Here is a 446,951-nt window from a genome sequence, read left to right as displayed (position 1 = left end):
AGAAGACAAAATTCAGAAGGAGAAAGAATCAGAAGCTACAATCTAAGCATCTGTAAAAGTTGTTTTGATGGGGCCAGAGTGATAGTACAGCAGGTAAGGCATTAGCCTTGACATGGTTGACAGTTTGATCCCTGCATCCCATATTCTCTCTCAAGTCTGACAGGTGTGATTCCTGAGCTCCTGAGCACATTGGGTTCCCCCACACCTATCATTTTTTAATTATTTGGGTTTTATTTTTGTTTTTTTTTGGTTTTTGTTTTTTTACTTTTTGATGAAAAGGAAAGAACTATACCTTCTAGTATCCAGGAAAGATGCTCAGTTCCTAGAGGCACTAGATGTTTGGAAATGGGAGGTGGGAGTAAGATATGTATCAAAGAATTGGTTGCCAGTCTATCAGAATTGTTGATTTCTCTCTACCTTTACTTAGGGGACTACATTCCTTCCACCTTTTTGAGCAGGTCAGAACTTAAGAAATGGAACTGGAAGAATAGACTTAGAGAACACCAGGAAATGACCAGACTTCTATTAAAGAGTTGAGTGTACATGATTAGTGAAAATCTGCATTCTGAATATGGACTTGCCAACCATGTTCCCAGAATGCTGGTTATCAGGTATAAACTTTTGTTTGTGCTTTTGGGATCACACCCAGCAATGGCCAGGGGTTACTTCTAGCTGTGCTCAGGGATTACTTCTGGCGGTGCTCAGGGGACCATATGGGATGCCTGGGATTGAACCTAGGTTGGCCGAGTGCAAGGCAAATGTCCTACCCACTGTGCTATCGCTCCAGCCCCTAGTCTTTTAGTTTCTCCCCCCCCCCCCCGCCCATTCAAAGAGATGATTAACTCCTGAATAAAAATCTCAGACATCCATTTTAGACTACACCTTAATTAATAAAATCCTTCTTGCCACTTTATCACTCTTTAGAGAAGCCTGCCAATTCCCAAGATTTATATGTACACAGCAGGTTTCAGCTATTTACTATTTATTTGATAGTACCCTGCTATCAGATTTGGACTTTTAAAGTCAGAATCATCCAGATACATAGTTAATAATGGGAGGGGATTGGAATGAGACATTGCGTCTGTTAAATTAGAGTGTTCTAAAGAGTTTCACAGGGAAGATGTGTCTCTAGGATGGTGGGGTGGTGTAGTTGGAAGTCAATACCATCTTGAAATCAACATTTTCTCAGAGTGAAAATATAGCATTCCTACTTCATTTTATTTTGGAGTTTTGGACCATACCCTGTGAAACTTAGGGGTTATTCTTGGCTCTGCACTTGTGAATTACTCCTGGAATCCTAGGGAAAACCATACGGGATTCTAAGGATTGAACCCGAGTCATCTACATGCAAGGCAAATTCCCCCCAGCTATACTGTCTCTCAGGTCTCACAGAATTGCTGTTATACAACAGGAGAGTAGAATTCTGAAGGCCTTTGATTTTTCACTGGACTTAGACTATCTGTCATGAGTTCTCAGAGAGGGCCAAGATTTTTGGGTCCTGATCCTCTTCTAGTCCTGGCAGAAGCAAATAAAAATTTTCTTCAGAAAAATTATTTGTAATAGACATCAGAAGTTGGTACAGTTTTCTGAAAAGAGCCAGAAAGCAAGTATTTAGACTTTGTGTGTGTCTAAAAACTACACGACTTTGCTTTAACTATCAGAGACAACCATCATACACAACACAAAAGGATCGTCAGCATGAGCCAGTAAAACATTCACAGAAACAGGCATCATGAGGAGCTTATTTTTCAAAATGAGCATCCAGAGAGAGAATGGGTTAAGGCACTTGTCTGGCATGCAGCTGACCCCTAGAGCCAACCTCTACGCGTCACTGTGTGTGATTCCCAAATACCCACACCCCACCAAAAAAAATGAGCACATAAAAGATCATGCCATTTGAATTTAAAATAGGCTGTAGGGGCTAAACAGACTGTAGTATGTGTATGTTGTGGGGGAGGCTCAGGGTTATCCCAGCACTGGTGGGAGTAACCTCTGAACCCCCCACAGGTTGTTGCCCCAAACAAGAGGTCAACCACTTAACAAGGGTCCCATTGTCCCATCCACACCCCACCCACATGCTCAAGTGCAGTTCTGGCAGCTCTGTTCTCATGTGTGAGCGCCACAGCTGGGGTATGCCACACCATCAAGCACCATAACCTTGTATGTGAACCCAGGTCATTATTACAACAGCAACAGAGGAAATGGAGAGGGGGAAACAATGCATACATAACCTGTAGACAACATTGGATACTGAAATAGTCACATCTATTATAATGCGGGGGAGGAGTATGGTGGCAGAGGTTGGACCATACTCAGAAGTGCTCAGGGGCTATTCCATGAGCTTTGTGCTCAGGATGACAAGTATTCAGAGGACCATGTGGTGTCAGGGATCAAACCTAGGCTGCCTACATACAAAGCATGCACTCAACCAGATTGGAGCTATTCAACTGAATTTAAAGAAAAATAAACTCTCTTTTCATAGCTCTAAGTTTTATGACTGGAGAGATAGTATAATAGGAAGGGTGCTTTCTTCACAAATGGCCAACTTAAGTTGATACCCAGTATCCCATATGCTCCCCCAAGCCCAGCGTGATCTCTGAGCACAAAGCCAGTAGTAAGTCCTGAGCACAGCCAGATGTGGCCCCTTTTCCCCCACCCCCACCCCTCCAAAAAATATCACGATTTATTTTGGTTTGGGTTGAGGGAGGTGTGTGCTTGTTTGGGAGGCCACACCCAGCAGTGTTCAGGGCTTACTTCTGTTCAGGGATCAGTCCTGGAAGTGCTAGGGAATTGAACTGGGGTGGCTGTAAGGCAAGCATCTTAACTGCTTATGTCTCTGAGCCTATAGCTGGTTTTTAAGATAATGCTATCTCTTAAAAACTTACTGAGGGGCTGGAGCGATAGCACAGCCGGTAGGCTGTTTGCCTTGCACGCGGCTGACCCGGGTTCGATTCCCAGCATCCCATATGGTCCCCCGAGCACCACCAGGAGTAATTCCTGAGCACATGAGCCAGGAGTAACCCCTGTGCATCACCAGGTGTGACCCAAAAACAAAAACAAAACAAAAAAACTGAAATCTGATACAAGGAGTAGGCTCTGGGCCACAAGTGATGTTCCAGAGCTGTGATGTTCAGGAGAGACCCCTGGTGTTCCTCAGGAACCATGCAGTGCTGGACTAGAATTTGTGTCAACTGCGTGTCAGGGAACTATCTTAACACTTATACTCCAACCCAAAAGTTTTTTAAATTTATGGTAACAGATTATACTTTCAACACTTCTTCGTTATCCACTCCTCATGATGAGGATCTGCGCTGTTTCTTCATGTTGCTGTGGTATAGAGGTGGATCGCTCCAGTTCACTATCAGTGACCCCCCTCTCACTGCGAGGAAGGATTCTGGATGGGCTCAGTCTGTAGTGGTCTCCTTTTCCCCCTTTAAGAATACTAACTTCAGCCAGACGAGATCCGATGCAGCCGCACACGAAAATGGCTCCTCTGCTCCTTAAAGACTATGATCCTAGAGGGCTACTAACCACTTTTGGCACCCAGTGGCTTTTTATAGGAATGCATCTAGCCTGTGAACTGAGCTACAACCCCATGCCGCCCCAGGAAGGGAAAGGCTTTTCTCTCTCGACTCCTTTTGAGGGAGTGGCAGCGGCAGCACCCATGTGGCGATCGCCATCTTCTAGGACCCACTACCCAGAGGTATGAACTTGCAGTGACATGGTGCACAGGAGATCTTGAGATGGGGGTGTTACTGGCACACTCTCTGCCCAGACGAGATCTGGAGCAGCCGCACACAAAACTGAACTGAGCTAAAATATCAGAAATCCAAAATTCATATATTCTTCATTCTCAGCAATGGAAAACAAATTATCAAATGACACCTTTTCAGCAGGCTTGATTGTTGGAGGAAAATTCTAAATAATAATAGTTTTCTGTTGAAATATTGAATGTATTCAAAGTATAGAGAGAATAAGGTGAAGATCATTAGCCACGCAGGTGGGGGGGTGGGAGGGGGTATACTGGGGTTCTTGGTGGTGGAACATGTGCACTGGTGAAGGGATGGGGATCTGATCATTGAGTGACTGAGACTTAAACCTGAAAGCTTTATAACTTTTTTCACGGTGATTCAATAAAAAAAAATAAAATTAAAAAAAATACTAACTTCCTCAAATAAACAAGATTGATAAACCACTAGAAAGACTCACAAAGAAAGATAGACCTTATAAACCGAATCAGAAATGAAAAGGGGGATATCACAACAGAAACCAAAGAAATTCAAAAGACCATCAGAGACTACTTTGAAAATCTGTATGCCACGAAACAAGAGAATCTAGAAGAAATGGATAAATTCCTGGATTCCTATAATCTCCCAAAGCTGAACCAAGAAGACCTGGAGTACCTGAATAGTCCTATTAATATCAAGGAAATTGAAACTGTAATCAAAAGTCTTCCCCAAAACAAAAGCCCAGTGAGGCTGGAGCGATAGCACAGCGAGCGGATAGGGCATTTGCCTTGCACGCGGCCAACCCGGGTTCGATTCCCAGCATCCCATATGGTCCCCTGAGCACCGCCAGGGGTAATTCCTGAGTGCAGAGCCAGAAGCAACCCCTGTGCATTGCCGGGTGTGACCCAAAAAGAAAAAAAAAAAAAAGCCCAGGTCCAGAGAGATTCACTGGCGAATTCTTCCAAACATTTAAAGAGGACCTATTGCCAGTTCTTCTCAAGTTTTTCCAGGAAATTGAAGAAACAGAAACCCTCCCAAACAGTTCTATGAGGCTCATATCTCCATAATACAAAAGCAAACAGACACCACAAAAAGAAAACTACAGGCCAATATCCCTGATGAACATAAATGCGAAGATTCTCAACAAAATGTTAGCAAATAGAATTCAACAACTCATCAAAAAGATCATACACCACGACCAAGTGGGATTCACCCCGGGGATGCAAGGATGGTTTAACATCCGGAAATCAATCAACATAATCCATTATATCAACAAAAGAAAAGATAAAAATCATATAATCATATCAATAGATGCAGAAAAAGCATTTGACAAGATCCAGCACCCTTTTATGATGAAAACTCTTGACAAAATGGGTATAGAAGGGACTTTCCTCAATATAGCCAAACCATTTACAACAAGCATCGTCCTCAATGGGGAAAAACTAAGAGCCTTTCCTCTGAGAACAGGGACGAGATAAGGATGCCCACTCTCTCCACTTCTGTTCAATATAGTACTGGAAGTACTTGCAATAACGATTAGGTAAGAAAAAGACATTAAGGGCATTCAGATAGGAAGGAAGAAATCAAGCTCTCACTATTCACAGGTGATATGATACTATACTTAGAGAACCCTAAAAGCTATACCAAGAAACTCCTAGAAACAATAGACTCGTATAGTAAAGTTGCAGGCTATAAAATCAATACCCAAAAGTCCATGGCTTTCCTATACACAAATGAGAGAAGAAAGTGACATGATAAAAGCAATCCCATTCACAATTGTGCTTCAAAAGATCAAGTACCTCAGAATCAGCTTAAATAAGGAGGTAAAGGACTTGTATAAAGAAAACTACAAAACACTACTTCAGGAAATTAAAGAGGACATGAGGAAATGGAAAGACATCTCCTGCTCATGGACTGGAAGAATTAATATTGTCAAAATGGCAATACTCCCCAAAGCATTGTATAAATTCAATGCAATCCCTATTAGGATACCCTTGACCTTCTTCAAAGAAATAGAGCAAGCACTCCTGAAATTCACATGGAACAATAAGCCCCCACGAATAGCTAAAGAAATTCTTGGGGAAAAGAAAATGGGAGGAATCAACCTCCCCAACTTCAAACTCTACTACAAAGTGGTAGTAATTAAAACAACATGGTACTGGAACAAAGGCAGAACCCCAGACCAATGGAACAGGGTTGAATATTCTGACACACCACCCCAAATATATGAACATCTAATCTTTGATAAGGGAGCAAGAAATGTGAAGTGGAGCAAGGAAAGCATTTTTAACAAATTGTGCTGGCAAAACTGGACAGCTATATGCAAAAAAATGGGCTTAGATCTGCACCTATCACCATGTACAAAAGTCAGATCAAAATGGATTAAAGACCTCAACATCAGACCAGAATCCCTAAGGTACATTAAAGACAAGGTCGGCAAAACCCTCCATGACATTGAAGCCAACGGTATCTTAAAGATGACATACCACTGGCCAAGCACGTGAAAACAGAGATGAACAAATGGGACTATCTTAAACTAAGAAGCTTCTGCACCTCAAAAGAATAGTGACCAAGTACAAAGACAGCCTACAGAATGGGAAAAGATATTTACCCAATACCATCTGATAAGGGGTTGATATCAAGGATATACAAGGCACTGGTTGAACTCCACAAGAAGAAAACTGCCAACCTGATCAAAAAATGGGGTGATGAAATGAACAGAAACTTTGCCAAAGAAGAAATCCGAATGGCTGAGAGGCACATGAGAAAATGCTCTCCATCACTAATCATCAAGGAGATGCAGATCAAAACAACAATGAGATATCATCTCGCACCACAGAGACTGGCCCACATCTAAAAAAACAAAATCAACCGGTGTTGGCGTGGCTGTGGGGAGAAAGTGACTCTCCTTCACTGCTGGTGGGAATGCCGACTGGTTCAGCCCTTTTGGAAAACAATATGGATGATTCTCAAAAAATTAGAAATAAAGCTCCCTTTTGACCCAGCAATAGCACTCCTGGGGATATATCCCGGAGAGGCAAACAGGTATGCTAGAAATGACATTTGCATTTCTATATTCATTGCAGCACTGTTTACAATAGCCAAAATCTGGGAAAAAACGGAGTGCCCCAAACAGATGACTGGTTAAAGAAATTTTGGTACATCTACACAATGGAATACTATGCAGTTAGAAACAGATGAAGTCATGAAATTTGCATATAAGTGGGTCAACATGGAAAACATCATGTTGAGTGAAATGAGTCAAAAGGAAAGAGACAGACATATCAAGAGCGCACTCGTATGTGGATTATAAAGTAGCAGAATGGGATACTAACACCCAAGAGTAGTAGAGATAAGAACCAGGAGGTCTGCCCCACAGCTTGGAAACTGGCCTCACATGCTGTGGAAAAAGGCAGCAGAGAGAGAGAAGGGAACACCTAGTAGAGAATGTTGGGAGGACCCACTCGGGTTGGATGTTGCATACCAAAAGTAGATTATAGACTGAACATAATGGCCACTCAATACCTCTATTGCTGGGGGCTATTGCTGGCTCAACTACAACATCCAACAGGAGAGAGTACAAAAGGGAATGCCCTGCCGCAGAGGCAGGATGGGGTGGCGGGGGTTGGGATAGGAGTGGTGGGAGAGATACTGGGATCATTGGTGGAGGAGAATGGGCACTGGTGGAGGGATGTAAACTAAATACAAACATGAAAGTTCATAAATTTGAAACTACCCCACGGTGTTTCACTAATAAAATTTTTTTTAAAAAAAAGAATACTAACTTCCTCTTTGGTGCTCCTCTCTGACTTCCCTGAGGCAGCTTCAGGGGTTGTGTTCTTTTACATTAGGCTTGTTCAGATTCTTGTGTTCACCATTATATTGGTGAGTTTTGGGATATTTTGATTGGAATAGGCTAATGGACTATTGGCCAGGCTGTCCTTGTCAGAGTTGGGTAATAGAGATTGAGTCCAAAGTGCTGGGAAAGGAGGCCGCGCTGCCTCTGCTGCTGTCCCTGTGGTGGGGGGGAGGGGTTGGCCAAGTTGGGCCTGTGCAGGATTAGAGTCCCACGTCTGGCGCAGTCTTAAAACTTGCAGGGGTCCCTCCTCTGGCCTAGGTGCTCCATGGACACCTAAGCCGAGAAGGGGTCTTCCCTGTTAACTTCTTTCAAAACATCAGAATATGAATGTGTTTTGGGCTTTTTAGTTTGTTTCTGAGCTGTACCCAGTCATGTTGAGGGCTATTGCTGGATCAATTCTCAGATCAGAAGTCACCCTCAAAGCTTCTCCGGACCACGTGGTGAGCAGGGTTGAGTCCAAGGCTTCTTTGGGTTTGTTTTGCAAGTGTTCCAGCCAACAGAACTACCTCATAGGGTTGGGGGGTGTAGGGATAGGGTGGAGCAACAGTATAGCCAGAAGCCAACCTGGGTTGGATCCCTGGTGCTCCATTTGGTCCCCCTAGCCTACCAGGAGTGATCCCTGAATGCAGAGCCAGGAATAAGGCCTAAACACAGTATTGCCCCCCAAAACAAACATGATGGGGATGGTCATCTAGCATGCTTGAGAAGACTGGCTCACTTAGCTGGCAGCAACCTGATTTGCACATTTTCTAGAATGCTCTTTCTTTGCAGCATTTTTGCAAAGGAAAGAGAAGGAATTCACTGAGAGCCCATTTAGGAAGCAGATACATGTATACCAGGATGATCAAGTTTAAGTCTGGAAACATCAAATGCAGAGCCTGGAGCAATAGCACATGATACATTGATGGTAGGAGTGTCCCTTGATAGAACCACCTCTGGAAATTAATTTTACTTTACATCACAAGTCTTCTCATGTTTCTGTCTGCTTATTACTTTAGAGAAACTACATGTTTCAGGAGACACAAAGATGTTCATGTTGGAACAGTACGAGGGTGTGAGGAGGTGCATTCTACCCACCCCACTGACAGTATTGATCAATAAATTATAACATACAATGGAAATTTATGCAACAACAAAAATGAACAAGATGTCATTATAGATGAGTGGCATAGTTATGTTAGTATGTTAATAGTTATGTTTATTTTAAAACATCCTAAATATATAAGAGTACAATTTAGCATGTATCAAAGACAAAACCAAACAAAACAAGCAAATGCGATGCATTGTTGAGAGGTACTCACATATGTGATAAAACATTTGAGAACAAGGGAATTGTTGACACCAAAGTTAGAATACTACTTCCTGGGAGGGACATATAGGCACTCCCAATTTATTAATGTGTTAACATTTTCTGTTGAATCCAGTTCTTGGTGATTTTAAACAGTATTAACTAACATGAGTCTATGGGCACAGAATTTAGCAGATTCTGGGCTGGAGAAGTAGCACTAGTCTTGCTCATGGCTGGCACCAGTTCAATCTTTGCACCACAGATGGTTCCCCAGGCATTTTCAGGAGTGATCCCTGGGCATAGAGCCAGGCATAAGCCTTGAGCACAGGTGGAACTGGGCCCACGCCCCCCAAAAAAGAACTTACATTCAACTTCTCTGTAAGGGTAGACATAAAACTACAGGTCAAGTGATAGCCAGAAGGAAAATAGAGTAGAGAATGAGAAATGGGCTTCTACTGCTGTAATTTAGAAGTTTGTCTTAAAAGAACTCCATCATCCATGGGGCTGGAGTAATAGCACAGCGGGTAGGGCATTTGCCTTGCATGCGGCCGACAAGGGTTCGATTCCCAGCATCACATATGGTCCCCCAAGCACTGCCAGGAGTAATTCCTGAGTGCATTTGCCAGGAAGGAGTAACACCTGTGCATCGCAAAAAGCAAAAAAAAAAAAAAAAAAAAAAAAGAACTCCATCATCCAAAGAACTGTCTTCAAGCTGTGCTTATCATGACTACAGGCTCTATCTCATCTTTGAACTCCTTTCTGTGGACCTCTAACGTGCCTGGGGAGAGGGGGAGTGGATTCTACACCTCCTGTTGATTCTTGGATTCTTCATTTGTTTAAATGTTATTTGTGCTTGGTCTGGAAAGACAGTATCAAAGTAAGGTTTTAGACTTATGTGTAGCTGTGGCTCTGGTTCAAATCCTGACACCACATCTCTCCCCAGTGTGCCACCAGGGGTCACTCCTGAGCTCAGAGCCAGAAATAGCCCCTGAGCACCCTGGAATGTGACACAAAACACAGTTATCTGTACTGAATCTTAAAAGAAGTGTTAAGTCACTCTAAGTCTATGTAGAAATTTAGAACCTCAAAATCTACTGATGACAGAGAACAATTTAACTGGCTAGTTTGGGTCTTGGTAGAGCTTTGGGAATATCTATCAGAGGATTTTGTTGACTTTTTTTTGTTTGTTTTTGGGTGCCACATCCAGCAATGCTGACGGCTTATTCCTGGCTCTGCACTCAGGGATCATTTTTGGTGTGCTCAGAGGGACGAAAAGGGATACTGGGGATCAAATCGGGTCTGCTAAATGTGCAAGGCAAGCACCCTATTGGCTGTACTGTCAGGTCCCAGGCTCTTTGAATACCTTTTGGAGTCTACACAAAGTAACATATTACCACTGGTATAGCTCTTTAGAAGTACCGCTGAGATCAGCTCACTATTCCACTAGCATGGACACATTTGTGGAATCAGCAATTAAAAAGCCATTTACCCCCATGGGGATTTAGAAATGGATCAAGTCTTCAGAATTTTCAGAGCCTTGGATATACTCAATAATGAAGTTTGGCAAGAAGTGGAATCTTTCCAAGCCTCTAAATATATTTACTTCCAACTGGAAATCAGGAATCCTAGCATCCCAGGTCAAAATTCTGAATGAAAATAGTTGGATCTTTTCTGGAAAATATTAGTCTGATCCAGCTATATGAGTTCTGGGCAAAATGACACAGAAGCATCTATAGTTTAATAATTTGGACAAGCAGATTAAGAAGATGGAGTTTTGTGACATAGTTTACCTTTACAGTTATTTTTGTCTTGCGTACTTTATTGTAAAATGGAAGCTGTACTTCATCTAACCAGAAATGTAACTTCAATGTTATTCAACATAAATTAGTATTCTATAAGAATTCAAATATAATTATGTAGATATTACAACTATTACTATGAAACCAATCCTTCAAAAACACAATTATAAAATAATCAGAAACAACACTCAATTTTATTAATGAAATTTAATATATGTACAAATTATTTTTCTAATAAATGTTAACATTGCCAGTAAAGCACCAAAAAATCTTGAGCTCTTGGCGAGAAGCTGGACGGTGGTGGCTCGCCGCGCGCAGGCGCAGAAGCGCGGCCGCGCGTGGGAACACTGGGCGCGCGGCTCCGGGCGGCCAAGTCTCGGCTTCTGCACGGGGCGCCGGGGCGGAACGCTGGGCGCGCGGCTCCGGGCGGCCGAGCCTTGGTTTCCGCACGGCGCGCTGGGGCGGCGCACCGGGGAGGCGGGGCCTGCCGGCCAAGATGGAGCTCCTGCAGGTGCTGCGGCGGGGGCTGCAGCAGTTCACGGGGCACGGCGGCCTCCGCGGCTACCTGCGCATCTTCTTCAGGTAGGCGGCCGGGAGGCGACCCCGGCTCCGGCGGGCCCGGGCGCTGCCTGGCTTCCGGGAACGGGGCCCGGGGCTGGGTCACCTTGGACAAGGACGGCTCGCCTGTCCCGGTGACCTCACGCCGCCGTACCTACGACCCCGCAGCCCTCCTCCCCCCGCCCCGTGGGTCGAGTGTCACCTCCCGCGGTCTCTCGAGACACTGCAGCAAACCAGCTCCCGCGGGGCGGGACGGTGGCCGCGTGACCTGCACCCCGGACCCGCACCTGGGGCAGCCCCGATCGTTGCCCAGCTCTTGAGTATGACCTTGGGCGAGTGTTTGCTGCCTCTCGGGGTTCTGTCTCTGCAATGCTTCGAAGGAGGCGATCACAGGGCCCCCCTCCCCCCCAGTCCTGCCTTTGCAAACCAGAGTCGAAAAGTTCCTTGAAATTCCTCTATGTTTTGTTTGTTTGTTTGTTTTTTGTTTTTTTAAGGTGGAAAACAGGGTCTGGAGAGATGGTACAGCAGGGACTATTCTTGCATCCGAATCTAATTCCATTCCATTCTCACCGCATAAGGTCCGCAGAGCACCACCAGGAGTGATCTCTGAGCACTACCGGATGCTTCACCAACTCCCCCCCTCCAAAAAGAGGGGAGATATAAAAATTGACAACCTTTGCGGCGGGGGCGGGGGGCGCTTTTTGGATCACTCTTGGCGTTGCTCAAGGGTTACTCCTGGCTCTGCATTCAGGATTTACTCCTGGCGGTGCTCAAGGTACCATATGGGATGCCGAGGATGGAACCTCTGTTGGCTCAGCCGAAGTTCAAAGCAAACGGCCCTACTCATTGTACTGTCGCTCTGGCCTCCAACATTGACAACTTTGGCTTCTGATTTCCTTGAGGGGTTTGCTGATTTGATTCCAGGGCCCTGACTCGGGGCTTATGGGCGAGAAGATAGTAGGAAGGTAAAATCGTCTTTCTAGAAGATATTGCAGGTACCTAATTAGAGTGATATTCCCTCCCTTCCCCTCTTTTGGGGACTCACCCCGCTTTTAGGACACACAGCTGGCTCTGTGCTCAGGGATCACTCCTGCAAGGCAAATACTTTACCCCTGTCTTTCCAGCCCCATGTTCAGTGTGATTTAAGCTTACGAGTTGGAAGTTTTCTACGTGGTAGTACAGGGGGTGGTTACCATTTCTACCGTTTCTGTACACTTGACTCACATTTGTGTTTTAGAATCATTCTGTAATGTGTTTTCTTTTGATATTCACAGGGCAAATGATGTGAGACTTGGAAAATTAGTGGGTGAAGATAAATATGGAAATAAGTATTATGAAGACAACAAGCAGTTTTTTGGTGAGTACCATATATATATATATATATATATATATATATATATATATATATATATATATATATAAATGATCACTGGGAATGAGATGGAGATTGGGGTTTTTTAATTTAATTTTTTTTTTTTTTTTTGGTTTTTAGGCCACACTTGGCAATGCTCAGGTATTACTCCTGGCTCTGTACTTAGAAGTCACCTCTGGCAGTGCTCAGGGGACCATATGGGATGCCAGGGATCAAATCCATATAGACCATGTGCAGATCAAGTGCTCTCTCTCCAGATAGAGATTTGATTGTACTCTTTTCTGTAGTATACAAGGATCTTTTACAGGGCACTTTAAGTTTTTAATTTGGGGGTGGATCTGCACCCTGTGCTTACTCCTGGCTCTGAGCTCAGGGATCACTCGTGGTGCTGGGGGACCTTGTGGTATCACAGATTGAGTTGGGTTCAGCCGCATCCATAACAATTGCTTTACCTCCCTGCACTGTCTCTCCCACCCAGAAATGCAACTTTTTTAAAGGGTTGGTTTTTTTTCTTGCTTTGGAAATTTTGAGCTATGTTCCTATCTGGCAGTCCTAATATGGAAGCAGACCATAGGAATGTATAAGTTAATACAATCTTTTTGGCAGTCAATTTGTAATATCTGTCAAAGTTTACATTACACATAGCCTTTCAGCATTTCCACTCCAGAGAGTTTGTTCTAGAAATACCCTTGTAAGGCAAACCATACACTGCAGCTTTGTTTTAGTAATAAACTCTCAAAAGCAATCTTAGTGTTCATTAATTAATTTACTGATGAAATACACATTTTGGGGGATTTGTCTTTGTGAGTGGGGCACATCCATCAGTGCTCAGGTGCTCAGGACTTACTCCTGGCTCTGTGCTCAAAAATTATTCCTGACAGTGCTCAGGGGGCCATATGGGATGCGTGGGATGGAATCTGGGTCAACTGCATGCAAGGCAAAAACTCTACCTGGTGTACTATTGCTCTAGCCCCTGAAATACACATTTTTTGGAATATTTGTTGCCCTTAGGATGATACACACCTGTATGGTTCTCTTTTGCCATGAGGGCATCAAACCCAGATTTTTCACAGGTAGACCATGCAATTCAGCTCTGTCTCCCCAGCTCCTGAAGCCGATCTGCATCATAGATGTCAGACTTTGAAACATAAACTGCAGTTTAGAGCAATGTTTGATTTTTCTGAGTGGTGGAAAACATATGCTTTTTGTGCTATAAATTTTGGAAAGAAACACAGGAAACGGGGGACTGGAGTGGTAGCACAGCGGGTAGGGTGTTTGCCTTGCATGTGGCTGACCTGGGTTTGATTCCCAGCATCCCATATGGTCCCCTGAGCACCGCCAGGAGTAATTCCTGAGTGCTGAGCCAGGAGTAACCCCTGTGCATCACCGGGTGTGACCCGAAAAGCAAAAAAAAAAAAATATATATAGAAACACAGGAAACTTAGAGGGAGAATTAGTTTGTTAGGGTTCAACATTATTCTCCCCCTCCACTTTATATTTTATGACCTGGTTAACTTTAGTTTCTTCATCTATAGAGTAAATATATTTCCTGTCTCATTTTATTTATTTATTTATTTATTTTGCTTTTTGGGTCACACCGGCGATGCACAGGGGTTACTCCTGGCTCTACACTCAGAAATTACTCCTGGTGATGCTGGGGGATCTTATGGGATGCTAGGAGTAGAACCTGGGTTGGCCACGTACAAGGCAAACACCCTACCCGCTGTGCTATCGCTCCAGCCCCCTCATAATTTTTAATACAAGTTAGATGAAAAGTAAAGGGGAGGAGCTAATCTTAATGTAGGGTTCTTTAGCCTGAGCAAGAATACTACTATGGCCAGATGTCTTCCCCTTTTTTTTTAATCTTTTGGTTTTGGGGCCACGCCTGATGATGCTCAGGGCTTACTACTAGCTCTATGCTCAGGCATCACAACCAGGCTTGGTGGACTAGAGGGCGTGCTAGGGATTGAACAAGGGTTGTGCATGTGCCTAAGTCAAGCGTCCTACCCATACTACTGTCACTCCAGTGCCAGTTTCTTTTTTTTTTTTTTTTTGCTTTTTGGGTCACACCTGGCAATGCACAGGGGTCATTCCTGGCTCATGCACTCAGGAATTACCCCTGACGGTGCTCAGGGGACCATATGGGATGCTGGATTTCGAACCCGGGTTGGCTGAGTACAAGGCAAATGCCCTACCCGCTATTATATCACTCCAGCCCCCAGTGCCAGCTTCTTTGAGAGAGTCTGTCTGTGTGCTGTTAGTATTCATTGGCATTTGCCCACTTGAACCCAGCAGCCCCTCTCCATGGCACCCAAAACTGTCCAGACCAGCTTTATCATTACTCTCTTTGAGAATGCCTGGCCTCATGCTTGGCATGTAAATGCTCATGAGTATTATTACCATTGTTGCTCTTAAGCGAATTGTTGAGCTTTTTATTTTAGCTGTGTATTTGTTTTGTTTTGTTTTTCTTTTTGGGTCACACCCGGTGATGCTCAGGGATTACTCCTGGCAGTGCTTGGGGGACCATATGAGATACCAGGAATTGAGCCCAGGTTGGCTGTGTGCAAGGCAAACGCCCTAACTGCTGTACTATCACTCTGGCCCCCGTATTTGTTCTTTTTGGTTGTTGTTTAATTTGAGGCCACATTCAGCAGTGTTCAGGGCTTATTCCTGGCTCTGCACTCAGGGATAACTCTTACCAGGCTCAGGGGACCTTATGTAGTGCCAGAAATTGAGCCGAGGATGGCTGTGTGTAAGGCAAGTGTCCTGCCCACTGAACTATCTCTCTGGCCCCCTAATTTGTTCCTTTTATAAAAAAATTTTCTCCAAGATGAAAAGTATTATTATTTTTTATTATTATTTTTTGTTTGTTTTTGGGTCACACTCGGCGATGCACAGGGGTTACTCCTGGCTCATGCACTCAGGAATTACTCCTGGCGGTGCTCAGGGGACCATATGGGATGCTGGGATTCGAACCCGGGTCGGCCGCGTGCAAGGCAAATGCCCTACCCACTGTGCTATCGCTCTAGCCCCCCCCCCTTTTTTTTTTTTTGCTTTTTGGGTCACACCCAGCGATGCACAGGGGTCACTCCTGGCTCTTGCACTCAGGAATCACTCCTGGCGGTGCTCAGGGGACCATATGAGATGCTGGGATTCGAACCCGGGTCGGCCGCGTGCAAGGCAAACGCCCTACCCACTGTGCTATCGCTCCAGCCGCCCCCCCTTTTTTTTTTTTTTGCTTTTTGGGTCACACCCAGCGATGCACAGGGGTCACTCCTGGCTCTTGCACTCAGGAATCACTCCTGGCGGTGCTCAGGGGACCATATGGGATGCTGGGATTCGAACCCGGGTCGGCTGCGTGCAAGGCAAACGCCCTACCCGCTGTGCTATCACTCCAGCCCCTTATTTTGCTTGTTTGGTTGGCTAGCCCAAAACTTATCCTGGCTCTGTGCTTAGGCAATCATTCCTGGCGACCTCAAAGGGCCATATGGGGTTCATAGAAGGCAAACACTCTATATTATTTCTGTACTGTATTATTTCTCCACCTGCTAAAATAACAAATTATTATTGTTATTAATAAGCCATAAGCCACCTCCTGCCAGCCCCAGATAATCTCATCGGCCACCCTTCAGAACTCACAGCTGCTTCTCCCGGAAGGGAGCATAAAATGAGGCTCCCATAACCATGCCACCAGACTCCATGCCAGGCTGCTGCCACTTGGGGCACCCCAGAGGGGAGCGGGTGAGAGCCCTACCCGCCCCAAAGGACCCAGCCCCGGCAGCCAACCTCCACTACCCAACCGCCACCATGATCCATGCTGCTTTCCACACGCTCAGGCCGAGCCTCATGCGTGAGTGAACATATTCTTGGACCGTGCGCCCTCTTTACGGCTGCTCGATACATCATAAGACACTCCCTATCTATTATATATATGTGTGTGTGTATATCTCGGAGAGCCCAGCAAGCTACCGAGAGTATCCCGCCAGCACGGCAGAGAGAGCCTGGCAAGCTCCCCATGGCATATTCGATATGCCCAAAACAGTAACAGTAACAGGTCTCATTCACGAGACCCTGAAAGAGCCTCCAATCATTGGGAAAGACAAGTAAGGAGAGGCTACTAAAATCTCAGGGCTGGGATGACGAGATGTTACTGGCATCCGCTCGATTAAATCGATGAACAACGGAATGACAGTGATACCATAATATGCAAAGTTATTCACAGTTGGGTTTTAGACATACCATGTTCCAGCACCAATCCCATCACCAGTGTCAACTTCCCTCCTCTGATGTTTATTTTAATTTGATTGATTTTAATTACTTTTTTGTGCCACACCCAGGCAGTGGTCAGGAACTACTATTGGCTCTGCTCAAGGGTCACTCCTGGCAGTGCTTGGGAGACCATCGTGGTAGAAAGAGTTGAACTAGGTTCAGCTCCATGCGAAGCAAGCACCTTCCCTCCCATACTATTCCTCTGGCCCTTAGGCGGTCATTTTTCAATACTTTCTGGAGACAGAATTCAGGGGAGATTGCACCTTGCTGTGGCAGCCCGTAGCTCCTGCTGCAACGCTTTCAGACACTTCCTGAGTGGGGCTTCACTGACACACACCCTGGATGCTTTTCCCCTAATCTTTCCCTTCTATAAGAGCACATAAAACCTTTCCTTGTGCCAGGCAGGAGATAGTACAACACACCTGGTTTGATGCCCAAAGCATCGGCTGGGTGCAGCCCTGGAGGACCCCCAAGCATCTCTGGGTGTGGCCCTGGAGGCCTCTAAATCCCATTGGGACTGGGGCGTCCATGGACTCGCTGGCACCGCAGCATCTTCCTCTCGGGCCCCCTGTTGCCTGTGAGTCTCCGGAGGGCGCCTGGCCTCCGAGCCCTGCTTGGGAGGCCCTCCTGCCACCAAAAACACTTGTATAGTTGTTTTGGGGTCACACCCAGTGATGCTTGGGTTACTCCTGGCTCTGCACTCAGTAATTATGCCCAGCAGTGCTCAGGGGACAATATGGTGTGCTGTGGGGGGCGTCGAACCTGGTTTGGCCACATGCAAGGCTAAGTGCTCTACCCACTTTACTATTACTCCGGGCCCCCCAAAAATATTTTAATAAGTTTATTTTTGGTGTTATGCTATATTTACTATTACTCTGGTCCCCCCAAAATATTTTAATAAGAAGCTTATTCTCTTTGATATTACGCAGTTAGTATCTAATTCTTTTTCTGTTTATGGTTGTCCTTATTTCCTTTGCACTTTCTAAATAATTAATTTTTCCACCCAGGCCGTCACCGATGGGTTATATATACAACTGAAATGAACGGCAAGAACACATTTTGGGATGTGGATGGAAGCATGGTGCCCCCTGAATGGTAATCAAAATTAACATTTTACTGTACTAGCCTTGGCCGTATTTGTCTCATTACCCAAATCCTCACTGATTATTTGTTCTTAAGGTAGTCCGGGCTACTCTGGGAGCACGGGTCCCAGATAAGATCCCTGATACCATCTCAGGCTCATAACAAGTGATCCTCTGAGTCACTGGCTCAGCCTACCAGTGTGTTGTGATTCCGTGCCAGGAAGTCCAACAGTGAGACAGGACACTTGCGATGACTCACCTGTGCACCTGGGTGTCCAGCCCTCAGGCAGTTCAAATGCAGCATACTGAGCTCTCTGGGGAGGTCTGTCACTGTAGCTGGCTGTCAGCAGGGGGCATAGCTGGGACGTGGTTGGAATTCCCGCAGGTAGTCTGAACTTCCATGGGTGGTGCCCCGAGAAGGCTCCAGGCAGGTGCCATATAGCCTATCTGACTGTGGCTGGGAAATCACTCAGTGCTGATTCCTTACTCTGCCCTTGGTCAATTAGAAAATTCTGCCTAAGTTTGAAGAGAGAGAGTATAGATCCTATCTCTTGATAGAGATGAATGAGCATGATATTACATGTTGGAACATACTGTGCTATGAAGAGTTGAACTTGTAAAAAGTTCCTTAACTCTGGGACTTAGATGCGGTGTCAGCAAACGAACGTAGGGCCTCAGATGCGGGGAGGGTGCACTGCTGAGCTCTACTGCTGAGCTCAAGTATTTGAAAAATATTTGTCAATTTCAGTACAGCCCTATTAAATATTCCTCAGGGACAGAAATCACTTCTGGGGGGAGGGGGAGGGGGATTGGGAGGGCTGTGCCAGGGATCAAATTCAGGGGCTCACACATGCCATGCTATTGCTCTAATCTAAACTATATCCCTGCTGGGAGACCACTGTTTGTGTTCTCTGGTTGTATACAGAAATACAGATCCATACTATCTCCAGATAGTAGATAGTGTCTACTATCCTGGTTAGGGCCAGAGAACTTTGAAATGTGGCTAAGTAAGTGAAGTTTTTATTTCTTTAGTGACATTTAAGTTATGTGACATTAGTGACATTAAGGTATTTGATTGCAGGAAATTTTTTTTGGTGTTTTTTTTTTTTTCAATTTGTTTGTTTAATTTGGGGGCCACATCCAGCTGTGCTCAGGGCTTACACCTGGCTCTGCACTGAGGAATCACTCTTGGTGGGGCCCAGGGAACCTTAGGGGGTTCCAGGGATCAAATCTGGATCGGATACGTGCAAAGCAAGTGACTTACCCACTATACTGTCCCTTTGGCCCCAAGAAATGCCTTTTGTTTTGTTTTGTTCTGTTTTTAAATACTGTGAGAAAGCTAGGGAGATGGCTCAAAGGGCTAATGCATTTTATGCATGCTGGAACTCAGCACTGCCAGGAAAGAATCCTAAGTGCTGAGCTGTGTAGTCTAAAACTAACCCCCCATATAAATATACATGTAAATATTATGTATAACACACATACAGTGTATATGTGAACTAAGCAAAATGTATTTATAAGATTTCACCTGTAACAATTTCAATTTGGTCAGTTAGGAACATTGAGTGGTAATATGGTTTGAAGATCACATCTTCATAATAAAATTCTTTGTGTGTGTGTAATCTGCTGTTGAATTGCTTTTTTTTTTTTCACCGAATCACCGTGAGATAGAGTTATAAGCTTTCATGTTTGAGTCTCAATCATGCAACGATGAAACACAATCCCTCCACTAGTGCACATTCTCCACCACCAATGTCCCCTTTTCTAACCTTCCCCTTGCCTCCATGACAATTTCCCCCATACTCTCTACTTTGGGGCATTATGTTTTGCAATGCAGATACTGAGAGGTTAGCACTTTTGGTTCTTTATCTATTTTCAGCACACATCTCCCATCCTGACCGATTCCTACAACCTTCATTGTCTTGGTGATCCCTTCTCTATTCCAGCTGCCTTCTCCCCCAGCTCATGAGACAGGCTTCCAACTACGGGGCAATATTCCTGACCCTTATGGGCCCTTGTGTCTACTGTCATGGGGGTCAGTCTCATGTTATTTTATATTCCACAAATGAGTGCAATTCTTCTATGTTTGTCCCTCTCTTTTTGACTCATTTCACTTAGCATGATATTCTCCATATCCATCTGCTTATAAGCAAATTTCATCACTTCATCTCTCCTAACAGCTGCATAGTATTCCATTGTGTAGATGTACCAACGTTTCTTTAATCACTCGTCTATTCTCAGGCACTCAGGTTGTTTCCAAGTTCTGGCTACATAATAAAATTCTTAATATGAGAAGGCCTCAGTGTTACTACAGTTGAGTCTCGATTTTATGTTCTTTTAAATGGGAAATAATAACCTAGTTCTGATAGGGTCTGTATTAGATGATGAGATGGGGGTACAGGAATAGTAACTTCAGTAACTTGATTAGGAAACTGACTAAAATTATATAAGTGGAAACATTTCAAATTATAAAATAGTAAGAATCTGAAAAAGTGGAGCAGAGAGATGGTACAGGGTGTAAGGACACTTACCTTGATGTGACTGACCAGGTTCATCCCCAGCACCGCATATGGTCCCCTGGACACAGCCAAGTGTGGCCCAGACCCTTTCAGAACTGTAAAATGAAGGTATTATTCAGCCAGGCTGGCCCTTTTTTATGATTTGATATCACATTAAAAAAAATTGCAAGCTGTGCAAGAAGATTTTTGCAGGGGCCTGAGGGCAATTGATACAAAGCTGAATTTCTTTGAAGAGTGGTTCTTGCTAAGAGCTGAGTACTTTGATGACCTTATTTATCAGGGAAGCTTAAAGACTCCCGTGATGCCTCTTTGCAGGAGAAGTGATGTCGGACTATCTCAGCTGCTTTGTTTCACAAGCTCCCCGTTTCCCCTTTGTGAATACACTGGAATTTTAATTCTTGTCTTTGGTTTGATCATGAATCAGTTTGAAGTTGGGTTGGTTTATCTTTAGAGATCCAGGTGTTGCGTGTAGAATAATGATTGACAAATACAATTTATCTTCACTCATTTACTATTTATTACATACCTACAAGGTGTCAAAAATCATTGTAGGCACTGGGGTATGACAGTGAATGGAAAAACAAATTTTTGCTCTAATGGAGAGGGGAGGCAGAAAAAGAAATGTTACCTGTTTTAACCCACAGTATGCAAGGACGATAATACAAATGCAAGGATGATAATACCCCTTTAGGAAGCCGGCATTCATAAAGCGGGACGATGTCGTTCAGCGGAGGACCCTTGTCCTACATGTATGAAACATTGCCAAAACAACAACCCCCTCTGTGTCACAAAATAAAGCTATGGGAAGGTCAGGTAGCTATTTTCATAGAGGTTAGGGAAGGCTTTTGAGGTGACATTTGAAGTAGGAAGGAGCTACCCAGGGGAGCGAAGCTCCAGGTTACAAACATCAGGTGTGAAGTCCTGTGTTCGAGGTGTGTTGCTGCATTCAGAGAACAGCAATGAGGCCGATTTTCCTGGCATTTTCCTTAGCTCTGGTAGGACGCCAGCATTTGTGTGGGGCAGCTCCTGCCTCTGCCTGCTGTGGGAGACGAAGAAAGTCACTCCTGGAGAGCTGAGTGAACTGGCATCTGCACAGACCCCAGCGACAGGGACTCCTGATGTCGCCCAGTTGGTAGACTGGTTCCTTCACACAGTTCTTCTCAGTTTTCTGGGCCAAATATGGGTTATGGTGGTCTGTGAGTCTGTTCAGCGGCTGGCTAATCTCATCTGGAAGAGGGTTTCCTCCCTTCAGAAGTGCCAGGGGACAGAATCAGGGAATCTCTTTATGGTGATTCATTTAATGTTTCCTAATTGTATATAGATACTAGAAATCTTGTGGAGGGGAAAGGACTTTTTTTTTTTTTTTTTTTGCTTTTTGGGTCACACCCGGCGATGCACAGGGGTTACTCCTGGCTCTGCACTCAGGAATTACCCCTGGCGGTGCTCAGGGGACCATATGGGATGCTGGGAATAGAACCCGGGTCAGCCGCATGCAAGGCAAATGCCCTACCCGCTGTGCTATTGCTCCAGCCCCTCATTTTGTCTTTCATCTCCAGACCTTCATTTCTCTGAATATCTCAGCAGCCAGCCAGGTGTACCAGTAGGTAAACTAAAAGTGTACCTGCTTAGTGAGTACTTGTGTTTGGGCCAGTGGAACACCACAAATCCTAAAAATAAAAGCAACCAGCCACAGTACTCAACTTAAAGCGGTTCATTTAGGACCACAGAGATATTTCATTGGGCTAGAGCTTCCAGTTTGATCCAGTATGACTGAAATGTGTAGATTTAGCTCTGGGAGCTCATAGGCACTACTGAATGTTGTTAGCTGATAGGCTGATGTTATCTGTTAGCTTATTGCTTGTTCTTTTTCTTTTTTATAGTACTTTTATCTCTCCCACCCTCCCCCCATTCCAGGAGGATATCACCCCGTAATCCTGGCGTTCACCAGGGCTTGCTTAGGCCATAACTTGATTAAAGTAGAATCCACAGAGTATTTACCAGATACTGTTTTATGCCCTTTTCCTTCATCGTCTTCCCTGGAGCTGCTGCTGGGCCTGGCGGTGGTGCACCTGATGGCGTGTCTGCCACTGAAGCCACTTCTCCGGCCCCGCTTGGCCACTTGGCATTGCCCTCAATTTGATCTTTAAGTTAGCTAGATGCCACCTTCTATAGGGTAACATACAAAAGTTTACATTCACTTTTACGGTAACTTTTGAATAAAATTAGTGACAGACCAAGTCAGTATTTACAGCGTCCAAGAAAAAAGATTTGTGTATGTTTGGGTGCTGGTGAGGTAGCTCAGGGGTTGGGGGCACGTGCCTTACCTGAATATGGGCGTGGCTCAGGAGTCCCCCCAGCTCTCTGGGGCTGCTCTGCTGGCCGCCAGCACTGCTGCACCCCACCATTGAGCTTCCAGCCTGGCTTGGCAGAGTGTCCCCGGGAGTGGTTGCCGGGCCCACAGACGTTGCTTGGGATTATCCATCATCAATAAAAAGGATATAAGTTGGGGACATTTCATTCATAATAATATAAATTCTTATATTAAGAGAAATAAAGATGCTTTTGTATGTATGTGTGGATTTAAGTATTAGAACTCTGAAATATTTTAAAAAGCAAAAAAAGATGACTTGCAGATTTCTCTACAGTGTATATACATTTTTCCCACATGGTGGCACCTTCTGTTCATTTCTAATAAGTCTTTCCTCTTTCAAAATAGTGTACTAGCCTTTCACTTGTATAGTGATTTTTCTTATTAAAATTAGTAGATTGGGGCTGGAGCGATAGCATAGCGGGTAGGGCATTTGCCTTGCATGTGGCCGACCTGGGTTCGATTCCCAGCATCCTACATGGTGCCCTGAGCACCGCCAGGAGTGATTCCTGAGTGCATGAGCCAGGAGTAACCCCTGTGCATCACCGGGTGTGACCCAAGAAGAAAAGAATACAAATTTTTAAACAATTAGTCGATTATTCAAATAATGCATAAATATGTTCATTTTAAATAATGGTGTATGTTAAAAGGTTTCTTTTCTAAAAAGCCAGTAACAGCTTTGTCCTTGAATTTTTTTTTTTTTCAGAGTCATAATGACATTTAACATGTTTTTGCTCTTAGCAGGTTAATTTATTTAGGATTGTGGTGAGCTTTGTTTTCAGTTGACATGTTCTAGAAGCATGTATAGAGAAGTAGAGTAACAAGTGTGGCGGATTACTTGGAGGTGATCAAAAGAAATTAAGGATGAGTCATAGTTTTGGGCTTGAGAGGGTAGATAGGTGTTGGTACTGTTCACTAAAATGGGAAGTCTGGAACTGGGGTGTGGAGGGTTGTAATCAGAAGCATCTCTTTTGGGTATATGAAGCTTGAGATGCCTATCAGAAATCCAAGAGAAGAGAGACCTGTCAGCTCAGCAGCCGGATAGATAAATCCACTGCTGAGCACAGAGGTCAAGCCAATCAAGAATGAGAAGTAGCTCTCAAGGGACAAGAGGTTGACCTCTGAGTACGGGGAGGCTAGCTGCATTGATGGTTATCAGAGATTAAGAGAAGGAAATACAAGTGTCCATTTTTATTTGGCAGGGTGAATGTCATTGAATCTAAATCATATCTCTTATTCAGTGTTTTTGTTCTTTTAAATTTTTTGTAATTTAGGTACTATGATTCACAGTACTATTTGTAATGTTTTTGGCATTTCAGTGTTCTACTCCCATACCTGGAATATGTTTCTGAGAATATTGGAGAAATCAGAAAAGATTTTTTTTTTCCTCTTGTTGTTTGTTCTTGGTTTTGGCCACACCTGGCAGTGCTTAGGGCTTATTCCTGGCTCTGCGCTCAGGGATCACTCCTGGTGGGGCTCAAGGGACCACATGCTGGGGATTGAACCTAGGTCAGCTGTGTGCAAAGCAAGCACCTTACCCCACTGTACTATCTCTCACACCCTGAGACCAGAAAAGTTATGGGCTCTGACATAAAATAGGATTGTCCATCTAGACTTTTAGGAGACAGTCATTTTTACAACACTTTGCCTATTTCTGTTAGTCCTTTGAAATATATTTTATGTTGTTCTACTTACAGTGATTTTTTTTCCTGGCCTTTTCCCTCAATATTGTAAGCATATTTTCTTGTTATTAAAACAACTCACTGATAGTCTTTTGTGACTACAGAAATACACAATTGTTGGGTGCAGGTAGATAGTTCAAAGGGCGTGAGTGTATGCTTTGTGAGTGCATCCTGGCACCCACCCACATAGTCCCCATACCTCAGCAAAGAGTGACCCCTGCACTGCTGGGAGTGACCCTTACCCATCTCTCACTCCCCATGGCCCCGAAATAAACCAGTAAAAATGTACAGTTGTTAGAGAAAACCAAGAAAAATAATTCAGAGAACTATGAGGTAGAAACAGAAATAAACTCTTTGTTTCTTGGGCAGAAACAAGCACTGATTACATTTTATTCACTGATCCAAATATATTTAAGGCTTTGCTTTTGAGTAGGGAGGAAATATTCTTAGGGGATCATAGCGTAAAGAGTAGTGATTTTTTTTTTTTTGCCATACTACTTTGAGAAGAAGACTCATATATCTTCCTACATGTTTCTGTTTACTCTCTAACACTGTAGCACTGCTGTAGCACTGTCGTCCCGGAGCACTGTCATCCCGTTGCTCATCGACTTGCTCGAGTGGGCACCAGTAACGTCTCCATCGTGAGACTTATTGTTACTGTTTTTGGCATAGCGAATGTTTATACAATATTTTATTTACTTCTCCCCGTATTTAACTGATTACATTTTCTCTATTTAAGCATTTTAGTTGTCAGATTGAGGTTTTTTCCTTTAGTGGAGGGTGATTTGTGCCCCGTCTGCACATCCAGCCATACTTGGGCTGCTCGTGGCTCAGTGCTGGGGGCAGAACCGGGCGCCCCTGCATGGAAAGCCTGAGTGCCGGACCTTTGCGTCATCTCCCCAGCTGACAGTTTCTCAACATCCCAGAGGCTTTTTCTCTGTAGAAAGATTAATGGCAATGTGAGCTTAGCATTATTGCTATTATTACAACTGCAACTTAAAAAACTAGAGGTTCTTATATCTTGAGGTTCGACATTATTAATAGGATAGCAGGGTGAGTTAATGGAATACTTTTTGCATAAAAGTAGGCACTTTCTCCTGTTCTTTGATGAGTGTTTGATAAACTCTAATGGAAAGGATTAAATTCTCCTAAACAATTATCTCCATTTGCTAGTTTAATTAATTGAATCCCTTTAAGTATTTTAGATCACATTTATAAATGTACTGAGGGTTTTTTTTAATATCTCCAGATGTGTAGGTAGATTAACAAAAACCTGTCAAGCAGAATAATCCAGAGCACTTAAATGGCTCGTTTATGCAAGCCCAAAACTTAAGCTTGTCCACACAAATCTTTTTTCCTCTACTATAATCTGCCAGAAGGTTCTTTCTGCTTTATTCTATGACTGTATGCCACATCCCACAGCTTTCCTTTGTGACCTGTTCTGAACAAGCCAGAGTTGGCTTTTTCCTCGATTTCTACCACTCTCCACTGCTCTGATTACATTTATGCAGTACCAGTGTTCTCCACATACGCAGTGATTTGATTCTTGTTTGTTTGAGGGGCCACATCCAGTGATGCTTAGGGGTCCTCCTGGCTCAGAGGTTGCTTCCAGTGGTGCTTGCGGGACCGTGCTTTGTGCTTTTCATTTTCCTAGATACTTTCTAATTTCTGCATGAGCTCTTTTCTCCATGTCCTCGCTTAAATTTTAACTGAATGGTCATATATAAGGTTGAATGAGGTTCTTAAATACATTTTTTGTGGTGGTGGTGGTGCTGGTGGTGGTGGTTTTTGTTTGTTTTGTTTTGGCTTTTTTTGGGTCACACCCAAAAAAAATTTTTTGGCAATGCACAGGGGTTACTCCTGGTTCATACCACTCAGGAATTACTCCTGGCGGTGCTTGGGGGAACATATGGGATGCTGGGAATCGATCCCGGGTCAGTCGCATGCAAGGCAAACGCCCTACCCGCTGTGCTGTCGTTCCAGCTCTTAAATACATTTTTAATATTCGGCAGTCTTTTTTTTTTTTTTGCTTTTTGGGTCACACCCGGCAATGCACAGAGGTTACTCCTGGCTCTGCACTCAGGAATTAACTCCTGGGGTGCTCAGGGGGCCATATGGGATGCTGGGAATCGAACCCAGGTCGGCTGCGTGCAAGGCAAACGCCCTACCCGCTGTGCTATTGCTTCAGCCCCATCGGCAGTCTTTTTAAAATCTTGTTTTATGGTGCCGGGGATCAAACCCAGGAGCTCAAAGCTGTCACATGTGCAGGGAAAATCTCTATGACTAAGCAGTATCCTCAGCCTTTGAAAGTTTGGGTAGCAATTATTTGGATAAATTTTCTTTCCTTCTCCCCACCCCCTATTTTTGTTGGTTTGTTTTTGTTTTGGGTTAAATCTGGCCTGGCCGTCTTCAAGGGCTGCACTCTGCTCATTGCCAGGATTCACTCCTGGAGCTACATGGAGAGTCCATTTGTTGTCTGCACAGCCTGCGAAGCACACTCTCCCTGGCACTAAATTTTCCTTTTGTTTCTTGAGTGGACTCAGCAAGGTGAAGGCTAATTATTTCTGCCTGTGCTTTAAGCTTCCTTAGAGCCCCGTGGTAAGTGACCGAGTTGGTTTTAACGATTCCCACCTCTGAGCTGCTCCTTGGACGCTTCCCACCACCCATCTCAGCGCTCACAGTCAGAGTCTCGGCCTATTGTTGTTTCAGGGCACGCTCGCCAGCCGCAGTTTCCTTCGGAGCCTGCGAGGGAGAGAGCGCAGCCACAGCGCAGACTGCTTTATTCCTCCTGCCTTCACCGATTCTGGCGCAGGATCGGGAGAACAGCACAGCCACAGAACATGCTGCTGGTTTTAGCCAGTGACCTCGCTAGGTGGCCATAGATGACGAGTAGCCAATATTCTTAAACTTATATAGCATCATCAGTTTTTCACATCAGCTTTAGTTTTAATTTACTCAGGCAGCTCACTTGCCCTTTCCTGGGTAGCTGGGCAATCACTGTTTTCCTGGAAGCTACAGTTCCGTGCTGTCCCCTCATTTCTTTCCCCTTAAATTCATTTCAGTCTTATGAGCTCTGAGCCTTGGGGGAACGTGGCAGAGTGCCACAGTTTTGCTCAGTTCTAGTCTTCTTCCTTTGTTTCTGCTTTTCCCTGTCCCTGGTAAACAGCTTCACCGTCTCTCCTATCTACTCACCGCACCCCCACTTTGGTTTTTCTTGTGGGGTTGCCCCCAGGCCAGGACTTTTACATGCCCTGTGCGTGCGCCCTGCCAAAGAACTGCCTTCCAGCTCCTTCCTGTTCCCCTTCCGGAGTCTTTCTTTCCACCAGATTTTTGGTACCTCCCAGGAGACATTTTTTGAAATAAAATTGTTAAACACTTAAGATGGAAGCACCAGTGACCTTTGGGTTTTGAGATACTTTTTTTTATGGACCTCACATTGCATTATAATCTCACATATGTCTCAGGTGTGCTTCATTAAACATTTCAGCAGGTGGAGCCGGAGGGTTAAGGCACTTGCCTTGTACATACTGACACCGGCTCAATTCCTGGTAATGCGGTCCCCTGAGTCCTGTTAGGAGTGATCCCGAGCACAGAGCCAAGAGTAAGCCCAGAGTACCCCCTTCCCCCACCCCTTCATAAATGCCGACCTGTGAATATGCATGAATTTCACCATTAAAAGTCCAATTCGGTTCTTCACTTAACATTTCTCTTCCTTGACCTGATTCATCCACCCTGTAACTGAATAACTTCACGTAATCCAGAAATGAATCCTCAGTTGGCACTCAGGTTGCACGCAGAGATGTTTTTTTGTTTGCACCATACCTGACAGACTCAGTGCTTACCCCTGACTTTATGCCCAGGGATCACTTCTGGCAGTGCCTGAGTGACCAAGGGGGTGAGCTCGTGCTGAGGAGTGAGCAAAGCACCTGCCTGCACAGACCTTCAGCAAGCCCCTTGCTGGTTTTCAAGCTAGAGCTTCATGAGCCAGAGCAGGGGAAAACCAGCCTCTGACATGTGAGAGTAATACTAGTCTTCAGCAATTTCTCATGTGTTTTCACATTTACAATTAGAATATATGGTATAATCAGTAGTATTGTAATTAATTGACAGCACTTTTTCTTTCTGAGTGATATGGAAGCCGTTAGTGTATAATGTAATCTGTCCTAGATGTTGTGCCACACCCAGCAGTGCTCAGAGTTTATCCCTAGCAGTGCTTGGGAGATCATATGGCCTGCTGGTATTGAACCCTGGTCGGTCAAGCGCTGCTGAAGAGAGAGTACTGCAAATACAGTAGTACCAGCCCCACTATTTTAGGTTTGATGAAATACGAGGAGGATAATACTGTTGCTGACATTCGTTGAGTATATGCTATGCACAGGGATGTCTCTAGGTGCTCTGGGTATATTATCTCATTTATTCCTTATAGTTTGCTTAGGAAATAGATGAAAAAGCTGCAGTATAGAAAAGTCCAGCTTATAAGTTACATGGCTGAATTTCAGCTCAATCCACAAAACTGCTCCGGGACTAGCCTCTTTACTCTCTGCAATGCTGCACTGCCTCTTTGTAATGGTTATTTTTTTCCCTCCTCTTAAGGCACCGTTGGCTTCACTGTATGACTGATGAACCTCCAACAGTAAAACCACCAGTTCCTCGCAAATTCATTTGGACAAACCATAAGTTCAACGTGAGTGGCACTCCAGAACAATATGTACCTTATTCCACCACTAGAAAGAAGATTCACGAGTGGGTCCCACCTTCAACACCTTACAAGTAAAGATAATGATAAACAATTGAAACATGTGAAATAAGGGACTTTCCATGTCATTGTACTTCTGTTGCTGGCTAACTTGATTAAAGTTGTTTCATTATGCTCTGTCTTTTGTGCCTTTTTTTCCCATGAACTTCACTCGCAAAATAGAATCTCACAGACATAGAAGTTAGAGTAAACTTCTGCTGGGCTGGATGCCTGGTTAGCAGTTCCCTGGCACCAGTGGTGGTATCTGTGTTGCTTTTTTCTTTTTTGATGGGCAGCCTCCCAGGGATTCTTGGCCAACTAGGCAGGGATTCACTATGAGGACCCGAGAGGCCCTATGGTGCCAGGAATTCCCCAGAACATCCCAGTGGTGCTCAGGGCCTCCAGAGCTAAACTTGGTGATGCTGAGGGGATGGTATGTGATGTCGGGGATTGAACAAGGTCAGCCACATGTAAGGCAAGCACCTGAAGCTCTGTACTATCTCTCCAGTTCTCTTTTCTGTGCTGGGTTTTGGGGTTGATTTTAGCAGGGTTGGGGGAAGTAGGGGTTTGGGCCACATTTGGCTGTGCTCTGGCCTTATTGCTAGCTCTTTGCTCAGGGATCACTCCTGACGTTCCTCAAGGAACCATGTGTGGTATCAGAGAATTTGAACCAGGGTCAGCCATCTGCAAGGCAAGTGCCTTAACTCCTGTACTATCTCCTTGCCACCCCCCCAGTCTGCTGTTGACCCTTTCATTACCATGACTGATTGTTAGGGGAAGACCCAAATTCATGGGAATTTGGTACTTGAATAGAAAAACAAACAGGTTGTCAGAGGTAATTGGCTTTCCCAGTAGGTCCCCTGGGAATTTATCAGAGATTCTTTTACTTCCAGAGGTTTAGATCTGTTTTGTTTGGGGACTACCCCTGACAGTATGCAGGACTTACTCCTGGTGCAGGGTCTGGAGATCACTGGCCCACACCGAAGGAGCTCAGTCACAGGATGCCACAACGCCAGCCTTGCAGTCTGACGTGTCCAGTCCATTCCGTTGCAGAGCCCAGAAAGAAGTGTTTCTTTGTGTTTGTTTGTTGGGCCATATCTGGCAGTGCTCAGGGCTTACTCTTGCCTCTGTGTTCAGGAATTACTCCTGGAAGGGCTTGGGGGACTCTGTATGGTGTCAGGGATTGAACCTGGGTCAGCTGTGTGCAAGACAACCATCCTACCCATTGTACTATTGTTCAAACACCCCCCACTCCTTCTTTTTGAAAAATTGAAATATAATTTCTCATTTGTGGTGCCAAGTCTTTGAACTGGGGTCAGCTGCATGCAAGGTAAGTTTCTTACCTATTATGTACTCTTATACATTTACCTCTTATACACTCTCTGCAGCCCCTTGATGAATGCATCTTTTTTCTTTTTCTGCCTGTTGAGACCAATCATTTTGAATAGCAAAACAAATTGATCAAGAATGAATTGTTTTGCCCTTTGCATAAAACATATTTTGAATGGTATGTCTGAAATTGCATTTGGAGCCCAGTGGTAGTAAATTGCTCGCACATGGTGTAGCTTCCCAAAGAACCCAATGTCATGCTTCCAGATTAGTTTTCACACCCAAATTTGTTTAGGGCCCGATCTTCATATGCAAATATTATCTTTACAATGTTTAATGTTCTTGAACTATATGACAATACACTTTGTAACAAGTGTTTCCAATAAATTTATCCAAAAAAAAAAAAGAATGAATTGTTAGGGCCTGAGGGATAATAGTACAGTGGGTAGGATGTTTGCCTTGTACACAGCTGACCCAGGTTCGATCCCCAGTATCTCCTGTGATCCCCCAGCACTGCCAGGAATAATTCCTGAGTACAGAGTCAGGAGTAACCCCCTGAGCATTACTGGGTGTGACCCAACCCCCCTCCAAAAAAGAATAATTATTTCCTAGGAAACAACTCTTACCATTACTCTTACTCTTACCATCCCAAATACTTTATCTTATTTATTTAAGTTTTACCAAGAAGATCTACTCTCCTAGTGACCTTCAAATATGCAATACAGGATTAATAGCTAGAGTCAGCATGCTGGTCACTATATTCCCATTATATTACTTGCAACTGGAGGTTTAATTTATATTTTACATTTAGTCATTTATTTTATATTCTTCAGCTCTTTTTGAAAAAAAGATAGAAAAATTATTCCATTAAATTATATTATTTATATTTAGAACTGGGGCAGAAGTTAAGGGCTAAAGTGCATGCTTTGCATGCAGGATACCAGGGTTTGATTTCTGGAACCTCATATTTCCCTAAGCACCACCAGACGTGACTCTTAAACATAAACAATGGTAAATAATCTGTTTGTGACATTTACTGAACACATTATTCATCTAATGAGCTGTACATGTGAATTGAATGAAGTATAAAATTATTTTACTAGAGGGACCAGAGAAATATTGTGCAGTGGGTAGGGCACTTGCCTTACATGTGGTTGACCTAGGCCTAGTCTCCTAGTATCCTACATGGTCTGACCCAGAGACCACCAGGAGTAATTCCTGAGTGCAGAGCTAGAAGTAACCCCTGGGCACAGCTGAATGTGGACCCCAAACCAAAATAATATAATTTTGCTAGAGGTGAGAGAACTAACACTAAAGAGCAATTCTGAAATCTTGGAAAATCAGGGCCCTTGTGAGGAACAATTTATAAGCATTCAAATAGTTTTAAGTAGGAAAGCGAAATGTTTCATTGAGCAGCTTTTATAGGAGAGAAAAAAAAAGTACTCTAATTGCCTCGATGTTGTACTGTTTCCAAAAACATGAGTGATTATTTCTAGAGTTTGTAATCACTTCTGTGATCCGCTTGCAGAGACCTCTCTGCTTTCTTTAAATTGCATTTCCACGTATGGAGAAATTCTATTTTTAACATTCTCCTCCAGTGCAAGTTAATGCGAACACTGGCACCACATGTCTTCAAGTAGGAAATGTAGTTGCAATGGAAGGCACAGTAATTAAGCACATTGTCAGCTATGATACCGGGGAGACGCTTTCTATCTTTGTATTTTCCAAGACGAATGGAAATAATGTAGTTTCGGAAATGGTTTTATAGTGGTAGGTTGTTGAACAAATGTGTTGGGACAGAAGTGGTTTTGAGTTTGTTCCCCAGACCTATGTGTGGTGTAGACAGGACCCTTCTGTCCCAAAGTAAAAGCGATACTCAGACCATGTGTTGCTCATTTCACCCACACATAAATGCAGTGTGCTCTTGGTCTAACTGCAACCAAGGTAATCCTTAAGGATCCAGTTCCTGAAAAGTGTATGCCTGCATGTCCCTAGTCTGAGCCCAGCATCCCCTTGCCCTTTCTGTCACATAATCTTCTCTTTCGGGACCACCCTTCCCTAGCCTACACTCCACGGGGATCGAGGGATTTGCATCTACTCTCTAATTCTCATTATGTGCAAATCTTCCTGGAAGCATCCAGCAATCTCACTGGGCCAGAAATGACACCCTCATGCCGGTGTCTAAACGAGCCACGGGGCAAGGAGTGTGAAAGGACCAGGTGTGGTTGATTCATCAGTAGTCACTCTCAGACTCCGGACAAAGACCTAGTCTTGTTGAAAAACAGCAGGGAGGAGATAAACAAAATTAAGGCTCTAAGCACAAAGACTGGAGCTGCGGAACAGCTTTGCTGTAATGCTTCCTGTCCACGGAGGATCCTAGCAGGAGCTTCTGACTCTTCAGGACAAAACCCTACTGGGGCTTCGGCCAAGTGTGGCGAATTCTCCAGGACTCATCACCTCTGCACCAGGTAGGCTTTGCCAGAGAATTTCAAAACAGGTTGTTGCACTTGAAGCTGGTTTTCTTTTATAAACTGACCTAAATTTTAGAGTTTGAGTTGAGCTGATCGTTAATGTATCATATCCATGAGGCTGGAGAGCTAGCACAGGGAAGTAGGCACACAGTTGACCCCGATTCGGTCCCCAGCGGCACCTAGAGTTCCCCCAATCCCTGCCAGGAGTGATCCCTGAACACAGTGCCAGGAGTAAGCCTGGAGCACAGCAGGATATGACCACAAAAACAAAAATTTGTCATATAGCCATGTTTACCCCACTTTTCTTACTGACACCACCCACTAAGTTAAAACTTTTAACTAATGACAGATTTTTGTGGTGGTGGTTATTTTATGTGCTATCCAAGTTTTAATACTCGGTGTTTGAATTACTCTTTTAAGCAGTGGCAGACACGTGCTTGGCAAGTGAGGTCTTGAGTTCCATTGCTAGCACTGCTGTCACCCCAACGCCCGGCATAGCCAGAAGTACCGCCAGCCCAAGCATTTCACTACTGTCCTGAGCTTGGAAACAGCGAATAGGCCAGCAGTGTCTGGCTGAGAATTTCTTATATATGACCCTTAGTTATATATTATATATAAGCCTTAATTTTATGGTCTATATCTCCTATAAACTTATATATGATTATACACATATCCTATGTGTACCATATATAATCCTATATATAATCCTTAATTATATATTTATATTTTAACTTTTAATGTTTAAATGTCAGATTTGAAAACAAAGTTTAACTGTGATTGACTTTATCTTTAGTAGTACCTTCCTTTTATCTGTAGGAAGATAGGATTTGCTTTTTTCAGAAATACGCAATGTCTTATTTCCTATGGGGATACACAATTCAGGAAGTTCCCTTACAGATTACATTGACTCCATAGTACATTCTAGATGGTCATGGATTCTGTCATGTTTTGCCTTTGTCAAGACAACTTAGGCAAGCAAAGACTGGTAGCAGGTGATCCAAATCACCCTTGGTGGTTAAATAAACATGGTGAATATTATTTTCTGCCCAGCGCCAGTTCTTCTCTTTCTTTGATTTATTGGAGGGACTCTTCCTTCCCATCACATCCTTGCTAACTAGTGACTCATCACTAAAGCTTTTTCAGTGGTGATCATGTGACCCAGGTCGATCTTTGCTCCATCTTCCACCCTCCAAGAAATGGCCCAAGCAGAGGCCTAGACCACGTGGATGAATCCTTCCAAGGGGTTTCTTCTGAGTAAAACCAGTAGAGAACTTGCTCTTTCCTCCCAGGGCCACCAGGCTATACACAGCCCCAGAATTGTCACTGACCATGATTTGAGTCTCAGAGAAAAGTTGAAGAAAATGAACCTGCCCATAGGAAAGCCAAGAAAAGAATCCCAGATTTCTAGGTGTAAGATCCTTGGTGCTGCTCTCATGCCTGGATTCTGTGCCTGGATTCTGTGCCTCGCTCATATACCTGCATCCCTTTTACACAGATGAAGCACAACTTGTAGTTCTTTTCTCAGCTGTACTACCACCCTGAGAGGGGCGGGTGGGTTTGAACAAAATGGATGAAAGGTCCAAAGGCATACATTTCTAGACATAAAATGAGTTATCATCGACTGGAGCTATAATAAGAAAGTAGGGCGTTTGCCTTGCACACAGCTGGCCTGAGTTTGATCCCCAGCATCCCATATAGTCCCCCCAAGCACTGCCAGGAGTAATTCCTGAGTGCAGAGTCAGAAGTAACCACTGAATATCAAAAAAAAAAAAAAACCAATTATCATGGATGTCATGTAGACGACATACCTGAGAAATGTATTTAGCCCTTTGTATTCTTTGTTGAGACTTATCCAGTGGTTGGCGCTTTCCAAATGTATGAAGATGAAAACGGAAGCTGTTTTTATTCTGAGGCATTATTTGTTTTATTTATTGTCATGTGACTAGGAATAAATGTCATGGATAACTAGATTAAAGGAATTTGTTTAACAGTCTATGACCTTCAGTTTTTTTCTACAAGTGAAATGGTTTTCTCTGACAAAGACTATTGTTCCAAACCTGGACTTTTGAGTGTTGGGTTGGGTGATTTTTTTGATGACCACATCTCGCTTAACACAATCTTTTGTTCTTGCTGCACCTTCACAGCACCCTAACAGATGGCCAGATTGGTTTGATGGTGCAAGGTCTTAGCTGTGTTGCTTCTGAGAGTGTTTCAGTGGATATTTTGCTTTTACTTGGGGAGTTTGTGTCTCTAGATGTTGATTTCTTTTCAGCTGTTGCTAGGATACACCATCAGCATCTATTTGTCCTTTAGTATTACAGCCAACTCAAGCTCGTACTGACTTCACAGTATTGTAAGAGGAGAGGCAATGTCAGACGATGCCCATTCAGTTTTGTGAAAGGTCACTTTAGAGTGTTGTGGGAGGCTGGGGGAAGGTAGGAACACAACTTCAAATGTCAGTTGGGGACTTCCTGTTTTTTTAGAATTTGGATAGAATTGAGTCCAACTCTCCCTGCTCCATTTACATTGGAAGAAAATTCAACAAACTTATCCAAGAAGGATGTGTGTGTGTGTGTGTGTGTGTGTGTGTGTGTGTGTATAGGGTTGGGGGTGGGAATACTACAGTTTATGTTCTTACAAAGTAACACCCAGTTTCTTATTTCTGTTTCATTAGTCCATTCAATAGAATATATAGTCCTGCTGATCATTTCTACGCATTTGTAAAATTCAAGCCTTCCTCATAATTTCGATTAAAAATGACTCACAATAAACATTTTGGTGCTGAGAAGACCTTACTGTTTTTAGGGGGGCCCTGGAGGGGGCACCCCTAGTGTTGCTCAGGGATTATTCCTGACTCTGAGCTCAGGATTTACTCCTGGTGGCTCTCAGGGGATTGTGTGGGATGCCAGGGATCGAACCCGGATGGGCTGTGTACAAGACAAGCGCCCTCCCTGCTGTACTGTCTCTTCAGCCCAGACCTTATGTTTTTCGTTTTCCTCCCTTCCCTTCACGGTCGCCAAGGCCAGGGGGTGCACAAAGCTTAGTTGTGCTGCTCACACACTCTGCTCCGTGTTTGCTGAGATTGCAAACTTTTAGCTGCTAGAGGTCGCTGTGTGGTTGCTCACACACACTCTGGGAGGAAGTGGGGTCTGTACTCCAGACGTCGTGCACTTTTGTTGTGCTCGCACACACTTGTCTGGAGATCACACACTGTTGTGTGCTGGAGTGATGATACTTGGTCTATATAGTGCCACTGAGGATCACATCTGAAGCGTCAGGCTTGCCAGGCACGTGCTGTTGCTACTGCGCTCTGCTCCCCCTCCCCCTCTCCACCCATCCCAGCAGATTTTTAGATAAAAGATTTGGAGCAACAAATGGTCTTAGATTTTAAAGAGATCATTGATATCAATATTTGTAAACATCCTCTGCTTTTGTAAATGTCCTATTTTGCTTGAGTTTTCTCTCTTCCCACCTCTGTTCTACTACTTCCACTTCAGAGAGGGAGGGAAATAGAAAAATGGAGCTATTTCCCCCATTTTTTTAAAACACAGCATAATTTAGCTCTCATTCATATCCTCTGCCCAACTCTCTTTCATATCTTAAGGACTTTTTGTCATAGTTATGAGAGACCAAGAGGTTCCTTTAATTCTCTCTTTCTCAAGCTGTTTTGAGCAAGTGAAACAATCCCTCATCAGGCCAGACCTCTATTCTCTACTCGACATTAATATAAGATACATAGGCCTGGCATGTGCCTACCTGGTTTAACTCCTGGCACCATATTGTTCCCCCTGAGCACTGGCGGGTGTGACTCTAGAGGGCCAGTGAGCACTGACAGGGTGTCTGGAGTACCTCAGACACTGTAGGGTCTGAGCAGCATTTTTTAGACCCAACAGCCAGTTGACCAATAATCATGGGTGAGGCCCCCCTCTCTCACCCCCTAACTACTCCTTGGAATGACCTCCCCCCAAAAAAAAAGAACCAATCAAGTTACCTGTACTTTTGAAATTGGGAAATTGTACATAGTAAACTGGTTTTCTGCTTTCTCCTGAAACATCCTTCAGCTGTGGGCCTCTGTTACCCTTGGCAACAGCTAACTCCAGGCCAGCCGTAGTGGGAGACTTGTCCATGTGACTCAGGCGTTTGAGGTTCCTTTATCTTCCTTGTTAGTCTGGGTCTCCCAATGTGGCAGACTGGGGGGGGGGCAAGAAATCAGAGAGGGCTCTGTGGGATTTGGGGCCTGAGATGCCAGGCTGATGGGACCTAGCCCCCCGCCCCCGCCCGCCTCCCCTACCCCAGTCAAATACACCCGCATGGGGAGACTGGAAGGATCTACGGGCTATGAGAAGAAAATTTTTTACCTGAGGCACAGTGGGCAGGTGACTGGTGTGTGTGTGTGTGTGTGTGTGTGTGTGTGTGTGTGTGTGTGTAGATGTGTTTTATTTTCACGAATGAGTCTGGAAAATAATGGGAAGGGTGTGATCCTTGTGGTAGGATAAAATTGTCCATTCCCCTCACACACACACCCCCAATCCCCCAGATAAAATTTCATCAGAAAGGCTAAATTCAAGTTCTACATTTTTGCTTGTTTTTGTTGTTGTTGTCTTTGGATCACATGCAATGTTACTTCTGGCTCAGCACTCAGGGATCACTCCTGGTGGTGTTTGGAGGAGCATCTGGAGTGCTGAGGATCAAACTGAGGAAAGCTGTGTACATGCGCTCAAGGCAAACACCTACCCACTGCACTACTGCTCTGGCCCCTGGGAAGGTGATATATTACCTTCTTGAAACTGTAGAGCCTCAAGATGCCACTTGCGTGAGCCAAGAGAACTCCATGTCCAGATCTGAGAGCACTAAGATGCCCCCTATGTGCCAGGGATATATGCTCAATGGGCTGAGTGCAAGCTTTGTATGCAGGAGTCCAGAGTTCCACCCTGGCACAGCAGTCTCAAGAGCACTGCAGCAAGTGACCTCAGAGCCAGGAGTAGGCCCCAGCACTACAGAGTGTGAACCAAAACTTGAAATCAATTCATGAATTATTGCCCCTTTGGTGTGGATGGGGTCTCTTCGCCTCAGACTGGGTCTCACCTCAATGGGGGCAGGGGATTGAAGGCACCCAGGATGCCTCAATTTCTTTCACTGCTCCAAATTGTATGTATGTGCTCTTCCCTCTTTCACAAAGTATGTGTGACTCCTTCCAATAAGAACACCAAAAGTTTTAGAGGAAAAAAATAGGACAATTAAAGATTTATAAGATAAATAGGGGCTGGAGCAATAGTACTCCAGGGTGTTTGCCTTGCATGCGGTCGACCCAGGTTCGATTCCCAGCATTCCATATGGTCCCCCAAGCATGGCCAGGAGTAATTCCTGAGTGCAAAGCCAGGAGTAACCCCTGCGCATCGCCGGGGTGACCCAAAAATGACAAGGAAAAAAAAATAAATAGTAGTGAGTAAAAAGTTTTGGTGGGGGCACACCTGACTCTGTACTCAGGGATCACTCCTAGTCAGAATTAGGGGGTGATATGGGATGCTAGGGATCATACCTGTGTTACCCAGGTGCAAGGCAAGTGCCCTACTGACTATACTATTTATCCAGCCTGAGTAAGATTTTTTTTAATCAAAAAATATTTCTAAATAAGAAAATAAGTAAATAAATAATATTTCTGCAGTAGGTTTTGTGGCTCAGAAGTAGAACCCTTATCTTGAATATGTGAGGTCCTGAGTTTAAATTGTAGCACATCTCTCTCTCTCTCTCTCTCTCTCTCTCTCTCACACACACACACACACACACACACACACACTCAAAAAAAAATCTCGATTGTATCCATTACAATTTTGGATTGTAAACAATAGACAAACATTGTAGAAAACTTAGAAAATATAAACAAGCACGAATATTTATAATCCCACAACCCAGAGAAAAACTGCTAGAAACACTTTCAAGTTCATCTTCTATGCAAAGATGTAAATATTCTTAATATTTTATACAACTGTGATCATTATCCCAATTTTGTTTTCAAACCTCTGTTTTTCTCTCAACGATGTACTGTGAATATCATGTAAAGTTAATATACTTTACAACATCTTTTAAGGTGAACAGAATTCCACTAGAGATAGATCATAATTTAAGTTATCTCATTACTTAAGACTTTGAACTCTATTGCTATATTCTTGTATATTGTTTTGAGAATATTATTCCTGATAAATATATTGACTCTCAGTGTCAAGGTCCCCTGGCATGAATCAAAGTCAACCCAGGGGATGGAAATATATTGAACAATTGTCATGCTGCCGGATCTATTTTACTTTTCTCTTCTCTGCACAAATGAATGACTGTTCTCATTAGCCTCCATCTTCCGTGTCAAAGAACTTGTTGGGGTTTCTAATGGGGTTACTCTAACTTTATTAATGATAGATATCTTCTTTAATATGCTAAATTTTCCCGAGAATGAGGAGTGATCCATCTTCCTGTGGCTTCCTTGAACTAATGCGATGTGCAGAATCTTAACCTAGAGCTGGGCTTCAGAGAGAACCCATCCTTGTAAATAAAGAAAGCAAGAGCTTAACAGAACATTAACTCTGGCTTTGGGAGGGTGCCCCAAGAGGCCTTCCAGAAACTGGGTAAAGTCAACGTATCCAGATCCATCTTCAGAGATTATCCCTGTGAGATGTCATCCTGGGTCTTGTTCCATTTGGTGGAGCAGCTGCAGCGGGCAGTCAGCTGAGCACGGCCAGTCACACTAGGGAGCCGCTTTTCCTAACACTTGATTCTTTTTTCTTTAGCCAAAGTCACTTTCTGGAGACAGACGTCACGAGAGGCTGCTTTCTCTGACTGAGATTGTGTACTGTACACACTCCACCTTCCTCTGTGCATCTGAAACTAGGAAGATTAATGTTAGCCATCCTGTATCTGCTCCCCTTCTTTCATGATAATGAACTCTTATTTAATTTAGGAAGACTTTGCCCCGCCATTCACAGCCTTTCAGAATTTTCACGGTCCACTCCACAGCCACTTCTGATTAGAAACTGATAGTCCTCTCCTGAGTCCTGGTTGATTGGTTCATAGATGGTCACAAGACAAGGTTGTCCAGTCAGCGGTTCTTTGAGAGGCATTCTGGATATGGACACCTTCTTCCAAGATGAATGAGGAAGCAGTTCCCCCTGCCTGACTCGTAGACATCTTGCTACACCTTGACACCAGCCTTGAAAGTAGAAGAGTAGAGATGGAAAAACAAAACCGGTATCAAATCTTACCCAAAGCCCATTCTCTGCAGGTGTCCCTTTTGAATGCACACACCAGCAAATTCTTTTTCTAAGTCATTTTGAAGGTTTTCTAATGCTTATGGTGGAAAACTCTCTAACCTAACTGATTGCTTTTGTGAAGAAACTAATAACAAACTTAATTCATTTAACAGCCTTTATGGTACTGACAAACTCATCTTCCAGCTCGAAGGGCCCGTGGATAAACATTTCATCATTCTTTAAGTCCCAGCAGGCAGTCCACCTGTTCCCTGCCCAGTCCCCTGATGCCAGTGGACCCCCCAGTGACGAAGTGTAACGGATGGATGTCCAACCTTCTCTGGTGTGTGCTGGCTCCAAGCAAAGATCTTATCAGGCCTTAGTTCCTAGATCCATGAGGTGGGTCCTGACAGCCTTAGGGCTAGTTGGTCTTCCATTTCATTGCTATGGAGGCCTTTCCCTGTCTACCTGCCTGCTTCTGTTAGGAGAGTTGCTTCTTCCAGGAGTGAGAAAGAAAAGGAACATGATTCTTCAGCCACATTCTTCCTTCTTAGAAGGTAAGCATGAAGACCTTTCTGATTCCTGGAGTGTGTTGCTGACTGCCTTGGGAAAACAGCATGACACAGGTGGGGAACTGCCATGCAGACAGCAGAAATCACTTGTCATTATTATTTTGGGTCTCTGGATCTAATCTCTGGCTGTCTGGCTGGCTCCAAGGAGTGTGCCTCAGATGATAGTTAGATGGAACACTAACCTAAACTTCTCTGCCCAGGAATATTTCGGCAAGTGCCTTTGCAATACCTGTGCAACTTGTGAATTGCAGCCTGACCTTGAGTTCTCAATTTTTGTGACTGGGATGAATTCCTGGGTCTCCTTGGAACAGGACAGCTCTTCCTGTTTGACTCCCAGACGTTATTTGCTTGTCTTCATGTCACTGCACCTACTCTCAATGCAGGATTTATCCCCACCTAGTCCATAACTACCATCTGGGGAAGCAGGATCAGTGACAAAGAAAGACAGAGACTGTGCTTGTCCTGCTAGCGAGCTAGCTAGAAGAGCAGCTAACCAAAGGTTTTCTGGTGTGTTTATTGCATACAGCCACCATTCCCTGCCTGATTCCCATTAAGCAGATGATTCTTTATGAGCCAGGACATAAAAATATGGCAAAGGATAAGCTCAGTGCTCAGTTGTTGATAGGGGGGGTGTATGGTATATGACCAGTCAGCTTACACATTTCATGTGGAGCCTTGAGGTTATGGAGATGCTCCATCTTTCTAGGCAGAAATCTTCCTGCTAGATTCTATTGCAACCCTCATAAATCCATATACACCTTGACTCTCCCTAGCAGGGTATTTTCAGCTTAGGCTGGTGCTTTCTTTTAAACTGCCTTAATCCAGGAGATTGTCTGTATCTCAGGGCCTATATTTATCGGGCAAACTTTCACGCTATAGACAGCCTGTCTGCCCCTCCAGGAGAGTTCAGAGATTCCCATCCTTGAATTCCTATCCTAGCGCAAACAACAAAATAGCATTGTTTAGTCCTCTTCTCCTCCGTGGTGCAACTACCCCAGTTTCCAATAAGGGTGTCAAGCAGTTTAATTTAAGGGAATTAGAAAAGCCCACCCACCTGCTTGTGGTGATTGACATAGGATGGGCATATGACCCCACTGTCTCCAGAGAGGAGAGAGGAAGTACATGCTTTAGTTCTTCATCTGGACTCCAGTCCAACAGCCACATCTCCTACAGCTCCCCAAATGCATCCTTGGCTTTCATCTCTGGGGGTGGGGGGTCTCTTCTTTCCAGGCCTCTCTGCTCTTGGTGCTTTCTCCAAACAGATACCAGTGCAAGTACTGTTCCAAATAACATTGGCCTTGATCTCTTGCTCTGAACCAGGGAGAGTAAATCGGCTTTCAGCTTGTGGGTCCAAATGGACCAGTCAGAATTAGGTCTCTAGGTGCTAAGCTGAGAAAGATTCTGATGCTCTGATTTCAAGGAGGAAGGTGGGCTGGAGAGGGATGATGGGTCAAATGTTGGGTTTCACTGTCTAAGCCAAGAACTGAGCCAAGCTCTCAAGCATCACCCAGCTTCCCCAGATGCCTGTCACAGCGCCTGGCTGACTGTGACTTTTCAGGCATTGTGACTCTCCAGGTACCTCTGCTCCATGTCTTATAAACACTCTGCTTTTCCAGCCCCCTGCAGAACTGAAACCATTACTGTCAGATGTATTACTTGCTTGGAGTCTTTATTGGTTCATATTTGCCTTTTTCCATCTGTCTAAGATGTGGTGGTGCCTCCAGGTACCCTCTCCTTACAGCTAAAAAAGCACTTTTAAGGGCCAGGATCAAGGGATGGAAAAGCCCAAGGTTTGATTCCTAACACTGCATAGTTCCCTGAGCACCGTGGAAACTGATCCCAAGCATCTGTGGGCATAATCTCCCCTAAAGAAAGAACAGGGCAGGTTTCTGGGGTACACTCACTTCCTAGCAGCATCCAGGATGTTGGCGGCTAATCCAAACAACGCTTTTTTTTTTAATTTAGTCATCTCTCTCTGTGAATTGGGAAATAAAAAGTTTCTGTATGGGAAAAAAGAAAGAAAGACAAGGACTGGAGAGATAGTACAGCGGGTAGGGTGGTTTGCCTTGCATGCAGACCCAGGTTTGATTCCTGGCATCAATCAAATAAGCACTGTCAGGAGTGATTCCTGAGTGCAGAGCCAGGAGTCACCCCAAACATCACCAAGTGTGTCCCTCCAAACACTCACCAAAAGAAAGAGCGGTCACTTTTAGCACACAGACACAATGGCATGGGGGATAGGGCACGGTAGACATTGGGGTGCCGTAGGCAGAGTGATTGCAATAGAACCAGTGGGTGTGGCACAGTTAGAGACAGTGACAGTGGACACAGTAGCACAGGGGACACAGTGGATACAGTAGCACAGGAGACAGGGACATGGTGCACTCAGAACTATAGTGGACACAATCAGCAGAGTGGACAGACACAGAGAGGACGTGGTTCAGAGGACACAAGACAGGGGTTCTAGGACTTAGAGGACACAGTAGACACAGTGGGCATAGAGGCTCAGTGGGCATCAGAACACATGGACACAACAATCCCTGGAGAGAGAGTACAGCAGACACAGAGGCAACGCACAGCTTTCTAGCACAAGAACGCTGGACCACTGGTGGAAGGAGGCGCACCCCCACTCTGATCTGTGATGAGTAAGATTCATCCTTCCACAGCACAGAGCAGGATTCTTTAAGGATTCTTTCCTCGAAACCACAATACCTTGTCAAGCCAGGGATTCTGATTCTTGAACAAAATCCACTGGCTTTAGCATTAGCCCCTTTATATGTCTTAGTCTACTGTCTCCTGCTTCCAGTGAGTGAACTTCCTGGGTTGAGGCTCAACCCTCTGTCTTAAGTGGGGACCCAATGCCTGGTATCATCAAGGCCAACTTTCTGAAACTTTCTTTTTTATTATTATTAGGGATAGGGCATTGGGTCCCCACTTGAGACTCTCAGGGTCTGTTCCCAGCTCTGTACTCAGGAATGGCCCTTGACAGTGCTTGGGGGAGTCTACAGGGTACTGGGAATCAAACTGGAGTCAGCTGTGTGCAAGGCAAGTGCCATAACCCCTGGACTATCGGACTATCTCTCTGGCCCTCTGCAATTTTCTTGAGCTCAAGAGACACATCACACCTTCTCAGAGTGCTGAGCATGACTGGAATGGGGATGTGGGTCCTTGGTCGTCACAACCCAAGTCCCTATGAGCAGGGGACCATCTGCCCATTATAGGAGTCTGCACTGAACCCCTCCCACCATGGTGTAATTATATGTTATAATATATACTATATATCACTGCACATAGTGATATAATGGGGATGGAGACATGACATCTTTAGGGGAGCCATTATTCAGGTCTATATCCATTGGTGGGGCCACGTGCTGCAGAAAGGATTTGTTCAAAGGAGAAGCATAATGTCATTTGCCTGTCCCATACAGTAAGTATGAAACATAAGCTAACACTATGGACAGTCCAGTCCACACACTTTAATGAGCAATCTGGAATCCATCACAATTTCCCCCTTGTGAGACCTTTTGTGATTTCACCACCCAGAATTCATGCCCCCTATCAATATGGATTACCTTGGGTATTTTTTTAATCTGGGAGATGGAGGAGTCTGTTTTTGACTCATACCTGGCAGTGCTCAGGACTTACTCCTTCCTCTGTGCTCAGGGGACCCTATGTGGTGCCAGGTCAGCTACACGCAAGTGAAGTGCCTTACCCTGTACTGTTTCTCTGGCCCTATATTGACTCTCAGGGTTCAGCTCCAACCCTGCCACTAACAGCTATGAGGCCTTGAGGAACTTAAGCTCTCCAGCATAGGTTTCTTATATGTAAGAGAAAGTGATAATTACATGTCCTGCATATTGTTTATGATGATTGGGTTAATGTCTCTAAAGTGGTTTTTTAGAAATTCGCTCCTAGTTGGTTGGTAATATGTAATTCTATAGATTTAATATTATTATACTTCTTTTGAGTGTGTAACTGTCATTATTCTGTCATCAAAGTTCCAGTCCTTCCCACCACCAAAGGAACCCTCTGCTTTCCCATCGCTAGGACATGTTGGCATCACTGGATAGCCAGGAAGCCGGCCATGGGAGCTCGCCCCACTCTGCTGGTTAGGCACTGGAGCCGGGAAGGAAACAGCCTTGGAGGGAGAGTGAGCACGCGGAGCCGCAAGAAAAGACACACACTCCAGGAGCCTCTGCAGGGAGAAGACTCCGCTTATTGCAAGCAGGGCCATGTTTAGTTTAGTTTAGTTTTGTTTTCTGCGGGGGGACACACCTGGCAGTGCTCAGGGGTTACTCCTGGCTCTGCACTCAGGAATTGCTCCTGGAGGTGCTCGGAAGACCCTATGGGATGCCGAGGATCGTACCCGTGTGCCAGGCACACACCCTACTTGCTGTACCATTGCTCCGGCCCAAGAAGGTCATGTTTATAAACCTCAAGAAACAGGGAACAAACTTCGTGGGAAACAGGGAACAAACTTTTCGTGGGGGTATCCAGCACATATTTGCACAAGGCTTTAGGATGTTGTGGTCTGTCATTCCTTCTTGGCGGAGGTGGTGGGGGGGAGGGGCCTGTTTGCTGAGTCGTCCCCTGGCGCCGAGGTGGCTGGATGCTCCTGCTGGCTGGGAGAGGGGAAGGGAGATGTGAGGAGCAACTGTGGGAAATCAAAAGCGGAAGCTATGGGGGAGGGGCCGCCTACCACTTCACCCTGTTGGGCCAAGTCTGGGGGGTGGGGGCGGTGCTCCCGCCTCAACCCCAGTTGCTCCCCAATTGTTCCTTGCAGTGTACACACACACACACACACACACACACACACACACTCCCGCCTCAACCCCAGTTGCTCCCCAAACACACACACACACACACACACACACACACACACACACACACACACACACACACACACACACACACAGTGACCACCACAGCTTTCACGGAATCCTGGAGTTCTGCTGTTTCTTGCTTTAGTTATTTTAAAGTCCACACAGGAGTAAAACCATCTAATAATTGTTTTCAGTTCCCAAATTATTTCACTTAGCATAATCCCCTCAAGGTTCATCCACTTAGTCCCAAAGAACAGAAGTTCCTCTTCCTTAAAGGCAGAGAGGCGGTCCCTCTAGTAAGTAACCCCCCACTTCTTTATGCGATCATCTGGAATATGTAGAGAGAGTCTGTGATTTGGCTCTGATGAATAATGATTGTAAGGGTGCAAATAACCTTTCGAATGAATATTTTCCTGTCCTTCACATAAGTGTCGGGAGTGGAACTTCCTTTTGGAGAGTTGAGAGTGTTGGGCCACACCCAGCGGTGCTCAGGACTTACTCCTGGCTCTGCACTCAGGGATCGTTCCTGGTGGCCTTGGGAAATCATGGAGGGCCAGGGATTGAACCCTGGTGGGTCAGCTGCATTCCAGACAGGCAATCTTGCTGTACTATCTTGCTGACCCTAAAATTTTTATTTTAATTTTTATTATTTGTGGGGAGACTTTGGGCCCCACCTGGCAGTTCTAAGGAGCTGTTCCTGGCTCTATACTCAGGAATATATCCGGTGTTGGGGTTCTGACCTACAGTTGGCAGTATGCAAGACAAAAGCCACAACTCCTGGACTACCTTTCAAGTCCACCTTTTTTTTTTTTCTTTTTGGGACACACCCAGCAATGCTCAGGAATTACTCCTGGCTCTTCGTGTTCAGGTATTACTCCTGGCACCATATGGGATGCCAGGTATTGAACCCGGGTTGGCCACTTACAAGGCAAATGCCCTACCTGCTGTACTATGGCTCCAATCCCTGGCCCACTTTTTGTTTTGTTTCTTTAAGAACTTGCCACTAGCTATAGAAATAGTACTAGGATTAAGACACTTCCTTTGTATCCTGCTGACCTTAGCTCAATTCCCCAGGACCACATATGATGCCCTGAGCACCACAGAGACGATTCCTGAGCACAGAGTCGGGAATAGCCCCTGTACCTGAGCATTGCCAGCTGTGGCCCCATCCCCTGCGCCCCCCCCCCAAAAAAAAAACCCAAACCATAACAACAAAACAAGAAGAAACCTATCCTATAATTCTGGGCCTGGAGAGATAATCCAGGGCTTAAGGCACTTGCTTTGATCAAGGCTGAGCCCACTAAGATCTGCACCACATAGTCTCCTGAGTGCCCTAGGAGTGAACCTTGAGCACAGAGTCAGGAGTAAACCCTGAGTACTACCAGCTGTACCCTATTCCCCCTCTTTTTTTTTTTTTTTAAAAAAAAAAGCTCGGGGCTGGAGCGATAGCACAGCGGGTGGGGCGTTTGCCTTGCACGCGGCCGACCCGGGTTCAAATCCCAGCATCCCATATGGTCCCCTGAGCGCCGCCAGGAGTAATTCCTGAGTGCAGAGCCAGGAGTAACCCCTGTGCATCGCCAGGTGTGACCCAAAAACCAAAAAAAAAAAATAATAATAATAAAAAAATAAAAAAAAAGCTCTCCATACTGTTTTTATAAATGCTGCACCAATTTGCACTGCCTGATATATCGCTTATATTTTATCTGCTATTACTAGCCCAATTTTCCTCTGTGGAGCCACTCTCTGCTCATCTCTGTTTCAGCCAGAGCTGACTCCACCTCAGTCTGCTGACAGAGCATCTCCCCCAAGGCCTCCCTCAAGCCAGAGAATTTATGGCCCATTTTAAATTTTTTTAAAGAACTCTCCATGGGCTAGGAAGATAGTATAGGGATTAAGAGAATTGCCTTGCTGGCCCAATCTCTCCAGAGAAAATACCAGGGATAGAGAATGGATCTAGGTAGTAATTGACTTCCTTCTGGGTAATTTCCTCCATTTCATAAACGAAAGCTCTTCAGTTGATTACCTTGGATCCACGGTACATTAAAAAAATAATAACCCCATGATATAGCAATATAAAATGCCTTTGTGGAAGCTCTCGTTCGGGCTTGATTGAGAGCAGCAAGGCAGAAGGTCTGATCTAGATTCTCTGCCTTGCCGATTCCTGCTTCCTAGACTACCACTTCATAAATGCTGAGTCTATGAATCAACATTTCAGCTCTCTCATTCTTTCTTCCTTCTGGATTCATCCCTATTTTTTTTCCTCCTGTGTATGACTGGGAATTTCAGAAAAAGAGAAGAGATAAAAGGCTGTGTGCCCAGCCCCATTTTAGTCAAGCAGAAAGCCTCACCATCAAGGCTTTGGGAAATCAAAGCAGCTTTGCTGGAAATTGATGTGCTTCATTATCCTGCAGGCTCCTAATGAGTCCAACTTAGGCAAAAATTATATTTGCAAGTTCCAATAATTATATTTGAGGAAATGTGAGCACTTTGAAACCTAGTATATTTCAGGATGAAATATCTTCTTGTTGTTTTATTTATTTATTGGGGGGGCAGGGGCACACCCAGCAATGCTTAGGGGTTACTTCTGACTCTGAACTCAGGAATTACTCCTGGTGGTATTCAGAGGACCATATGGGATGCCGGGGAGCAACCTAGGGCTGGCTGTGTGCAAGGCACGTGCCCTATCCTCTGCTGGTCCCAAACATTATTGGCTTTTTATGGGTGGGGGTGACACCCAACAATGCTCAGGGGTTACTCCTGGCTCTGCATTCAGGAATCAGCCCAGGCAGTGCTCAGGGCATCGTATTTGATGCCTGAGGTTGAATCCGGGTCCAAGCAAGGCAAGCACCTTACCTGCTGTACTATCTCTCCAGCCCCGAAATATCGTCATTCTTTAAAAAAAATTTTTTTTATTTAATTGTTAAACCGTTGTCTTTTTTGCTATTCATCATGAGAAGCTGTGCAGCTAAATGACCATCTTTCTGTTCCCAGTCCAACTCTCTTATCTTTCAGCAGCTGCCCCCACCTCCACAGGGGAACACACTCAGGGAGAATTGGGGGCAGTAGCCCCCATCAAAAATGGCCTGTAGTCAGTGTCTGTTGCTCACTTGGTTACCTGGAAATGATCCGTTCTGCCATCTTGGGAGTCAGGATGAGATGTCCGTTCCCATACGTTAGACAGGTTTCCCCAGAAGGAGCCCGCAAGCCCTGACACTTCACCCTGCCACACGAGGCAACTCATATAATAAATCATGACACAAGTGGAAGATCCAAGCTTGATGGACACTTAAGTTCCCTACAAATTGCAGGGAGGATAGATTTGTCCTTAAAGATAGAAAATGACAAGATATGAATAAAAAACAGAGCATGAAATGGCATACTTACTATAACTGGGAAGCAACTCTTAGCCACCTACAAAATGTAAGCAGTGGTGGGGCCAGAGCGATAGCACAGCGGGTAGGGTGTTTGCCTTGCACGCGGCCGACCCGGGTTCAATCCCCGGCATCCCATATGGTCCCCCAAGCACTGCCAGGAGTAATTCCTGAGTGCAAAGCCAGGAGTAACCACTGAGCATCGCTGGGTGTGACCCAAAAAGCAAAAAAAAAAAAAAAAATGTAAGCAGTGGGGCCAGAGTGACAGTACAGAGGGCAGGGCGTTTGCCTTGCATGCAACCGACCTAGGTTCGATCTCTAGCATCCCATATGATCCCCAGAACTGCCAGGAGTAATTCCTGAGTGCAGAGCCGGAGTTACCCCTGAGTATCGCTGGGTATGACCCTAAAAAGCCCCCCCCAAAAAGCAGCTGACCAATATTACAAAAATATAAAAAATAGTTGTATCTATCTTATAGGACTACTTGACACATCCCTTTAATTCTTTATCTATTTTGGGTGTGTGTGGGGAGGGGTGAAATCTCTATGTACCTTTTATATGACAATAATTTTGCAATGTCTTTCTATAAAACAATCATTCCATATTTCCCCTAGCTTATTTGAATAATATTTTTTAAAATACTGCTCTCAGGGCTGGAAGATAGTACAGTAGGTAGAGTGTTTGCCTTGCACACAGCCGACCCGGGTTTGTGTTCCAGCATCCCATATGGTCCCCTGAGCACCACCTGAGTGCAAAGCCAGGAGTAACCCCTAAGCATCACCGGGTGTGACCCAAAAAGAAAAAAAAAAGTACTGCTCTCTTTTGAAACGATTTTAAAATCTGATCTGGTCATTGGTAAGTCCAGTTAATCTTGTAAATTGCCAAATTTGGGAAACTTGATGTCAAATTTCTCTCCATGTGAACTCTATGATTTCATGCCCACTCAGGCTTTTTGGCACAGGATTTGATGACTCTGAATTGACAACTTCCCTTACTGGTTTGACACTGATACTCTCATTGTACTGGTGGCTTATGATGCTGAAAGTTCATGTTTGGTCAAGATAAAATTGGTGATCAAAAAATATAAAACTCTGGGGCTGGAGAGATAGCACAGTGGGTAGGGCGTTTGCCTTGCACGCGGCCGACCCGGGTTCAAATCCCAGCATCCCATATGGTCCCCTGAGCACGTCCAGGGGTAATTCCTGAGTGCAGAGCCAGGAGTAACCCCTGTGCATCGCCAGGTGTGACCCAAAAAGCAATATATATATATATATATATATATATATATATATATATATATATATATATATATATATATATATTCTTCTATTTAAAGCATATCTCATTCTATTAAGGAATAACTGCTTTAGGTTTAACTAGAAAGAAAAATAATTTGGGGGGCATCTACTTTGCTTCCAAATGTCAGAATAGTTTCTATTGACTTTTACCACCTATTTATCACCTCGTCTCCCCGTCTCTAACTCCTTTTCATGTCCCAAGAGGCCCCCTCCCTACTAGAGGGGGACACTTCAGTCCACAGGTCTGTGCTTTATGGGTAACCTCCAGCACCCAGTTCTGTGCTGGGTCCTCAAGGCTGATGGTCATGCGCTCTTGCAACAGGAAGATGGGCTTTGGGGGAAGAGGTAGACATGAGGGTCACTTGCATAACAAATTAAAAAATGACTCAAAGTATAGACAGGAAAGGGGAAGTGGGTAAATTCTGGGTGGGCATCTCCTTGAATTATGGACAGCTCATCTTGGGAAGAGTGTATCAGAAGGAGTGAAGCCTTGTGCTGTGCGGGGCCCAAGGCAGACCCTAAAGGCAGCAATGTGCCAACACCCACTCCAGTCCCACTCAGCCATGGGGAAATTTGATGCAAATAGTCCCCAGTTATGATGCTGCGTTGAATACCACTTCAGCTGTATCCCAAACCCTATCCCAGTGCCTGTGTAAGTTAGGGGCTTCATTGCTTTCCCAGCAAATTGACTCTGGATCACACATACCAATCACCTCATGAGCTGGCATCATTCATGAGCACCAGACTAAAAGCTGGGAATTTCCATCCTGATTCAGATACTTCATTTAAGAAGCTTTGGTTCTGGACAAGGACAAAGATCTGTTTACTGATCCTGTGTTCTCAGGCTCATTCCTGGCCTGGCCCTTGCTGTGTTTGAGGTCAGGGCAAGGAGAGATGAGCCAGTGACCTGTATCCTCTGCCTCTGACTCTCTGGATAGAACTCTGCTTCACGGTTCCAGCTTTTTTCTGGGTCCTTTTGGTCTGGGGTTCTGGTTGTACCACCTCCTCTTATTTCTCCGGCTGAGTGGTTCTCAACCAGGGACACTTATTTTCCTTGCTTAAGGGATATTTAGCAGTATCTGGAAATAATTTGTTAGATTGTGGTGGTGGGGGGTGTTATAGGTCAGAGATAAAGGTTCTGAGAGCTTGCTTTTAAGTCTCTGGATGTTGGCCGTTGGTGGGATTACACGGTGCCGGGGGCAGTCCCTGGGTGTGACAGCCTAGCTACGAGGTCTCAGCCCTGGGTTTCACACACTTGCGTTCCTCTGCTGGTACCTTCATGTGTGAGGCTCGTCTGAACGCGTGGAGAGGGGCCTTGAGCGTGGCTGTGGCTAAGGATCTGGAGGTCTTGGCCGCGGGAACTCTGCTCGGGGCGGGGAGGGAAGCTGGAGCCCATCCCCTTTGAGGGTCTGGGGAAGACATCTATGAGGCCAGAACTAAGGCACACTACTGCATCCTGCCTGATTTGATCCCTAGCACTACATATGCCACCAGAGGTCACTAGAGTGATCCCTGAGGGAAGAGCAGGAGTAAGCTATGAGTACTGCCAGTTTGTTCCTCCCACCATAGCTCCCTTGCAAAATAAATTCTACTATGCCCAGGACAGCCCGCCCTTCCCCCGCCCCCAGCAAAGAATGATCTGATCCCAAAGACAATAGTTCCAGGGAAAGTAGCTCTAGCCTGAAGGCCAAGTGGATCCTTCAGCCGTTAGTCTCAGGTTTGCTTCATTGTCCTGTTTGGTTCCATTGTGTGCAACCAACTCTTTGTTAGAAATTCTATAAACCTAGCACTGGAGCAGCGGTAGAGGCAGTAAGACTGGGTTTGATCTTCTGCATCCCATGTGTTCCCTCAAGCCTGCCAGGAGTGATCTCTGAGCGCAGAGCCAGGAGTAAGCCCTGAGCATTGCCAGGGGTGGCCCCCAACCAAAAACCAAAACAAAAGAAATGCCGTAAACCCTTGACGTGGCTTCTGTTTACTTGGTTAGAATGATCTGAGTCTTGGCATCTTTTCTTCTTTCTTTTCCCCTCAAATCCTCAATGATCATTGCTCTGTCCTCTCCCCACAGAACCAGGAAATCTCTACCCTCGCAGACAGAGAAACATAGCCTTCAGGAGACCCAATGGAAGGACATTTACTGGAGGGATTGTTTTAGGCAGTACTGAGGCCAAGGGGTGCCCTCAAACTGCTGGCTGCACACTGGAGAGTGAAGGGAGCTGGTAATTGAGTGACTCTGGAGAGAGCACCAGCAGCATCCCTGTCTACGCAGAGGACACCCAAATCCCAGCAGAGAGTGAATTCCCCCTCCCTGCCTTTCTGTCCCAAGTTGGCTCTTCACAGACTGACTGGTGCCCGCCTAACAGTATCCACCCGCCTCAGCACTCATTCTACTGATTTCCAGCACTAATGTTTCAAGAAGCAGTGGACCAGGAGACAGCTCAAAGGACTGGGACGCAGACCCACATTCCATCTCAGCATCACTGGCTGCTGCTGGACCCTGATGGTCCCCCAAGCACTAAACTGCCACCCAGCTGAGTTGGTCGATTATTGTCAGGAGTGGGCTCCAGGACCCCCTGGACACTACTTGGGAGACCCCTCAAAGAGGCAGTATATTCACAGGTAACACCCAGAACTGATGTTTTGCTGACCAGTAATCCAGTGAACACACATTAACCATCACCTCAGGTTTCAGTCTACAGCCATATAGTCATCATAAATTGCTTTTCAATTAATAGACAGTTTTGTAATCAGGCTCATCCAGGGTTACACAATGAACAGGAGAAAATGCATAGCTTTCTTTTGCCAAATAAAAATAGAGCACTCAAATTATTATAATCCAATTTCCACTCTTCTGAATACTGTGCATCACTATTATAAAAATGGATTTGTTTAATTTAATCTCATTATGTATACAAAATGTAGATTAATTTAAACTTGACTAAAATGACGTCTTTGGAGGGATTGCTCTTAATTCTGGTTTGGCAAAATTGAGGAGAGTGCTATTTTTCTTCCCTGTATTTTTTTCCCACCCTTTAGCATAATGGGCTGAGTTAAACTTTTAAAATGACAGAGTGACAAAGCAAATGCATTTTGGGTGTCCTCCATTACAGAGGATATGTTAGTTTCCTAGGTCTGCCGCTATAAAGTCTCTCCCAGCCAACCTAAAAAGAGCCACATCTAGCATCTCAGTTTTGGAAGTTAGATATGCAAAGTCAAGATCTGCAGTGCTGCGATCCCACCGAAGGCGCTGAGGAAGGAACCAGCGCTGACCGTCTCAGCTCCAGGAGCTCCCAGTCTTCCTCGACTTGTAGATGCATCACTCCAGCTTCCCATAATGCATTTTGCCCCTGTCTTTTGTGGGGGGGGCGGTAGTGGGCGGGTGTGCCACAGTTGGAGGTTTTTTACTGGCAGTGCTCTGGGAACAACAAATGATGCTGAGATTTGAAGCAAGTTCAGCCGCAAGCAAGACAAATAAATGCCCTACACCTTTCCGGTCCCTCTGCCCATCTTTACATGATCGTTCTCTCTGTCTACATCTGTCTTTGTGTCCAACTTTTCCTTTGCCTAAAGACCTGTTTGTGACAGATTAAGGCCCACCCTACCAGCTTTCCTCAAACTCAAGAAAGACCCCCTTTACAAATAAGGTCCCATTCGGAGGAATTGGGAGTTAGAACTTCATATGGAAATGTATTTCAAGCTAGAGCAGGAAATGTTCATAGTTTTGTGCTTTTCCAGGTAATTTCCTTTTTGTTTTTGTTTGTTTGGGTCTGAGGTTCCTCCTGCCTCAGGGTCCAGGAATGACTCTGGGTGGCACTCAGGGAACCATGTGATGTTGGGGTCAGACTTGGCAGTCAGCCCATCGAGGTACCTTTTGTAGTGAAGATGATTTACAAGTATTCAGGTTCAAAACAATAGAATATGAATCTTTAAGGAACTTCCTTCACATTTACCTCAGCCTTTATTCTAATACCCAACACAAAACCGCATCCTTAGCCATGCACTAAGGAATCACTCTTAGTGGTGCTTAGGGGACCATATGAGATGCCAGGGATTGAACTTGGCTTAGCTGTACTATCTTACTAGCCCCTTTCTTTCTTTATTTTATTTTTAATAAATATTTAGAAAAATGTAAGGAGAGAGAGAGAGAGAGTGCACTGAGAATACTACTATAGGTTGTGATGATGTGGGCAGCAGAGAATGCACATCTGCTTTTGATTATCTCCCCTCTGTGTGGCTGAGCTCATTCAGTTCCATGATTTGCATAACTCTGGCCTCTCCCTTGAGACTCTGACCTGTCTCTGCAACCAACATCCTGACCCTTGCTGCCTCTTGGCTCTCTCAGACAACTTAAATCTACTCTTTTTTTTCTAAATCGAATCACTGTGAGATGCAGTTACAAAGCTTTTATGTTTGAGCTCCAGCCATACAATAATCGAACACCCATCCCTCCATCAGTGCACATTCTCCACCATCAATGTCCCCAATATCATCCCTCCCCCTTCCAGTTCTCACCCTGCCTCTATGGCAGACAATTTCCACAGTACACTCTCTCTACTTTTGGGCATTATAGTTTGCTCAAATTTTCCCACCATTATTCAAGATTCATTATTTGTCAGAGGCAGATGCTAGATAGTTTATTTTCTATTGCTCACTTTGAATATGAGAGGCCACGCACTTCTGGAATTCTAAAATCGTAAATGGTTGGATTCCAGAGACATCTCTGTAGGGTGCTAATACATTTTGGGATTCAATTGGGAATCCCTGGACCAGGGTCTTGTTGTGGAAGCTCTTGGTCACTGGGATTTTATCTGGAGCAGCAGGGAGAGCACACCTGCTCCATCTGAGGTGCTCTGGTGAGATTGGCTCAGTATGGGGCCTAGAGAGATCTCCAGTGATGTGGTGTCTCCTGGGACTCGCTGCTATGTCTCTGGACCAGAGGTGTTGGTGTGCTAAGATCTTAAATCTATTCTCTATTCTGCTTTTCCCCAAGCTTTCCCATCTCAATAAATGCCTCCACATTCAACCACCTAGTTGCTTAAGCCTCAGGGTGAAGATCTGGGCCAGAGAGATAGCTCAAAGGGCTCGAGTGTCTGCTCAGGGCCCTGCTTCAACTCCCACATGCACAGCCACCTGACCGCTGCTGGGAGTGGTGCAGGTGCTCCTGAGTACCTCAGGGTGGTCCTAGTTGTCCCTAGCACTGCTGGGCCTGAGCATGGACCTGTCTGGTCTAGTTTGGGAATCCCCACCAACCCCATGTAGAAAAAAGGAGTGGGGGGAGCTGGTGGGGGTAGTGTAATCTTTCTTCAACTCCTCCCTGTTCCTTCTCTCCCTCATACAAACTCATCTCAGGGTCTTCCTGGACCGGCCACCAAAAGCTATGTTTTACCCGTTCACTTCTCCCTAAATCCAAACCCCATTGTTTGCTACATGGATGATTACAATGACCTAGTGAATACCACTGTGCCTTCACACAACAGCCTTACTAATTTTGGGTGTGTGGGGGGCATGGGCAGTGCCACACCTGTGGTGCTCAGGAGGTATTCCTGGCCTGATGCTCAGTAGTGACCCTAGGCAGTGCTCAGGGGACCCTATGTGAAGATCAAACTAGGGCTGTGGTAATCACGTGCAAGCCGAGTGCCTCCCCTCCAGTACTAACTCTTCATTCCAATTCGACTTATAGGACAAGTTTCACCATGTGTTCTGTCCTTGAGTTCAGAACTTGATCTTTGCACTCTTCCCCATGAGTCCTACCAGGGTCGGCTTCCTTTCTCCTTCCTCTAACCATTCCAGCCACCATTCTTCCTCAGATTTCCTGAGCACAACATCCCTCTTCTTCCTCCTGGCAAGAAAAAGCTCTTGCTAGTTCCTTCTGCTTCCAAGTCACCTCCTCCCGGAGCCTTTGTAGCCCGTCTCACCTAAAGGAGGACGTCACCTTTATTATGAACTCAGATTTGTTTTTCCTGTCACCTTGTTTATTTCCAGAAGAAGAAGGAATTCTTCTCAGCATATGAATGGGTGCTTGTTCCGCTATTTGGATCTTGTGTTTTCATCTTGTTGACAGACAAGACACCATCCCCCGCCTCCTCTCCACAGGTCAGGCACCTGTCTGTAATGTTTGTCACACAACAGGGCACTGAGGGAGATGTTCCCACAGTCATCATCCATTCAGAACCTTCAGGTTTCCTGCGTGTTTGTTTACATTATGTGGAATTATTATCTCTAAGCTGCCAGTGCAGCCTCTGCCTGAGAACGTTGGATGATGTGCCCAAGGCGAGTGAAATGAAAGTGGTAGGATTGAGCTCTTGAAAAAACAATTAAAAATTTTTTGGGGTTTTTTTTTTTTTTTTGCTATACCTGGTGATGCCCAGGGCTTACTCCAAGCAGTACTCAGGAGGCTGTAAGGGATGCTGGGGATCGAAGCCAGGTCAGCTACATGCAAGGTAAGTGCCCTACCCGCTGCACTATTGCTCCATCCCCAAAAGGTCTCTTTCTAACTGGACCTGAAGGCTTCTCTCTCCCTTCCCTGCTGAATCTCTCCTTCCCTAGCCCTTCTGGAGGAGGAAGAAGGGACGCAGAAAAAAGCGTAACTTACATAATCACTTCTTTCTTTTAATTTTTTTTTTAATGAGTCGCTGTGAGATACCCAGTTACAAAGCTGTTTATGATCAGGTTTCAGTCATGCAATGATCCAACACCCATCCCTCCACCAGTGTCTATTTCCCATCACCATTGAGTCTTGGCTTCTTTTACTTGGCTTTAAACATCAATCCTCTGGCACTCTGATGGGCAAACAGTCGCTGGCCAATCATTCTTCACTGGGGAAATTATTTTCTCCTACAGAGCCACAAGAGCCCTGCTTCCGCTCTGGGAGATTAACCCCTCTTCACAGCCCCAGAGTGCATGTGATCTGCGTTAGCCAATCAGAATATTTCTTTCCCCCCAAGTGGCAGAGCATGTGACCTGGACGAGTCCAAGCAGAGTTCTCGCGGGACTTTACTGGGATCCTCATCCCTAGTTTCATAGGTTCAGGAGCTCCCAATGGACAGTTTAGCTTCTGAGGTCAGACGTGGTCAGGGTGGTGTGGCAATAGATTGAGGCCTCCTGGACATCTTAGTCTCGAAAAGAGGATTTCAGGAGAGGAAGCTGAGGGAAAGGCTGCAGAGCTAAGAGAAGGATAGAATCAGAAAGCTAATTCTGTTTCAGTCCAAACAGAACTGTGTCTATTTGATTATTTGGTTGTCATCTATCTCCTCTCTGAACTAGCTCCACCAGGGTGAACTTCCTTGTCCTGCATTTGCTCACTATGGTCTCCAGGGCAGTATGTCTTATTGCAGACGGTCCCTACTTGAATCTGAGTGATTGAGTCTAATGTTCCTACCCTCTTTGTCTGAACTGGCAGCAGAATGGTAACATCCTAGGAAATCATTTCTTGCTCCAGCTTTTGAAATGTGCTGCCGAATGTATAAGGCTTGATTAAAATTGGAGGAACGGCAGGTAATCTTTGAACTCTGTTCAACCTTATGGTATCTAATAGCTTCTCGAAAATTTTTAGGTTGTTAGGGTTTAGACTGAAACCAGGCAAGGATAATGCAGTCTGGCTCAGCTCTGTAGATAAATCATACTTGAGGCCCACAATTTAATTTGATTCTAATATGTCTTTAAGCACACTGCAAGATTATAAGCTGATTCACTCCTCACTCAGAGGCTAATAATAGAGGATGATACAGGAGTTCTCATCACCTAGTACTGAACATTTTCTCTGAGGTCTGGACGTCACTCAGTCCTAGGAAGTCACAGCCTGGGGACACCTGGTACTTGGCATTGGTTTCCGAATGAAATGACTCTTGAGCAGAAACTGCCGTCATTCACTCAGGAGAAATAGTTTGAGTAGGTGTCAGAGGATGTGACGACCATTCATCTCCCCCCCTTGTCGGCCTCCGCCAAGCTTTCCTGGAAGGCATTTTCCTGATAGCTGGCTGCTTTCATTTGTTTTCCAGAGAAATTCAAAGTGAGATGGACTGTGAGAAAGGAGAAAATTAGAGATTTCTTGGAACACTCTTGTTGCTGAAAAGGCACTGATCTTATATCCCAGCTTCTCTTTTAGTAAAATAAAAATGATTCTGTTTACCCCAGGTGCCCCCTTGTAACCTGTGGGAGTCTTTAGTGTCAGAGGAGAGACTGTAAGCTGTGGCAGGTCAGCAGAGGGAAGGAAGGCGCCAATCTCTGACCTCTCAAGTGCTCGAGACTCTGCTCACATCAGAGTAGGCAGAGAGCTGGGGGAGGGGAGGAATCAACATCTAGGGTCAGGGTATTACCTATTAGTGCTATCTTGAAGGTGTTACCAGCTTACTATAGCTTGACATATACTGTTACCTTAAGAGTTGATAAACATTTCTTCTATAGATGAAGAAATGGATTCTAAGGGGGTGGGGTGGGGGTGGGCTCAGTCATTCCTAAACCAAAAGAAATCTTCCAAGATGGCTGGCTCCAGAGCCCATTGTCTTCCTGTCTTCCTCTTCCTTAGGCATCACGTGTGTTAAGTACATCGGGAAGACATCCATAAGGGAGTGACATTTGCCTGAGTGCAGTAATGACTCCTAGCCTGTGGCAGAGCTAGGTAAGACTGGGCAATTGCAACCAGGCTCCCGTTGCTTCATGGAGGTAGCATGGCTCCGTGTCATGGAAGAAGAGAACCAAGATGTCCTTTCTCTTCCAAGCAGCCTTTTATGGTCTCTTTGTCCTTTCAGAACTTCCTCTCTCCTGCCTCCAATGCTCTTGGGCTTTGCTCCAGCCCTCTGGTGCCATACCTTACACCTTCCCTACTGTGATCTCTTTCTCCTGCATTTATTTGAATGCATTTATCTGAATCTCCTTGCTTTGGGCCTTGGAAAATCATTGGCTTGCTTATCTCCCCACCAAGTTAACATGTGAAAGTACTAATGGCCAGGAAAAAAAAAAAAGGATAAAAGTGGATTGTTAGATAACATGGGAAGTGTTGATTAGTCTCAGACAACTGGGAGATTTATTTAGATGTTTGGTCTTATTCACTGGGATCTGACACAAGTCTTCAGTCCTTTTTCACAAGGGGATTGGTAGAATCCGGGCTGGCTAATAGAGATATTTCCATTTCCATTCTCTGGAAATGTTCTCATCAGGATTCAGCTTTGTGGTGAATCTTGTTTCCCCTGGTACCCACCATTTACTCTGGCTCTGCACTGGAACGTTCTGGGACTTCATTGTAATGCTAAGCATGTTCCAGGCTCTGCCTAGGATGGCTCACAGTTGAACTCTTGGGGAGAGTCTGTGTTATCTGTACAGCCAGAGACTCGTGGAGGCCTCCTGGGCTCAGTAGAGCCAGTCTCCTTGATCTGAGCATGACTGTGCTGAGACCTGGTCCCCAGGACTCTTCTGCTTTCAGTGCTCTCAGAATAATGTACTGGTAGAGGCAATTTTGCATGTTCAGTTTGCTTTTACCTAAAATATACATAATATTAAATGTTCCACACTAGTCACTCAATGGCATTAAGTAGATTCATATTTTGAAATACTCACCTCTAGAATTTACCATCCTAAATGGAATCTCTATGCTCATTAGAAAATAATTCCCTATATACCTTTCCGACTTGGTGGCGATGGTGGGAGGATGGCTTGGGCCACACCTGGTGGGACTGGCTGCAGGTAGGGAAGTGTCTTACCTTCTGTACTCTCTTTGGCCGTCTATCTACTTTTTTTTTCTTTTTGGGTCACACCCATCGATGCACAGGGCTTACTCCTGGCTTTGCACTCAGGAATTACTCCTGGCAGTGCTCAGGGGACCATATGGGATGCTGGGAATTGAACCCGGGTTGGCTGTATGCAAGGCAAACGCCCTACCTGCTGTGCTATTGCTCCAGCCCCTATCTACTATTTCGGTTTTTTTTTTTATTAAAAGTTTTTATTTTTATTTTTTGAATTGCCGTGAGAACAATAACAAAGCTTTCCAGTTTAAGTCTCGGTCATATAATGATCAAACACCCACCCTTTCACCAGTGCACATTTTCCACCACCAAGTATACCCCCAATCCCATTCTTCTCCCTACCTGTGTGGCAGATGATTTCCACTTTGATCACATTTAATATTTTGATAAAAGGCCCACCATTATTATTTGGAATTTTCCTCAACAATCAGACCTGCCGAAAAGGCATCATTAGATAATTTGTTTTCTATTGCTGATTCTAAAGAGCACATGATGATTTGGGATTTCTGATATTTTAGTAATAAGTCTGGAGGAGTTTCTGCCAAAAGCCGCTAGATTCTGAGGCTGGTTTGTGTGCCTCTGGGATCATGGCCGTTCAGGAGCCAGGAGCCATTTGTGGGCAGCAACTCTGGGGCCTCGTCAGGGCGGGGGAGGGGCCGGTTCCACCCCCCATCCCATGAGGTCACTGCAGTCTCATATCTGGCTGTCCAATAGGCTCTGAAAAGGTGGTGGCCACCACGCCGCTGGGGAGAAAAGGTGGAAGGGACAAACACCTTTCCCCACCTGGGGATGGCACAGCGCTGTAGTTTCCTACCTATTATTATTATATTATTTTTTAAATTTACCTACCTACTATTTCTTAACCCCTGGACACTCCACTCTATTTTCTGTCTTTATGAATTTGTCTATTATAAGTGTCGTATATATGAAGAAGTTTATGATTATTTTACTTAGAAGGTTTTCAGGGTTCATCAGCTATAATTCAAATTTTATTCCTGCTTAAAATGGAATAATATATATATTTTAGCATCTTAATATACACCTTGTGTATATTAACATATTATATTATGTATATTAATGTATATGTATAATAATGTATATTAATAATATACATCTTGTGTATCCACTAATCTGTCCAAGGACATTTGGGTTGTTTTGTGTTTTGACTCTTCTGACTAGTGTTGCTGTGAACAGTAGTATTTGTTTGAGTCCCTGCCTTCGGTGCTTTGGTTATAGTCTGGGAGTGGAATTACTAGATTGAGTGGCAAATTTATATCTAGCTCTTTGAAGAGCTGCCAGGTTTTGTACAATAATGGCAGTGTTTTACATTCTGATCATAATGCATGGTTTTTACTCTTTTGGTCTGTTTCTTGAACTTTATTTTTGCTTATTTGTTAGGATGGCTTGGACCACACCCAGTGGTACTCAAGGGCTCTTCCAGACACTGCACAGGAGAGACCCTTAACAGTACTTGGGAGACTGTATATGGTGCTAGAGAGCCCACCAGGGTCAGTGGGATGCAAGGCAATACCTTAACCTCTATACTACCTCTCTGGCCCCTATTTCTTGAGCTTCAATAGGAAGAGAGCCACTTCTTGTTGCCCAGAGTTCATGCCATATTGAGTCTCCCTACTGTTATATTGTTTACTCATTAATTAAGTCAGCCAACACATTTATCAAGTACAACTAGGTGCCAGAAATTATACTAAGCACGAAACCCCGGGTGATAAAATCATGGATTAAGTAGTTCCATGGTACTTACTATTTTAGAAAGACAAGAAGCAACATATGCATCTTTGACAATTGTGATAAGTTGTCTGGAGAAATGAATAGGGACAGTGATAAGAATAATTATAGTAGCATGGAATATTTTTTAAAAATGATGTTTTTGGAAACAGAAAAGGGGTTCATATGTGAGTTTTTTTTTTTTTTTTTTTTTTTTTGGTTTTTGGGTCACACCCGGCGATGCACAGGGGTTACTCCTGGCTCTTCACTCAGGAATTACCCCTGGCGTTGCTCAGGGGACCATATGGGATGCTGGGATTAGAACCCGGGTCGGCCGCGTGCAAGGCAAACGCCCTACCCGCTGTGCTATCGCTCCAGCCCCTCATATGTGAGTTTTGATGGCTAACAAGATTAATATTAACTCTTCTACTTATGATTCTGGCCTTTTTATAAATCTCTTGTGCCTCAGTTCCTGAATTACAAATGGAGATAATAGTAGAACTTGCTGGAAATGTAAATTGATGTGGACATTTGAAAAATAGTATGGAGCTTCTTCAAGAAGCTGAAAATAGAGATACCACATAATGAAGAAATCTTCCTTCTTTGTATATATAACCAAAGAATATGAAAACATAAACATAAAAAGTTATATCTGCTCCAAAGTTTATTGCAGAATTACTTACAATAGTTAAAATATGGAAACAATCAAACTGCTGTCAATAGAGGGTTGGATGAGGAATAAATGGTATGTCTACACATCAGAATACTATTCAACTTGGTTTTTTGATTGTTTTATGGCTTCAGTTGGTGATGCTCAGGGGTTACTCCTAGTGGTGATGCCTAGGGGACTGTATGGAATACTGGAACTGAACCTGGGTTGTTCATGTACAAGGCAAGGGCCCTACCTGCTGTATTATTGCTTCAACACCCTAGGTTTGGTGGGTTTTTTGTTGTTGTTGAAAGATTTGAAATTTTGTTATTTGCAACAAAATGGAAGTAACTTGACTGTATTGTCAGGATATATCATCAAGGAAAAGACAAATATTCGATGGTTTAACCTATCTGTCCAAAAATTGATAAAGAAAATAAAACCAGTAGGTGCTGATAACAGAACTAAGATATCATGAGGGTAGCAGGCCTGGGGTAGAAAGAAAAGTGGAAGGAGAAAATAATCCCAGGGGAAGAAGGAAACAATGGAGATTTCAGAAGTCAATAAGAATATCAAGTAAGTGCTATCAGAGAGAAATATAGTGCAAAACACATAGGCATTAAAATTTCTAAGGACCACATTGGAAAAGTTTTTTGAAGTGAAATTAATTGTAAAAACATTTAATTTCACCCCAAAATATTCAAAATATTATTTCACTAGGTAACAACCATAAATGAACTATTTATGAGGGGAAATAGCCCTTCAAAGTGCACGTTATGGTGAGGATTAGGGCATAGAATCTATGTTAATCTATGTAAAACATCCTGAATACTAACATTATAGGTAATAAAAATAGGTAATAGCTTTTGCCTATTTTTTATAAGCTGCCTTTGTACGCATAACTGTTTGCAATGGGATTATTCCACCAATTGCTCATAGTCTGACCCAGGGACACTGCACATTGGCTAAGGTTCTGCTTTGTGATGCTCTGAGCCACAGTAACTTGTCCTTAAAGGTCCAGAACAAGGGGCCACCTTTCCCCACAACCTCCAGTTTCACTGAAAAGTCGCTGCCCTTTCATCTCCTAGCCAGGAGTCTGTGGTATGAGAACAGAGAAGCTAGACCTGCCTACTGCTATTTATCAGTTGTATATTCTTAGAAAAATCACTTGCCCCTATAAATTCCAGTTTCCTCCTGGGTAACATGCCGTGGAATTTTTGTGATGAATGGAGATAACGCGTCTAAAACACCTAGATCCTCACTTGGGCCATTGTAGCCAGTAAATAAATAACTACTCAGTTATAAGTTTTTCTAAAAAGCTTTGAGTGTGTGTGTGTGTGTGTGTGTGTGTGTGTGTGTGTGTGTGTACTACTAGAAACCGAATGTAGGGCCTTATACATGTAAAGCAGTTAGAGAGCAATGATTGAATATGATGTCCAGCATTGAATAACAAACAAAAAAAGTGTGTGTGGCCATTTTTATTTGTTTACTCATGTATGTATACACCGTTCTTTTCTCCCTCTCCCTCCTCCCTTCTCAGGCAACCTTAATTATATTCTCAATGGCCTCTGGTTTGTGCCATCACCCCCAAACTTCTTCCCTGGGTTTCTTTTTCGTTTGTTTGTTTGTTTGCTTTTGTTTGTTCACAGACAGCTGTAACACCCACCTGTGCTCCTGGCTCTGTAATCTGTGATTAGTCCTCGAAGGGCTTGGGGGTACTTATGAGGTGCTGGGGATCAAACCACAGTCACCTGCATGAGAGGCAGTTGTTTTCACCCACTGTACTATCTCTCTGGCCCCCTGTTCATCAATTTTATATCCTTGTATTGCACATCCAATATTTGGATTTTCCTTCTGACTTATTTTTCATCACATAATTCCTTTTTGTTGCAAATGGCAAAATGGAATCTTATTTTAAAAAGTGAGTGGTATAGAATACTCCATTGTGTAAATGTACCAAGTCTTCCTTTTCTGTTTGTTGTCCTTTTTGCTTTATGGGGACTGTATCTGGAAGTGAGCAAGCAGAGCACCCGACTTGGTGTGTGGGGTTGCTCCTTGTGATTCCTGGAGGAACAAACATGCTGGGAATCAAACCCGGGTTCCATCTGTAGAGCAGACACTTTACTCCTTCAAACCATCTCCCCTGCCATCACGTCTTTTTTTTATTCAATGAGCCATCAATGGGGTGTCCAGTATAGTGTACATTTCAGCTTTGCAAATAACGGGTGCCCGCATTTACCATGAAAGGTTAACTTTAGGCCCTAAATCAGGCAAGCCAACTCATAATGCAACTTCCTCCAAGAAATCAGGAGCATCATCAGCTATCACTGAAACAGAAGGAAGTGACCTTTCACATTGAGTTTACTGCCCGAGTCTATATTTTATTAAGATTCTGCTTGGCGTGGGCCAAACAAATGATTCTCTAATGGTGGGAATTCTAGAGATTCATAACAGACTGTGGCCTGCAGGCCATACAGAGTCTGAATCATGGTTTATTTTTGTTTTGTTTTTTGCTTGTTTTCGGGTCACACCCAGATGTGTTCATGGCATACTCCTGGGTCTGTATATGGGGAATCTCTCCTGGCAGCACTTGAGCAGCCATATGCAGTGCTGGAGATTGAACCTGGGCGGCTGCATGGAAGGTAATGCCCTCCCCACTGTGCTATCTCTCTGGTCCTGCACCTGCCTTTTCAACAAGGACTTCAGAAGCACAGTCATGCCCAATCATTTAGCTATTGTTGATGGTGGCCTTGATGTTGCAAAGTGGTGGAACGAGGCAGTTTTAATAGACTGTATGCTCTGCAAAGCTCCATTTGTCCTTTTCCACAAAAATGTTTGTCAACTCAAATTGCAGACCAAGAGGGTAACATTGGGGCCATAGCTCTGTTAGCAGCGGTTTTCACACGATGTGTCATGTATTCTTGTCTTCTGCTGTTTGTTGGCGGGGTCACTGTACCGGATGTTCTGGATGTTCCTGGGGTTTCTATAGGGTAAGTGTTGAATGTCACTTATCAGCAGGCTCTCTCTATTAAGGAGATCTAAACTGCAACAAGACACATGATAATTTAGTGGCATGAGTGTCACCGCTCCCAGTGTGACCGTGTCGTGTCTCCTGGTGGGTTCGGGACCCATAGTTGTTCCCCGGACAGATGAATGGAAGAACGGGTCATAGACTGATGGTTGGCAATGTCTTTATTGAAATCAAACAGGGCTAATACAGGGAAAGAGAAATTGCTTCGTGAAGGGTTGGGGGTGGGGGCAGTGATAAAATGGGAAGCAATGCAATGAACAGATCAGGGAAGTGAAACCCAAAGGAGAAGTTAAGCATAAGAAGGGAGAATTTTGAGTGTCCCTGTGGAATTGGGAGTGCCCTAGAGCACTGTAGTGGTTGAAACTCAATTAGTATAAGCTGTCTGCACAGGGGGTGGTAGGGGTGGGGGGAGTGGGAGGGGGAGAAGGACAACCCAAAGCCAAGCCTGATCTCCTTGGAACTAGGCAAGGACAAATGATTCAATACAAATTGTGGGGAGATGGGCCCCTTTTGATGCTGTCTTTTCCCATCTCTGGAGCTGTGTCGCCAAAGCCCTTTCACCTCTAGGAAAACCCCTTGAGGATTACTCAACAGGGTGGCACTGTCCAGGCGATTTAGGGACAGTGCCAGCAGGGATTCCAGCAAGGGAGTTGTTGGAAAAAAAAAGATCTATTGTATAGGCTCAGAAGATAGCTCAAGCGGGAAAGCTCACCTCACATGTTTAGGGCCTTCATTCTGTCCCAGCAAGTATGCCAGCCCACCCGAGCACCTCTGTGTGTAGCCCCCATGGCCCCAAACATCATGGGCTCCAAGTCCAGCTGCGCTGTTGGGCCCCGACCTCCGTTCTGCTGAGTGAGGTTCCCTAAAGCCAAACTGCCCGGTGTGGGTTTTCCAGGCTGGCAAGCAGTTCTGCTCCACAGTGGCTCTGGGAGCCGCTGGCTCTGCTCTATCTTTGAAACCATTGTTGTCTCTGTGGCTCAGACAGTCTCTAGTTGCCGGAGAGGGAAGGCGCATGTACGAGAAGGCAAGCGCACCTGCCCAGAAGTGCACACAGCCCCTCCGCCCCTGCTCCCCAGGCGAGGCCTGTATCCTCCTCATCAGTCACTACCAACCCCAGAGACGAAAAAGCCCAGGAAGAAGGAAACAGATTTACTCCGGCACAATAAGGATGGAGGTTTCAAGGGTCCTCTGGCAACTCACTGGCCCAAGTTTAGACTTTTTATTTTCTCTGTTCAGGACAATTACAGATGTGCTATCCAGTGGAGCCTCAGTGGATAAACTGCCTAGACTCTCTCGACTGCCTCTGCCTCGAGATTGCTCTGTTCCTGCTTGGTTGCATTTTGGTTGCTCTTTTCTCTAACTCCTCTTTATTTGTTTGTTTTGCAGATACACCCAGGGGTGCTCAGGGCTTACTCCTGGCTCTGCACTGAGGGTTCACTCCTGGCGGGCTCGGGGGACTCCATGGGGTGCCAGGGATCAAACCTTGGCAGGTCGTGTTCAAGGCAGGTGCCCTACATTTTGTAGGATCTCCTGTTCCCTTTCCTCTTTGTAGAAGTCTAGGTGATTCTTAGAATACCCGGTTCTTACAACCGGAAGAATACCACCAAACCTGCCACCAAAGAAGCAGATGTGATTATGATCCCCATACTAGAGATGAAAGACAGAGGGCAAGCACAACAAAAACGCCTAGTCAAGGTGTTCTTTTGTTTTTCCAAAATTTCACAAAGGTTTTCCCTATTGTTTATTTGATTGGGGCCAGATCCTGCATGGTTTGAAGCCTACTCCTGGCTTTGTGCTTGGGATTGCCATTGTTTCTCACAGTGCTCAGGGGACCCTGTGATGCCGGGGATGGCAGAGGAGGAGCCCTGGCTTAGTCCTGTTGAACTGTCTCCACCACCCCCACCCGCTGTTGTTTAACTTGTCCTTGTCTTTGAGTTTACTTCCACTCTTTTTTCTTTTCTTTTTTGGTCACACCCAGCGATGCACAGGGGTTACTCCTGGCTCATGCACTCAGGAATTACTCCTGGCAATACTCAGGGGACCATGTGGGATGCTGGGAATCGAACCCGGGTCGGCCGTGTGCAAGGCAAACACCCTACCCGCTGTGCTATCGCTCCAGCCTCAAGTTTACTTCCACTCTCATGGGTAGATCTTTTATACTTTATGCAGTTAAAAACTGTTCAATTTTTTCTTTTATGATTTACTTTTCAGGCTTCAGGAAAAAATATCCTCTTTTGAGAATGATGATAAATATTTAATTCCATTTTCTTGCCATTTTTCAGTGTTTGAATTTAAAATATAGGGTTTATCATAATCCATCTTTGTGTGTGTGTGTCTGCAGAAAGACAAAAAGCTCCATTGTGGCAGCTCCATCGAATCTGCCAGAGAAAACATTTATTTCCGATAGTCTTGTATGGAGAGAACTGACACCAGTGGCTGATTGCTGATGGATCCTTACCATGTTGATGTAGGTCAGATTCCTTAGTTGCAGGCTGACAAGATTCTAGCACTGTCTGAAGGCAGGAGCCTGTTTCTCAGCTGCCATGAGGGTCCCCGATGCAGCTGAGGTACTGGTTGAAGCTTGATGCTATAAGTTTTGGCTGCCCAACATTTAAAGCTTCCCCCTCCTCAAAAGAACTGCACTCAACACCTTGTGGTGCTCCACACAGGAAGTTACCCCCAGCCCTGGTCCATACCAGTAACCAAGATATCATTTTATAGAGGGACAAAAGAGAAGTCTCCTTCCCTCGAGGTGGGACCAACTCAGAAATGCACTTCATGCTGCAGAGTACCCGAGGATCATTATGATGCTCCTGTTTGTCTGAGATGTCTCCTTTGCTTTGCTCCTGTTGCCTTCTCCTCCTCTCTTCCTTTTCCCAGCTTCTCCTTCAGCTAACCTCCTCCACTCCAACCTTGCCTCAAGATCAGCATTGAAGATAGTGAGAAAATTTAATTTCCTATTGCAAACATTCTCACACACATTACTATTTAGATATTTGTTTAGTTAGTTTTGGGGTCTCACCAAGGGGTGGTGGCTCAGTTCTTAGGAGTGACCCCTGGCAGCACTTAGAGGACCATGTGCCATGCCCAAGACCGAACCAGAGTCAGCTACATGTGAGGTAAATGTCTTGCTCCCATACCATCTCTCATACATATTCTTTAATATTCAAATACACATACTAAACATACTTGACAAACTTTGTGGATTTTACATGGATATAGGATGATTTTTTTGAGAGTTTCAACCAATGTGTGATAAATTGTCAACTATTCTGTTATTTACTCTTAAACATCAAACATCAATTGTAGTGATCATGATTATAAGAGTATAAGAAATTTTTTTTTTCTTTTTTGGGTCACACCCAGCGATGCTCAGGGGTTACTCCTGGCTCTGCACTCAGGAATTACTCCTGGCGGTGCTTGGGGGACCATATGGGATGCCGGGGATCGAACCCGGGTCGGCCGCGTGCAAGGCAAACGCCCTACCCGCTGTGCTATCGCTCCAGCCCCAAGAGTATAAGAAATTTTAAATTGAAAATATTTGACCCATCTGAATGCTATATAGCCAGTGTTTCTGAGGTAATAATAGTAATAGCACCCAGGAGTTTGAATTCCTCCAGAGACTTTTGTCAAAAACATTATCTTCACTCTAGCCTTACCACTAATATACTATATATAATGTTCTAGCCTTTTAGTTTTAGTAAAATCCAAATCAAAATATTTCTACAAAGCTGTAAATTGATCTTATTCCTAAGAGTGTACAGCACCAACTGGGGATTGAGATGTCCATTTCAAGGCTACACATGCCACGGGAATAGGAGCATTTCATTCTTCTTTCATTCCCATCTGCTTAAAGGGTTTTGAGAATTATCAACTTCACATTTGAAGAACCAGAGGCAGGGTGATTTGCTTAAAGCTGAAGGGCCATGTTTCACGCTCAGAACCCCAGGTTCCAAAGGCCCGAGGAACCTTCCTAGCCCCCTGCCATCTCTCAGGCTCCAGCATTTGCACTTGTGTGGACTCAGTTGCTTAAGTTTGTGTCACTGGTCTGGCACGACTCTTCCTTGCAATTCTGCTCACTTCTGTGGGTCTATTAGGAAGGAACACTGTAGGTTCTGTGTTTTGAAAATGAATTTAAAGCCTCCTGGGTCTGGCTTTGTGCTTCTCTTGCTGCTAAGACAGAACAGCTGGAGGATGGTTAATATTGATTTATTTGCTTTGTGATTCAAAGTGTTTCTCTTTCCCTCAGATCTCAGGGGTACTGTTCAAAATCCTTCCGAGCAGCCCCTGAAGGGATAGGAAGGCTGGGTTGGATGCAGGGGAGAGTGAGGGAACTGGATTATTGAAGAAGAGGAAGGAGACAAGAAAGAGAGGTGAGTTTCTTTAAAATTTTTAAAAATGGGGCTGGAGTGATAGCACAGCGAGTAGGGTGTTTGCCTTGCATGTGGCCGACCCGAGTTTGAATCCCAGCATCCCATATGGTCCCCTGAGCACTGCCAGGAGTAATTCCTGAGTGCACAGCCAGGAGTAACCCCTGTGCATCGACGGGTGTGACCCAAAAAGCAAAAAAATTAGAATTTAAAATGTTAAATTAAAAAGTTATTCATGATTGAGTTTCAGGTATTCCAACACCAGTCCCTTCACCAGTGTCCATTTCCACCCACCAGTGTCCCCAATTTCCCTTAGTCCCCAGCCTGCCTCTAGAGTTGGCACTTCTTTCTTTTTTCTTTTCAGCAGGTGGTTTACAATACTGTTACTAATCCTGTTAGGGTGTCATGCATATCACATTGCCGCCATTTAACACCAGTAGTTGTCCAGAGGAACCATTTTCCTCTATCATTGACATAATGCTCCTACTCCCATGGCATGTGAAATGGACATCTTAATCTGTCACCTGTCCTTCTCCCCCCCTCCCCATTCCCGCAGTGGCCAACTTCACACTAAGGACCAGTTCTCCTGCTCTTTAGTACTATTCATCTGGACACCAGCTAGCCCCCTACTTTGTTTCTTTATACCTGGAGTTGACAGATCATTTTGTGTCTATCCCTCTCCCTCTGACTTTTTTCATTCAGCATGATGTGAGTATCTTGGGTCCTTACATCCTGAGTGCTGATTGCTCCCAGGCTGGCTCTCCTCCATTTGGACCATCTCCATCCACAAGACTGGGCAAAGGAGATGGCAGGGAGGAAGAGAATCAAGTGGGGATTAGGAGTTGGTTTTCCCTGGCTTTGTTTGAAACCATCACTTCCTGTCTCCTGACCTTTGGGAAGTTAGAGGTACGCTCCTGTGTCTCACCAGTGAGAGTGTATCCTTGGGGCTTTGTTTTTGGTAGATTCATGTTAGTTTTTTTTTTCCCCCCCAAAACCAGTTAGACTCACACGGGGAAATGATACTAAACTTGTAGGTTGTCCTGACTTTAATAACTTGGCCAGTTATTTTGATTTATGGTGCTTTATGGTGTCTTTCTTTGTCTCCAAAAAAACCAAGCATTTTAAAGGCAAAGAAAGAACATCCTGTCACTCACTCTGTCCAAAGCACCTGCCCGAACACTGGCCTCACATGGTTGATGTTAGAGCCCAATGACCTAGTTGACTATACACATACCCCTGTCATTGGCTTCTCTGTGTTCTAGATGTGAGCTGAGACACAGAAAAATACAATAAGTTGTACAAAAACATTCACTTGTAATTGGCAAAGCAATATTGGGGCCAATCACAAGATACTCATGTTTGCAGCAAATAAGAAAAATAAAATTAATAGAACTATGTTATTTTTCTATATTTAATGTTATTCGGGTTATTTTGTGTCTAAGCAATTTTCTTAGAACAAAAAATTATGGTTTTGGAGTTGGGGAGATAGCACAGAGGTTAATGTGCTTCCCTTGCATTAGGTTGATCCTGATTCAATTTTCAGCCCTTCATATTGTTTCTTGAGTACTGCCAGGAGTGATCCCTAAGCAGTGAGTCAGGATGAGTCCTTAAGTATTGCTGTATGTCACCCCAAAACATACAAACCAAAAATTGAAAAAGATATTTTGCTGACATTTTTCCATAATATTTCTTTAAAAATGGTATCATAGCAAGTTGCATTATCTTTTATATTCAGATTTCTCATCATGACAAAAACAGAATCATTTTCCAAAAGTTACAATTTGGAGATATAGTATCGGGGTTAAGGCACTTGCCTCTCACACAGTGACCCAGTGTCAAATTCATGACACTACACGTGATCCCCTGAGCCTTGCCAGGAGTAATCCCTGAGCATAGAGCCAAGAGTAAGCCTGGAGCACCAGTGGATGTCACACACACACACACACATACACACACACACACACACACTTATTTAAAGCTTTTATTTGTTTTCTCAAGAGCTTCTACAAAAACCTCTGATAAAAATTTCCTTCTGAAGCACCTGTCCTTTGGTTTGATTGTATTTGCATTGCAGCCTCACACAATTAACAAGAGGCCACTCTGGTAGAAGGAAATCCAAAGGACATACACTGGTGGTTAAGAGGAGAAATGTTTGTTTGAGTGGGGACTAATTGAGATTAGTGAATATTTTCATTTGAAGATGACCTTTGTTTCCCTATGCAACCTGGCAACAGCACAGCCTTAGATAATAAATGATGAGCTCATGAGGACCTTATGCCATTTCCACAGACATTAACTACCCTGCCTTCTTCAGAGAACAGCTCGAACTGAGCTGACTTCATGAAAGTTTTTGGTGAGTTATGGAGGGCAAACAGACTCCAAAACAGAGTTTGCTGTGATCTCTAGTGACCATATTCATATACAACTTTTTCCTGCTGGGGCTGCCTCTGACCAGTAGTTATTGGGATGTTTGTAACTACCTGGACAGTGGTATAATATCAAAGAATGGAATGCCAATATTACTGATAGACCGTTTCCCTTGCTGACTTTGATGAAGACAATGGCCATCTATGAGCTGCCCACTGGGGACTCCCATGTTGCAGGGACTGAGGATTATCTTCAACTCACAGCTAGTAAGAAACTGGCACCGCCACCCACAAGGAGAACACTCTGCTAACTTGTAAGCTTGCAAGTGGGTCTTTCCCCGGTGATGGCTTAAATTGGCAGCACTGACCAAAGCTATGGTTACAGCGTTTAGCTGGACCCGGGGGTAGAGGCCCCAAGAAAGCAAGTCCTGCATGCCTGGCCCTCAGAAACCATGAGACAATAAGCATGGGTGGTTCTCAGTAGCTGAGTTTGTAGTGATTTGTTATCCTGTATAGATAATTAGTATTGGATTTGAAATCAACAGGCTATTTATTCCAGTATTTATTGAGGGAATCCTGTGGGCAGAATTCAGTTCTGGGAATATCATGGTGAGCAAGAGAGAAAAATGAATCTTCATAGAACTAGCAGTCTAGTATAATGGATGCTAAGAAATATATATATATATATATGTTTGTGTATATATATGTATACATACATATATCTCCTGCCCCTGCCTGCTCCAGTCTGTCTTCACCGGGGCCCCCTTCAAGGGGGTGGGTTGTTTCCCTCCCCGTCCCAAGCAGAATCCTGGCAGCTGAAAGCCTCCAGATCCCAGCCACAGCCATGCTCATGGCCACTCTCCCCATGCTCAGACGAGCCTCATGCATGAAGGAACCGGCAGAGGAACCCAGGTATAAGGGACCCGTGGCTGAGATCAAGCCTGCTCAGATCGGGACTGGGCCTACTCCACCCAGATCCCCAGTTTTCCAGTAGCTTGGCAACCACACCCACAAACTTCCCTGGACTCCATGTAATCTCATCAATGGCCAAGATCCAGAGACTATAAAATAAAGCTCCCAAAAGAGAGTGATGCAGTATTTGGTCAACAACATACCAGTTGACCAAAAGATTGCATTCGGTAGACTGGGAGTACCTGTAAGGGCAATTAGAGGCTGCCCCCAAAGCCTCCCTCCCTCTTGGAGAGCCCAACAAGCTACCGAGGATTTCCCGCCCACAAGGCAGAGCCTGGCAAGCTATCCATGGCATATTCGATATGCCAAAAACAGTAACAATAATGGGCCTCATTCCCCTGACCCTGCAAGAGCCCCCAGTATGGCAGCGTTGGGAAGGATGAGTAAGGAGAAGCTAATAAAGGCATGCGGCAGGGACAAATGGAGATGTTACTGGTGCCCGCTCAAGCAGATTGATGATCAATGAGACAACAGGTGATACAGGTGATACATATACATACATACATACATACATACATACATACATATATATGTACATATATTCTTCATCCCTAGTTGCTACTCAGCACTTTCAAAACTCTTGTATTTTCCTGAGTGATAGAAATGTATTTTTGGGGCCGGAGCGATAGCACAGCGGGTAGGGCGTTTGCCTTGCACACGGCTGACCCGGGTTCGATCCCCGGCATCCCATATGGTCCCCCAGCACCACCAGGAGTAATTCCTGAGTGCAAAGCCAGGAGTAACCCCTGAGCATCGCTGGGTGTGACCCAAAAAGCAAAAAAAAAGGAAAAAAAAAGAAATGTATTTTACTTTTCATTTTATTTTATTATTCTTTCCTAAGGTATACCTACCTTTATAGTTATAGGCTTAGAAGGGACCCCCAACATATCCTCAGGGAAACAGGGGTGCAAATGAATTCTATAAAAAAACTGAACAGTGTGATTCAATGAGCTTTCAGGTTGGCAAATATATCAGATACCCAGAGGGTTGTTTCACTCCCTTTTCAGGGGGACAGAGAGACACACGTGTTTGCGACTTTCCAAACCTTACCTGTGTACAGCTTCATCTGCTATTCATCCATATACTCCATAACAAACTGGTAGAAGTAAGCAAAGATTTCCACAAATTCTCTGAGCTGCTCTAAAAAATTAGTTTAAATAGGCAGTTTGAGGACCTCTGATATACAGTCAGAGGCACAGGCTGTATATTAGCCGGTATGGTGGTGCTGCAAGCCAGGGATTGCTCCTAGCGGTGCTTAACCATAGGTACAATTCTGACTGTTCCGTGCTCAGACCTGCAGCGTTGGGGGACTCTTAGGCTATACATGGCATTGCTGCTGCTGCTGCTGGTGGTGGGGTCACTGGGGATCAGACTCAGGGTCTCGCACATGCCAGGCATGTGTGCTACCACTTGAGCTCTCTTTGTGGCCCAACTCCTAAATTTTGGATGGGGAAATGGGACTGTCTGGTGGGAATGAATCTTTACCTGTGGGATCTGACACTCCCTGCAGGTGGTAGGGAGGATGAGAACCATGTCAAGGTCCCCTTTGTGAATTCTGTAGAAAGACGGAGGATGGGGCCAAAGAGCTAGTGGAGGGGTTAAGGTGCTTGCCTTACACACGGCTGACCTATTTGATCTCTGGCACGGCACATTGTCTCGAGAGCACTGCCAGGGGTCACTCCTGAGCATGGAGCCAGACTAACCTCTGAGCATTGCTGGGTGTGACCCCCCAAAAAAATTTAAAAGAAGGTTTTTCAGAAGAAAAGTAGTAAATGGAATTCGAAATCAGGGCATATGGTTCAAAATCTTAGATTTATTGTTGAAGATTTGGGGCTGGTTTCTTCTCTTTGGCTCAATTTCTTCATTTAGAAAATGATAGTTCCTATTTAGTAGCTTTGTTATAAAAATTAAATGAGTTACTTTATGCAAGGACTTATGGCTCCAGGGTGAAGTACAACAATCTTCACACATTTTTCTCTAAGGAAGCTTTTTTGGATCACTTTTAGTGTATTATTCATAACAAATGATACAAAATAAATTATTTAGGTCCTGCTTTGGAGACAGGGTTTGGGTTTGGGTGGAAATATTCATAACACTGTGGTGGGGAGGTGTAATGGTGGTGGGATTGGTGTTGGAATATTAAATGTAATAAATTATTGTGAACAACTTTATAAAAATAATAATAAATTTAAAAAAGATTAAATGAGTTTCTAACATGTGTGTCATGTAATGGAAGTTTGCTATCCAGTGCTTTTGCTTTATTCAGGTGACTTCCATAGCACTCACTGACTTTCTATGACTTTCCTTTAGGCTTTCTCCAACATGGAGACAATATTGATGATGGTCAACCTTCAAACCCATCTGGGCAGTTATAGAAATCACCAGAAAGGCTTGTTATTGCACTTGAGCGGGAATGGCCCTCACACAAATGAATCCTAGACTTAATTGTAAACTGATGGTAAACAGCCTTTGTTTCCAAGAAATGAAAAATTCTGCTCCTGGAGCAAGAATCAGGGATGGTTCAGATTCGTGAGTGGCTTAGCATTTCACTTCACACAGCCTGGCAGCTTAGCCCAGGCCTGCAGGTCTGACGAAGGAGCCCAGGTGGCTGTGCCCAGAGTCGGTGCCCTTGCCAGGTGACCCCTGTGAGCCACTCACAATGTCTGTGAACAAAACGGGCCACCTTCTGAGGAGGGGAGGAGGCACTGCTTTGTTTGGGCCGAAAAGTTCTTTGAGCTCCTAGATGCTAGATTTTTATTTTTATTATTATTATTGTTGTGCTTATTTTGGGACCACACCCAATATGGGTACTTAGGGGCTACAAACAGTTCCTGTTTGGGGGTGGGGCCCTTCTGGCTGTGCTCAGGGAACCCTGTTGGGGATCAAACCATGTTGGGGTACTGGGGATCAAATCTAGTTACCTGCCTGCAAAATATGTGCTGAGTGCATTGAGCCATCTCCCCCAGCTCTGGATTTTAGATTTTTAGAGTGACCTGACATCTGAAAATATCTCCTTTCCAATACTTGGGTGTGTGTGTGTGTTGGGGGTGAGAGTGGGGGAAAGCATTATTCCTTCTTTCCTCAAAACAAATGCCAAGGGATTGGAGAGATGGTGCATTAAACCTATTCTCTGGGGCCAGGGAGATAGTACAGAGGGTAGGGCACTTTCTTGCACAGAGCTGACCCAGGTTCAATCCCTGAGCCCGGAAGGAGTGATCTTTGAGTGCAGAGTCAGGAGTAAGCCCTGAGCACAGTAAAGTGTGACCCCAAACCCCAAAACAAAACCCAAAACCACTTAATTATTCATCATTCATCAGTTTTCGGGCTCTTTCCAGGTTTCCAGATTCATTATCCTGTACTTGCGTGAGAAACAGAATTTTAGGGATGTCCAAAACTTCCTCATGTTTTGAAGTGAGAGTGGTAATCCCCAAACCTCTGATTTTTTCCTTTAAATCGCCCGGTGCAGTTGCATCCAACTCCTAGCCTCTCTCCCATCTCCCCTCTTGACTGTGCTGTCGAGAAGCATTTTATTCTTGGGGGATGATGGTGATTGTATACCTAGGAACACAACTTGTGACAGAATCAAAATACAATTTTATGGACATTTTGCTCCAACTCTTTCCCTTTTGTTCAGGGTTGAAGAAGGAGAATATGTTCTTCCCATGGGCTGGGAGAAATCCCTGAGTATTTGTGCGGCGTTTCTTTCTTTCCCCTTCCCTTCCCTTCTACCTGTTGCTGTTTTCTATCCCCCAGGGTTAAAGGTAGGGAGGGATGAGAGGGAAAGGGGTGAGTTGTTACTAGATATGTTGGCTTCATAGTTTCTGGGCCTTGCAGATGTGAAAGCTGGGGGCTTTAGAAGTCTTTCTTAGGACTCTTGCATCAGAAGTTCAGAGGTTCCCCGAGACCCCTTCTTGTGCAGTTCCCTTGACACAGAGTATGATCTTTAAGGTCACTTTCCCCTCTCTTCTTTTCTTTTATTTATTTTTTTGCTTTTTTTGGTCACACCCAGCAATGCATAGGGGTTACTCCTGGCTCTGCACTCAGGAATTACTCCTGGTGATGCTCAGGGGACCATACGGGATGCTGGAAATTGAACCCAGGTCATACGCCCTACCCACTGTGCTATCTCTCCAGCCTCCTCTCCTCTCTTCTAAGGTCACTCTCAGCTTTTTCTGCTTGAGGTTCTTCTTTGAGAACCTCATGAATAGGACCCCAGAATTTCCTGTATGTTACCCACATGTAGCACTGTAGCACTGTCATCCCCTTGTTCATTGATTTGCTTAATGTCTCCATTGTGAGACTTCTTGTTACTGTTTTTGGCATATTGAATACACCATGGGTAGCTTGCCAGGCTCTGCCATGCAGGTGGGACACTCTTAATAGCTTGCCGGGCTCTCCAAGCGGGGAGAAGGAATTGATCCCGATTAGGCAGCGTGCAAAGCAAACACCCTACCCATTGTGCTATCACTCTGCCTGTAGTCATGGAAAAATCTCCTTCATTTCTCACCACCATAAACTCTGGGAGTACTCAATGGTTCCAAGATAGCAGTCCTCCTGATTCTTTTTATCTCCAGAGCACTAAGCAAGCCCTCCTTAACATTCTGCACTTGGGGGGACACAGGTGGGTGGAATTAAAGTTCATTCCACAGCTTGATTGTTTGTCTTAGGTCTTTGGCTAGGTCCTTATTTTCTGTGTCTCTGGGGGTGCCTCCCAGAACCTGCAAGTGGGGTGAGAGCTTCCGGCTTCTTGTCCAAAAAGGAGGGGATTGAAAACAAAAACCCCACTGAAGAATTTCCTCAGGACAGAAGAGATAGTAGAGCTAGTGGGGGGTCACCTTGCAGAAAGCAGACCTGGGTCCAATCCCCGACACCACATTTGGTCTTGAGCTCCACCAGGAGAGATTCCTGGGCACAGAGTCATGAATAAAACCCCGAGGACTACTGGGTATTGGATACATGCAAGGCTAGTGCTTTAACTGTTAAGCTATCTCTCCAATCTCATTTTTTTCCCTTTTGGGTCACACCTGGCAATACACAGGTATTACTCCTGGCTCTGCACTCAGGAATTACTCCTGGCCATGCTCAGGGGACCATATGGGATGCTGGGAATGGAACCTGGATTTGCCGCGTGCAAGGCAAACACCCTACCCACTGTGCTATCACTCCAGCTTCCTCAAATCTCAATTTTACTGACCTTTTTGGTCACTAGTATCAGTATTTTACTTGTAGGTTATTTTTACTGCTTTCAAATTCAACCTGGTTGCTTGGTCAAACCCAGAGTTTCAATACCTTGGGACAGATGTCACAGAAAGCATGCATTCTAGCTAGTTTTAGTAGAAATTTACTACTTGATAGTAATTAGGGCTTCTGGAAAGTTCAGGGCACACGGTCCAGATGTACAGTCAGAAACAAAGTATCCAGGAAGAATGTCCCAGCAGCATCCTGCAAATGTCTGGATGCATCATCAGGGAGCTACCGCAATCTCGCCCCAGCTGCCACACATGCTGCGTGTATGGTTCCAAAACCAAAATCAAAACCTGGGTCAGACATGTGGCTTAAGTGACAGAGAACATGCCTTGTATGTGTGAAGCCCTGAGTTTGGTCCCTGGTACTGAACACCTCCCTACTCCCAGCATTGTTCGATGTGGCCTTAGTAGGTCCCTGAGCACCACCAGGTATGACCCCCAACCCCAACTAATACAAATAATTTTTAAGCTGGTGTTTTATTAATCATAAGAATGGAAAAGAGGGGTGGGAACAATAGTACAGCGGGTAGGGCATTTGCGTTGCACACAGCTAACCTAGGTTCGAATCCCAGCATCCCATATGGTCCCCTGAGCCCTACCAAAAGTCATCCCTGAGCACAGAGCCAGGAATGAACTCTGAGCACTGCCAGTGTGGCCACAAACCAAAAAAGCTAAAAATAAAAATAAAGAATGGTAAAAAGCTAGAAGAACATGAATGATAAGGTGTCAAGTTGAATTCAATTCAGCTTCTTTGGGGAGAGAGTTTCTCTGGAAAGCTAGGTTATTGTTCATTCCACGCGCGATCTAATTTGCCATGTGTTCAGTCAGGTTCATCTCAACAAGGTTATGGAAAGTGTGCTACTTCACAATTGGGTCATGCAACTCTACAGAAAATACAGAAATGGAGATAAGCTTCTAGAAATGTCTGTCTGCTTCTTTCCCAGGCAAAATGGCAACTACCAGAAATCTGGCTTTAAGAAAGATGACTGGCTTTCTGTTAGCGCAGGCTAGTTTGATGTCTACCATAATTTAGCACAGTAAGTTATAAACTCTTTTATTTATCAGGTTTCATAGATGTCTTATGTGTTCTAGAGAAGACTTCCTGCCACCCATTTTTATTGAGATACCATAATTAGCAATCCTGTTAGAAATACTTTCATGCAGACATTATTCCAACACCACCCCTCTCACCGCAGTGCCCACATCCCTCTACCAAAGTCCCAGTGAGCCCTCCCATTCCCCAGCCCTGTCCCTGATCTTAAAGAAAAATCCCACTGAAAATTCCACTTGAGTTTTCCTAGGCTTTTCTTTTCTTTTCATTTTTTGGAATCTTACCTTGTGGTGTTCAGGGGAACCGTGTGTGGTTCTTGACCCATATCAAGTCTGGTCAGCTGTGTACAAGGCAAATGCTGTGACACCTTTTTTTTTTTTAAATCTCTGTGGCCCTCAGCTATTATTTCAATTTATTTTTTCACAAAGCATTTAAAAAGTACCAGACTTATATCTCAAACAGATGAACACCTGCCCCCATTTCTGCCAGGCCCAAATGCTAAATATTAGGCCCGTAACACTGTCCAACTATTTCTGGAGGGTCCTGGAGTGCTCCGAGTACTACTGGGGTAGCCCTGTAAAAAAAATAATTAAGAAAAAAATTAAGGATCAAGAATGTGACACTTACCTTGTAAGTATGAAACACCACCCCCCCCCCCACACACACACATGTACAAACACATGAGCATGCACGCACACACACTCCCTCCAAATCTCAGCTTTCTTGGGCCTGTGCATTAGAATGAAGACACATTAGTGACAAGGGAGAACCTGCACTTTGCCGAATTTATCTCCCATCTTCAGGTTTCCGGGCCTTGACTCCTCCTCAGACTCACTCACTCATCTCTAGTGACCCCAGGGCAGGTTGTCTATTCCCTTATCAGCGTGTCTTTTCCCCCTCAGAGAGCTGTGCCCAGTGAGCACCTTAAGGATTCTGTTTCCGCTCACCCCCTCACCCTGTGTTGCTGGTGTCCCTGGCCTCCCCTTTAAGCCACCTCCCTGGCTCTGTAAGAGAAACTTCCAGGTCAACAGGAGCCTGAGACATGCTGGAGCAGAATCCCCGCCCTCACAGAGAGCACCATGTGGCACTTCCTTCCTTTGTTGCTTTCTTCAGGCCTTTGTGAGAGGCTCCATCCTCCCCAGGGCCCTCTCTTCCAGAGCAAGCCTCTTCTCCTCCTCTCATGCAAATCAGCCCCTGGAAGCAGATGCCTCTTCTTTCAGTTCATCAGAGCATTTGTTGGAACTCTTTTGGTTATAAATAATAGACATCAACTTGAGCCAACACAGTGAATAAAGGAACTGGATTCTAAAGCTCTTGCAGTGTCGGTTGAAACAAAATGGCAGGGCTGCAGCTGGGCCTCCCAGAGAATCTGGGGACTGAAACTCTCTCACGCTTCCTTGCCTCTCACGTGGACTTATTACTCTCACAGACCCCTGACTCCCCTAGGAGGAAAACATGACTCTAGATGGGCTTGGCCGGGCAAATGCTGTGAACTGTCAATTTCTGCAGTAGAAGATGAAGGTGGAAAATAAGGGAAGCAGCTAAAGTAGAGTCAGGGGAGGTGGACAAGGGCCAAATCATAGTGGATTTTTGAACAAATGGGAACTTAATCTTAAAGGTGAGGAATGCCAGAAGCATGATAGAGGATAAGGCAAACCAATCAACTTTCCATTGTCACTGAATCATCTACTCTGAGAATGGATTTGTGGGAGTAAGACCAGACATGGGTGGAATAATTGGGGCACAATTGACCTTATTATTAAAAGAGATTCAGTTGCCCTATTGGAATAGGAATAGAAAAAAAAAAGGTTGAACTGGAAAAGTGTTTAAAAAGTAGAATCCACCGGAATAGATTGTCTATGAGGAAAGGGAGGAACATTCTAAAATCACTGTCAGGTTGGTGGTGTTGGAGTGTATGGTGGTGACATTGACTGAGATGGGGAAAATAGGGAGAAGGAACTTGTTTGTCAAAGGGGTATACAGTATGGCAAGATTTCTGCAGCCTATCTTTGGGAACAAACCTGGCTTTCCAGTGCAGTCAGCTTTGGACATGTTGAGTTTGGAACTGTCTAGTGGTGATGCTCAAGAAGCTGTGAGCACTTCATTCTGTCACTCTGGAAGAGTCAACACCAGTGACTTGTGGTAGATCTGATGGTTGTTTGCATGGAATCATGGTTGTTCTGTCACAATACTGAATAATATGACACAGAGAAACCTTATTATAAGAACAATTGAGCCTGGTTCGGAGCCAAGAGAGTACCAACATTTAGAGAGAAGAGGGAGAGGCAATTGAGTCCATGGAGATGACAGAAGAAATGAAGAGGTAGTTACCCATGTTAATGCAAGAGAGAGAGGGTCATGGAGATGATTATGTCCATGTGTCCATTTTGTTCAATATTTGTTGATCAAGTACTATCTTCAGCATTTGGAAGCTCAGACTCTGCAGTTGAGCTACCTAGGTTCAAATCATCCAAGGAGATTTGTCATTTGCTTAAACAAGTACTTCTGGGTCTGGCACAGAACTGTTGATTGTGAATGCCATAATCCCTTGCCTTTGCAGGGGAGTCTGAGATACTATGACTTATGCCCCAACATCCAACTGCGATGACAGAGAAATTGAGAAGTTCTACATGGAGCTGGAGAAGTTCCATAAAGAAGACCACGCCTTCTACAAGATCATTGTTGGTGATTTTAATGCCAAGATAGGACCAGGAATGTCACCCGAAGAACTCCACATTGGGACCCATGGCCTAGAATGGAACAAATAGGATGAGAGACTGTCTGAGTTCATCATGTCGACCAAGACCATCCATGGTAACTCACAGTTTCAGAAGGATGAATCTAAACATTGGACATGGGAATCTCCCAGTGGACAGTTCCACAATGAAATTGACCATATCATATTCAATCAGTTTTTTTTTTTCCTGACTGATGTCGCTGTTGTCTCAAAATTCCAAACGGGATCAGACCACTGTTTCCTTCATGCAAAATTCTACTTCACAGAGTGGGGAGAAAGGACTGCAAAGTTTAAGAAGAGAACTCCCAGAATGACCACCAACTGGGAGCTCTTTGGCACTATTGCGGCAACATGGGAAGATGCTGTCGTTGACAGAATTGATGAGGAATATGATTGACTGGTTCAGCACCTCTATGACTGTGCAAGGAATGCCGAGAGTGGGAAAGCCACAAACAGACGCCTGTCTTTAGAAACTCTCGAGCTCATTCGCCAACGTGGTTTGGCATGAGCCTCAGGCAATCACAAGCTAATGTGCGAGCTCACAAAGCTGTGCAGAGAAGCGATAAAGGAAGACCTCAAAGAGAGGAGAGCAGCAGTGTTGGCCAATGTGGCAGAAGATGGAAAAAGTATTCACAACACTCGCCTGTCCTTCACCAACTACAAGACCAAGATGACTGCCCTCCGACATCCTGATGGATCTATCACGTCTTCCAGAAGGGCAATGGAAAGGATTATTTACGACTTCTACTCAGATCTCTTCGATAGCCATGTCCACCTGCCCACATACCAATTTCTGCAGGATGGAAGAACATCATTCCCAATGTTCTCCCTTCCGAAATCTGACACGCCATTTCATTGGCAAAGACGCGTACAGCACCCTGTTCAGACAAGGTCAGACCCAAACACCTGAAGAATCTGCTGCCAGTACTTGTCAATACACTGGCTCGGCTCTTCACACACTATCTGTCCAAATTCAAGGTTCCATCCCAATGGAAAACCAGCAGGACCATTCTGTTGTATAAGAAGGGAGACATCCATGACATCAGCAACTATTGCCCAATCTGTCTGTTGTTCGTCGTCTACAAGTTGTTCACACAAGTCATCCTGAATAGAATAGATAGAACACTAGATGAAGGACAACCAAGAGAGCAAGCTGGGTTCTGAAAAGGATTCAGCATGATCAACCATATCCACACGGTGACCAAGCTCATCGAAGTTTCGCGAGAGTTCAAGATGCCGCTCTGTCTAATGTTCATCAATTTAAAGAAGGCCTTTGATTCTGTTGAGACTGAAGCGGTCATCAAAGCCCTAGCCAAACAGGGAGTTCAAACTCAATACATCAGGATCCTCCACAAGCTGTATTACAGATTCACCACCAGGATCTCACCATTCTACAAGGAAGTGATCATTGACATAAAGAGAGGGGTTTGGCAGGGTGATACCATTTCACCGAAACTCTTCAGTGCCACCCTCGAGAACATCATGGGGCGAATGGAATGGGAAGCAATGGGAGTGAAGATATATGGTCAGCAACTACACCACCTCCACTTCACTGATGACATCATTCTAATAACCAAACATTAGCCAAGCGGCACAAATGCTGGCCGACTTTGACTGCAGTGTGGAAAGGTCAGACTGCAGCTGAATCTCACCAAGACAATGTTCATGAAAAACAAACTTAGTCCCTGATGTTCCATTTGCAGTCAAAGGAATGAACATCTCCAAATGCAGTAGCTCTGTGTACCTGGGTAGAGAACTCAACATGAGGAACGACTTGACGCCAGAACTGCGCAGGAGGAAGAGAGCAGCAGGGAACGCCTTCAAGAGCGTCGAAGAAGTGGTTAAGAGGACGAAAAACCTCCAGCTCTGGGCACATCTTTTTGACTCCACCATTTTTTCTGCACTAACATGCGCCTCAGAGACCTGGGCCCTATGCAAACAGGATGAGAACACTATTCGGTTATCCCAAAGAAGAATTTAAAGAGCTGTGCTTGGAATATCACATTTTAGTCGAGTGAGGGAAGGAATCTGGACTTCTGACCTCCATCAAAGATCAAGAATCAGGGATGCTGTCTCGTTTGCCAAGGCGTCGAAAATCAGATGGGCCAGACACATAATGCGATTTAGAGACGACCGCTGGACTAGAGCTGTTACCAACTAGATTCCATGGGACATCAAAAGACCGCATGGTCACCCAGCTGCAAGATGGTCAGACTTTTTCGTCAAAACCCTGAATGAATGGTTTGAGGCTCTTCGTGTTCCTGGAGTGAGCAGATGCCATTGAGCTATACTAGCACGCAACAGGGACAAATGAAGACGTTACTGGCACCTGCTTGAGCAAATCGAAGATCAACAGGATGACAAGTGACATGACTTAAAAGCAACAATAGTAGGATGATGGAGAGTGATTAGTATAATAATGATTATATGGGGCTGGGAGATAGTACAATGGCTAAGTTGCATGTCTGGCATATATCTGACCCAGGTTAGATTCCTGGAACCACATGGTCTTCTGAGCAGCATTGGGTGCAGCCCTGGAAATCCCTGAGCACTATTGAGTGAGGGTCTGGAGACCCCCCAGCTCTTCTGGGTTGGCCCAGGTACCCTGAGCACTTCCGGGTCCGAGAAGAATAGCATCTCTGGACCCTTGTGTTGAACTGTGGGCCCAGTTGGCTGAGAATTGGTGGTGGGGTTCCTGGGTCTCTTTAGCACTGTTTGGGATCCTTGCACTAAAAATAGATTAGATAATATTAATAATAACAACCCTCCGTTCAATGAGTGTTATATAATAGAATCAGAGCATTACATGCATTCTATAATTTTTTTGACAATGCCAGCATTACTTCTGGCTCTGCACTAAGGAATTACTCCCAGCAGTACTCAGGGGACCATATGGGATATTGAGGACTGAACTTGGGTCAGCCACATGCGAGGCAAATGCTCTACCCTCCATACTATCTCTCCGGCCCCTAGTGGAAAGATCGTTGTCAAAAGTCCCGGCAAGACTGAGGAGGCCTTCAGGAACTGGTGCAGACATTCTCAAGCTGGCAATGGCAGGAAGCCGCAATGGCCCCCGGGACTCCATGGACCCTCTCGCGCCTCCCCCTCTAATTTCAGCAGATAACCTGGGGTTGTCTAGGCCCAGAGAGGTTGGCATGTGGCAACAGAACTCAGCCTTTCAGGGAGGGTGGGGAGCAGAGCAGGTAGAGGGGGGCTGAGGGCGTAGGGAACAACTGGACCGTATCTAGCACAGTTGCTTCTGCACGTGCCTTCAAACCCTGTTGGTGTCTTTGCAGAGGACAGAGCAAGGTGGCTGGTCCCTGGGGCAGAAGACAAACCGCAATTTCAAAGGAGAAATTTCCAGTAAGAAAGGTGTAAGCTGCTGTGTCCAAGTTTCAGATCCCCACTTTCGGAGAGACCAAGTCCATACACGATAATGCAAAAGCAAAGGAACTTTATTATTAGCCCGAGCCAGCGCTAGTTTCAAGCTCGGGTCCAAGTCTCATCCAACACAGTGGAATCTTGACAAGGACTCTGACTCCAAGTCACAAGCAGTTTATATAGGGCTCACAGTTAAGAAGCAATTTATATACTGGTCTATTTTTAGCATCGGCCCTATTACAGTGGTGGTCAGCAACTAGGCAATGGTTAGCAACAGTTTCTAAGGAGGGTGCAGTGACTCTTCATGACTGGCCAGACCCAACTGCCCAATTCCTTATCTTGGCAAATTACTCAACTGGGAGTTTACCAGAAACTGCAGGTCCTGCTTTGGGGAAACAGAAACTGAGGCCTAGTTGAGACTGAATGTCAGCTGCAGCTTGTCATGACTTCTGAGGAGCCTGCTTTTGTGCCTCACAAAGCAAGGCGAGCAGCCAGCGGCGGCTGAGTGGGGACTGAAGAAGGCTGTCAGCAGAATTAACACACAGCTGCCCCCTGTCTGGTCAGAGAGGTGACGGAAGATCATCTGTGGCTTCTCTTTGCGCTGCCTTCCAGCTCCTGGTTGTGGAGTCCTGCTGGGCTACGGGCAAGTGTGCTAGGGGGCATAGGGACAGCTGGACGAGAAGCCTTGAGCCTGCATGTCTGCAGGAGCCTTCCCGGCAGGGATGAGCAGGGCAGACCTGGGCAATGCTGGGAGCAAGAGAACTTCCTCTTCCCTCGCTTTTGCCTCCTCTTCCTGCTTCTGTCCTCAGACTGTGTGTTACCGGGAGAGTCAGCTCCTGTGCCTTTTGGAGGTATTTCTCCAACAAAGTGGGGTATTAGTCTTCTCCTCTACCTTTGTCCTCCCAAACCAACAGCTCTGAGGTTGTGTAGTCTGTAGTACTGTGGTCTGAAAGTCTTGGGGTCAAAACCCTGCTGAAAAAAGATGATCAACTCTATGGCTTCACTTAAAGGAAATATCTAGAGTAGTGTAGCGAGACATAAAGTAAACTAGTGGTTTCCAGGGGCTGGGTGTAAAAAATGGGGAATGACTGCTAACGGGCATGGGATAACTTTAGGATGGTGATTAAAAAAAAAAAAAGTTCTAAAACGGACTGTGGTTCTGGTTAAACAACTCTATACAAAAAAAAAAAAAAAACCCAAAACCCAACATTGACTTTTCCACTTTAAGGGGTGAGGTATATGTGACATACATCAATAAATGTGTGACAGACAATAATAAGGCCCTGCTGTGCATTAATTTGCAGCTTCTGCATCTGTAAAATGGGCACAAAATTATCTGCCTCAGTGAACGGCTTCTAGGATTAAACTTTTGAGTCTGTGGAAGCAGTTTCCACAGTGCCTGCATATAGAAGCATTCTGAAAAGTTGACTCTTGCTATAAAAGGCTCATCAAATGTTTGCCAGCTGATGCTACATTTTTAAAGTGGAATTAACATAAACTTGGATGTTGAAGCAGGGTGCTTGGAAATCAATTTAGTTCTAGCCTCTCCTGTGAATGAGAAATTAGTGATAAACCCAGCTAATTCTTCTGATGAGAGAGGGTGTAGGAGGTTATGAAAAAGTGAATGCCTGCACCAGCGAGTGTATGATCTAAGAATTGAGTCCTTTACCACATTACTTAATCACATGCACTCCACAGATCCAGTGACCCCAAACTGAGGGTGACCCTTTGCAAGACAGAGGGTGGAAGAGTGATAGCTTCATTTTCCCAGTAGAGTGCTCAGTGAGTGCATGTTCACTGGAGTCTAAAATAAAAATCACTTCATAGGGCGGATAATTTTTTAAATTTCTATTAAAACTTCCTAGGTAGATTTAACAATGTGTAAAAGCTATTTTCATTCACTTTAGTGCTAGTGAAAATGTTAAATTGTAAAATAGCTCCAAATCATTTATGTGGTTTTTCAACCACATCTTTCTCTTTCTCCCTACACACATACACACACACCACACTCACGCGCACAGACGCAACTTTTTATGACCAAAATACATCGCATAATCAGTGATTTGTTCTAGGTTAACTAGGGGCATATAATTTTCTTTATTATATTTATTAAATATAACAAAGATTCATATAAATAGTGGTACATTTAAAACGGATGGCAGGGGCCAGAAAGATAGTATGGGGATAGGGCTCTTGCTTTACGTGCTTTACATGTTGAACCTGATTCAATCCCTGGTACCGCAATGTTCCCTAAGCAGCACAGAACCAGGAGTCAGATGTGAGCGCCATGGGGTATGACCCCCAACCAAAAAATAAAACGAAATGAATGGCAATTGAAATATGGTATATACACAGATATATGTTTATATATGTTTAAAGGCAAACTTGAAATGTGTGCCATTTGTCTGGGAGTTTTGAAGAAAGGGCCATGGCTGGGCTGACTGTCAGAATCAACAGCTGGAGGCCCTGCACTGTGAGTGAACGGCCATGTCGAGCCTAGGGTCTGGTCTTTGGCTCTATGACCTCACCCACCGCCTCACTAAGAGAGAAATGACTAACGACTGGATTATTGTAGGAAAATAGATCAGGGTCCTCTAAAATTGCATGTTCAGAGTTTGGCATTTGGAATGTGAGTTTTGTTTTTTTTTTTTTTTGCATTTTGGTCACGCCCAGCGATGCTCAAGGGTTTCTCCTAGCTCTGCGCTCAGGAATTACTCCTGGTGGTGCTTTGGGGACCATATGGGATGCCGGGGATTGAACCTGGATCAGCCACAAACAAGGCAAACGCCCTACCCGCTCCAGCCCCAAGGAATGTGCTGTGTTTTAGGCTCCTGTAGACAGCACTTTGGCTGCTAAGGAGATGCTGCTGAAGTCAGAGATTGGACATGGCTCCCCCCTGAATTGAAAACTTTTTCTCAATAAGCTTGTTTCTTTAAGCATGCGCGCACGTGTGTGTGTGTGTGTGTGTGTGTGTGTGTGTGTGTGTATTTCTGCAACCGGGTGACTTGGTCCTTAGTGTATATCAAGGGTCCCTAAAGAAATCGATTAAGGATCAGACTGGCACATCCTGACTTTCTCATCATAATTACTTAGATGCTGCCAAAGATAATAGTCTGGGCTTTGAAAAATTTGTCCCTAGGAGCATTCAGCTCACAAGCCTCCTTATCTATGTGCATAACAAATGGTTCACTGGCATGAAGAGGGGCAACAAGAGCTGGCACATTGTCAGTCCTGGCCTTCCTGCCACATTTGGTGTTTCTGTGGAGGAGGGTGTCACGGAAAGTCTTTCTTTCTTGACCTGTGTGTTGAGGCCCTGAGCCTTGGCAGGATGGTTTGGAGCCTGTAGAACAGATTCCCCAGACTCTTCTTCATCAAGAGCACAGGGGACACTTACCCCAGATGGAATGCTGGTGACCAAGAGCTTCCATAAGCAAGGCCCAGGTATGCGGGTTCCAGGACTAAATCTCCATGCCGCATGGCGGCAGGGGCTCCAGGCTGTTCCTCCCCAGCTCTCCGCCCACTGATCGGCCTGGCTGTCACACCCACAATGTGCTCCCAGGCTCCCTTAGCACACCAACATCCCAGTCCAGAGACACCCAATTGAATCCCAAAATGGATTAGTGCCTTACAAAGATGTCTCTGGAACCCAATCATTTACAATCTAATGGTTTTAAGAACTTACAATCTACAGGATTTAAGAACTTCACAGCTGCGGCACCCATGTTATTAAAGATAAAAAATGGACAATAAATGATCTAGCACCGGCCTCTGGCAGGCAGGCTAGAATAGTGGTGGGAAAATTCGAGCAAAACATAATGCCCAAAAGAAGAGAGAGAGAGTATTGGGGAAATTGTCTGCCATGAAGGCAGGGTGAGGACTGGGATGGCAGTCGGGGGCAAAGGGGGGATATCCTGGGGACATTGGTGATGGAAAATGTGTGTGCACTGGTGGAGGGATGGGTGTTTGATCATTGTACGGCTGAATCTTGAACATGAAATCTTTGTAACTGTATCTCACAGTGATTCAATAAAAAAAATTAATGTGGAGTTCATGCCCAACTCAATCAGCTTAATCAATGGCTGAATAAATAACAGTACTCAGACATTTATTTTTAATTTGTTTATTGAGTCACTGTGAGAACAGTTACAAAGCTTTTGTGTTTGAGTCTCAGTCATACAATGATCAAACACCCTTCCCTTCACCAGTGCACATTTCCCACCACCAAGAACCCGAGTATACCCCCCTTTCATCCCTACCCTTGCCTGTGTGGCAAATAATTTTCACATTACTCTCTCTCTACTTAGATTACATTCAATATTTCAGCACCAGTCCCAACATTATTATTTGAAATTTTCCTCTAACACCCAGACTTGTCAAAGATGCAACATTAGACAATTTGTTTTCTATTGCTGGTTATGAATGGCACATGATGTCACGTGGCCATGTGATCTTAGAATTAACAAATTTTAATAATTAAATTTGGAGAGATTTCTACCAAGAGCCACTTGGTTCCGAGATTCATTCATGTGTCTCTGGGATCATGGCCGTTAAGGAGCTTAATCAGTAACCAGGGAGAGCCGTTCGTAGGTGGGGTCTCTGACATTTTAAAAAAAAAACAAAAGAGCACAGGGGAAGCCAGAAACATAAAGGGATTTTGCACACCTGAACATGTGACACCCAGTAGCTCTGGCCAAGAAGATCTGTTTAGGATCATTGAAGAATTTTGATTCCTGAGGCGGAAAGAAGTTACAGGATAGTTATCTCCCTGGCCTATACTGCTTCTTGAGAATACTTTAAACATTTCATCATTCATTTCTTTTTCATTTTTAAAGCGTTTTTATCTTACAGCTTAAGCTTTCAACTGAGTTATGTACTTTTTCTTGTTATTAAATCACATTCATTATCTGGTCCTTTTCCCTAAAACAGTCTGTTTAATGCAATGTCAAAAAAAATCAAACTGTATGAAATAAAAGAGATAAGGTCTTATTTTCACTTCTCTGTGGAAGGCAGGCTAATGTAGCTGGTCATGCAAAGCAAGCTGAAATAGGACTTTCTCCTTGAAAAAACAAGAACTGGCTGAAAAAAAGGAAACAAAAGGAAAATTATGTGTTTGGAAAGCCATGAAACCTGGAGAGAGAGAGAGAGAGAGAGAGAGAGAGAGAGAGAGAGAGAGAGAGAGAGAGAGAGTGGGTGAGGGTTTTGCATTTGATAGCGTGGGTACAAGTGAAATGCTCTGTACCTGTGTGTATGTGCACTTTTGTGTATGTCCATCTGAAAATAGTGGTGTGCTTTTGAAGGTGCATGAAGGTGTGTAAGCATGTGAATGTATACATATGTGCATCTGGAATACGCAGCACTCACTGGTGACCAAGGAGTTGGCCTCTGGGGGTTTGGCACCAAAGAAAGGGCTGGGATTAATTTTCTGGTTTATGCTTCTTCAAATCATTGAGTAGGTGAGACAGAGAAGGGAAGACAGTCTCCACAGAGAACATTAAAATCATTTCCCATGAAATAGGGCTGCCAAACTTTGCAAATAAAAATGCAGGACTCCAAAGCTAAATTTGAATTTTCAATAAACAATAAACAAGTTTTGAGCAAAAAAATGTGTTTGAGCCATACTTGGAACCTCCTTAAACAAAGAATTATTTGTTTCCTGAAGTTGAAATCTTCCCAGGCATGCTGTAGCTTAGCTGGCAACCCGAAGACAAAAGAAAATGAATTGAAATACCTGCTGATTTTCAAACATCTTTAAAACCAAGCCCTCAAACCACTTTTGGATTCACAGGGACAATTGGTTCTGGCTCACACGTCTGCATATCCTTCCTCTCTCAGGCCCCTTAAGGATTCAGCAGCGCCACAGTCTACGAAATGGGGTGATCATCTGGTGAGCTCTCTCTCTCCTACAGAAGTTCACGTCTTCATCCTCAGGTGTAATGACTCTGGCCCTTCAGAGAGCCCCATGCGCCACTTCAGTAAAAAAATCAATTAAACATTTTAAGAAGGATTCTTATGGTATGTTTTAAATATCTAGCCGACTCCTGTGGGGCGCAGTATCTTTTTTCTTCTTCCCTCTCTCTAGCTCTCCTTCCTTTCTGGATAGTAAGCAACCCAGGGAAGTTTCTGGAAGGGATGGCCTACAGATGGGCACACGGAGAGGAAAACCTCCAGGGTCTTGCCAAGCTCCAACAGGTAAGTGGGGTGTGAGGTCTAGAGGGTCTGAGCTGTTGGAATTAGAGGGGTCTATGGTGCCTGAAGTGTGGGGGGGCATTTGCATCCTCTTTTAGTGCCTATAATAAGCCCCAGAACAAGAAATAGTAGGGGCTCTCAGGATGGGGAACCAGCACTCTGCTGTGTCTGCTGTGTAACCTCTGGGGTCTGCTCAGGAAACACAGTTATCACAGAAAAAAATGGCAACACTAACAAAGCCAGCTCTGGCCCTCAGAAAGAGATTTATTATTGGTGATTACTATTACTGCTTTTGCCTGGAGCGATTTTCCTTAGTGGTCAGTTATTGGTGTTAGTAAATTTTCTGATGGTAGAGATAATGTATGTTCACAGAAGAACAGAGAAGAATATAGAAAAAAAAACGTGGTGAAGGTGGGGGGGAAATGAAACTAGAAATGCCCCCAGAAACTGCTCTCTACTTTGTTTTCCTCTCTGTATTTATAATGGTTTTCAACGCTGAAGGTGCGGTCAGAATCACCAGGGTAGCTGTTAAGAATACAACACTTGGACCCCAAACCAGCCCTAATAAATCAGAACCTTTAGGATGGGAACAATAAAATATATTTAATTTTTTCCAGAACATTCTATTATATAACCAGGCTTAAGAAATCATGGTATTCACTTATATATGTGGCCTTTTCCCCATTCTCCCTCCCTTCCTCACCCTCTCCTTCTCTTTTTCCTCTCCCTCCTTCTCTTTTTCTTTTATAGTTATCAAAAATTGGACATTAAGACCTGCTGTTTCTCATGTTGCCTTTTCTCTCATCATCATTCTTCCATAATATTTTATTATTCCAATCTTAAGGCTTCAGCTGTGATTTCTGATAAGCCCTGATTGCACTACTTTCCACTCAGCGGTCCTTTTACAAAATGAATCCATTAAAAAATGTTGCCCACCCTCTGCCCCCCATCTGCCATGACTTATGAATAGAGTTCTCATTTTATTTGCCATTACTCTCCTCCCCCTTGGATTTGCACTCCTAATGGATGACCACGGAGCCTCCGACTTCTCTGGCAGTTGTGGGTCTGTGGCTTTGTGACTGAAAGCTAGCCATTATGCTGGCCGACATGGCCAGTGCAGCTTGAACATTTTCTTCCCTAAAATACTTGTCTGACATAGAATGCCATTTTTCATTTAGTGCTCAGCCAACCACAGTGGTGTTATTTTGGCTCAGAGCAACCCGAGAGGGTTCAGGGCAGGGAGGCGGAGGAATTTTCCTTGCCTGTCCAACTGACATTTTTGTAAAATAAAATGCCATGAAAGCACCACCCAACAGTGACTCCTACAGAGCTTTCTCCAACCCCTGATGTGGGAGAGAGGACACGGGGTGAGCCAGGATCTGAAGCTTGCAAACTCGGCCACTGGTGCTCATTCTATGCAGGATGTGGGGGTCACTGAAATAAATGAAAAAGCACTGGCCATCAAACAGCACCCCGACTTTCTGTCCTCAGGGTAACTCTCCAACCACGGAAGTAAAATCTCTGTTGACAGTTGTCTGAAAGCTTTTATGAAACCTCCAAGACCAAGGATTTCTTAAGAAGCACCTTGGAGTCAGAGAGATAGGACGGCTGTTAATGCATTTGCCAGGCATGCGGCCCACCGACCTGGGTTCAATCCCTGGCACCCCACACGGTTTTCGAGCCTATCAGGAGTAAGCCTTGGACACTGCTGGGTGTGGCCCTCCAACAAACAAACAAAAATCTCCCCTACCCAAAAGTGCCTCGAAACCATGCACATTCAGGTCTTGTTTTCATGGAATAGCAAACAGTATAAAGGAGGGCAGGGCACAAGCAGAAAGCAGAGAGAGGGGAAAAAAAAAAAACAGAGTGAGATGGGATCCCTGGAGAGGGACCTTTCTCTTTGTTCTCCAGCCAGGGTGAGTCATCAGGGCTGCAGGCCACTTGGAGGACAGCAGCGTTGCAGAAGTCTGCTCTGTTCCTCGAGCGACATGGGAGAGAAGGACAGCCGCTCCCCATTCCTGAACAGCTGTGAGCCCGGCACTCTGATGACGGCTCGAGGAGGCATCAGGGAATACCTCTCCTCTCTGGGGACAGAACATCTTATGAGTGGTGCTGATACAATGACTTCAGCAAAAGAGAAGATTATTAGAAAGCCTCAGAGGTGGGCTGGTGTATTCCCTTGGCTGCAGGAGGCTTATACATATGGGAACAGTTTGTTTTGCTTGGGGGGTCCTGGTGGCATGAAGCTCCGGGACCCCTCCCCTCCTGGCAGTATTCAGGGGACCACGTGGTTCCAGGAATCAAACTCAGGGCTCTTGCATGCAGAGTGGGCATTGAGCATCTCCCTGGGCCCTCGTGGAAGATCTTTGTTTTATATTATATTGAGAGAATATGGGTGTTGTAGTCACAGAGGGGACAAGATTGCTACCAAACAACGGAGGGGAGGCCCTCAGAAGACATACAGAGAGGTTCTAGGACCTGGAGGTGAGAGCAGGGAAAATAGACATCTAGGTCATGGGATTGGAGATAACCCCAGCTCTTCCCAAGAAAGAGATCAGGGTTCCCAAGGTAGAACAAATGCTGACGTGGGTGTGAGTTCAGTTCCTGGTATGACATCACCCATCACCCTGAGCATCACTGGGTGTGGCTCCTGGAAAAAAAGCATAGAATACGATGAGCAAAGTCTGTGTGGATGAATTAAAGCCACCCAGAGCTTGGGTTTCTGCCAAATCTGAGCAATAACTTTTCTTTCTTTTTTTTTAGCATTTGAAATAATAACTTTATTAAATTCTGTGTAAGTGGTCCAGGAGAACCTAAATTCTTTAGTTCTGATCAACAACTTTTCTAAATGACTTAGGAATTCTGCGTGTGTCCCTACTCTTTGGGCACAAGTGACAGAAATCATCCTCAAGTTTTAAATGGAAAATAAAGAACTGTACATGCTCATCTAATCAGGAAGTCAGGAATGAGCATCTACTGTGGCTGGAATCACTGAAAGAACGGTCACTTTCTGCTCTTCTCTGGGTCTGCCTCCTCCTCTTTCATACCTGAATCTTATACTCAGCCCAGATGTTAGGATCCTGGCTCAGTACCAGATACAGAAACGAGCAAGTTCCTTCAGTGTGCCTGAAGTGCACTGCGTGTGTGCTGGCTGTGAGGGGGGAGGAGGGCTTGGTAAGTCCACCTGTGCGGTGTGTACTGCCCTGATCACCCCGGTCAGGCTGTGGCCAGGGTAGGGCTGTAAATTGTGATGAATGCTTCTTCATGAGCTTGTAGTAAGAATGAAGGGCTCTGCAATGGAACTGAGTAGTGGGGGTGTGGCAGAGGTGGGCTTCTTAAGACCCTCTCCCTGGCTGGCAGATGGCTGCATGCCCACATGGCCCTTCCTCAGAGAAGCACACACACACACACACACACACAGAGGGAGAGAGAGAGAGAGAGAGAGAGAGAGAGAGAGAGAGAGAGAGAGAGAACTGGGTCTCTTCCCCCTCTCTACTGGCTGTGTGTGTGTGTGTGGCCAGGGGTGGTGGGTGGTCAGAATTCCATGCCCTCACTGAACATCCTCAGTCTTCAGCATAGCTAAGGCTGGAGGGAGAAGGCGAGAAGGCTAGGACTTCAGCAAAGGACCTGTGAGAGGATCCAGAATAGCCTGGCATCCAGGTGCTTCTAGAAGAGGTCCCCAAACTTACTTGGTCTACCACCTCTTTTTCAGAAAACAAAACACAAAAAAATCACTGGGGCCAGAGAGCTAGCACAGGGATTAGGGTGCTTGTCTTGTGTGCAACCAACCTGGGCTTGATTGCCGGCACCACATATGGTCCCTGAGTACAAAGCTAGGAGTAAGCCCACCTAGGAGTGGTTCCCCCAATACAACAATCAGTGAACCCCTGGAAATCAACTTTCTTAAAGTGAGGCAGAAAGTGCTCCCACCTACCATGCATGTGAGGCTACTCTGGCCCCCACCACACCTTCTCAGTGCCCCTTCCCCAGGGGACGGTGGGACTGATTTGTTCACTGATTAGTTCCTCCAAACTTTCAATGTCTGCAAGAGTGTTTCATGTGATGCTTCAAAGTGATGGCAGCATCACTTTGGGGTGATGCTCAAAGGGTTCAAAGGGCTCAAAAGGCTGAGCTGGACCTGTGCACACAAGAGGCTCAGGTGTGATCCTTAACTCTGCATGGTCCCCTAAGTGTGGAGGGGAGGGATCCCTAAGAACTGAGCTAGAAGTGGCCCCCAAGCCCAGTTAGGTCTGGTCCTGAAACAAAACCATGCAAAAATAGAAAAAAGGCCATAAATATTGGGGGTAGGTGGGAAAGTGGGATTCAAAAGGAAAGGGTGACTTGGCCTCTAGTCTCTTGGGTCCAGAGGATAGGGACAGTGCTCAGCGCTCTGGACTCTGCGAAAGACCTGGAATGAGGAAAGAACCCTAATGAAGGTATTGAAAGACCAGGGCAGTGTCTTCTGGTCTTCCAGATCACTTATCCAATCCCTGTTTTGAAATCAAGAGAGGGAAGATCCTTGTTGCCATGAAGGGTTTACCTCGCTGGAGTTTTTGTTTTTTGGGGGTGGTAATATCTGGCAGTGCTCAGAAGCGATGCCTGATTTTGTGCTCAGGGGTCCATATGAACCAGGGTTGAAACCCTAGGCCTCTCTCATGCACAGCATCACTCTAGTCCTTTGAATCATCTCTCCACCCCTAGCCTGGAATTTTTAAGAGACTTCCAGTTTTTTGTTTTTTTTTTTTGTTTGTTTGTTTTTTGGGTCACACCTGGTGATGCACAGGGGTTACTGCTGGCTTTGCACTCAGGAATTACTCCTGGCAGTGCTCAGGGAACCATATGGAATGCTGGGAATTGAACCCTGGTTGGCTGCGTGCAAGGCAAATGCCCTACCTGCTGTGCTATTGCTCCAGCCCTGAGACTTCCAGTTTTCTGCTACTCCTTCCTCTAATCTTGGTCTGAAGACATAGCAGCTAATGAGCAGCTCTAGTGCTCTGGCATCTGTTGTCTAAGACATACAATGTCACACTTGGAACCTGGTATGATAAAGTATTTTAATTTTGTTTGCTTGTTTTTGGGTGCCATACCTGGCATTACTCAGGGCTTTCTCCTGGTTGTGCACTCAGGATAAATTCTGGCAGAACTCGAGGGATGGTATGGGATGCTGGAGATTGAACCCAGGTCAGCCATGTCCAAGGCAAATACCTTACCCTCTGTACTATCTCTCTGAACCCTGATGAAGTGTTTTTAACAAAATGCATATGTATGTGTGAATACACATGCACACAAGACTGACTCATTTTTGTGAAGAGGAGTTTCCAAGTGGAGCTCAGGAGACCCAGTGTCCCTTCTGGCAATCCATCCTTCCTTCCTTCCTTCCTTCCTTCCTTCCTTCCTTCCTTCCTTCCTTCCTTCCTTCCTTCCTTCCTTCCTTCCTTCCTTCCTTCCTTCCTTCCTTCCTTCCTTCCTTCCTTCCTTCCTTCCTTCCTTCCTTCCTTCCTTCCTTCCTTCCCTCTTTCTCTCCTTCTCTCCTCTCTTTCTCTCTCTCTCTTTCTTCCTTTCTCTTTCTTTCTTTCTTTCTTTCTTTCTTTCTTTCTTTCTTTCTTTCTTTCTTTCTTTCTTTCTTTCTTTCTTTCTTTCTTTCTTTCTTTCTTTCTTTCTTTCTTTCTTTCTTTCTTTCTTTCTTTCTTTCTCCTTTTCATGTTTTTTTTTGGATTATACCCAGTGATGCTCAGGACTTGCTCCTGGCTCTGTGCTCAGAAATTACTACTGTCAGGTTCAGAGGACTGTATACAATGTTGGGGACTGAACCCAGGTTAGCCATAAGCCAGTTAAATGCCCTACCCACTGTACTATGGCTCCAACCACAGGCCCTCCCACCTTTTCTGGTGATTCTTGATCAAATAGGCCAGTGGTTCAATGCCAGGGCCTGAGGAAGCATCGCTGCTTCCACCCCAGTCTCGAGCTCAGGAGTGCCCAGGGCTGCACCCAGTTGAGATTAGTGAACTGTGTGGTGCTGGGGAAAGAACTGAGGGTGGCTACATGCAATGTATGGCCCTTCACCCTTACACTGTAATCCTAGGACTGGATTTTTGTTTTATTTTTATTTTTGTTTGTTGGGCCACACCTAATGGTGCTCCAGGTTTCAGGGCTTACTTCTGACTCTGTGCTCAGGAATGATTCCTGGTTGGTTTGGGGGACTCTTTGTGATGTTTGGGATCAACCTGAGTTGACCACATGCAAGACAAGTGCCTTCTCCACTGTACAATCTCTTTGGCTCTCTAGGATTGGCTTTTTAAAAATAGTCGCAGCTCGGGGAGATGGCACTTAGGGCTAGAACACAGGCTTTGCATGTACTTTACATGTGGGATCTGGCACTGCATGATCTGTGCGGTCTGCTGAGCACTGGTGGGTGTGCCTCTGCACCACAAAAAGAATAGGCTCAGAAAACACTCATTCTTAAGTTCTTAAAAATATTTTTTAGATTAAAAATTTTGTTTATATTTAGTCACCAAGATTTACAAAGGTGCTTAATAGAGTGTCAGGCACACAGTATTGCCAGAGCACCCACTAGCAGAGCCAGCATCTTTCCACCCATGAGTCAAGGTACCACATAACACTTCAGATAAAAGCTCTTAAAATAGTTCAACAACCCTCTGACCAATTGCATCACCAAAAAAAAAAAGGGAAGTTAAGATGAACAGACACTTCCACCAAGTAGACATGCTGATGGCCACAAGTATATGAAAAGGCATTCATAATAATATAAATTTTTAATAGTATAAGCTTACATTGTACCATGAATGTATTCACGTTCTAAAAGAAGCTTGAGCAAAGGAACAGATAATAATTATTGAATTAAGGAAACAGATTTTGTTTTTAAAATTTATTTTATCCTTTGACCATACCTGGTGTTACTCAGGGCTTACTCCTCACTCTAGGCTCAGAACTTACTCCTGGCAGTGCTCAGGGGACCGTATGGGATGCCCTGATCAAATTCAGGTCAGTCATATGCAAGGCAAAAGCCTTAATAACCACTGTACTATCACTATAGCCCCGTCACTGTATCACTGTCATCCCATTGTTCATTGATTTGCTTGAGCGGGTGCCAGCAACATCTCCATTTGTCCCTGTCGCATACTAGTGTAGCCCGATGGTGTACTGGGGGCTTTTTTAGGGTCAGGGGAATGAGGACTATCATTGTTACTGTTTTTGGCATATCGAGTACACCAGGAGAAAATAAATTTTAATTTCTGAGGAGATGGAAAGTAGCTGGTTTAAAAGTGAGTAGGACTTTTTTTTTAAGGGTTTTAAAGATTGTCTTCACCTGGGGCAGTATTTGTGTGTGTGTGTGTGTGTGTGTGTGTGTGTGTGTGTTGTTAGTGATTCTGGAGATTGAACTGGGGCCTCAAACACTCTAATATTGGGCTACACACCCAGCCCAATCTAGGGCAGTTCAGTTTTCATCTAAGGCAGTATCCACAGTTTTGTTCTTGGGCTTGTTTTCTTATTATTTTTCCTGTGCTTTATAGTTCACAAATGGTTATATTTTATTGGTAGATTGAGGCCTCTGTAATTTTTATTACTTGGGGGAGTTTGGCCACACTCAGCAGTACCCATGAACTATCTTCCCCGCTCTGTGTTCAGGGCTTGCTCCTGGTGATGAGACCATGTGATGCTGAGAATTGCAAATCACGTGCTGTCCTTTTAGTTCTGTCTGGTCCTTTTTTAAAGTTTTTAAAAATCAAAAGGACCAATTGGTAGATTGGAGAGATATCTCAAAGAGCTGAAACTTTACATGTGGAAGCCCAGGGGTTGATCCCTGCCACCTTTGGTGCCCTGAATACCACTGGGAATAACCACTGAGCAAAGAGCTGTGTCCAAAACCAAAACAAAATGAAGTGCTCCCATTGTGACGGCTTGTGATGAACTGTTTTCATGGAGTAGGGTAGACACTTCTGGAGGGCCCAGCTTGGGAACTGGGTCTGCTTCCACTGTTTACCAGCTCTGTGGACAGCTCTGGTAATCTGTCTTAGCTTCACAAAACTGTAGGGTAGATGAAATAATATGTGGAAAGTGCACGTGGACCCGTGGCTGTCTATAGAAAATGCTCTAAATTGCTCCCCTTTACAGATGACTCAGTATCCTACAGGCAGGGGTTTAAAACTCCAATGCCTTCAAGGGCCAGGAAAATAAAGCTTCTTGTGTGGGGTGATAGGGAAAAAGAGAGACTAATCAAGAGTGAAAATAAAGTAGAATTTTATCTCAAGAAGAAGATAAGAGATAGCCACTTATCTGGTGGCTGGATTTGTCCCTTGAAGACAGTTGGCTCATATCACTCAACATGATATTTTCCAAGAGACAGACATAGAAAGATTGCACTCATATGTGGAATATAAAGTAGCAGAGAGGTGCGAGCTTGCAATGATGCAATTTCTGGCAGAAAATTCTCTGGACTTAGTTACTAAAATACTAAAATACAGAAATCCCAAACCACATGGCCGCTATTGTGGCCGCTCGACCTCATATCTCTTCATTCTCAGCAATGGAAAACAAATTATCAAATGCTTCCTTTTCAGCACGTCAGACTTTGGGGGGAGAAACTCCAAACAATAATAGTGAGTTTTTTGTTGAAATATTGAATGTAATCAAAGTAAAGTGAAAGTAAAGTGAAATTTATCAGCTACACAGGCGGGGTGGGGGTGGGGGAGTGGGGGGGTGGAGGGATTGTGGGGTGGGGGGAGGTATACTGTGATTCTTGGTGGTGGAATATGTGCACTGGTGAAGGGATGGGTGTTCGAGCATTGTATAACTGAGACTTAAATCTGAAAGCTTTGTAGCTTTCCACAAAGTGATTTAATTAAAAAATAAATAAATAAATAGAAAAAAATTTTAAAAAGAAGACAATTGGCAACCTTTTTTTTTTTAGGTCACACCCGGCGATGCACAGGGGTCACTCCTGGCTCTGCATTCAGGAATTACCCCTAGCAGTGCTCAGGGGACCATATAAGATGCTGGGAATCGAACCCGGGTTGACCGCGTGCAAAGCAAACGCCCTACCCGCTGTGATATCGCTCCAGCCCCAAGTTGGCAACCTTTGTGCTGACTATTTTGTTTATTATTATTATTTTTTCTTGGGGTCATGCTCAGCAGTGCTCAGGGCTTACTCCTGACTGCACTCATGGATCATTCCTGGTGGAATCACTCCTCAGGAAACAATATGGGGTACTAGAGGCCAAGCTCGGGTGTGGCTTCTGGGGCTTCTTGCAGTCTGAGGGACTGGGGGAGCTGCTGCCCACTCTGAGAAGATCTTAGAGTTTTTGACTCCAAAATCAGTGTATATGGGAGTTTTGTTGGCATGGCGTCTCTTCAGAACTTAGTCATGAAGCAATGGAGAGAAGTAATTTTTGATAAGAAAGATAACCTAAGGAAACAAATACCAAGGGCCACAGATACTTTCATTCATTCATTCATTCATTCATTCATTCATTCATTCAACACACATTTATGGAGCACCAGCTCTTTTCAACAGAGTGACCGTCATTCCTTGGGATGGAGCATGAATTTTAGGTGGAAGAACACGTAGCATGAGAGCACCTGAGTGGAGACAATGCATTCACACATTGTATCCAAAGGGGAGCATGATGATTAATTTTATGTCTCAACTTCATTGGGTGTACAGATGTTTGCTCAAACATGATTTAGGATGTGTCTGTGGGTGTTTCTGGATGAGAGGATCATTTGAAACAACAGCTTGAAAAAGTGAATGACCTTCTCCAGTGTGGGTGGGCCTCATCCAAAGCATCACAGAATAAACAAGGCTGAACAGCAGAAGTCTATGCTGATGGTTTAAGATGCAGACACCTGTCTCCTTTTCCTGGCAGATCTGCACTAATAGGGCACTTTTATTACTGACACTCCTGATTCTTAGATCATGGACTCAGGCTGGAATGACACCATCAGCTTTCCTGGAACTCCAGTTGCTGAGTAAAAATCATGGACTTCTTAGATATCAGAAGAATGCAACCCAATTCATTAGTTTTGTGGGGGACACACCTGCTCCTGGCTCTGCATTCAGAAATTACTCCTGGCAGTACTCAGGGGACCATATGGGATGCCAGAGATTGAACTTGGGTCAGCTGTGCACAAGGCAAACACCCTATTTCTCCAACCCAGAATGCAAACCAATACTTGATAGTAAATTGAAGCCAGGTATCCTGTTGACTCTGTTTCTCTGGAGAGCCCAGACAAAATATAGGTATCCTTCCAAGACTGGGGAGATCCCCTGGCTATAGGATAAGATGACAGATAGGCAGCTTCATGGAAGGGATATTGGACTGAATGCTGAAGAACTGCAGAATGAATAAGCAGGGAAGTTGTTGGGTACCTATGATAAGAAATTTTAATCAATTCCTTAGTGACTTGGATGAATATATTTTATTTATTTGGGGAGGTGTATTTGGGTGTCATACCCAGAGGTGTTCAGGACTTACTCCTGTCTCTGTGCTCAGAGATCACTTCTGGTGGTGCTCAGCAGACTAAATGTGGTGTGATAATTGAACCAAGGTCAGTCACATGTAAGGCAAGTGCCTTACCTGCTATACTATCTCTCCAGCCCTGAGTGAATATATAAAAAGGCACATTATTACTGATAGCACATAATTCTGCGAGATGGGGTTATTTTTGACAGTGCTAAGGTCAGAATTTCAACAATCTTAGAAAGTAGAGTCAACAAAGTTAAACTTTGAGTAGTATTGACTTATTAACAATTTCAAGGCATTGAATAGAGGTAGTTAAAGGCTTTGAATTTGTGTTTCAAAACCAAAACAGCAACCAAAATTACTCGGGAGAGCCTGTGTTATTATTAAGGGTAAACTCTAGTTATTCATATTAAATGGTATATACAAATATCACATTAAACTTTGTTTCACATCAGAGGTAAATAATAACTATCAGCCAAATTCAGAAAATGCCGACTTTTATTTTAAAAAAGCATTTTAAATTGTAGCGTGACTGACACATATTACTTTAATGTTAGGTTTACAACCTAATAATTTGACATATATATTGCAGAATGGTCATCACAATAAATCCATTAACCATCTTTTCTTAGCAACTTGCAAATTTGCAATACCTATTATTGATCATATTCCCTAAATCTTAAATCACCTTGATGTTTGTATTTTGTAACTAGAAACAAGTACTCTTGTTTCCCTTCACCCATTTCATCCTGTGACTACAATTTTTAGTTTGTTTTTTAAAAATTAAATCACTGTGATATATGCAGTTACAAACTTGTTCATGACTGGGTTTCAGTCATACAGTGTTCAACACCTGTCCCTTCACCAGTATACATTTCCCACCACCAATGTCCACAGTTTCCCTCTCCTCAACTCCCCCTCCCCACCACCCATAAAAACTACAATTTTATGTTTTGTAAAATGGCTGCTTTTACTACAGGAACTGAGTTCTTTAGGTGCATTAGAGACCATACTGTCTATAAAGCCAAAAATATTTAACAGTTGGCTCTTTGCAAAAAGTTGGTCAATAACTGTTCTAGTCTACTATGAGTATACTGTGAACCAAGAGACCAAAAATCATCAAGTAAGGGAGATAGGTCAAGTGCTAGAGCACATGCCTAGCATGCATAGGCCCTGAATTTGATTCCAGGAACCATATGACCTCTCCAGCACCCCAGATATCGTCCTTGTTGCCCCCTAAGCACTGCTGAGTAAGGGGGCAGCTAGAAAACAGTACCAACAGTTCTCTTATGAGATTCTTTTGCTTTTTTCCTTTTTTTTCCTTTTGGCTTTTTGGGTCATACCCTGTGATGCTCAGGGGTTACTCGTGGCTCTGCACTAAGTTTACTCCTGGTGGTGCTTGGGGGACCATATAGGATGCCAGGGATTGAACCCAGCTCAGTTGCGTACAAGGCACACACCCTACCTACTGAACTATTGCTTCAACGCCCTCCCCCCGCTTCACCACACACACACACACACACACACACACACACACACACACACACACACACACACACACACACACACACCGGGATGGCTTCCTCTAGCCTTTTTTGACCAGAACCCATATAGTCATGACTCCAGACTGAGTGTACCAATTAAGAGGCATACTGGAGCTGGAACCTGGGAAGAACCGAGACTCATTCTGAGATGAGAGATGAGGGGTATTGGGAATTGTATTTGGAACAAAAGAATTAAAGAGAAGTATTTAGCTTGAAGAAGCAAATGATTAAGGGAGATTTTAACGTCAACATCCTCAACGATACTGAGTCTTCTGTACCAGCTCTTTAAACAGATCATCTTGTTCAATCTTCACCACAACCCTAGCTGAGGATAGCATTAAAATGCCTGTTTTACAAATGAGGAATCTGAAGCACAGAAAGTCAAAGTTCCTGAAGACTGCACAACCAATAAACAAAGAAGTAGAAACTCAACAATCCATGAAATCTCCCTCTGGGGTCCAAATGCTTCATTGTGTTTAAGTATTATGCTCATTATCACCGAGTCCCACTGGGTAACAGGCAGAGAAAATGGAAGCAGACAGGTGCTGTGCAAGGAAGACATTTCAAGTGTCTAGGGATAGCACAGTCTTTTAGTACAGGGGAAACGGTCAGAGGTGTTCAGGACCAGGTGACTAGGCCAATCTTACACAGAGGATCTTAGAATAGGAAAGAGCAGAAGTCCTCCTAGATTCCTTCCTAACCAAGGTTTGAAGACTGGGGTCACTTCCTGGGATGGCTGATATAGATAAGTAAGGCAACGGGAGAACAAGACCAGGGCAGGTAAAACATTTCTAAGAGCTTTCTGTTTGTTCATTCATTCCACACTCAAGATAGTTGTATAAACAGCCACCACCAATGCCAACACTCCCATTTTATAGATGTTTAAGTGGAGGCATATGCTGACTGCATAATTTATCAGCAATACAGTGAATAAGCAGCAGAATCAAGATTCAAGTTTGAAATGTTTTTTTGGCTGCACCCAGCAGTGCTCAGTGTTCACTCCTGGCAGGCTCAGTGAACCATATGGTGCTGAGGACCAAACCCAGTTCAGCCACATGCAAGGCAAATATCCTGCCCCGTTTACTATCTCCAATTACTTCAATTTGAATTTAGTCTGATTCCTATGCTATGCTTTTACCTATTTCCATAAAAAATCACTTAGAGGAGTTTCAATCATTTGAAAAGCTGCTTCTATTTCCCCTTGCCACCAGGACTTTTGATATGTCTCCTTCCTGGGTCGCTAACCGCTGTATTACTAGAAGTTAATGGTAGCAGCTGCCAATACAACAGCCTCATTTTGTCAGGTGATAATTTAAAGGGCCTGATTTTTCTGCTTCAGAGACAAGCTCTGAGGTAAGGGTTCCCAAATGCATCATCAAGTCCTGCAGACTAATCAAGCTGTTATGACTGTGTTTATTCTCTTAGAAGGCCCCACTGAAGTTATAAACAATAATGTCCCACTCAGTCATCTGTCTGATTTCTGAGAACTATTCCCTCTACTGTGGAGACCACTGAGATTCCAGACCCTTTCTACAGAGGCTGTTTTGCTCTGAATCATTTCTGGTCATTTAACCTCCCTGATGGGTAAGATGAAGTTCGGTCATAGGAACAGCAATTGACACATAGAAGGTGCTTGTTACAGATTTGCTCACTACATGTGACAAACTGATGTGTGACTTTGGGAGAATGAAGACATCAAAGGAATTTATTTTCCTTTATGGTGTTTTTTGGGGTCCTACTTATTTGTCTTCCTGAGATTTGTGCTTCCAGTAACAGGGCAGAAAAAGAGCTTCTACTCAACTGCATTGTTTCACTGAGTGTAAAAATCTTTCTTATGAAAAAACATTATTTAGACAAAGCTGTGAGTTTCTAGGGTGATTTTCTTCCATGTCTCTCTGTGCCTCCATATTTAAAGAAAGCCCCTCCAGTCCAATGGAGGCACACAAACAAGAACTCTTAAATAATTGATTCACTCTAGAGACAAGGATGCAAGCTTTTGTCTCTAAAGAGACTGCCTGATTCATTATGGCAAAGATAGAGCATTCCTGGCCTGTTTTTTTCCCCCTTCCTGTGCTTTAGCTGGGGCCACTCAGAGCAGTCATATTTCAAAGGTAAGAAGGCTCATGAAGGTGAGTATTTAAGTAAGAGCTTCATCACCATGTCTCAGCTTCACTGCCTGCTCTCATTTCTCCTCAGGGATGGAGATCTGAAGCAAAAATGGCAAAATGAGCAAGTTCCTAATGGATAAATCATCCTGGAGGCAGGCTGCCACAGGGCAAACTCCTCACTGTCCAAACTTTGTCTTCAAGTCCTTATACCCTCCTGACTCAGTCTTGTAGCCGGCACATGGCAAATGCTTCAGAAACATTGGTTGAAATGTTCAACTGAGACCCACTCACAAAGCTTTTCATCCTCTCCCACTCACCCAACTCCAAATCTGGTGGAGTGTACCCAGTGGTAATATTCAAACTTTTTAGCCAACAGCCCAGCATGGACCAGTTCAGCCCATCAGTCACTGAGATAAAACAAGTGCCTGAGTGAGGTCTCCCAAGACAGACATTGACTCTTAAGATCCTCTTTGACTGGAGATTTAGAGAAGGGACCAAAAGGACATCAGAACTGTGGCTACTTCCTCATTGAAATGAAAGTGCTTCAGTGTTTTAACCCTAGTACGGCTGTACAGTGCATACTGCCAGACTGCGTCTGTTCACTTCCCTCAAAGTCATCCAAGGCCACGCAGACAGATAAAGATAACTTCTTTATCTTTTTTACCAATATGGAACTTTCACAGCTTTTTCTCTCTAATAAAACATGGTTGTAAAATATTTTCGTAAATAGTGCTTGGAAACCCCCGGACTCCCCTTAAAATAAAAAAAAAAACCCTCCCAAACAACGAATCTGGGATATGACCAGGAAGCGTGCACAAGGATCAGGGCACATGTCTTGCCTGGACCTCTCCACATACCCTACTAGACATCACTGGGTACAGCCCCGCAGGCTCCGAGCTCTGCCAGGAGTGGTCCTGGTGGTCCCTGATGATGCTGGGGTGATCCTAGAGGTCCCCATGCTGCAGGACCCAAGCAGCACTGCCCCCTTAGGACCTCACACTGATCTGTGAGCCTGGCTGGCTCAGCATCACTTAGTGCCCCCCTTCCCTAAATAATGTTAGGGAGCCCCCTACCTCCATATCCAAACAAATAAAGAAGCTGGAATGATGGTTGCTGTGGCTTCCTTTACAATTGTTCTCGGAATCTCCAAATCTAGACAGACAGAGCAACTAAGTAAAAAACCCATGAAAATATAAACCAAAAGGGCCAGAGTTATAGTACAACAGATACGGTACTTGTCTTACCTGCAGCTGACTGCAGTTTAATTCCTGGAATCCTATCTGGTCTCCTGAGAATTGCCAGGAGTAATTCCTGAGCACAGAGCCAGGAATAACCCTTGAGCGTCACCACCCGTTGCCCTCAAATCAAACTAAAACAAAATTAAACAATACTGAGTAACAAGGTCCGCCCATGTCTCAATCCCACAATCCATGAAGCTCTGATAGCATAGGAGAAAGCAGTGGGAAGAAGCAGGACATTTGCTGGATCCAAGTACAAGAAAACAGCCCAATCATCCCAGATAATCACCTTGTGGGCCATCTGGGGAATGGCAGCTGTGAGCTGTGAGCAAAGAGATTTGCCAGCTGCAGGAGCAGGAGTGGGGTATGTAGCAGACACGGAGGTGCCAGATAGTCTAGTCCACATGAACTCTCAGCATCAATGGTCAGGGAGACCTTCCAGGGAAGGATTCTGCCTAGAAGAAAAACTGTGCAGTGGACAGCAGAGGTGAGGATAGAAGTCCAGCTCCAAGTGGAGAAAGGGAATGGACCAGGAAGTATTAGAGAACAAGCTGCCATTTTTTTTTTTTTTTTTGCTTCTCATCAAAACATCTGAAGAGGACTTCCATGATGTTAAAAACTTGCCTTGAATACACCTTCTAACATTTCAGGAAAATTAAATTTACACAAAACTAAGCAAGATTAAGTGTCCAGATCAAATCCTGCAAACCGATTTTAGAAGAAAGCAGAAATGCAGAATGGGACTGAGGAGAAAACTCAGGGTCCCTGGAGGCCAGGTCCTCACACACTCAGACCTCCCAAGCCCTTGGTGGCTTTTGCACTGCTGGAGAACCCCCGCCTCGCCGCCCCCCAAGAATGAAACTCCAATGAATAGTAAAAAGATATGCAGAACATCTGTTCAGGCAATGAAATCCCACCAGATATATACACAGAACAGATACAATAAAACCTTTTATTTAAAAGCCAGATTAAAGGTAATAAGAAAATGATCAAAGATATGAAAAGATAACATTGACCAAATGAAAATAAAAAAGGCTCCTTCCCCCCAGCCTCATATATACCTATTTAGCTTTTACACTGAGCTACATTACTGATCCCAGGAAAAAAAAACAAACTTCTGGGGAGCAGTTTGTTTTTGGGTTACACCCAGGGATGCTCTGGGAATACTCCTGACTCTGTGCTCAGAGGTCACTCCTAGAGGTGTTCAGGACCATGTGGTTCCGGGGATTCAACCAGAGCCTTTCTGCAAGTAAAATATATGTCCAGCCCATTGAGCTATAACTCTGACACCCCAGAAAAAATGTTTTTACTTTTTTTGTGGGGGGGGTCATACCCGACGATGCACAAGGGTCACTCCTGGCTCTGCACTCAGAAATTACCCCTGGCGGTGCTCAAGAGACCATATGGGATGCTGGGAATCGAACAGACTGCTACCAACATCCAGGAACTCAGAGAATATTCTTCCCAGGAATCTTTCAGAGGGATCTGATTGAGGAAAATAAAACTTTAGACAAGAGAGACTGGTGGCAAGAATCACAAACTTCTTATTCTGTTTTTTTTCCCCTCCCCTTCTTGTGTAACTGTGACAGCAAGGGCAAGCACACTGGACTGTGAGCCTCAAATGTCTGCAGTATTGCCAGGGACCACAGACCTGGGTGGGGTGTGTAGACCCATCTGTGGTGTGCCAAACAGGGCCTAAGGCCAGGCCACTGGAATTGCACTTGGTATATCGAGTGGTATTAGAGGTAGACCGTGCAGCCCCAGGCCTGCAAGGCAAGTGTTCTGCCACTGAGCTATCTCTTCCCAGGCCATTTTAAAATTAAAATGAAAAGGTGTGTTAAAGGAAGAGCGTAGAGTGTGTGATGGTTGTGTGATCTGGTAATGTATACGTGACAAAAGTTTTTTAAGATTGAGGCAGCAGCAGAAGACAAAGAAATGTAATATTGTTTTTCAAATGTTTCCAATAATAACACTGAGTAGAATTATGATATTTCAAGACAGTCTGGAGATATGGTAAGTGAGTAAATATAGGATATTCTAATTCTGTCGTTCCCTATATTCTTAAGAACAAGGGATTTGGGCTGTGGAGCTGTCTGAAAGGGCTGGAGAGCATGCTGTGTGTGCAGGAACACACAGTTCAATTCCTGACAGTTTGAATTCCTGACAGTTCTCTCCGCTGAGAGAAGTTGCAAGTGCTGGGTGTAGCTCAAAAGCCAGGGGTGCGGGCTGGCGTGGTGGGGGGGGAGGTTGCTCGGGGAAGAAGAAGAAGAAAGAACTTAAACAAACAAAAAATATCCAACCAAACCACACCAAGCAAAAGCCCACCAGGATTCCCATTTTGCAGAGTGAAAATATAGACATATTACAAAAGACAGCAAGTGAAATCAAAAACACAAATTTAAATTTGGGGTATATGTATAATATCTATCTGTATCTGGCGATTTTATATGTACAAAAATATGTTTGTGTATCTGTATTTTATTGTAGTCTGAGCTCTGTTCTCTGAAAAGACCTAAAATGGTGACCAAAGCAGCAACCTAGGACAGATTTGGTGCTCATGAAATGCCGGTTTTTATTAAATGAAATTAAGTCTCCTTAGAGAGACTGATGGTTCTCAGAAAAATAGCTGATTCCTATCTGAAACAGAAAATATACAAGATGAACTTAGAACATTTTGTCAATCTGATAACAAGGAAAGTACCAAACATGTCCAGGCACATGGCCAAAGGAAGAAACAAAACACCCTCAGAAGCTGAATTGAAAAGGTACCACCTGCCAAGATGGGGCGAAGTGAACTTTCAGAAAGGGCAATAACTGCAAATGATCGAAACTTATCAAAAGGTTTAAACCCACAAATATTTTAACAATTGATTATTTGGAGGAGATTGCAGAGACCAATTCTCTTGAAAACCATAAAAGAGGAACAGAAACAGCATTTTATTTTGATTTATCGATTTATTTATTTATTGCTGTATAGTCTGGGTAACCCATAGAGGATAAGTATTGCTTTATGAAAACATTCCAGGGAACGAATGGAAAAGATAAGAAGATTTAGGAAGTTCAATTTTGCAATCTTTAAAAAGTGTGTGGATACTGCCTTTTCCCCCTGGTAGCTCTCGGGCTGCCATCCTCCAGAGGCCAATGGAAAGACAGGTTTGGACTGTAGTGAGGAGGCACTTGGGGCCTCACGAGGTGGGGGTGGGGGCGGCACTTTCCTCCCCTGCCCAAATGAGACCCCAAGTCACAGTCCACAAAGGGCTTCTCTGACTCCTGATTAAGTTGCTGAACGGCCATGATCCCAGAGACTCAGAAACAAATCTTGGAATCCAGCGGCTTTGGGCAGAAATCCCTCCAGATTTAATTATTAAAATTCCAGAATTCCACAGTAGTAGCCACACGACATCATATGCTATTCATAGTCAGCAATAGAAAACAAAGTGTCTAATATGGCCTTTTTGGCAGATCTAAGTGTTAGGAAAAAAATCTCGAGTAATAATGGTAGAGCCGGTGTCGAAATATTGAATGTAATCAAAGTAAAGAGAGAGTAACGTGGGGGGGAAAAAGTGTGTGGATTGCTGTATTATAATTGCCATCCCAAGGAGAGACAAGCAGACACAAAATGCCTCTTGTTAGAAGCATAGGCATGCACAGAAAACCTGGATCCAGCTGCCATCCTGTAGGAAATACGACTGAGAAACAAACCAAAAGGCACCATGCTTGTGCAGGTGGCAAAATCCAAATGGAAATATGTGACAAAACAGTCCTGGTGTGGTGGTGGAGGTATGATTCCAAAGATATGAGAAAAGAAAGGAATGGAAGGGAGACCTTAAATATTTAAAGAGACATATGGCATGCTAAATTTTATTTTATGTATGCAACCGTACATGGAGGGGCTTGAGGATTAGTTTAAGTGGGAGAGCAAATGCCTAGTTGCACAAGACCCTGAGTTCAATCCCTGGGACTGGACATGGCCCCTTTGGTCCCTAAATACTTCGGGACAGATATTGGCTATCCCCCAGGGACGCCCCCCTACCACAACCACTGTAGGTCACATCACAGGAAGCTCTGCCAAGTAGCCCTTAGTCCCTAATCACTGTCAGATGTGACCTCTACTTAAAAATTTTTTTAAAAAAATCATTTATACTTGAGTGGAAAAAAAAACCTACCTGAATGTATAAGGGAAATAGGTGTTTAAAAAGTCAGAATAGTATTGGCTCTGGGAGAGCACAGGAGATACTGGTCTAAGAGGGGGTTGGGCCTTGTCTGGGAGGGTTTTACTTAGTGACTTAAGTAGAATGTTCACTTTAGCTGCATATTTGTTTTTTTGGTTGGATGCTGCTGTGATTCACTTTCAAATAAAAAGGTTAGAAAAGTGATGCTGAAGAATAAAAGGTCATTTGAGCCTCTGTCCTACATTCAGAGAGAAATACTGTTAACATTTTTCGAATGATATAGCATTTTTATTTAAAATGAAACCATTATTATTTTTTAATAATCACTCATCCTATTTCATTCTATTTTATTTTTTTAACTTTTTTTTATTGAATCACTGTGAGATAGACCCTTACAAAGCTGTTCATGATTGGATTTCAGTCATGCAGTGTTCCAACACCCATCCCTCCACCAGTGTACATTTCCCAGCATCCGTATTCCCACGTTCCATCTCCCCCTGCCTGCCACTATGGCAGGCACTTTGCTTCTCTCTCTCTTTCTCTCTCTCTCTTTTTCTCTCTTTCCTTTTAGGCACTGTGGTTTGCAATGCTGTCACTAATAGGGTATTGTGCATATCACTTTACTTCCTTTCAGCACTCAGTTTTTGTCTAGAGTGATCATTTCCAAGTGAAGTTGGCAGATGTGGCAATGGAAGTCCTAACTGGAAGTAGTAATGGAATAATGGAAGTAATAACCACCTGACCCTAAGGCTATCCAGACCCACCTTGTGAAGAGTTTTCAAAGAAGACCATCCCCAAACTACCCCCCATTGTCAACTACATTAGCAATGGCCTCTTATCTAGGTAGAAAGCCCCAAATGGGGAAGCTTTAGAAAAACCCTATAAAAGCTAAGTTGAACAAAGGAAGCACATGTGTATGCTTCCACAGCCCATGTGCTGCTTGTGTCCACATGGTCAAGCACATGCAATACCCGATCACATGTATTGCTCACATCTCCCCTCTTAAGATGTGTACTGGGGCTCTCTCCATCTCTGGAGAAGCCCAGGTTCTCTCTTGAGTGCGTTACTCTCTCTCTCTCTCCCTCCTTTCCTTTCCTCAAAAACCTCCAAATCAAATCTGTTTTTACTTCACTGCTCCTCCTGACTTTCTTTTCTGTGAGAAGGACAAGGTCCCAGAAGGCCTGAGTATGGCCTCAGACTGGTATTTCCTTTTCTGCAAAAAATTATTTGCTTCTGCCTGAGTACAGGGCTCCCCAAGAAATCAGGTGGTGGGGATTAACTCTTGTGTTGAGCTGACCTAGTGGACATCAGGTGATGTTTGATGGGTACCTAGTTTCTGCTGTGGGCTGGAGTGGCACCGACTTCACAACCATCATTGTTTCTAGATATTTTTAATGCATTCAGGTATCTGTAATATAAGGGTGTTGTTGTTGTTGTTTTGCCTAAATGTGGTTATATTGTAAATACAATGTCAAAATGATCCTTTTCAGTCAGCAGTATGTTATGGATATCTTTCCATGTCTAATCATATCACTTGTATCACTTGTAGTCCCGTTGATCTTTGATTTGCTCGAGTGGGCGCCAGTAACATCTCCAATTGTCCCTGTCTAGAGCTAGTGTAGCCCAATGATACCTGCTTGCTCCAGGAACAGAAAGAGCCTCAAATCGTTCACTCAGAGGTTTGACGAAGAAATCTGACCATCTAGTTGACGGGCGGCCATGAGGTCTTCTGACGTCCCGTGGAATCCAGTCTGTAACAGCTCTAGTCCAACGGTTGTCTCTGAATCGCATTACATGACTGGCCCATCTGATTTTTGACGCCTTGGCAAACAAGACAGCATCCCTGATATTTGACTGTCGACGGAGGTCAGAACTCCAGATTCCTTCTCTCACTTGAATGGGACATGATATTCCCAGCAAAGTTCTTTTGATTCCTCTTTGGGATACCCTAATAGCATTCTCATCCTGCTTGCGTAGGGCCCAGGTCTCTGAGGCGTATGTTAGTGCAAGAAGAACGGTGGAATCAAAAAGATGTGCCCGAAGTTGGAGGTTCTTCGTTCTCTTAACCATCTCTTCGACGCTCCTGAATGCATTCCACGCTGCTCTCTTCCTCCTGCGCAGTTCTGGCACCAAGTCGTTCCTCATGTTGATTTCTTGACCCAGGTACACATAGCTGCTGCATTCGGAGATGTTTGTTCCATTGAGAGCAAATGGAGCTTCAGGGACCAGTTCGTTTTTCATGAACATCGTCTTGTTGAGATTCAGCTGCAATCCGACCTTTCCACACTCGTGTAGAGCAGTACAATCATATAGAGCATCCATAATCATTTGTGATTAAAAGTTATGATTTCAAAAGAATAACATCTCTTCCTTACCAAAACTTTTAAGCAATGCAGAAAAGTACAAAGGAGAAAAAAAGGAGAAAATGTTCACTTTCTTCAAAATCTCACCATGAGGGAAAGGGGGGCGAGGAGATCATGCTATTGTATCTGTATGAGTTGATGGAGACTAACCAAATTTATTGTGATGATAACTTTGTATCACATACATAAATTAATGCAATGTTTTGTGCACCTCAAACTAACGTTATGTCAATGACATCTCGATAAAACTAGAAAATAGTCTCAGCTCCCGGAGGTTCTCTACATAAAAGCAGGAAAGCTAAACGGGGGTGATGGGGTGTGAGGACACCTAAAGACAGTGGTGGGGGGATGCTTAATTATCTCTAGTCTTTTATCCATGCCATTAATTCAATTTTCAATCATGTCTTTCCTGTAATTTGGCATTTATAATTTACATATTGAATATATAATGGTGTTGTTGTCATTCTTGATTTATTTTCCTGGATTTTAATCTTTTTACTCACCCTATGATGCTGTGGTGGTGGGTGTGGTACATTGTATTGCTGGAACATTACTGTATCTCACTACATTACATGGCTGCTAATCACAATGCCTAAATTAAAAAAAATTAAAGTAGTAGAGAAAGAGAAAAAAATTTTTTCAATTTCTCACTTACTCTATTATTATTATATATGTATATATATATTTAGTGAGTCACAGTGAGGATACAGTTACAGATTCACAACTTTTCGTGCTTGTTTTTCCCTCATGCAATGTTCGAGAGCCCATCCCTCCACCAGTGTCCATTCTCCACCACCAATGAACCCAGTATCCCTCCCTCCCCCCATCCCACCCCCCAACCCCACCCTGCCTCTGTGGCAGGGCATTCTAATTTGTTCTCAAGAAAGAGAAAAATTTAATTAAAACATTGAGTTTATTTTCACAGAAGGAAAACTAAACAGCAGTAATTCAGTTTTATTTAATTAATTTATTCTTTTATTGAATCACCATGTGGAAAGTTACAAAGCTTTCAGGTTTAAGTCTCAGTTATACAATGCTTGAACACCCATCCCTTCACCAGTGCACATATTCCACCACCAAGAATCACAGTATACTTCCCCTTCACCCCCCACCTCCCCAGCCCCCCACCCTGCCTATGAACTGATAAATTTCACTTTACTTTCACTTTACTTTGATTACATTCAATATTTCAACAAAAAACTCACTATTATTGTTTGGAGTTTCTCCCCGCTAAAGTTGAACCTGCTGAAAAGGAAGCATTTGATAAGTAATTTAGTTTTAGTTCACCCCCTTACCCACAGGAATAGTATTTTTCAAGACATTCCTGACACGGGGGTTGGGAGTTTCTGGGAATGAGAATATCAAGAGGTTACAATGATATTCTTTCCTTTGAGTTGTCTTTTAAGTCTGGATGGTTGCATTTGGGTCTGTTTAGGTGAAAGAGGAAGTAATTAGCATTTTCTTCCTCCCACTTTTCTTCTTTCACTTCCTATCTTCAAAAAAAAAAAAAAAAACCTTTGTCCACATTTGTACCATTTACATTTTGTCCTAGAGCTAGAATTCCATCTATTGCTCAATCTAATCTCTGTTTTGAAATAACTTACCTGCCTAACATCAGTAACTTTACCTCTTACTTAGGTGTGCTTGGTTTCTGAATTTTTTTTTAAGCAAATCTCCTGGTCTTGATTGGTTGAATTTGATTTTTCTTTACCTCCACGAATCACCATGTGGAATATTTCATTCTCTGAGTTTTTTATGTTTGAGCCATCTAGGTAGATGTACCCTTTTGAGGTCATACTTGTTTCTCTCTCCAAACTCTGTCAACATTATTTTATTGCCTTGTGTCACTGAGGTTGTTTGGAAATGGCTGAATGCAGTATGATTTCACTCCCAGCCACCTCTGTCACCAAAGATAATTTGCTTTTTCTATTCAGATATCTAAATAATAATTTCTTTAAAAAAAAAAAGCTAAACCATGCTAGGCCTTGATGGTTGTTCAAAGTAGGTCCCCCACTCACTTGCATACAATAGAATTTTTTCTTTCCAGATTTAGTTCTTCCTTAATTTTAGGAAAAATGTTCCAGTATTGTGTTTGTGAATGCATATTTTGTTACATTTATTGGACCAATTAGGGGCACCAATTATCCTTATGTTTGATTATCTTTCAGTTCTCTTGTTTTCCCTAATTGCTCTACTCCCTCTGAGTTTTCCCTTTGTATTTGCCATAATTATCTCCAGCCTCTTTTCCATGCCATTAATTCAATTTTCAATCATGTCTTTCCTGTAATTTGGCATTTCTAATTTACATATTAGATATAAAATGGTGTTGCTCTCATTCTTGATTTCCCTGTATCTGAAATCTTTTTACTCACCCTATGTCACTTTATTATCTAAATTATGAGGTCTTAATTTGCTCAAGTTTATATTCTTATTAATTTTTTTTAGTACAAGATATTCCTGGGTGATTTCTGATATCTTGTGGCTATGTTTTCTTCTATTTTGCTTTCTTCATAGTTCATTATATTATCTCTTACTTATCTTTCTTTTTATGGTGCACTGCATTTGCATGATCAACATGAATTTCCCTCCTACTCCCGCCTCATCATATTTTTGGTCACCTTGTGTATTATGAGTTTGCTGCCCTTTCTTAAGCTAGATTTTATTCATTAACTTTAGGTATAGAAAAAATAAGACTCTGAGCCATGTTTTACAATATCTTTATCCTAAAATCTTAGAATGCTTTATTTAAAATGCAGGGTTGTTTTTAAAGTCCACTATTTATTTATTTATTTATTTGTTTGTTTTGGCTTTGGAGCCACACCCAGCAGTGCTCAGGACTTACTCCTGGCTCTGTGCTTATAGATCACTCCTGGTGGGCTCAGGGACCATATGTGATGCTGGGGATCAAACCCAGGTCAGCTGCATATAAGGCAAGAGTACCTGCTGTACCATTGCTCCGGCCCTAATATGTATGTTTTATCCTGCTACAACTTGTATCAGTATATACTTTCTTTAGTAGGCTTAATGACTTTTAAAATTACTTTCACACTCACCACTGTCTTGGTTCAGAATGGAATAAGTAAAAAAAAAAAAAAGAATTACATCTTAAGTAGAGACTAACATATGAATCGTACATAAGAATTGCAGGTAATTTTTGGAAAAATATTGTTCTAAAGATAACTTGAAACTTTCATTTAAATTTCTAATGTGTGAATTTCATTTTGGTTGAATTGGTCAAAGGCCATCAAATGAAAAAGGAAACATTCAGTAGAAATTGTATTTGAAGTGATGATGCAACAGAAAGATACAGATGTCTTCCCTATCTTTCTCATATATTTTAAAAATTTGTTCTAAAGTCCTCTCGGAGAGCCCAGCAAGCTACCGAGAGTATCTCGCCTGCACGGCAGAGCCTGGCAAACTCTCCGTGGCGTATTCAATATACCAAAAACAGTAACAACAAGTCTCACAATGGAAACATTACTGGTGCCCGCTCGAGCAAATCAATGAGCAATGGGATGACAGTGAAAGTAACAATTGTTTAAAAGTTTTTGGTTATTTCTCATCAAACACATCTTATCTTACATCAAAAATTCTTCAACATTTTGCCCATCTACCTCTCTAGACTTAGATCCTTCTTCATTCTCTGTCATATTTCCTAACTGACCTAACCGAGAAGCCTCTTTGGATATTGCCTTCTTTACACAGACTTTGGTAGCATGTGTAGCATTTACTCCAGTTAATTCCCATTAATCCTTCAAAACCTAAAATTTACTTCAATAATTACTTTTCTGGGAAGTTTTCCAGGAAACTCCTTTGTTGCTTGTTCTCCATTGTGTACTTCAGATACTTCTTTTTTTGTGTTTTATGTCATAGTGTTTATCATAATTAGTTTCAATTGTCTTTAATAGAATGATATAATGGGTTTTGGAGTCAGATTACCTGGGTTCAGAACTCTGCTACTTGCTAGCATGACATTTTAGGGAACATTATGTAAATTTCCAGTGCCTCTTCCCTTGTGAGAAATAAGTTAATAATGTACATAAAGCTTTCATTTAGCACATGTTCAAGATATATTCACATGTATGTATATAAATTAAAAGGAGCTGTTAGTGGCAGCAATAAAGACCCCAAATTACCCAAAGACTCTCCCTGAAGACCCAGGAGCTGTCCGTGGTGCTAAAATAATAGTCTTCACCACAGGACCATTAATCATATCGAGCCCCATAGAAGTTAAGTCCCTGATTACATCTTCCCAGCTCTGACAGTAAATGTCGACATTCTTTCTCCATTTCTATTTCCACAATTGCCATTCTAATCTTAGACTTGATCATCTCATTAGCTCCATTGGAGTGTCACAGAGATTCAACCTCCTGTTTCCCTACCGTTTAAGGTTCTTCCTTCACACTATCCTCCTTCATGTCCATCTTGACAGCGAGTTATGTCCCTACACTCCAATTCACAAGGAATTTTAAAAGAGTAGAAGTAACTCAAATGACAGCATAAGAGTTTGGTTGAGTAATGTATCCATGGACTATTCATATAAAGCAATCAAAAGTAATTACTATGGCTTATAAAATATGTAAAATGTTAAGTACTAAAAAAATTATGGGATACATACCCAGTGATGCTCAGGGGACCTAGGCCACTCATAGTGATGCTTAGACTGGTGATGTGGGTAAGGCAATGATCAGGAAACATTATTGTGCTAGGTACTGGATCCAAGGCCAAACATATTCTAGGCATGTGCTCTACCACTTGAGCTATCTGTTCAAACTTCAAAAAACATTTTTGAGGGAAATTATCAGACTTAAATACTATCTGAATATTATTCATCCATTAATTAAAATGTATTGAGCACTAATTTTGTGATAGATACTATAGATGTAAGAATAAAGACAGTCCCTTCTTTAAAGAGCTCGACTATCAGAGGAAATACCAGGTTAACAGATTTCAGAGACATATGTTTGGATAGACTCTGTGAAGAAATATGGAGAAAGTCTATTATAATAGGGGTGGAATGTTGGGTAAATTTTTTTATTCTAAAGTTATTCACTGGGGATGCACCCTGATTTATGATCTCAGTGGGAATAAAAGATCAAATTCTTCACATGAAGACTCATGTAAACTCTCTTTCTATCCCATCTCTTGTCTTTAGGCCAGCTACTCAACTCCCCCCCCACAAAAAAGATAAGGGGGTTCCCAGTTTTTCGATTGTGGTTTTGAGAGGCTGAGCAGTCCTTGACACAGGCAAGAGAAAAAGAAACTGCATAGCAGTCAGGCAGAACTTCTACAGCAAAATAAATTACCCTGAATATTTTGAGTGATTGTAATATTGCAATAAAGGACATGGAGGGAATAATTCTAATGATCCTCTGATGATTATCCCAGCTTCTCAGTCACTGGCCATCATGCTTATAAGCACAGTTACATAACCCAGAACTCCGTGGGAAATTTGTTTTTTTAATTCTCATTTCTTCCATGTTACTGCTCATTCTATGGTCCCCTATTAAGAACATTCTTCACTCTTTAATTAAAAATCTCGTCTCTTTTTCCTCCCAAGCGAATGACTAATTTTCTTCAATAATCTTTTCTTAGATTCCTTCTATTCAAATATAAATACTTGAAAATCATAGATACTGTACATAAAATTCTTTGTTACACTTCTATTTCAGAGTCTGCAATAATATTAGTACCTGTTTATTATTGATTAATCCAATCATGGATTCAGACAGATTTAGGTTAGAACCAAATCATTTATTAACCATGTAAACTTTGACTAATCATTTGATCCCTATAAATCTTAGTTTCCAAATATATGGTGATGATAACAACTTGGTAGGGCCTTATGAGGATGAAATAGATTGATACATGTAAAATGGCTTGTCATATTGTTCAATATAAATACAATGTTCAGTATATGTGGTTTGTAATCATGATATTTCTTTGAAAATTTTCTTGTAATTTTGTTTTGGGGGCCACATTCTGCCTTGCTCAGGGTTTACTCCTGCCTCTGTGCCCAGGGACCACTCCTAGAGGGCTTGGAGGATCATTTGAGGTGCCAGGGATCAAACCTGGGTTGGCCACATGCAAGACAAGTGTCCTACCCATTATACTGTCACTTCAGCCCCTAAAGTTATTCTTTTGGGGAAATACTCAAGGAAATATTAATACTCCATATTAATACTCAATTAATACTTAAGGAAATATTAATGGGACCAAAAATCATATGTGGCCCTCAGTGTAGATATTTAATATGTATCTTTTGAAGGATTATAATTTAAGCATATAGCAAGGAAAAATATTGCCTCATTACTAATGCATTTCCAATTGGAGTATTACAGACTAATAAGGATTAATTGGTAACATTTAAATTAAAAAATTTAATTAAAAACATAATTTACAAGGTTATTGAGTTTTAGGCATATAATATTTCAATACCAATCCCACCACCAGTGTCAACTTTCCTCCACTAGTTTTCCCTATACTGCACCACCCCCAATTGGTAACATTTCTTATCTACTAAAAGTAGACCAAACTACTCGTTTTTATTTTACTGCTCATGTGAAATTATAAATGGGATCATTTTAATTCAATTTTATATGAAATTACTATGCACATTAATAATTTATAAGAGAAGTTTTGATGACCTCTGCTCTATTATAGTTTCTCATGTATATAAGATGGACACTATCTCCTTCCTCTTCTACTTTCCAAGAAAATTTTCTACTCTAAAAAAAAGATGGACACAGCATGAAGATCAAAATTGCTGAATAAAATTGTTTGTAACCAACAAAAATGTTCTTGCACAGTTAAAAAAATAAAGACCTCAGACATTAGTCGGTGTTGAAAAAAAATACAGGAACAACTGAATAGAAAAGAGGGAGATTTTGGCAAAAAACCAACTGCACTTGGGAAGGATATCCAACAGCCAAGGGTAGAAAACCAGATTTGAAGAGAAGGGGGACTGGGGGTCAGGTTTATGTACAGTAGAGAAGGGGTGTTGTTTGGGATTAGGTTTAAGGAAGATAAAGGAGGTGGCCAGTATGTTCAATTTTTTGACCTTTTACACCCAGAATGCTGGTGCCCAGAGGCAGAATGCTGCCTGGTGGGTGAGGGGGGATTTGAGGGGTGTTCTGTAACTGTTTCCACTCTGCTTCTTCTCTCAAGAATATCCCCTTGAGAAAACCCGTTACAAAGAGGTTAATTTTGGCACTGACATCCTGGAGCTGGAGAGGTAGTACAGCAGGTAAAGCATTTGCCTTGTACTTGGCCCACCTGGGTTCAATAATTGACATCCCATATGGTCCCCTGAGCATCATCAGGAGTGATTCCTTCGTGCAGAGCCAGAAGTAACCCTTGAACATCACCAGGTGTGGACCAAGACTAAATAACAACACCCCTCCCCCAACTAAAACAAAAGATGTTCATCCTGATATACTAAGGCCCTCGGATGTGTAAAAGTCTAGCCTGGCGAGATTAAGATAATGTGGAATTTGGTCAAAGAATATTGTTTTTCTCCTTCTGATAATTACTGGTTCTAAGCAATAAATATTATATTTAGAATTCAGTTGAGGCTCTCTGTGAAGTTGTTAGCCCCTGACCCCAAACACATTTTTTTCCTTCTCTCTCTCTCTCTCTCTCTCTCTCTCTCTCTCTCTCTGTTTTAGACCACACCCAGCATTGCTCAGGTCTTACTCCTAGCTCTGTGCTTAGAGGATCATTTCTGGAAAGCTTGGGATACCATAGGGGTTGCCGGGGATCAAACTCGGGTTGGCTGTGTGCAAGTCAAATGCCCTACTGACTGCACTTTGTCCATTCCTCTGTCTCTTAATTCTCTCTGTGTCCCTGCTTCAGACCTGCTTGTCCGTGACGGGTCCCTGAAAGTGTTTTTAATAGCTTATGCATATTCATGAGGGATAATGTGCATGTGCAATTAAGAAACAGATTCAACATACAGCACAGGTACAGAGATGGTGGAGTGTGTTTGTGAGGTGTGTTTGTGAGCCTGGTAATGAGGAGGAAGATAAGGAGAGGTCCATAAGGGCTCCATGGCATGTCTCCACTTGCCAAATAGTACTTTCTAGGGGCCTAGGGTCATTATCAATGCAAGAGTATTAAGGTTATTTCTTGACCCAATGACAACCAGGCAGCTTCCTCCAAACTATAAATTTCAAGTCAGTCTGTTTGGTTTCCTAATCACAAAGTCCCCTTAAGTTTTCTTGGGGAAAGAGAAGGAGAAAAGTTGCAAACATTTTGACAATGCTTTAAAAAAAACCTTTAGGCACTGTGATTTACAACACTATTTTTGATAGAGTTTTACATGAGCAATGTTCCAATATCATACCCTCCACCAGAGTGCATTCCCGTCTTCAAATCTTCCCCTCCCCACACTCCACAATGGTGAGCTCAGTTATGTAGACCAGTTCTCAGATGCTGTTGTTCTAGACTGCTAATCCCTTCCTATGTTCCCACATGTGATCATCTCTCTGACTTACTCCACTCAGCATGATACTTCTCCATATTCATCTACCTAACAGCAAGTAGCACATTTTTTTCTTTTCTTATATATGTGGTGTACATGTATTGTGTATATGTACACCAAAGTTTATCAGTCTTGTTCTTGGACATTGGGTTGTTTCCAGATTTTGGCTATTGTGAACAGGGCTGCACTGAACATAGGAGTGCGATTGTCTTTTCTGAATACAGTGTTTAGGTCCCTAGGTAGATTCCAAGAATTGCTGGATTATATGAAACCTCAGTTCTTCTTTTTGAGAAGTGTCCATATTTTCCAAAAAGGTTGAAGCAGTCAACATTCTTACCAGCAGTGGATTGGACAATGTTTTTTTTGTTGTTATTGTTATTGTTTTGTTTTGGTTTTGGGGGACATACCTGGTGATACTCAGGGCTTATTCCTGGTTCTACACACAGGACTTAGTCCTTGAGGTGCTTGGGGAAGCATAAGGGATGGTGGGGATAGAACCTGGATTGGTGGCATGCAAGGCAAGTGCTCTATCTGTGGCACAACATCTCCAGTCCCTAAACTGTGGTTTTAAAGAAACAATAATGTCTAAGTTTACAGAGCTAATGGAGATGTCATAAATGAAACAGAGATATAAGTTTTATTGAAACATTTTGAAGATCCCTTAAATGTAAAAACAAAACAAAAACGCCCTCATCTTTATATTACTCACCAAAAAGAGGAAAATCTGATTCAAACCAGTTTCAGTTACTTGGGTTCATCAAATTAGTTGAGCATATTGGAAACAAGGGGATTTCCATAGGTGACAGTATGACTGTCCCACTACCATCTGCTGTGTTGTCATTTATCTGGTACAGCTGAATAACTATCTTGGTTTCTGAAGGGAGTCAAACAAATGTTTGAAGATCACACCAACAATTACTTAACTGGAACAGGCATTCTCACACCAGGGGTCTCATTCAAGCTCAATAAGAAGCGAACATTAATTGGATTAGATGCTGCATTCACAAAGCAGAGGTTCATTAGAAAGTGGCAGAAAGAGTGTTGAAAAAAATCACTTGTATCACTTATATCACTTACCATCCCATTGCTCATTGATTTGCTCGAGGGGGCGCCAGCAACGTCTCCATTTTTCCCTGTCGTGTGCTAGTGTAGCCCAGTGGTGTCTGCTCGCTCCAGGAACATGAAGAGCATCAAACCATTCATTCAGTTGACAAAAAGTCTGACCATTTCGTAGGTGGGTGGCCAGGCGTTCTTTTCACTTCCTGTGGAATCTAATCAGTAACAGTTCTAGTCTAGTGGTCATGTCCAAATCACATTATGTGTCCAGCTCATCTGATTTTTGATGGCTTGGCAAACGAGGCAGCATCCCTGATCCTCAATCGTTGATGGAGATCGGAACTCTGGATTCCTTCTTCCATTTGAGTGAAATGTGATAATCCAAACATAGCTCTTTCGATTTCTCTTTGGGATTCCCGAATCCTGTTTTCTTATCCTGTTTTCGTAGGGCCCAGGTCTCTGAGGCATATGTTAGTGCAGGAAGAATGGTGGAGTTGAAAAGATGTGCCCGGAGCCAGAGGTTCTTCATCTTCTTAACAACTTCTTTGATGCTCTTGAAGATGTTCCATGCAACTCTCTTCCTCCTGTGCAGTTCTAGTGCCAAGTCTTTCGTCATGTTGAGTTCTCCACCCAGGTTAACATAATTACTGCCTTCGGAGATGTTTGTTCCATTGAGAGAAAATGGAACGTCAGGAATTAGTTTATTTCTCATTAACATTATCTTTGTGAGATTCAGCTGCAGTCCGACCTTTCCAAACTCACGGTCAAAGTCGGCCAGCATTTGTGCCGCTTGGCTAATGTTTGATGTTATTAGAACAATGTCACTAGCGAAGCGGAGGTGGTGTAGTTAAAAAATAGCAGAAGAAACCCCAAACGAGGGGCTTTATTAAGATAGGACATGGTGTCCACTAATATTGTGCTTTCTGGCTATGATTTCCCACAATGTTTTTTTGTTTGTTTATTTTTACTCTTTGGGTCACACCTGGTGATGCTCAGAGGTTACTCCTGGCTCTGCAATCAGGAATTACTTCTGGCATTGCTTAGGGACCATATGGCATGCCAGGAATCAAACCTGGGTTGACCATGCGCAAGGTAAACGCCCTACCCACTGTACTATGGCTCTGGCCTGGATTTCCGCAAATGGCGAGCACAAAATACTTAAATGGTAGTACTCTAAAACTAGAATTTTGCTTTGGGACACGTTCTTGGTGCATCTGTTCAGCCTGAAGTCTCATCCTACAGCTAAAACTCAAGAGAAAACAAGATTAAAGTGGTCTATTACAAGGTTCATGGTTTTATTTCAAGAAAAACTTTTCTATTACTATATTGTGTGTATGTGTGTCTATGTGTGGTGCAGGAGATTAAACCAGGATCTCACACAGGCACAGCAAATGCTAGACCACTGAGTTACAGCCCCAGCCCTATATACCTCCTCTTTCAATTTTTTGTAAAAAAATCTATTTAAAATTGTTTTTGATTAATTCACCGTGAGGTACAGTAGCAAAAATTTCATGCTTGAACTTTGATCATACAGTCATCAAACACCCATCCCTTCACCAGTGCACGTTTTCCACCACCCAAATCCCCAGTATTCTCCCCTCCATTCCACACTTCCCTCTGCCTATGTGGCAGACAATTTGCAAAATATTCTTTCTCTATTTTAGTTACCTTCAATATTTCAGGACCAGTCCTACCACCCCTCATACCTGCCAAAAATGCAATGCTAGACAATGTGTTTTGTATTGTTTGTTATGGATATAATATAATATTGCATGGCCACTTGCGGCCGTGTACTCTAGGAATTCTAAAATTTTAATAATTAGGGTCTGAAGAAATTGCTGTAGCAAGTTGCTCAGGTCTGAGATTCATTTTTGTGTCTCTGGATTGTGGCTGTGTAGGAGTTTAAGTAGACTGCTGGCTGATGTGGTATCATCTTGGTGTCCCATCAGGGAGGGGGGAAAGAGGAGGGCCCACTCCTCCCCTGTCCCAGGAAACTTGGGATTTGCCATCATTGTGACTCATACCTGGAGCTTCTTGCTGGCTTCTAGAAAATGGTGGCTGCTGGGGCTCCTAGATGTCAGGCGGAAGGATGATACCTGCCCCCGTCTGGAGCAGCCCAGAGGAGAAGGCCCAGGGGCCATCTCTGCCACAAGTTGTTTGGGTCTGAGGTTCATTTGTGTGTCCAAAAAAATCTATTCTTTAAAAAAATTAAATTTATTTTTAGTCTTGGGGCTGCACCTGGTGATGGTCAGGGGTTACTCCTGGCCATGCTTAGGGGGCCACATGCAGTGTGGGATTAAATCAGGGGTTGCACATGCAAGGTAAGCACCTCTATACAAGCCCTCTGGCAGTAAGGTTGATTTTAGCATGGGGGAATGTGGTTTAGGTGACACCCAGATATGTTCACGGCTTATTCCTGGCTCTGCACTCAGGAACCGCTCCTGGAACTTCTTGGGGACCATATCCAGTACCGGGGATCAAACACGCAAGATGTAGCATCTCTGTAGCCCCTGTAGCATCTCTCTGGCTGCAGAATGCCTTTCCTATGAAACAAAGCTCGGGGGGACAGTGAAGCTTAGGGAGTAGTGGGAAGGTCTTGGAATCTGACTGTCCAAGTCCAAATCCTGCACTAACAAGCTCTGTAGCCTTGGAAAACGTACTGAAAGTAAAATCCTGTTTACTTATTTCATAGGGTGGTGTTTTTTCTTAAGAGTGATTAACTCTTATTTCAGAGTTCTGCTGAAAGTGGTATTTTAGGCAAAGCACTTGGTGCATAAGGAAGTACATTTGCTAAGAGTTACTTCCCCAAAGACAAAGCATCAAAGTCCAAGCTGATGAAATTGACACCAAGGGAGAAAAATTCCCAGTTTATGTAGCTAAGAAGTCAAAGCCAAAGGGAGTTAGATGGTTTTGTTCATCTCTTTAGTTTTCTAATACATTATTCACCTCTTCTCTTCTTGTGCTGGCATACAAAATGTCATTGGGACTGGAACTATAGCACAGTAGGTAGGGCGTTTGCCTTGCACACAGCCGACCCAGGTTCGATTTTTCCTTCCCTCTCGGAAAGCCCTGCAAGCTACCGAGAGTATCCTGCCCACACAGCAGAGCCCAGCAAGCTCCCCATGGTGTATTCGATATGCCAAAAACAGTAACAACAAATCTCACAATGGAGATGGTTACTGGTATCTGCTCGAGCAAATAGATGAACAATGGGATGACAGTGCTACAGTGCTACAGTGCATTGGATCATAAAGGTATTTAGTTTAGTTAATATTTGGTTTCTGTAGTGCTGCTGACACTATCAATGTTAGAAAATTATAAGGGTGCTTCTTTGACAGAGGTAATCTGCCAAAATAATTGGCATCCATGCAATGAAATGTCTACCTAGCACAAGCCTCTGCATTCGCACTGCTCTCTGCCTTACCTGTCACAGCTGTTTCAAAATGCAAGCATCCTTACATGCTTACAATGGATCCTTTTGTAAATGAAGGAGGTTGCTTTTTGTTTTTTATTTTCCTGCATTGCATTCAGGCTGCCTGGAATTCTGTGCTGTTTGATGTACTTTGCTCTGCATTAGAAGGAGAAAGGCCAGATTTCTTCCTGGAAGATCCTCGCCCTTTATTTCGTCTTACCCTTGTTTCTGATTCAGGTTTGTGCAGTGTTTTCATGATTGGGAGGTTAATGCTACTATTCCCTTAGTTGTAGTTGCACATCCGCCATCTCCCCCACCTCCCCGCTCTAATCATCTGAGCTAGTTCTGAGTTACTTGGAGTGACTGGAGAGGTAATTACTGAAAACAAAGTTTTGCTCTGCACTGAGGTTTTGCAGGAAGATAGAGTTCTGCAGTAATAGGGTTGTGACATCCTGCTCCCCTCCCCAAACACACACACATCCCTTCTCCCCACGTTCCTTTCCCTGGCTTCTGTTTTGCGCTCAGAGCTGTCTCTAACAGGCTCTGTGCTCAGGCAATCACTCCTGGTTATGGTCAGGGGACCAGACGAGGTGCTGGGGGGCTGGGGGTCAAACAAGGGTCAGTCACAGCAAGGCGAGCACTCTCACCCCTGTACTATCTTTCTGGCCCTAGACCGGTGTTTTATCTGCTAATATAGGTGCACATATCCAGTGCATTGACATAGGATTGGCCCTCACTGATGAAAGATAGAGCAACACCCCATTAAGGCAAAAGTGGAGACTGTCATGTTCTCATCTTAGCAGACACTGCAAGGCAGGTTTTAGAAATGAGCGGATGGGCATGACCAATGCTTGGGGATGAAACTGGGCCAGGTTCGCAATACCTTCTGAGCTCTCCACTCAGGGTTCTTGCAGTCACGACCACCAGAAAAACCTCGCTCTGGAAAAGAGGTTTGAGAAAGAAGGTCCCTCCCAAACACCAAGTAAAATGTGATTGGAGATACCACGCGGAAAGGGAGATTCGTGCTGAACAGACTAGAGACTGAACATGATCGTCACTCAATACCCCGATTGCAAACCACAACACCCAAAAGGAGAGAGAGAACAAATTGGAATGCCCTGCCACAGAGGTGGGGTGGGGTGGGGGGGATAGGATTGGGGGGTGGGAGGGATACTGGGTTCATTGGTGGTGGAGAATGGACACTGGTGGAGGGATGGGCTCTTGAACATTGCATGAGGGAAAAACAAGCACGAAAATGTGTGAATCTGTAACTGTACCCTCACTGTGACTCACTAATTAAAAAATAAATTAATTTAAAAAAATTTAAAAAAAGAAGGTCCCTCCCTCGTGGTAACCAGAAGAGTAGGATGGAAGCCTGGAGTGCCCCTGTGGTTTGTCCCCTTGCTTCTCTGCAATCTCAGTCTCAGCTGACTGGACTCTGCCCACTGTCCTTTACAGCTTAATTTGTTGAATGTGGACCCACTCCCCAGAAAATCAAAGTGTAACTGTATGCAATCGAGTTGAGCCATAAAGTTAAATCTGGGGTGCAGAAGTCTGTGCTCCTGAGGTCTGACCATTACATTTCAGAGGTCTCGGTCTCAAGAGGTGGTCTTTCGTCCACTTTTCCCCACTCTCCCTTCTTCCTTCCCCGTGCCCCCAAAAGTTTCATGAATGTTCAGAGCTTTCAAAAAAGCTGATGTGGGGGGCAGGGGGTGTGAGGAGCGATAGTACAATGGCTAGAGCGTTTGCCTTTCACATAGCCGACCCCGGTTCTATCTTTGGCATCCCACAGGGTCTCCCGAGCACTGCCAGGAGTGATTCCTGAGTGCAGAGCTGGAAATAAGCCCCTGAGCATAGTCAGATAGGGCCCTAAAAGCATAACAAACAAAAAAAGCTGATGGACGCGCCTGGAGTTGCAGGGACAGCCCATCCAACTGGACCCAAAGGAGAAGCTACTTTAGCTCTTTTTGTTTAGCCACAACCCCCGCGGCACTCAGGTCTTACTCCTGGCTCTGCACTCGGGGATAGCCCCCTGGTGGGCTTAGGGGATCATATGGGATGTCAAGGATCAAACCCGGGTCTGTGGCATGCAAGGCAAATGCCCTACCCGCGGTAGCATCTCTCAGGCAGTCAGGAGGAAATTTTGAAAAAGTGGCCACAATTCCCACTCACTTTTCTACCCATTCCCTTTGAGCGGCTGGGGGTGGGGGGCTGGGGTGGGGTGGGGTGTCTTGAAATCCACCTCCCTGAAGGGTTGGGTGCGACTCAGAGTTGACTTTCCAACCTTCCGGGCTTGAGGGTGCGGGGGTGGTGGTGGGCCCAGGGCGTCGGGGGCCTCTCTGGGTCACCGCGACTGTGCAGAAGGAGGTCCCCGAGCTGGGCGCGCCGCCCGGCAGAGGCCGCCCTCCCGCCCGCTCCCCTGCTCCCCGGCCGCGGCGCACGCGTGTGCGGTTCTCCCGGCGGGCCCCATCGCGCCGCCCGGCCGCTGTCCACGCTGCCCACTCTGCCCACAGCTGCCGGCACCATGCGGAAGGTGAGTGCGCCGCGCCCGGGCGGGACCCCTGCGCCCCGGAGACACGCGCCGCTCGCACGTCGTGGCGGAGCTGGGGGGCGTCGGCCGCGTCTCTCTTCGCCCCGCCCCGGGGGCGTCAGTGCGGACACGTCGGGGGAGGGGGCTGCTCGTCCCAAGCCCCCCAATCCCCCAGTCTCTGGCTTTCGGGGGGAACCCCTGACGCCCGCTTGCACGATGCGTTCTGCGGCTGCTCAGCTCCCCGCCGCGTCCCCGGGAGCCTCGGAAACTTTCCCGCCCTCTGGGCGTCGGCGCTACGCCCTGGGCGCGGGCATCGCGGGAGGGAAGGGGCAGCCCCCCGGGGACCAGGACGAGTGGGCGAGGGGTAGGTGGTGGTGGTGGTGGTGGCGAGTAAGCATCCCTCGACCCCCAAGTGCTCCTTCTCCGGGCGTGGGAAGGCTCGAGGGAGTGTACGAGGCGCTGGGGAACCGGCGCAGAGACCTCGAGAGGCGCCCTGGCTGCTGTCCTAGGGAGCAGGTGGGAGGCGCACCCCGCCTTCCCCTCTCCTGGCCTCTCAGTGGGAAAACTTGGTCCAACCCGCTGGACTTCCATCTCAGGAGACGCCCTGCCTGGGAAATGGGGGCTGCTTGGCGCCTATCTTTCTGCAGAGCTTGGCCCTTTGCCCCACCCCGCGCAGCCGGGTCCCTCCTTGCTGTCGGGAGAGCTGATTTAGAGGAACGTGTGCATTGCCTGGAGTCCTAGATTGCCTGTTCCTTTCCAGCCTTTGGGATGGACTTTCTCAGGCCGCCCTTCACACCCCCCCACCCCCCGGAAACCGGTGCCCATGACAGTGTGGGGGCTGAGCAAACTTCGGGGATGAGGTGGGTTGTGTTGTTTTTTGAAGGGACAGCTTTTAGGAAGAAATAGCAAAAACAAGCATAAGCAGAGTAAGCCCACCACTAGGATTGGACTGGGGCTTCTTGCATCGCCGGTCCAGTGGCCCTTTCAAAGAGTTCTGCCTCTCAGGTGCTGGGTTGCTTCAGAGGAAGCCTTGTTCTGCCCTTTGCCCGGGTGGAAGAATGACGTCTCCCCCTCCCTCCTTCTTCTCTTGTCTCCTCTCATTGGTATTTTAAAGGTTATGCAGAACAAGTATAAATTGGCCTTTGCTGCTGCTGGAAAGTCTGTTAGTGAGCAGACATGGAAATTTACCTGGCTTACCTTTTTGGAGGAAGTCCAGACCTGCTCAGGTGTTTCTGGGGAGAACAGGATTCCAGCCAGCTGGCAGGTCGCATGCCTGGGTCTGGTGGCGCAGCAACAATGGAAACAGGGTTGTTTCCATTGTAGGGTTGTTTAAAGTCTAAATTTGGGGGCCAGCAACCATCTTTTTATACTCAGTGCCACAAGGGTGATTAAGAAATCTACTGGGATGGACTCTGCACACTTGAGTAGGGTGCTGTAGAGCAGTATTTCCAAAATAGGGGTCTCTAGGATACCCCAGAGGGTCATTGATGAAAATTGCAGAAATGCAGGGGTCATGACATGCATCTAGGGACCAACCAGTAGGCAGGGGGCTGGAGAGCAATAAGAAGGGAAAAGTTTGAGAATCTCTGTGGAGAAGGAGATTTTAAGATGTGGAGGTGGGAGTGGAGGACGTTGACCAGTGTGAAACTGATCTGCATGCTGTCTGCTTTAGGAGGAAAGACCCAGGTGTCTCCTGAAAGAGCGTCTTCAAAGCATCTTGCTCTGGAACTATAGGATCACTGAAACTGGGACCCAAACCAGCAATCTGTGTTTTAAACATGCATCACCTAATCACCATAAGGCACCCGTACATGCGATTGTGTAGATTGTGTATGTGTAGATGCGATTGCAAACTCTGGGAGTCTAGTGAAAAAGACAGCAAAGTTTTCTAGGACTGTCCTTCAATTGAGAATTTAAATAGTTCATAAGACTTCGGACAGTGAGGAGTGGTATGAAGACAATAAAGCAGGATCGTGAAATGGGTGTTGGATAGTTATGTTTTATGTGTGTGGACAAGGAAGGCATTTCTAAGGATTCTCTGTGAATTGCATGATGAAAAGAAGGTTAAGGTTCAGGACAAAGAGTGGTCCCCATTGGGGAACATCAGATGGTTCAGAAGCAGGAAAGGAATAGACCTTCAGGAGAAGCAGGAAGGAGACTCATTAGCAGAGGGGATTGGGTCTGGGTCCTGGAGAGTGGAATGCAGCGAGTGTAGAGACATAGGCAGGGACCGCATGTGTTGGGGCCTTGTTGGTTGTCATCCCATTGTTCATCGATTTGCTCGAGCGGGCACCAGTAACGTCTCCATTGTGAGACTTGTTGTTACTGTTTTTGGCATACCAAATATGCCACGGGTAGCTTGCCAGGCTCTGCTGTGTGGGCGGGATACTCTCAATAGCTTGGTGGGCTCTTTGAGAGGGACGAAGGAATTGAACCCAGGTCGGCCGCATGTAAGGCAAATGCCCTACCCGCTGTGCTATTGCCCTTGTTGGCTAGGATTCAAAAATTGGATTTGAGGGGTTGGAGTGATAGCACAGCGGGTAAGGCATTTGCCTTGCACACAGTCAACCTGGGTTCGATTCCCAGCATCTGATAAGGTCCCGTGAGCTCTGCCAGTAGTGATTCCTGAGTGCAGAGCCAGGAGTAACCCCTGAGAATCACCAAGTGCGACCCAAAATGAAAAAAAAAACCAACTCCAAAAACAGAAACAAAATAAAAACTTGGTTTTGAATTTTTGTATTGTTTTTTGGCCCCACTGGCTGTGCTTTGAGGCTTCCTCCTGGCTCTGTGCTCAGGGATCATACCTGAGGCTACGCAGGGGACCAAATGCAGTGCTGGGAATTGAATCTGGAGGAGGAAGTGCCTTAACTGCTGTACTATTTCTTCAGTCCTTGGATTATTTATTTACTTGTTAATTTTTTTGGTGGGGGTTGCACACCAGTGGTGTTCAGGGCTTACTTGGCTCTGCATGCAGTGATCACTCCTGGCAGGATGGGGTGCTAGGTATCAAACCTATGTTGGCTACATACAAGGCAAGCTCTTTACCTACTGTACTATCTACCTAGCCCCAGCCCTTGCATTTTAATTTTTATGAAAAAGAATATTAGAGAATTTTAAATGGAGAGATAGAATGATGGACAACATCTGGTTTATATTTTTTGAAGCTTGGCTCTTGGATGTGGAATAAATTCTGGGGTGAGTAGCGTAGTGGGGAAGGGAGACCCACTTGTGTTCAGGGTGATGGAGCAACAGGGACAGTAGTATTTTTTTAATTGAGGTTCTTTGATGTCCAATACTGTTAATGTTGGTTTCTTGTGTACATAATTCCAACACCACACCCATCACCAGTGTACTTACCTTGACAGGGGTGGCATTTTGAAGGCAGGGACAAGGGAACTTGCTGATGCTGTAATAAAGGAGAGGTGGGGGGTCCTCTAATGTGTACATCATTGTATCACTGTACCCCTGTCATCCTGTTGCTCATAGATTTGCTTGAGTGGGCACCAGTAATGTCTCCATTGTGAGACTTGTTACTGTTTTTGGCATATTGAATGCGCCATGGGTAGCTTGCCAGGCTCTGCCATGTGGGCGAGATATTCTCGGTAGCTTGCCGGGCTCTCCTAGAGAGAGACGGAGGAATCGAACCCGGGTCAACCGCATGTAAGGCAAATGCTCTACCTGCTGTGCTATCACTCCAGCCCAGTGTATACATAATAAGATCACAAATTTTTGGTGTGTGTGTGTACGTGTAAAAATGAAAGGGAGGGTCTTGGTTGGAGCACCCCCAATGCTAACAAAGGTGCTAATATTAGTTAGCAAACACTCACTAGCAGTGCTGGTGTGGGGGCCATATATGGGGCTAGGGATTGAGTATAGTTGGCCATATTGCAAGGCAAGTGCATTGCCCCCTGTATTATCTCTCGGCCTTGTCCTCTTTTCCAGCTAGGACAGGTATCTTACCAATGTTGAGGGCATTGTTCCAGGCTCTGTAGCCACACAGAGGAGCTAGGCTTTGGCCCTGGGTTTGCCTGCCTCTTGCCATCACACGCTGTTGTCTCCACACTACTTGCTTCTGCCCGGGATCAACTGGGGTTTGGGAGCAGCAGGTAATGAAGTAGTTTGGTAGATGCATGTGGCAGCCTTCCAGCTGTTGTAAATCAGCGTCTGTGGAGGGTGGGTAGCCCTGCTGTGAGAAGAGAAAGGGAACGGACTTTGATTTGGTTTTCATGAAGAGTGGAGAGGAGCATAGGGATTTCTCAAGCCGGAGCACAGAGGGTGCCCAGTAATTGGGTTTCTCTGAGGAGAAGCTGAAATGGTACTTTACCAGTGCCCCAGGCTTTACCCCTCCTGGCAGTGCCACCAGCGCTGCATTCTTATCTCCCCTCTTCCCATTCTAAATGCTTTATTCTTCATTTTGTATCCAGAGACCTCTTTCTGTTGCAGATCCAGAAGATTCAGGAGATGGGTTACTTGAAAAATACAAAAAGGTTTATAATAGCATAACAAGTCAGTTGTGGGAAATATGTTGATAGACACTGTTTATTGATTGGGCTCTTCTCTGCCAGGCATTTATTGTCTCCCTTCATTTTCATAGTTCTTTAAGATAAAATCAATCAGTTCTATCTTGACACAACATAAAATTCCTAAGTATGAAAAAGTTTAGAGAATTATTTCTCCTATTTTTTATGCCAGCCAGCTGGTTCCCTTCCTCCAGAAGTAATGGTGTTAATTAAGCTCATTTTGTGTGACCATTCAGAAATAATCTCTGCATGTACCTGTGGTTATATATGCACAATATGTCCCTTTTTCACATACAAATGTAAGTGGTAGCCTGAAACCATCTATATTTTATGCACAAAAGGGAATGGAAATGTAATATACAAGAGCACATCCTTTCCCCCCTTATACACAAGTATTTGATTCACCTGCTTCTTTCTTTTAGTGTGGGGGATCAAACTCAGGGTCTCTTATATCATAACATGTACTCTAGCACCAAACCACACCCCCAGCACCTGCCTAAACTTTATATGAATACACTAAATTGGTTGTTTCTAGTCTTTTCTTAGTATCAACCATGCTGCACCAATTCATCCTATACATGCATGATTCTGCAAGTCTATCTTTATGAGCCATTACAGTTGAATTTCTGAGTTAACTTTTATATACATCTTTTGTTCAGGAATGTGACATAGTGCATGGGGCATATCTCTAGCAATATTCTTAAATATAGCAACCCTTTAGTGCTGCGTTGCCTGAAGTTGAATTACTCTCTTTCTTACAAGCTGTATTAGTTACTTAGTCTCTCTTTGCCTCAGTTGCTTATCAAATGGGAAGGATAATAGTACTTATCAAAATGGGACTGTGAGGACTATGTCAGTTAGTTGGTGTTGCATACTAAATCACCCTAAAGTTTAATGCCTCAAAACAGCAATTATTTTACTTATCTGATGAGTCTTTGGTTTGAATGGTTGATTTTTCTACTCTGGGCCAGCACCATTGAGCTTGGCTGGGTTCTCTCATGCCTCTATGTTCCAAGCAGGTCATCTGATAACTGGGGAATGTCGGGTGGCCTTGCTCATAATTGAGTTGGCAGGTGACTGGTCTGTGGGCACCTCTTTGTGCATGGCACAAGCTCCCTTGAGCTTCAGTCTTTAGCCTAGATTTCTTCACATTGTGTCCCCAGGGTCCCCCATTAAAAAAAACATAGAAAATGTAGCAAGAATAGAAAACCTCAAGCACAAGGACTTTTCAGTCTTGGCTGCTATTGTATTTGGTATCGCCCCACAAGCCACAGCAGGTCTCATGGCCAAGTTCAGCATCTGGTGTAATGAGACCCTCCAAGAACAAGAATCCAAGAACAAGTGGAGAGAGTTGTTGTCACTACTTCCATAAACCATCTACCACAAAAATGGAGTGGGTATAACATTTGTAAATGCTAAGTCTAGTACCTGCCCAACACATTGTAAGTGCTCCTTAGGTTTGTGAAGTGAAAAGAGAGAGGACTGAATTGTCCTTGGTTTATACCTTCCCCACCAGCAATGTGGGAGAGGGCTGTCTTCCTAACCCAGATCAAAGCCTCTTGTTCATAGAGGTGTAATCGCCATGATTCTCAGAGAACTGAGAATCTTGTTTCTGTTTGATAGATGAAGAAAGTGACATTCTGGGGTGTCCAGTTGTTTTAATGTTTCAGGCTGACCTGGATTTGGATGCTGTATCTGGCCAACAGTAGCCCAGCCCTGCGTGGTCTTGCCACAGGGCCGAGGTGATTTCTGTGTTTCTGAAGCTGCTTGCCACTGCTCTACCACCCACCCAAACACCTTATGACCCTTATTTCCATTTCCTATTTTCATCTGATCTGGGAGAGAGGGGCTGTCCCTCTGGGGAAGTCTGTCACGGTGACTTTGGTTTCATTCTGGCCTGTTGAATTCTGAGTCTTTACAGAGATAACGGGCTCTGTTTTGCCTGGATAGGGAATGATACTAGGAAACCTGTCACTTCCCTAAATTGAGAAAATTTCCAAGTCTGGTATTATTTGGTTTAATCTTTCTATTTCTTATACCTTTTTTTTGCTCCATTTACAACCCAGGAACTCTGCCCTCCCAGGGACCTGTGTGGAGAGTGGAGACACCATTTCCCAGGGATTGAGGAACAATCTCCAGGAGACCCAGCTCAGTTATTAGCCATGTGACATGTTTGTCTACTATGGTGGGGTCTCCTGAGGTCCGAAGGCAGATCTGCTCCAGTTGCTCAGTCATTGTTACCAGTAGATAATGTTTGCTCTGTCTCAGTTCCATTTCTCACCCTTCCACTTGCATGTCCCTCCCTATTTCTCTGCCCCAGGTCTCTTTAACACTGCTGTACATATTGTTCAATCATTTACTCCACACACCCGGCCTGAGACTCAGTGCTGTTTTGCTTCCATTTGCATATGAGGAAGTGAGACACAGAGCGACACAGTAATCTGCCCAGCATAAAACAGTGAATTCCTGATGTAGTGCAACTTTATTTATTTTTTAACTTTATATTTGTTTGTTTCATCAGTTTGCTTGAGCGGGCATCAGTAATGTCTCCATTGTGAGACTTGTTACTGTTTTTGGCATATCGAATACACCACAGGTAGCTTGCCAGGCTCTGCCGTGTGAGTGAGATATTCTTGGTAACTTGTCGGGCTCTCCGAGAGGGACGGAGGAATCAAACCCGGGTCGGTCACATGTAAGGCAAACGCTCTACCTGCTGCACTGGAGCGATTGCATAGTGGATAGGGCGTTTGCCTTGCACTCGGCCGACCCGGGCTTGATTCCTCCATCCCTCTCGGATAGCGCAGCAAGCTACCGACCGAGAGTATCCCACCCACATGGCAGAGCCTGGTAAGCTACCCATGGCGTATTCTATATGCCAAAACCAATAACAACAAGTCTCACAATGGAGACGTTACTGGTGCCCACTCGAGCAAATCAATGAACAACAGGAGGATAGTGCTACAGGGTTATTTTTTTCTAAGAGCTTACTCCTGACTTTGCACTCAGGTATTGCTCCTGAGTAGGCTGGGGGACCATATGGGATGCTGGGGATCGATCCTGGGTTTGACCAAAGCAAACTTACCTGCTGTACTATTGCCCTGGCCCCTGTAGCGCAGATTTGAAACCAGGCCACTCTGGCACTGGAGTCTGCACTCTTTAATAGTCGTGCTGAATTCCATATGACCACGGAATACCGCTTCTGGGAATCTATCCTGAGGGTGCAAATAAAGCACAGTGGAAATGACATCTGCACCTGTATGTTTATTGCAGCACTGTTCACAATAGCTAGAATCTGGAAACAACCTGAGTGCCTGAGAACAGACGACTGGTTAACGAAACTTTGGTACATCTACACAATGGAATACTATGCAGTTGTTAGGAGAGATAAAGTTATGAAATTTGCTAATAAGTGGATGGTCATGAAGAGAATCATGCTAAGTGAAATGAGTCAGAAAGAGAGGGACAGACGTAGAAGGACTGCACTCATTTGTGGAATCTGATATAACATAATATAAGACTGACACCCAAGGACAGTCAACACAAGGGCCATGAATATTGCTCCATAGTTGGAAGCCTGTCTCATGAGTTGGGGGAGAAGGCAGCTGGAATAGAGAGGGGATCACTAAGACAATGATGGTTGGAGGAATCATTCAGGATGGGAGATGTGTGCTAAAAGTAGATAAAGGACCAAATGTGATAGCCACTCAGTGTCTGTATTGCAAACCATAATGCCCAAAAGTAGAGAGAGAGTATGGGGGAAATTGTCTGCCATGGAGGCAGGGGGAGGGTTGGAAAGAGGGTGATAATACTGGGGACTTTGGTGGTGGAGAATGTGCACTGGTGGAGGAATGGGTGTTCGATCATTGTATGACTGAAACTCAAACATGAAAGTTTTGTAACTGTATCTTGTGGTGATTCAATAACAACAATAAAAAAAAAAAGTTGTGCTAAAAAAACCCACGACGGCTGGTTGGGGATTTACCATGGAGAGCTTCTGTGCTGGGTGAACCACTGGTGAACTCGGGCAGCCTCCAGCCTTGGCAGCCGCCGAGCCTCCCCAGCTGTGCCTGTGCCTGAAACGTCCCTCACCCCAAGCAAAAATAGAAACAGGCAGTGATCTTGCCAAAAAAGCCTTTCCACTTTCATCATCATCATCCTAACAAGATTGCAAGCATGACTCTGTTGAAAGTACCCAGGACTTCCCCCTCTGGCTTGGGAAATGAAGCTGGCTCCTTGGGAGTCTTGCAGCCTCTAGCTCCATCCTGATGGATGGTGCCCCCAGAGCCTGCCAGAGCAGCTGGGAGAAAGGAAACAAACCCAGAGCATGACAGGTCACTCTTGGAAATGTGTCTCTTTAGATAGGGGGAGGCGGCCAAAGTGCCAACTTCATCATCTTTGCTTGCCTGTAGACCCAGCATGTGCTATGGTTTCCTGCATCAGACTTAGGAAATGAGGTCCTGCCACCTGTTTGTGTGCAGAACCCACTAGGTGTGGGCAGGTCCGACTCTCCTTCCTCACCCAACATGGGTCCTGTGTCTGAGAAGAAACATCCCTGGTACTGGGAACGGGGGAGACAAGGTTATAGAGGAAGACTGAATTGCTAGGGGGTGGAGTGGGAGTTCCGGGCAGGAGAGCTGGGATAACCTTCCAGCACCTGGGTGATTGAAGGGTGAGCTGGGGCCAGCAGGGTAAGAGGGCATCGCAGGGTGTGGGGTGTGAGCGGAGTGGTGGGGGGATGGATGCAGCCAGGAAGACAAGGTAAGGACAGGTTTGAGGAAGTGAGGCACCCATCCACTACCCAGTTAAGAGGAGTGGTCCAGAGTTGAATGAGGGCAGGAAGAGACAGTCAAGACCATGAGAGATTATGCACATCCTGAGTTGAAATATCCTAAGCGCAATGAGGTGCCAGTGAAAGATGGCAGAGCTTTAAAGAGCAAATACTCATTTCAGAAGATTCCATTGACCAAGAAGTCAAGCATGGACTGGAGCTAGGAAGATGGAGTAGGAGGCGAGGAGAGAAGGTGAGCAGGACTGGGAGGTGGTAGAAGGTAGGGGAGAGATGGATTCTGTTGGAGAAGTGTTTAGCAATTGAATCACTAGACTTGGTTTTGGGGTATGTGTGTGTGTGTGTGTGTTTATGTGTGAATGTGAGTGTGTGTGTGATTGTATTTAGTGCTGGGGATTCGACCCATGGTTACAGCACACAAGCAAGTGCCTTCCCTGATGTACTGTCTCTCTGGCTCAGAATCAATAGACATAATTAGCTGGTAGGATGTGGAGGATAAAGGAGGACAAGAGTTAACAATTTCCAGGTTTCTGGCTTGCTAGAGCTGAGTGTATGTCCGGGCCATGACCTGAGATGTAAGTTGTCCATGGGAAAACCAGGCGTGGGATTTGGGAAGATGGTTTCTGTTTGTGCACTTGGAGTTTGAGGCACCTGTGAGCCATTTGGGGTGAGATAGTCATTGAAGATGATTATTGTGGTCCACAGCTTAGAATAGTATTTCTCAACTGAGGATCATATGGCCCTCTCTAGACCCCCATGATATTCCAAGGGGACAAAAATTGCAAAAGAGGGGGCGTCAAAATAAAAGACCAGGAGGCAATTAGTAGAACAGAAGGGCTACAAGAAAGAAACAAGGTTGGAAGGAGTTGCAGTCAGAAAAAGGTTGAGAAATGCTGGCTTATTTTAATAAATTTTGCTTTGTTTTGTTTTTGTGCCACACATGGTGTTGCTTAGGTCTCTGTCCTAGCTTTGTGCTCAAGGATCACTTCTTGGGGTCAGTACAGGGAGTCAGGGGTTGAACCTAGGTCAGCTGCATGCAAGGGCCTTCTGGTCCTTTGAATTTGCTTTTTTTTTTTTTGGATAATGAATCAAGTAACTAATCATGTGTTTTAAAGGGTTAAATATATTAAGGCAATGCAATACTACATAACCTAGTTATTTTTTTCTTTCTGCTGTATATTTAGCTGGTTTTTAATAGTGCTGATGGGATTTTGTGTGTCTAATTGTATGTGAGTTTTAGGTAACTTAGGGGTGGGAGTGGTGGGCTGTAGGGTGAGAATACTAGCAATTCTATATTTCTATATATTTAGAAATATATTTATATATTTATATGTATTCATATATAAGTAATAATATAATCTATAATATATTGTATATGATAAATAAATAATAATATAAATATAATAATCACTGTATCACTGTCATCCTGTTGCTCATCGATTTGCTCGAGCGGGCACCAGTAACATCTCCATGGTGAGACTTGTTGTTACTGTTTTGGGCATATTGAATACTCCACGGGGAGCTTGCCAGGCTCTTCCATGTGGGTGGGATACTCTCGGTAGCCTGCTGGGCTGTCTGAGAGGAACAGAAGAATAAATAAATATGTAAACATATATTTTATATATTTATATCATATATTTACTTATATTAATATATTTATATATTTAGAAAAAATATAGATATATTTTCTATATATCTAAATATATATAGAAGTATATTTCTATATACTTCTTCAAAGAAAATTCGTTAATAGTTTATGGATGGATTGTATTTTTACTGAACAGTGCTGTCATGGTTAATTCTTCCCCAAATATAACTGGGTGAAATATTTCTTCAGTAGGATTTGAATTCATATTTCCCTGATTGAAAGTGTGATTGAACATATTTTTCTGTTTTTATTGGCATTTGTGTTTGAGTTATATGTTCAGATCTTCTGTTTTTCCTTTGGATCATCTTTTTCTTACTGAGTTGCAAAGGTATTTTTTTTCAGTTTAAGTCTTTCAAAATGGAATATTTTAAGGATTTTAATGTATTAGCAGTTATCCATTCCATTGTGGTTTGTGCCTTTTGTTTTATAAGTAATCCTTCCATGTCTGCAATTTGAAGATATTTACCGATGTTTTCAAATAGGATTTTATGTTTTGTCTTTAATATTTAATCTTTTAATCTGTTTGGAATTAATTTTAGCAGAATAAGCAAGGTAGGGATTCACTGTCCTTCAAAAAAGGCAATCAGTCATCACTTCCACACATATTGATCACTCATCCTCTCATAACCACTGTTAGATGCTACCTTTGTCATATTTACATGGATGCTGAATCTGTGCGTTCTTTAATTTGATTAACTTTGAGGTTTGGGTGCCACACTTGGCTGTGCTCAGGGATTACTTTTCACTCAGAGCTTAGGAGTCACTCCTGGTGATACATAGGGATAAGAGGTGCTGAGAATCGACACTGGGCTCCTGCCTGCAAAGCAGTTGCCCCAGCTCTGTGAGCCTTCTCCTGGTCTCAAGGAGGGCTCTTTATGCACATTTAAAGTATTAATTGTTATGATAAACTGATGTTCCATGGGATCTGACTGTCTTTGACTATGTGTGTTTTAATTACCTGGTTGTTGGGTGTTTGGAGCAGATGGCCTTTACCCGGCACTTCAGAAATAACTGTGGAATGAATGAAGGATTGATTTGGCTCTAGATAAATAACCTGGGTTTCCCTGACAGGTTGCATTTATCTTTGGGAAAAGGAAGAGAAAACAGCCAGGAACAGCATCTCCTGTTTCCCCTCTCCCTTGCTCTTCTTTGTCTTTTTGACCTTCTTGTTCACTCCAGAATCTTGAGAAATGAATCTTTAGCAAGCCCAAGATGCTTCTTTAAGTATGGCCACAAGCCTGATGGTCTAAGGCTTAGTGAGAATGGGAGGCAGCTGGGACACATATACCAGATTCAGTGCAACACTGCTCTGCCATTAGAAACAAAGCAAAACAAAATGAAAGTTTGCCTTTTGGGACAAATTGAATGTGGAACTTGGAGCAAATGTATTAAATGAAATAAGTTATGAAGTATGAGACAATTATCAGATAGCTTCATGCATATGTATCACTGTATCACTGTCATCCCATTGCTCATCGATTTGCTCAAGCAGGCACCTATAACGTCTCCATTGTGAGAATTGTTTGTTACTGTTTTTGGCATATCGAATACACCACGGGTAGCTTATCAGGCTCTATCAGAGGGGCGGAGGAATCAAACTCGGGTTGGCTGCGTGCAAGGCAAACGCCCTACCTGCTGTGCTATCGCTCCATGAGTTCCATGAATATCTAACATAAATAAACTGGCAAAAACAAACAAACAAACACACATCCAACAAAACAAACTCTTAGACTTAGTGAAAACATTGGTGGTTACTAGAGAAGACAGGAAGAAAGTTACTAAGAATAGATGGAAGAGTCTTTCTTATGGTGAAATGGTACTGAGCCCTTGGTGATCAGTGCACAAGCCCTAGACGCATAGAGATGGTATGAATTCTATGTATTTATAGATTCAATATCTATTCAATATCTTCCTGAGATTCAATATTGTTGTTAACTAATGGCAAATTGTTCAACAGTGGGATTTCTGCTAATTGTGAAATGAGTAGACCTTGACAACAAATTGTGGTGAATTTTGTGAGATCTTCTGAAATCGGGCCAATATTTGGGTTGCTAAGCCTTGGATTTAGGACAGGGGTTACTCGACATTAGGTCTTCTATACCCTTGTTCTTCACCACGTGGACCAGTTCCAGCCTAGTCACGTGGTGTCTAAGCAGAGGCAAATGTCTCACTAGCTAAAAATTATAATCTTATAACAATGGGTTTGCTAAATAAAATGCTCTCAACATTGGCTTTTCTTCCTATCTTATCTATCAGCCAACTGGAGAAATATTTCTCCTGATTCCCTAGTCTGCAGGTGTAAAAAAGCTGAAGGATGTTGTTCTATCCTGCATTTTAACATCCTTATTTAGTAGCTTGCATTGCTTTGAAACAGACTTTGTAGCATAGTTCTTGGTACATTTGTTCATGATAATAGAAAGAAGAGTGCCAAAATTTACTTTAAATGTTTGCTATGTGCAAGGCATTGTGCTAAACACTTTGTACATCATATATATTTCTTGAACCCTTGAAAAATCTTTTTTTAGTTTGGTCATTTGCAGTAAATACTATTTATCCATTCTTTTATTCACCTAACACTCTTGAGCCTTTGGGCTGACTTAGGAACTAGGACTGCCAAAGCATACATCCCCTCAGTGCCAGGAACTCTCAGTTTAGTGAGGAACAAATTTTTAAACAAATAGTTACCATGTGGTGATGATTGCACTAATAAAAACTTGTCCAAAATACAGTCTAGGAAAGAGCATGTTTTGCTCTGAAGGGCAGGAGAGGTGAGTTGGGGTGTCAGGGGAATTGAGAAAGATAGTTTTATTTTAATTTAAAACATTTAATTGAATTTTTAAAATTATAGTTCAGGTAACATGGTTATAACACTGTTCAAGTTTATGGCAAATTGATGTGTGCTGAATTTCACCATCACCAAAGTGCTTCACCACCTTCCACCAGGGTCCTTGTGTTACCTCTAGTCCCATCAAAATGACACTTGAGTGTTGACCATGCTCTTGAAGTGTCCTCTCTTCTCTCAAGCTTATCTGGCTCTGCAGACCTTCCCCATGGCTTCTCCTTCTCAATCTTCCATCTTGCTTTATTCACCCAGGGGTTCTTGTCCCTGGCTTCTGTCGAAACTACAATTTAAAAAATCTTTGTTGTTTTTCTGTTTAATTATTTTGTGGGAACATTGGTTTACAAGTGTGTAAATGCTTATGTGTTTTAGAGTGGTACAGTGTTACCACACCCTAACCACTGCCACAGTTATTCCACCTCTGCTTTGGTTGAAGCCACCTTCCTCCCTGTCGTGGTAGGTCCCCGGAAGTGGAATTGCTGGATCATTCAGAGCTTTATTTTTCATTTTTAAGAGACTTTTCTAAAGTAGAGACTTTCCACAAAGGACAAACAAGCCTACAGTCCCACCAGCAGTGGATTTCACCACATTCTTACCAGCACTGGTTGTTTCCAGTTTTTTTTAGATGCCATTCTCAGTGAAATAAGGTGATAGCTCATTGCTATCTTAATTTGCATTTTTTGGTAATAAGTGATGAGGAGCATTTTGTTTTATGTGATTGTTGATCATCAGTGTGTTTTCTTTGGAGAAGTTTTCAGTTCTGCTCGTTATTTGTTTTAGGGTTCTGTGAGTTCTTTATATATCTTAGATATTATTCCTTTGTCCGATGTACAGTGCACAAGTATTTTCTCTCATTCAGTAGACATTTTTGTTTGTTTAAGTGATAGTTTCTTTTATAGTGCAGTAAGACTTTGTTTGATGAAATCCTACTTGTATATCTGTGCTTTTGTTTCCCTTGCCAATGGAATAGAATCACAGAATACATCACAGAAGCCAGAATCATTATGTGTTTTGTATATGTGTCCTTCGATGTATTTTATGGATTCTCATCTAACATCTAAACCTTTCCTGTATTTTGAGTTAATATTTGTGCATGGTGTGAGATAATTATCCAGTTTCATTCATTTTGTATGTGACTATCAAATTTTCCTAACACCATTTGTGGAAGAAAATTTTTCTCCATTTTATCCTTCTGATGACTTTTTAAAAATTAAATTAGTTGCTAATTTTCATAAAGTTAGCTGTGTATTTGAGAATTTATTTAAGGGATCTCAGTTATATTCCATAGGTTATATTCAATACAACACAGTTTTGATTACTGTAACTTTGTAATATAGTTTAAAGCCAGGGAATTCACTGCCACCCAGGTTCTTTCTTATCAGAATTTTTACTGTTCAGGAGATTTTTTGTTATTATATGTATATATATATATACACATATGTATCTTTTAGTAAAGCTTGTTATACTCTGAAAGATTGCCATTTGGATTTTGATAGGGATTGCATGGAAGCTGTATACTGTGATGTGGATTGTCATTTTAATAATGTCAACTCTTCCAACTATAGAACATAGAATATTTTTCAATTTTTTGGGGGGATCACACCTGGCAATGCACAGGGGTTACTCCTGGCTCTGCACTCAGGAATTACTCCTGGCGGTGCTCAGGGAACCATATGGGATGCTGGGAATCAAACCCTGGTCAGCCGCATGCAAGGCAGACGCCCTACCCGCTGTGCTATCGCTCCAGCCCCTATTTTGGTATTTTTAAATGTAGAGACTCTGTAGTTTTTGACGTTTTAAGTCTTTAGCCTTTTTGAAGTTCATTCCCAGAGACTTAATTCCTTTTGATACAATTGTAAATGGGATTGCTTTATAGATTTATTTCTCATTCAGTTCATTGTTTACATATAGAAAAAATAGATTTTTGTGTATTATTTTTTTAGCCTGCCACTTTACTCACTGATTATTTCTAATAGAATTTTTTGTGACATTTTAAAGGGTTTGTGTGTGTATGTGTGTGTGTCTATGTGTGCGTACGTGCATGCATTATGTCACCTGCAAATAGTGACAACTTGAATTCTTTTTTATTTGTAGCCCTTTGATTTCTTTTTCTTTTTCCCTCATTGGCCTCTTCTTTTTGTATAATTATTGGGTCCATTTGTCTCTTTTGGTTCTAACTATTCTTGTTGTAAGGTTAGTCTGAAGTTATATTAACAGTAAATCAGTGTGTTTGATAAAGTCATAAGTTAAAATATGCACTTGCAGTGATTAGAAAAAACACTCTAATTATTTTTATTGTAACCACTAGGATTATTATTGTTTAGCTTTCCAGGATATTTGCAAGCATTCATTTTCTAATGGAGAACTTTTCTTATTCTCATTCCTGAGAAAGCTGTGGTGAGCAAACAGCTAAGCAGGCAGTTCAAAGGGGACACGGCTCCTATTTTTTTTTTCCGGTTCAAATTAGGGGTTTGAAGTATTCTTATAATTGAATCAGCTGAATGGCTCAACAGATGTTTCATAATTCATGTTGCCTTCAGAAATGGCAGGAATTAGATAATGGACCCTGGGAACTGTCTGGACTCTGATGATCTCTGCTCCTACCTTCACAGGAGGAAGAACAGCAAGCAACTCTTGCCATTCTACTTTAAGTATGTTTTCCATGTGGTATTTTCCAATGTTTGAATATTAATGCTAGGAAAATGGCAGTAGTTCTGGAAATATTTGTTGGCAGGCTATAACCTCCTATTCTTCAACCAAAGGTAGGCTGAAACAGCCTCAACTGAGGGCCTTGCTGAATAAGATGCACTGTTGGCTTTTTTTATTTTAATGCATCCATCATTTCAATAATGGATTAGAATGTGAAGAAGCCCTTCTCTGCCCCATCTTCTGATTTAGGAGACTGTAATAGCCTCAGGTCAATATTGGGACACTCAGGTTGAGAGAAGAGAATTGTGCATCTTTTTTTAGATCAATTGCAAAGAAAAAATATTTGTGTCGATTTAGTATTTTATCTCCTATTTAGCAAGTGAAAGCTAGGTCAGAATATGTTTCAGGGATACTGCCTAGTTCTTTCACAAAAACTGAGAATGACATGCTTTCTGATTAATAGGCTTGATCGTAAATATTTTAGGCTTGGTGGCTCATGTGGTCTCTTGTCACAACCATTTGACTCTGCTGCTGTAATGTGCATGTCTCCACAGACAGTGCATAAAATGATGGTATGGTTGTATCCCAGTAAAACTTAAATTGTAGATTGAAATTTGAATTTCATGTAATTTTCACATGCTATAAAATATTATTCTGATTTTCTCAATCATGTAAGATTATAAAACTTTTTTTTTAACCTTGTCAACGTTACAAAACATATCACTGGGTTTGGCTTGTGGACCCTTTGCCTATCGGCATTAGAGTTTTTTCTTTATTCCAGGTCATTCTGCCACTTATTTCCCATGGCATGGCATCCTTTTCTCCCACAGAAACACTTGCTCAGAGCTACACAGACAGAAAGAGTAGTTCAGTCCCTCACTAGTTGCCCCCCACATGTACACACACACAAATGTGCATGTAGACACACAGAGAAATGCACACACACTCTTATACCTCCCTCCCCCAACCTGCTTTATCTGATGCCCCTGCCTTCCTAATTTCAGGGAATCTCATTCCTATGTATCAGCATCCAGGAAGTCACATTAACTAAAAACTTACAATTATACATTGAAATCAAGCAGTTGGCATTCCAGCAGGAATGTTATAGAAATTATAGTATAGACATTATTTTCTTCAGAGAAGTGAATTTGACGGCACGATGTGTTTTTCATTCTTCAAGTTCAGATAATTTCTTATTGCCAGTTACACATGAAATTAGAATGTTACCAGCTGTATATTTGGCAAACTTACTAAAGTTCCATTTGAGTGCAGTTTTTTGGTGTCTAAATAGTGAAAAGTGGTTAACTGGGATGCAGAGGGACTCTGAACTATGTGGCGAGTCTAGCTGTTGAGATCATGGGTTACTGTTCTAAGCAATGTCCAAGTACAAGCCCTGTCTCGGTGTCATAGTTGAGGGTTGGCCAATTGCACGGGACCCTGTGAGATGAGGGAGACCTCAGGTCAGATTAGAGTTCACCAAGAGCTGAGAAATTTGGTGCTTAAATAGTGGTCCAGCATTATACTTATCGACAGCATCCGAAGCAATCCACAGCAAAGTCATATATACCAGCATCCAAAGCAATCCACAGCAAAGTCATATATACCCAAACTCATCTACAGCATCCGAACAGCATTCTGAGTGCTGTAACTCTGACCCCTCAGAGCCTTCTTCCTCACTGATAAAATGTGGATGAAGTTATTTTTTTTTAATTTATTTATTTTTAATTAGAGAATCACCGTGAGGGTACAGTTACAGATTTATACACTTTTGTGCTTATACTTCCCTCATACAAAGTTTGGGAACCCATCCCTTCACCAGTGCCCATTCTCCACCACCCGTAAACCCAGTGTCCCTCCCACCCTCCCCAATCCTATCTCCCCCCCACCCCACCCTGCCACTGTGGCAAGGCATTCCCTTCTGTTTTCTCTCTCTAATTAGCTGTTGTGGTTTGCAATAAAGGTGTTGAGTGGCCGCTGTGCTCAGTCTCTAGCCCTCATTCAGCCCGCAACTCCCTTCCCCCACATGGCCTTCGACTACAATGTAGTTGGTGATCGCTTCTCTGAGTTGCCCTTTCCCCGGAACGTGAGGCCAGCCTCGAAGCCATGGAGTCAACCTCCTGGTACTTATTTCTACAGTTCTTGGGTGTTAGTCTCCCACTCTGTTATTCTATATACCATAGATGAGTGCAATCTTTCTATGTCTGTCTCTCTCTTTCTGACTCATTTCACTCAGCATGAAACTTTTCATGCCCATAAAATGTGGATGAAGTTATTTAAGCACAGGCACCTTCAGTAAATTCTGAAGTGCTTTCTACCCAAAAGTCATATCTGTCATTTGCTCTCCGAATGTGCTCTTTGTCTGATTGGTGGTTCTTGAACCTTGCTGGCTGTTAGAATGCTTTGTGGGAATGGGTGGACGAGGCCAGAGGTGTGGCAGCAGATTTTAGAAAGTAAGATTTCCAGACTAATTCCAGACTTACTGGATCAACTTCTACAAGAAGACCTTAAAATCTACTGATTTTTATGTGTTGGAAAGGCTGGGCGGCATGGTGTTGGGGGGATGGGGGCTGTTGAGTAAAACCTTTACTGTCAATAAACAGGCAGGATGGCAGGCAGACTCATGACCTTAAAGTATCACCTTGTGTGATGTGAGTCCGAGTCATGTGGAGTGAGGGAGGTAACTGAGTTGATGGAGAGAACCTCACTGCCCTCCTGCTTCTCCTACCTGGGTTTCCCTGGAAATGTCTGCGGGCATAGAGGGCGGGCGGTGTTTGGATGCTAAAATCTGCTCGGAGCACCTGCACAGCTGGGCTGCTTGCATCCTGGCAGCCCTGCCTGAGGTCCCCGGTGCAGTCCCTGACTGGTTCTCAGGAAGTTGTGCCTCAGGCTGGAGGGAGGGATGGCTCTTTGCAGGAAAAGGACCATCAGTCCTGATCTCCGACCCAGTTTTCCAGGTCTACCATCTGCCCTCACAGAGAGGAATTCCAGAAGACAACAATCAGTGAGGTCAAAGAGCTCTGTTTAGGGACTGTGAGAAAGGAGAGCGACACTGACGTATTCATAGAGAACACAGGTTTCTCCAGAGGGGAGAGCACTGAGGGAACCCCAATAAAGTAGAGGAAAGGAATTGCATAGCCCAAGATGACATGTGGTTGATTCCTGAATGGGAACGCACCTGAACTTTGTATCTTAAATGGGTTCCCTCGGACATATTTGGGAAACTTTTGCTCATCAGTCTCAGCTGGTAGTGTCGGTAAACCACATACTTCCCCTTAATCCTAGTTCTGACCTCCCCCTTTTCATTTGTTTCCATCTGGAATAAGAGCATAGGAAGAGAGAGAGAGAGAGAGAGAGAGAGAGAGAGAGAGAGAGAGAGAGAGAGAGAGAGAGAGAGAGAGAGAGAGAGAGGGAGGGAGAGGGAGGGAGGAAGAATGCTCTTCACTTTTTCTTCTTAGGATGTCTGTTTCAGCTGAAATAGAGACCAACCCATGCTTCAGCCCAAATCCTATCTCTTCTTTTCGCCTGCTTCTGCTGCCCTGAGATTTATTGTGTTGTTTCCACTGCCTGTGCACTGAAGCGTGTTTGTGAAAGAAAGAGCCTGAGATTCGGCAGCCAACAGCGTACAACAGATTGACAGAATCCTTTCCAGTTTGGCTACTCAAAACTCATCATTGAAAATGTTTTTTTCAAGTTATTTCTGGCACAATTACACAAGAGTAGTGTTGGCATGTATAGATCACAAACACAACAAGAATCTCAGCAGTACTAAAAATAATCGATTCTGAATTTCTCACATTTTCTGCCTTGGCTCTAATTTGTCTAATTGAATCATTGTCGATTTCCAATGAGTGGGGCGTCCAGTCTGGCAGCCAGATCGTTTCCACAGTAGAACTCGGTGGTTTGCAGGAAGACAAAGGCTCTGTTGCAGACATGATTTTATTTTTCAACTATGAAATCCACTCCTTTATTTCAAAATTATTATTCTCTCTCTTTTTTTAAACAAGCCTTTAACAGCTGTTTTTATTGGTTTGGGGGCCATACATGGCAGTGCTCAGAGGCTACTCCTTGCCCTGTGCTTCCCGGTGGTGCAGCCCGGTGGTGGGGGAACATGCAGCACCAGAGATCAAACCTGGGCCTCCCACATGCAAAGCATCCACTTAGCCTGCTGAGTCATCTCTCTGCTCCTCGTCTTGTAGTGCTCTGCAACTTCCCAGTTTTCAGAAGCTACTCCAAAGCATACCCATTTGCATATATTTAGTATTTTTAGTATGTATTTAGCATAGCTTCCTTTCTTAATTGTAGGGGGTTATCTTCCAAGAGTCCAATAGATGCCTGGGATCTATATGATGGATATCTACTATATACTGGGATATATACTACGTATATATGTACTGTGTATGTATGAACTCTATATGGACTATATAGTTTTTGTTACATATTGTATATGTTTACAGTCTATTTTTGGATATTTTGGTTGTAAAATTTAATCTATAACTTAGGCACAGTAAGATTAACAACAATAACTAAGAATGAAAATAGAACAATTAGAATAATAATTCAGAGAGCCCGGCAAGCTACCGAGAGTACCTCACTTGCACAGCAGAGCCCGGCAAGCTACCCATGGCATATTCGATATGCCAAAAGCAGTAACAACAAGTCTCACAGTGGAGACATGCCTGCTCAAGCAAATCGATAAACAACGGGATGACAGTGCTACAGACAGTGCTACAGAACAATAATAAAATGATGTGACTGAGGTTGCAAAATATCTTACTAATATCCTTGGGCTGTGTGGGTAATAGATCACTGAAAACAACCTGGGAAAAAAGAGAACTAACTACTGTATTTTCACTTTTCCAGATATCTTGTTAGACATTTACTTTATAAGTAGTTACACACTTGTCATCTCTGAAGGTCACAGGCTTATAGGTGGATGGTCACGAATATATCACTGCAGTAAAAGTCAACTTGGTCATGAATAATCACTGCAGGAAAAAGTCAACTTTCCTATTAGTTTATTATTATTTGAGGGCATGCTGGGGACATATCTGATGCTGCTGAGGGCTATTCCTGGCTCTGTGCTCAGGAGTGAGCCCTGGCAGTGCCCGGGGGTCAGGGGAAACCAAGAGTGATGCTAGGGATCAAGCCAGGATCAACTGTGTGCAAGACAAGGCAAACACCTTAACCACTGAACTCCTCTGTGATCCCCCCTTAACTTATTTTAAGCATCTTATTTCTGGGATTCTCATTATAAAAATGGAGAATTTTTCTCATGAGCAAATTATGAGATCATTGCATCTACCCTGTGCATAGTCTGATCCTTTATTTCATAATTTACTGTACTTCATTTTCCCTTTAAAATTTATGACATTTATCATTATCTTTATGAAGCTACTACTTTGAGATCAAGCAAATGCTAATCTGCCTTATATGGGGAGAAATGTGAGTGGGGAATGTTTGCACACGTTGCCAGCGTCTGTTTCTAGTTTCAACTCCCCCTGAATGTGACTGAGAATGCTCTCACTACACTCGCCTCCAGATCTCCAGAGATAAATTTCCAGCAGAAGGGCTAGAGGTATAGTGTAGCAGGTAGGGCAATTGCTTTGAATGTGGTCAACCGGTTTTGCTCCCTGGCACCACGTCTAGTCCCCCAAGCACCATCAAAAGTGATCCCTGAATACAGGGTCAGGAGTAAGCCCAGAGCATAGTCTGTGTGGCTCTAAGACAAAAAATAAATAAATTTCTTGTTGGAGAGATAATAGAATGGATAAGGTGCTTGCCTTACAGCCAATGCAAGTTTAATTAAGTACCCACAAATGTTCCCTGAGCACCACCATGGTGAATCTGAGCACAGAGCCAGGAGTAAGTTCTGAGCACAGGCAGGTGTGGCCCTCCTCCAATAAAATAATTTCCAGCAGAGTGCTGAATACCTCTCCCCTGATCCCAGGCATTTCTCCAGCTCAGTAGGTCAGTAGCAAGCTGCACTTGCTTTGTACTCACAAACCTAACTATAGGATAGCATTGGTTTGTCCTTTTAGCCTTGCTGCAGGGAGCTTAGGTTTATTGGGTTATTCCTATCACAGTGCTCCCATGCTTCTGTGTTTACTTGTAATCTCTTTCTTTGTGCTCTGTTGACTTGTAAATATTGTTTTTCTTTTCTCCTTAAGTCCTTTGCATAGTTAATTCAGAGCAACATCCTTTTTGTATGGGCACAAGAAGATAGTTGATGCTATGCTTTTGTAACATGGGAGCTCATTGACTCCAGATAATATCCGGGGTATCTGTTCTCTCGACCTAAGCCACAGTTGCCCTTACTTCCTAGCACCCCCAAAGCAGGGTCCCAATGAGGGACTGGATGAAGCCAGGGCAAGCTGTGAATTATGTGCTACCCTGGCATCGAAATGGGCCTGGTCAAAGTACCATAATGCTTAACTGTAAGTTAAGAGCATGGTCATGGACAAATGCTGTTATGATCCATAAAGCAATAACTAGATTCGGACCCTGCTAGGGTTAGGAATGATTAATCCGGCCTGAGCACTGTAGTCTGAGTCTGTCCCCAGGAGAGCCACCCTACAAGTTCAATGTATCTCTGTGTCCATACAAAATAACTAATACTAAGAAATGGAATTAAGGTGACCCAAGCGGCCACACACAAGCGGTTCCTCTGTTCCTGAATGCCCATGATCCCGGAGGCCAACTAACTACTTTCAGCACCCAGCAACTTCTTGCAGAAATGCCTCTATACTGTGAACTAAACTATGCCCTCATGCTGCCCCAGGAGGGGAAAGGGTTTTCTCTCTCGGCCTTTCCTTTCCCCAGCGGCGTGGTGACCGCCATCTTGTAAGGCCCACTAAAGAGAGGTACGAGCTTGCAATGATGCGACTTCTGGCAGAAATAACTCTGGACTTAATTAACTAAAATACCAGAAATCCAAAACCTCATATACTCTTCATTCTCAGCAATGGAAAACAAATTATCAAATTATGCCTTTTCGGCAGGTCTGATTGTTGGAGGAAAATTCCAAATAATAATAGTGAGTTTTCTGTTGAAATATTAAATGTAATCAAAGTAAAGAGAAATTAAAGTGAAAATCATCAGCCACACAGGCGGGGGGGGGGCAGGCGGGGGGGTGGGATGGGAGGTATACTGGGGTTCTTGGTGGTAGAATGTGCACTGGTGAACGGATGGGTGTTTGATCATTGCATGACTGAGACTTAAACCTGAAAACTTTGTAACTTTTCACATGATGATTAAATAAAAAATAAAAAAAGAAAAGAAAAAGAAAAAAAGGAAAGAAAAGTAATGGAATTAAGATGTTAATTAAGTTATTGGACTAAGGGAAGGAGAAAAACATCTTAAGTGGTATTTTGCTGGTGAAGATGAGCAAAGGAAGGGCTTTCTTATGTTGATTTTGCTGCCAGATGCAGTGTGATGACTATCCACAATATGGAGAGTTGGAGAAGAGAGAGAGAGAGAGACAGACAGAGAGACAGAGAGAGAGAGAGAGGGAGGGAGGGAGAGAGGGAGAGACAGAGGGAGAGACAGAGGGAGAGAGAAAGACTAGAAAGGGGGACAGAGGGAAAAGGATGTAGGGAAGAATGAGGAACAGGCGCGTGGGGAGAATGGAATAAATGGCAACTGATTATCAACCAGCTTGGCCCTCGGCTCCTCCTTCATCCACCCCAATGCCTGGGGGAGGGGCAGCGGCCAGAACCCACCTTACCACGGGCAGTGGGAGGAAGAGCCGCAGGGGCTTCCCCTAGCGGCCGGAGAGATTATGCACCTAACCCTTCTCCTGGATCCCTTACCCAAGGGCTCCCAGCGCCCTTCTCCCGGGGCTTGCCTTTGGCCTCATCGCTGACTCTCTCCACCCTGCAGGGGGCTCACACCACCAGGTGGGTCAGTCTGCTCCCCTGGCCATCGCCACACTCCCGCTATTTCAGGTCTGTGTTTCTCAGAACACGGTTTATTGTTTGCAAACGCCTCCATGCCCATGCTCCAGAGGCTGCTCCTGCCGGTGCTCAGCCTGACTTCACTGCTTCACTGCTTGGAACGGAGTTGTGGTGTTTCTTGGGCCCAGTGGTGCTCGGAGGCCAGTGGTACCAGGGCTGGGACGTGGGTCTCGCTCATACAAGGCAAGCCCTTTCCTGGGCCCCTCGGTGCCCCGCTCTGTCTGGAACTCCACACTCACGTTGTTACTGTGGGTCTGGCTTTCTCAGGGGACTGAGGTTTTAGAGTTTAGAGAGCAGGGCCAGGCAGAATAGGCACTCGGTTGTGTAACCATTTTTTATGTGTCTATTTACATATTTATGTATGTATCAATTTAAATTTTAATTTATGTGATAGGATTATATAGTGTTTATATACTGTTTCAGACTATGCTTTTCCTATTTGTGCTTATTCCCGTGTATCACCATAGTATCACTATAATTATTTTAATATTTTCTTTATACCTTTTCTTTTTTGGCCGCTGAAGCTGTGCTCAGGAGGTCCGGGAGGCCGATCAGGAATTCTCGACCATCCAGGCCATTGGTTCAGTGCAGAAAGGCCCAAGGATGTGATGCTTCTTGGGCCCTGTGCTGCGGGGAGTACCTCGGCTGTCCTGATCGTGCTGGGGGCTTCCGGGGCTGTGTCCAGTGATGCTGGGGTACCACGTAGTGCTGAGACATGAACCCAGGTCCTGTGCATGTACTAGCTCCCCATTTTAATTCTTAGGTTGATGGGTGAAATTTATGCAAATTATCCCTTAGTTTTTAGATCTTAGTATTATTTTTATAATAATTAAAATTATTTGTTTGGGGCTGGAGCGATAGCACAGTGGGTAGGGCATTTGCCTTTCACGTGGCCGACCCAGGTTCGATTCCCAGCATCCCATATGGTCCCCTGAGCACCGCCAGGGGTAATTTCTGAGTGCAGAGCCAGGAGTAACCCCTGTGCATCGCCAGGTGTGACCCAAAAAGCAAAAAAAATAATAATAATAAAATAAAATTATTTGTTCAATTTAATTTTTTGGTTTGTTTTGGCTTTTTGTTTTTGACGATTTGTTTTATTCCATTAAAAAAGCTGCAAACAAACTTATTTTTTTCTAATCCAGATTATTTTCTTGTGAATCCCTTACTGAAATTAGGAGGTCAAAAGATGCAAGCACTTCTATTCTTCTTATATTATACTTCTAGTTCGTTTTTGTTTGTGTTTCTTTTAGGACTACATCTGGTGATATGTTAAGTTATTCCTAGCTCTGCATTCAGGAATTACTGTGAGCAGTGCTTGAAGGACCAAATGGGATGCCAGAGATTGAACAGCCGTGTATAGGGCAAACACCCTACCCACTTGTGCTATTGCTCAGGCCCTAGGGCTTTTGTTTGTTTTTCATTTTTTTCCTTTTTTTGGTCACAGTGGCAATGTTCAGGGGTTACTCCTGACTCTGCACTCAGGAATTACTCTTGGCAGTGCTCAGGGGACCATATGAGATGCCGGGGATTGAACCGGGGTCGGCCATGTGCAAGGCAAATGCCCTGTCTGCTGTACTATCTCTACGGCCAGGGTTTGTTTTATTAGTGAAGAGATCAAGAATTGAGTCATGACATATGACCTCTTTTTGTTGATGTTTCCTTTGTTTTTGATTAAATTTCATTTGGAATCAAAACTGAAAATAAGTGCTCAGAATGTTCCCTTTCCTCTGCTCCAGCTTGCCACTCTCCCCTCCTCACAGTCTGGGATGCCTTTGGCCACACCTTTTATTTTTTTTTTCTTTGTGGGTCACACCTGGTGATGCACAAGGGAACTCCTGGCTCCACTCAGGAATTACCCCTGGTGGTGCTCAGTGAACCATATGGGATGTTGGGAATTGAACCCGGTCGGACACGTGGAAGGCAAACGCCCTACTCGCTGTGCCCCTGGCCACACCTTTTGGAATGTGTGAAGTCCATGTTACTGCAGCCCGAGCAAGTGCACTCGGCCGGTCCAGTCATCTCACGGATTCACCCAGCAGTGGAACCTCTGAGCTACCTGCAAGATCAAGTCCAGCGGCGTTGTCAGGCCTCGTGATGGGGCTTCTGGTCCCTTTCCAGGTTTCTCATGAGCAGCTGCGCAGTGCTCTGGGCTCACCCTGCAGACAAACAAGCTTTCACTGGGACTGTGCTTACTGCAATGAACCCCTCAGCCCCTGGTCACCTGTGCCTGAGTTCCCTTCAGTGACTCCTGCCTTACTCTGCCCTCCAGCTCTGGCTCTCTGGAGCTGCTCCCCTGCCAGCCCACTTCCTTCCGGTTCTGTTTTGGTCCTTCAGTTACACCTCTGTCCTGTGTCTGGGAGTGCTGTTAGTTTTTCCATCTTCTCCCAGCATGCTCCGTAATTGCTGGGATGTGGTCTCGGTGTTTGGCAGCCAACCTTTTGCACAGTGACGAGCACATAGCTGTTTCTCAGTAGACATGTTCCCGTGAACTGAATCGCTACTTCAGTTTCTTCATTTACAAGTGGACTATTTGCAGGTCAGGCTGCTGCTTTGTAGTTTGTGAGAACGTTTATGGTATATACGGGTTGCTCAGAATTATCTGGAATATCAATTAAGAGCGTTGCATGATCTGGCATGCTTTCCTCTATGATTTTCCTTTTTTTCTTTTTAAATGGACAGTGATTATAATTGTGTTTATTAATTCATCTGTAAACCCTGGATGATAGTTGCCTTGACACGTTGCCTTGACCATCATCTCTCCAGAGCTAGGACTTTCCCGTGGTATCCAGCAAGCACATAATAGCGTCCTTTGAATGTGTGAATAGAGGGGCAGGGGAACTTCTGAGGGAAGGCCTTAACTGTGGGGCACCTCACAGACCAGATCAGACAGGAAGTTGTGACCCATTATGCATCTGTATCTGCCCCGTGTGATCCACTGCTCTGTGGAGATGTCCGCCTTGCTCATTCCTGCCCTAACCATCTCTGAAGTGTCCTCTTTTGTCCCCAATGCAGGAGCCTAAAAAGTGGTTTGAACTGCATCATCTCCTGCTCAGCATTGCAATGAGTGAAACCTGGGAAACATCACACTTATGCCAGGAAGCTGGCACCTTGGTGAAATAGAATAGAGTCCTTTTGCCCACCCCATCCCCCAATCAGTGAAGCATGTAACCTCTAGAACTAGGCTTGTCTGTCTCCAAATAGCGAAGCTGAGTCATCCAGCATCCTGTTGTTCTAGGGGATAAATAACAAAATCATATCTGCATGACTGGGCTGATTTATAGAGACATGATGTTGTCCAGAGCCAGCTGCTCAAACCTGGGGGAGGTCATTGTGAGGAGAGAGCTGAGTGTTGGCAGAGTGAACGCATACATCCTCTTCCCTGTGTTGAGTCTCCTTGGGATATGGATCTCATTTCCTGGTATCCTGTGGAGAGTTGGTGTGTTTCAACCACAGTTGATTACAAAAACAAAAACAAAAATTCCATCTACAGCTTAATTTCTCTCTTGGATTACTAGTCCCATTTTTAAAAAAAACGTTCTGAGGGAATAAGAAACTGGCAGTAATTAATGAAAGGGATGGAGGAAACATGGTATTACAAGGAAAAAGAATTATTTTCTGTTGCATGTTGGAATGATGGAAGACAGAGGAGACTAAAGTTGGGGAGGAGGAAACCATGAAAATAGCAGTGAAAATCATTAAAAAAGGTATTATACATTTTCAATGACCTACTCTCAGACTTAGGATTTCTATTAAAGCCCTGCTGTGTGAAAGCTGAAATCTTAATTGAAAAGAGAATGGATTGTGCCAGTACTGTATTTTTTAAAAGCTATTATCAGTGCTGACTGCCCTCAGATGTATTCTTTTGATGATGCTGGGAAGACTACAGGAAACTTTGCATCCTGAGTGTCATTTGGCTTTGTTGCAGAGATAACTGGAAGCAACAGTGCTCAGCAGGTGTAAACCAGGGATGGGTGTTTAAGTGACAGTGGCTGCTACAGCTGTGCCTGAGGAATACCCTAGCAGGTGAAACTGAACCTCTGTGGGGACTGGTGGGCTCCCACTCAGGGTGAGCGAACAGTCCTGGAAAGGACGGACATTTGAATAAATGAGAACCAGGAATGCCTGAGGAAGGTGAGAGCTTGGTTCTGATGTGGACAGTGTTTCTCTAGGTTCATTTCCAAGGTTCTTAAAGTTTTATTGACTCTAAAATTTAGGGGAAGCTGATGTATCAGGATTTTCCATAGAAACAGGATGGAGAATGGATGGATGGATGGATGGATGAATGGATGGATGGATGGGCTCATGAGATTATGGAGGGGGTAAAGTCCCACGCTCTGCTCTTGGCAAAACGAAGAATTAGAAGATAGAAGATTGTGTGGTCATCTAATCTAAAGGCCCCAAGGGGATTGTATAAGTCCTCTTCTGAGTCTGCTATCCACAGACCTAGGAGAGCCAATATAGAACAGGAGAAACTGGATGTTTACTCACACTCCTGCTTTTTTGTTCTAGATTGACTGATGCTCACTCACGGTGAGAAGAACCTTGGCTTTATTCAGACCATCAATTTAATAGCTAATATCTCCCAAAACCACCCTCATGGTTAATCCAGAAATACTTTTTGACCAGCTTCCTACGTAATCTTAAACTCAGTCAAGTTGACACAGGAAATTAACCATCACCACTGATTAATTTTTTTAATTGAATCACCTTTCTTAAGTGCCTAAACTTATGCATGTCTTTCTAGAGTCCCATATTCCCTTTCCACCATGGACACGAGAGAAAGGCCAGTCTCTGGCTAGTGAAGGAAGACAGTGAGGCGGAAGCTACTTCTAAGGATTCTGGGAAGAAACACACTGTTAGCGTTGGGTGGGTGATTGATGCTTCAGACCTCCATCTGTGAATTTAGAATTCTCCAGCTACTTAGAAGAGAGGTGTTTATGTGTTGTTTGTTGCACCTCTTTTTTGATCAGATGAAGACACATTTTGGATTAGAGATGCACCAACCAGACCCAAGGTGAAGGACCTTGGGGCAGGAAGGTACTGAGTAGGGTGGTTTTGAGACTCTGGCCATGTGAGGACTGTGGTTTTGGGGAAAAGTTGAAACTGGGAGGCAGGAGTCTGGGATGCTAGTGCTGAATCTGCTGTGAGTTCTACATCCCTAGAGCTGTCTGGGGAACATGTGATTTGGATTTGGGCGAGTCAAGTTTAGAAAGCAGTGACACTGGTTCTCAAACATGGGTTTGACTTGCTTTTCCTCAATCTGCAGCAAAATTGGCAGAAGGGAAATGACTGTGGTTGGATTTTCTTGGGGCAAAGTATATTCAGTCTATGGATTCTCCTTCATTCAACTTTGGGTACGCTCTGTCTGTTCTACCAAAGTTAAAATGCCTTTATGAAATGAGAGTGAAAGTAGGGGTAGTGGATTGTTTTTATTAGTGACTTGGTAAAATTTAAACTGGGTGAATGTTTTTGTTGTTGTTTATTTGTTTTCCTTTTTACTTTTTGGGCCATATTCTAAAAAAAGCAAGGTGTTTGAGGCTTACTCCTGGCTCTGCACTCAGGGATAGTGAGTGCAGGATACTGCACTCCTGGCAGGCTCGGAGAACCATATGGGGTGCTGACGATTGAACCAGGTCAGCCATGTGCAAAGCAAACACCTGACCAGCTGTACTATCTCTTTGTCCCTTGGGCTATGTTGTTTTAATCCTTAAATTCGTTCTGACATTTCAGTGGCATGCCACATCCATAATGTTCACACCAGAGAGACTTTAAACCTCTGACAGCTGAGAGTCCAGTCTTTTCTTGCCACATGTGACTGTGAGGTGAGAAATTCAGTGTCAATGGGTGTTTACATCCTGAAATACGCTGTATTTTTTTTTAATGTACTCTATGGTTTATCCAGAAAAACCACAGTGCCAGTGCATTAGTATTTATAGCTTGTTCAATTTTTTAAAAATTGAAATAGAATCTGAAGCATTTCTTTAAATCTTAAGTAGACTAAAGATTAGAAGTAAAATGGAAACAGTAGGCCATATGTGTCTAGTGGGGGGGTGGAAGTCAGTCTGGTGGGGGAGGGTCTCTGTATTTTCTCTGTAAAGGATCTGATTATATTTTAAGCTTTATGAGACACGTTAGTCTTTCTGTCATATATTCCCCTCCCCTTTCTTCGTCTTCTGAATTTTGTTTTGTTTTGTTTTTGGATCATACCTGGCGATGCACAGGGGTTACTCCTGGCTCTGCACTCAGGAATTACTCCTAGTGGTGTTCAGGGGACCATATGGGATGCTGGGAATCGAACCCAGGTTGGCCTCGTGCAAGGCAAATGCCCTACCCTCTATGCTATCACTCCAGCCCCTTCTTCTGAATTTTAAAAGTAAAATAAATCTTGAAATAATAAATGTTGGACCAAAGAGCTAGTGCAGTAGTTAAAGTCTCTTGCTTTGCATCTGGTCAACTATAGTATGATCCCTAATATGATGTATGATGCCTCAGTACTGCTAGGTGTTACCCTGGCAGGAATAGCACAGAGCCAGGAATATACCCTGAATATTACTGTCACCCAAACCACACCTCCCCTTAAATCAATTATTTTAAATGTAAACTTATCTATAGCTCATGAGCTGTAATTTAGCCTATGGATCGTAATGTTCCGATCATTTGATCTGTCTCTGGAAGGTTGTTTGACTTTATCCAAGTAAAAGATGCAGCATTATCCAGACAGAGTAATTCCCTGCTGCGAGCATTTCCCCAGTGATTGGCCTGATTCTGTGTGAGATTGCCTGTATGAATAAAGTTCCTAATGCATTGCTTGACGTAGCAACATCTTTGAAACAACCTAGATATTCACTGCTATTCACTGGTTGGACTGGAGCAATAGCACAACAGGTAGGGCATTTGCCTTGCATTTTGATTTGATTCCTCCATCCCTCTCAGAAAGCCTGGCAAGCTACTGAGATTATCCTGCCCGCACAGCAGAGCCTGGCAAGCTACCCATGGCGTATTCGATATGCCCAAAACAGTAACAACAAGTCTCACAATGGAGACGTTACTGGTGCCCGCTCGAGCAAATCAATGAACAATGGGACAATAGTGCTACAGTGCTACTCACTGGTTACATATTAGAATATCTATATATCAGAATCTGGATCACCTTTTTGAAAGAATGCAGTGTCTCTGTGTAGAACGATAAATGTAGATGTACCATCAGGGAGGGAAAAGGTAAGATACAAAAGAGCTCTTTTGGCATAATACCATTTATGAGTTTAGAAAGAATAGTGCATGCCAGGAGTAATTCCTGAGTGCATGAGCCAGGAATAAACCCTTTGCATCGCTGGATGTGCCCCCCCACAAAAAAAGAAAGAATGGTGCATGTGTATGTGTCCACAGGCTCACAAAGCATCTCCCTCGATGGGGAGAATTCTGGTTTCTGTGGAGAGCAACTGAGTCTTTTAGAAATGTGAATTATAAGGAAAATGTCTCTTCTACTTCCTGTTAGTCACTCAGGAAATTTAGTGCCATGACCACATACAGCTTATTCAAAAAACTAAATTGAATTTTTGAAAAAGGAACTGAGATTGGGGGGGTGGGGACAGAATAATGGTAGTTCTCAGTATGAGCCAATTCAAAGAAGTGACTGCTTAAAATAGGTCTGACCCTTTGTTTAATCACAAGTCAGCCTGTACTGTCCTGAAAAAGGCCAGCAATTGATTTCCCTTTACGCAAAGGTAATTCGACAGGATAATAGTCCTTTGTCAACCTTTGATCATCAAAGTGGGCAGAATCCCATGTCACGGGATTTCTGGCTATGTTTCGTCTGATTCTGAAACTTGTGAGTGGCTGTTCATACGCCAAGTGATCCTAAAGATGCAATATCCATGAGGATGAGGTGAATGTGGTGACAAACTCTGTGCCATGAGACATGGGCACTGGAAGGCACTCCCAAAGACTTGGACAGCCCTGGGTTGTCTCAGGGCCTGCCAAGGTCATGTGGCAACGCCTTTCACTTAGATTTGCCTTGTGTGACCCATGGCAGAGGGAAGGCTGTGTTTCTGAGGGGGGTTGTCTGTTCAGAGCCAGCCTCTGCTTCTCTCTGTTCCTGAGGCAAAGGCAGGTACGTGGAGCATGAGTTCCCCTGAGTCAGACATGGGCCAACTCTGCATTTCCGGGCTCAATCTCAGAGGTCTGTCCTCTCTCTTCCCTCCCCTCCACCTGCGATTTCCTCAAAGCTCTCTTAGGAGTTTTGCTCCTTTATCCATCCAGAATGCCCAGCTATCACCTGAGGTCCTGGGGACAGCTAAAAAGTCAGGGCACCAAACAGCACCGTCTCTGCTGGAGGAAAAGGGTAGCCTGTGGCCCAGGGTTGTAGTCGGAAGAAGATGCAGAGCAAAGGATGCAGGATCACCAAGGCTAGACCTAGTGAGCTGCAGACAGATGATAGATAGGCCATCTGTGGGGCAGTAGAGCAGGAAGGTCTGTCCCTGTATCCAGCCTATATTGGTTCTCTTCAGGGAAGAGCCAGAATCTGTTTCCTCACCTGACTTGTGACTTCGGCCCCCAGACAGAGGTCATCGTGAGGAGTGAACGGTGTTGCCAGTTCAAGCCTTAGACTCAAGAGAGCTTGTGTCTGCTTTCTCCCCGACAGCTTCCATGGCCTGGAGATCATTTTCAAAACAGAGCCAAATGACACTAGTTTTCCTCACCCAGGACTAACACACTCAGCAAACAAGCAGCTGCCTGCTGGGGCGGGGGTGGGATGGGGGCTGATCACTGTGATAGCATCACTATGATCGGGATCCCAGCCAAGATCAGCAGAGATGCCTGAGCAACTGGCCCAGCCATGGGAGCCGCAGCACTTACTGCTGTTCACCAGCAAAGTGTGGGGGTGGCTTTTTCTACAGTATTATTTTGGAACTAGATAACTGGTAGATAGGAGATGGTGGGAAATAGGGCTTAGCTCTGTGTTCAGAAGTGGAAAGACCAGGACAAGCTTTCTCTCCCCTTCTACGTAACACCATCTGAAAACATGGACAAGAGTCCCGTAGAACAAAACAAGACAATAACAAAGCAAGACCTACGTCTCAGTGTCAGGAAAGTTTTGTACAGTTGGTGAAATACCATAGAGGAAAAATGAGCACTTACGCACGGGCTAGATTTAGCAGGAGTGATAGAAATGGCAGTGTGCTGTAATACTAATACTTCATAGACTTCTCCCTTGCTTATCCATAAATTATTAAACATAGTCTGTTGGGATTGTGCCATCCTCCCCCCACTCTATTTACTATGGAGTAATAGTTATTGAAGGTTTTTTTTTTAAAAAAAAAACTTACCTAATTTCCTTATGAACACCTGGAATTTGATCAAATGCCATTTGATATAATTTAATGTCTTTGGAATAATTTCTTTGCTTCAAATAAATATTTTCTATATTCACATTCAACCTTCCTGCATTTCTAAACATCTTTTTTCAATTAACTTTTTTAATTGAATCACCGTGAGATACAGTTAGCAATGATCAAACACCCATCCCTCTACCCGTGCACATTTTCCACAACCAAGGTCCCCAGTATCCCTCCCGCCATCAAACTCCTCCTCCTGACTCTATGGCAGGCAATTTCCCTCTTTATCTTTACTTTTGGGCACTATGGTTTGCAGTACAGCTAAACAGCTTATTTTTTTTTTACTATAACTTGGTATGTTTTTTGTGCCTCATCAATCATTTCATTAGCTGAATACTGACTGGCCAAGTTGAACAGAACTGAGTAAGTTAAATCCAAATTGATCATTTCCGGAGTTGTGATTTATTCTCGTCTCACTAGAACTCTGTCTTTTCTTCCTGCGTCTTTTCTAAGAAAATCAACTTTAAGTCTCCACAATGGTTGGCAATACCAACTCTTCTGCCAACTCGTTTACTTCTTTGTTTATCTAATCTTCTCTTCAGAACTGTCTTCATGTTCAGCCTCCAAAAGAGGAGCTGGTCCCCGTGACTGATCAAGAGGGCCAAAGGCAGAGTCTCCCCAGCTGCCTTTGCAAAACAAGCTGCTTTCACTGTGGCCATTGGTCCAGTAACTCTATCCCTATTTCCAGTAGCCACAGGCCTATAACTGCTGTGCCTGGTATTGTAGATTTTATTGGATGTCTTCTATGACTAGTTCTCACAGATTGCTGGAAAACTGTCAGTTTTCAATTCCTTAGCTCATAGGTTGGTTTGTAGTCATTATGACCAGAATAAAGATCATCATCTCTCCTGGCACCAGGTGTACATTCTGCATCTTATTCCTGTTTACAGGAGCATCAAACTCATGGTGAGGAGAACAGGGCGACCATGAGTCTAAGCCGGATGGGATGATTATGGTGACATGACATGGTCAGGCTCTGAGCTGTTGTTGCTACATGGAATCCTGGGATGTCGCTCCCAGACAGTTATTCCAACTTTATCAGTGAACTTATTTAAACTTTAAAATATTAGCTAGTCCCCATATTATATAATTTCTCTCAAATAATTGAATCCTGTTCAAGTAGAAATGCTACCCTAGTCTTATGATAGGAAAAAATCTAATAAACTACATAACAAACTTGAAAGAGAAACTCTAACAGAAGAATCATTTTGGATGTAGGCACATTTTATTCATTTATTTAATTTTGGTTTTTGGACTATACCTGGCAGTACTCAGGGCTAGGTCCTGGCTTTGTGCTCAGGAATCACTTCTGGTGGGATACAGAGGAACCATATTGGGTAATGGGATTGAACACGAGCTGGCTTCACACAGAGCAAGGACCTACTTTATGTACTATCTCTCTAGCCCCTGGTACAACATTTTTTTGGAGGGGTCACACCTGGTGATGCACAGGGGTTACTCCTGGCTCATGCACTCAGTAATTACTTCTGGCGGTGCTCAGGGAGCAATATGGGATGCTGGGAATAGAATCCAGGTCGGCCACGTGCAAGGCAAACGCCCTACCCACTCTGCTATCACTTTAGCCCCTGGTACAACATTTTATCTTAGGAATATAAACATGTTTTATATTTATTTTGTTCTTTTCTTAATCAACACTTTTAAATTAAAGTGGTGTGATTTACAAAGTTATTCATAGTTGAGTTTTAGACATACAATGTTGCAGCACCAATCCCACCACCAGTGTCAACTTCTCTCCACAAATATTCCCAGGTTTCCTTTCATATCCCCCTCGCAACCCCCATCCTTTGTCCCAAGCCTGATCTCTTGACAGATGCCCTTATAAGTTCTATTGTTTAAGTTTGGGTTACTTGATTTCTTGGGTCTCTGTTGACCCTGTGTTTTAGATATTTGGTTCTATCATTCCTTAACACCACCTATGTACCTGAACGTCCTGATTTGGCCTTCCCATTGCTTCTCATCTGTCTCTTCTCTCCCTCTCCTCCACTCTTCCTTTCCTTCTCTTACCAGTACTTTGTTTTTATTTATTTATTTATTTAAAAAAAATTTTTTATTGAGTCACCATGTGGAAAGTTACAAAGTTTTCAGGTTTAAATCTCAGTTATACAATGCTTGAATACCCATCCCTTCACCAGTGCTCATATTCCACCACCAAGAATCCCAGTATAGCTCCACCCCGCCCCCCCACACCCCTAACCCCCCCACGCCCCTAGTCCCCCCACCCTTAGCCCCCCCGCCTGTGTAACTAATAAATTTCACTTTAGTTTCACTTTGATTGCATACAATATTTCAACAAAACTCACTATTATTGTTTGGAGAGTCTCTCTGGACTTAGTTACTAAAATACTAAAATACAGAAACCCAAAACTGAGAGGCCGCTAAGTGTGGTCACTCGACCTCATACCTCTTCATCCTCAGCAATGGAAAACAAATTATCTAATGCTTCCTCTTACCAGTACTTTGGAGCCAAGGTTGATTTAGGCATTTCCCTTTTAAAAAATTTTGTTCCTTCACCCAATTTGTCTAAATACCACATATAAGTGATATGATCCTTGTGTTTAATCCTTCTTCTCTGGCTTACTTGATTTAACATGGTGCCTTCCATTTCCACCCATGTTGTGCAAATCATCATTTCATCATTTATCACAGCTGTGTAGTATTCCACTGCGTATATATACTATATCTTCATTATCCACTTATCTGTCATTGGACATTTTGGTTGATTCCAAATTTTAGCTATTGTACTGAGTGCTACCGTGAATAATGCTGTGCATATGTTCTTTTGAATAAATGTTTTTCTACCCTGGGGATAGATACCCAAAAGTGGAATTGCTGGGTCACATGAGAGCTCAATTCTGTGTTTACTGAGTACCTTCCATACTGTTTTCCATAGGGGTTGGACCAGACAATAAACGTGTTTTTAAAGAAGATCTGTAAATAGGTCTTAGAGTCAGTTGTTCTAGTAACATAGCATTTCAAATTATGCTTAATTTAAAAATAAAACTTGGGTCAGAGAAATAGTACAGGGGTTAAGACACTTGCCTTGCATGCCACCAACCCCAGTTTGATACCTGACAGTACCTGAGAACTCCCAGGATTAAGAACTGCCAGGTATGTCCCCAAACCCAGAAGTAATTAAAATTCTTTGAGAAATAGCATAGTTCTTTAACATGATTTAAGAATACTGTAAGTCAGAAAAAAAAGTGCTCTTACATATGCAAATATATTTAAAGCCAGAATCTAACATGCTTAGTAATAGTAAAGCACTGAAGATTGCCATGAAATTTATGTTGTTTTGTTTATTTCGGGGCTGCATCTGGTGAACTTCAGGAAACCATTCTGTGCCAGGGATTGGACCTTGGACTCTCACATAGAGCACTTTGAGCTATTTTGTCAGCCTCTCCATTAAAATTTAAAAAGGATAATATTCATAATTGTTCTGGCAATGCTTTCCAGTACAAGAAAACATAAAATATATATTTCAATTAAAAAAGAAAAAAGCTTTGTTGCTAATAGCATGGTTTATGACATTCAGGTACCCACAAGCTTAGTGACTTTTAATAAATTATATTGAAAATAAAAATTATTAAAACATTATGGGGCTGGAGCGATAGCACAGCAGGTAGGGCGTTTGCCTTGCATGCGGCCGACCCGGGTTCTAATCCCAGCATCCCATATGGTCCCCTGAGCACCGCCAGGGGTAATTCCTGAGTGAAGAGCCAGGAATAACCCCTGTGCATCGTCGGGTGTGACCCAAAAAAAAAAAATTATAAAGGACTTAGGACAAAATGAAATTCTTTTATGCCTTTCCTTCTGCTAACTCTATTACTAGCCCAGAGGGCAATTTAAGAAATAACAAAAATTTTGGGATAGAGCCATGGCTGGAAAGTTTTTCTGATTTAGAATATTTGTCTCATGTTTTGTATTTGACAAGGAACACATAATGAAATAGATCAGAAATGAGTGGAATATTTTCCAGTGGGCTAGGGTGCTTCCCAGCTTTCAGCATGAATAAATAAGATCAATTTCTCAGAGGAATTGGATAAAAGATACTTCCTAGAAATGTTTTTTCCCCATTTATAGTGAAATTTTTCAATGGCCAATTGCTATTTTTTATAGACTTCAGGTGTCCTTGAATACTGCTTAGCGCTAGGAACTGACTTTGGAGACACATTCTTCCTACCAAACTTTTATTTTGGGGCATGGAGGGGTGGGCCACACCCATTGGTGCTGGGATGCACTTCTGGTTTTATCCCCCATCCCTTGAGCAGCACCCCCAGCAGTACTCAAGAGATGGGGAACTTGTGGTTCCAGGGATCAAGCCTGACCTTCTGCATGCAAAGCATATGCTTAGCCCTTTGAGCTCTCTTTCTCATCGCTTCTCCTACCAAGTTATTTTTATTCTTTTTTACTTTTTGGTTTTGGGCTACAGCTGGTGGTGCTCCAATCTCACCCCTGGCTCTGCTCAGGGATCACTCTTGGTGGTGCCCATATGTGGTGCCAGGGATTAAACCTTGGTTGGTCATGTGCAAGGTAAACACCCTACCCTCTATACTATCTGATCCATACTAAGTTATTTTTAAAAAGTAAACAATTGCCTACAAATATATATATACATATATATATATAAAGCAAATGCATGGTAACACTATTTTGAACTAATGAAAGCTCAGTACACTTGTAGGTATATATGTTAATATTGAAAGTTTTATTATATACCAGTAGCAATGTTATTTTAGCTCCAATTTCACATTAGCAGCAAAAACCACAAAACTCATAGAAAAACGCTCACAACCATATACAAGGAATTTACTCTAAGATTTTAAAGAAATATTTTAAACAAATGAAAATTGCACTAGGCTTCTGGATATTAGAATATGGAATAGTCTATTGCTATCATTCTTCTTAAAATTATCTTAGAGATTTATTTAATTTTGTTCTGGGGACACACCCAGCTATGCTCAGGGATTATTTCTGGTTCTGTACTCAGGGACCACTCCTGGTGAACGTGGGGGGATTCTATGGGGTGTCAGGGATTGAACCCGGGTCAGCTGTGTGCAAGACACTTATCCACAATACCATCTCTCCAGCACTGTTAGGGATTTCATGTATAAGCCCACAGAATGCTAAAGAAGGAATCCATAGCTGTAGTCTTTCTTTTTTCTTTTTTTCCAAATTTTATTTTACTAAAGCACCATGGGTTACAAAGTTATTCATATCTGGGTATTTGACATACAGTGGCCCATCACTGATGGCACCACCAGTGTCAACTTCCTTCCCAGATTCCCTCTCCTCAACCCTCACCCCATCCACAGTCTGCCATCCTGGAAGTCATCTTTTACATTTGTTCATTAAAGTTTAAGTCTCACGATTTCAATGTTGTTGACTCTGTGGTTTGGATATTTAGCTCTATCAGTCCTTAACCCCCTGCCCCTGTTGCTTCTCATCCATCTCTTATTTTCTTCCCTTTCACTCTATTTCTTTCCTTCTCTTCCCTATATACTCTGGGGCCAAGGTGATCTAGGCATCTCCCTTTAAACTATTACATTTCCTCACCCAGTTACTTTAAATACCACATTAAATGATATCACTCTGTTTGTCTTTCTTCTTCTGGATTACTTCATTTAACATGATATCTTCCAGTTTCCTCCATGTTGCAGCAAATTACATGATGTCATCATTCCTTACAGCTCATAGTATTCCATTGTGTATGTATACCATATCTTCACAATCCATTGATCTATATAGGTTGATTCCAAATAAGATATTACCCTTAAGGTGAAAACTGAAAGCATTCCCACTGAGATCAGGTACCAGGCAAGGGTGTCTAGTCTCTCCTCTCTTATTGTTAGAAGTCCTAGCAATAGCAATCAGGCAAGAAAAGGAAATCAAAGGGGTCAAAATTGAAAAAAGAAGTCAAAAATCTCTTTTGCAGATGAACATGACATTATACATAGAAGACCCAAAAGATTCCAGAAAAAATTTCTAGAAACAATAAACCAATGCAACGTAGCTGCAGTCTTTCTGAGATCAGTTGGTTACATGTGAGGAAGACTCTGTCCTTTTGGATTACTAACATGATAAAATTTGGCCAGGGATAGTATAAGCAACTAGAGGCTTAGGTTTACTGTTTTTCTGTATAGAGGTATAGTATTTCCAGAAAATTCAATGGCTCAGAAACCTCATAGAGGATGTGATCTTATTCCTCCCCCTGTTCTGCCTTCCTCAGTGTCTTGCTTCTTCCCTGAGTTCTTGGATCCTCATAACCACTGGATGGCTGTGTCAGTTCCAGCCACATCCTCATACACTGGCATCTATAAAATGGCTCAGAGCAGCATCTTCTTATATGGGAGTCATTTTTAAAAAACTCCCCCAAAGATTCTTCTTGTCTCACTGACCAGAATAACATCAAATGTCCCATACAACAGCTGGTCTTAGCTTGCAGCTTAAAGGAAATTTGGTTTCCCCTCTCTTTGCTGGGGCTTATTCCCCATATTTCCCTCCCCTAGCACATGGTAGCACATAAGGTGAACAACTGAATAGTTATGGAGATGTGTGTGTGTGTGTGTGTGTGTGTGTATTGCTTTGACTAAACTAGTACAGGTAATCCAGGTAGTCCATACTGTTTGTTTTAGTGTGTGTTCTTTGAATCATTAATTTCAGTTCTATAAGTTTTATTATAAGAAAACTCAATCATAAATAACTTTGTAGTTCTAGGTGATTTAATTAAAAACAAATAAAAATCCCAAATCACAAAAAAAGAAATAAGCATAGAAGTGAGAAGCAAAGCTTTCTGTGCTCAAATGAATAGGATTGCTTATAACAATGAAAAAACTTTATTAGGTATATAAACTATAAAAATATATAGATCTGGTTTATATTATTGAACATCCATGCTAAGTGATGTTAAAAAGTCATTAAGTTTTATGTTTTCAGAGACTAATGCATAAAAGCATTCTATAGAGTTGGGCCAGGAGTGAGATACAGATTTATAACTGAACCAATGCCATTTTTATTTACTGACACTCTGAAGACTGGGATAAAATACACCAGATGGTTGGTTTTTCTTCTAGTGGTAGATTACAGATAATTTTTCCTTTCTCTGTATTTGATCTTTTTCCAATATTTTCCAAGATCTGAAGAAAAATTATGAAAACCCACACCTTTAGGTTCTTATATCAGCTAGATTTTTTGCTATTAACACACTACCCAAAACTATGACCTATTAAGCCCAGTTTGTGCTGGGCTCCGATGACTGGTTCTTTGTTCTTGGCTGGGATTGCTTCTGTACCTGAGTCAGTGCTGCCTTGGCTGGGGTCTAGCTCAGGGGCCTTGTCTTTAGACCACATATTTCTCATTCATGGCTACAGTACTGGATTGCTAGAGATCCGGCAGAAGTAATCAAGTCTTTTGGGGCTAATCTCAGAACTGGCACATGGTCGGTTTTCCAAGCATCCATTTCAAGGAGGCGGGGACTTCTTAATCCCAGATTTTGAAGAAGCCACATAATTATGTTGAATGAAAGATGGGACGCAAGAGGTGGAGAACTTCAGACTGTTTTTTGCAACCTGCCGTTACTTCTTCAAAAGTAAAATGGAACAAACAGAAGGTTACCCGAAGATTCAAGGAAATAGACTATGAAATAAAAGGTGCAAAATTTAGGTGATGAGAACTTCAATGTTTTTCTTCAAGGTTCTTGGGGAGTTTCTTTTTCCTGACTGATGGTTTAGTGATAGCCTATTTTTTGAGGTATTACTGAACACTAAAATAGAGCTGTTTTGGGAGGAAAGAGGGAAAAGCAAAAGGGTCTCTGTAAGTTAACTGTGACACACATTCAAAATTTGTACTTTTATGTGTTATTACTCATCCTTATTCCATTGACCTAAGATAAATGCCAAGTGATGGGACTCTATACCCAGAGTCTCATTGCTGCTTCATCTTGTTCCTCAGAGGGACGGGGTTTAGAAGAGATCTTGCTGCGAAGACTCGACTGAGTCATTTAGATGACACACGTCATCACTTGCCCACATGCCATTGTTGCACGGCTGTGACTGTGATATAAGTATATAGTTGATAAAAGACAAAACAAAATATTCTCTGGTGATTCTCAAACAGGGGATGGTGGGCCACACAGGGGTACTGCGGGGACTGAGGCTTTAGGATAAGCAGAAATGTTTCCTGGTACATCCTTTTGCTCCATCTCCCCTTTTTGTTCCATCTGTAGCCTTTTTTTAAATTGTGAAATAATCAAATTTAAAAAGATATTTTTAAATTTAAAAAATCCTCTTTGCTTTTCCTCATTGTGATGACCAGGGTCTCTCTCTCTCACACACACACACACACACACACACACACACACACACACATGCATATATGTATTCAGGGGTGTTGCACTTCTTTAACCATGGCAGCATGCCTGTTTCAGTTGTTTTCACTGAGGATTGCCCACATTAGTACTGGTGCTCACACACACTGGGGGAAAGCAGGTCAGAGATTATGCACTTCATGGTGGGGGAGGGGGTCCCAGGATCACAGACTGAGGGGCACTGAGCTCTTGCCACGTGCTGCCAGGGATCAGACACACAGCCAGAGGCTTGCAAGGCAGGCATTTTGTCACTGAGCAATCCCCAGGCTCCCCAGGAATCTGAGATTTACAAAAGAGTTGCAAATATTATGGAGAGTTTTTTGAGTATGTTTCATTTGCCTAATATTAACATTTTATGTAACCATGGAACATTTATCAAAGTGATGGGATTCACATTGGTAAATTATGGATGATACTAATTATTAACTATGGACTTTATTCAGACGTACCCAGTTTTTCTGCTATTTTTAAATATTTTTTGGTGGAGCAGTTTGGGCTACAGCTGGGGATTCTCAGGGATTACTCCTAGTTCTGTGTCAGAGATTATTATTCCTGGAGATGATAGAGGTCAATGGGTCAGTCAAGTGCATGGTAAGTGCTTTAACCCTTGTACTATTTACTATTTCTTTAGCTCCCTAGTCTTTTTTGGGAAGTGGAGGTTGCATACCCAGCAGTACTCAGCACACACTCCTGGCTCTGTGTTTGGGCAGTTTCTGGCAATGCCCAGAAGACCTCAGGTAGTGAAGGGCATTGAACTAGGGTGGCCGCAAAGTGAGCACCTTAACTCCCTTGCTCTCTCTCCACCCTATTTCTGCTGTTTTTGTTTGTTTGTTTTGGAGTTTTGCTTCTGTTTTGAAATTCAATTCATATTGCCTTTAGTCATTCTGTTTCCTTACTCTCAGTGTTTTATTTTTCTCCCCGTGACCTGGACATTCTTGAAGAGTACTGGCCAGATAGTTTGTAGACTATTCCTTGATTTGGGTTTGTGGAGTGTTTTTCCATGAATTTGGAGTTCAAACATAGTAGAGGTGATGGGTTCATGTCAAGGCACCCCCTTGGACATGTCACCAGACTCACCCCTGATGATAGTAACCTGGGTCTTTGGTTCAAGGGGGTAGCACTCTAGCACTGTCGGCCCATTGTTCATTGATTTGCTTGAGCAGGCACCAGTAATGTCTCCATTGTGAGATTTGTTGTTACTGTTTTTGGCATATCGAATACGCCACCAGTAGCTTGCCAGGCTCTGCCGTGTGGGCAGGATATTCTCGGTAGCTTGCCAGGCTCTCTGAGAGTGACAGAGGAATTGAACCCGAGTCTGCCCTACCAGTTGTGCTATCGCTCCAGCTCAGAGACTGGTTCTGGGGGTATCTGCCAGGATTGATACTGTAGCTACTATTTCTTCTTCCCTGTTCTGATCAATAGGAAAGAGCCCCTGAGGGCAGCATGTGCTTCTGGGGCAGGGGAGGAATTCAGTCCTGCTCCTGGAGAGAGGTGCATTCTGGTCATGCCTTACCACTGCCACCATAGGGTGGGAGAGGTAGCATGACGGTTGGGCACTTGACTTGCCAGTGACTGGTCTGGTTTCCATCTCTGGCACCAGCCAGGAGTGATTCAAGAGAACTGAGCCAGGATTAAACCCTGAGCACCACTAGGAGTGTCCCCCCACCAAACTATAAAATAAAAAAACAGCCAACCCTTCTTCTCCCGAACCAAAAAGCATCTTAGCTCTGCCATTACAAAGATTTACCATTAACAGCCAGGGCTTGGATCAGGTGGTCTGGGGATGGTAATATTTGGGACTTGGATGGGAGGGAGTGAGGTCTGAATATGCCTCTTAAAATGTCCTTCTGTATTTTGTCATCTGAACTAGGAGAACTGGCTGGGTGATATGGTTGAACCTTCACTTGCTCTGATCCCAGATTGCTATTCGAGAAGGGCAATTGGCAGACTAAAGAGATAAAACAGTGGATTGGGCACTTGCCTTGCACACAGCTGACTTGGGTTATATCCTAGGCATCAGTTATGGTTCCCTGAGCACTGCCCAGAGTGACCCCAGAGTGCAGGGTCAGGGGTAATCCTCAAACACTGCTGGGTGTGGCCCCCAAACCGGAAAACAAAAAAAAAAAGGGCAGCTGTTGGGGAAAGAGACGGGGTGCTTGGGGAAAGAGATGGGGTGCTTGCAAGAACTGAGTGCTGAAAGTAGGTAAGGCGGTGTACATGATGATCTTTGAGCATCTATACTGCAAACCACAATGCCGAGAGAGAGAGAGAGAGAGAGAGAGAGAGAGGGAGGGAGGGAGAGGAATAGAGAGAGAGAGGGAGGAGAGAGAGGGAGAGGAAGAGGGAAAGGGAAAGAGAGAGAAGGGGAGAGAGAGAGAGAGAGAGAGAGAGATTGTCTGCCATATAGGCAGATGGTGATGGTGGTGGTGGAACAGGGGACATGGGTGGTAGGAAATGTGCACTTGTGAAGGGATGGTTGTTAGAACATTGAATGACTGAAACCCAACTTTGAACAACTTTGAAACTATGTATCTCATCGTGATTCAATTAAAAATATTTTTAAAAATAGATTTATTTAAAAAAAATAGAAGGGCAGCTGGGGAAAGAGGCCTAGGTGCTTGCTGTACCTAGGAGGGCAGACCTGCCAGGGGGGTGGGGCCTGCCAGAGGGGTGGGGCCTGTCAGAGGGCATGGGGTCTGCAAAGGCGCCAGGAGGGCTCTGCTGCTGTGCTCTGAGGTCTGGCCTACAGGGTCTGTTTTTCTGTCTGTCGTCTGTTTGCCTCTGTATCTGAGCTGCAAAGCATCTCTGAAGAAGAGGTCAGCTGAGGATTCAGGCCGGAAGAGTGGAGATGGAAGACAAGCCAAGAAGATTTGCAGAGAAGGCACGGGGCTAACCCACTCTTCTCAGGCACCCTGGCGCGTCCTTCCTGGACTCTGCCTTCTGTCTGACCGTAGCCCCGGGAGCCAATGCATGCATCTCTCCCATCTGGAGACCCAGCAGAGCCACTTGGCTCTCAGTGGCATCAGGGCTGGTCGCTAACATAGAGGAGAGAGGCAAAGCCCCGGGGGCCGGCTCCAGCCTGCCCAGGAGCCTTTCTTCTGCCATTTTCATCTTTCACTTTTGAGTTCCAACAACTGATCTTTCCTGTCAGCCCGGGAAAGAAAGGGGTTGCTCGTTGGCTTCCTCCAGGATTTTCTTTTTTCCCCCCTTTTTTCTCAGCCTTTTAAAATTTCTCTGTTTAAACCAGGAACTTCTGAAGGTCCTGGTTTCTTTTCTCTTTTGAAATTCGTTCCTGTTTCACAGAGCTCAATCCCCTTTGACCCCCCCCACTTTCAGTCTGCCACATTGGCTGGTGATTTGCGTCTCCTCCTGCTCCCCATCTCTCAGCCTCCTCTCCCAAGCACAAGCCTTCTCCTGTCTAATTTTTTTTGGGGAAACTCACACTCTTGGGGTCACCCCTGTGTTGTCAGAGCTGATTTGCAGGGGCCTTTTGGCCATTTAAGACCTGGTTTGTTGTCCAGTTTCATCTTTACGAACAACCTCTCACACCTACATTTATTTATTTATTTGTTTATTTTTTTAATGCTATTTTAATGAATCACCATGAGATAGAGTTACAGACTTACACAACTTTTCGTGATTAAGTTTCAGTCATACAATGTTCAAGTACTCATCCCTCCACCAGTGCCCATTCTCCACCACCAATGTTCCCAGTGTTCCTCCTGCCACTCCCATTCCTTCCCACCCCCTGCCTCTGTGGTAGGCACATTCCCTCTTACTCTCTCTCTCTCTCTCTCTCTCTCTCATTTTGGGTGTTATGATTTGCAATATAGGTACTAAGTGGCTATCATATTTGGTCCATAGTCTACTTTCAGCACGCATCTACCATCCTGAGTGAGCCCTCCAACCATCATTTACTTAGTGGTCCCTTCTTTATGCTAGCTGTCTTTTCCCCCAGCAGGCTTACAGCTATGGAGAAATCCCCCTGGCCCTTATACCTACTGTTCTTGGGTGTCAGCTTCATGTGATGTTATTCTATACTCCACAAATGAGTGCAGTCCTTCTATGTCTGTCCCTCTGTTTCTGACTCATTTCACTTAGCATGATACTCTCCATGTCTATCCATTTATAAGCAAATTTCATGTCTTCATCTCTCCTAACAACTGCATAGTATTCCATTGTGTAGATGTACTAAAGTTTCTTTAACCAGTCATCTGTTCTAGGGCACTTGGGTTGTTTCCAGAGTTTGGCTATTGTGGCTGTTCTGCTTTTTGATGATGGGATTTCCATCACAGGTTATTCCAGTGTTTTCACTCACTTTCCTCTGTTTTAGGATGATGCCGCATTACTTCCATCAGACACTCTTCGAATCTTTCTGCACGGATTCGTGCCATCTTTGCTTGCAATAGGCTGCCAGGTTTAATAGTTCCTTTATGAGCCCCCGAGGGAGGATTGAGGAGGAAACCAAGAATAGGGACTTAGCTCGAATCATGTGCTCTTTGATGGTAACAGCGGATCTGAATCTTGTCACTGGTACCGAATCCTTGTTCCTGACTCCCGCAATAGTGCCCTGTGAGGTCTCTCTTCCTGACTCAGGACCTGTGTGTTCATGGAGAGGGTGGACTGCCCTCCAGAACACGATCTTTTCTAGTTTGTACAGATGAAGCTGGGCATCACCTTGGCATCACCTCACTCTGCCGGCCCCCCAGGCCGTCCAGTGCTCGTGGCTTTCTGATTTTGTGGTGGCAGAGGCTGTGCTGAAGGCATGCCAAAATGACGGGAACGTGCTCGTTTATGGTTTGGCTTCAGGGGCACCACTTCTGGTCCCAGGAGACTTTCCTGTGGGGATGTTGCTTTACCCGAAATTTTCCTGAGTGAGAGTGAGGTGGAGCCCAGAGAAGTCCCCCAGCAGCCCTGGGGGTTTTCCTGGCTGGTGAATGACAGCAAAGACCTCACATTAGGTAAATCCCATGACAAATTGCAGGGAACCTTTTGAGGTTGGGGAAACTTTTGCAGCTGAACAGCAAACATGGAGATGGAAGGCAGCTCTCTGTTTCCTGAGAAGGCCCCCAGCCCTCTGCCATGCCACTGAGGTCCCGTCCCAGACGTTCTCTAAGGGCCACTGCTGGAAGAGTGTCCCAGATGGCGAAATTCTTCAGGCACATGGAGTGTTGGTGGGCTTGTGGGATGCGCAAGTCAAAAGTGACCCCAGTAGTTTCCCCGACATTAATAATGAGCTGTGGTCTGCCTGGGCCTACAGAAATTTCCCAGGATGCCACAATTGCTGTGCCCTGCAGATAGGAAAGGAGGACAGAAGTGACTTGTCTTGCAGAAAAGAGCACTCCCTCCCTGACACTTTCTTTCCTTTCCCATACAAACTTCAGACCAAAAACATCCCTTCAAACCCATAAGGAAACAGCTAGCAAAGGTTGCTTGCCCCTGGCTGGGCTCGAGCTGCTCTGGGGCAGCGTCCAGTGCTGTAGTTCTGAGTGCTGGTGACTCTCTGTGGGGTGGTGACTGTTCTGAGCGCGCTCCCCTGACAGATGGCTTTATTTTCCCAGTGCTGTCTCCTCCTTGTCAGGCGGAAATGCTAACATTTTCTTCTTAGTCCAGGTCTCCTAGAAACAAAACAATGAAAAAATACATTTGTTAAAAAAAGTCTTTTAAATTGTTGACTTGGAAACTATCTGGCTTTGATAAGAGCTAGGAGCACTTTTGTTCGTGTTGGTAAAATGAAGCGGGGCATTTTGATTTCAAAGGCTAACTCACCAAGAGGGCACGGGTGGAGTGGAGTGTGACCAGATACTGGAGGGGGGTGAGAGTCCCTGGTACCAGCACCCAGGATGGGTACCAGGACCTAGGACTGGAGCGCTCTTGCGTGGGCAGGGCCAAGGTTCCAGCCTGCCGGTCCAGGAGATGGCCCAGAGCAGGTTCCCACAGACAGACGCTGTGTCCTGCACTTGAACCTGGGCTCTTTCCTGCCTTCTGCTTTGTGGGAGACTCTGGTTAAGTTGGGCCCGTTCCTGAGTGGTCAGTCCAGCCTGACCCCCCCACTTCATCTCCAGGCACATCCCCTCCAAAATCGCTTTATAAATATTCTGGGCATCTTAAGCTTTACCGTGATATTCTTTTTTTATTACCCCCCCCCTTTTTAATTCAATCGCAGTGAGATACACAGTTACAAGGTTGTTCTTGACTGAGTTTCAGTCATATAATGTTCCAACACCATTCCTTCACCAGTGTCTATTTCCCACCACCAATGTCCCGTTTCCCTCCTCCCCCTTCCCAGGCTACCTGTATGGCAGACACTTTTCTTCTTCTTCCTCTCTCTCTCTCATGAAGTTCTTGAAGAAATTTCCTTTGACAGATGGAAGAGAAAGTTTGCCCTTCCTCTCTATTCTGGGACCTTAAAGGAACGGACGCCCATGTATATAATGAACACAACCCAGAGAATTGGCCTCTGACCAGGCCAACTGTGCCTCCTGGTATGCCAGTATTTTTTTTGTCTTTAAAAGAGGTTTATTGAGGTATTTGAATATCATAGACTTCACTGTATTACTTATCACTGTCATCCTGTTGCTTGTCGATTTACTTGAGCGGGCACCAGTAATGTCTCTATTCCTCACAGACCTGAGATTTTAGCAGCCTCTCTTTACTCGTCATTCCCAGATTGGAGACACTTTCAGGGTCAGGGGAATGAGACCTGTCGTTACTGTATGTGGCATATCGAATACGCCATGCATAGCTTGCCAGGCTCTGCCTGTGCAGGCGGGATACTCTCGGTAGCTTGTTGGGCTCTTCGAGAAGTATATGTGTGTGTGTGTGTGTGTGTGTGTGTGTGTGTGTGTGTGTATCACTGTCATCCTGTTGTTCATCCATTTGCTCGAGCGGGCACCAGTAATGTCTCCATTGTGAGACTTATTGTTACTGTTTTTGGTATATTATTCTCTATGATTTGTTGCCTATTGTCTGAATAGGCAAGAAATACTGTCCATCAAATATGGTGTGGTAATTATGGAAAATGGGTAGGAAGTGTCTTATAATGTGTCTGGAAAGCGACCTAGAGTGTGGTGGCAGTTGGTTGGGTAGCGGACACCGGCTGCAGGGGCTGGGTCCCTTGGGGCGGGGAGGGTTCTTACCAGCCCCACTCTGGGGCGCCCTGAGTGAAAACAGCCTGTCGCAGTGTCCCTCATAAACTTCATCTATTATAAATTCGGTACTATTTAGTGATAGTGGTGCAGCCATTATGAGAATTCACATTTCCATTATTGTAGTAAGTTTTCTTGTGCCCATTAGCAATCCATCTCTGACCCAGGCCCAACCCCAGGCGGCCACTAATCTTTCTGGCTCCACATATTTGCCTTTTCTGGAAATTCCATGGAAATTGAATCCCTCGATAGATAGTCTTTTGTATCCGTCTTTTTTCACTTAGTGCAATGCTTTCAAGAGTTATTGATGTTGTAACATGCATTGGTTGTTCATTTCCTTTATGGGGTGAGGAGAAACAGAGCCTCCCAAATGGTGCTCTGGAGCCCCTTCCTGTGATTCTCAGTGTCTGGACCTAAGGATCCATGGGCCCTGCCATACTGTGGATTTCCTAGGCAACCTTAGTAATGCTTGGGGACCTCCAGGGCCTTACTCAGTCGTGGTAGGGGGCCTCCAAGGTTGTATCCAGCCTTGTTAGACCATGTGGTGTGGAGGATCGAACTGGGCTTAGCTGCACGCAACACATGTACCCCTAATGCAATATCTCTCTAGGCTTTTTGTTCCTTTTGTATTTGGGCCATACCCAGAGTGTGTTGGGAAGGAGCACACTGGGGGCCAGGCAGTACCAAGCCTTGAACTCAGGACCTTGAATGTACTGGGCATGTGCTGTACCAATTGAGCTATTTTCCCAGCCCCGTTCACTCCGTTCAATCGCTGAATAACATTTCACTGTGTAGAAATACTACATCCTGTTCATTCATTTGCTAGCAAATTAGCATTTGCATTGTTTTCACTCTGTCTTTCCTGATTAACATTGTCAGAATCATTTGTGTGTGAGTCATGGACAGATGTTTTCATTTCTCCTCAGTAGCTACCTGGGCTGGGAATGGCTGGGACATATAGTAGATGGGAACATATGGTTACCTTTTAAGAAACAGTTCACGTGTCTTATAGAGTGGCAGTACTGCCTTCCCATAACTGAGGGAAGAGGGGTTCCATTTGCACCGAGCCCCTATCAATATTTTCATGATACTGCCTTTGGATCACAGTGAGATCCAAAGGTTCATAAAATCAAAAGGTGGATTTCATCGTGATTTTTTTTTCACTTTTTACAACTCTTATTTTAGTGGAAGTAGACTTGGGATTTTGTGGGATCAGGAAAATTGAATCCCATGATAGGAAACTATTTTCCAGTTGGATGTCTCTTTTTTATTATTAAATTAAACTTTTTATTTCTATAAGGTTCTTCACAATAATTTATTCCATTCAATATTCTAATGCCAAATCCACCAGCATTATCCAATACCACCACCATTATTTCAGATTTTCCCATCACCACCCAAGCCTGCCCCAAAGGCTGATCCTAAATAATTTATTTTGTATTGCTTGTTAAAAATAGCGCTGTAGCATTGTCATCCCGTTGTTCATCAATTTGCTCGAGCAGGCACCAGTAATGTCTCCATTGTGAGACTTGTTACTGTTTTTGGCATATCGATTATGCCACAGGTAGCTTGCCACGCTCTGGTGTGTGGGCGGGATACTCTCAATAACTTGCCAGGCTCTTGGAGAGGGATGGAAGAATCGAACCCGGGTTGGCCATGTGTAAGGCAAATGTCCTTCCTACCTGCTGTGTTATTGCTCTAGTCTGCTTGTTAAGAATAATCCACTAACAATCTCATTGTGATTTTAATCTGAATTTTCTTAATGACTCCTGATATTTAGCATCTTTTTTTGTGTGTGCTTTCACATGTATCTTTGTGAAATGTGCATTCACTTTTTGCCTATGTTTCACCTGAGTTCCTTGTTGTTATTGTTATTATTTTATATTTTAAATTTTGGGTCACACCCAGCTTGGATCAGGAGCTACTCCTGGCCTTGGTTAGGGGCCCCTGCAATGCCAGAGATTGACCTGCTGGGCCTCCTGCACGTAAAGCCTGTGCTCCAGTCCCTTGTGTTATCTCTCTGGTCCCTGACATCATTATTATTTAGTAATGAGTTATTTCAATATTCTGGACCACATGTCCCCTATCAGACATGACATAAATATTTTTGTTTGTTTTGGTTTAGAGGCCACTTCCAGCAGTACTCAGGGCCCACTCCTGGCTCTGTGCTCAGGGGTCACTCCTGGAGTACTTAGGGAATCATTTGCAGTGCTGGAAATCAAACCAGGTTTGGCTGAATGCAAGGCAAGCGCCTTAACCCCTGTTGTATTCTCCCTGGCCCCTCTAAATACTTCCTTCTATATGTGGCTTGTCTTTTTTACTGAAGAGACTTCATCGTGGAGTCTTCCAAGCAATTCTCAGAAGAGACAGGGGCCACTTCCATCAAACTCTGCCAAGTGAGCCAGATTGCTCAATGTTCAGACCAGCAATGCAGCACTCTCAGGCCTAGTGGTGCTGAGAGCCACTAGGACCATCCCTGGCAGTGCTCAGGGGTTGTGTCGTGCTGGAAACTGAGCTCAGAGCCTCGAGTTCAGCCTTTTGAGCCTTTTTGTGGCCCTAGTCTCCATTTTCTTCATGGTGATTCGTGAAGACCAACAGCTTTTAAGTTTTGGGAGCCATACCTGACCAACGCGTTGTATCACTCGAGGGACCTATGATGCTGGGGATTGCACGGGGGTCCCCACATATAAACCATGTGCTCCAGCCTTGTGAGCCACCCACAGATTTGGTTTTTTGTTTTTGTTTTTGTTTTTATTTGCTTTTTGGGTCACACTTCGTGATGCACAGGGGCTACTCCTGGCTCTGCACTCAGGAACCACTCCTGGCAGGAGCAACAGCTTTTAAATTAGAAGCGCAGGTCCTCAATGTATTCTTTCATAGATTATTCTTGCACTGTGACTTTTAGTCCCTTTGTTTTATTCTTCGTTTCAGCACTTTAGTTTGCATTTTCACCCATGTCGTGCATCCTACATTTGCTTTACTTCAAGGGCAGAAGGCAAAGCCCAGTCTCTCAGCTCTTGCTGACTTAGAGGAGGAACACGCTGCTGGAGTTGTGTGTTCAAGGCTTTGGCTCACTGGATCCTGAATCTTGAAAGGAAAGGGAAGTGAGCTCTGACTTGGAAGTTTCCAGTTGAGATTCACAGAAGCATAAACCCGGTGCTCTTATGGAAGTGTGTTCTCTCTTTTATAGGTCAACTGATTGCTTCTCTGCATATTGCTAAACATCAGTAATAATAAATTTCTCTTAGGTCACTCTGAGGTTTTTCTACTTGAATTAGGAAAGTGCATATTAATATTAAAATTTTTAAATCCTTTTTTATTTTTTGATTTGGGGGCCATACCTGACTGTGCTCAGGTGTTGCTCCTGATTCTTCACTCAGGAGTTAGTTTTTGTGGTGCTCGGGGGACCAGTGAGATGCCAGGGGTTGAGCCCAGGTTGGCTGTGTGCAGGGCAAGAGATTTACCTGCAGGACTATTTTTCTAGTCCTGATACTATTAATTTTTCATGTTAATGTTAAATTAATATTTTAACGATTGATTCATTGCCATGTTCACAAGGATGTTTGAGTTTATTATTTATCACCTAAAAATAGAGAGGACAGCGGGCTCTATCTACTACTTTGATGGATCTCAGCCATCATCAGAATCAGAGAGTTGCAGTTTCTTGGGACTGGAAAAGATCTTAAAACTTGGGACTGCAGCCTGTCCCCTACCACAGGCACCCTTGGATTTCTCTTGTTTGTCGTCTAGGCACATCCAGTGTGTGGAATCATTAATTCGATCATTTTAAGCATTAGAAGATTATTTCACAATGGAAATGCAACATCTGCCTGTAATTTTCATCCTTTAAAAATGTGCTATGGGGCTGGAGTGTTAGTACAGCGGGTAGGGTGTTTGCCTTGCACGCGGCTGACCCCAGGTTTGATCCCCAGCATCCCATATGGTCCCCCAAGCACCACCGGGAGTGATTCATGAGTGCAGAGCTAGGAGTAATCCCTGAGCATCGTCAGGTGTGACCCCCCCAAAAAAAGCCAAATAAATAAATAAATATGAGCTATTATATATTTTTTAAATTTTGGGCACCATGGATTATAAATTATTATTAATAGATTTTCATGCATGAACTATTCTAGTACCACACATTCTACCCTAGTGTTTGCTATCCTCCACCATTGTCCCAGTGTCCCTCACCCACCCTTCTGACTCTGTGGTAAGTTTATTTCTTACTGAAGACATCTTCTAAGTTTCTCTTGCCTTTGAGCATTTGCTGTTCCTCTATTCTGTTTCTTTATGTTCCACATATGTGAGAGAGGATTCTGTGTCTGTCCCTCTCCTTCTGACTTTATTCCAGCTCCATATATGTGGCAGAAAATTTCACAATTTCCTTTTTTCTTATAACCAGGTAGTCTTCCATCGTGTACATGTTCTGCAGTTTCTTTATCCAGTCATCTGGTCTTGGAAACTTGGGTTGTTTTCAGATTTTTGTCTACTTTGGATAGAGCCACGCTGAGCTAAGGAGTGCAGATGTCTTTTCTAAATTGAGTTTTTGGAATCTTAGGGTAAATGCCCAGAGGTGAATTTGCTGCGTCATATGGAATCTCAGTTCCTAGTTTTCCGAGAATTTCTGGTTTTCTGAGAAGTGCCCATATTGTTTTCTTAAAAGGCTGAACCAGCCAGCATTTCAGCCAGCAATGAATGAGGGTTCCTTTCTTCCCACACCTACACCAACACTGGTTGATTTTGTTCTTTATGATGTGTGCCCGTATCACTGGTGTGAGGTGATCTCTCATTGTTGTTTTGATTTGCATTTCCATGATGATAAGTGATGTGCATTTTCGATATACCTTTTGGCTTCTTTGATCAAGTTCTTGTTCATTTCTCCCCTCACCCCCATTTTTTGATGAGAGGTTCATTTTGTTGTTGTCGAGTTTTATTAGCACTTAGTGTATCTTGGATATAGCTGTTTATCAGTGGGTAATAGGCAAATATTTTTCCCAGTCAATGGGGTGTTATTTTTATTCTCGCCATTGTTTCCTTTACTGTGCAGAAGCTTCTTAGTTTGATATAGTCTCACTTGTTTATCTTTGTTTTCATTTCCTTGGCCAGTGGTTTTGAATTACTGAAGATCCCTCTGGATTCAATGTCATGAAGTATTCTACCTCTGTTTTCCTCACTGTAATTTGTGGATTCAGGTCTGACACTGAGATCTTTGATCCATTTTGATTTTACTTCTGTGCATGGTGTTAGAAAAGAATCTGAATTCTTTTTTTTCATAATTCTTGCTCCTCTACTGAACATTAAATGTCCTTTTACCTAAAGTATTGTCTTTGAACTTTCAATTTTGCTTTCCTGGATTTGGAGCTTACCCTTATTCCAGTAACACACTGTTTGGATTACTGTTTTAATAGTATAATTTTAAATCGGGAAACGAGAAACCTCCCATCTTCTTTTCCCCTAGGATTGCTTTGACTGTTCTTGGGTTTTATTATTTTATATAAATTTCAACAATGGTGTTTTATCTCTGTTAGCAGCATAAAACAGCTTCAAGTTACTCTGTACTAGCTGTTATCCAAAGACTGAAGCTAGATACCTTAAATCTTTGTGTCTGTTGGCATAGATGCCTTTCATTCCAGTAACTATTTTTTTTTAATTTCGTTTGCATTCCTGAACAACAGTGAGCCTGGTCACTTCTTTCAGGACACACTCTAGGTTGTCCATGTGTTTGTGTTCAGTCAAACTTGTGCATCAGGTATGACCCGGGTGGTTCGAGTCTACTACCATAAGTGAGACCATCAGTTCTTTGATCTGGACAGGGATATCCTGTTAAAGGCAAATACTTAGCATATACATTGCCCTGTTGGTACATGTTCATTTTGGGATTGCCTCAAACCCCATTTTTTTATACCTATGGACTTTGGCCAAATTGGTTTTCTATTGAGCATTCACTCTCTCTCTCTCTCTCTCTCTCTCTCTCATTAACTAAAAACACCATGCTGCACATTACACCCCCATACTTTATTTTGTAATCATTAGTTAAAAAAATTCTAGCTTCATTTCCTGTAACTGCTCTTTTAAGCATACGTATAGACAGACTCTATATGATTTTACTCATGGAAAATATAATAAAATTTTTAGACTATAAGAACAAAATAGTAACCTGCACCAGGAGGCAGAAGGAGGTAATTACCATGGGGAGGATGGTGTGATCAGATAAAGAAGGTTGGCGTGATAAAGGATGGAAACCAGACTCAGGCTGGTGAACATACTGTGTGTTGGTGATCTATATTGCTGTGAGGCCTGTGTGCTGACAGAAATGAATACAGCTTAACAGAGAAAAAACCCAAAGAGCTTGGATACCACCAGTGTGACCCAAAATCAAATCAAATGAAAAAAAGCCAGTCCTTCGGTGGCTCTTGCCACATTTTGGGTGCCGAGTCATCGGCTCTGGCTATCTGCAACCACAGTGAGCAGTGCTTGGATGGAGCAGGCTCCATCGTGGCAGGAAGTTCTATTGGATATACATGGGCAAATGATGGGCATTATGAGTTTTCTCTGTTCCACTGCAGGGATAAGGCTGTGCTATGCTCTCAACTACTTAGTGGTCCTCGTGGCTTTCTAGAGCCCATCTTCTCTCTTGGGGATTTTCAGCACAAGAAGCTGAAGAGAAACAGAGCTTCATAGCTCAGGACCATCTTATCCTCTGTTGCTGTTATTATTTCAGAAAGTTGAGTTTTCTTCCCTGCCACTGTGCCTTTGTATCAGTCTGTCGGGGATGGGGGGACCGTAAGGGGCCCCTTACTGGATGATCTGGATCAGGTGCATGTGTCATAGTGGCCCAAGTGGGGAGGCAGGATGTCTCCCCACTTCTTAATTTTTAGTGATGTTTTAGATGCTAGAGAAAAAAGAAAACCCTTTATCACAAGTGGATATTTAGGAGGACTGGAGAGATAGTACAGCAGGAAGGACACTTGCCTTGCATGCAGCTGACCCAAGTTCTAACCCTGGTATCCTATTGTACCCTGAGTACCACCAGGAGTAATTCTTGAATACAGAGCCAAGAGTAAGCCCTGAGAATTGCTGGGTGTTGCCTCAAAACCACTTCCCCTCAGCCTCCCACACATCTTAAACCAACCGAAGTGGATTTTGGGTCACACCCGATAATGCACAGGGGTCACTCCTGGCTCTGCACTCAGGAATCACCCCTGGAGGTGCTCAGGGGACCATATGGGATGCTAGCAATTGAACCCAGGTCGGTTGCGTGCAAGGCAAATGCCCTACCTGCTATGCTATCGCTCCAGCCCCAGAATTTTTTTAAATAGACATTTGGATAATATTGTAGAGACTGGAGTCTGTGGAGACAATTTTAAAGGTACCACACCCTCCTACCAATTGTCTTGACCATCCTTTACAGTTTATGACCCCATTCAACGAACACTAGAAGATTTCTGCCTGATGACTTTGGACACGTACTAATTAGATTGCAGTACATCCACATTCTTCTCCTTGGTAAACTGCAACCCCCCCACCCCCACCCCACACACCAACCCAAACAAACCAAAACCCCCAAGACTCAAACAAACCAAAAATCAAAAGGAGAGTTCAATTCCTGCTACAGACAGGATAGTTTTGACATCTTCCTTTCTCTTATCCTCCAAATCTTCTGAAATCATGCTTACTATGAGCCAGTCTAAGAACTTTTGTATTATTTCTTGAGGTCTGGGATATGCTTTGAAAGATCTTAAGGATAATTTCTTTCTCTTTTGACCCAAGACATTAAAAATGTGTGTTGAAGTGGGTGACATTCATGCTCATCTGCTTTAAAGTAAATATGGTGAAAGGGTCTATAGTCATTCCCAAATGGGAAGCAGTGATTTACTTTAGACGGTTCTAGCGTTTCTTAAAACACAAATCCAAGTGGATGATGTTTAGAATAGGGCTTCTATGGTTAACCTAGTTTCAAACAGTGAGTTGGGCATAGCTGCACTGGTTCCTCTCCTGGATGGGCACTTAGGACCTTCACTATATTGATGGGCATTGTCACCCTTGAGAAGGAGAGTATAGGGAGTCTCCAGATTTAATTGACCTTAGAACCATTTTATGGTCCAGCACTGTAGGTACCAGCAAGCAGCCTATCCGACATATGTCTGGGGATGGCTAGACTAAAGAAAATTGTTTGCAGAAACAGGAAAGTAGGCCTTGTGGGAAAGTGCAAATAGAGCATTTTTGTAAATACTTCTGCTTTTTGTTTCTCAGTGATTATTTTTAACCTAAACAGTACTCATCTGAAGCTCTCATAAACTCAGGAGACTTCATAGGGTGAAAGAGGCTCAACCACTGGGGAAAAGGTAACATCACAGCGTTGTCCAGCCCAAAGGAAAGGTAAAAACTGCTCTCTGATTTTTTTTGTTGTTGTTTTTAAGAGGAACCTTTTAGTGAAATTGCTAATTCATTCCCTTCTAGGCTACTGTTAGGGTCTGATAAATACAGATTGCTGCTCCCAGGTACAGTCACATTCTAGGAAATAAGCAATTCACGGGCAGTTCTTTTGTGATAAAAATCCATAAATGGCTTTTAGAAGGCATTTAAAGCTCTGAGGGTAAAGTTTGTCGTCATGGGGATGGATTATATATTTCTACGAGTACTTTTCTGGGAAGATTAACAAAATGAACTTCTGCTTAACTTGCTCTCATACTGTCTAGCCAGGACAGTGTCTAATATTAATATTAAGAATACTAGCAAATATCTCTTACAAGGATGCTCTCTGCCAGGCACTATTTCCAGTTCTATGCATAGAGCAACTCATTTCATCCTTGTAAAAATTCTCTGAGGTAGTTGTTATTTTCCCTATTTCATAAAGTGGAAAAATACTGTAGTCATGTAATAGTAAAAGCAATAATTAATATGATTAGCTGTGTTCTAACAGAGACTAACAAAGCATATTGAGATGGTGCTAATTTGCATACATTCCTAGGTGTATATATTACTATCTGACTGTTGATTTTATAAATGTTTTCCTTTCCGTACATTTTGTAACTTCTACTTGGAGGTTTTAGACATCTTTAAGAGCTCAACAGTGGAATTTACTTACGGGTATTTGTCCAGCCATGTTTTCTTGGGCTAGTTTCTGTGTGTTGTTAGGAATGCAAAGATCATCGAGCCACAGTCCCCAGTCTAGAAATGTCGAAGAAGAGGAAGAGTTGTAATTCTCCAAACAATGACACTTCCTAAGCTGTGATAGGGAAAGTTGATTTCTTACCTTTTATTTCCAAAAGTCAAATATTAAAAGTGTGTAGGCCTGAGTGGGATGGGAAACCGGGGAGAAGCCACAGGGCTGGGTAATTAATTTTTTTATCTGTATTGAGATATTGACATATACCATATGCAAGTTTTATGTGTACAGTGTGATAATTTGATCCATGCATATTGTGAAATGATCAAAATAAAGTTAACCCTTCTTAAGTTTTCACATAATCAACCCTCTATCCTGTCCCTTGTATGTGGGAATAACATTTCAGATGTATTCACAATGGCTTTTAGATATATAATTCAATAATGGTAATTGTGACAACCCTGCTAAACCAGAGATCCACAGAACTTACTCATCTTACAGCCATACATTTGTTCCTTTGATCAGCCGACCCCATATTCGCAACCTTCCAGCCTCTGGCAACCCTATTCTATGCTTTCTATGAGTTAAGTTTTTTCTTTTTTAGGTTTTATGTCTTAGAAAGAACACTCCTTGTTTTCTTTTTTCTTTTCTTTTTATAAAGTAGTTCATAATATTTGATTATATTTAATATCCGAACATCAATCCCACCACCATTACACCTTCCCACGATCATTACACTTTCCCACCACCGTATTTTGGATGTTTCTATCCCAAATCCCAACCGCTGCCCCAAAGCAGAACCAAAGTAATTTATTCGGTATTGTTTCCTATGAATAAACTGCTGAAAATGCTCCCAAAAACTTTCCTTAGAGGAAAGTGTGTGAAGATTGTGGTATTTCACCCAGAGGCCATTAAGCCCTTCTATACGAGATCACTAACATTGTTAAAGGTTGAGCCTTGTGTGTGAATATATATAATATATATGTAAAAATATATTTCCCAGCTCCCATCAAATGTAGTGTGCTACTCTTGGAATATGAGTGGTGTGAAGTTCACGGGTAAGCGATCCAGAAATAGGTTCACTTATGGGTGAGGCTCGTCCGAGCATGTGGAGAGCGGCCATGCGCATGGTGGTGGTTTAGTTCTGGAGGTTTTTGACTGCCGGGGCTGGGTCTCTTGGGGCAGGGAGGGGCCTCACCAACTCTCTCCAGGATGCCCCAAGTGAAACAGCCAGGCGCGGGGGTCCCTCCTTGTTTTCTTGACTTAGTTCAGTTATTATGAGGTGCCCACCAGCTTAATTTGGGGTTATCTCCTAGTCAGTCAGATTAGATTTCACCCAGAATAGACCACTGCGGATTGCAGCCTCTGGCTTCTCTTGAGTGCAGGCTTCTGACGTCAGGGGAGAAACTTATCAGGGTTAGAGAAACATGGGCTGCAATGGGAACACCAAAGCTCCCGGACTGATCTCTCTAAATGCCTGAATGTCTGGTTGACTTCACAGAATGCAAATGAGAAAAGGAAAGTCCCAGCCTGCAGGGGTCGCTCTCCAGTGAGGATACATAGGAAAGACTTGGTGGCCAGGAGCCTCCTTTGGCACAGGATTGGAGTTATTCTCTCTGCATGGTGGGCGCTGGGCCAGGGTCTGGTTACCCATGTTGGGATCAGGCCACAAAGCCCACAGGCTTCCTGGATTGAATTCACTTTAAAGGAATACGGGGAGAGAAGAGATGGGAGGGAGCAGCTCCTGGAGGAAATGGCACAAAGATCTATTCATTGGGAGTTGGCAGGAAGGCCTCCGAGCTGAATCTAGCAGTTAGCGGAGACCTGGAATGTGCCCCCTCCCCCTCCCCACCCTGCTCCTGGTGCAGCATTGAAATGTTCCTTTGCCTATGAGGGTATACTGTTTCACAGATAATGATATTATTCTCTACTTGATATGTTTGGCTGAAAGGAATGTGGGAGCTTTTTCTTTTCCAGTTTCTGTTCAGCTGTCTTTGTGCCAGGTGTTGGAAGACAGTTCATGTCTCTAACTTACTGAAGTCCAAAGAAGTGTGCTTAGCAGGCTCTGTTCCACCCAGAGGACACTGACACGCAGAGAGGTTCATCATCTTGTTGAAACTATGATTTGAATTTGGGGCAGCAGAGATACTACAGAGGCTTGCCTTGCACATGGTACATGGCATCACATATGGTACCCGAAGCAGTACCCTGAGCACAGTCAGTATATCCTGAGCATCTCAGGGAGTGACCTCCAAATGAACACACACACACACACACACACACACACACACACACACACACGACTTGTATTTGGAAGCCTGGTCTGGTTTTGGAGGATAGTGGTTTGGCTCACACAAGAGCCTAATTAAATCATCCTGGGAAGATGAAGACATGTTTAGAGGCTGTGCTTCTAAGTGGTTCTCAGGGATTCGGGGGTCACTCCTGGCCCTTACTTGCCTAGTGATGTAATGCTGCTCAGGTCCAGAGATGCCGAGAGGGGCCATGTAATGCAAGCGTGTCATCCCTTTGAGTTGTCTCTCCCTCCCCCACTTAGATGTTTTTAAAGTCATCAAGGTACATAATTAATTAGGCAAAACCTTTCCAAATACTGTGCTTGTTATTGTAGCACTTGGGTGATTTGTTTCTGGATGAGACCAAGGTTCTTTGAGTTATTTTTGGCTCGCAGATCTCTGGCCGAGGTGCAGGTGGTGGTAAGAAGCCAGACTGCTAAGGATTATTTTTCATGCCTTTAAACTCCATTTCAGGAGACAGGGCATGAGTAAAATATGATGGAATAATAAAATGTCAAATCAGGGTGCTTGAGTGACCCAATAAGAACTGTTGCCATGTTCCTACCTCTGCTTTTGCCCTTTGCTATGACCTCCTCCACCTGTGATTACCTATCCAGACAGAAACACTGATTTTGTCGCTTTTATTTCTGCATCCCCTGTGCCTGACACATGAAAAGAACTAGATGCTTATGGAACAAATGAAGAAATCAATGTGTAGACATCTTAGGTAGCAACAGGGGAATTTACATTCTAACATGCAGTCTATCAGCACGGAGAGAAGTGCAGAGTCTCTCCAGCACTGGCTCAGAAGAAAGCTATTTATTTATTTATTTAGGCTTTTTGGGCTGGAGTGATAGCATAGCGTGTAGGGCGTTTGTCTTGCACATGGCCAACCCAGGTTCAATTCCTCCATCCCTCTCAGAGAGCCCGGCAAGCTATTGAGAGTATCCCGCCCACATGGCAGAGCCTGGCAAACTACCTGTGGTGTATTCAATATGCCAAAAACAGTAAAAAGTCTCACAGCATTACTGGTGCCCGCTCGAGCAAATTGATGAGCAAGAGGATGACAGTGACAGTGACAGTGATTTAGGTCTTTTGGGTCACATCAGGAGATGCTCAGGGGTTACTTCTGGTTCTGTACCCAGTAATTACTCCTGGCGGTGTTCGGGGGACCATATGGGATGCCAGGGGGAACAAACTTCGGCTGGCTGCCTGCAAGGCAAATGTTCAACCCGCTGTACTGTTGCTCGGGCCTGCAGAAGAAAGCTTTCAGAGTCTCTCACTCTGGATGAAAAACTTGTTCAAAAGAAACATTGCCGTGCAGGGAAGCGAGCAATGGTGATGGGTGTGTGAAATTCTTATTAACCGTATTATAAGTCTGGTACCTCAGAAGAATAATTAAATCATTTTTTAAATAAAAAGAAACACTGAAATATAAATGAGATCATAGATGTGGTGTCCTTCTTTGTAGTTGGGTATTATCTGCATCAGATTGGAGATGACTAGACAGTGAGCATTGAACATTTTTTTTTATTGCTACAGCTGTAGCTCTTGCTGGAAACTTGATTGGTGGCCCTAGATGAATTATAATTATAACAAGATTGAAACTTTATTGGAATTCATCTGTGTGCTGGGAGCTATTCTTAATGGTATATATTTTTTCAGTTTACTGAAGTTGGCTCCTCATAACCACCTCATGAAGTAGACACTACTATTCTTCTCATTTTATAGATAAAGGACCTAGATGCTGAGAGATTATCCCATATCACATAGGTAATAAGCCATAGAGCCAGATTCAAACCTGTATAGGCTACTCTGGGATCTGTATCTTAACTATTATGTGCTCAGAGCCTTTGAGTCCAAAGTCCTCTGAGAAATCTTGTTAAGCACAGAGAGCCTTGCTCTTTGAGGGGGAAAAATCCTTTTTCTGCTATTTTTTCTGATCTCATGTTATTCCCTTTGTCTGAAATTCCCCCCACTGTTCTGTGTCTGCTCTGATTCTTTGGGAGAAGTTGTTAAAAAATGTTGCCCAATGAGGATGAAGCTGGTGTGATTTGAGGTGATTTCATTATTATCTCTTTTAAGGTCTAGTTTTTCTATAATTTCTTATAAAATTTAGCTTTTTCTGAGCATTTTAAATGAAAAACAAACAATCTCATTGATTAGTACCAAACTTAGTTTTAACACTGCACTCTCTTCTGTATATCCCTTACTGATCTTGTGTTATTGTCACATATTTATGCATTGCATGCCCAACAGCATAGATATGTCTTGTGCATTTTACTTAAAAAATAGGTTTACTTTTTTTCTTTTCTGGTTTGATTTGGGGCCATACCCAGTGATGTTCAGGGCTTATTCTTAGTTCTCTGCTCAAGGGTCATGTCTGGTGGTGCTTGGAGGAATCCTAAAGGTGCCAGAAATTCAAACTGGGGTCATCCACATGCTGTCAACCAAGGCAAGTGCCTTTTCCCCTGTACTATTTCTCCAGTTTCTATGCATCTAACTTTTAATCATATGGGGAAGGTGGAGGAGAAGACAAGAAAACTTAGAAATCAAAATCTAGTAATACTGTTTTTTTCCAAATGTACCTCTGTAGTTACTTTTAATGGTGTTATCCATTTCTTCTTCTTTTACAATATTTTTTTCATTAGTTTTTTGGTGGGCCACATCTCTGTGATGCTCAGGGCTATTCCTGACTCTGCATAGGAGTGACCTCTGCTGGTTGTGACCATATTAGTGCTGGGAACTGAACAAGGGTCAGTCGCATAGAAGGCAAGTGCCAAATTTTCTGTACTATCTCTCTGGTCCAATTTCTTCTTAGTGCTTTTGTTACTGTCTGGTTTCTACCATTCCATTTCTTTTTTTTTTTTCTTTTTGGGTCACATCCAGCGATGCTCAGGGGTTACTCCTGCTTCAGGAATTACTCCTGGCGGTGCTTGGGGGACCATATGGGATGCTGGGATTCGAACCCGAGTCGGCCGCATGCAAGGCGAACGCCCTACCCGCTGTGCTATCACTCCAGCCCCCTCTACCATTCCATTTCTACCGTAAGGACTTTCTTGTAGGGAAGCTATACAGGAAGTGAACTCCTTTCTCACTTTTGTTTGTCTAGAAATTAAATTTTAATTTCTCTGTTATTCTCGTTCCAATTTTAGTACATGTGCTGCCGAAGTGAGCGCAATAGCACAGCGGGTAGGGCGTTTGCCTTGCTGACCAAGGTTCGATTCCTCCATTCCTCTTGGAGAGCCTGGCAAGCTACTGAGAGTATCTCACCCACACGGCAGAGCCTGGCAAGCTACCGTGGCGTATTCAATATGCCAAAAACAAGTCTCACAATGGAGACATTACTGGTGCCTGCTTGAGCAAATTGATGAACAATGGGATGACAGTGCTACAGTGCTATCATTCTCAAACGATTTTTTTTTCTGGGTATCGAATTCTTGGTTGACAGATTTTTCTTTCAGAATGTTAAATGTCATCTCACTGTCTTCTGGCTCCCATCCTTTCTTATGAGAAATGGTGCTCTCTGTTGAGGTGCTCTTGTACATGAAAGCTCCCTTGTATATTTCTCTGCTTTTTGCTATTTTGTCCTCTTGTTGGGCTTTGATAATTTGATGATATTGTGTCTCCCTGTACATCTCTCTGGTTTTATCCTGCCTGGAGTTTACAGAGCTTCCTACATGCGTAAACACTTGTATTTAACCTGGATTGGGAAGGTTGCAGTCATTGTTTCTTCAGATACTGCTTCTTCTTCTCTCTTCTAGGACCCACAATGTCTCTCTTGGTCTAATTGATGGTGCCCCACTAATCCTATGCACTTTCCTTCATTCTTTGTGTCTGTGTCTCAGAGTTCATCGCCTCTATTGGTCCTTTCTTCAACCTTTGTTAATCCCCTTTTCTGCTTGTTCAAACCTGTTCTTGAACCTCTCTGGAGAATTTTTTAAATTTCAGTTATTGTATTCTTTAAGAAGGGCTGCATCTGGCATTTCTGGGGTGGGTCCGAGGGTGCTCTCCCAGCAGAACTTTACCCTTGTGTGCTTGGGCCAGTGGCTTCCAGGAATCTAGCCTGGCTGTGTTTGGGGTCCATCAGGATTAAACCCTCTGGTGGTTGGAGGCATCAGAGCTTTAGTGGCAGTGCTTGGGGTAGGGAGGCATGTAGTAGGGATGAAATGCATGTTTTTGCCTATGATACATGTTCTACCAGTTATACTATGCCACTGGTCCAAAGTTTTTTTTTTTAGGTTATACCTGGATGTGGTCAGGGTTTGCTCCTTACAGTACTCAGGGACCATATGGGGTTTGGGTGATGGAAGTAGGAAAAGATGTATGCAAGGCCAGTGCCTTAACCCCTGTGCTATCTCTTTGGCTCCTATTGTTTTGTCTTTTAAAATGTTCCAGTGTATGCCACCAGGGAGAAGTCTGCTAGAACCAAGGCAGGCATCTGTGAGTCCCTCAGTCCCCCCACCACCATCACAGATTTTTAGGAGCTAAGGGCACCAGGACCCCTCTTGGTCCCATCTGAACACTTTGGGAATAGGGCTGCTCTCGTTGCACCCTCTGCAGCAGGTCTAGGGCTGAGGAATGGGGTATGGTGGTGGGTTTCCCACCCCAGCTCACCCAGGAGGGTTTAGCAGGCTCTCCCTCCATCAATGGCTCCCCTGGTCACTGTCATAGTTTGTTAGTTTCTGGAGTTCTCAGGCAGTTTTTTCTAGTCACTGCTTCCAGCCAGGGTGTGGCTTTGTTGGAGGGTAGATGCTGGAGTTTCCTGTGGTGCTTTTGTGTGGTACATCAGAGCATCTTGTTTCCAAATGGGGAAAAGTTCTGCATAGTGGATGGGAAATCCTTTGGGAGCAACAGCCCTGATGGGAGCAATAGGACTGCCAGGAGTTTCCTTCTTTCTGCATCTTTGGGCCATCTTTTGTCATCCGTCTCTCTCTTCACTGGGCAAGAGGTATGAACAATGGAAAACTCACAGCTCCATAGAAAGGCTAGCGGTGCTATCTGCAGGGGAGAAAGCCAAGTGCACAGTGGACAGATGTCTTCAGAGCTCTTGTGAAAACTTTGGAAGTGAAGGGAAATATTCTTTCATTTCTTTATCAATTTTGTTTCTTGCTCCACATCCCATGGCAGCTCAGGGCTTATTCCTGACTCTGTGCTCAGAGGTGTGCTCTGGGGACCATATGCGGTTCTGGAGATAGAAACAGAGTTGGCCATGTGCAAGGCCTCTTTCCTGTCTGTCTGGCCTAGTATTGAGATTTTTTTTTTGAGGGGGAGGGTCCTCCCAAGCGGTGCTCAGGGAGCCCAGGGCCACTCTCATTGATGCTCACCAACCTTGCCACGTGGTACAGCGCAGGCCTAGCACTGCTGGGGGACACCAGGACCCCACAGAGATGCTCGGAGGCCACTCAGGCTATCCCCTGTGGTCCTCAGGAGGCAGCAGAGACTGTAATAGAACTCAAGTCCTTGAACTTTCTCCATATTAATAGAGGCTTCACCTAAAGTAAGTGCAGATGCCCCCCTCATGCCCCTTGAGCTTCCTTCCAGCCTCCTCTTCTCCATCCCCCCACCTCCTTCTGCCCATGCACGCCTACACTTGATGCCAGCATAGTCATCAGCCTCATGATCATGGAAACCGCTGCTGTCAGCTTCAGTGTCAGCTTCCCGGATGCCTACCTCGGCCCCCATGTGCTAAACAGCCCCTGTCCTTCTCCTCTTGCCCTGGCTTTTTTTTTAATTTAAATTTTATTATTTTTGCATTATAATTTCTTTTTGTATTGAATAACCATGAATTACAAAGTGATTCAGTTATTCATGATTGAGTTTCAGGTGTACAATGTTCCAATATCCATCCCTTCACCAGTGTCCACTCCCTCCACCCGCATCCCCAAGTTTCCCTCCTGCCCCCCAGCCTGCATCCATGCACTGTTTGCATTTTAGGCTCTGTGGTTTACAGTGCTGTTACTCATCGGCCATGGTGCATATCATTTTACCTGCCCTGTCCTAATCCAGAGTGACAACTTCCCTCTATCATCATCATAGTGGTCCCTTCCCTGACCTCCCCACACAGGGGCAAACTTCCCACCAAGGACCAGTTCTCCTGTTCTTTGTTTCTATTGTCTTCTTTTAACACCAGCTTCTTTTCAGAGCCTTGGCACCCTGGTCTAGGATTTAGGAGTGGGCAAATGGAATTTGTAGATAATTATATTCACTTCCTGTTTATAAACCATGGGTTAATTTATTCACCAAATCCTGGCTGGACACCACCAAGTGTCAGGCACTGTGCCAAGCTCTGGAGGTGAGTGTACAGAGCCGGGGCCCTGATTCTGGGCAATTCATTCTGTTCTGGAAAGGCAGATGGAGCCCACTAAACCTCGTAGTAGGATCACCTCTAGCAGGGGTAAGTGTGAGAAGGAAATGAAATGGAGCACTGACGGATGAGTCAGAAGTGGTAGATGGGCAGGGAAGGCTGTGCTTGGATGAATGCTCAGCCTGAGACTTGGAGAGTGAGAAAAAGTTGAGTGTTATGCATCAATATGGCATTTCCTAAAAATCAAGACCTGAAACTTTGGCTCTCAGCACCTCGGGGCTGCAGCCTTGTTTGGGAATGGGATTATCTTGATGTAGTAGGATGAGTTCCCGCAGGAATTGGGTAGGCTGCTAGTCTGATATGACTGATCGTCTTTGAAAAGGGAGGGTTGGGGCACAGACAGCAGCCAGGGATGTCATGGGAAGATGAAGACAGAGCTCTGTCAACCAGAGGAAAACAAAGAGCCAGAAAATCAGCAGAGAAGGGGCACAGAGTCTGCCCTCTAAAGGGACCAGCATAGCTGACAGTTTGATCTTAAACTTCTAACCTTCAGAAGGGAGAAGGGAGAATTCAATTCCAAACCATTCCAAGTTGTGACACAGCGTTGCAAGAGCCCTGAAAACAGATATACCAACCTTGGAAAGTTCTGGATCTGGGAATAGAGTGTTTCCAACAGAGGAAGTAGTCAGTGCAAAGGTCCTGAGGCAGAATGATCTCCCCAGCAATCAACTATATTGCAATGTTTATCTCTTTCTGTGTTCTTCTGCCTTAAATGATCACCTCCTAAACAACAGATTTAGTGTCTTATTTGTCATGGTTCCCCTGTGCCTAGCATAGTACCTGACAGAGGATGGGGACTCGAGTTCTTATAACTGAAAATCTATCTTATTTAGGATGCAGCTTGTTTTTCTCCTGGTTATTTGGAAGGTTATTTCTCTAGCTTTTTTTTTTTCAGTCTATTTCTCCAGCTTATGTCCAGTGAAATGTCTTCCTGGAGATTCTTCTGTTGGAAGGTTACTGAAACAAGAATCTCAAACAATAAGGTAGAAATTGACTCAAACAATTGGAACTTTGAAAAGAAAAAGTAGCCCCCACCTCATGTATAGCTGAATCCAGAGGCTCACACAGCTTACCCCTTTGTTCTTTCTCTCTTCCCATTATTCATTTTTGACCCCTGTCCACGGTGAGCCCTGTGTTCTAGGCAGTTCTTGCTACCTCTACCTAGTCGAGTCCAAGGGCTCTGTCTGCCTTAGGCTCCTTGGCTTATAGCTCTCAGTCCAAGGGAGAATAAAGCCAGTTTTTTCTAACACCCTGTAGAGTCATAATTGGAGACACCCCTTCCTTCTTACTTTGGGTCACATCTGCTGCGGCAGAGGACAGATTCATCTCTTCCAGAATTTTCCAGTGGGAGTGGGGAGAAGAGCTCTCATGTTCCAAGATGGGGAAGCCGACCTCAGAGCAAATGCCTAGTAGTTATGGTCCAACTCTGGAACTGAAACCACACAGTCGCTGGAAGCCAGACTCTGCTGGACCTCGGGCACGCTGCTCTCTGTGCCCCAGTTTCTGTAGCTGTAAAGGGAATCATGCCCACGCAGAGGAGGATGTGAGGATGAAATGGGTCAGCACACGGGAAGCAGCAGCAGTGGCTGGCATGTGCCAAGTGCCAACTGTGTAAGTGTTATCTGTTATTGCTCATGGATGCAGTGGTGAACGTGGACTGTTCAGCTTTTTCCCGACTGATCAGCCCAACGACCCAATTAGAGAAGGGGATAAAGGGACCAGGGAGATGGCTCAGCTGGTTGGAGCACATGCTTGGCTTGTGGGAGTCCTGGGTTTGAAGCAGCCCCATACACCCCTAGGTAAGCCCGCCAAACACACACACACACACACACACACAACACACACACACACACACACACATGCATGTGAAGGGAGGGATAAGGTTGGCATTGTCATGCATGCTCAAACCATCCTTTTAGATTCAGCTTTTACCCCCAGGGTGTCTTTATACAGCAGTTCTCATTTTCCCTGTTCTTTTCTTTCCTCTCAGTTACTTTTAATGTCATCAGTGCCTTTACCTATATTCCGGTTCTTTTTTCTCTTTTGAGGAGCAGGGAAGGGTTTCCAACCAGTACGAGTGGCCCAGAGGCTACTTCAAGTGATTCCAGGGTCCAAAGATTCTGTGTTGGCTTGGCCCTTAAGGTCCTGGGGTCCACTGGGCCATATCTGACAGTGCTGGGCAGGGCCATGTGGTACCAGGGATCAAATTTGGGTCTTTGCGTGTGCAAGGCACATACCCCTAAACTATCGTAATCTCAATAATGTCTCCAGACCAGGGATATAGCTCAGGGGTAGAAATCTTGTCCTACAAATGTGAGGCCCTCGATTTGATCCCTGGCACTGAAAAGCAACCAAACATCCTCAAATTAAGTCTTTAAAACCTACATTGACACATAGTTGTGGGACATTGAAGACAGTTGATTTGTTTACATTTACTGGAAAATGAAGATACCTTCTGTACGCATAGAGCAAAGAAGTGGTTTGACTGTACTGGCGGCATTTCAGCTGGGATCTGTGAGCAGCCATGAGCTCGGTGCTGGCTGCTTGCCCAGGGCTGTGCTGAGGGCTCGGTGGGTCGGCCCAGAAGCCTGCGATAGCGAGCCTTCCCATTTTCCAGGTAAGCAGGCTAAGGACCGGGGAAGCTCAGGAACTTGGCTGAGCTTTTGTAGAGACTGGTGGATCTCAGAGACCCCTCATGCTTGTGTCTGAGTTTGGGCCATGTACATGGTGACAATCACTTGCATTATAGAATGTTAAAAGGTGAAAGACAGATTCAAATCGAAAACAAAACAAAAAGAACTTTGAACAGTACAACCTGCTGCATACAGATGGATATTGTAATAGTCTAGTGCTAGGTGGAGGCAGCTTCAAGATTACCAAAGGAATCCTGGTCCAATTAATTCTACAGTTGCACTGCAAAGATGTGTAAAATAGGCCAGGTAGACCAAATGCTAACAGTGAGTCTACATAGGTAAACCACACACTGATCCTAATTTATCACTTTTACAAAGTTATTTTAAGGATGTCATGTTTCTGCTTTGTTATTTAGGATGCTGAATTCTAAATGGGGCTGTGTAATAGACATTCTTAAGCAATCCCAAACGACTCCTATATTCAGACAAGAGGAAAAGAAACGTGTCTGAGACAGGCATTTCATCATTTTCCTATCGCTCTGCATTGGTTGGTGTCTTGAAATATGGGGGAAGAAAGAAAATAACCCCATGCTTCTCTGCTTATGTCCCAGGGTGTCCCAACCTGTCAGGGAGACAGAAGCTAGTTTAGCAAGATAAAAACAGGTCTATGAACATGTGTCCCTTGTGGATATGGGGCCACTCAGGAAAAACTGATTGCAAGGGATTCTTAGAATATCAGGTTGCATAGCCCCGACCCAAAGGAGAAGGGATTTTTAGAGAACAGACAAGACAAAAGAAAAGGTTGCTGACATTTAACCTGAGAAGACAAATCTATGGGGAAACTTTGGATGGATAAAGGTTTTTGCAAGCATTATTACATAGATTTCTTTGATACTGTCCCTGGTGATTAACTTCTGTTTTCGTGGGATCGAGCAGTCACCTTTGCTTTCTTCTTTCTTTCTTTCTTTCTTTCTTTCTTTCTTTCTTTCTTTCTTTCTTTCTTTCTTTCTTTCTTTCTTTCTTTCTTTCTTTCTTTCTTTCTTTTTTTTGGCGAGGGAGGGAGGGGCATCTGGCTGTGCTCAGGGATCACTCCTGGCTCCATGCTCATGACTCACTGCTGAAGGACGGAGAGGGACCGTATGTGGTGTCAGGGATAAAACCAGAGTCAGGTTCATGCAAGGCAAATACTTCCTCTTCAGCCAGGGACTACCATTTCTTGTCTGTGCAGTTTATTAGTTGTCTTCAACTTGAAAATAAACCTGAGGCTAAAATAGCACTTTTTGGGTGTAATCTGTGCTGTTACTGTGTACACGCCAGACATGGAGCATTCCAGTGAAGCCTCTCCTGCGAAGGCCGCCTGAGTCTAGGTACAGAGACACATCCATGAATGGGCCGGACAAGCCCTTCCCCTCCCTGGTGACAGGGTCTCACTGGAGACTAGAGGCAGTAATGAAATGTGTCAGTAGGATATGAACATGTCAGGGGGCAACTTTATATAGAGTAAAATAAAGCAGGGGTGAGAGAAAGGTACTTAAAGGGGTAGATTTCACTTAAAACAGAATGGCAAGGAAAGAGGGCTCCATGAAGACATAGTATTTGACTGAGTACCAGGGAAGAGGGTGGGGGTGATCTGTCTGTACAGCTGCAGGAAGTGTTCTGAGTGGCATGGCGGATCTGTTTATACCTAAGCCAGGAGGGGCTGGAGTGACTATGGGGGATCAGGTGGGAGCACAGTAATTAGAGAAGAGCTCTGGGAGAAGCCTGGAGTGAGTTGGCATAAGATTCTGGAAAGACTTATCAGACTCAGACACGAAGCTTTGGTGAGTGCCATCATGTCCCCTGCCTGGCCCTTGGCACCGGAGTTCTCCTGGGGACAGGAGACGCCTGTGTCACATGCTCACCAAGGAGGTGAGTCAGCAGCTGAGCATAAGAGTCTTGAGGTCCAGGACAGAGAGGGGCCCCCTCGGGAGCCCTCACCGTGTGGATGGACCCAGGATGCTGGGCGAGGGCACCCAGGGCTGAGGGCAACACGGAGATGTAGGACGAAACCTGGGGGCCACCGCCTGCACTTGGGAGAAGAGAAGGAAGTGGGCGAGAGGCTGTGGATGCTGCTCAGGAGGGCGGGGCATGGAGCAATGTCTCAAAAACTAGGGGAATAGAGTTCCCTGAGCGGGGCCCGCTGGCTCTGTAAAGTCTGCAGACCGGGCCTTTTAGATGTGTAGAAAGTATACACGTGGGACAGAGCAATGATCTGTGGAGTCATTGGTGTCACCGTGGGAAGCTGCTGGTGGATGCCAGCTGATCCGGCCTCTCTCTACAGGGGACACAAGCTACAGCCAGGCCCTCTAAGAACCAACTTTTTTTCCTCACCTTACCATCTTAGAAAATAATGTTCCTAAATACCTATCTCTGTAGATGTGTTGTTTTATTTATTTGAGGGTCAGGAGCTTCCAAACAAGGTGCTGGTGATACTTGGCCAACCAGGTTGGGCGATTGCCTGCCAGGACGAGCCGTGCTAAAGTCACCAAGGCCACACCAAGGGGCTCTCTGCAGTTTCAGAGCTGAGAAATGTTCTAGGTCTAGCTACCCCGAGTCACAGCTGCAGAGAACAAGGTCTCAACACTTCCCTCTGAGTCTGTCTCTCTGATTAAACTTGTTCATCATCAAGGAAATCTTATGCTCCAGAATGCTTTCGAGTTCTCAAAACTGGGTTTGAACTTCTTCTGTTCATTGGCTTGTACGGCTTTCAGCAGGCTAATTCAGCTCATTGAGCCTCAGTTTCTGAACCTGCAAAATAAGGGATACTGGGGGCAACCCCTAGATTGTAACGTTGTGTGTGCCCTTGTGCACCTGCTCAGCCCTCAGCATAGTGCCTGGCCACAATGCATGTTCCATGCAGGATGCTTCTCATTATTAGGGTATGGCGAATTCAGATTCCTGCTCTTTGCACTTTACATATGTCCTCAAAATGATTATTAATAGAATACCATCACCGGGGTTTATTTATGAAACAGATTTGGTAAAGTGACACCCACAAATCTGTTGTGATTTTCCCTAAAGAAGTTGTCAGATGTTTCTTTTTATCTTCTTAGTTGCTGCTATGGAAGGAAAAAGTCCAGCAACACAAAACAGGATTTTGCACACTCGGGATAAATGCCTGCCGTGTTCCCCTTTTATCAGCACTGGAAAAACAGAACAGTCAGTTTCCCATTCCCGACCTCACCCACAGGAGAGTAGCAGGAGGAGGTGTTCACCAGAACCCAGCCTGGAGTTAAAGGTCAATAAGCCTTCGAGATGCTTTAAAGGTTACCCTCACAGCAGTGCGAATTTTTCCACATGAATCTGTACTTTGCAAAATGTACTCGGAAAATTTGTAGGGCAAATTAAGTGATGATGTGTGCTTATAGATTTGTCTTCCTCAAACTTGCAGCTGTCTTTACAAAGATATTGATCAATCCAAGCCTTTAGAAGCAACAAAGCATTTCTTAATTCCAGTGAGCTCCTTCCATCCCATCTACTCATCCTTTTTTTTTTTCTTGTCAGGAACGCTCTCTGTCTCTCTGTCTCTATGTCTCTCTCTGTCTCTCTCTCTTTCTGTGTGTGTGTTTGTGTGTGTGTGTGTGTGTGTGTGTGTGTGTAGCAGATCTTGAGAAAGAACCAGGCAGAGAGTACAAAAGAAAAATGTGTGATTGAATGTTGACATTCTATTTCTTTATGCTCACGTAGGGACTTGATCTCATCCCTAAGTGCTTTTGCCTGAGTTGTTCTTGCTCATAATTTAGGGGCAGCCTCCTGATCTGTATTCTGGGTACCAGGGGGTCACTTCCCATGAGACTCGACTCTCTGGGTCACTAGTTTAGCATGGGTACCAAGACTGCAGTACTGCTCAGGCCCTGTGCAGGGGCTATTAGCAGCGTTTGGGGGCCTCTAAGGCTATACATGGCAGGTCCAGGAACCCAGCAGGTGCCAGGCCTATGCAAAGCATGACCACCTAACCCCTGTTCTGTTTTGTTTTCCTACATCATCATCATCATCATCATCATCATCATCATCATCATCATCATCATCATCATCATCATCATCATCATCATTTTTGTTGGTTCTGTTGTTGCTTTTGGACCACTTCCTATTATTATTGTTTTGGCTTTGGGGCATCTCCTGGCTTGATGTGGGGAATAGGGGAATAAAGGATGATTCCCTGCCCCTCTGGGGCATCAAGCTCAGGACATCCATATGCAAATTGTGCACTCCAGTTCTTCCAGCTCTCTCTCTGGCTTCTTATAATACGAGGAACTGAATGTAGTGCACAACAAAGATAAATGTGTTTAAACGGTAATTGATAGCACCATATATTTACCTTACATGCAATAAATACCGGAATTCCAATTATGTGCTAGATACTGAACTCAGCATGGGCCAATAAATAATAATTAATGCTAGCTTCAAGTTTCTGAAAATAGCATGTATATGCTAAAGAATTCCCCATAGCAAAGGTGCAATAAAAAAAAATGAGGGTTGTTTTTTTTTTTAAAAAAAGAAATTTATCCCAGACCATGGGCTTTTCTTGACTATCTTTCCCCAAAATGTTGCTGCATATGCACATTTGTATCTTCTTTTTGAATACAAAGGGGACGAAGAGGGTTCCACCTCTTGCTCTTTTCATTCAGCAATCATTCTTATTAATACGTTAGCACCACTGGATCTGCCTCACTGGTTTTACTGCGGTCACAAAGCATTCTGTTGTATGGATGTACCATAATTTAATTTTCCAGACTTCGAACTTATTTTCTAATGGAAGCATTATTTCCCGCACCACAGAGTTCTTTTTTAATGGGAATTACACAAGGCATTGTTGGGCTGCTTCTCTTGTTCCAGTTTATAACAGATTCACACTGAACATTGGCAGAAAGGATGAGTTCATCTAGTGGATTCATTCATTATGCATATTGTTTTTCCTTAAGGATAATGAAAAAATAAGATTCAACACCAAGAATGATCGCATATTGCAAACAAATGAAGTGTGTGCTAATGAGGCTTGTGTCCTTTCGGTGGCATCCTGGGTGCTTGATTTGCAGCGACATACTCAGTAAGTGTCCCTGATGGTGACAACTCAAATATTTCTGTGCTGCCCCAGTGCCAACGGGGGAAGCGTGGCTCTCTGTGGAGCCCCATGCTCTGAGACCCATCTCTTTCTCTCAGGCAAGTATTTTAAGTTGCACAGATAAATGGCAGAGATCTTAAGCTTGGACAGTTTAGACTCTGGAAGCAAAGACGTTTGAATGAGAGGGTTTCTTGTGGAGTTTTTCAAGTCTTTTGGGCTCTGACTCTGAAACCCCCACAGCTGGTCCAGGAGACTCCTTGAATTTCATTTCAGGGTCCACCTCAGTTTGGTAGATGTATAGTCTCCTTCAAGGTCATCTGACAATGCAGGCATTTTGGCTGTTGACTCAGTTGTGACTTGCCCACTGTTCTGTTATCCCTGACCATGAGTGGTCATGGAAGACATGGGACTCGCCTGTGCCACCCTCCCCCCAGCCCACCCTCATCCTCACCTGCTCCCAAGTTTCCACATTGCTTGGAAGGGAGGCATGAACTGTTCCCCAGACAGCACGTGTCATGGAATCTCTCAGCCATGAAGACTTTGCTCTGGACCCTCCGGTCACACTGCCTGTGTGACATCTCAGGCAGGGTCACCTTGGGGGGAGGCAGTTGACATCTTGTGCCTCAGTTTCTTCACAGATAGAAGGGATATAATAAAAGTACTTGCCTTGTGAGAATAAATTGCTACATGAAAGGAACTTCAACAGTGCTCAGTGCTCGGATACTTAGTAATTGTTCCATGTTGTTATGGTAACCAGGGCAATGAAAAATGAAATGATAATAGCAATGTTTTCTGTAGTAAGCTCCTTAGCTTGTGTTTGCCAACATCCCTGCTATGATTTCCTAGGATGGCCTAAGAAATAAGGGTTTTATTTTGGAGGGGCCGGGAGTTTGGGTCATATTCAGTCTTGTTCAGGGACTATTTCTGGCGCTGTGCTTTGAAGAAACCCCTGGAGTTATTAGGGGACCATATGTAGATTGTTGCACACACAAAAAAAGGTTTTACCTACCTATACTAGCTTTCTCGTCCAAGGACCATTTTCTTTCTTTTTTTCTTTTCTCCTTCCTTCCTTCTTTCCTTCCTTCCTTCCTTCCTTCCTTCCTTCCTTCCTTCCTTCCTTCCTTCCTTCCTTCCTTCCTTCCTTCCTTCCTTCCTTCCTTCCTTCCTTCCTCTCATTCTCTTTTTCCTTTTTTTTTTTTTTTTTGGAAGCAGGTGGCAGATACCAGTGCTCAGTGCTGTTCCTGGCTCTGTGCTAAGGGATCATTCCTACTGGTGCTTGAGGGACCATTAGGTGGTACCCAGGATCAAACCTGGGTTGGTGAAGAAGCTGCATGCGAGGCAAGGACCTGACATCGTTTATTATCTCCCCAGCCCGTGTGTGTGTGTGTGTGTGTGTTTTGATTTTTATAAACTTCCCTTTTGGGTCCCTGGCCCCTGAGTGGGAAGGATCACCTGGGCTCTTGTGCGGAGTGGGGCTCACGATCAGCCTCACACTTTCCTGGGGTGCTTCTTAAGCCACTGAGCATTCTCAGAGGGAATCCCACAGGGCATGGACTCTGAGAACCCCCTCAGCATGTGGGAGTTTTGTGCTTGCTTGGAAAGTGCTGTAAGCCATTGAATCCTCTCTTAGGCCCCTGGTGGAAGCTATCTTAAAGAGGAGAGAACAGGTTCAGAGAGGTTTAGTGGATGCCTTAGATCACACAGCTGTGAAATGACCCGCTCAAAAACCCACAGTCTTTCCTTTGAACAGTATTGAGGCAGGGGAGGAATCTTCATGCTGTGCATAAACAACGAGGCTGTGCATAAACACTTGAGCAGCTTCTCCAAGATCTCACGGAGGCCTTGGTTTGCTTAGGCCTGAGCCCAGCGTTTCTCAACACGTGTGGGGCCGATGGAAGGTGGAAGGACAGGCAGCAATATGTGCTCTGGAGGAGAGAGGCAGGGCCAGAGCACCAAGCCTAGCAGAAGTGAGAGTCCAGCCCAGGAAAATCCATCTCACACAGCTGGTCTGTGTGAAGTGGGATGGAGTGTGCAGAATGGTGGCCAACAGTCCAGCGCTGGTTTGGGTAGCCCCAAAGGGTCATTAGGACAGCCACCTGGGGTATCCATGGGCTCTGTTTGTTGTACTTAACCCGGAATCCACGGCCAGACTACACCAGGTCCCCCCCTGCTCTAGATTTTGAAGGCCATCCACACAGCAGTTTCATCAAATTAATAGGAACTGTTTATGCCTCAGGGGAAGCAGACTCCAAAGATTTATTTTTTGCTTATTAGTCTCATGTCCTCCACTATTTGCCTGATTTATTTTTCTTTCATATTCTGCCATTTTAGGAATTCAATATTATACATCATTTTTCAGTCTAGTTAGTACTTGTGTATCCTTTTGTGTGCATACTGAACATCGCCCCAGGGCATTGAGGTGCCGGTAAAGAATAATTACTTATGCCAGCTCATGGCGGGGGGGAAAGGGGGGGGAGGAGAATAGCGCAAGAACCTTTGCTGCTCAGAAAAAGGGAATTGAGTGAAAGTCTAGCTTTGGTTCGTTATTCAAGGAAGAAAATGCCACTTATTTGAATAGTTCCTGTTGAGATCTGCTGTTTTCCTTTTGTTGGCTTTAATTTGCTCTTTCGCGCACTAGGGGAAAGACGTATTTTCAGAATGAATTCATTTACTCAACAGTTCTGAGCAATAGAGATGCAATTCCGGCCTCTGTGTGGTTTTTAGCAAACAGCTGGAAACACACTTATCGTGGAATGTAGTAAATGCTGGGGTGAAAATCTGACAGGTGCTGTAGAGACACACGAGCCAGGCAGCTCACACAGCCTTTGGAGGTGAAGGGAGGTTCCTGAGGAGCAACGCCTGGGAGTGACTGGAATTAGATACAAGGCTTCCAGGTAGAGGAACCAGCATTGTTGGGAATTTCTCCAGAGAGACAGTATACAGGATAAGGCGATTGCTTTGCATGCGGCTGACCCCTTTCAATTCCTTGCAGGACATATGATCCCCAAGCACTGCCAGGAATGATCCCTGAGCACAGAGCCAGGAATGAGCCCTGAGCACTGCTGGGTGTGACTCAATCCCCTCTAACTCACCCCCACTCCCCAACAAAATTCAGGAGTTCTATTTGAGATTATTCAGGCTGGTTTTGGAGGCTTCTTATCCTGGTGGACTCAATATTGATTCTTCACATTCTTAAATGTCTTTCAATTTGGACAATCACTGATGTAGTTACTCTTACTATTTAGGCTCTATTTAACCCTTGTTTGGACCCTTAGTCCTGGTCTAGAACACTGTTTCCCAAAGTGTGGCTGGAGCTGTAGTAGCCCCCAGTGCACTTGGGGAAAGATTGAGCGAATTTTCTGATCATTGGTTTGAAGAAATCAATTTCTAAGGGAGCAGGATTTTTTAAAAATTTTTTGTTTGTTTGTTTCTTCCTAAGAAGGGAGAAGTAGGTCAAATAAGTTTGGGAACCTCTTATCTAGAAGCATGGAAACCATCTAGAGGCAGGAGAATGGGTAAGTAAATGATGGTGTATATTTCTGTGACATGTGACTGTTATTTTATAGGCACATGCAGAAATATGGATAAAACCTTAAAAAAATCAAATGAAAAACCAATGTGCAGAATACTTACAATTTAATCATTTCCATGAGGTTTAATGTAGCAAAATTAACTGATTTATTGTACAGGCATACTATATGTATCTATGATGAAACTATAAAGAAAAGCAAAGGAATGTTTGATTCAGAATTCAGTTTGTTATTCACCTGCAGTGTCCAGGGGGCAGAGTAGGGTCTGACTCACAGGACACTTAGGATTTCACACTGTTTTTAGAACACTCTTGTTCATTGTTGCTTTTGGATCTTTTTTTATAGTCACTGTCACTATCATCCCGTTGGTCATCGATTTGTTCAAGCGGGCACCAGTAACATCTCTCATTGTGAAGCTTATTGTTACTGTTTTTGGCATATCGAATACGCCACGGGTAGCTTGCCAGGCTCTGCTCTGAGGGCTTGATACTCTCGGTAGCTTGCCGGGCTCTCCGAGAGGGGCGGAGGAATCGAACACAGGTCAGCAGTGTGAAAGGTGAACACCCTACCGCTGTGCTATCTCTTTATTATCTAAGTGGTTTTATTCTGGGATAGCTATGCAGAAGGATATCTCATTATCATTCTGTCTTAAACTGTAACACAATATATATGTGTGTGTATACACACTTATGTATGTAGATGTAGTAAAAATGTGCATTCATATCCTGCACTTCCTTTTAGTGAATTGGAATATTTTACACACAAAGCAAACGACCAAGGCACAACATATACAGAACAAAATAAAAATAAACCAAGATGTTGTGTGAGATCAAGTTCTACGCTCAGTGGGCGCTGTTTTGGGGTGATTGTTAAGCATGGGGTGGTTGTTAATCTTTCAAGCTCTGAGCTGAGCTGACAGTGAGGCAGCTTGATCCCCCTCTTTGCACCTTTGACACCTGATTGCTTGGTCTTTCTTCTTCCTGTTTGACTGCTAGCTACCCCTACTGAATGAATATTTTGTCTGTCCCTTCATGGATATTATATCTATTAACACTCAAAAACAAAACAACAACAAGAATAAAACAGTGGGGAGAGAAGTTCTGTTGTGGTCTCTCCAGGAGGGACAAGACTTTGGAGTGGACAGTGAAGTGGTCAGTGGAGCAGAGAGGGGTCAGGGTGTCTCGGTAGCTGTGTCTGCACAGGACCTGCCCCTGGGACTGACAGCCCAGCAGTGCCAAATCTAATGGACCGGGGGCCTGGGGGAGGCACCGACCCTCAGACTTTTACAAAAGACCTTTGCTCCACGGTATTGTGGAGGATGGCATCAGTGTCAGATTTGCCCCATGGCCAGTGGGTTGCGTTTGGCCCCAGCTCCTTTCTCAGGATGGCGGCTCCCCTGGGAAGTAATTAGGAAATGGCTATTTCCTGCAGAGCTGAAACAGCTGGTCCTCCGTGCTCTTGGCCTCACAGCAAACTTGGATTTCATTCTCAACATGGGGAGAGGGAGAAGGGAGCAGTCCTGGTGAAACGGAATACTTGCAGGAATTCACAAACTTTCTATGGCTATCTTAAAAGCGACGACAGAGATAGTACAGTGGGCAAGGCACTTGCCCTGCACATTGCTGACCAGGTTTGATCCTTGGCACCAACTATGATCTCCTGAACCCTGACAGGAGTGACCCTAGAGTACAAAGCCAGGAGTAAGCCCTGAACACTGCTTGGTGAGAACCCTGACTTTTTTTAAAAGAGAAAGCTTGGGCCAGGGATATAGCTCAGTGTGTTGGAGCGTGTGCCCTGCACACATGATTCCCTGAGTTTGATCCCCAGCACCACACTGCCATCTGGCCCTGGGAGTCCCTGAGCACTGCCATACTGAGTATTGCCGGGAGTGATCATGGGAACCTAACACTGCTTGAAGCACCCCATTAACAAAGAACAAATACAGAAAATAGGAAAGAACAAGCACAATGCTGACTGGGTGCCAGCAGGAGGAATTATTGTCAGAGGGAGCCCTGCTCGGGGCGGTGGGGGGGTCAAGAACAGGGGGACCCCAGATTTTGGTCCCTGCTCTGCCACATGCCGGCTGGGAATGTGGGCAGGTTCCATTCCTCAGTGAAATTAGGTCAGAGGTCATGTTTGTTGTTTCACTCCCTCCTCCTTAACCAAATTAAATAGAGGTCACCTACACTCAGGGAAGGTGACCTTACCTGCAGGTCTGGAAATGTCTGTTCTGGAGGAGATGTTGGGGAAGTAAATGGAACTACTGGAAGACTTATTTTTCCCTTGGGCAAGAGGAAGGTAAAAAAGGAAAATCTCTGCCAGTGTTAACTTCCTGCTTTCTGCCTTGAACACAGCCAGAGTAGGATGCAACTGCTGGACCTGCTGCAACCATTTGGTGACAATGAGGAGAAGACTAGAATGATTAGGTAGTTCCCTGTTCACATTCTGCCATCGCTGGATTCTCTAAATATCTGTGGAACTGTTGACTCCCAGATTTTTTTTTTAAGCAAGAAAAATCCACTCCTATTTATATAAGTGACTACTAACCATGTCACCAAAAAATGATTGTATTCTGTATCAGATTCTCATAAGAATTGAGTTATAATCTTATTTTTTATTACCATTATTAAGTTTTAGTTTATTGACATAGTTACAATAGTATTAATGAATTTATCCTGGTGTACAGTGTTATTGCACCAGTATAAAATCCTGATGCTCCTCCCTCACTGAAAAAAATTATACCTGATTGTTATAGTTTAGGTTATGCTTGCACGAGAGTTGACAATTATGGTTTTGGTGTATATATTAACATCGCTTAACCACACAAAAGTGCTCAAGACACTTTTTATGTTATTTCTAGTCCACCTACTTGTTTCCACAACCCACTCATCCCAAATCTGGTATTCTCAGTTCTTTTACCTGGGTCAAGGGTTTATTATCAATTGAAATTGTCTGTAACTTTGTTTTGTTTTTCTGTATTCCACAGATAAGTGAGATCATCCTGTATTTGTCCTTCTTCACTTGTTTATTTTGCTCAACATAGTTCCTTCTAATTCATCCAGGTTGGAGTGAACTACATTGTTTCCTCTTTTTTATAATTGCATAGTATTCCACTGTGTGTACATACATCATCACATACACCATGACTATTTTATTCATTCTTTAGTATTTGGATTATTATTATTATTTGGGTTATTTCTGTTATGGATATTGTCCTAAGTGCTACAATAAACATAGATGTGAATACAGATTTTTGAATTAATATTTTTGTGTTGGGGGAGTTATATATCAAGAAGAAGAAAAACTGGATAATATAGGAACGCCATTCTTACTTATTTTTTATAAAATAGTCTTATTGTTTTCCATAGAGGTTGGACCAGATGACATTTCTGCCAACCAGCAGTGAATGAGAGTTTCTTTTTATTTTTTCACCACCTGCCCACTAGCATTTGTTGTTTTCAGTTTGGGCTATACATTTTTGGTTTCAGGGGGTTATGCTTGACTCTTTCACTCCTGGCTGTATGCTCAGGGATCAGTCTGGATGGCACCAGGAGTATTACCAGGGATTGAACCAGGATTGACTGCATGCAAAGCAAGTGCTTTACCTCCTGTATTATCTTTTCAGTCCTGGGCTGTAATGTTAGGTGGTCTGGAGCAGAGCAGATAGACAAGGACAGCTGCTGTCCTCATTGAAGCACCATCTGATGACACAGGAGGGTAGGCAGAAGAGAAAAGATGTGGAAAGATTTGCCTCTTCCCTTTCTCAGATTTCCCTGCCTCATATGGGAGGTTGCACAAAGCCTGGTGAAGTCTCGATTGCAGGGATGGGGTATTATGAGTAGAAGGGAAACGAATTGCTGGGGAAAATAATAGTGGAGGGGAGTCAGTGAGCACAGCTGGCTCACAGTTTCAATCTATTACCGTACTTGTTTATTTACCAGAAATGGGGTTCAGTTATCCCTGGTCACTAACATCTATTTTTCATAGGCTTATCAGCATTCATGACCTACAAACACTGTGAACAGTTACCCCCTTCGAATCATTAATGGCTGCCCCTTTGAAACAGTGCCCAGGGGACAGTGTTTTTTCCACAACAAACGTTTCTGGGAGAGGATTATCATAATGAAGCAAAGTCTTTATTTTCAGCGTCCAATTACCTTTCCATCTTGTGACCGTCATTCGGCTACACTTGCAGCGAGTGAGCTGGAAGTTGTTGGAAAGCGCGCATTATCCTGCAGGCATGTAAGACTGGGTCTTTGCATAATCATCGCTGCATGAGCTCCTGCCACTTGACATCTGTCACTCCTCCCCCTCCAGGGCCCTCATTTGGGATGCTGCCTGAGCAAAGTTCTGGTTCCTGGTTGGGATCGGGGCCCAGTCCAGGTGGGGAATGTCTCGTCACCCGCACAGCCTTTCCTTGTGGCACATTTTTGCCTTGAGTGGAAGCCCTGGGAGGACTCCAAGTTTGTCAGACAAATACAACGGAGGGCTTAAGGGCTTATTGGTGTGTATATTAGCCGGCTCTAGGCCAAGTGGGCCTTTGAGACAATGCGAACAAATGACAGGAGAACTAGTAGGAAACATGCCACATGAGGCGACTGGGGGTATAGGTCAGGAAAGGGGCAATGTCTATAAAGGAAGGAAGCGTTCAACCGGAAGGAGGTGGTGTGCTGAAAGGTGCTACGTATGAAACCCAATCAGCAACAGTACTGTAAAAAAAAAAGGGCAAAAAGTTATTATTTAAAAATACAAGCCTCCTGTGGAAGCAGACTGGTGGGTGGGAGGCAAATGGGGATGGAGGCAGGGGGACATTGGTGGAGGGAAGTGGACACTGGTGAAGGAATTGGTGTTCGAACATTGTATGTCTAAAATCCAATCATGAATAACTGTAATTTCATGGTTACTTAATAAAAAACCAAAGCAAGTGAGCCTTTGACCATCCCTCTGGCAGGAGGGAGGAAGGCTCGCTGCTCTTCTTCAGGAGGGCAGAGGGGAGCTTCTTGGGACCTAATCTTCTGGAGGGAGGTGGCTAGGGAAAAGCCTTTGATCTTGGACAGAGCTCACTGTTAGGAGAAAGTGGGGGGAAAGGGGTGAGCAGGGCGAAGGGGCCACAGTGGCATGTCTACTGCCCAGCTTGAAAGGAGAGTGAATAAAACCAGAGACTGATAAAATATTGATCAGTGGAGGCAGGAGAGACAGTACAGGGGGTTGCCTAGCACATGGCCATCCTGGCATCGTATGCAAGGAGTGATGCCTGAACACAGAGCCAGGAGGAAGTCCTGAGCACCACTGGATGCAACCCTAACCCTCCCCGAATTTTAATTTTTTTATCAACTGGCTGAAAGCAAGCAATTGCCCTATAACTGATGGAGGTGCCAGCACTGGGGGTAGTGCTGTGGCAGACCTGAATTCCAAAGCGGAGGTCTCTGTGTGGGACAAGATACCAGGCAAGCTGGGCGAGTGGAGGGTCCTGAAAAGGTGAGAAACAGGAACACTTATAAGCATGTGAGGACCTGGCACAGCCACTGTGCAGTGAGTAAGCAGGAAATGAGCACTTATAAAGCCCTCTGTGGGCCCCAAAGGACACGGGATGGGAGAAGGACAGGTAGGAGTTCATCTCTTTGCCTCGTGGCTGGCCCAGGGCAGGGGCTTCATAAATGTTTACTGGGAGATTTAATATGCAGACATGCACCAGAGTCCTCCCTGTGTGCTAAGGGGAGAGTGACTGTTTGGACCAGCCTCCCTGTGTGCGGCTGGTTTTGGGATTGTCTGTGGTAGAGGATTTTCACAGCATGAAGCAATGACTTGGAAGGAGCAGGAAAGCAAATCCTTGAAGAGAACATATTTTTCTCTTAAGAAAACTAGGTTTCTCTCCCATCCCCAACATGTTTATTTTTACAAAATTAGAAAAAAAAATCTTTGGAATTTTCTTCCTTTTCCCTCTGTCCTATCACTGTCACTGTATCACTGTCATCCTGTTGCTCATCAATTTGCTCGAGCGGGCACAGTAACATCTCCATTGTGAGACTTGTTGTTACTGTTTTGGGCATGTCAAATATGCCCTTTTAGTTGCCATGCTCTGCCGTGCGGGTGGGATACTCTTGGTAGCTTGCCAGGCTCTCCTGAGAGGGCCGGAGGAATTGATCCCGTTGGCTGTGTGCAAGGCAAATGCCCTACCCGTTGTGCTATTGCTCCAGCCCTCTCTGTCCTATAAAAAAAAGAAATAAATTTCTTCACAAAGGCAGCTAGTTCAGGTTCTTTTTTTTATTTTTATATTTTTTGCATATTTTGGGGTCACACTCTGTGGCTCTCAGGGCTTGCTCTTGGCTCTGTGCTCAGGGTTCACTTTTGGTTCACTTTTGGGCTCAGGAACCATCTTCTGTGCCAGGGATCGAACCAGGGTCAACCATGTGCAGGGCAAACATCTTAATGCCTGTACTATCTCTCCAGCCCTAGTTTTGTCTTTTAAAGTATCTCATTAGTTGACCTGAAATGTCTGTGATGGGGAATTGCATCAGCAGGTAGATTTTTTTCTTTTCCTAATGAGAAAACATGCATGAAAGAAAATGAGAGCAATGACTCTGGAACCACAGGTCCTGGCTAAGGGTGAGTAGCAAATCTCTTGGAGATGAGGAAGGCAGGTGCAGGGGAGCTGTGTCTGTACTACCAGAGTGAAACAGTTGCATCTGGGTACCAGACTAGCCACACTGAAGGCAGCATGTGGACTTAGAGCAGTGGATGGTCCCGATGAGTTTGCTTAGGGTGGTGGTTTGGCTGGAATGTAGGAGTCCAGGGAGTTTTATTTGACTCACTCTGCTCCTTCCTATGAAGAATTTAAAGTGACTTTTAACAGATGCATCACAAATATGTAATAGATGTTAACTAATAAAGTGAATCTATAAATTGAAAATTAGAATCAAGAAAAGGAAGAGAATGCCATAACCTTATCCGTAAGTGCTAAAAGAGACCATTTGATTGGTTTTACTCAAGCTTTCTGGCAGTAATAGCATCAAGGATAAGGCACTAAGGCCCAGGGTTTGGAAGGGAGAATCATGCAGTTTTCCCAGCAGAGACAAATCTGTTCTAAAATCTTGCAGGTGTGATTTTTATTATCATCCTGGATTTCATAATTTTGATCATTTAATGTGCTTACATCTTTCCCCTGCTGTTTTTTTGACTGTTGCAGATTTTCTTTTCCTTCATGGTTTCTTTAGTATCTGTGGAATTCTTTTAAAATTAAAATGAATTATTAAAAAAAACTGCATTTGAGGTACCGGGTTTACAGTACCTTTAATCACACTTTTCTTGCATACATCATTCTAACACCAAACCCATCATTGGAGAACCTCCTTCCTCTTAGCAGTGTCCTAAGGACCCCTCCCAACTAGCCCACCTCCATGTTTATCCCTTCCTCCATCCTTTTGCCTGGAACACAGATACGATGTCTGGAGCTTAATGTATAATATTGGATATGGAGAACAAAAGCCATACTTGAAGGATATATGAACAGTGAACTAGAAGACTGGTTCTTTGGGGATTTGATGGATCAGAGCTGGCATACTTAGTTCTGTGCCATCTACCTCTGTACTTTAGATGAAGATAAAATACAGTTTGATTTTGTTTAAATCATTATTTTAGGATATATAGGTCTCTGCACACAGCTGAGTCTCACATTGATTGCATGGATTTATCTGAAAGAGAAGCTGTGTCAACCATTTCAGTGTCTCAAACCTTATTATTGGACATAGATATTGTTATTCTGAAAGTTGAGGCCAAATGAAAGCAAATTGCAGAGGTCAGATGCTTTTCCTGTTTCTTTTCTTCCCGTACTTCTTTCAAATAAAAAAGCAAAAAGATATCTTGATAATACTATGCTTATAGATGCTCATTCCATGGAGAGAGTACGAATTCTCTCCCCCATTGTACAGATGAGATTGTGAGAGTTGAAAAGATTAAGTGGCCACAGTCTTATCTCACGCTGGAAAAGTAGATCTCTTCCTTCAACCTTCTTATTCCCAAGTCCAGTGACTCGCCTGTGTAGGTAAGCTATCACGTTTGCATACTGTTCTCCCTTCCAGAAACACTGATTCTGTCTGCAGTCTTTCCAGCTGCTTCTGTGTACCCTGTCTTTGTTCCTCCAAAAAATCTCTTAATTCCTGCAAGCCATGGCTTCCTCTCATTGCTTTCTTAGCACTTCACACCCCAAACTTCCACCACATATTATTGATATATTCTTTATTTGTCTTTCATGTAGACACAGAAATCCTGGAGAGAGGCAGGGTGGGTGGAGTCTGATTTTTTTGTTTTATTCCTAGAACATAGCATGGAGCCTGGCACAGAGCAGATGTTTAATAAATATTTGTTGAATTATTAAATGAACTCCTGTAGCTATTCAAAAGATGTTCCTGCTTTCTAAAAATTATATATATATATATATATATAATTTCACCCCCCTTTTAAGCTTAGATTTGTCTTTCTGACTTACTACTCTGCTAGAAGTTAAAATTCTAAGTCTTGTGCCATAGTGAAATGTGTCTATAATTTTCAGAGACTTGATTTGGTAGATGACTTAGTCTTTGGTCGGATGTGGTACTTCCTCTCAGTGCCCAGCAGGCCAGCTCTGCTGTTAATGACTTCACAGTATGAAGACACTTGCATCCTATTAGAGTGCAGTGATTTCTCCATCAGGGAAAAAAAAATTGAGGTCATTGTGAACAAGTATATGTGTGAATTCATTCAGAAAAATGACTATCTAGACCCCAAATTGCATAATCATTCTCTGTATTTTGTGGATGAGTGAAATGTTTTAGCTTTTCATGGAGTTGAAAGATGTGCTATTGTGTCAGAGGAGGGAGGAAATTAGAACTTGCCTAGGGACAGCCTGACTCTGTCGTGTTGTTCACATCAGCCTCCACAGCATTCCCATTCAGAAAAGTATGCACATTAAATTAGGCTCAAACGACTTAGCCGTACAGCATGGATGTGCAATCTTAATAAAGCTGTTTGAAAGAAAACCTGAGCAGTCATATCCCAGTCCTCCACAAGATGAGGATGCCATATCATGAAAGTAGACTTTTAAAATCGAATGTTTGTGCTTTTACAGAAATTAGTGGATTTGCTATTGAGAATCACAGGGAAATGAAAATGAAAATATTTTATTTCTCAGTGTGTAAGGAATAAAACAATTTTTGGCAATGTTAATAGTGTTTTTATTTTCCCTTTCACAAATGAAGATCCAGTTAATTAAATTGAGTGTTGCATCAAGAAGATCTTCACGGTCCTTGACACTACATTAGGTCTTCCTTCCCTTGGTATGGAAGTCTGTCTCTTTCGGACTTTGTAGGCCAGGCAGTATGTGTCGATATCATTGTGTCTCCACTGTCCACCTCAGGTTATCTCTTTTTAGGCATGAATCATTTCTTCCCTAATTGGGCACAAATTCCAACATCTTCTGCTTGTTCAACTGACCTCTGATGAACCTGTCATCCCTCTGGCTTCTGCCTAGTAAGTCAGTTGTAGACGCACCAGGAGGTATGCTTAAGGCGAATCAAGAGAGCTTTCACAGCTAATAATTTGAAAAGGGCTCACCTGCTGTATTAAGTTGTCATTGAGTTGGGTGGATTTCCATGGATTTCGTATATTTGTACAATTCCCAGTGTGCATTGATCCGATAGACTTTCACCCCCATTGATTTAAAAACAACCTCCCCCAGCCCCCCACCCTTGCCACCCACTCCCCACACATACATGCACCATAGCACTGTCATCGCGTTGTTTATCGATTTGCTTGAATGGGAACCAGTAATGTCTCCATTGTGAGACTTGTTGTTACTGTTTTGGGCATATCGAATACGCCACGGGGAGCTTGCCAGGCTCTGCGGTGCTGGCGGGATACTCTTGGTAGCTTACCGGGCTCTCTGAGAGGGATGGATGAATTGAACCTGGGTCAGCCTCGTGCAAGGCAAACACCCTACCTGCTATGTTATCGCTCCGGTCCACATATACACGAATCCTCACACAAGATGAAGGCACCTGACTTCTTTACTTCCTCTGATTCTGGAATCCCAGGACCAGGGACAGCTAGAAACTTGTCACAGGGCCTGACGTGCTTAGTAATCACTGTATCACTGTCATCTCGTTGTTCATCAATTTGCTCAAGCGGGCACCAGTGATGTCTCCATTCGTCCCAGCCCTGAGATTTTAGCAGGCTCTCCTTACTTGTCTTTCCCAATGATTGGAGGCTCTTTCAGGGTCAGGGGAATGAGACCTGTTATTGTTACTGTTTTGGGCATATCGAATACGCCACGGGGAGCTTGCCAGGCTCTGCGGTGCTGGCGGGATACTCTTGGTAGCTTACCGGGCTCTCTGAGAGGGATGGAAGAATTGAACCTGAGTCAGCCTCGTGCAAGGCAAACACCCTACCTGCTATGTTATCGCTCCAGTCCACATATACACGAATCCTCACACAAGGTGAAGGCACCTGACTTCTTTACTTCCTCTGATTCTGGAATCCCAGGACCAGGGACAGCTAGAAACTTGTCACAGGGCCTGACGTGCTTAGTAATCACTATATCACTGTCATCTCGTTGTTCATCAATTTGCTCAAGCGGGCACCAGTGATGTCTCCATTCGTCCCAGCCCTGAGATTTTAGCAGGCTCTCCTTACTTGTCTTTCCCAATGATTGGAGGCTCTTTCAGGGTCAGGGGAATGAGACCTGTTATTGTTACTGTATTTGGTATATCGAATATGCCACAGGGCACCTGCCAGGCTCTTCCGTGTGGGCGGGATACTCTCGGTAGCTTGCCGGGATCTCTGAGAGGGACGGAGAATGTATACCAGAGAATACAAGCAAGTATGTCAAAACCAAACATATGTGTGCTGTTTTAGGCACATCAGTGGGCTAGACTATAAGAAGAATAAAAAAAATAAAATAAAAAATTTTAAAAAATTTAAATATTTTAATTAAAAATATATATATAATAAAGCAAGCTCCTGTCTGCCAAACAGAGCCCCCTAATTTGATCCCCAGTGCACCAAGGATCCCAGCGGTACAGCACTGCTGGGGTCCCAGCCCTGAGGGTTCAGGCCTGCCTGGCCCAATCATAACCTTGGGCCTGGCCCCCATACTCCCTAGCAGTGTGAGGGAGGCCCCTCTGAAAATTAATAAATAAATGATCACTACTGGATATCACTTACTGAAATTGATGATAAACCTTAAAGGGGTGGAGCCACAGCAAAGCAGTTTCCATGTTGCAATTTTGTCTTGCTATTTTGTGTCTGCTAAAAGAGAACACCACTGCCAGCTGAAAAAAAAACTGTATACTGCTTTTTTTTTGTTTTTTTTGAGCTATCTTGACATGGGTTTGCAAACATGCTGATGTGGCCCTCCGGCACATGACTTAAACCTCAAGCATGAAGGCAGTGTTTGCTTTTTCTTCTGACAATTTGAGCGTAACGAATGTCAGTCTTGAGTCTTCAAAGGCACCTCTGGAAGGTGAACTCTGCAGGTCCTGTTGGTTTTCGTTAGCATGGTAGATGGGCCTGAAAGTGAGAGATCTTTAATCTGGAGCTATGCAGGGACTTCAAAAACAAAAGTCTGTTTCCCTACTATCTTGTTTTGCACTCTCCCTTGATTTGAGTTGGCCGTGAAGAATGGCAATGGTTCTCCTCAGGTTCTCACAGATTTTGTTGTTCTTGGGAGGTAGAATATTTAGAGGGTCTTTTGGAAGAGCTATAGAGGGCAAAAGTTTCCATCTCAGAAATAGGAGCTGCAGAAATGACCGAGCACGTGAGGAAATGCAGTGTTCCATGCTGGTGGCCAGTGTCACGGGGGCTAATGGACTGATGTTCAGGCTTCTCTTGTAAAGCTCTGGGAACCTGAGGAAGACCTTGTGTCAAGGAGCAAGAGGATTGTTCCAAAATCCCAGAGACCTTGCTTCGAGACCTGGCCTTGCCTGAGTCTTCGGGTGTGTCCTATCCCTGGTGGCACTTGGTGTATTTGTGGCCTCCCTTTGAGTTACTGTGATTCTGTGAGTTGTTGGTGAGCTGTTTTCTTCACTCCAGGTAGCATTATAATCATAGTTATCAAAGAGGGTGGGGAATCTTCAGTGTGAGCATCAAGCTTCCCTTGGACAGAGCACCAGGCTCTCTGAGCCTTTGTTTTCTTTTTTTCTGAAACAGAGATAATGCCTGCCCATAGCCATCTCTCAGAATTGTGCTGTGGATCAAATGGGAAAAATAATGTGGACTGGAGACTCTTTCTGTGTTTCCTCAGCTGCTGATGGGGAGGTGCTTGCCCGCTTCGCCCTCGTAAGGATTAGGAGGGGCCCCTTGCCACGCGCTGTGTAAATGGCAGTGCAGAATGCAACAATAATGCATTAGCCACCAGCTAATTATTTAATCCTGATCCTGGCCACAAGCATTACTGCCTAGCCAGCTGAATGTTGCCTGGCTAGATTTTTGTGCTGTTGTGTCTTTACATCCAGACGCCAAGGCTGTCTGAGCCTTTCTGGAATTGCCTACACTCACCTCTCTGCTTGTTCACATCTACTCTTTTGCCAAGGGTTCTCCCAGTTGATGGCATGTGACACAAGTCCCCATGGGAAGCATTTTCTTCTCCAGTGCATCTCCTGTTCAGCTGTCACGGCCTGGGCTGAGATATTTCTTCCCAGGCATGTGTGTTCTAGGCCTCTCTGGGTTGTGAGCTGTCCCTCACCCATAGGACTGTTCCCATGGGGCATGCTCTCGAGTTGTTTGTTGATTTTCTACCCCTGCAGGCATGCTCTGGTATGGAACAAGCCAGCAAATCCAAATCTTTCCTTTCTTGAGAGTATGTAGAATATTTAACCATTGAAACAATGAAGCTGAATAGTTAAATGTGCTTTTAGACCCAGAAAGCATCTTAGGAAGTTATTCTTTATTGCGTATGATAAGTGCTTATTATACTTTATTTCCTTTGTTTTATATCAAGTAAATGGTGGACTGGAGCGATAGCACTGCAGGTAGGGCGTTTGCCTTGCACTCGGCTGACCTGGGTTCAATTCTCCCATTCCTCTCAGAGAACCCGGCAAGCTACCGAGAGTATCCCGCCCGCAAGGCAGAGCCTGGCAAGCTACCTGTGGCGTATTCAATATGCCAAAAACAGTAACAACAAGTCTCACAATGGAGATGTTACTGGTGCTCGCTCAAGCAAATCAATGAACAACAGGATGACATGCTACAACTGCAAATGGTGGATATCATTGTCCATATTTACGGCAAGGATTCCAAGATTCATTCTCCCGATATCTCTCATCTCGAGCTTATAGGAGAGCAACTAAAACTCACCTTACTGCTTTTAAAATAAAAAACAGGTTTCGCTATTATATTGTTTTTTTCCTTTTCTTTCTCTCTTTCTCTCTTTCTTTCTTTCTTTCTTTCTTTCTTTCTTTCTTTCTTTCTTTCTTTCTTTCTTTCTTTCTTTCTTTCTTTCTTTCTTTCTTTCTTTCTTTCTTTCTTCCTCTCTTTCTTTCTTTCTTTTTGTGGTTTTTGGGCCACATCCAGCAGTGTTCAGGGGCTATGCCTGACTCTGTGCTCAGGAATGACCTCTCACAGTGCTCCAGTGTTGAGGATTCAAACCAGGGTCTATTGCTTATAACACAAACATCTAACCCTCTGTACTATCTCTCTGGCCCTTTATTTTGCTTCTGAATGGGAAAGGGGCTGGGCTCATCTCAGATAAAAGTTTGGAAAGAATCAATGTTGAGTGTAAAAATGAAAGCACATAATATCCAGGGCATTGCATGGCAGCAAGGACCTGAACTAGATGGCCACTGTCCAGTGCCAAGCGAAAGTATCTCCTGGGATTCCAAGGGAGAGGAGGTGGTCCTTCTCCTCAGACATTTCAAAAGAGTGCAGAAAAACACCTGGAAAGTAGCAGGGATGTTTGTCTAGTGTGGTGGCAAGGATGCAGCCTTTGCGGCCATCTGTGGACTCCAGTTCTGCAGCCTCTTCTTCCATGGACCCTGGCTAGCTTCCAGTTTCATCTTCCCTGGGCCTCACGTTCTGTGTTTGTAGATGGGGAGCATGACGTGAGAACTGACTCCTCAGTGTCAGCATAACAAGAAAAGAGAGGCACACAGAATGACTTAGAGTAGGGCTGGGGTGTTGCTCAGTAGTAGAGCCTTGCATGTGTGAGGTCTTGGGTTCATTCCTCACACACACAGAGACATACAGAGACACACACACACATACACACACATACAGAGAGAGAGAGAAAAGAGAAAGACAGAAGAGAGAGATGCCTGGTTCTAATAATAACAAGGTTAGTGAGTATTGAGTATTGGTGGTGGGTTATTGTTAGTATTATTATTATTGAGGCTGAGGAACATTTTGCACCGAGAACTTCAAACTCCTTGGCAAGAGCCAGCAGCTGATGGCCTTAGATTAGTCTCAGAAAGCACGTGGGTGTGTGCTCACTGGACCTTGTCCAAGTCTTGAGGATCGTCTCTAGGATCCAAACATGCACTTCTTTGCTGGAATGTGTCCAGTGAAGACAGACTTTGGAGCCAGGCCTTGTGCTGTGATCACAATAATAATTTTCTTTGACGATGAGATCGGCTTAAGGTGCTCGGCACTTTGGTTATTAAAAGCAAATAGCAACGTCCCCCCTGCCTCCCTGGATCCAGGCTCCGTTGACTCTCTCAGTAGGGCTCTTGACCCAGGGCTAAGTCCCTGGCGCTGCCTGCCCTATAAAGCTCCAGAGAGGCATGAATAGTTGATGAAGGTTTTTTTGTTTGCCCGCTGAACCTTTAATAAAGTGGAACTTGCCTGCATTTGGAAAAGTGCTGTAGCTCTTTGATGGCTGGACCCTGTAGGACTGACTAGATGATTTGAAGCAGCATGGATGGGTGTTTACCAGGTTTTTGAGGCCTCGGTTTAGATCAGGACTGGAGCCTGGGTGCCATCTTAGCCTTTGGAGCAGCCCCGGCCACGAGCTCGTTTCCTTGTCCCTCCCCTCCCCCAGAGAAGGTGACATAGGCGGGTCACGGACACAGCTCCTGTGTTGCTATCACTCAGGATAGGGCTGTGTTTTCACTATGTGTGCACTTGGAAAACGGCTGTCCACAGTTGGAACCCCGCAGTTGGTGAGGCCTCAGCACCCCAAACCCATGCCAGACTGCCTGGGGTTTCACGTGGCTTTCACATAGGACCTGGGCTGTAGGATCCCGCCCCTCCCACTTCAGCCCTTTCACTGGTCCCTGGGTCCACTTTCTAGAATCGCTAGAGAAGCTCACAGTGGGATGAGGCTTCTCCTGGCTGCAATGATTTGAAGGAGCTGCTGTTGCATAGGATCTTTGCTGTGCAAAAACAAACAAAATAAGGTCTCAGAAAGGCTGTGGAGTCCCCGTAACCTTCAGTCAACCAGCCCCTTGCATTTGTCTATGCCAGCTCAGTGTCGGGGGCTGGGAACAAATGCTGTGGAGGTCAGGGAAGTGGAGGGGGCAAAGGAGGTGGCTTGGCTCACATCATCTCTGAAAATTCTCAATTTTATTTATACACTATGATTTGCAACACTATTCAGGATAGGATTGTGTGCATATGGTGTTCCATTACCCTCCACCACTTCCCTCCACCATTATTTCAGGCTTCCTTTGTCTTGTCTCTCTGCCCTGGTGCATCGCTTACATTCATACAAACTTACAAACCAGACATTGAGTGCAATACAGAAAATGAACATTCACTCTCCAGTTTTATTCCTAAACTTCCTGTCCTGGGCCATGCCTTACTGAAAGGGCTCTATGCTCAGGGATCACTCCTGACCATTTGTTTTGTTGGAGATTGAACAGGGTTACCCACATTTGCCTACATAAAAATCAAGTGTCTTAAACTCTCTAATATCTCTCTGCCCTCCCCCCTACCTTTTAAGAAAATATGTTCTCTTCTCTTATTGACATAACTTCTTAACTTCTGGAGCGCCCTGGCAAAGGACTGTCTGGATCACAGCTATAGGGCTCTTAGCTTTTGTTATTTACTGTATATAAATTATGGAGCTCAGTCAACACTAAGACTCCTGAGGCCAAGGAGGAACCTACTCCCTTGCCTTAGGAATTGCATCTTGCCAAGCAACTCAACACCAAATAGCTGATAAATAGCCCCTTTTAGTGACACTCAGTGTCACTAAATTGATTAACTCCTGTCTCCAGCCAAAGAGGTTCCATATTGAGAAACAAACAAATTAAAAGCCTGTTCCACATTTTGCTCTCTGCCTTTCCAGCCCAAGAAACAAACCTATGGTTTTCCCATTAGTCCTTTGCTGGTAGAGGATCATTCCCTCTTCTCCATCTTTTTAGCCGAGTAGTTACCATTTTGCATATAAAGACCATTTAGAAGATGAAGGAGAAGGATGTTGTCATGAGACCTTAAGCTGGCATAGACAAATGCAAGGGACTGGTTGACTGAAATAGAGTTAGTTTTTCCAGGTATCTTCACATTGGAACTACAATTCAAATGAATTATTGTGACACAACTTTTCACATAGAGAATATGTCAAATTTTTGTCTAATGTGAAACGACAGCGGAGAACAGAGAAAGTGAATTGGATTGTTCTGATATAGGTCCTAAAGAGGGTCCCAGGAGTTAGGTCCCTGTAGCTACTCAGCCAGGATTCCAGCTCTTGTCTTCCTAAGTTCCCATTTATCCTACACTCTGGGTGACAGTAAAGAGCATGTACTAATTCTCCTTACACCATCTCACCCCAAACTAAGATTCCATGAAATCCCCATCCCATCATCCCTCTCCTTTGTAAGTGTTCAATTGCTAGACATTTAATAATTATTTACCATAATCTGAACAGCTTTGGGCCAGGAGGCTAGACAACAAACAAGCTCCCTGGTCCAACCACTTGGAGATTCCTGAGGACTGACAAGTTGGGGTTTGTATATGCAGTGGACGGGTACCAGATGGATCTACAGTACTGCATTTTGAGGTTTAAATGTATCTGCACAAATTCTTGGTCCTCATCAGAGCCTAGGGTTTGGACCTTTCTGGTTGTTAGGTTTGGATGCTGGGGTGGTACTTACCCCCAGTTCTGCTCAGCTAAGGGTAATCTGGGACTGGCTGGTCTGCCGCTAAGATGTCAATTAGTTGTACTTGAAACAGTAAACATCATGTGTGCCAAAGTTAGTAATTTTAATACCTTGTGCTAAAGCCAAATGGGAGGGAAAAACAGATTTGGTGGGATGCAAGCCTAATGCTTCAGAATTTTGCAAAAGCAAAGTGTGTGCTCTGCAGAATTTAACTGGGGAGGAGGAACTGTCCCCATGGTACACATATAAGCCAGTCAGGAGAGTCTTGGGGACTGGACAAAGAGAGCTTGTGTCTATGACTCATTGTCTACTCCTCGGCAGTATTCAGGGTCGAATCTGTCCATGCATCCTTCCGTCCACCCCTCTCCCCACCCACAGTGAACTCTTGAGCATATCAGAAGGGATACAGAAGGAAAAGGTACATTTCTCAGTACCAGGAAATCTGTGATCTAATGGATGAATCAGATAACTAACAAACAATGTCAACATGGTTTTGTAGGTTTTAAAAATATTTATGCCTTGGAGCCAGAGGAAGAACAGTGAGTAGGGCACTTGCCTTGCACTTGGCTGACCTGGGTTCAATCTCCAGCACCACACATGGTCCCTTGAGCACCAGGTGTGATCCCTAAGTGCAGAGCTAGGAGTGAGTCCTGAACACCACCAGGCATGCCCTCCCCCAAATATTTACTCCCTCTGTGGGCTGAAGAGGTAGCACAGTGGGTAAGGCTTTTGCCTTGCATGCGGCCGACCCAGATTCGATTCTTCCGTCCCTCTTAGAGAGCCCAGCTACCGAGAGTATCCCACCTGTACGGCAGAGCCTGGCAAGCTACCCGTGGCGTATTTTATATGCCAGAAACAGTAACAACAAGTCTCACAATGGAGACGTTCCTGGTGCCTGCTCGAGCAAATCGATGAACAACGGGACGACAGTGCTACAGTGCTGGTAAAGGAAAAGGGGAGACTGGGCCCCAGTACTGATGCCTGCCAGGAGGGCTCAGTGGTGTAACTGCACCAGAAGACTCGCTCATCATCCCCAAGATGCCCCACTTCGGACTTCCATTCGTCAAGCAATTCTACCTATAGGAATATTTCTGGATTACATACTAGTGGAAATGTGCATTGGTGTATCAGCGTGTTTAATATATACAAGACATATATTTTATTTATTTTTTAAGACATATATTTTAAAGATAGTCAATAAAAAAGGAAAGAGAGTTCAGCAACAGGGATTAGTGTCACCCTTGTCTGATCACAGAATCCCGTGTGGTCTGGGAACAATGTGTTTCAGAGGGAGTTAAAGATGTTTGAGATGCTAATGCTACATTGCCCAGTGAAAATATTCGGTCATAAAGCAGAATGATAGATGCATAAAACTGTTGTCTACTACATGCAGAAAGCAGCGTTGGTGAAGGTTACCTCTGAATTATTTTCTTGGTTCTTTGCAGATTCTGCCATTACCCGTGGCTCAGATGAATTATCCTTGCAAACAGCAGTGAACCATGGCCATGTCATATAAGCATCACTTAGTTACGATACTCATCCATGTCCATAGGGACATTGGGACGGGGCCCTGAAGAGACCTGAATGGAACAGACCTACTGTCCTTGTGTCTGCACCTGAAGTGGACAGACAGGCAGACAGACAGATCTATGTCTACATGTATGTGGTGATAGTAAGGCTGGAGAGTGAGGCAGAGTCAGGCAGGTCCTGTTAGGACTTCAAATTTTATTGAAAATCCAAAGCGTTTTTCACAGAGGACAGCTTTGGGCCACCCAGCTCAGAGGAAGTCTGTTGAAGGGCAGGGATGGCTGTGGGGACTCCCTGGCATCATCAGGGTTACCACAGCCCCAAAGGACACACAGCCTATCCCCCGGTGCCCAACAGCCACATAGCAGCCCCAGGCCCCACCTTCCCACCCTGTTCAGAGCCCAAGGGAGAAGAGCTATTTTTTTTAGCCAAAATTTATTTATTTATTATTACATCACCATGAAATACACAGTTACAACGCTGTTCATGATCAGGTTTCAGTCATCTATGATCCAACACCCATCCCTCTGCCAGTGTCCATTTCCCATCACCAGTGAACCCAATTTCCCTCCAACCCCCCCCCTTCCCCAAGCCTGCCTCTATAGCAGGTTTTTTACTTCTCTCTGTCTCGGTCTCTCGGTCTCCCTGCCTCTATGTCTCTCTGTCTCCCTGCCTCTATATCTCTCTGTTTCTGTCTCTTTGTCTCTCTCTCTCTCTCTCTCTCTCTCTCTCTCTCTCTCTTTTGCTATTGAGGGGTGAAGGTTTCCCCACTAACTCCCTGTGAAGTCACCTCTGAAACCTGGCTGCAGATCCTGCTAGGGGACCCTCCACTTTGTGCTCTGCTCTGTGGCAAGTAGCCACCGGTTGATCCCTCCCACGGGCAGGCTGGGCTGGGGGGCGGGGGCAGGCATTCTGGTCTTCCCTGTAGCTGTCAAACCAGGAACCAATCCACCTTCTTCCCAGTGACACCTGGGATGTTCTGACCAAACTAGCGACAAGGCACTGGTCCCTCAGGAGTTCCCCTTCAATACTGACTTGGGGTAGAGGAATGTTCCAGACCAACACTGGCTCCTGGTGTGGTCTGGAGGCTGATGTGCTCAGGGGCACTTAGGAATGTTTCTCTGGGTCCCCGCCTAGCCCGTGGGCTCCCATAGACATGGGGAGGACAGTAATGCCATCCTTTCTGGATACCCTCAGGCCAACAGAAACTATACAGAAGACTGACCTTTTTGTTCATTTGTTCTGGGTCACACTCAGCTATGGTCAGGGCTTACTCCTGATTCTGCACTCAGGGTTTACTCTTGGCAGTTTCCTGGGAGTCCATAATGAGGTGCCAGGGGTTCCAGCGAGGGTCAGCTGCATGCAAGACAACCCCTGCATTATTTCCTCCAGCCCCAGAAAGATGGAAATTTCAGGTTGGACCAATAGTATGGTAGGTAGGGAGCTTGCTTTGCACATAGCGACCTGGATTCAATCCCTGACACTCTCCCCCAAACACCACCAGGAGTAATTCCTGAGTGCAGAGCCAGGAGTAACCCCTGAGCATTGCCAAGTATGACCCAAAAACAAACAAAAAGAAAAAAAAAGAAAAAAGAAAACAAGAAAGAAAGAAAGAAAGAAAGAAAGAAAGAAAGAAAGAAAGAAAGAAAGAAAGAAAGAAAGGTGGAAATTTTAGCTGTTCCAAATTTTATCTTTGTGACTGAAGAACTGTCCAAAGGAGAAGGCAGAGCCATAACACCAGGAGGCCATGAAGGGCACAAATTTGGGAGTCATGTTGGCCAGGATTCGTCCTCACTCTATAACTAGCTGTTGCTGTGCAACCTGAACCAGTTCTTTCACTGCTCTGTGCCTCAGTTTCACCTGCACATCGGGAAGAAGGGGTGTTATCTCCTTTCTGTGTCATAGCAAGGATTCACTGAGATGATGTGTGGTGCTGAGCACGTTGGGTCAGCTGGGACTGTTTTCACAAGAGTACTGGGAGCATGGTTCAGTGTAGAATATGTGCCTTGTGTGAGGCCCTGCATTTGATCACCAGCACCTAATATTCGTGTGTGTGCATTTGTTTGTACGTGTATGTATATGAAATAATTAAGGAAATTAAAACACAAGTAGAAGTGGCAGAGTGATTGAATAGCGGGTAGCGTGTTTGCCATGCACATGGCCAATCTCCAACATCCCATATGGCCCCCTGAACACTGCCAGTAATAACTCCTGAGTGAAGAGCCAGGAGTAGTCCATGACCATCACTGGGTGTTACCTCACCCCCAACCCCCGAATAAAACCTAGCAGGACAGTCAGCATGGTAAGGATTGATCAGGTGTGTTAAGGGTGGTCATTGTTGAATGATTATGCTTAAAAAACAAGAGTTTTTGTCTTTTAGATATGATATATGGAGGTATTTATGAATGATATAGGATCTTTGAGGTTGATTAGAAAATTGCTGGGCAGATGGTGGTTGGGAGTTTGACAGTAAATTAATAATAAAGTTGGATGATGATCACACAGAAATTCATTTGAACATTCTCTCTTTTATACGTTTGAAGTTTTTATAATAAAATGTGTGAAATTTGAACACCAATAGAAATTTGGTGGCAGATAACCCTCTGTAAATATCTCTTCACTGAGTGATTCTCAGTCTTTATCTGACCTTGTTTCCTTCCTGTGCCACTCCCCATCCGTCTGGGTGCTCCCCTCATCTCGTGCTATGGTTCTCCATTTACATGATGTTTACCTGTGGCTCCTTTGGAGCATCCTGGGGCCCACAGGGGGCCATGTGGTACTCAGGTTAGAAGAGCGGTCCTAACTCATCTGACTTCTTTTTCTCTTAGGTGTGACTTGTGCCACATCATGTGGTGCTCAGTGTTTATTCCTGGCCGTGTGCTCAGGGACCACTCCTGAAAGTGCCTGGAGGACCATATGTAATGCCAGGGATAAGACAGGGTTGGGTGGGAAGCAAGGCAAGCATCATGATTCATGTACAATCTTCTTGGCCCCAAACTCTTCTGAATTCTTTTTTTTTTTGGCTTTTGGGGTCACACCCAGCGATGCTCAGGGGTTCCTCCTGGCTCTGCACTTAGGAATTACTCCTGGCAGTGCTTTGGGGTCCATATGGGATGCTGGGGATTGAACCCAGGTCAGCCGCGTGCAAGGCAAACGCTCTCCCCGATGTACTATTGCTCCGGCCCCATCTTCTGAATTCTTAAGAAGTCAGCCTGAAACGTAGACCTGCCTTGCTCATCAGCCTTGCACAGATGTTACCCTTCACTGCAGATGCTGTTTCAGGGCACCTACCATCAAGGAAGGGGTGAGAAATTTTGCAATAAGGGCAGAAAATATTCAATAAATGACCTCTTTCCTCTACTCTGTTCCATATTTTCTGAAGTGATATCTTCTATGTGATAACACAGCGGGTAGAGGTTTTTCCTTGCACACGGCCAACCTGGGCTTGATTCCTCCGTCCCTCTTGGAGAGCACAGCAAGCTACTGAGAGTATCCCGCCTGCATGGCAGATCCTGGCAAGCTACCTGTGGTGTATTCGACATGCCCAAAACAGTAACAAGTGTCACAATGGAGACGTTCCTGGTGCCTGCTCGAGCAAATCGATGAACAACGGGACAATAGTGCTACAGTGATAACTTCTATGGAAATAACTTGCAATTTTTAAACTTTAGCAGTTCAGGGAGATAGTTCTGCAGTCAGGGAAGTTAAGACCCCACATTTGACCCCTTACATCACCTGATGCCCCTCCTCCACACACACACAACGCAGAGCCCAAACACTGCAGCATCCTGGCGTCCTAACATTGATCTCACCTAGTTTTGCCAGGACTGAGCACTTTTTGGGAGTTCCAACAAACAAACCAGCCAACAGAAAGAACACTCACTTAGATGGATCATTGACTAAAGTGCCTGTTTCAAGCATGAGACTGAGAGTTTGTTCCATGAACCCTTCCACACACCTCTTGTGCCAAGTGCGATGCTAGCAGCACAAGTGTGTGGTTTCTAAGGCACCTCAACTCAGTGTGTGTGAATGCCCCCTTCCCATCCCCGGAATCACAGCACAAGGAAGGGATGAGGCACTGCTATTATATTGAAGTCTTCTCTAAACAGGATTTGGGGGCAAGGCATGGGCTGAGAAGCATGGATGGCCTTGAGCTGATGTTGGCTTTTCTCACAAACAAGTTCGGTGGCTTTAGATTTGCCATTTTGCAGCCCAGAGCATCCATTTCCAGACAAGTAGGAAGAAGACTGGGCTAAGCCCCTCTGGTCTCTTTTAATTCCAGAGTTTTATTTTAAACAGTGACTTTCCAATTCAAGAGGTAGAGGTTCACTAGGGAAAGACAGGAGCTTGTGGAGAAAGCGAAACAAACACAAATCACAAATGTTCACGGACTTCTATATGAACTGCTGTATATCCAGAGGATATGTCTTAGTGTTTTCCACGGCTCACACATTACTGCTCTTTGTTCTTAAGACTAGCACTCATGGCAGTGACTTTGTGAAGCGACAATTGTGCTAGTTGTTTGGAGGACATTGAAGATGAATCCACATGGCCCTCAGAAGCAAATGGACGTGTCTGCTCTGTGGTTTCTCACTCCATGCAGGTCTCCAGAAAGAGGAGCCTGCCTCCTGCCCCTTGAATCCGGGGACACTGAGCAGTCGATGAAGTTGCCCCATGCTCTCTCTCATTATGTGCAGAGTCAGTGCTCACAGAGGCAGGCTAATGAGGAGAGGCCAGACTGTTCCCGTTACTGTGGTTTCTTTGATGCCCTACCTAGCTTGCATCAAACAAGCCCTTGTCTGTGCTTCCTGGGCCACCAAACTGCCTGTGATGAGGGCAGAAGAAGTGCAGAGACGCTCCCCTGGGTAGACGGGGAGGGGGCGGGGAGCTGGCAGGCGGACTTGCAGAATCACAAGTGTGCTAGATGCTCACCCCGCTTCCCAGGACGGCACATTCTCACCCGCCTCCCACTGCAAGTTGCGAGGAAATCTTGTGATAAACTTGAGAGCCAAGACGAGAGTGGGTAGGAAGAGAGAGACTTGGGCTTTATGAGGGGTCAAATGTGGTGCTCGAGGCCATTTCCCCTTCCTCCTGTAGGCTTGCTGTTTATTGGTGAGTTTTGTTTTGGGTTTTTGTGTGTGTGTGTGTGTGTGTGTGAATCTTTTCCACTTCGGTTTTGAAGTGAGGAGGTGTGATCTCTGCCTGGCACAATGTCCTCTCTGTACACCAACACTCTGGTAACCTTGCCAAGTTTTTGGAAGGGGGATGGGTGGGTTAGGTTTGTCAAGGCCCTTTTCTTGACTATTCTCTCTCTCCTTCCCTGAGTATAGCATTCCCACCTACCTACCAAATAAATGGAAAATCAGTTCACAGAGCAAATATGGGGCTAGAAAGAGGTGCAGGGGTAAGACACTGAATGTGGCATCCACGGCTGAGAATCAAGGCTGGGGCGATGTGGTAAAGTCTGTCCAAGTACCATAGAAGAAATGGGCTTTGAAACCCTCATGACCGAGTGACACAGATGCTCTACAGGACACCTGGGGCTGAGGGTTGCGGGTTGAACTGTCATCCAGGTGCTTTTCATAGATCAGTCAAGACCGGTTGTGTGGAGAACAGATTACGGTTCTGGTGTTTTATTTTATTTTGTTTTTCCTGTGTGAGCTGCAAAGAGGTCAAACTGACATTTTAGTAGTGAAAGAGAGTGTGCCGAGACAGGGAGAGGGTTTCTTTTTATTATTATTATTTTTTATTTTGTTACAAATTTTCTTTTTTATTGAATCACTGTGAGATACAGTTACAAAAGCTTTCATGTTTGAATTTCAGTTATACAATGATCGAACACCCATCCCTCCACCAGAGCACATTTTCCACCACCAATGTCCCCAGTATCCCCCCCCATCCCACCCCTCCCCTGCCTGTATGGCAGACAATTTCCCACATACTCTCTCTCCTCATAATCTCCTCATCGGCTAACCTCCAGATCTCACTGCTTCTCCTGGAAGGGAGCTTAAAATGAGCTCCCACAACCATGCCATCAGGCTCCGTGCCAGGCTGTTTCCACTCGAGGCACCCCAGAGGGGGCCAGGAGAGAGCCCTCCCCGCCCCAAGAAACCCAGCCCTGGAAGCCGACCTCCACTACCCAACCACTGCCACACTCCAAGCCGCTTTCCATATGCTCGGGCCAAGCCTCACGCATGAGTGAACATATTCCTGGACCGTGCGTCCCCTTCACGGCCACGCGACACATCATAAGACACTCCCTACCCATCTCCATAAAATCATAGAGGGAAATATATATATATATATATATATGTGTGTGTGTGTGTGTATATATATACACACATATATATATATGCCTCTTGGAGAGCCCGGCAAACTACTGAGAGTATCCTTCCTGCACGGCAGAGCCTGGCAAGCTCCCTGTGGCGTATTTGATATGCCAAAAACAGTAACAATAACAGGTCTCATTCACCTGACCCTGAAAGAGCCTCCAATCATTGGGGAAGACGAGTAAGGAGAGGCTGCTAAAATCTCAGGGCTGGGACGAATAAAAACGTTACTGGCGCCTGCTCGAGTAAATGGACGAACAACAGGATGACAATGATACAGTGATACAGTGATACTCTCTCTCTACTTTGGGGCATTATGGAGGGAGAGGGTTTCTCATTGCTAGGCAGAGATGGGGTGTCTGCTCACCCTCCCTCACTTTGCTTCTCCCTCTTGCTCACTCTGCTTCTCCTGTGGCTACTTTCCCTGGTTCCCTAAAGGATCCAGGCACTTTTCCAAAGTGCTGGGTTTTTTGTTTGTATTTATTGGGCCACACCTGGCCTTGTGGTGCTCAGGGCTTACTCCTGGCTCTGTGCTCACTCTTGATGGCTCCGGCAGAACCATATACAGTGCTGGGGATCAAACCCAGGTCAGCCATGTGTAAGGCAAATACCCTGCCTGCTGTACTATCTCTTTGGCTCCTCCCACAGTGCTCTTCCTTTACCTGGAATGCCCATTCCCCCACTCCTACCCCTGTTTCAAGCAAGACTGCTTTTCCTTTAAAACTCAGCTGAAGTTAGAAAGTTCCTTTAAGTCTCAGACTCCCCTAAACACAACCAAAGTGACCCTGGTAGTCCCCTAATATTGCAGAGTGGGATGGTAGTCCCGGGGCCACAGGGTTAGGGCAGAAGGGCATCCTCAGGCTGCCCCAGCACTGAACTGACAGGTTGTCAGGAGTGACCCTGGGCCTTTGGAGCAATTCTGGAGAGCCCCTTCCCTCAACCCCCTCCCCCTAACACCCTCTCTATCATAATGTCTTGTATTTTTCCTTTTCATCCCTTTAACCTTTGTATATTTATGTGTGGGTATATAGACCCATGCATATTTCACAGAAATATAAATGTAAATTTATATTTAAATATAAATACATTAATATAAATGTAAATTTCATGCCTCTATCATGTGAACACAAATGATCACAGGAACCATTTAGAGGTGCACAACTTCAGCTCATGTGTTCAGTAGGTGCTTTACCATGGTAGCTAAACTTTGCAAGAAGACCGAATCATCTGCCCTGTTCATTCTTTCATCCTCTTCTGTTCCATGTTGGTAGGTGCTCAATCAAACCTCAATAAATGAGTGACAACGTTGATAGGATTCAATACCCCAAGTGTCTTGATTAGCATCATTCTAAGAGTGCATTGTGTGCGTCAGAGCCACTTGGAGGCAGGACCTAGGGGCAGCACGAAATAATATCCCAGCACCTTGTGAGAAAGTAATTTCTTTTCCATTTACTTTCAGTCGCTCTGATTTTATCAGGGAGAAAAGTTGGCTTTGGTGACAGGCTTTAATCGCTGCTTCACACACCCGTCTCCCTGTCAGCAAAGGGAGAGAGAGAGATCAGGCCTCAGCAAGCAGCATTCTAGCTGAAATTTAATAACATGTTTTGTTTTTTATTGTATTCACTCCTAGGTTCACTCTTGCCTTTTATGGCAAGAGATATTGATTTTTTCCCTTTGTGGAAATGATCCCCAGTTTTCTTTTAAAATAAAAAACCATACAAGTTAAAAAATAATGAGAGTTTACTTTAATGAAAAAATGTGAAGGAAATTCTCGTAGTTATGTTATGATGGTGGTGCTTGAGGCCATGAAAATTTGCTTCTTGGAGGGTCTGAAATCATGGGCTCCCATGAGCTCCTCTTCAGAGCAATGCAGGTTCATGCCCGAGGAAATGCAGCCAAGTCAGAGAAGTGAGTCTCTAAAGCGCAGCATGCTCACGAGCACTCGGAGGGCGCGCCCTGCTTTAACAGAAAACCCTCCCTTTCTGAAATGGATGTGTTGACTCAAAAACATGCCCTTAACTGAGCAAAGAAAGGATGGAGGCTCTATATTGTTTCTTCCCCTTGAACTACATAGGACTGATCATGTTAGTCACAGAATCTCCTGCCCCCTCGCCAGGCTGTCTTCATCGAGGCCCCCTTGGTGGGGGGCGGGTTGAGTTTCCCTCCCCACCCCAAGCAGAGCCCCAGCAGCCAAAAACCTCCAGAACCCAGCCACAACCATGCCCAAGGCCACTCTTCACACACTTGGACGAGCCTCACGCATGACGGAACCAGCAGAGGAACCCAGGTATATGCGGGACCCGTGGCTGAGATCTCCAAGCCTGCTCGGATCGGGACTGGGCCTCCTCCACCCAGATCCCCACTATTCCAGTAGCTTGGCAGTCACACCACAAACTGCCCCCGGCACCATATAATCTCATCAATGGCCAAGAACCGGAGACTATAAAACAAAGCTCCTGGAAGCGTGCAGCTGCAAAGTTCCTCTTATTGTCTAGTTCTCCCTCTCAGAGAACTCGGCAAGCTACTGAGAATATCCTGCTTTTACAGTAGAGCCTGCCAAGCTACCCGTAGCGTATTTGATATGCCAAAAACAGTAACAATAACAGACCTTATTCCCCTGACCCTGAAAGAGCCACCAGTACAGCAGTGTTGGGAAGGACGAGTAAGGAGAGGCTGCTAAAATGGTTTGATGCTCTTTGTGTTCCTGGAGCAAGCAGACGCCATTGGGCTACACTAGCATGTGGCAGGGACAAATGGAGATGTTACTGGCCCCTGTTCGAGCAAATCAATGAGGAACGGGATGACAGGTGATACAGGTAACCCATGGCTATTAGAAAACATTTGAGGACTTTTGTGATGCTAGTGCTGAGGGCAGATTTAATTGATGCATCAAAATCTTGTTTGTGCTTTGTGAGTTGCATAAGTGTGTGTGTGCACACACACACACACACACACAGGTCCTCAACATAAATGTGGATGTATTACACCAGCCTTTCTCTGCAAAGAATTTGTGTATTTTCCGTTTCCTTCCAATAGGAATTCCAAGTATATTATTTTGATAATGAAAGAGGACGTATAAATAATGGGTGTAAGTGATCAGTGATGTTTGTATGTCGTAGCACTGTAGCACTGTGTTGCTACATCAATGTTGTTGTCCCGTTGTTCATCAATTTGCTCGAGTGGGCACCAGTAACATCTCCATTATGAGACTTGTTACTGTTTCAGGCATATCGAATACACCATGGGGAGCTTGCCAGGCTCTGTCATGCGGGCGGGATACTCTCGGTAGCTTGCTGGGCTCTCCAGGAGGGATGGAAGAATCGAATCTGGGTTGGCCCTGTGCAAGGCAAATACCCTACCTGCTGTGTATCGCTCCAGTCCAGTGTTTATATGAGGGGGGAAAAAAATGAAAGAGATGAGGGCAGGTGGGGGTGGATGGTAACTGTGCCTTTAACAACTTCTTTCATTAGAAAGAGGACAGGGGTGGTGGGACTTAGAAAGGGGAGCTCCCAGATGGTAGAAGCCTCTGCATTTTCCATGGTGGGCTATCAGGGCCAAGTATAGAGGAGAGCAGGAGTTGGCAGTGAGGAGAGAGGCCAGTCATGTGTGGAAAGATTCAAAAGCCAGCAAGTGCCCTTTGACACAACAGCCCAGAAAGAAGTGAGCCTCATGGACATTTATCAGCATCACTGCCCTTGCCAACCATTTTCTAACTTTACTTTCCTTGCAGAACCCACATCCTAGCACTAAGACTCTTCTATCCCTAGCAGAAATTCGATGGAGTGATTTAGATTATAGAGGTTATGGTCTTTGTTTGCTTGTTTAAGTCACAGAGGTGCTTGGGATTTACTCCTGGTTCTGCCCTTTGGGATCATTCCTGGCAGGCTCGGGGGACCTGGTGCTGGGGATTGAACCTGGGTCACTTGTGTGTAAACAAGTGCCCTACCTACTATTGCTCCAGCCCCAAGTTGATAGAATCTTTGGCAAATGCCAGATGACAAATATTCAAGGAACTAGTTAGCACCAGGGCTGTGGCTTTGGCTTTGCTTCCTTTAGTGACGTTGTTTCTGTGGTCAGTATCATCTGGCACTTTCTGAGCCAATTATCCTTGGTGTGTGTGTGTGTGTGTGTGTGTGTGTGTGTGTGTGTGTGTGTGTGTGTGTGTGCGCGCGCGCTCGCTCATATATGTCCAGACCAGTGACTCCTATTGATACTCACTTCTGATCCAGGATATCAAGGTTCTGCAAGCTTCACCAATGCTTAGTGGGTGCTTTTGGAACATGGGTGAATTATGGAGCACAAGGAGAGTGGGCTGCCTTGAGGGTCTGTGTTCATGTCGATCCAGATGTGCAACTCTGTATTCACACCAGTACCGTCCAATTTACAAAGAGCCTACTGCTGTGAGAAAGGGATCAATCAAACAATTGAGCACGGAGCAAGAAACACTTCATTCCAGGCTGAAATGAAGGAAGGCCTACTGAAGAGGCTTTTGATCTGGGGCCCAAGTAGGTGGAGTGGAGGAGAGATGATAAGGATTTGCCAGGTTGAGGTAGCAGCATGAATAAGCATATGGGAAAATGCTTTGCTTGGGGAATCATGCCCCCGTGAAATGAACCCCCACCCAGATCATCACATAGTGTATGTGTGTATGGTGATGTATAATAAATACATATGTAGTATAGGCGATATATACAGGTATATGGTAATATGTATTATATGCGGCATGTGTAGGAACATATGCATAGGGTAACAAATAATCTTTGTATGGTAATAGAAATGCCATGTATATGGTACATGAAGGTGGTACTCACATTGGGAGAAAATAGCTGTGTACTTTCTATTCAGGAAGCTCGGCACGGGGGAGGGGCAGCAATAAAGGAATTGGATAGAAGTTGTGGATGCCATGATACAGGGAAAATGCCAGGAGGCAGTATAGATTGATAATTAGTTCTACTTCATGGTTATTAATCAATAAATGTCTTTTGTCAGGAAAGTTCCAGTAGATCTATACTTGCCTTTACACATTGGAGGGGGAGGGAGGCTGTTACATTTAAGAACATGTAGGCAAATGTCACATAATGAAGTCTATGCCCAGTCAAGGATGATTTTCTCTAGTGCTTCTCACCGTTCAGTCAGCAGAGTCTTGGTTTGCACATAAAAGTTTGCTTGAGCTTGCTTACAGAGTGCTTCTTCTTTCAAAGCATGTTTTCCATTGCAAGAGGTGATCTTTTCCCCAGAAGTAATCCAGGCTTGGCCCTTTTAAATTAAAAACCACTTGAAACCAGCCAGCAGAACCTCCCATCCACCCCTGCTGTTCCTTCGCCTTGAAACTGAGCCTTCTAAGCCTTCGCCAGCAGATGGTGGCAGCATTGTCTGCTGGTTCACATTGACGTTTATCCAGGTGGATGAAACACGCACCGGCAGCCACTCATGGTAGGGAAAGAAAGCGCACTGGGGTCAGGGGTGGGCGTCACCTGCTCACCATAGGTAATCACTGCTAAAGACAACTGACCCCAGGTGGGAACAGTGAAGAGGCCATTGGTGGATAGTTGTACCCCCACTCCCGACTGTTTACAGAGCCCTAGAGATGGGGATCATGGGTCTTATCCTAACAAGCTTCTTCAGAGGTGAGAGGAACAAGCCCGGATTGTGCTCAGCCCCGGCTCCTGGACAGGGGCAGCCTGGTTCGGGTCAGCAAGCCGCCTGGCTTCCAGCCTGTGTTCACAGGAAGAGGAAGGTGAGGACAGTGACATGTCTGCTGCCTTCCTCCCACCTCCCTGCTCGCTGGCCACAGAAGTTGCTGCCAAAGTTCTGGAGACACCCAGGCTGCTTGCCTTTCCTGATTCCCGACGCTGGCGCCGAGAGTCATCTGTGCCACGTTTCAGGGAGACCTGTGCATTTGGAACTCCTGGCTTTACATCCACTAATGTGGATCCACTCAGTGGCCTAGCAAGTGCCCAGGGCAAGCACGAGATCCTGAGCAAAATCCTGGGGGTGGAGATGAACCTGACAACCCCCTGGTATGGGGTCCCTTGGAACCCACGGACCCACAGGAGGGAAAAAACGGTGGTGAAGAGATGGTCTAGGGGTTAAGGCACTTGCCTTGCATGCTAGTGAACTTTGTTCAAATCCCCAGCACCAGCATCCCATACGTGACCCTGAGCACTGCTAGGAGTCGCTCCTGAGCACAGAGTCAGAAAGAGCACCGGAACTTGCAGAACACCCTCCTCGCCCCCCCCAGACTCATTTTTAATATCCAGTATGCTTATGAACAACCCTCCAATATTGATCTAAGATAAAGGTAGTAGAAGCTTTATCAAAACCACCTCTGGAGCATCAGCTTTTTATTAGAGTCTTTCAGATGCTAATAACTGCTCTGAGGCGAAGAATTATTATCCACACATCTGTCTATCAAAGTGTTTATGCTGCGTATTTGGGAGAGAATTCAAGATGCTCCCAATTTACATGTAATGTGTGTACGTGCATAAATTGCTTAACATTTTGCAGTTTGCATTCTTTGTATATGCCGCTTAATGTGGAATTGCATTCGATCCATGGGTTAAAACTTGGCCATGTCATTAGTAACATGTAACAAACATATTTCCGGGTCAGTGCAAACAGTTGGGCTTTGCTTAATGATGGAGACGTGTCCGGAAAAATGAGTCATTAGATGACTTTGTTGTTATTCGAATGTTATAGAGTATAAACGAGCCTACTTGGTCTAGCCTACTGCACCCCAAGGCTGTGTAGGATAGCCCTTCAGACCCCGTCCTGTCTGTACTCCACCATTGGCTGAAATGCTAAGGGGCCTCTACTATCTCAGGTTCCATATTGTGTCTTTTTAAAAATGAAAATTTTCTTTTTTTACCTGTTTGTTTTAGGACTACAGCACTATTCAGGGCTTACTCCTGATTCTGTGCTCAGGGATCATGCCTGGTGGTGCTTGAAGGATCATACGTGGTGTCCAGCATCTAACAGGGATCAGCCATATGCAAGGCAAGAGCCTTAATCCTTATGCTATCTCTCTGGCCCGAGGGAGATGTTCCTCACTTGTTTAGACGTATGGAAAGACTAATTTCCAAATATAGTCAGTTTCCAGCCCCAAGGCCAAGCTGGTTTTCCCTTCTACGTCCATATGCTGCCTGATGCTCAAAAAGAAATTGTTAAAAAAACTTGAAAAGAGGGCCGGAGCGGTAGTACAGTGGGTAGAGTGTTTGCCTCTCGTGCGGCCGACCCAGGCTCCGTTACTGGCATCCCATATGGATCCCCGAGCACTGCTAGGAGTGCTACCTGAGTTCAGAGCCAGGAGTAACTCCTGAGCATCACCGGGTGTGACCCAAAAAGCCAAAAAAATAAATAAATAAAACAAACTGACTCCCTGTAGTGAGCCTAATTTCATGAAAGAAAGGATCTTGTGGAATTTAGGCTTTTTTTATACCAGGCTAGGGCCAAAAATATATTCAGAACCTGGAGGGATGGAACAGTGGCAGAAAGTGTCCGTTTTACACACACACTGACCAAAGTCGGGCAGCTTTGCTCTCTGTGACCCTCAGCACAGCAGCCTTGTTCTCTCTCAGCGCACAGCCAAGGGTGTGCAAGCGCCATGACCAAATGATGCTCAGACAGCACAGCCACTAGCAGCAGCCCCTCGAGAGTGCCTTTGAGCACCACAGAGCCCCCTGGGGAAGTCCCAGAAACAGAGAGTGCCCACCACACATGCTGCCACAATCCAGAGACCCAGCGCCACAACCAAGTACACGTGCCACCCTTGTCATTGCCACAATAGTGACAAGGAGAAAGGAAGGGGAAATCCCAAGTAAAATATATAGGAAGGAAATGACTGCTCACATCAAGGTCGAAGTGACCTTTTTGAGGTAGAGATCGAGGCTTTCAAGAGAGGAAGAAGCAGGACCCTCCTCCTCCATTTGCCAAGTGAAGAGCAGAAAGGAGGTGACACACCATGACCAGGAACTTATCTGCAACTATGACAGCTGGATGGGGGGCCTCTTCCTCTGTGGTATGGGTATTTATCATGATAACTTATGAGTCAGTTGGCTCTTTTGTAGTTTCCTCCAGTGTGTTTTCAATAAACTGTTCTGCACATTCCCTGGTGTTATTGATTAGAAGAGTTTTCTCTGCCTCTGCCTCTCTCTCTAGCCAAATTGACCATGATAGCATACTCAGTGGAAACTTGGGACATATGTGAGAACGTGCATTCCCACACCCCGTCCACTCCCCGCCAGCTCTAACATGTGTAATAGCATTTGTTGTACATCTTTTCAGATATGCCTTATTCACATATGGACATTTTTATGTGTAAGATATATAGTAATTATTTCTACAAAAATAAGATCGCTCTGTTTTATAACTTGCCTTGTAAAACTTTATAGCGCCCTGTAAATTTTTCTTTGCTATTTTTCATGGTGATATTGTGTGGACTGCATCATAATTTCTTTAAACAGTCCTACTGATATCCACTGGAGTTGTTATTCCCAGTGCCACCTTGCTGTACATGAGCTTTTGTGTTTTCCGATTTTAAAAAACTGTTTTGCACATTCTTCATGTTATTGCTTGGAACAGTTTTCTGTCTCTGTACTTTCTGGCCAAACTAACCATGTGAGCATAGATAGAGAAAGCTTGGTTCAACCCCTCCCTCTACTTGTGATTGATACTGATGCGACCTATGGGTTTGCTTTTGCTTATGGCTTTGAATGATCATTCTCTTAGAGTCCTTTCTCAGTAGAGAAGGGCCATCCAGTCGGGCACACTGGGCACATTGGACAAACATTCCTAGATTTCTGCCTTAAGTGATGTAGCTTCCACCCCAGGTGCAAACCATCATTCAATCATTCAGTCTGTTGTACACACGCTGACAAAGTTGGGCAGCTTTTCTCTCTGCAGCTTCTGGCACAGTAGCCTTGTTGCTAGTGCACAGCCAAGAGCGCGTAAGCACCATGACCAAAACGATGCTCAGACAGCTCAGCCACAAGTTGCGGCCCCTTGAGAGCACCGTTGAGTGCCACAGAGCCCCCTGGGGAGGCCCCAGAAATAGAGAGTGCTCACCACGCATGCCACCACAATCCTGAGTCCAAGCACCACAACCAAGCACATGTGCCACCATTGTCATTGCCACAGTAGTGACAAGGACACTTCTATTTGTTTATTGGGGGAGGTCTCATGCAACATGCTCAGGATTACTCCTAGCTTGGTGTTCCAGGATTGCTCTTGGTGGTGCTCAGGGGATCATGTGGTGCCAGGGAGCAAACCTGCACCTCCTGCTTGCAGAGCTTGGATGCAGCCCCTTGAGCTATCCCCTGCACACACCTTTGTTAAATAGGAGTTAACCTGGTGATTCTCAAAGGGTTAGCAGGGTCATACCTGGAAGTGCGAAGGGGCCTTTGAGCATGCAGGGCATGAGCTCTACCCCTGTGCCACCTCCCAGGGGGAGCCCTACTTGTCACCTTTACCTCCAGGCAGTATGAGCTGTCCCTACTTTCTTCTAAAATGTCGCACCTCATTTTCTTACACTCCCAAGCTCTGGCGCTCAGCCTATTATTTGAATATTTGTTAAATCTTCTATCTCTACCACTCCATTTCTGTGCTCCTTAGATTTTCTTTCATTTTTATAAAAACTTCCAAGGTAAACCATGTTCACTACAGGGGGGGAAAAAATCCCCCAATGCTCAGGGCAAAACCTCACGTTAAGGAAATAGCCAAGATCTTTGCCTGTTTCCATCTTCCCCTGTGCTGTCCACATGCTTGTCTCATTAGTGTCTACGGCACGTGAGCTCCTAGCTGAAACACAGTCCTGGACAAGCCTCCTTGCCCAGTGGGCCAGGATTCTGTCTTTCCATCTCTGTGTCCCTGGCCCTTTCTATGTGCCACCAGGACATAGTGCGTCTCAGTAACTGCCACTGGGAAGAATGGGGAGTAAAACGAGCCCCACAAACCTTTTGCAAGCACCTGTAATAGATACTGGTGTGACCTATGGCTTTTCTTTTGCTTCTGGCTTTGCACGAACCTCTCCTGCAGTACCAGGGCCTCTACAGGAAAGCGAATGCTGATGAAATTCACCCTCTTCTACATGATTTGGTCTCAGAGCCGTGAGAATCTACTTAACAAAGCAATTGCAGGAAGCCCTGGGAAACAGTTATTAGCTGAGGGAGATTGGTTTAACGGTGTGATCAGTCGCTCCGCGTGTTCATTATCCACTGGTTCTATGCTCCCAGAGTCAATATCCGCTGCATTCTGCTGAGCCAGGAAGACTGGTGAAATAGAGCCAGGCGCTGTTCAAATCCCAGAATCTCATAGCATTGAGTGCCATATAGAGGATGTTTTACATCTCATTTAATCTTGTCAAAACTCTAGGTGGAAGATGTTATTTTTCACCAGGTTCCAAATCATATTCAGCCTCAGGGAGATAGACTGGGTCCACCAAGGTCACACAGCATATAAGGAGCACTGTCTGGCTTTGAATCCAGTTGTCTTTGTTACAAACCTTGTCCATTCCCTCCATTTTTTCATCATTCCTTTTCTCGTCACCACCCACAAATCCAGCCATGATCTATGGAAAAATGAAAGTAAATCATATGACAGATAATCTTGCTATATTTTGTCTTATTCATTGAAGTCACCCTTTGAATCCTCAAGGAATTACTACCTCTTTAACTAAGGTTGTCTTCTATTCTAAATATATAGGCCCCAAGAGACAGAAAAGGTCAACTTCATCGGTTGACATTCTGTTGGGGGACAAGCAGAGTCATGCCACAGCCTTACCACTCATTCTGCATTGCAGTAGAAAAACTTCCAGATTTTGTTGAAAATCCTGCAGTTACTCTGGATTTCCATGGGCAGAGCTGGAGATTAATGAAGAAGTTTCCAAACTTATTTGGCCTCCTGCCCCTTTTTCTTTCACACATATATTTTTTAGTTAAAAAACTATGATTTACAAAGTTATTGGTAGTTGAGTTTTAGGTATATAATATTTCAACACCAATCCTCCCACCAGTGGCAGCTTCTTTCCACCATGTTCCCATATTCCATCCCTACTCCCATCCTCCATCCCATCTCCTGTCTCGACATTACAAAGTTGGAAGTGGTTGCAGCTTAGATATCATGTTATCAGTGTTGTTGTGTCTAGTTTTAAATATATGGCTATACCTCTTGCCCATATTTCACTGGTTCTTGCAGTCGCATAGTATTCCATTGTGTATATATACCACCTCTTCATAATCCATTCATCTGTCATTGGACACCTAGGTTGATTCCACATCTTAGCTATTGTACTGAGTGAGCAATGAGTAATAATGAGCATATGTCCTTTGATGGAGTGTTTTTATGGTCTGGAAGTAGATGCCTCCAAGTGGAATCACTGAGTCCTGTGGCAGTTCAATTCTAAGTTTACTGAGAACTCTTAATAGTATTATCCAGAGAGGTTATATCAAACACCATTCCAACCAGCAGTGGATCAAAGTACCTTTTCCACCACATCCCTGCTGACACAGATTGTTTCTACTATTTTTAATATGTGCCATTCTCACTGGTGTGAGATGGTATCTCATTGTTGTCTTGATTTGTATTTCTCTGATGATAAGTGACACTGAGCATTTTTTCTCATGTGCCTACTGGTGAAACACCTGTCTTCCTCTGAGAAGTGTCTATTAATTTCCTATCCCCATTTTTTGATAGGGTTTTGGAAAATTTTTTGATTGATCTCTGTGAGTACTTTCTATATCCTGGATATCAAACCTTTATCTGATGTGTTGAATACAAATATTTTTCCCATTCAGTTATCTGTCTTTCAGTCTTAGCCCATGTTTATTTTACCATATGAAGCTTTTAATTTTGTTTATTTTTGATTGTGTTGCCTTTGCCAGTGGTATGAGATCATTGAAGATGCTTTTGAGATCCAAATCTTAACGTGTTCTGCCTATATTTTCCTCAGCATACTTTATAGTTTCTGGTTGGATATCAAGGTTTTTGATCCACTTTGAATTGACTTTTGTGTGAAATGTAATGAACTGGAATGATAGCACAGTGGGTAGGGCCTTTGCCTTGCATGTGGCCGACCAGAATTTGATTCCTTCGTCCCTCTCGGAGAGCCTGGCAAGCTACTGAGAGTATCCCACCCACACAGCAGAGTCTGGCTAGCTACCTGTGGTGTATTCGATATGCCAAAAAAGTAACAAGTCTCACAATGGAGATGTTACTGGTGCTCACTCGAGCAAATTGATGAACAATGGAACGACAGTGCTACAGTGAAATGTAAGATATGGATCCAGCTTTTATTTCTTACATGTAGTTATCCAATTTTCCAGGCACCATTTATTGAAGAGGCTATCTTTATTTTATCTCATATTCTCAATTAGCTGTAGTTGTATATTTATATGTATATATATGCATATATATACATATATATGTATATATATTGTTCATCAATTTGCTCGAGAGAACACCAGTAACATCTCCATTGTGAGACTTGTTGCTACTGTTTTTGGCATATCGAATATGCCATGGGTAGCTTGCCAGGCTCTGCCGTGCGGGTGGGCTCTCTGAGAGGGACAGAGGAATCGAACCTGGGTCGGCCACATGCAAGGCAAACGCCCTACCCGCTGTATACACACACACACACACATACACACACACACACACACTATATATATATATATATATATAGTCATTGAGTAGTCAGTTTTGATCAGGGAGCCTATCCAGTACCATACATTTTTGATCATTATATATCTATAATACAAAATTCCAAATTAGGTAGTGAAATACCTCTCAATTTTCTTTTTTTTTTTCAGTATGGCCTTATATTTCCCCATTTTCTTAAAGATTAATAACCATCCCCCTGAAATATACCTTCTTTATGCAAACATACAGAAAGCCCCCCAGCACGCACACACACACACACACACACACACACACACACACACACCCTGGAACTTTGGGAAATACTAGAATGAAACATCACAGATAAGTTGTAAACCAGAACAGAAGAGAACCATAAGGATCAAGTTGGTCCATGGGCCCCATAAAGACACACGAACTGTCCCTAAGCCAGGATGCTCCTACCAAGAGTCCAAACCCAGCTGGTTTCCTTTTGCTCACAATCACCCCCTTCCCACGGGGGCCAGACAGTTTTAATTAATCTTATTAGCTTGCAGAATGGAGATACACATTCACAACAGCTTATCTAAGGTTTTAGGGGAAACTTAACTCATTACATCTTATGTTGTGTAGCAGACACCTTTAACCCCTACAGCAGGATGGGGGTGCCCTAGGTCAGCCACACTGATGTGACTACAGATGGACACGTGGCTCTGCTCATAGGGAGCACCCCAGAAGGCTGTCACTGCATCTGTCCCCAGTGCTCAGGTGTCTGTTATGTGGGACTTTTATTTGTGTGTGGTAGAATGTGTGTGTGTATGTGTGTGTGTATGTGTGTGTGTGTGTGTGTGTGTGTGTGTAGAATTACAGAGTGGGGATGTAAACCTTCCCTTTTTTGCACTGGTAGATACTTAACTCACAAAATCCCCAATAATACATTTGACTGAAGACCTTGGGCCCAGGAGAAATCCCATGGGGGCTGGGGGGGAGGGGCTGTCTCCTTACAGAGTGGGGCTGTTTAGCAACCCCTTCGCCTCCTGCTTGACAGTTCTCTGGGTAGATAACTGTCACCGAACCCTTCCCCATACCCCAGTTCCTTGAGCCATGGCTGCTTCTCCTGATTCTCCTGATGGCTGTTGTACCATCCTTGGGTCTGGGGAGCTGCACCATGGAAATGATGCAGGCTTGTCTCCCTCCATTCCTAGGTGGCCTCTGAGCCTCCGCTGCCCACACAGAGTCCCGGGACTGTGGAGCTCGGCCCACACACACGTGGTCTTCCTGCCTTCTCTGCTTCTCTGGGCTGGTGGCACAGTCCCCAAAGTTTCCTCCAGCAGATGGGGTTCAGCCTCACCCTGCTGGGTGCCCTTGCTTCTGAGTCACAGCCAGCTGAGAGCCGGACGCCTTCACCCATGTGAGGGCTCATGGTCTTTCTTTTTTTTCCCCTTTTATTTCTTTCTTTCTTTTTTAATTGAATCACCATGAGAAAAGTTACAAAGTTTCCACGTGTAAGTTTCAGTCATACAATGATCAAACACCCATCCCTTCACCAGTGCACATATTCCACCACCAGGAACCCCAGTATACCTCCCATCCCACCCCTCCCCCGCCTGTGTGGCTGATGATTTTCACTTTACTCTTTCTTTACTTTGATTACATTCAATATTTCAACAGAAAACTCACTATTATCATTTGGAATTTCCCCCCAACAATCAGACTTGCTGAAAAGGCATCATTTGATAATTTGTTTTCCATTGCTGAGAATTAAGAGCAGATGAGGTTGCACGGCTGCGATAGTGGCTGTGTGGTTTTGGATTTCTGGTATTTTAGTAATTAAGTCCAGAGAAATTTCTGCCAGAAGTCGCGTCACTGCAAGCTCGTACCTCTGTTTAATGGGCTCTAAAAGATGGTGGTTGCCACGCCACCACTGCCGAAAGCAAAGGCCGAGAGAAAAACCTTTCCTCTCCCAGGGCGGCATGGGGCCGTAGCTTAGTTCACGGTCTAGAGACATTTCTGCAAGAAACGCTGGGTTCCAAAATTAGTTAGTGGGCCTCCAGGATCATGGTCTTCTAGGAGCAGAGGACCTCATGGTCTTTCAAGGCCTTCTGGGATCATCAGTGGCCGGAGCTCTCCGTCGGTTGGACAAACTGTCCCTTTCATATTTCCTCCAGGCAGGGTGTAGGAAACAGGGAATGTTTGGAGAAAACAAGACCTGATACTGTCTGACTGGAGTTTCGGGGAGGAGGGGAGTGACTGCTCACTGCCTCTCCCAATCCCGATTGTTCCCTGCATGCTGATCCTGCCAGGATGCTCTCACTCGGACCACGTGTCTTTAGTCAGTCCAGTGAGTGAAATTGCTGAGGGAACTGTGTATGCACGCCCTCAGAATTTACAGCCTGCTTCCAGGCTGGGAGTTTCCTCTGCATTCTTGCTGACACAGCTTGCTCCTATAACTCCCCCGCTTTATGGGGTGCATAAATCTTTGGGCTTCCTCCTCCCACCCCTATTCCCTCACCCCCCTCACTCACCAAAGTCCCTTCCCTGTGTCCTGGATCTTGAATTGGGCTTTTAAAAATGAAATGAGCTTCAGAGGATCCAGGGTCTTCTGAAAATTGTGAGCACTGTTTTATCTCAATGTGTGTGTGTGTGGGGGGGGGGGTGTGAAGGTGGGGACAGGAAAGGCTTAGCTTGGATTCTTGGCTTCACATTCTAAAGCATTGTAGCCTCAGGGAAATGAATTTGTCTTTTGCATGTCTGGAGAGATGAGAACGCTGCTAGATTTTTTTTTTCTCTTTCCTTTGAATGAGGAAGCAAAGGTGCAAACCGGCTGCCTCACGTGGGATCTGTAAGTGTCCGATGAATGTCAGCTACCATTGTCTGAATCTGCGAGATTCAGAGGCTTGATATTAGTTTATGCCTTAAATTTAGGCCGCAGGTATGCAATTAAAAACAACCGTCCACATGCCGACCTCTTCCTGCTGCACAGAGAGCTTTTGCAGGGCTCCCTCATGTCACTGGGTTCTCCCTGGCATCCTCGGTGAGTTTGGGGGGAAGCCTGGTCCCCATTCTCAGATGAGGGAACTGAGGCTCAGGACGGACCCAGACCAGCCAGTTAGTAAGTCTCAGGAAACGACGCCTGACATGAAAAGCCTTTACCATGCAGGGGATATTGATTATGTCATGTCCCAGAGGGACTGGACGTGCAGGCCAAGCAGAAGGCCAGGAAGACTTCCTGGAATAAGTAACATTTAGTGAGCACAGAGACATGGGGGCGGTGTGTGTGTGTTGGGGGGGACAGTGGCTCAGAGAGTGGGCACAATGGTTGTGCATGTAAAGGCTCAGGCCCTGGGGGAGCTGGGAGGGGTTGGACTCTTCTGGCTCCAGGGCACGAGATGAGCAAAGGCCCGAGGCCAAAGGCCGGCTTCCAGGATTCCTTCCCTCACTCTCCCCTCAAAGGATTAAGACTGTTCAGAGAAACTAGCAAAGAACTGAGCAGAGAATTAAGTTTGGACTCATCTCACATACCTGCTAACCAGGCGGCCACGTGAAATAATTGTGGCAAAGTCGAACAGGCCGGGGTGGGGTGTTGAGCAAAGAAGAGTGGACACACGTGTCCAGGGACAGATGCAGAAGCTACAGGGAAGAAGGAAAAGGAGGCCTGGGCTAAGCCAAGCTGTCCTGCAAGTTCATTTTTAATGTGCTACTTGGTAAAGTTTGGTTTTAACTGCTGATGGCTGTTGGTGACTCTGGGTCACGGTCTTCCACAGGACCCTGCAGCCTCTTGAGTTGGAGATCACTCATGCATCCACGCATTTCCTGCCAGCCATGCTTCAGGCCTTTGTGTGCCCTCCTCTGAGGCATGCACGAGGCGGGCGACTCTCCCAGAGAGAGCTCAGTCCCCCACCCTACGCACCCCAGAGAGCCCGCTGGGCAGTAGCACCTGATCTTCCCTTGGTTCCCCGACACCTCTAATTACTGCTCCTCTTCCCTGTGTTTGAGAGAGGGGAAAAGGTGTTGCCAGACACTGAGCAAGTCTCCCTCCAGGATGGAGAAGGAACGGAGCAGGGAAACGGAGCCAGCAGAGCGGTGACAGCTGAAATAACCGGGTAACCAGCAGAAGTGTCCGTTTGACCTGGATTATTGCTTTGGAGCTTGGTGCCTTTGGAAACTTGCCTGAATTCTTCTAACCTTTTCATGGGGATCAAAGGCTTTGTTTGCTCTGAATGTTTTTTTTTTTTAAAAACCATTAGCTGTACACTTTCCCTTTTCCGAAGGTCAGAGGGGCTTGGGTGGGGGGGCGGGTATCCTGTTTGCTGCTGCTAGATGGGGTGTTTGTATATTGTTCTTTGCTTTTCTGAGGTCCATAGAAAGGCCGCCTTGGGGCAGAGGAAGAGTGGGGAAAATTGTGTCTCCCACACCGAGCCGAGCCGGGTGTTTGCTTTGCCGCTTATTGGTGGGGGAGGTGGCGGGGGATGTGAAGTAGAAGGGTGACAGAGAGGGTCATTCTACTGCCCCTTCTCTCGCTCAGCTCAGAAATTCTTCACAGGAAAGAGTCTGAGCATTTTGAGGACCTATAACCAAAAAGCAGGAACAATATGAAAAGCGTTCCCTGACCGCAACCCCCGCCCCTTTGGGGGCACCCCATTCCTGACGCCATGACGCCCCTCTTGAACCTTAAGATCTGTCACTGAGGCAGAAGAAACAGAGTGGCCCAGAGAGGACACCTCCCTGGATGCTGGGTCCCCTCGGCTCTCTGTTTCCAGAGCTCCTGACGCACCAAGGCCCAGAGGGGTTTGTTCATCCAGTGGTTGAAGAGATGCATTAGTGGGGTGATTGGGAGGTAGCTGGCTGATTCCCACACCTGGAGGTCCTTGCCCATGAATCCCCCACTTCTTCTGCAGCCAGCTTTGTGAGTTCTCTGCCAAGGGCCTGTCCTGGGGAAACTTTTCTGATGCACTGTACTTTCTAGTGTTGGGAGTGCCTTGAAGAAGGACCTGTCCATTTGTGGGATATAAAAAATGTAGTATAAGATGAATACCCAAGGACAGTAGAAACAAGAGCCAGGAGGACTGGCCCATGGTGGAGAGCTTGCCACAAGATACAGGGAGAGAGGGTATTTAGGACAGAGAAGGAACCACTATAAAAGTGATAGCTGGAGATGATCACTCTGGACAAGAACTGAATGCTGAAAGTGGGTACAGGGTATAGTAGGTATAGTATATATACATATCATATATATGGTGGCCGCCCACCAACTAGATGGTCAGGTTCCTTCGTCAAATCTCTGAATGAAAGATTTGAGGCTCTTCCTGTTCCTGGAGCAAGCAGATATCATTGGGCTGCACTAGCTCTCTCTCGACAGGGACAAATGGAGATGTTACTGGCGCCCACTCGAGCAAATCAAAGATCAACGGGACTACAAGTGATACAAGTGATATATATGATAACCTTTCAGTACCTGTATTACAAACTGTAATGCCCAAATGCCCAAAAAGGAGAGAGGAAGAAAGAGAGAGAGAGAGAGAGAGAGAGAGAGAGAGAGAGAGAGAGAGAGAGAGAGAGAGAGAGAGAGAGAGAGAGAGAGAGAGAGAGAGAAAGGGGGAAGGGGAAGTACTGTAGACGCAGACTGGGGGTGGGGATGGAAGGAGGGAAACTGGGGACATCAGTGGTGAGAAATGTTCGCTGGTGAAGGGATGGGTACTGGAACACTGGATGACCGAAACCCAATCAGGAACAGTTTTGTAACTGTGTATTTCATGGTGATTTAATAACAAAAATAAAAAGTAAAATAAAGATAAAAGAGGAGCTGTCAAATGACTTAACCACTAGCAAACTCCACGGCAGACAAGGTTTGAAGAGGGGAGGGTTTACCCCACCGGGAAAAGCATTTTCTTTGCAGCAAGAGGGAAGGTAGTTTCACAGAGGCGTGGTTGGCCACAGTGCCTTGCATGCCTGTGCGAGCTTTTGAGATTCTACAGCTCATTAAAATCTGGGTGCAGACTTTCTGGGGTGAGTCAATTCTTTTTGTTGTTGTTTTGGGTCCACACCCCGAACTGCTCAGGGCTTACTCCTGGCTCTGGGCTCAGGGATCACTCCTGGTAGGACCAGAGGATTGAATGTGGTGTGGGAGATTGAACCCGGGTCAGCCGTGGGCAAGGCAAGTGCCCTACCCACAGTACTATATCGCTCCGACCCTCAGTTCTTTAACTTATCTCTTCCTGGGCAGGAGGCAAGGACAGGCCAAGTTTCTCAGGCTTTATGTGAAACCCTGTGTTGAAGGAACGGACACACAACTGGATTAAATTGTGATAACTGTTTGTTTTTTAGCTAGAAATGTTGAGACTTTGATGGCAGCTGTGTTTGATCAGGTACAGTGATGTTGCTTTATTATAAAGCCAAAATGGAGAAAGAAAAAGGAAAAGGAGAAAGAAAAAGGAAACAGACATGTCTCTTGGCTTCTCTTTCACTCAACATTGACGGCACTATTCTGGAAGCTGAGGCTTATGCCAGGCTCAAGGGCACATTCCCCGATAGGACTCTTGCCGATTAGGGGGCAGCTTCGGATATGAGAATGGCCCTGCCAGGGAGTGAGACCTGGACCTGCACCAGGCAGAGAAGACCCACATTTGAGTGGAGGAACAAAGAACACCCTTGGCATCACCAATGAGGAGAAAGACCTGCAAATGTTGCAGGGAACCGCTCTCTAAAGAGAGGGATGTACAGTAGAAGGAAGTCACCTTCATTCAGGGAACAGACGGAACATGGACTGGGCTGCTCTCGCCCAACTGAGCAGCTCTTCCCATTCTCCTTTCTTTTCTTCATTTTCCTCTTAGGCATCATTCCTTCCCACAGATCAGCTCATCTCTCTCAATTTTATTTCCGGTCATTTGGCTTTGGAGCTTTCTCCAGGTTCCCACCAATGTTTCGCCTCGATTTTGTGTTGGGTGGGGGGAGGGCTGGACTGAAGCTCTGAGAACAGGCTCCCAACCATGGAAGCTTCTGGGGGTGTAGGTTGTGATGGCAGCCAAGTACTTGTGGTGGTTCCAGAGCTTTGCAAATGAAGTTCTCAGTGTCCACGTTAGCCCCCATTCCACCCTCTCATTTCTCACGAGCTGAGTTACAGGTGTTGACTTGTGAAAGGAACTTTAGAAATCATGTAGAAATAAGATATTGGGAGGTCCTGATTTTTTTAATTTTGGAAATGATAATTCCCCTGTATGTAAGAGAAAGTGGGTAGATAAATAGCATCATATATTGCAGATTAGAGAATTGACTGGTTTTGGCTTTGAAATGTGCATGTCCTGTGGGCCAGGGTGGGTGGGGGAAGAATGAGGGAGAGAAAGAGAGAGAGAGAGGGAGAAGAAGAGGGAGAGAGAGAGAGAGAGAGAGAGAGGGAGAACTCAGTGGGGTTCACATGAGCTTTGCATGCAGGAGGCCCAAGTTCCATCTCCTCCAATGCATGATCCTCTGAGCACTGCTGCGAGCGACCCCTGAGCACATAGCTAGGAGTAACTTTAGCATGCTTCTGGGTGTTGCCTCTCCACTAAATAAAAATATCTTTATAAAAATTCCTAAAATGTGCACACCTTTTGACCAAGAAGCTCCCTTTCTAGGAATTTATTCTAAGAAAATAATCAAAGAAGTTTGTGAAGGTTTGTCTATGAAAATTTTCATCACAGTGTGTTAAATTGGAAATTATCTTTATGTTGAAGGATAGAACATTAGTTGAAATAATTGTGGCACCTATATTTGATAGAATACAGTACAATCCCCAAATAGTAATTCTATGGAACATAACGTTGTTCATATTATATTTTATGTCAGGAATGCTTTGGGTAACTAACAATAAAAATGAATTTTTTTTGGTCACTGCATGAAATAGGGATTTATTTTTCTCACATGACAAGAAAGTGTGATAGGCAACTGCTTCCGTGGGTTCCCTGGTCTTGCCACAGCAAGACCACATTTGCTATCTATTAACTTTCCACTACTCAATACCCGAGGTCACAAGACGGCTGCAGCGCTAGAGGCATCGAGTCCCCATCCCAAGTGGAAGTAGCACCTAATTAACAACTTGCTACTAATTAACAACCTCTTATCTGGGAAGCAGAAGCTTCTTTGCAAGCCTCCAGCTGATGTCTCTTCATATCTTACGAGCCAAACCCACGTCACATGGCCATTTCTGGTTGCCAAGAATGTTAATAAAGCGAGTCTTTAGCATTCCAAAACTGTCAGGTATGGGCAGACAGGGAAATGAGGGTTTGGAAATGAATCAACCCACAGGTCTGCCATACCACACAGCATCAACTGAACACCAAGAGTTGGCAGAATAACGTTTTCAACGTGGTCCTGTAGAATAAATAATATAAAATGAGTATTTTTATGAATATTTCAAAGGTAAAAATGTTCCAAAATTTCAGTCCTGAATGAGTGATTAATTTTCTTGTTTTACATACTGTGATACAGAGGTGAAAAAAAAAGGAATCTCTGTTTAACTCTGTCAGTCCCCTCATAAGCCTTTAAGTTGGGCCCAGTGGACATGACTCTGAGGGCTGGAGCACCCCCAGCGTCATCCTGGTGGTCCCCAGCACCCTGGGCCTGAGCTGTGTCACCAGCCCCAGCACTCTGTCATCAGGCCCTCCAAACAGAGTATTACTGGTGTGGCCCCTGAGCACTCATGGGGAAGTCCCCTTACCCAATCCCCTCACCCCCAATAACAGCAACCCTGGTGTTCTATGTAGAGTGACTTTTAGAGCGCTAAAAGCAATAAGAAGCATGTCCTAAAGCCCACATAGAATTAGAGGTGCCAGGTGTGACCTCTGCAGGGAATTGTATTGTAGTTACATGCATACACACGTTACTTTCCTTCTGGACCCCTTTAAAATTGATCATGGACTTGTAAAACCCTCCGAGCCACAGATTCCTAACTTCTTCATTGTGACTTGTGTCTGATTTTCCCTAATACCTGGTTGTCCTTCCTGCATTCTAGACATTGACCCCTAAGACCATCCACAACTGTACAGGGTTATCAGTTGGTCAGCGGTCAGGGGGGTTGGGTAGATGTGTTGCCAGATGTGGTACTGAACCCTGGGAATAATGCGGCAAAGGTGACCCAGGCTTTCCCAGAGGAAGCTCACGCAGCTGGCCAGGCAGACAGAGAAAACAAGCGGTGACCACCTGGAGGGGTCCTGCTTTGATCAGAGCAGCCTGGGAACAGGGATGGCGGCGCTGACCCAGCCTGGGGAGTGAGGAGAATCTTTCAGCTCAGACTTTCACGAGGGAGTCAGTAGCAGGAGGGGGTGCAGGAAGGTGGGGATGCTTGCCAGGCAAAGGAAACAAGTGACAGCTGTTCCCATGTCCAAGGGCTGTGGGATACTGTTTCTTCCTGGGAAAGAGGCATGATGATGATGAAGGGACCCTAAGACGTCTGACTATCTGTTCCTTATTTATCAGGGTGTTTGGGCCATACTCGGTGGTGCTTAGACTTACTCCTGACTTTGTATTCAGGGATCATTCCTAGAGGTGCTGGGAGACTATATGCAGTGCCAGGTATTGAACTGGCCACATGCAAATGCCTTAACCCTGGTACTCTCTCTCCTGTCTGGGAATCTTCAGGTTTTCGCAAGTCCTAAACATGATACAACACTCTCTCCACAGACCTTATTCCCCAACCACTTTTCTCTAGGGTCTAGCTTCTCAAAGTGTGGGTGACAACCCCATGCTGATGGCATAACTGAATGTGGGGTTCATTTCTTTACCTGTAAATGTTCAATGTGCTTACCTATTTTACATGCCTTCATATCCAGGCTTGTGTAAAAACTTCTTGGGCCAAATGCGATCTCAGGTGGGAAACCTGTGAGGAGCCTGCTCCAGGACTCTTGGGCCTTAGAACTTCTCTTAAGCTACTGAGTGGTCATTGAGCTGTGTGGCCTGAGGGAATTCGCATTTTCCTCCTTAGATTTTAATTTTTATTTATTTTATTAAAAAAATTTATTGAGTCACTGTGAGATAGACCATTACAAAGCTGTTCATGATTGATTTCAGTCATACAGTGTTCCAACACTGCATGTACCTCACCAGTGTACATTTCCCAGTACCAGTGTCCCCACATTCTCTCCCATCACCCCCCACCCCCACTCCCTGCCTGACTCATTGGTAGGCACTTTCCCTCCCTCCCTCCCTCCCTCCCTCCCTCCCTCCCTCCCTCCCTCCCTCCCTCCCTCCCTCTCTCCCTCCCTCCCTCCTTCTCTCTCTCTCTCTCTCTGTCCCCTTTTGGGCATCATGGTTTGCAATATTGATACTGAAAGGTTATCAAATATATCCCTTTATCTACTTTTAAACCTTAGATCTTGTCCATGTGATCATTCCCAGCTATTATTGTCATACTGGTCTGTTCTCTATTTTACCTACCCTCAGCCCCACACACACTTGTGGCTTACTTCCAACCATTGACCAGTACTCCTAGCCCTTGTTTTCCCTGGCCATGGACATTAGTCTTCTACTATATATATTTTTATATACCACAAATAAATGCAGTGATTCTATATCTGTTCCTTTCTTTCTGACTCATTTCACGGAGCATGATACTCATCATGTTTATCCATTTATAGGCAAATTTCATGACATCATTTTTCCTAACAGCTGCATAGTATTCCACTGTGTAGATGTGCCATAGTTTCTTTATCCATTTGTCTGTTCTTGGCCACTCCAGTTATTTCCAGATTCTGGCTATGATGAATAGTGCTGAAATGAACATATGAGTGCAGATGGTGTTTCTGCTGTGTGTTTTTGGGCCCCCAAGGTATATCCCAGAAGTGGTATTGCTGGGTCAAGTAGGAGCTCAATTTCTAGTTTTTTGAAAAATGTCCATATTGTTTTCCAAAAAGGCTAGACCAGTCAGCATTCCCACCAACGATGAAGGAGAGTCCCGTCCTCCCCATATCCATGCCAACACTGGTTGCTTTTGTTCTTTTGGATGTATGCTAGTCTTTGATGTATCACCAGCTCTCTCTTTCCTAGTTACTTGGTCGCATTTTGGAGCAGGTTTTTAGTACAATATGAGGAAAGATCATTTTGGAAACATTTTCTGGAAAGGGGACTCAGGCTTATTTAGATTCCTTGTTGAAAGAACAATGTGAAGAAATGAGATACAAAAGCCCGGGGAAGTAGGTTAAAGGTAGAGCACTTTCCTTGCATGGGTGAGACTCTGGGTTTGATCCCCAGCAAAAGATTTAAAGGTAAACAAGTAAATTGTTTTTTAAAAAATTTAGTGAATAAAGGGGCCGGAGCCATAGCACAGTGGGTAGGGCGTTTGCCTTGCACATGGCCGACCCGGGTTCGATCCCCGGCATCCCATATGGTCCCCCAAGCACCGCCAGGAGTAATTCCTGAGTGCAAAGCCAGGAGTAACCCCTGAGCATCGCTGGGTGTGACCCAAAAAGCAAAAGAAAAAATTAGTGAATATGATTCTTAAAGTTTTTTTTTTTAGTATTCCTGGGATTTTTTCCCCCTCTTCTTCTTTTGTTCTGTGGGATTGGAGTATAATAGGTCAGTAGTGTTGTTTAAACTCAGCGATGTGGTATGTCCTTGGGATTGGAGCAAGACTAAGAGATCTAGAGAGATATGCTTTACATCTGCCACTCCCTGACCAGTCAGCACCTGCCTCTTTTAGACCATGTTTATCCAGGCAATTAGTAGAAACTCATAAAAAAGAGTAGCAGGAATTCCAGGAGGTGTCTGGATTTCATTCTCCCTGTTTCAGCCTTTTGCCCTCTCTGGGGGCTCCTGGCTCTTTCCAGGCTCATCGGCAGAGTCACACTCACCCTTCATGACCTCATACTTGCTTTTCTCTGTACCCTGAACACTGTTCCTATGGCTGCTACTTCTCTTTTCTTCCAAACCAGGTGGGAAAGGCAAAATATTTGGAATCAGGCTGGGTTTGAATCCAGGGTTCTCACTTAAGAGGTCATTTTACTTAATCAGCTTCATTGAATCATCTGTCGAGTAGGCAAATTGTTCAAGACTAGCTCTCAGACTGAGTCTGCAGCATCAGACCACGAACCTGGTGGTGTATAAGCACTGCTGCTGCTCAGAGTCTGGGTAGGGCTCCACCCATGCACCTGGGCCTTTGTAAAAAAGTGAGCAGGTTCAATTTACTTTATTTGGAGCAATAAAGTAAATTGGTACTTAACTGGTCCAACCCTGGGTCTTAGGTCCATCCTGATTTTCCTTCCTATCACTCCAACCCAGAACTCCAGCCTCCAGCCACATTGCAGTTCGCACCCCACCCACCTGCCTCTGTTCTGACTCTTGGCCCTGCTGACATTCCGCTCATTGCTTAAGACAGCGAAAGAAGCCAGAACAGAAGGGGACTGTTGCAGGTGATTTGGTGTTGATAAAATCCAAAGCTACGTGGTTTAACTCGTCCATGGTAATGGAAGTCAAGAACTGGGGACCAGAGCTTAAGAACTGGGAACCTGAAAGGACACACAGCAACTGTGTGGGGTGGCAGAAATGTTCCCCGTTTGGTTGTAAATAGTGACCACACAATGGATCATAGAAAGCTTGTGCATGTCGTTGTGTATTAGTAATACCTTAAAAAAAAAAGCTGTGGCCATCACCCCCTCCAGGAAGCTTTCCTGGCCCCATGTCTAGTATCACACAGCCCCAGGACTAACAGATTGCCTTGCCCAGTTGCTGCAGGTAACTGAATAAGTCTGACTCTGTGTCTGGTAATAGTGGGTTGCTGACATAGTGGGAAAAGTTCCAGATTCTATTGGAAATGCAGATAAGGGAGTACTGTGTTGATCAATAGACCTTAGTGCCATCTGATTTGGTGTCATCAGATGATCAGTATTTTCTGAGACTCTAAGCGAGATGGGTTACTTCTCGGTAACTGCAGTGAGTTGTGAATGACAGAGAATTCTCAGTCTGTATATACAGCTACAGTGGCCCAAGGTTCAAAGTGGTAATTTCATTTTTAAAGTTTAAAAGACTTCAGGTTTGGGAAGTAGAGAGTTAGTATAGTGGGTCAGGACTTTCCTTGTGTGTGGCTGACCAGGGTTCAATCCCCAGCATTCCATATAGTCCCTTGAGCCTCACCAGGAGTGATCCCCAGGCCAGGAGTAAGGTCTGAGCACTACTAGATGTGACTCAAAATACCCACCCCCCAAATTTTTTTTTATGCCCTACCCGTTGTGCTATAGCTCTAGTCATTATGAACTACTTTTATGAAAATAAAATATATATTCTAAAAAATAGAAATATACTCAATACACATAGGACAGAGAAATGTCGCACTATATAACTCCAGGAGTTTCCATGGAGTTATTCATGTGAAAAGTTGGGGAGAATGAGTGGTTGGGTTTACAAAACAATACTGTCACCAGGGAAATAGCTCACTCATTGGGCCAGAGCATATGCTTTGCATGAATATATCCCCAGTTCAAATCCTGGCACCACTTGGGTTTTTTTTTTTTATTAGTTTATTTTTAATTAGAGAGTCATCGTGAGGGTACAGTTACAGATCCATACATCTTTGTGCTCATGTTTCCCCCATACAAAGTTCGATAACCCATCCCTTCACCAGTGCCCATTCTCCACCACCAGTAAACCCAACATCCCTCCCCCCCTCCCCAGTCCTGTCTCCCCCCACCCCACCCTGCCACTATGGCAGGGAATTCCCTTTTGTTCTCTCTCTCTGATTAGGTGTTGTGGTTTGCAATAAAGGTGTTGAGTGGCCATTGTGTTCAGTCTCTAGTCTGTATTCGGCCCGCATCACCCTTCCCCCACATGACCTCCAACCACATTTTACTTGGTGGTCCCTTCCCTGAGTTACCCAGAATGAGAGACCAGCCTCTAAGCCATGGAAACAATCTCCTGGTACTTATTTCTACTATTCTTGGGCGTTAGTCTTATAGTCTATTATTCTATATTCCACAGATGAGTGCAATCTTTCTATGTCTGTCTTAAGCTTTTAAAAAATTATTATTATTATTATTATTATTATTTTGCTTTTTGGGTCACACCTGGCGATGTACAGGGGTTACTCCTGGCTCTGCACTCAGGAATCACCCCTGGCAGTGCTCAGGGAACTATATGGGATGCTGGGAATAGAACCCGGGTTGGCCGCGTGCAAGGCAAATGCCCTACCCGCTATGCTATTGCTCCAACCCCTATTATTATTTTTTTTAATAAATCACCATGAGGTACAGTTACAAACTTACAAACTTTCGTGCTTACATTTCAGTCATACAATGATCTAGTACCCATCTTTCCACCAGTGCCCATTGTCCACCACCAATGATCCCAGTATCCCTTCCACCACCCCCACCCCATCTTCCCATCCCACCCTGCCTCTGCGGTAGGGCATTCCCTTTGCTCTCTTTCTCTCCTTTTGGGTGTTGTGGTTTGCAATAGAGGTTTTGAGTAGCCATCATTCGGTCTGTAGTCTACTTCCAGTACACATTTCCTATCCCGAGCAGGTGCTCCAAGCACCCTTTACTTGGTGGGTCCTTCTCTATCTGAGCTGCCTTTTCCCCCAGCATGTGAGGCCGGCTTCCAAGCCATGGAGCAAAAGACTTAAGCTTTTAAAGTTTGCTGTGCTATACTCCTTTCTTGAAATATTTGGGTCTCCGTAGGAAAAGTCAGAGCTCAGGGGTTTGAACGGACAGTAGGAGGTGTATTCTTCTCACGTATTGGAGCCGGAAGGTTAGGCTGGTTCAGCTTTTAAGCAGGGCCATTTAAAAGCATGCTGGTTCTCGCCCACATGCTGACACTGTGGTGGCTGCAGCTCCAGGTGTCTGATCTGCATTTATAGAAGAGAGGGAGGAAAAGAGTTTGTTCTGCAGGACCAGAGAGGCTGCTTGCCTTGCACCTGGCCAACCACCAAGGGTCAATTCCTGGCACTCCATGTGGTCCCCTGAACCCACCAGAATGGAGTCCTGGGCACTGAATCAGGAGTAAACCCTGAATACAGCTGGGTGTGGTCCCCAAATAAACCAAAAAGTTTCTCATGCAGACTGTCTCCTCTCATTAGGAACTTAAAAAGATAGACTTAGTTTTTTATTCACCAGAACCATGCTCGTGTGACATCTGTGAGTGACTTGACGGAGCAGAGGGGGCAGGGCCAGGAATGAGGATATTTAGCTGGACAAAACTGGGGTTACATGAACAAGGAAAATAAGAGGAGATACGGCATGTACAACAAACAAGCCTGTCCTGTTTCCCATCCTTAAATGCATTTCTATTGCCTTCGAGTAGAAGAGCAACTCATATTTACTACTACTGAACTCTTTTTTCTCTGCTGTAACTCAAATGTATTCTAACACTTTTTCAAAGTGTTCTCTGTAGAAGGCAGTTTTGCAGCAAATAACCCTGACTTAATGGGAGAAATATATTGGCTGGATTAAGTGTTTTCTGGAAGCCACAGTTCCAAATTGCAACCGTTTTTTTCCACTACCAAGTTGTTTAAACAGACATTCATCATGTGTATGCAAATCTGGTGTTAATAATAGCAGTGGGCCTGGATGGTCCCTGCTGGTGGCAGGAACACTGGAATGATTCAGTGTGCCCAGGGAGGCCCTCCTTCACATCTTGACTGCTCGTATCAGTCATTCTTCTCCATCACTTAGTTTATGATATAAATTTGTTGGAAAGTAAACTCGAACAGCTCATAAATAGTATAATTAATTTTTGTTCCACTTCACTTCCAATTGCTAATTGATTAAAACCTACTGCTGTGTTATTTTTCTCTGCTTCCCATATATTCTGTGAGTCATGACACTCACTGGGATGATTTTTACCTTCCACTGCAATTGCATGACCGAAGAGGACCACATCTATCTGGTTTCCCATCTGCTTCACTGAGTGCATGGTCTGTAGTAGGTGCACAGTAAACACTGGTTGAACAATGTAATCTTCAAACAACTCCTGGTGATAATCAGTTGCACATTAGTAACTGAATCAGTCTCAGCTGGCTTACTTGGCCCTGTGTACCAAAGTTTTATTTACAAAGATTAGGAAGCGCAGGCTCCACACTTGATGATGTCAGGCTGGCTTGGGATACTGAGTATCTTTAGGATTGTTTCCCATTTACCTCAAGGGGTGGAGCTGAAATGCTTGTTTTCTAGCTCAAGCACCCAGAGAGAGAATGACTTCTTGATTCTATTTCCCAGGTACCAGGGAATTGCTTTGTTTACCCTCACATAGGTCAGGAGCCTATTCCAGTTCAGACCTGTGTTCAGGAGTGTGGGTCACTGGACAATGCTCTAGTTAAGGTGTAGGGGAAGATAGCTGAGGGGAGGGACAGCAGGTAATGTAGTTAATTTAATTGGACATTTTCAATTTCCCTGCCCAAAAATTTACCAAGTCAAGATAAAAAATAGGAAGGCTGGGCGTGGTTAATAGGGAATCTAGGCAATCTTCTCTTTGACCCCATGCATGCGCACAATGGAAGGTGTCTGTCTTTGCCATCTCACCTGTGCCAGAGCTAACTGTAGGGTTTCAGGGTTCTCACCCATGTGCAACTGGCCTTCACTGGAGAAATAAGGAAAGCTGAGAGGAAGGGATACTGGGCTATGGGCTCAGAGGTAGATAGGGTCAGTGACAGGCATGGAGCAGTGAGAGACCAGGAGGGACTTCGAGAGACAGGCCAATGAGAGGACTTTGAGAAGTAGAACCAGGAAGAGACCAGAGCAGGGACTTTGAGGGAGAATATGCACCAGAAACAATATGGGACTAGCTGGAGTCTAGTATAGAACATAGGCGGGTCCAGCGCTACCTTCTTAAAGCTGTTAAATAATTAACCATAACTTCATAAATACCTGGGTTTATTGTTTATTGAAAGTTTTTATTGGCATCTTTAGGGTCTTCTATGGATATTATTGTGTCCTCTGCAAATGACAAATTTATTTCTTCTCTTCCATATTGGATTCTTTTGTTTCCTTTTTCTCTCCTAATTGCTATTGCTAAGACTTCCAGTCCTATTTTGAATAGTGGGTTAAATGGGCATTCTTGCCTTGTGCCCAGTCTCAGAGGGAAGGCTTTTCATTTTCTTAGTTTTGGGGAGGTGAGGAGTTTCTTAGCTTGTTTTTGTTTTAGAGCCACACCTGGAAGAGTTCAGGATTATTCCTGGCTCAGTGCTCAGGAATCACTCCTTTCCGGCTTGGGGTGCCTGGGATAAAATCTGGTTCAGCTGTGTGCAAGGCAAGCACCTTACCTTCTGTACTATTGCTCTAGCCCCCTCTGGCTCAACCTGGGTTGGCCACATGCAAGGTAAGCACCCTACCCACTGTACTATTGCTCCAACCCCAAGTCAAGGTTTACTAAGGAAAAATCACATGCAATCCAGGCAGAAGCACTGGGAACAACTGAACCTGTATACTCCGACTGGCGACTTTCAGGGAATGACTTTGTCTATCTCCTTGGAGAGCCTGGCAAGCTACCGAGAGTATCCTGCCTGCACGGAAGAGCCACAGCAAGATGCACGTCAAGCTCTCCATGGTGTATTCGATATGCCAAAAACAGTAACAATAACTGGTCTCATTCTCCTGACCCTGAAAGAGCCTCCAATCACTGGGAAAGATGAGTAAAGAGAGGTTGCTAAAATCTCAGCGCTGGGACGAATGGACACATTACTAGCTCCTGCTCAAGCAAATCGATGAACAAGGGGATGACAGTGATACAGTGATACCCTTGAGTATTATACTAGCTGTAGGTTTGTTGTAAATGGCTGCTATTATTTGAAGAAGTTTACCTTTATCCCTATTTTGTTGAGGGTTTAATTTTTTTTTAATCATGAATAGGTGGTGGATTTTTTCAAAAGCTGTCTCTGCATCAATTGATATACTTTTTTTAGTTATTGTTCTTTGGGACACACCTGGTGATATTTGGGGCTTACTCCTGGCTCTCCACTCCAGGATCACTTCTGGGTGGGGTTTGGAAGACCATATGTGGTACTGGGAATCAAACTTGGGTCAGTTGCCTTCAAGGCAAATGCCCTGCCCACTGTGCTTTATCGATGGCCCCATTTTTAAAACGTTCTTATTTTATTGTTTTACTGATTGAGGTTCTGTTATTTACAATACTGTTAATATCGGTTTCTCATGGTTTGCTAAGGTTTTGTTGAGGATTTTTGTATTGATGGTTATCAGTAAAATTGGTCTCAAGTTTTCTTTTTCAATAATGTCTGCTTGGGGCATTAGTTTAATGTTGACTTCATAGAAACTGTTGGGAAGGAGTCCTGTTTCTTCTGTATTTCCAAAGAGCTTGAGGAGTATATGTAGTAAATCTTCTTTGAAGATTTGATAAAACTCACCAGCGAACGCATCTGGACCAGGGCTTTGTTCTTGGGGAGGTTTTACATTGCTGTTTCAATTTTCCTACTTATAATTAGTCTGTTCAAAGTTTCTGGTTCCTTCTTTTTCAGCTTTGGGAGGTTATATGCTTCTAGGAATGCATTCATTTTTTTTCAAGTTTCTGCAGCTTGACAGCACAGCTTGCATAATAAGCTCTCAAGATCTTTTGTATTTATGAGGGATCTATTGAAATTTCTCTCCTTTAATCTCTGATCTTATTTTTTTTCTATTTCTCTTCTCACAAGTCCAGCTAAGGATTTGTCTATCTTACTTATTTTTTCAAACAACTAGCTCCTGGTTCCAATGACCTTTTGTATTTTTTGATCTCTATGTCATTGATTTTACTCTAGTTTTTATTATTTATTTCCTTCTACTAGTTTTGGGATTTGTTTATTGTTTCTTTTCTACATTTTTAAGATGTGTGTTAGGTTGTGACACCATGCACAAAAATCAGATCAAAATGGATTAAGGACCTCAACATCAGACCACAAACCATAAGGTACATTGAAGACAAGGTTGGCAAAACCCCCCACGATATTGAAGCTAACGGTTTCTTCAAAGATGACACACAACTGGCCAAGCAAGAGGAAACAGAGGTAAACAAATGGGACTACATTAAACTAAGAAGCTTCTGCACCGCAAAAGATACAGTGACCAGAATACAAAGACAGTCTACAGAATGGGAAAGGATATTCACCCAATACCCATCTGATAAGAGGTTGATATCAAGGGTATATAAGGCACTGGTTGAACTCTACAAGAAGAAAACATCCAACCCCATCAGAAAATGGGGCGAAGAAATGAACAGAAACTTTCCCAAGGAAGAAATACGAATGGCCAAAAGGCACATGAAAAAGTGCTCTACATCACTAATCATCAGGGAGATGCAGATCAAAACCATGAGATACCACCTCACACCACAGAGACTGGCACACATCCAAAAGAACAAAAGCAACTACTGTTGGAGAGGATGTGGGGAGAAAGGGACCCTTCTACACTGCTGGTGGGAATGCCTACTAGTTCAGCCCTTTTGGAAAACAATATGGACGCTTCTCAGAAAGTTAGAAATTGAGCTCCCATTTGACCCAGCAATACCACTTCTGGAAATATACCCAGAAGAAGCAAAAAAGTATAGTCGAAATGACATCTGCACTTATATGTTCATCGCAGCACTGTTTACAATAACCAGAATCTGGAAAAAACCCGAGTGCCCGAGAACAGATGACTGGTTAAAGAAACTCTGGTACATCTATACAATGGAATACTCTGCAGCCGTTAGAAAAAATGAAGTCATGAACTTTGCATATAAGTGGATCAACATGGAAAGTATGCTAAGTGAAATGAGTCAGAAAGAGAGAGACAGACATAGAAAGATTGCACTCATCTGTGGAATATAAAATAACAGAATAGGAGACTAATGTCCAAGAATAGTAGAAATAAGTACCAGTAGGTTGGCTCCATGGCTTGGAAGCTGGTCTCACATGCTGGGGAAAAAGGCTGCTCAGATAGAGAAGGGAACACCAAGTAAAATGTGGTTAGAGATCCCGCCCGGGAAGGGAGATGTGCACTGAAAGTAGACTAGAGACTGAACACAATGGCCACTCAATACCCCTATTGCAAACCACAACACCCAATTGGAGAGAGAGATCAAAAGGGAATACCCTGCCACAGAGGCAGGGTGGGGTGGGGGGGAGATGGGATGGGGGAGCGGATACTGGGTTTATTGGTGATGGAGAACGGGCACTAGTGGAGGGATGTGTTTGTGAACATTGTATGAGGGAAAAACAAGTTCTAACATGTGTGAATATGTATCTGTACCCTCATGGTGATTCACTAATTAAAGAATAAAATTTTAAAAATATAAAACAAAAAAGATGTGTATTAGGTTGTTGATTCAAACTTTCTCTTCTTTCTTAATACAGGCCTGTATTGTTATAAATTCCCCACTTAGTACTGTCTTTTCTGTGTCCCACAGGTTCTGTGTTTTGTTTCTTCAGTTTCTTTATTCCCATTTGCTTCAAAGAATGTTTTTCTTTCTTCTTTGATTTACTCTATGATCTGCTGTTATTTAGCAGCATTTGTTCAGTTTCCAAGTGTTGGAGCTTTTCTAAATTCATCTCTTTATGGTTAATTTTAGCCTTCATAAACTTGTAATATGAGAAGGTCCTTGATATGATTTCTACTTTTTTTTTTACTTTATTATGTTTATGTCACCTGGTATGTGGTCTATCTTAAAGAATGGTCAGTGTGCACTAGAGAAGAATGTGTATTCAGCTTTTGGAAGACCCTACATATGTCAGTTAATCTTAGTCCTTCCAGTTCCTCATTTAGGACTCTTTTTTTCTTTATTGATATTCTGTCTGGTTGATCTGTTCAAAGGTGAAAGTGGAATGTTGAAGTCACCCACTACTGTTGTGTTTCCATTGATGTGCTTTTTTTGTTTTTTTTTGTCTGTGAGAGCAGACTGGAGCAATAGCACAGTGGGTAGGGCGTTTGCCTTGCAAACAGCCGATCCTGGTTCAATTCCTCTGTCCCTCTCAGAGAGCCCGGCAAGCTACCAAGAGTATCCTGCCCGCATGGTGTATTCGATATGCCAAAAACAGTAACAACAAGTCTCACAATGGAGACATTACTGGTGCCTGCTCGAGCAAATAGATGAATAACGGGATGACAGTGAGAGCAGTATCTTGATTCTGTGCATTAGTGTTGATGAGAGTCATGACCTCTTAATCTATTGACTCCTTAAGCAGTACATAATGACCATCCTTATCTATTATTACTTTTTTTCTAGCTTTGATGCTATTTGGCTTGAAATAATGTAGCTGTCTTTATTTTTTCTCCCTCTACCATTCGTTTGTGTATTTGTTTTCCATCCTTTTGCTCTGAGCCTGTGTTTATCTCACTAATTCAAGTGTGTTTCCATCAACAGCATAAAGTTGGGTTTTGTTTCTTGATCCAGCCTGCCACTCTATGCCTTTTTGTGGAGGAGTTTAGTCAATTGATATTCAGGAAGATTATTGACATAAAGAAATGTACTGCCATTTTTCTATGTGGGTTTTGGTTGTTTTGCAATTAGCAATTTTCTTTTTATAGACTGGCCTTTCAGTAATTCTTGTGTGGTTGGTTTAGATGCAGCAAATGTTGCCAGCACTTGTGTTTCTGGGAATATTTTTATCCCTCCCTCAAATCCAAATGACAATTTCACAGAGCAGTGGACTCTAGGTTGAAGGTTTTTTTTTTTTTTTCATTTAGTACATATGAGGTGGGCTGGAGCAATAGCACAGCAGGTAGGGCGTTTGTCTAGCATGCAGCCGACCGGGATTCGATTCCTCCGCCTCGCTTGGAGAGCCTGGCAAGCTACCGCGAGTATCTCACCCATACAGCAGAGCCTGGCAAGCTACCCATGGCGTATTCAATATGCCAAAAACAGGAACAAGTCTCACAATGGAGACATTACTGGTGCCCATTTGAGCAAATCGATGAGCAACGGGATGACAGTGATACAGTGATTCAGTACATAAAATAAATCATCCCATTCCCCTCTGGCTTCTGTAGTTTTGTATGAGAAATCTGTAGTGATTTTTGTATTATTTCCCTTGTGTTTGAGGTTTTGCTTCTCTCTTTATGCTTTAAGTAGTCTGTCTCTCTAGTTCTTGCCATTTTGATTCTAATGTGTCTAGTGTTGTTTTATTTTATTTGGTACTTTTGGGGCTTCTGGAATTTGTACAAAAATCTCCCTCTAGACACTAGGGAAGTTCTGAGCTATTATCTCTCACACCAGCCGTTCTCCCCTTTCTCTTTTTTATTCTCCTTCTGCTATTTTGTAATTTGGGGTTTACTCCTCTTGCTGTTACCACTAAGTGTTTCACATTTTATTCCATATTTTTATACCTCCTTTGCTTCAGCATTTTTGTTGCCACCTTGTGTTTTGTCCTCAAGTTCACTGATACAGTTTTCAGCATTCAGAATTCTATAACTGTGACTTGCTATTATACTTTTTAGCTCTGTCAATTCTATTTGTATGACTTCTCTTATGTTCTTCATCAGTTCTTCTTTGAGCTACTTGAATTTCTCGTCCAGTGCTTCCTTAATTTCCATTGCCATCCTAAAGAGTGTTGTTTTGAGTTACTCCCTGACCAGGATTGAGGCTTTGTATGAACTTGAAAGCTTCCCTTTTCTATCTCTACTGGAGTAGCTAAATTCCTTTGTTTTCCCTGGCAATACTCAAGGAATACTCCTGGCTCTGTACTTAGGAACCAATCCGGGTGGTACTCAGGGAACCATATGGGACGTGGGGGGTGGAACCTGAGCTGGTGACATGCAAGGCAAATGTTCTATTCACCAGACTATCTCCTCAGCCCCAATTTTCCCATTGTTCCTAAAGTTTCCTGGGTGTTGGCGACAGAGCTCTAGATTTCAAAAGATTTGAGTGTCAATGTGCCATATTGTTTTGTGCTGTCAGGCTGCTGTTTGGGTCTCTATTGCTCCAACGCCTTGTGAAGATATTTCTTTCAGCAGGACCGGCAGGGTGGAGCTAGTTCCCTTGTTCTAATGGCAGCAAGTTTCTAGGAGTATTCTGGCACTAAAGGAAGACCCTGTGGGTTCCCAGCAGCCCATACAGACTCAGTGGGGCATGGACAGCTGTCTTTGTGTTCTTACAGTTCCTGGTGGGTGCTGTGGGTGGGGCTGGGGCAGGAAGCTCCGCTGGGTCCCAGCTGGGACAGGTGCACACCTAGATAGGAAGGGGTGCAGGGGGAGCCTTACTGTGAGATTCTTCAACAACTTGCATGCAAATGCGGTATCCAAGAAGGACAGACACTCCAGAATCACAGCTGAAGTTTTGTAGGCACATCATTTTTTTTTCTTTTTGGGTCACACTCGCCATGCACAGGGGTTACTCTTGGCTCATGCACTTAGGAATTACTCCTGGTGGTGCTCGGGGGACCATATGGGATGCTAGAAATCGAACCTGGGTTGGCCGCATGCAAGACAAATGCCCTACCTCCTGTGCTATCACTCCAGCCCCTCATAGGCACATCTTTTATACACAACCATGGACCCGCTCAGGGATGAATCTAGTTGGCAGTGACACTCTTTCTATAACCCTTGAGTTGGGCTGAGAGCTATGCCTGGGAGAGGGGTCCCGCTGTCGTCTACAGGCCTGTCTCTTCAGAAGACATGCAAGCTTGCATGTTGTGTCGTTGTTTCCTCAGCAGTACCCATAAGGCTCCATGAGGCTGGTCTTAGGCTACTGCTCCGGCTTATACTTGATGCCTGTTTCCTTTTCTGGAGTTTAATGTGGCAAGACTTATTGTGTAGGATGATTGGAAGGATAAAATGAGAGCCTCTATGTTTATCCTGTATGTATTATAAATAGCCTATGAATAGAGTATCTGTAGGATATGTATTTCATTGTGCATGTATAGAAACTTGGAAGCAGGCCTAGTACATGAGCACTCAAGGAAGGTCAGCTGGGCCCACAATTCTAAAAGTCTCAAAACTCGTGACAGCCAAATATCTTCATCAGTTGGACGGAAACTTCTTACATGTTGGGAAACCAGTGGTGTGCAGACACTGAGCTGAAGGTCTGAGAGCCTCTTCTGGGGCTTTGTGTAGGCATTCACACACTGTGCTGCAGTAAAGCAGGTGTAGATTATAGGGCACTGTGCTGGGTTCTGCTAGCAACAATACCTAATCTCCGAAATCACCCACAGCTCCTCCTCCTCAGCAGTGCACCTGGAGTGTACAGATTCCTTCCCCTGCCTTGCAATGAGTCAGCACCAAGAGCATTAATGCTGGTGTGTCTGCCACTGGGTCAGTGGGATTCGGGACTTTAGGGGCATTTGGAACAATCTTTAAAATCTGTGTGGAAGAAGGTTGGTGGAGTTCAGGAAGGCCTCTCAGGGGGGGGTTCCTAGGGTAGACTGCGAGAATCCAGCAGCTCCTCAGGCCCAGTGTTGGCCTGGCCTGGAGCCCAGCACGGGGGTGCTGATGCCTCACGAAAGGCAGCAGCTACCACCCAGGGCATGAACGAGGGTGTTCTCACTCACTATTCTATGAGTCTGCCAAAGGGACCTAGTTCTGGTCCAGGGTCCCAGCAGACCTTCCTGGCCCTCCAGCCAGGTAAGTTGCAAGATTTGAGGGAGGTGAAGATGCCACCTATGGGCAAGCTGGAGAAGGAAAGAGGTAATGGAGGAAGCAGCAGGAGGCTGCAGAAAGCTTTCCTTCTCCAGGAGCTAGAGAAGGGAGGCTGGCTGCAGAGACCAGCAGAGGGAGAGAGGGCGCGCCACAGGACAGGGTCTGGCTACCTGAGGGTGTCTCAGGCTGGCTTCCGGCTCTTGTCCCCTTGTCACTGTTAATGATGTTCATAAGTCAGCCCTGGCTGTTTTGGATCCTTAGAGTACATGGCTCATGCAGCCCGAGAACTGGCTTCGAATACTGAGGCTTTATTCTCCTGGGAAATGAGAATCCAGTGGAAAATTGTCACCAAAAAAAACCAAACAAATGAAAAGCCCAACAAAAAACAAAAGCTCAAAAGCGTGATTTAGGTCCTTGGGTTTTTGTGCTTAATAAATATTTTTTGTTTTCACTCTGCTGATTCTTCTTTGGGAGGGCAGAGTTGTTGGATAGATCCTGGCCTGGGAGAAGAATTTTGAGTGTTGGTCAGCACTTCTGTTACCTTAGGACAGCAAGGTAATTTGTGGTCTGTGTGTGTGTGTGTTTATATAGAAAAAGAACCAGTCTGTCTGTGTGTATGATCTCTATGTGTGCAGAAATAGAACCAGAAAGATTATTTGTGTGGGGTAAGTGTGGTCTGGGGTGGGGGATTGTATTTGAGGTGTGTTTGTGTGTGTGTGTGTGTGTGTGTGTGTGTGTGTGTGTGTGTGTGTGTGTATAGAAATAGAAACAGTAGAAATAGAAGCAGTATCTGATGATCCTGGGAAATGGAAATGCCCTTTCCTTAGCTGCACTCTCAGGGGTTCCTGTGTTGTCTGTACCCCTGAGAAACAATCAGAGATCTGTCTCTGAGTGTTCCGGAAGGGTGTTGCCTTGGCTTTCCTTTCTCTCCCAGTCCTGCCACGTGCAAGTGTCTGTCCCCCATTTGATTTTCCTCAGTGAGCAGAGCTGGCCACTAGCAGGCACCTAGGCATCAGTCTCCTGCTTCCAGCCGAGAAAAGACAGAGAAGAATTCAGGAAGGCCAGAGCCTGGTGTTTCTCATCAGTGTAGGATGTGCTCAGTACCTTAGAGAGAGGAGGATTCACCCCTTTGGGAATTTCTTTACTTACTTCTTATTTCTGTCACTTGGAGAGCTCTCCTGTCTGCTGCAGGGGAGGTGGAAAGATAAAAGGTACAGACAGCTGGTAATCCCCTCGAGCCTCTCAGTGGGATGGAGTTTAAGGCGGTTTAGTGATAAGAAAGCAGATTAGAATGAGAGGAATTGAAATGTTTGGAAGGTGCTGGAAAGCCGCTCGCCCCTGTGGACTAGCGCTCTCCAGTTGAGGATGCTGTGGAAGAGGTTTGTTGAGCCTGTTTCCCTGGGATGAGTTTCCTGGGGAGCCCCCAGACTGGCTCTTACCTGAGGGAGTTCATCTCCACCTGGAAAACCAAGGTCTGGTGGCACTTGGAGGAGGGACAATTCTCTCCAAGACCAGTTCTCTCTCTCTCTCTCTCTCTCTCTCTCTCTCTCTCTCTCTCTCTCTCTCTCTCTCTCTCTCTCTCTCTTTCTCTCTTTCTCACACACATTCTCCTCTCAAAGGCAGGTTCTCTGTTACTGTCACACAAATATTCTCTTCTCAAAGGTCAGTGCCTTCTCTCTTTCTCTCAAACACACACACATTCTCCTCTCAAAGGCTTATTTCTCTCTCTCTCCCTCCCTCTCTCTCTCTCTCTCTCTCTCTCTCTCACACACACACACACACACACACACACACACCACATGCACGCATGCTATCAGAGTGGCAGGATTGATTAATTTGCCCTTAAATCAGGGGCCCAGAGATGGCTCATGGGGCTTGAGAGCGTGCTTTGCCTGCAAGACCCCTGCATTCCATTCCTGACGCGACCTGCATCCCCAACTGCTACCGCATGAAATGAAACAAAATGAAATTGCTCTCAAGTTGAATGCTTGAGTTCTCTTGCTAAAGAGAAGTTAAGTCACAATTTAAAAACCTGTTTGTTCATTCCACCCTGAAACAAACACATACCAGCAACGTTTTACATATCAGTTAGAGGGGGTGAGTATTGCCATTTTGGAATGCCCCTCCTAGGTTCCTAAGGCATAATCACATAACACAATAAATCATTTTTGTTTAGTTCCATGGCCATGCCCCAGGAGTCCAGGAGCCCGATGATTGGGGGGAGGGGTGCACAATTTCCTGATGGAAGGGTCCATAGCTTTCATGAGAGACTCACCTCAAAAGCAGAATTGGGTTGTGGATATCCACACCTGGCAAATAATTTGAAACTCTCCTAAGTGATAATTTTTATTTCTTATCCTTTATTTATTTGGGGGTGGTGGTGGGTATACACCCTCTATGCTCAGGGTTTGTGTAACTCTCATCCATTCTAGAGTACTGAAATGGTGGGGGGTTTTGTTTTTTGGTTTTGGGGTTTTTTTGCTTTTGGGGTCACACCCGACAATGCACAGGGGTTACTCCCAGCTCTGCACTCAGGAATTACTCCTGGTGGTGCTCAGGGGACCATATGGGTTGCTGGGAATCGAACCCGGGTTGGCTGTGTGCAAGGCAAATGCCCTACTCTCTGTGCTATTGCTCCCAGTCCCTGAAATGGTTCTTTTTTTTGCTTTTTGGGTCACACCCAGAGATGCACAGGGGTTATTCCTGGCTCTGCACTCAGGTATTACTCCTGGCGATGCTCAGGGGACCATACGGGATGCTGGGAATCAAACCCGGGTCGGTCAAGTGCAAGGCAAACGTCGTACCCGCTGTGCTATTGCTCCAGCCCTGAAATGTTTTTTTTTTCTTTTTAAATTAGCCTCCCAACCAGTGCTCAGGGTGCCCAGGGGCACTCCTGGCAATACTTAGTCAACTGACTTGACTGTTCGATGTCTGGGCTTAGTCTTGTGATGCTGCTCAACCTACAGTGCTGGGGTCCATGAGCCTTATCTCGAAGATCCTAGAGGTGGACTGTGCAGTGTAGGCACCAGAGCCTGCACCCCGAGGCCCCCAAGCTCTCTCCCAATGAGAGAGAAATGGTTCTTAAGGAGAGAAATCCTTCAGCTGAAGAAGGAAGTATTTTCATTAAGGAAGATGAGGTTGTTGGAAAAATGGAAGAAACAGACTTCTCAAATTGCAGCGATTTGCCAAAGCCACAGTCTCCAGGAAGCCTAACCGTGGGGTATGAGAGTAGGGCGTGGCCCCCAAACAAAATCAAACAAAATGTCTTAGGGTGGAGTCTATTTACTAAGAGCTGGGATCTTGAAGAGTACTCACATTCCACACTTTATATTTTGAGAGTATTTAGACTTTAATGTTTTGTTTTGTTTGGGATTGAGGGGGGTGCAGACCCTGGCAGTACTCAGGGCTTACTTCTGCCTCTATGCTCAGGGATCACTTTTGCTAGAGGCTTTGAACCCAAGTCAAGTGTGTCTTATCTGCTGTATTATCTCTCCGGCCCAAATATTTAGACTTTTGATGAACATGTATGAATTTCATGAATGATGTATGTGACTGGCATGAAGGTGATTTCAGACACTGTTTAGAGCACCTGGTTCTCCATGTTGGTCCTGGCACTTATCTTAGGCAGGCGTCAGTAGACTTGTCTACACTGTGCCAGCTAGCAGATCACAGAGTCCCTCCCTGTCTCAGCCACTCAACCCCTATGATGCCGTGTAGGGGCCACCACAGACAGACGATGTGCTCACCCACAAAGGTGGCTGGCCGCCGCGCCACTTACATTTGCTCGCAGCCACTGACATGTGAATTTCAGAAATTTCACCCCACAAGCTGTTGTTTCTCTTTTGATTTTTTTCTTTCAACTGTTTAAACTGGAGCAACTCCTCTTTGCTCATGGGTCACACATAATCTGGTGGTGGGCACAAGGTGGCTCATCTCTTGTACCCATCCGCTTCCCGCAGAAGTCAGCTAAACAGATCAAAATCACAAAAGTCAGGGCTGGAGAGGTAGAGTAGAGGGAAGTTACTTGCCTTCTATGCGACTGACCCTGCTTTGATTTCCAGCACCTTCTAAGGTCCCACAAGCATGGCCAAGAATATACCATGAGCACAGTCAGGTGTAGCCCTAAGCCCCACCCTTCCATGTCCCTCTCTGCCTCCCAAGAAAAATCAGAAGACTAGGCTATGATGATAAAAGACAGTTTTCTTTGGTGGTGTGGTGGGGTTCACTCAGGGTGCCAGGACATGACTTTCTAGGCGATGACAATGTTCCGTGTTGTGCTGGAGTTGTAGGGGTTACACGTGTGGATGCATTTCATTGTCAATAAATGACATTAAAAACACACACACAGAGAGGAAGAGTTATACTGATCATAACAACTACAAAATTTTAGGGGCACAGAACAGCCCAGTGTTTTTTTTTTTTTTAATTCTTTTGCTTTTTGGGTCACACCCAGGGATTACTTCTGGCTCTGCACCAGGAATTACTCCTGGTGGTGCTCGGGGGACCATATGGGATGCTGGGAATAGAACCTGGGTTGGCCACATGCAAGGCAAACGCCCTACCTGCTGTGCTATTGCTCAAGCCCCTCCTCAGTGTTTATTTCTTACTAGCAGATTGGTCAGGAGGAGCCAATCTGCCCCATTCCCCATTCTGGTCCCAGGCTGGACATTGGCAGAAATTCCCTTGGCGACGGCCCAAGCATAAGCCAGCCCACTGTCCTGCCTGCACCTTTCTCTCTTGCACACACCATATTGCCTTAACACAGCCTAAGCGCAAGTGGCTGCAAACCCTCATCAAAAAAAATGTGGTTGGAATGCAAGCAAGTTGCCACCCTCACCTAGAAAACCTTCCAAGTCTCAGCCTCCAAAGGGTTGGTGCTTGATCAGGAACAGCAGGATGTCCCTGTAGGAAGCAACGGAAGAGCAGGACAGGACTAAATGGAGCTGCGTGCCAGAACTCTGTCTCCAGATGAAAATAGGTTCTTGGCAGGTCCGAGAGGACACATTGTCATCTGCATAGCAGCAATGGCTGGGAGCTGATGCCGGCTTCGCCTTCCCCTCAGCACAGGGCTGTGCACATCCTCCCTGGCTGCAGTACCCACTGCAGGAGTTCAGCCTGCCTGTGGCTGATACTGCCCCCTTTTACTGCAACCCAGCATCTCTCTGGAGCTCTGAACCCTCATTTCCAGCTGTCTGCTGCCTTGCAGAGACCACAAACATACCTGAAGCTGTACTCCAGGACCGACTCTCAAGTTCTGCGTGTGGAAACTGCACTGCTGTCAAGCCAGGCCCCCAAGCCATGCACATTGCACCGGCTCTATCTAACCAACCTGAACACTAACCAACAAACACTAACCAACATTTCACCAATTCTTTTTGTGTGGTTGGTTTTTAGGGCCACACCCATCTGTGCTTAGAGCTTGCTCCTGGCTCTGCACTCAAGAATCATTCCTGGTAGGCTCAGAGGACCATATGGGGTGGTAGGGATTGAACCCAGGTTGGCTGTGTGCAAGGCAAGCAACCTACTGTACTCTCTCTCTAGTCCCCATCACTGATGCTTTATGTTTCCATGGGTTCTGCCTCAAGTTCCAGTCCTAATTCCTAGAGCCTTTGAGTAACTCCCAAACTGGCCCCTGGGGTTTAGCCTCGTCTGCCCTACACTCCCCTTAGTTTGTCCAGAGTGAGCTATAGCTGATCTTGTCTCTCCCTTACCTGCACATGTGTGTCTATGTGTGTGTGTGTGTGTACATGTGTGCATGTGTGCATGTGTGCATGCAGCAGCAGTTGTCTCTAGAAAAAGATGCCTGGGGTGGGGCTGGAGCAGTAGCACAGCGATTAGGGCGTTTGCCTTGCAAGCGGCCGACCCGAGTTTGATTCCCAGCATCCCATATGGTCCCCTGAGCACCACCAGGAGTAATTTCTGAGTGCATGAGCCAGGAATAACCTCTGTGCACTGCCAGGTGTGACTCAAAAAGAAAAAAAAAAGATGCTGGGGTTTAAAACTAAAGACTTATTTTTTACTTTATATTGCCTTGCACGTGCTGACCTGGGTTCGATTCCTCCATCCCTCTTGGAGAGCCCGAGCCCGGCAAGCTACTGAGAGTATCCTGCCCGCACGGCAGAGCCTGGAAAGCTACTCATGGCGTATTTGATATGCCAAAAACAGTAACAAGTCTCACAATGGAGACATTACTGGTACCCACTCGAGCAAATCAATGAACAATGGGACAACAGTGCTACAATGCATATCTGTACATATATATATATATATATATGCATGTGTATATGTCTATAGTAGACTATTTTACCATGAGTATGATTCTAAGTTCTCTGATCCAGTAAGAGATATTAGAAACCCTGGCAGCCAGACTTTATGAAACACTGGAGCCAAAGAGCAAAGAGAAGGGAAATGGGAAGCCTGGCCCCCTGGCTTCCTGGGAGATGCTAGCGTGTGGTGGCTCAGCAGCCTGCTGCCTTTCTGTAGCTCTGCCTTGAGGGCTTTATTTTCTACCTCATGAGTTGTCAGTTTCCCCAGGCAGACCAGGTCTGCTCGGCATCCCATAGCCCCCCAGGGCAGGTCTGCAGTTTTCTCATCGAGCACTGTTCAACCAGCAGTCTGTAGACTGGCGTGGGTCCACAAGCGTAGAAAGACTGAAAACTTCCTACTGGTCCACAGCCTCGGTTATAACTGCTGCTCCATGGACTGGTGTGCAGGACAGGCGCTGGTCCAGACGCTGCTCTGATCAATGCTTCGTAGCATCCAGCATAATCCATAAAAACAGGTGCAATAGAGTGTGAAGTTTGAAACTTGGCTTTGGGGTCCTGAATCTGGTATATACTAGATATGTTTGGGCAAGTCATGTGACTTCTTTATTGATTTATTTTTGATGCCAGAAATTGGGCCCAGGACTCAGACCTGCAGATCTGCGTGACCCCTGAATCTCATCCAGAGCTCTCTCGGACTTCTGAAGTTCTCTCGCCTGTGAAATAAGAAGCATGGATAGTGCCCCTTCATCATAGTACTTTAAAGATTCACTGAGGTTTTTCATGTAAAGCTCTGACCACAATGTTTGGCTCATATTATGATCTTAGTCAATGCTGGCTATTTATATTAATAAAGTGTGTCCAAGAAATTTTTGCTTTTGGGGCTGGAGTGATAGCACAGCCGGTAGGGCGTTTGCCTTGCACGCGGCTGACCTGAGTTCCATTCCCAGCATCCCATATGTTCCCCTGAACACTGCTAGGGGTGATTCCTGAGTGCAGAGCCAGGAATAACCCCTGTGCATCGCCAGGTGTGACCCAAAAAGCAAAAGAAAGAAAGAAAGAAAGAAAGAAAGAAAGAAAGAAAGAAAGAAAGAAAGAAAGAAAGAAAGAAAGAAAGAAAGAAAGAAAGAAAGAAAAAGAAAAAAAAAGAAATTTTTGCTTTTTTTTTTGCTTGGAAACCACCGGTGCCATAAACTTATGGTTGGCAGCTCCATTGGTCTGATGAGTCATATTTAATGAAGAGCCAACTGCAGTGAATCACTCCCAGTCTTCTTTACCTTCACATTTTCTGAGCCTAGAGCTCATCACCCCGTTTCTTACAGACTTTATAGATGTTTGTATCACGTTATGTCTCATTTACTCTCATCTCAAGAACTGATCTCGGATGAGACAGTGGCTGAGTTTTAAAAGCATTTACACAACCTGTGAAATATAAGGCCAGAGTGGTTTGAAGACATGCGATGGAGGAAATTCCTAGCATTTTGAAGTCATTCCTTTGAACTTCAATAAATATTAAATTGCTCTATGTGTCAGTCACCACTTTGGATGATGGAGTGAAGAGACTGCTAAGAAATTGCCCCTTACAGCTTACTTTTCTTTCTTTTTTCTTTTCTTTTTCTTTCTTTTTCCTTTTCTTTCTTTCTTTCTTTTTTTGTGGGGGGTGCTTTTTGGGGTCATACTTGGCAATGCTCAGGGGCTTACTCCTGGCTCTGAACTCAGGAATTACTCCTGGTGGTGCTTGGGGGACCGACCATATGGGATACTGGGGATTGAATCTGGGCCAGCTGTGTGCAAGGCAAGCATCCTATCCACTGTACTGTATCACTCCAGCCCCTGCAGCTTACTTACTGACTTAAAACACACAGTCAAGGTGGGGCTGGAGCGATAGCACAGTGGGTAGGGCATTTGGCTTGCGTGCGGCCAACCCAGGTTCAAATCCCAGCATCCCATATGGTCCCCCAAGGACCGCCAGGAGTAATTCCTGAGTGCAGAGACAGGAGTAACCCCTGTGCATTGCTGGGTGTGACCCCCCAAATTTAAAAAAATAGTCCAGGAGATGATCTCAGAGAGAAATCAGCTCTCAAGGATGAATCAATAAAGGGTTATGGTGTGTGCCTGCCACCCCCCTGAGCAGACTTTGATCCTGGGCACCACAGAGTCTTCGAAGCACCACCACGGTGTCCCAGGTAATCTTTGACACTGCAGAGTCTGAGCATCCTTGGGCCCTAGCACCAAACCCACACACCCAGTTGACCAAGTATTGCTGGGTATGGCCCTGACTCCTCTGAACATTGCTTGGGAGACTCAAAATATGAACCAACTGCATGAACTTCAGGAGAACACCTCAGGTAGAGAAAGCAGCAAGAATGAAGCCTCTGAGCTGAGAGATGGAGACTATGAGGGAGGAGAGAGGACTGGGTACCCAAAGGGAGAAGGACACACCTGGGTTACCTCACTGGCAAACCCCAGTAAGGAGTTGGATCTGTATGAGATGTCTGGACTCCTTGCAGCCATCTAGTTCCTGGTGGAGGCCACCAATCACAGGTCAGAGCTCTGACAATTGAGTGAAGGAAGTGAAGGAAGTGAGGAAGGAAGGAAGAAAAGAAAGAAAAGACATCAAACGTGATGCTTATGTGATTGCGTGAACTTACCGAAATAGGTGAAATAGAAGTGGGACACGTTTTCGACATATCAAATTAGAATGCTCTAAAGACATCTCAGTCTGTTGAACAGCAAGTGGATATATCAGTGGAGGTCTCAGAACTAGGTCCCTAGAGGTTGCCTCACCCTTGGAGTATGCCCACCCTTCTGAAGAACCCCCCCTAGGGCCACCACGATTGCCTGGCTGACACTTGGCAAGCTGTATTGTTTCAGTGTGTGTTCAGCTTTTGTCCTAGGCTCATTTTTCATTGCCTTCTCTGAGCAAGCCAAACAAGCAGCAAACGGGGTCTTAAACGAGGCCTCGTCCGTCTGATAACTAAAGAGTGATGAAAACAATTTAGATTAATTTGTGCCCCAAATGTGTACAGTTATTTAGTGTGTTTACAGAGAGCTAAATGGGGTTTGTGAATTTTAATTGATGTTTAACTTTTAATTGTGTTCACTCGGGGTGGCCAGTTGGAACTGTGCCTAATACGACTGAGGAGTGGCTCCACATTTGCATAAGCATCTCGTACTGGCCAGCAGGAAGGGAAAGGGTTCCAGCCAGAGGAGGAAAATGGTACAGAACAGATTCTCTCTCTCTTGCCTCTCTCTCTCTCTCTCTCTCTCTCTCTCTCTCTCTTTCTTGGGTCTCTCTCTCTTCCTGTCCCATCTCTGTTTATTGGTCATACCTTATGGTGCTCAGGTCTTCCTTCTGGCTCTCTGCTCAGGGTCAATCCTGACAGTGCTCAGTGGAACCATAAGTGGTTCTGGGGCGAACCTGGGTTGGCAGCATGCAAGGCAAGCACCATATCTGTTCCCTATACTTTTGTTCCGGTCCTGGATTCTCTTTAAAAAAACCCTTGATTTTCAGAACATAAAACTGCTTAGTGCCTTCATTTTCTGCTCTTAGAGAGCATAAGGAGGAATATTATTTCCTCATTAGTGTTTTTTATTTTTTGAAAGCATGCTTATATTAGGAGAGGAGCTAGGTATGTACTACGGACAGGATTCTGATTTGCAAGAATGTATGGTTCATATGTGAACCAGAGCATCAAAATTTTCCTGAACATCTAAGGCTCTGTTACTTGGCTAAGTGCTGAAGGTGGGGTGTGGGGATACTGGGAAAATGCCTCAAAATGCTGGAATACCTACTTGGCATGCAGGAGCCCTGGGGTTTGACCCCTGGCATCATATCATCCCCTACATACCAACAGAAGTCACCCCTGAGCACTGCAGGAGTCATCCCCAGCACTGAGCTGAGTATATTCCCCAATGAGCCACTCCCCCAGCCAAAAAAAAAACCCAAACCCTAAACATTAAAAAGATTTTTTTTTAAGGCTGCATTTTGCATAGCTACACTGACTTAAGTAATGGGGAAATAAGTCTGCGCCTTACACAGGAAGGAGCAGGGCAGCTTCCACTCTCAGTATATCACGTTGGTTTCTGGTCATGTTCACTGTGATTCTCATCATTCTGCCCTGTGGTTTCACTGGAAACAAGATGGCTGCAGGGAGTCCAGACGTCACATACAGATCCCATGATGTCCAAAGGGAAGAGAAACTTGTTTCGTGTTTCTTCTTGCATGAAATTTCCCAGAAGTTCCCCAGCTGACTTCTCATGTATGATACTGCAAAGTGGAACAGACAGCAGTCCTAAATACAGAAGATGTGTATTTATGATTTAGGCCATGTCCCTGTTCCTCAATAACATTCTTATGGAGGGGAAAATGATATTTCCAAACATTAAATAGCTGCAGATGGCTGCCTATAGTTTAATCGAATGAATCAGTTAACACAAATGAAAGGTGTGCCATAAATACTTGTAATCAGAATTCACTGTGAAGTGAAAAACAGATTCATGGTGATACATACTTGGGAGGAAAGGGGACTTAACTGCTGCTATAAAGGTCAGTTATCATATAGCATTCAGACAACTAGGAAGGAAACTAGGACTGACATTGGGTGGAGTCTGGGAGACAATGTTATGGTGGGAAAAGGAACAGAGGTCAACAACCAGAGGGAACTGTATCCAAGGGAGGGACTGATCGCTGTGTTTTGCCATGTCCAAGCTCTAATGGACAGAGTTCCTTCAAGGTGAAAAAAGTAATATCGCAATAGTAAGGATCCAGGACTTGAAGGAACTAGGTAGAGGTTCAAACTAGATTCCAGTTCTTTCTTAGGACAGAGGGAAACTCAACTTGCAGGGCAACAAAATGAAGTGCTAAGCCCTCTAATGAGGCCAAAGGATGGTATTACCATGGGGACTGTACCAGGGTGAAGGACATTTGCTCTGGAGTTGGCCAACACAGTCTTTTTCCACTCCTTTCTTACCATGTGTGTCCAGGATGAGTAATTTGACATCTCTGGGGCTTAATTTGTTTTATCTATTCAATGGGGGATAGCCTGTAGCTGCTAACTGTGGAACATGTGATTGCTTGAGTTCTTGGTGCAATTCCTGAATTATAAAGAGGTCCAGCATGCTCATAGGCTCTATTTACTAATAGAGAACTTCAGATGAATTTTTGGAATACCTATAAGATCCCTAGGACATTGACCCAGAATTTTGTCTGTATAGTAGAATCACTTTGGGAATTTACTGTTGTTGTTTTGGGACTACTTCCAGAAGGGCTTATGGGTTACTTCTAGCTCTGTGCTTGAGAGCTACTCTTAGTCATGTTCAGAGGACCATGAGATGCTGGGAATTAAACTGGATTGGTCGCATGCAAGGCAAGCACCTTAACCACTTTACTATCTCTCTAGCCCACTTTGGAAGCTTTACTATTTTTTCCAAATTAAAGATTATCTATTGAAGCGTGGCCTATAATTTATATGCAACATTATATGTCAAAATCTGACTATTCTGTATTATAAATTCCAACAAAAGTCTTCATAACTAAAAGTTTCCATAACTTTTTACCCTTTACCCTTTTTACCCACTTCTGCTATGAGGTCATCATTTTGTTCTCATAATCTGGGTTTAATTTGAAAGATAGTGTTTTTTGTTTTCAAAATAATACACCAATCTTTCCCTGATCAGTTGAATCATAATCTTTATAGTGGGAACAGAGTATGGATAGTTTTTGAAGCTCTCCAAACAATTCTGGGGTACAGCTGACATCCAGAGCCTTTGTATCAGCCGTCCTGGTGGTCCCTGGCTCAGGACCTCCCCAACTTCACATCTGGCTGTTTCATCAGAGACAGCTGGTCACAGCCCAGAATGTCTCTGCTGTAGACCTCATCATAGACTGACAATCACTCTGAGCTGGAGAGTAGCCCACGGAGGATAGTTGGTGGCTAACCAACCACAGACCCATTCAGTAATGCCACCAGTCTGTTGGGAAAGAAGCATTGCATAGAGCAGGGAAAGAATGAGCCCTCCCTGAATTCTGGGTGGATCCTGGCATATTGAGAGTGTTTTGCTTTCCAGGACGGATACAAATGAAAGCTGACATTTGTATCTTCTCAGGCCATGGAATTGAGCTAGGAGTGGCTATATGGGACAAGCAGCCTTTGTCCTGGAGTCACTGTGTGCCTGATCTCACAAGCACAGGAGCACAGGAGTTTGCTGTGAATCTGCAGTCTATAGGGAACACAGAGCAGGAAAGGGAGAGGACTATTCAAATTCAGGGAATAGCACAAGAGGTCAAGAGGAGAGCAGGGCTGAGCATCCTCTCAGGCTGCTGAGAGATGAACAGTGAAAGCAGAGGCACTGTTTATTGGACAGAGATTGAATGTGTATGTCATTAAAAATCAGTTTAGAAAATCAATTTTGTAGTTACTGAGTAATTGACATACTTCTCTGCACCAGGGGTATATTCTTTTCTTTTGTTTTGTCTTGGGGCCGTGCCTGGGCAATGTTCAACTCTTAGTCCTGGCTCTGTACTCAGGTATTACTCCTGACAGTGATTTAGGATAATATGCTGTGGATCAAACCACAGCCCAACATGTGCAAAGCAGGTGTCTTATACCATACCTCCAGTCCTCAAGGGCATATTCTTAAAGCCCCAACAAAACCCCCAGTTGTTATCACTCACAAAAGGATGATAAAAGGCTCAGAAACCATGTTTGCTGAATAGTAGTTGAAGAACTAAGGCTGTTAAGTCTACAGAGAGCTGACAGGGTATTTGAAATAACTGTTTGTAGAAGGGTATTTCAGGTCAATGAGTGGATATGACAGACAATCAGGTATTTTTCTCAGTATTATGGCATTATTTTAGCATCAGTGTTTTTTGCCATTTAATTAATTAATTTATATTTTCCAATTTCCCTCTTACACTTTATAATAAACACCTCTGTTTACAGAGTTGTTCATAATGATTTGTTACAGGCATTCAGTATTCCAGCACCATTACACCTTCCCTCTACCATTGTCTCTAATTTTCTCAACCATCTCTAAAGCCTGCCCTCATAGCAAGCCCTCAATAATTTATTTAATATTGTTTGTTGTCAATAATTTGCTAAGATAATTGTAAAAAAATATTTCCTTAAAAAGAAAGTTAGTGCAGATTGTTGTATCTCATCTTGAAGCCATTAAGTCCTTGTATGAGAGATTCTTAAGTTGTTACATGTTAAGCCTTCTCTGCTTATATTTTGTTAATCAAGATTTGTTGTCTTCTACATTACATTCCACTCAATCTAGTGTGCTACTACTAGTTTATCAGTGTTGTGAAGTTTGAGATGTCGCCTGACTGTGAATGCAGCCATTTAGCATTAGTATTGGTATTAGAGTATGACAGGTAAAGCCATATGTCTCTAGACATATGCAAGATGTTATTGTGAAAAAGTTTTTCTCCAAAAAATTTTCCATGTGTAAAAATCAAAAAGAAAAAAGTAATAGAGAGGGTTTTGTTTTGTTTTATTTAATTAAATGTTGGTGTATAATTTCCTATTTTGTGGGGGAGCTTACTATAACATGTGTGCTTTACTAGTTAAGTTCATATTGGAGCAATTGATTTTTCCCTAAAGAGAACTGAATCTTTTGTTTCTGCAACAGTGTAGTCTTTTAGACACACACACTCACAAAGAAATGCTTCCAGCTTTGGAGTGTGGGGTGGACCATGCATTTGAAACGTGGTGTTTCTATGGCCTTTGACCAAAGTTTGCTATGGGCAGTCTTGATAATGAACCTTTCTGGCCCAGGATCTCCAATTGAAACACTGACCCCAAACAATCCTGCAGAATTTTTGCTGTCAGACAATGATTGTAAAACCTGTTAGAAGCTCAGCAGTCTCTATTGCCTACTATTTGGAAAACAAACACTTGTGAGAGCTAGAAAACACATTATGGAATTCTATTGCCTTTTTGATAATTTTATGTAAATGATGATACTTGGGGGCTATTCTTGGCTCTGTGCTTGTGGGTTGCCCAGTGGTGCTCCGGGGCCCATGAGCTGCTGGGGGACTGAACCAGGGTCAGCTGCACGCAAGGCAAGTCCTTAACACCTGTGCCCCTTATCTAAAAATAGGATCAGTGAATGAGTGTCCACACCATGGCTCTCTGATGGAGCTTTCCATTCTGTCATGATGGGAAATTAAGCAATTTTAGTGCCTCTTTCAGTCTGCTCTTTATCTCTGTGGGAGAAAGACAATCTAACAGAGAATGTAAACTTGCAGTGCCTGCTCTCTCCCTTCCTCTGAAGGCCCTAGTGAACATGCTTTTTATAACATAGTCTCGGAGCGCTTTTTATCATTTCATTCTGCTAACAAGTATTTTTGGAGCAACTACTCTGTGCCTATTACGGTGCCAGGCACTTGGAAGCATGGAATTTGAGATAATATAGTTTCACATCACTGTTGTCTTGACGAAAATACTGAGGTAGAGCCATAAGAAAGGTTAAAATTATGGTTTGACTGTATTTGTTCAACAAGCAAGAATTACTGGATAATGCAATAATGCAAGTTCTCTCCTGCCAAATGCCTTCCTAAAATTTTTATATAGTTATTGCATTTAATATTCACAGCAACCCTTAGCAAATGTGCGCCCTTATGCCTTAACCAACCCCCAGATAGTTAAGGAAATGAAGCCCAGAGAGATTAATTTGCTCAAAACTCACACAACCAAAATGTGATATACTCTGAATTGAAACAGGCCAACTCTTGCATCTGTGCTCTTCAAGGACTTATTACTGAGGACTCTATTGGTTCATAGATATAATGAATTAATGGTCTCCAAGTTTTATTGAAAAGAAAAAGTTAAAGCCTGTGGTCTGTCTATATCCCCTGGGTCTGTTGAAGTTGCAGGCTGCAAAACAGGTCGAAGAGCTTTCAATGGATACAATGGCAGGCACATTGCAGTTGAGGGTTACAAGTCACTTCTAGACTTAAAGAAAATTGATCAAGTATTTATTGTGCGCTGGCACTTTGATGGATGAAATTTCCCCCGTGTCGAGTCTCCTTCGTATCAGAGAGAATTTTATTCTATCACTCGCAGTGTCATTTGCAGTGGAAAGAAATCCATTGAGCTGTTGGTTCTGCAATGTCAGCCTCACCACTGTTAGTCACTCATTGTGACATTTGCCTTCATGTGTGAAAGTGTTTCCCCAACATGCTGTGTTGGGATGCTTTCCTAACATGCCTGCTTATACAGGTGTTCATGTACATACACATACTTTGCTTAAAAATATGCAAATTTCAACTGGCTTCTAGATCTTTCTTCTGTATGGCCTGTGGTCTGTGAGTCTAGACACCCAGTTGGGAATTATGCCTGAGACTGAGAATAACAGTGATTGTAACTAGTCCATGTCACCACACCAACTTGATCTCATGGTCCCAGTTGACCTTTCCTCCCCTTCATTTCATCCTGACTGCTATGGGAACTGCCATTCATGAGCTGACCACTGCGTGCCCAACTTTGTATGAAGTGCTGCTTGGTATCTCATTTAATTCTCTAAATCAGCATTTCTCCACTGGGGGCCAGATTTAAATCTACCTGGGTGTAAATCATAGGGGCAACTGCTAGGACTTGACTGGACACAGACAGGAAACCAGTTTGGAAGTAGCGGGGCATGAAGTGGTGGGGGGGGGGTGGGTATGGTCGGGGAAAGGTTTCCAAGAGCTGGTCTAAATAGCCTTTAAGGTGAATTTAGTTTTCCTCTCTGTCTTGATGCCAAGGTGAAGACTTAGTTAAGATCGGTTACTCCTCCACATGGCACAGATGCAAGTGGGGCATGAATGCCTGTGTACCTGACTTCCAGAGCAGTGGTTTCTCTGTGTGGAACCTGAGCTAGACTGTGCAAGGGGAGGAGGATGTTTATGTGGCTGCGGGTATGCTTCTATGGAACACTGGAAGACAGTAACTAGAACTTCCTGAGCCCTGATGGGGTGGACTTTTGTATTCTAGCTCTGTTTAGTATAAAGATAGGCAATCACTATTTTTTCTGAGCCTTGTTTTCCTCAATTATAAGATGAGTACAATAATACTATGCTAGGTTGTTGTAGGACTAAATGAAACCATGGAAATAAAAAGGCAAGATGTATGTACGGAATTATTTACCTGTGCTCCCACTCCCCTTTCATCCCACAAACTTTTTTGTTTGTTTGGGGGCCACACCCAGAAATGCTCAGGGGTCACTCCTGGCTCTACACTCAGGAATTACTCTTGGCAGTGCTTGAGAGACCACATGGGATGCCAAGGATGGAATCCAGCTCAGGCACCTACAAGGCAAGCACACTACCTACTGTACTATCTCTCTGAACTCACCCTCGTGAACTTATTTATTTATTTTTTAAGATTTTTTAATTGAATCACTGTGAGATAGACCCTTACAAAGCCATTCATGATTAAGTTTTAATCATACAGTGTTCCATCACCCATCCCTCCACCAGTGTACATTTCCCAGCACCAGTGTCTCCAGTTTTCCTCTGTTAACCACTCCCACCCTGCTCCACCCCACATTACATCTATGGTGGCACTTTTCTTTTCTTTTCTTTTCTTTTCTTTTCTTTTCTTTTCTTTTCTTTTCTTTTCTTTTCTTTTCTTTTCTTTTCTTTTTCTTTCTTTTCTTTTCTCTTTCTCTCTCCCTCTGTGTGTGTGTCTGTCTGTCTCTTTCTCTCTATCTCTCTGTGTCTCTGTCTCTGTCTCTCTCATTTGAGGCATTGTGGTTTGCAATATAGATGCTGAAAGGTTATCACATATATCCCTTTACATACTTTCAACACTCAGTTCTTGTCCAGTGTGATCATTTCCAACTATTTTTGTAATCCTGGTCCCTTCTCTATCTTACCTATCCTTTGCCCCACACGCACTTGTGGTAAATTCCAACCATTGACCAGTCCTCCTAGCCTGTTTTCCCTGGCCTTGGATTATTAGTCTTCTACTATATATTTTTTTAATATACCACAAATGAATGCAGTCATTCTATATCTGAACTTTTAAAACTCATTCTTTAAGATTGAAAAAATTACATGCTTCCATGGAATCACAAGGTTTCTTAAAAAGAACATGGTCCTCTTTCTTTCACTTCATTCAAAAACTTTTATGGGAGTTGAAAGCTGGAGATAGTACAACGTTTAGGGTGCGTGCCTAATATCCTCCTGACCCGATATTGTTCCTGGTACCATATGGTCCTCCTAGACTCAGTGGGTTTGACTTTGAAGGCCTGAAAGCACCCCTGGGTGACCCCAATAATACCTGGTAATGCAGGACCCGAGCCTCATGGCACCCTCATTCCCTTGCATTGAACCACGGGTCTGGTACAGCAAGAATCATTGGTGAGACCTTTTGAGGTCTGTTTGAGAGCCCTCTCCAAATTATGTTTTTTGGGTACTTACTATTTCTCCCACAGGTTTTGGTTCAAAACTGGCAGTGTTGAAGGGCTACTCCTGCCTCTGTGCTCAGGGACATTCTTAGTGGCTCTCTACTATATCCCAAACATAGGCATGGTTGCTAGAGAAGAGATGGCTCAGAGTCGGTCACGGGCAATTTCAGACATTTTTATGGTGAAGAGTTACCCACAGCCCAGGTGGGCCCAGTTCCACACATCAGTATACAGGGCTGGATTTTGTCTGTGGTGACCCGACCGACCTAGGTGAGCAAAGTGCCGCAGTGATGGGCATATGGCACCTCTTGTGTTTTGTGTCTTGTCCTGTGGGATAAAGGAGTGAATAGGGTAGTGGAGTGTGAAGCAGAACCAGCCCTGTTCCCAGACCCCAAGGCCCAACAATTCTCTTTGGATTTATAGCCCAGCACACTTCGCTGACCATTTAAACGAAGTGTTCTGCAGGATTTGGCTTTGTAATTTTTGTCAATATTTACATGGAACACAGGCTCCTGGAGGCAGTGGGGGTGGAGGAGAGAGAGAGAGAGAGAGAGAGAGAGAGAGAGAGAGAGAGAGAGAGAGAGAGAGAGAGAGAGAGAGAGAGGAGCTGTGCTGTCCAATGAGCGTTATGAAGCGTTTTCTATAAATACGCCTTCTGAAAGTTCAAAACACGTGCTTGCCAACCCGAGCAACACAGCCAAACCTCTAGGTCTGTCACTGTGACTCCTTCCTCTCAGAGTGGTTTTGGTGGAGCAGTGCCAGAGACTCGGAGAGTGCGTGGGGAGGGTGAGTGGAGGACATGTCATCTGAGACCAGGAATGGGATCAGGTGCATCTGCACTATCATTACTCTTGTGCTCTCTGGTCATCTGGTCATCGACCGTGTACCACCATTTCCACTCAGCGCCCGGCCACCTTGTGTGCAAACACGCATAAATGCACATTCATGGCAGGAAACAGCCCACCAGTGTAATAGGCAATCTGGCGGGGCACTGAGGAGGACAGGCTCGACTGGAGAAGAGGACAAGGAGTTTCTCTTTCCAAAAGTTAGGAGCAAAAATGCTTCATGCCTCGCTTCGGTATACACAGAGGCAAAGCAGGGGAATTGGACGATGTCCAGTGAAAACAAACCCTTGAACTCTGACAGCAGAAATGAAGTTACCAAACATGAGGGTGGGGGAGAGAGTAGGGGAGGGACACAAGGACAGTGGTGGACAGTGGTCTTTGGCACTCTGTTGGTGGCGACAGTGCAGGGAGACTATACACCTGAAGCATAAATGTTAGCGTTATTGTAGCTGTGTTACCGCAGTACTGATAAAATATTTAAAATGAAGAAATAAATTGAAGGATGCCAGAAAAGAAAGAAAAAAAAACCCACATACCAAACAAACACTTAACTGAATCGATACAGCAGAGGTTCATTTGTAGGTGAATTCTAGCTTAATGGAGACAGCAGCCTGGTGGCTCAGGGTGGCTGCGTCTGCAGGGGTAAGATGATAGCCACCTCCTTTGCCAGTGCCCAGGCAGCTGCCACTCTGTAGGTGAACCTGGCAGTGAGAGGCCCAGGTCACCTTGATTTGTGTTACTGGGTATGCGTGTTGCAGTGAGCATGCACAGGAGCTATGGGAGAGTACCCCAGTTCAGGCCAGTGATGGCCTCACCCTCCCCAGCCAGGGAAGTTGGACCTCAGGGTCAGGGGCCAGCCTTCCCCCTGCCCCTTCCAGCCAGAGCTGGAAATGTTGTTGCTCATGGTACGCATAGTAGAGAGGGAGCTCTTTCCCAATTAAAGTGGAGTTCAGAAGCAGGGCTTGGGAGTTGGAATGACCAGTGGTGCAGGCCAGAAGCCAGCTTAGGGTTCGGCCTGCATGTGGGAGAGGAGTCGGGGACAGGTTGGCTCTGCAGATGGGCAGCAGGAAATTCTTCGAGCCTGTATGCAGCCTGCTAACAGCAAGATGAATTTTCCCACACCAGCCTTGGTTCACTTCAGCTCCTGGGGGGAGGTAATGCCCATTTCGGTTCTGATGGGCAGCGCAGCTCCAATCGCACTGATTGCATTCTGCATCTCTCCGTAATCTTTCAAGAACTTTTGAGTGACTCTGATAGGCTCAGCTCCTGGCCTCGTTAGAAAAGGGAAGGCGGGCGCTGATTACTGCATCTCTGAACATCTTTCCTGCGACATGCATTCTCATTTCTCCCTCGTTTCTCATTCTAAAAGCAGGGGAAAACTCCAGATCTATGTCAAGTTGTATGTTTTAGTTCTGTAATTGAGGGGAGGAGATATCAAGTGGAATTCTGTCCCAACTCTGCATTCTCTCCAGAAACAAATTTTATTTTCTGTTTATTCCTAAAAAGGAATGTTCATATGCAAATACATGTACATATTTCTTTCCTTCCTTACTTTCTTTCTTCCTTCCTTCCTTTCTCTCTCTCTTTCTTTCTTTCTTTCTTTCTTTCTTTCTTTCTTTCTTTCTTTCTTTCTTTCTTTCTTTCTTTCTTTCTTCCTTTCTCTCTTTCTTTATTTCTTTCATTCTCTTTCTTTTTTTTGTTTTCTTTTCTTTTTTTTACTATTTTTTTTTGCCTTTTTGGCTTTTTGGCTCATACTCAGCAATGCTCAGGGGTTACTCCTGACTCTGCACTCAAGAATTACTGCTGGTGATGCTCAGGGATTATATAGAATGACAGGGATCAAACCTGGGTCAGCTGCATGCAAGGCAAATGCCCTACCCACTGTACTATCATCCTGGCAACACAGATCCGTATTTCTTATATACCCATGTATAACACACATATAACATTTATTTGTTTATCCTCTTTGTATACACAAGTGATAGAATACTACATATTATTTGGTACCTCTCTATTTTTGCCTATTGGGAATTATTCCAGAATGCCTCTTGGAGAGCTACCATACTCTTTTCTTAATTAATAGACAACACTTGCTCCATTGTTAAATGGATCATTGTGTACTTAATCAGCCTTTTATTGTTAGACACTTTGGCTGTATAGTTTGTGCAATCTCAGCAATACTTAATTAAAGGCTGGGGAGATAGTGTCAAGGGCTGGAGCACATAATTTGCATATGGACCCCCAAATTCAATCCCTGACACCTCACGGTACCCTGAGCATTATTGGGAGTGACTCAGGAGCACAGAACGAGGATTAGCCCCCAGCATTGCCAGGTGTGCCCCCTCCCAATCAGCCACTGCCCCCTCAAAAAAAAAACAACAAAACACTAAAAACAAGACTCATTTGAGTATCTTTTAATTTAAATCTTTGGGCACCGGTGTTAATTTATCTATAGAATCAGTTTGCCAGAAGAGAAACACGAAGTCAAATGGTATGCTGTTTTAATATTAATGAAGTTGGCTGACTTGCTTTCTGACTGAGGCTTTATTCATTTACCTCTTCTGAGCAAAGTGTCAGAAATACATCCTCCTGTGCTCACCTGCACCAAGGCCATACCTGAGGCTGGTGTTAAGGAGAGAACACCCCCAGCTAGGCACATAAGCTTGAGTGTTTTGAAAACTCATCCCACAGATGTTAGCCATTTTTCATTCAGTACTCGTCACAGAAAAACTACCTCAAACTGATTTAAAATGAACACTTTTGGGGCTGGAGCGATAGCACAGTGGGTAGGGCATTTGCCTTGCACAAGACTGACTTGAATTCAATTCCCAGCATCCCATATGGTCCCCCGAGCACCGCCAGGAGGAATTCCTGAGTGCAGAGCAAGGAGTAACCATTGAGCATTGCCAGGTGTGATTCAAAAAGCTAAAATAAAAATAAATTAATTAAAAATAAATAGAATGAACACTTTTAAAGGAAAAGGAGAGAAATATACAGGCACATTTAATAACAGTTCAGAGAGAGAATGTGAATGATCTGTGTTAGGACAGGCTGCTGTGTTGCCGGACAGTGCCAGGGGACATGTTCCCCTGCCTCGAGCCCAAAAGTTTTTTGTGTAGGATATCAGGCAAGATCTGGGGATTTGGTCATTTTCCACTTCTGTTTTTTGGGGGTGGGGTGGGGTAGGAGATGAGGACTGAGCCACAGCAGCGCCTAGGGATTGCTCCTGGTGTTCTCAGGAGACCAGTATGGTGCCAGGAATCAAACCCATTTTGGTCATGTGCAAGGTATGTGCACTACCCATTGTATTATGACTCCAGCCTCACTCCCACTAAATGTTCTTTTATTGCTTTGTTTAGGGTTTTATTTGGGGGATGGGGGTGCATACCTGGTGGTACTCAGGGCTTAGTCCTGACTCCTAGCTTTGTGCTCAAGATCAACTCCTAGCAGGTTTAGGGACTATATGGTATGGCAGGAATTGAACCCAGGTCAGCTGTATACAAGGCAAGCGCTCTACCCACTGTGCTATCTCTGCGACCCACTAATAGACTTTTGGTTGCTACTGCTGCTGCTGGTCCAAGTGTCACACCCTGAAGCCAGGATATCCTGTGAATCCACTGGCCACTCCCACTCCTTGTAGCCTAATAATTTTGAGAGTTTATAGCATCTACTGAAGAATGTGATGAGAGCAAAATCTCAAAATCACTCCATTCCAATTTGTCTTCATTTCAAAAGCAAAGAGAAATCATCGGTACGGCCACATTTAGCAAAAAATGTAAGTGCTCTTAAAACATTCAGTCTTGTTAGAAATTCAGCCGTTGCCTGCCTTGGTAGGGTGATGAGGAGGAAGGGCTGAATTGTTCCTGGGGAATTGTATATTTCACTAATGTTGGCAGGAAAATAACTTTTCCTTCTAGGAACTCTGAGCTCTCTGTGATCTTAGTTGGGGTTGGGGGGAGGAAGAGGGGAGGTGAAGCTATTGTTTCTACCATCAAGACAGTGACTTATTAGTTCTTGCCTGAGAAGTAAATTTGCTCATGGCAGATACAGGCTATATAATATCTAGTTAACTTGTCCTAACTGGGTATCCCGATAGCAAAATCTGGGGAACAATATACTGGTTCCTTAGGAATAACAAAACAGTTTCTCTTGTAACAAACTGCTTTGTAAATTTGTTTTGTCCTGAGGAAAAGCCCGTGGTGCTCAGAGCTTATTCCTGGCTCTGTGCTCAGGGCTCACTCCTGGTGGGGCTCAGGGGATAATCCATATGTAGTGTCAAGGATTGGAACAGCTTTGGCCACATGCAAGGCAAATGCCTTACTTTTTGTTCTATCTCTATGGCCCCTGTAGATTTTTAAACAATTAATTATTTTCTCATCATCTCTCAGATTCAGTATCTCAGTCTAGGACTAATTTGAATAGCATTCAACATTTTATTTCTCTAATTCAGATCAGGCATAAATGGACTCCCCCTCCCCCCACCCGCCACCCCATTCTCTCTCTCTCTCTCTCTCTCTCTCTCTCTCTCTCTCTTTCCCTCTCTCTCTCCTCTCCCTCTCCCTCCCTCCCTCTCTCTCTCTCTTTCTCTCTCTCTCTCTCTCTCTCTCTCTCTCTCACACACACACACACACGCAGCAACACTACTTTTTGAAGCAGGAAAAAAATATGATTTCTTTTGCAAAGCAATTTCATGCCTTGTTATCCCCAGTAAATCCTCCTAATAGAAAGCTAGATAACATTTACCAAAAAGTTCCTTTTCGTTCCAGAGATTGAAGGGGACAGTAAAGTTTGTAAAGGGACTCAGCATGCCCATAATACTGTTTTCCCAGTACCCCAGGCCTCCTATAGCACCATGATGCAATTTACTCCTCAATTATCCCTCCCTCAAAAAACAAAAAGATAAAAAAAAAAACTGGGGCCTCAGACACTCGCCTCATTATGTAAATAGGGGTTAATGAACTGATTGTACCAAGTGTACCATGATTCAGAGTTTGGTTGTTTTAATGAGAAAATTAACAAAAAGACAGCTGGATTTTTCCTCTGCCTCTTTTTGTGGGGTGAGGGAGGGTGGTGAGGGGTGGTGAGTGCATCTTCATACTTGTTTGTTTGATAGGGCTTTCAGCAGAAGGGAAGTAAGCCTGAACACAGCCATGCGTTAATTATTGGAAGGTGAAGTCTCTACAAATATGTTTCCTCTCTAAATACAATGATGCCCACATTTGTCTTTGGAAGTTAAGATGCCCTGAATAGAAGCTAATTGCTGCAACACAGATGGAACTGCAAGACACCATGTCAAATGAAGTAAGCCAGAAGAACAAACACAAACATAGGATGATATCACTTATCTGTGGTCTTTAGAGTAACTGGGTGAGGTAATGCAGTGGTTTAAAGAGGAGCTGTCTAATCACCCTTGGTCCTAGAATTTAGGGAGAATGAAAGAAATAGAGTGAAGGGAAAGGAGAGAATTGATAGATGAGAAGAAACAAGGGCAGGGCTCAAGGGGACTCAGATATGTTAGTGGGGTCAAGGAATGATAGAGCCAAATATTCAAAGCATAGAGTCAACAACACTGAACTTGTGAGACCAAAATTTTACTAACCTGATTTTAAAGGTGACTGTTAAGATGGCAGGCTGGGGATTCGGGGAACAGGGTGCAGGAGGGGTAGGAGAGGGCATCTGAAAATACTGGTGGAGCGATGTTGACACTGGTGGCATCTTTGGTGGTGGAACAATGTATGTCACAAACCCAGTGACTTTGTAATTCGTGGTCCTTCTTTAAAATAAAACTTGGGGGGGGGGTCGGGGATAAAGAAATGAGATGTTTGGGATGTTGCTGGGTCCCTCTTCTGGTTCTCAGTCACCTGAGTTCCTACAGTTGCTGACTACATGGCAGAGCAAAGTATAGAGGATGCCCAAACTGGCAAGTCATGAATAAATAAAATTCCACTCTAAACGTGGAATAAAATGGAGAGGATTTTTTTTCTCTTTATTTTAGATACTTGTGTTTATTTTTTTTTTAATTTTTAAAATTTTATTGAATCACCATGAGATAGTTACAAGCTTTCATTTTTGGGTTACAATCTCACAATGATCAAACACCCATCCCTCCACTAGTGCATATTCCCCACCACCAATATCCCGGGTATACCCCCCCTTTCCCACCCTCCCCACTGCCTCCATGGCAGACAATATTCCCCATACTCTCTCTCTCTCCTTTTGGGCATTATAGCTTGCAACACAGACACTGAGAGGTCATCATCTTTGGTCCATTATCTACTTTCAGCATGCATCTCCCATCCCAATTGGTTCCTCTAGCCATCATTTTCTTAGTGATCCCTTCTCTATTCCATCTACCTTCTCCCCTCCACTCATGAAACAGTCTTCCAGCTATGGGGCAATCCCCTTGGCCCTTGTATCTACCATCCTTGGGTGTCAGCCTCATGTGATGCTACCCTACACTCCACAAATGAGTGCAGTCAGAGGATTCTTTTAAATCCAGTGAGAGGTCCCTCCACCCATTGGCATAGAACAGAGAGGGTCTTTTATTGCAGCAAAGGGATTTCTTCTGCCACCCATTAGCAATATGAAAAGTGGGAGAAGAAGATTTGGGGATTTGAAAACTGGCCAAATGGCTTTCCGCCCCCACCTCAAACACTATATTGAAAGCCTGCTGTTTCTCAAGGAATGAGGGTAGCTTCTGGGTCCATAGTGATGAGTCTGACAGACTGAACTGTGACCGCAAGTAGATAACTTAAATGAGCCATTTCATTTTTCCAGGAGACCAATTTCTAATCACCAGGGTTCCTGTGATTGTCAAAGATGATTAGAAAAATATGAGGTGTGAAGCAGATGTAGAGTTCTTGAGATCAACATGGCTTTGTAGCTTTGGTGATGTCCTTAACTTTCTACTTTCTAATATCAATTGTTTTGCTTATTATCTACATTTAGGAAATTATTCTCCAGAACCCTCACTTTGCCCTTGGTCTTTTGTAAGTTACATTTTCTTCCCAAATATGGAAAAATCTTTTCCTGATTCTTCATCAATATAAACTTTTTTTATAGTTGAAATAACAGTGCATCATAATATACTTCAGATAGGCATTGTTGAAAATAATGATGTGCACTTTCTACATCAAATTCAGCATGAAAAGTCCAGATCTTTCCTGCACCATACAATTTTTACCCAAATGTGCCCTCTTCTGATAACTACTAATTGGTCTTATAGTGCAAAATTTTATTTTTGTGGGTTTTTTGGGCTGGAGCGATAGCAGAGCGAGTAGAGCATTCACCTTGCACGAGGCCAATCCGGGTTTGATTCCTCCACCCCACTCAGAGAGCCCGGCAAGCTACTGAGAGTATCTCACCCCCATGGCAGAGCCTGGCAAGCTACCCGTGGCGTATTCGATATGCCAAAGACAGTAACAAGTCTCACAATGGAGACGTTACTGGTGCCCGCTCTAACAAATCGATGAGCAACAGGATGAAGTGACAGTGGCAATTGGTATTAAAACAAAACATCACTGAGTCTCGGGCCTGGGCTGGTGCCGGCTCGAGCTCTGCCAAGATTCGACCCAGGTGGCCATGCCTTTGCACAGCCGCTTTGCTGCAGAACGACCAGGATCCAGAGCCAGCTATATTACTTGGGGTCCCAGCGCGTGCTTGCAGCCATGTCTCCAGACTGTGAACTAAGCTTTTGCCCCATGCTGGTTAATGGGGGAAATATCCTTCTTCCTTGGTTTTTCTTCCTTTCAGGAGGAAGTGGCATGGTGTCTGCCATATTTTGGAACTTTTAAACAGGTATGAACTTGGTGGCGCGGGAAAAAAAAATGTGTTTTGAACTTGAAACAGCGGGATGCTTGGGCAGTCTTGGGCCAGGGCCGGTGCCGGCTCAAGCTCCGCCGAGATTCGACCCGGGTGGCCATGCCTTTGCACAGTCGCTTTGCTGCTGAATGACCAGGATCCAGAGCCAGCTATATTATTTGGGGTCCCAGCGAGTGCTTGCAGCCATGTCTCCAGACTGTGAACTAAGCTTTTGCTCCATGCTGCTCCAGGAAGGGAAATGATGCAATTTCCAACTTAAATCTCCCTGGACTTAATTACTAAAATACAGAAATCCTAAACTTTATATCTCTTCATTCTCATCAGTGGAAAACTAATTATCAAATGTTTCCTTGTCAATAGGGCCTTATTCTTGGGGGATAAATTCCAACAAGAATAGTGAATTCTGTGTTGAAACTCCAACAACAATAGTAAGTTTTGTGTTGAAATATAGAATGTAATCAAGGTAAAAAAGAAAAGGAAGTGAAATTTGTCAGTTATGCAGGGGGGGTGGGGGCTGGGGGGCGGGGATGGGAGGTAAACTGGTTTTTTTGTTGTTTTTGGTGGTGGAATATGGGCACTGCTGAAAGGACGGGTGTTTGAGCATTGTATAACTGAGACATAAGCCTGAGAACTTTGTAACTTTCCACATGGTGATTCAATAAAATAAATTTTTTAAAAAATCACTGCTGCATAAAGAGGTTTTTTTAGTCATTTATTTGGGTTGTTTTTTTTTAATCTATTATCATCTGTACTATTTCTCTGAGCCCTTTGGTCACTTTCTTTCTTTTTCATTTATTTTTTGTTTGTTTGGGCGCATACCTGGTGATGCTCAGGGGTTTCTTTTGGCTCAGTACCTGGGAATTACTCCTAGCAGTGCTCAGGGGACCATATGGAATATTGGGGATTGTACCCGGGTCACTGCATATAAGGCAAGCCCCCTACCCACTCTACTATCTCTCCGGCCCCCTTCAGTCTACTTTTCTACTTGAAAGTCAGAATTTGCTTTCTTAAAACTTAGTACAGAAATTGCAAATGATTGCTATAAGACTTCCAAAACTTGTGGTTAATCTGAGTTACCAGAAAATATACAGAAATGACATTCATTCAGTAATGAAAACCTACTGCCATATAAGTACCTTTCTATCTTTTTGGAAGTTTGGGGACCACACCTTACAGTACTGAGGAGTTATTCCTGGTTCTGCATTCCAGAATCACTACTGGTGGTCCTCCAGGGATCATATAGGATTCCTGGGGTCAAACCCAGGTCAGTTATGTGCAAGGCAAGTACCTTACCTGTTGTACTATCTCTCTGGCCCCAATCTTTTTGTATATAAAACTAAGAGATAAAACTGAGGTGTTAGTTGACATTTATGTGAGAATAGGGGTGTAGACCTTTTTAAAAAGTTTAGGCAGATAATTTGCAATACTGTCAATGATGGGACTGGAGCAATAGCACAGCAGGTAGGGTGTTTACCTTGCACATAGCCGACCAGTGTTCGATTCCTCCATCCCTCTTAAAGGCAAGCTGCCGAGAGTATCCTGCCCACACAGCAGAGCATGGCAAGCTAGCCGTGGCATATTCGATATGCCAAAAACAATAACAAGTCTCATAATGGAGATGTTTCTAGTGCTCACTCGAGCAAATTGATGAACAATGGGAGGACAGTGCTACAGTGCTATCTATATATCACATATGACTGAAATTATACAGGGTTTGTCTTTTTCCTTCTGATTACTTCATTACCATCTAGGTCAACACATTTTGTTGCCAATGGTGGGGTTTCATCTTTTACTTTATAATGGCTGAGTAGTTCTTTATTTGAAAATGGCTGAGTACTCATACTACTCAACCGTTATAAAATAAAAATTGTCTATATAAATGCATATATATACACACATATGTATATATCTGTCACATCTTCTTTATCCATTCATCTGTCAGTTCACACTTAGATTTTTTGCAGCTCTTGGCCATTGTGAATAATGCGTGAGGAATACAGAAGTGCGTTGATCTTTTTGAATTAGTGCTTTTATTTTTGGGGGGTGGTAGTGGTGGGTAAAGTGCCCAGAAGTGGTATAACTAGAAATGGAATTTATAGTTACAAGGCTTCTTTAATGTTTTTATTTTTTCCATGGATTTATCATTGGTTTAGGTATCATGGAATTTCAGGAACTTAATTTCATACCTCTACATGTATGTACTTCTCACTACTCAAATCATCAAAATTCCAGTGCTAGCACTCCACCAAATAGACCCCTCTGTTAATTTCTCTAGTCTCATCTCTCCTTTCCTTTTGGTAACCTCTTTAGTTTTCAATAAGATGAGGAATTAGTTAGTCTTTGGTATTTTCTCTTTCAGTTCTTTTTCTTTTGTTATTCACACCAGATAATAAAACTATCTGATAGTTGTCTTTCACTTCCTAACGTATTTCCTATAACACAGTAATCTTAAGTTCCATCTATTTCATCCCAAAAGGTAAGTTGAGAGGTGTAAATAGTGGTATTTTTTAATATCCTGTGGGTATATGTCTAGAAGTGTGGAATCATACTGCAAATAATATGGGATTTTTAATTTCTGTTTTTAGGTTTTTGAGGAGCATCTGTCCTGCTTTCCATAATCGCTGCACTGACTTATGTCCAAGCCAGTGTGTGCAGGGCTCTCTCCTCCCCACGTGGTCCCCAGCACAGGCTGTTTCCTGTCTTTCAAAGAACGGTCATTCTCACAAGTGTGAGGAGCTATCACATTGTTGTCTTATTTGCATTTCCCCAATAATTAATGATGAACATTTTTCCATGTGGCTATTAGCCATCTGTATAGGTCGGTTCTTTGGAGCAGTGTCATTCAGAGATTCTCCCCATTTTTATATTGTTTCTTTATTGTTTTCCTAATCTTTTATATATTTTGGGTACTAACTCCTTCAGATATAGGATGTGCACATATTTTTTTTTCTTTCATTCTTTAGGATACCCTCTCTCTCTCTCTCTCTCTTTTTTTTTTTTTTTTTGCTTTTTGGGTCACACCTGGCAATGCACAGGGGTTACTCTTGGCTCTGCACTCAGGAATCACCCCTGGCGGTGCTCAGAGGACCATATGGGATGCTGGGAATCGAACCTGGGTCGGTCGCATGCAAGGCAAATGCCCTACCCGCTGTTCTGTTGCTCCTGCCCCTACCCTCTCACTTTGATGAAGTTTTATTTTGTTGTGCAGGAGCTTTTTAGTTGACATAATCCCATTTGCATATCTTTTTTTATATTCCCTTGCTGTTGGAGTTGAGTCCCCAAACATAGCAATGTCAAGGGATGTATGGACTCTGTTTTCTTCTGTCTGTTTTATGGTTTCCGGCTTTGCACCCAGGTGTTTTTCCTCTCCCCTCCCTTTTATTGTTACAATGACTGGGGTAACACACTTGACTGTGATGCTCGCTGGGATCAGACTTCAGTTGTGGTGATGACATACACTTGGTTGTCCCAGAGATCATACTCTTTTAGAGTGGTGCCAAGAATTGTCAGTGGCAGTACTGCCAGGGTCATGCTTTTTATGTGGGGCAGTTCTGGGGATCAAATTCATGGCATCCTGCCTTCAAAGCAGAAGTTTTATCAATGGACTAGGCCTAGGCCCCAACATCCAAGTCTCCAGTCCATTTTAAATTAACTTTTGTATATGGTGTTAGATTGTGCTGGCTTCATTCTTTTGCATGTGGCTATCTTGCAATACCAGCTTCTTATCTGCTTTGGGAAATACCCTTCAAAAAGAAGGGCCTCCAAACAAAGAATTTTCATAGTCATTTGATAGGAACTCTGAGAAATGAAAATGACTATTCACAAAAGGTATTAGGGAAAAAAATCAGAAGCAATTTTCTGTATTATACATACCATAACAGAGACTTTATAAAAACCCCAGTCCCCAGAATATAGTTATCTCGAGACATCTCTGTCTTTTCCTACAGATAGAAATAAACAGAGCAATTTCTGAACTGGGCAAGCGGCCAACTATGTCATTGGTGGAGAAGAATGATGAGGGTCATGCTCTGAGCAAGGGAGCAGGCAAGAAGGGACTTTCTCTGGAAAATGCCAAATCAGTGGAGACTAGGAAATGCTTGGGGAAAGTTGACTGCCCACAAGGCACTGTGGGCTCCCGATTGTCACTCAGACTCTCAAGGCACAGGATTTGGGTTAGGGGCTCTTGACACACATTAGATATATTTTCTGTTAGCTAAAAAATAAAAACTAAATCCCTCCTTCCTCTAGTACTCACATTCAAGGTAATATACATCTCTTTCTTTGCTCTGTGTCTGTTCTCTGTTCTCTGTATCTCTGTCTCTCTCCATCCCTGGCCCTACCCTGCCTCTGTGCTCTCATTAGGAAGAAGGAAGAAGCACAGTGAACCCCAAGTCCGATGGGTAAAGATAGTGTCAGAGGCCTTGCAGGACACTGGGAACGTGTGCAATTGGCAGCTCCTGATAAGGAATACTTGTGTTTACTCTGTCCTCAGGTGGAATCAGGCTATGCAGTGGGCATTTAACAGGGCACAGTGGTGTGGTGCAGACATGGCATGGGTCTACTGTGAGGGCCAGATGGCAGAGGGTGTCTGTGATCCCACTGCCTCTGTCACGCACTCACTCCTCAGTGTGGGCAGATGGCTGTGGGCACCAAGGAAGCTAATAAGCACTGTGGTGTTCCAATGACCGTCATTCAGGACACTGTATGGGAAAATCACACAAGTATTACATCATGGGCAATTTTCTTCTTTTAATTTTTTTTAAAACCATTTAACACAAGGTCCTTAGAGTGAGGGTTTGGGCCACTTTGTTCATAGCGGAGGTATAATTACTCTGTCAATCATAAACATGAGACTGTTACTTCAGTAACAGTTCACCAGGTTGCTTCAGTATTAATACAGTAAAAAATCTGTCAACATTAAGTTAAAATTTAAAATATATGAGTTGCATGTGGGCCTTATAAACTCAGATGGTGAGTTGAGTTTGACCCACGGACTGTCATGGTGTGTGGAAGAAGCACAGACAGATGTATGAGAGCCCTCACACTCCGGTGTTGGTTTTACTCCCTTTCAGCCTGAACCTGGCCACGTAACTTCTCACCTCAGCTTCCTCAGCAGTAAAATGAGTGTGGAGAAGGGAAGGAAAGGTCACTTTAGAGCAGTGGTTTTCAACCTTTTTATCACTGTTTACAGTAAAGGAACCTGGCAGGTCCCCTTAGCCCAGTGATTCTGGTCACATGAGGCTTCCCCGGTGTCCTTGAAGGGTGACAACGTGGCACTTCCTTTCCGTGGTTGCTATCCAGAAGGCCCATGGCCTCAGATGGAAAACATTGGAAGGAGCTACACTTGGGATGTTCCACAAAATACTTGAACTAAAATCCCTTGAAATCATCTATGTCAGGCCAGAGAAATAGTACAGGGGTTAAGGCACTTGTCTTGTATTACAGTGACCCTGGTTCCATCCCCAGCACTATATTGTTCTCTGAGCATCGCTGGTCTTGGCTCTGGAGGCCCCCTTAACACTGCTAGGGTGGGCCAGGTAATTCCTTGCACCCCAAGATCTAAGTGCCACCGAATCATAGTGCTCTCACCTTGAATGCCAGCCTGGTTGGCTGAAAATCGCCGGAAAGGGTCCTGGATCTCCTGAATATGACTTGTGAAATTCCTCCTCCCCCCAAAACAACTGTCCTGGTCATCAAGCACAAATGATGTCTGAGAAGCTATCACAGACCACAGGGTATGTAAGATGCCTTCACTCAATGTCCTGGTGGCTTGGAGATGGGACCCAGAGATAGGACTTCAGGGGAGTGGTAAAAGGTGCGGAAGGTGTGAGTTTACTGAATAGGAATGTTAGAAAAGTTGGCTCTTTAACGGTGGCAACTCTGTTCAGTTATGTAAGCTAAAGCTCGGCTGGGAGGCCTTGGGGAGCTCGGTGCTGTCTTTGCAGCTGTGTTGTAAATCTAAAACTAGTCCAAAATTTAGAGTTGATTTTCTATTATCTCAAAGTGAAGAGGTTTTTTATTTCTGCTTTTTGAGCCACACTCGGAGATGCACAGGGGTCACTCCTGTCTCTGCATTCAGGAATTACCCCTGGCAGTGCTCAAGGGACCATATGGGATGCTGGGAATCGAACCTGGGGTGGCCGTGTGCAAGGCATACGCCCTACCTGCTGTGCTATTGCTCCAGCCCCTCAAAGTGAAGAGGTTTTGATAGTTGATTAGGTGTGGAGGGCAAGGGAGAAAAAGAAACCAAGATTATGTTGCGGTTTTCAGCCATGTATGTGGAAAAACTTTGGAGAGAAATAATGAAGAGGGAAGCCAGGTTAGGCTGGCTTGGAATAGGAAAAAATAAACTAGGGGTACCAGGACACCTCCATGAATATAAGATTCTGTTGAACACGGAAGTGTGATAAACTGTTCCAAAAGGGCTTTTGAATTTCAGATGTTTTGTTTCAGATGCTCTCCAGCCTTATAGGGTTTAACAATTAAATCATAATTTGAGAGAGTATGATTAACTGGATTAAATAATACAGTAGTTATTAAGCTTTGTACAAAGAGGTGACTCCTGCTTATATTTGTATGCCATGTGGGCATGCTTGTCCCATTGTCACTAATATGCTGCTCAGAGTTTGAAGAATCAAGTTAAGCCCTTCTCTATTTGCAAAAGAATTAAAGTCACATTGTTAAGTGGCACATAACTTACACGACTCAGCACCCAGAGCCGTCCTTTTTTTTTTTTTTTAAGAAATACTAGTGATGTTGACCCACCCTGGGGAGCATGTTTTGTTTACTTCTGTCAAAAAGTAAGAGCTGTGTTTGAGTCACTCCTTTTACTTTACATTTTACAGCTGAAATTGCTTCTGAGTGCACACGAACCTGTGATGACTGCTGTGCATTAACAATGTAGGGGGGACCACAGTCAGGACCCTACACCTGCACAGGTCATGAGCAAAAGGGGTTCAGGTGGCAATCAATGTCCGAATAATTGAATTTCACAAATAGTCAAGCTGTGTGATGAAATAGAAGCCAGTGAGATGATGATGTTAGCGAAGAAACAGAGGATTTGGTGCTGGCAAGGATGTGAGGATGAGCAGCCTAGTGGGAATATAAATTGTATAAATTGATAGGCTCTGAAAATGTGCATTTCAAGACACACATATATGTGTGTGTGTATTCTTTGCTCCAATAACTGCCCTTTAAGGATACTATGCTAGGGAAACAATGCAATAGGCATAGAAAGATTTTTGTAAACAATGATCGTCTAAATATTGTTTAATAAAGTGAAGCTCTGGATAGCATTCAAGAGTAGACCATTGGTTAACTTTATCATTATAGATGTATCTATTATGATAGACTTGTACTATTAAGTTTTTGCCAAAAACATTTAAAAATAAATTTATTGTCATATTTACATAAAATGAATGTGTGAATTTGCATATGTAGAAGAACATATGCTAAATTTTAAATGCCTTCGAAACATAGATGCAAATAAAAACATTTTTTAAATCGAAACTAAGAAATAGACACTCTGCTAGACTCTGAGTGGTGCAAATTGTCCTTGATCATAAATTATATTATTGTTAAAGCCTAAGATAAGTTCCCATCATTGCCTGTACTCACCCTCTCCAAAACAATCCTGACTTTCATTTTAAAAAGTTATAGTTAATCCAAACTATTATATAAGGACTTTTGTTCATAAAGTGAAGAATCTGGGGTCACACCCAGAAACTGCCCCTGGAGCTGTGTAATCCCATCAATGGCCAACATCCAGAGACTATAAAACCAAGCTCCCTGAAGTGGACGGCCACAATGCAGCCACGAGACATCTGATAGCCTAGTTCTCCCTCTTGGAGAACCTGGCAAGCTACTGAGAGTTTACTGTCTGAATGGGGGAGAGCCTGGCAAGCTCCTCATGGCATATTTATATGCCAAATACAGTAACAAAGATGGGTCTCATTCCCCTGACGCTGAAGAGCCTCTAATGTGGCACCATTGGGAAGGACCAGTAAAGAGAGGCTGCTAAAATATCAGGGCTAGGATGAGTGGAGAGGTTACTGGGCCACTCGAGCAAATCAATGACCAATGGAATGACAGTGATGACAGTGATGAAGTGAATCTAGTACCATCTTAACCCAAGAGAAGATAATAGTGACCATTCCTTAATGTTATGCAAAAAAGTTAAAATATTCAGGACAGTGCTTAGTATAAAGGATACACAATACACCATATAAAGGACACAGGGTGGAGAAAAAGAGATCTTAAGGGGCAAAATATCATTCTTCATTTAAAAAATTTATATTGTGTCTCTTTCCAAATGTACTTAAGGTATATCAGACTCAATAGAATGTGTGCTGAGTGTGTGTCAACTTACAGTGTTGACAATGGGGAAAAAATGTTCCATTATACTACTCCCAAGTTAATGGTGATTTCTTAAAGATAGAACATATTTCCAAACTACTCAAGAGTTCTGAACTAGGAGCATCAACTATAACACATGAATAAAAGTATCCAAAATTTTCTTTCTCCTGAGGTCAATATTAAACCCACGTGAATGTGTCATTCATTTTTTTTTCTTTTTCTTTTTTTTTCTTTGCATTTTGGGTCACACCCAGCAATGCTCAAGGATTACTCCTGGCTCTGCACTCAGGAATTACTCCTGGCAGTGCTGGGGGACCATATGTTATGCCGGGAATCAAACCCAGGTTGGCCACATGTAAGGCAAATGCCCTACTCGCTGTACTATCACTCAGGCCCAGTGACTGTGTCATTCAGATCAGGCAGGAAGTAGAGTTCAAGAAGAGGAGCTTGATATAGCTAGTCATCAGGGAGATGTAAATAAAAACAACAATGAGATATCATCTCACACCACAGAGACTGGCACACATTAAAAAGAACAAAAGCAACCAGCGCTGGCATGGATGTGGGGAAAAAGGGACACTCTTTCACTGTTGGTGGGAATGCCGACTGGTCCAGCCTTTCTGGAAAACAATATGGACAGTCCTTCAAAAACTAGAAATTGAGCTTCCATATGACCCCACAATACCACTTCTGGGAATATATCCCGAGGATGCAAAGAAGCACAGTAGAAATGATATCTGTACCTATATATTCATTGCAGCACTGTTCACAATAGCCAAAATCTGGAAACAACCCAAGTGCCCTAGATCAGATGACTGGTTAAAGAAACTTTGGTACATCTACATAATGGAATACTATGCAGCTGTTAGGAGAGATGAAGTCATGAAATTTGCTTATAAATGGGTAGACATGGAGAGTATCATTCTAAGTGAAATGAGTCACAAAGAGAGGGACAGATATAGAAGGACTGCAGTATAGAATAACATCACATGAGGCTGACACCCAGGGACAGTTGATACAAGGGCCAGGGGGATTGCCCCATAGCTGGAAGACTGCTTCATGAGCGGAGGGGAGAAGGCAGATGGAATAGAGAAAGAATCACTAAGAAAATGATGGCTGGAAGAATCAGTTGGGATGGGAGATGTGTGCCGAAAGTAGATAATGGACCAAACATGATGACCTCTCAGTGTCTGTGCTGCAAGCCAGGATGACCAAAAGTAGAGAGAGAGTATGGGGAATATTGTCTGCCATGGAGGCAGTGGGGAGGGAGGGAAAGGGGGGGTATACCAGGGATATTGGTGGTGGAGAATGTGCACTGGTGGAGGGATGGGTGTTTGATCATTGTATGATTGTAACCCAAACATGAAAGCTTGTAACTATCTCATGGTGATTCAATAAATTTTTAAAAAAAGGAAGAAGATGAGCTTGACTATGCTAGCAGGATTCTTAAGTGAATAAAGCTTCATGTGATCACATACAGCCAAATTGAGTCACTTGGGGGCTGGAGTGATAGCACAGCGGGTAGAGTGTTTGCCTTGCACCCGGCCAACCTGGGTTCGAATCCCAGCATCCCATATAGTCCCCTGAGGACCGCCAGGAGTAATTTCTGAGTGCAGAGCCAGGAGTGACCCCTGAGCATCGCTAGGTGTGACACAAAAAGAAAAAAAAAATGGTTACAAATTGAGTCACCAACAACAGGGAAAGGTGTGAAAAAAGTGGGAAAGTTTAGGGATCACCTGCTCTTTACTAGGCAGGCAGCTCATTGTGTGATGTCTCATTTAGTAAACTATAAGCACACATTTTTGTCTTCAGATGGTAGTTGGTTCTAAATATTTCTGAATAGGTTAGGGCTTTTTATTGGTATATTATTCTCACTGGCTGTGTCCCCTAACCAGTCATTCTCTAGATCTGCCATTTTCCCAGTTTGTTGCTAATGATCTCAGATTTCCTTCCTTCTAACATAACTCAGTATTCCACTAGCCTCAAAGGAAGCCATGTGCCATAACCACAGTGAGGAGAGACTACTTCATGAAATCTACTGATGGCTCAATTTCACTGACTTGTGCACAGGACCTGATTTTAATTCACTGATGTGTACCCATCTCCTTCCAAAATGAATTGAATGTGCTGAAATCTTCTAACACTAGTTATGCCATGGGACATTGCACAAGACAGAGAACCTGAGGAATTCCATGCAGAAGAGAAATGTGTTTAAAAAAAAAAGGCAATCACAGATGGTTAGGAAAGGAAAGAAGGTAAAAGTCTCTGTGTTTTAAGGAGCAAAAGAAATAGGGAAGAAAGACAGTTAGGATTGGAGCTTCCTAAAACAATGATCACATTAGCTGATGTATCCAGTGAATAAACTGGGCTTTGAGGCCGGATTATCTCTTAGTCTTTGTTAGCATCAGGGGACCTTCTTTCTATGATTCCAAAATTCGAAATATGCCCGAGTCTGCTCACTAAAGCCAAGGGCCCTATATCTCTAATCTGAGTGATTCCTGTCTAATTGTTACTACCTGTGATGCTTGTCATAATTAATGTCTCAGTATGGGAAGTCTCTTAAGCTACAGGGACTTTGTCCAGTGGCAGCCTCACTTGTCAAGGAGAAGAAGACAGTACCCAGTTCATTTTAACTAAGCGAACTGAGAATTTTAAGAGACATGCTGGAGGCTAAGTGGAAATACCAACACCAATTCTTTGACCTCCAGCTAATAATCACTTCCAAGAACTTCTTCCACATGTGCACTTACAGAACATAAGTTTTTTAACTGTCTACCTGGCAGAATCTCACATGGCAGAGCCTGGCAAGCTACCTACCCGTGGCATATTGGATATGCCAAAAACAGTAACAAAATGGGCCTCATTCCCCTGACCCTGAACGTGACAGGGACAAATGAAGATGTTACTGGTGCCTGCTCGAGCAAATCGATGAGCAATGGGACGACAGTGATACAGTGATACCTGGTGGATCTGACCATCTGTTAGACAGCTGGAGCCTGGGATGAAACTGAACCTGAGATGGGGTGGACCTGCCCTCCAATATTTTCCAACTGACTCAGGACCTATTCTCCCTTCTCCATCCCCTTCTCCAAGAACCCCACCTCCATGGACACCGAGACACAGGGGTACCTACATTGGCACGGTCAGAAGAAAGAACAGTGAGACTGAGCGATCCGTTCCCCCTTTTCCTCCTCCATGGCTCACTGTGCGCTCTCTGTGTCCTTCAACAAAATCAAAGCTGTGGCCAGGGAGTGCCTTTCTGTTTGATTTTGGCAGGGGCACGGGGTTGCGGGGTGAGCCACACTCAGAGCTGCTCAGGGCTTACTCTTCACTCTACTCAGGCATCCCTCCTGGCGGGGCTCGTGGGAGACCGTATATGGGATCAGCTGTGTGCAAGACAAGAGCCTTAACCCCTGTGCTATCTCTCCGGCCTGGGCAGCCCCACTTTTTAAAAAAAATTTATCTTCTTAATTTATTTTTTAATGAATCACTGTGAGATACAGTTACAAAGTTTTTATGATTGAGTTTCAGTTACACAATGATAAATTCCCATCCCTTCACCAGTGGGCTTATTCCACCACCAATGTCCCCAGTGCACAGCAGGTAGGGCATTTGCCTTGCATGCGGCTGACCCATTGATTCCTCTCTCCCTCTCAGAGAGCCTGGCAAGCAACCGAGAGTATCTCGCCCACACAGCAGAGCCTCGAAAGCTATCCATGGTGTATCTGATATGCCAAAAACAGTAACAACAAGTCTCACAATGGAGACATTACTGGTGCCCGCTCAAGCAAATCGATGAGCGATGGGATGACAGTGATACAGTGAATGTCCCCAATATCCCTCCTGCCACCCCCACCCCAACCCACCCCCTGCCTCTGTGGAAGGCATCTTCCTTCTTACTCTTGCTCTCTCTTTTTGTAGCAGCTGCCCCTTTTGTCCCAGATGCTGGTAAGCCCGCCCTTTCCCTTTAGGCTGGGAATAGCCCTAGGCTCCTTGCACAAGTTTCTGCACTTTCCCTCCAGCCTTGTTTTGTTTAGACTGCATCCTCCACCACTATCTCTTCATGCCTGACAAGCAACAGACCATGAATCTGCTGTCTCCAGGAAAAGGGGGCACTGGACCTCCTGTTTGCCGAACTCTCTACCATTCCCTATTGTTGGCCCAGTCCTGGCCATGTTCCAAATATCAATCTGGATGGCCATCAGATGAGCACATTCAGTGGGCAAAAATTCATGGAGCATTTAGTATTCTGTATTGTCTGTCACTAAAAAAACAAACATCATTCCAAGCTGGAATCTTTATTTCTCCAGACACACCTTGTAGCTGCAGCCCTCATTGTATTTTCTCCATTTGGTAGATGAGGATATGGGGTCATGGAAAGACCAGTTTGTCCAGCGTTATAACACTGGTACCCAGCAGAGCTGGGAACCACACCCAGGAGACTTGGTTTCCTTCCTCCTGGTAGCGTTTCAATCATGAGATGCTCTAATTCTATCCTTGGCTCCTTTGGAGGGCCACTTTATGATCCAGAACACAATCTTCAGAGACGCATTTGCAGGGGTTCTTTTATGTGCTGTGGTAGATTAAAAGATGAGCAGGCATCAATTCTTTACAATTCCTTCTCCTGAGCCATGGGGTCGAATCCCCCAGCTCTGTCACTTGAGCTGTCCTTAATCAACAGCACAGAGAGAAATGGCACTGAGTGACCTACATGGCAGACTGCACAAAGACTAGGAGTGTCTCCATAGGAAAGAGAGGACAATGCTGGCTGACAGCGCCGGCGGAGACCCCAGACACCAGCCAGCACCCGCTGACCACAGCAGCAGGCGAGGGAATCATCTCCCCAGCACCTCTCACAGTCTCCCCTGAGCAGCACAGCTTAAAGACATACAGAACAGAGATGAGCTATCTCTGACGAGCACTGCACATATCACAGATTTTATGAGCAAAATAAATGGCTGCTGTTGTTTCAAGCAAATTGTCAAATTTTGGCATGCTCACTTATGCAAGGAGCGGGTAACTGGAGCCTGGCAACTTTGTTTTACCACTTTAAGTTAAATAAAACCTTAGATCAAAAAGGTTGCCTTTTCTTTAAGATTTGTACTATTACAGGAAGTATCTTGGGATGGGGGGGTGCAGGGAGGGGGTCTACCAGACTTAGCTCTTAATTCAAACCATTCCAGAAAATTATTTCTGCATAATGAAACATGTTTTTTCTCCCCACTTCTCTCCTCACTAAACCAAACACAAAAGATTGCCTCTATTAATAGAGATTTGCTGACTACATAGGAATCATCTTACGAATAAAACACATTTGTCAGTAGAATGTCAACAAGGTGCCTTCAAAACAGTGCTGGAAGAGTCACTGGAAATGAGTTACAAGAGCTATACAGTCTTCATTCCTCACAATAGCCAGATAGACCAAATAAAATATAACATTTTGTTTGGGTCTCTCCACTCACTCAAGACGTTTGCTTGGCAAATGTTTCCCCAGCCAGACAGCAAAATTACAGAGGGTGTGTTTCAGGCCCGACCAGCCAAGTCACAGCATGATGGATAACCAATGCAGTGTGTTTACTGCAAAGGGAAGTCAGGGTTATCACTCCCCCTCTGAGCGTTCCAGTCTGCACTCCCTGTTCTTAGTACTGCCTAGGAGATAAGCCAGGAGTGGAAGAACGCCCTTGAACGCCTGCCCTAGGAGAAATGCTGGGGGCTATGGCTAGGGCCAGGGGATGGGAGAACGCTGATGGGCCTACGAAACATTTAGAGGACCCCAACATCTGCTTGAATTAAATAAAACAGGTTGAAAGACAGGAAGCATTGTGTAAGGCAGCTTGTCTGATGTCCACATGGGTAAATGAGAAATGAAATTTCATAGTATTTTAACTTGCTACAAAATATTGTGTTTGGGGCCAGAGAGATAGGATAGCAGGTAAGGCACTCGCCTAACATGCTGTCAACCTAGGTTCAATCTCTGATACCATATATGATCCCCTGAACAAACCAGGAATGATCCTGAGCACAGAGCCAGGAGTAATCATTGAAGCAATATACATATTGTCTATTCCCCTCTTGATTTGTTTCCTTTTTTTTTTTAATGTAGAAACTATTCTTAGCTCACAGCCCTGCAGAGACAAGCTGCAGGCTACCTCTGGCTCTAGGCCTTGTGTGTTGACCCTGGTTGTCATTTGGGTGGAGTGAGAGTTGTGTGCCTGGGGAGAGAGGAAGTGACCTCTTTCCCACTTCCTACTTTCTAAACTTTTGTATTTGGGGAACGTACTAGAATAAACCCACACAACTTATAATTTAAAAAATCTGTGATATGTCTGTGTTAATATCTAATGGGAGGAGAGGTCTCAGTGCAAGGGGCCAGTTATGTTTCCGCTAGAGGAAGGCCTCTGGGATTTATGTTCAAAACTCAAGTTCTCACTCATTCAGAGTTATCCGCTCACAATTTGGGTTGGCAAAAAATAATTTTACAACAGGCATTTTCTGACTTAAAAAAAGAAGATATTTTTTGTCAACTTAAATTATAAACCATTTAAGCAAATGGTGTTGCTAATTATAAATCATTTTCTTTTGCGTATTAAAGCAGGTCCAATAGAGTATCTGCCTCAGAAGATTGTGAGCCCAGATTAAGATGCTTGACAATCGCATTGTATTTTTCAAGTGCTGCATGGCCCAGAATAATTCAGATTCCTCTCTTTTCTCATTTTACCCATTATGAATTGTGCTTTTGTTGCATCTGTTTTAGGCTAATTTGCACTGGGATTATTTGTGTTCTTCTATTCATCTTCATTTTCTGTAAATCCTCTAAAGGCACAGTACTTATTCCTGTAAATCACAGTTTTTCATTCATTCAACAAGTACTTACCAGGCATTGTTCTAGGCCCTGGAGATTTGGGAGTGAGCAAAGCAAAGTTCCCAAACTATGGAGCAAACATTCTGTGTTGAATCTAATCACCACCCCACCCCCACCCTGTTAAACTGCCCTACTATGTTCCTTCAGGCATAGCAAGTGAGTCCTCTCCCCCAACCCTGCCCTCCATCCCCGAATACCAAGTCAGCTCTGGTGGTTACTGGCTGGTTGCAGTAGACATTAGGAGATAATCTGAGAATCAACTAAAAAAGAGGAAGCTCTTTAGTACTTATCATGGAGAAGAATGAGAGAGCTAAATTTGTGTCCTAAACACTATCTTTCCTTTATTTACCTATCCTTTTAACTTTATCTATAGGGGCCAGAGCAATAATACAGCAGGTAGGGCATTTGCTTTACACTCGGCCAACCCAGGTTCCATCACTAGCATCCCATATGGTCCCCCAGCACCGTCAGGAGTAATTCCTGAGTGCAGAGCCAGGAGTAACTCCTGAGCATCACTGGGCGTGACCCAAGAAAAAATAATTATCTATAATTGCAGCACATAGTGAACAGCTGAAAGGAAATATGAAATGTGTGGTCACAGTCATGTAGCTAGAGATCTGCATCATTCAGGATTCATATGAATTTCTCTTCTACCCCTTCTTTACAAACCATTCCATGAGGTCTCACTTACCTTGGCTTTAGAGGGAATAGGGAGATTGTTACCTTCTTCAGAAGATTGTTATAAGGGTTATTCATTCTTTTATCCCTTATCTATCATCATCAGTGTCATTATAAACAGCTAAAATTGTGCCTGTATTAGGTCTTGTCTTCAGCATTTTATGTGTTTTTGGCTCATTTAATTTTCTTAGTAGCACTGTAGATGGGACCTAAGGCTCTTCTATCTTACAGATGAAACACTGGGCTGAAAAGAGATAAGTCGGCTCACGGCTACTGGGTATATGATGCCATGTGTGCCAAAGACCTGGACCTGGCACATGACACGTGTCCTCTCTGCGTCCCTTTATGCCTCCACCCCTTGCTACATAGAGCAGATGTAGAGGGACTACCACTGCTTGTGGGCAGTCTGTGTACGGGCTGGCAGCAAAAGTCCATCCGTTCCTTTTTTCTTCCCCCAGAGCTCCTTCTAAAATGACTGTATTCTTTAGGCTATTTCTAAGAGTTCTTTCTTTCCATTTATTATACGTGATCAGCTGGGACTTTTGACAGTCCTGCAATATCAACCAGAGTCTAAACAGGAACTAGATGAGACACACAAATTCAATCATTTTTAAATGACTAATAAAGATCTCCTGACAAAGCTGGAGAGAAAGTACAGGAGCTTATGCAGGGCGTCTGGTGCTAGCAAACGAAAGGGCTGTTTGCAGGGGTGGGATTTCCAAGATCTGGGACAGAAGTGGAGGCTGTCTGGGCCAGAGAGATAGCACAGCGGGTTAAGGCGCTTGTCTTGCACACGGCTGATCCCACGAGCCCCACCAGGAGTGATCCCTAAGCAGAGGCAGGAGTAGACCCTGAGTAAAGCTTTGAGTGTGCCTCACCCCCCACTCTGAACCCCCTGACAAGATCAAATAAAAAGGCACTACCTGGCCAAAGCTTTGACTTTGGTTAAGGACACAGTGAGCCATAGCACAGGAAAAGTGGGGACAGATCCCTCAGCCTCACTGTTCCCTCTTGCTAGCCTGCCATGTGCCCCTGGGATGAGGAATCCCTGGAGGTAGGCCTCCTGGAGAAGGAGAAAGGGAAGTAAATCCTGAGTCAGGTGGAAAATACTTGGGGCACAGCTCAGCTCCTGTCTCCCCTCCCCCCCAATTAACACACACTGTTTCAGGTTCAGTTTGTCACACTTCTGGGGCTTTGTGCACTCAGACATCCCGGGCTCCAGCTGTCTCCACAGATGGCCAGATCCACCAGGTAGACAGTTAAAAATTATGTTTTGTAATTGCACATGTGGAAAAAGTTCCTGGAAGTTACTAGCTGGAGGTCAAAGAATTGGAGTCTGTATTTCCACTTAGTCTCCAGCATGCCTCTTAAAATTCCCAGTTCACTTAGCTAAACTGAACTTGGCACTATCTTGTTCTCGTTGACAAGTGAGGCTGCCACCAGACAAAGTCCATACAGCTTGAGAGACTACCCATGGTGCAACATCTTATGATGATGAGTACCACATGTAGCAACAATTAGACATGTTATCTTATTATGATGAGTACCACATGTAGTAACAATTGGAAACACAGCTCGCAAGTTAGATTAGAGAGACAGTGCCCTCAGCTTTAGAAAGCAGACTCTGTGGCATATTTCAAATTCACGTCTTAGTTTCATCTTGGAGGTAAATAGCTGGACTTAAAAGATCATGGTGTTTTTCTCTGGCTTTTTCTGGATATTAGCCTTAGATGTACTGATCAGAGGAGAATTGAGACAGATTTTTTTTTTAAATCAACCATTTAAATAAAATATCTAAATCCTCCATTGCTGTTACAGGCATGTCCCAGAATGAATTACTAAAATATCAATGGAATATACAGTACTTCTCTTATGTGGTAGCTACCATGTGACTTAACTTTTAGACAGTATGTTGGTAATCCTGTGAAGTAACTGGAAATCTCATACATTGCTCTCAGAATAATTGCTTCACTCATTTTGAAAAACTGATAGTTTCTACCCAAACAAGACATACACCCACTCCCAGGAATACAGTTCCTCTCAGATATGTAGGATCTGAGGATTGTCATGAGTGCCTCTTGGCCCACCCTCCACCCCAAGTTATCCCCTGGTATTTGGAGCAACCTTATTCCCAGTAGCAATAAAACAACTAGTCAACGGAGTATCAAATGGATTATGGGTAAAATAAGCTGCATTACTTTTCTACACTATCATACTTCACAGCAATAAAATACCATGTCTAATTTTTATATGATAAACTAGTGAAACATGCAAAAACATGGATAAATTTCAAATATATTATGTTGAGTAAAAGAAGACATACAAAAAGAGAACTTACACAAAGTTTAGAAACAGGTATTCAAGTAAGGAAAAATAAGTACTATGCTTTGTGTTGGGTGGGAGTGGGGAGGAAGTAATTTGAAGGAGTCATAGTTAAACTTTTGGGGATATTAAAATTTTTGTTTTGATATGAATGTTGTTGTTTTAGACTGCATGCAGTAGGTTGTACTATTTATTTATTTTATTTCCTGGATAAAACTTTAATAAAATGGTTTTTCACCTACAGTGTCACTTTCAAACCTGGCAAATACAGCAATGATAAGTACCAGGAAAACACAACGAAACATTTACCTTACTACAGAGTAAATATAGATACAGTCTTTCTGGAGAGTTTGCCAGTGTGCATATGAAATCCTTTAGGAGTAAGTCTTTCTTTGATCTAGCACTAGCATATAGGAATTCTTAAAAATGTATATGCAAATTTACCCATAATAACTCTCATTTCAATGACCTTTGTAGCAATAAGCATTGGAAACAGAGGGGGTGGGTCTTTGCCCCAAGGGACCCAGCCCTGGCAGCTGACCTCCACAACCCAACTGCCACTACACTCAAAGCCGCTTCCCACTCGCTCAGGCCAAGCCTCACATATGAATGAACATATTCCTGGACACATCATAAGACACTCCCTACCCATTCTCCATAATTGCCACACCATAGTTGGTGGGGTTCAGACAGTAGGCAACAAAAAATAGAGGGAAATATATATATATATATATATATATAAAATATTCTTTTTTTTCAGATATATATACCAAAGCTCACATCACCCAAACTTGAACAACATGTTAGTGATATCCTATAGAATGTCTTAATGGCTTCTGCCAAAATAGAACAATCTTCACACTGTTTCCTATATGAACACTTTTTGTAAGCATGCTCAGCAGTTCTTCATAACAGACAATATGAAATATATTCTTTCGGTTCTGTTTTGGGACAGGGATTGGGGTTTGGGATGGAAACATCCCAAATTTGGTGGTGGGAAGGTGTAATGGTGGTGGGATTGGTGTTTGAATATTAAATGTAATCACATATTGTGAACTAACTTATAAATTAAAAAAATTAATAAAAATAAGCATTTGAAACAACTCAATGTTCAATTTAGAGAACTGGTAAATATGTTTGGTAATAAAATCAAGGTTTTTAAAGCTATACTGGGGAAGGGGCTCTGTTTGCATTTATGTGCATTCCTCTTGAGGAATTGAGATACTCAGAGCAGAGATTCCAGACTATAGTTAAAAAAAAAAAAGTAGCTTTCAGCCAAAAATGTAACTTAGTGGTAGAGTGAATGCTTTGCATGTATGAGGCCCTGGATTTGACACCTGGCAACACACACACACACACACACACACACACACACACACACAGCTTTAGTGATGAAGCCATTTGAAATATGATATTGAATTAAATTAATAAATCAGATATGATTATATATTTTTTCACATTCCTGGATAAAAAATATTGTATGTCTTAATGTTACTTCTTTAATTCTATTTATTCTCACATTTTGGGGTTTCCTTCTAGACTTAGAGTCTGTGTATCTGATTCTGACTCAGAAAATGGATTCCTAACAGTGCCCTGAAATTACTGTTTTCCTTTTTTATCAATTGTTGATCAAACACACTCTGGACCTCTAAGAAAGCAGGTCAATGTAGATATAGAGCCTGAGTACAAACCAGTAAAGCCAGTGGAGAAGAAGCTGTTGAATAAAGTCGAAGTCTAAAACCATTTTCATGATAAAAAAAAAAATTCCTCCGATTTTAGTACCCATTAAACAACTTTTTGAGTTGTCTCTTAAGAAACCCACAGAGCCATTTTGATTTTCTAAAATTTAATGTTATCTCTTTTGGAAATAACATTATTTGATAATTGTCACAGGCTATGATTCTCCATATTGGTCAGTATAATACAGAGTTCTGATTGCTGTTTCAAGAAAGGGATCCCAAAAGTTAATTTGTCTCTTATTTTTTGGATCAAATAATAGTTTAAATAGAATTAAATTGACACGAGGCAAGTGCCCACTAAATTGTAACTATATATGTACATCACTGCAGTCACATGTGTGTACAGAAGTCATTCTCTCAGTTTCTCCTGTTTGACCTGGCACCATATTTAGCACAAACTAGAATATTAGAATATACATATGTATGGTTTTTAATATATATAAACATATTTTTTAAATTGCAGCCTACTTTTTTTCTGTGTTCTTTAGGCCACATTAATCTGGGACTTTAGTAAAAATATAACTATTTTCTCCTAAATTAAATGCCATAGCACTCTCCTTAACCCCTTCCAAAACTCTTCACTCTATCCACAAGGTTTGTTTCAAGAGACCCTGGCCACTCATTCTTTCTATTTTGGTCCACACCCAGCAGTGCTCAGTTTTATCTCACTTTTTACCTCTATGCCCAGGAATCATTCCAGGCAGGGCTTGGGGTGCTGGGGGCGTCGAACCGGTGCATCTAATGCAAGGAAAGCACATTAACCTTCGTACCATCTCTCCAGCCCATTTGTTCTTTGGTTGCACAAATAGTTACCAAACTTCTGTCACACTGTTAGGTGCACTTCGGTGGTGCTGGAGACATAGGGAGAAAATCAGGAAGAGGCCCTGTCTTCATCTGTGAAGATTCTCTTCCTCTGGGCTATCCTCACAGCTCCTTCCCTTGCTTCTTCTGCAAACAGATTGTTAGGGAACCCCACTCCCAACTCCACTTTTGCCTGTGAGCTAGTATCAGGATAATACTGGTGGGTGCAGTCGTTTCCCGGGCAGTGGGCTTCCCCTCTGGTTTCTTCTGAGCAAAGAGCCCTTGATTGTGTTCTCGTGGCCAGACAGTGGCCGTCCAGCCCTTACTGCTCTGGAGCATTTGCTCCAGGAACCTCATGGAAACAAACGGTATTGTTGCCCCGGATGTTGGCTGCAGATTTGAGAAGTATCCCGTAAACAAACCCCAGGCTCTCTGAGGCTTGGCCACACGATTTACCAGCATCCTTTCATGTCCCAAAGATGTGGAAGGAAAACCAATGATAGCTCCTCTTGGCATAAACCAGAGAGGTTTTCAGGGAAGAGCGAGGGATCCCAAGGCTCTTTCGGAGGTCTTTAAACAGCCAGGAACCTACAGAGATAAAAAAGCAGAAGTAAACAAAACTGTGCGTGTAGAAAGAACACAAAGAGGGGAAATCCTTCTGTGCAGACAAGCTTTCCTCCAGAGGAGAAAAACAAGTACCCTCGTGCTCAGCGCGTTGACAGCGTGCGTCTGTCTGGCCCGGGGCTGCGCGGCTCTGATGGAAATGAACGATGCTTGGCAGGCGCAGGAGCCGGCCCCGTGGGGCATGGGGACACAAACACCCCAATGTGGGAAGCTTATTTCGGGAGCAGGCTAAGCAGAAAGTGGGGAAAGGGTACAGGGAAGTCAAGAAACAAACAAGCAGATTCTGCGAAGTCTGGCACGAGGGTGGAGCTTATTTTCCCTGGGTGAGACGCTCATTTGCAAATGGAGTGGCAGAGCTCACTGGGCCTAGGTGCTGCAGAGGCCGGGGATGGGGAGGCCAGGCATGCACCCAGCAGTCACTGTCACTGTCATCCCATTGCTCATCGATTTGTTCGAGCGGGCACCAGTTATTGTTACTGTTTTTGGCATATCCAATACGCAGGGGTAGCTTGCCAGGCTCTCCGAGAGGGGCGGAGGAATTGAACTCGAGAACTCAAGCCGGCAGCGCAAAAGGCGAACGCCCAACCGCTGTGCTATCGCTCCGCACCCAGCAGTAAGCACAGTAAATTTGCATCCACCAACCCTGCTGTTCACCTCCTAGGGGGCTGGGAGGATCCTCCTCCAACAGGAAAGTGACCTCAGGCCCTGCCCTGGGTTTGTTGGGTCTAGCAGTCACTGACCCCCTGCAGCTTTGGAGCCTGTTCTGGGCTTGGCATCTGTCCCCAGCCCACCCCACCTTCTATCTCTGTGATCTTTATTTTGGCAGTGGAATGTCACTCTCCCTGTGACCTTTGGTTACTCTGTCCTTGTCCTGACCCTGTTGGCAGTTGATAAGGTTAATTCTGCAGACTCGGCTGGCTCCTGTTTCTCCCCTTAAACCTCCAAATATTTTTTATTGTTGTTTTATTGGGAGCCACAAGTCACAGTGCTCAGGGCTTACTCCTGGCACTGTGCTCAGGAATCACTTTTTTTTTTAAATTGAATCACCATGAGATACACAGTTACAAAGCTGTTCATGATCTAGTGATCTAGTTCCAGTCATATAATGTTCCAACCCCCATGCCTCCATCACCAATTTCCACATTTCCCACCACCAATGCCCCCAGTTTCTCTCCTGCTACCTCTCCCCTCCCCCAGCCTTTCTCTATGGCAGGCACTTCCTTCTCTCTTCTCTCTCTCTCTCTCTCTCTCTCTCTCTCTCTCTCTCTCTCTCTCTCTCTCTCTCTCTCTCGGGCATTATGGATCACTCTTGGCAGGGCTCAGGGAACCATATGTGGAGCAGGAGATGGAACCCCAGTTGGCTGCATGCAAGGCAAGCATCCAGCTGACTGAACTATCTCTCTGGCCAGAAGGGTGTTATGTTTCAGGTCTCATTGATGACATCTTCGGCCAGATGTTTTTTCTGAAGGCTTCACTTCACCTCCTCCCCCATAATCTTCTCGGATTCCCCCTTCCATCCTTCAAGACAAAATTTAAGGCTTTCCCATCCAGACCAAACAGTATAAACTAAGATGCAAGCCAGATATAAGACATTGATAGATTGCAAACTGCATTGGATTGCAAATGGCATGCCAGCATTTTGAAAATGTTCTTATTCTGAAATCAAGTCCTATTTAAATTCCTATGTTTATAGGAGAACATCACAGAAATGCTTGATTTACAGAACCCTAATGTAAAATGTGCACCAGTGCACATTCTCCACACCAATATCCCGGGTATACCTCCCCTTTCCCACCCTCCCCCCCACCTCTAAGGCAGACAATATTCCCCATACTCTCTCTCTCCTTTTGGGCATTATAGCTTGCAACACAGACACTGAGAGGTCATGCAGGAGTGACAGAAGAATCACAAATCAATATGACTGCCAAGATTTCAAAACCTGGAGCTTTCGGGGGAGCCATGCCCAATAGTGCTCAGGAACTACTCCAGTCTAGTAGTTCAGGGTTTCCTGGGCAGTTCAGGTTACCATGTGGGACTAGGAATGCAACCTGGGCCTCTTACATCAGAGCATGCACTGCAGCCTCTTGAGCTATCTCCCAGCCAGAAAACACAAACTGTTTTGTTTTGTTTTGTTTTGTATTTTTAATTTTAAAAATTGTATTGAGTCACCGTGAGATAGTTACAAGCTTTCATGTTTGGGTTACAATCTCACAATGATCAAACACCCATCCCTCCACCAGTGCACATTCTCCACACCAATATCCCAGGTATACCTCCCCTTTCCCACCCTCCCCCCCACCTCTAAGGCAGACAATATTCCCCATACTCTCTCTCCTTTTGGGCATTATAGCTTGCAACATAGACACTGAGAGGTCATCATGTTTGGTCCATTATCTACTTTCGGCACGCATCTCCCATTCCAACTAGTTCCTCTAGCCATCATTTTCTTAGTGATCCCTTCTCTATTCCATCTGCCTTCTCCCCTCCACTCATGAAGCAGGCTTCCAACTATGGGGCAATCCCCCTGGCCCTTGTATCTACGGTCCTTGAGTGTCAGCCTCATGTGAAGAAAGCACAAAATGTTAAGAAATCTGTGTCTTTCACTTTGATCATTTATTCAGCTGGTACTTATTGAGCCCCTCTTATAGACCAAGCATTGCAGTTCCAAGAATACATTTAGCAGTAAACAGAGCAGAAAAAGAGAATATTTGTTGTTACAGAGTTCTTGTTTCTACTCCCAGAGTGCAAACTTAAAGAGTGAGCACATTCCAGGGCATATTAGAAAAGGACAAGTGCTGCCACAATTCATGGCAGCACTCAGTACAAGAGCTAAGATTTGGAATGAACCTAGATGTACAACAACAGATTAGTGGATATTGAAGGTGTGGTATATTTGCATAATGGAATACTATGCCGCTGTAAGGAATGATGAAGTCATGCAATTTTCTGCAACTTGGATGGAACTGGAAGACATCACTTTAAGTGAAGTAAACTAAAAGAAGGACATACATGGATGATATTACTTATATGTGGTATTTAGAATAACTGGATATGGAAATGCAATGGGTTAAAGAGGGGATTCCTTGATCACCCATGGTCCCAGATTATATGGAGGAAAAGAAAATAAATAGAATGAAGAGGAGGGAGAGAAGAGATAAATGAGAAGCAATGGGTCAGAGGTCAAGAAGACTCAGCTACACGGGTAGTGTCTAGGAATGATAGAGCTAAATATCCAAACCACAGAGTCAACAACACTGAAATAACAAGACCCAAATTTTAATAACCAGGTTTAAAAGGTGCCTTGAAGATGGCAGACTGGGGCAGAAGGTAGGAGATAGGAGAGGGAATCGGGGAACACTGGTGGAGGAAAGTTGACACTGGTGGTGGGATTGATCGTGGAACATTTTATGTCAAAAATCCAATGATGAGAGTAACTTTGTAATTCATGGTGCTTTAACAGAATAAAATTTTGGACAAAAGAAAAGAGAAGGGCAAGTGTTAAGAGGAAAGATGAAGCAGGAGGAGAGTTGGGAAGTACCAGAGGATATGGTTGCAAAACGATTTTACATAAGGACAGAAGAAAGATTTCCAACAAAGGGGCAGTGGGTGGAAGGTAAGACCCAGGATCCTGAAGACAAGCTTTCCAGTCTGTGGGGACAGTGGACCTAGAAAGCGCACTATGTTCTCTAAAAGTGAGGACACCCCTTTGGAGCACGGGGTGGGGGGTAGAAGAGAGGAGGAGGCCCCACTGGGTAGGGATTTGTCCTAAATGCTGTAGAATTTGGGCTTTCCTCTGCATCAGATGGAGCCGGTTGGGGATTGTGTGTTGGAGCAACAAAACTTGATTTTGTTTTAATGGAAGTTAATGAGGCCAAGAAAGATTTTTAAATGATGGGGCAGATAACCTGTTTATATAAATAGTCTATAGAAAAATATGGGAGGATGAAAGGGAAAAGAGGGGAAACTCGCAAACACCATATCTGTGAGTTGAGAGGGGCATGGGAGTCTAGAGTCTGAGGAAAGGGGCTGGTCCCAGGATCACAGACAGTCAGCTTTGTCAGCCTGTCTGGAACCGGGGTTCATACGTCCTAGCAGAAAGGGCAGAACATATGCAGGAACAGAGGCAAGAACAGCAGTGGGAACTCAGGAACTTCTAATGGCACTGTTTTCCCCCCAAGAGAAGTGAAACCAAGGGCCTAAGCTAGGGGTGAGGCCAGAAGGAGGTGTTGGGGCTCAGATTGAGATGAGAAGTTTGAGGATTGGAGCATGAAAGAACAACAAGGAGAGAGGGCAAATAAATGGACTAAGGCAATGGGTGGTATCACCTGGTGCTAATCTGGGTTTTGCTAATCTGGGTAAATGTGATGATGTGAAAGGGAGGCAGGGAAATTGGAGGTATTAATATGGGAGCACAAAAATAATGCTGATAAGAACTTAAGTGAATATGTGGAGGGCATTGCAGCGGTAGGGAAGATGGCAGCAGGCAGCATCATGCACTGCAGGTCTCTGTGACACTCAGTGGTCACTCAAGGGAGGGAGCTGGAAATCTAGGAAGCAGTGGTTGGGGTGATGAGACTCCATGTGGTCTGGGGTGACAACATGGTCTGGAAGCTGAGGTGACGTGGAGGACAAGATATTTGGTAGGAAAGAAATCAAGAGGCAGGAGGCCCTTCTGTGGATTCTGAGATCACCACGTTCTCATAACATGAGTAATGTTGGCCCACGGAACAGTGAGTCTGTGCTAACTTCTTTAAGGAATGAGAGCAGAGTGAGGGATTAGGGAATTCTATTGATAACCACAGAAAGGAGCTTTCTAAGATGACAATGCTTAAAAGCTGATGAGTTTTTAAAAGAAAGAAAGGTGACTGACAGAAGCAAGGACCTGATGTGAGGGTCTACTCAGGTCCTAGACATAGAAAGAATGGGAGAGACAAGAGCAGACAGAGAGAGCAGAGTCTGAAGGTTTCAGTCAGAACAAGGCCATGAAGGAAACAGTTTGGGGAGAAAGAGGGCTTTGCTGACGAGGCTCCAAGGGTTTTGCTAATGAGACTCTGAGAGACATAGCTTTGCTGAGGGGCTCCAAGGATTGACTAGGAGACCTGGGGCACTGAGCTGTCAGAACTGTGAGTGGGTGGTCACACCTGGTGGTATCTGCTTCCCAGGATCCCTGGTGGGCTACCCCACATAGCACGGGGTAGTTTCAAAGGTTAAAACGCATTCTGCAACAGCATGGTGACAGGAAAGTGAGTCAGCAAGGAAGGGGATTCTTGCCAGGACATCTTGAAACTTTGTCTCCTGGTGATTACAACTCTATGCAACAAATATGTAGAAAAATAAATGTATAAGTCCTGGTTGTAATTCTAACAGGGCAGTGGGATTCTGGACAGCTATCCTCAGTCATTGTTTCCTACCCTCACCCCTCTTGAAGTCCCTTGGAGGACCTCATCATAGAACTGAGTGTAACGTCAATCCCTACCCCACTTATAATTTAAATAAATATCATCCAATACTCTTTCACAGAGTGCAGCCTACTGTGTTTAATTTCATGCAGAGGGAAATATCCTGGTTGATGATGTTTCCCTAGATGTTCTGAATGTGTTTTCACAGGATATCCCACATAAAGCAAATGCCTTTCTGTCTGAGTACAACAAAGTGCATTGCATCCGGCCCCACACTGCACTATATTTTGTTGACCATACCCAAACATCTCGGATACTTCCAGGAAGCATGTTCTCAAAATTTCCAGAGCCTGTACAGAGAGTCCAGGGACATGGCTTTGGAGTCAGGGTGAAAGAGGCTTTGTCTTCGCTGAATTCTCAAGCTTCAAAAGTTGCTAAAGGTCAATTATACTAAATTTCCAGTTTTGCTATTAAGTCTCTTTTTTCTATTAGATGAAGAATGCAGTCATTCCCTTAATCTCTGTCCCTTCTTTTTAATCAGTTCTCCTGGGTCTACAAGCTAAGATTATCGCAAAACTGTCTCTAGAACACGAAACATAATCTCTATTGTATCCTGCTTTAAAGACAGTATGTTGATTTTCCTCTAGGTTGTAGGTAGAATACTCTTCCCTAAAGAGAGATACGTTAGAATTAAATGTGCATGTAGGGAATACCCTTCATCACAGTGTATTTCTTAAGAGACTATTAGATTAATATTACAAAATCCCTCATAGCGTTCAATTGTTTTCAGAGATTATCCTGTGTATGTCAAGTATGAAATCTTGCAGAGAGCAGTAAGAACTGCTGGAAATGAAAATGCAGAAAGCAGAACAATTTTTTAAAATTTAATGTGTCTAACAATAAGTGTCTCTGACTTAGTCTCTCTGCTGCTTAGTATCTTGTTTTGCTTATTAGTTTTGGGGTCATTCACGCGGTATTCAGGAGATCTGGGGTCCCCACCAGCAGTTTTTAGCCCACCAGGCTGATGGCTCCATGTAAGAGCCTGAGGATGCTGTGCTGCAGCAGTGCTGGATTTCTCAGGGTCGACTTAGAGGTCCTTGGGGGCCTCCAGAGTGGCACCCAGCAATGCTCAAGTGACCACTTGGTGCTGGAATCAAACACCGGGAGGGTGCATAGTAAGCAGGTACCCTAACCATTGTGCTATTTCCAGGTCCCTCTGTCCTTAGTTTTATCATCTGAAAAAAATGAGAGGATCTGACTAAAGCTATAGAATTATTTATAGTACAAAGGGATCTTAGGATTTTCAAATTTTCCTCAAAGGCCACTAGGAGTTCTATATCTCCATTTATTTTCCTTTCTGTTATGCCATGCTGAGCTTTAAGCCACTTTCAAATTTAAAAAGTCAGTGACCCTGGCTTTAAAATTAGTTGGAAGATGTGGCTGCATTGGAAGCAGACATGCATAGGCCCTTCCCATTCTACCCTTACTCCAGGAATTTGAATCATTTCAGAGAATCTGAGGACCAGAAGTCCTATATCATAGAGATAGTTTCACAGTTCTGTGAATATACTAAAGCCTGTTGAGTTGTACACTTTAACACATTGAAATCAGCGCATTCCACTGGTGGCTCACACGTGAATGTGGTTTAGTTAGCACACATTGCAGTTCCAGTGTCAGTGTGTCTAATGGATGAGTTGTATAGTAGATGAAATAGATCTGATGAAGCTAGACCAGAAATTGGGGCGGGGGTGGGGGAGAGTTGGGGGTCTTATAAGTGATGCCGGGAAACCCTGGAGTAACCAGGCCAGTTTGATTCCGGGGTCTGAGGTTTGGTGTTGCTCAGATGGACAACACTTAGGGACCAAATCTAGCCTCCTGCCCTTTAAAACTATTCCTAAGAGTGCAAAAACTCTATTCAGAAAAGAAATTTGCATTCCTATGTACATCGCAGCACTATTTACAATACTCAAAATCTAGAAACAACTTGAGTATCCAATATGAGATGACTGAATAGATAAACTGTGGTACAAATGCATAATGGAATAGACTTAGCTATAAGAAAAGACAAAATCATACAATTTGCCACTACTTAGACAGGTCTAGAGAGTATCATGCTGAGTGAGAAGGTACAGAATGATCTCTCATGTGTGAGACATTGAGTAAAGTAAGATAATAACAAATGACCAAAGGTAACAGAACCTGAGATCTGGTCTATAGAACAAAGTTTATCATGGTGGGGAGGAGAAGAGGAGGAGCAGGGGGCAAGACCCTGAGACAATGGTGGATGGAAACAGTCATTTTGGTGGAGGATGTGGTCTTAGAACACTTTATACAAGACCCCTATCATTGGTAGTATTACGACTCACAATTTTAGCATTGTAAATAACCTTCAGGCCTGGTGCTCACACAGCTGGGCCAAGTACCTCCAGGAGTGGTCCCAGATCCCTTCGGGAGAGCCCACCCTCATAAAAAATAAATAAATAAATAAATAAATAAATAAATAAATACCCTTTCTCTTTCCACATCTTAGTTTTGTCTTTGACTAAAAGAAAGGTAGTAGCTTATTCGCATGGAGCTCATTGTGAAGCTTAATTAGATTAAGCATAAACTGTGTGGCCAGATTCCTACCCCATAATACCCACTCAGTAAGTAATCTTATTTCCAGCTCTCCTTGTTGTCAGCAGGACATCAGCTGTGGCCAGAGGAAGGCCATTTTGCCCTTAGTAATGAAGAAGACTTGCATGAGGAGGAACATTTGATGTGGGTCCAGGAAAGAGGGATTTCTGAGAGAAAGGAGGTCTCCTGCCATCCTGCAGGACCTGAACCTACAGGCAGGGGTGGACTGGCAGGGCATGGGCCTGCAGGGCCAGGAAATGTGGAATAGCTGCCAGATGGAAGTTGGGGGCAGCTGTTGAAAGGGAAGAGAGGAAAACAGGTCTTGATTTTTTCCAGGAGGCCTCCAGTGCTGATGGTCATATTAATTTCCTAGTTCCTACTATAGTCTTGGGAGCCAAATACTCAGGGAAAGAATTGCACTTTAAGAAAAAAATACTCCTTATCTGAGCTAGTGCTAATTGGTTCAATTTGTTTTGTTTTAATTTAATTCAATTTATTTTTAAACTTTCTTCTGGGCCACACCTGGCAATGCTTGGGGCTACCCCTGGCTTTATGGTGGGGTGGACATAACTCCCAACAGAGTTCAGCAGACCATGTGGAACGAGGGATTGAACCTGGGCCTCCTAGATGCAAAGCATACACTCACTCTCGCCTGCTGAGTTGCCTCTCCAGCTGCTGCCAGTGCTGATCTGAAAGCATGAGGAATTCCTTGGCAGCCTTAGGAGGCTACAGAGATTAATTCTGAAGTCACTGGATCTATCAGCTCTAAGACAAGCCAGGCGTGTTCTCCAAAGCTCCACAGCCCCCTCAGCTCTGTCCTGGCAGCCCTGAGCAGTCCAGAGAACAGTGTGATTTGGATGACATCAAATTACCCAGTAAGAAATACCTGGTTTTGCAGAGAAAGAGGAGGCTGCCCAGTTTAAGGACTGTTGAGAGAATGATTTTCACTGTTATCTTTTTGGATGTGAGTCTCATTCACTCCCACTCAGAGGTGCTTAGGGCCCAGAGTGTTACATAAGTGAAATGCCTTATGCATTCGGTCTCCGTAACACTTAATCCACCACCTCCTCCCCCATTTGGCACTTTCAATATTTGTGAAGTACAGTGGTAGCTCAAGGGCAGGACTAGAATGTCTTAAAATTAAAATGTCAAAGCTTAAAGCCCAAATGGTTCTCTTGCATGTTGGTCTCTCCAATAGGAGATGGCCACATCCATGTACCCTAAGGAATGGGGCTGGGGTCACCCTCAAAGTGGGCTGGAGGCATGTGAGCCTGCCCACAGGAAAGCCTGACTTCCAAAGGGCTTCAGGGAACACCGCAAAGCGTGACTGGGCTGCAGTGTGACTGGTCATACTGGTTTTCCTTTGGCTGTGAACAGACCATTTGCTGCAGGAAGAGCTTGGGGGGGACACAACTGGTACCTGTTTGATCCATAGTAAAATGAAAACCTGTCGCTTCAAGCCTACAGAGAGCAGCTACTGAAGCCTTCTTGAGCTGGTGCCCAGGGTGACTGTTGGGCAGTGCCCATCACAGTAAAGAAAAGTAGACATACAGGTGTTTCTCAATACAGGACCAGTGGCATTCAGCAGCCCTTGAAGTTTTTTCCCTTAAATTATTTGGTGAATATTTGTACACATAATTGGCTGCTTCCAAGCCATGTAGATTATAGTGTTTTTTTAATGATACTTTAAATCACAAAAATTGTGGGGATGGATGCCACGCATTTCTCTAAAGTACTGTCATGGGCCTGTCTCTGACTTTACACCAAGAGAGGCCCAATAGCTATTACCTGACATGGAACCTGGACAGAGTGACAAAGGTAACCCATGGTTGTCCCACAAGTGACCAGGTAGGCTTCCTACATCCCTGCATCCGGGTGCAGTGCATAGAGGGCCAGGGCTGGGTCTCAGTGGCAAAGCACTACCTTGCCTATATGAACCAAACAAATGAAAGAGCCCAAACTTGCCAGGACTGGAGCTATGCTGGGCATTCTGGAGGCTGGTGTTGGATCCCGGATGCCGTATGGTCCCCTGAGCACTGCTAAGAATGAAACTCAAGCACCAAGCTGAGAGCAGCCCCTTAGCACTAGAGGGTTTGATGGTGTGGCCCAAGAAGAAAAACCCTCAAACAAACAAAGAAAACAGGTACGCCAGAGGGCCTTTACTTGAGGCTCTCACAGAATAGCAGTGTCTGATTTTTCTAAAGAAAGCCTTATCTCTTCCAGCTTCCCAGGGTGACCCGTGCAGGTCATCTTTCTTGTTGCTTGGTTATGTTGATCCAGTTGCATGTCTCTGTTCCTATGGATTCTCCACCCCCTTCAGTGTGGGTGGCAAATTATAAACCTAGCCAAGGATTTCTTTAAAACCAAATTTATAAGCAGACTCTGAATTTCTTTGGCATAGGAAACAGTGAAAACAAATATAGTTGCTGAGAGCTCATCCTGTTTTGTTTTGTTGGTTTTTTGGGTCACACCCAGCAATGCTCAGGGGTTACTCCTGGTTCTGTACTCAGTAATTACTCCTGGAGGTGCTTGGAGGCCATGTGGGCTACTCGGGGATTGAACTCGAGTTGTCCGCATGCAGGGCAAATGCCTTACCCACTGTACTATCACTCTGGCCCCTCCTCTAGACATCTTAATCAAAACTCTGCAAAGGGGCTGGGCTTTACAACTGCAAATGATTTTGCTGTAACCTGAAATCTGAAAACTTTGTTTCCCTTAAATTGCATCACTGGCTCTCTCCTCCACCTTCTCCTCCCAAGCCAGCTTTAGAAAAAGGTGACCTCCTCTTGATCCTTGTTCCCCTTCACCTCCCTCTAGTCTCTCACCTTTTCTTTTTTCTTTTTCTTTTTCTTTTTTTTTCTTTTTTTGGCTTTTTGGGTCACACCTGGGAATGCACAAGGGAATGCACATTCCCCTCGGTGCTCAGGGGACCATATGGGATGCTGGGAATCGAACCCGGGTCAGATGCATGCAAGGCAAATTTGCTACCCGCTGTGCTATCACTCCAGCACCAGTTTCTCACTTTTCTCCAGTCTGGACCCTGCCCAGGTATTTGTGAAGGTCTCAAAGGAACAATACAGTAGGATGTTTCGAGATTCAACCAAATTCCTCTCTTAGCAGGATGTAGAATATATCATGATCTTGGGAAAGTTTCTAAAATCATCCAAATTGCTTGTCAAGTAAAGAGTAGTCTGTTCCACATGGTCTTGTCATGAGGTCTCAATGGGATGGAGTGTTGGAGATAGGGAAAGCGGAATCTGCTAGGCTGATAAGCAGCAGCAGATGTTAACCATCACTCTCACTGGCACATCACCCCTGGTTCCTGTGCTACTATGTCTTTCTCCTGCCTCTTTGGTTCCTTCTAGTCTCTGGTATCAGGACATGTTGGGATGGATTCATTCAATCACTGATTTAGAAAGCATTTCTTCCATGCCAGAAAAATTTTTTGGCTCTAGAACTACAACAGTGAAGAAAACAAAATTATGGTCTCAAGGAGTTTGTTTGGGGTTGGGATTTGATCATACAAAAAAGCATTTATGACAGATGATAATTGATATCTATTAAAGATATGGTATATATCACGTGTAAGTATAAGACTCTGTTATATATAAATTACCCATCAAAAGTTGTTAAGGTTTTGGAAACAGGGGCAAGAGAATAAATTTGTGTGGTGATTTGAACCAGTTGCTCCAGAAGCCCTCAGTGATTGGCTGGCATTGAGTTACTGGGAACTCACTTCCCTGAGGGAATAAGTGGCCAGTGATCTGGAAGGCAGAGGTGAGGCAGGGGTACCTGGGACATTTAAAAAGACGCAAAGCCAATGACTGGAAGAAGAGGAAAGCCAGTGAAAAGTGTGGCTCAGTTGAGAGATGAGAGCAGCAGTAGTGGGGTGGGAGGGGAAGGGAGAGCAGGGCCTGCAGGTGTTTTCCAGGCCTGGTAAGGACTTTTCTATATTCTTAGCAAATTAGAGATCCTCTAATTGTGAAAGTATTTGTGTTTAAGTAATCACCCCAGCTTCTGTGCAGAGATTAAACTATGAAGAATGGGATAAAAGAAGGGGGCTGAAAAAGAAGCTATTGAGGAAGTCCAGCAGAAGAGTTAAATGTTATTTAAAATAGAATTCATCTAAAATTTTCTGTTAACTGCAAATCGCTATTCAAAGATGTTAAGTAATGTGGATGTATTTATCAGTGCAGATTAACTGGAAGATTTTCTATAGGACTAAAATGCTTGGATTAGTAAAAATTTATTTGGTATACCAATTGTAAATTAAGTAGTTTAGATATATGATTCCTTTCTGTTTGTTTGTTTTGGACTATCAAGCCATGCTCAGAAGACCAATCTGGCTACTTTTATATACTAAGTTTGACAGGATCCAGTATTTCCAAATATTCCTTTATTACCCAAGCTTGGCTTTTCACATAGAAGTGATTGCTCTAATGTATGACAGCATTAGGAATTCCACGATTTCTTGTATTTTCATGGATTATTTCGTGCCAGAGTAATGAAAGCTGCCAATCCTGAGATAAATCCCTACCATCTGAGATAAATAAGCTGTCAATTCTGAGATAATATGGACATGGAAATTATTTACGTTTTTTACTTTAGCATTCTTGCACTTTCAAGCATTGAGCTCAGGGCCAGAGATAATATAGGGGTTGAGGGACTTGCCTTGCATTTAGCAGATCCACAACACTGCATGGTCCTCCAAGCACCAGGAGTAACTCCCGAAAACCTTCTACCTGTCCTCGTCCTCTGCCAAAAGATAAAGTGCCTAGTTCCATTGTGGTATCACTGTCACTGTCATCCCATTGCTCATCGATTTGCTCGAGCAGGCACCAGTAACGTCTCCATCGTGAGACTTGTTACTGTTTTTGGCAAATCGAATACGCCACGGGTAGCTTGCCAGGCTCTGCCGTGGGGGCGAAATACTCTCGGTAGCTTGCCGCGCTCTCCGAGAAGGGTGGAAGAATCGAACCCGGGTTGGCCGCGTGCAAGGCGAACGCCCTACCCGCTGCGCTATCACTCCAACCCATTGTGGTATCTGTTAGAAAAATAACTAAAGATGAAAATGTTACTGCTCAGTAAATCCAAGGTAAATGCTTCCCCCCAAAGAAAGGAATAACTCAGAATTCCTCTAGGTTATCAAAGCCTCAGACCACGTTAGACTTTGAAGTTTAACATAACTAGACTCCTGTCAGCTCCCAATTGAACTTTTGTACCAATGGCCCATTTAACCATCACTAATACCCATCTGCTTCCACACCCTCTCAGGCTCACCTGAGGTCCCACATCCCAACAACTGGTAATACCACCCACTGATTGCTACAGAATCCTCAGCGCATCCCTGCCTTTGACACACCCCACTGAGGGACCCCTCAGGCCCCGCAGGTCTGCCTCGCCTCTCCTCACTGCACTACCTCCTGTGTGAGCTCAGGCAGTGTTCTCCCCACCGCATCTGCTGCCTCTCCACCGCCCCTCCAGCTCCAACAGGGCTGTCCAAAGAGATTTTCCACAAAAAAATGCAGAACTCCGGGAGGAGCAGAATAGCCTTTTGTGTTTGTCAAGGACACACTTGGTAACATCGAGGTGTTTCTTGGAAGATGACGTCTCTGGAATGGAGTGCTACCCAGGGCCACAGACATCTGCCTAACATTCGTACACCAGAATCAAGAATGCTTAATGCATGCATGTTGATGCGGGCATGTACCACTGGTAGCTCACACTTTGATGTGTTTTAATTAACACAAATTGCAATGCCGGCAACAACGTGTTAAGTCGCTCCCTTTCCTAGAATAAAGAATGCTTTTGCCAAGTGGGAGTTTTAATACCATGGCCACAGGAAGCCTTTTTCTGTTTGGCTTTAACTTGTAGTTTTGTACGTACATCCTGCCACTCAGGACACTCTACTACATAATTAGGAAATGATTTCATTAAAGAAAAAGTAGAGGAGGAGAAGAGGCAGGGCCAAGAAGGCTGTGTAGGGAGACCCTGTATTTATGTCCTTCAATTCCAGGAAATCTACACTAAAGGATTGGAGAGATCATACAGCAGGTAGACTGCTTGGCTTGCACGTGGTCTACCTGGGTTCAGTCCCTGGCACCCCATATGATCTCTGAGCACTGCCAGGAGTAAATCCTGAGCACCACTGGGTGCAACCCAAAACCAAAACAAATTTTCTACATTAAAACTTAGGCAAATCTGCACAGAAACTGATCAGAAGCCCCACTCAACAAAGACTTCATAGCAAGGAGCCAATGAACAACTTCCAGATGATTAAAGGCAGAGAGACATCCTCCTTGAGGCAGAAATATGTGGTGGGGTGACAGTCTTCCACTAGGGGACAGTTCTAAGATGGGCAGTTTTATCCCAAGGAGCAATGGGGACTGTACCTAATGCCTGGCAACCTAATTCTAATGACCTGTACAAGGAAGCAGGCAACCAGAGGCTGTAAACCAAGGTGCAAATCTCTGGATGACACCTTCTTGGCAACCTTATCTTGCTGGTATTAGTGCTGGTAGAGCCGACATTAGATTTTACTCTGCACAGTAACAGACCATAAGGACAAATCATTGACGACAGTTCCACCCACTCCTTAGCATGTTATCAAGATTACCTACTACTGCAAACAGTCCCAGCCCTGCCTGTCCTTATGGGACTGCTAGCTAGCAAGCAGCCACTAGATCTAGAAAACACCCATGGGCCTCCTGAAGCATGGCCAGCCTGTTTAGTGGTCCCACTTGTGCTGTGCTCTTTGGCTGGCTTATGGCTAACCAGCCTCTACTCTGCCAGCCCCGGCATGCTTGCTTCTCAGATCCACCCTGGCATGGATTTCCCAGCTACTATAGGGAAACTTGCAGAATCTGTGTAGCTATGACCTGGGAAGAACCTCAAGGACACCAGAACTATGTGAATTCCTAGCCTGACTAAAGCCCCAGTGATGCTCCCTAAATGAGATCAATGGGAGAGAACTTCAACAAAGACATAGAATGCCTAAGACAAAAAGGATGAGAAAAGTCCCAACAAAAATTATGGAGCTTAAGAATACAGTCACTAAACTAAGAACAAGGATTAGAGACAAACTGCTCTAGCACTCAGAATCTGCATAGAAAAATTGCAGCACATTCTTTTATATCAATAATTTCACTAAACGTTAATGGCCTGAACTTACCATCAAAAGGCATATACTGGCCATAGGGATCAAGAAATAAGACCAACCCTCTCCTGTCTATCAAAGATTCAGCTCTAGTGATAAATGCATGTTCAAAGTAAAATACTGGAAAAAGTCATATACATAAATAATAGCCAAAAATATTTCTCCTATTACATTATTATTATGTAATAGACATTATATTATTGTTAAGGGGTCAATCCAGCTTCTAGATCTAATTAAGTCTATCATATGCCCCTGTCCATGTTCCATTTCCCCTTCGGAGTCTGCTTACTCCTAGCCTGGCTTGATCATTCATGGCTCCATTTTGCCAGGTTCTGTTGGTTCTGTTGATGGTTTTATTTAGCTTCCCTTTCCCCAGGCAGCCTAATGAAAGCCTTATACATATTAGGGCCTCAGTAAATATTGAAGGCTGATTTTCTTGGGCTTTTCTATAACTGTCAGGGTGCTGCATAAAACAAAGTGTTTTCCAAGTAAAGATGAGACGCCATCATGAATTTGGTGTCCATTTTTATTAACAGGAGAAAAGTACCACTGTCCTAGGAATGGTACTCTTAACTGAAGGGAATCGATTTTCTGAGAGAGATGGTAAAATGAAAGAGGCAGAAAGCCAAAATAACTTGTCTTCTTGGTCTTGTTATGGAGTTCACGTTAGGACTTCATGTCACGAAGTCCTCTTCATTAAAGTCTGGCTTCATACACCTAATCCAGTAAAATAGGTTTCTGCTCTATTTTACTGAAATGAATATTCCTAATGTGTTTTCCCTGAGCTGAGGGTCAAGAGGAATGAGGGAGTGTGAAAATAGAGTCTTCATTAACCCCCCCCATCCAAAATTAAATTCTTCCCCCACCCCCAGTCATGCAAGTTTGCTATCTGACACCAAGGACATTCTCTGGTGTTGGTTATTTGGTACCAAAGTGTTTTTCCATTTGTACAGAAATGTCTGTGAACTAAAGATGAGGTTTCCAATTTCTGTTGGTGTAAAATGAACTTAAGTTCCTGGTATAAGTTGTTTCCACTGTTGAAAAGCCTTTTTCTTAAACCTAAAGACTTCAACTTCCTTTTTTAAAGATATGACTCCTTTTCTTCAAGAAATGTGTTTTTCTACTGGGATTCTGGGACTTAAACTACTGAAGGAAGTAGATTTGATTTCTTGACTATACCCTTGGCAGCTGAAATAAAACTGAGATTAAACAAGAATAATAGCTAGATTTATCAGTATACTACTTTGGATCACAAGACTGTGTAAGTGTCTGGAACTATCAAGTGCCTGTAAATTTCTGGTTGTTCCCATTTTGAAAACACTGCCTCATTTTGGGTAGGAGGACACAAAAGACAAAAACAGGGGCACAAGCACCAAGCTGAGAGTAGGCCCTAAGCTTGGGTACCATTGGGTATCGTGCCACCACCCTCTCCCACCAACCCACTCCCCCAAAACCCAATAACCCAAGAAACAAAAGATGGCTCATTCCTGTACTAGTTTCTATTCTACAGAGAATGAGCCCAAAAGATGACTTAGAGTTTCAAAGTTAACAGAAAGAAAATTGAGTGCTGTTGAAAAATAAAAGCCATTTTTAAGCCTTAGATCTGTGTACATTAAAAGTAAGCAAAGGGGCACAAAATTCTCCCAAGTCAATGTTATTTACTGTGTTGAAAACTAATGTTATGCCACTGGACTCCTACAGAAAGTATAGCACATGCTCTTTGAGCTGCTTTTAATGGCAATGGCAATAGGTCACACTCTTTCCTGATCACTTGTGAGCTTACAGCTCACCATATGGGGACTTAACAATGACCATTGTGTTCACAGTACTTTAAGTCAAAAGGTCCAAAGCAACAGGTCTTTGTGGCCCTGTGGTCCAGTGGAATTTAATAGTGAGTTTACTTGTGGATGAGAAGTTACCAAATTATGGCAAATATAAATCATTTGTTCTCTCAGCCAAATAAAACTTTCTGAATAAAAGAAATTAATCACCAATGCTCAGTTTGATGAAACATTTTCCAACTAGAGTGTAATTTCTGTGAAACAGCTGCAAGACTCTAAGAAGCTTTCATGTTTCAATATGCTCAATATGTTCTTAATGTACAAGCTACACTTCCTGGGCTTAGTCTCGGGTGTGATATAGTCTTGAATCGGAATCAGTTGCATACTGGCTCTCGGATCTTTTCCTGACTCTCATTGTGAGCATTAGATGAACGCATCAGATATGCTCAGTACATTTCCTCTTCAGGTAGAACACACCACTGTTTACTGCATTGCATTTTTATCCAATAGTATTCAAAATAAAAGCACTTTGTAGATAATGGAATATTTTCATCACTGATTATGATCAGTCAGAATTTTCCTGGATCTACTCCTAATTATAGATTAATTTATACTTTTAGTGCAGTCAAAATAGAAAATAATAATGGAGAGGAGGAAATAAAACCAAGATTTCAAGAAACTATTGAATCTGCCTTTGTACAGTGCTATTACAAATATCCGAGTTGACCTTATAATTATAACATGTTTCTGTTTATTTTCTTAGAAATTGTTGGGAAATAGGAAAGGGTTGGTCTGTGGGAACAGACAGACTTGGGTCTAAGTTCATTGCTCCAAGTGAGGGCGGGTAAGTTTCTTAACTTCCCTCAGTCTCAGTCCCCCTGTCTTAGGACTGTGACAAGGTTCTGAGGTGCATGTGACAGTGAGCAGAGCTGGTCCTGGCCACCCAGCAAGTGCACGGTAACTTCTCCACCCTCTCCTCCAGTTTTGGCCCTGATTACCGTCATTTTACATCTTCATGCCTCCATTTCTTCATTAAAACAATAATGCAAGCCTAGACCTTATCCTTTGAAAGTTCTAGAAGGTGCTACATTTCCAGGTGGTAAAAATAACTTAAAAAATAGGCTCCTTCTTGGAAAAACTATTGGTACCATGCTTAGAAGTATAATTAACATGCAAATGAAAATACCAACTATGAACAGTATCTGTTATTCATGCTACAAATGAATTCAGAGAAAATTTGTTAGTTAGAAATTCCAGAAAGCTTCAACTTCTTGCATTCACCTTAAAAGAGCAAGGAAATTCCTTATCTTGAAATGAGTAAATGGAAGGATGTAAATATTTATTGGACTGAAAGTAGAGCAGAGAGAAGATCTGCTTTGTCTACTGGTGGGTGGTAACACATCTATGGATCATTGTTTGCACTAAGCTTTTAATAATCCCATCTGTTGAAAATGCATATTTGGAGGTACTTTGAAATTGCTATAAGCTACCTAAAAGTTGGCAGGGAAGTAATCATGGAGTGATTCCAAACTCTGCAGTAGACCATGAAAATCCAATAAAAATCAATATGTAATTATAAAACCCTGTCTTTGGCCGTAGCTCTTTATATTTGCTTAGGTGTGGAACAGACTTTTAACACCAGAATCTGGGACTCTAGAGTTCTTTATTAACCTCAGGTTCTCAGGCTTCTGTGTGTATTTTTTGGGGGGGTTTGGGGGGGAAGAGGGCAGCCGTTTGACCTGGAAACCTCCTCTTGTTAGTGTTCAATCCAGGAATGACTAGATGTCTTCCACCTCAAGTTACTATAGCATCATCTCCACTGATACCCCCATGCTCTTCTTGTCTCCCAAATCCTTTGAAATATGTTATCTGTGGAGGTCAGGAAGATAGCTGAAAGGGCCTCAGACACACCTGGCATACCTTAGGCTTCTAGTTAAGTCCCTAGCACTTAGCACAGCGTAGCCCTTGGCAAAAAGCTGCCAAGGTATAGTTCTGTGGACTCCTGAGCCCATTAGCCTTACAGCCTCTGAGCACCACTAAATGATGGAGGGAGAGAGCAAATGAATCAGTGAATCTTAGAAAAGTTCCTTTTTTTGTCCTGTTTCCTCTTTTTCTCAATTGAAATCCCCTCACCTTGGCATTTTGTTCAGGTTAGTACTTTCAGAGAAGTACCAATCCCTGCAAAGGTTCTTAGCTCTTCAGAGCATGTTGATTTTTCTTGCTGTGCTTCTGTCTTTGATATCTCAGCTCCCTGACTTCTCTTTTCTCCCATCTCTTCTGTTCCTCTGCCCACGGCCTCACTTTCTGTCCATTTCTTGCAAGTCCCTTCACTTATGATTTACCCAGAGGGCTGGCAGACTGGGGACTGCAGCTGCTCAGAAGGGATGCAGACTGAATATCTTCACAGGAGTTGTTAAGGATATTTAATGTATCTCTCTCTTGCAGACATTCTCTGTGATACTCCCTGTGTTCAATTAGAGGAGAAACATAAGAAAGTATGTCATGAAAGTCAGCAGTTCTCAGCAGAACAGAGCAAGGTTTTACTTTCCAGGGGCACAGCGGTTCTCTGTAGCTTTCTTTTCTTTTTTCCTTTTTGGGTTTTGGGCCACACACCCTGCTATTCTCAAGGCTTATTCCTAGCTCTGTGCTCAGGGACTGTAGGATAACATAGCCTCTGATAGTTTAGGTTTATTGGGTTACTCCCATCACAGTGCTCCCATTCCTCTGTGTTTATTTGTAGCTTCTTTCTTAGTGTTCTGTTGACTTGTAAATACTGTTTTTCTCTTCTCCTTGAGTCCTTTGCATAGTTTATTCAGAGCAATGTCCTTTTTGTATAGACACAGGAAGATTTAGCAAATGCTATACTTTTGTAACCTGGGAGTCATATGATTCTACACAATATTTTCCTCCTGGGCATCTGTTCTCTCAACCTAAGCCTCAACTGCCCTTACTTCCTAGCACCCCCAAAAGCAGGGTTCCAACAAGGGACGAGACGGACCCAGGGCAAGCGGTGAGTTGTGTGCTACCCTGGCATCGAGATGGGCCTGGCCAAAGTGCCTAATGCTTAACTATAAGTTAAGAGCTTGATCATGGACAAATGCTGTCATGATCCAAACAGTGATAACTAGATTCGGACCCTGCTAGGGTTAGGAGTGATTAATCTGGCCTGAGTGCTGTACTCTGGGTCTGTGGCAAGATGTTGCCAGGAGAGCTGCCTTGCAAGCCTCAATGTATCTCTTGCTATGTCCATACAAAAATCACTAGTATTAAGATGTGAATAAGTTCTTGGACTAAGGAAAGGAGAAAAACCTTAAGAGGTATTTTGCCTGCTGACAGTGGGGAAGGGCTTTGGAATGCCCTTAGGTAGTATTCCCTTTGAACCTGACCGCCCTCAGGAAGGGCTTTCCTATGTTGATTTTGCTACCAGGCTGGGTGTAGTCTATAGGGCAAGGTGGGAGAGACCAGTAAGGGGAGAGACGAGTGAGGGAAAATCCAGAGCTGCAATAGCTCCAGAGAGAGGACAGAGCTTGGAGTGTGAAAGATGAGAAAGATGGAAGATTGAATAAATGGTAACTAATCAGCAATGAGCTTGGTCCTCGTTCTTCCTTCGCCTGTCCTTGGCCAACAACCATCCCGATCCAGTCCATGCACAGCGGTTCCAGAGCACTGAACGGGGGTGGTGAGACAGAACAGCAGCCCGGAGAGCCCGAGAGTGCACACGCCCCTCGGCGTGCCTTAGTTTTTTACAAGGGACCTCACTCCTAGCAGTGCAAGGCGGACTAGCACCAGTCTGAGGTGCTGGGAATCAAACCTGGCTCAGCGTTGTGCAAGACAAGTGCTTTAACCCCTGGACTGTTACTCTTGCCCTCTCTGTGGCTTTAGACACAGCCCTTATACTTCCACTTGCTGTATGAAACAGCACTGACAAGTTTCAGCCATCAGTCCTTTCTTCCACTTCCATATCCTTTCCACACCCATCCACTTCCACATCCTTTCTCTTCCACTTTTCGAAGGTGGCCCCACCTTGCCTCCCAGCACCACTACTTTCAAATTATTAACCCTACACCGTGTAACGGCTTGAATGTGGGGTTGCAATCCCTGTGTTGAATCTCTGAACAACCCCCTCTCACAGCAGCTTAGGATGTAAATGTATTAGAAGGTTGGGGCTGGAGTGATAGCTCAGTGAGTAGGGCATTTGCCTTGCACACAGCCGACCCGGGTTCAATTCCCAGCATCTCATATGGTCCCCTGAGCTCAGCCAGGGGTAATTCCTGAGTGTAGAGCCAGGAGTGACCCCTGTACATCACCGGGTGTGACCCAAAAAGCAAAAAAAAAAATGTATTAGAAGGTAGAATTTTTTTTCAATTTATTTATTTTAATTAGTGAATCACCATGAGGGTACAGTTACAGATTTATACATTTTTGTGCTCATGTTTCCCCCATACAAAGTTTGAGAACCCATCCCTTCACCAGTGCCCATTCTCCACCACCGGTACACCCAACATCCCTCCTACTCTCCCCAATCCCATCTCCCCCCACCCCACCCTGCCACTGTGGCAGGGCATTTCAGAAGGTAGAATTTTAACCAGCTTATTATGGGAAAGTGAAGCCATTAGGTTGGACCCAACTGTTGGCCATACAAGATGAAACTTGAATGCAGAAACCCCAAGGTATGTGCGCAGAGAGAGGCTCCCAGGAAGGGCACAGCAGCAGGAAGGTGGTCATCAGCCAGCCAAGGACAGGGATTGCAGAGGAAGCTGACCCGCCACAATGTTGGTGTCCCAGCCTGCAGAGAAAATCCATTTCTGTGATGAAGATTACCCCATCCCCCGTCAGCAGTGTGTTGGTACAAACAAGGTAGCTTCTCTATGCAAGGAACGCACCAACAATGAGACTGCAAGACAGGAGAGCTAGAAAACAGAGTGAAATAACAGGCCCGCAGAACATACACTCATTTGAGACACGACCTGGAATCTACAGACGTGTTGCAAACATTCTCTTTTTAGCAAAAGCCTGTGGGATGGAGGCGGGAAAAATTTTTAACTTTCCTAAAGCCAGGGAAGACATTCCACTTTCTAGCTGCAAACTACAGGAGGGTAGGGACCTCTGCTGCATCTCGACGGGGCAGATTCTGTGGCCATGCTCTGGGTGGGATGCCGGTGGCCACTCCTGCAGCTCTGCTCTGTGTGCCTGGGGAGTACTGAGCTTTGCCTGTGTTGGCAGCAGCCCCATTGGAAGTGAGTTGATTAAGTTGAGAAGTGCAGTTTGGTGGCAGTGGGGCTCTGTCATTGTTCTGCTGGATTTGGGTTTCAGCTTTGTGGAGGTACTTCAAAGGAGCATAGTGCCTTTCACCATAACCGATTCCCTCCGTAGATTAATTAATTTCCATTTAGGTTCTAACATTTGACCACAGGGACTTCTGGCTTGATTCAGTAGGTTAAAGCAGAAATGTGTGCCATGTACCCTATCATGTGAGCATCATTAAAGTAAGTCCTTAGAAAACACATCCCCAGGGCTAGAGCAGTAGTACAGCAAATAGTCACTTGCCTTGCATGAAGCTGACCCAGATTCAGTTCTCTGCACCAACCCTCACTAATAGTAAAAAGCATTCCTGGTAACTTCAGACCATCCTTGTTTACATGTGTGCTTGTACACATGAGCTGGTATGCCTTCGAGCACCATGGTACCTGTGAGCACCAGGAGTTTATATTTGATGTTTAAAATTGTGCACTTGGTATAGCAGGCATTCTTTCTAACGGAAGGAAAGTCAATGGGATGTCAGAACTGAGAGCATCAGCACAGCTGATGGGGAAGAAGTGACAAGAGACAATAGAACTATAGAATACCTTTCAAAACTGTCAGCTAGGACAGTTCACACTGCTAAGTACTTGTAAGAAATCTAACCCGTGCTTCCAATGTGATGTAAGAACAGATTCCTCATTTTGTGAAGCATGAAATGCAAAACTAAATGTCTCAGGATACCTAGAACTAATAAAAACAAGGAACCTTAGGTGGAGGATAAAAATGTATTAATGTAATTTTGAGTTTGATAAACCCTGTGTTTTCTCTTCATGGGAAGAATACAAATAAGAATCATAAAGAATCATGGGTGATCCTCTTTTTGGAGTTATTAGGAATACTGGATGTTCATTACACTGGGAGAAGCAGGAGAAAGGAAGCTCATCATTTTCTTGCATTAAATATTATCAGAGAGACAGGTAATAACTGTGGCATTCCTAGATGCATTGAGATTCTTCCCCACTCATTGTCTCAATGGTGCCAACACAAACCTTTGCTTAAGTGACAGTTATTGTTTAATGAGTGTAATTATCTCCAATCTGTAGGCAAGGGAACTGAGGCTAGTAAAGTTAGATTAATTATTCAAGGATATACATGTATCTATCCAAAATGAGTTTTGGAGTCAGGTAGAACTGCAATTTGGACTCCTGCTATTTGCTATTTATTAGCTGGGTACCCTGGTCAAATCACTTAATTTAGGCAGAAACTCTGGTTGCTACTCAGTAAAATGGGAAAATGCTATCACCATCATCATAGAGAAAGGGCCAGAAAATGGAGCTGGCTATTATTTAGAGATGTTTTGTTTAAGGCTGCTGGTGCAGGGCCTGAGCAATAGTACAGAGGGTAGGGCATTTGCCTTGCATAAGGCTGACCTGAATTCTATTCCCAGCATCCCATATGGTCCCCTGAGCACTGCCAGGAGTAATTCCTGCATTCAGAGTCAGGAGTAACCCCTGAGCATCCCTGGGTGTGACCCCAGAAGCCAACATAAATAAATAGATAATAAAATAAAAGTTAAGAGTTGCTGGTGCAGGACAGAGAGCTAGTACATAGGGTAAGGTACCTTCCTTGTATGTGACTGTCCCTGGTTTGATCCCAAAAGCACTCCATATGGTAGTCCATATGGTACTCCATATGGTACCCTAAGCACTATAACTATCCACCCCACCCCAATATTGCAGATAAATTTGGTTAAATAACTACTGTCACCTGCCGATTCTATACAGAGTACTGTAGAGACATTACAAGAAGACAAAAGAGAAGATAGATTTTTCCCTTACTTCCTAGTAGCAAAATATTTATTAAACTTTTTTCCTTTTATATTTTTAATTGAATCACCATGAGATACACAGTTACAAAGTTGTTCATGATTGGGTTCAGTCACACAATGTTCCAACACCTGTTCCTTCACTAGTGTACATTTCCCACCACAAATATTCCCAGTTTCTCTCCTGCCAACTCACCTTGCAGCCTGCTTCTATGGCAGGCACTTTTTTTTCTTTTTGGGTCACACCTAGCGATGTACAGGGATTACTCCTGGATCATGCACTCAGAATTAGTCCTGGCGGTGCTCAGGAGACCATATAGTATACTGGGAATCAAACCCGGGTCAGCCGCATGCAAGGCAAATGCCCTACACGCTATGCTATTGCTCCAGCCCCTATGGTAGGCACTTTTATTCTCCCTCTCTCTCTCCCTCCCTCCCTCTCTCTCTTTCTCCCACTCTCATCCCCCCACTCTCATCCCCCACCTCTTTTTCTCCCTCTCCCCCGCCCCCCATCTTTCCTTCTGGGCATATGATTTGCAATACAGGTACCGAAAGGTTATCATGTTATCCCTTTACCTACTTTCAGCACGCAGTGATTCTTCCAACTCTCTTGTTATGGTGGTCCCTTCTCTATCCTAACTGCCTGCCTCCACTCCCACTTGTGGCAAACTTCCAACTGTGAAAAAGTCCTCCTGGACTTTGGTTAATAGCAAAATAGTTCAATTGACCAGTTTGCCCTGACTATTTGAGGGGATGCATGTGTGTTGGGGTGGGGTGAAGGGGCAGTCTGTGTCAGCATCTGTTGCATACCAGACATTTGAGTAGGCTCTATGTTGGTCTGTTTTCTTTGATGACATACAGCAAAAAAACTCTACTTTGTAGACTAAGTTAAGGCCATGGGAAACAGTTAGCATCTTTATGCTGAAATTTGATTTTCAGCAACAGAAGACTGACATTACTTGGAAAATACTGTTATACAATTTATTTGCCCATTCTGTAGTCATCACAGTTGTGTTGTCTCCAGATGGGGACTGTAACCAGGGTGAACTTTCTTGCCCTCGATGACTTACTTGTCTCCTTTATGATATAGTTAGGAGAGGAGAGACTAGGTCCTATACCTTCATTTTTCTGTGTGAAGGATGAAATATACCTCCAAGGGGTTAAACCTGTATATATTTCCATTTCCACATTGTAAGAGTTCCTCTTATTGCCAATGCTAAGTATCAGAATACTTTTCAATTTTTCTGTGTGGTAGGGTTCTCCTAACTTGGGGATGAGGGGAATGCCATCATTGCTTAAACATCTTCCCGTGTTTTTATCCTGAAATAGGTCTATGATTAAATCATAATTCATTTCATCAATCCTTTATTTTCATAAGCAACGAATAATCGGTTTATGTACAACCTTATAGATCATATTTAGTTTTCCACAAATGCTGAACCCATTTGATGGACAATCTTGTCCGTAAACTTTTCCCATATTGTATTATTTATTTAGTGTATGTTCCTAGAAATAGAATTGTTTTGTCAGAGTTCAAGTGATTTCCTCACACACACACACACACACACACACACGCGCGCGCACACACGCACGCACACACACACACGCACGCACACACGTACGCACACACACGCACACACACACGCACGCACACACACGCACACACACACGCACGCACACACACGCACACACACACACGCACGCACACACACGCACACACGCACGCACACACACGCACACACACACACGCACGCACACACACGCACACGCACGCACACGCACGCACACACGCACGCACGCACACACACACACGCACACACACACACGCGCACACACACACACCACAACCACCACCAAAAATACCCCATCAAACCTCCACTGTGGGTTAGAGAGATAGTTCAAGTAATAGAGCATATGTCTGACAGAGAGCTCTGGGTTTGATTCCTAGCACTGCATGACCCCCAAAACACCCAGTATGGCTTTGGTGTCCCCCAAACTCTGTCAAGTCCAAACAGCACTACATAACAGGCTGAGTACCCAACCCTCAGGTCAGGCTCATACCAGGAGGCCTTGTGCTACTGGCCGAGCATTACAGGGAGTGGCCCCAGACCACTAAGATCCGCTAGAGGTGGCCACTGTTAAAACAACAAGAAATATTATTCTCTGGTGCCTGGAGGAAGAAGAAATTGAAGATAACTATAAAGGGGGAAGTTAGCTATTCTCCAACTAGAGTCTCGGCCTAAAGCTCAACTAGAGACTTCCTCTTTCTTTCTCATTCTGTTTTTGCATTTGAGAGTGTGATGTAGCATCCTCTTCCTTCATCCATCACTTTTCAGACCAACAACATAAATCCTTGCAGTTTGTTTTGTTTTGTTTGGGCGTGGGGCACACCCAGCAATGCTGGGAGCTGCTGCTGGCCCTGTGCTCAGCGATCATTCCTGGTGGGGTCAGGAAACCATATGGGGTGCTGGAGATTGAACCTGAGTTGGCTGCATGCAAGGCAAGTGCTGTACCCACTGTGCTATTACTCTAGCCCCAATCTTTGCAATCCTATAGACAGGGAGAAAAAGATACACAAAAAGACAGCATTAGTTTTTTTGTTTGTTTGTTTTCTGTAGAGATATGTTAGGCTCTTATTCGGAAGTGCTTTACACATCTTGTCTCCTTTAATGTTCAACAATAATGTGAGGTTGATTCTATTAAGCTAGTAAGCCACAGCACCGAGCGCTGGGTGATGGCGGTCTGTCACCAGTTCACACTGCCTACTGCAACAGTTACACAGTACATTTTGTATAAGCAAATGTTATTCCAGTGTAAGACAGATACTGCCAGGGTTCGAGGAGGGGGGCATATGTGCAGACTGGAGCAGAGAGGAAGGGCTGCAGTCATTTTGCTGGGACAGCCACTTGGTCTATGTTCAGAGTGTGGGCCTTTTTATCTTCCCCTATCCTTATCTTGAAACTAGAGTTGATAAAATGCAAAGTGAATTCACGAACAGGATGTTCCTGAAGTGTTGCGAGCGCTCATCCTTCAGATTCAGTCTGTGCATATAATGAAAAAGAATTCTCCTGGGCCAGCCAGGCACAAAGAAATCAGCTGGAGTTCTCCAGAGACTGTGTCCTCAGTGACTCAGTGAAGTGGAGACCCCCAGGTCTGAGCTCCAGTTACAGATTTCGACAAACGGAGCACCCCTACCTCGTGCACAGTCAGGCACTCTTGCTCATTTGCTTTTGTTTTCTCACCCTGTTGTGGACTTCTGGGAAACCTCTGTCTCTTTCAGCCAAAAGTCACAGGTCATAATCAGACAGTGACACCCTTTCCTGGTAAATATGAGGCTCAAGAGATTAGGGGGGGAAAAAAAAACTCTTGCTATAATCTGTGTCCTGTTCCAGTGATAGAAAAGTTTTTAATTTTAGGCATTATGACTTACAGGACTGTTCATAATAGGATTTTACCCTTGCAACTTTCCAACACCACACCCTCCACCAGAGTGTCTGCTTCCTCCTGCGACTGTCTTATTGTCTCCATCCTCAACCCAGCACCTCCTCGTGTCCTTCACCTCCACCAACACTATAGCAAGCTTAGTTCTGGAACACTCATGTGATGTACAACAGAGAAGCCAACTAGTCAATCAAAATGGGAACCCCATCATGGTACAAATTCTGTAGAATTCTCAACTCTGGATAATTGTGTATTCCAGAGACTCTGTTCTCTATGGTGTTAAAGGACATAATGGGTCACTTTGCACCTAGAGCCAGTCTATGAACTTTATGATGCTCTTTGAACCTCATCAGGACTCAGTGATCGGTTGTCTCTTCTACCTGTTGTGGGTGACTTACATGAAGTGGGGAGGACAGAAGCCATTTCCTGCTTCTCTCTACCTACCTTGATCTCCCAGGGAAACTTAGGGCTGATGAGGATCTATGATGAGCCCCTTATATGGTACAGACCTGAAATCTCACCAGTCCCACCAGGCAGTCATCAAACTGCATCTGAATATCATTTTTCCTGCCACCCAAGTTGGGGTGCCTTGGAACCCAGGCTGGAGCAAAGAATTGCTCTTTGCAGAAAGGGAAGAGCAATTCTAAAGCAATCTTACATTCCAGCCAGGTCTTCTGGGAAGATCACTTTCCTTCACAGCAAAGAATTTCAGGAGGAGACGAATAGGAAGTAATGCAGTTTATTTAGAGACTAAGAGGAAGGAAAGAGAGAGAATAATGTTCAAAGAGAACAGGGCCTTCTCCAAGGGAGAAAGGTGAGAGTACACACCATAGATGGAGATGCAGGTCACTCCCTAGAACGGGGAGGTGCCCCATTTGCCTTTGCAGTTGATTTGCTAGGTTTCTCTCAAACTGAGCCCAAGAGAGGTTTTCTATGAAGAAAAAGTCTGTTGTTAAGGCATTGTCAAGGGGAGGAGCTTGGGACTGTTGGTGTCCACCTTCATGTCCTGATCACGACCCTTTGTTCCTTCTGGAGCTTCTCTCCAGAGGTCAGGTCCAGCCTTCACTGGGTTGGTGCTGGCACCCTAGAGTCTTATCAGAGCCCACAAACCAGATTTAGGTCTCATAGCAGAGTAACTTTAAATCCCATCTTGCATTTTTGTTTGTTGTTTGGTTTGGGGGCCACACCTGGTGATCAGGGCTTACTCTAGGCTCTGTGCTCAGGAATCACTCCATCTGGGCTCAAGAGACCATATGGGGTGCCAGGAATTGAACCCCCAGTTTGCTGCATGCAAGTAGTTGGGCCCCTCCATCTTGGCTTTAATATTCCCTGAGTACTCATGGCCCCAAGCCCCATCTGCCTTCCTGCTTCAGATTCAAAGGGCAGAGAATTCCTGTTCAGTGTCAGGCACCGAACTCAGCACCCAGCACCACACGGGGATTCGGACAGAGCTCTCGTTTTACAGGGACTCACTGCCCATGTTAGGGGCAGGTGCCCTTCAGGATCCCCTCAGTCTCTCCGCTGCTCCTCGGTTTCTTGTGCTCCCACCCCAGGTATCCCAAGGGGCCACAGTCATACATTGGAAGCCTGGGGACAGGCTCTAGAGGAAAAATGTCCTCTATCACCTCTTCCTACTTGATTCTTGGTTCTCCACCCTTCCCCAACCCACTGCCTCTAAACCACACACCCAAACCCAAACCCAAAGCATTTCCTGTAGAAAATGACCACAATCTGAAATTCATTGTTTCACTAAACTGAGATGATTGTGAGTCCCATGCAGCCTTCAGGAAGAATACAGAGGAATCCCTTGTACCCTTTAACCAGTTTCCCCCCAGGTAGCATAGAGCTGGACTAGTTGTACAGCCATTCTGTTGTTATTAATATCATCCTAGAACAGTCTGGGGGAGGTGGGGGGAGGCGGGGTGGCCTCCTTCTTTTGGGGTATGGTACAGATCCTTGAAGAGATGAGGGGCAGAGGTGGGGAAGATGTTGGCATTGTTTCCTCCTCCTGGTCCCCACTGTTGAAATGTGCACATAACCTTTCATTCCAGAACTTGTGCTAACCCATAATAACCTATGACCAAAGCCTTAACTATAATAAAACAGCTTGTTGGTATATTGTGTATGTTATGAGTATTATTTGTATTCTTAGAATAAAGTGAACTAGAAAAAAAAAGAAATCAACTGAGGGGATTCGTTTATAGTTCTGTATTGTATTTACCCATGACTTGATATGGTCTGCTTATAAGAAAATAGGCATTTCAGTGAGCTTCCTTTCCCATCTCCCCTAGTTCATTTATTTGCCTTGCAGTGCTGGTGATCGAACCCAGCGCCTTACACATGTATGGTGTGTGTGCCACCCACTGCTGAGCTACATCCCAGCCCCTGGATTCCTCCTATTCAAACTCATGCTATTCAAGGGGAAACTGTGTGTGTGTGTGTGTATGTGTGTGCATGCGTGTGCACACACATATGCACATATGTATTTAGTTCTCTGTAGCTTGAGATGGACCATCACATGAGATGGTCCCCTATCCCCAACCATAGTCAAGGTAGAATTCCATCCTTATATGATACCAGTGTTGGATTTTTAAATGACATTTCTTAAACATGTAGGAGCTATTCCAGCAGTATTGGGGTTACACCCCATATGGGCAGGGATGTGTGTTGCTAGGGGTTGAACTCAGGATAACCACCGAGTTGCTTACTTGCACAAGACTGAGCTAATTAAGCAGATCTCTAAAGAGCTCTAGCTGATTCCATTTTGTGCCCAGTCGGCCCAGGAGAACATATTTTCATTAAGCAATGACAGAATCTGCAGGAGTTGCTCACTACACTTCAAGAACACTGCATCCTGGTTTTGCCCTTTTACAACCACACCACCCTCCCTTCTGCAACTTCCTCCCCTCCCACACAGTCAAAGCCCCATGGCAACCATCAACCTCTTCTCCATTTTCATAATTTTGTCATTTCAAGAATGCTACCTACATGAATGCCTATGCTATGTAACCTTTGGAGAGTGGCTATTTTCAGGAGCATTTTTCCTTCAACACTCATCCACGTTTTTGTATAACAGTTGGTTGCGCCTTTCTATTGTTGAGTAGTGGTCTGTAGGAAGTAAGGCAGAGTGTGTTTAACCCTATCCTGTTGAATGACAGCTGGACAGTTTCCAGTATTTTTTCAATAACTATGAATGAAACCGTTAATGGACATTCATGAACTTTTTTGGTCTGTGATCGTGTTCTTTCTCCTCTGTGATAAATACCTAAGAGTGTAATTTCTGAGTCAAATGGTCTTTTCATGTCTTATTTTATAGGAAAATGCCAAACAGTTTTGGAGTCTATAACTATTCTACATTCCCCCAGCAATATATCTAGTTTTTACTCTATACACTATTGAATGGCGTCACTCTTTTTACTTCAGCCATCCTGATAGGTATGTAGTGCTATCTCATTAGGGTTTTAATTTGTGCTTTCCTAATAGTTAAATGTTGAACACCTTTTCATATGTTTATTTGACGTTTGTTGTAGCCTCTTAAGATGTGAGTTTCCATCCTTTGTATCTACCCCTTTTAGTTGAATTGTTCTGTTTTTCACTAAAGACCACTTGAGAGATCTTTCATATTGTAGATAAGAATTCAACTAGCTTGTTTGTGGGTGAATTTTGTATTTGTATTTTGTGTTTTGCAAATATTTACTTCCCATTTATGTCTTGTCTTTCCATCCTTTTAAGAAGGTCTTTCACAGAGCAAATGTTTTTCATTTTGATGGGGTTAAAAAATATTTTTGTACTTTTCAATGTAACCTCAAGTCTGCTGGGAAGGCAAATATTGAGCCCAATACCTAGTTTCTAAAATACTTGAAGATTTCCTATAGACTCCTTTTTTATGATTCATTGCTCTGAGAAATCAATAGCATGAAGTGGTTGCATTATGCTGAAAAAAGAAATATTAGAATGCAACTTTTACAGTTTGAGTTTAATCTTTCCATTTTCCTGTTTTTCTAAAAACCTTGTTGAGTGGATGTTTGGGGATTCTGTGCCAGATGATGGCTAATGCTAAATGAATAGCAGTAATTGTTTTCTTACCTTCCTATCAAAAATATTCTGTTAAAAATTAAATATGAATGTGAAGGGTGGTCTTTTCCAGTTGGCAATAAAACAGGTGGGTAAAATAAGAGACTCATATTTGTACCAGGACTGGACGCTTCCAATCCTCAATATAAATATTCTCTCTCTCTCTCTCTCTCTCTCTCTCTCTCTCTCTCTCTCTCTCACACACACACACACACACACACACACACACACACACTTACCAGCATGCATTCACCTCAAGTAAGTTAAATTAATTTTAAAATTTTTATTTTGTTTTTTTCTTTCTCTGTTCTTTAATACCTAGTGTGTGTATGGGGGAGAAGCTTATTGTATCTTTTATTTTATAAATCATTCCCTCAAAAGAAATAGTTTCCTCTATTTTTAAATAAAAATGGAATATGAAAGGAAATACATTTTCCTTTTTAAGAGGATTCCATTATTACATTTTCATCTTTAAAAATCAGACTTATCTGTATATCTCTGCCTTTGTCCCTTCTGTAATATTGTGATGAGTCAGAAATATTAAAGTGAAGATGAGGTTCATCCCCTCACTTCCTTTGTCTACTGTGTACCAAGGACATAACTGAGTATATAGAAACTTTTTGTTGTCTTTTTTGTTGCTTGGGGGCTATATCCAGCTGTGCTCAGGGCTTAATCCTAGCTCTCTTCTCAGGGATCACTCGTGGTAGATTTCAGGGGACCAAATGGGGTGCTGAGGATCATGCAAGGCAACCCCTGTGATATCTCTCTAGCTCCACATGCATAGCAACTTTTTGTTGACTAGTATCTTCCAGTCTTGCTGGGCTGACTTTTCAGGCTGGGGCCACGTCTTGGTTTTACATTCCCAGCATTAAGAATTGAGCCCATCAGCAAAGGCACACAGTAAATAAATGGAAAATTCATAGGCTTCAGTGACTACTTAGTGTCTAAAAATGGGTCACATTCATCATTCAGCAAATCCTCACCTTTATATATTATTCATTTCAACCCCTTGAGGACAAAAGCTAGATTTTCCTTATACCCTTCTTATTTTTTTTAAATCCGTGTGTCTGGATGATAGGTAGATATTTAATAAAGGTTGGATTCCTTTTTTGTTGATTCTTTCAGCCAGCATGTACTGAATATATGATACTTTCAGTTGAGCATGTACTGAATATATGATACTTTGTTAGGAACTTTCAGAAATGAAATGCACATATTCTTATCTAGCAGACCTTTCCTGCAGGTAACCTACAACACATTTGGAGGGGGGCATAAATAAATTATCATGAAAATAATAAGATATTCTGACATTGGTGTTAAAAAGAGAAGTATAGGGGCTGGAGCAATAGCACAGTGGGTAGGGGGTTTGCCTTGCACGCAGCCGTTAAGAAGTATAGGCTGAACTAATGAAAAGCAAGAAGTTATCTGGCAAGGTCTGACAAGAACATGTTTCTAGCTAGTGGGCTGAGAAAAGTCTGCAACCCACAAGATTGCTGTGCCCACTCTTCCTCCATTCATGCTGTCCATAGTTCTTGCCTTCTTTCAAAACGTGGTGCTTCTCTTTGTCTTCTCTCGATCCACATCCATATTGAATGTGGTAGTTATCAGCATTCTTGAAACAGGCATAAGAAAAAAAAAGGAATATATTGTTTCCTATAACTTAAAAGGTCTGGTCATATCTGGCCTCCTCTGTCAACTGCCAAGACGATGGTCACTTGACATTGGTGGTGGGATATGTACACTGGTGGAGGGTTGGGTGTTGAAACATTATATAACTTAAGCCCAATCATGGACAACTTTGTAACTGTGTATCTCACAGTTTTTTTTATTCAATAAAAATTTTTTTAATTTAAAAATAATTTAAATAGAGGACAGTCAGCAACTTCATCTCTGGCTTCACCTACTGCTCCACCACTGCTTTCAAAGATAACATTTTCTCTCCCTTTTGAGTGTTGGCTGAAATTTTTTTGTTTGTTTAGGGGCTATATCCAGCAGTGGTCAGGGCTTACTCCTGGCTCTGTGCTCAGGGGTCACTCCTGGAAGTCTCGGGAGACCATATGTGGTGCCAGGGATTGAACCCAGGTCAGGCGTGTATAAAACAAGCACTTTACCCACTGAACTACCTGAATCTTTTTTTATTGTTATTTTTATTTAGTGAGTCACAGTGAGGGTACAGTTACAGATTCATACATTTCGTGCTTGTTTTTCCCTCATGCAGTGTTCAGGAGCCCATCCCTCCACCAGTGTCCATTCTCCACCACCAATGAACCCAGTATCCCTCCCACCTCCCAGTCCCATCCCCCCAACCCCACCCCGCCTCTGTGGCAGGGCATTCCAATTTGTTCTCTCTCTCTCCTTTTGAGTGTTGTGGTCTGCAATAGGGGTATTGAGTGGCCATCATGTTCGGTCACTAGTCCACTTTCAGCACACATTTCCCTTACCACGAGGGATCTCCAATCACATTTTATTTGGTGTTCCCTTCTCCATTTGGTATGACTTTCCCCCAGTGTGTGAGGCCAAGTTCCAAGCTATTGAACTACCTGGATTTTGACTCATTTGGGCCAACAGAATGTGACAGAAGCCATATCCTACTAGTTCCAAGCTAGGCCTCAGGAAGATTAGCAGCTTTTGCTTTATTCTCCTGGAAGCTAATCACTGTGGAAAGAAACCCTTCTGAGGAGAAGGCAGTTCTAAACCATGCAGGGCTATAAAATAAACACTATAAAAATAGTGATAGAGCTCAGGCGAGCCACTGCCAGTCCTGTAGGTGCTGACATGTAAGCGAAGCCATCTTGGAACCCAGCCAATGTCACATGAATCAGAACGTACCCTCCTTCCCTTTGCTTTGGACGCTCATGTGTGTTGCAGAACCATGAGTAAATAAATTGTTCAAAGCCAATATGAGCTTAACTCTAGAGTGACTTATCATAGAGCGATAGAGAATGGGAAAAATCTGAATTTGGTGCTCTAATAATGCAGTAATGAGCCTGTTTCCTCTCCTGGCTGTTCTCTCCTTAGTGAGGTTATCTTAGTATGCTGACAGGATGTCCACCTCAGCAGCAGACTTACCTTCTACCAGCTGAAAAGGCACAGCTCTTCCCCAGTAGTTCTGATTGAAATCTCAACTGTGACTCCAATTGGCCCAGACTGGTTATGTGGCTCTATCCTACAAACCACAGCCTCATGATTGGCCAAACCTGGAAAGCCTCGGCTGCAGTTTTGTCAAGCCACATTCAAGTGTAAGCCACCGGTGTGGTACATGCCCACCTCAACAGTGTTTAAATTACGTAGAAGAAGGGTATAGCAAGGATAGGTCTCAAAAGAAAATTCTAGAAACTAAAGAATAAGGGTCTGTGTGCTGCTTAGGCAGACAACCAGTAGGCACTCCAATGCCAGTGTCATCTGGCCTCTTTTAGGAAGTCTTTCCTCACCATTTCTAACTTCAGAGTATTAAACTCCTGTTCCACATCTTTGGTGCTTAGCATACACTGCCTATTGTGCTATTTACACCTCGGAAGTGAATTCTTACTTCGTACCCTAGATTTTGTACCTTTGTACTAAATTCCTAATTGTTCTGACTCAGTTTGTTACTTCAAAGTGTGATTTTTTTCATTACCTTTGCAGAAAGAGGCTTTTAGAGATATCAGAACATGGATAATTCTCCCATTAACAGAAGATAATTCTCTCTCTTCTCTTCCTCTCTCACCTCCCCCATGTCTCTCCTCATTGCTAATTTCACTCTTCACTCTCTCCTCACTCTTCCCCTCTCTATTTTCTTATTTTTCTGCACTCTCTCTCCTCCTGCTTTAATTCATTCTCATTTCTAGCATAGTTTTTTTTAACACAATACACCAAGACAGTAATAGAAATAGAAAGTAGATAACTATTGACACACTAACCAAAGTCCTTGATCTTCACATAAGATTATCTTCACATAATCTTCACTCCAGACTTCACATAAGTTTGGTCCTATAAAATTGTATGAGAGCACACATACACACACACACACACACACACACACAAAATCTATCTTTCCTCTTTTGTTTTTTCCTGTCACATGACAGTGCTCAGAGCTTACTCCTGGCTTGGCACTCAGTGATCACTCCTGGTAGGCTCGGGGTACCATATGGGGTACTGGGAATTGAACCCGGGTGTGCAAGGCAAGCACCCTATCTGCTATACTAATTTCCCAGCCACAATCTATCTTTCCTATTGTCCTAAGTAGCAGGGGAAGAAAATAAAATAAATGGGGAGAAAACTTAGACATAAAATAAAATAAATGGGGAGAAAACTTAGATATAAAACTTTCATAGAATTTCAGAATGATTTTATATGATTAATTGACATAATGACTGAATAACAAACTCTTCCCTTTGTGTCAAGCTTCATGCTTACTTATGTAAGTACTCATTTGTTTTTATTCCTTTGAGAATACCATGGTGACTTGAATTCCAGGAATAGGATGTCATTATTACCTCTGTCCCTAAGAGTCAATTGCCTTTAATTTTCAAATCACTATAAACTGTGTGTGAGAGAGAATGAACACATATCTGTTGCATTATTCATTACAGCTTTTTTTTTCTTTTTGGGTCATACTCGGTGATGCACAGGGGTTATTCCTGGGTCTGCACTCAGGAAATACTCCTGGCGGTGCTCAGGGGACCATACAGGATGCTGGGAATTGAACCCTGGTTGGCCGAGTGCATGGCAAATGCCCTACCCGATGTACTATCACTCCAGCCCCATCATTACATCATTTTTTTATACTTTTGTAACCTCTCCTTCTAAGTCCTTTGTAACCTCGCCTATTAAATCCTTCTGCATCCTCCCACCAGAGATAAATATTGTTCTGAAATCTGTATTTAGTATGCTCTGCTTTCTCATTTGTCCTAAAAAATAGGTTCTTTATTCTTCATATTTTTAACTTTACACGAACAGAATCTTACTGATTGCCTGTGAGTGTAGGTGACCTGTTTTTATTTCTCAATATCATGAAATTCACCTGTATTAATTTTTTTTTTTTTTGCTTTTTGGGTCACACCCAGCGATGCTCAGGGGTCACTCCTGGCTCTGCACTCAGGAATTACCCCTGGCCATGCTCAAGGGACCATATGGGATACTAGGAATCGAACCCGGGTCAGCCGCGTGCAAGGCAAACGCCCTACCCACTGTGCTATCACTCCAGCCTCTCATCTGTATTAATTTAAAATTCGGCTCTGTGACTTATTTTTTAACTTCATTATTTTTCTCTTCAGAATCAGGAGTTTTGCATTTTTAATGCTTGGATCTTTGTGGTTTATGCTTGGTGTGACCTGCTTTTTATGACTTGAGACAATAGTATTCACCAATTTTCTTCTGACATTTTTGATTGGGAGGGTTGAAGCCACATCCAGACATGTCCGGGAAATATTCCTGACTCTGTACTCAGGAGTCACCACAGGCAGTGCTCAGGGAGCCATATGTGGTATCTGAACTTTGAACTAGGGTCATCGTTGCTATCGCTCCATGCAAGGCAAGTGCTTTACCTTTTATGCTATCTCACTGACATCTTAAAAATAGTGTTTTTTTTTTCTCCTTCAGGTCTTTACATGATTTTTTTGTGTATGGCATGAAGTAGGGATCTATTTTTTTCCTAAGTGAAAAGAAAAATCATTCCCCTAGATCGCTTGTGGAAAAGAATCCTTCACATCTTACTCAAAATTAAAGCCAAAGTTCTTGAAATGGTGTAAATGGCCCAACATCATTTAACCCACGGCAATGGCTTTGATTTAATCTCCAGTTGTCTTTCCAGTGAACTCTGACCTCATTCTTTCTTGAACCACACACCCCAGATGTTTCTGCCCCAGAGCCTTTGTACTTGCTGTTCCTATTGTCTGAAAGTTTTTGTTATCTTCTCAAGCTACTTTTCTCTTCACTTAGACCTTCTCTAACTATACTCACTAAACTCTCCTCTGTCTTTTCTTTCTCTCTTCCACACACAAGCATACACACAATTTTAATATCTCTTCCTGCTTTGAAAGAACTTCATTGAAAAATTCTTTGGGCCTGGTGTAATGTGTGCAGTAAGCACATGTGTGATTGTATCTGAGTGTACATGCATATACACATAGGATACAGGGGTATCTTACTTTTTGTTCCTATGGGCCACACCTGGCTGTGCTCAGGCTTATTCCTGACTCTGTGCTCAGAGATCACTAGGGGCATTGCTCAGGGAACCCTATGTAGTGATGGGGGAAATTTGGCTGACCATGTGCAAGGCAATTGCCCTAAAATTGTACTATCTCCCAAGCTCAGTCAGGGTACTTAAAAATCAGTGTTCCTCCATCTTTCTGACCATTGCCTTTCTTTCAACCTTATTTCCTTCCTGGGATCTCCTTTTTCTACCCATTTCCCCTCCTAGTCTCATTCCATACCCCCCTCCATTTATGTGAATTTAACCATAGCCCCCTGGGTGAAATGAATTTTAATATATAGGGAAGTTTAAAATTCATATGTAGTGAAAAAAAATCTTTCCCATCTGTGCCTTCTAGCTACTCTATTGCACTTTCCTGCCATAAGTTTCTTGTACATTTTTCTAATTTTTTATTTATCCTTACAGAAATGTGCTATTTATGTGAGAACATTTTATATTCTTTTCCAGTTGATGGCAAAAAATCAGGCATTTTACTCTGCACACTTTTTATATTGTTACGGTACTTAACACTCCACTGGATGGGTGTATTATCTAGGTTTCTCTCAGTCATTACCATGACCTCCTAAACCACAGTCCCCTCCACTTGAGATTGAATCCCCATGATATACGGTTACAAAGATGTTCAAGATTGAGTTTCAGTCATACAATGTTCCAACACCCATTCCTTCCTCAGTGTACCTTTCCCACCACCAGTGTCCTCAATTTCCCTTCCTCCTATCTCCCCTCCTACTTCCATCCCGCCCCCTCAGGCTGCCTCTAGGGCAGACACTTTTCTCTCTCTTACTTTCCTTTTAGGCACTGAACCACAGCCCCTTCTTAGCCGTCCTTAAGCCACACTTCACAGGCCTATCAGAAACACCCTTCTACATCTCCATTCTAACACAGTTATTCAGTCCTTGTGAATAGTGTTTAGAACCCTCAGGCAGCTGCCTGGTACCTGGAAAACAAAGCTGCGTGCCTTGGAAATAAAGCCCTCCACGAGTGATCTCCACCTCCTTTTTCCTGCAGGTGCTTCTGTTGCTGATGACACACCCTCCATCCCTGACGTGAACTGTCCCGAGTGCTTTGTTATGATGTTCAATGTTTTCCTTTCAGCGGGCTCCACCCCCTCTGCTTAACCTTGTGAAAAGAAAAGAGCCCCTTCCTTCTTCCTTCTAGCCAGGAGCCCGTTCCTGCTTCCTTCTAGCCAGGCCTCCCTGCACCTAACCCCTCTCTGAGCAACTGCACCTTGCGACAGTTACCCCAGACTTCCCTCAGAGCCGCCCCCAGAAGCAGACCAGGTGTTCCGAAGGTGGGGTTGGAGAACTTGATTTATTTTTGATGCTTTCTAGACTCCAAATTCCTCAGGAACAGAAACTATTCTCTGGAAACAAGGAATCCGAAAACGAAGTTTCCTTGACTTCAAAGTGGCTCACCACATGAAAGCGAGCCTCTTAAGAGATACAGAATAATAATAAAAAAAAAAGCACATACCCAAAGAAGGATCGTTCTGTGGGAGCGTGTCCTGTGACCAGTGAACCACAAAAACAAACATACATGAGCTGCGTGTTTTTATTTTATTATTATTTTTTAATTTCGTGTGCCTAGTCCAGGGTCTGGCACGTGGGGCCTAGCCAGTAAGCGCCTTTTGAAGCAATTGTAGCACTGCCGTTCAGTTGTTCATCCAAAAGGAAGCCCTTAAGGCAGACTGCAACATCATCTTAACAGAAAGCCACCTTTTGTCACCAACACATCAGTCCACAAAAAAAATGTAGACGTCGCTCATCTTTTGAGGAGAAAGGGGGCAGCGTGGGAGGGGGCGGAGTCAGTTCTCCGCGTGGGCAGGAGGGAGGCGGAGATAGTGCCCCGGAGGAGGGGCTGGGTGCCTGGGCGCGCGCTGGGATAGGCGGGGCGAGGGAGTCGGGGGCGGGGCTGGGGCGGGGCTGGAGGCAGAGGGCGGAGACTCGCTCTCGGCCCCGCCTTCCCTCCCACCCCGCAGCTGCGGCGGCGGCGGCGGCGGCGGCGCAGCGCAGCGCGGCCGCTCGGGTGCAGGCAACAGCTGCAGCAGCCCGCGCCGCCCCCTCGACCGAGTCTTCCGGGGCGAGCCGGAGCACGGCCGATCTCGGGTGGCGCGGCGGCTCGGTGGACGCTGCAAAGTTCCCCGCGCTAGCGCCGAGATGCCGGGCAGCGACACTGCGCTCACGGTGGACCGGACGTACTCCGACCCGGGCCGGCACCACCGCTGCAAGAACCGGGTGAGAGGCGCGGGTTTGGTGGCGCGGGGCAGCGCCCGGGGATGAGGGGCGAGGCCGGGTGGGCTTGGACGCCTGCGTCGACTAACTCTCGCCGCCCCTCACCCCCCTTGTTTTGCTACCTTGCTCCCTTACCGCTCGGGGTACAGGTTTGTCTGACTCTGTTAGAGCCCAAGAAGGATGTCGGAGTCCAGTCCCCGACTCCGAGACCCCACCCCCCAACCCCAGGTTCGACGGGGTGCAGAGGCTAGCGCGGACCCTCCGGGACTCCGGTTCTGCGCTGCTCTTCGGTCCCTGCGCGTCGGCCCGGGACAGCGGGTCTGCCGGGCACCCCGCGCACCCGCGCCCTCTCCGGCAGGGTGCGCCCGCAGCGTGGGAATCCCGCCCCGACGCGGCACACCGAGCGCCGGGTGGGACGGTCCCCACGACCCCCACCATGCCCACCTCCTGTCCCTTGTGCCGCTGTCGCATCGTCCCAGTTTCTCAGTCTGGGGCGCTGTGAGCAGGTGGACGGAGTCGCGCGCGGCGCCCCGGCTAGTAGAAAACCCGCGGGGGGCTGCTCGGGTTTCTGCCCCAGTGCAAAGTCAGTGTTGGCGATGCTTCTCCGGAGTTCCTAGCCGGGCGGAGCAGGCGCCCTCTCCATTGTTTGCAGTGTAATTTGCTGTTGCTGATTTTGGCTGTGCGCGAAAATAGCTCTTCTGAGCGTGCTGCAAAAGACGAGCTTTGGATTGCTTCAAGATCAAGACCGAGGTCGAAACCCCCCAGCGCCGGCCCTGCAGCTCCGCTCCGACTTCGGGATACCTTGGCCGCTCTCCCCGCTTCTTAGCGCCCCCCCCCCCCACACTCCCGCCCCATCAACTACTTTAGGATACCTCTACCCTCCTGGGTTGTTTGAGCGTCCCCTTGCTGCTTTAAGAGCCGTTTCGGACCCGACTTCTTCCACACCGGCGTTTGTTCTGGCAAGAGATCTCGGAATTCTTCTCCACGCACAGTGCGATCTCAGGACTTGTGCCTGCCTCGGTGTATAAAGTTCACGGAGGCAGAGGCGTGCCCAGTCTGGCCTGTGGCCTCCAAATCTGGAGGCCCCCACGGCGGGGAAATAGCAATGGTAACAGGATTACCATTGACGGGAATGTTGATGTTCAATCATAATTACTTACTCCAGAAGTGAAGGAACTGGTCCTCATATGTTTACCACTTTTCTTTTCTTATTTTTTTTTAAGTTAGTATTTGTTCACCAAGTTCACAGAATAATTAAAAATTAGTTGTGGTGGGGAGGCCACACCCGGCAGGAAGTGCTGCTAGGCATCACTCCTGGCAGTGCTGGGACCATGCAGTGTGCCAGAGATCAAACTGGACCTTTGCTCTGTCTCCCCAGCTCTTGGATAACTAAGGTTTTCCAAATTAAATATATTTTGTGGAATAATGCTTATCCTCTTAGATCTACTTTCCTCTTACCCCTAAAGAGTTCTCTTCTATTTTGCATTTGCTTAAAGGTGTGACACAAAAATAAATAGCCAGCAAAGCACACTGAAGAAAGATCTTTGGTGACCTACAGTTAGAAGTTTCTGAAGGATAACGCCTAGTTAACAGTTAACACCGAAGAAAGGTGCTCTGTTCTAGTTTTTTTGCAGTTGGGGGAGTTTGTAAAGTTAATACTGCAGTGGAAAGAATTTTCAGACTTGAAAAAAGTGGAAGAGGGGTTTCACGGCACAGCGGTGATGCAGTGAGGGCTGGCGGGCTGATTACTCACTTAAACAATCTGGCAAAATCTTCCTCTTCCTAACTTGTAAAATGGTGCTGAGAAAGTCTGATCCTCACCTAATTCCATAGAAAGTGGCTGAGCAAGCATGTAACTTAATTGCAAGGTTGTCTCTGCCTTACTAGCCATTGTTCTATTTCCACACCCATCTTTGCTGTTAAAATACCACAGCCTGCTGCGAAGTGGGTGTCTTGTTTTCTTTCAGATACAACTGAGGATTTTACTGCAGTTTGGCCCTTAAACCACAAGGGCCCTGTGCAGCCCTGGGCTGCTTCCACATAGTTTCTTTCGTAAAGAAAGAGATGCTGTAAACTCATATCAATCCGCACAGACTCTCTTCCTTGGTGATTTTCTTTGCTCTAGCTCACTGTACTCTAAGATCTCTGTATATAATACATATAGTCTGCACAACTAGGTATTAGCCAGCTGTTCGTGTTCCCAGTAAGAATTCTAGTGAGTGGTAGGCGCTTAGGGATTAAGCTTTAGGGGAGTCAGAAATTAATTCAGATTTTCAATTGCACAGAGGTCCTTAACTGGGTTTGATGGTCAATTGTATATTTTTTTGGTTGGCCCTGTGTCTTAAACAGACCAGTAAAGTGGTGTTATACATAGGTGTTACTCTAAAAGAGTTTACGGAGTAAACGAAGTCTGGTGAAAACTAGAAGAAACTAGGTAATAGGGACCACGGCCTGTCTACCTCCTAGTAGACAGGCCGTGGTCCCTATTACCGCCTCCAAACTGTCTGCTTTTAGGTTTGTAGGCCTGAGATAGTGACCTAGTGGGTGAGGGCTGGAGAGATAATACAGCAAGTAGGGTGTGCCTTGCACACAGCTGAGCCAGGTTCAATCTGGCATCCCGAACTCCTGCCCTCACCCCAAGCCCTACCAGGAGTAATCACTGAGTATAACCAAGTGTCACTCAAAAATGAAACAACAAAAAACGTGGAAATTCCATAAACTCCTAAGAACTTTTCTCACATGGGAGTAGTTTGAGCCTGCCCTTAGGGGTGACCCAGGGAGTGGTGATGAAGAGATGAGCAGTGGCTTCCATTCACAGAAAGTAGCCCATTAGCCAATTCGGGTGCTTCATCTACAGAACCTATTTATTTTTTAATTTTTTTAATTAAAAATTTTTTAATTGAATCACCATATCACGTGAGATACATGATTGAGTTTCAGTCATACAATGTTTCAACACCCATCTCTTCCCGTTGTACAATTCCCACCACCAATATTCCCACTTCCCACCCTGCCCCACCTGCCTCTCTGGCGGGCACTTTTCTGCAGAACTCCTTTAGATAGTACTATCAAGACATTTCTCTTTTCCCTCCAAGTCTGTGATGCGAAAGGACAACATCCAGAACTTAATTTCGCCTTGGCATCCTCTCTTTGGCAGTCAACTCTCAGGTTTAGGATGTGAATGATTTTGTGAACTCATTTGACAAAACTGGCCCCTGCTGAATGCACTTCACAGGAGGGGTGATGACAGGCACCTGTGAAAGGTTGCTAACTTTTCAGAAAAGTGGAATTCCCCACCCCCTCCTCCGGGCGGGAGACGAGACTGTGAGATCAAGTTATTGATTACTGAATTGTCCGTATCTTTTGAATTGATAGCATGTTAAGATAACAGAGAAACACAGGACTCTGAGTTGCCTGAAGCCCCCGGAGGCTGGAATGGTAATGAAACGCTGCACTATTTTAACGTGGCAGAGGTCTATTTTTACAGCCAGGTGGACTAACCTAGATTCTCCCACCCCCACACCTTCTGTGAAAATGTAACATAGCTAATGAATTCTGTGATGGTCTCTAAGCTGACAAGGCAGGATCACTCACATCTTGAAACTTCATCTGGCTAAATAAAATTCTGAAATGTACATATTTGCAAGATCACTTAAGCGCCTCTGCTTTTTTTTTTTTTTTTTGCTTTTGCTTTTTGGGTCACACCCGGCGATGCACAGGGGTTACTCCTGGCTCATGCACTCAGGAATTACTCCTGGCGGTGCTCAGGGGACCATAAGGGATGCTGGGAATTGAACCCTGGTTGGCCGCATGCAAGGCAAACCCCCCTACCCACTGTGCTATCACTCCAGCCCCCTCTGCTTTTAAAGAAAGTACACATAATTAGAATCCTACCTTCTCCCCCCTTTTCATGCCCTAGATAGTTAGAACCTATCATCATTTGAAGAATACAGACAGCCAGCTTTCTATACAGTAACTCATTTTTTGTTAATCATGTGTGAATCAAATTTTTGTTGGTTCTAATTTTAAATGTTCTGACAATGTTCCCCCTGGGCTGCTGGGCTGTTGGGGTGAAACCCTGGGGCTCAGGGGTTAGAAGTCCTGGCTTTTGTCTGGTCTTCTCGCTTTCCAGCTGGGGCAAACTACCGTATTGGAGCACCTGGTTTTCTGTTTAAAGAGGTGAAGTAGGCCTGGCTGTGAATCTTCAGAAAGAGATAGTTTGTTATATTTTCAATGTTTTGGTTCTTTGCAACACCCAGTGGTGCCGAGGCATATTCCTGACAGTGTTCAGGGGAATCACATGTGGTCCCCGTTATCCCTGGTTGGCCATGAGCAAGGCAAGTGTCCTACCCCCTGTACTATCACATCAGAAAGATTTTTCTTTTTTAAAGGCAGTATGTCCTCAGCACTGTATATGTATTTTTCAAAATCTATATGTGAATTTGCTTATGCTGTTGATAGCATCCTGTGCAGGACATTAGTCACTGCAAATGCCTCCCCACCTCACCTCTAGTCTCAGCCATTCCATTCTCTGGTTTTTCTTGGACTTTTCTTTGGGATTAGTTCCTCCTCCCATGTCCCCAACCCCCATCATCTCCCATCTTTGTTTGGTCACTTTGTACCTCAGGACAAGAAAGCTGATGTGTTGGCTTCCTCTTCTCACTTACTCCATCAACTTTTCTCCTGTCCTGCCTGCAAAGTCCAGACTTTTCTGCCTGCAGAATCTCTTTCACTTCCGGGAGTTGCTTCCGGAAGACAGTTCTTGTCCTAGTACTGCTTATTCCCAGTGCGGACCCCCAAATCCTCAGTTTCACTTTCTCTCCTATATCAGAGGGCATCACAATGATCAAAGCAGTAATGTCTATGCACTGTCAGGTACACAGTAAGAACTCAATATATAGTAGTGCTATGTTGTGATTGGTACACTAGATGTTTTTCCTACACATCTTAAGCATTTTGAATCTCCTTCTCACACACATTCCTCATCACATTGTTTATACATTCATCATGGACACATTTATAAACTGTACACACTGGCACTTGGAGATGGGGCGCTTCGTTCATTCATTCATTCATTGAGTAGCTCCCCTGTGCTAGCTGCTATTCAAGCAATTAAGTATATGATGAATGGGGCTGGAGTGATAGCCCAGTGGAGAGGGCATTTGTCTTGTATGCAGACAACCTGGGTTCGATCCCTGGCATCCCAGATGGTCCCCTGAGCACCACCAGGATTTATTCCTGAGTGCAGAGCCAGGAGTAACCCCTACGCATCTCCAGGTGTGACCCAAAAAGCGGGGGTTTGGGAGAGAATATGATGAATGAAGCACAGCAGGAGCTTAATGTCTTCTTGAAAGGCCGGGCAAGCTACAAGCTACTGAGAGAGTATCTTGCCCACATGGCAGAGCCTGGCAAGCTACCCGTGGTGTATTCAATATGCCAAAAACAGTAACAACAAGACATTACTGGTACCCACTCGAGCACATTGATGAACAACGGGACCGCAGTGCTATGACAGTGCTACAGTGCTACCTGTATCTTATATATACTGGTGACCCCAGTAAGTACCCTTCTTTTACCGGAGGAAGTGATGATCTTTGTTTTGTTGCTTTGGTTTTTAAACCACACCCAGTGGTACTCCTGTCTTACTCCTGGTGTTTTGCTCAGGGAAAGAGCCCTTCGGGCAAGGCTTGAGGCAACTATAATGGGCGCTAGGAATTGAGCTGAGATCCCCTTCTTTTATTTCTTTAGCCTGAGGAAGCAGTGATCTTAAAGATTTAAAAAGAAAAAAAGCCTCTAACCTTCTTGAAGTTTATGCAGGGGCTGGTTGCACCTGCAGTCCCTCTGAGTGTGTTGTGGTCTGGAATTCAAGCTAGAATTGTCCATGAATAATGGCCAAGGCAGTCCAGGAGAAGAGGCTGTCAGAGCACTGTTGGCAGCGGATGTGGCAGTGGTCAGGCAGTGGTCTGAGACATCCAGATCGCCTGTTTACTCCTGAGCAGATCCACTGCTAGAGGGAACAGACTCCCCATGTAGGTGACACTGACTGGGCAGAGTTAAACTGAGTGTTTTCCAGTGCATTTCTAATCTGCGGTTTGTTTCTATCTAAGAGTTATTTAAACGGAAAGAGAATAATGGTGACTGTGTCAGGACAGATTTTTCTTAGATCAGGATAGATGAGCTGACAGTGGTGAGTGTGTGTCTGTGTGTGTCTGTGTGTGTGTCTGTGTGGTGTATGTGTTTGAACTCTGCTTTGCTGTGTGCACACACTCAAGGGAATGCATCGCTCGCCGCCACCAGCACACCCCCTTGTCAGGTCCTCTGTGGAACATCAGGACAGCTTGCAACCAAGTTGGATCAAGATGTGTTTTTGCTTCAGAACCACTGGCTGAGTCTCCAGGGCGGCTGTGTAGGTCAGAAACTTGTCCCATTCCTCAGTCGGGAAATGGCCCGTGTCTTGGCTCCACAGAGCCTGAAGCTCCCAACCCTGCTGTTTCTTAATTGTGTTTTAATGTTTTCAGTGAGGAGGGTGTTGAGCGGGAAGGAAGAGAACCATGAATCACTGCTGTGAATCAGAATGAGATGAGGAGCACCAGGATACAGGATCTGTGCTTAAGATCCTGTATTGCTTCTATGGTTGCTTCTATGGGTGCGCTGTGTGTGTGTGGCGGGGGGAGGAGGGGAGGGGGACGATGGACACTACTTTAAGGAAAGCATAGTGTTCTTATGGGGTTTGTTCTGTAAAATGGCAAATGGGACATAACTTGGAAAAATATTGTGTGGGGGCTGCAGTAATAGCTAACCTGTAGTCTATCTTTGTTTTGTTTTGTTTGGGGGCTACAAATGATTGTGCTCAGGACATACTCCTGATTCTGTGCTCCAAGATCACTTTTGGTGGGACTTGGGGGACCATATGTGGTGCTAGGGATTGAGCCCAGCTCAGCCAGGTGCAAGGCGAGCACACCCCCCCTGGCCCCTGTGCCATATTCTTACTCTTCGTTAAGCACACCATTAACCACTTCAAATGAGTGCACCTTGATGTGCACACAAAAATAACTTTGTCCAAGTGGCGATTAGGAAGTGGTAGTAGAGGCTTGGAGATGATAAACCTGATATCAGTCCAGAGCTTGTCTGTTTTTAACCACTTCCCTGCCATCTGCCTCTGCGGTGAGCACGTTGGGCGAAAGCTGTGCACAGTACCGGAGCCAAATTGGGTGTTCAGGAATCCTGTTTTTGGGGGGTGAGGTCAGTGGCTCTAAGGGCCCTGGGATGACCCCTGGTGAAACTTGGCCAGCCAGGCATCTGGCTCAGTGCCAGAGCCCAGGATGTGATGCTTGAGCCCTTTGGTGCCAGGGACCACCAGGGCCTATCCAGATGGGCTTGGCAGCCTCAAGGACTCCATCCAGTGGTGCACGGGATGGAGGGACCTCGTGCTCCCAGGCTAGAAGCTGACTGGGGCGCATGAGCCTGTGCTCTCTCCCTGCCTCGGTGCAGTGACCCAGTATCGAGCCTGCCCCTTGCATAGAGGTGCACTGACCTTATAAATACCTGAATGATTTACTGATCATTTGTGAGCCTCTTAGAATGCAAAGGGTATAAAATCTTTACCAGTCATTTGGGAAAATCTTTCAAAGGCTGTTAAGTAAGCTCTTGATTTCAGAACATCGTCAAAGGAACATCATCCAGCCCAGGGTGAGCAGTGGAGGGACATTATGAGGTAGTGCTTCCTGGTGGAAATTGAGTCACAATCTGGCCTCACCAGATCTCGTGGAGTTACACAGGACCGAGGGATGTGCCCCTCCTGGGCAAGGTGGAGCACTGGAAAGTTTGACTCAAAGCTTCCACCATGTTAGAACTGGAAGGGAATGCTAGCATTAATCCCAGACCTCTCGTTTGCAGAAGCAGAAAAGTGACATCTACCCAATTTCTACCCAGTGAAATTATGTAGCTAACATATTCTATTAAAACTCACCGTCTGACTGGTTTCTGTCATTAAAGGATCCCTCTTTCAACAGAAATGGCTTTTAAGGATTTTAAAATATCAGGTATATTGCTAAATATACATAGGATGTATGTATATATGCATTTTGAGCTTCACAAAAATCTGGGTAATAAGAATTTACAGTTATTTTCAGTAGAGAACTGATGCACAGATTTTCATTTTTGTCAATTTTCTATACTTTAAAAAAATGAATGGGAATGATTTATTGTTAGACCAGGCTCCTTTTGAATTTTAATTTCTGATTTGGGTGAAGGAGGGGTAGCAATTCATCTATGAAACAACTTTGCTGTGCTGGATTCACTGTCACTTTTTGAAACTCTTCCCTAAGATTTTTTTTAGTGTGTGTGTGTGTGTGTGTGTGTGTGTGTGTGTGTTTAATCAATTGTTTGCAAAATTAGCTCACATTTGCCTTGGTCTTCCACCCTCTAGGATAAAGTACTGGGAAAATGCATAGGTTAGGTGTAGTAGTCATGGAGTACAATGTTCTGTGTGCATTTATCTTAGAATTCCCCCTCTGAAGCTCCCTTCCTGTGCATCTCTCTCTCTGCGAACCTCTTCTGTACTATGAGTGTTGCTTACTTAAAGAGCACGGGCTACACCTGTTTGTGTTGGGAAGCTGGGTAGGAGTGTTGGAGAAGGGCCACTTGCTAGTGCCTGTGGACACCAGAACCACATCCAGAAGTAGGGCTAAGTGTGTGTGTGTGGGGGGGGGGGGTGGAGGGGAGGGAGGGGAGTGGGGAGGGTGGTGGGTGACACAGGAATAGAGCTCAGTCTTTGCACCTGCTGGCCACCTGCTCTGCCTCCCGAGAAGCTCCCCAGCACCGTGTGTTCTTATTGTATAAAGTCCTCATACAACACAGTTCCCAAACCCAAACCCAAAACAGCATCTGGTTCTTAGCTGGTTCTTAATACGTCATCTGCTCCAACTCTGGAAGGATGACAGGAAATCCTTGGGCCTATTGAGAGATGGTACACGCAGTGCCAATCCCAGGGAAGTGCCTCCCTGAGGCACTTGCTATGTTAGTTCTACAATCATGGAAATCACCGGACTTAGTGTACAATAGTAAGTTGTGTGTAAAATACTGTAAAATCCCACCCTCCTGCCCTCCTAACTTCCTTTCCTTCTTTTAATAATCCCTCCCTCCCTTCCTTCCTCCCTTCCTTCCTTCCTTCCTTCCTTCCTTCCTTCCTTCCTTCCTTCCTTCCTTCCTTCCTTCCTTCCTTCCTTCCTTCTTTCCTTCCTTCCTTCCTTCCTTCTTTCCTTCCTTCCTTTCTCCCTCCCTCCCTCCCTTCCTGTCTCCCTCCCTCCTCCCTCCCTCCCTCCCTCCCTTCCTCCCTTCCTTCCTCCTTTCCCTTTTCCTTTCTTCCTTTTTTCCTTCCTTCCTTCCAGGTTTGTTTCATTCAACATTTTCCACTCCCCTGCTTTATATTTCTTTATATATGTGTAAGGTCATCCAAGCATTTTACCATTTTATCATTCTACCCAGGTAGAAAAATAGGCACTTCAAAATCAAAATTAATCCTTCTCTCTCCAGTCTCCCACCTCCTTCTTAAACATTTTACCCAAACAGCTTTCACTCACCACATTTCCAGTTCACTTCTTCCATTTTCTTAACTGCCTCTTTATCCCCAACATCTCTCCTAATTCACTTCTGGATTTGAGGACCGAGTGAAGGGTTAAGAGTCCAGACTCTGGAGTCAGACTTGAATGTCTGCTCCCCCACATCCCTGCTGTGTGAACAGCCCTGGGACATGGCGTTAGGAAACCTATTAGAGGTGTTGAGTCATTTGTTGTCTGCCACAGTTTCCCCAACTTCAGTCATTCCCACACCTCCTACACACAGCCTCAGACCACCTGCACTATTATTTACTTAATATTTGTGAATCAGTTCGCTTCTTAAAAACTTAAGTTTATCATTTAAAGTATTGCTGTTTCTAGTCCAGCTGTATAGTATGGACTTCTGAGGCATGAAGTATCAGAGGAAAAAGATGAGTATCTGGAGGAATGTTGTTGAACTGTTAGTGCAATGTGATTCCATGGTACTTAATGCTTTTGTCTTATATCACCTGCAGCAATCCAGGATCCTTTAGGAAAGCTTTGGTTTCATCACTCCTCCTTCCTTCAGGCAATAGCTCTTTGACACATGTATTCTAGAAGAAGGTTAGAAATGTTTAGTTTCCACTCCCCCATCTCATGAGCTGTGAAAATTTGAGGAATTGTGTTTGGAAGTCATGTCTGGTGAGTGGTAGGTATTAGGTCCAGATAGGATGAGCCTGGGAAATTAGTCTCCTGCCTGCTGTAGCCTGTGCCTCTGGTATTCTTATAATTTGAGAAAAAAAGGAAAGTTTCCCGACTTCCAGCTAACCAAGTGGCTTCCCTTAGGGATTCTGAAGGAATCTGAGGCAAGGACAGTGAGGTGGAGAAGAAATGTAAGTTCTGTGATTTACTGAGGGAAAGTTGAATATAGCTAAGATAAGTATGCCGGTTTGTTGTGTGAGGAAATTAAATGATTCCTGAGCAACTTCTTTCATGTACATGTCACTATCAGCACTTGTCCAGAAACAGCAGGTACCCTCAGCCAAAACCTACACCGCCGGAGGGCCGCTGTTTGGGACTGGCAGTGTCCCCTTGCTCTGCTATTGTAAAGATGTGGGGATAATCCGGAAGACCTGGACTCGAAACATGTGAGAGCCACTGATGTACTATTTTAATCTCACTAATTGGAACAGGTGGCCTCTATTCAAGACTGATTCACTGGTTGGCAGAGATTTTAATTTATCTGGAAATATGAGGTCCATTCATTAAGAGTTGTTCAGGCTGTGTATTGGCACATGGCAAAGTGCTGGGAAGCTTCCACCCAAAGCACAGAAGACAGAGTGGAAGAGTGGAGAGACGCCTGTGATGGTTTGCAGCTTGGAGCCCACCTCCACGCGCTGGAGGGAACTCGTGAGGGAATATTGAGTGTGGCATGTCCAGCCGCTTTCGAGGTCTGCTTGTAAGGATTTTCCTTCTGGGGCTTCCCAAATTGGTGCTCAGTGGGCCTGGGGCTACTCCTCCCGGTGATACCCCAGTAAGGTTCGGTGTGAAGGCCCTAAGATGTAGTACTGTGAGGGACCTGGGGTGTTCACGGTTCCCCAGAGGTGCTTGGGGGACCTCCATACTGACAATGCTCAGGACCACATGGTATTAGGTGTTGAACCCAGGCTGGCCGTGTGCAAGGCATGTGCCTTGACCCCCCCTATCTTCTCACAGGCTCTGTTTGTGTTTCTCCAAGTGAGGGAGACGTCTTCAGTGCATTCTTTGAATCTTCCCCGTGAGCTGGCCTGGGTCAAGAGGACTCGCCACCACCCTGGTGTCTGGTGTTTTTATAGGTGTTAGTCCAGCTTCGGCAGGCAGTGAAAGGGTGAATGGTTGCAAGCATTGCAGTCGAGAGCTCATGCAGAGCCAAGCCAGGGATACAATCCAGGCTGCCTGCATGCAAAGCATGAACACTAGCCTTTGAGCTCTCTCCCCAGCCCGACATGGTCCACTCTTGATTTCTGTCCAGAATCCACCTTACTTTGGTCATTGTCCAAAATTCCAATGAATGGGTATTTGCAATCATTCTCACTGGTTCCTTATTAAAGAAGGTGGTTTATTCATCTGGTCATAGGTTGTTAGAAGCACTTCATTGACTGCTTTGGATAATACTTTTTTTTTCTGTAGATGAAGAATGTGTGACTAGGCTCAGTTCTTAAAAGTGAAATTGCTTGGCAAAGGGTGTGTGTGTGTTTAAATGATTGATGATGTCACTGAGGGCTGGAGCTATAGCACAGCGATTGGGCGTTCGCCTTTCACGCGGCCGACCCAAGTTCGATTCCTCCGCCCCTCTCAGACAGCCCGGCAAGCTACCGAGAGTATGGAGCCCGAGCAGCAGAGCCTGGCAAGCTACCCGTGCATATTGGATATGCCAAAAAACAGTAACAATAAGTCTCTCAATGAGAGACATTACTGGTGCCTGCTCAAACAAATCCATGAGCAACGGGATGACAGTGACAGTGATGTTACAGAACTTTTGATGATGGGCCTAAGCTTTGTCCAAACCTAGGGGCTGGTCTGTGATAGTAACCAACACTGACATAGGTTCCGTAACTGGTCATGTATGTTCCTTAGCATACATGTTTCTCACAGCATGCAAATTAGCAGAGGTGTTTTTTTTTTAATCTTTTCCAGTCTGATTAGATGAAAGCAGGTAACTCATTTAATGTATTTTTTCCTAATATATGGAAGGAATATATATATATATATATATATGCATATAAAATTTTTTGGGGGTGGGTGAGTTTGGGAGCCATATCTAGCAGTCTTGAGGGTTTACTCCTGGTTCTGTGCACAGGAATCACCCCTACTGGAACTTGGGGGACTTATAAGGGCTGCTGGGGACTGCCACATGGTCAGATGCATGCAAGGTGAGCAAACGCCTTACCCACTGTACTATCTCTCTGACCCTTACACTTTTAAAATTTTTATTTTAGAACTATTCCAGAATTATAGGAAATGGCCACAAATAAGTCTCAAAGGTTCCTTGTCCCACTTCAGCCCAGATTCTCCCCGCGGTTGCATCTTGGGTAAATACCATACAGCCGATTGATAAAAATCCTTACAATTTAACTTGTTCATGTTGCAAACTTGATTTTGTATATATTGACCATCATTCTGCTGGATTATTGAGCTTTTAATTTGATCTGCAGAAATATTTCCCTTATGGAATAAGTTTTGCACATAACCTCCCGCAGTTTGTCATTCCAACTGTATAAATTTTCTCCTGTTGTGTAACAAATTGCCAAAAGCAGAGCCATTGAAAACCACACTCGTTTATTAGCTCACCGCTGTCAGGGTTCAGGAACCCAGCGTAGCTTACCTGGGTCCTCAGAATTTCATCAGCCTGAACTCAAACTAGCCACTAGCACTCAGCTGAGACTTGAAATCCTTTCTCAGTTCTTTACTAAGTTTGGTTCCCTCCAGCTCGAGGACCCAGCCTCAGCTAGAGCCTGCCTGTGTGTGCCTATCCACAGCTCGGTAGCACATTTCTTCAGGCCCCTGGGAGAGCTTCTTGCTTGTATCTTGTCTCTGACCACTAAACTGGTGGTTTTTTACCACTGGTCTGCAGGTGTAGAAAAAATGAAAACCTCAGCTCTAGAGATTTAGGGGGGGGGCGTGTGAGGGGCAAAGGTGGAGGGCTTTGAACTTTTGGAACATCTTACAAAATGAGTGCCTTAAGACCTGTGCTATCTCTCCAGCCCCTTTAGACCTCTTGTAAAGGGTCAAGCCTACCAGGCAGTTCCTCTCAATGAAGTAAAATCCAGTTGCTTTTTCCAACTAATTCATGTAGTTGATGAAAATCAGCTGATTATAAACTTTAAATACATCTTCAGTCTTCTCCCACAATTGTCATGTGATGTGACATAACTCCGGAAATGGAATTCCATCCCATTCATAAATTCTTCTCATTCCCAAGGGGAGGGCCCCCAGGATGTATATATCAGTGGGTGGGAATCTTGGAGGCCTCTTAGCATTCTACACTCCCACAGGCTCAATGACACATTTTTGTATCTGTGCTTAGCTTTGTGCCGGTGTGTGGCAAACATCAATGCGATGTTAGCTGCACTTGACCACAAAGAAATGGAAAGTGTTTATGGCTTACAGGTTTGTGTCATTCTTAGAATAAGCTTTCATGCCTTGAGATTATTTTAAGAAGCCTAACATATATTATGGGATTATTTTGATTTCATCTATTTGGATATGTTTTGATCCACTGAGAATTTATTCCCTTTCAGTTACATTTATCACTGCACCATTATTTGGGGAACATATTTACCTTTCTGTAAAAATATGGTCTGTTCATATGTATCAAGTTTCAGTTTTGGAAATTTTTACATTTTCTCTAGACTTTAAAATGTTTAATTCAAAGATTGTCATTTTGGTGCATTTACTTAATACTGACATTCCCACCTGCCTTCCATCCCCTCTACCCCCAGTTTGAATGGCAGATTTTTTAGACTCTAACTCATGCATTAGAAACTTACAAGTCAGCACGATTTCAGTGTTATTTACAGTAAGGAAAGACCCCTCTCCCAAAAAATAGGTATTGGGGAACAGATGTTAGAAATTTTTGTTGTCATTTTAATTTTCAGGACTGGAGAGATTGAACAGAGGTTAAGTCATTTACCTTGCATGTAGCTGACAGTGGTTCAATCCCTGGCACGGTGTAGGGATTACTGAACACCGCCAGGAATAAACTCTGAGCATACCCAGGTGTGGCTCACCCCCTCTTCTTCCCACCCACCAAAATACCATGATTCTTCAAAGGGATAGAGTTGGGAACTACGAACCTACTATGCACTCACAAAGCAAGTGCTCCCTCCAGGGCCAGAGAGATATACAGGGGTTTGGGTGCTTGCCCCTGGGTTGGATCTCCTTCTATGGACTTCAAGCAGTGACAGGAGAGATTACTCTGAGCACATCTGGGTGTGGCCCCCAAACAAACACAAGTTGTTTTTTTTTTAAACTTCCTTTTGAGCCGCTCAACAAACAGTTCTGTTTATTATAGAATCCTGTCCTTGCACACTCTTGGACAAGCTGTTGTGGAACTAAGAATGTGAATTGTCAGTGCTGTCATAAACACTTGTGTGTCCCCTGGTGCAGTGAGAGAGTCAGGAGATCTGCAGGTGGAGCATTGCAGTTGCTTGCCTTCCCCTCTCTCAAGGAGACCAGGCTGCACCCTTGGGTCGGGTTCATGCCGGGACATCTACCTTATTGTTGACTCATATTAGGATAGGGAATGTAACATACACTTTCAGGTGTGTATGTAATAAACCTTCTCGCCTTAGTTATCCTTATTTATAAGCTTCCCCTGTGGCTTGCTAAATCTCTCTACATATTGAGGAGCTATTATGCACACCTGTGATCATTATTGAGTGCTCCACCTACCTTGTAATCTCTGCCTCTTACACCCAGGGAGGTTGAAAAGGTTGGCTCTACCCAGAAACTGACAGTTAAATTTCATGACCTGACCCAAGCACATATTAATGTGGTGGTGAAAGATGCTTTTGTTTATACCTGCTTCTGTTTGGGAAAGACACTGTGCTTATAAGAACCTCCTCATTTACGCAAATGATCGAGTCATATTTGTCTGTGTAGAGTCAGCCCAAATTTTCCTCCTGTGCAGACCCACTTAGCGGCACTCCCTGGATTGGCGTTAGTGGGGGTATGCATGAGGGCACCAGAATGAACTCGAATCTTCTGAGGCTCAATCTTGTCCTGCTACTGCCCAAGAAGCTGCAAGGGCTCTTATTTATATACACATTGGCTGTTTCTGATACCCAGAAATGTTTTATTGCCTGGGTGGGTTGGAAGTGTGTTCAGTTCTGCCACTGAGAAGTTTTACTAATAGTCAGGCTATTTAAAAAGATCTAAAAGCAAGAACGTCTCAAATTAAGCTTTGATTTTAAAGACTTAGAGAGCTGTCATCCTAATTACTGCTGAAAGGACAGTTTTGCAAACTGAGCCCTTCACTCTAACACTTTTTCGGAGGTCTTATTTCTTTGGAGAAATAGGAAATGAATGCAGTTGCTTTGCATTTTATATAGTTGGCATTTTTTAACTGTTCATGTATTCTCAGTCTTCATTTTTAAAAATAATTTGTTGTACATTTGGTCATTTTAATAATGAGAGGATTCACTAACTAAGAACATAAGACATACATATATATGATTGCAAGAAATAGATGCTAAATCTGTATACAAAGATTATGTTTTCTGGTACTTAGGACATCTCAGAAGCCCACATTACTTTGTTAGTAATTAATTTAATTGCCCCTTAGTTTATTTACAATAGCTTGAAATGAATCTGGATGTTATTCTAGGGCAGCTAGCTCATTAGGAACTCAGTGTATTTTAATTTTCTTAAGTTTATGCTTGCCTTGGTTGTTGAATTTAATTTAAGGTTGAAGTTAATGACTGATGGAAGTAAATGCTGTGACATCAGATTCCAAAATGACAAGGTAATGAAATGACCCATCAAAAAAGGCAGCTTGCACCATGTTAAAAAGTAAGCCAGACTCACAGAAGGGAGAATGTTTTGAGCATAAGGAAAACCCATGTCAAGTCACTAACAAAATAGTTAAGATTCAACAGTAAGTAGACAGATTTATCTCTAATTAGGGGGGAAAAATGTTTCACAAATGGTACCTATGGGGTCTGGAGAGAGAGTACAGCAGGGTAGATGTTTGTTTGCATGTGGCCAACCCCGTTTCTATCCCTGGCACCACATATGATTCCCCCAAGCACAGCCAGGAGTAATCCCTGAGCATGGCTGGGGGAGGTCCACCCCCTCCTCCCCAGATACCTATGGGCCCAAGGAGATAGCTCAAAGGACTGGAACACGTGTCTTGTACTTATGAGGCCCTGAGCTTAATCCCCACCCAGGCATGACACGCCCTCCCCCACCATCCTAAAGCACTGCTCGGCTGGTCCTGGTGGTCCCAGCTATGCTACATCTGAGCAGCTCTGCATCATTGGACTTAGGCAGTGAGTCACCCAACTCGGCTGGCTGAGTATTGCTGGGATTGGTTGCTGGGTACTGAGCATTGCTTAGGAGCCCCCCACGCCCCACAAAGTATACCCATATTTTCTACCTGCCATGTTTACATCAGAGTTCAGCTACTTCTTTTTCAGAAATAATTGTTCCCAGAGGCAGCTATCTGGATGCTGCTCCCTTTCTACTTCACGGAGCTCTCCATACCATAAATGTCTGTGTATCATTATTTCACATGTTTTGATTGCATTAGATGAGCAATATATAGAATTTTTGTATTAAGTAATTCTCTTAAATGGCATCTCTTTTGCTCTATCTTATCACCTTGGTGTTTTAACAAAGGTCTTTCCCCTCATGCCTGTGTTTCTGCTGCTGAACTAGATTTCAGTATGTGAAGGGGCCAGGGAGTGGAGATGCTGCTACAGTGCCTAGCGGATTCTGAGAAGGTCTGTGTAGTTGCAAGAGAATTTTCTGGGGAGGAGACCTAGTGTGACATTGCCGGACCACAGGAAAAAGATTATCTTCAACTTTACCACCTGTTCTTCAGGAGCTGTGATTACACTAGTGGTGTTCTGGGTTTTTTTTTTTTTTTTTTGGTTGTGTGTGTGTGTTTTTAAAGCCACATTTTAATGTCTATAATAAATTTTCCTAACAGTGCTAGGTTTTGTGTAGGCGTTGAATTGGTTTCAAGTTCATATGCATTTTAATTTTTTCTGAAGGCAAATATAAAGTTACTCTTCTTGTGTTAGCAGGCAGTTTTACGGTCCTTGTCAAGAATTTAGCGTCTCTACTCCTGTTAATGCCTGTAAAAGCTGATGTGTTAATATCTTATTACTGGAGCTACAATTTACATTTTGCTTCCCCCTTTTTAAGTATACTGTTCCATGGATTTTGACAGTTTTGCAGGCATCACCCAGTGGAGGTACAGAATATTTCCATCACCTTCAAAAGTTCCCTCTTCACTCCTTTATTGTCACTTCTCTCGCTGCTGTTCACAGCCCTGGCGGCTGTTCATCTGATTTCTCTCCTTTTGCCCTTTCCATGATGGCATTATACATGAAATCACATCATCAGTGGCCTTTCCACAGGCGGCTTTTTTCCCACTTGGCATTGTGCTTTAGAGATGACTCCTTGGTGCGTGATCAATAGTTCTTTCCACCTTACAGAGAGGTAGTGTCCATTGTAGGAGAACGCCTGTATGAGTAGAGATGAAATATGATTTTTATATATTTCTCACATGCAGGCGAGTTCCTCTTACTCTGTTTTCAGGTCACTCGGCGTCGATGGGAGGATACATTCATTAGTAATCCTGCTACTTTTTGGTTTTGTAACTTCAGCATAGGAAGAGCTTACCCAGGAAATCGGATCACCTATAATGCCTGAGATTAGTGTTCTGTGTTTTAACACTAAGGACCTGGGAATTTTGTGCCTGCTTCTGGGGGGAGAGGCTTCATGGTTTTCTTTGGTACAATTCCCCGTGGGGTGCAAATCACCTTTAAAATAGCTGAAGCAGCCAGGAATGTGGCCTAGTGTTGAAGCACTTGCCTGGCAGGTGTCACGCCCTGGGTTCTATTCCCATCATTGCCAAAAACAAATAGAAAAAAAAATATGGAGAGGCCCGGGGAGGGGGCTCAGTGGTGCACAAGGTCCCTCCCACTTGTGGGTGCAGCCCCTCATCACCCCTGTAGACTCCCCTGTGACAAGCAGGAGCTCTTAGAAGACAGAAGAGGCTGCCTGACCCTGGGATGCCTTGCCTTGTCCCCACGCTCCCCTCCGTCCCCAGTGTTGTACCAGGTCCTGTTGTGAGTCAGAAGTGAGCATAGCCCGTGAGCTCAGGCTGGGCAGGGGCAGCCTTCAGACAGCTAACAGCAGTACTTCAGGGAGCTGTGGCCTCACGTGGGCCCTTCTGGAAAGAACTGACCTGAAGGCTTCTCTGTAAGGCTCAGGGCCAGGGAGGAGGAGGTATGAGCTGTGCAGCCTCCCTGGTCCTTGTTCCCTTCCTCCTCACGCCCACCTGCAGGGGGTCTCCAGGTTGTGGTCTGGGGGACGTGATGGGCAGAGGCAGACAGATGTTGATGTGTTGGTTCTGCTGCAATGAACCTTTCGAGGTGTGTTTTGTATATGTCTGTGTATTTTCATAGCTTCCTGCAAAAGAAATACTAAATCATGGGCGTTGCAGATAGGTTCTGTGATTTGACTCAGATGGAAGAAAGATGCTGTAGGAAAGGGAGGCATGGAGATGCTAATTGCCATGGCAACCAGCAGGTTTTTATAGTGGAACACTGCCTTTGTAACCCAAACCAGTCACCTTTTTTTCCCCTAACTAGAGAAGACAGACTGACGCAAACTCAAGAAATGATAGTACTGTTTCTTTGTGGGGTTTTGTTTGTTTTGGGGAAACAGCCTTGGTGTGATTTGAGTGCCTTCATAGAATTTTTGAGAGTTAAAAGACACTCTTTAAGGCCTTAGAATTGTACCATGTGAGGTGTTTCCTATTATTACTTCAGGAAAACTCCATTTCTGTGCAGAGTAGAGGGATCAGAATGGGGTGAGCAAGGAGCTTGGCATACCCTAGATTTTCTATAGCTTGACTCTGCGTGGGGAAAATGTCTTCCCTGTTGTCCCAACCTTTGAAAGCCTTTAAACATTTCTCTCTCTCTCTCTCTCTCTCTCTCTCTCTCTCTCTCTCTCTCTCTCTCTCTCTCTCTCTCTCTCTCTCTCCCCCTCCTTCCCTCCCTCCCTTCCTCCCTTCTCCCATCCCCTCTCTGCCTCTGACTCTCTTTGGTTTGAGGGGAGTAGTGGTTTAGCTACACCCTATAGTGCTCAGAAGCTACTCCCAATTTCATACTCAGGAGTCAGTTCTGAGGGTGACATCACAACATCACAACCCATATGTGATGTTGAGGCTCAAACCAGAGTCACAGCATACAAGGTGAGTGCTTTGGCTTACCTTACATGTACCAGCTGTACAGCCCGAAACCCTTTGCTCTTTGGCTTCCAGGGGTCTTCCCCTCCTCCTTCGCTCCACTCTGTTCTCCTTAGAAAACTCCTCACTCTCAGCCACTACCCAGGGGCTCCGAGGCCACTCCCAGCCACCTTGGAACTACTCGGGGCATTGAACCTGTTTTTTTTGTTTGTTTGTTTGTTTTGGGGTCACACCTGACGATGCACAGGGGTTACTCCTGGCTCATGCACTCAGGAACTCAGGTGCCCTAGCCGTGCTCAGGGGACCATATGGGATGCTGGAAATCAACCCCAGGTCAGCCGAGTACAAGGCAAACGCCCTACCCGCTGTGCTATCACGCCAGCCCCGAATTTGGTTTTCTTTGGTTGCTTAGTAAGGTTTCAGTCCAGGATAAGAAAATAGCCCTGTGTGAGCAAGTAGCCCTCAGGTGGGGAAATGAGAACCTCCTGGGGGCCCAGCAGAGTTGTAGTTACTGATCAGTACCTGGAGAGAAGGTAGACACATGACAGCCCGCCACGTCCCCCAGCTTTCTGGCCTGAGGGATCCCAACATCAGTGTTTCCCAAAGCAGGTGATACCACAGAGCAGAGGGAAGTGCTGGGACCATCCTGGGGGCAGTAGGAGCTTTGATTGTGATTGACAAGTTTTTGTCTATCTTTCTGCTTGTCCTTTTAAAAGAAAGTTGATTTCCAGGGAGGCACAGAGTGATTATTTTTCCCTGAAGGGGGGCATAGTAGGCCAAGTAAGTTTGGGAATCTTTGCCTGACATCCAGGACCACCCACCCCTTGAGCTTGAGAATTCTGGGACCCCCATTGCCTAACACATATCCCTGACTTTGGTTGTGCCTGGGGCTTGTAACTTGGAAGGGTTCATGTCTCTGGGTTGAAGCCTCAGCTCCCTTTATCACCCCACCCACATCGTCCCCTCATATCCTCACCCATAAGGTCAGGGGTGTGTGGGCAGAGATGTCAGAGCCCGACCTCTACACGGATTCAGTCAGGGTGCATCTCATATCCCTGTGTGCCACACACCCCACTGTACCACATAAACCTACCAGCTTCATCAAGCCCATGTTCAAGGGGGTGGGAGTTGAGACAAACCACTCTGACCCGTAGGAAATATTTAACTGGCAGAAGGGGGCCCTTTGAAGGAGGGAACTCAAGCAAAGCTCCTCCTGGGAATGAGAGACAGACAGAGACAGACAGACAGACAGGCAGGCAGGCAGGCAGGCAGGCAGAGACAGAGACAGGGAGGGAGGGAGGAAGGGAGGGAGGGAGGGAGATATATGTTTGTGAGACTGAGACTTCAGGGAAAAAGTGTGTGTGTGTGTATGTGTATTTGCATGTGTGTGTATGAGAGAGAGAGAGAGAGAGAGAGAGAGAGAGAGAGAGAGAGAGAGAGAGAGACTGAGGTGTGTGTGTAACTGTGTGTATGTAAGAGACCCTTCAGGGGAAGAAGGTGTGTGTATGTGTGTCCAAGGGAAGCATGTTCCATGCATGCTCTTCTTGAGTCTGATTTGTGAACATGTGAGGAGGCACATGAAGACATGAAGGAGGTCAGGTGCAGGAGGAACAAGGACCTGATGTCCAGGAGGCAGGGAGGAGGCCAGCTCAGGGCCAGTCTGTGTTTGATAAAGATGCCAGACTGCTGGCTTAGAGATTCTGTGCAAGTGGGCATGTAGGGAGAGCGGCTGGGATGAGAAGCGGAAAGTGCTCTAACCTTAGAAATGCAGGCCATGGAGACCCCCCCTTGGTGAGGTCCTGCCCCTTCAGGCAAGGGTCGTGGGGCCATAGTTTATGGATTTTAGTTTTTATAGGGGCCACATCCAGCCAAGTCAGTGCTTGAGAGCCCCAGAGCTGCCCCCAGCCACGTGTGTGTGGGAGTGGGGGAGGGATATATGGTGCCCTGGGTTCAGGCCCAAGGCCTTATCCATGATTTGCCTGTTTCTACCATTGAATCACATCTCCAGCCCTGCTTTTACTTCCTGATTCTAGTTCTTGGAGTGCTGTTAGCTTACCGTGGGCAGTTTTACCAAAGTGCGCGAGCTAAGACTTCCTCATGAAAAGTAAATAGGATTCTTTCCTGAGAAGGATGTTGAGGCCCGCTGAGGACAGGATGCTCAGAGGGCCTTCCCTGACTCCCCTTCTCTGCCACACGGGCCGCCTGCTCTCCCATCTCGGCCTGGACCCGCGTCCACAGTGAGCCTTTGTGTTTTGTCACTTGTGGTTCTTTTGTCTCTCTCACAGCCGGAAAATGGGCAGATTGTCTCTCTAGGACTTGGCAGGGAATGCAGGATAAATGTTTAGAGAGAAGGAGAATTGCAAGGCAGCAAGGGAGGGAAGGAAAGCGTGAAGGAGGGATTTCGTGCCTAGATGTTTGTGTGCTATTTGAGCTCACACACTGCCGCAGACAGCGAGTCTTAACTCTACTCAGAGTTCAGTGTTTAAGGACATGAGATGATTAGTGAAGACCTTGGCTGCCTTCTTTATTTAAATAAGGCTAATTAGGGAAGACTTGTGCTCCTATTTCCATATTTTAGCATTTATCTTCTTCCTGCTTTTTGGCTTGTGGAGAAAAATGTTTGTTCAGAGATGCTAATTGGTGTTTCTCCTCAGGGTTCTTGAGGAATAAGGGTTTTGTTAGCAGATTTCATCGACAGCCTGAGTTGGGGACTGAACACTTCCTCCCACATTTTTTTTTTCTGAGAAAAATTTCAGACGGGGACAAAATCCAGAGGCCACGGGAGTGAAATGGGCAACTCTGGCTCTCATCCCTCAGATCCCTTTGAAGGGTCCCTGAGCTGCCGCTCCTGGTGGAGACCTCCTGGGGATAGACCTGGTTGCCATGAGAACCAGGCAAGATGTGGAAGAATTAGAATTTACCTGTTTGCTCCTCACTTTCAGGGAAGGGGGAGGGGGTAGTCCTCTTTGGGCCCTGGGCTGATCTAGCTGCAAGTGGGGCTTCTGAGAGCTTCTGGAAGGTGACATGCGGAGTGGTGTCACCGGGCAACATCCATAGAAAGCCTTGAGACTCCCCCATCCCACCCAACCCATCTCTATTTCCTCCCTCTGGCTGCTCCAAGATTCAGCTCTGCTGCTACTGGTTTTCCGCTCAGTGAATGCTTTCCTGACTTCCTGGAGCCCCTTCAGTTGATGAATCAATCCACAAAGGGTCCCTGCCATCTTCCAAAGGAGAGTCCTGGATTTGCAGCTGGGGCACAAACCTGCAGGGGGCAGTGTTGGGGACTGATCCCCAACCTTTGGAGTACAAGGCTGTTTTTCCTAGTAGATCATATCAGAACTGAGTTAAAGTGGCACCCCTCGGACTCCTCAGAGCAAGTTGCGTGGCCCTGTAGATGGTGCCTCCCTCCCCCGGGCCGGGTGGCTCAGAATTGGCCATGAAGAGTGCATGTTGGGCAAAATGACCTGTTCTTCACCTACCACTCAAAGAGCTACAACTCCCAGAAGTGTTCCTTGATGGGACCATGCTCGGTAGGTCCACATACACAGATGTGACATGGAGACCTCATACCATCCCCAATGCTGCCAACTCCCAGAGGGGAATAATGCCCTGCTCTAAGGGTACTGGACACAGCTGGACCCCTTCCAGCCTCTGCTGGAAAGTCCCTTTTGCAGGAATCTGTTGCAGGATGAAGCTGCTTGGCTGACCTGTGCTTTGTTTTATTTAGAAATCAAACCCAGGGCCTCACACATGTAAGGTATGTGCTCTATCACCTGAACAACAATCTGCAAGTCACTGTTCAGTAAAGAGGGCCATGGGACTTGGGAGACAGTACAGTGGGTAAAGGGAGCACCCCCGGGAGTGATCCCTGAGTGCAGAGCCAGGAGTAAATCCTGAGTATTACTGGGTGTGGCTCGAAAGCCCCCAAAATAAAAGAAATAGGGCCAGGATGATGATTCAGAGTGCTGGAGTGCATGTGGGAGCCCCGGGTTCAAAGCCTGGCGTTTCACAGTCCCCTGAGCACCTCTGGGAGTGATCCTTGAGCACCAAGCCTGGAGTAGTTCCTGAGCACTAATGACTATAGCCAAGCAACCCAAAAGGAAAAGATAGAAGATATGAGAAAATGGAAAATTACTTCCCGTCCGTAGCCAAGAGGAATTAACATTGCTAAAGTGATCATCCTTCCCAAAGCATTATGCGGATTCAGTGTGATCCCTGTGAGAATTCCAATGGCATTCTTCAACGACTTAGGGCTGAAGCTGCTAAAATTTCTATGGAATCACAAAATTCCCCCAGGAGCCCAGCAATTCTGAGAGAAAAGAAAATGGGAGGCATCATTTTCTCTGGTTTTATTTCTCTGACTTTGGGGGCCACACACCGAGCGGTCAGACAGAGCTGTGCTCAGGAGGCTCACAGCCACTCCTGTCAGCAGTCAGACAGGCTGGTCTCACTCCCTGCTCAGTGCTTAGCCCAGCAGCACTGTGTAGGAAGGGCCTGGTAGAGCTGGAGACCCTGCACTCAAGGCCAATGTCATAGCCCTGTGAACTAGCTTCTGGCCCTCCCTGACTATTTTTTTTTAATTTATTTTTGGTTTTGAAGCCACATCCAGCTGTCATATGTGGGGTGCTGGGGATTGAACCCTGATGGGCCACGTGCAAGCAAACACCCTATCTGCTGACTACCTCTCCAAGCCCTCCCTCCCCTGACTTTAAACTTGACACTCGAAAGCTCTATAGTAACCAAAACTGTGGTATTGGAGGAACAGCAGGCAGAGCCCAGAAATAAACTCTTAGATATATAGATGGTTAATTTGTGACAGAGGAACAGAGGATCAGGAATGGAGCAGGGGAAGCTGGACAGCCCCATGCCTACACCACGCTCAAAGTTGGCTCAAAATGGATTAAAGTCTCAGGCGTTAGACCCAGATCTGTAGAATATGCAAAGAAAAACACAGACATCCATAACACACCATGCTAATGATTTTCGGAGCGTTCACAATAATTCATCTTCACTGGCAAGGAAAACATGGGCATAATTAACAAATGGGGTGACAGCAAAGTGGAAAAAAGGGAATCTTGATGGCTCACTGTTCTGTTTCTGGTAGATTCTGGTCATATTTTAGATTCTCTTTTTTAAAAATATTGACATTCTCTAACAGCTAGCTAGTAAGGCACTTAAAGTTGTTTCTGGCAAGCTCATGGAACCCCCAGGAATAAACCTATGCTAAAAAAGAGAGGCCAGAGAAACAGTACAGCAGGTCGGCCTTTGCATGACCAGGATTCAATGCCCAGCACCTCATGTGGTGCCCCAAACCTCCCAGGAGTGATCCCTGAGCACGGAGCCAGGAGTAAGCCCTGAACACTGTTGGATGTCGCCCCCAAACCAAATAATGATGATAATAATTAATAATGAGCCTATGGATCCAGTTTTCAAAGCCCAGGATTAGAAATGCACACACCCCTCAGGACTCTGGTTGCTGCTGTATGCCCCATCCCCTGTATTCTCTGAGCTGCACCCCCAGAATAGGTGCAACACCTCCCTCCCCTGTAGGTGGTGGGTTGAGAGCAGGAGGTGAAGAACACTGTCCAGGAAAGAGCCTTGTATGTGTCAACAGGCACCCAGAAATCAGAAACTCGAGATGGTTTTGATAGAGCAGTGGCCCCAAAGCAGGCCATGCCATTAACCCCCGCAGGGTGCCGGGCTGACCCAGGACCCCAGGAGTAGCCTCCAGTGCAGTGGGGGAAATGCTTTCTCTTCGTTGGCTGACAGGTCCACTTCTAGGGAACTGCTAAGTAATTTTTATTGTTCTTCTGTGAAGGGGCAGCAGACCAGATAAGTCTGGGAACTACTGGGGGCTGGAGCAATACTTCAATGGGTAGGGCGCTTGCTTTGAATGTCAGTGACCTGGATTTGATCTGCAGCATCCCATTTGGTCCCCCAGCCCACACCAGGAGTGATCCCTGAGCTCAGAACCAGGAGTAGTTCTGATTCTACAACAGGAAAAAAAGCTTGACTGAGGATCCTGGTCAATGGACATCAAGGGTCTGACTCCCCTCACCAACTTTACCTGAGATGTTTTCAGCCAAATGCTGTTTGTTTCCCTTCCATGAGAACCTCCCTGACTTTGCCCAGGGGACGAGGTGCTGTGGGTGGGGTGCTGGCAGAAAGCATCTGGTTCAGGCTGAACCTTGTTTCCTGACCTGGTACCGAGACCCCAGGTGCAATGTAACTCATACAAGATCAGGCCATCTTGTCTGTTGTACTATTTGTAGTTTACTAGGATAACCTCAAACCAAATAATGATTACGTTGGTTTTCCCTTTTGAAATAACAGTCTTGTTGAGATATAATTCATATCCCCACAGGTTACTCATTTAAAAGTTTATGATTTAATGGGGCTTTAGTATATTCGGACTCATACAGTCACCACCAGAATCACTTTCAGAGTATTTCCATCACGCTCAACCCATCCCCGAGAAATGCTGTTTGTCCATTAGCTGCAACTCTATTCTTTTTTGGTGGGATGGGTTTGCCTCTTCTGGACACGCCTATAAATAGAATCAGAATATGGTCTCTGAGCTGCAGAGACTGGTTCCTTAGAGCATAAAGTTTTCAAGTTTCCTTCACCAGGAAGCATGTATCAGTACCATTTTTTAAAAAAATTGTCAGATAACATTCAGAAACTGGAGATTTATATTTCCATTCGCCAGTGGATAGGCATTGGATCATCTCCCGTTGGGACTATGAGTATTAATGCTACATTTTAATAGAAGCATATGTTTTCACTTTTCTTCTCTATAGGAGAAATTGTGGGGTCACAGGGCAATTCTGAATTTGACATTTTGCAGAAATATGTACATACTTTCAAGGAAGCTGTCCTTTTTGTTCTTTGTGTGTGACTGCTGGATATTGTCCTGGGTGCTGCCGGGACTATACCCAACAGGGCCAGAGAGTTAAGGCAGTACCAGGGATTGAACTCACAGCTCCATGCATGTAGGCATAAACTCCAGCCTTTCGAGCCTTCTCTGTGGCCCCCGCCTGTGTTTTCTCTGACAGTTAAGGAAGGTTTCCTTTTGTTTCTCCATAGCTGCCTGACCAGTTGCCTCCCTTCTGATTGGACCTAGCTGGGATAGAATCTCATTCTGTGTTGCTTTTCAAGTCTCAGGCACGAAGGCGAATGTTGTATTCATTATAGAAGGAAATGGGTGTGATGTGGTTTTTCTTAGCTGAAAGGCTGGCATGCCATATTAACAAGCTTCAAAATAAATGTCTGTGTTTTGCTACCTACATTTCTTCCTTTCCTAGTTCTTGCTTAAGAATGTTTAACCCACAGTTTGGAATCACTGTTGTGAGTGCCCCAACGGCTCAGCTTTTTACATGGTTGCTGGAGTGGCCTCCAAAACTCGTAACTTAGAAAGTCATGGTCCTAACCCAATTTCGACGTTCAGGGCTAGAAGGTGGTGGGTGAAGGGTGGGGGGCGGCAGCCAGCCACTGTCACTGTCTGTGCCCTTGTCATGGACCAGTGGCTCCCAAAGGGTTATCTGTAGCAGTGTGAAGGGGTGGCGCAGAGGAGTAGAGCCAGCTCTGGGCCCTCTGTTGGCAGCGATAGACTCCAAGTCTTCTTTTTAGACAAGCTTCACAGGCTACAGACTTTCCCATGAAGAAAAAGAAGCCTTCTAAAAGGCACAGTGCCTGGGAGGCCAGACACATGAGTTCATCGGATGGGTAAATGCTCAGGCTATAGGAGCCACACACTACTCTGGCCTGGTCCAGAGGGTTGTGGAAACCTGGGTTCATTGTTGTTTGTCTTGTTTCAGGGCCACACAATCAAAGTAGGGCTGGGGTCTGCTCCCAGTGGCTTGGTTCTCAAGGATCTCTGGTGGTTGTATAGAACCAAGTGGGAGTGGGGATCAAACCCAGGTCTTCTGCATGCAAAGCATGTACTGCAGTCCATTGAGCTCTGTCTCCAGCCCCGGGGACTGCTTGTAAGTGGCTAGCCATGTAACAAAACCTGGCTCTTGAATTTGCTCTGCTCAGCATCCACTGGGAAGCTTTTTTGCCCTCACCGCTGATGAAACAAAGCCCATAGAACAAAAGGACAGTATTAGAGGGCAAGGCTAGACCTTGGTCTCTGAGCCATGGTCCCTGATGTGCAAAACAGGGTTGGAAGTGCCTCTTGTTGCGTTTCTTCCTGATGACATAAGAATTATCCAGCTCAGAGCAGGCTCTCAACAAATGTTAATTCTTTTCCTTTAGCGGCTCTGCTGTTGGTCTTACGTTTTCTCCTCAGGCTCAGTCCAGTTCCAGACTGGGCTGAACACAGGGTCAATTGTACTGTTTAACTTATCTTTACAGGGAAAAAATGAGCTCTTGGCAAAAATCAGGTATTGGTGGAAATGAATATTGCAATTTGGTAGCTGCTGATTGACACATATTTGCTAAACAGCTCCTCAGATTTCAGGAACCTTGCCTAGAAGGGAAAACAGAAGAAATCCAAGGAGCATTTTTTTACCCTTTGCCTGGCGTTTAGTTACAAAGTCATCTTTGGGGTTAGGGAAGTATCTCAGAGACAGAGCAATTGCCTGGTGTATGTGGGGCCTTGGGTTTGATCCCTGTCACTGCAGAAAAAAAAAAGGGGGGAGTTACCTGGGAGATGGCACAAAGGGCTGTAGCACATGGCTGGCAGGTACAGGGTCCTGAGTTCAGTCCCCAGCACTGTATCCTTGGTGATCTCCAACACTTCTGGGGAATCCTTAACAGAACAAAGCTGATTTTTTAAAACATCTTTTTAGAATATTCCAGATGAGAAATCTTTACAAAATATTGCCTAGTGAAACTGAGAAATAGTGCAGGAGTTAAGATACTTACCTTGTTGCACATGACTGACTGGTGCAATCCCCCAAGCACTGCCAGGAGTGAGCCCTGAGCATTGCCAGGTGTGACCCCTAGTCCCACCCCGCACCCCAGTTAAATAATATTGACTAGCTTTGTCTGAAATGTTAGATTGTTAACCTGCCTAAAAAAATGGATATTAAAGCATTAGGTCCCTTTTGGTAACTCTTGCACTTGAAATTATTGTTTTAAGAAAGGGCTTGTTCGTTTGGTCACTGACTCTTTTTTTAGACTTGCTGGGAAGTCATAGTAACAGGCTCCATGTCTGGCAGGGTTCCATGGCAACAAAGGGTTGTGACTTTATTAGAGGAGAATCAAGCATGCCAAGACAGATCAAAGTGAAGAGTATGGAAAATGTCCGACTAGATGAATGTGTATTTTGGATCATGTGCCTGGAGCGGAAAGGATGTCCCACGTCCACAGCTGACTCCATTACAAACTTGAATCCCTCTGGGATGTTCTAGGTCACAAGGATCAGGACTTTTCCCCCCAAAGATCTGACTGCCTGTTTATTTTATTCATTCATCCTTTAAAAAAAAAAGTCTCGAGATTAAAAAAAAATAAATCAAGAGTGATGGTGAAAATCTAAGTCGAGATGATTTCAGTTTCAAAGGTAGGAACAAAATTTAGCACATTCTTTGTGGAAGTGATTACAGCTGTAAATTGTGCGACCGTGTGGGAGGGCCAATTAGAGGCAATTATAACTCGATTGAACTCCCCTGAATTAAAGCTGGCTGCGTGCTTTCCAAGCTGGGGCTTTCGTTTCCCATCCGTGATGCTTCTTCACGAGTTCAGAGATGTTCCATCCTGGACAGCACCGGGGAGTCTCGGTAAGAATCCTGCTCAGCTCTCCTCCAGGACGGAGCCCAGTGCAGGCTGTGGCTGAAACCAAAACCTCATGACTGTCAGAGACTGTCTTTTCTTGGCGAAAAGACTCTTAACATCCAACCAAGAAATGGTGAGACTCGAGGACGTTGAATCATCGGCCGTGTGCCAGGAGAAGCCTGTGGGGCCGATGTACTGATTTACATTTCTTTTTTCACTGATGTTGAACGTGAAAGAATTCCCAGGGGACCCGCCTTCGCTACCCTGCAAGCTGGGGGCACGTTCCGACAAGCCCTCTAGGTTCACAATTTGTGAGTCACTTGCTTTGGTGAATCAGAACCCTCCCTCCCCCCCTCCCCCTCCGGTGCTCTCCTCCTATTCGTGGAATTGGGATGAGTGGCTTTGGTCTGAGAGGATCTGAGGGTGAGCTCACCCAGGGTGCCAGCCTCCCGGCTCCCATGGAGCCTGCTGTGCCGGCCTCCTTTCATTGAGGGACCTTTGGCTTCCTTATCTCACAAGGTGGAATTTGACCTCAAGGGGACTGCAGGCAGCTTCCCTGTCTACCCACAGAAGCAGGGTGCTGATTGAAGCCGCAGAACCTCTCTGAGATTCTGATTCACCCGTCCTGGGGTGGGGCCTGGAGCAGGAGGCACAGGTGATCTCACACATCCGACCAGCCGCTGACTTAGAAAACTGTGTTTGGGTGGGGTGGTAGGAAGAAAGGAAGGAAGGAAGACACTGAATGCAGAGCCCCAGGCCCTCTGCAGGCCCTCAAACCCAGGGGATTGTAGTATACATACTGTGAAGAATATGTATGTGAAATTTCGTGACCCTCCCCAGGGCTTCTTCCCAAACACACTCCTCCCCTCACACCCTCGGATAGAAAGACGGCGAGGGGAGGGCTTTGTGGGCTCCCATGACTCTCAGCATTTGAAAGTTTACTTGTTTCAAAATTTTCGAGCAGTGAGTGCAGAAGTCATGTCCCGGGCTTTTCTGTTCTCTGTGTGTTGCAGTGCGTGGCAGCACATCTGACATATTCATATGAAGCCACACCCAGGTGCGAGCCTTTGTCGGTATGCACAGGCCTCAGCGTATGCAGGTGCCCATGTGGCACCGCCAGCAAGGTGGGAATTATGAGCAGGGTTTCTGAAAAACTAGAGCTTGGACAACCAGATCCAGAGGTTCTTTAAGTCCTGTTACGGGTTAGGCACCTGGGCCTCAGTCCTTATTGTTGTTGTGATTATTTCCATGAAGGGTTTTGTACGTTTTCCCCCCCCCTCCTTTTTTTTTTTTAGCATTTGAGGCTTGTAGACTCTTCCCCTCTTCCACTCTCACCCAAGTTTTCCAGAGTGAAACTGGTTTCATGGGTAAACACAGGTTTCACACAAGACGGTGAGTCAAGCCCTGTAGATGACAGACCAGTTATGATACATTCTATTTCCTCTTTAACAAAGATTCATTAACATTGTTGAATGGATTGTTTAGTCTCTTATCTACATAAACCTATATTAAAATGGTCACTTTCTCTTTCCTATTAGTGTCATTAAAAAAAAATACAGATCAGGGTCGGGTGAGATGACTCAAAGGGCTGAGTGCATCTTTGCATGCTGGAGCCAGGTTTAATCCTACTGCAAGCACAGTATTGGGGATAGCCCCTGAGCACTGCCAGGTAAATACTCCCCCTGTTTCTCCTCCTCCCCAAAAAAAGTACAAATCATAGGTGGGAAAAATCCCATAATACTAAGGGGTAAGAGGGAAAAATGAAATCTCTCCCTGCTACTGCTTATCCTTGTCCCCAGGAAAAACAGTGTTGTGTCGTTACACGTCCTTTGCACAAAAGTTCCCTTATTTCTTTGACCAGTCTGCTATGGATATACAGTTTAAGTTTCTTCCAGGGTGATCTTTTAACCCCCTCATGCTTGCTTTACTGTGTATCTGTGTACTGAGTATCTTGGTACACCTTTTTTTCCCCCGGTAAACCATATATGGGTTACTTTCTAAAAGCAAAAATGTTGGATCAAGGAACATGTGGTCTCTTGGGGTTAATGGGAACAAAACATCCTTCCAAAGGTCACATCCATTGACTGGGTAAATCTTTTCAAAAAGTGTTTCCTGTCCCAATTGAAGCTGAGGTAGTAGGGACCAGCTCTCCGTAGTCCTGGTCTGCTTCAGAACTGAGACTCACTTCAGGTTGGAATAGGAGAACCTTCATCAGGGAAAGAGGAATCCAAGCGGTCTCTGAGGCGTGTGGATCGAGACACAGCTAGAAAGGGGTTCGGGCACAGAGCAGCTCTTCAAATTTGGCAGCGAGAGCTCTGTGTATGGCAGGAGGGGACGGGACCCGGACTGACTTTGGAAGAAGGAAGTGAGAACCCTGGAGCTGGTTATGTCGATGAGAAAATCATGATCGAGATGACAGGGAGCTGTTTGCTCACTGGACGGAGCCTGCACCTTCAGCAGCAGCCGTGAGGCACTTTGTCAGTGAGGCAGTTCATCTCAGACACATCTAATGTGAGTCCTGCTGAGGTGGCCCTGTGTGTGTGTGTGTGTGTGTGTGTGTGTGTGTGTGTGTGTGTGTCTGTCTGTCTGTCTGTCTGTCTGTCTGCCTGTCTGTGTCTGTGTCTGTATTTCAAACTGATGTTTATATTTAGACAAGTTATTTACAAGGAGGGGATTGTGCCACACCTGGTGATGCTCAAGGGCTAGTCCTGGCTCTGTGCTCAGGGGTGACACCTGACCGTGCTCAGGGCACATCTACAGAGCTGAGATGAAATGAGGGTTGCACCTGCCATGGCCATAGGCAAGGCAAGTGCCTCACCTCTCGTGCTGTCTCTCTGGCCCCATAAAAAAATGATGTCTAAGTGGCAAGAATCAGATCTCAGTGGTCTCTCTCAGACTGTGCACATCTCTTTAGCACCGGAGGAACAACAAATGCAGATCAGGGCCGTGTGCCATCGGAAGTTGTCAGTTTGGGGCAGACGGCTGTGGAATCTCCTCTCAGCCTTCATTTCACCTTTGCAGCATGGTCAAAGACCTTATTGAGACACAGAAAATGGGTGGTGTCTACCCAGATCTGTGAAGTCCAGAACCAGGAAAGAATTGGGAATGGACTTGGATCTGGCTGGCAATGACAGTCAAAATCCTAGAGGTTGGCTAAGAGGAATGACCAGATGGCTTCCTTTAAGAAGTACATCTTAAAGGAAGCCATCCAGAGGACAGAAATCTGAGAGCAGCAGGAACCTCGGGTTAGGTGCAGGCATGGGAGGGAGAAACCCATGGTTCTTCTTAGCACTTAAGAGACAAAGGAACCTCGGTTGGTTGTGCTTGCTTCACCTGTGGCCAGGTTCCAGAGAGCCAGAAATAAAGCATTTCCTAAAGACCTATGAGCCATTCTCTGCTCTCATCAAAGCATTTAAATGAACTACACAGCCTGACAGCTTAGAGGCAATGTCGGTTTTTCCCAGTGTCATTATTTTAATTCTTTAGAGAAACTTGGGGGTTTTGTGAGGTATTTATGACTGAGTCACACAACATGAAGTAGGTATACTGAAACTGGACTGTGGGTGAAGTAAATATCCGGTGACAAATATATTTTCCAACATAGAAGGCAGTCATAAACTGAGGTAGTACAAGTTGGGACCCAAATTTGGAGACAAAGCAGAGGGAAAAAGAAGAGGCTCGGTTGCATGGAATAAATTCTGATGGTCATTCTGGTTTTTAAAAATTTACTATGATTTCAAAATTTTGATTGTATAGGAGTTCTGAATTGCATAAACAGAGTGAGTCTAGCGAAGAATTGGATGTATTCTTACATCCAAGTATGTTATTGATTTAACATTTGATTTATGGCAGGATGCATTTGCTAGAATTCATTATTTAACATTTATTTAAGACCTTTTCCTGAACTGAGCCAGAGGAGAGAGGCTGTGCAATATTAACTTCAGCAGACACATTTTTCTTCAATATTACAGTACAGATTGACACCCAGGGTAAAAGTTCCGTTTTTGTGCCTCTTATTAGACTGACAAAATTCTCTTTTTCAATGCCCTTTTCTCTTCCATCATACCCCTTAACCAGTAAAATCAATACCAATTAAACTACCTAACAGTGTTGAGGTCTTTGCATTAGTTATTTAGTATAGGGTGGGGCAGGGCGTGTTGGGTATAGGAACCTTTCTGTTCCCCTGGATCCATCCTGGCTCACATCTTTTTATTGAATGTGGGGGCAGTTCAAATATTTGAGAAAACTTATTCCTACAAGGAAGGTCAAGAAAGCTTATCAGTGCTTGTAGGGGCTGGACTCAAATTAGTCCAGTACAAAGCAATATATGATCATGAAAGGGTAAAGGAGCCGTGCTAAATATCATCTGTCATCTGGCGTGTCTGCGGGTCCTTTTCTGGTCTCATTAAATTCCAGGAGGAATTGGCTGCTCTGAGTGTCAGCTGGCTAATTTACTTGCCCCCTGGGCGGCCATCTCCTGGCTGACAGCTACAGTTACGCCTGTCTGCCTGGCCCTGCAGGCCCTGCAGGGCTTTGCTCTGAAAGGTAACTCCAAGGGTCTGCCACTGAGGAGACCCTGTCCTATTTCAGGTGGGCTTCACATTCTCTTGGATGTCATCATTAGTACCTAAGTACCCCAAGGGACCCTCCAGTTCAGTCTGTCTGAGACTACCTCCCCTCAGCTTCGACTCTCGTCCTCTTGCCACCCTTTAGACACTTGTCCAGCAAATGAGTTCATTGGTCACCAGAAGGAAAGAAATAGAAGTAGGTATTTGGAGAGGTAGTCTAGGGATTAAGGTGCTTGCCTTGCATGCTGCCAACCCCAGCTCCAGTCGTAGCACCACGTGTTCGTTCGCCCAGCACCCCCAAAAGTGACATCTGAGTACAGAGCCAGGAACCCTGAGCACTACTAGGTGTCGCCCCCATACCAAATCACTGTCACTGTCACTGTCATCCCATTGCTCATCGATTTGCTCGAGTGGGCAACAGTAGTATCTCCGTTGTGAGACTTGTTACTGTTTTTGGCATATTGGATATGCCATGGGTAACTTGCCAGGCTCTGCCGTGTGGGCGAGATACTCTCAGTAGCTTGCCGGGCTCTCCAAGAGGGGCAGAGGAATCGAACCCATGTCGGCTGCATGTAAGGCAGACACACTACCCGCTATGCTATCACTCCAGCCCCCCATACAAAATACAAAAAAAAAAAAGCAAGAATTGAAAGTGGGTTTCTTTGACTTTTGCACCTCTGAGCCCCTGTATCCCATCGGATCTGGTCCTCTTGAGGTCCTCTCCTGCCTGAGACCTGAGCCTCTCAAACTGTGGGTTGTGACTCCATATTGGGTTGTGAGAAATTTGGCCACCATAAAAGGTTTCTGAGTGTGCCACCATCAGACATTCATTCAAGATCAACCATGGCGTGGATCCAAGAGGTTTTTAGCAGTGCTCACTAGGGTTGCATCTCTTGGGTTGGGTGGTGTGGTACTGGGTTGTATGCAAGGAGAAAAAGCTCAAGACGCCCCCCCCCCGCCCCCCTTAGACTTAGATGTGTGTGGCAGGCTGTAGTCTGCTCCCCCAACGTGTTATTTGCCATCCTGTCTGTGCAGAAGGGTCATCCTCATCCCTTTAGCAGATTCCCCATGGTTCATCAGCTGGAACCCAAACACTTTTGCATAATTTAACCAGCCCCTGCGGCCTGGCCTCATCTCTGTCTACTCACACTATTCTTTCTCCACCTTTGCCTGGAACCACCTGTACCCTCTAAATCCTACCTGTCACCTGCCCATTCAGAGCTGAGTTTCTCTGACGCATCTTTCCCACCTTCTTCCAGCCTGTATCCTCCCCTTTGGCTGCCCTCCTGGTGCTCCCTAACACCATGTCCCCTTTACAGGGACTCACTCTACAGTGATAGCATCATGGCCCTTTCCACTAGTCAGACCAGGAGGCTCTGTGTTCCCCAGGCTGCCTCTGTACCTGCTGACATGCAGAGATCCTGGCCAGAGCCTCTCTCTGAGTGGAGCAACCCCAGGTCTTCTGCTCGCTGTCTTCAGCCTCCATCAGCTCCTTTCCCATGCCAAGTTTGCCTGTTCTCAGGCCCTGCTTTGGCATAGACGCTGTTGCATGCCCAGGATTTGTCAGATGGAGCCCTTTTCCTGGGGAGGCAGGGTGGGGCACAGACTGGACATCCTTGGAGGTTTTCTGACAGCCCCAAAGCTGGGGGAATTGTGAGACCCTGTTTGCATCTTTGCTTCCTCGTGGAGACGTCTCTCTTCTTGCTTGTGTCTTTTCTGCGAGCTGCACAAAGAGCCTGTTTGTGCCACCGGGGGTGGGGGGAGGAAATACAGTGTACGGCTGCAGTTCAGTGCAGGTTCAGTGCAGGGCGTGGGGCACACTCCGAGTCCAGCCCAGGAGCGCTCTGAGATATGTGAGCAGAAGTACAGGGTGAGTCATAAGGTAGGAGCTGTCGGCTGCAGCCTGGCTGTCTCGCAGACTCGAATGCCTCGGAGGTAGGAGGGTGAGCTGACTGCCACTCCTGTCCCTCCAACTCCCTGACCCGTCATGCAGCGTCCGGTAAGTCTGGAAATGGGGATTGCAAAGCAGCCCAGAGGGGCGCTTGAGAGAGACACAGAAGCAGCTTTTTGTGCTCCTAACCTCTGAGCTGGTCCAAATCCTTTTCTAATTTCTCAGCAAGGTTTCTAAATGCCTTCTGAATACATCCTTATTGTGTGATAAAAACCTCAGTCCAGCATGTGATTGAAGGGCATGAACCAGTGGGAAAGAGTCCCACATGGCCACTTGCTGTGAATTAGAAGTTCTTGAAGGTGCCACCAGCCTAAGGTAGAGTCTAACTAACCCGCCACTCTTGGGCCAAGTGGGCGTCTCTGGCTCCCTCCTTTTCTTGGGAACTTCAGGCTCCAAAAAAGGGGACCTGAGGCAACAGTGTCAGTCCCTGTTCCACAGCACTCTTGAGAGGGAAAGGTGTGGCGGCCACCTGCAGTCAGTATTGAGGAAGTGGAGTGTGCCAGCACCCCAAAACCAGCTGTGATGACAGTGCAGGACTCCCTGTGGCTATGTGGGTTTTATTTCACCTGAACTCTGCCCCTCTGTGGGCTCTGATCTCATGGGAAATCTATAATTCCATTGGTGGATCTGTGTGCATCAATATGTTTGTCTGTGCACGTGTGTACACGCTGTGTGTGTGTGTGTGTGTGTGTGTGTGTGTGTGTGTGTGTGTGTGAAGACTTCTATATGTTACTACAAAACAAATACAAACTTCTACTTTTGGCTTTTTTTTAAAGGGAGAGCACACTCAGTAGTGCTCAAGACTTACTCCTGGCCCTGTGGTCTCAGATTACTCCTGGTAGGCTCAGGAGACTATATGGGGGTGCCTGGGATTGAACCCGAGTTGGCTGAATGCAAGGCAAGCATGTGCCTGCTGCACTCTCTCGTGTAACCAAGATGCTGGCACTCCTAATGGAGGCACCCAGGATATGGTTGTAATGCTCACTCCAGGTCACTGTCCCCACACACAGACTTGCCAGGGGTCACACTTCTGGACTGTAGAACTCGCATATCTTTGTGTAGTGAGGCTCATGGGGAAGGATGCCCCTCCATGGTACTTTCACAGGTAGCAGAGTTACCAGATTGTGCTTGGTGCATGTGATAACACCAGGGATTTGAACTCATGACCAGATGCAGGCAAGACAGGTGCTTTAAGTTAGTGTGCTATTCTTCAGGTCCCTGGGTTTAGATTTTTTAAAAACATTATTACACAAAGAATTAATTATAAAAATAGAGCTGTGGGCTGAAAGATGTTATTCATCCTATACTTGAAATATCTGCATACTATATAATTGATCCTGTAGCATTAAAATTCTTGTAAATTATAAAATATTATAGATACGTAGATGAGGTTCCATTTGAAAAGATGCTTGAAGCGCTCTGCATCTAAACCCCTAGGAGCCCAAATGTTGTCCTGAGACCTCCTTGATCACATGGTCCTCCCAAGCCTTTGAGAGGTCTTGCAGTGCGGTGGCCTGTGCTCCCCCCCATCTCCCCAGAGTCTTCTCTGTCACTTTTACACCTGTGTGCTTCTACCCAAGCAACAGTTTCCCTGTGTTTGGCCTCTGTCAAGTTGAATTCAAAGTACGTTGTGTTCTTTTTTGATTTGCTGCTTTTACGATTTCTCCAGTTGAGTTCTTGTACTTATGGTTCATTTAGCCTGACTGCACAAATGTACCCCAGGGTATCTGTAGCAATTATGTTGCAAGAACTCTGGGCTGCTCTAGGGTTGAGGTCATGGCAGGTGGTGGTTTTCTCTGTGAACTGCCAGCTGTGAATATTTTCATTGTGCTCTGCGAACACAGACACCTATTGCTGGGAATAGGATTTCTGGGTCTTTCATATTGGTGCAGGCTCAAATGACAATCCACTTAATGTTTAAGGAATTCACTCCATGTAAACATTTTCATATCTGTCTTCTAACTTATTTTGTAATGTTGTTTCATTTAAAATAAACACCTGCAAGGGGCTAGGGAGGTAACTGGTAAAACACCTTCAGGACCTATGGGAAGTCCTGAGTTTGGTCCACATGACCACCGCTTTCCCAGTCACTCCTTTGGGTGTGGCCCAGGTGGCCCCCAGCACCAACCCATCAAGCTTGCACCGTGGACCAAGAGCATCAAGCATCATAGGAGTCGCCCTGGATCCACCCCCAGCACTGCTTGGTGTAGCTTCTGTAAAAATAATAGTGAATAATAAGAACCCTGTAAAAGAGTAATGATTTTTTTCAGATCCCTGAACCTTCTAAAAATTTGGGGGTCTTCCAAGCAGTGTTCAAGGAGCCTGTGGGTTGTGCTCAATGATCCTCAGTTCACTTGTATCTAGCAGGGCTAGGCACTATTAGGGCTATTAGATTAGGGCCAATCTAATGGTACTTGGAGGTGCACACGGTGTCAGGAATCGAACCCAGGACCCCCAGGTGCCAGGCACTCATTTCAGCCCTCTGAGAGTGCTATCAAAATATTGAGAGTAGTGCAGCCCTGATTTGGTTTGGGACAAGATGGCTTTCTTGCCTTGTTGTTGCTACAGAAACCAGTTTTGAAGGACAAATCCAATCTTTAAAACTCAAGAATCCCCAAAACAATCATCTAATGCTCAGGGTTTCACTCTTGGTAGACTCGCTTCATTCTGTATCATGTCTGGGTGAATTTCTGCTCCATATAGTTTCTGGAGTTGTCAGTGCCTGAGAAACTATATGAGCAACACCATTCCCCTTCTAGACCATTTCCATACTATGAGCACAGGAAAACTTATTTCTCAGTAGAAGGATGTTAATAGCCTTGGTACCTTAAGGAGAGGCTATGCTGTGGTGAATTACATTACAAAAAATGTAAAGTTAGTATAAAATTGTTTTGTGGGATTTATTTTGACATTATTGGTATCTTTGTTTCATAAGAAGTTTTTCTTAAAATTAAAAAAAAACATTTTTAAAAGAATTTTTCCTCATGACCTTTTTATAAGTTCTGAGTATGCACACTGGTACTGACCTGGACATTTCTGTGTGTGTAGAGGAAGTTAAGTAAGGCTAGAGGACCCCCAGCATTTTGGTAAGTAGAGAGTTGGGGGTGACATTCCAGGAAGCATGAGGCTTTTAGAAAGAACATAATCTGTGTGATAAATTCTGGCTCAGGGGCCAGAGGGATAGTATAGCACATGAGGAGCACTTATACACAGCTGACCCAGGATAACATAACAGTACCCCAAGAACCATTAGGAGTGATCCCTGAGCACTGTAACCAAGAGTAAGCCCCGAGCACCACTGGATATGGTTCAAAATAAAACAAAATTAAAATAAACTCTGCCTCATCCTTCACTAGTTTGAGACCTTGTCAAAGTCCCTGAGTTCTTTACTACTTGCCATGATAGACTAAACATAATGTATAATGTTGTGGGGAAGAACTGGAGCCAGAATGTGTCAAGTTCCAGCTCATGCTGATAAATGCATAGCTGGTAGAGAGTGGATAGAGGAAGGGGGTGGTGGTGAGGGCAGACATGGGACTCCACCAGGAGCAGAGGTGAGGAGACTAAGAGAAGAGATCAGGTATGTGACTGAATCTTGACCAAGTTCACCAGGGTCAGACCCTTTGGTCAAGGTAGGAGGAAATGAGCACAAAATCTGGAGCAATAAAACAAAAAGAGGACCTTCCAACTGAGGGAACTTAGACTTCATCCTATGAACAACCTACTAAAGACCATTGCGAGGCGCATCCTGGAGACAACAGATGCATGAGGACACCCTTGGAGAGGTCCAGTGTGCTATAGATGAAAGGCTTGGTCAGGCAGACAACAGGTTTGGGAGAGAAAGGAAGATGTGTTAGTCTCCAAGAAATCGAGCTTGGTCTCATGAGAAGCAGAGGAAAGGCTTAGCAGTGAGTCAAGACTGAACACATATCAGCTACTCACTGTGAAGTTTGGAATACTTCCAGGTCATCCTTTCCAGGGTTGGGATAAGGACATTGGGCAAGATTTATTGAGAATTTTGTTTGTTTGTCTGTTTGTTTGTTTTTTGGGTCAAACCCGGCAATGCACAGGGGTTACTCCTGGCTCTGCACTCAGGAATTACTCCTGGCAGTGCTCAGGGGGACCATATGGGATGCTGGGAATCGAACCCAGGTTGGCTGCGGGCAAGGCAAATGCCCTACCCACTGTGCTGTCGCTCCAGCCCCAGATTTATTGAGAATTTTAATAAATCTAAAGAAGTGGGAAATAATTGATGTTGGGCTCTCTTGGTCCCTTGAAGCATGTGCTATTTGGTACAATGAGCATAGTCCTGCCTCTGATTAATTTGAGCTAGTCCTGTACCATAAAGTATATCTTCATGGATTGTTGACTACATGTTAATTCAGATGAAAAATAGTTGAGCCGAGTTCTTCTGTGCTATGGAGGCTGTGATACTTAAAGATATATTTGCAGTGGCTTTATTAATTAAGTTTCTTTCATAACAGCATCTGAAATAATGACATCAGAAGCAGTATCAAGTATAGAAATCAAATCAATTGCAGTTCATCCAATTCAGGGTAATATCCTGGGCTGAATGAGGTTTCATAATGTTCTCAGTTGGTGAATCTTGAACAGATGGGTCCTTTAGCATTTTGAAATGCTGAGTAGGGTAGGTAGATTGAGTCAAATTAATAAAGTGTACCACTTTAGAATACTACTGTGTAGCTAGCAGCCCTTGTAGTGTTAAGTTAATCAGCTTTACCAGGCTAAGACAGAAGAAAAACCTTCTTGTTCATATATCAGTAGGAGTAAAGCCTTTAAAGAAAGATGTTTTTCTATTTGGATAGAACCAGAATTCCACACATGGGAAGTTCCGTAGTAAACTCAGAGTTGGCAATCTTTCACCTCTCACCTCTCCGGACCCATTTATCATAGTTCCCAGTAAAAGGGGTGGGGGATGTGGAAGCATTTGGACTGTCCCTTACCCAGACTACCTTTCATCTTTCACACACCCTCCCCTGTCCCCCTGCAGCACCCTTTTGCTAATCTTATTTGGCTTTTTCATGTTTTCAGAGAGAATTTCAGACTACTAGATAATATATAGTGTCGAGATATGCTATAGGCCTTTCCTACAGTTAAAAGAATCTTATGAATAATAATTTTTTTAAAGATATTTTTGTTACTATGGCTTAGAGCAAAGCAGATGGGATTTGCAGTGTAACCGAAGAGGTTTCCTTTTAACAATCCATAACTAATATAGAAGGAATAGTACCCTTTGGGGAAGTCATCGTTAACTCCTGCCTATTTCATATTGGGTCAAAGTGTGTACTTGATAATCTGACACACCCTCGGCTGAGAAGCACAAGGCCTGTGATCCCCGGGGTTGGGCTAGCATTTCAGATTGCCAAAGGAGAGATGAATGGAGAGGGAGTCAATTACTGTTCACAGACTTAGGACATAAAATGCCTGACTCTTCATCATGTGATGGATAATATTATTTTAGGGAGAAGTCAGCTGTCCTTAGCTTCAAATACGTGTGTGTGTGTTGTGGAGGTGGGGGAGGAGCGCACCCTTCTAATCTCAGGGCTTACTCCTGGCTCTGTGCTCAGGAACCACTCCTGGCAGTGCTTGCGGGGCTATGTGGGATGCCAGGAGTGGACCGCGTGCAAGGCAATACCTAACTACTGTACTATTGCTCCAGCTCCTCAAATACATTTTTTAAATGATTTGTGTGTGAGTGTGTATGTGTGTGTGTTGTGGGGAGTTGCGGGGTGGTAGGCCAGACCATGCAGTGACGCGGGACTCAGACGATATGCAGTGCTGGGGATCGGATGCATGCAAGTCAAGCACCACCTCCCATAATAATTTTTAAAATTTGTTTTCAGGACACACCCAGTGATCTCAAGTAACTCCTGGCTCTGTGCTCAGGAATTACTCTTGACAGTGCTCAGGGGACCATATGGGAACTCGGGGATCAAATCTGGGTTGATTTGTGCAAGCCACATGCAAGTCAAATGCCCTACTGGCTGTACTATTACTCCGCCCCCCAAAACAATTTTTTTTGGTAAAGAAAAGTAGATCTGGGGACACAGTTCCTTTGCCCCAGATGCATGCTTACTCAGTGGTGGTGTTGAGCTTAGCAAGGTGCCAGAAACATGCTTGGGACCATTCATGAATCTCTCAGATGGCGGGATAGGTTCGGGCACCATGTCTGGAATGCCTGCAGAAGATGTAGTCATATATATAACTTTAATTTCAAAGAATCAAGATGGGATTCTATGGGGTGATTATTCACCTTCTTGTTTTTCTATCCCACTTCCCCTCAGTTTTATTTTAATTTTTATCTTACATTTTTAGAAAATATATTCCCACCTACCTATATACCCCTGGCACTTTTCCTTGCCCCTGTGAGGAAATGCCAGGTCTGGCCCGGCTGCAAGAGCCGGCTCGGGCCTCCCTGGATTGTCTTGTGCCTCCTCCCTGTTGAAATCCTTTCCTTGCCGCTCTGCTTTTGGCCTCTTCTCCCACCCATCCTTAATCATGCCCTGACTAAAATGTCCCATTGGGCCCTTTGTAAATTCTCTCCAGCCCAAGACGCTGTCGGTTTCTTAAATCTTCTGCCTTTGCCCTGTTGACCCTCTGTGCTCCTAATGGGGCTCCATGGACCAATATTTGAGCCTCCTCTCAGTCCAAGGTATTACTTTGGAGAAGCCTTCTTACGGACACTTTCTGGTTCCTTAGGTTAGTCTCTTTGTTCCCCAAGTCCCGACTCTGGTTTTCCTCAAATTGGGTGGAAATTCTCCTGCAGGTTTCCTTACCCAGTAAAGCTCCTGGGTTCTCATGCTGACCCCAGTCCTCAAAGTTTACTGCCTGGCTCACCAAAGGGGCCCAGAAAACCATTCTGAAGTAGAAATGCTTTATTTCAAGGATCTTGGTGTTTTTTTTTTTTTGTTTTTTTTTTTTAGTGAATCACCGTGAGGGTACAGTTATAGATTTACATATTTTCGTGCTTGTGTTTTGGGCATACAATGCTCGAGAACTCATCCCTCCAGCAGTGCCCATTCTCCACCACCGATGATCCCATATCTCTTCTACCCCCCAAGCCCACCCCCCCACCCCGCCTCTGTGGCAGGGCATTCCCTTTTGTTTGATCTTGTTTGGGAACTACATTAATCCATTCTGTTAACTGTCATAAGACCAATTTGGTCTAAGTTAAGAAGCCCTAATTGTACTTTGTACTTTGTGTGCTTTTTTTTTTTATATATATAAGTTAAATCCAGTCTCTTGGAAACGTATTGGCTTCCTAAATAACTATTATGTGATTACCAGGGCATTTGCTATCTACATTATGTATGTTTAGGGAAAACTATTTTTTGCTACATTTTGTAAAGTTTGAAGATGAAATATTTTTGTGTCCAGAGGAGTTACACCAGAGAGTTATTTAGTTACACCAGAGAGTACTCTACACAGTTCTACTCACTGAGTTTTGTACCTTTGTTCTTTTGTTTTCTGGCACCCAAGCAATCATTTATGAATGTTTCAGAAACTTTTAAAAAGTATTCAACATCTGACAAAGTACAGTATAAATTGGTGTGTTAATGGAATTTAAGTTCTTTTCCTGCTGGAATTCAACAGCATGTTAATGACATTCATTTGCCAAGTGCCTGTTATGTTACAAGTACTGTAAAGATAAAGTAGTAACTCTGACAGTGCCTGCATTTTCATGGTTGAAGTGTTTTTAAAAATAATTTATATGTTAATTGTTAAGAAATGACTTGTAGCAAGTGCACGCATCTTTTTTTAAATTTTTTTTATTAGTGAATCACCATGAGGTACAGTTACAGATTTACAAACTTCTGTGCTTGCATTTCAGTCATATAATTGTCAAGTATCCATCCTTCCACCAGTGCCCATTTTCCACCACCAATGGTCCCAGCATCCCTCCACCACCCCCACCTTATTCTCCCTTTCTCCAGACCGCCTCTGTGGCAGGGCATTCCCTTTTGCTCTTTCTCTCCTTTTGGGTGTTGTGGTTTGCAATAAAGGTATTAAGTGGCCATCATGCTCGGTCTCTAGTCTGCTTTCAGGGTGAGTCTTCCATCCCGAGCGGATCCTCCTAGCACCACTTACTTAGTGATCCCTTCTCTAACTGAACTGCCTTTTCCCCCAGTATTGAGGCCAGCTTCTAAGCTGTGGAGTAGCTTATCTTTAATAATCTTGGGCGTTAGGCTCCCATTCTGTTACTTTATATCCCACAAATGAGTGCAAGTTTTCTATGTTGGTCCCTCTCTTTCTGACTCATTTTGCTTAGCATGATACTTTCCATGTTGATCCATCTATATGCAAATTTTATGACTTCATCTTTTCTAACAGCTGCATAGTATTCCATTCTGGATATGTACCAGTTCTCAGGCACTTGGGTTTTTTCTAGGTTCTGGCTATTCAAAACAGTGCTGCAATGAACATACAAGTGTAGATGTCATTTCTACTATACCTTTTTTGCATCTCCAGGATATATTCCCAGAAGTAGTATTGCTGGGTCAAATGGGAGCTCACTTTCTAATCTTTTGAGAATCGTCCATATTTTTTTCCAAAATGGCTGAACTAGTCAGCATTCCTACCAGCAGTGAAGGAAGGTCCCTTTCTCCCCACATCCATGCCAACACCGGTTGCTTTTCTTCTTTTGGATGTGTGCCAATCTCTGTGGTGTGAGGTAATAGCTCATTATTGTTTTGATCTGCATCTCTCTGATGATTAGTGATGAAGAGCATTTTTTCATGTGCCTTTTGGCCATTAGGATTTCTTCTTTGAGAAAGTTTCTGTTCATTTCATTGCCCCATTTTCTGATGGGGTTCGATGTTTTCTTTTTGTAGAGTTCAACCAATGACTTGTAGATCCTTGATATCAACCCCTTATTGGATAGGTATTGGGTGAATATCCTTTCCCATTCTGTTGATTGTCTTTGGGTTCTGTTCACTGTGTCCTTTGAGGTAAGTGCATGCATCTTAAATGTGCCTGTGGTATCTGTTTGCTCTCTCATGCCTGCCACCTTCTGGCAAGTCCTTCTCCAGGCCCTGCTCCCCTGCCAACCTTTGCCCTGGAAGCATAAGACATGTAGACTGTTGCTTACAGGATCTGGAAAGGCCTGGAGATACCAAAGTTCTACCACTGTTTTCTTAAGTGATGGACCTAACACTGGAAAGGTTAATGAGCTTTATGTCTCCCCTCACCGAATTAGTCTGTTTCTTTTTGCCATCACGGTGCTGTCTCAATTCCAGTTTAAACCATGGATGATCCCGGTCAACAGCAGAGCACTTTAGGGGATTTAGAAATTGAGAAACTCATCTAGAAGAAGATTTAAAATGTTGACTCTGAGAATTTCAGCTCTCTGGAAATTTCACTCAACTATATGCTTCCTCTTAGTGTCTGTTAAATGATGTGTTACTGACTTTGTTGATGGAATGTTTTCTTTTATTAGAAAGCATTCTTAAAGAAGAAAGAAGGGGAGTTTTAATGTGTGTGTGTGTGTGTGTGTGTGTGTGTGTGTTTATTATGATACTTTTAGTTTCAAAGCATTGTCTTGAAATTTTACCATTCCCAAATTCCCTTTAAAGCCTTGGAGAAAATTGTAAAGATTATTCCGAGGATGAGAAGTCTTAGGGTAAATTCTGATGCTCTGATCACTACAAGCGAAAATCTAGTCCTTAATCTTATGTCTTCGTGCTGGGGTAGTAATGACTCAGAAAAGATTTTAAAGAAGAGATCAGCAGACTCATAGCAATGAAAAATTAAATCCCTCATTGACCCTCCAGCCAGGGGAAAAAAAACACAGAGCAATCTTCTCTATGTGAAAGCCTTCTTGAATACAATTAACCAACAGAGAAACAATTGAATGTCTTTTTCCTAATTATAAAGTACTGTTTTGCAAACAGGATTGATGCTCATTTGGTAAGGACAGAAAGCATAAGAAAGAATATAGCACATACCCATCTTCTTTATCCAAAATCAATAATGGAAAATATATTTACCTTGTGTGTGCTTATTTAATTTTTTTTTTTTTTGGCGGGGGCCACACCAGCTGTTCTCTGGGCTTACTCCTGGATCTGTACTAAGAGATCACTCCTGCTGGGCTCAAGGGAACATATGGCATGCTGGGGATAGGTCAGCCACGCTCAAAGTAAATGCCTTAATTGCTGTACTGTCTCTCCGATCCATATTTAATATTTTTAAGATCATGCACCATAGTCACAAGAGAGAGCTTTGTGACTGGTAAACATCTAAAAACAAGGACTTTTTATGTTTTGGGATGGGGGTGGGAGGGAGGTACACCATGGAGCCACACCTGGACTACTCAGGGGTTAGTTCTGGCTCTGCATTTAGAAATAACTCCTGGCAGTGCTCATGGGGCCATATTGGTTGCCAAGGGTCTAACCCAGGTCAGTCATATGCAAACAAACACCTTATTGACTATACTATCCCTCCAACCCCAACTACCAACCCCAACTAGGACATTTTCTATATGATGAAATCAACATACTCAGCAAAATTATTTCCTAACATAGAATTGTTCAGAACAAACTTTTGCTTAAAACAAAATTGCATGGCATGTGATACACACTGTTTATAAAATTGTGTTTCAGTTATCTGTGTATGCTTATGCACACGCATATATGCATCAGTAAATACCTATTTCTTAATGCAGCACTCATTCAGAATTTGGAATATTATGCTTTGTAGCATAGACATATTTGTCATGTAAGTATGATATAAGTATCACTCAGTGATACTGATACTTCTCTGTTGAGTGTTGTATGACATCTTAATGAGTAAATACTTTCAGTAATCTAAGAAATCTAATACAGAGACTGAATCATTTGGTCTAATGCAATAATATGAATAAGAGCCAAAGTGGATCCAGACAAAGAGTTAATCAGTGGGGCAGTCGTCTTTTTGGAATGACCTAATAGAAGTAATCTTGAAGAGATGGAAGAGATTGGATAAGATGGGATCTTGAAAATGATCTGTCCCAAAGGAGAATGATGTCATACTGAGATTTTTAAAAGTAGAGAAATGTGTTCAGTGTCCTCTGGTGGTGGGTGGCAGAAGGAAGAAGTAGCTGGACAGTTGAAATAGAAAAAAAACTTGCTCAGGAATTCATTAATAGCAGGAGGAGGAACCTCATTCTTTTATTAAAGGGAGAATTGTTCTACATCTTGAGCAGGGTGGTAATGTGTGAATGAAAGATTTTTTTATTATTTTTTTTTTATTTTTAAATGAATCACTGTGAGGTACACTTACAGTCTTACAAACTTTCGTGCTTACGTTTCAGTCATACAATGATCAAGTACCCATCCCTCCACTATTGCCCAGTATCCCTCCCACCATCCCCACCCCACCCCGCCACCCCACCCTGCCTCTGTGGCAGGACATTCCCTTTTGCTCTCTCTCTCCCCTTTTGGGTGTTGTGGTTTGGAATAGAGGTATTGAGTGACCATCATGTTCGGTCTGTAATCTACTTTCAGCTCACATCTTCCATCCCAAGCTAGCCCTCCAAGCACCCTTTACTTGGTGGTCCCCTCTCTATCTGAGCTGCCTTTTCTCCTAGCATGTGAGGCCGGCTTCCAAGCCATGGAGCAATTCTCCTGGTACACATCCCTACTATTCTTGGGTGTAAGTCTTGCATTATGTTACTTTATAGTGAATGGAAGTTTGAAAGATTAGAATAGTGACAATCCACAGACTGAAAAAGTAGAATGTTAACAGTGAAACCTGGTTAAACTATTGTCCTTTGTATAGGCAAGATAGCAGATGAGGTCTGTTTCGGGTACATGGACCTTAGTATAGCAAAGAAGGCTCCAACTAGAGAGAACTTAGCAGGCAAGGAAATGCCAAAATTTGGTGACTGTAAAGAAGGGAGGAAGGAGAGGAATGTTGGATAAAATTAGTGAATGATGCCATTGATAAATTAAGTCATGGAATGAACAGCAGTCCAGTCCAAAATACCCCACACATTATAACAATAAACTTCCATGACATAATACTCTTAAGAATTAATTTAGGAGACTTCTAAAAGGAAGTAATAAGTTAGAATCATTAGCTAAAATTTTCTAATACTCTTTCACTTGGTCTTTGTTAAAGACTTGGATATATTTTTGCTTAGGGTCAATTTTTGAGTAGGTTGTTTGCAATAACAACACAAAGCACTGATGACACTTATTTTTAAAATTGAGGACCAGATATGGAGATTATAATCATTTGAGATATTCTTCACCTTTTTAAAGGTCAGCTTAAATCACTGAAATAGTAGATCAGCTTTCCATGTTGATGGGAAGCTTCTTCTTTTTTTTTTTTCTGATGATCTTTAAAAACAGCTTTTGAGGGGCTGGAGCAATAGCACAGTGGATAGGGCGTTTGCCTTGCACGCAGCCGACCTGGGTTCGATTCCCAGCATCCCATATGGTCCCCTGAGCACCGCCAGGAGTAATTCCTAAGTGCATGAGCCAGGAGTAACCCCTGTGCATCGCCAGGTGTGACCCAAAAAGAAAAAAAAAACAGCTTTCGGTTTATTGAACCCTTATCTATTTTTTTTATTTATTGTTTTTTGAATCTATTTCTAGCAGTGCTTGCATCTTGTTCCTGGATCTATGCTTGGGGAACCAGATGTGGTGTCAGGGATTAAACTAGGATTGGTCATTTTCAAGGCAAGAACCCTAGCTCCTATACTATCCTTCCAGCCCCTGAAACTTCTATAGGACCAACTAATTTGAGTTTGCTTATCTTTTTTCCCCCTGTCTCGGTGCTGCCAGATGCATATGCATACACAGGCAGATTCCAAAGCTATGGGGGTGGGAAGCAATCATCAGCTTCTACTGGAAGGGCTTAAACCATTGTGAACAGTAGCATCATTGTTCTTGGCTCTGGACTTTCTTAAATTCCCCGTTATTGGGAGAATGTTTGTGTTTAATAAATGCTAGGCCACTCTCAGGGCATTGATTCTGTAGGGGATCCTAGTTCCAAGCACTTCACAAATATGAATTCATTTAATTCTCACAATCACCCTGGGGAGTAGAAAATTTACAGATGAAACCGAAACATAAAATAAATGACTCACCCCCCTCCTCCCAGTGACATAATTAATGTGACAGAGACTGGGACTTGACCCTACGCAATCTGGCTCTAAATCTGTGATTTTAACCACTAATTCATGCTGCTACTGTGTGGTATGGTTAAAAATCTATTTTAGGACTCATGGCTTTGGAATCAGGACTTCCTGATGAATCTGAGCAAGCTGATCACTCCAAGTATTATTAATGGGTCCTGCAAGACTCTTTTCATCTGTTTCAAAACAGTCAACCCAAACACAGACATGGATCTGAGAAGATATCATGTTTATCTTAAAAATTGCAATGCATGGTTTATTTCTTTGTAGTTTCCTCTCCCCAAATTACAAAACAATTTGTTCCTAGAGAGCTAGTCTCTCACCAAGACATAACATTTTGGTGCTTTTAAACTTCTGTGACTCTTGACCTCAGAAACTCCCTCTTATCTGCAGTTTGGTAACAGAGTATGTCAATACTAGAGTATATGCTAGAACTTTAGCCAGATGAAGGAGTTTATTTACAAGTTAGTGTATTTCACTGGCATTGGGCTTTATCATTTGTGGTAGAAATAGAAGCAACCTAAATTTTTAATGTTGCAAGATAACTTGGGATTTATGCTGGTTTCTCTTATTAATGTCAAAATTTGGAACATCTCTACTAATTTTGCTCTTGTGATTTCTCAACCATGCTTTTTAAAAAATTTTAATCCACAGTATATAATGGTAACACAGTAAGCTAAATTTTGGGGTTGCAGAAAACATTCCTTTCTAATAAAGGATTGACCCAGGCAGCAGGCTTTTTTTTTTTCTTTTTGGGTCACACCCAGCGATGCACAGGGGTTATTCCTGACTCTGCACTCAGGAATTACCCCTGGCTGTGCTCAGGGGACCATATGGGATGCTGGGAATCGAACCCAGGTCAGCTGCATGCAAGGCAAACGCCCTACCCGCTGTGCTATCACTCCAGCCCCATCAGCAGACTCTTAATACAATTGGGGTTATAAGAGTGCAGGCCTGGGGATGAGTGAGTCCTGGACTGCAATAAGCTCTTTTACTTCCTGACTTCAGACAAGGCACTTAGGCTAATCTTAGGTTTTTAGAAAAATAAGATCTATAAAGTTTATAGAAAATTATATGATGCTGAAAAAAAATCTTAACAATTGGTAGCACTTAAAAAAATTTTTTTTGAACAGTCTTGCCCAAATCCTAACCCCTCTCGGGCCATTGTTCTGAAGGCTTTTGTCCTCTCAACAAACCATGCCCTTCTTGGACATCAGAGGCGAAAAGGGTTCAGTTCTGTGTTCATGTTCTGCTGAGTTGTGATTGTTCTAAGGGAAGAGAAGCAACATGTGATCATGTTGGTGGTACATTAGGTAAAGTATTTGTATAAGTTTTTCATTTAATGCCCTCTCAGATGGTGTTCCCTCAGCCTTTGGTCTGCAGGTGTAGAAAGGTTGGAAGCCTCTGCCCTAAGGCATCTTTCTTATGCTGTCACAAGATTGAGTTTCCTTGTGAATGTGTTCCAAGTAACAGGCACCTGGGTTCTGCCTGGCCGTTATATTAATCACAGAGGAGATGCCACCGAAGTGAAGCACACCTGTACAGTCTGCCCGGTATGGATCTGAATGTTTGTCCCTTGGTCATGGGTCACCTGAGCTCTGCCTGGAGCAGCAGAGAGCCAGGAGGCTCATTGGTTTTCTAAACATTTGATCTCATATGTGACTCCACCATCACACACAGTTTACAGTTCAGTCTATCTTGAAAACAACCCCACACAGCCTCAGCTGCAAGTTCTTGATCCATGGCAAGCAGCTGAGAGTAAACACGAGGGACAACTGTCTGTCCCAGTTGGCTAGCTGTCAACCACCGATTCGTGCTACAGATTCAAAGACCCATTGAAGGAATGCGAGGCAGGACACAGGTGGCTCATTTGACATTTCCTCCCCTGGCACATTCAAGAGAGCAGAGGGGTGGGGGTGAGGGGTGGAGTGGAGCAAACAGTACACACATGCCTACCATGTCTAGTAGAATGATCCTTGAGAATTGGGTGTGGTGGGGGCACAAGAGAAGCCATCGGTCCCAGCTGGGTGTAGAAGTAGGGACGGCGTTGGGGAAGAGGCAGGTTTTGAGTTGGGCCTCAGAGGCGAATTGGAAGGGAGGCATGGAGGCCTGTGTGGGGAAGGGGCCAGCAGGCACGTAACCCACAGCAATAGGAATAGGAAAGCACATGAAGCTTTCAGGCAGCTTAAAGGACTCATGGAACATGATGGAGGTCACACACTTCTGCCTTCATACAAATGCTGATTCTGTGTCTCCTAAGCTGCAACCACAATGCCTTAGTGCTGCCTCTCTTCTGGCTTCGTAATACACAGCTCAGGATGCCTGTTTTGGGGTATTGTGAAGGTTGATTGTTGGTGCATCTCACGCTCCGCTCTGATGCTACTACTTTATTCTCACATGTGCTCTGAATACTGCAGTTGAGTCGACTGGAATATGGCTAAGATCCGTTCCTCTTGGAGAGAGTTCGAAATCCTTTGGGAGCAATTTCATACTCCCATGCACTTTTTATCCCATTTTATCCCATGCACTCTTCAAGGTTTTCAGAAGGAATAGAATGTATTCTAAACTATCTTTTAAGAAGGTCATTTCAAACTGTGGACATAACTCTGCGGTACAGTACATGTATCATGTCTTTGAGGTCCACACACAGATACACACACACATCACACATCCAGACACACTCTGACTGTTCTCTCTCTCTTTTTTTTTTAAGTAAACAGATTTTATTTAGAGGTTTCTGAGGGAAGGAGGAAGGGATAAGTGAGAGAGAGAATAGTAAGAATAAGGCGCTCAAGAGAGAATGCGGGCTTCTCCAAGGGTGAAGAGAGCTCTACACACATCCTAGCACTGGACACGAAAGCATGAAGCATGAAAGTACACATCTCAAGAGGGAGATGTGGGTGACACATGTGCTCGGCCACATGGGCACAAGCAGCACATGGGCTCAGGTAGCATATGCACCTGACTATTCTCATTTAAAGGTTTATACCTCCAAAAATTAGGTTTTACCATTCTAGAGATAAGATGATTGCATAATATCACAGATTGATATGTGATAGATACCCTTATTATTCACTGTCATAGTCACTTGATGTCATTACCTGCCATGTCATCACCCCATCATGTCTAGTCTTGCATCCACTGTCTCGAACTATCCCATCTTTGTAATATTACAGTTCAGTCTTCCTTCAGCATAGGATACCTGTAATGAGCAGAACATGGATGGAAATGAGAAGTTACTTGGGTTCACATTCAAGTGATTCTTTTAGAAGTGGGATAGGGGTCAGGGAGATAGTTCAAAGGACTTAAGGCCTACAGCCCCAGCTTCAATCTCCAGCATGATACGGTCTACCAGGCAGTACTGGAAGCAGTGCCCCATCATTGAGCTAGGAGTATCTCCCTGTGCCATTCCCAGGGAACCTCACCCCACCACCCCCCAAAAGAAAAGAAACTCAAGCAGGAATTAGGCACAGTGAAGTGTGTGAGGCTTCTTCTGCCTCTTAAAGTTATCTCCTTTGGTGGAACCGTGCACCTCTTGGTAACATAGTTTTAACTCAGAGTTGTGCATTTTCAAAAGGTCCCAGAATACCCCCAAGAATTAATTTAAAATAGAGATGTTCAAAGATGATGAAGGTTGCTGGATTTGGAGCTCTCATCCAAACTTCTGCAGAAGCTCTCATCCTTCATCAGAAACTTCTCTGATAAATTGTCCATACTTCCTGGGAGCGCCCACACTCCATTTGGGGGTGCTGGGGGTGAAAATCTGTGGGGAAAGGAGCCAGCAAAGTATACCTTCTCCCTCAGGCTGGCCCTTGTCTCTGCTCACTGGCCAGGGACCTCACAGACCCCACTTAGTGCCACCTTTCCCCATGTTTGTTGTCATCTGTGCCTCTGCAAAGGCCTCTGACCTTGCCTTCTACCCTGTGGCGAGTGCTCAGGTCTTGCCCCTGAGGGGATTTACTGATAGACACCTCAGAAATGTTTGGAGTGAATAACACGTGTGGGCGAGCAAGATGACAGAATCCTCCAGACTTGCATTGAGTGTCTAGTATCCTCACCCTTTCTTTAGTCCTTTCAGAGGGCAGGAAGTAAAGGCCTCAGTTTGTGTGTGTGTGTGTGTGTGTGTGTGTGTGTGTGTGTGTACACATGTGAATGTGTGTGTGCATGCATGCATGCATACATTCCTGAAATTGGTCTTCCCTTTAGGGCTCATCATCCAAATCTCACATGAAGGATCCATGAACCTGGCTTCATAAAGCTGAGTCTGGGCTGGGAGAGCCATTGGAGGGCGGGAGCGCTTGCACTGCCAGGAATGGCCCAGAGGAACAGTGTGTGTGTAGGGAGGGGGAGGGATGGTTCCTGTGCAGAGGTGAGGGCAAGTGCAGAGATGGGAGTCAGGTGCAAAGGTGAAGTCACGTGCAGATGTGGGGAGCAGACACAGAGACAGGAGGCAGGTGGAGGTGAGATCACTTGCAGACAAGGACAAGTTACAGAGGTGGGGGCATGGGCAGAAGTGAAGAGCAGGTATAGAGTTGGGAGACAGGTATAGAGGTGGAGGGGGCAGGTGCTAGACAAGACAGGTGAGAGGTGAGGAGGGGTTATGTATTCACTATTTTTTTTTGCCCAAACTTGCCTATTTTTGCAGCATGTGAGGTCCCTAAAGTATCCTTCCATTACTTAGAAATGAAGCTGAGAGTTGCCTCGTGTTCTTTGTTCCCTGCCCCACCCACACCCAGGTGGGGTGCCTCTTGCCTGCAGCACCCTCTGAATGGGCTGGGTTTTGTGGCTTGAGTCTCCTTCCTCCTCCTCAGCCTCCTTCCCCGTTAATTCACATGGTAATTCTTCCCAGGTCAGGCTGATTTTACAAGGGGTTAGTTTGTATTCATTAACAGTATGAATTATTGAAGAAGCACATCTTTTCAAGTTCATGGAACTCAAAGGTTGCCTGGTAGAGTTTAATGGGAACATCAGTCTTTCAAATTACAGTATCAAAGGTGTTTATAAGTGCTTGAAGATGCTTTAGGAATTTGTTTTTGAGAACCTCAAGCACTTTGCCTAATCTTTACATTACTTGTAGTATCTGTGGGTAAAGAATCTAGTGATTCTAGCCCCCATCCCAATGCAGAGAGTAAGATTTGCTTTACCTATAGTGAAGAACTAGAACTTCACATGCTACCATATTTCTTAGGTCAATGATTCTAAGAGAGGAAGAGGTGGGGGAAATGAAACCCTTTTGGTAAAACTAGTGACTCAATTCCCACGCCGTACACTGTGTTAAAGTTTGGAATGTACTATATTGTTGCACTTAACATACCAGCGGAAGTGTTCTTACCTAAATAACTTACAACAGCATTTAAGAAGACTTCCCTGACAAGTACCTCTTGGATGCTATATGAACAGCTTTAAGATGCCTCCTTTCTTGTGCTTGCTCTAGAAAGTGGAGGAAATTGGCTTCTAAACTCAGGCATAGGGGTTCACATGAATGGTGTCTTGATAAGGAGGCTGGTCAAGCATTCAGAGTTACGGGATGGAACAGTGGGTAGGGTGTTTGCTTGTGCATGGCCGACCCCTGTTTGATCCCTGGCATCCCATATGGTCCCCTGAGGACCACCAGGAGTGATTTCTCAGTACTGAGCCAGGCGTAATCCCTGACCATCACTGGGTGTGGCCCCAAAATTTAAACAGCAGGCATTCAGAGTTATTTTTGCAATACAGATCAGCTCAGTTTGCAAGAAAACCAAGTATTCAGTGTTCTTCACTGGCCAGCCAAGAATTTCACTAGTGCACGCCAAGTACCACACTGTAGCAAACAGGAAGAGGATTCAGTGGACTCTTGTGTATTGCTTGCAGGACAGTCCTGGAAAATTCTGTTCTGGTAGCTTAAACCTCCTTTGGGTCCATTCTGCAGCGGTCTCCCTCAGCTGTAAGGCCCATGGCAGGAAGGGGCGTAAGCCTTCTCCCCAGGCACCCTCATGGCCTGCCTGCTACGTGCCTGACCCCATGCGATTCTCTCAGGCACTCAGCCTGAACTTGATGCTTCTCTATCTTACTTATTTACTTTGTATGTTGATTTTTCACTGGTTGATTCTCTCATTCTCTTACATCTTAGAGTGATTCTAAGTGCTTGGGCATGATGCTAGTAAAAGCAGTAAATCCCTCCCCCTTAAAAACATTCTGATGAAGTGATTTTCCAAAAATCCCTGTCGATGTTTTCAAGTGTGGATGGAGTGGAAGGGATTGTGCAGGCTGTTGTAGGCCCGAGGTTGACATGGCTCTGGTTAGTGGTATCAGGGTCACAGGGAAGAGGAAGTTCATGGAGGGAGGTGCAGCCGGAGGAAGCCTTTCCCACCCCACAGAGTCCACCCTGATCGGGATGACCATGTTAGGGTCAGCATGGTGGACCCACATAAAGTCACGTTGGCTGAGCCAGGACAGACCTTGAGGTACCCTGAGTAGTTCAGATCTGAGTGGAGCTCCAACTCAACTGTTTATTAACCATGAGCTCAAGAAATAGATACTTTTCAGAGGATTCTCTTCAAATTGGGTTGATGGAAAGAATCCATGAATACCTAAGAAATATCTTTTTTAAAATGTTATGTGTTTTTGGTTTGTTTGGGTGCCAGAGCCAGAGATGCTCAGGGCTCCAAGCTGAGGGATCATTCCTGGCAGTGCTCAGGAAACCATATGTAGGGATGGAACAGGGGTTGGCCCTAGGCAAAGCACGTTATCCCCTGTGCGCTCTCTCCAACCCTTCCCTGAACAATCTTTACCTTAGTGCTTGATTTGAATAGAAGGCTGCAGTCACTGTTCACACCTGGATTTCCATTTTAGCTCTGCCTTGGATGAACTTTTCGAACCCAGGCAAACGACCTAACTCCTGGGACCACATTAATCAATTGTACGCAAGGAGAACCCACTTCAGAGTTTTTGCTAATTAAACAAGATCCTGTGCATGTCAGCAACGTTGGAGGGTTCCTCCTGGGAAGTTGGTGCTGGATTGTTCTTTCTCATCCCACCCTACCTGCCACCAGTCTCCGGAAGCCAGGGGACATGTACCAAGACCCCTGCATGAGTCATAGTGACCAGCACTGCTCTAGGTAGTGGAGGCACACCCAGACTCATCTCCATCAGTTGTTCAGGGCACACTTGCTAGGATGACTAAATAACCTCCTCCCCCCCCCCCTTTTTTAAAGTGATTAAGAGTTGACATAGTTGCTGTGCAGTCTTTTTTTTTTTTTTTTTTTTTTTTTGCTTTTTGGGTCATACCTGGCGATGCACAGGGGTTACTCCTGGCTCTGCACTCAGGAATTACTCCTGGCGGTGCTCAGGGGACCATATGGGATGCTGGGAATCGAACCCAGGTCGGCCGCGTGCAAGGCAAACGCCCTACCCGCTGTGCTATTGCTCCAGCCCCATGTTGCTGTGCAGTCTTAGCATGTCTGACCAACTCACCGTAGCATAGCCTTGACCTGAGACCTGAAGTTCTGTTTTTGTCCAGAGTGATAAGAAGAAAACAGGAGGTCAGTCACATGGGCTTGGACCTCTGTATGCCTGAGACCTTTAAGAAGACTTAAAGGGTTTGGAACCGCAGCCCTGTCCATGGGTACGTGCCTGGTGCCCGTGTGGAGACTCTGAAATGCCTGTGGCCGTGCTGCTGCCAGCCAGTTTGAAGGGCCCTCTCCTCCCAAAGAGAGCACCCACAGATTTTTTTTTATGCCACCATCATTGTGTCTAGCCAGGCACTGAGCAGGTGGCAGGCTGTCCCCGTGGGGTCCTCTCCCTCTCTCTCTGTGGCTGTCCTGTGCCATTCCAGAGCCCCATCAGGCATCCACAGGAGTCCCCCCACCCTTTCCCAAGTCTGTCTGATAGGGGTGTTGGGTAGCTCTGCTCCCTTTTCACTCCTGAGGAGCTGTGGCAAGGGAACATGAAATGCCATGGAAACAGCCTCTTGTAGGCCTGAACGTTGGCTGCGGTGGGGCCTGGTGAGTAAGGTGAGCTTGGGGTGCCGAAGGCCTGGGGTGCTGCAGACGTGACTCAGTGTCAGTGTGTGACCTCTGTGCTCAGATTAGGTCTTTCTTTCACCCTTTGTTCCAGAACACCGAGGTGACAGTGGAAATGTTTCTGCTGCCGGAAGGAAGTCACTAGGAGGAATGACTTTTCACAGAGGTGCTGGGGGTCCGTGTTCGTGTCGGGGTAATTATAGCCAAGGCGTCCCGGCAAAACACAGAGCGGCAGGGCTGTCATTTTGAAAAACAGCGTCCTTTCTGCTAAAAGCAGTCATGCATGTTTGCTGCTGTTGTTGTTCAAAGTGGAATATATGAAAGTAAAATATGAAGAATGGCTCCGTCTAAGAGATCATGGCTCTTAACACTGGCAGCTCCTTGCCTCGCCCATGTTACATTCTGAGCCCCCCCCCCCTTTTCTTTTAACTTTCAAATGAAATGCTTTTGGTTTTTCATTCGTTTTATTTTTACTGAGGTACTATGATTCTGGGCTGAAGCGATAGCACAGCGGTTGGGCATTCGCCTTTTATGCAGCTGACCCGAGTTCGATTCCTCCGCCCCTTTCGGAGAGCCTGGCAAGCTACCAAGAGTATTGAGCCCACACGGCAGAGCCTGGCAAGCTACCCGTGTGTACTGGATATGCCAAAAACAGTAACCATAAGTCTCTCAATGAGAGACATTACTGGTGCCTGCTCGAACAAATCGATGCGCAATGGGAGTGACAGTGGCTATGATTCTGGGCTGGAGCGATAGCACAGTGGGTATGGTGTTTGCCTTGCACAAGGCTGACCCGGGTTCAATTCCTCCTTCCCTCTCTGAGAGCCCAGCAAGCACCAAGAGTATCCCGCCCGCACGGCAGAGGCTGGCAAGGTACTCGTGGTATATTCACTGCCAAAAACAGTAATAACAAGTCTCACAATGGAGACGTTACTGGTGCCCGCTCAAGCAAATCAACGAACAACAGGAAGACAGTGCTACAGTGCTACTATGATTCTAATACTGTTAATGATAGTTTCATGCATACACCATTCCCACACCACACCCATCACCCGCTTCCCTTCACCAGTGTCCTTAGGACCCCTGCCACTCCCCAACCCCAGCTAAGCTCAGTTCTGTGGACCAACTGTCCAACTCAGGTGCCTGTGGCCATTTTTTTTGCTCCCTTATATTTCTTTCTCTCCCACCTGTGAGAGAGGTCATTGTGCCTCTGCCCCTCTCCTGACTGACCTAACTCAGTGTGATACTCTGGTTCCACCCGTGTAGCAGCCTTTTTTGGCAAAGAATATGGATACTCTTCAGAAATCTAAGAATTAAGTTTCCATACAAAGCAACAGTTCTACTTCTTGGCAATTACCAAGGGCCCAAAAACACTATTTCGAAAAGACATTTACACTCCTGTGTTCATTGCAGCACTATTCACAATTGCCAAGATCTAGAAACATCCCAAGTGCCCATTATCAGACGAGTGTAATAAGAAACTGTGGTACGTACACACAAGAGAATACTACTCAGGTACTTTTTTTTTTTTAATGAAACTGAGATAATCATGAGAGTAAACATTTATGAAAGCCAGTGGCTATGCCAGGGGGGCCTTAAAGTTCTCGACATGCTCTATCTCATTTATTCATACTCCACAGTAGCTCTTTGAAGACTCATTATCTCCCATGTTACAGTAGAAGAGATTGAGGCATACAGAAGCTTAGTCATTTTCCAGGGTTCGGCAGCTCTGCCAAGTGGTGCCCAGATGGAAGACATCCATTTGTCCATCTTGGACCCAGTCTAGATGCTTCCCTGCTGCCCTCTTAGTAGAGGGAGTCTGGTCCCATTTCCTGAAACTTGGCCCTCTTAGATCTGAGTTATCTGCTTCTATCTCCTCTCCTTATTCCATGATATGGAACACTGAAGCCCACAAAAGGAACTTGATTTACCTAAGAACAAATATCTGATAAGTGTCAGTGCCTGTCGGGCTGTGTTTCCCTGCGGCAGAGAGACAGAGAACTGACCAGCAGCTTCTCTCTCTGCAGCCGGGGCAGTCCGACGGTGTGGGTGAAAGTCTCTCCTGAGGGACCTGTAAAGGTGAAAGGGTTAAGGAATGACTCAAGACTCGTGAGGGTCTAGAGCGTTTATTCAAGGCAGAGTTGATGCTTATATACTTTGCAGGGGGATTGAGAAACTCGTAGGTCACGTACACAACGTACACAGCAAATGGGCAGTGAAGATAGGGGGCTTGTGCGTATAACCATTAACTTACACATCCTTGACAATTTGATCAGAGTGAGAGCAGGAACAGAGCTGTCAGCCCTAACTGTTTTCATTGTGGCTCAATATCCTGTTAGCGGGGGCTCGTGAACGTCTGTTTTCAGTCCCTCTGTTGAGGCAGGCGGAGGTCATGCAGAGATCACAAGCTGTGGGGGAGAGGGGCCTAAGACTTCTCGTCCACGGCTCCCCACAGCTCCCCCTTTTTTCTTTACTTTAGCAGACAGGCGGCAACTCACGGGTCCGCTGCGGACGGTTGCAGCAGGAGCGCAGCCTTCGCCACGCTCTGGCTACTCTGGATCGCACCGACGGAGGCTTCTTGCTGAGCATCTCGAAAGCCGCAAGGTTGAGATATTCAGGTGGTGACATCTCAACAGTCTCCAGGCGCTGGTACATTACGTTGGGATGACTTTTTGTAGCTTCGTCGATTTGAGTCTTCACGAAGGTGGTCAGGCGTCGAAAAGCCCATGGGCCAAAGGATATGAGCAACATAAAGCCAATAAAGGGTCCCAGTAAAGCTGGGAGCAATGTAGATAACCACGGTGTGGTTGAAAACCAGTTCTTGTACCAGCTCTCACTCTGATCAATTTCTCTGCGTCTATCTTCTAAATTTTTCTCTACACGTCTGATACTATCTCTGACTAGGCCTGTTTCATCTTTAAAAACACAACACTCTTCTTTTAAAGCAACACACACTCCCCCTTCCCTTAAAAACGCTAAATTTAAGCCACGACGGTTCTGGAGGACCATTTCTGCCAAGGAGTTAACAGTATTAGTGAGATGGTCAAGGCCCTGTTTTAGATCAGCAATGTCCGCATCAACCAGTCTCTGGAGAGTGGCAAGATGACCACGCGTCTCAACTAGGGAGGCGATGCCAGTTCCAGCTCCAGCAGCACCAACCGCCAGGAGGAGTCCGACTGTGATGGCCGTAATGGGCTCGCGGCGGTAGCGTTGGGAGCCGCGCAGGGCGAGGTCGGAGAGCAGATCTGTAGGGGAAGAAGAAGGGGGATCCTCAGGGGCCGAGGCCCTGGGTTGGGTGAACGGCTTGATAAGGCGCTCCGGGAGCCAGCGGGTTTCTTCCGTATCAGGGTTATGGACGCAGGCGTGGCCTTTTCCGTAGATGCATCCTGGCAGAAAGGAGTCCATCCCCTCCCTTTTTCAGGGCTGGGAGAGATCCTGGTTTCCAGGGTTTTTCTTGATGCTGAGTAGGCCCAGATTGTGTCAGTCACACAGATTGCCGGATTTCTCATTTTCCATAGCAGTGATGATTTCCATTCTTTCCTTAAGCCAGCTGGCCTCTAGGGTCTCCCTGAGGTTTGTAGGGTACTTGAAACAGTACCTGTTAAATACCTGCTCCTGTCATTTAGACCAATCCCTTGACTGTTTCCCTGAAAGAGGGCTTTGGGGTCCCATAACTGATTTTCCTGTCTGCATGAGGGGTAGACCCTATTACAGAGAGGAAAGACTTTTGTCTGGATTTATGCAAACCAACATAGTGCCATGAAGCATCAAAAACATACTGAAGGTACAAAAGAAGAGAAAAGCAAACATTTCACTTTACTCACAGTGAGATGCAACACACCCATTTGTTGTGGGTCCTAGTCAAAGAAGCTAAAATCTGTAGAGGAAAAGTGTACAATTTAACATCATATTTAACCCATTCAATCCCATGTTGAAAACCTTGACTTCCTATTAATGAGAGCACTGTACTGGAAGTCCAGTGTACAGTTAAACATGTCTAATTCATTTAATCCCATTTGAAAAACCCTTGATTTTCCGCAATTTTTGAAGAATTCAATTATCTAAGAGCACTGTAACAGGAGTCCAGACAATCCATCCAATATCTCTTCCATAAATCCTACCAAAAAACATACTAGAACAATTCTGCATGTGATTTAAAGAGTTTCTTAAAACAGTGATCAGTTTCTTTCCTTCAAACACAACCTCAAACCTTCTACACTTCCCTTTATGTTCATTCTGTCCTGTAACTTTCCTTCAACTCATTTCAAAATCAACTTCACTTTAACAGGATTCCTTTCCTTTTTCCAACTGATGATATCTGCATCCATTATCTTTCTGACTTAAGACATACATCTATATTCTTTATAGTCCCACAAGTTTAAACTCCTATTTTACTGAACTCAGTACAACATGATTTCCCAAATTTGGACACTAGTTATCAATCATTTCATTTAACATGACAAAACTACTTTCAGTGTTATTTCAAAAGCATTAGGTCAGTTCTATAGATATTCAACAACTTTAAAGATGCTCACAACTAAAGTTCTTACAACATATTCATTGGGCAAAGGTTCATTCCACATTAGAAATTAACCAGGAGACATCTTAGAATTCTGATTTCTAGGAAAACACAAATATAAAGATTAAAACACTCATAGATTACCATAAAACATTAAGGATCTCACACTTGCATACAAACTTCTATGTGATGGTCAGAGCTAGATATGATATCTGGTGACAAAGCTTTGCAATGAATAAAGTTATCAGAATAATAACATGCATCTACATGTACTAGACAGACTGATTTAACAATAGTCAGTAAAATTTCCCACATTTTCCATGAAATACTCCATTCTTATCTCAAACTTTAACCAAGGCACAATGCTATGGCTTCAGACTATCAGGCTGACACCTGAGATTAATCTATTATAATTCTTTGCTAAGTATCTCTAGAAATTTTAGTTACCAAAAGTCTCAGAGATCAAATAAAATACCAGTAGGATAAGATTTGCAACCAAATTCATAACTCTAGAAACTCATGTTTTAACTAAACTATTACTCTTTGAACCTGCTTTTCCACAATTATTTCAGCTCACATTCTAATAATCCAATGCAGATGCATATGTACACTGACACAACAGCATAAGACCTTTAAACCATCAATTTTTATAAAACATGAGTAAACCTTCTTTGGCTTAAATCCAATAGTTTTTGTATCTTAGTTATTTCAAATCATGAGCTCTCTAACAATTCCACAATACAAACATGCTTTCAGACACAAAAAGAGTTCCCTTTTTTTTTTTTTTTTTTTTTTTGACTAACCTTTGATAATAACATAGAAAAGACACTTGGACTGTCAATGTTTATGGAAACATAAGAAAACTATTTTGATGGCTTCTGTACCTCTGTTTGTAAACTGGCTAAATTCCTCATTAAGATTGGCTGAATCTTGTAAAATAAAGCCTTGCATCCTCTGAACGCTTTATTTCACTTTAGTTTTAGGTGCTACTTCTGCAGCTCTTCCTAGATAGTAGAGACTCTGAACTTCAGAAGAATTACAACTGTTAATAGCCATTAATGTTCTTACAATAAGAAATCTAGATTGAGAATTTTGCATTTTCCATAGGTTCAACATAGGCTCAACATTCGGATAAGAAATCTCTGTTTAACAGAGGTTAATCTCTGTTTAACTTGGTCTAACAAGTTCCAAAAAACACCTCAACCCTTTAAATTGCTTGACTACATACCACTTTGATCTCTTGTAGTGATCCTGCTTTCCCTGGTCTAATTTTTACTGCTGATTTTCACTCTGACTCCAACACTCAAGTTCAAGTGTTCCACATAGAGACAGACAGACAGACAGACAGACAGACAATGAATTTACTAACAAAAAAAAACACCACTACATGTGCACATGTATGCATTTGATCGATCGATCTGACCCTTCAAAAAATGGCAGGAAGAGAACTGACAGACTGAGAAAGGAAGGAGAAGTCCCCAGGGCAAAGTTAAGCCCTGTCGGCCGATTGGGAACATTACTCCCCGTTTCTCTGCCTGACCAGCCGGTTTCCTGCTTGTTAAAAACGGGTCAAGAAAGCGCTTTTGTTGATATAAGCCGGCAAAACTATGACCAAGTTGTTGAAGCTTAAGGTTGCCAGATGTTACTATTTTAAGATCAAGACTACTTCTGAGGTGGATAGACCACCTTAGCGACACTCTTTTTCATTCCTGATATTATTAAACACTCAACCACATGATCTTGCATTTTCCTGACTTCTCTGCTGATAATAATAAGCATAACTAAGAGAAATATAATGAGACAAATATACACACACACTAAAGGCACTTGCACAAATCACACTCCTGCACTCATTCGGACCGGTCCTCTTTCATTCCGGTGCGCACCCAACGCAGCACATTCACACAGAAATTGAGTCCACATTACCTTTTTCAAATGGGCAGTGCGGAGCTGCAACTTTTGAGTGCGAACGGAGGAGGGTAAAAGTTCAAAACCCAGAAATAAGTGAGGAGGGTGTAGTTGAATCTTATCTTGGGAAATGGAAAATCCGTGAGATTGAAGGGAGGAGACAAGGTGATTGGCGGCACGGATCAAGAGATCCTGGTCAGAGGAGAGCAAAAGAATATCGTCCATATAGTGATAAAAGGAGACGGAAGTGTAAAGGGAGCGAAAAAGGGTCCACATAGGAGGCTACATAAATCTGACAAAGAGTAGGGCTATTCGCCATGCCCTGTGGAAGAACTTTCCAATGATAGCGAGCTGCCGGGCCGGCAGCGTTAGTGGGAGGTAAGGAAAAGGCAAAACGAGGACAGTCTGTAGGATCAAGGGGAATGGAAAAGAAACAATCCTTAAGATCCAAAACTATCTTATGGGAATCCTTAGGGAAGGCGGTGGGGACAGGGAGACCAGGCTGAGTCGCTCCCATGGGGTGCATTGAGGCGTTAATTTTTCGGAGGTCATGAAGAAGGCGCCAAGCGCCGGATTTCTTCTTAATTACAAAAATGGGGGTATTAAAAGGAGAAGTTGTGGGCTCAATGTGGCCCGCGGCAAGTTGTTCCTGAATTAGGGAAGCGGCGGCGGCCAGCTTTTCAGCCGAAAGAGGCCATTGCGGGACCCAAATGGGGTCATCAGAGGACCATGAAATGCGCAGGGAAGGCCGAGGGTTGGGGGAAACGGGGGGGGGGGGAAGCAAGGAGGAGGCCGGGGGCAGGGCAAACTGTGCATAAACGGAGGTTGGGGAGGGGAGAGGCTGTGTCCCGGAGGTGTAGCCGAGGCCCTGACGGCCAGGGTTGGGGGAGAGGGAGATGGGTTTAGTTATCCCTTGCAAAAAACGGCCGAGGCCTTTAGAGGGAACATAGCCAGAGGCTAGCATTTGGTCAAGGATCTTTCTGTCTTTGCACTTAAGGATAACAAGGCCCATTTGATCCATGAGGTCACGGCCCCAAAGGTTAATAGGGAGGCCGGGAATAATATAGGGGCGAACCAGGCCGGAGTCACCGTCCTCATCTTGCCAGATGAGAGGACAGGCACTGAGAAGGACTCGCTTGGCCGTACCAGCAACACCGCTAACAGGGTTGGGGGAAGGAGAGGTAGGCCAGTCGGTGGGCCAGTCCTCGGGGGAAAAACAGGTGGTATCAGCTCCAGTATCAAGGAGGCCGTGGAAACGGCGACCCTGAATAGATAGGGAAAGAATAGAGGAGGGGCGCTCCTGGCAGATGGTTTTTATCCAGTAAACATCGGAGGAACCAGGGTGGGTGGCGCCGCGGGGGCACTAGCTGTACGGGCTTAAAAGGAGCAACAGCATGGAGAAAAATTTCCCCGGTGTAATCATTATCAACAATAGAAGGCTGAATAATAAGGCCATCAAAGGTGGAGGAAGCTCGGCCAATGATCATAAAAAAATATCCAGGCGGAGGGGGGCCAAAAATGCCAGTGGGGATGGAATAAACACCGCCCTGGGGTGTTAATAAGTGTGGGGCGGAGGCACAGAGGTCAAGTCCTGCTGAGCCGGGGGAGGCCCGGAAGAGGGTGGAGGTAGAGGGGCGTAATCCAGCAACGGGTACTGGGGTGCTGGCGGAGGGGCATGAGTTCCCGCATACAGGGCCTGGGCCGGGGCTGGGGAGGTGCCCGCCTGAACCCCCGAGGCTGGGACAAAGGGAGTAAAACGAGGCTTGGGGCGCGGGGCCTGGGGGCGGCCCCTGAGGGAGTTTCCCTGAGCCGCGGGTGGCTGGCGGCGGGTAAGGAGGGGGTTAGGGCCCAAAAAATTCCCATCCAGGTCCGTGGTCGCGCGGCAGGAGGATTTCCAATGGCGGCCGCGGCGGCATCGGGGGCAGAGGGAGGGGCGCTCGGAGGTGGAGCCAGCCTGCACAATAGGGCCGCGCCGCTCCGGGCATTTCCCAGCAAAATGGCCAGGGCGACCGCAAGAGTAGCACACGTGGCCAGCATTTTGGCCCTGAAAAGCCACTAAGGCTCCAGCCACCTGTGTAGCAAAGGAATGAGCATTTTTGCAAAGAGAGATCATTTCTTCTAAGGACCGAGAGGGTTTAGGGGAACGAAGAAGTTGACGGCAGGCAGGATTAGCATTTTCAAAGGCAAGCTGCTTAACAAAGGGGTTAGAGGTATCCGAAATGCCTGTGGTTCTGTCAGTAGCTTCCAAAAGGCGGGTAATAAAGGCATGGTACGGTTCATCATCAGCCTGTTGAATTTTGGCAAGGGGAAGAGAGGGGGCAGAGGAAGAGGGAAGGGATTTCCAGGCTTTAAGAGCAGCCTGCGATGTAAGGTTAAGTAAGTGATAAGGGAGGTCCCGCTGTGCATGAATGGAGTCATAGGGCTTTGAGCCCGATATCTGGAGGAATTCTAGTTCATTTGTCCGGGCGAGATCTTTACAGTTATTAATGAACTCCGCCTCCCAAAGAATAATTTGTTCAGGGCGGAGGCAGCGGCGAGCAGTGATGCGCCATTCCTCGGGGAAAAGGTTGCCGCCGTAAGCGAGGCTTTCCAAACAGGAGAGGGTGTAGGGAGCCCGAGCACCATAATCCTGAACGGCTTTACGGAGTTCCCTAAGAGAGGCCTGATCGAGGTCCCTAAACTCGAGTTCCTGGCGATAGATGTCGCCAGGGCCGCGGCGAGGGGGCGGAGGAGAGGGCTGCGGGAGAGCACCCGCCGCCTCCGCAAGGGTCGGAACAGGACGGGGGGAATCAGAGGGCTGGACCGCAGGGACAAGGCGGCGAGCCGCACCCTGAGCCTGTGAGCGGGTCGTCATGGGGTGAAGCGAGGAGGCGGAAGATGCAGGGGAGCCCTCCGCCGGAGGGGCAGCAGGGGCGACAGGGGTGGAGGGAGGGTCCTGGGGGACGGGGCGCAAAATAACAGGAAAAGCCTGTGGAGTGTCAGAAGGCGACAGGAGAGAGAGAAGGCGGTCTATAGAGGAGGATAGGCGATCCATCGCTGCAGCCGAAGAGGCCTGCAAAGGGGGATCAGGAGGAGTTGCAGCAAGAGAGATTAGGGGAGGGTCCCCGTGATAGGCTGTTGCCGCGGCATCCAAGTCGGCCTGGTCTTCGGGAGACAGGGGAGTGGGGGAGGGTGAGCGTTCAAGAGCAACAAAAGAAGAAGAGGAAGGAGTGGGAGGCGGAGGGGCCGAAGCTGAGGCAGAGACATAAGGTGGGGGGCATGAATCCGAAGGGAGGACGGGGGTCTGTGCGCGGGAGGCGGAAGCCAAAAGAGCTTGGCCATCCTTGATGATAGCAGCACAGGATTGGGAAATGGGAGCAGCGGTAATAATGCCATCAAGGAGCTGCCAGTATTTTAAGATGCAGTCCTTGAAGGCAGGGTCATGCCGTTCGTCGCAGTAGGTGGACAACTCGTCGCCTAGGGAGAGCCAGGTGGAGCGAGCAATTTTAGGAGCAGTAATAACGAATGAGGGAGAAGCCTTATGTAGGATAGCAAAGAATTGGGAAAGGTCAGCTTTGGAAACATGGACCTTGCGGGAGACTAGTTCGTCCTGTAAGGATTGGAGGAACTTGGTCTCAGTACTAACAAGGGAGCCCATAACGCAGGGCGAGAAGAGGGAGGCAAAGGCCTGAATACTGTGGTCACGAGGACGTAGCCAAACGGCGAGGGGGTCGACTAACAAAGAAAATGGGGCGACTGAGTCGCGAGGTGCATGCACGGAGGAAACTCACACGTATTCCGACTCAGGAAGGACGAACACGAGGAGACCCGGGATAAACCGTCGACCGGGGAGGAGAGACGAGGGAGTCCACCGACGTTGGGCGCCAGTTGTCGGGCTGTGTTTCCCTGCGGCAGAGAGACAGAGAACTGACCAGCAGCTTCTCTCTCTGCAGCCGGGGCAGTCCGACGGTGTGGGTGAAAGTCTCTCCTGAGGGACCTGTAAAGGTGAAAGGGTTAAGGAATGACTCAAGACTCGTGAGGGTCTAGAGCGTTTATTCAAGGCAGAGTTGATGCTTATATACTTTGCAGGGGGATTGAGAAACTCGTAGGTCACGTACACAACGTACACAGCAAATGGGCAGTGAAGATAGGGGGCTTGTGCGTATAACCATTAACTTACACATCCTTGACAATTTGATCAGAGTGAGAGCAGGAACAGAGCTGTCAGCCCTAACTGTTTTCATTGTGGCTCAATATCCTGTTAGCGGGGGCTCGTGAACGTCTGTTTTCAGTCCCTCTGTTGAGGCAGGCGGAGGTCATGCAGAGATCACAAGCTGTGGGGGAGAGGGGCCTAAGACTTCTCGTCCACGGCTCCCCACAAGTGCCCGTACCAGACCACATACTTCCTGGTGCTCTCGGTCCATGTGCACGTGGATACTGGTGGCCTTAGGAACTTCTGCCCTCCTTCCTGCGCCCCAGCCCCAAGTACCCACACAAGACTGGTGGAGTCTGGCCTGTGGCAGGACAGAGGATGCTCCCAGCTTCTGTCCCAGCACACTCATGAAAAGTGACTTGTGTTCAGGGCCTGTGTGAGCAGCTGGTGATGCAGCTGACTCTTTGTCAGCCTGTAGTTAGGGCTGTAAAGACTGAGAGGTGTGGCCAGCAGCCTTCCAGCTTTCTACCCTCCAAAGACTTTTTTGGTTTCTTGTTTTGGTTTTGGGGCCCCACCCAACTGTTCATACTCCTGGCTCTCCCTCCTGGCAGGGCAGGGGGACCATAGGTGTTGCTAGGGATTGAACCCAGTTGCAAGACAAACACCTTAATCCTTGTATTATCTCCCCATCCTCTAAAGATGTTTTTGGGTTTTTTTTTTTTGCTGCAGTCTTGGTGCTCAGTGCTCACTCCGGACTCAGTGCTCAGACGGGGGTTGCTTCCAGCAGTGCTTGCGAGAGTGTGTTGTGCTGTAGACTGGGCCCAGACTCCATGCATTTTTAAGTTCTCTCCAGCCCATCTTCCTGAGACATTTTAAACTGGGTTTTGCCGAGCAGTAAGATTGGGTTTAAATGCGGTTGCTTTCCCACCCTGGACTCTGGCGGGCATGCCAAGCATTGTTAGAACAGCAAAGTGGGCCAGGAGTCAGCCAGTCATCTGCGTGTAAACATTTCTGTGTGGACCAGGCCAGCCTGTTGCCAGAGTGTGAAAGGGCAAGGCTGCTGTGGGGCGACTTTGGAGCTCGGTGCCCGGCGCAGGGGGTGCGACTGAGGGAGACAAGGAGGGGGTGCTGCTGGCTTTGGTAAGTAAGAACCTCGTGTCTTCCCCCATGCTGTGGACTTCTCAATAGAGAATGCCAAGCAGGGTTTTGGTGGGTTTCTTTTCTTTTTCTTTCTTTTAAAGAAATTTAACGTAATCTTATCTGAACTCCAGGAAGGTGAGGGAGAAGGGACTAGGTGGCCAAATACAAGAAGAATCCATATAGATAATAGGCAAAACTAATGTTTATGCTGTTGAAAGTGAGATTTCTGGTTTCCCCCCACCCTGGTGGGGTGGGGGTGACAGAATTGTGATGGGTGTGAGGCGCCCTTGGCGTCTCTTCCATTTCTCTGACTGGGCTTGTGCTTACACAGTGAATTCAGCTTTGTGAAAATAATCCAATATTACACTTACTAACTGTACTGGTCTGTATGTATTCCACTTTTTAAAAACATCCTTGTGTCTGTATTGGGTTTCTTTAACCTAAACTACAACAAAGATTTTACTTTCTGTTTACCTTTGTTATGCATATTTGATTTATTGAGGTGCTGTTGGTTTATGAGAGTGGAAATGTTGATGTGTTTTAGGGGTCCAGTGTCCCCACACCAAGCCCACTGCCAAAGTGCCCGTGTCCTTTCCCTGCAGACCCTGAGTCCCTTCCCTTCCATTTCTCTCACCCCCTGAGGCAGCCTCAGCCTTGGGGTCAGTGTTAGAGTTTATTTCCATAGGATGCTTTGTTTCTTTATTATCCACCCATGAGTGAGATCTTCCCATGGTAGGTGGCCACCTACATTTGTGTCCTGCCTAATGTTGATATATACCAAGTATTTGTTTCTTTGACTCAGTTTGAGATGATGTGGAATTTATTATCTAGGTCTTATGAAAACTCAGTCCCTGGAATGGTGCCTATGGGTAGGACTTCACTGGGCTTTTCTCATCTGTTAAAATGTGCCTTAAAGGACCGCAGAGTAGATGCTTGGGAAGGGAGCTCACTCTTCCCTTAGGTAAACAGGCTGTGGGGGAGAGCCATACCTGGTGGCAGGGGACCTGGGTTTCTCATGCCCAACTTTGAGCCCGTTCCCTAGCACAGTCAACTTCTGTGGCCATCTCTGAGTGAGGGGACCCTCTAAATGGGTCACCCCACAGACTGGATATGGGTATGACATTATCTCTCCCCCAAAGGAGCTTGAACTCAGGGGGCTGGGGGATTCCGTGATACAAGGCAGAGAAAAGCTGCATGGGTGGGGATCCTGGAAAGGAGCGGCAGTCCTGACAGCACTAGGAGGCACCTGGAAGAAGTCGCATTTCAAGTGGATTTTCTATGTTCTGTCCATTTTATTTTCCTTTTTAGTTTATTCTATTTTATTTCATTTTGCCTTTTGGGTCACATCAGCAATGCTCAGGGGTTACTCCTGACTCTGCACTCAGGAATTACTCCTGGCTGTGCTCGGGGGACCAATATGGGATGCTGGAGATCAAACTTAAGTCAGGCTCATGCAAGGCAAATACTCTACTCACTGTACTATCTCTAGCCTGTGTTTTATTCTATATTTTACAAGAGTGTCTGTGTTTCTAAGCTTTAGAGGTCTAGCGTAACTATCCCATGCCCAACACTGAAGTGCCAATAACTGTTTATCATACAGTCCCTAAGGGTCCTTCTCTTCCATGAGACTCTAGCAGGGAGCTTGAGAAGCAGAAGTCGGGGGTGGCTGGCTGTGCATAGATCTCGTGGGCCAGAGAACCCATAGGCCAGAGAACCCATAAACTGCTCACGGGCCTCTGCAAACTTGGGTCTTTACCGATCACCAGAGATGAACAGCAGCCACAAGAGTTAAGAGGAAGCCTGGGAGGTGAGAGGCCTTCGGGAACCAGGCTGGGATTGACGCAGAGGCCTGGGAAAGCCCAGGCACATGGCCGAGAAACAGAGCAGCATAATCCTCCTGAGTTCTCCAGCGAAATCAGATCTCTGACCTTGTGACCACAGTCACCATGAATGCCCTGCCTGCCCCAAATAAACATTTCCTAGGGTTAGTGCCTTCTTTGTTAGTGTTATGTGATCCTGTCCCTGCTCAGGTTTCTGAGAGAGCCCTTTGGAACTCGTTTTCTCGAACTTTCTATGGTCTCTCCCAAGGACCTTCTCGGGCCCCTGACCCATCCTTTCCTTTGACCAGGTGAAGTCGCAGGTCTTTGGGCTTTCTCTCATGCTTTGTGTTCTGATCTTCTTTCTTTCCAGCCTTTTCTAGCAGGGCTGTTCTGCCCAGTAAAATCATCAGTGTCTCTTATTCATGTGAAAATATGTGTGTGTTGGATGAGAGATATCAACAAATGTGAACAAACTTTTGTAAGTTGTGAAGGAGGTCAGGTTCCCCCTAGCCTGGGACTGGGTCTGCTGTGCCACTGAACTGCCTCCTCTGGGAAAAACTCGGGTGGAGTTTTTCCATCAGTAAAGGTGTGTTGGTGCCATTATTGGAAATGATTCATATTCAAGTCTGGTTCCCGTGGGCAGCAGGTAGTCTTGAGGTTCACATCATACCTAACCTGTTGGTGGGCTAGCCTGCTTGCCCCCTCCCCCCAAAAAAAGTGGTGTGTGCTGAATATTGTCTTTGATTTGATTTCAGTTGTAGCTCTGTTATTACAGTATTGTTATAATGAAAGCGTTGCTAATGACAAAATGGTTTCCATTTAGAGTTTAGGATTTTTTGTTTAGTGATTGTGTTCAGTCTCTGCCAAGACCTGCTATTAGTCCTTCGGGGACACTAGGAGTTCAGTGTGCTGCTGAAGAAAGCAGACCAGAGTTAGCATGACTTAGGTGCAAATCTTGGCTCTTTAAGTTTCAGTTGCTACATTTAGGGTGACTTAGGTGCAAATCCTGGCTCTTTGAGTGTCCGTTGCTACATGTGATGTGGGATGGACACACAATTCTTTATCTGGGGTGTGGTGAGGAGCAAGTAAGAGAAACCCTTTGACTCTCCACAGAAACTGGCACACAAACTGCTTTTACCCAAATTATCATCCTCTTTGTCATGCTGTTTAGTAGAAACATTGAAGTTCTACCAACATGCCATTGTTATACCTATATTATGATTCTTTTCTCTGCATAGCACTGGATAAGAAAGCTATTTCCTATGGTTTTAGCATTATCACTATTTGGGACTGTTTTGTTTATTAATGTATTTAATGTTTTAATTGTTTGGTTGTTTGTATTTTTCCTTTGGGCATTACCTGGCAGTATGAAGAACTTTATTCCTTACTCTGCTCAGGGATCATTCCTGGTGGTGCGGGAGGGTTGGGAGGTGGGGGTGGGGGGCAGGCAATTTGCAGAGGCATGTGCAAGTTAAGACCTTTAATCCATGTGCTATATTTTTACAGCTCATTTTTTATCATTTGAATCCCTTTGGTTGGGATCGGGGGTAGGAGTGTAGATTGTTTCCACATCTACTTATTGATGTTGTGTCCTTTGGTTGACTTCATCTCACTTTGTGTGGTTCCATCTATCTTTTGGGTTCCATCTAAAATGTCATTACTTATGTTGATAAATATACCTATTGCAACTTAATTTTCCTTTTAATTTTTTGGGTTTTGAAGCCATACCTGTTAATGCTCCAGGGCTACTCCTAACTCTGTGTTCAGGGACCGTACCTGATGATGCTTGGGGGACCATTGGTGGTGTCAGGGATTTGAACCAGAGTCAGCTACATGCAAAGAAAGTACCTTAATCTCTGTACTAGCTCTCTAGACTCAGAATTTAACTTTCAGAGATTTTTTTCTTACATTTTTTTGTTTTCCTTCTACTTCTGTGCAATGATTGAGTTTTGAGCTGGGCTCCATTTCCCACCATGATGACATTCCCTGGGAATGGGGTATGGCAGGAATCCCTCTTACCTGGGCTCTCTGGGAAACCAGAACAGGATGGTCAGCTCATTCCATTGTGCATTTTCTACCCAGAGAGCCACCACTCATCATTAATCAGGCAGAAAATTGCGTCCCCAGTAGGTCTCAGAATCACAGTGAGTGTACAGAGGTGATAAAGCCTGGGGCCGCCTTGCCTTCAGAGAGGAGAGGATAGAGTTTTTAGCCTATGATTACTTGTGATCTGAAAATCAGGGGCTCCCAGATTGCTCCCCTGTGGTACAAGCATCAGCCCCACCTCAAACCCTGTCCCTCTGACTTCAGACTCTTGAAGCACTGCTTCTCTCCCCGTGCAGGTGGAACGCCATGACATGAATACCCTCAGCCTGCCCCTGCACATACGCCGAGGCGGTTCTGACACCAACCTCAACTTTGACGTCCCAGATGGCATCCTGGATTTCCACAAGGTCCGACTCAATGCTGACAGCCTGAAGCAGAAAATCCTGAAGGTCACCGAGCAGATCAAAATTGAGCAGACATCCCGGGATGGGAACGTGGCCGAGTATCTGAAGCTGGTCAACAGTGCAGACAAGCAACAGGCCAGTCGGATCAAGCAGGTCTTTGAGAAGAAGAATCAGAAATCGGCACACTCCATTGCTCAGCTGCAGAAGAAGTTGGAACAGTATCATCGGAAGCTCCGGGAGATCGAACAGAATGGAGCCTCCAGGAGTGCCAAGGACCTCCAGCACTCTCTGAAGGATGCCCACGCCAAATCTCGAACTGCGCCCCATGGCATGGAGAGCAGTAAGTCGGGCATGCCTGGGGTGTCCCTCACGCCTCCCGTATTTGTCTTCAACAAGTCCAGAGAGTTTGCCAACCTAATCCGCAATAAGTTTGGCAGTGCCGACAACATCGCTCACCTCAAAAATTCCCTCGAGGAATTCCGACCAGAGACAAGTGCCCGGGCATACGGGGGCAGCGCCACCATCGTGACCAAACCCAAGTACGGCAGTGATGACGAGTGTTCGAGTGGCACGTCAGGCTCTGCAGACAGCAACGGGAACCAGTCATTTGGGGCCAGTGGGGCAGGGCCGCTGGACAGCCAGGGGAAGCTCAGTATGATTCTGGAGGAACTGCGGGAGATCAAGGAGACCCAGGCCCAGCTGGCCGAGGACATCGAAGCGCTGAAGGTGCAATTTAAGAGAGAATACGGGTTTATCTCGCAGACCCTGCAGGAGGAGAGATACAGGTATTTCAGAGTCTGTTGGAATTTTTTTTCAAAGGCTTGACTAACAACTACAGAGAGATCACTTGAATGTCATGTGCTGGGGTTGTTATCTGTGAGTATAGTTATTTTTGTCCAACACTAAATGCTTTGTAGTGGTGGCATACATTTGTGGCAGACTTTCGGCAGTTTAGGGAAAACTGACGTGTGTGGATCTTTTGAAGAACTCCTGTCTCATTGCCACAGAGCACAGTGTGGCTCTGGGTAATTTATGATTCACGTGCAGATTAAATGGATTGAGTGCATTGGAGTTACCAGTCTCATTAAAGGAATGCAGAGTCCTGCATTCGAGCACCCCCACACCCCCTGAACACGAAAAAGCAAATTCCTTTTCCCAGCAGGTAGATTTTATTTGGTCCATCAATCTTAAACGTCTTCACAGGGAAAATACTTTGTATGCATTGCAATTTGCTCATTAAACTTTTTACTCTAAAGAGCTTTTAAGAATTTAAGATTAAAGTATAAATTAAAATCTTACGGATTCTGTTAGCAGTGAAATTTTGCAAGTTAAATTGTTATATACTGATAGCCAATTAATCAAAAGATATATACCTGAATAAGAGATCATTTTCCCTCTACAAAGATGTCCTCAAGAGATTTGTGCGTGTTCTGGGAAATGGTGGGACCAGCTGGTGTAGAAAATTGAACCCTCAGGGGTTCTGCAGCACATGAGCGGGGACTATCGATGGTTTGGAGTCTAGGGGCACACATGGAAGCTGCCTCAGGGTGCCAGCGAATCCTTGCTTGTGGCAAGATCCTGGGCAGTCCTGGCTCCTGACTAGCCCCTGAAATGTGTTAGCAGGCCAGCTCTGTCATGTTGTCACTGAGGCAGAGTGCTAGTGTGACGTGGGTGGGAAAGGCAGCTTGGGCTTGCATGCAGCTTTTTGGATGAGGAGAGGTGGGAGCCTGCAGAGAACAGACCTGTCTAGAACTGGGGCAGGGTGCCAACCCATGTCTGCTTTTGGAAACTGCACTGCCTGGCCTGTTTTCGTGCCCTGGCGGACATTGTTCAAAAGGATAGTCTAGATCAAAGGGGGGGGCCTTCTAGAAGGTGCTGTTAGACGATTTCGGGAGCGTCACACTCAGAACTGGCTCCTCCTCTCTTTGCACAGGTACGAGCGCCTGGAGGACCAGCTGCATGACCTGACGGACCTGCATCAGCACGAGATGGCCAACCTGAAGCAGGAGCTGGCCAGCATCGAGGAGAAGGTGGCCTACCAGGCCTACGAGCGGTCTCGGGACATCCAGGTGCCTTTCCTCTCACCATTCAAAGCATGCACGGCCTCTTCCTAGCCTTGGGTTCATTTAACAGACAGGTGCCTTCCCCCTGGGGCGCCTCAAAGCATTCTAGCACACAGCACAGTTTCCTCTGCACAAACATCTTCTCCACCTTATTTATCCCATTAGTTCATGGTATATATGTTACTCAGTGAAGCAGCTCGCCTCTGTTGGTGCCTCTGTTGGCTTTCTGACTGAATTAGTGGAGATGTATTTGTTACAAACCCAACCCCACCATCCCTCCCTTCCCCTCCCCTGCAAGCATCACAGTGTATTAATGTTCGAAAGAGGAATTTCCCTACAGGAACGTAAAAGGCTGGGGATAGGGCTTAGCTGCAAACACATACCTTATACATATGCATGATACTTGGGTTCGATCCTCAGCATCACCAAAAGAATGGGGGTGAGAGTGGGGATGTGGTTGTTAAGGCTGAAATTCAGAAATCAGTAGAGTTGATTTCATTATGTTCAGATTTCTCTAACTCAGAAGTGCAGGATGTCTAGGATCTGGACGGGTCTTTCTTGGCATAATAGGAATCTGGGTTCTACCATTTACTAGCTGGTAGAACAATGAAAAAATGAAGTGCTGGCTACTCTTTCTGTTCTGTTGGTGAGTAGCCATAGTCTCCAGAGCTTTTGAGAGGCACTTAGGGGCTTCCCAAACATATTTGCCTGCTACCCACTTTTCAGAGATAAATTTACTCTGTTTCCCACCCAAGTTAACCTACCTTCTTTAAGGGAACCAACAGGAAGTGCCCCGGGTTGTAACTAAGAATGCTATACCCCATCCCACCCGTGCCCCAATCATTCTATTGTCCCCCATCATTCCATTGTTCTCCAAGGCTGCCCCAGCCTTATCACACAGACTTAGCTTGAAGGTAGATTTTGCCTGCAGGGGTGCCCATGTTTTTGTTGTTTCTAGTAACTGACTTTTATTGGATTTTTTTACTTTGAATTTCCCATTAAAATTACAGAAATTAACCTGTTTTGCTCCCTTGTCCCCAGTAAATACTGAACCCAAAAAATTATACTGAAAATTGTATGAAAAAAAAAAGAAAGAAAGAATAGTATGACTGAGTGGTACTTAGTGGATTGCAATTCACACCTTTTTTTTTTTATTCTTCTTTCAATAAAAATCTGATGACCATCCAGGTCTTATCCTGCTGATGTATGTAATTCACTCAGAAATGAGTGAATGTACATGAAGTGGTTGCAAGTGTGAGGTCTGAGCTTATGTATGTCCATTGTTGTAGCATATCAGCATCTGTGTTGTAGCATTTTTCAGAATGGACAGATCTGAAGGCTTTCACCTTGTTGGTCCCCCTGTATCATGAAAGTTACTATAGTAACAAAACCATATTCTTTGGTCCGTAGAATATATTCAGCAGGAACAAAGCAAGTCCACACTAGAGCCATTATGCTTGTTTCAGCTCTGAGAGGATGCCTATAATAGCATTGGCCAGCACAGATTGGTAAATGAGTTAGGCAGTGGGCTAGAGAGATGAAAAGGGGCATGTTATGCTACTGTTGTTCGATTCTTTCCTCTCAAGAGGCAAAGATTCTTCTCTCTCAAGCCGCTACCCATTACTGGCACCTATTTGAATATTCAGCAGGTGTGTTGTGCCTGCTGCATGCCCAGGGGACTGAGTCCATGTGAAGTCGGTGGGCCCCCACAGGTAGTTTACGTGAAGCAGAGAGGAGAGAGATGGTCACTTTCTCCTGATCCTTCTTGCAGAAAAGAATTTCCAGAGTGGACAAGCAGTAGAGTGAAACAGATTCTATTTAGAGGTTCTTTGGGTTATGTCAGAGTTTGTTTCATGACCGTGCTCTTATTATACTTCTTATGACGCTTAGCCTGTCCCTTTTCAATGCCAGGGTGGCTTACAGCTTGCCTTGGATCCATCTAAGTCCCTCGCCAGGACCTCCCTTTTGAAGTGTTAGGAACTAAAGGCAACTGAGGCTTAACTCAAGTAAATATGATGGATTCCCAGGAATAGATATTATCCATAGTCAGTTAAGTCCCATATTACAAAAGCATAGCATAACTATCTTCCTGTGTCTGTAGAAAAAGGACATTGCTCTGGAATAAATATGCAAAGGACATAAAGGAAAGAGAAAAGGAATATTTCACTTACATATGCAAAACCCAGGGCCCTCAGAAGAATTTGACTTTATGAGTTACAGGGTCTGATTTGGGGTTATTTGTGATTAACAGATAGGGGAAGAAGAACACAAAAAAGAGGTTAAAGATAAACACAGAGGATTAGAAGTGCCTGATAAATATGTCTGTGCCTTGGATATAACTAGTAGAGGGTGTAACTCAATAAACCTAAGCTACCTGCAAGGGGGGCAGAGAACTAAGGAACATTACTTCTTAAAATGCTATAATCCAATTTGGGGAGTGTGCAGAAAGGAAACAAAGTTGGAAGGAGGCCACTGGAAAAAGGTTAAGAAACACTAGTTTAGGATGCACACAGACCCAGCAGGGTGCACTTGGCCCAGCAGTTGGAGACCTGCACTGTGCCAAAGGTAGCCAAACCTCACAAACTAGGCCCACCGCTCTTCTGTTTTGTCCCCACGATACCAACAGATGCCAATATTTCACATGTACTCAAATGCACTTTATTCAAATTTAGGTGCAGCCCAAATGCTTAATTCGTCATATGGGTATTTTATGGTTGTCTACATGTTTGTTTTAGACCATGAATATGAATAACTGGATAAAATGAGCCTCGAGATTCTTGTTTTGCTGCTCCTAAGAGTATCCTGTCAGCTGAGTTAAGCTATTTGAAGCCACCTAAGCATCTGGCTTTCTGCTCTGGGGGCTGGGTAGGGGTGGGGGGCTTGCAGACACTGACAAACACCCATTCCCATGTTGTCCATGATCTCAACTGCCCTCTCCTTCTTCCCCACAGGAGGCCTTGGAAACCTGCCAGACTCGCATTTCTAAGCTGGAGCTGCACCAGCAAGAGCAGCAAGTTCTGCAGACAGACACAGTGAACGCCAAAGTCCTCCTGGGGAAGTGCATAAATGTCATCCTGGCCTTCATGGCCGTGCTCTTGGTGTGCGTGTCCACCATCGCCAAGTTTGTTTCGCCCATGATGAAGAGCCGCTTCCACATTCTTGGCACCTTCTTTGCTGTGACTCTTCTCGCCATCTTTTGTAAAAACTGGGACCACATTCTGTGCGCCATAGAACGGATAATCATACCAAGATGAGGCCCCCTCTGGTTCCCATCATCAAGTCCCCTCATGTTTTTATTTTAACGACCAACTGTGCATCATACCACCAAATTTTTCCAGCGAATGGTTTGTGCCAACAGAAGCCCACAGGAGGGACTGGGACGGCAAGTTGTAAATAACTCATGCATCTCTTCACCCAGTAGCAGCCGCCAGCCCAGCCCCTGTACTTGATTAATGTGAATCTGTTTCAGAGGCCCCCACCACCACACCACGTTGCTCACTGCCTTAATTAGACCAGATTTCTTGCCCACCCCCCGACACACCCATCATGGCAAACCTCTGGTCATTGAGCACTTGGCATAAAGAGTGACCTAGGAGAGAGGGCATTTTAAACTCTCTCTCTAAGTCTCTCTCCACCTTGACCGCCACTGTTGTCAGCAGTAGCATTTTCCCTAAGTCCCAGAAGCTGACAGGAAGTGATGTGACTCAGATACGTGTTGGCCACATGGAACACTGGTGGTTTGTGGAAAGAGACAGTACACCCCGTGTAACCCAGCCCACTCATCCACAGATGACCACGGGGCTAGTGCCCACAGTGTCTGTGTGGGTCTGACTCTAACCTGTGAAACTCTTCTAACACCTGTTGATCTGTCAGAAGTCTAAGGAGGTGTTCTGTTGCACTTTAAAGACTATGACATGGGACTGATGACATGGCCTGGGGCCGCTTTCTGCGCCGGGAGCTACATCCTAAACCGGTGGTGAAAGGCCCCCACCTCCTTTCAAGCTTGCAGAGCTGCATCCTGACCAAAGCATGGCCTGAACGTTAACCTGGGCTTCCGTCAGCAGCCCTAGGACGGTGTGTTTTTCAGCAGCTCTTATTTGTGCCCATCTCTTGGGGATGAGGGTCCCCTTCTTCCCAGACCTGCCAGGGCTGCTTAGCAACCTCAGCAAATGGAAACCAGTGATACTCAGGGTGGGCTTGGTTTTCCTTAAGTAGGAGCAGCAGATTCCCAACTCAGAGCTGATGTGCCCTTGGTGGGTAGCCTAAGACAGGAGAAAGGTAGGACCTGGAAGGACCTGAAAGAATTCAGATGAACTTGATCCAGTCTAAGCCAATATGGCATCTGGCTCCTCAGATCTCACCAAACCTAGGTTTAGGATGGCCAGCTGCCCTTTTCACACTGGGGGAAAGCAGATGTCTTCCAGATGTTAACTTCTGAAGTTAACATCTGTAGTATATTTGGGGGATGCCCTTCACTGTCTTCAGCCCAGATGAGAATGTCTTTTGAGTCTGTTTCTCTGTGTCCCTAATAAAAAGAAAGCCATGGAAGATGTGACTTGGGGCTGTTCCGCCTCTCATCCCACCACTGCCTTGCTTTGTCTGAAGGTGGGGAGTCACAAGCTACTGTTCATTTACTTCCAGAAAATGTCAGAGCCACCTGGGTTTAAATGAAATGGCCACAGTTGACTTCCCACTGCTCTCGGGAAATCGTTCAAACACACATGCTGTTGGCCATGGTTTGAGGGAACAGAACCATTGAGCATTTGGTACATGTTCTGTGTGACTAAGACCCGCCCCCTGTGACTCAAGAGAAGTCCTCTTCCCAGTGATTATTTATTTCCCCTCTAGTTGTGTTAAGCAGCTCAAGAACATATTCAACTCTCCCTACTAATTTCTGGACTGAAGCTTTATTAATACAGTAAACATCTTTTCAAAATACCTTTGGCTGTAGAGTATTCTGGATTCAAGAAAGAGTCCCGCTCTCACCCTTGGCTGTGTCCCTTTCTGCCAGGCTCACCCATGGCCTTCAAGGGGGCCGTATGAACACTGTGATCCATCCAGTCCAGGGCAGGGGGGAGGTCCAGGGGAGGGAGGGAGGCTGCTATATCTCCTGTGCTTTCAGGTGCTGATGGCCAACCTTCCCCTTTTTCCTGTGGACATCATCTCATGGACTAAGGGCTAGGTGTCACTTACACCCTTTAAGTGAGGTCCTAGTGTGATTGCTGTGAATCTTTCTTGGGCACTTTGGCCAAGCCAGAAGCGGGTATGGATGCTGCCATTAGTTGAGAGAGGCTGCATGGGACGACCAACCCCCAAGGGCTCTGAGACTCTCCAAGCTGACTGGGCCTTCCTTTTCCTGCCACCATTTTTTATCTGCTCCTTTGCTGAGCCTATCGGGTTCTCCCTGACACTTCCCAGATCACTGATCAGAGAGACAAGTGGAGGGGCAGATGAAAAGGGTACCCCTCCATCCCTCCCCTTAGTCCCCTCCAGTCTGGACCTGTCAGCAGATGCTGCTCAAAACTGACTATATTGCAAGATATCCTAGAGTCCAAATTATTCAGCCTGATTGTGAGTGCTTTTAAAAGATGTCCTCTTCCCATGTTTCTCATTAGACGTCAGCCGTGTTTTCCCTTGGCAATGCTCAGCATAAACATCGTATTTATTTCAGTCTTCTTAAAGTTGATGATGCTTTTTAATAAGATGATCTATTCCAAGGACTCTTTTACTCTCAGCAGTTTATTCTCTCCTAAAGCATAAACCTCCCCTCTGCTTGTTTCCTTCACACCGTAAGATTTTTATACGGTTTTATAAATATGCAATTACAGATAGTGATGTCACTGTGACACAGCCTAGAATCAGATGTTCAAGTTACATTTATGTCCACTAACGCTTCTCCACCTTTATCGGTAGTTGAGCCTCCTATTCATTTCTAAAGGTTCAGACCTAAACAGTGGTCAGATGCCGGTTGATCAATAGCCGCCTACTCCTGCTCACTGAACGTTATTCAGTACTTTAAGAAGCTAGACATAGGATTCTAACCCTGGATTTCTTTTTAGTTCCCCCCTCCCCCCCACACATATTTTCATTAGCCTCAGGATCATGATGGCTTGTTGAGGACAAAAACAAAAATCTGCTAGGGAACTTGAATTGGTTATTCATGTTATATTTTGAGTGTGATTAATTCAGAATAGAATAGCTTTCTTCTCCCAAAGAAACTATTGAAAGCCACACTGATGCAGTAAATGAAAGTACACCATTGTTAGACAGTGACCGAGGTTCTAGCATGTACTATTAGTGGGTTTGCTTGTGTGAATGCTGTGATCTTTGATGGACTGAAATCTGAGACTCCTCCCCTGTCCTTTCAATCCAGAATGTTATTCTCCCTCCCTGTCAATTAGCATCTGTGGAATTTTAGTCCTTCCACTTTGTCACCCTTGTTTTCATTTCAGTGTTGCCCCATTATGTGTATTTATTGCTCTGCCATTTCTGTAGCATATCAGATTTAATTACAGGTTCAACACTTGTGATGGGAACTCAGTCCCTCTGGGCAACTAATTACTTTTGCCCTTTTGTTTTGGAGTTTAAATATCAAATGATTTTTTTTCGTTGAATGGGAAAATATTTCTATTGAATACAGATACATAGAAGTCTTGATTTAGAAAACATTTCAATACACTTATTAATATGAACATGGATGATTAAAGCAATTTATTTTGTGTAACTGTAATTTTGAGGAGTGAACCGGGAATAGGAAGAAATAGCATCGTTTTAAATTCAGGACTTTATCTAGAGAGAGGTTTTTCAAAGAAGTTTAGCACAAGGAAGGAATTGGTGTAAAAAGAAGTCACTGAAACAAATGAGTTTGGCCTATTTACATTGAAAGTAGTTAAGATGCCAAAAAAAGAACAAGAGTACAATTAAGAGTTTAACACGCAAAAGACAAAACTGAACTAACCCATTATTTTCTGTAGTCAATGCAATTCTCTGTTCATAAGTTGGGAGGTAATGTACCTTGATTTGTTTTAGAAATGATTTATGTGTTGTAATTTTAATTTATTTAAAGCATGTCTACTCTGTTTGTCCTAAGAGAACTGTTCCAGGAAAAAAATGTGCTCTATGTTTAAGATATGTTTAGGCAGTAGTTAGTGGTCCTGAAAGTAGAAACTAGAAATGTTTACTCTGAAGTCTGTTGCAAAATTTCCATTTTATAGTTTCATGTTCTCCTAAAGTGAATTCTCTGTAGATTTTCACCTCATTCAAAGCAGGTGCCATTATTTTTTTAAATAAACACTTGATGTTAGCTTTGATGTTGAATAAAGAGATTTCTTAAATTTTCATATTTGTCACATCTAAATAGCATACTGTGTTTGTGCGTGTATTATCAATTTTTTTTAAGGTAGACTGAATCTTTGAGAGCAGATTTTGGTTCAGATTTGGTGAGTGGATTCAGCAATTTCCCAGGTGTCTCCTGTGCCCACAACAGGCACAGCCTCCCCAACTGTTGACATCCCTCCAGAGTGTCCGTCTCCTCCAAGGCAGTGAGCCTGCAGTGATCTGCACCACTACCACCAGAGACCATACTTTCCATTAGGATTCACTCTTACACATCCAGTGGGCTTGGATGAATGGACAATGGCACATATCCAACACATGCAAATCAGAATAGTTTCACTACCCTAAAAGTATTCTTTGCTCAGTAGGGTTACCTCTCTTGCTCCACACTCCCCCTGCCCCAATACTATTTCAAGTTTTCTATTGTGAGCGGAGTTAGTGGGATGTGCAGCCTCTTCCTTGAGCTCTAGGACAGAGGGAGTGGTGGTATGCTTAATTTCAGTACCTGAAAAGATAGGAAATGTGTCCTAGCAATATGGAAATAAGGGTTTTGATAAGGTACCGAAGACAAAGGAGAAACCTTACTGATGTGGAGCATAAAGATGAGGAGGAATTCAGTGTCAGTTGTGCAAGCTGTAGTGAATGAGCAGACCCTTATATTAAAGCCACTCCAGTAGTGGGGTGTCTCTTGTTTGGTGCTTTGGCATTTGCTACATACCTTATTTTCATAGTATTTTCTCATAAGAACTAGTCCTGGGGAGGCCTCCTTCTCTTACATGAATGAAATAGAAGCTTAGACGTAGTGATTCTCTAGGTGATAGCTAGTATCAAAGGGATTTAAGTCTCTCTCTTGACCTTAGCCTATTCCTGATCCTGCTGTTTACTCTCTTGCTTCTAGTCAGTACAGTGACCTGAGCACTTTCTCCACTGCTCACTCATCCAGCACCACACACTGTACAAAGAAACTATAATGCTTAGATGAAATAATTAAATCATAAATGCACTAGCCCATTCCCTGCCCTAGAAAATAGAATATGTGTGAATCCTTGGAAGTCTTGTAGACTTCACTGTTATTTTGCATGCATTGTCAATGGATATCTAAAGATGTTCATAGAAAAGTAGAAGTGATTGCATTAAATGTCCCACCCCACATATTTCCAAATGTTGCTCTAGGGGAAACACCTCAACTGTATTTACTCCTTAAAAAAATGGAATGTAAGTCTCTTTGTTCTATTTAACAATACAGAGACTTTCAAACAATTGATTAGCCCCCTTTCCAGAGGGAAAAACAACTATCTTCTTTAAACAAACAGCACATCTTAATTGTACCCAAGGCTACCACTAACTCCTACATTTCTGGCTCATTTCAGCACCCTTTGTGGGGGTGGGGGGCAGTATTTACTACTTTGGGCAACACTAGAATAGAGAAATGCTTTCCACTTTTGAGTAACATATGGACTCCGAAGAAATTCTCTTGGAACATCTGAGAATGTCTAGAGTTACTGTTGGACAGAGTAAAGACCTTAACAGCAGTTGGATGGAAATGTGCTTGTATGAATTTGCAGTCATAAGGCTATAGACTCTCTGCTGCCTATACCGAGTTAAGAAGTGTGACCCTGAGGTGTCAGAACTGAATCACACAGGAGCACGGCTACCATCCCATGGCTTCCTGCACTGCTTGGGGTACAAAATAGGCAGTTGGCTAAGCAGAATATTTCAGCTTTTGTGCTTAGCTCTGAGATGGTGAAGTCCCTTGGTGGCTCATGCTCCATGCTCCAGACATCTGCTACCATCTGTGGTGGCTACCTTTGAAATTTCTCTCCTTGCTCAGCCAGCCAGAATCTCTCCCCTGCCAGGCCTTTCACTTGACTAAAGCAGTTAGCAGGAACGCGCGTCAGCCGTGTTAACAGCTGTTTTGTTAGTGGTTACTCGACTCACCAAGGCATCGGGAATTGAATTTTTTTTTCCTATTCTGCTTAAGAACAAGCTACTGTGTAGAAAAAAAAGGCTTTCCTTAGCCAGTAATAACAAGAACTCTATTTGCCAAAGAAACCCTGAGAGGCCTGGATTCTCCTCTCATTCTGGGTCTATCCACATCACACACAGGGAGGCTGGCTCTTTCCTTCACAGAGATCTTGGCTGATTTTCCCTCTTCATACTTCCCCTGTGGTTGGAAGCCCAGGCCAACAGAAAGCACTCAGGCGCCAACATTTAGGCCACAAGCCCAGCTGTATGCACCCCTGCAGTCTAGTGGCCAGTGGAGAGCCAAACACAGCCTCAATCCACTTCCCTGGATACCAGGGACAGAATGGCTATGAAGGGACCTTTAATATACATCCGGTTTCCCCTTGTCAACAAGAAACCATCACCTCAGAGTCAATGTAGAGCATATATGGAGTCAGAATGGGGACCATGTAATCATTCCAAAGTATTCTCCTTCCAGGAAATGCTGAAAGGATTCATGAGGCTGAGGGTCTGCCCTTAGTAAGCTGGGGAGGATCCCGGTGTGGGTCCTGTTGAAGACAGGGATCCTGCCTAGGTGGCTGCGGTGGGCCTTCAGGGTACCCAGGACACATATAACGTTTATGTGTTCCTGAGAGTCTGCACCTCGCTTTGGGTCCATGCCAAGCTCAGGGAGGTTTGCCTGGTTTTCTTCATAGGCCCTACCAGGACAGATGGAGCTCTTCCGCTGGTCAGATCATTGAAGCTCCATGCCCACTGCTAAGTTTTGAGTATTAATCAGTATTTTCTATTTTTTTAATCAGGAATATTAAATATCAGGTCAGAATTGCATAAGCATGGATTAGTTCCACAGGAGTAGTCACCTAATGCATGCACGAGGTAGATTCAGAACCGCTCCTTAACATGACATGGGAAATCCAGCTGAAAACTAAGATGAGACACCAAAAAGATAACACAGCCATTTGGCAGCTAGCATTGTGGCCAACCCTGGTTGAATTCCCAGCACTTCATGGTCACCTAAGCGTTGCAGAATTCAGTCCTGGAGGAGCACCAAAGGTGACCCTGTAGGACCTTAGAAAGTCCGAGACAACACAAGGCCCAGAGAAGCACTGCATCCTCAGACCCTTGCATTGAATCTACTAGTCTGATTGGCCAAGAATTGCTGAGCACCATGTGGGAGCCCACCCAAGTGGAATCGGAGGGTGCTTTTCTCTTACCTACAGTCTGATTAAGCTGGGTAAAATGTTTTATTTGCCAGGATATCTCTTTTCTACACTGTTCACTGCCTGGGGTTGCAAGGTTTAGATGAGATATAGTGCTTGATGAATGGATGATGGATCAGGATCTCCCATCAGTTATCGTGTTTATGAGCACCAATTATGTGTCAGGCACTGTTCTAGGCATCAGGATACAAAACCTATTCCTTTCCTCATGGCGTTACATTCTGTTTGGAGGACACAGGAGGAAAATAAAGTATTCGGTATCTGTCAGAGCCACTTTCAGAGCATTTAGCCCCCAATCAAGCCTTACCTCAAGATTCTTAGAGAGGAAATGGAACTTCCTGAGTATTTTCTTTTCAGTTCAACTCCATAGACAGCCTGCAGTCATGACCGAATAGAGGGCCCCGAAAGTGGAAATATTTCTAGGTCAGAGAGAAAGCACGCCTCAGCAGGCGCACTGGGATGATCTGGGGTGGTTCTGTGTGGAAAGGGAATGAGATGCTCCTGGTATTCCTGCTTGTTTTGGCTTGAAATGAACAACATGCAAATGAGCACCTGTGTCTGAGTCAGCAGTGAGTAACCCCCCTCTGCGGGATGTGAGCTCTGAGCACACATACAGCCTCCCCTGCTGGCTCTTCTCAGTCCCTCGAGTGCCTAAGGGACAGCCTCTGTGCCCTGACCCCTGGCCCGTGCCAGTCACCGCCCTGGGCAAGCCAGCTGTTTGCTGCATTGTGCCCAAACCTCAGGCTCAGCTGATGAAATGGCCTCACACAGGCCTGGAGCCTCTCACCACCAGGAACTCCTTCCTGCAGCAAGCACCAAGGAAAATGTGTCTCTTGCTGGAGTTTCCTGGGAACCTATCTTGGCCAAGTCTACACACTCCAATGCTCCCTCTATCACCCATGTCTACCTCAGCCCTCTCTCCCTACCCTACCTCTCCTCAAGGCCTGTCTCTTCAAGTTTTATATTCAATGCCCATTATTCCCTAGATTCATTTCAGCCTCCTACTCTCCTATATCTACTTCTTTGGATCCTGCCTTCCCTCAACCCGTTCTCTTCCCCTTCACCAAGTTTCTTAAAATCACCACATCACTTCTTAATTCACCAATTTTCCCTCAGTGGGTTCTTCAGGGGCCCCTTTGCCCTCTGGTGCCTGCTAGTCAGCCTGAGTCTTCACGTCTCCCTCGTGGGCCTTTGTGACACTCCCTCTCAGCTGAAGCCTTCTACTCATATTGGGTGTTACCCAGACACCATTCTTCAGGCTCTACTGCCATTTTTGAACTATCTCTAGTCTTTTCTTTTAACGGATTATCTCTATCTCACTTCTTAGTACAGATCCCCCATGATTCAAATAGCAACAGTATGACTAAGAACTCCCAGCTCTATGCTGTCAACTTTTGCTTCTTTTTTTTTGCCAGACCCGTATTTTCGATTATTTACTCTTTATCACTACCTAGATATCCTTAGCACACCTTAAAAATAAAACTAAGTGCCATTCATTTGACCTTTCATCTATCTTCAACTCTGCCTAATTTCATTAAAGGCACCACCATTTAGAAAAAATTTTTATTAGTCACCATGAGATACAATTACAGAGTTATAAACTTTCGTGCTTACCCTCCCAAATTTGAACTGCAAAACATCCTCCTCTTCTTTACCCAAGCCGCCAACTCAGATCAATTCTATCTTCAAAATAACCCGAAGGTGTCTGTCGCACTCTGTTCCACCTGTCTCTCAGGGCACCCTTATTTCTCCCCAGTTCCCTTGTAACAGCCCCTGGTTTTGCCTCATGTGACCATCGATGTGTTCTTCCTAAAATGGAAAGCAGATCGCCTGGTTTCATCGTTTAAATCCTTCAGAAGTTCCCCATCACCCACAAGGGTCAAGCCTGGATGTCTTTTTTTTTTTTTTGGTGATGGTTGTTTTGGGCCACACCCAGCAGTGTTCAGATCTTCACCTCCTGATTCTGTGCTCTGGAGTCACTCCTGGCAGGGATGGGGGAACTTTGGGGGACCATATGTGGTGCCAGGAATTAAACCGGGGTTGGCTGCATGCAAGGCAAACAACACCCTGTCGCTCTACTACCTCTCCAGCCCTTCATCTTCCCAAAGTCTGTGCCTTAGGGCCCCACTCATCCAGTCCACCCTCACCCCGCCCCGCCCCCGCACCTGTGCAGACACGCCGTTTCTCCGCCTCAGTGAGTTCCCATCAGTTTGGGCGGGGTTTGGGCTTTAGATTTCACATGTGAGACTGCTGTTGGCCATTGTCCCTCTGTCTTCCCTTCTTTCTCACCCGCCGTTGCTCATCAGTGCTGTTCAAGAACCATGACTGCCCAGGAAGCGGGTTCGTCCCGGCTTGCGGCCAGAAGCCCCTCCCGGGGTTAGGGACAGAAATGTGGCTAGCACAGTGCCAGGGCCAAGCTTCCTTCCCTGCCCTTCCCCGGCCGCCCTTTACCTCCCTGCTCTGAGGGAAGTGAGGGAACCCAGGAGCCACAGGCGTCAGTCAGAACTGGGTCCAACAGGCCCTTCGGCCATCGGAGCCCGATATAAACACATCTCAAAGCCCGCCCCAGACGGCCCTTGGGGACTATTTTTCATTTTTGTCACAATAGGTGACCCCATTTCTGGAATTAAAACAAGGAAACGCGACAAACGCGGATTTTAACGTGATTTAAAAAAAAAAAAAAGAAGCACTTCCTGCTTTGTGGCGCGGGGGATGCCGGTCCCAGCAGCCCCTGCGCCCCCCCACCCCCGCTCCTAACTGGAAGCGCGGCACAAGGCTGGAGGCCGCACGCGGGAGAGCGCGAGTCTGAGGCCCCTGAGAGAGGCCAGAGCTGCGTGAGGGAGGCCAGGGCCATCCCGAAATGGTGCAGTGTCTGGGATTTCAGTGCCTTCTGAGGGCCGTGGGACCGAATAGAGGGAGAAGAGAGTTTTCTTATTTCTCCAATTTTCCAGGCGTTTTAGAGGCCGTGGTCTTGGAGGAAGGGCCGCCAGTCGTTAGTCCCGCAGCACCCCAAAAGTGCTCAAGGAGCATCAGGGACACCCGTGGTGTTGGAAAGAGGCGCTGCATGTGGCGCTGGGGAATCTCAGTCATGCTAAGCATATGCTGTACCGCTTGAGCCATCTCCCCGACCCCAGAACTTGCTGTTTTCATTACATTCAGAAATAACAAACAAAGGGACAGTTAGACATTCAATAAGATGAATGACTCCCACTCACCCAACCCTGCCCCCAGCTACTTGGTAGTAAATTGAGAACAATCATTAGATCCCCGGAAAACTCTTTAAAATCTAATTCCAGAATATAAGGATATTCACCTGCATAGTTACAAAACAATCCCAGGATCAGGAAATAGAACCCAGGGTGAGGGCTGTAAGGGCTGGAGCAAATGCAAGCATATACTCAGCCAGTTTCATCCTCAGCACCCAGATGTGTAGCTTTGTTGTCCCCCAGCACCACAGGGGACGCCCCTTAGAGAAAACTTGGGAGAGGAAAAAGATCAGACCCCTAATCCTCAGACCCATTCAGATCTTGCCAGCAGTTCTGATGTCCTTTATCCCACCTCCAGTGATCCCACTCAGACTTCCAGACGGACTTTTTTTTTCTTTTTTCTCGTCTCTGAAATGGTTTTTCTGTATTTCTGTGGCTTTCTGATCTTTCCTTGACTTTGAAGATTCACACCAGTTGTTTTGTAACTCATCTTTCAACGTGGTATTTCCTTGTGATTAGATTCAGGTTATCCCTCCTGCCAGGACAATCAGAGGAGTGACCTGGAGTTCCCTTTGCTGCCTATCAGATGGACCCTGGTGTCGGTTTTGGTTTGTCCCATCAGGAATGGTTTGCTTTGTCCACTTGATTAAGGTGCTATCCTTAAACCTTGGAACCAGGGGAATTGTCATGATACTTACCCCTAAGTGGTGATTAAGTATTTGGGAGGAAATTACCTTGTGCCTGCTGTTCCTCATCAAACTTGAAGTGTATTCATTCATGTTCTGGTAGGTAGGAATATGGGGATTATGGTTTCTTGTTGTATTTGTATTCGAAGAGTTATTAGCCCTTATACTTACTCATTGTAAGAACAGACCCTTTTGTGACCCGTGAGAACTCACAAAAGCCATCTTTAGGATTCTTTGCATATGTCTGCATCATTTTTTGAGGCTTTCTTCCCAGTTCATCCTGTACTATCCCCTCTAGACCTGAAAATGGCTGTTATCTACAAGAAAACTTGGTTTCTTTTAGGGGAAAATGGTGTTTAAAAGCCAAGAATGGGGCTGGAGCTATAGCATAGTGGGTAGGGCAT

At 44.5% G+C, this 446,951-nt stretch overlaps 2 protein-coding genes across 4 annotated transcripts; both read left to right on the top strand.

Annotated features, from left to right (window-relative positions):
* The first annotated feature begins 11,099 nt into the window (after positions 1-11,099).
* NDUFA12 (NADH:ubiquinone oxidoreductase subunit A12) lies at positions 11,100-29,394 on the top strand. Its single transcript, XM_004602746.2, has 4 exons — positions 11,100-11,256; positions 12,507-12,589; positions 17,881-17,968; positions 29,118-29,394. Exons 1-4 carry the CDS (start codon positions 11,171-11,173, stop codon positions 29,296-29,298), a joined length of 438 nt encoding a protein of 145 aa, XP_004602803.1. The 5' UTR covers positions 11,100-11,170; the 3' UTR covers positions 29,299-29,394.
* Positions 29,395-129,137: 99,743 nt separating this feature from the next.
* Positions 129,138-439,473, top strand: TMCC3 (transmembrane and coiled-coil domain family 3). Of its 3 annotated transcripts, none has more exons than XM_055118272.1 (4): positions 129,138-129,195; positions 429,965-430,857; positions 432,006-432,141; positions 435,087-439,473. In XM_055118272.1, exons 1-4 carry the CDS (start codon positions 129,187-129,189, stop codon positions 435,387-435,389), a joined length of 1,341 nt encoding a protein of 446 aa, XP_054974247.1. In that variant the 5' UTR covers positions 129,138-129,186; the 3' UTR covers positions 435,390-439,473. The 3 variants fall into 3 exon arrangements, with proteins under 3 accessions (XP_054974247.1, XP_004602802.1, XP_054974249.1); XM_004602745.2 differs by lacking the exon at positions 129,138-129,195 and adding an exon at positions 356,989-357,232; XM_055118274.1 differs by lacking the exon at positions 129,138-129,195 and adding an exon at positions 425,739-425,802.
* Positions 439,474-446,951: the final 7,478 nt, after the last annotated feature.

The sequence above is a fragment of the Sorex araneus genome, chromosome 10, assembly GCF_027595985.1.
Source record: "Sorex araneus isolate mSorAra2 chromosome 10, mSorAra2.pri, whole genome shotgun sequence".
NCBI classification, from domain to species: Eukaryota; Metazoa; Chordata; class Mammalia; order Eulipotyphla; family Soricidae; genus Sorex; species Sorex araneus.
This window is presented reverse-complemented; position numbering and strand designations above follow the sequence as displayed.

Coding starts and splice junctions, on each gene's coding strand:
- TMCC3 (XM_004602745.2), top strand. CDS start 357,155: ATGCCGGGCAGCGACACTGCGCTCACGGTGGACCGGACGTACTCCGAC. Junction 430,858..432,005: donor CTGCAGGAGGAGAGATACAG/GTATTTCAGAGT, acceptor CTCTTTGCACAG/GTACGAGCGCCTGGAGGACC. Junction 432,142..435,086: donor AGCGGTCTCGGGACATCCAG/GTGCCTTTCCTC, acceptor TCTTCCCCACAG/GAGGCCTTGGAAACCTGCCA.
- NDUFA12 (XM_004602746.2), top strand. CDS start 11,171: ATGGAGCTCCTGCAGGTGCTGCGGCGGGGGCTGCAGCAGTTCACGGGG. Junction 11,257..12,506: donor TACCTGCGCATCTTCTTCAG/GTAGGCGGCCGG, acceptor TGATATTCACAG/GGCAAATGATGTGAGACTTG. Junction 17,969..29,117: donor AGCATGGTGCCCCCTGAATG/GTAATCAAAATT, acceptor CCTCCTCTTAAG/GCACCGTTGGCTTCACTGTA.